Source organism: Nomascus leucogenys, chromosome 2 (genome assembly GCF_006542625.1).
Source record: "Nomascus leucogenys isolate Asia chromosome 2, Asia_NLE_v1, whole genome shotgun sequence".
Lineage (NCBI taxonomy): Eukaryota > Metazoa > Chordata > Mammalia > Primates > Hylobatidae > Nomascus > Nomascus leucogenys.
Window position 1 is genome coordinate 25,728,756 of NC_044382.1, and position 572,207 is coordinate 26,300,962.

Sequence of the window (572,207 nt, forward strand, 5' to 3'; positions counted from 1 at the left end):
TCTTTTGAGAAGTGTCTGTTCATATCCTTCACCCACTTTTTGATAGGGTTGTTTTTTCTTGTAAATTTGTTTGAGTTCATTGTAGATTCTGGATATTAGCCCTTTGTCAGATGAGTAGGTTGCACAAATTTTCTCCCGTTCTGTAGGTTGCCTGTTCACTCTGATGGTGGTTTCTTTTGCTGTGCAGAAGCTCTGTAGTTTAATTAGATCCCATTTGTCAATTTTGGCTTTTGTTGCCATTGCTTTTGGTGTTTTAGACATGAAGTCCTTGCCCATGCCTATGTCCTGAATGGTATTGCCTAGGTTTTCTTGTAGGGTTTTTATGGTTTTAGGTCTAACATGTAAGTCTTTAATCCATCTTGAATTAATTTTTGTATGAGATGTAAGGAAGGGATCCAGTTTCAGCTTTCTACACATGGCTAGCTAGTTTTCCCAGCACCATTTATTAAATAGGGAATCCTTTCCCCATTGCTTGTTTTTGTCAGGTTTGTCAAAGATCAGATAGTTGTAGATATGTGGCATTATTTCTGAGAGCTCTGTTCTGTTCCATTGGTCTATATCTCTGTTTTGGTACGAGTACCATGCTGTTTTGGTTACTGTAGCCTTGTAGTATGGTTTGAAGTCAGGTAGCGTGATGCCTCCAGCTTTGTTCTTTTGGCTTAGGATTGACTTGGCAATGCGGGCTCTTTTTTGGTTCCATATGAACTTTAAGGTAGTTTTTTCCAATTCTCTGAAGAAAGTCATTGGTAGCTTGATGGGAATGGCATTGATTCTATAAATTACCTTGGGCAGTATGGCCATTTTCACTGTATTGATTCTTCCTACCCATGAGCATGGAATGTTTTTCCATTTGTTTGTATCCTCTTTTATTTCATTGAGCAGTGGTTTGCAGTTCTCCTTGAAGCGGTCCTTCATATCCCTTGTAAGTTGGATTCCTAGGTATTTTATTCTCTTTGAAGCAATTGTGAATGGGAGTTCACTCATGGTTTGGCTCTCTGTTTGTCTGTTATTGGTGTATAAGAATGCTTGTGATTTTTGCACATTGATTTTGTATCCTGAGACTCCTGAAGTTGCTTATTAGCTTAAGGAGATTTTGGGCTGAGACGATGGACTTTTCTAGATATACAATCATGTCATCTGCAAACAGGGACAATTTGACTTCCTCTTTTCCTAATTGAATACCCTTTATTTCCTTCTCCTGCCTGATAGAACTTTCTAAGTTTTCGGACTATTAAAAAGAAGATTGAGATTTCACTGTAGTAAATGAGCTTTATGTTAGGAATGGTATGCAACAGAAATATAGGCAAATACTCATGGGAGATATTTATCTTTATTTCATTTTAGTCCATAAATATATATTAAGTATGTGCTATGTGCCAGATACTAGGGCTATGATTACAGACAAATCACAACTAGCTGTCAGCCTAGCAACAAAGACTGCCAAATAAGCAGGCACTTGCTGTACAATATAATAAGCATTTGTAATCACTGCATGCAGAGAGTTCCATGGGAGCATGTTTTCAGAGACATCTGGCCCATGGAGGTAGGTGGAACAGTCAGCAGAGGCTTCCAGGTGGAGGTTATTCCTACTAAAATAAGGGAAAGCTAGGAAAGAGAGGAGTGGATGACCATGAAAAGGCATATGGTACAGACAATGAGAGTAGCATGGGCAAAGGTCTTCAGTTCCAAGGAGGCATTTGGTGATGAAGAAAGGTATGCTTAGAGACCTGGGAACATGACATGAGATGGGGTTTTAGTAGGGCTTAAAATATGAAAAGCTGGTATGTCATGCTAAAGAGGGTAGCGGAGATTCATATAAACGGCTATAGATGGATCTTGCCTGAGATTTGTTTTAGAAAAGTAAATTCCCTGGAGTGATGAAGTATACATCAAAGTGGGCAAAGACCTTGAACATGAAGGTTATAATGGAGACTAAACTAAGGTAAGGTTAGTAGGATGAAGAAAAGTGACAGTTTTGAGACTTCTCTAAGGTTAAGGTGTCTGATAACCTCAACCCAAGTCTTCCACCTAAAGATTCAATAAGTCCACAAAAGTTTGCTACAGAAAAATACCCAACTGACAAAGTCCACTCCATGTTAGTATAGAGAAACCATAACCATTGAGGCATTTGTATACGGCAGGAAGCCAGACATGAGACTTCCAGTTGAAAACATTTTCCCTATTGGCTGGTAGACTCAAGGTGTCTCAGTGGTAGCCTCTTTTCTCAGGGAATTCTTTATGAATGTCAATCCCTTGTTGTTTACTTTCCATTTTCTATTTTTAATGTAGCATATATCAATTTTTATGTGCCCCTATTTCATCTGTGTAACTCTTTTGTTGCCATGGAAATCAGCTTCAATTTTCTCCCATTCTGGCAATTGTGTTTTTATAGTCTCCTGCTTTCCAAAAGATAAGCTGGCTTATAGTTATTTAATTTGGCTGCCAAAAACTGACCTTGCTCGAGACATAACCAACTTTTACTTTAAGATTAACACTGCAGTGATTTATTTAGATTATATTTTTTATTCCTGCCTATAAAATCAGTTTCCAATAAAATTTATTTTGGTTTTCACATACTCTGTTATCCAGGGGCTAGAGCATGGCAATCCTGAAATATTAAATTCTAGGCAGGCTTGAGCTGAAAGCACTAAAATTGACCTGAAAACTTGCTATTAAAGATGAAGGAAGCCAGTTTGGATCAAGAAATAAAGCCAAAAGCAATGATTTCTAGTCCACATTCAGCTGCTAATTAACTTTCTGATCTTGGTCATTGATATGATTTGGCTCTGTGTCCCCATCCACAGCTCACCTTGAGTTGTAATAACCTTCACATATGAAGGGCAGGACCATGTGGAAATATTTGAATCATGGGTGTGGTTTTTCCCATGCTGTTCTGATGATAGTTCTCACCAGATCTGATGGTTTTATATGGGGCTTTTTCCCTTTTGTCTCGGCACTTCTCCTTCCTGCCATCACGTGAAGAAGGATGTGTTTGCTTCCCCTTCCGCCATGATTGTAAGTTTCTTGAGACCTCCCCAACCATGGACAACTGTGAGTCAATTAAACCTCTTTCCTTTATAAATTACACAGCCTCTGGTGATTCTTTATAGCATCGTGAGAATGGACTAATACAGTCATATTACTTCTATCCAAATCTGCATGCCCTCATCTTTAAAATCAGGAGATGTTTTAGATTATGAAGTGTCTTTAAATGAGGCAGTGTATTAAACAGATAAAAGTACAATAACTTAACTATAGCAGATAAAAGAAACTAATTTTTACCTGAGAGATTTCTTATTTTTATCTTTTGGATTCATAACTACGAAAACCTGCAATTATGAGAGTTTTTGTTGTATGATATCTAATTGTCAGACTAACAGTTTCAAATAAATTGTAATTAGTTTACTTCTCCTTGTATTCTCCAATTTGCTGGTCTTGAGGTATCTGCATCTGTTATGTGGTCACCACATCCATTAGTTATAACTCTGTCTTTTTTAGTTTAGACTTGTAATATAAACATATCAGGTTGGCCAATTTTTTTTATTGTTTTGTATTTTCATAGGTATTTTAATCAACAGAATATGAAAGTATAAGATTATGAACAATGTGGATGTGAATAATTTATTCAGTTAATATTTATCGAACAGGAATTATGTGAGAGACATAAATCATGTTGATGCTGACGATAAAGCCACAATTAGAAGATTCCATTCACAAGGAAGCTGCAGTCTAGTTGGAGAGTCAAACATGTGGAAGAGTAAGGTGTTACTGTGTGATGAGTGCCTCTTTTATAGAGGAGCACACACTGAAGTCCTTACTGAGATATGGTGGGTGGTGGCTTCAATGGCCATGCAGAACTTTAAAAAAAAAAAAAAAGAAAGAAATTAATACTGAAAAGAGTCAGCGTTAGCCCAATAAAGAGTGTTACAATGGTATCCCTGGGTAAAGTAAGGAGGCAGTGTATAATGGAGTATTGAGGGGAAGAGGACACAGAGGTAGGTGAGGGCCAAATCATGAAAGGTCATGTATATGCTTTTGTGTATGGGCAATAATGCTCAGTCTTCGTTGTTGAGGCAATAGGGAGATCCATTAGAATTCTAAATGACTGCCTACAGAAAGCAGCTCAAGATGGCTTCTGTGAAATAGTTGATTATTTTGTTGAATCCCCTAGGACCCTGGGACAGGGGTACAACTGGCCCTCAAAAAAAGAATAAAAATGGGAAGATGTCAGAAGCTTGAAGTGTTTCTTTACTGTGCTGCTTATGGCTTACAGGTTTCTGTCTACCTCATTTTTCTTTCCTAATAATTGGCTTGCTTTGCTACTCAAGGTCCATGACAGACATCCACAACTCTCAAATACATGGCTGATTCCAACCAGCAGAGAATCTAACATATTGTAGCCCCTTGGGAACATACAAGTTCATATTTACATGAGAAAGAATCAGATAAGCCGGGTCACATCAAGTATCTTCCTCTAAGATCCTCTGTAGCCAAAGGTTAGTCCCAAAGTACACACAAGATTGTAAAGAGGCTCATTATCTTTGTGGATTGGAGGAAGGTGTGTGAGGAGGTGGAATAGAGGATGAGGAATATCTTTGTGATTTTGAAAGGGGCTTAGCGACTGCCTTTGAAAAATAAACAGTGGTGTAATCATTTCAGATGTTTTTTGATTCTGAATGTAATGAATGCTTGTGCTAATAAGTGCAAATAGTGAAGGATATAAAAATACAAAGAGAAGTCTCTGGATTTCCTCCCTTCTCATTTTTATTCAATAACTTGTTCATTCATTTGTTCATTCAACAAATATTAAAAGAATATCTACTATATATAAGGCAGCATGCTGGGTAAAGCAACAATGGAGATAAGACAGACTACAGAAATATTTCATGCCTTTACAAAAACATGTGTATAAATATATTTTTAATGTACAGATAACTTCATATGGGTCTCATTCCATACATAGAATGTAAAAAACTGGGTAATTTATGAACAAATTTATTGGCTTACAGTTCTGGAGGCTTGGAAGTCCAATATCAATATGGGTGAATTTGGCAATTTCTATTCCAAGTTGGCATCTTGAAACTTGTACTCTTGGAAAAGGAGAAAAGCTTGTCTTCACGTGAAGGAAGGTGGAAGGGTAAAGAGGAAAAGGAGGCCAAACTTATCATTTTGTAAGGCAACAATCCCACATAATCTTTTCCCAAAGAATCCACCTCTTAATACTATTACAATGGCAATTAAATTACAACATGAGTTTGGAGGGGACAAATATTTAAACCATAGCATTCTGCCCCTGGCTCCCCAACACACATGTCTTTCTCATATAAAAAATACATTTATTCTATTTCAACATTCAAACCATAGTAAATACATATATATGTATGTATGTGTGTGTGTATATAATATATATATATATATGTGCCCCAGAAGTCTTAACTTTCCTGTATGAACTCAAGACTTTAAAGTCCAGAAGTCTTATCTAAATATAAGATGTGGCTGAAACTCAAGGCATGATTTATCCTGAAGCAAATTCCCCTCAAGCTTTGGGTATGTGAAATCAGAGTCATTTACTTCGAAAATAAAATGGGAGACAAGCTTAAGATAGACATCCTCATTCCAAAAGGGAGCGATAGTACAGGAGAAAAGAACAACAGGTTCCAAGTAAGTCCAAAGCCCAACAGGGCAAATGACGCTAAATCTTAAGGCTCCAGAATATTTTTTCTTGACTTTATGTCCTACCTGCTGGGCCTCAGGCATCCTCACTCATATGATTTTGCTGGATTCAGCACATGCAGCAGCTCTCATGGGTTAGTCTCATGTCTGAAGCTCTTCCAGGCTGGCATTGCACATTCTACAGTTCAGCTTGTGTATTCAGTGTGCCTGCTGGATTGGCACCATGTGGAGGCTGTGAAGATTTACAGCTTGTACTTTTCAGAATGGTGTCTGGAGCCATAAATGGACCCACCTGAGTGACAGCTGGGATAGTCGAGGGGTGCTGCACCAGTATATAGTGAGCAGACATTTGAGGCCACATAGGGCAGTGAATGTTTAGATCCTGTAGGTACCCCACACCTCTTTCCGGGAATCTTTCTGCCCTCAGGTACCTAGCATTCTGGGCCTGTGATCAGACTTGCAGCCTGGAAGGTCTCTGAAATATTTTTAGGGTCAATCTTTAATATTCTTGATTAATAGCACCTGTCTTTCTTCTATGCATACTCATCTCCTTATCAAACCAGTGGCTTTGCCATACCCTTGGTTTTCTCTCCTAACTTGCTTTTTTATTCTTTACATAGCCAGCCTGAGAATTTTCCAAATCTCTAGATTCTCCTTCCCTTTTGATTATAAATTCCATCTTTGAATTATTTCTTTTCATATTTTACTATATATAGTTAAGAGAAGCTACACAGTCATCACCATTGCTTTACCGAGCTGTTTCTTTTGCCAGATATCCTAGTTCGTTGCTCTTAAATTCTGCCATAAATCTCTTGGACATGGAGACATTTCAGCCAAGTTCTTTGCCAGTTTTTAGCAAGGATGCCCCTTCCTTCAGTTTCTAATATTTTTCATTTTCATCTGAGACCTCATCAGAATTGCTTTTACTGTTTATATTTCTACCAACCTACTAATCACAATCGCTTACATAATTTCTGAAAAGTTTTAGACTTTCCCTATGGCCTCACCGGAATTATTCTTAATGCTCCATTCATGAAAATACAGACATTTTCTAGCCTGTTCCTCCAAATTCTACCAGCTTCTTCCAATTACCACATTTCAAAACCTCTTCTACATTTTCAGGTATTTGCTGTAGTAACACTCCACTCTTGGTACCAATTTCTGTCTCAACCTGTTTTGTGTGGCTAGAACAGAGTAATGTAGACTGGATAATCCCTAAAAAAACAGAAACTTACTCTCTCTCCATCTTGGAGCCTGTGAAGTCCAAGATCAAGGTACTAGCATCTTGTAAAGGCCTTATTGCTGTGTCATCTCCTGGAGAAAATTGGAATCATAAGGAGAGAGTGCTCACTCCCAAAGGCCCTTTACATAATGGCATTCATCTACTTATGATGGTGGTGTCCTCATGACCTAAACACCTCTCATTAGGTCCTACTTTTTAATACTATTACATTGGCAATTAAATTTCAACATGAGTTGTGGAGGGGGCAAACATTCAAACCATAGTAAATACATATATAATGTTCTTAAACTGGCTTTTTTACATTTAAAAATATATTTTAGACATATTTTTACATTAGCATATATAGAGCTCCTTCCCTGCTTTAAATACTTTATAGGATTACAGCAGAATAATGGATTTTTTTCTAATATATACAAATGTATAGGGAACTGTAGCTTTATTTTAGCTTTCATAACTGAATTAAATTTTTCAATAAGCCCTACCCCCACTGTGTTTGTTGATGGGGGCTGGTAGCGATGAGAGAAAGCAAATAAAACTTAAATATTTGCCAAGTCTGAATCACAGTCCCTTCTGATTTAAGACAGGTTCTCTTGGTTTTACAAAGTTTTCCTTTGATGAACTTTATCTCATTTGGGTGGATGCTTGGTCTTTTGGAGTTTTCCTTGGTGGTCCCTAGGAAAGCTGTTGATGTAAAAAAATAAAAAATAAAAATCAGAACTTCAAGGTGATAGGGGATGCATCTTTTTGCATCATCTGAGTTTTCATAGCCCTCTGTTGTGAGGAGACTAGGTTAGTGTGGACTGGTTCCTGGGAATAACATGCTGATATTCAAGGGGGGAAGCATCTGGCTTGGCCAGGCCCTAAGCAGACATTTTGCTTTCTTGGACCATCTCCACTCAAGCTGGTACAATAGATTTTAAACCTGGCAACATTCTATATCTAGGCCTGAATTAGGCTTCCTGTACCCGCTACCTACCAAGCCTCTGCAGTGGAGGTCTACTCACTTCTACCCACTAGAAGGAACTGACTGACTTTCAGCTAAGAAATGTTCTATATCCCTATGAATTATATAATAACTTGTCACTCTTTTTGTTATTCTACAGTTGATTCTTGTTATTTCCTTAGTTATGTTTCCAAAATCACTATGAACACTCATTTAGAGAAAATAGAACCATTGTCTCTACGGAGATACAGGGTTAGGTTTGTGCAAGACTCTGGTCACATTTTTGTCAACTGAACAATATATAACCTCATTTAATGAGTATTTCTATTCAAAGGCAACTTATTTAATATACACTGTTGATTTATTAACATTGAACTCACAGCCAACAGCACTATAACTCATGCCTGAATGAAGCTTATTTAACGCATGTTTTTTCTCCTTAAGGCACATTACATTCCTCTGTGTTTCAGAACACTAGACAACACTCCAGCATCATGTTTGGGGCCTATTTAAACAGTGAAATCACCAGCAAAAAGCAGAAAAATGTGGCACTAAATAGACTTTAAAACAACACTTCTTTACAGTAAAAGAGCTGAAATAAGGCCGAGTATCACCTTGTTCCACCTCAGCAGAGAAGAGGAGTGTTGGGTGGTCCAAATGTTTTCCCATTCTGTGTATGCCTTTAAATCATTGCAAAGGCATGGCGCGTATTGATTTGGGGGCTACAAATACCTTTTAGCATATTGGTAAACTTGCAAATACGGAATCCATGAATAATAAGGATTGACTGCATTTGGGAGCTGAGGTAGTACTTGAATGAAACTAGAAGTGCTGAACAGCTCTTTTGTTCTATCCTTCCTGCACCATCCTTTTTATTTTTCTGTGGCCACTCCTATTTCTTTAGCTCCAGCCAACATGGAAGTCTTCTATAATTTCAGAAAGGGAGGTGAACACAAGCTACTTCTGCTTTCAGGTTTTTCCACATTTCTAATACCTTTTTCTTCAGTATTTCTGCCCAGGGAAGATAAAGAGTCCACTTGTTTGACTGCTTGCTCTCCCGACTCCAATTCTCCCTAACTCTTTAACCCTTGCATGTGGGAGGGTCTTATCCCCCTCCCTTTTGTCATGGCTGTCTACTCTGTCTTTTCCTTTTTCTTCTGGCTTACACTTTCTCCTCCATCTTCCTAAGAATAAACACAGAAACAGAATTGTGGGAAAACATAATTTGAAAGAGAGGGGAGACATTGACTCAATATTTCCACATATTTTCTCATTTAAAGATGCTTTCATTTAGATCAGGAATTGGCAAACTGTGAACCTTCAGCCAATTGGCAAATTATGAACCTTCCACTGATTTTGTAAATAAAGTTTAATTGTAACTCAGCCACATCCATTTATTTATGTATTGTCTGTGCCTGCTTTTACGAAGAACTGAGTAGTCGTGTAGGCTTCAAAGCTAAAAATAGTATTGGGTCCTTTGCAGAAAATACTTGCTGACCCCTGGTTTAGCTGTACTAAATTTTTTTTTAGTTAGTTGTGTATGGATAGATTTATATTTAGGTTTATTTCAAATTTTAAGCTACTGAAACAATTTTTCAGTGGGTATTTCTTTTTATATTTGGCATCTATGTGAGAGGAGATCCATAGGAAACTTGCTTGCATTGTAACCACTGGATTAAAGAAAGTGTGCATTTAAATTTTTGAGGAATATTCTGACGTCTCCCAAAGTATTGTATCAATGTACTCATTTCATGTTGACATAAAATTTTTTAAGTGTAATAATATTACCTATCAGTCATACTGTTAATAATATATACACTCAGGCATGGAATGCACTGATTATCTCACAATTTTGCCAATAGTAGATATCAGAAAATTTTGAAATATTTTACCAATTAAATGGGTGGAAAAATGCAAGCCATTTTTGAAATCTGCTTTTCTTCAAATAAAACTTAGATTGAACATCTTTTCATGTTATTTGGCATATTTATATTTGCCTTCACCCATTTCCCTATTTTCTCAATTGTCTCTTTAATTTCTGAGGGACTTAAAAAATAATAAATTGCCCCATTTTATTTCCTATTTTCACTGTTTTTGATTAGCATACCCCTCTAAGAGTTTTTTCCATAAGAAATTTTAAATATGTAGTCAAGTTTATCAATATTTTCGCCTATGGTTTCTGGACAATTTGTTTATATTTTAGTTTGCTATAATGGTGTGTGGAGAATGGATGGAAAAATGATGGTATAATGAATGCAGGGAGTTAAGAAGCTGTTGCATTTATATATGTCAAAAATGGGAACCTTAATTCCTTCTCTCAGGGGATTTCCAATTTAAAAAATGAGCTTGTAGTATGAACACGTGGGGAAAATGCCAACAACACAAGATCATGAATACAGATGCCAATCGAGTGGTACAGACAAGAAGAACCACGAAAATTCTAGGGAAGCTTCAGCACTGGAGCAGAACCTGAAACCATAATTCATGCCACTTCTTATAGCCTAAATTTGTGTGTACCATTCTCTCCTTAGACTGGCAGCGTATTACTGTATTAACACTGAATGACTATCTTATTTATGTGCATCCCAAGAAAGTTTTGCCATTTGGTAAACATAGAAGCAGTACAAAGGTCAGGAACCAGATTATAGCCAGATAGAATTCCATACTACCACTGGTATGGTGGTATGAAGACAATTCATACCATTAGGAGTATATTCACATCCTCATTATGGTGCCAGAGATCAGGGGGATTGTTTTTATTACAGTAGTCCTCCCTTACCCACAGTTTCACTCTCTGCAGTTTTAGTTACCCATTGGTCAAACACAGCCTGAAAATAATAAATGGAAAATTCTAGAAATAAGCAATTCATGAGTTTTAAATAGTACATCATTCTGAATATTTTGAAGAAATATCCATTTCATCCAGAATGTGAATCATTCCTTGTCCAGCATACCCACAATGTAGATGCTCCATGCCTGTTGGTCACTTAGTAGCTGTCTTGGTCATCATAGCAACTGTCTCAGTATTGCACTGTTTGTATTCAAGTAATTTTTGTTTTACTTAATACTGGCTCCAAAGCACAAGAGTAGCAATGCTGGCAATTCAGATATGGCAAAGAGAAGCCATAATGTGCTATCTTTAAGTGAAAAGGTGAAAGTTAGTGGCTTAATAAGGAGATAAGAAGAAGAAAAAAATATGTATGCTAAGATTGGTAAGACCTACAGTAAGAATGCATCTTCTATCCATGAAATTGTGTAAAAGGAAAAAGAAACTTGTGGTAGTTTTGCTGTTGCATTTCAGACTGTAAAAGTATGGCCACAGTGAATGATAAGTGCTTAGGTAAGATGGAAAGGCATTACATTTTTGAATGGAAGACCTAACCAGAAAATTGTTCCAATCCATGGCAACATGTTACCAAAGAAAGCATTGAGTTTATACAAAGACTTCAGCAAGGGATCCTATGAAACAGTTGGCAACAAGCCATTTACTGTAAGTAAGGGATGCTTATACAGATTCTGGACTGACTAGGTTTGGACTGAAAAATAAAAGAATTTTATATGGATAAAATAAAACTAAAATTTTATATTTCTCTGGAGAGACTGCATCTGCCTCTTCATCTCATCATGTGGGCATTTTGTCACATCACAAGAAGGGAGAGTACAGTACACTAAGATATTAAAAGCATGGCAAAAATTGCAATAACTTTTTCACCAATCTAATACTTTGAGAGAGAAGGAGGGAGAGAGAGAGAGAGAAGCAGACTAACAGACCACATTCGCATAACTTTTATTACAGTATATTGATTGATTTTGTTACTGTTAATCTCTTACTATTCCTAATTTGTAGATTAAACTGCATCATAAGTATGTATGCATAGGAAAAAACATAGTAAATATGGGGTTTGGTAGTGTCTGTAGTTTCAGGCATTCACTGGGGGTCTTGGAGCATATACTGTGCAGATAAGGCAAAATTAATATATTGTTACCATGACTGGAAACTCAAAATGAACTGGATAGAACTGAGATGGAAGTATTAATTGAATAGGCTGAAATGTAGAATGGAGAAGGTTATATTAACAATAGAGGAGCAGGACTGCTTGGAGTTAGGAAACAGCTAGCTGATATGAAAATATAAGCAGACTTGAATAGAAGCAGCATGAAAGGAGGAAGCATAAAATAAATCTGGACTGTGGTAGGTTATGTCAGATTGTGGGGCCTTTGCTTATCAGTCTACTCATTTGAGACTCCATGTAAAAGCTCTTGGGGCTTGGGCAGGGCAGTGGAGGTCACTGCTTTAGGAGGCAGTATATTGTGGTGGTTAACATCTGGGCACTGGACTAGTAGTCTGGGATTGGGTTGTGGATTCTGGGGTTGGGTTTATAGACTCTCTTGCTCTGGGCAGTTTATTCTATGAAAGTTGGTTTCTGCATCCATGAAATGGTTACAGTAATGGTACTATCATCGTAAGATTATTGTGAGAATTATGAGAGGTATTATATATAAAATGCTTCTCTAGTTCTTAGATAGTAAGACCTCAATAAGCATTAGTGATTATTGATGATGATAATTGTTATCAGTAGCCTTTTTGTGAAGAAGAAAATTTACTTCTATATTGAGAATCTATACTTTATCATATTATTATCTTACCACATGGCATTTTAATTTTTTTTTCAGATTTCTAAAATTGTGCCGCTTGCTAACATAGCCTGAAGCCTCAAATATAATAAATGAACACTACTTAAAATACTAAGAATTTGAAACAACAGCCCCCTAATGTATAACAGGAATCATCTTATACATAACAATGAGGATTAAAAATAACTTTTCTGGCCAATCTGATGTAGATAGCTTGGTTTTTGCATTTGTCGCTGAAGTTTAGAAAGTAGTGAATTTAATTAACTGTGGATATAGAAGTATAGAGACAGAAATAGGATTTCTGTGAAATACTGTGCTGTTTCCTTTACTAAGGGGTGATTCTATAGTCATAATTCAAATGTTGTGACAATGAAAAAATATATAAAGAAAGTATAGCTCTGCCTTCTGAAAATGTATAGATGGGTTGGGTGGATCAGATGCTTTAGTTAAATGAATGCAGCCCTGAGTTTGAAAAAATAAAGTTGAATCCAGGCTCAACCCCTTACAAAATGAGACTTTGTACCTGACTTCCTCTGAGCATTTCTCATCTATAAAATGGAGATAAAAGCTATTCATAAAATAGAAGTGATAATTAAGTAGGCACACAGCAAACTTTGTAGTTCCCATGTTAATATAGAATTTCTGAGTATTATTAAAAAGGAGAAAGGTAAACTGCATGAAGTCAGAACTTTGTTCTTGCCTGTTCTTGTACCTCAGCAACATCACATTTTATTCTCTAGGTTTTACTTCCTTCAGTAAAACAAGATTTAACTGAATCAATGGTTATCACACTTTGTCATGCATCACACTCACCTGGAAAGTTAGGTAAAACACAGATTTCTGAGCTCTGCCTATAGAGGTTCTGATTCAGTAACTTGAGAATTTTCATTTTGAAAGCATCTAGTATGTTCTCAGGTGATGCTGATGGTATTCTTTCAGGAACGTCTCTTTGAGAACCATAGGATTAGGTCACTCATTGCCAACTTTCTCAAGTAAGAAAGGATTTCTGTCTTTCACATTCAAAAATTCAAGGCCCAAATTTTGTTCTTGTTAAAATAATTGTATATTTAATATTTTTGAGTGAATAAACCTATAAAAGTCACTATGAATTCAAATGAATTTCTATTTTATTAATTTCAACACAATCTACATTCATGTTAAAGAGTTGTCTTTGCATTTGTATAGGTCAGTCTCTTGCTGATTACTGCATGTTTTGAATGTCAGACAATACAATGGAATTTTGTTAACGATTAATTGTGAGGCAAAATTGCAAATCTTGCAATATGCAAGACTTCTGTAAAGTCTATGAAAGTGATGCTGGAACATCTTGCAAATGCATTGACAAGTAAGGCTCTGAGAGAGTGTGACTGGTCTACTGAGGAAGATTAAGTCAGCAAGTATAAGGAAACAATAGAGCCTTCAAAAAAGGATGATTTGAACAGTGAAGGTAAAACGGAGACCCTTGGATGAATTAATAAGGCTCACAAATATTGTTGCAAAAAACTATTTTAGTTATGAAGTTACAAGCATAAAGTAATAGGTGTTGTTTTCCTGTTTAAACCAAAGAGTGTTTGAGACAGGTCTCAGTCAATTTAGAGGTTTATTTTGCCAAGGTTGAGGATGTCCCCAGGAAAAAAGAGACACAAGTTACAGTAGGGTCTGTGGCCTGAGCTTTTTCTAAGAGGGTTTTGAGGACTTTAATATTTAATGTGGAAAGAATGGCAGAAGAAATAAAAAAGAGAGGAGGGGAGGTAGTGAAGTAAGTGGTCACATGCTTGTGAGGCTTTTATTAGCACTCACTGAATCCACATTTTACATGTGAAAAGAGGGGAGTGGGTGAAAAAGCCAGTTAGGCATTTGTCTCACACTTAGTAGATCTGCATTTCACATAAGATAAAGTAAGAATGTGAAATTATAGCGATCTATTTAGGAAAAAGGGGAGAACAGATCTTGCACGACTCATTTCCCAAGTTTAACTTTTCCCTTTAGCATAGTGAGTTTGGGGTCCTGAGGTTTCATTTTCCTTTCACATATGCTATCATATTCTTCATTCAGAAAAATTATACCACTCTCACCTTCAATCTTTATGTCTTGGTTTTTCTAAGCATTAGTGTGTAATGCTTAGAGGATGAGTTTTAAGAGTGAGACTAAGGCATGTGATTGGGTGCTTCATAAGAAATGGTGACCTGGGCCGAGTGTAGTGGCTCATACCTGTAATCCCAGCACTTTGGGAGGCTTAAGCGGGTGGATCACAAGGTCAGGAGATCGAGGCCATCCTGGCTAATATGGTGAAGCCCTGCCTCTACTAAAAATACAAAAAATTAGCCGGGTTTGGTGGTACACGCCTATAGTCCCAGCCACCTGGGAGACTGAGGCAGGAGAATCGCTTGAACCCAGAAGGTGCAGGTTGCAGTGAGCTGAGATGGCACCACTGCACCCCAGCCTGGGTGACAGAGCAAGACTCCACCTAAAAAAAAATTTTAAAAATGGTGACCTTAGGAAGTGTCCTAGACACGAGGCTGAGATCACGAGCTCTACTCAGAATGCTTTCAAACAATTGAGAAGTCTCTATCTATAGCAGAGTGAATTACAAGTTGGAGTGGCTGTGTTCCCTCAAATCATGGATCTTCAAAGATCTATCAAATGAACTAATGTGTCTGGTCTGCTGAGGCAAGCAGGTAACTCAGTCAAAATTTATTTATTTTTCGCAATGTGATAGAATTGTTAAGAAGATCTTTGACGTGGTCAGAACCAAAGGCTTCAACCAGTGACTTTGTTATCTAAAGATCAGAACGTTAAGAGAAGAGACTCCTGGGAATCTTCTTCAGAAATGCTATTGGTATTACCATAAACTTGCTCATAACAAATCTGTCTCTGACTGTCTTGGTGGCAAAGTGGCTTTTCAGCAGGGAAATCTCCATAAGACAGGCTATGTGTCTTTCCTTCTACCATGGAAGCAGAGCTAGCAAGATCTGCCCTGGTTGTTCACATGCTTCTGTAGGTACTTCTGAAGTTTGCTTGTGGCCATTTTTATGGTGAAACCAATGGGCCAGCTTCTACTGATTAGACATTAATCTTGCCTGTTATTTGTTTTGTCCTTTTGTCCGTACACCAAGTGACTGAAAGAAAAATGATTAATAAGAATACCAAATGCATTTCTACAGGATTTTAAATAAATTGAGCACTTGGATGCATTTTGAATACTTATTTTCTTGAAAACCTAAAAGTTTTAAGGAATATGAACTTGAATTAATGGGTATAAGAATCCCTGACAAAGCTAGGAAAAATACTGAGGAAACTTTAGATAAAAATCACATAAATTGAGATCAAAATGGACCATCACTTTTATGAATATGGATGGAGGGCTTTGAGGAATGAGAATAATAATTAGAAATGAGGCAAAAAAGAACCCACCCTATAGAAATACTAAGTACAAATAATCAAGCAGGCTTGATCAAAATGTAAAAATGTAGTTTAGGAAATATGAGTTACCATGGGTATGTTATTTGAAATGTTAGGGAGTTACACACATCAAATATGTAAAATAATATTTTATGAATATGTGAGCTCTGTTAGAATAGGGAATGTTTTGCCTGATGCAGCTATTTACTACTGAGTCCAGGCTCACAAACTCAAAGACATATTGGGTCCACACAGGTGGCATAACTGAAGGATATAGACTCAGTACGGATGGGAACACTTGGCAGCCACTCCAGAGCTCCACAGGTCATTATTTGAGGTTATTAATCCTGTTGACCAGGCCTTCTTATTTTTTAGAAAGGTCAATATATTAATATAAAAATTATTTTAAAATTTGGGTACAGTTAAAGGCAAAAGAACTCTGTAGGTCAAATAAAATGTTGTTTTTATAGATAATAATCCTTAGGCTCAGCAAAGAGATGGGGTTGTTTAAGGTGATTAGGTCAGCCAAAGTTGGCAGATCTAAGATTAGAATGTTGGGTCCTGAAGTTTACTATTGACTCTCAGGAAAGATATATTATATGTTCCATTCTTTCCAGTTCCCTATCAGAAAGATTCAGAGGTATTTAGGTCCCAGATAGGATCATTTAGAAAGAAATCTGCTGGTTCTTAGGTAATTGGGTGCAAGGTAGTAGCTAGCATCATATACACACAAAATTGTAGCTGGCTCAGTGTCTTCTTAAAAGCCTCTTTGAAGAGCATGTATTGTTACTTTTATAATAATTATTATTGCTACAGTGATCTTAATAATTAACAATCTACAGAGTGTTGCCTTTGTGACATGCCCTGTGCTGGTGATTTAAATGCATTATGTGCCCTACTCTTTCGCCAATATAAACAACACAGGTGGAAATCATATGTTTTGTTACCCTCTAATCCCCAGGACCTAGAGAACGGTTGGTCCCCATTAACCATTGATTTAACAAATGAATAATCCCCAACAGGGCCTTTATATATGTCATTCTCTTGTTTGACATTCGTCATGCCATTCTGTGGTTTTCTACTCCTATTCATTCTTAAGATCTAAGGTTAAGTGTCTCTTCTTTTGAATCATTCTACGATTTCCCCTTCTAAAGTAGGTTTCCCCTTTATAGCCTCTGGACTTTTTCTTTAGAACTTATTTTAACTAGTCATCTTATATTTACCATTGTTTAATATTTCTCTTTTTTATGGACCTTAAGCACCATCAGGAAAAGAGTTATCCTTTTATTGTTTATCATTGTGCTCTCACTAATTAATCCAGTGCTGGAACAGAGAAGGTGTTTGATAAATATTTGTTGAAGGAATGAATCCATGGAGTAGATCATATTAGTCTCATTGTATTAATGATGAATCTGAGAGTCAACTAAATGACTCAGGGTCTCATAAAAAATAACAGAGTTCATCTAAAAATTATATTACTAACCCAGCCATAACCTTACATTGATTGTCAATTATGGCTAGGTATCTACAAATTTCATCTTCATATCTCAGTCTTTTCGTAACCTTACCAGGTAGATTTTACTAGTCCTATTTCTAATTTTTCATTGACAAATTATAGTTGTATATATTCATGACAAACAAAGTGATGTAATTATTTTTAATATAATGTGAAATGATGAAATCAAGCTAATTTACGTATTCATCATATCAAATATTTAACATTTGAAATTTACTGTTAGCAAGATTTAAATGTAGGCACGCAGGCATGCAGGAACCCAGTAACTTGCCTAAGTTCATAAAACTAGTGAGTAAAGGAACCTGAAATATGTTAGACCTCCGAACTCCTGTTATCTTTCAAGTGCAGTGCTGCTCAACATGCTTCCCTGGTATGAGCTTATGCACACGTATGTAGTATGCACATGTGTGTGCACATGTGTATTTAAACTCCACAGTTTAAATTTTTGGTCCGGAAACTTGGCATATCACAGTTCAGTAAGCTTCTTCCTGCTACAAACCTAATCAGGGGAGTGGAATAACACAGAAGAGTGTCTCTGCCAATATGTTTCAGTCCCAAATGCTTTTGCTAGGCCATATGGCTTTTTAAGAGTCACTTGCAAATATTAGGTAAAACTTGAGAACAATAATTAAAACTCATAGATCACAGGTTAATTAATCCCTAGCTTCACATAGCACCTGGCCATGAAAACATTCCATTCCTATGAATGACCTGCAAATCACAGGCCAAGTAAACAAACACTAGACAGCCTTCCTCAGCTGAGTAATAATCCTGACAACACTCAGAATATGCAGAGCAGCTTAGTGTATCAAAATCTAATTTATATTTATGATCTGACTTCTGATCCTTAGTTTGCTGTTCACAGTGACATATCATCATTCTGTCTCTAATATGGGTAGTAATTGGTAATATTTTTCCCTGGCTAAAGTCCCTGATAGGCATGAAAAATTAACCTCTGAATGGTGGGACTTTTTCGTTCCCCATGTGATGGACTGGGTGAAAGAGAAATACAGTTAAGTTGCTAGAGGGCATGACATGGAGCTTCTAGAGATTGCTGGGTAGGAATGATTATTAACAAATACCCATGAACCTTCTCATGTGTTCTTCCAGAACTGAATAGAATTGTGGGTAATTGAAAGAGAGGTCCAGCATCCAGCAGGCATGTCATATGGTGATTAATTAGGATCAGGTTCGATGATTGAAGACCTGAGGCTTGGCTGGGGATTTGCTGATGGCCAGGAAAGAGAGCCATCTCTTAGTACTTTCAGTTTGGTGTGGACTGGCAGGTGGGCAGTCCAGATCTGAGTATGCCTCGAACATTTTGGTGGAAAAGAAAATCAAACTAGGACTTAGGAGTCATGAGAAACCTGGTTCTAGTCTTAGCTTTTGCTTTGCCTATGGTAGGTCTTTAATTTTCTGGTCAGTAAAGGGAGGAAAGAAGACCTTCTTACTTTTATGGAAAAATTTGTCTGAGACATTTGATTCATTCTCATATGCAACCAATGTTTAATGAGAACCAGCCAGGTGACTTGAACTACACTTTAGGTTGTAGAATTGACCCACGTAGATGTCTACACTTCTGTGCTGTAAAGTGGACTTTCTGGTAGAGCCTACCCCAAATAAGCTTGAGTGCCCCAACAGTATCATTTACTTAGATATGTTCTGTAAACTCTAAAGCAGGTCTTGGAAGACTTCTTCCATAAAAGGCCAGATAGTACGTATTTTAGATGTTGTGGGCTAGGTCTCTACCTGAACTATTTAATTTGCCACCATTGTGTGAAAGCAGACATAGAAAACATGTCAATGAATGGGGGTGACGTTAAGTTCTGATCCCTTGTCTAAAGCACTGTTTTAATGTGTGGTACAAGTGTTTTTGTTTGATCCTCTTTGCTAAATGCTACTCACCATCAGCATCCAGCTCAAGACCCTCCTCTACACAGAACGTCCTGTCCAGGCCAAGCCACTCTGGCATATCACTTTCTTGAACTCCTCCAGATGTATAGCCAGTTCCATAAAACTGAGAACCTGGTTTTAATATTAATAGCAACGTCCAGGGTTTATTGATTTGACCCTGCTTGGAATGTTCTTTTTTTTTTTTTTCAATCTTTATATGGCAGGCTTTCTCAGGCTGTTCTGACCTCAGCTCAAATAACACCTTCCACAAACAGGCGATTAAGTCTTAAACACAGCACCTTTTAAAATTTGTTTCATAAGAAGTCTATGAATTGGAAAATATTGAGCTTACCTGCTTACTTTATTGTTGTACCTGGCATACAGTAATGTCGCAAGTGTTATTAGGGGTTATCTTTCCATCATATGATCCTTCTCCTAGAATATAAGCCTAGTGAAAGCTGGAACTGTGTCTCTGTTGTGCCCAACATCAAACAGTGTGCCCATTAAATATTTGCTGAGGGAATGGATGCGTTGGGTAAGTATTCTGTGTCAGCCACTGCACTAAAGCATTTTATATACATTCTCTTGAGTCCCTATAACATCTCTCTGCTGTGGGTCTTGTTATTAGCAGATGGGGAAACAGTATCAAATAGGGAAAGTAACTGCTCAAAGCCGTACTGCTGAGGAGTAGGAGTGGAGCCAAGATTTAAACACTGATCTTCTAATTCCAAAGCCTGGACTCCTCACTTTTATACTATCTTGCCGTGGATTTGTATGGTCTTTTCTTGACCAAAAGCACCTGCTTTCTTATTAGCTTCTGCACATGTTTTGTTTATCCTGATGGAGGATAAGGTTCCTGAAGGCGGAGGCCATGTCTCATTTCTTTTTATTGCTCACAGGCTGCCTATCACTATGCTTAGCACAGAGTGGAAGATGAATGTCATTATTTTGAGCATTGCTTCACTGGCATGAAGGAATTGTTTACTGTGTGTTTTAGTGCCACATACAACTTCTATCTTTCTCCAAATGGAGTTGCCTATGGTTTTATTATAGCACCCTATCCCCTATCCACAGGGACTGAATGCACTTTAAATATCCTAAATACAAAGATTTGACATCTCTAAATACTAGAATAATTACAGGTGGTACCTCAAAGGCTTAAGGGGAGTGAGGTCTCTGATTTAATTAACCCAGGGCTGTAACCAGCTGGAGACTGGTGGTGAAAAGAGAGGTGAAACAGGTTTTACTCTGCAACACGGGGGTGAAGGCAGATGTACTTTTATGCCTATGGTGTTTCTGACCAAAAGAGAAAATAGACATTTGTTACTTATCCCTGAAGGTCAGTGGATCTGGTTCCACGGTTCAAGGAGTTGGCAGAGTGAAGGCTGTTAGCCAGCAGGGCCTCTTTGCACAGGTTCTCAAAGGGCTCTGTTGTATTCTTGGTGAGGAAGAGGCACAGTGATAATATAGAATACAGATTCAAGGAGTTGAAGGTTTTCGCCCCATCTGTTATTAAGCATCCACTCCACACACGTGAGATGATGGCTATTCACCTTTTTTGCCATACACTTTCTTGACCTGGGATGTGGCTTGCTTCACATGTGAACTTATAACAGATCTCTCAAATAGCTGCTCCATCTTTTGCTAAGACCCTGTAAAACTGGGAGAGAGTTTGCCCACATATTTAAATGTATCACTGCAAACAGTAAGTGCTTATATATCACTGGTCTTACCCTGAGGAAGAACGTTTCCCTGCTTTTATTTAATAGCTATTTCAGATTTCTGCTGCTTGCAAGGCTTTGTACTTCGTGCTAGGTGTTAAGAATATGTATTTATAATCATTACTGATTTTATTGTAACAAAAGCAACTAATATTTTTGGGAAGATTCTGTGGACCATGTCCTATCCTCAGTGATTAGAATGTATTATCTTCTATAATTCTTGTATTAAAAATGAAGAAGATACTATTATCAAATCTGTTTTTGCTGATGAAGAAATCAAGGCACAGATATGTAATTCCTGGCTTTAAAAATCTGCCTGCTAAGCAGAGGAGATAAAGCACAGGCACACATTATTAAAATACAAATCATAGGTCGATGAGTCATATGCAAGGTGAAATTAAACACCTTTGCATGGGAGAAATATAAACAGGAGGCAGGTCACTGTATTTTTCTCCCAAGCAAATGATAGATATTGCCAATTAAACTTGAAAGTCTTTCCTGCTGATGACAAATAGTGTTTAAGAATTGCTTTTAAAATAGCTTTCCAGACAACATGCTAAGTTATCTGTTTTCATATGACGTAACTACTTCATGACTAACAAGCTTCAGAAGTGGGAGAGAGCCTGTTCCAATGGGGATGTGAAAAAAAAAATTCAATATTTGAGATTCATTCATTTACTCAACAAATATTCACTCCGAATATACTCTATGCTGCATTTTGGGCATTGTGGACATGCCTAAAATAAAGCCCTGCCCTTGAGAAGGGGGAGTAGATAATAATCGTTAAAAACATATATAAATATATACCATTGCATCATATAACGTGTGCAGCTAAAAAATATAATGCAGCATAAGGGAATGGAGAGTGAGGGGGAATGGAACTGCTATTTTAGATAGAGTGGTTAAGTCATCCTACTTGATGAGGTGACATTTGAATGAAGAGCTAGTTGAAGTGAGGCGGGAGATGTGAATACCTAAGAGCATTTCAGACATATCCCTCTGGCTGATTATGGAGCAGCAGTAACAAGCGAAGTGATCCTTTTAAAAGAAGTCAGATTACATTTTCCCCATGCTTGAAATGCTCTGGTATCTTCTATACACTAGAATATATCCAAAGTCCTAATCTCTATTACAGGCCTTGCAAATCTGGGCCTTGGCTATCTTTCTGAACCTCTCCACCCTCCTATTCAGTCCACCTTAGGTATTCTTTTGGCATTTTCAAACACTCCTGCCTCAAGCACTTTGTACTTTTGGGATGTTGTTAGATATTTGTCTTATCTTTGAGTTATTTCAGGAGGCCATAACTCATCTTCTGACTCCAACCATTTCATGAGTTCTTTGTAATGAGATAGGCAAAGTTTATCAGCATGTGTTCCAAGCTAAGCAGCTGCAAAGTCTCAGGTCTTGGTAACTATGGCTTTTTCTTCTTGGCTATGTCCTCCTATACATCTGGTGGCCAGTGAATGTTGGTGGAATGGGTGAGTATATTAGCAACACAGTTTGTTCATACCACGAAGGGAGGTCTAATGACTCTTGAAAGCAATACTAAGAGCATAACTTTAGCATCATGGTATCTGAAGTACCTGTGACAACATAAAATCAGTAGCTCAGTGTGTGGATGTGCCTTCCATAGTTGTTCCATTAGTAGAAATCTGCTTGTAGGGAAAAATCACATTGAATCATTTATTTACCTCCCTGACCAAGAACATTCTTTAGTGAGTTAGTAAGCCAGTATTTAAGGTGACATCTGTGGCCACCAGCCTCTAAGATAGCCCCCAGTGATTCTCACTTACTGGTATTTGTATCCTTGTCTCATCACATGATGAATCAAAGCTGTAACCAAAAGAATATCATTGATAGCATGGAACATTGTATGATTTCTGGGTCTGGTGACAAAAGGTACTGAGCTTCTATCCTGATCACTTATTCTGGAGGAAGCCAGCCGTTATGATGTGAGGACATTCAGGTAGCCCTGTGGAGAGGTCCACATGGAGAGGAACTGAGGTTTTCCAAAAGCCAGCACCAATCTGACAGTCATATGAGGGAGGCACTTTGGAAGCAGATGCTTGAAATCTCATGTGGCCTTATGAGACATTCAAGCCAGAATTGTCCAGCCAAGCCACATCTGAATTCCTGGCTCACAAAATCCGTGAGAGAAAAATATGTGATTCTGGTTGTTTTAATTAATATTTTTGGAGGGGAAATTTGTCACATAGCAGTAGATAGGTAAAATAGCATTACTGATGCTTTAGGGATACACCCTTTTGTCCTTTGAATAAAGTGCAAACTTCTTGCCATGATCCACAAGCCCCTGATAATCTGGCTGCTGTCTGTCTCTCCAAACCCATCTCTGGAGAAACACTGGCATGGGAAATAGGTTTTGAGTATCTGTGAGATCCTGAGGCTGGGGTGATGGGGTAGGTGTCCTCAACAGAGTGCTCAATTGTCCTTGTTTGTCTGAGACAGAGGGTTCCTGGGATGTGGGGCCTTCCATTTTAAAATTGGGCAAGTCCTAGAAAAATAAGATGAGTTGGTCACCTTATTTCTGAAGGACATCAGAAGGGACCAGAATCCTGAGGATAAATAAAGAAATAAAGAGATACTTTGTGTTCTAGGAAAAGTCTGATTAAAAGGGCAGAGTAGGAAGAAAGGAGTATATCAAGAGAAAAGTTTCTCTCAAGTTCAACTTGAGATTGTTGTATTCCCAACACTCATGGGAGTAAGTGCTCCATTATTACCTCCCAGTCCAACTTTACACTGTTACTCTTGCCCATTACATTGAAGTGACTCTAACATTCCTTCTTTTCCTTTAACATCCCAGGTTTCTATTTAATTCAGGGCCTTTGTTCTTGCTGTTTCCTTTGCCTCTAATACCCTTTACCCAGATATTCATAAGACTATTTTATCTCAAACACCTCTAGATAGAGATGTTTTCTGACTCTACTGCCAAAAACAGCCCTGCACACTCTGCCTCAGTCAGTCATTTTATTATCCTCACAGCACATATCACCATCAGACATTATCTTCTAAATGTGTGGGTTTGTTTCTTCTGCTCCATGAGAACATAGGCCTTTTCTGTTCCGGCACTATATCTCTTCCTATAATAGCAGTACTATCAAACATAAGAAGTGCTGATAATATTTGTTGAATGAATAATAAATGAATATATTTAGGATAGGAGACTGTGGGCAGATGGTAAGTCTCATCTTATTGTTCTCAGACTTAAAACCCTTCAAAGTCTTCCTATTGCCATTAGGGTAAAATGCCAATTCATTAGCATGGCCTGAGAAGACCTTCATTACTGAAACTCTGAGTATCATTTTAGCTTCAACTCTTGCCTCTGTCTACCTTTGTATCTATGCTCCAGGCATATGACATTGTTGATTATATTTGTGATTTCTCAGATAATGCTCTTTCTTTCTACCAGCTAACTCATAAAAGTCTCTGTTTAAGTAAAACCTTGGCAAAGCCTTTTGTGACAACGCTCATTCCAGTTCCACTAAGCAACCCTTCCTAGGTGCCTTCAGGGCACCTGCTATCCCCGTCAGAGTACTTAGAGCATTGTTGATTACCTGTTGAATTGTTTTCCATGCTAAATTGTAAGCTTCCTGAGAGCAGAGAATCTTGGGTTTCAGTCGTGATTGCAGAGGGCTTGACCAAAGTAACTTCCCAGTAAACCATAGGTTTAAAGTTCATCCAAACATTTGAAGAAAATGTAAATGTTGAGAACAAATATAAGAAAGATTTATAACTTTCCACCATCATAGAATTGCATTGGTGCATAGGAATCAGGTCCTCGTCCCAGCTAGCTAAGCAAGCCACTATTGCTGCAGAAATCCTTCTCAGTGGAGTAACTCAGCCAGACATTGAAGCCCCACACTCAGCTCTACTGTGATTTGTTACCTCTTTCTGCTCATTGCCTTGGGGAAATAGACAGTGTTTACCTATTGCCAATGCAAAGCTGAACAGATGGTAAATGTCCTGTGTTCTGCCAACAAGAGTTAGGAAGAATAACTAGAATTCATTTGCTCAAGATAAACTCTAGCCAGGGATTTAACTGAGAGTTGGCAAAAGTAAGCTGTTAGCTTATGATTGATTTCTCAGTTCCAAGGAAAGAAAGGTGTCTGTCTAGTGGTCCTTGTCATTATCCCAGATTATAAGGAGATCCTTAATTAAAATTCTTGTAGCATCTCCCCATTTCTTGATATCTATCTTCTCTCTTCAGCATCCATCATTTGCCTCTCTTACTGTCTCTGTCTGTGCTTCTCTAGTATAGATATTTCAAGTGATGTTTCAAGAGCTTTTTGAACTAGGAGTAATATAGACATAGAATTACAGAAGAAACTTTAAGGGTTATTTTGCTATGTGATTTCCAAAATCCAGCTGGCTCATGAATTAGTGTGTCTAACTTTATAAGAACCACTGAGGGAACTATGAGATATATAGATACCCAAGTCTCATATTTGGAGATTCTGATTCAGTTAATTCTGGGGCCAGGCTGTCATCTATGTTTTCAAAACCTCTTCAGGTATTTCCAGCTCAGATAGGCTCAGGAACCATTGGATTAGAGTCTATTCCCTAATTTACTCTTGAATGCAGCCCTAAAACATCCTCATAATACTTTAACAGGCACTATTCAAACACCAAATATTTCAAAAAGTGCTCTTGCAAACTGGCCTATGCCAATTTAGTCATGCATGATAATTGGGTGTTTTTCGTTAGTGTCAGTAGCCTCCATGATTTAGAGGCATGTAAGGATTTACAGATTTCTTCCTCCATGATGCTACAACTGAGCTATATGCAATCAGAAAGCAATTTATATCTGCCATAAATATAAGCAGACATGCAAATAGCTATGAATCATACTTTTTAAAATAAAGTCCTGACTATATGAAAGTTTACTGGAGATGGTTGAGGCTGAGTCCTGGGAACCTCTAACCTTGCCAGTTGGAGTCATGTGACAGAAATTCTCTGCACCAGTATCTGAACTGAGACATACTTCTGAATCCTAATCTTAGGCACCATTCTGAAGACTGTCTATTTCTAGGCTTACTGTATTCTTACATGTCTTTATAGAAAAATGTTTCTAATAATCTCTTAGGCTAATTACCCAAACCTGATTTTCACTGGAGATAAAGGTAGCTAAAGTCCTGTGTGAGCTTTTGATTGTCTTTCAAACACCGTCCTTAGAGCACGTATTCTCCATGAAGATACCAGAAACATTAACTAGCTATTCTCAGGTTAACTAACTCACACAGGCATATATAAATCACACAGTTCACACTGAAGTATTTTAAAGTAAATTACAGACACCACAACAAATGGAGACTGTAGAGAGATAATAATTTAGGTTTTTGGTGATGAAAATGTTGGAGAACATTTAATAAGAACATGCCAAACATTTGTACTTGAAACACCAAAAGTGAGAAAAATCAGAGCAATTGCTTCTATATAACATTGCCAAAAGCTTGCTATTCTCCTAGAGTTAGATAAATCTAGTTTTTGATATCTCCTTTTGGTAGGAGGTTCAAGAATGTCCTCTTTGGCCCTAATTTTTTTCACCTGGGAAATAGAGATAGGACTGGATCATTTATGATTTCTCATTTAGGTTTAATACTGTACAGATGAGGGGCGTTTTCCTGAGTCTTTACAAACTCATGTGCACTCACTCATCAGTTCTTTAGCATAAAGGATAAATTTCCAAATCAGTTGACAGAATTTGACTAAAGTAGGAGTGCAGCTAAATTAGGTATATAAAATAAAATCTATTTAATAAAACCATCTGATTAAATGTAAAACAATTGATCATTTTAAAGTTATATTCATTTAATAAATAAGTTAAATAAAAAGCTCTTTTTATTACTTGTTGTTATTTAAAAATTCTGTTTTCTAACTCAAAAGATCAGGGATATATATACATATGCACATCTGTGTGTTTGTTGTCCTCTCAACAGTGGAACCCAATGTTTTCTAGCCCCAAATCAAGCTGCTGCCCATCCTGGGATTCTAGCCTATGCTAATTGCAGACAGTTTTATTTGTACATAGAAGCTTGACAAAAGTGAGAGTTCTACATGGGGGAATATTATCTGTTTGGCGGTCATGAACATGGGTTTGAGGGTGAGACTAATGACAAATTTGGGTCCTGACCCTGTTGACCATGACCTTGGTCAGGATAACCACCCTGAGCTTTTGTTTTCTCTTCTGACAAATGGAAATAGGAATAATGCTTATTGATTTGTTGTGATAATTAAATGAGATAACAAAATGCCTATCAAAGTGCTTGATACATAGCAATCAGTTCAAGTATTAGTTGGTGCTGTCTCTCATTGTTTCGCTGTCATGTTCTTGGTTGTGCAATACTTGTATAGGTGTGGGCCAAGAGAACCAGGCTGGGCAACTCCACTCATTTTTCTTTTTAACAGTTTTGTTGAGACATAATTTGCATTTCTCAATTCACTCATTTAAAGCATAAAATTCAATGATTCTTAGAGTATTCACAGATGTGTGCAACCATTGCCACAGTCAATTTTAGAATATTTTTATTTCCCCAAAAGGAAAACCCATGCCACCAACCCTACTCAATTTTGGTGATGCTTATGGATCTGAGATTTATGGTAGTGTCTTTGGGTAATCACTTTCAGAGATGTTTGGTGAGTTTTTTATTATTATTATTATTATTTTTTAATGTAAGAGCATGTTCCTGATAGCTGTGAGTAATGGATCAATTATAGCCACAGATGTATGACTATCTTAGAAGTTTCCTTGAAATGTGACTTTCTCTACATATATATATATATATATATATGTGTGTGTTAGTATATAGTTTAGTGTGTGTGTGTATATATATATATATACACATATATATTTTGTTGTTGTTGTTTTGGTTTTTTTTTGTTTTTTTTTGTTTTTTGAGATGGAGTCTCACTCTGTCGCCTAGGTTGGAGTGCAGTGGCACGATCTCAGCTCACTACAACCTCTACCTCCCAGGTTCAAGTGATTCTTCTGCTTCAGCCTCCCAAATAGCTGGGACTACAGGCGTGTGCCACCATACCCAGCTAATTTTTTGTATTTTTAGTAGAGAAGGGGTTTCACCATGTTGGCCAGGATGGTCTTGATCTCTTGACCTTGTGATCCGCCTGCCTCGGCCTCCAGAAGTGCTGGGATTACAGGCATGAGCCACCGCGCCCGGCCCTCTACATATATTTTACACCAGAGTAGGTAGCTACCTATCTGGTGGTTTGAGAGGGCCAAGGGTAAACACCCCACAGAAGTGTCTCTTTGTCATCTGTTTGCATAGCAAAAAAAATCTTCTTTCTCCTATCAGGGTGCTGACATTTATTCTAACTTTTTGAAAAATAGTTCTCAGTATTCTAAAGGCTATCAGTCAAAGCCCATTATTAATATTACCAACCTAAACCACCTAAGCCAGAGAAGGGACAGATTTTTTCTTTTAAGTACTTCAGAGAGAAAACAAAATTTGAAATAGGACATAATGAGGAAAAAATCATATCTAGCATTTTGTTGGAAGGAGCATGTTTAGATTCAAACCCAATTTATTGGTGATGATATCAGTAATACTATCTGTGCCAGAAAAAAAATGCTAAATTCTTTACATATGGTATTTCATTTAATCCTCACAACAGTCTGTGAGTTGTGACAGTTTCTGATAATTTACAACTGAGGAACTTGAAACATAAAAGGGTTAAGTAAATTATTTAAGAGCATACAGCTTATAAGTGGTAGAATCAGGGTTTAAAACTGATGAGTCTGATTTCAGGGTCTATGTTTTTATGCTACATTTTCTTTTAAAAAAATTTCTATACTCTGGAGTTTCTTAAGCAAGTTCCTTTTCCTTTTTAAAGCATCTACCTTACTGGGGGAAAAAAAAAACTTGATGACTATAAATATTTATCTGAGTGGAAGAGATTATCCTTTAATCCTATCCCCTTTAAAGAAGGTTTTTTTCAAGTGCTAGGCTTAATAAAATGTCCCTTTATTATCTAGGCCAAGGTCAGTTTATGAATGAATTGTCACAACTAGAGTTTTTCAGAAATCCTTAAGACCGTTGCACATAACAGACATGAGATAAATATTTTCCCAGCGAATGAATTCAGTTCAAGTATGCTCTTACTTGATGCCCATAAAGGCAGCTTTCATGACCACTGAGTTAGTCAAGACTTTTGCTTGAAAATGACAGAATCCCAACTCAAACTGGCTTACAAAAAAAAATGGAAATTTATTAGCTCATATAAATTTAAAAAATTCCATGGTTTATAGCTTCAGGTGTAAGTGTATTGAGGGCTAAATGTCATGGTTAGTAATCCGTCTGTCCTCTCTGTTTTTCCTGTGTGCTGACTTCATTGCCACAACAGGATTTCTTTATGTCATCAAAATCATGTCACGTGCTACACCATTGGGGAACAAAGCTTGTCTTTTCCAATAAATCCAGAAGAGTCCTCAAATTATTGATTTTACTGCATTAGACTCATCCCTCAGCCAGTCAATGAAACAAGGGGATTCAATGCTCTGACCAGCCTGATCCCTCCTGGATCCATGTTATGTGTTAATTCCTGGAGCCAATGGGTGAAGTCAGTCCCACTTGAACCATATAGATTGATAGTGAGAAAAGAATGGTTTTCCAAAGGAGAACAAGAGAGTTGCTAGCAATTGAAGGGGACTGGATGCTGCAGTGTCAGGAAGGAAAACTTTCTGTGTCTGGGGACCTGTGAGTTTAACTGACAACAGACAGTTGAACTGGAGAAAAGAAGTGCATTTGTATGCATGCAGGAGTTAACAAAAGAAGTAGCTCATAAACAGTTAAAACTTGAGGTTTACATACCTAACTTAGGAAAAAAGGAGTGGAAGCAAAAGGCCTCTATGGGAAGAACAAATGAGTTTTGGGAAGAGCCAACAGGAGATAGGAAAATTGTCATAGTGCTTTGTGCATGGTGTGCAGGTGTGAGTGGTCTTTGTGTTTTCTCCAAGGCCATAAAACTACTCTGGAGATGGAATTTTTGGTAGGTTCACTCTTGATCTCCTTCATGGGAGTAAAAGCCAGCCTGGAGATGGAATTTATGGCAGCCTCATTTCCCAAAAGTCTTTGCTTTTGATTGGATAAGTGCAGCTCCAAGAGGGCTTCTTTATGCATCTGTTGAATCCTAAATGTCTTCAGTTTAAAATAAACTTCATACCAACTCGGAAGTTCTAAATGGGTCCCCACAACAGGCAACGGTAAAACATTTACTTGCTCTGCTTTGTCATCCTTTCTCTGGGATAAAAACATCTAGTTTTTCAAGTATTCTTTAAATGGCAAGATTCAGAGTCCTCTTTAATAACACGGGTTATTCTCCACTGAGTGTGTCCTGTGGAGAATTATGGCCAAGATGCTGAATGTAGCATAGTCTGAGTGAAAAATAGCTGAAGGGAATTGCCTTAAGATAGGTATAGGTGTGTGGGATTATGGGGATAATCATTATGACCTTGGAACGGAGGAGACAAAATAGGTAAATTCTTCTTTCACTTTTTAGAAGACATGAATGGGTATTAGAAAGTAGGAAAGCAAAGTTAGGATTAACATGAGGTATAGCTTTTTATATTCATATTATACATGAATATAAAAATATATTAAATATATTAATATTTCATATTATTTATCAGTATTCTTGACAGCTGGAACTGGAGAAGCCCATAATTATTTAAATGAGCTTGGTAGCATTTACTGTGTGTCAGGAGTCTTCTAAAATTTAATCTTAACTCATTTAATCCTCATGACAACGCTGAGAGTTAGGTAGGTAGTTTTTTCTCTGAGAAAAAACTAAGTCTATCTAAATTAAATAACTTGCAAAAAGCCTTTTAAATATTAAGTGACAGAGTCAGAAATGGAAGCAGGCAGTCTGTGCTGAGTCATTAGATTAGTCTTGGTGGGGGGGTAAATAACTCAGAAGACAATTGGAAGACAAAGTTAAGGAAACATAAAGTAGAATAAAAGACAAAGAGTTGGAAAATCAGAGAATAAAATTAATGAACCACTTCTGAATGATCACCATCCCACATAAAAGGAAGAATAAAGGACAAAGAGATAATACAGAAAAAAAAAGATTCCTAGGCCTGTATAAGACATTTCTAGTTTGAAAGTTCTAACCTCACCCCCTGCATCATTATTATAAAGTTTCAACACAATAAGATAAAAAGAGCTTATAGTGCATAGCCAAGAAGGAGGTGAGGGAGTAGAGAAATCAGGAACAGAAGCAATAAATTAGATGTTAGATAAAATTAGAAAAGCATTTTAAAAAATTTGAAGACAAAATATTTTCAATCTAGATTTTTATACCTAGCTAAATCGTCAATCAAGTGTGAAGTATATACACAAAGTTGCACAGGGAGTTTACCCATAACATCTTGGGAAGCCATGGAAGATGTGTTCAATGAAATGTGGTAGCAATTGGAAAGAAGGAAGACATGGTATTCAAAACACAGGAGATCTAATTGAGAAGTGAGGTAAAGAATTTCCTTGAAAAGTAGCAAAAGAATGTCCTAGCACAAAAAATGTTCAGCATTCCTGGAAAGCACCAACTTAAATATGTAAGTAGGAGGATGGATGGGTCTAGGTGTTCAGTCTTTCAGAAAATGAAATAAATAAGTATCCAATGCAGTTGACTATGCTGAAAGTATATTATACAAAGTCAGAGTGTTTGAGAGAGATAATAATAGGTGCACATAGAAGTAACAAAAGAAAAAAATAAGTAAATTATTAACCCTAGGAAATTCATATAAAAGAAAATGTCATCGTTCATAATTTCTCAGCAGGAAACAATATGCACTTATTCACATTGACAAAAACTGGCTATTTAACCAAAAGTTATCTAACTAATTAGAGGAGAGAGGTTGGAAACAAATGGAAGACTAGTGTTGGAAGAATACTAAATATTTTTCACAATAGGAAGACAATAGATTTTGTCTAATTTTGGTAAGTAAAAAATAACAAAATTAAGCATATTATATGGAAATGAAGAGGTAAATACCAAAGGGAGGGGGGGGAGGAATTGATGTGTCTGGGGAATAAGGAAGTTGGGAAAAGTCTAGTTTCAAAAAAAATTCATAAGTTTTATAGTACTACTTTGTATTTTAAGCTATATAGATACATTATTTTGATAAAAATCAATATCATAAGTTTATGGTGAATTTTGAATGCATGGATGAAAAGTTCAAATATTGTTCAAATGGTTGGGGGTTTTGGTAACATTTTCGAATTCTATATAAATCAGAATAAAACACAGATTCAAAAAGAACAGCTTAGGCAGAAATGAAGCATGGAATATTATGTTAGATGATTCAAAAAGTGGCTCCAGGCATGACCACAAAACTGATGTCCAAGATGTTTGAATTGAAAATTAATTTGTTTCTTTAAATATACAAGTAAAAAAAGCATTATTTAGAAATTATGATTTTATGCAGTGCATGATTATAAGTATGTATTTGTCATAAATTCTGGTTCTGTATTATCTTGGGCAACTAATATAACCTTTGTCAGTTTTCTTATCTAAAAAATGGGTATAATAATAATTACTTCAAAGGTACCATGAAAATTAAATGAGTTAATACAAGTGAAGTATATTGAATGTATAAAATGTTGTCTGGCACATACTAGGCATTCAATAAACATATGTTGTAAAATTGATAAATTGCATAATAAAAGAGGCTCAGAGTACATTAAAGAGGATGATTTCAGTTCAGTGAGTCTACAGAGGAGAACATTTAAATAATCTAAAATATTTGGATAGATTTACACTGTGTATTAGGATTCTCCAGAGGGACAGAACTAATAGGATATATATACACACACACACACACACACACATACATATACATATATACATATACATATGTATTTGTGTATATATACACACGAATATTTACACACAAATATATGCTTTCATATATATAAATATAGATATAAATATATAGATATATATGAAAGCTAGTTTATTAAGGAAAATTGACTCACAGGATCACAAGGTAAAGTCCCAAGATAGACCATCTGCAAACTGAGGAGCAAGAATGCTAATAGTGGCTCAGTCTGAGTCCCAAAGCCTCAAAAGTAGGGAAGCTGACAGTGCAGGCTTTAGTCTATAACCAAAGGCCCAAGAGACCCTAGCAAACCACTGGTATAAGTCCAAGAGTCCAAAGGCCCAAGAACCTGAAGTCTGATGTTCAAGGGCAGGAAGCATCCAGCACGGGAGAAAGACGAAAGCTGGAAGACTTTCTAGCTTTTTCTAGCTACCCTGGCAGCTGATTGGATGGGGCCCACCCACACTGAGGGTGGGTCTTCCTCTCCCAGTCCATGAATTCAAATGTTAATTGTGGCAACACCTTCACAGACACCCCCAGAAACAATAATTTTCATCCTTCAATCCAATCAAGTTTACGCTCAATATTAACCATCACACACTGTTTCCTCCTTCAAGCTTCTTTTTTCTCTCTGCCCACTCCTGTGTTTGAAAACATTCTCCTGCCTTTCTGGACTGAAGCTGCCTTTATATAGTTTACATTTTTTCTAAAACACACACACAACAACAACAAAAATGGCAAGCAGTAGACAGGCTGACCTCAATAGTTATGAGCAGCCTCCTGGCCTCCTAGGAATCCCAAGCAATTAGAATGATTTAAACCCTCAGGCAAAGGTGTCTGATAAAGGAGGCCAGTCAGCACTTTGAGACTTCTAGCAGTTCCAGAGCAGAAAAAAATTCTGCTGCTCTCTTTTCAATGACGATATTTCCTTCTGCAATCGACTTTGCTCATATATCTACCTATAAGGCTCTATTTTTGCTGGTTCCCCAGTATCATCATAATTGGCAAAGGATGATTTTAGATCAAAGGCAAGTGACAGGTCAGGTTTCCTTGGTGAGCTGAGCAAGGAGTGATCACAAAATAAATGGATTTTGCAACTCTGGTGACTTAATGGAAGGATTGAGGCAACTGGAAACAAGGCCAAGGGATGTTGACCAGAAGGCTGAGATGAAGCCAGAGTTAAGGATCAATGGAAGGCCCAACCTGTGCAGGAATGGGGAAAGAACTAGATGTGATCAGGAGAAAAGATTTGAATAAAGTAGAATAGTTTTACAAATTAATCATGATGGGATATTATAAGTTGTTTCTCTCGATCAAGTGCTCACTGTGCCTCAGGTATTTTGCTAATAAAATACTGTTAGCTAACTTAATCTCTGTAACATAGCTCATTGAGGTTGGCACTTATATCCTTACCGGACAAGAAAACTGAAACATAGCTGCATTAGTGTGTCCCAGGCTACGTGGTTAGTAAGAGAGAAGAATTAAACTTTATTCTAACTTAAAATTATTCATTCAGAGGCTTCTGTGCTATCTCTCTTCAATGACAATAGTGATAATAATAATAATGATAGTTGTTTCTTGAGTCTCTATTTGCCACACCTTGCACCAGGAACTTCCTTATTTAACTATAAGTGTATGTTTAATAACTAATACATCTTATATATTCTGAGGAAAATAAACATATAAATGAGCTAAAACAATACAAATCTCAAAACAAATTACCAATATTACCATCTTTCTGCTTGCAAAAATAATTCCCATTATCATTTTAGTGTATAGTTTTTTTTTTTCTTTCTTTAGAGGTCATAACACCTTCCCTGCTCCCCTCACCCCCAACCTTATCTTTCTATGTATCTTTCTTTCCATTCATTCATTTATGTTATACATATGTATGTGAGTCAATTGATTCTTCCTTCATGAAAGAGTTCTATGCAGCATTCAATGCTGTTTGATAACATTTTACCCACAGTAGAACTGTGAACTTCTTTCAAAATTAGTCAGTCCTCTCAGACCCTGCTATTGTTTTATCAACTAAGTTTATGTAACATTCTAAACGTTTTGTTGTCATTTCAACAAAGTTTATAGTATCTTCACCAGGAGTAGTTCCATCTCAGAAAACCACTTTCTTTTCTCATTCATAAGAAGGAACTCCTCATCCATTCAAGTTTAATCATGAGATTGCAGCAATTTAGTCATATCTTCAGTCTGCACTTCTAATTCTAGTTCTCATTCTATTTCTACTACATCTGCAGTTACTTTTTCCACTGACATCTTGAACTCCTACCCATGATTGTTGGAATCAACTTCTTCCAAACTCCTTTTAATGTTGATGTTTTGACCTCTTTCCATGAATCATGAATGTTTTTAGTAGCAGCTAGAATAATGAATCCTTTCCAGAAGATTATCAATTTACTTTGCCCAGATCCCTCAGTGGAGCCACTACCTGTGGAAACTACAGCCTTGCAAAATGTATTTCTTAAGTAATAAGATTTGAAAGTCAAAATTACTCCCTGAACCATGGGCTGCAGAAGGTATGTTGTGTTAGCAGGTATGAAAACAACACTTATCTCCTAATACATTTCTATCAGAGCTTTTGGGTGACTAGGCGCAGTGTCAGTGAATACTATTATTTTGAAAGGAATCTTTTTTTACAAGCAGTACATCACAATAGTAGGATTAGAATATTCAGTAAACTATGTTGTAAGCAGATGTGCTGACATCCATGCTCTGTTGTTTCCTTTGTAGAGTATAGGCAGAGAAGGTTTAGCACAATTCTTAAGGGTTCTAGATGTTCAGAGTGATAAATGAGCATTGGTGTCTAAGTCACCAGCTACATTGGTCCCTAATAAGAGAATCCCTTTGAAGATTTGAGGCCAGGCATTGATATCTCTCTATGAAAGTCCTAGATGGCATCTTCTTCCAGTAGAAGGCTGTTTCATCTACACTGAAAAATGTGTTGTTTCATATAGCCACCTTCATTAAAGATCTTAGCCAATTCTTCTGGATAACTTGCTGCGTCACCTTGCACTTTTATGTTATGGGGAGAGTTTTTTTCCTTAAACCTCATGAACCAATCTATGCTAGCGTCCAGCTTTACTTCTGCAGAGTCCTCACCTTTCTCAGCCTTCACAGAATTGAAAAGAGCTATAACATTGCTCTGGATTAGGCTTTGGCTGAAGGGAATATTGTGGCTGGTTTGTTCTTCTATACAGAGGGATGAAACTTTCTCCATATCAGTAATGAGGCTGTTTTGCTTTCTTATCATTTGTGTGTTCACTGGAGTAGCACTTTTAATTTCCTTCAATAACTTTTCCTTTGCATTCACAATTTGTCTGTTTGGTACAAGAGGCCTAGCTTTTGGCCTATCTTGGCTATTGACATGCCTTCCTCACTAAGCTTAATCATTTCTAGCTTTTGACTTGAAGTGAAAGATGTGCTACTCTTCCTTTCACTTGAACACTTAGAGGCCACTGTAGGGTTATTAACTCTCCTAACTTCAATATTGTTGTAACTTAGGAAATAAAGAGACTTGAGGGGAAGGAGAGATGGAGCAATGGCCGGCTAGTGGAGCAGGCAGAACACACACATTAAGGTTGCCATCTTCTATGAGCATAATTCACGGCACCCCTAAACAATTACAATAGTAATTTCAAAGTTACTGATCACCATAAACATATAATCCTAATGAAAAATTTGAAATATTGCAAGAAATACCAAAATGTAACACGGAGACATGAAGTGAGCACATGGTATAGGAAAATGGCACCAATAGACTTGCTCAAAGCAAGCTTGCCACAACTTTCCATTTGTGTAAAACCACACACATACACAATATCTGTGAATTGTAATGTAATAAAGCAAAGTGTAATAAAATAAGGTATGCTTTTATGTATACATATATTCATGTATATTTATACACACATACATACAATAATAGTTATGTTTATTGAGTGTCTACTGTTTTATGAACCAGATATTAGGCAGATGTCTTAAACTTCAACCATTTATTCTTCAGAACAACCCTGTAGTATATACTTTGTTATCATTACTATTTAATGATTGGGCATCACACAGCTAGTGAGTGGCAAATTGGGATTTGAACCCAGATGGTGTAACTTCAAAGTTTTGACTCTTAAATCTTACATTATAGTTTCCTCTTTTATTCATTTGTTTTACTGTTCTTCTGTCATTTTGTTTTTTGTTTTGTTTTTTGAGACAGGATCCCATTCTGTCACCGAAACTGGAATGCAGTGGTGCAATCTCAGCTTACTGCAACCTCTTCCCCATCCAGGGTTAAGCAATTCTCCCATCTCAACTCCCAAGTAGCTGGGACTACAGGCATGCGCCACCGTGCCTGATTAATTTTTGCATTATTTGCAGAGATGCGGTTTCACCATGTTGGCCAGGCTGGCTTCAGACTCCTGGACTTAAGCAATCCACCCACCTCGACCTCCCAAAGTACTGGGATTACAGGCATGAGCCACTTCACCTGGCCTCTTCTGTCACTTGGCATGCTACAAAGTCACTCTTTGACCTTATGCAGTACAGTAGGCAGAATAATGACCCCAGAGATGGCTATGCCCTAATCCCTGGAATCTGTGAATGTGTTATATTACACGACAAGGGGGAATTAAAATGATAGATGGAAGTTGCTAATTAGCTGGCTTTAAACTAAGGAGATTATCCTGGATTATCAGGGTAGGCCCAATATAATCACAAGAATCCCTTGTGTGGAAGAAGAAAAACAGGGTCCCATCTTATTAGTTAGCTAGTTCAGCAAATTGAGCTGATGCTATATGTCAGGAAGAGAACTAGACTTTGGTGATACAATGAAAAGTGCAAAAAATTATGGTGCTCAGATAAGTCACTGCCTAGTAGGGTGAACAAGCAAGTATAGTAATGTGTCATGAGAATAATAATAGAGAAAGTGAGTTATATGGGCTTATTTTAAAAAAGGAACATCAAATCAAGTTTTAGGGAGCCAAGAAAAATATAAGACAGATGTCTAACTAGACGCTAGAAGGATAAACAAAATTGAGAGAAACGGTGGAGATGGAGCCTAGGTAATACTCTACCTAGAAGAAAACGCTGCATAGAGGTCTGTGGGTAAGGGGTGGGTGAGTCATGCAACCCATGGCTTCAGAGTAACCTATGAAGGGTAAAATCATAAGAGACAAGAAAAAGTTTGAGTTTTTTCAGAAGCTTAGCAAGAGTCTTTAGAGCATGTTATTTAGGGAGCTGACAGGATGTGTCCACTTGTTGCGTCAATGAGAAAAATTGGTCTGAGAGACTTAATTCAAGACCTAAAGACCATTAGCCATTTCCATGACTGGGTCTCTGGCCTTATGACTGGTAGTCTAAGGCATTGCATCTTTCTCTGTTTTTTGTTTTATACTTTTATTCATATTTTTAATCAATAAAGTCTGCCAGTAACTCCCTCACCTGTTATTATCTTGTCTCTGGTCATTAATCCCTAGTCTAGTAGGACATAAAGCTAAGGAGTAAGACTCCTAAGTCCAGTTTTCTTAACAGTAGACATGGTAGAACTATTTATACTATTGATAATGCTCTGTTTCATCTACGGTACTCTTTCCCACTGTGCCATTATATTTGCTGTCTTGTGTCCTAAAATTAGAACACTGAATGAATAAAGCCCAAAGGTTTGGCTGTGGTTAAGTTTTACTGAAGAATTAGAGTAAGGTATAGCCTGGGAGAGTAAAGAACTCATGAATTAGGGCAGTTATTCCAATTCTGTGAGTTAGGGGACTTCAGAGATCTTTCCTGGTGGACTATTAGGTTTATGCAAATGGAAAGAGAGGAGGTGTTGAATGTTTTGCCTTAACTTCTGTAAAGCTGGAATTGGCAAATAGCAGCCCATGAGTTAAATTCAGCTTACTACTTCTCTTTGTAAATAAAGTTTTATTGGAACACTGCCACGCTCAGTCATTTACATATTGTCTGTGGCTGCTTTGATGCTACCCTGACTCAGGTGAGTAGTTGTGACACAGAATGGCCTATAAAGCTTAAAATATTTACTTTCTGGCCCTTTACATAAAAAATGTTTGTCAATTCCTGCTATAGAGGGAAAGTTATTGAGAGTGAATCTTGAACTAGGTTGTGTTCTAAAATCTAAAAAGTACTTATGAGAATGGGGTCTGTGGAGTATTCACTTTGGTGGATCTGGAGCCTTACTTACCACAGGGCTGAGGGGCTCCTTGGCCCTATAAAGCTTTTATTCAGATGAGCTGTGTGAGGGAGCTGCTTTCTAATTCATCAGGTCCTAAAAGGACTTTCATGTGAGAGAGCTAATCCAAACTCAGTGATGGTGCAAGGGTACTTCTTACCTCTAGGGACAGGTGAATTTCCACTCCTCTGTATCATTTACTTCATAACATTCTATGAGCAGCTTTTACTCCAGCTGTGAGGCATCTGGGTTGGATTCCTCCTTTCTCTCTGCTACAGCATTCCTAATGTTCCTGCTATGTGTTGTGAACTGGATTGGCATCTATCTTCCCCTCTGCAGTACCTTGCAGGCTTTGCCAGGTCTGTATCAGCCCAATCCATCTTCCTGCTGACTCAATAGACTTGCCCTCTGGGTGCCTTCCTACCCTTGGGGAAACAGCATAGTTTGAGTTTTAGCTGAGAAGACTCACTGAGCCATACATTTTATGGAATTCATTGGTTTACTTATTATAGTATCTGTTTTCAGCATCAATCTTACATCGACAGCTATCCAAAATGCTACTTGCGTCACTGAAAGGTCTTACCTTTCCCCAAATGTCTTCTCTATGCCATAGTTCTTGAATTCTCCCATTTTGGATTAAGAAACCAGGAGCACTTATTAAAATAATAATGTTTCCCTATTCAGTGTTAATTTACCCAGTGATATGGTTTGGCTGTGTTCCTATTTAAATCTCAGCTTGAATTGTATCTCCCAGAATTCACACGTGTTTTGGGAGGGAATCAGGGGGAAGTAATTGAATCATGGGGGCTGGTCTTTCCTGTGCTATTCTCATGATCGTGAATAAGTCTCACGAGATTTGATGAGTTTATCAGGGATTTCTGCTTTTGCTTCTTCCTCATTTTTCTCTTGCTGCTGCAATGTAAGAAGTGCCTTTCACCTCCTGCCATGATTCTGAGGCCTCCCCAGCCATGTGGAACTGTAAGTCCAATTAAACCTCTTTTTCTTCCCAGTCTCGGGTATGTCTTTATCAGCAGCATGAAAAAGGACTAATATACCCAGCTACAAACTATCCTTTAAGCTAAATATGACTGAGTTGAGTGGAGCAACTGTAGAAGTAATCAGAATCCCCAAGTGAGTGGGACAAGTCAGTTCTAAAAGGGAGAAAAACCTTGGGAATGCTGGAAACAGACAGCTCAATGGGCATATTCAGAAGAAAACAATAGATACCAGGTACCTTGGAGATAAGTTATAAAAATGGAGAAAATTGGTGTGAAAGATATTCTAACAGCATAGAAATGGAATAATGGGGTTGGAAGGGGATAGTTTGTTGAAAGATGAGACCACTGAGGAGAAGAGAGGGGCCATTACTTCCCTGTGGGACTGTAGAAAGTAATAATCAGTTTGGACTAGAATCTAGGTTTGCTAACACCTAGACCTCTGCTCTTTCCACTTCCCAGTCTTTTCCAAAGTGTGGTCTGAAGAGTACTGCTCCTGTAAATTTAAAGAAATTTTCCATGGGCAGGAAAAAAGATATAGTTGTTAAGTTTAAAAAATATGATTGAAAGAGGCGTATTAGGGCAAAGTACTTATCTAGAAGTCTTGGGATATGAACTCTGGCCATTTTGTCAATTAATATTTATCAAGAACCTAATATAAGTTATATGCTAATGGCTGTAGGCATAATCATGAGCAAAAGAAATGCTGTCTTTATTCTTATGATCTGACAGCCTACTTTCTCATCAGAAGGTACATATAGATCAAAGAATCACAGAAATTCATGTGTATTTTCAAAGTGACTAATGTTTTACAGGAAGGCAATCCATTTTTTTTTATTTTAAAAATTTCAATAGCTTTTAGAGTACAAGTGGGTTTTGGTTACATGGATGAATTGTAGAGGGGTGAAGTCTGAGATTTTAGTGCACCCATGTGCACTAAGTAGTGTACTTCACACCCAATATGTAGTTTTTTTAATCCTTTAACCACCTCCCACCCTCCTCCTTTTGAGTCTCCAAAGTCCATTATACTACTTAGTCTGCCTTTGTGTACCTGTAGCTTAGTTCCCACTTACAAAAGAAAATATGGCATTTGGTTTTCCATTCCTGAGTTCCTTAACTTAAAATAATGGCCTCTGTCTCTATCCAAGTTGCTGCAAAGAAGGTTATTTCATTCTTTTTTATGGCTGAGTAGTATTCCATGGTGTACTGGAACAGTGAGTAGTACTGAGTAGTATTCCCTGTTTTCATTATTCACTCATTGGTTGATGGGCACTTAGGTTGGGTCCAAATCTTTGCAATTGTTACTTGTGCTGCAATAAATGTACATGTTCAGGTAAGCTTTTTTATATAATGCCTTCTCCTTTGGGTAGATATCCAGTAGTGAGATTGCTGGATCAAATGGTAGATCTTTTAGTTCTTTAAGAAATCTCCATACTGTTTTCCTTAGAGGCTGTACTAATTTACATTCCCACCTGCAATGTATAAGCATTCCCACATCCACACCAACATGTACTGTTTTTTGACTTTATAATAATGGCCATTCTTGCAAGGGTAAGGTGGTGTCTCATTGTAGTTCTAATTTATATTTTCCTGATGATTAGTGATGTTGAGCATTTTTCATGTTTGGCCATCTGTATATTCTCTTCTGAAAAATGTCTATTCATGTCAGTTGCCCACTTTTATTTGATTATTTGATTTTTTTTCTTGCTGACTTGTTTGGGTTCCTTGTAGATTATGGATATTAGTCCTTTGTAGAATGCATAGTTTGCAAATATTTTCTCCCATTCTCTGGGTTGTCTGTTTACTCCAATTATTTCTTTTGCTGAACAGAAGCTTTAAAGAAATCATTATATCAAAAGGACACCTGCACATGTATGTTAATTGCAGCACAATTAAAAATTGCAAAGATTTGAGACCAAATTAAGTGCCTGTGCACCAATGAATGGATAAAGAAAATTAATTAGGTCCCATTTATTTATTTTTGTTTTTGTTGCATTTGCTTTTGGGGTCTTGGTAAAAAATTTTTTGCCTATGCCAGTGTCTAGAAGAGTTTTTCCTAGGTGTTTTTCTAAAATTTTTATGGTTTTAGATCTTAGGTTTAAGCCTTTGATCTATCTTGCATTGATTTTTGTACATAAGGTGAGAGAGATACAATTTAATTCTTCCATATGTGGCTATTCAGTTTTCCCAGCATCATTTATTAAATAATTTATTAAATATGGTGTCCTTTCCCCAATTTATGCTTTTGTGTGCTTTGTTGGAGATCAGTTGGCTTTAAGTATTTGCCTTTATTTCTGGGTTCTCTATTCTGTTCCATTGTTCTATGTGTCTACTTTTATATCAGAGCCACATTGTTTGGGTAACATGGCCTTGTAGTATAATTTGAAGTCAGGTGATGCCACCAGATTTGTTCTTTTTGCTTAGGATTGCTTTGACTATTTGGGCTCTTTTTTGATTCCATATGAATTTTAGGATTTTTTTTCTGATTCTATGATAAATGATGTTAGTATTTTGATAGAATTGCATTGAATGTGTAGTTTGGGCAATATGGTCATTTTCACAATATTGATTCTTCTAATCCATGAACATAAAATGTGTTTTCATTTGTGTCATCTATGATTTCTTTCAGCAATGTTTTGTAGTTCTCTTTGTAAAGATCTTTCATCGTCTACATTAAGAATATTCCTAGGTATTTTATTTTATTTTTTTGTAGCTATTGTAAAAGGGATTAAATTCTCAACTTGATTTTCAGTTTGATCATCATTGGTATATAGTAGTGCTACTTATTTGTGTACATCGATTTTGTAACTGCGAATTTTGTGAATTCATTTGCTAAATCTAGGAGTCTTTTGGAGGAATCTTTTGGATTTTCTAGGTATCTAGGTATATAATCATATCATTGATGAACAGTGACAGTTTGACTTCCTCTCTTCCAATTTGGATGCCCTTTATTTCCTTCTGTTGCCTGATTACACTGGCTAGGAATTCCATACTATGTTTGAATAGAAGTGGTGAAAGTGAGCATCCTTGTCTTGTTCCACTTCTGAGGGGGAAGGCTTTCAACTTTTCCCCATTCAGTATGATGTTGCTTGTGGGTTTTTCATATATGGCTTTTATTATTTTGAGGTATGTCCCTTCTATGCTAAATTTGTTAAGGGGTTTTATCATAAAGGGATCCTGGATTTTGTTGAATGCTTTTTTGGCATCAATGCAGATGATCTTTAATTCTGTTCATGGGATGTGCCATGTTTATTGACTTGCGCATGTTAAACCACACCTGCATCCCTGGATAAAACCGACTTGATCATGGTGTATTATCTCTTTGATATGCTGTTGGATTTAGTTAGCTAGTATTTTGCTGAGGATTTTCGCATCTATGTTTCTCAGGGATATTGGTCTGTACTTTTCTTTTTCTTTTTTTTTTTTTTTTTTTTTTGTTATGTTCTTTCCTGGTTTTGGTGTCAGGGCGATACTGGATTCATAGAATGAGTTAGGGAGGATTCCCTCTTTCTCTATCTCTTGGAATAGTTTCAGCAGAATCAGTACCAATTCTTTGAATGGTAGAATTTGGTTGTGAATCCATCTGACCCTGGGGATTTTTTCTTGGTGGGCAATTTTTTTTTCTTTTTGTTACTGATTCAATGCCACTGCTTATTATTGGTTTGTTCAGGGTTTCTGTTTCTTCCTGATTTAATTTGGAAGTGTTATATGTTTCCAGGAATTTATCCATTTCCTCTGGATTTCCTAGTTTTTGTGTATAGAGGTATTCATAGTACTCTCAAATGATCTTTTGTATTTTTGTGGTGTTGACTGTAATGTCTCTAGTTTCATTTCTGAGTTTATTTGGATCTTCTCTCTTCTTGTTAATCTTGCTAATGGTCTGTCAATTTTATTTATATTTTCAAAGAATCACCTATTTTCATTGATCTTTTGTGTGTTTTTTTGTTTTAATTTCATTTAGTTCTGCTTTAATCTTTGTTATCTCTTTTCTTCTGCTAGCTTTGAGTTTGATTCCTTCTTGTTTCTCTAGTTCCTTGAGGTGTGACATTAGGTTGCAAATTTGTGATCTTTCACTAATGATGTAGGCATCTAGCACTATACACTTTCCTCTTTGCACTGCTTTTGCTGTATCCCGGAGGTTTTGAAAACTTTTGTCACTGTTGTCATTCATTTCAAAGATTTTTCTTAATTTCCATCTCGATTTCATTGTTAATCCCCAAATCTTTCAGGAGCAGATTGTTTCGTCCATGTGTTTGTACAGTTTTGTGGGTACCTTTTGGAGTTGACTTTTAGCTTTCCATTGTCATCTGAAAAAATACTTAATATGATTTCAATTTTTAAAAATTGAATGAGAGTTGTTTGTGCTGATGAGAAGAAGGTACATTCTGAAGTTCTTGGGTAGAATGTTCTGTAAATATCTGTTAGGTCCACTCATTCTGTAGTGTAGTTTAAATCCATTGTTTCTTTGTTGATTTTCTGTCTCAATGATAGGTCTAGGGCTGTCAGTGGAGTGTTGAATTCCCCCACTATTATTGTGTTGCTCTCTATCTCATTTCTTAAGTCTAGTAGTGATTATTTTATGAATCTGGGAGCTCCAGAGTTAGGTGTATGTATATTTAGGATTTTAATGTAGGAAGACAATTCACTTCTTTAGGAGGACATGTCAAAATGTCCTGGGGGTGCAGTGACTTAGAGATGACTTATTAGATGAAAGAGTTCTTGAGCTGATAACTGAAGGGGTAGTACAAGCTAACTAGGTGAAGTGCATTTCAAGGGTGAATAACATGTGTGTGGAGCAAGGGAAGCATGATGCATTACAGCAGAACATTCTGGTTAGGGTGCTGAGGTCCATGAAGGTGGTGGGAGGTGGGCTGAGACCCAAGTGCTCATTATATCTGAACACAAGAGTCGTATGTTTTCCCCAGTGCATCTTACAAATACCAGTATTCCTCTATATTATCAAAAAGGTTAGGAAATACTGCATCAGGGAAATTAAAAGGTAAAATGAGATGAGTTAAAATTATGGTTGAGAAAAGAGACTGGAAGATCATGCAGGGGACTTGAGATTTGGATCTTAATCCTAAAAGCAACTGTCGGCTACTAATATGCTGTGTGCCCTTGGCTGAATCCCATTCTCTTTTTGGACTTCAGTTTCTGCTTCAAAGGTGTGACAGGATAATCTGTTTCCTTTCTGCTCTAGTAGCTCTGATTTTTCTCATACTCCTGCGATTTTCCTTTTCTTTTCTTTTCTTTTTTAACTCACATAAAGATTTGCTCTGAAGAAGCTGTATCTTTGGAATATTTTCCAGGAGCTCGTCCTGAGGGTTTTGCTAAGTTACTTGCTGGCTTTTTCCATTTCTGCATCCAGGTGGAGAAGGAGCTGTCCTGCTTGCTGATAATGAGTTGTGATTCCACATGACTTGTTATTGCTGCTCTTTATCCACCTCCTGCCTTGGCCTCAGGAGCTTGAGTTCCCCACGCCTTCTCATTCTAAATATAGCACTCCTAATCCACAGTTATTTTTGCTGTTAGAGGAAGACAAGTGGCAAAACCCAAACCCATCTTGTGGGTGGGAAATCCAAGTTCCGTTTTGCACTGCTACTTCTCTTGGCTCATTTTGGACCATTGTTGACAAACACATTCCCTTCAAGAAAACCACCCCTTTATGTAGATGATACTAATTTCCAGATTTCCAGAAATGTGTGATCACCATTCAAGGCCATTTTCCTACCTCTTATCTAACATTTCTGACTATGTAGCCTGCACATTTCAGACATCACACACTGGTAATAGAGATTGTGGTACTTAGAGATGTGATGCTGGAATTCTTAGAAAAATTTGTGGGAGATCCAGGGGACTTCTGGGCAGTATATTTGAATGTGAGTGGACAGAAGTACTTTATCTTCTAGGAACTCCTGAGAACTGGGAAATGACTGTTTAATGAAGTAAGAGAGAAGTGACAATGAGACTGCCCTGTCCAGAGACTCCCAAATAAAGAAGGAGGTATGTGGGTTTGGGGAGAGATAAGAGCACTTGAGCTCTCTGTTACAGAGGCTGGCTTCACCCTAGTTCTGTTAGTTATAAGTTTCGTGATTGGAGCAGGTAAGTTACATTCTCTGGGCCTCAATTTCCTCCTCTTTGACTGTTTTATAAGTGAAGCCATCTTAGGCTGGAAAAAAAAAGTATATTTTCCAAGTGAAAGGAGGTGATTAATTACAGTTACTTTGCCGAATAGACCATATGCTAATAAAGTTATAACACAAATAGGGCACTACATGAAAATATTTAGCAAAGTGTCAGGACTGTAGCAAACATATAAATAATACTGATAATAAAATTATTATAAATTAAATATTTCATAGTTTTTAGTCTGTATATTTATTCATTTTTATTATTTTTGGAGAGCCACCTTTTTTTCTTAACTTCCAGCTGTGTTCTTTTTATGTATGACTGACATCAAAGTCTCTGTTACTGAAGTCCCTGTCCACCTTCAGAAAACAATGGTAACATTAATATACCTTCCTGCTCTGAGGTAACCGAGATGATCCTTGCAAGTTCTTCATCTGTGTCTGTATAACACAAGTGTTTGTGCAAGACAATAGCGGTTCATGAGACCACCCTGACAGAGATGGTACATTAGATATCAATGCAGAAACTCCTGCCATGAAATAGAGATCTGATGGGATTTTAGGTGGAAGCCACAGGACTTGGTGGTTGGTTGAATATGAAAGAGGGACTGGGGATGAAGAGGTAAATATGCATAGAGTGAAGCATCCATAATGACCGCCAGGTTTCTGGGTTGAATGACTGTGTGGAAGATAGTGCCTTTCCTGAGACAGAGATTCTGAAGAAAAAACAAGGTATGAAGGAGGTGGAAAAAGATTTCAGTTTGGAATGTGTGGAGTTTGAGGTGCTTTCAAGGTTTCCTGGTAGTTATGTGCAATGAGGAATTGAATATAGGAAACAGTATTTAGGAGAGTGAGCTGGAGACATGGATTTTGGAATCATGAGAGGGTAGATATTCCAGACTGGGAATGAATGAGGTTGTGTAAGTGAAGTATGAAAGATGACAGAAGGGCTGACAATGCAACTCTTAGTATTAGTAACATATGAAATCATAAAAAAAAGAAACTAGAACAGTCCATAGGAAAGAGGAAAATTAAATAAATGTTGTCACAGAAGATTGGGGAATAGTTTTTGTTTGTTTTAGGACTGATGACCAAAAAGGGATACTCTAACAATTCATGAGTCTAAATGAAGAGATACGTATTGATCTGTCAGCAAAAGGTCTTGCATTTTGGGTAGAGATGGTAATAAGAGCTCAGTTCAAACCCACCAATATCTTTCTTACTGTAGTCAAAGGGAAATGTGAGTATCAAGAACTTAAAAGTTAATTAACTGGATGGTTTGAGCTATACTTATATACTTTGATGCTTACAATTTTAATTTCCATTGGAGCTCAGTGTCTACAGCCTAACCTTCTTTATTTCCTTGTTAGCATGTTGATGCTCTGTTAAGCAACTCCCCACCTAAACTGTAAGTCACTGATGATATGTATTTTTTTTTATCATTTTAACATACAAAGTTTAGGTTCATATCTATGAAGAGAAAGATTATGGGTATCTATTAATGAGGTCTTAAATATGGAATGATGACGCTTTGGTGTGTTAGAAAACTAAAACTAAATTGGGATTAAGGAAAATTAATTTTGAATTCTGACTGTGCTGTTAACTTGTTCTGTGGTGGAAAAAAAAATCTCTTCTCTTCCAGTCTCAGTTTACCTATAAGTAAATGTAGGGGTTGGACTCAAAGATTCCTTTCATCATTAATATTTTATGAGCTCTGAATAGACACATTTTTCAGTGTAGAATGAGGGGAGGACAGCATGGTGTTTAGAATTCTGTGTTTCTGTCTTTACCTATGGTTCATGGCTGTGATTCCTGAAAGTTATAGGTGGGCAGCCTGTTCATTCACGACCTTCCAAACTTTTACTCTTGGAGGAAAAAAAATTATTGACTATTTTAAAAGCAAAGACATCTTAGTCTAAAAAAAAATTAAAAAAAAAACATTTTCCCAGTTAAAGGTGATAAATCCCAGTTACTTTGTGCTAACCTGCCTATGCTAACAATGTCTCTCCCCTCTCTACTTTCTTTCAAATAAACAAAGAAACATACAGTGCTTAATACCTGCCAATTACTTGCTAGCCACGGGGATATTATATGATTAAGGCATAGCTTTAGCCTTAAGAGTACTCTTAATATTTAGAGTAGTCTAGTGAGAGATAAATTAACTAATAATTGTAATATAGTATAAGAGTCCAGGCAGATGTATAAACTACAGTGCTGTAGGGAACAGGTGACATATTCATTTATTCATCCATTCTGCAAATATTTGCATGTCTATTACGTACCACATCTTGCTCTAGCTATCAAAATAGGTGAGTTCCCTACCTTTACGGAGCTCACACTGTCGCAGAGGGAGAGAAAATAAAGAAAAATAAAGACTTTCATATGATTATAAGTAGGGAATAGGAAATGGTTCTGAGGTTTATTATTTTCTATAGGGTGGTCAGAGAAAGTTCTGATGCTAGGGAAACATTTGAGAAGAGAAAGTGATGTGATGCCTAAGGGAAAAATAGTCTGGATAGAAGGACCAGCAAGTCCACAGGCCTTAAGGAGTATGCTTGGCTTATTCTAGGAACAGTAGGAGTGCTAGACTGGGCAGAACAAAATCCTGAACAAGCAAAGTGATACCATTTCCATTGACTGAGGTGGAGAGGACTGTAGGAATAGTAGTTGTGTCAAGGAAGGGGGATCAGGAGTTTGATTTTGGACACGTTAGAGTTCAGATGTTTGTTACACATCTGAGAGAGAACAATACAGCCAAATGTGTAATTCTGGAGTTCAGATGATAGGTCCAAGTGGAGGTATAAATGTGTCATCAGCATATAAATATAGTATTTTAAAATAATCTTGTTAGAAGAGCTCACCCCAGGGAATGACTATCAATAGTCATCTAGGAGAAGCAAAAGGACCAGCAAGGGAAAACTGAGACAGTTTGATCAGGAACATAGAAGAAAACCATGAGTGGTGACCTAATTGCCAAATGAAGAAAACGAAAGTGTTTCAAGAAGGAGGAAATGATCAGTTGTGTCCATGCTTCTCATAGTTCAAAAACTAACACACATAAAGGGGAGAATTGTTGAAGAGTGGTGCAGAAAGGGCCAGAGGGGTTTGAGGCTGAAGGATGAGAGGGCATAAGTTAGGAGGCTCTTGTATTAACACAAGGGAGAGAGGAAGGTGGCCTGAGATGAATAAAGTGGCATGATAATGGAGAGAAGAGGCCCGAATAGGCAGCAGATGAGACAGTTTGGCTGAATGACTGGATGTTGCAAGAATGGTTAGGCCAGGCGCGGTGGCTCATATCTGTAATTCCAGCACTTTGGGAGGCTGAATCGGCGGATCAACTGAGGTCAGGAGTTTGAGACCAGCTTGGCCAACATGGTGAAACCTCATCTCTACTAAAAATACAAAAATTAGCTGGGTGTGGTGGTGGGCACCTGTAATCCCAGCTACTCAGGAGGCTGAGACAAGAGAATCACTTGAACCCTGGAGGCAGAGGTTGTAGTGAGCCGAGATCACGCCACTGCACTCCAGCCTGGGCAACAAGAGCAAAACTCCATCTTTAAATAAAAAAAAAAAACTGGCTCAAGGCACAGAGAAGAAGCATGGAATGATTTCCAAGATTCAGGAGTAAGTAACTGGAAGATTTGTGACTATGTTCCCCGTAGGGAAACTCTCCTACTGAAAGAAGAGAAGGTTTAGGGAGAGGATGATGATATGTTTTCAGGGCAATTTGATTTTGAAATTCATAGAAGACCTCCAAGTGAATCTGCCCATTGGAAAGTTGCATATGAGCCTGAAGTTCAGGAGATGGCTCTGAGGTATTTCATCTGCAGTTTGTGTTTCTGTGTTTTTAGTGGAATCACAAATAAAGAATGTGTTTAGAGGAGTGTAGCAGAAGGGCAAGTGATTGGACAAGAAAAATGTAGATAAGCTAGGGGTCAGCCGTGCTGGGTTCTAAGCTGGGTGCACTATAGACAGGTGGAGGAAATTTTGACAGCAGTCGGGTCAGTGAGTTCTCTCCTCTATAAAATATGAAGAACATCAATTCCCTGGTGTTTTATGGATCCAGGATACTAGTAAGTGGAGTAAGTATTCAAATTTACTCCCACAGATACTCTCATGCTGCCACTATTATTACTGCCAGTCCTACAACTATTAAGTGTATTACCAATAGTAAATTTCCTAATATATACCCTAAGTAAGGCAAGACCAGTGTTCTAAGATTAAATTTGTAAAAGGTACTCCTTTCTGACATTAAAACACATTCCTTTTCCCTCTCTTGTGTTCCCTCTCACTCATTATTCTCTCCTCTAAACTCCAGGGGAACTGACTATAATTTCAGTGTATCCAAAAAAATAAAGTCATATCCATTAACTTAAGTGAGGCATTTGTGGAGGAAAAAAGACAGTTTATAAGATTGTTTTAATATGAATCCACTAAGCTGAAGCTGCTGGTATCACTCTTTGTCATATATAGCACCCTTTGAACCTCTGCTTTTGGCACACACTTGATTTTAGTTTCCTAACTTCACTAACAACTTTGCCTCCCTGATGTGTGCTATCTTGCTGTGGCCAGAGAGGAGAGGCAGGTAACTGTTCAGGTGACTTTGATTTTCATTGCTCACCAGCCTGTCTTTAATCAGTGTCATCTTGTCATCCCACTTGAGCCAGCTCAGCCAGGATATCCTTGGCAGCTATTCCAAGGACTGAGCACGGCTGACTTGCATCAGAGAACTGAAGACCAGGCCAATTCCTCATGTGGTTGTTAGATGGATCCTGTTCATTGACTGATGCACTCATTTGTTCAACAGACAAATGTAACCGGGCACCAATAATGATGTGAATGAAGATGATGATCCCTAGCATTTAATGCCAGTGTCAAGCAGTACACTAAGATATTTAAATGCATTTTGGCCACTAAACTTCATAAGAATAATATGTAGTTGAAATCAGAACTATTTCTGCAAACTGAGAAAAAAAGATAATTGATAAAACCAAATAATTTTCTTAAGTTCGCGCTGTAGTTGGTAGAGCTGAATCACAAATCTGGGTTATTTATTTTTATTTTGTTTTGTTTATTTTTCATTTTCATTTTTACAAAAGCTATAAATGTGAAGAGTAGAAGATAAAATAAGAAAATGAAATCCGTTATCTCTACTATAGAAAAGTCATCACTATATATTTTTTAGGCCATATCTTTCTACATCTTACACATACACACACACACAGATTTCCAACTGCTTTGGAGACACTGACTCTATGCTCTGATAAATATTGATTTCAAGCACTTTGGTTTACTGTTTGAGCTTCTCCTTTATAGAGAGGGGAGTACCCTCAGGAGCCAAATACTATAAATATATATCTTTCCAAGCGAACATCCCTTCTTTCAAAGTTCAATTCCCTTGAGCTTCTGCCTGCTCTTATCTGTAGTCTAATGTCTTCAAATAGTCATTCATCATACTGTGTCCAGAGTTTATAATTGTTATTTTCAGGAGTGCTAATCAACACACAATCCCCTGCCCTTCTTGGTACTGAAACTCCTTCATGTTGTTCTAATTTGTGTTTCTATTCAGAGTGAGGTTGAGCTTCTGTTTCACATAGGGTCATTGCCTTTATATTATGTGGATTCTGTTCATTTCTTTTGTCCATTTTTTTCTATTGTGTTCCCTGTCTTTTTCATCTCGTTTCTGGTTACTCCTTTTTTTTTTTTTTTTTTTTCTTTTTGAGACAGAGTTTTTCTCTGTTGCTCAGGCTGGAGTGCAGTGGTGCAATCTCGGCTCACTGCAACCTCCACTTCCTGGGTGCAAGTGATTCTCGTGATTCAGCCTCCCTAGTAGCTGAGATTACAGGCGTGTGCCATGATGCCCAGCTAATTTTTTGTATTTTTAGTAGAGATGGGGTTTTGCCATGTTGCCTAGGCTGGTCTTGAGCTCCTGAGCTCAAGTGATCCGCCCACCTCAGCCTCTTAAATTGCTAGGATTGCAGGCGTGAGCCACCGAGCCCAGCTGTTTCTGGTTGCTCTTTATATGCTAGAGAGACTATCTTTGGATCAACGATATAAACTGGATTTTTTTTTTAGGATTTTTGTACATATATATAATTAATTTTTTATTGATCTACAACATGTATACAGAAATACACACAGAAACATTCATTTAAGGCTTGATGGATTATAATAGAGAATTTTCTTATGTAACTGAGAAATAGAATCATCTTCAATAATGCCTAGACAATAACTTTTTCCCTCCCTTCCTTTCCAAAGATAACCAAGTTAACATTGTAGACCAATTTTGTCTATTTATACAAGTGTTTGACTACAAAATTTTTAAACATATAGAAATAAAATAGTATAATAGACTTGTTACTCAGCTTCAACAACTATGTGCCATTTTAGCTTAATCTATACTTTAACACATTCTCCAACCCCACTTATTATTTTTAGTTCTTTTTTCATGAGGTAAGATGTACATACGTTGAAAGGCACAAATCTTAACTGTACATTTCTGACAAATCTGTATAATATTCATCCTTCTAAAAACAGAATACTTTCATCATCCTCAGAAAATTCACTTGTCTTTTATCCCAGGCAAAATACAAGAGGCTATGTGTGTTAATTTTTTTCACCATACATTTATTTTGCCTGAAATAATACAATATATTAATGTATACATTTTAATGTCTAGCTTTTCTCATTTAACAGGTTTATGAGATTTATCCAGGGTGTGTCCCTCATTTTTTTTTTATTTCTGAGGTGTATTCTGTTGTATAAATGCTATCCAATTTGCTCATTCATTTTCTTGTTGATAGATATTTGGGTTGTTTCCTGCTTTGGGATATTATGACTATAAAATATATTAATTCTCCTTTATTAGCATTTAAGTTACACTTTCTTGTATTTTTTAGCAGTTGCTGCTGAATCTTTAACATCTCAACAAAATCTAGAGTTAATACTGTACTGTCTTAATACATGTAAAATATAAAAACCTTGCTACAGAGCATTTTCATTTATCTCATTTTATTCCTTATGCTACTATGATAAATTTTACATCTCCCACTTACAAATACCACAATACAATGTCATAATTTTTGTTTTAAATAGTCATAGGTGTGTTTCAGAAATTTAGAGAAAAAGTTATTAATAAATACTTGAAGGTAGATACTTAGGAATTATGCAAATACACCATTTATTCTTCAAGTTTTACATACAATTTTTGCATTCCTCTGGGATTCTTGCCTATAGTAATTATCACCATGGTGTTTTTGTGTTGATTTTCTGTTTTGCATTATCCATTTACATTGATTTGTATTTAGAATTCTGTAAGATTTTCTTCCTTTTATTCTTTATTCTATTTTATGTCAGCATAGACTTATGAATATTTGTTGGGCCTTAATCCAATGCTATAATCATTTATTTTATTGTTCATATTGTTCCAGCTTGGACTATTTGAAGGTCTTTCGGATTGGTTCCCTTTGACATGTCCCTATCCATTTTATAAAGCATTTTTTTGTTATTGTGGAAAGTAGCCTGGCAGTTTCTCAAAGAGCTTAAAACAGAAGTACCATTCAACCCAGCAATCCCATTGTTGGGTATATGCCCAAAGGAATATAAATTGCTTTACCGCAAAGACACACATATGCGTAGGTTCATCACAGCACTATTCACAATAGCAGTCATGGAATCAACCTGAATGTGGATTAATGGTGAACTGGGCAAAAAAATATACATATTTTTTATTTACATGTATCTATTAGAACTCACAAATCTTTTATACATGGAGTCTATATTTTGAATCTTTATTATAAAGGCTTTCTTCACTCAGATTTTAAAGTATCAAAATCAGTATTTGAAAGTGTGCTCCACATTTTCTTCAAATATTTAATATAGATTCCTCACCACCTCTCCCTGTACCCTGGCCTTTTACATTGTGACCTTTAATCTATTTGGAGTTTTCCTTGATATATGATGTGACATAAGGATCCTACTTTATCTTTTTTCCAAAGGTATCTGTTTTCCTCAGTATCATTTATTTAAGAGTATATCTTTAGCTTGCTCATTAGAAATATATATTTTATACTAAACTTTCCTATGTTTGATGCATAACTTGAAATTTTATACACTTTTCTATGAGTGTTTCCATCTGTTCATGTGCCAATATAATCTAAATGATTGAGTCTTTGGAATGGGTTTTAATCTCTTGCATGACTAGCTCCCCCAGCCCACCCCACTCACCCACCAACCATCGCTCTTCTTTTTCAGGTTTCCTAGAAAATCTTCCTTATTATACTAAGCCTTCCTGCTATCAAAGTCTGTGCTTTCATCAGTGTATTATGTTGTGTCCATTTATGTCTATTAGTATAGAGCTATTCACTGTACACATTTCTATCCTGGTCTCTAAGTACAAGAAAAGTGCTAAGTATAAGAAAAGCACTGAGTTTAGAGTATAACCCTGGTAGTTTTCAAAATGTGGAATACAAATGAATAGGAATATTATGAGCTCCAACCTATACTTTTATAGTTTTGAAAATTTCATAAGTAATTCTGAAGAGTAATTGGGTTTGGAATCATTGGCTTCTAAATCAAACTGACAAACTGGGACCTCTAACTACCTGGCAAGGGAATGGCTAGTCATTTCCCATTCCCATTGTGTCATAAATCAAATATTGTGAAAGATTCTAGTTCAGCCTGCTTACTTAACTAATGGGGAAACTTAGGCCTGGATGTGATATGATCTGCTCAAAATTTAGACAGTAGCTGATTTGGTCAAGAGCTCAATGTTTATTATTAGTTCCTTTTTTTCTCCTCCATTACAGCATGCAAAGATCTCATAAAATAAGCTAGTATCTCGTAATTGAAAATGTATATTAATTTAATATACATTAATTAATTTAATATGCATTAATTATATTAATTTAATATGCATTAATTATATTAATTTAATATGCGTTAATTATATTAATTTAATATGCATTAATTATATTAGTTTAATGTGCATTAATTATATTAATTTAATGTGCATTAATTATATTAATTTAATGTGCATTAATTATATTTAATGTGCATTTAATTATATTAATTTAATGTGCATTTAATTATATTAATGTAATGTACATTTAATTATATTAATTTAATGTACATTTAATTATAATCTAATGTATATTAATTATATTAATTTGTGTACATTGAATTATTAATTTAATATACAGTAAATTAATTATTAATTTAGTGTACATTAATTATATTAATTTAATGAACATTAAATTGATTATATTAATTTAATCCTCATGTAAACATTTTTTTGAGCGTTCATTAGACTAGGGTTGCTTTTGCCCAATATATTGAACAGTGCTCCTAAATTTATTTATTCACACGTTTATTTATTTGACAAATTCAGAGAGTATTATGTGCTCTGGTTTACATAATGAAATATCAAACTTTGTATCTTTATTGAAATGATTGCTAATTTAACTGCATATGTATGATACTTGCATGAGATATTAATAAACGATCCACAATTTGAATATAGAACAAAATCAACAATTCAAGAAATGTTACAAGGCATAAGTAGACTAGATAGAGAGGTCATTGTAGGCTGGGAGTAGCTGGTGACTATGCTGTGAACGAGGTGATTATTACCTTTGGTTAGGTATTGAGGAATAGTGAAGGACATTTGATAGCAAGAGTTATTATAGATACATATAAACCCAGCATTTATGAAAAACAAAGACTTTTCTCTCCTCATTTGTCCTTTCGTGGAGTTTTTCTTCCTTTTAACCATGTATATCTGCTTTGGAGATAATTCTTATCTTCTCAAACAATGGGAATTATCTGATAAAAAGTTATTGATAAATATCTTGACACAAATAGAAAAAGTTCACTAATGAACTAATACCGTTGAGGCATGTAGTATTTGATAAAAAGTGAATTTTCCAGGTTACCGAAACTTACCCTTTAAATGTCAAACTTTTTTTTTTTTTAAACTTTACCCATTTGGGATATCTGCCCTTGCATAACACATCTGAGACTTCCCTAACGTTTTGCATGGAATTTATCACACAACTTTTGAAAAACTCCGCAGACTAAAGTTCTCATAAGAAATATGTGTCCCTGCACAATTGAGTAGCTCTGTTTGTTCTTAAGTTAAATTTTCCTCAGTGTCAATACAGATTAATTTCTTTTATCTTTTTAGTTTCCCTATCTCTTCCCTCACTATGCCTTGTTATATATTCCTGTGCTCCAAATATCTATTTCTAACAATCAAGTTTCTCTTGTAAACTCTTAGTGTCACTGTTAACTATAAAAATAAATGATTACAAGAAAAAAACAACCCCATCAAAAAGTGGCCAAAGGATATGAACAGACACTTCTCGAAAGAAGACATTCATGCGGCCAACAAACATGAAAAAAAAGCTCAGCGTTACTGATCATTAAAGAAATGCAAATCAAAACCACAATGAGATACCATCTCATGCCAGGCAGAATGGTGATTAGTAAAAAGTCAAGAAATAATAGTTGCTGGTGAGGCTATGGAGAAATAGGAAGACTTTTACACTGTTGGTGGGAATGTAAGTTAGTTCAACCATTGTGGAAGACAGTGTGGCAATTCCTCAAAGACCTAAAGGCAAATACCATTCAACCCAGCAATCCCATTACTGGGTATATACCCAAAGGAGTATAAATCATTTTACTATAAAGACACATGCACTCGTATGTTTATTGCAACACTATTTACAATAGCAAAGACATGAAACCAACCCAAATGCCCATCAGTGATAGACTGGGTACAGAAATGTGGTATATATATACCATGGAATACTATGCAACCATAAAAGGGAATGACATCATGTTCTTTGCAGGGACGTGGATGAAGCTGGAAGCCATCATCCTCAGCAAACTAACACAGGCACAGAAAACCAAACAATGCATGTTCTCACTCATAAGTGGGAGTTGAACAATGAGAACACATGAACACATGGAGGGGAACATCACACACAGTCAGAGGGTGGGGGTAAGGGGAGGGAGAACATTAAGACGAATAGCTAATGCATGCAGGGCTTAAAACCCAGATGACAGGTTGATAGGTGCAGCAAACCACTACTGCACATGTATACCGACGTAACAAACCTACACGTTCTGCACTTTCAGTTAAAAAAAAAAAAAGTGAAAAATGGATTGAGGAAACCTTGCAAAGTAGGAGACAGGAGACTGGACTGGGAGTCATGAGAACTGAGTTTTACTAATGACTTTGCCAACAAACAGGCTGTGTAACCTTGTCAAAGTAATTTTCTTCCTCTTGTTTCTGGGATCCTCAGTTGAAAAAGGATGCTGGATGTGAAGGTGTGTGATTTTGAAACTCATCAAGTACCATATTGAATAGGGACCTAATGGTTCAATGAGGAGGCTCTTGGCCATTTATGTTCTCTCCCACCGTATTTTGAACAATTTGATGTAGTTTGTCTTTTGTATCTTGGATATCTTCATAGAAAGTGTTCTATTGCTTGAGCATGAATATCACTAAACTAGAATGATAATGACTGTGGTTTATCCCTGTATTTAATACCTCCCGGTTCTCAAAGCTATACTAGGTGTGTGTGTGTGTGTGTGTGTGTGTGTGTGTGTGTGTGTGTGTGTGAGTGTGTATTCATTTATTCTCTAATTTTCACAAATTCTTAAAAAATAGTCAAGTACCATTATCATTACTTTATATTTGAGAAAACTGATCCTTAAGGAGTTTAAGAAATGGTCCTAAGATGACACAGCTAATAAGCTATAGAAATCTAATTCTGGCTTCATTCTGCAAGACTCAAGAGGTGGGCAAAGTTCCACACTGGCTTCTAGTATGGTCCCTTTCACTTTTACATGACTACTGTCAAACAGCCATACGTGTTATATCTAAACTAAGTGTAAGAAGAAACCTCAGAGTGAAGTACTCTCCTGTGAGAACATTGTGTTAACTTGCATGGCATTTGTCCATGCTTCCCTTTGACCTTTCCTTTCTTCCCCCCACTGTCATTCATGACCATGTTCTAGACATAGCTCTGCCTTCAAAACTTCTAAAACTGGCATCAAATCTATGGTTAAAAACATTTATTCATGCATCCATTGGCTAAACAGAAGAACACGGACAGTAGAGGAAGTAAAAGAATGTGGGCTTAAGAGAAAAATAAATTATATACCTCCAAAACACAAGTACTTACTACTTTTGGTAAAACTAAGTCATTCTTCACCTTAGAAGCTAGATCTATGCAGTTGGTAAATTTCCACCCTGCAGTGAACTTTGATGCCTTTTCTGTTTTGCAACTTCGCTTTGCCAGTGTCACAGGAGAAAGCTGCCTCTGTTGGCAGGAAGGAAGAAATTAAATTATGAACTGAATACCAGAGAATGGCGAACACAAAAGTGTCTCCAGATAGCAGTAATTACTAGTTCTCTGCACCTCTTATTCTTTCTACCCTGAGCTGTCAGACTTCTCACCTTCCTTTAAAAAAAATTAACAATGGCTAATATTCTTGCTTTTTCAATGAAAAAAACTCCACTTTAAGAAAGCCAACCAAAAAACACTAGATATTTTGCCCCCAGTCATATGGCTTTTATCCTAAATTTATTTTTTCTCCTGCCATCAGACAGTATGAGGGCATGACTTGACTTCCTGTATTTGAATAAGAGAAGCTTCTTGCTCTTTTCTGATTTTCTCAACTCTAATTTTTACAACCAATCCTGATTATGCTCTGTGTTCTGAAGTTTCTTAACTTCTCAGTGGGAAAGTGTAGCCTTGCATGAGCCATATCCTCTCTCTCCTGCTGTGCAAGCAGGGTCTGGAAATTCTGAGCATCTTTTATAATTCTCTGGGGCTCCTGTCCTCCATAAAATGCTATTTTCTCTAGAAGTCCATGAAGGCTGCAAGTAGAGTATAGGATGACCACACACTGCTAAATATTTTATCCTACCTGAAGTCCCCTAGGCAGAAGTTAGGAAGTACTATGCTACAACAAATAATTGGACTTAAAATTACTATAAAATTATTTCAAATCCACAGTTAATCTTCACTATTAGTTGTATGTACTTGAGAAAGTCTTAGGTTTTAAAAAAACAGCTTAATGGAGATACAATTCGTGTACCATGAAGTTCACCGTTTTTAAGTATATAATTCAGTGGTCATTAAAATACTCAGATATTCACTCATTAACATCATCTCTTTCTAGACTATTTTTATCACCTTAGGAAAGGAAACCCTATTTATTAGTGGCAACTTGCCATTCCTTCTCCTCCATCCCTGCCCCTGGCAACCACTAATCTGTGGAGATTTGTTTATTCTGGACATGTCATGTCAATGGAATTAAAAAAAAAAAACAAAAACCTGGCCTTTGTGTCTGGATTCTTTCACTTACCATATTTCCAAGGTCCATTTATTTTGTAGCATGTATTAAAACATCATTTCTTTATACAGCAGAATAATGTCTGATTGTGTGAATACCACATTTTGGTTATCAACTCATCAAATGACGGACATTTGGATTGTTTTCAGTCTTTGGCAGTTACGTATAATGCTGGTATAAATATGTGTGCAAGTTTTTGTGTATATACATTTTCAATCCCTTTGAGTGCACACAAAATTTTGGGGTCATGTGGTAACTGTTTAATTGTTTGAGGCATGGTAAACAAAGTGATTGCATCATTTTAGGTCCCCACTAGCAATGGATGACAGTTCCTATTTCTTCAAATCCTCACCAACACTTGTTTTTTTCCCATTGTGTTTTCTTTATCGTTATAGCCTTCCTAGTGGGTATGAAATGATATCTCATTGTAGTTTTGATTTGCATTTCCCTAGTAACTAATGACACTGAACATCTTTTCTTGTGCTTCTTGGAGAAATGTCTACTTAAATCTTTTGACTGTTCTTAAATTGTTTGTCTTTTTGTTATTAAGTTGCAAATTTTTATATACATATTTTAGATGAAAGTCTCTCATTAGATATATGATTTGTGAATATTCTCCCTCATTCTATATATTGGTTTTTTTATCACTTTCTTGATGACATTCTTTGAAGCAAAATGTTTTAAAAAAAAATTTTGATGAAGCCCAACGTATCTATTAGTTCTTTTTGTTGTTTGTGCCTAATCTAATGCATGAAGATTTACTTACATTTTCACCTAATAGTTTTATAATTTTAGTGTTTATATTTAGGCCTATGATTTATTTTGAGTTAATTTGTGTGGAGGGATGAGGAAGGGGTGCAAATTTTGTTCTTTCACATGTGACAGACTAGTTGTACTAGCACCATTTGTTGAAAAGACTATATTTCATCATCGTTTTAGCACTCTTGTCAAAAATCAACTGATTATAGGTAGATTAAGATTTGACATTGGAACGTGTGAGTTCTCCAACTTTGATCTTTACTTTTAAGATTGTTTTTTCTCCTTGGGATCCCTTGCATTTCCATATGAATTTTAGCATCATCAGTTTATCAATTTTTGCCCCAGTGTCACCCCTACAGAAAACAGAGTTTTGGTAGAGTTACATTGAATCTATAGATCACTTTGGGGAGTATTACCATCTTAACCCCATTAAATTTCCTGATCCATGAACATGAGATGTCTTTTCATTTACTTAGGTCTTTTAAAATTCCATTTAATGATGTTTTATTGTTTTCATGTAAAAGTTTTACACTTTTGTTAAATTTATTCCTAAATATTGTATTCTTGGATGTCATTATAAATGAAATTGAATACTGTCTTATTTTTCAGATTTTTTTATAATATAAAATATAATTTATGTTTGAATGCTGTTGTTGTAACCTGAAACCTTGCTGAACATAATTATTAGCATTTTTTATTGATACCTTAGAATTTTCTAAATACAAAATTATTGATTCTTTTTTATACAAAGTCAAATCTACTGTTGAGTCCCTCTAGTGAATTTTTTCTTTCCATTATTTTTCCTTTTAAATCTAGAATTTTTATTCATAATAATCCATCTCTTTGTTGATATTCTTTATTTGCGAGAATCATTTTCTTATGTTTCTTTAAATTTTTATATATCATTCCCTTTTATTCTATGATCACATTTAAAATAGCTAATTTAAAGTCTGTTTAGTAAGTCTAGTGTTTGGGCATCCTTCAGGAGAGTTTCTATTGACTGCTTTTTAAATTTTCATGTATAGGCTGTACTTTCTTGTTTCTTTGTCTCTTAATTTAGTTTTGAAACTGAACATTTTAACTGATGTGGCAGCTCTGGAAATCAGATTCTCTCCCTTCCCAGGGCATTGCATATTCAAGCTGTGATTTCCTGTACTAATTCATTAACGTGTTGTAGCTTTGTCATTTGTGGCCACTGAAGTCTCTGCTCAGTTAGCTTTGTGAACATAGTACCTTAATGCCTCAAACCAATGAACTTTCCTGTCTTTGCTGAGGGGTTCTTGTTATCTCTTGGAGTATACTTTCAGCACTCCAGCAGGCAATCCACAGCTCTGCCTTAACATGTACGTCCTGCTTGTGAAAAGCCTTAAAGTCAGTCAGTCAGAGATCTTTCTCAGGTCTTTCCTTGATATGTTCACATCACTGTGTTTATGCATGATAATATAAATCCCCAAGATTGTCAGAGTTTTTCAAAGTCATCTATGAACATATTCTTGCTGAGTTTTACCTTTAAGCTTTTTGATGAGTCTGGTGAGCCACACTTTTAAGGGCATCTCAGGCATTTGTGATATTAAACACTGTCACTGATTGTTTAAATAAAATGCCTGTCTGGAGGGTTCTTACCACAAAGTGAATTGTGAATCAGGTCAAATAGAGATAAACCCTGAGAATAGAGCTTTTCAGTGTAATAGCTGCCAGACAGGTCAAATAGTGACAATTTTCTGGGGATGAGCCTTTTAGGATTTCCAAGTCTGTTGTGGTCCTTACAGTGGCTGCTATCCTGCTGTTTTGCAAAGCTACTGTCATTTATATACCATACTAAGTTGGTTTTCCAGGCCACTGTGGTGCTAGGGAGCTTGGGAGTGGGATTAGTCCTAGTTAAAATACCACAAAGATTGCTATTCTTACCAAGATGTATCCATTTTCTTGAATAAGTGCTTCTCAGATGGTTGCACATCTTCAGTTAATTTCCAGAGTTCTAAAAATGCTGTTTTTGGCATTTTTTGCCAGTGTCCTTATCCTTATTACTTTTATAAAGGAGCAGATTTTCACTGGTCCTTCCTCTGCCATTCTCTAAGTCACCTCCTTGGGAAAGCCTTCTGAACTTTCTGTGCTTTAGTTTGTTCTACTATAAAATAGAAATGATGATGCCCTCATTACAGAATCATTGGAAGTATTTCATGAGATAATGTGGGTAAAGTACTCACATAAACCGTAGAACGTCATAGGTATATAGCAAATGTGACTATCCTTCCTTCTTTCTTTAGTTGAAAGATCTATGGGATGATGACAGAATTGGATTGTGATGACCTAACATCTCACTTTTTTTTTCTGGAGACTAGCCTCCACCTATATTAGTGAAAAACTTAATCACCATGACAGAAACTTGCTTCAAACTGGCTAAAGTCAAAGCAAAGGGGAGGATTCATTACCTTCCATATTTGAAAAACTTAGTTGTATACTGACTTCAGGTACAGATGGAGTCACATGTTCTGTATTGTCACAAATGTTATCTCAAAGGAGCTTTAATTTTCTTCTCTGATGGCTTTATTGTTAGGGAGACTCTTGTTCCATGGTGGAAATAAGTAACCAGCAATAGTCCAACATTCTATCAGATCGGGATTCCCTGTAGGAATGGGTCACTTTTTCCTCATTATTTATAGCATGAATTTTAGGATTATTCTTCTTGGGTACCTTTAGGACATGTGACTATTGCTACACACATCACTGTTGCAGGGAAATGGTATATGTTAATTGGTCCAGCCTGAGTTACATCCCATTCCTGGAGCTAGGAGTGAAGTCAGCCAAATATATCTACGTAGTTCTGAGGCTGGAGAAGGGATGTTTTCTCAAAGGATAAATGCTAGAAAGGAAAATATAATATCTGTCTTTGAGCAATGCAGGTTATTTATTACAATAGCTTCCTCTTTTCTTCTTCATTCACTTTCTCTTCTCTCCAAACAAGGGAAATCAAAGACTTGCCAGGAGTATGTTATTCTGTTAGAGAGACATGATCCCTGTTTGTGCATGGAACATTGTACAGGAATAACACAGGAAACAGTACATATTATAACTCTGAGTGTGCAGTGTTGCCATTGATGCTGTGGTAGGTCAAAGATGGAGAAAGATGAACGAATGAATACTGGAGCCATCAGGGAAGTACTTATGGAGGAGGTAGTACTATAACTTATCAAAGGATGGCCATTTGGAAATGCACAGAGGGGGAGAAAACTTGGTCTGCGTAGGGGTGTAAATGATAATGATGAATAGTTTCATTATTGTTTTACTCTATGGCTTACTCCATGATTGGCATTGCTGTTGTGTTCGGCACTTTACTTCTTTACTTTCATTCCCTCATATCTTAACAGTGTCCGCTGTTATTATCCCTGCTTAAGAGATAATAAGAAAAAGTGAGATTTGGATAATTTTTTTAAATACCAAAGTTTGCTAAATTGTTAAATGGGAAATCCGGATCTAAACCCGACAATCCGAATGCAGAGTCTCATTTCTTAACTACTATATTATTCTGGCTCTCGGAATACACATACACATTCACTCACATGTGCACTTCTCACTGGTTCTCAACTCCATCCCATTCCAAACTTTAGAGCCAACATTGTTGCTCTGAGGTTGATTAGAATCTTGCAATCAACTTCTGTACCCTCACTGTGACTTTGTCCCAGTTAAGGAGCCCAAAAAATTATAATTCATAAAAGCTAAAAGTGTCTTCAGAAACCATCTAGCCAGGTAGTTCAGGTTTCATTGTCTATAAAAATTCCCCAGAGAACATATTAAAAATGTAAATTATTTGTCCTTACTGCAGTTCTTGAATCAGTGTGGTATCTTAGTACATTCAGCTTTTGTCAAGCTCCTCAATAGACGGAAATATTTCAAGTTTTGAAGACTGATGATCTACCCCAGTGCTTCTCATGCCTGTCTGTCCCTGGGAAAAATTTTAAAATTCTAATGCTTCAGCTTTACCTCTGGTATTCAAATTTTGTTGATCTAGTATGTGGCTGTTCATTGGTATTTTAAAAATCTTTTTATATAATTTTAATGTATACCTTTTAGATGCACATTAGAGAGAACTATAAATCTAAGCCATTTCTATTATAGATATGAAAACAGAATAAGAAAGGGGAATAAAGGTGCTTTAAGTTGCATGGCTTATTGGTTGGCAGGGTCATAATAGAAACATGAGTTTGCTGGTTTACTAGTTGAAGATGCTTTATTAAAACTGCTTCACATCTTGCTGTTTCCCTGGAATGATCTCTCTCTGCCCTGTCCCCCTCATTCACGCAAACATGTATGGCTTGACTGGGACCCCCATGCTTCAGCAGAGCTCCGTTCTAGAAGAGGAACAAGAGATGGGAATGAGAAGCCCCTGAAAGATTCTTCCAGGTCAGCTGGGGCTGTCAAAGTAGAGTTCCCTGTGGGCTAAGCCTCAACCTCTAAGCTCTAACCTCATTCTCTAAAGCCTTTGCTAAGTTCTTCTAACTTTTAGAAAGTGGGTTGAGGTGCACAGTCTTTTCAGATGCTACTATTTGTCTCAGTTACTGTGCTAGGCTTGGGAAAATATCTCTTGGTGCCTAGAAAATGACATCTTTGTTTTAATCTATGTTTTCCTGAACTGGTTCCTGGCTCTGTCCAACTGCTGTAACTGAATTTTAATAGTTCATACCATGTGTTTCCCAATTATAGAAGGAAGTGAGGTTTCCTTTTATCACTTAAAACACCCCCTTATCCCAAGGGAATAAAAGAACAGTAGCCTTGGAAAATACAGGGACCCTGTGCTGTTCAGTATAGGTATCAGCAGGATTTCTTTTTGCTTGCTGTTTGAGGAGTGAGAAAGGAAACACACAGGACCCAAAGAAATACCCTAATGCCTCGCTTCAGCTCACAGACTTGTTTTGAACACCTCCTTCTAAAACAACTTTTCCCTTTTTGGGGGGACAAAGCAGCCAGAGAGCAACATGGGAATGGCAAGCTGGCAGCAAATGATGAAGGAAGGAATATGTAATGCCCAGAGTTGCATCAAACATTTAATTATTCACTTTTTCAAGCAAAATATTTATGAATAACTGTCACGAGTATGGATCAGAGACCCTCAGATCAAGAGGCAGTGTCAGATGAAAGGAAGGTAGAGCATGAAGCTGGCATAGTGGGGTAAAATACAAGCAGGAGATGGGTAGCCAGGCCTGGATTCACTTAGTGTGTCTCAGGCCCAGAGGGTAAATGTGTTTGCTAATGCCCTCATCTCTAAAGTGGGGAATGACTTGGGACTAAGTCTAAAGCTTTACCAGCTTTGACACACAGCTATAGGGTACAATAGCTACTCTCCAAACTCCTTCTGAGGAATCTCCTGTCCTCAGACACCTAGTCAGTGACTATCCTTGGTGGGGGCATGCAGGGAAGAGACAGAGCTTTGATATTCTAAATGCATTTGCCATTAAATCCTCACATCCTTGAGGCATGATGCTTATGTACTAGGTAAAGAAACCAAGGCTTAGAAATGTTCACCCATGCATTGATACCCTTGCTAATACTAAAAGTAAATACCTTTAGTGGAACTGAATAAAATTAAGTACTGATGATTTTTTAGGGGAGGTACCAGAATGGAACAGAACAAAACAAAAGATTATGCTGGAGAGAGCATCAATTGTTAATGACATTTTCAGAGAAAATGACATTCAAACTCACATGTATTGGCAAAGAACAGTGGGGATACAATAAAGGAGAAGGCTAAAGGGAAGTAGAAAAGCCAGTTTACAGAATATATACTTTTTGTAGGCATGAAGCATAATGTTTTCAACAGATTAGCTCCTTTCCTCTCTAGCTTACAAAACTCCTCTGAGGTTGGTACTATTATTGGCCTCATTTTCAGGTGAAGAAACTGAGGCATAAAGTGGCAATAAGTGAGTTGTCCAGTTTACAGAATAGATCTATGGTACAGCTGAGTGAACCCCAAGGAGTCTGGCTCTCAAATGTGTACATTTTGCCACCATATGTATTATGTAAAAGAAAAAATGCTTTATTGACTGGAAAGAATCAAGGAAGGTTTCATAGGGGAGGTGGCACTGAAGATGTTGAAGGATGAATGAGATTTTGTCAGGGGAAAATGAGCTGGAACTGCAGTGGAGCAGAGTCACTCCTGACTGAAGGAGAGGCGTGAGCTAAAATAATGGAATTATGTAATAGCTCCAGGAGACTATCCAGTAGTCTTCATAGGACCAAAAGATGTGTGTGTAAGAAATATGGGCAAAATGCTAAAAGATAATTTTGACATTGATATTATGCTGGCTTGAATGACAGACTAAAGGATTCAAACTTTTTAAATAGGGATTGAGAGGTGATTGAGGAAAGCCGTGGCATGTTCTGATCTATGTTTGCAGAAGACTGTGACTCCAAGATAATAACTTCTGACTATCTTCTGCTGTGCTCCCAGTCCCAGTGGAACTTCTGGATAGTACCAGTGAGTTCCATGTGGGAAATCTAAATGTTGGCCTATTTGCCAGTTTGACTGGATGCCTGAGACCCAGTTTGGATTCCAATTGCTGTCAGGTGCAGCTTGCACAGAAGTTTGCTGCTCCAGTCCCTGATCACTCACTCATTAATACACTCACTCACCTGTTGATTCACTGACTTGTTCGATTTTATTATTATTCATTCACCAATGTTTATTGGGCATCTGACATGTTTATATGTCAGACACTTTATTACAAATGGGAATTCAAATTACAGCCCTCATTCTCTGATGTTGCATTGTGTTATAGCAGACAGACATGCCAGTCAACAATTGCAATATAATGTGATAAATGCAACTAGAGAAGTGTGTACAGAGCACAATAGTGGGACCAGTAAACTCCTCTTTAGTCATTTCAAGGACAGGAAGTTACATGGCTGGAAAGTTTCTTTAAAAATTGGAAAGTAAGCAAAGGGACATGCTCAGAACACTTGAACTGGGACTTGAATAATTTGGTGGGAATCAGTAAACAGATAAAGAGAGAGAAAGTCATCCCAAGCAAGAGAAGTAACATATTTTTAGACATGGAGCCTTGGCACTGCCTTATATTGTATTCACTTATGTAACAAATTTTTTTTTATTAGACTTTGTTTTAGGGTACATGTGCACAACATGCAGGTTAGTTACATATGTATCAATGTGCCATGTTGGTGTGCTGTACCCAGTAACTCGTCATTTAACATTAGGTATATCTCCAAATGCTATCCCTCCCCCCTCCCCCCACCCCACAACAGGCCCCGCTGTGTGATGTTCCCCTTCCTGTGTCCATGTGTTCTCATTGTTCAATTCCCACCTATGAGTGAGAACATGCGGTGTTTGTTTTTTTGTCCTTGTGATGGTTTGCTGAGAATGATGGTTTCCAGCTTCGTCCATGTCCCTACAAAGGACATGAACTCATCCTTTTTTATGGCTGCATAGTATTCCATTGTGTTCAAGACATAGGCATGGACAAGGACTTCATGTCTAAAACACCAAAAGCAATGGCAACAAAAGCCAAAATTGACAAATGGGATCTAATTAAACTAAAGAGCTTCTGCACTGCCAAAGAAACTACCATCAGATTGAACAGGCAACCTACAGAATGGGAGAAAATTTTTGCGATCTACTCATCTGACAAAGGGCTAATATTCAGAACCTACAGTGAACTCAAACAAATTTACAAGAAAAAAACAACCCCATCAAAAAGTGGGCGAAGGATATGAACAGATGCTTCTCAAAAGAAGACATTTATGCAGCCAAAAGACGCATGAAGAAATGCTCATCATCACTGGCCATCAGAGAAATGCAAGTCAAAACCACAATGAGATACCATCTCACACCAGTTAGAATGGTGATCATTAAAAAGTCAGGAAACAACAGGTGCTGGAGAGGATGTGGAGAAATAGGAACACTTTTATGCTGTTGGTGGGACTGTAAACTAGTTCAACCATTGTGGAAGTCAGTTTGGTGATTCCTCAGGAATCTAGAACTAGAAATACCATTTGACCCAGCAATCCCTTTACTGGGTATATACCCAAAGGATTACAAATCATGCTGCTATAAAGACACATGCACATGTATGTTTATTGGGGCACTATTCACAAGAGCAAAGACTTGGAACCAACCCAAATGTCCAACAATGGTAACAAAAATTTTAAGAGTGCTTATCGAAGGCCAGGTAATGTGTTAGATGCCAAGCTCAGATAGACATGACCCTGTCCTCCTGAGGCTTACACTGTAGCGTGCAGACAGACTCTCATGAAATAATCACATAGAAGTATAATCACACATAGTGATGCAATGACAGGACAGGAGCACAGAACTATGAGTGGGATTCTCCAGACTGTGTAGTTTACTTTGTCTGAAGCCAGAGAATGAATGTTGCAATTGTCAAGAAGGGTAGAATCAAGAATCAGAGGAAAACAGGGGCTACCTCACAAAGGGCCTCCGTGTCAGACATAGCAACGCAGACTTTATCCTAAAAGCATGGGACTCACCTTTAGGATAGATGGAATGTAGGCAAGAAAGAGGCATGTTGTGTATACTTCATTTTCATAACAGTTTAAGGAACTGAGCTGAGGCACATAATAAGACGGAAGACAGGGAGATTAATTAGTGGGCTCTTCCAGAAATTCTAGAGGGAGATGTGGGGAGCCTAACGCTGTGACTATGGGTGGTAGAAAAGATGAGACAAGAATTAGAGATGGGACAGGCTGACCAGTTGTATTTGTGGCAGCATTTCCTGAGGGCAACTGGGAAATTACTTGCATTAGAAGCCGCACCCTAGAGCTACAGAACCAGATTCTCAGATGTATTTTTGCCACTGCCCCTCACTCCTACCAGCTGACTCCAAAATGCGTGATGCTTGACATTCACTGGTATAAGGGATATGGAGAACACACTGGGATGACTTGTGGCTTCTGATTGAGGAGTCAGAGGATAGTGATGTTATTGGTTCTGAGACTTGAATGTGCTTCAGGGTTCCCTGGGGCATTTGATTCCCAGGCTGTGCTACCAGAGAATCTGTTTTTCTCTGGCCTGGATATGAGTCTGGGAAATCTCATTCCAAAATGGTTATCGCAGGAAATTTCAAAGCAAGAACAGCCAATTAAAGAGAAAGTATGCCTACTCCATTAGCCTAGCTCACTTTGCTATCTTGCCCATTCTCCCTGCTTCCAGCTGCATGGAATTCTGCTGATGCAAATGCTTAGAGATGAAACCAAGGTAGAAGGGTCTCTCCTCAAGATCTTTTATCTCTCACTGGACTCTGAGTACTGTGAGTGACAGGATCAGGTCTTTCTCAGTTCTACCTTAATCATGACACAATGTTCTTCACATAATGAGATCATAACACATTTGGTATATAAAATTCCAACATGAGAAATCAAAGTCCCACATAGGAAAAATTATTTAAACTATACACATTGATGAGCAGGATTAGAGTTTTAGGGAATGTTATTAGTGAATGTAATATTGCCACTATAAACAACTGTGTTCAGGTCTCCATTCACTCCCATGCAGTATAAAATTAATGCTAGCCAAAACTGACATCAAGTACTTCTATGGTAGTAGCTTAGGCTAATAGCATCTTTCTGGAACCTTCAAAACTGTCACTGTAATTGTATGCATAAAATATCTGCTTGGCATGAAGTACTATACTAATTTAAATGAATACAAAAATATAGCAACATTTCCAAAGTAGACGTTATGACCGCCTGTCAGTTAGCAAAGCTCTGATTTACTGTTGTACCTCACTGGAATAAATGTAAATTTTTCTTAAGTACCTTGCATTGGAAGTTGCATCTATTTTTACCTTTTATCCACCCACAGCCTCTAATATTCCATAAATACATGCATAACTTACTTGATGCTTAAATCAGAAAATGTTTATTGGTGTGATGTATCTTCTATTTTCTTTCTGTGCTGCTTTTGGAAGCTGTAGAAATCTGTTGTTCAATTAACTAAAGGTCAGATAGCTGTCAGCCTTTTCTCACTGCATGCTCACCATCACTTCAGTGAGTTTGAGAGAAACAGAAGCCACTAGAATGGGTGAGGACCACTGGAAATAGTCGTCTCGAGTGAGTGATGTGTGGCTACATCTCTGCGCAGGCACTGAATCTGTGTGACTCACCATTTGCTCAGACAGACATTTGAGGGTCACGCTTTTCCATTAAGGTTTGCGGGGAGCAAAAGATGGGTAGATAAAATAGGATGCCAAAGGCTTTACGTTTAATCACAAAAGTAGCAATTGACCAAGGTTAACCTGGGAGCTAGTAGCCGCCACCAAGAAAATCCAAGTTCCTAAATGTAATTTCCATCTTTGTGACTTTGGTAAGGCCAGTATCAACTGCTTCAGGTCTGTGTATTTCCAAGATAATCTTCTTGCAATAATCCAATAAGCTCATTCATTTACTCGTCTCTTTGTCTATCTTTGTATTTATTTATATCTGGTGGGTTTTGAGGTTCTGTAAAGGGGATAATCTGCCTTTGAAATTAGTTGCAATTTATTCATTTACCCAAGAAGGTAGACATCTACAATTTTTTATGCAAAAAGCCAGATGGTAAGTATTTTAGGCTTCATAGCCATGTAGTCTGTGTTGCAACTAGTCAAGTACTTTCCCATGATAAAGCATATATAGACAAAATGTAAACAAATGGGCATACCTGTGTACTGGAAAGCTTTATTTACAAAAATAGGTGGCAGGCCAAATTTGACTCACGTGCTACACCTTGCTGACTTTTTAACTAGAGCCATCCTGGATTCTATGTAAATACTAGATATTTAAAAAAAGAATTTGGGTTAAATTTTGTATGAGTGACTTAACAATACCAAAGTCTGAAAACAGTTCTCCTTTTGGCAATGTAGTAGAGTAAAAATAGTCCTATGTAAAATGAAGGCTGAATTTTAGCACTGGGGCTGCCTGTGGCTAACTATGACCAAGAACCTCTCTCTGCTCCTGTGTCTTAACCTGTGTTTCCTTTTCCTGGACTCAGAGCATAGCAGAGGACCTATCAATAAATGAGCAACATAACAGCTATTTAAATCCTGGTTATGGGGTGCATGAGCAGAGCAGACATTTAGTGAAAGTCAATGGGTAACACACGATCATTGAGAGACTAATTAGAACTACTAAGGGCTTTACTGATACCCTGTATACACAAGATAAAATTGATGTGTCTGTTTCTCAAGAAAAACACTCGTCTCTCCTGAAAGTGCAAATCCCAGCAAGCAAGGAAGCTAGAAAACTTAAGGTTACAAAGTGCTTTTCTTTTTTCTTGTGGTTTCAGTGGGAAAGTGGAATAAGCAAAGCTCTTGTAATCATAGCAACTCATTTGAGAAGAGCTTTGGCAATTATCAAAGCAATCCTTCCTGCATTAAGAAGAAACTGTTTCCTGGATGTCACTCGAGTGACTTTCTGGCAAGCCCCAAGTCAACCTATTGATCACCAAGATCTTGCTTTCTCAATTTGACTGCCCTCTGTACTATGGATGATATGTCACTGAAACTAGCCCAGATGAGAAAGGCAGACTCATATTGCCTGACTTGTATATGGATCAATTAATAAAACTTTGTTAAGCGTTATACTATATTGTATAATTGTATGGAACTGAGAATTATTGGGGAAAGTACTTAACAAATAGCAGAAAACATGCACAGGGTCGTTCATAGTTTCTAGATGAAAGACACAGTTGCTAATTTCTGACCAAATCTAGAGAAGAAAGAGTTCATTTTTGGCAGATGGTCAGGAAAACTCAGAAGACAAATAACTTAAAGGTTACCTTCACAATAGGAAGGCAAGATATGGGGTATGGAAAAGAGAAAAGCATGCCGAGTGTACACACGGAATTCAATATATGAAGGAGTCACATGGGAAATATCTCTGGAAAGGTGGGGTAGATTATGTTGGGAAGGGTCCCGTGTTACATCATGGAAGGCTGGTAGATACCCTGTAGTGACAAAGCAGGCATATTAGTTCATTTCTATGCTGCTGATAAAGACATACCTGAGACTGGGCAATTTACAAAAGAAAAATGTTTAATGGACTTACAGTTCTACTTGGCTGGGGAGGCCTCACAATTATGGCAGAAGGCAAGGAGGAGCAAGTCACATCTTACATGGATGGCAGCAGGCAAAGAGAGAGTGAGGAAGACACAAAAGCAGAAACCTCTGATAAAGCCATTAGATCTCATGAGAATTATTCACTACCACATGAAAAGTATGGGAGAAACCACCCCCATGATTCAATTATCTCCTACCTAGTCCCTTCCACAACATGTGGGAATTATGGGAGTACAATTCAAGATGAGATTTGGGTGGGGACACAGAGCCAAACTATATCAGCGGTGATCTAAATGAGTGAAACAAACTGTGGGGAGGGGATTGTTACAGGGAAGAAGAAAGCAAAAGAAAGCAAGTCACCTCTTGTCCTTGCTGAAAAGAGGCAGCTGGCATTCAGTTCAAAGACATTTTTATGTCTTCTATAAGTGAGATCAGTGTTGTTCATCTTTCTGATTTTTAGGAGTGGAAGATTTAGGGTTTCGTGTAAAGTATTGTACATTTCAAATGTGGCCTACTAATCTATGTTTTAAAAAATTAATATTGGAAGCAAAACAGCAGCAATGCCAAAAACCCTGGAGATGTAAGGACCTAATTGGCTGGCTTCACCAGCCTTTGGGCTACCCAGAAAGGACTGAGGAGCACATGACTGTTTGGAGTCAGGAAAAGAGAGCACCTACAATGAACTGAGAGGGAGAGACCTGAGTATGAAGTGATGGCTTCAGTCCAGGTGTGAGATCATGAGGACTTGATCCTGTCTCCTGGAAGTGAAACAGTAAAGAATGAGGAAGTTGGGGTAAAGTGCCCATCACAGAGGAAGATGTCTTAGGATACATGGGCTGCTATAACAAAAATACCATAAACCGGGTGGTTTATAAACATTTATTTCTCACAGTTCTGGAGGTTGAGAAGTCCAAGATAAAGTTTCCAGCAGATTCATTGTTTGGTGGGATCCTGTGTCCTCACATAGTGAAAGGGACAAATAAGCTCCCTCAGGCCCTTTTTAAAGGGGTTCCACTCTCATGACCTAATTCTCTCCTAAAGGCCCCACCTCTTCTTAATGTCATTGTGGATTAGATTTCAATATATAAATTTTGTGGAGACACAAACATTCAGGCCAGAGCACACAGTAAGACTGAATTTTTCTAGGGGAGCCAAGAGATAACCTATGTTGTTTTTCCTGGATAAACGTCCTATTTGTGTTTCATTCTTTGTGTGACACATTCTCAGTTGACCTTTCTCTCAGCTGATTTTATGTTTTAATGGCTTTGCCCTTACTTTACTTCCCAGTTCAACACTTCCTTTCTGCCCCCAAGTTTCCTTCCTGTGGTTTGCTCTTGGCAGATAAACTTGAGTGCATGTTCCAGTGAAGGTTGCAATCTTTAAACCTGTCAAATAGGAAATCATTTCATAGCCCTGCTTTAAGAAGAGATTTTTCTCTTAAATTTCAAGTTTAAGAAGATCAAAGGCTTCTAACTAAGTCACTTTAGAGATAAATGAGTCACAGGAAAATGTAGTACTTTTGAATAAAGAATAATTTTCTTGTATTCTCTTCTTAGTCAGTGTTCCTCTCTTTCTTTAAAGAAAATTGTTCTAACCTCTACAGGCCATGATGATCTTTTCCTTTATTTTTTATTTTTGTTATTCTACAAGTTTCCATGATGTAGTTCTTTTTCAAAATCCAAACAGACTTATTGCTTATTCTGATTAAAGCACTGTATGCTCATTAAAATATTATTTCTAAAAAGTGCAAAGCAAAATTTAAATATCCCCATTGCTATGTGCATGTACTTTAAGTGATGTCTTATATATACAGTTCCATAACCTGAATTTTTTCATTTAATATATATATTAATAAATATAAAACTGCATTGGCATTTCAACAACTGCATAATCTAGACATATCTACATATATATTTAGATTTATAATATGTTTAATTATTGCCATCTTAGTGGATTAATTTGTTTCCAAGTTTTCAGTAGTCTCATATCAGTGAAGTAAGCATCCTGTTATGTTCATTTTTATGTCCTTATCCAGTAATTTTCTCAAAGTATAGAATTAAAATGGCTGTGTTGAAAGATGTAATTTTTAGGGATACTTGGAAAACCTTCCTCCACTCACTTTCTTTCCAACCTTGTACATTAACTCCAGTCACTTTTCCTCCAAACTTGTATGTTAGCAATCTTGATGATGTTTACCTAAGAGGTGGAATTTCGTTTCTTTAATTTCTATGGAATACATAGGTGGTTTTCTATCATTTGGTGATTTAGATATATATTGCTTTTTACTGACACTTAAATAGATTTGGGCTGGGCGCGGTGGCTCACGCTTGTAATCCCAGCACTTTGGGAGGCCAAGGTGGGTGGATCACGAGGTCAGGAGATCAAGACCACGGTGAAACCCCATCTCTACTAAAAAATACAAAAAATTAGCCGGGCTTGGTGGCGGGCGCCTGTAGTCCCAGCTACTAGGGAGGCTGAGGCAGGAGAATGGCGTGAACCTGGGAGGCGGAGCTTGCAGTGAGCCGAGATTGCGCCACTGCACTCCAGCCTGGGCGACAGAGTGAGACTCCGTCTCAAAAAAATAAAATAAAATAAAAAATGAAAATAAAAATAAAAAATAAAAAATAAATATCTTTGAAAGCATTTATCCTATTTTCCCTATTAGATTATAAATTACTTAAGAGATTATTACTTCCATTTATAGCAGTCATCTCTACAATGGGCTGTTATTTCTTTGTAGGGTAGTACCATTTACCATTCCTGTCTTATTTCATGTTGCACTCCACAAAAAATAACTTAAGAAATCATAAAACCTTTATAAATCTAGTGATTTTTTCATTTGCAAAGCAGCAAATATTTATTAATATTGTATTCCATGTTAATTTTCTATTCTTTCTAGAAAATGCCTCTATAAACCCTGCTAATAAAATATATATTGAACAAAAAGATACAGCAAAGGTCTAGAGGTATATTGTCCAATATGGTGACTAATAGTCACATGTCTCTACTGAGCATTTGAATAGTGGCTTGTGGGATTTAAGATATGCTGTAAGTATAAAATACATAATGATTTTGTAGACTTAGAAAAAAATGTAAAATATCTCTCAACTGCTGTATCGATTGCATTTTAAGATGATAATATTGTAGGTATATTGGAGATAATAAAATATGCTAATTAATTTTATCTGGGTTTTTTTTTTAGCTTTTTAAATGTGGGTACTAGAGAATTTAAAATTACATGTTGCTTGCATATGGGACTTTGACAATATTTCTCTTTGATAGTGCTGCTCTAGAAAGTTTTACATTATAAACATTAAGACCTTAATGGGCCAGCCTGGAGTATCCTCTTGGATGGTCTTCAGGTCATAATTTCATCATTCTTTTGCAGCAAGAAAGAGAGCAAAGCATTAAAATACTGTTGTCTTACCAGCTGATGTTTGCCTTGTCTTTCATCTGAAGGAGCCTTGATAAAAGGAAACAGCTTCAACCAGAATAGTGCATAGCCCATTTGGAAAAAAACTTAAATTGAAAAGCAAGAGAAAAAGTTGAAATAGTTCTGACTTTAAACAGCTGTTCACATCACCACAAAGTTATGGTCATCATGTGATCTGTCAACAGGCTACAGAGAGTATGTGGATCACTGGTCTCCTCAAAACTCTGGGTATTGCAAAATCCTAAAAAAACGTAGAGTGTTGATGACAGACAGCTTGGCCAAAGCTGCGATGAGGGAGCTTCATCTCATCCCCTGGTTCTTCCCTCTGTGGGGGCAGAGGAAGGAGAATAGCTTTCACGTTGGGTTCTGATTATCTTCTCTGGTAATGCTGCTCCTTTAGTGGGAATGTGACCACCTTCCCATTAAAATGCACTATCCCAGTACTTTTGCAGTTGACTCTTTCCTTTTGTGAAGTGAGATAAGTGATTTAGAGTGATTAAATGAATGGCCTAACACCCTAGAACAAAATTATTGGTAGAACTGAAACTCAAATTCAGGTCTTTATATTCATGGTACAAAATTTCTTTTTTTCAGTCTTCAGCCTCCCATCACAATGCTTTTAAGACAGATAGCTCTTAGCACTTTTCCTCTCACAAAGTTTTTAATTCTAGTTTCTTTTTTTTTTTTTTAATCAATTACCTCTGCTCAAAGACTGTTCTCTACAGGTATTTTGAACTCCAGTTCTTCTGACAGTTTCTTTTCCCTATCCTTAACATTTGGGAATAGCAACATTATTATTATTGTTATTGTTGCTATTGTTCTTCATCTTTTCCTTTATTAATGTATCCATTGAGAGTTGTAAAGGAAAACTTGAGTTTATTAAAATCAGAGGAGTTCCCAGTTTGCAATCCCACCTCTACATTCCAGGAGACAGGTATTTATAGATCACACAGTTTCCTCAAAAGTGTGGAGTATGTAGCTGCCTACAGGGTGTTCCTGGAGTAAATAAGGAAAGACACTTGCCCACATACCTTCTCTAGAAATGCTTTATTTTGGAAAAAATAAATATTCTATTAAAATGAAAGGACCAGTGGAAGAGCTACCATATTGTTCATAGCATGTTATTTTGTGTAGATTCTTCCATTCTCACATTTACTGAATTCCTTCACTTGTTCATCTATCTACACACATACCAGATATGCCTTGACCTTCTACTATGAATAGTCTCTTTGCTACTCTTAGAGAGACACACTTATATAAGACCCTACTATCAAAAAGCTTACAGTGGAGTTATAGTTCTCATATTAAGAGAATCGGAATTTGGAGGGAAGAGCATGTGTTTTGAGCCTGAAAAACTGACTGGGGTAGAATACTGTCCTCCAGTGAAGGTGGTGGCCAACCGTGGATGACATGTGGCCTGAGAGGCCTGGTGGAGATGATGAATGAGTACCTGAGATGGGAGGAGAACATAAAGGATGCACAGGGATAGGATGACAAACTTGACTTCCTTTGTACCTTTACTAATGGTAATCCTATAAAAGAAGAGTCATAAAGGGGATTGTCTAACACTGGCAGATTCATTGGGCTCTATGTCTGGTCTTTAAGAGAAAACTGCTTATCATGGTTTCTAAGTCTGGGAAAAGTTTGTCTTGGATTAAATAAGAGATAATTTGGCAAAGAAAGATGATTTTGTTCTCTTCTCAATTTGCATTTTCTGTGAATCTTAGAAACATAAGGTTTAGCAGGCCCTGGATTAGAGAAACAAAGTGCCTTCATCTCTCAGTAAATAGCTATTTCCTGTAACAAGTCTGATTCCTTCCCCAGATGCTTAGAATTTGAAAGCTTGGTGATTCTATTTCTAAAATTGTTCATAATGGATCTCTCTTTCCTCATTTCCTCCCCCTTTCTTCCTCTTCCTTGATGAATATACTACTGCTACTTTCTAGCCCTATTCTTAATCTCAAAGAAAGCCAACTTCATGGCAGAGAAAAATTCCACTGAATGTTAAGACTTAGCTAAAGGATGTTTTTAGAGAAACTCTGTAATCCTTTACTTGGCAAAACTTTAATAATCACTTGGTTAGAAACAATAAAGAATGTGAACAGGAATTAAGTAAGTGTTCATACCTTGAAGTTGCATATGTCTGTCAAATATAAAAAGCTACATCAACATTGCCTGAGGCTGAGCGTCATTAAAATTTGGGTGGAATTCTCAGTTGAGTAACTTGACTTTGAATCAGCAGCTTTCTCTTTCTTGGCTTCTTTCTCCATTTGTAAACTCAAGGACTTAGTCTCTTTAGGTATAGATAATCTCTTATCTAATTAGTTAATAATATAAAGTAATAAATATTGAGCTCTTAATATGAAACAGAAGCTATGCTAATGTCAGAAGTAGATTTTCTGGTTTAATTTTCACAGATATTCTATGAAGCTAGAGGTACTACTATCTTGATTTTACAGCCAAGAAACTTGAGGCTTAAGTACTGGTCCCAAAGTAACACAGCCAATAGAAAGTAAGCCTGGAACTTGAACTGAGGCAGTCAGGCTCCAGAGCTAAAACCATGGCAAACAACTTCTTCCTATTTCATGTGTTGCTGGATTGCATGCTAATGATGTATCAAAATTCACCATACAGAGAGTGATATTGAGTTTAGAAAAGTTGGCTATAGTTTTCCAATCTGAGGTTCTAAAATAAAAACGTGGAACTTTGGAGAATATTTGTATAGGCAAAAAAGGAGAGTGCCAACCTTTCAGATTGAGCCAAATGAGATATGTTTCAGGAATGAACAGGATGAGTTTAGGAAATGTAATAAGATTCACTTGGCTTGCTTGGAAAGTCTTCAGACAGATGTGATTGAATAGATGATACCATTGGCTTATGGCTCACCTCAGATATCACCCTGAGGAATAGAAGTAAATTCATTTGTTCAGTGGACATTGACAGAAAAAAAATACATATATTAGAATGAGCATTATGTGTGGGGTCAAAGTGTGACTCTGCTATTTGCTAGTTCTGTGCCTTGAGTGAGTGATTTAGCATTTCTGAACTTTAGTTTTTCATCTGTGGAGTGAGAATGATAAGTCTTATATAGTTTTGTAAGTATGGTGCCTCCAAAATAACAAATAAGTGAATTTCTGGTACTCAGTATACAATATTGTACTCAGTATACAATAATACTATTATTGCTTAAGTTAAAAGTGATATTACATATAAAATGTGTGATCCAATGGCTACTATATTGTAAGCACAACATAAATATCAAGTCTTTCTACTACTACTTCTATTGTAAGATAAATACTGTGCCTCAAGTTGCTGGTAATCTAATAAAGAGAAAATCCAACAAGTATTTATTAAAAGACAAGATAATTATTGTAGAGGTATTGAAAGGTACACTGTAATCATAGACAAATATCGAATTTGGCCAAGAGAATATGGATGATCAAAGAAAGCTTTATAGAGAAAACCATGTTTTGGGAAGCATGACTTAACATTAAAATGGAATTACACCAGATGAAGAATTATTTGGGAGGGTATTTTGACAGAAAGCCAAAGCAGGCAGATGTTAGAGAACATGAGATACTAATCAAACACAAATAAGAAATGTATTGCTGGGCCATGCTTTGAGAAGAGGAAGTGACAAGACCTAGGGGTAGAGAAGCAGGCAGGGACCAGATTATACTGGAACTTGTAGGCCATGTGAAGCAATGTAAGATTCCATCTAGAATATAACAGGAGCACAGCATCCAACTGACATGTTTGTTAAAAGAAGACTTTGGAGATGTCAGATTGCCAAAGGAGGAGAGGGAACTGCTTTTTACATTTTAAAAAATCCTAATTGAAGGTATGAGTCCTCTCCAAGTCAAAATGGGAGGCTCTAGACTATAGTAGGGAATTAATGCTAACAATCTTCACCCTGAATTCTGTTCTCTTCCAAATGGAAGATGACAGTCGTTAGCTTGGATCAAAGGCGACAGTGTTACATGGGAATAGCATGTCAAATCTGCAGAGAAGGTTACAGCCTGATGAACAAAAGTATTGATTCTGACTGTCAGAAAGATACTTTCATAAAGGTCAGACTTAGAATCTCAGAATATACTGCTCACCTTGTCAAAAAAGAAGTTGACGTTCATGAAAAATGTATGATGAAACAAAGACCTTGGTGCCAGATTGACTTCGTGGGTCAAATATGAATTCTACCACATTCCAGCTGCCTGCTTGCCTGCCCACCTTTCTTCCACAAATATTTATTGAGTGCTTTGCTCAAATTACGCTACCTCCTTGAAGCTTTTCCTTCACTATCAAATGGAGATTGTAATGCTTCTTTCAGAACATGTGGCAAGAATTAAAGGAGATAATGTATTTGAAAATGCTTAGTACAGTGCCGGGTACAAGGTAAATACACAATAAACACCTTTCCCCTTTCCATGAGCCCCTTTCCCCTCACTGTTACATAAACATTAATCGAGTGCTTTCTGTCTTCCAGGCACTAGCATTGATGCTGGCCAGGAACAGAACAAGGACGTTCTCTTGGAGCTTACGTTCAGTGGGGAAGTATACGATAAATAAGGAAACAAATAAGTGAATTTCTGGTAGTGATGAGTGCTATGAACACAAAAGCAGCAATGTGAAGCAAGATACCATGGGAGGGAGTACTAACTTTGCAGGGTGTTGAGAGGTGGCTTCTTTGAGAAAGTGACATTAGAGCTGAAACCTGAATAAGAACTGAGTCCTAACATGCAAAGATCTTGGAACATGTTTCCCAGGTAGAGGGAGCAGCAAATTGAAGTGTGCTGAGATGGAAACAGCCTTGGGGTGATAGAAATGCAGAACAAAGGCCAGGTTCCCAAAGCAAAATATGTGAATGTAAGCAATAAGTGAGTGACAAGGTTGGCATGATAGTCAGTAGCCTACTGCAAACAAGCATCCTGCTGGTGGAGCAAGATGCAGCTGGCAGAGAGATGATACACAGTCACAGTCAGAAGGTCAGCATCCTCCAAGCAGTCATCTTCCTGTGCACAATTCCCTTCCTACGCTACTCTGCCAAGTGAGCATTTAAGAGCTGCTTGGACATCTGGAGGTGATAGATAATTTTGTTGTTTCCTTCAATCCAGCAGTTTTCAAAAGCACAGACTCACATCTTCAATCTTTCTTTAATCTCTCAGTTTGTGGCATATGTCCCTTTTGAAGATAAACATTCTATAATAGAATCATGGAGCTTACAAGCTAATAGCAGAGATAGATAAGTGCACATAATAGATACATTATTACACGTTTACAAAAGGTCTCTAGAATTGCAGAAAACAAAGTCTAAATGTGTGGTTCTGGGAGGCTTCACGGAGGAAGTTTCAAGTCAAATGATTTCATTCTTCAAAGGTAGGAGGTGTGATATTCTTCACTGCTTGTTTGTTTCTTATAAATTTTTATTAATCTCAGTATATCCAGATTACTTTTTAACTCATTTTCCCCTCCTTTTCTTTAGAATAGTCTTTGCATTTAGATAGCATGTCTTAATTTGTCCCAATTCAGGATCATGTATGCCCGCATCTTACATTCGACCATCCTCATTTATATTTTCTTTCATCATCTCCCATGAAGTAACCTGATTTATTTTGCATTAAAAATTTCAAATCCAAACACTTCCAATAATTAAGTATTGTCTAAGATTTGTAGCTCTGCCAGAGCCCAGAAACCTCTAGTCTCTTTTCTGGTCACAAAATTGCAGGATCACTCTTATTAAAGGCAAAGATGTGGGGAAAGTGTTTTCTCTTCTTACAAAGTGCAGCCAATATTTTCCTCCTTCTCCTTCACAAATGTATTCTATTACATATTTAACAGATGTAAGGCTTGGCATTAAAGGGTCAGACTTGGAGCATATAGTATATTATAGGGTAAAATTTGGCAGGAAGAGTGGAGCGAAGAGTGGAGCAAAGAATATAGAATTGGAGACAACAATACAGTCATTTCTGGGTTGTTTGAGAAACTTCTGAGAATGAGATCTGTAAATCTGTTTCCTGTAAATGAGTTTGGAGACCATTTCCCAGGAAGGTCCTAAATACCCAAAGAAAGCTCTTTTCATTGTTCAGTAGTAGACTGAGTGGTTAAAATTATTTGTGCATTTGTGCTAGAGAAAGAGGCCAGGTATTACCACACATCCAGAGATTTATGGGTTTCTTCTAGCACTTTGTTTTTTAGATAATCATCGCCATAATTCAGGGTCTTAGTCCTCTGTATTACTGATAAAGTCGTACCTCCAGTTCTTCTTCCTCTAACCCATTTGCAACCAAAGAAGAAAAAAAAAAAAAAGAATCCTGGGATCTGAGCAACTTTTGCAGAGGCCTATGGGTTGACCTCTTCATCTCAGTTAGTTTCTAGCATGCTCAAGATAGAAAAACATGGAGAAATTAATATCCTGAGAGAGAGCAGCAACAATATTTTCTTCAGTGAAACTTATTTTGTCTGATGATAATAGTAAAGTTTATTATGTAAAATTGGGCAAATGAGCATAAATAATAGGATACAAATGAGCTATAACTTTAGAGCTCAGGAAAAATGTAATAATTACCTGTATATTCTTCCATTTTCCTGTTTGTGCTAAGATTGCCTTTCTTTCCATAAGCTGTTTAATAATGTTAGGGGGACCTACATATCCCATCATGTGAATGAGCTGTACTGCTTTCTAATGACAGGATATTCCCAATGTTTATTATGGCTTTTTCTGTTCCCATTGGGTTACTGTGATAAAAGCAGTATACTAAAGAGGTTGTGACTAGATTCTGGAGCCAGGCTCACAATAGCTGTGTGACCTTGGTCAAGTTACTAGATGGTTTCTCCATCTAGAAAATAAAAATAATAATGCTATATAGTGGCTATGTACTTTCTGAGTGAGTTAATATATGCAGAAGAATCCCTGGCACATACCAAGTGTTTAATAATGTAAGCTATTTCTAAAACAGGACGATGCAAGCTCTAATGCCTACAGGGGCCAGTCAGATCATGTAAATGAGTCAGGTAAAAAAAAAAAAAGCCCCTTTGGTCTTTCATTTTTCCACATTTTATTAAAGATAAGAGGATAGAGAAAAGTTCTCAGCTGTGAAGGGAAAGAAAGCCCAATACAAGCATAATAAATGCAAATGACCTTGCCTTGTTGTTGGAGAACAATAGAAATGGTGAGGACCATGGAAAAATAATTCAGAAGATTCTACTTGGCGCCAGACAGTTGCTTTAAAAAACCTGGAAAACTAGATTAGTATGCAAAATTTCCCAATATTTAAATGTTGGCATCTAATGCAACTTATTTTTTTGAAACTTCTATGTGATTTAAATGACATATACCTTCAGGCTGCATTTGGCCTATAAGTTGCCACTTTGAAAGCCCTGATTTCTACTAAGTAGTGGATTTTAAATTCTAGTCCAGGAGGCCTACCTCTTGTACCCTAGCTCCTTCTGCGTCACCTGACTGTAACATCACACATTTGTTAATCTCTCTAATTCTCTTGGGTTGAAAAAACCAAAGATATGCCTCTCATCACTACTCTTATTGCAAAGATTGGTATATAGAGATCATGCAGTCACCTAGTTAAGGAGTGATCAATCAGAGGAAATAGCATGTTTCTTGTTCCTGTCTTTTGCCTACGCAATAACTATTCTGCCTTAGTTGGGAATTCCAGCCTCTTCTTAAACTGCTGACTACTGACTGATAATGGAGATCCTCCAAATCCCCCATTTGACTTTTGAAATGCTATCTTGCCAATCATTCTGTTTAATTGCTCCTTCCTGTGGAAACACTGGACTATCCCTGCTGCTCAGGAGAGTGGAGAATAACACATCTTTGTTTTATTCTGGTTCTCGCTTGCTGGGGAGAGAGATGATAAATGGTTGGTACTTTAGGGACTGCTCTTTGAACCACCCTGAGGCAGCAATTGATTATTCAGGCCTAAGGAAACAAGACAAGCACCCAGAGAACAGCTTCTTGATAAACCAATGTATGATTAGGGAGCAAAAAGAGGGAGGCAGATTCCACTTGACTCTTTGAGATGTCTTCTCACTTGAAAAAAAAGGCAGAATGAAGGGAGAGCTACTGCATGGGACAAGAGCACTTTTAGGGTCAGCCATAGGGATGCCTCAAGGCAGTTAGGTTCACTCTATGCTCTCTGCATTAGTTCATTCTCACACTGCTGTAAAGAAACACCTGAGACTGGGTAATTTATAATAATAAGAGGTCAAATTGGCTCACGGTATCACAGGCTATACAAGAGGTATGCCGACATCTCTTTCTAGGCATACTTCAGCAAGATTTTACTCATGGCAGAAGGCAAAGTAGGAGCAAGCATCTTACATGGCAGGAGCAAGATCAAGAGAGGTGGGAAGGTACCACACACTTTTAAAAGACCCAAACTCCTGAGAAGAAGAGCACTAGGGGGATGGTGCTAAACCAAAAACTGCCCACATGATCCAATCACCTCCCATCAGCCTCCATCTCCAGCATTGGGGATTACATTTCAGCATGAGATTTGGGTGGAGACATAGATCTAAACCATATCATTCCTCCCCTGGCCTCTCCCAAATCTCATGTTCTTACATTTCAAAATACAATCATGACATCCTAACAGTCTCCCAAAGTCTTAACTCATTCCAGCATTAACTCAAATGCTCAAAGTCTCATCTGAGACAAGGCTGGTCCATTCTGCCTATGAGCCTGTAAAATGAAAAACAAGTTAGTTACTTCCAAGGTACAATGGGAATATAGGCATTCAGTAAATATTCCCATTCCAACAGGGAGAAATTGGCCAAATAAAAGGGACTAAAGTTCCCCTCACACATCCAAAACCCAGCATAGCAGTCATTAAATCTTAAATATCCAAAATAATCTTCCTTGACTCCATGTCTCACATCCAGGGCACACTGGTGTAAGAGGCGTGCTCCGAAAGCCTTGGGCATCTCTGTGGCTCTTTAGGATACAGCCCCCTCAGCTTCTTTCTCAGGCTGTCATTGAGGGCCTGTGGCTTTTCCAGTCACAGGGTGCAGGCTGTCAGTAGAGCTACCATTTGGGGTCTGGAAGACAGTGGCCTTCTCACAGTTCCAGTAGGCAGATCCCCCATGGGGACTCTGTGGAGGGCTCCAAGCCTCCAGTAGGGGTTCTCCATGAGGGCTCCACCCCTGCAACAGGCTTCTGTCTGGACATTATGGCTTTTCCATACATCTTGTAAAACCTAGGCAGAGGCTCCCAAGCCTTAATTCTTGTACTCTGCATACCCACAGGCTTAACACCACATGGAAGCCACTGAGGTTTATGGCTTGCACTCCGTGAAGCAGGGTCCCAAGCTTTGCCTGGACCCCTTTTAGCCAAGGCTAGAGCTGGAATGACTGGGATACAGGGAGCAGTGTCCTGAGGCTGCATAGGGCTGTGGAGCCCTGGATCTTGTCCATGAAACCATTCTTCCCTCCTAGGCCTCTGGGTCTGAGATGGGAAGGGCTGCCAGGAAGGTCTCTGAAATGCCTTCAGAGCCTTTTCCTCATTGTCTTGGCCATTACCACTTGCATCCTTTTTACTTACTCAAATTTCTGCAGGCTGCTTGAATTTCTCCCCTGAAAATATGCTTTTCTTTCCTGCTACATGACCAGGCTACAAATTTTCCAAACTTTTACATTCTGTTTGCCTTTTAAATATAAGCTCCAGTTTCAGGTCATTTCTTTGCTCATGCTTACAAGCATAGGTTGCTAAAAGCAGCAGCCAGATATTTTTCACACTTTGTTGCTTAGAAATTTTTTTCCACCAGATACCCTAAGTCAGCAGTCCCCAACCTTTTTGGCACCAGGGACCAGTTTCATGGAAGACAATTTTTGCATGGACCGTGGTGCGGGGGTGATGGTTTAGGGATAAAACCATTCCACCTCAGATCACCAGGCATTATATTCTTTTAAGGAGTGTGCAGCCTGGATCCCTCATATGCATAGTTCACAATAGGGTCTGTGTTCCTCTGAGAATCTAATGCTGCCACTAATCTGACAGGAGGCAAATGCTCCAATTAAAAGACACAGACTGGCAAATTGGATAAAGAGTCAAGACCCATCAGTGTGCTGTATTCAGGAAAGCCATCTCATATGCTCAAAATAAAGGGATGGAGGAAGATCTACCAAGCAAATGGAAAACAAAAAAAGGCAGGGGTTGCAATCCTCGTCTCAGATAAAACAGACTTTAAACCAACAAAGTTCAAAAGAGACAAAGAAGGACATTACCTAATGGTAAAGGAATCAATTCAACAAGAAGAGCTAACTATCCTAAATATGTATGCACCCAATATAGGAGTACCCAGATTCATAAGGCAAGTCCTTAGAGACCTACAAAGAGACTTAGACTCCCACACAATAATAATGGGAGACTTTAACACCCCACTGTCAATATTAGACAGATGAACGAGACAGAAAGTTAACAAGGATATCCGGGAATTGAACTCAGCTCTGCACCAAGAGGACCTAATAGACATCTACAGAACTCTTCACCCCAAATCAACAGAATATACATTTTTTCAGCACCACACCACACCTATTCCTAAACTGACCACATAATTGGAAGTAAAGCACTCCTCAGCAAATGTAAAAGAACAGAAATTATAACAAACTGTCTCTCAGACCACAGTGCAATCAAACTAGATCTCAGGAGTAAGAAACTCACTCAAAACTGCTCAACTACATGGAAACTGAACAACCTGTTTCTGAATGACTACTGGGTACATAAGGAAATGAAGGCAGAAATAAAGATGTTATTTGAAACCAATGAGAACAAAGACACAACATACCAGAATATCTGGGACACATTTAAAGCAGTGTGTAAAGGGAAATTTATAGCACTAAATGCCCACGAAAGAAAGCAGGAAAGTTCTAAAATTGACACCCTAACATCACAATTAAAAGAACTAGAGAAGCAAGAGCAAACACATTGAACAGCTAGCAGAAGGTAAGAAATAACTAAGATCAGAGCAGAACTGAAGGAAATAGAGACACAAAAACACCCTTCAAAAAATCAATGAATCCAGGATCTGGTTTTTTGAAAAGATCAACAAAATTGATAGATCGCTAGCAAGACTAATAAAGAAGAAAATAGAGAAGAATCAAATAGACACAATAAAAAATGATAAAGGGGATCTCACCACTGATCCCACAGAAATACAAACTACCATCAGAGAATACTATAAACACCTCTATGCACATAAACTAGAAAATCTAGAAGAAATGGATAAATTCCTGGACACATACACCATGCCCAGACTAAATCAGCAAGAAGTTGAATCTCTGAATAGACCAATCACAGGCTCTGAAATTGAGGCAATAATTAATAGCTTACCAACCAAAAAAAGTCCAGGACCAGATGGATTCACAGCTGAATTCTACCAGAGGTACAAGGAGGAGCTGGTACCATTCCTTCTGAAACTATTCCAATCAATAGGAAAAGAGGGAATCCAACCTAACTCACTTTATGAGGCCAGCATCATCCTGATACCAAAGCCTGGCAGAGACACAACAAAAAAAAAGAGAATTTTAGGCCAATATCCCTGATGAACATTGATGCAAAAATCCTCAATAAAATACTGGCAAACCAAATCCGGCAGCACATCAAAAAGCTTATTCACCACAATCAAGTGGGCTTCATCCCTGGGATGCAAGGCTGGTTCAACATATGTAAATCAATAAGCGTAATCCAGCATATAAACAGAACCAAAGACAAAAAGCACATGATTATCTCAATAGATGCAGAAAAGGCCTTTGACAAAATTCAACAACCCTTCATGCTAAAAACTCTCAATAAATTAGGTATTGATGGGACTTATTTCAAAATAATAAGATCTATCTAGGACAAACCCACAGCCAACATCATACTGAATGGGCAAAAACTGGAAGCATTCCCTTTGAAAACTGGCTCAAGACAGGGATGCCCTCTCTCACCACTCCTATTCAACATAGTGTTGGAAGTTCTGGCCAGGGCAATCAGGAAGGAGAAGGAAATAAAGGGTATTCAATTAGGAAAAAAGGAAGTCAAATTGACCCTGTTTGCAGATGACATGATTGTATATCTAGAAAACCCCATCATCTCAGCCCAAAATCTTAAGCTGATAATCAACTTCAGCAAAGTCTCAGGATACAAAATCAATGTGCAAAAATCACAAGCATTCCTATACACCAATAACAGACAAACAGAGAGCCAAATCATGAGTGAATTCTCATTCACAATTGCTTCAAAGAGAATAAAATACCTAGGAATCCAACTTACAAGGGACGTGAAGGACTGCTTCAAGGAGAACTACAAACCACTGCTCAATGAAATAAAAGAGGATACAAACAAATGGAAGAACATTCCATGCTCATGGGTAGGAAGAATCAATATCATGAAAATGGCCATACTGCCCAAGGTAATTTATAGATTCAATGCCATCCCCATCAAGCTAACAATGACTTTCTTCACAGAATTGGAAAAAACTACTTTAAAGTTCATATGGAACCAAAAAAGAGCCTGCATCGCCAAGTCAATCCTAAGCCAAAAGAACAAAGCTGGAGGCATCAGGCTACTTGACTTCAAACTATACTACAAGGCTACAGTAACCAAAACAGCATGGTACTGGTACCAAAACAGAGATATAGACCAGTGGAACAGAACAGAGCCCTCAGAAATAATGCCACATATCTACAACCATCTGATATTTGACAAACCTGACAAAAACAAGAAATGGGGAATAGAATCCCTATTTAATAAATGGTGCTGGGAAAACTGGCTAGCCACATGGAGAAAGCTGAAACTGGATCCCTTCCTTACACCTTATACAAAAATTAATTCAAGATGGATGAAAGACTTAAATGTTAGACCTAAAACCATCAAAACCCTAGAAGAAAACCTAGGCATTACCATTCAGGACATAGACATGGGCAAGGACTTCATGTCTGAAACACCAAAAGCAATGGCAACAAAAGCCAAAATTGAAAAATGGGATCTAATTGAACTAAAGAGCTTCTGCAGGCCAAAAGAAACTACTATCAGAGTGAGCAGGCAACCTACAGAATGTGAGAAAATTTTTGCAATCCACTCATCTGACAAAAGGCTAATATCCAGAATCTACAATGAACTCAAACAAATCTACAAGAAAAAAACAAACAACCCCATCAAAAATTGGGCTAAGTACATGAACAGACACTTCTCAAAAGAAGACATTTATGCAGCCAAAAGACACATGAAAAAATGCACATCATCACTGGCCATCAGAGAAATGCAAATCAAAACCACAATGAGATACCATCTCACACCAGTTAGAATGGCAATCATTAAAAAGTCAGGAAACAACAGGTGCTGGAGAGGATGTGGAGAAATAGGAACACTTTTACACTGTTGGTGGGACTGTAAACTAGTTCAACCATTATAGAAGTCAGTGTGACGATTCCTCAGGGATCTAGAACTAGAAATGCCATTTGACCCAGCCATCCCATTACTGGGTATATACCCAAAGGATTACAAAACATGCTGCTATAAAGACACATGCACGTGTATGTTTACTGCGGCACTGTTCACAATAGCAAAGACTTGAACCAACCCAAATGTCCAACAATGATAGACTGAATTAAGAAAATGTGGCACATATACACCATGGAATACTATGCAACCATAAAAAGGGATGAGTTCATGTCCTTTGTAGGGACATAGATGAAGCTGGAAACCATCATTCTCAGCAAACTATCGCAAGGAGAAAAACCAAACACCGCATATTCTCACTCATAGGTGGGAATTGAACGATGAGAACACATGGATACAGGAAGGGGAACATCACACACTGGGGCCCGTTGTGGGGTGGGGGGAGGGGGGAGGGGTAGCATTAGGAGATATACCTAATGTTAAATGATGAGTTAATGGGTGCAGCACACCAACAAGGCACATGTATACATAGGTAACAAACCTGCATGTTGTGTACGTGTACCCTAAAACTTAAAGTATAATAATAAAAAAAAACCCAAAAGCCAAATTTAAGTTCTTGAAAAATTATTCTCCTTGTGTTTAACAGTCTGTCCAGCCACGAGAAGGCAGATTGTGCATTTACTACGACTAAGTATCATGCTAGCCTTATTGTATGGGATATAATCTTATATCTCAAAGCATTTATTGCATAGTAGGAGAGATAAGACGTGTCCTGTGATAATGGCCCTGCAATATAAAGTAAAGAGAGCTGTAGGAAATTCACACCAAATGCATTTTTATTCTAAGACAGGAGATAAATACAAGATAATGGTTAGGAATAGGAACTTTGGAGGTTAGGAACAGGAACTCTGGAGGCAAAAAGATAAAGAATCAAATCCTGCCTGGATTAGTCACCAACTTTAGTATAACCAAATTGTTTGACTCCTCAGAACCTCCATTTCCTCCCTGTAAAATAGTAATACGGACAGCATGGATGGAGTAAACCAAGTGTCTGGTGCTTTACATACTAAGAGGCTTAGAGAGGTGGCATTTACATTGGTATTTGAAGACTGAGAAAATTTGAATATGCCATAAACATGAGGTATAAGTATCAATATATGTATCTAAGGATAACACTAGTTCAGGCAACCATAGCATTGCCAGGCAGGAGTGCTGGGGAAGAATATTGTAAACGCAGGACATAAGACTAAAAAGATAAATTACGGTCAGATAACAGAGTGGCATATTGTGACATTCTGTGTAATGAAGTAGTTTTCATATCCCTGCCTGGATGAGGCCAATAAGTACGGTTTTTGTCATGGTTAGGAACATGTTAGGAGACTCTCTGCCTGGGTTTGCATCCTGGCTTTGTTCACTAGCTGAGTGATTTTAGGAACTTAACTTATCTGTATCTTCAATGGTCTCATCCATAAAATGAAGCTACTATTAACACAGATGCTTTGCAAAGTCACTCTTCTGATTGCCTTTGTTTCCAGTATTGAGCATTTTGGGTAAGATGGAGAAAAATATGCTCTGAATAATCACCTGCTTCCAGTAATAACAGGTTAAGTCTTCAGACCACATCTTCCACAGAGGGCAACTAGAAATATTGGACAAAATTCTCCTTAAGACCATTATAAAGCCAAAAGATAATGAAGAATTACCAGGCCAAGATCCAGGGGATGGCAAGTTCTTGGAACAGCAAGAAAGCCCTGTAAGCTCATTTTACACTGAGAACATTTGCCCATTCGGAAGAAATAAAGCTGAAGAAAATAGCTTGTGTTTGACACCTCTGGGAAAAAACAAGTGGAAACTCAAGACCACCTTAGGGAGGGCAGCTTGATAAACATGACTTTACTTGCACGTGCCTGTAGGTGAGGACAAACTGAGAAATTTATTCACCTCTACCTTCCCTCGTAAGACTGGGCTGAGTGTTGCCTTGTATGAGCAGATTGGGGCCATGGAGGGGGTGAGCACAAATTTAACTTACCTCTGGCGAGTAGGACATTACATGCTGGTCCGCTAGTCAAATTTCAGTCTAATTTTGTGTTACAAATATGACTTCAAAAACCCTTAGCTCTTGGATGTAGTTTAAAATGGTTTCAGATTATCAGTCTCCAGGTGCTAGATGAAATAAAATAAACGTTCTCTCCAGAGGAAAGCTTCTTTATTCTAGATCCTAGGAAATCCCTGGAAATAATTTTTCAAAGCCAATAATCAGACCATAATTCTAGGCAACGAAACCCCCCAAAAACAGAGTAGAAACTGGCAGAAACAATAGCCTTAGAAACTGAGTCTCCATGACTTCAGGTAGTGATTTTATCAGATACAAATTTGAAAACAACTAAGCTCAGTAATTTTAATGATTAAAAAACAAGGTTGAGAGTATCTAAAATGAAGAAGACACTATAGTAACAATAAAGACTTTTTAAAATTCAAAAAATGCTAAAAGTAGAAACTACACATGAAATTAAACTATGCATGTGACAAAGGTCTAATATCCAGCATCTATCAGGAACTGAAACAAATTTACAAGAAAATAAAACTCATTAAAAAGTGTGCAAAGGACATAAACAGACACTTCTCAAGAGAAGACATATATGTGACCAAAAATCATATGAAAAAAAAAGCTCAGCATCACTGATCATTGGAGAAATGCAAATCAAAACCACAATGAGATACCATCTCATACCAGTCAGAATGGCTGTTATTAAAAAGTCAAAAAATAACAGATACTGGTGAGGTTGTAGAGAAAAAGGAACACTTACACAGTGTTCACGGGAGTGTAAATTAGTTCAGCCATTGTGAAAGACTGTGTGGCGATTTCTCAAAGACCTAAAGACAAATACCATTTGACCTAGCAATTCCATTACTGGGTATACACCCACAGGAATATAAATTGTTCTGTTATAAAGACACATGCACATGTATGTTCATCGCAGCACTATTCACAATAGCAAAGACATGGAATCAACCCAAATGCTCATCAATGATAGACCAGATAAAGACAATGTGGTACATATACACCATGGAATACTATGCAGCCATAAAAAATAAGATCATGTTCTTTGCATGGATGGCTCTGGAGGCCATTATCCTTAGAAAACTAACACAGGAACAGAAAACCAAATACCGCATGTTCTCACTTGTAAGTGGGAGCTAAAAGATGAGAACACATGGACACATAGAGGGTAACAACACACACTGGCATCGATCAAAGGGTGGAGGTGGGGAGGAAGGAAAGGATCAGGAAAAACACCTAATGGATACTAGGCTTAATACCTAGGTGATGAGATTATCTGTACAACAAAACCCCATGACACAAGTTTTTTGTAACAAACCTCCACTCGTACTCCTGAACTTAAAAGTTTTTTAAAAAACCAATGTATAGGATTGACAACAGATTAGAGGCAGCTGAAGAGAGAATAAATGAGAAATAAATGACAAGAAGTTATCTAGAATGCATCAAGAGACAAAAAGAAAATATGGAAGAATGTTAAAGGCTAGATAGCATGCACAGAGAAGTCTAACAACAGTTTTCTTAGAGTGTGGAGGAGGAAAAAAGAAGAGGGCAGGAGCAATATTTGAAAAGCTAATGGTTTTCACAGTGAGCTTTTCTGTAGGCCATGAGAAACATCAAATTACAGGTTCAAGAATACCAGTGAATTTGAAGCTAAATTGAAAAGGACACACACAAACAGCTTGACCTCTACCATCCTGCCTCCAAATGTGGTGGTTTATTCTTAATGTTCTTTCCTGCTCACTGCTGCTCCTAGTGCTTCTCACCATAGATATTCTCATCCGTAGAGAAAAAGCCCTCTGCCTATATCCTCGTGTGCCACCTAACCTGCAGTACTGTACTGACTGTGACCTGATCATGCTTCCTCATTGCCTGCATTTACCTTGTGCGTGTTCTTCGTTCCCTCAGAAATTCTCTCACCATCCCAACAAAGCAAAACAAACAACACATCTGATATACATATAAGGAAGGACTCAGGAGCTTTAAAGAGGTTTTTATATGTACTGTCCACAGGTTGGAAATGAAATTTCCAGCAGGGCAATTTGATATCCTAGAAGAATCTCAAGCTTTGAGTTCAAAGTTCTGATGTGCCACCCATGCTAGCTGTGCAAACATGAGCAAGAGCCTGAACCTCTCTGTGTCCTGGTTTCCTCATCTATAAAAAGGAGATAAAAAGAGTGCCTACAAAATAGAGTTCCTCAGCATATCAAACAGATGAATGTATGCAAAATCTCCTACCCATTGTCCATCTTAGTGTGCATTTAATCTATGTTCTCTGAGTAAGTGAAAATGGGTTCTAGCTGTTGCCTTTATTCTGAGGCCAGTTGAGATGCATGCAGGGTTAGTACACAAAGCAATTGAGACTATCAAATGCTCTGAAAACTGTCACTCTTTTCATTTCTATAAGATAGTTTTCATACTTAAGAACCAGTTCCTAAGTGATATTAGTGGACCAGGGCTTATGGAGACTGAGGGGAATAAAGCTGGTGGTCTAAGAGTGCTCATCCCGCCTCTCCACTCTTTGACAGGCCCCCTCCATAAAGATGTGCACGTGGTTACTACCCATGCCCAGAAGGTGGGGAGAAGAGGTCTAGTTCCCACCATATGTTCTGGGGAATGGGCTTTTTATTTTATTTTCTTTATATGCTCAGATGTGTCTTCTATGCAACCCTGTTCATAAATTTGCTTACCCGACAGCGCTTAAGCCAACTTGGAATCAGGCGAAAGAATAGGGGATGAAGTTTGTGATTCACCGATTAATAAGGCTGAATTAAGTGGAAGAAGAGTGGAGAGATGGTAATAAATGAGATAATTGTCCAAGTTCTTCAAAAATTCTGACAAATGGAAAACTAAAATGAAATCGTTGGCACATAAACAGGTCTGAAAAGGTCCCGAGAAACATCTGGTCCAGCCTCCTCTGTAACACCCTGGAAGGTGAAGGAGGAGTGCCATTTCACCACCTAAAAGTGCAGACCAGGCTTGGTGGAAACCAGGTTCATTGCTACATGTGGAAGGCTAAGCACGACTAGGGAGTTTGGGACAAAGACGTCTTTGGGGGCACAGTTTGGTGCTTTTGTTCACAGGGGACATATAGATGGTTTGGTGATGTTTCATGTGGGTTAGAAACAAATTTTGTAGTTTTAAATTTGAACCTAAGAATAAACTCTTTTCCTGTAATTGAATTGGACCCTCACAAGATTCTCCAGATGAGAATTTTATAAATTTAACTTAAGGATACTTCCTGCCAATTCTCGGATCAGTGGGGTGAAGGAGGAAGGCCTCTAGCCCAGGGGAGGGGAGAGGTTATGATTTTATCTCTCCAGGCAGAGTGGAATGGACAGTAGTGCAGGAGACAGGGGGAGTGGATATCATCCTACAAAACTCAGGTCTACTGAAATGTGGGCTCCCTCATTTAATAATGGCAAAGATGGTGGTTCTGTCCACAAACTGCATCTGCTGCTATAGGACAGACTGAAGTACACACCACCCTCTATCAGGATGCTAGAGGGCCAACTAGCTTTCTCCTTCTTTCTCTCTCTCTTTTTTTTTTTTTTTTTTTTGAGATGGAGTCTTACTCTGTTGCCCAGGTTGGAGAGTGCAGTGGTGCGATCTCTGCTTACTGCAACCTCCATCTCCTGGGTTCAAGTGATTCTCCTGCCTCAGCCTCTCAAGTAGCTGGCATTACAGGCATGCACCACCACACCTGGCTAATTTTGTATTTTCAGTAGAGATGGGCTTTCACCATGTTGGCCAGGCTGTCTGGAACTCCTGACCTCACGTGATCCACCAGCCTCAGTTTCCCAAAGTGCTGGGATTAGAGCCGTGAGCCACTGCACCCTGCCAAGAAGCTTACTCTTTAACAATCCTGAGAGATATATCCATGACTTTTCAAGAGAAGTCAGTTGCTTTAAACCACATATGTACAAATACCCTGAAATTATCTCCAAGCGTTATCAGCCAAGCACAGTCTTAGATTTAAACATTTGTACCTAAATTTAAACTATCATACTCAGAAATGACTGTGACATTTTGCCCATAATTTCAGGACTAGAGGGGCAGCCAGGTGGCACACCACTGCAAGCAACCTTTCTACAAGCAGCACTAATTTGGAGGGTCAAGGCCCCATACAAGAAAGACTTCCTCCCATTCCACTACCAGTGTAGGTGAAAAGGCAGAATTAGGAAAGCTCTATTTGTTGAATGGTTAGTGTTCTAAATGCCAAATATTTTGCATAAATTATTTATGAAGCTCAAAACATTTATTCAGGAAAACACTGTTAATCCTAACTTCCCAGAATAATTAAGGAACTTGTCCAAGTTCAAATATGTAACAGGTGATAGAACTGAGATTGAACAGAGATCTGTCTTTTTAAAATGTTCATATTCTTTCCACTATACCTATTTTCAATAAGAAGTTATTCAGGGTGATGATATCATTGTTCTTGAACCAGTAAGACAAAAATGATAACATTTAACTAGAGAGATACAATCTTCCTTTGAGAAGAAAATGAAACTAACCATAGGTGGTGATTATTTGGAAATTAGATCACTGTTCACTTCTTAAGTGTATTAGGTATTAATGTGCCCTTTTTTCCATTCACAAAATACTTAAGCATAGTATGCTGAATTGATTTGTGTGAGTAAGGCTTCAAGCTGACTGTTTTCGAATTCATGAGAATTTTCATTTTTTCTTCATTAGTATATTCTGAGACATCTCAGCAGTCACAATTCAAAGACTATAGTGTAGCTATTTTTCTGCATATATCATTGCATAATTGCCAGCTAATGAGCCTTATGAGAATAAAGAAAAGTGGCAAAATGAAAGCAACTCTGTCTTCTTTTGGACAGCTAATGCGTAGAGAATGTGTTGGGTTTTTTTTTTTTTTGAGAAATTATCTGGCTCTGTGCATTTATCTTTATTTTTGTTGCCATTATTCAAAATACTTCCTGCTTCTCTACAAGAAGACAAACATGTTCCATGTCTTTAAAGTGCCTTGTAATATCCCTATGGAAAAGCAATTACTCACTTTTTTTTTTTTTTTTTTTTTTGATAAGCACAGAACTGTTGACTACCTTGCCTTGGTTGGGTGGTCAATTTCATATAAAATTTAGAATCTGGGGGCCCTTCTGAGCTCACGCCTCTATTCTAGAATTGTGGGAAATTCATAGTTCAACCTTGGATGTGCCCTCTTCTGTTAGAAACAACTGAAGATGGATATGGGAAAAACTAATAGCTGTGCAGGGCATTGCATTTCCATGTCCCACACCTGTGTTAAGTTAGACCAGGGAAAACACAGTACTACAGTGATCGATGAACTATATCAAATATCAAGGGACCTTTCAAAATACAGGTATGAATATTTTCCAGCCTCCTCTCACACTCTGACCTAATTGCACCAGACTTCTCATAAATGAGGCTGTAGAATCCATGCTTTTACAAATGTACTTTGCATGGCTTTGATATTCAACAAGGAAAATTTGGCAAGTGCTAAGTTGTCTCTCATTTATCTGATGCATACAGAGCCTCTTCAGTGTCTCTAACTTCAGTTATCATTATGGAAGTAGTGTAGCTTTGATTTGAATCCTAATTTTACCACTTGCTTACTGGGTCACCTTAGGCAAGTTACCTAAGCTCAGAGTGAGGAAATACCTATCATCTCTGAATTTCAAATGAGTAGATAATAGATTGTCAAAATTAGTGATATATGGGTGAAATACCCAAAATGGAATGAAAAGCAAAAAATAACTGTTTGAATAGAATTAATAGTTCTTACTGGTGGAGATGGTAGTAAAAGTACTATCAGCCCTCTGATAGTCCATGTCTTCTGTACCGGTTTTGATAGAAAATTCTTACTCATATTGAGGAAATGTTTTCTCTTCAGTTTTGAGTAATCAGCATTAGCCTTGCTCTTTTTAATGTCCAGTCATTTCTACTTCCTCTAATTCCAAGAGAGGAGTTAAGGACTCTTCTGCCCCTATTTAACTCTTCTTTCTCTAGAATTGTTTCCGATTCTTTTTCCTCCAGATTGTCACCTTCAACAGTTGCCCCAAATGATCCTGGCCTTGGGTATGTAGTATCAGAACTATGGAAGGCTATACCTCTTTGATGTGTGGGTGCTCTCCTCCATTGGGGAATCCTCTCTGACCTACAGTTGAACAGTGTTCCCGTACTGTTGCAAAACCACAGCTGAAGGTATTATATTATGTTCACCCCTTCAGTGCTTCTCAAACTTGAATGTGCCTATGAATCCCTTAGGGATCTTATTAAATAAAGATTCCGAGTCTGGAGGTCTGGGATAAGGTTCCATATTCTGCATTTTTAGCAAGGCATATCCTAAGTGATGATATTGCTGCTGGTCTATGATATACACTTGGAGGAATGAGACATTACATCCCTTAACCCATTTATGCCAGAGGTTGCAATTTTTTGAATTTTTGCAATCAGACCTTGGAGGTAACCTTGAGCAACAGGATATAAATAACTTCCACATGCTTAGTGTTCTAATAATGAAACAGTAGGATAAACAGATTTAATGTCCTTTTTACCTGGATTCATATGGTAAATTCTTGCTTTAGTCCCACAAAAAATAAAATTGTCTACACAGATAGATTTATATAATTTCTACTGTCAGACAATGACAGTTTAACAACTTGATGAGTTTTCCCTTTGGCTTTAGCTGTCAAAAAATTATTGCCCTCCTGTTAGCTCCTCAACGCTGGTTCCTGCAAACATCTACAATGCCAGCCTGTTTTCAAAGGGCATTATCTCTGTTAAATGCCTTCTCTTGGAAGATTTTGTGTTAGGTTATATTGAAATATCTTTAGCAATTAGATATCAGTCACTCAGGATTAACAGTGGCAACCTTCGTGTGTGTGGTGACGTACTGGGGTGGGAGCTAATTTTTTCTTCATGATTTGCTGTCTCCTTGGCCATTCGTGTTCCATTTCTGTGAACAGACAAGCTAAAAAAATTGACCCTGGTGTCAGAGATGGAAAAAACAACACCCCTTCAACTTCCTAGGGTGTACAGTATTTGAGCTAGGTGTCACTCTAGAAAAAGGACAGTGTGTGGGAGCCTCATTTTATTCCAGAGACATGGTTAAGGAAGGACGATCTGGGAGTATGTCCTTTATGTCACCTTACTTTCCTTATATTTTAGAACTATATTTTAACCAGACTAAAACACATGAGAAATGCATAAACTACAGAAAAGCACCTAAGGGGAAAATTTCTACATGCCAACCAGTTGGAGACATGAATTGTTAGATATTTTATTTTTTTCCAGAATTTTATTTTTTGTGTATATGTGGTAAAGAAACAAAAATAACTTATTAGTAGGCTGAGGCATATGGAATCACAATTTTTGTAGGTCAAAAGAATTGAATTTTACCAGTTTGACCTACAATGTTTTAACCATATAAATTGCGACCATAAAATGGTTTTACAGCATAAAAGATTACTGTAAACATTGCCCTGCCCCATATTCAACAAGTTTAAAAATGGAATTATTAACATGCCAATAAATATATTACCAACTCCCTATTGTCAGACACTAGGTTTGTTTCCATTTTCTCATTATTTTAAGCAATGTTTAGTAAAATTTATTTAGGAAGAACTGCTTGTACATATCCATCAAAACTTCCTTAGGAGAATCCCCCCACGGTTCAATTACTGGGTTAAATACTTTTGATGCAATTTAAAATTAATTATACTAAAATGTATATTATTTATTTACAGAAGCTGATGTATTTTATTTCCTTTTAGTTTGACATGTGAAAAATGGTGTTTCATTATTTGATTTACATTATTATTAAGGAATGTACTTTTTCTGTTTATTGTTTTTGTTTTATCTTTTGTAAATCGCCTACGGTGTAATTTTTAAATATATATTACTGGTTTTGTGCTTTTTATTTTCAAGTCGTAACTTTTTATTCATGATGTTGGCCTTTTTTCTGTCACTGATGCTGCAAATATCCCACTTCTCAGTTACCCTTTAATGTTCTTCAAAGTATGTTTTTAATCCTATGATTTTAAATTCCTATGCAGCCTATTTTTTATTCTTTTCAATTATGGTTTCTGCATCTGGTGCCTAGAATTTCCTCCTATCCTCAAATTATTTAACATGTTTTTTCTGTTCTTCTCTTCTAGTTCCTTGTTAACATTTAACTATTCAAATAGTCCAAATTCTTTTAGAATGTTATTTGAGACAGAGATCCAGCTTCTTTTTTCAGAAATTGTTAACTAATTATGAGTGCAGTTTATTGAATAATCCATTCATTAATTTTTTATTTTATTTATTTTTTTGAGACGGAGTCTCACTCTGTTGCCCAGGCTGGAGTGCAGTGGCATAATCTCAGCTCACTGCAAACTCCGCCTCCCAGGTTCAAGAGATTCTCCTGCCTCAGCCTCGGAGTAGCTGAGATTACAGGCACATGCCACAACACCTGGCTCATTTTTGTATTTTTAATAGAGACGGGGTTTCACCATGTTGGCCAGGCTGGCCTCGAACTCCTGACTTCAGGTGATTCGCCCACCTCCACTCCCCAAAGTACTGGGATTACAGGCATGAGCCACCGTGCCCAGCACATTCATTAATTGTTGACTTAAAATGTCACATTTATCTTAAAGTGAATTCTGTTAAATACTTGGGTCTGTTTCTGGAATTTTACTTCTGTTTCATTCATCTGTCTGCCTATTCTGGTGCCATTACCACAATTTTAAAAACTAAATTTTTTATATAAAATTTCAATGACTGGCAATGTGTATCACCCACTGTTGTTCCTCTTTGAAAGTTTTCTTGATAATTCTTCCTCATCTGTTCTATTTATGATCATTTTGTTAGTTACAAAGAAAGGATAATTTCCTTTGAGATTCAGTGACAATAGAGTCCAATTTAAAAACTATTTAGGAAAAAAAATATTTGAAATTTCTCACTTAAAAACATAACTCTTCTTTACTTGTACATTTTTTCTATATCTCTAATTAAATGTTTGTTTTAGGTAGATCCTACACATTTCTACTTAAGTTTATTTCGATACATTTTCTGTTTTTGAGTATTATAAAAATAGGATTTTTAAAAATCACATTTCCAACTTGTTTTTACAAAATCATAAGCAAGCTATTATTTCTTTATAGCAAGTCATCTTTAGAAACTCTGGTAGGATTTAATAATTATTTAATAATTTTCTCTTAGGCTCATTATACAAATTATCTTATCTCTAGTATCCCAGTAGTAAAAAAGCTTGGTCCTGCCTTTTCTAATAATTTCTATATTTTTATTCCATTTATATTATGATTTTACACAGTCTCAATGTAAAACATATTCAGAAACTTGTAGTGATAGCATTATTTTTCCTAGATTTTAGTTGGAATATCATTAAACTTTTTCCTTCAGTACAATGTTGGCAGTAGATTTTAGATACATTTTTCTTTGCAGGTTAAGGTACTGGCACTCTTCTCATAGATTAGCAAGAGCTTTTAGCTATAGCGAGTGTTGAATTTGGTCGACTGAATTTCGGCCTCTATTAAGATGATGGCATTTCTCCTTCAGTCTATTTGTTGGCAAATTACACTAATAGGTTTCCTAATATTGTGTCATTGGTGCATGCCTGAATAATCCTGTTTGTTCGTGGTATATTATTCTTTTAAAATGGCATGCAATTAGGTTCGTTTTCAATTTAGTATTTCTATGTTTTATTAACAGGTGGGATTAATACTTTTTGTCTTTTGTTATCTTCATTAGGTTTTGTTACTGGTTATGTTAGTTTGCTGAGAATAATTGAGAAGTCTTCTTTCTTGTTAATGCTTTGAGTAGGGTATGGGAAATACAACATTTTGTGTGCACAGTTTCATCTCCTCTCTACTTTTCATATGTTATTAACTCCTCTCTTCCTTCTTCTTAAAGCCATCTACTTTGAGAGTGTACTTTTGTAATAACACTCATGAAATGGAGGGGACAATTCCGCTCTCTAATTTTTGTTATTTTCATTTGAATCATGGTAGCTTTCTGGATGTTCAGAAATTTTTCTCTTTTCTCATCCTTCCAAAGTCAGTCTTATGCTTAGCTACTTGAAATTAGGTCCCTTAGGGGCTTTGTGGTTCCACATTTAAATCTTCTAAATTCAGATTAAAAAATAACCAACCAACAAATATTTAACTTTAGTTTTACTTTGGCAGTTTAGAGACCCATAGGCCAATGCAGGGAATGTGTTGGTGAAGAGGGGATTTCCTTAGCGTCAGATTTCCTTCTTTGTATTTGTTGTTATAGCCCAGAATTAACTGGGACCATGTGCCTCTAACAGATGAGGGGTCTTTCTGGGGAGGTTGCTACTTTTGAGCTCATATTGTGTGGTTAGAAGATATAAATGACCAGGTGTGGTGGCTCATACCTGTAATCCCAGCCCTTTGGGAGGCCAAGGTGGGCGGATCCTTTGAGGTCAGGAGTTCGAGATCAGCCTAGACAACATGGGGAAACTCTGTCTGTTACTAAAATATAAAAATTAGCCAGGCATGGTGGCACACGCCTGTAATCCCAGCTACACGGGAGGCTGAGGCAGGAGAATCGCTTGAACCCAGGAGGTGGAGGTTGCATTGAGCTGAGATAGCACCACTGCACTCCACCCTGGGCAACCGAGCAAGACTCCATCTCAAAAAAAAAAAAAAGAAAGAAAGAAAGAAAGAAAGAAAGAAAGAAAGAAAGAAAGAAAGAAAGAAAATTAAAAGAGTGGAAGAAGTATTTTCTTCCAAATATTTACCAAATTGCTTCTTCATTCATCATCTCTTGATTATAATAAGTGTCAGGTATTGTGCTAAGCACAAGATGAAAACGGATGAATTAAGATGTAATTTCTGCTCTCGGGTGACTTTAGTTGCTGTTATTCAAGGGCCTTTCATATTCTTAATGTGAAATTCATGCTGTCTCTTTGCCTTCTGCTATGATTGGAAGCTTCCTGAGGCCTCCCCAGAAGCAGAAGCCATTATGCTATACAGCTTGCAGAACAATGAGCCAATTAAACCACTTTTCTTTATAAATTACCCAGCCCTCAGTTATTTCTTTATAGCAGCACAAGAACAGATTAATACAGTAACTGAAGCTTACAAAAGTAGATGATCTCCTCTAAGTCATTTAGCTAATATAAAATAGTCTCATAAATCCAGGTCTTTAAACTGCTAGTGTACTATATTTCCCATTCTACTGTTTTCAAAAAGTTATTTCAAAATTTTGGAATCGGATCTTGTGTGAAGGTTTCTCACAGGCCATTTCTATTTCTGATCTAGATCCAAAAGACAAACCTGAAGCAATTCACACTATGCCAACTGAAGTGTTTTCCTCTTAGATTCTGCAGAAGAATTAGTCAAAGAAAAATGTCATAATGCACCTAGAAAATGTGATGTTACTGTGTTATTCTATAGGCAGCTCATTCTCTGACCTCAGTTTGAGCTCAGTGCATACCCTAACACCAGGGGACTAATTGGCCATGTAATTGTTATCCTTGCTAGTAACTGCACAAGCTGTTCTTATTCATATAAGCACCTAATCCTTTTCCAAATTCTACTTGCTTCAATTTACCTCAATAATATCCTGCAGTAGTGGATAATTGCACTTTGTGTAGAGAAGAATTTTCTTTGATCTTCTCTAAATTTAGACTGCTAATTTCATTTACTGTCCCCTTCTGGCTAGGCAATGGGACCAGGTGGCAAGGAACGCCTAATTAGATGTCCTGTGGCATTTCATTTAGATATTTCTGTCATATAACATAACATATAGCACTCCTCCACTTCCCTTACTAAAGAAACTGACTCTTTGTCCTTGCCTGGAATCCTCCTTGTTATACTTCCTCAGCCATTCTAATTATTTCTGCTGCAATCTGATAAACCTGATGGCATTGCTGAGATTCAAAGGAAGAATAAATGGAGATAAGATCATTGACTTCAAGTGTCTAGAGGGCTGTTGGGGGATGAAGGATGAGACTTATCCTGAGGAATTTAAAAATTTGCACTAGCAACTGAAGAAGTTGTTGAAAAGATGGACTTGAACTTAATGAAAGGTGGAAGTTTATATGTTAAATAGAGTTATCCATCCAGAAAATGGTGACGTCAGAAGAGTACACACTCCCCTTTATGCGAGTCTTCTTGAGTGAGGATCCCTCTGTCCTAAGCTGACATCTGGGTGATTCAGGGCAGGCCACTTCTTTCAGTTTAATTTCTTTCGTGTAAATAGGTATGATCACCAATTTGAGGGAACTTGTATAACCTTCAGTTATCTTAATTCAACAGATATAGTCATCTCAGTTGAGGTGGAACACTAAGAGCAGGATTTTAGACACATGTAGGAAGAAAAGTCAAAAATGATTTGTGATTGTCTTTGGAGAGGGAGAAAGATGTGTCAAACAAAATAATTTCCTTGTTCTTAAGGATCTCACATTTGTGGGAAAATAAATACATATGAAGTATCATTTTATAATATGTTAAATATTATAATCACTTTAAAAATTAGGAAGTAGGAAAGATCAAGGAAGCCTCCCTGGAGAAGACAATGACTGAGCTGCATTGTGACCCATGGGTAGCCTTCAGAGGCAGGGCGAGGGCATGCTGAGCTAAGCATGATGCTGATAATGATGTTATTGGAAGGAAGGCCCCGTGAGTGTAAGTTGTTCAGATCCTTGGAGTTTTGAATGAAGAATTGAACAAAATGCGCAAAGTAACAAAGGAATGAAACACAGGAACAAAGCAGCGAAAGCAGGGATTTATTAAAGCAAGAAAGCACTCCACGGGGTTGGACTGAGCCCGAGTAAGCGGCTCAAGGGCCCAATTACAAAGTTTTCTAGGTGTTAAGTACTCCTTCTGAGGTCCCTATTGGCTACTCCTTATCTGGATGAAGGATTTGGTCCATGGCTAATTAACGGCTGAGGTGAATTTGTTCCCTGTGCAGATGAAGGGATGGCAATGCTTCGCCTGCAGGCAATCCAGGGCATTCTCCCTTTCCATCTGTGGTGGAAGCGTGAGGGCTGTAGGGAGAGTAGCCTTTGATCCTTTTCTACTCTGGGGCGCTTGGGGAGATGAGTTTTTCTGATTTTTTGTTTTCTTGGTTTAGCTTTTGGAAGTTGGCATTAATTGGCCTTAGGTTCCCTGCCCCTATACCCAGGTGTTTTCCTTGTGCTCTAGGTTTGGGAAATCAGCGCGAATTGACCTTAGATTCCCTGCCCCCAGGCCCTGGTGTTTTTCCTTTTAGAAAGTCATCACAAATTGGCCTCAGATTCTCTGTTCCCAGACCTTGGTGTTTTTCCTTGACTCAGCTTTAGGAAGTCAGCACAAATTGGTCTTCAGTTCCCTGCTCCCAGACCCTATTCTCCTGCTTCAATGAGAGTGACAGCATTTATTGAGTCCTTATTAAATCCAAGGAACTGTGCTAGACCAGTAAACACATGATCTGATTTGACTTTAAGTATGAAAGAACTGAGGTTCAGAAAAGTAACTTTTCCATGATTGCATTTCCCGTGATTCGTGGAGGTAGGATTCAAACCCAAGTTTGACTCTAGAAGTCTATATCTTACTCCTTTTGGGAAACTGCTTGAGACAGCTATACTTGAACAGATTCTTAGAAATGTGTCAGTCTTTAGGGCTCATCGTGACTGCGTGAAGGGTTAAGTTTGCATCGATACATTTGTTGGGAAGGATAGGCAAGGGCAACAGAGAGATAAAAAAAAGCAGGCACAGAGAAAGGTAAAGATGCTAGGAAAACTGGGATCAAAGAAATCCCAATGTAAGAAGAGGTAAGAGTTCACCCAACACTTAGTACAGGCTCCAGAAAATTGAATGGATGAGAATGTGGGCAAGTAAAGTTCCCACATGAAACTGGTCAGCTGATGTCAAGTTAGCCTCAGAGTGGAGACAGCCTTCATCATAATGGAAACAAACAAATACAGATTCATGAAAGTGACTTCAGAGGTCTCAGTCCAAGCCACTCCTTCATCATTTCCTCTCATTAAACAGAACATGGTTTGACTGCAGGAACAAAAGTTGGCCAAAAGAAAGGACAGTTCATGGTAAGGTTACAGAGAGCTCAGAGAAGTCTGGGACAGGTGACGAAGTCTCTCAGACCATCAATGAAACTTGAAATAAAAACTGTACAGGTAGAACCTAGGCAAATAGTATTATCTCTTAAATTCCCTCTGCTTTGCGCTCTCCTGAACACTTACCTCTACCTCCTCATCTTGAACATGAAGCAACATAGATACTCACATACTGTCTCTGTGAAAACTTTCCACCCAAAGGCTTGCGATGGATTGGCTTCAGTTTCTATAAATCATAGTTCAGATTCACTAGAGAAAAAGAATCTGGCTGTCCATAGGTTTTTGGTACGATCGACTATCCGTTTCAGAGGCTGGAAGTATGAAAAATAGGGATAGATATATTTGGAGTAGGTAGCATCCTAGAGGAGAAACTATTTTAACAAAACCACCTGGCTAGTGAGGAGCAAAACCCAAGATTTGCTATTTTAATCAGGGTCTTTTGCATCCTTCTGAGATTTCCCTGAAGAATTCTAACAGTGACACAATGGCATAGTGTTAGAATAGAATAGGAAAGAAAGCGGTAATAATTTGATACAATATTTTTCTGCTTCTTTTGACTATTGGAATTTAAAATAACTTTGCAAAAATAGTGTAAAACACTCCCTCTACCTTACCCTCACTCCCTACATTCTTACATTGGGTGGCTTGGCAAGTTTAACTTATTGGTAAGGTCTCTTCCAGAAAACAGTAATGCAAGGATTCTAATATAGGCAATATTGGAATTTTTTTCTTCAGTTTACTGATAGGGCACTAGTACCTGGAAAGGGTAAGAAATGTGTCGTTGGTGCACAATTTGTCTAGTCTTAGTTGGTGGCCAAGCTGAGACTAGAACACAGGTATCTTAATTCTTAGACCATTATTAATAGCCAACGTTTTGTCCATAGGTTCTCATTTCATATGTCAAGTCTGGTTGCCTGCCGGAGCAGGTAATACTATTTTATTGAGGAGAGTTCTGAGGCCCCCATCAATTTTTAACAGAAATGAGTGCTGTAATTAATTTGTAATTTCCATGTGGTGTATGTGATTTGAGGATGGTGGCAGGTGGGCTCTGGGCTTACCATCACACACTTGCCTCATCTTCTTCCCCTTCCTGCCTCATTTTGGCTGGGCTACTCCTCAAACAATCACGTAAAACGTAGTCTAGTCACATGACAGTTGTCTCTTTTTTTCTTTGGCTTGTATTTTGGTTTGTAATTTCACTCTCTCATAGCAGGAGAAGATTGAATAGAATTAAATTTACTTCAGCTAAATTGATTGTGGGGAATATTTACCCAGTTTCTCAATAAACAGCTACCTTCCACTATCCTAATAGTAATTGTTTTCCTAGAACTTTTGAAAGTACATCCGAATTTTTAAAGTACACTCAGATTGCTAATGGCACTAATCATTTACGTTATATAGTACTTAAATTTTTAAATCACTCCTTTTTTTTTTGCATTTTTATGCTGAAAGGAGCCATATAGACCAGTTACCCAGTGAGAAAAATACTTTGTATGTATTCTGTACTTTCTTCCTCTGTAGAGTTCATTTAAATTCAAATAGGTAAAATGAAAGAGAATTGTATCATATAAAATTATTGTTTTGCTTCTTACAGTATTCTAGCCTGTTCTAACCACAGGCCACTGGACCTTTATTAGAGAGAATTCCTGAGGGCACTGCAATGTAATACAGGAGGCATTTAACCACAAATGTGGAAGTCTGGGTTGTGTGTCTAATTGTATGACTTTTAAAAAACAAGATCCCCCTCCCATTAGATACATTTTATTCCAGTCATATCAATCCTTGCGTCTTTTAGAGGGAGTTGCATTTGGGGAAAAAGTCTGACAATTGAAACCAGGCTATATTCAAAATCACTTTCTCCCTCTGGTGAGAGGATCATTTTGGTCTTTTGTCATAGCTCTAATCTATTATGGCTGCTTGTGGTGCCATGTTGAGAAAGATTCTGAGGTTCCATATGAACTTAGCTGAAGAAAGGCAGGGTAAGCAGTGGCTGACATAGCCATGGGCTGATCTATTTGCTTTGATTCTTTCTGATCAGTTTTCCTGCAGAAGTCTTCTCAATTCCTCTTGCTGGAATGTGCTTCTGCCATGTTCACTGTGGCAAATGTCTAAACCATAACAACTAATGGGCCTATAAGCTAAGATCTCCATCCTACCTACTCTACTCATAATGAGAATGACCACTCCCATGTCTGCTCTTATTCTCTAGTTCCCCACCCAGTCAGACTCCAAATATCTATCATTAGTGAATAATTTCAGAAAGATCCCAAAGGCAGTAAAAAGTGGGTTTTCCATGCTTCTCCTTCTTTGGAAATTGATGCCCATGCGGGGTGGTCTATGAAGTGTTGGAGAGGGTGCTTTGTGTAGTGAAATGACACCGGATTACAAATTAGGATACTCTTGTTTGTTATTATCCTCATTTCACTCGATTTCCTGTGTGCCTTTGGGGAAGACACATTCATCTCCTCATGAAGGGGGTGCAGAGAGGGATCATTATTTTACACAATTGAAAGGTCAGAGTGGTGACTGGCACGTAGCTTCCCTGCTTTGAGAGCAGCCCACAGACCTAGTGGTCTTGCTGCCATGTTTCTGCTTCAGTTTTTGTTTCATCCTCTGGTTTCTGGAGTCAACACTGTAGAAAGAGATTTCAGAACCTCAGGAAAAAAGAAAATAGTTCAGTTATAAAAACACAAACCTTTAGAAGCCATTCATTTGCAGCCTCTCCCTCTCTCTCCCCCAATTAACCCATCTGCCCGCTAAGCTCATTCATCCCACGTGGTCTGTCTTTAAGGGCAAAGACAAATTATTTCCATGTGAATACTCAGAGGCAGAGAAATGTGTGCCTTGTCAAACTATCTCATTGTCTCCAGCCTGCCCAGAGATCTACAGATTATATCTTTTAAACTGTGTTAATATTCAAAGAAGGGAAAACCTCTATTTCAGGTTATTCATTTTCTTTGCTGTTGCTGGAACTATCAACTATAGGCTAAGAATTAAGTGGAAGGGGCCTAAGATTTAGCTAATTATATCACCTGAATGTACACATGAGGAAACTGAAACTCTTGGATAGGAAGGATTTTCCTAAAGTCAGATAATACATTAGTGGCAGAGCCTGGACTAGAACCCAGATCTCTAAATAATTGTCCCTATAAGGTGCATGGTCAGTCTCATTCAGCAAATAGTTTTGAACATTTGGTTGGGGCCAGTGTTTCAGATGCCTATTGTTATGTTATAATACATCCTGAAATTTATGGCATAAAAGAATTATTTCACTATGCTCATAGATTGAGTCAAGAATTCAGAAAGGGCACCAACAGGGCATCTTTTATCTACTTTGTGATTTTACAATTTTCATGGCCTCAGCCAATATTGCTTGAATGGCTGGAGTCTGGAACACATCTACTTTCAAGATGGATTATTTACTCACATATCTGGATGCCGGATTGGGATGGCTTAGAAAGATACCAACTTGTACTACTTACCAAAGCACCTATGTGCAGCCTCTCTGGCACAGCAGGCTGAGTAACTGGAAGGTGTCTCAGGGCTCCATGACCGAGCTTTTCCTGCAAACAAGTTAGAAAGCACATAGTGTTTTATGACTAACTCTCAAAAGTCACAAAGAACTATATTTGTCAAAGCTTCACCAGGTTTAAGAACAGGGAACATATATTCCACCTCTCAAAAGGGGGCAGATTGAAGAATTTTCAGCCATATTTTAAGCCTGCCAGAGCAAGTTACCACCTAAGTCAGTGTCTTAGGTAGGCAAATCATTAAGATTCTTCCCTCTATAATGATTATCTTCCCCAAAAGGAGACAAACCTAAACAAAAAATGTACAAACAGCAGAATATAATTCGATTTTAGTAAGAGCAATAAGAAAACACATGGGATGATGTGATCAATGTTTAATAAGGCAGAGCAGAAAACAATAAGTGAAACATAAAAAGATAAAGAAATGGCTTTTCTAAGGAGGTGATATTTAAGCTGAGACTTCAAGGGTGGGAATGAGTCAACTAAGTAAAGCCAAGAAAAAGAATGGAAAGAGGCCAGAGTGGCTGGAACAGAAGAAATGCTGGGAAAGTAGGATAGGAGATGAGGCTGCAAAGGTGGATGGCAGATTATATAGGACTCTCTGTGTCCTGATAAGAAATGCAGCTTCTGACCCCTGTGTGATAGGGAATCATTAAAAGATTTTCAAAATATCTCTGTGATATGAATGTGAACAATTAGAGTGTGGCAATAGTAGTAGGAGGAGACCACTTGGGTAGATATGGTGATGTCTCAGGCAAGAAATGCAGGATACTTGGGCTAAGATTTTGTTCAAGGAAAATAGATGAAAAACAGAATATCTTGGAGGTAAATAAAGTTTCTAACCATTTTGAGGTGATAAATAATAAAGTGCCAAAGATAACTTCTGGAATTTTGGCCTGACCAGTTGGATTGGGTCAGTATTTCTGCCCTCTATCAAAATAATTCCATCTTCCATATTTCCTCTAATCAATCATTTATGCCTCTCAAAGTACAGAACCCATGTGCATGCTTTTGGGTGCAAGGAACACAATTATTATCTCGAACCTACTTAAACAACATTACCCTTATGTCTGTAACTGAAAGTTCAGATGCAGGTTATACTCAATAATGTTACCATGGACTCATTTTTTTTCCATTTCTCCATTTTGCCTTCCTCAGGTATTTATTTCATTACAGAACTGATAATCTTATGGTGACAGTATAGCTGCTAATAATATTTGGGGAAATATAGATAGCTTGTTGTTTACCTCCTGCAGAAAAGAGATAAGACAAATGCACAGACTGAGATAGAAGCCATTCCCCCAAGCATAGAGTCAGACCTTCCATTTGGACCAAACAAGATCACCTCTGAACCAGTGTAAGTCAACCCACAAAAGACAGTGGACTGATGATTTGGACCTATGGGCATCTTTACATGGAACAGGTGATAAGGCCATCGTCCCTTGAGGCATATAAGAGAAGTGTAGCAACCTGAATATATGTAGAGTTCTGTAAAGAATAAAGAAAGCCAGATGTGGTAGTTCACATCTGTAATCCCAGCACTTTGGGAGGCCAGGGTGGGAGGACGGCCTGAGGAAAGGAGTTTGAGACCAGTCTGGCCAACATGACAAAACTCTGTCTATACTAAAAAGATGAAGAGTTAGCTGTGCACGGTGCTGCGTGCTTGTAATCCCAGCAACTCAGGAAGCTGAGGCGTGAGAATCCCTTGAACTCAGGAGGTGGAGTGAGCCTAGATTGCGCCACTGTACTCCAGCCTGGGCAACAGAGTGAGACTGTGTCTCAAAAAATAAATAAATAATAAAAATAAAGAAGATAAGTGGATTCTGGGTGCTTAATAAAAATAATTAAGAATTCTTACCTAGCCACATCAGGATCTAGAGAGAATAATTATCTTTTTTCTACACACACACACACACACACACACACACACAACGACTCCGCTGTAAAAATTTCAGGTGTTGTGACTGTCCAGATGCCATTTTGATAAGAGACAGTTTGCTAATACTCAAGCAATTTATAGTCAGAATCTCACCTTAGATATCCCACTTTATTTCCTCCCAAGAAGCCCAGTAGAGTGGAAAGCAATGTGTTCTAATAGAAAAGGTGTGGTCTTTCAGGAAACTCTTCTTCTGGATTCATTCAATATCAAGCAGTAGAAGATAAAGTTGGAGGGATATGAATGTAGCACTGGGTCACTTGATGCTCAGGAGAAAACTTTATAGTTTAAGGTGATATTTAGGAATTAAAATGTTATTTCAAGGAGAAAAAAACTCCACAAGTATTCTAAAATGTCATGAGCACTGCCTTTAAATTTTTTCAGAATATCCATCAATACCTGTTCCCATCATCAATCGAGTCTGAGTAAGTACATTTTTGTGGATCAAACAAAAGCTCTCAGAAGGAGAAACTCTGGTAGAAGGAGGTAGTCATACCTTTATATTTACCTTGTAAGCTTTCACAACTCCCTGGTGCTACTTCGACAGCCTCATCCTCTGCTTTCCAACATGAAATTATTCCTGTGAGGTCAGTGTTATTTCTTTGCTTATTGAAGCCATTTCTTTATAATCAAGACACTATGGTAGTGCTTAAGAATCATGGGTGTGGAGTCAGTCTTAAATTTGAACTGTCTCATTTACTGTGGAATAGGGCCATCACTTTACCCTCTGAGCCTCAGTTTTCCTATCAGAGCCTCAATATCCTCACCTTTAATTTTATCCACCTCTAGAACTATGTGCAGTAAAATAAAATGGCATTGATAAGGCACTTGACAAAGTACATAGAACATAGCAAGTAATCAGAAAGTAGCAGTTAGAAGATAAAGACGGCAGTGAAGAATGAAGGTGAGAGACCCAAGGATACAGTAAAAAACTCAAAGGGGAAGTTTGGTGACAATTTAAGCAGTCTGCTAGATCTTTTGAAACTTCTGAGAACATGGCTTTGCTCATTTCTTAAAGGAGACAATAAATTTTTAATAATGCTATTTTACTTAATTATGTAATTAAAACACCACTGATTGTAAGACACCCTGTGGATTTCAATACAATTATTTAAGAGAAAGCAGTTGCAGTACTACAGTAAACGTATGCATCAATTTTAAGAATCACCACAATTTCAGAAGTAGTAACAATTTAGAAAAACTATCGTTTATAGAGTTGAAAAAATAGATTATTTGAGTGTGAGGTATGAGTATGTATTGTTATTAAAAGTAATATGTTACTTTTAACATATCACATGAGAATATTTGAGAACTGTATGTTTCTGCTAGTATGTCTAGGCAGTACTGTTCTTTTGGCACTCCTAGTTAACAAGAAAAATCTGTCTATTCGAAGTGGCATGTTGATGAAATTTTATAAGAATACTTTATGATTATTTTGGGCCAAATGATTTTTTTTGAGAACCCCACATTCATTATCTCATTTAATTTGGGAACCAGTGCTGCAAAAAAAAAATTACTAATACCATACCATTTGTAGAAGAGAAAGCAGAATTGGCTAATGCCCCTGGACTAGTTGGTGGCAGAGGCTAGATATTGGAATCCAGGTTTATCTGACCAAGAAGGCTGCACTCACAGCCTTCATTAAGTCCTTTCTTCATAGTTTGTGTTGCTTTAGAATAATTAAATTATTCACCTCTTTCAGCATGGGGACTAGGAAGAACCCATAGAGCTCAAATGAGCCAATCACCCAATCCCAGGGCTCCATACCGCAGTTACTTTTACTAGTTACCTCTGACAGCTGTAATTAACATATGCCCTGAGGCAGGGTTGGGAAGGGCAGAGGTAATTTCTGCACTGTTGGCTTGCTGTGGATAAAGTAATTGCCCATATTTAAGCTTTCAGGAGGAGGGCATCCCTAGAGAAATGAGAGTTAGAGGGAGAGTGTGGTAGGAGGGAGATTGGGCATGGTAAAGAAAAAGGAAAGGTTTAATTATAGGACATGCTGCTAGTTTGGAGCTGTGACAATATGCTGATTTTCTTCTTGCTTCTCACTAGGTTTGTGAAGTTTGTGTTAAGCATCAACAAAAATCTAGCCATTTATAGATTTAGTTGAAAGAGATAAAAGAGGAGTGGAAGAGTCCAGACACGACACCTAGGGAGGAAATTGAGTATCTACCTATCTATATATATATATTTTTTTTTGGTAAAAGTAGTGGTCAATCTTGGTGTTTTAAGTGAGACTAGGAAAATAAGTGTTAACTAAGGTCTTTGACCTGAGATGTAATGGGAAACAGTGCAGGAATTAATTAATGATTCTAGGGGCAAGGTATACAATATAACACTCGTATTTATATCATTTGTTTCCCCAACTGGATCTTTAAATAGCAACTGATGTCATTCCCATACTTGATTGAATGTAACATGGCATAACATAGCTAAGCCCGGTTTATAAAAAGAGTTCATAATTAGTGGGCAAGGGTGGATAACTGAATTAAGGGAACAGTAGTCTCTAGAGAAATACAAAATGCATGCACAAAAATGGAAAGAGTTGTTCTGGTCACTGGGGAAGCCAGTTGGTGGCCTGGATCTCTTAAGAGAAGGTCCACATTTTCAAATTACATGAGATAGAAAAAACAAGTTAATTTTTTTTCTTTTAATTTTAGGTCTCTGAAGACACAAAACATGTCTATGTTACAATCTTGACTTCCCCAAAGTACTCTGGGCACTCAGCCAACTTTGGTACAGTGATGGAAATTTGCTGACTATTCTAATTAAATTAATAGCTGATGAATGTATTAAGCATGTTAAATGGGTTCTGCTTGCATGAAATCCTGGCTCTTAATTGGTTGAAACTTTGAAAAAGAGCAATATAGATGTTTAAGCCTATCAGAGAAAAGTAAATGTAAACAGCTGGGGAAAGTTTTAGAAATATATAGTGTAGGATAAATTTCAACTTAAAAAGATTTCCTCAAAACCTTATAGAACTGTGTCCTAAAGACAAAATAGATCTTTTATTCACAAATTCGCCAGTTTTCAGCTCTGGATGCTGTACCCTAAGACGTATTAGGGTCTATTAGAAGTTAGAACACGGCTTAGGGGAAATCTAGTTACAGTGGTAGAATCTGTCAAACAAAATAGAAAACAGAATGAAAACATATGGAGTGTAAAAAAGCAAAGCAGCTTTGGTTGGTAGAGTGAGAAAGTGGAAGATACAGAGTCCTGCCCAACAGATTCCTTCTTACCATTTAGGGCCTTTGTGCAGAATATTTGAAACCCCTGATCTTATCCATCCCCTTCACTGTGTAAGAAGATGGGCTTAGTGACTTACTCAAGCACATATATTTAGATAGTGACTGAGTTAAAGCCTCTACCTGGCCATTCTGACTCCCAAATCAATGCTTTAAGGCAGAACTCTTGTCCATATAGCGGTATCATGGTATTCCTATACTCTCTATGGTTTTATCTTAATTTAGAAGATAAATGAGTTTTTCTCTTCTCTTTAGATTTTGTTTCATGACTCATTTTACTTTAGAATCGAATGTTTAAATATTCTAAGACACAAAAGCATTCATAATTGAAAGTCTCAAAACACAATTTATGAGATTTATTTAGTTGCCTGCTATATATTTATTTTTCCAGGCTACAAGATCCTTGAGGACAAAATCTCAGTGTCTAGCACATCGAAGTTTGTTAATAACCATGTTATTAGGCTAGCTGAAAGTGCAATAATAACCCGGAACATATATTTATAGAGACACTGTAAAAAAGCATAAACTTGTAGGATAATCAAACTCCAGTATCATTGGTCCCAGTATTTCGTGAAATATTTAAACAGCAGGAGCACATATTTGTCGCAGTATTAGTTTGGTTCATTTTCTGTGACTGTTCTTCTCAGCTAGCTTTTTCTATGAATATGTCTTTTCCAAGTTAATTTGTACAAGTGTCTTATTGTACTGTCATATGTATTCTATCACGTTATTATCACATGCATTCAAAATATTTAACAACTGGAATATAGCACAGGCCCTAATGAATCAAAACAAATACAGCTATAAAAAATGCTATGGTCAAATCCATACATACTAGCTGCAAACTCAACCGGTAGATATAGATTTGGCCATAGCAATTTTTTTGCAGGGCTGGGGAGAGAGGGTGGGTTCCCATGTGTGGCCTCTTTTCTTCCCCTGTTAACCTCTACTTGATTAGCAAGTATCTTTATCTTGCTATCCACAGTCTGGTCTACCAGCCATTAATGAAAGTAGTTATCTTACTGAAGATTCTGTGGCAAAGATAAATAAAGAGTTTATAGTACACAGAATTTCACTTTCCAAGTATATATGACATGCCCAGACATTAGTTCAGCAAATGTTTATTGAACACCTAAAATGTGCTAGATTGTCTCTTCTCCCCAGTAACTCTTTTTGTCTTCTCTGTCTCTGAGTCTCCCACTCTCCCTTTCACCCTTGACTTTGAGAAGCAACAAACCGCATCCTCCTTCCAGGATCCTCCTCCCAGAATCTCTGTGTCCTTGCTTTTCTATGCAGAGTAATTCAACTCTGTCACAGCTCAGTGATACCCCTCACTTAATTCATACTTCAAATATGAGGACATTTGCAGAAATATGATTTGAGCCCATGAAACAAATGCCCCTCCATTTGTTAGGAGTCAGTCTCCTTAGACACTGGAAGAAAAAGCATATTTTTCTACCAGAAGATACCATTTTTAAGGGTTCTATTAACTACACATTGAAGTATATATAAAGCTATATATAATGAATGAAAATCATGGAGAAATAAGGTAACTCAACAATCTTTTTTTTCCATTATTAAAAGAGGTACTAAGATACATACAATGTTTGTTTTCAATTTTGCTCCATGGAGGGCATTCATTTCACCATCTCTATGCATCAGTGTTTAATAGCATGCCTCTTACATGTGAGGGACTATGGATGTGGAGGATAATAAAGCACTCACTGTTAATTGGAGGAGATGGGTAATGGGATGGTGTGATCAGAACTAGGAGAAAGGAATGCCCAGTGTGTGTTGTGGGAACATGTGGGAGGAGCACTCGGAGCAAGGGAGATGGGCTGGGGGCAGCCAGGGAAACTTACACAGAGGACAGAAGGCCTGAAAGAAGTTTCAAAGAATGAGTAGAAGCTACCCCCAACAAATGAAGGGTAGCACATTGCAGGTAGGTGTAACGGATTGCTTATAAACAAGAAAGATCATAGTGACTTCAGGGCACAGCAGGGTCTCAGTGCAGTAAGATTGTAGATGCTCCTGGAGAATGAAGGATGCTAAGGGAGGCAAGAGCCAGCTCAGGGCAGGCTTTGTTTTATTTGATTTTTATAAGTTTTATTTTGATAAAATTGGAAACTTAAAGATTGTCAGAATACTACAAAGTACTATTACTTTCATTTTGCCCCATTAGTCTCTCCAGCATTGGCTCTCTTGCTCACTCTCACCCTCTTGCTCACTCTCTCTCTTGCTGTCTTTTTCTGTAATTCCATCTTCTGACCCTTCAAAAATAAGTTGCTGATATGCTGTTCCTTTAACACTTTATACACTTAAGTGTACTATTTCCTGAGAATAAGAACATTCTCTTACATGTAACCATGGTGCAGTGATTGAAATCAGAAAATTTAACATTGATGCAATGTTCTTATTTAATCCATACTTTGCATTCATATTTTGCCACTAACCCAGTAGTGTCATTTTATAGATGTTGGGTTTCCATCCTTCCCTCAGTACAATATTTAATCCAGACACAATTATTGTATATAAGTATCAAGTACCTTTAGTTTTCTTTAATTTAGAACAGTTTCTCAGCTCTTCTTTGTGTTTCATTTCTTGACATTTTTGGAGAATACAAGCTACTTATTTTATAGAATGTCTCTCACTTTGGGTTTGTCTAATGTTTTCTTATGATTGGATTCATACTTTGCACTTTTGGCAGGAATTATCACATAAGTGATATTGTGTCCTTCTCCGAGCATTACATCCAAAGACACAGGTAACTTCTTTTCACTTTTATTTTAGGCTAAGGGGTACATACGCAGGTTTGTTATACAGGTAAATTTTGTGTTGCAGAAGTTTGGTATACAGGTTATTTATTCACCCATGTAATTAAGCATAGTACCAGATAGGTAGTTTTTTTATCCTTACCCCCCTCCTACCCTCCACCCTCAAGCAGGCCCAAGCATCCGTTGTTCCCTTCTTTGTGTTCATATTTACTCAATATTTAGTTTTTATGTATGTGAACATGTGGTATTTAGTTTTTTGTTTTCTGTGTGTGTTTGCCTAAGATAACAGACTCCATCTCCATCCATGTTGTTGCAAAGGACATGATCTCATTTCTTTTATGGCTGCATATTATTCCCTGGTGTATATGTACCACATTTTCTTTATCCAGTCTATCATTGATGAGCATTTAGGTTGATTCCATGTCTTTACTATTGTGAATAGTGCTGCAATGAACATACAAGTGCATGTATGTTTATAATAGAATGATTTATAATCCTTTGAATATATACCCAATAATAAGATTGCTGGTCAAATGGTAATTCTATTTTAAGTTCTTTGAGAAATTGGCAAACTGGTCTCCACAGTGGCTGAACTAATTAACACTGCCATCAGCAGTGTGTATGCATCCCCTTTTCTCCAAAACCTCACCAGCAACTGTTATTATTTGACTTTTTAATAATAGCTATTCTGACTGGTGTGAGATGGTATCTCATTGTGGTTTGGATTTGCATTTCTCTAATTAGTGATGTGGAGCATTTTTTCATATACTTGTTGCCTGCATGTATGCCTTTTTTTGTGAAAAGCATCTGTTCATGTCCTTTCTACTTTTTAATTTTTTTTTGGCTTGTAAATTATTTTACTATCCTTAAAGATGCTAGATATTAGACCTCTGCAGGTATGTAGTTTGCAAATATTTTCTCCCATTTTGTAGGTTGTCTGTTTACTCTGTTGACAGTTTCTTTTGCTGTCCAGAAGTTCTTTAATTAGATCCCATTTGTCAATTTTTGTTTCTGTTGCAATTGCTATTGGCATCTTCATCATGAAATCTTTGCCAGGTCCCATGTCCAGAATGGCATTTCCTAGGTTATCTTTCCAGGGTTTTTTTTTTTTATTATTATTTTGAGACAGAGTCTCATTGTTGCCAGGCTGGAGTGCAGTGGCACCATCTCAGCTCCCTGCAACTTCCACCTCCTGGGTTCAAGTGATTCTCTTGCCTCAGCTTCCTGAGTAGCTGGGACTACAGGTGCGCACCACCATGCCTAGCTAATTTTTGTATTTTTAGTAGAAACAGGGTTTCACCATGTTGGCCAGATAATCTTGATCTCTTGACCTCATGATCTGCCCACCTCGGCCTTCCAAAGTGCTGTGGATTACAGGTGTGAGCCACGGCACCTAGCCCTAGGGTTTTTATAGTTTGAGGTTTTACATTGAGTCTTTAATCCATCTTGAGTTGATTTTCATATATGGGATAAGGAAAGGGTCCAATTTTAACCTTCTGCACATGGGCTAATCAGGTATCCCAGCACTATTTATTAAATAGGGAGTCTTTTCCTCATTGCTTGTTTTTGTTGGCTTTGTCAGAGACCAGATAATTGTAGCTGTACAGCATTATTTCTGGCATCTGTTCTGTTAGCCTATGTGTCCTTTTTTTGTACCAGTATTATGCTGTTTTGATTATTATAGCCTTGTAGTATAGTTTGAAGTTGGGTAATGTGATCCTTCCAGCATTGTTCTTTTACTTAAGATTGACTTGGCTATTCAGGCTGTTTTACATGTTTCCATATGAAATTTCTCTCTCTCTATCTCTCTGTCTCTCTCTCTCTCTCTTTCTCTTTTTTTTTTTTTTTAACAGAGCATCTGTCACCCAGGCTGGAATGCACCAGCATGATCTGGACTCACTGCAACCTCCATCTCCCAGGTTCAAATGATTCTCCTGCCTCAGCCTCCTGAGTAGCTGGGATTACAGGTGTGCACCATCACACCTGGCTAATATTTGTATTTTTAGTAAAGACAGGATATCTCCATGTTGGCCAGGCTGATCTCAGACTCCTGACCTCAGGTGATCCGCCTGCTTTGGCCTCCCAAAGTGCTAGGATTACAGGCATGAGCCACTATGCCCAGCTGTCATATAAATTTTAAAATATAGTTTTTTTCTAACTCTGTGAACAGTGTCATTGGTAGTTTGATAGCAATAGCATTGAAGCTGTAAATTGCTTTGGGCAGTATGGCCATTTCAACAATATTAATATTCTTCTTATTCATGAGCGTGGAAGGTTTATCCATTTGTTTGTGTCATCTCTGATTTCTTTGAGCAATGTTTTTTAATTACTGTCGTAAAGATCTTTCACCTCTTTGGTTAGCTGTATTCCTAGATATTCTTTCTGTGAGTATTGTGAATGAGATTGAATTCTTGATTTGACTCTCAGCTTGGATGTTGTTGGTCTGCAGGAATAATACTGACTTTTGTACTTTAATTTTGTATCCTGTAACTTTGCTAAAGTTGTTTATCAGATCAAGAAACTTTGAGCAGAGACTATGGGGTTACTAGGCATAGAATCATGTCATCTGCAAAGAGGAAGAATTTGACTTCCTCTCTTTCTATTTGAATGCTTTTTATTTCTTTCTCTTGCCTGACTGCTCTGGCTAGGACTTCCACTACTATGTTGAATAGGAATGGTGAGAGAGAGCATCCTTGTCTTTTTCCAGTTTTCAAAGGGAATCTTTCCAGCTTTTGCACATTTAATATGATATTGACTGTGGATTTTTTATAGGCAGCACTTAATATTTTTAAGTACATTCTCTAATGCCTAGTTTGTTGAGCGTTTTTGACATGAGGACGTGTCAAAAGACTTTTCTGCATCTATTGAGATGATCATGTAGTTTTAGTTTTTAGTTCTATTTATGTGATGAATCACATTTATTGATTTGTGTATGTGGAACCAACCTTGCATCCCAGGGATAATGTCTACTTGATCGTAGCAGACTAGCTTTTTGATGTGTTGCTGGATTCAGTTTGCTAGTATTTTGTTGAGAGTTTTTGCGTTCATGTTCACCAAGGTTATTGGCCTGAGATTTTCTCTCTTTTTTTTTTGTTATTGTGTCTTTCTCAGGTTTTTGAATCAAGATGATGCTGGCCTCATAGAATGAGTTAGGGAGGAGTCCCTCCTCCCCAGTTTTTTGGAAAAGTTTCCATAGGTATGGGACCAGCTCTTCTTTGTGCATCTGGTAGAATTTGGCTATGAATCCATCTGGTTCTGGGTTTTTCAAAAGTTGGTAGGCTTTTTGTTACTGTTTCAATTTCAGAACTCATTATTAGTCTGATTAGGGATTCAATTTCCTCCTGATTCAATCTTGGGAGGTTGTATGTTTCCAGGAATTTACCCATTTCTTCTAGGTTTTCTAGCTTGTATGTGTAGAGATGTTCATAGCAGTTTCAGGGGTTTTGTTTGTTTGTTTGTTTGGTAACACCCTCTTTTTCATTTGATTGCTTTTTTTTGAATTTTCTCTTTTTTTTTTCTTTATTAGTCTAGCTAGCCATCTATCTAACTCTTTCAAAGAACCAATTCCTAGATTTGTTAATCTTTTGTATGTCTTCTTGTGTCTGTTTCCTTCAGTTCATCCCTGATTTTGGTTATTTTTTTGTCTTCTGTCTGCTTTGGGGTTGGTTAGCTCTTGTTTCTCTAGTTCTTCTATTTGTTATGTTAGATTGTTAATTTGAGATATTTCTAACTTTTTGATGTAGGCATTTAGTGCTATAAACTTCCCTCTTAACACTGCTTTAGCTGTGTTGCAGAGATTCTGGTATGTTGTAACTATTTTCTCATTAGTTTAAAAATATTGGCCTGACGTGGTGGCTCAGGCCTGTAATCCTAGCACTTTGGGAGGCCGAGGTGGGCGAATCACGAGGTCAGGAGTTTGAGGCCATCCTGGCCAACATAGTGAAATCCCGTCTCTACTAAAAATACAAAAAAATTAGCAGGGCGTGGTGGCGGGCGCCTGTAGTCCCAGCTACTCGGGAGGCTGAGCCAGGAGAATGGCGTGAACCCGGGAGGCGGAGCTTGCAGTGAGCCAAGATGGTGCCACTGCACTCCAGCCTGGGGGACAGAGCCAGACTCTGTCTCAAAAAAAAAAAAAAAAAAAAAAAAAAAAAAAAAAAAAAAAAATTGATTTCTGGCTCAATTTAATTATTTACCCACAAGTCATTCAAGAGCAGATTATTAAATTTCCATGCAAATTTACGATTTTGAGTGATTTTCTTAGCATTTATTTCCATTTTTATTGTGCTGTGGTTTTTGTGTGGGGTTGGCATGATTTTTTTTAATTTGCTGAGAATTGTTTTATGCCTAATTGAGTGATCAGTTTTAAAGTGTGAACCATGTGCAGATGAAAAGAATGTATATTCCGTTGTTTTGGGGTGGAGAGCTCTGTAGATGTCTGTTAAGTCCATTAGGTCAAGTGTTGAGATCAGGTCCCAAATGTCTTTGTTGGTTTTCTGCATTAATGATCTGTTTAATATCTTTCTAATATCGGGTGTTGAAGTCTCCCACTATTATTGTGTGATTTCCTAGGTCTCTTTGTAGGTCTGTGAGAACTAACTTTATGAATCTAGGTGTTCCTGTGCTGGGTGTGTATATATTTGGAATAATTAGGCCTTTTTGTTGAATTGAGCCCTTTTCCATTATTTAATGCCTTTCTTTGTCTTTTTTTAATCTTTGTTGTTTTAAAATCTGTTTTGTTAGAACAGCAACCTCTACTTTTTTTTTCTGTTTTCTGTTTGCTTAGTAGATTTTTCTCTATCATTTTGCTTTGAGCCTTCATTGTACATGAGATGGGTCTCTTGAAAACAGAATACCGTTGGTTCTTGCTTCTTATCCAACTTGCAATTCTGTGCCTCTTAATTGGGGCATTTAGTCCATCTACATTCAAGGTTAGTATTGATATGTACAGATTTTATCCTGTTGTCATGTTGTTAGCTGGTTATTATGTAGATTTGTTTGTGTGGTTGTGTCACTGGTCTGTGTATTTAAGCGTTTTTGTAGCAGCCAGTAACATTCTTTCCTTTCCATATTTAGCACTCCCTTACAGATTTCTTGTAAGGCAGGTCTGGTGGTAATGAATTTCCTTAGAATTTGCCTGTCTGAAAAGGATTGGCAGGATATTGAATTCTTAGTTGGAAATTCTTTAAGAATGTTAAATATAGGCCCTCAGTCTCTTCTGGCTTGTAGGGTTTCTGCTAAAAGGTCTGCTGTTAGCCTGATGTAGTTCACTTTGCAGATTACCTGCCTCTTCTCTGTAGCTACCTTTAACATTTTTTTATTTCATTTCAACCTTGGAGAATCTGATGACTGTGTGCCTTGGGGATGGTCTTCTTGTGCAGTATTTCACAGGGATTCTCTGCATTTTTTGAATTTGATTGTTAGCCTTTCTAGCAAGGTTTTAAGGACATTTTCATGGGCAATATCCTGAAATATGTTTCCCAACATGCTTGCTTTCTTTTTCAGAGTTGCCAATGAGTTGTAGTTTTGGTCTCTTTTCATAATTCCATATTTCTCAGAGGTTTTATTCATTCTTTATTATTTTTCTTTATTTTTGACTGAGTTATTTTGGAGACCCAGATTCAAGCACTGAGATTTTTTCCTCAGCTTGGTCAATTCTGCTGTTAATGCTTATAATTATATTGTGAGATTCTTAAAGTGAGTATTTCAGCTCTGTCAGATCAGTTTGTCTCTTTCTTAAAATGGCCATTTTGTCTTTTTATCTCCTGTGTCATTTTATTGTATGGCTTAGAATCCTTGGACTGTGTTTCAACTTTCTCCTGAATCTCAATGATCTTTGTTCCTACCCAGATTCTGAATTCTATTTGTCATTTCAGCCTCGTTGAAACTCATTGCTAGGGATCTAGTATGGTCATTTGAAGGGAAGAAGAAACTCTTGTCTTTTGAGTTGCCAGAGTTCTTGTGCTAGTTCTTTCTCATCTTTGTGGACTGATGTACTTTCAATCTTTTAAGTTGCTGTCCTTTAGATGGGCTTTTCTTTTATCCTCTTTAATGTTCTTGGATATTTGATTATGGTATAAAGTGGATTCATTTAACTGGCCTCATTTCCAGAAGATTTTAGTGGGCAAAAGCTCAGCTCAGGGCTCCTGGGCTGTGTGCTGTAATTCTGGGGGAGCTAGTAATCAGGCCCCCCACTTTGTTCTCTGGCCCCTTGAGGTTATGAGACTGCTATGCTGGAGGGGCCAAGGTGTTCCTGGTCCACTGGCCACAACACTCCCATTGGGGAGTTATCAGCCAAAGTGCTTCTTCAGGCAGTGATAGCAGAATCTGCACTGGTTTGCACCTGCCAGCAGCAGTGGCAGGGCAGCAAGGTGCACACTCATCAGCTGAGGTGGTGCGCTGGAGGGCACACAGGTGCTAGCCTCCATGTGGGCATTTGTAGTGATGGTGGTGGCATCATGGCACAGGAAAGGTAACTTTTTATTGAGGATCTTAACTCTGATCACTTGGTTGAGGTGGTGTCAGCCAGGTCTATCCATTGTAAAGTTACTTTTTAGCTTTGTAACTAATAAGTAGTTTTGGGGGAGATAGTTTGAGTCTATGTCAATCTAGTTCAGTTCTCTTTATAAAACTTTCCCCCAATAATTTTAGCATCTCTGGGTTTTGTCTAAATCAATTATTAGCATGATGGTTGAAAATGCCAATCTTTTCTTCTCAATTTATTAATTGCCATTGATTGTAAAGAAGGGATTAACTTCCTCTCATATTTATCTATAAGTTCATTTATTATCAGTATGGAATCATGAATTCTTATTTTAGGTAATAGGTTGTAATTTAGGTAATAGGATTCTTATTTTAGGTAATAGGTTATATAATTTATTATTGTCATTTATTTTGAGGCTCCAATAGGCCAGTGGAGTCCCTCCAAATTATCTCCTATTACCTTTTGACATTTCTCACTTTCTTTTAGCAATTTCTTACTTTCTGGCACTAGATATTCTAGATATTCTAGGCTCATCTTATTTTTATTGCATTAGCCATGGAATTCAGTTATGTCTGATTCTTTTGTGGGGCAGATCCTTTTTCAGATCTCGAGTTTGGGCATTGGGGCACCTTGAATGTTGTATGGCAATATAGAAGGTTTTCAAGTGGACAAGTGACATATTCATATTTGTGTTTGAAATCTATGGTGTGTGCTTCAGAGTGAGGATGGATTGGAGACAGTGCAACTCTCCAGACTGAGACAAATAAACCAGTGGCTCTCAAAATTTGTTTCACATTAAAATCACCTAGAGCCCTCTAAAAATTCTTCATGCCCAGCCAGTGTCCCAGACCTATTAAATCTAAATCTCTGAGGATGTGAGAAAGGCATCAGTATTGAACAAACAAATGAACAAAAAACTGTTCATATAATTCCAGTATGCATCCATGGTAGAGAGTCAGTATGTCAGAAAGTACATGTAATATTCAAGAATAAGATAACAAAACCCTTTAAAGCAATAGCTCTGCTTTAGTGCAAAAGAGATTAGCCTTGATGACAAGTCTGTAGGTTCAGGACTGGTTTCCACTGCTTGATTATCCATTTGACTTTTTGAGTTCCAGGTTCATTTTATTTGTTTTGCATTTTTTACAATATTCTTACAAGGAACAAATAGAATAGTAAACGAAAGAGTGTTTCTTCACATATAAATGCTTTAAATATAAGACCGTATTATTATTTCATGGATTCCATAAGTTAAATAGAGGAATAGAATATCTTCCTCCCTCTTAAGTAAATCCTTAATTTCATTGCTAAATTCATTCTTTAAACAAATATTAATTAGGGATAGATGCCAGACATTGAAAATACGTGAATAGGGAGGGGCAGAAAAGATTCCAGAATTCAAATTTTTTACAATCTGGTGGACTGAGATAGGCATTACAATGTGAAAAGCCCTAAAAGGAAAGAGGTATATATTGCTACAAGCAAATGTAAAGTGACAGAATTTAATCAACAATAATTAGGAATAATTTGGTGGGAGCCGCGGTGAGTATTAGTGTAAGAATTGAAAGAATATTAGAATTAACAATGCAAGTAGGTCTGTATGCCCATAAAGGTGGATTAACAATACATCCTCATTTGCTTGGTACAGTCTTGATTTATACCATCTGGTATATTATTTAACTGGATTTTTCTCTTTCTTTTTCCCCAGCTTTAGTGGATTATAACTGAGGTGCAATAAGCTATACATATTTCAAATGTGTGATAAGTTCTAACATGTGTACACCTGTGAAAGTATTACCACAATAAAGATAATGAATATATTCATCATCTCAGAGGTTTTCTTGGGCATAGTTTCAACCTGGCTCTTTCTCACCTACCACTCACTGTCACCCTGTCAAGGACAACAATTAATCTGCTTTTGTCACCATGTATTTGTTTGAATTTTAAAAAAATTTATATGGATAAAATCACAAAGTATATAGTCTTTGGGGAAGGGTGTCTGACATTTTTCATTTAGTATAATTATTTGAGAATTCATTGATGTTATTGCAAATATCAGTAGTTCTTTCCTTTTTAGTGCTGAGAAGTAATCTATTGTTTTGATATTCTACAGTATATTTATCCTTTCTTTCTAGGTGAGCATATAAGTTGTTTCCAGTTTGTGTTATAACAAAAAACACTGTTATAAATATTTGTGTACAAATCTTTATATAAACATTTTTTAAAAATTTCTCTTGGACAGATATGCAGGAGTGGAGTAATTGTATTGTATGGTAGTGTATGTTTAAGAAAATGCCAAACTGCTTTCAAAAGTTGTTGTACCATTTTGTAATCCAACTCACAATGTATGATGAGACTTTCCATTCCTCTCTATTATTGCCAACTCTTGGTATCATCAATTTTTTAAAAATGTATTCATTCTAGCAAGTATATATTGGTATCTCATTGTGGCTTTAATTTGCATTTTTTTAATGACAAATGACATCAGACATATTTTATGAGCTTATTTCTGTATCTTTGGTCAAGTGTCTGTTCACATTTTGACCATTTTTTAAATTTCTAAGTGTTTTTAAAAGTATATTTTAGATATGAGTCTTTTGTGTCAGTTATGTTTTACAAATATTTTCTTCCAGTCCATAGATTCTAATTTTATTAATAGTACCTTTTGAAAGTGCCTGTATAATTTTCTTTCTTTTTTTATTATACTTTAAGTTCTGGGATACATGTGCAGAAGGTGTAGGTTTGTTACATAGGTATACATGTGCCATAGTGGTTTGCTTCACCCATCAACCTGTCATCTACATTAGGTATTATAAATTCATGAAATTTTTCAAAATATGAATTTTTTCAAAACATGAAATTTTTCGAAACAAAGTCACAAAGATTTTCTCCTTTTCTTTCTTTTTTTTTCTTTCTAAAAGCTTTCTGGTTTTAGCAGTTACTTTAAGGTCTCTGGTAAATTTTGAGTTCGTTTTTGTTGTGTGGTGTGGGTTGAAGTTTTACTGTGATATTGTGTGGTGTGGGTTGAAGTTTTATTGTTTTGTTTTGCATATGGCCATCAAATTTTCATGACACCATTTATTGAGAATCTTTTCCTTTCCCTATTGAATTCTTTTGACACTTTTGTTAAAAAAAAAAAACTTAATTGAAAATATTCGTGTGTGTAGTTCTATTTCTATACTTAACAGTCAGTAGTTATTTTATAAAGGCTGTGCCCACAACACTGATTCAACAGTTGCAGCTATAGAAGGTGGATTTACAGAACACTTTGTGGGGCCAGGCATTGGTGGCTCACACCTGTAATTCCAGCACTATAGGAGGTTGAGGTGGGCAGATCACCTGAGGTCAGGAGTTCAAGACCAGCCTGGCCAACATGGTGAAACCCTGTCTCTACTAAAAATACAAAAATTAGCCAGGTGTGGTGGTAGGTGTTTGTAATCCCAGGTACTCAGGAGTCTGAGGCAGGAGAATTGCTTGAACCTGGGAGGCAGAGGTTGCAGTGAGCCAAGATCATGCCACTGCACTGCAGCCTGGGCAACAGAACGAGACTCCATCTCAAGAAAAAAAAGAACACTCTGTAGAACATCACGTTTCATTTAAGTAACTGGTTCTTAGACTTGTATGTGCATCACAATGGCCTGGCAGTCTTGGTGAAACACAGGTCACTGAGGTGCAACTCTTGAGTTTCTGCTTCAGTAGGTCTGAGCCATGGCTAAAGTATTAACATTCCTAACAATTAGTTAATCAAAAATCCAGTGAATGTTTTTTCTTTAATTTAATTTTGTTTATTATCATTTCTGAGCTTTTCTGTGAATGTACAGAGAATGAAACAATAGCTAATATCATGGCACTCACTGGCAGAACTTTGCAAGCCGCTAATGATTTCTGCCTTGTCATTATCCATATATGCTTCCAATATACATAAAATCAATTCATTTTAACCATGATTTAGTTTGTTATCCAATCCATGAAACAAAAGTAAAACTTTTCACACTTTATCTGTGAGACATAAAATGTGACGTTATTGTGATTGTTAATGTAAATTCAACTTAAAAATTTATCACCAAAAAAATGTTTTGTGATGATGATGAGACTATATGTTTTCGATGGACATAGCATTATATTCTTCTTAAATTTATTATTCTTACTAAATTACATCTGTGGCACTAAAGTGTACTTGGTATTTATTTGTGAGACACCCATATTTATAATTGCCTTCAAATCATCTGCAGTTTTCCACCAATCAAAATAGATCCTTCAGTTGTCAACATTTACAAGCATTTTTATATGTGCATAATTAGATTAATTAAACCACAACATTTGTTTGACAAAGGTGATATAGAATGTATTTCTCAAAAATTATTTAACGTGACAGTTCTTTTTTCTTTTTGCTGCCGAAATTCAGCTAAATTTCAGAAATATTTGAGCTTTTACTAAAGTTAGTTCATGTATTTTACAGTGCCATAGCTTTTTTGATGTAAATTCACTAAATTTATATTGTTTTTCTTCAAATCTATATGAAATCTTTGTTCAAATATTCAAATAATTCAACACCAAATGTATCACCTTTTATAAAGTTCTTAGTAAATTGCAATTATTGAAACAAAGCCTGCAAATTGAAAGACAGTCAAAAATTTCTCTGTCAAGCAAGGAAGAATCCACACACATCAAATGATCAGCACTCAAATGTTATTTCAGATTTAAATTTGAAATTCTATAATTGTAATTTGATCTTGACTCTTGGGGAAAATCTTTTGATAAAGCTCCTTTTTTTTTTTTTTTTTTTTTTTTTTGAGATGGAGTCTCACTCTTATCACCCAGGCTGGAGTGCAGTGGCACAATCTCAACTCACCTCTGCCTCTGGGGTTCAAGCGATTCTTCTGCTTCAGACTCCCAAGTAGCTGGGATTACAGGTGTGCACCACCATGCCCCAGCTAATTTTGTAGTTTTTTGGTAGAGATGGGGTTTCACCATGTTGGCCATGCTGGTCTCAAACCTCTGACCTCAGGTCATCCACTCACCTTGGTGTCCCAAAGTGCTGGAATTACAGGTGTGAGTCACTGCCCCTGGCCAAAGGTCCTATTTTTAATTAGACAAACTTTTATTCTCTATTTGTATGAAATGAAATTCAGAAGATATATTATTTTGCTTTATTAATATATGAAAATAAATCAAGCACAAAATATAAAAGATTTTCCTATAAATATATTTATGGGAGAAGGAAACTCCAAACTGAAGCTGAAAAAGAACGTTAAAATATTTTAGTACAAGAGACTATTTTCAAAATGGACAGCTAACAAGCTTATGCCACATCTAGAAAGAGAGTTTTCTTAACTAAAAAAAAAAAATGCTTTACAGTAGAAAGTAAACTGAAGTTGTTAAACACTCCAAACTTATTAAACATAAAATGCAATTTTGATGATGCTCACTCACAGGTAATTTAGTGAAAACAATAAAATCATTGAAGAAAACCAGAATATTTCACCCCCAGATATGCTTTTTTTGGCCTATTTCAAGATGGTCATTTGGAGGGAGGGCAAGCCACAGGAATAGCCCTGAAAACCTGCCTTTTTGTTGAGGAGATTTGCATATGTAGAGAAAATCTACATTAGTGAAATAAACAGCAGATGCAAACAGGCTTTCTCTGAAGCCCACTCCCTTATTTGCCTTATTGGATGAATCAGAAAGATTAATTTACAGGAAAAGAAAACTAGAAGTTTGACATATCAAAGCTCTGACAAAGAAACTTTACCACAGGCTGCCATGTATTCCTCCTGAGGGCAGCCCCAAGATGACCTGAGAGATTTTTATCTGTATAACAAGGCAACCTTTGCTTGCCATAGGTCTTAGTCTGTTTGTGCTGTTATAGAGAAGTACCTGAGGCTGAGTACTTTATAAAGAAAAGAGGTTTATTTAGCTCACAGTTCTTCAAGCTGTACAAAAAGCATGGCGCTAGCATCTGCTTCTGATAGGGCCTCAGGCTGCTTCCGCTCATGGTGGAGAGCAAAGGAGAGCCTAGCATGTGCAGAGATATCACATGGTGAGAGAGGATATGACAAGGTTGGGGGTGGGGGCCAGGCTCTTTTTAACCACAAACTCTTGGGAGAATTAATAGAATGAGAACTTACTTACCCATCTCCCCAGGGAGGCCATTCATCTATTAATGAGGGATCCCACCCCCATGACCCAAATACCTCCCATTAGGCACCATCCCCAGTGATAGGGATCAAATTTCAACGTGAGATTTGGAGGTGATGAACATCTAAACTATAGCACCTCTTTCCTCCCCTCTGTCTTCCATAGTCTGTGAAACCACCCCAAATGTTCTTTCTGTAACCCCAGGAGGTTATAAAAACTTCAGTCATCTGTTCCCTCCTTTGCATTTTATATTTAGGGACTACCATGTCCATGTACCTGTTAATTTATAAACCTTTCTTCCTGTAAATTGGTCTATTGTAAATTGATTTCAATAGCCTTAAACTCACCTTCCAAGAAGGAGAAAGAATCTCCTTACCCTACATTATATTATTTAAAAAATACATTCTTCGGTAAAGATACCCACGAGACATTTTTAAAGAAAAATTTAGCTAAGGAACTGATTAAAGCTTAGGCATCCTATTTTGTTTTCAGTGTTTAAACAATCAATATAAATTTTAAAAATTTTTGTTTTAGTGTATCTGGTGCACATATGTTGCTTTTCTACTTTAAGACATACTTTTAAAAATAGTATTGCAATAGGGTTACAAATATAGCATATCCAATTTATTATTACTATCCTCTCTCACTCTCAAAATTGTTATGGTTTGAATCATAATCTATGTTAGCATCCATTGTGAGAAGAATGCCATTTTAGCTGAGTGACCAGCATCTGAAAAGGCTAAGACACAGAAAGGAACATAGGACATTTGTGATTGGAAAGAAGGCTGGTGAGGATTGTGTTTGCTACAAGCTTTCTGGTAAACTATATTGTCTTGAATTTCTTTTCTTGAAGAAATTGAAAGGTGCATTGCCTTATAGGCAGGGATGATTTTCTTTAGCAGGTGAGAGGCTGCAATGACCTGCCACTTACATAAAATCCAGCCACTCATTAAAACAATGTGTTGGCATTTAGTAATCAGATTAGCATTCCTCTGGATATGCTTCAGCTTTGAACTGGATTTCAGTAGACCTTATTGCATTGTTCTTTCTCCTACTCTATTTCAAGTAACATATGCTAGGTGATCAGACCAAGTAGAACAAAAATAAAGTTCTCCTTTAAGGTGATTCCTCTGAGGGCAGTTCATGGCCATTAATCTTGGCTGATGTCATCTTTAAAAATTGCCACTGCCCAAGGGGAAATACTACAGGTAGGCTTCTAAACTGCCAAGAGGGTATTCCTAGTGATAATTAAGTAAACATGTAAGTTCTTTGATTTTTTTTTAATGGTTGAAAGTCATGCAGTAGCATAAACAATATTAATACATACACATAATTGGCATATATATGTCTAAATCCTACATATTAGTAGCCTACTAAGTTTCTGTTAAAGGTCATTAAAGCTTAGTTCTCTTCCTTTCTTTCAAATACTTAGTCCATCACTTCTACAGTTGACCAAGGTTACTAATATTCTTCAAAGCATGGACTCTATACATTCACTGAGAACAATGAAAATCTCTCATGTTCCCCACACACACCAGATAATTGAAATTTCTTGCATTTTCAGGCAAGATAAGTGATGATTTGGCTGTAGTTTTCCATGGCTGCTCTTCTATTAGTTTATACTTCTCTGAATCATATTGTGCTTCAATGATAGATAATCTTATATCATTTTGACTAATTTGATTCTCTGTAATTATATCTTATCACTGAATTTCATTCCTTCACAGACGTCTCACAGGGCTGGTACTGGATGAAGCAGGTTAACAATGGAGGTTGCCTCAACTAGGGAAATACAGTAAAATTAAAATAAAAATCAGTATCTGTCCTTAAGGTATATTTTCTTATAACTCAGTCATGACTGGGCTTAGATGGCCAGGAGGACAAGTTCTGTGGAGTAGACTTAATTGGCAATGAAGAATCAAAGGGGTGTGGCATTTATTAATTTCTTTCCTTGCAATACATGGAATACTTATGTTGTTCTAGGAACTAAGGAATTATAAGGCATTTATCGCCCAGATGCTCAATCTAGCTGAGGAAATAACCCCTAACATAGAAAGCAGTTAAGTAACTGTATTAAAAATCATATGCTTAAGCATCAAGAAAAATGCCAGTAATATGCTAAAGGGCTCGTTAAAAGGTTAGTGTCAGTGGAGTGAACATCAGAGAAAGCTCTGTAGATAAGCAGAGAATTGGAATAAATTTTGAAGGATGGGTAGTTGAAAAAATCAAGGAAGAATAAGATAAGACATTTAAGGTCACAACCTAAGGTCTCAACTTTTTACCTAGAAATGTATTTACCGAACATTCAAGATCAGTGTCATCTGTTTTCTAGGGATAAAGGGAATTCCCCATTACTTAAGAGGATGAGTTAAAACATAACACTGCATTTATTGTTACTGAACATTGTAAAATATATGTCTTGGGAACTTCCTCAGAATTTGTAAACTTCTTCAGGGAAGGCATCATCTTTTTCCCACCCCACCTCCACACCTTCTGCCTTGACAATACATACAATGTATTTAACACAGTGCCTTGTCTGTGGTAATTAAAAACAGTAAATATTTGTCTGAATGAATACTTGAGTAACTAGAGACTCTAATATCATTTCCCTTAGTTCATGGAATCTCATCTTACTGTTTAGGAATTTAGACAGAATGGAGGTAAAGCTCCTAACTAAATCTCAGCCATTGACCAAGCTCAAAAATTACCTAGAATTTCTAATTCTTAGTTTATTTAGAACACATAGTTCTCTAAATCCAATGCACTTGATATCTGAACTATTTATTTGGTAATTCATTATATGCTGTGTGTAAAATTGGCATCAAAGAAGAAAGATCTGAGATCTATGGCTATCTCTTTGGGACTTTGGAAAAGTCTCTTGTCTTCTGTGAAACTCATACATTAACTTTAACGAGCTTACTTGGCTTTACCATGCTCTGAGATGAATTTTCAAGGATTTGGGAACATATACTTCCTACTTGGAAAGGGTTTCCTTTGTAATTTCTTCATGTCTTGCCCTAGATGTTTATGAGACACTCAACAGCTGTTCTTATTTCATGAAAAATGAAGTGAATAGGTTTGGCAGCTGTTTCCGTGTTTCTCTGGGATACGTGGGCTTGCACTATTTCGTATAAATGGAATGTATTAATCATTCCTCATTTTATAATCTGTTTTGGAGTTTTCTTATAAAAGGGGGGAAAAGAAAAAAGTTTAATATGTGGGCAGGCACCTAAAGATAATTCAATTTTAATTCTAACAATTATGCAAGATAACAAAAATAGTCATTTTGATGCATACTTATTAAAATATTTTGTAGATAAGATAATCTTAAGGTTTATATTGGAAGTCTCAGTATATAAGAAACTTTGGGCAGGGGATGGGCAAGTTAAGGAGAAGGGAATAGTGTGATATTCCAATATCTATAGGCCTTTGTGAAGGAACAGGCATACTTCATCTTACTCCAAGTGAGGCAACAGGAACAATGGGTACAAAGTAATTTTAAATAATTATACATAGCTTTTTAAAAGTCAGTCCAAAGATGAAACTTACATGTGACAGTAAGTTCCTCATCACTGGGGATAAATGGGGGTATGGCAGCATTGAGACTCACTTGATTTGGGCATCTTTCAGCTGTAAGTAAATAAATAAATACATAATTGTGCATATATATTATATATAATAGTATACACACACACACACACACACTCTCTCTCTCTCTCTCTCTCTCTCTCTCTCTTCAGTGTATTTAAACCAACAAGGGAAATTATTTCACGTGGCTGAAAAGTCACAGCTGAATCCAGGGGTTCAAGTGACATCCTTAGCATCTGGAATCTTTCCACTTCTTGACTCTGCTGTCTTCTGTAGTAGCTCCATTGATTTTCATTTGTCTGCCCCATTTTCCCAGGAAAACTCTGGTCCCTCTTACTGGCAAGATGGGTTCTGGAAGAATCAGATTTACATGCGATATGATCAGTCTTGAGTTTAGTGAAAGTAAGAAGCCCTCTCTGTCAAGTGTTCATGTCAAAGTCTCAGGATTGACTCAGATGTGAAATTTGGGTCACATGTTCTTCAGTATGGCTGGATCCTCAGGCCTGGATAAGGCATTTTTACTGACATCTCAGCAGACAGTATGTAAAGGATGTTCTTCAAAATCAGAGCTCTGGTGGCATAGGAAAGCATGAGAGGTCAGCAGCAAAAACAACAAGTTTTCACACTAGTTCTTGAGTCCCGTAGAAGTAATAAGAGTAGATTTATTATTTTTAGTAAGTCTTTAGCAGTAGATCACTATTCCCAACAAAATCTTTGATAAAACATATATAACAAAAGGGATATAGTTCTAATCGAGGCATGATAGGTGTCCATGGGCCTGATAAATTATTAATAAAAATTGTCCTTCACCTCTACTTACATTCCCCAAGGTGCTTCTGTGTGGAATCCTAAGAGTGAGAGCACCTTGGAATGCATTGATTAAGATGCGTAGTAAGATCCCATGGAATATGAAGGCTGTGACTATTGTCTTACATTCGTTTGGTCTTGGTTCCAATGAGATTATAGCCCTGTTTAATAAATATTTGCTGGGTTACATTTAAATGACATAAATTTATGTGAGGGAAACCTATGCCTAATATTTTCTAATATTTTCATGGTCATTGTGTTTTCTGAAGCTTTTTTTTTTCTTTTTTTTTTTGAGAAGGAGTATCTTTGTCTGTCACCCAGGCTGGAGTGCAGTGGCACAATCTCAGCTCATTGCAACCTCCTGCCTCCCAGGTTCAAGTAATTCTCGTGCCTCGGCCTCCTGAGTAGCTAGGACTACAGGCATGCCACCATGTCCAGCTATTTTTTTTTTCATGTTTTTAGTAAAGATGGGGCTTCACCATGCTGGCCAGGCTGGTCTTGAACCCCTGGCCTCATGTGATCCACCTGCCTCAGCCTCCCAAATTGCTGGGATTACAGGCATGAGCCACCACACCCAGCCTTCTGAAGTACTGTGTGTTACCTTTCAGTCATTTTTCATGACATCCCTCTGAGCTAGACAGTGGGTATTTTCATTTTTAAAATATTTTATTTTGATATATGGACAATGAAGGATAATAACATAAACCATTTTGTATCTACCAGCCAGATTTGCCAAGTATTAATGTTATATCTGCTCCAGCTCTATCCCTTTTCTGTGAAAAAAGCATTACAGTTAAAACCCCCAGTATCTTTCCCCGATTCAGTTCTCTCACTCCATATCCATAAGTAAATGCTATGATGCATTTGAGTGTTTAGAATTTCCATGAATGTTTGTGTTTTATGCTACATGTTTATATGTCTGTAAAATATATAACTTTATTTTACATTTTATATAAATGACATTAAACCACATGTGTTAGTAAATCATATCTTTTTTATCTGAATGTTTTTGAAACATATTAATACATATAGTTTGTTTTCACTATTGCAGGAAATTGAAATGACAAGTTTAATTCAAATGATACAATCATTAACTTAGCAGTATATTTAGGTAGTTTTTCTGTTTTGTTAGCTTTTTGTTTTTAATGAACATTGACCATTATTCAGTAGACTTTGGCAAATATAAAAAGCCATCACATTGTGAAAAGCTAGATTTAATCTACAGTGCGTGTCTACACACAAAGCTATAGCTTCATAACAGTCCTTCCTACCATAAGATATCTCTGTAAGCTCCAAACACTCCATGAACATCCTGAAGTTAATCGTGGAAGCTTGCTGTTTATAGTGGGTGTTTTTTGAGAAAGGTCTGCTCTTTTCTTTGGAGTCTCAAGGAGAATTATAATTCCCCAAATTTAAGAACTACTGCCTTCGATGTTTTGTAAAATATTTGCAAATCATTTTTTAATAGAATCAGAACAAACTTTTAGCAGATACTATAGGGATTCCTTTCAGCCCCTTTTTTAGAAGCCTAGAAAAATTATATTCATTATTTTTATTTCTTGTATGCATCAAAGTAAAGGGTTAACTTTGGTAAATAATTATAAAACTGAAGCAATCCATTAATTTCACATGCTTTCAAGACTTTGGAAACAAAAAGCCTAACCATTTGTTATTTTGTGATCAGCATTCTCTGATGAAATGTCCATTGCTTCTTCACTAACAGAACTCAACACATGGTAATCAACTCAAAACACTCACTGAGAATTTAGAAGAAACAACAATTTCAGCACAGGGAAACTATGACAGAGAATGCATTTCCTACCTTTCCAAATTCCATTCTGCCTAAACTGCTGACCGGGGCAGATTGAACTTTGAGAAGGCTCAGTATTTATGCCTAGGGTGAGTGTCCCTCTAAGCCACAGGTTTCACTTAACCTCAGATATGATGGTTCAGGTTGAAAAACAGGATCTTTCCTTCACCCACTGTATAAACAATGTGTTTTCTACTGAGTTTAGAGAATAGCTCTCAATCTTTTCACCTTACATTTAATATCCTACTTTTAGTACCTTTAATTTTCTCTTATCAGTCCTATCCCTTCCCTTTCAGCTACCACTGGAGTCTGATACCAGAAAAACAATAACAACAGAGATAGCAATAGTAACCAGTATTTATTGAGTGCTGACTCTGAGTCAGGCACTGTGCTAAACCCTGCATTCGTATACCAATTCATTCACTCATTTATGTATTTAACAAACACTTGTTCATTATTTACCATGTAGCGAGCAAGATTTTAGCTGCTAGGGAGAATTACATGCTAAATACAGATACTTTCTTTGATGCCATGGAGCTTAGAGTCAAAGAGAAGACATGAATTAAATACTAACTGAGAAATGCAAACTTACACTGTGATCAGAGCTATGAAGGAGAGGTATATGGTTTTGTAGGAACCATAATAAGGAGATTTGACCGGGCTAGAAAAGAAAAGGAATGGGTGCCTTAAGAGATGATGATAGCATTGACAAATGAAGGGGTCAGGAGGCATTAACTACGCAAAGAGGAGAGGGAGGTTAAATCTAGACAAAAGAAACTAAAAGGCACATTATCTCATTTAATCCTGATAATAATCCTGGGCTCTAGGCATTAGTATCTTTATTTTACAGTTGAACTGAGGCTCAGTGAGTTTAAGTAACTTGCTTAAGGTCACACTGTGAGGAAGTAGCAGGACCAAATACAATCCACGTCTGTCTAACCTATATACATTTAAAACCATACCACTCCTACTCCTCACAAAAAAGCAGCAGACCCAGATTATTTCAAGGGGAACTCTACCAAATGTTTAAATAACACATAATTTCAGTGCTTATTTTAGATAATGAAAAACAGAAGAAAATTTCCAAATTGTTTTTTATAAGAGAACTTAGGGCCGATTTTGTTTCGTATGTATTCCGCCATACTGGCGGTATTTTGTTTTTAATCAACTCCTACCATGGTCTTTCATCCATGAACATATCAGCATGTATCTTAAAAAAATAGACTTCTTTAAAAATATAACTACATACTATTGTCACACCTTAACAAATAGAAACAATAATGACTAAGGTATTCAGCTTTTCTCAGTTGACTGATTTTAGCTTTATCTGTCCCCATATCTCTCCCCTCTGTGTCTTTTGCCAGTTGCGCAAATTGAAATGAAACTAAGGTCTATACAGATTAGTTGGTTGCTAGTCTCTTAATTTTATTTATCTATCAGTTATCCCTCCATCTCTCACCTTTTTCTTATAAATTATTTGTTAAAAAATAATTTTTATAGCGTTTCCTATTCCTGCTTCTGCTAATTGCACATTCTTCTCTCACCTGTGTTTTCTGTAATGTAGGAACTCGATCAGTATGTTTTAGCAAGAATCTCCATAAGCGCTATTGTGTAGATCCATCAGGAGACACATAATAGCTGCTTTGTTTGTTGGTTTGTTTATTCTCTGCATCAGATTGAAAAATAGTTGGCTAGAAACTTCCAATCATCGTTATTGTACCTATAGGGAAGGTAAGATTAACACTTGATTCTTCTACTTTGTCAGTTTCTAAACTAGTAAATTTTGTTTCCTATCATCTTCTGCTGATCAGTATGTTTTTCTCATGTGGCATTATTTAATTTTATTATAAACTTATAAATGTATATATATTGCAAGCCATTGCAATTATCCTTCTTGAATAATGTCCCCTCATATTCTTAGTTGGGCCTATTCAAGTTGGCCCCTGAGTCTTTTTCCCATGACACCCGTGGTAACTGATAACTTCTTTGATTTCTGAAATGACAAGAAATTTTAGGGTCCTCTTGTACATTTTCTATCCCAAACCTAGAATCTACCATTTTTCCAAAGAACCCTGGTTTATTTTAATTAGGTATTTGTATTTACAGTCCAGAATGTATACAATAAGGGTCCTCATTGCTACCAGAATTTTCAGTGGTTGAAGCTAGGCAATAACCAAAGAAAGAAAGAAAGAGGGAAAGAAGGAAAGAAAGAAAGAGAAAGAAAACATACTTCTTGAATATCAACTATCATTTCCAATTCAAATTTAGGATTACACAACTTTAACTTCTTTGACTTTGTATTTATGCTTCATTTCTCTTATGCTGAAATTCTTGATTCCTAATAATGTTATTTGCTCCAATCTAGTTTATAATTGTATCAGCAGTAATAGTGTTTTCATTAACAATAACATGACAGTTGAAATCTGCTGAGACTTCCTTACAGCTTCCTTTGTCCTCAGGATATATCCCCAAAAGGATGTACTGCCAAATTACTGTGCTTCAAAATTACTCAAAATAAGTCTTCTTTGTGTGGTTATGCCACCAGTTGGATATATGCTTGAATTCATTTATTCCTTTTTGTCCTTGATTTGGGGAATTTTTTTAAAAAATTTGCTTTATAATCTTATAAAACACATACATGATGTGTAAACAAGCCTGGTATGACTAAAAATTGGAGTCCTGTCCTGTTGCTTGGGATATGTCCGAATGCAATGAGTACAGTGGGGCAGCAGATACATGGGATGGATAGGCCTGGACCCAGAGTCCCCTGTGTGCTCCCAGAGCAGAAGCCATACTCGTCCAGATGTGTATGATCTATGACATTAGAATCATTTCCCCTGAAAGGCAAGGTACTGCTCATATTGATCAGGATTATTTCAATTATGTCAAACAGAAACTTAATTTCCATGTTTAAAAAAAAGTAGAAAATGAAAGCAAAAAAAAAAAAAAAAAAAACACCAAGAAATAGAGGCCCAAAGCAAAACTAGAACAAAAAGTAGTTCATTAAATTTTTAAACTTGCTTCTCTCATACTCTCATTTGTAGATTTAGATGATAAAGCCAAGGATCCCAGAATGGTGTCTTAGAAATTATCTTCCTGTTATTATTTTTCTGTACTCCCCACTCCACCCAAACTCACCCTCCACAAAAATTATATTTCTCCTCTCCCCTTAATTACATTCTTGTCATGCCACAGCAAAGCAAGAACAAGAGAAATTCTGAATCAGACTTTTGTTCAAATTCTGGCTTTACCACTTAAGAGTTCCTTATCTCTATAAAATGTACATAACTTCTGTGCCTCAGTTTCCTTATCTGTAAAATTGAGATAATTTCTAAAAGCTTCTTTACAGGATTTGTGTGGGGATTAAATGAGATAATGCACATAAAGCACTTAGTTATAGGGTCTTCCGCATAGAATCCAATTAATATTAGGTTTTGCTACAAACTTAGTTGTTTTTGTCTCTGTGTTAAAAGGATTAAAATTGATGCAAACCAATTTTTTGTTCATATTTTTTGTCATATACTTCCTTGAGAATTGCAGAAACTTTGTGCCCTGTAATTTTTTGTCAGTTCTACTCGTCAACCAAGCCTTAGCTAAAGATAGCTCTCTAAACTTAGACTTCTTAAAAGAGAAAAAGGGAGAAGAGCTTTCTCTAATCTGAGCTAGTGTGGCTATATATTTTGAGCTGTCCATACAGGCCAGGAATCAGGACCGAGCGGTTTCTTCTTCCTGACCCAGGAAGGAGCTATGTGGATTTCAGGGGAAGTGAGATAATAACATGGAAAATGTGGTGAACTCCGAGCCCTTAGCTAACATCCCAGCATTATCCACTTCATGTCCTGGGCGATGTTATGAAATTTACTTCCCTTCTCTGTCCCCAAGTCTATCTATTTGTAAAATTAGGTCATTCAAAGAGATCTCAAAGTCCTTCCAGCTTTGGAAGCATGTGGTTCTATATTAATTTAATCTCTCTTCTTGATATATTTCATGTAATCAGTTCTGACACTTCTGTGACCTATGTCTCCTGCCCAATGAAATGCTATTCTTCCTTCCAATGAAATGATATAATCTATGGAGTATGTGGATTTTTCTGCTTTCTTATAGGCTGCCAAAAGCCTAGCGTTAATTTTCAAAGAAAATAGTACTAGCCCTCATTAGTTTGAGTTTGCTGGTGTGATAATACTCTTCCCCATAGCCTAATTATATACATTCTATTATTTTGCATTGCTCTGAGTTCAGATAATATCACTTGTTTTAAATCACCCTAATATATTTATTGTTATTACTATGAGACCCTTTATAAGTTATAAATATTATTTCTGTGTTTCAATTGCTTCGTAACCATTTGGAGGAAAACAATCCCTCTCCTACCTATTTTGTTATGATGAGAGAGGGAGTAATAGATATAAAAATGTAAGAGATAATATAATTTTAGGCATAGCTTTTAGTTATCAGTATCAAAAGAATGAAACATAACTCCAAGGGGATAATAATTATGAAATAGGTATCTAACACTGAGATAAAACGTTATCTAAAATCTATTATTCCAGCCTTGTCCATAGATTCTGATTTGGGGACTGTTTTGATCTGAATGGTAATCAAACACACTCTGCTCCTCAGAGTAAGAAGTTGTTTCACTGTATCAAATACATTGCAGGATTCTATTCTTACAGCTTTTTGACAACAGGGATATAGGATTTGCCAGGTGACATGAAAAGATTCTAAATGATTTTTCAAATGTTCTTATGAGCCCTTGAATGGGCAAAGAAAGTGTTATATAACAGCCCAGCCCTGGGTGAAACAGGAAAGAACATGAAGATTATTTAATAGTGTTATTTCCTCAGCTCGATTCTATTAATCAATTCTGTTAGTGATTTGGACAGAACATGCTGGCCATGTTTTCAGGTAATGCTAGACACATTGTAGAAAAGTAGCTAAGACTATGTATGGGCTTTGAGTAATATAGACCTGGGTTGGAATTCCAGCTCCACTCACCAGCTATATGACTTTTCTTTCTTCCTGGCAAAATTGGATCAAAGTTGGAAAGCTATGGGAAGATAGGCTTCAACTCATGACAAGGAGGTACTTTCTAGCAAAAAACAAAAAGAAGTGTTCTTCAGCAGGATTAATGGTGTCTAGAACCAAGGAGAAAATTGTGAAAATCAAAAGCTGTGTTTTTAAGCCCGATCGCTAAGCTCTAATATGAATTTGATTATTATTTGCTGTTGTGATAATGGCAATAGACAGTAGTTGATGGATGGTAATAATGACAGTGATGATCCTGCTCCACTCAGTGCCTAGTAGGTCACATGTGGAGACTGTGTTCCCTTCTGGTATACCACTTTGAGAGAGTTTCAGAAAAGTTCCTGAATTTTAAAGGAGACATGAGACCAGGCAGGGGAGGCATTCGGAAGCCACATCCAGTGAAGACTGAATCAAGGAAATGGAGTTATTTCATCAGAAGAAAAGATTGCAGGAGTGTTGAGAACATATCTTCAGTTATCTCTTAGGTACATGAGCAGTAGCTTTTGTGAAGATCGGGCAATATAATCAGAACCAGGGCTTAAAGCTCCAAAGAAGCTAGCTTCAGCCCAACATAAAAGTAAACCACAGAGCCAGGACTTTGACATTAGATTGGCTTGGGTTTGAGTTCTGGCTTGGCCACTTACTGTATTATCATTGCGAAATTAAATAACTCAAACTTAAAATAACTTAAAGCTGCTGGAACTTCAAATTATCCTGAGCCTTGAGAGGAATGTGGCTATGCGATCTGAGTCACCAAGCCTGCAGCTGCAACTTCCGCCTTTTTTGTTCCTATAGATAATTAGGAAGACTAAACGCCAGAGATAAAAACCCCCTCAGATCACCACCCCTCCTCACGGAGTAATAAAGTAAGCTTCCTTGGAATATAGCAATCTGTAACCAATCAATCGCTGTGGGTGTGTACACTGGTCTTGTATGGAAAATGTAATCCTGCTGGAATTTCACTGTCTCTTCCTGTAAAATGGAAACTGTAACTTCTCAACTTTGGAAAAGCTGACCTGATTCACTTGGAGTTCATGCTTTCCTGGGTTACCAGTCTCAAGCTTTGTGCTCAGATAAACTCTATACTTAATCATATTTTCTGAATCTAATTATTTAAGGCTGACTTCGTGTTCAAGTTACTTCACTGAACTGAGCCTCAGTGATACCATTTGCGAAGTACGGATAATATTAGATCCTCCTTTCTAGGGCATTTGTAAGGATTAAAGTGAGATAATTCATACAGATAATGCAGTCTCCAACATGTGCTCAATAACGGCAAGTTATGGTTGTTATTCTTGTTAACATTAGTGGTAGTTAAGACTAGAATATAATGAAGAGCTGTTAGAAGGGAAAATATTAAGGCAATTGTCACTGAATATCGTCAAAAGAGAGAGGATAAAGCTTTTGGAGGAGATTTGAACAGAGTGGGGTGGTTGTTGGAACTCATGATCCTGAGATTTGAGAAGTGCCTTTCTAACACTTTCTAATGTACCTGTGCTACATTCCACTGGTGCCTCATTCTTCCCTGGCCTCTTCTGTCCTGGGCAGCCCCCAGCCCCATGTTCTACTTATGCATCTGCTGGACCAGATTTAGCAGCCTTCCCACCATATAATTATCAACAACTGCTCAAGCAGTAACATGTCTAACTTTTTAATAAACTACTTCATGCTGTATTACCAATGACTAATTATAGAGCCTTTGATTATAATCTCCTCAGCATCATGGTCTCTGACACTTTTGTTTACAGCTGATTGGCCAAAGTTTATAATAGTACCAGAAACTGAATACATGTTAGATAGATGAATGGCTGCATAAAGAAGCAAACAAAATGATAGAATTTCATATGTAGAAGGATCTCAGCAATCACCATATTTAATATTCCCTTCAATGCCTAAATATGTAATATCTCTGCTAGATGGCTATTTAGCCTCTGCTTAATAACCTCCTACAGTTGGTAGTTCATCACCTCTTCAGGCATCCCATTTTTTTCTTGGATGAGTCTACTGACATGGACTTGCAAAGTTAAATCTTATGTGGGATAGAATTATATATCTCACCTAATAAATTAATGTATTGTCCCTTCTAGCAGTATTTGAGTTTTAACAGGTGACTTCTGGAAGTATATTCTTTAAATAAAATTAATTATATTTTGAGGGCAGAATTTCAGGCATTAGGGCTGGCAGAGAGAAAATATGCTAATTTCATGCTTTGCAAATTCAAGATCCTATTGTTATGTAGTTGTGGAGGATACAGGATGACAGATGTTTACAGAATTTCCATGTTTCCCTAAGAACTAGATTTTGCACATCAGTAAGTATGCGGGAGACAAGGTGTAAACTAGGATACAACTAAATACATAGTAGTTACACTTCATGAATATAAAGAAAGTCATACAAAACTACATTTATTTTAGTTTAAGAAATGCTATAGAAGTGAATTATTGTTTTTTAAAACTCAACAGCTCTTTTAAGTTAAATGTAGAGAACTATGAAGTCAATTTATTTGAATTAAACATTAAAAGGGTATTACTGTAAGCAGCAATTAAGACTTAAATGTCATAATTTGATTTCTCCCTGGAAAGCATTTGTTTGCCATCCTATGAGCTGTTAAATTGGCCACATCTGGAGACAAACCAAAGACAATGCTATATCAAGCCTCACTTTCAGAGGGTACATCTGCTTCTTGAGAAAAATTTTAAAAAAGACAACCAAAGAAATCAAAGAACCACAACAAATATGTGAGAGTGGGTGATAAACTCATTACCATGGAGAGTTGTTGGATTAATTTCTATCTCACCAGTGTGTCCCTGTCATATTATTAATATGTAGGTAAAGAATTCCAAGGACAGAAATACCATCTCAGGCCAAAGCTCCCAGCAGTTTTTGGACGTGTGATAAGCCTGTTATGGTCCTCTTCCTCTGACAGCTGTCACTGGCCATCATAAGGCTGAGCCCAGAAGCCATGCTTATATGATGGGATCCTTACTTGATTGAAGTATTTGAAGTCAGTTTCTATAAATTGGAAGCAAAAGAACACTAACTTAAAAGGTCTGAACATTGATGCCATTATCTTGGTTTCTCAGCTAATAATGATAAAGTTTTCAGAAAATTCAGATCAAGGAATCCTCCTTTAATACTAGATGATGAGGAGGGCACAGAGAAAATGTTATAATATTATTTTTATCTTCTTGTTCCTTCATCACTGCTGTCTACCTCAATACTACATCCACACCAGGCTTTTCTAGGGAAAGTGAAACTTGATGGCCATCTCTCTTTAAGATAAAAACAATTCTGGACAAACATTGTGCTTCCAGTGATCTCATTTCAGTCTTTACTAAAATGGTAATGTTCCTGTTAACAAATGGCTACCTCCATTTCTTTTAAACAGTAGTGCAATTCCTCTTTTAATTAGATGGCAGCTTCTCTTTAGCATCGGAGGAGTGAGTTGTATTAATTTTATGTTATTAGTAAAATTAATAATTCATTGATTAATTTTCTATCTCTCTCTAGAATAAGAATGACAGCAAGGATGAGAGTCCCTGAGTCAGGAAAGTCTGAGAAGATTTAATTTATTATCAAGTTTCCTTGCAGGACCACAAGGTTACAGAAACCAAAATGAATCAATGAGTTAGGGTGAAAGTGTAGATTTTATAAAGACTACCCACAATTACTTCATAATGGGCTATTCTTTCATTTGCTGTATTCTCTGCTTTGCCAGGCTCAAGTTGAGCTGAGGTTATATTTGTTACTAAAATTTTGTATAAAAGGTATTCACTTAAATTCCTTGAAACTCTTTCCCAAACACACGCACACATACATACACACACACACATACACACACACACACACAGACACACACACACACACACAGAGATATGAATGATGTGTGACCATTCGTATCTATTTACTTTCAGATTAAAATTTTGTACGTCATTTTAAATGTGTAGTTCAACTATTTTGGAAATTAAACTTTAGGACATTATGTTTTTCATTATAGTTGAGGGTTGGCATTTGAAAATGGCTTGGAATTAGAAAATGTCCTTAGCATTCTGCAAGTGGTAGATAACAACAGGGGCATTAAGCTAGAACCAGGACTTCAGGTTTCTGGTCTTACATGTAAGGATCTTAGAAGTCTCTACCATATCCTATTACCAAGCAAAAAGACAAACAGAGCTGGGCACAGTGGTGTGTGGCTATGGGTCCAGCTACTTGGAAGCTGAGGCAGGGGAATCACTAGAGCCCAGGGGCTCAAGGCCAGTCTGAGCACCATAATAAGACCCTGTCTTTAAACACACACACACACACACACACACACACACACACACACACACAAATTGGAAAGTCAATAACTCTTTTTAACTTGATAAGAAAGTTGAGGTCACAGGACAAACTTTTGCTCCCGGAATTAAAAAGTCAAACAGGGAGATACAGAGAATGACAACTTAGAGCAGAAACTTCCATGACAACCAATGTCAATGTAGATAAACCTACACTGTAATTGATGAATTGCTGGAAATTCAGTGTGGACAAGTTTGAGATTTAAAAACTCCAGGGGACTCAGTCATGGGAAAGGGGACACACTTGTTTGTTTTACCTCCAGGAGCTCTATTGGGTTCTCACAGTAAACATGAAAGAAAAACCCCCTCCTGTGTAGACAGGGGATAGGGTGGAGAGTAACCATTTAAAAATACACAAGTGTGTTCTGCTCTTCTTAACAAGACCTGCCCTCTGGAGAAAAAAAAATTACCAGAGACTAAACTGCAGGGGTTTTATCAGAGCCTAACCTACCTGGGAAAAGGAAAATGCCCAACTCCAGCTCCCTTCAACTTTCCACATAGAGGAAGGGTAATGCACAACTTCAGCCCTCTAGTTATTTTGTCCCACTTAAGAGGAGAGGGAAAGGTTGAAAAACTATAGTGAAGTTCACAGTCCAGGGGCACAGGCTCACCAAAAGGGTGAGACCTAATCATGGAACCATAGAACACTTCCACTTCCCCTACACATCATACCACACCACTAAAAAAACCATATGCTAAAGTTTCTTTCACCTAGTACATCATGTCTAGATTCCAACAAAAACTTTCCAAGGCCAAAAACCAACTCAAAAGGCCCGAACAAGTATCAGGACCAGAGTCAGATGCTGAAATTATCAGAATGGGAATTTAAAACCACTATGATTAATATACTAAGGGCTTTAATGGAAAAAGTAGACAACATGCAAGAACAGATGGATATGCAAAATAGATGAAAATACCAAGAAAAATTCCAAAATTATGTTAAGATAAAAAACACTAACATAAATGAAAAATCTGTGAAAGATTCATTAGTAGAATGGACATAGCTCAGGAGAGAATTGCTGAATTTCATTACATGAAAGTAGGAACTTCCAAAACTGAAATGCATAGAGAAAAAAGGCTGAAACAAACAAAACCCCAGAATATCCAAGAACTATGAGACAACTATAAAAGGCATAATTGTTGAGTAATGGGAATTTTGGAAGGAAAAAAAAAAAGAGAGGATCAGAAGCAATAGTTGAAACAATAGTGACTGATACTTTTCCCCAAACTAATGTCAGACACTAAACCATATATCCAGGAAGTACCAAGAACATCAAGCAGGCTAAATACTCAAAAAATGAAACCTAACCATATTATACTCATACTTTAGAAAATCAAAGATAAAGGAAAAGTATTGAAAGAAGCAAGAGGGGTAGAAAACACCTTACCTGTAGAGGGACATAGATAAGAATTACATCTGACTTTGCCTCAGAAACCATGCAAGCAAGAAGAGAGTGGAGTGAAATATTTAAAGCATTAAGGGGAAAACAAACCACAATCCTAGAATTCTGTACCCTACAAAATTATCCTTGACAACTAAAGGAGAAATACTTTTCCTGACAAGCAATTGTTGAGGAAATCTGTGCCAGTAAACTTGCCTTCAAGAAATGATAAAATATTCAAAGAGAAGAAGAATGATATGGGTCAGAAACTCTGATCCGCATAAAGAAAGGAAGGGTATCAGAATGAGTAAGTGAACATAAAAAACTTTTAGTTTTCTTATTCTCACTTGATGTAACAATTTCTTCAAAATAATGACAACAATGCATTTGATTATGTATGCTTATGCGTATGTATATGCTTATGTATTCCAATGTGTAAATAAAATGAATGGCAACAATATTAAAAAGATAAAAATAGAGAATTATTAGGAATATTATAAGGTTTCTGCACTATTCATAAAGTGGTATAGTGTTAATTGAAAGTGGACTCGGATTAGTTAAATGAATAATGCAAACTCTGGGGCAACTACTAAAAGAGATACAAAAACAAGTTTAAATGATATGCTAAAAAGGTGGAGAAAATGATACATAAAATGCTCAACTGAAACCACAGAAGGCGAATGTATAGAAGACAAAATTAGGAACAAGAATAAGGGCAAGAAATAGAAAACATTGACATATATGTTAGATATTAATTCAACTATATCAAGTATCACTTTAAACATCAATTAAAAGAGATTGTTAGAACAAGACCCAACTATTCGTTCTCTACAAGAAACTCATCTTAAATATAAGGACATATATAGATTAAAAATACAGGGATGAAGAAAGACATATAATGCTAATACTAATAAAAAAATGAGAGTAGCTACATCAACTTCAGACAGCCAAATTCAGTGCAAGAAAAGTTAGTAAGGATAAAGGAGTAGATTATATAATGGTAAAGGGGTTAATGCTCCAATAAGACATACCAATCCTCCGTGTGTATGTGCCTACAATATAGCATCAAAATGTGTGATGCAAAAGACTGATGTAACTGTGAGGAGATGTAAATGAATATACTATTAGAGTTGGGGATGTTTATTCCATCAGAAATGGACAGATCTAGCAGGGAAAGTCAGTAAGTATATAGCTGAACTCAACAGCACCATTTATCAACTAGATATAATTGCCATCTATAGACTACTTCATCCAACAAAAGCTGATTATACATTCTTCTCAAACTCTTATGTAACGTTCCCCAAGATACAAGACAAACCACGTTCTGGATCATAAAACACACTTAACAAATTTAAAATAATAATAGAAATCATATAATGTCTGTTCTCAGACTACAATTGAAGTAAACTAGAAAGCAATAACAAAATTTTAGATAGAAAATTCCAAAATGTTTGAAGATTAAACATTACATTTGCACATAATACATGAGTTAAAGAAGAAATCTTAAAAAATAAAAAATACATTGAATAAAATGGAAATAAAAATTTTCTCCCATTCTGTAGGTTGCCTATTCACTCCAACGATAATTTCTTTTGCTGTGCAGAAGCTCTTTAGTTTAAGTAGATCCCATTTGTCAGTTTTGGCTTTTGTTGCAGTTGCTTTTGGTGTTTTCATCATGAGGTCTTTGCCCATCCCCTTGTCCTGAATGGCATTGCTTAGGTTTTCTTTTAGGATTTTTTATGGTTTTGGGTTTTACATTTAAGTCTTTAATCCATCTTGAGTTAATTTTTGTATAAGGTGTAAGGAAGGGGTCCAGTTTCTGTTTTCTGCATATGGCTAGCCAGTTTTTCCAGTACCATTTATTGAATAGGAGATCCTTTCCCCATTGATTATTTTTGTCAGGTTTGTCAAAAATCAGATGGTGGTAGATGTATGGTGTTATTTCTGAGGGCTCTGTTCTGTTCCATTTGTCTATATGTCTGTTTAGGTACCAGTAGCATGCTCTTTTGTTTACCGTAGCCGTGTAGTATAGTTTGAAGTCAGGTAGCATGATGTTTCCAGCTTTGTTCTTTTTGCTTACTATTGTCTTGTCTATATGGGGTCTTCTTGATTCCATATGAAATTTAAAGTAGCTTTTCTAATTCTGTGAAGACAGTCAATGGTAGTTTGATGGGAATGGCATTGAATCTATAAATTACTTTGGGCAGTATGGCCATTTTCATGATACCGATTCTTCCTATCCAAGAGGATGGAATGTTTTTCCATTTGTTTGTGTCCTCTCTTATTTCCTTGAGCAGTAGTTTGTAGTTCTCCTTGAAGTGGTCCTCACATCCCTTGTTAGCTATATGTCTAGGTATTTTATTCTCTTTGTAATGATTGTGAATGGGAGTTCATTCATGATTTGGCTCTCTGCTTATCTATTGTTTGTGTAAAGGAGTGCTTGTGATCTTTGTACATTGATTTTGTATCCTGAGACTTTGCTTAAGTTGCTTATCTAGAACCAGAAATACCATTTGACACAGCAATCCTATTACTGGGTATATACCCAAAGGAATATACATTATTCTACCATAAAGACACATGCACACATATGTTTATTGCAGCACTATTTACAATAGCAAAGTCATGGAACCAACCCAAATGCCCATCAATGATAGACTGGATGAAGAAAATATGATATATATATATATGCCATGGAATACTACGCATTCATAAAAAGGAATGAGAGCATGTCTTTTGCAGGGGTATGGATGAAGCTAGAAGCCACCATCCTCAGCAAACTAACACAGGAACAGAAAACCAAACACTGCATGTTCTCACTTGTAACTGGGAGTTGAACAGTGAGAACACATGGACACAGAGAGGGGAACAACACCAGGGCCTCTTGAGGGATGGGGTGAGAGGGGTGGGAACTTAAAAGATGGGTCATTAGGTGCCGCAAACCACCATAGCACACATATACCTATGTAACAAACCTGCACATTCTGCACTGGTATCCCAGAACTTAAAATAAAAAAAAGAAAAGAAAGATGTGACATAAATAGTCTAAGGTTATGATTTAGGAAACTAGAAACAGAGGAAATTAAATCCAAAGTTAGCAGAAGGAAAGAAAGAGTGAAAACTAGAGCATAAATTAATAAAATTTAAAGCAGGATATCAATAGAGAAAAATTAACAAAATCAAAAGTTGGTTCTTGAAAAGATAAAAACAAATGATATACTTCTAACTAGACCAACTAAGAAAAAGAGAAGCCATAAATTACCAACATCAGAAATAAAAGAGGTTATTGTGGCTCATGCCAGTAATCCCAGCACTTTGGGAGGCTGAGGTGGGAGGATTGCTTGAAGCCAGGAGTTCAAGACCAGCCTGGGCAACTTAGTGAGAGTCTGTCTTTACAAAAATGAAAAAAATTAAGTGAAGCATGGTGGCATGTACCTGTAGTCCTGCTATTCAGGAATCTGAGGTAGGAGGATCACTTGAGCCCAGGAGTTTGAGGCTGCAGTAAGCTATGACTGTACCACTGCACTGCAGCCTGGGTAACAGCAAAATTCTAACCAAGAAAAAAAAGATATCACTACTGAATCCATGGACATTAAGAGCATACATAATAAAGGAATATTATGAAAAACTCTATGCCCCAAAATTTGAAAACATAGATGAAATTCACAAGAAATTGATCAATTCCTTGAAAGCAACCTGCCAAAATTCACATAAGAAGAAACAGACAATCTGAACAGGCCTATGCCTATTAAAGAAATTGAATCAATAATCAATAACCTTCTAAAATGGAAAGCACGAGGTCCAGATCAGTTTACTGGTGAATTCTATCAAGCATTTAAGAAAGAAATTATACCAATTTTCTATAATTTGTTCCATAAGTTAGAAGCAGAGGGAGTACTTTGTAATTTATCTTATGAGGCCAACATTACCCTGATACCAAAGTCAGACAAAGATACTACAAGAAAAGTATAGAACAATATCTCTCATGAACAGGGATATAAAAAGCTTGACAAACTACTAGAAAATCAAATCCAGTAATGTATAAAAATAATTATGCACCATGATCAAGCAAGATTTGTTTCAGATATGCAAGACTGGTTCAACATTGAAAATTAATGTAATCCACCATATCAACAGGCTAACAAAGAAAAATCACATGATTATATCAATACATGCAGAGAAAGCATTTAACAAAATGCAACGGCTATTCATCATGACAACTTTCAGCAAAATAGGAATAAAGAGGAATTTTATCCACTTGACAAAGAACATCTACAAAAAGCCTCCAGTTATCATAGTTAATGGTTAGAAACTTGAATTTTTCTTGCTAGGATTAAGAACAAAACTAGAATATCTTTTCTTACCACTGCTTTTCAAAAACATATTGAATATCCTAGTTAATGCAATGAAACAAGAAAATGAAATAAAACATATACAAGTCAAGAAGGAAGAAATAAAACTGTCTTTGTTTGTAAATGGCATGACCATCTATATGAACAATCCAAAAAACTCCTGAAACTAATAATTACAGCAAGTTTGTATAGTACATAAGCTAATACACAAAAATCAATCACTTTTTTATATAAAATTAAAAAGTAGAACTTTAAAAATACATTGACATTTATATTGGCATCCTGAGAAATGAAATACTTAGGTATAAATCTAACAAAATATGCACAAAAGTTATATAAGGAAAATTACAAGACTCTGATAAAAGAAATCAAAGAACAAACTAAATGAAGAGATATTCCATATTCATGAATAGGAATAGTCAATATTGTTAAGATGTCAGTTCTTCTCAACTTGATCTACAAATTCAATGCAATCCCAATCAAAATCCCAACAAATTGTTCTGTAGATATTGACAAGCTGATTCTAAAGTTTAGGAGAGAGACAAAAGACTCAGGATAACGAATTCAATGTTTAAAGAGAACAAAGTTGGAGGCCTGACACTACTTGATTTCATGACTTACTATAATCAAAACCGTATAGTATTGACAAAAGAATAAATAGATCAATGGAACAGAATAGAGGTCCCAGAAATAAACCCACTAAAATACAGTCAGCTGATCTTTTACAAAGAAGCAAAGGAAATACAATGGAACAAAGACAGTCTTTTCAACAAGTGGTGCTGAAATGGCTAAACATCTACATACAAAAAAAAATGAATATAGACACATATCTTACACCTTTCACAAAAATTAAAGTGGATTATAGACCTAAACGCAAAATGCAAAATCATAAAACTCCTGGAAGATCACATAGAAGAAAACATAGGTTTCCTTGGTTATAACAGTGACTTTTTAGATACAATACCAAAGGCATGATTTACGAAACAAATAACTGCTAAGTTGAACTTTGTTAAAATTAAGAACTTTTGCTCTAAGAACAATGTCAAGAGAAAGAGAAGACAAGACATAGATTGGGAGGAAATATTTGCAAAAGATGTATCCAGTAGGAGTATTATCCAAAATATTTTAAAGAAACATCTGAAAATCAGCAATTAAAAAAGGCAACCTGATGGGCAAAAGATCTTAGCAGGTATCTCACCAAAGATATTCAGGTGACAAGTAAGCATATGAAAAGTTATTCAACATCATATGTCATTGGGAAATTGTAAATTAAAACAATGATGAGATACCACCATACAACTATTAGAATGGCTAAAATCCAGAACATTGACAACATCACATGCCACTGAGGATGTGGAGCAGCAGAAATTCTCATTCATGCTGGTTGGAATGCAAAAAGGAACAGCAACTTTGAAAGAGAACCTGGCAGTTTTTCACAAAAGTAAACATCCCGTACCATATGGTTCAGCAATCATACTATCTGGTATTAACCCAAATGAACAAAAAACCTCACATTCACACAAAAACATGTTTACAGCAGCTTTATTAATAATTACCAAAACTTAGAAGCAACCAATATGCCTTTCGTAGCTGAATGGCTATATAAACTGTGGTATCCGTACAATGTAATATTACAGTGCTTTAAGAAAGTGAGCTATATAAAGAACTGTAGGAAACTTAAATGCATATTAGTAAATGAAAGAAGCCAATCAGAAAAGGTTTTATACTGTATGATTTCAACTAAATAACAGTCTGGAAAAAAAGGCATAACTGTGTACTTAATAAAGATATCAGTGGCTGTATCAGTTGTTAGAGAGAGGGATGAATAGGCAGAACACAGATTTTTTAGGGCAGTGAAGCTATTCTGTATGGTACTCTGATGGTAAATATGTCATTATACATTTATCCAAACCATAGAATCTATGACACAAAGAGTGAACCCTAATGTAAACTGCAGATTTTAGATGACAATGATGTGGCAATGTAGATTCATTGGTTCTAATGAATATGCCACTCTGGTGAAGGATATTGATAATGCGAGAGTTTGTGCATGTGAGGGGACAGGGGTTTATGGTGACTCTACTTCCCATTCAACTTTGTTGCAAACCTGAAACTGCTTTAACAATAAAGCTTATTGATTAAAGAAAACCTGGAATTCCAACAGGTATAAAATTCAAGTTAGAAGCTGGCTTTTGTAGTTTTGGTATAATTTAAAAGCAATGATTTTGTTAATGTTATGCATAAATAAAATAAGACCACTTATATCTTTCAAGTTAATGCATTAATTTGAATTTCTGTAAACAGAGGCAAAATGTCTTGCCCAAATCTTCCTTCACTCTCACCGAAGTCTTCTCAACTATTTCCGTAAATCCTTATGGAGTCTCAAGAGAAGTTGTAACCATCATAGGAGTTAAAAGCCTGGCCTTAGGGTTCCAGCTCTGCTATTTACCATGTGACTTTGGACAAGCAATGAAACCTCAGAGAGTTCCTGTATCCTTTTCAGTAAAATAAAGGAAATAGTAGGACTTACTCCTAAGCTTGCTGTAACCATTTTAGAAGGTGATGCACATCAAATGTTTATGCAGTGCCTGGCACATATGAATATGTTCAACCCACACTAACTCTTATTCTAACCCTTAGTGTTCTCAGCCTGTTGAAACAAACATTTCCTCCTGTCCTGCTTAGAATACCTAGCCCAAAGTCAGATTATCATGCATTATTGCTACAGGCAAGATTTTAACTGATGGTCACTCAAATTCATGGCATATTTCCTCAACAAGAAACAGTGTTCCTAATCTCTCTTGACCTCATTCTAAGCAAGTTTCATTCCCACTATTTTACAAAAAAAAATTTATCAAGTTCACCAGTGACTTGCACCACCATGTTGCTAAATTCAGTGGTTAATTCCTGGTCCTCCTCTGATTTGACCTGTCAGTAGCATTGAACACAGTTGTCATATCTTCCCTTTTTTTAATTTGATTTACAGGGCATTAGGCATTCCTTCAATCTCACTGATTTCCTCTACTTACTTGTTAGTTACCTTTGCTTGCTCCTTTCTCTTCTTTCTGATCATGATGCTTTAGGGTTCAGTTTTTTAACTCTCTCATCGAATATAATGCTTCAGACTTCCATTCTTGCTTCCCTTCTCCCTTACCTTACTTTCTCCGTGATTACATTCAGTCCCATGGCTTCTCATACCATCTCTATGCTAGTAATCCCAAGTTTTTTCCTCCAGCACAGAATTCTTTTCTGAACTCCAGATTTGTATGTCCATCTTCCTTTAATCCAAAACCAAATTTCTGATCTTTCACATTTTTTCCTACTGTTTTCACTTCATTTAATGGGAATCCATCCTGCCAAGTGTTCAGGACAAAAATCTTGGGGTAATCTTTCCCCTCTTTTCTTGTAGTCTACTTATCATCTATCAGGAAATCTCCTCTCTTCAAAATGTATCCAAAATGAGATCAGTTCTCACTATGTCACTGATACCACCCTGGTGTGAGCCACTTGGATCTCTGCAATAGCCTCCTGACTAGTCTACCTGTTTCTCTCTCTGGTCTACTTACAGTCCACTCAATGCAGGAGCCAGAGTGGGTCTTTTAAAATGTAATTCAGATCATGTTCCTCCTCTGTTCAGAACCCTCCAGTACCTCTAGTTTCCATGTCATTTGGAATAAAAAGCTAAGTTCCCGTAAGGAACGATGAGTCACTATATGACATCCCCTACCTCCCAAATTCCTCCTCCATGGTTATCCCTATCACCACTTTGTTCACTGTGTTTCAGCCCTCCTGGTCTTCTTGCTGTCTTTAAACATCCCACTCATGCTCTTGCCTTAGGGCATTTCCCCGCAAGTTCTCCATTCAGTGATATTTTCCCACCAGATGTTAACATTGTTACATCTCTTATTTCCTGTAATACTTTGCTTATGTCACAACCTCAACAATAACTACTCTGACCTCCTATTTATTCACAATACAATACTCTATCCATCATATTCTTTATTCTCTCTTCCTTTTGCTTTTATCCATGACATGTTTCTAACATATTATGTACTTATTTATTAGATTTATTATTTGTCCTTCTCCCAACGCATACATACACTAGAATGTAAACTCAATGAGGGTGGAGAGTTTTATCTTTTTTGTTCACCACTTTATTGCAAGCATCAAAAACAGTGCTTGTCATATAATGCTAAAAACAATTATCTGATTAAGTAATTGATTAATCAAGAACCTACTACTGAATGTAAATCTAGCATGTTGAGCACTGATGAGTCATTGAAGATATTTTTTCATATATTTTATGTGCACTCACTAAATAAACTTTTAATAAGTAGTTAGTGTTAATAAAAGAGCATCTGTATTGAGCATTTACGTGCCAGACAAAGAATTCATGAATGTATCAGGCCTCGTCCTGCATGAGCTCAAGATCAGGGTGGAGGGGCGTTGAGGAATAAGCAGACACTTAACAGTGGGCAGTGCTAGGAGGAAAGTTTAAGGAAAGCACTTCATCTAAACAACACAGGAGGTGAATTCAAGGAAAACCCTTTGAAGAGTCAAAGAAGAGATGGATTCAAGCACAGGAAAGACAGCCATGAAAATTCAGTGTTGAGGCCTTGGAAGAAGTTCAGTGTGTTTGGAGCCTAGAGTTCAAATTCCAGAGCAGTGCGGGCAAGGTGGGAGCAGACAGGCAGAGGTCAGGATGATGAAGGTCTTACAAAGAACGTTAAGGAGTTTGGACTTTAAAATATGTGCCTTCCATGCATGACAATTAGTAGCCCACGTGTTATCCACTTAAATTAATACCACAGACGAATCCTTGCCACAACTGCAGTAATGTAGCACAACAGTGCTGGTATTCTGCTAAAATGCGGTGGGAGGGAGTTACTGTCTCTTCCCTATCCCCCAACTTATCAAAAGCACATGTACAATCTGGTGTCAACATCTGTTATAATGATCCCCAAAGAGAGCCTCCTTGTATTCCCACATTTCAGAACAATTTGCATTTGAGATTTTTTTTCTTTTTCTTTTTCTTTTTGAAGACCCAACCCACAACTGCCATTTTATGCTCATATTGTCATGATGCTCATATTGTCTACAATCCAAATTGTCATTCATTACTCTTCCCCCCACTTCCCTACCAGGCTTTGCTACACAAACTTTGCTGTCTCTATATATCTCTCATTTTCTAATTAGTCATATTCCCTTTCTGTCCTTAAAGCAGCACTTTATTTTGAATTTTGTTTTTCAAGCCCTGAAAAACCAGTAGTTCTTCCATTTGTATATTTCTTACTCATGCCCATAGCATTCTCTGTAATAAACATGACTGTAACTAGAAAACTTTAGACAGAGATGGAGCATAGTAAGTGGGGGAAGGATAGATAAAGCATTTACAGTTTATTGAAATGTAAGTGATAGCACCTTATTTAAAAAAATTTAAATTGCATTTTAAAACATTGTCTTTTTTAGAAAGCTTTGCAAGAATTTTTATCTCAAAACAAAGAAAAGGCAATGGTTGAAACTGAAGAAATTCAAAGAATACAAGTAAGATAGATTGCTGGCTACTTGGGAAGATGGAGTGGGAAAACACTTTCTTGCAAGATAACACAGTTCTTGTGCTCACACGGAAGGCATGAGAGAAAAAGATGGGAGTTGCTTTTGTGGTTCAGAGGACCAAGAACAAATAGGAGTTAACATTTTATCTTCTCAGCTAGATGAAGATGTGTGTTGAAGAGAAATGCATTGTTTTCAAGCATGGCAGGGAGTTTTAAAAATGCCCAGAAATAGAACTGTTCCGATTAGCATTTCCAGAGAATTGAGCAAATTCAGATTCAGGAAACACTTATAATGGACAAACTGTGCACAAAGCATAGCATGAAACACTTTCACAAATATTTTATTTTTATAACAGCTAGGCATTTGCAATAAAACACCTATGTAAGCTAGACATTTGATCAGCTAACCTTCCTACTTCTTTCCTTTCTGTCTTATGTTTCTATGGATTTTCCTACTTGCACTCATTTCAATTCTCATCCCTACATTTTCCTAAAAGCCTCCATGAAGCTCCTTTTAAAAATCCAAAATGCTCAGTTTTTTGTTTCTTCCCTACTCACTATTCCTAAATGAATTGATGAGGGGTAGTGGTAATGAGTATTGAGTGTTTGCAAAGAAATATCTGGTTTTCTCAAATCATGATGTGGTCTCACAGCTTTCTGAGCCTTTTAGTGTTCAGCACCAAGTATCCCAGGAGTTTATACGCTCCTGACACTGTGGCTTTTTTTTTTTTTTTTTCATTGAAGCTGTCTGAAGAAAAATAGGGCTTATCCAGAAAATGCAAGCTTCCCTTATTATTTCAAGGCCAGAGATCTCTCTTTCCTCTGCACTTTCCTATTACTTACCACTTATTAGTACTTGTCATTATTTCCTACTACTTATCACTTCTTATTAGTTGGCTCAGGTGATTAAGTCTTCTGAGCCATCATTTAACATTAATATCAACATAAACAGGTCATAGTAAAACTAAGTCATATTTGTGAAGAGTCTCATACAGGCACATGCTTCCACAAAAAGCTACAGAGCACAGAGTTCCAAAGTGCAGTACAGATGCCAATCCAGCTGATAGAAAAAAAAAAAAAAAAAAAAAAAAAAAAAAAAAAAAAAAAAGTAAAGGCAGCAATCACGATAGTAATGACATCTGTGACTGTCCACCCAAATCAGCCTCTTCTATTCCTGGGAGAAAAATAAAAAATAAAATAAAATAAATAATAAATAAATATTCCCAGGGTAAAAGAAACGTTTGGGGAAAGAGAGAGAAGAGAAAAAAACACAAGGGGAAAAGTTAAGTAAAAAGGAAAAGAGGTCTTCAGCTCATACGGTAAGTCTATGTTCTGGTCTGCTGGGTCTTGTGAGGCAGGAACTCCCTTTTACAGCTTTCCTGGATACTGATGAACATTTCCTAGGTCAGAAATAATGTGATCTGAACTGAGTCTGCTTTCTAGTGCATGAGGATCTCATGCCTGACACCATCAGTAAACTTCATTCTCACTCAGCTAAACCTACCTCCCTGGCTTACAGGAGAAAAATAATCTTTTGAAGTAGTGATACAATAATAAAGGCAGGAGGCAGAGAAATTCTGGGCAGACAAGGGCAGGTCCCTGGCAAAACCCCACCTTCAAGCTGAAAAGCCTGAAACTGCCACCCAAAGTAGAAACTTATATCCCTGTTTTCCTGCTCAAATGTTGCCTTTTCCTAACCCACCCATGGCCCGGCCCTGCCTCATCCTGTGCCTATAAAAACCCCAGACTCAACCAGTAGACAAGACTACAGCTAGACATCAGAGAGAAGAGGCTTGACTTCAGAGGGACAGCTTGATGACATAACTTTGGAGAAGAATCCGGGCAGAGATGGCTGGACTTCAGGGGAAGATTACCTACCCGCCCCATCTCCTTTTCAGTTCCTTTACCCACTGAGAGCCACTTTAATCGGCAATAAAATCCTCCACATTTACCATCTTTCAATTCATTCATGTGACCACATTTTTCCTGGATGCCAGACAAGTGTCCGGGAGCCACAAGTGCAGATACAAAATGCTGTCACACTGCCCCTTTGCCCTCGCTAATGGAGGGCAGCCACCTCACATAAAAAGGCAAAGGGCCCACTGAGCTGTTGACACGTAAGCTATTTGCAGATGGCAGAACGAAAAGAGTACTGTAACATGCCCTCTGGGGCTTCAGGAGTCACAGGCACCCCTGCTTGAATGCTGCCGCAGGACCTGCATGAAGCTCACTCCTGCTGACACTAAAGTATCTGCCCAGTTCCTGTACCCACTCAGCTGCGTGTCCCCTCCCATGAGGGGTGGAATGCAGGGTGTCGAGTGAGTGGAGTTTGACTGCGCCAGTGCCAAAGCGGCTGGCTGGTTCCAGTATTCATTCACTCCAGTTCCCATACTTGTTTGCTCTCACACTCCCTCCCATGAGGAGTTGAGAATGGTGGGCTGAGTAAATGAGGCACCCTGTCATGAGTCCCACAAAGGGGTCAGGGAAATATCCTGCTTCAGTAGAAGTGGAGGCTAATATTTGACTCTTTTTTTAATTCTATTTTTATCAGTTATCTTGAATCCCATATCCTAAAACAGCTGGGGTGATGGTGGGTCCCATGCCTTCTGTTCTCCTCTACATTCTGTATTTATTCCTTAGCACAGACTAAAAGGCATATGATTGATATGATTGCCAAATGTTTATTTGTGATGTAGATGCCCTGGGATCCCACCCCTCATTATTCATCTTCTATGGTGAAGTCACAACATCTAGATATTTATCACTTGGGAAAACCTGATACTGCATTCTCATTTGTAAGGTTTGAATCTTCTACCTCCTTCAGACCTCATTTCAGCAAACATATCTATAATATGCATGATATAAAATCATAAATCCTGACATTGTTAGCCATAACATTATAGAATTTGCCATCTTCCTAGAGATTTGATGGTTACCTTAAAGGTAGACTGATTTGGATATTCAGGGAGCCATACAGACTTACCCTATTTTATTCTTTATACTTGCTCAGAGTTGTTTCCCTGTACTTATACATAAGAATTACTGCATGAGGTTGGTTATATAAGATATGTACTCTATTCTATGGGTGACTAATTTTTAAGAGTTTTTTAAATATAATTTTTTCATCCCTGATATAGATCCAAACCTTCTGTGAAATGCAGGTTCACTATGGAACCTACACATTTCCACCCCATGCCTTCACTCTGGCTACCATAGGTGAGGTATACCCTCCTTCTACTCAAATCAAATACTATTCAGTCTTTAAGGCCGAACTCAAAGCTCTCTTTGCCATGAAACATTTTTAGTCCTCCTCGTCCAAAGCATCATCTCTCTTCTGTTTGTCCCCCACAATCTGTGCTGGCATCTCTCTCATTCTATCTTGCCTCAACTGATAGCAGTTGTAGGCATGCCTGGGTTTTCCACTGGACTAGAAAGATCCTTGAGAGCTCTGGGAAATCAAGATCCTCTTTACTTTCCTTGGGATGACCAACACTGAGCTATGCTTTAATGCCTATTTATTGAGTTAAAGAAATAAGCAGATATGTACTTGGAAGTAGGAAAATACCCTAGACCTTCCAAGCTCAGGCTATTTCTATTTAAACCATCTGTGGGGATCAGCCCAGAGACTCCTGATTTGTTAATTTATTATGTAGGAAGATACTTTTCTTAGTGGGATAGGCTTGAGGTTCTTTTTCTAAATAGTCTTTATGCAGCAATTGTCTGTGAAATTGACACCAGGCAATTATAAATATAATGGAAACAAACATGATAATGATAAAATCACTTCATAGACATCAGAGTGCTGCATTCTAATTTCAGCTCTAACAGTAATATGCTATGTGACCTGACTGAATTCCTTCTAGTTTCTGAGTTTTAGCTGCCTTAGGTAAAAAATGAAAAGAATATAGCCATGTTTTTCTTATGTTTCCAATGAAGTACCTCCTAAATCAGTGACTGTCAATGCTGGTTTCACATTGGAATGGCTAGAGAGTTTTAATTTAAATAAAGTAAAAACAAAAACCAGATGCTCAGGTTCTTAGTCTTAAGATATTTTGATTCCAACATGTTTGAAGTAGGGGCTGGGATTCATGTGCAGAAGAAATTTAAACAGTACTCCAGGTTATCATAATGTGCATCCAGATGTCCTATATGAAGAGAGGGTGAATATACATTCTAGTAAGGTATGGGGGCACAGTTGGAAGCAGTCCAGTATTTAAAAAATCTCAATTTCTTTGAAATGTCACAATATATCTTTAAAGTAGCCTCAAATTTTATTTTATTGAAAAATATATCTGTTATTGTTTTACTCTTATTCCTTTTTTTTCCAATCGTTATTGTATAGAATTGCTTTTCTAGAATGATGTGCACTGTTTTCTTGTAGCATTATATTCTCTGATGCACCACTGGAGACATACATTCCAGACTGAGAAACATGGGGCTGGAAAATCCCTGATATCATTTCCAACCCAAACACCTATTCAGCAATGTTTGGAACTAGATACATATTGCCCAACTTTAAATGTGTGGTTTCCACTCTGGATCTCGCATACAAAATGACACTTGCATTGCTCATGCCTACACAGTGAAATGAGGCGTTGAGAATTTTTTTTAAATTAGTGTCTAATTAACTCTGAGCTACTGGCAGATAAAATAATGTTGATTTTATTACATTGGGTATCATACTTTAAAAAGCTAACTCTATAGAAGTAGGAAATTTTATGAAAGCATTGGCAGCTGTGATGGAATTCAAAAGTATGTTCACAACTCTTCCCAACTCCCACCAGCCCTCTCTTGAAGAACAGTCTGCCTTTCCAGACTGATTATCAAAGTTTTGTAATATGGAAGCAAGTGAATAGACTAAGAAAAATAAATCCAAAAAGGAGTAAGTGGAGAGGAAAGGTTTAATAAAATATGTTAGGTTCAGTGATATGAGGTACAGAATAAAAGAACAAAATCCACATAGTCTCTGAACGCATTGAGTGAAATATTTCATAGAAGAGACTTAGGAGAAAAAGTTGCATGAGAAAGGTCATATGAATTGGCTCTTCTTTAACATCTCTCGAGAAACATAAAAACTGCAATACTTAAAAGTTAATTTGGACTTTTTGGACTGTATCTCCTTGAAAGTTACTTGGGAACATAGACTAAACCACGTGAGCAATGCATTTGTAAAGATTTCACAACTTTTCAACCTTCAATGTATCAAACTGAAAGTAATGTAATTCAAAGCCAGTGGCTACAGATTCTGCAGGTGCGTGGGGAGCCACATTAGTAACTGTAGGGAGTACACAACTCTGAAAACAGATTCTGGGTCCGTAGCGGAGTATGGCTGCTAGGGTTAGGGGCCCTGGATCCACAGTAAGATCAGCAGCTTGCATTAGGCAAATAGAGGAGCTAGAGAAAAAATTCAGGCAATGCCGGAGGATCACTTAAACCTAGAAGTTCAAGACCACCCTGGGAAACATAGCAAGACCCCATCTCTACAAAAAAATAATAAAAAGTAATCGGGTATGGTGGTGCCTGTTGTCTCAGCTACTTGGGAGGCTGAGGTGGGAAGATTGCTTGAGGCTGCAGCAAGCTGTGACTGTGCTGCTGCACTCCAGCCTGGGTGAAAAAGTGAGACCCTGTCATATAAAAGAAAAATTAGGGGTCTTTATTCTACAACAATAGAAATGATACAATCTAAACTAAAGAGAAAAAAATGGACTGGATAAAATAATGGACAGAGCCTCAGGGACATATGGAACTATAAGACAAGCTCTAACTTTGATATCACTGAAGTCCTGAAATGAGAGGAGGAAGATAGCATAACTGACAAAGTACTTGAAATATCTCAAATTTGGCAAAAGGTTTAAGCATACAGATTCAAGGAAACAAGTGAAGCCCAAACAGAAGAAAACCAAAGAAATTCATACCAATAAATGCCATAGTCAAACTTCTGAAAATGAAAGACAAAATAATTATGAAAGCAGGGAGAGAGAAATGACAGTTTACTTGTAGAAAAGAAATAATCCAAATGACAACAGATTTCTCACCAGAAACTGTAGAGGCTAGAAAGAATGATTCAACATTGTCAGGTGGCCAGGTGCGGTGGCTCACGCTTGTAATCCCAGCACTTTGGGAGGCCGAGGCGGGCGGATTACGAGGTCAGGAGATCGAGACCACGATGAAACCCCGTCTCTACTAAAAATACAAAAAAATTAGCTGGGCGTGGTGGCAGGCACCTGTAGTCCCAGGTACTTGGAGAGGCTGAGGCAGGAGAATGGCATGAACCCGGGAGGCAGAGCTTGCAGTGAGCCGAGATGTGCCACTGCACTCCAGCCTGGGCGACAGAGCAAGACTCCGTCTCAAAAAAAAAAAAAAATTGTCAGGTACTGAAAGAAGGAAATGTCAACCCCAAATTCTATCTCCAACAAAAATATTCTTCAGGAAAAAAGGAAATAAGGACAGTTTTGGAAGAAATAAAACTAATACAATTTGTTGCCATTGAACTTACTCTAAAAGAATGGCCAAATTAAGTTCTGTAAACAGAAAGGAAATGATAGCAGAAGGATTCTTGAAGCATTAAAAATAAAGGAAGAACAAAGTAAGTAAAATACATGAGTAAATGCAATAGACTTTTCTTCTCTTCTTGAGCTTTGTATGTTATTATATTTCACAGTAATAGCAAAAATTGTAGCACTGTCCGGTGTAGTCCTAAATGTCTATAAAGAAAATATTTAAGACGATTACATTACAAATTGCTAACGACTGAAATTGTGTCCCATCCCCTAAAAATTACATGTTGAAGCGCTAATCCCTGATGTGATGGTGTCTGGAAAGGGGGTCTTTTAGAGATAATTAGATTTAGATTAGGCCGTGAGGGTGAGGCCCTCATAATAGAATTAACTGTTATGAGATGAGACTCTAGGGAGCTTCCTCTTCTTCAGCCATGTAAGGACACAGGGAGAAAGCGAACATCTGCAAGATGGGAGGAGAAGCCTTACTAGAAGTGGACCATGCTTTTACCCTTGTCCTAGAGACTTTCAGCACTCAGAACTGTGAGAAATAAATTTAATTAATAAATTTAATACTATTATTAAACCACCCAGCCTTTGGTATTTTTCAATGGCAGCCTGAGCTAAGACCCAAATAAAGAGCAGTAAAAGGACGTAAAAGAAGGCAAGATTTATGCACTTAAAGGAGTAAAATGATGACATCAATAGTCTGCATTAAGTTATGTATATGTAATATAATACCTAATGATATGGTTTGGATTTGTGTCCCCACCCAAATCTCATGTCAAATTGTAATCTCTGATGTTGGAGGAAGGGCCTGGTGGGAGGTGATTGGATCATGGGGGCAGATTTCTCCCTCTGTTTCCTTATGACAATGAGTTAGTTCTCCTGAGATCTGGTTGTTTAAAAGCGTGTAGCACCTCCCCCTTTACCCTCTTCCCCCCTGCTTTGGCCATGTAAGACATGCCTGCTTCACCTTCACCTTCTGCCATGATTCGAAGTTTTCAGAGGCCTCCCCAACCGTGCTTCCTGCACAGCCTGCAGAACTGCAGAACTGTGGGCTGATTAAACCCCTTTTCTTTCTTTTTTTTTTTTTTTTTTTTTGAGACAGTCTCACTCTGTTGTCCAGGCTGGAGTGCAGTGGCATGATCTCAGCTCACTGCAAGCTCTGCCTCCCAGGTTCACGTCATTCTCCTGCCTCAGCCTCCCGAGTAGCTGGGACTACAGGCACTTGCCACGACGCCCAGCTAATTTTTTTATATTTTTAGTAGAGATGAGGTTTCACTGTATTAGCCAGGATGGTCTCGATCTCCTGACCCCGTGATCCACCCACCTCGGCCTCCCAAAGTGCTGGGATTATAGGCGTGAGCCACTGCATCAGGCCTAAACCTCTTTTCTTTATAAATTACCCAGCTAGTTCTTTATAACAATGTGATAACTAATACATGTAGAGAAACCACTAAAAAAGCTATTCAAAGAAATATACTCAAACTAGAGAAACTGGAATTCTAAAAAATGTTTAACACCCATGAAGGCAGAAAAAAAAAACAGAAACGAAACAATACAGAAACAAACCACAAATAAAAAATAAATGGCAGACATAAACGCTATTACATAAATAATTACATTAAGTAAAAATGCTCTAGCTATACTAATGAAAAGACAGAGATTGACAGAGTAGATTGAAAAACATGGTACATCAAAATATTGTCTTTAAGAAAGGTATTGCAAATACAGTCATCCCTCAGTATCCACAGGAAATTGGTTCCAAAATCCCTGTGCATACTAAAATCCATAGATATTCAAGTTCCTTATATAAAATGGGTGTAGTATTTGCATATAACCTGTGTACATCGTCTTGTATAGTTTATACAACTTGTATAGCTTACATTATTTATAGATTGTTTATAATACCTAATACAATGTCAGTTATCTGTAAATGTTGTATTGTTTTTATCTTTATTATTTTATTGTATTTTAATTTTTTTCAAATATTTTTGATCTGCAATTGGTTGAATATGTGGATCAGGAACTTGTGGATACAGAGGGCCAACTATATTGATACAGGCAGATTGATGGTAAAGGGTGGAAAAAGTATTTATAAAGTAATCAATAGCAGAATTGACTATATTAATATCAGATAATATATATTTAACCACAGAAAACATTACCAGAGACAGAAAGGAACGTTATATACTGATGAAATTGTTGATGTACCAAGAAGACCTAGGATTCCAAATGTATATGCACCAAACAACAAAACTGTAAAATATGTGAAAGAGAAACAACTGAAATGAGAAATAGACAAATCTACAAATATAATTAAGAATTTTAACACCCCTCTTTCAACAATTGTTAGAACAACTAAACAGAAAATCAGTACAGATACAGAAAAATCCAACAGTACTATCAATCAACAAGATGTAACAAAATTTTGTAGAATAATTCATCAAATGACAGCAGAATACACATTCTTTTTGAGTGCCCAAAGAAGATATACCAAGATAGACCATATACTGGGTCATGAAACAAACCTCGTCAAATTTACATGAATTGAAATGACCACAATGGAATCAAACTAAAATTTATTAGCAGAAAGGTAACATCTTCAAACACTTCAAAACTAAACAGCATATGTCTAGATAACTCATGAATCAAAGAAGCCTCAAGGAAACCCAAAAAATACACTGAAATAAAAATACTATATATCAATATTTATGAGATATAACTAACACAAGCCTGAGAGGGACATTTATAGCACTAAATACATACATTAGAAGAAAGAAAAATCTCACATCAATAATCTAAGCTTTTATTTCAGGAATCTAGAAAAGGTAGAACAAAATAAAGCCAAAGGAAGCAGCAAGATGGAAATAATAAAGAGCAGAAATGAATGAAATTGAAAAGATAAAGTACCTACCTCAGAATAACCATTCAAAAATAATTATCATTACCTGTCTAATGGCTTTTAAACTCTTTTGATCTCAACTTTCATTGGAAAAAAATTCAGAATATATCCAAACAAATATATATTTATTGTTTATAAATTATATACAGATATTAGTATACAAATATGTTCTATGCCTGCTAAACTTACATAAAATTTTAAATATGAATAGATAAAATTAATATGGATATAATATTCTTTTTCAATGGTGTCTTGAGCACCTAAATTTAGAGACTGATGGTTGAACATTATCATCATCTAAGAACTACTCATTCTTTAAAGCTCAAATGAAGTATCATAATCCAGGAAGCCTCTTCTAATCACATCAGTCCCCAGGGAAAACATCCTACTGCTGAACTCAGTAGTAATTTTGACTGTCTTTTATTTTGTACATATACCATCTTAATTATCATGATAACAAAATGGTTCCTGACATAAATGTGATTATCAAAAGCATATGTAACAACCTGAGGATTTGAATACTTGACAGAGGACTACAGGAAGAAAAATGTCAAACATTCTCACAAACATAAAATATTTTGAAAACTAGGGATTGAGGGAGCAGAAACTAGGTAGTTATTTTTTTTCTCAGATGTTGAAATTAAGGTCATAACCTGGCATTCTGTAGGCCAAATCCAGTCTACATGTGTGCTGTATTTGGCCAGAAGAGTGGGGCTATGTTTTATGTTAATGCTGTTAGACCAGGCATATACCTTCTCTTTTGGCTATAGTTCCATCATTCACATGTTTGATAATACCTGGGTGCATCAAACACTATTACTTTCTAATCCCCCTATCCCTTGATATTATTTGACTTTGACAACACCCTGACAGTCCTCATACTTTCTATACCAACACAGTAAAGTACAAAGATAAGTAAACAAAGAATCAAAAGATTGGGTTTTAGGCTTGTGTGCCATTTGCTAGCTGTGTTACCTTGAGTGAGTCACGTTAATTTTCTCAGACACCATTCCCTCAACTACAGAATGGTGATGGTGACTCCTGCCCAGTGTGTCTCATGGGGCAAATGAGAATGGTTAAAAACTGTAAAACTGCTGGACGTATATGAGAGAGTTATTATCAGACTACCTCTTAGTCCCCTTCCTATAGTAAAATATTTTGATCCTATGATTCTAGAACAACTACTGATAATTACAACTTCATTTTCTAACAAAGCTGTCGGATCCATAGCTACAAATATAAATGGATATGCTATTTAGTATTATGATAAAAATATTAGTAATCCTTGACTGGTTTTCTGATATAGTACATGAAATAAATGCATTGTGAGATTAACTGTAAAATGGCTTGGATATGAGCACTGTCATCAGGATTGAAAACTGTCAAAGAATGTAATGGGAAAACTGACAATGGGTAGCGGCGAGTGGCATCACAGGCCTCAAGAAGGTCAAGTTGTCTACAGGGAACTCTCTGGGATCACAGTTCAGCCCAACCTCATTACCATCTTCATTAGCTGCCCTGGAAAGGGCTGCAGGTCTCTTTAGAGCAATTTGCAGAAGATGCTTACTAGTGAGCGGCTGAAAAGAGGCAAAATCATACCAAGGAATCAGATATATGACAGTGGAATCTTAGGCAAACATCAAAATCAGATCATTCCGGACACAAAAACATTTGAGTTTGTAACCTCTGAAAATGCTTTCCCCCTCTTCTCTGTCTACTGAACAAAAGCAATGTTCTGAATTCTTCTAGTCTTCTTTCTGAGGTCTTTTTATTTCCCTTCAAATAAAACCATCCCTCTGTCTTCTGAAATTCTATAGTTTTGTCCTATTTTATATTACTCATTGAGCTTCTACAAATAAAACTAAATCTCACTTCTTCCTAAATTGTAATTTTCCTGAGGCAGAGAATCACATTTTAATTCTTCTTAAACCTGATGGTATTCAGCACAATGGCACATTCACCTTACTTTAGATTTTGGATCTGATTCTCCACCCCATCTCCACTATCTCATTTCAGACCCTTTCTGTCTTTCTCTGAAGACATGGCATCAGCCTCTGTATTCTTCATCCTCACTCTGATCTTATCGGTGCCCCTTCACTATGCCCTACAATTATTATTTTTTATGTTGCCACATCACAAGAGTCTTCCTTATATGTTCAGCTGGTCACGCCATTCCTCTTCTCTGAAATTTTTGATGGTTCTCCTTGGCTACTGAATTATGTATATACACCTTATTCTGGTTTCTGAGATCCTATTTGATCTGTTTCTATCCTGTTTTCCTATCTTACCTTCCATTGTTTTCCCTCACCAAATGGCTCCTGGTAATTTTCTGCTCACCAAAACCACCACACGTGGGCTTTCCTTTTTCCTGTGATGGCACCCTTGCCTCTCCTCCAATTCTACCTGCATTCCTCAATTTCCCCACCTGATGTATGCACTTCACTATGCTGGCTGCCTTTTATCTTTAGTTCCTAGTAAGATAACCACACAAACCTGGACTTCATCCTGACACTTCCCTCTCTCCCACCCTACCCTTCCAAATCCAACCCAACAATTAATATCATGACTAAGTGCTACTGATTTTAATCCCTAATCAGGTATTGAATCAGTCAATTTCTCTATGTCTACTTCTAACACCACTGCAATCTGTTGTCTTGACTATCCAACAAATGCCTACTTGGTCTCTTTCTACCTTCTTTCTCGTTCTGCAGTGCAATCTAATCAAGTCATTCCTATGCTCAAAATTGTTTCTGAATAATCTAAAGACAAAGACCAAAATATATATTATAGTCTACCAAACTCCTGCAAGGTTAGCCAAAATGCAAGGTTGGCTACTATCTCTACAGTTTTGTTCCACACCAGGTTATCCATACAGCAGGACATTTCTTGATACCCTAACCATTCTGGCCTTCTTTCAGATCCTCAAATATGTCGTGTTTCCTGGTTCCTCAAAACATCTAAACACATTGTGTACTCTGTCTAGAATGTCCCTTTTCTTTCCATCTTCTTAACCCTAGTCATATCTCCAAAGTCTTAGTTCAAATATAGTTTTTTCCAGAAGAACTTTACTTAGTGTTCCAGAGGCCCTCTGCTATATATTCTTAGAGCACCCTGTGCCTCTTCATTGTGAATCTTTCACTGTGTAATTTGATCTTTTTATACATTATTTAAATAATGTCTTCCTACTGTAGCTGTATTGCCCTATGAAGGCAATAACTTCTGGGTTTTATGCACTACTCATATCTTACAGTGGATTCAAATTTTCATACAGGAATTTGTTGTATGACCAAGCCAATTACTTCAAATCTCTCTTTACTCATCTGTAAATGTGTATGTTATTGCATAGTTTAAATGAAAAATGTTAGTAAAGCCCACAGAATGATATTTAGTATATAATAAATGTATATTAATGATACTATTTTCATACTAATATTTGAAAATACTGCCATCCAGTTTCTTGGGTGTAGGCCATATCTTCCTGTTTAACCTCTACTTTGATGTGCCCCCTGTGATACTTTGAGTATAGAAAGCCACCAACAAATGAATATTTATTATTAACATCTTTACAAGTAGGTCAGTTACAGCCTTTTTCATCTCTGTCACCATGCCCCTGTCTCTTTCTCCTCCTCATCTGCTACAAGGAACTCCAGAACATGTAGAAAATACAGTTTTATGAGTAATTCTAGGGCTAAAGAAAGGGAGGATTTCATGATAGGAATGAAAAAAGTATTTAAGAAACAGCCATGGGTCAAGAAGACTACCACATGACTTAAGCCTGCTTAATCAGAGCCCTGCACTCATGTGAGAACAGTAGGAGGTCCAAGGATGATCATGAGATGCGGTTCAGGCCAATGAGAAATGAAACTTTTCCTTGAGATTGCTGGGAAAGCACTCTTGTTTTCCGCCATGAGATGTGAAACCAGAAGTTTACAAGGGCTGGAGTTTGTACAGAATAAAATACACACAAAAAAATAAAAAGATCTGGTTGCTGGTGACATTGGTTTGCCTGGAATAAGCTCTACTTGAAGCCAGGTATCCCTCAAGACTGTTTGGCTACATAAGACAACAAATTTTCTTTTTAAATATGAGCTATTTAAAATTAGATTTTCTGTCAATTGCAATCAAAATAATCCTGAGAGATTTGTGGCTTCAAAAGAGCACTTCAATTTAGCTAAATTTTAAAGAGTGTAAGGCCTATAAAGGAAGAAGAAAATTCTAGGCAAAGAGAATAACAAGACTAACACATGCAGGCCTGAAACAATAGCGTATTCAGTGAACTGCAAATAGAGGATGATTCTTGTCTTCAATGTAAAAGAAAAAAGACTGATCAGTCTCTGAGTACATTTATTTCCTGAGAGCTAGAATTCCCCATAGCTTCCACCATGTACCTTGCCCATAGTGGACTCAGCAAATGTTAAATTAATAGCAAGTGAAGTCATGGAAATGTGAAAGGAAATACGGAAATGCCCAGAGGAAAGAGAAATCCTCAGCAGGGAGAGGGGAGGAAATCTGCTTAATTTCCTCTCTCACTTCATTAGATAAATGGTGAGAAAGGCTGGCTTTGAAAACTAACTACTGGCTACTGTACAAATATTAGTGTCACAAAGCATGAAAATTAAAATGCTGCTGCAGACAGATAAAATTTCATTAGCTATCCAGTGTTTATTCTGAGACTAATAATGATTCTAGCACAAAGAATGATAATTAATTGGTACCACTGATCCTGTTTACACCACCTATTCCTCACGTGGCCAGGAGCCCTGCTAGGATGACAGTGTTCCAGAAAGACAGGCATGTGGCTGCCTGGAGACCACCATCACTTGGAGACCACCATTATCAGTAGGAGACCTAGGCACGTGGCACTTGGCTGATGAATTGCTGTTCTCTCCACCCAGGGTATTCTTCCTCTCTTCGCCATATTTACTCATATCTTCCTCGAGGTCTTCAGCTTAAACATCATTTCTTCAGTGAAGCCTTCTCTGATAAGATTGAGTCTTATATGCTCTCATAGATACTCAGATTTCTCTTTATTTAAACTAACCCTAGTTGTAATATATTTTTTAAATCTGGATATGAAGTGGATGAATTTTGGCTTTCCTTCTAGACTACAACCTCTTTGAGGATGGGGACTGTAGCATGCCTAATTCTCATTCTGGTATCCCTCTCGTTATTGCCTGGCACAGAGCTGCACAAAAGGCGGGTGCTCAGAGTTTGTTGAATGAACAGTATTGACTTCCTTGTAAACTGCATTGACTTCCTTGTAAATTTGCTCTCTCTCTCCATCTCATCCTTCTGGCTCATCTTATTCTCTTGCTTTTTCCTAGGTTTGAAATTATTCCTAGGTTTGAAATAATAGAAGATAGAGTTCTGGGGAAAGCAAAAAGAATAAAGCTTGCCTACTGAAAAAAGAAGACAAATTCATAAAAATAGATAAATGAAGAAAGTAATTTCAAAGAGTGAGGTATGCTGTGAGGAAAATCAGACTGATGAGATGGAAAGGGATGAGGGGGCTACTTCAGAGAGTATGGGCAGAGAAAGCCTTAACAAGGAGGTGACTTCTGATGAGGAAAACTCATCACCAATGAAGAGACCAGGGGAGGCGTGATTCAAGCCATCTTTATCATTTACCCCTGTGCCTTACGGGACAGACAACTAAAAACCAGGAAAGAACACACTGCTCACTAAGTGGCAGGGCGCCTATGTTCTACCCTGGTTCTGGATTTGACCCAAATACTAAGCCTCTTGGGTTCTCAGTTTTCTCATCTGTGAAATGAAATAATACTGTATTGTATAAAAAGTAGAGGATTTCCTTGACATCTCTTCTGGTTTTAAAATTGATGCATTTATGAAAAAGTCTGCCCTATCTGGGTGTTTTGTGAAGCACAGGTATTTTCACCTCATTTGATCCAGAGTCTTTAAGATTTAGCCCCAATATTCCTGTTAAATTTCCTTTTTGGTCATTCCTCCATTTCCCTCAATACATCCTATGCATCAAACATAAGTGTCCAGTGTTCCCTATACATACCTTTGGCTTCCCTACATTTATTGCATTTGCTTTCTGAATAGAACGCTCTTTCTGTCATGTCTGGAAATCTAAGTCTTCCCCAACGTAGAGACCAAGCAACACTTTTGCCACATTTTCGTGAAGTCTTCCTAGATGCTAATAGTAAATGTCACACTTTCTAGACTTGCTTTGATACTTGTGTCTTTGTTCTGGCACTGTTACCATGTCCATTCCAAGGAAAAGTTATCTGTGCCCAAATTTTCTCTTCTGGTTGACTCTAAGCCCCTTAAAATCAACTGCTGCCCCCGCTACTGCCTTATAGGTAATAGGCACTACATCACACTATACAAATGGAGGTGTTTATTAAAAGACTTTCTGGCAAAGAGCATATTTACAAGTGCTGGCCAGTGGATTTCTTCTTCAGTGGCAGCTATGATTGACCTCAAAGAGTTGCATTCAATTAGAAATGCCTTCCCTGGATGTGGGAGCAGAGTATAGCAGTAAACATGCCTTGAATTCACCATACCTGGTTTAGGTTATGGAGATTTGCCCAGATGACAGACAGGAAACAGATTATCTAGGATCTTGAGTAGGAGGCAGAGTCTACTCTGCCTAGTACCTGGATAAGGAGCGACCTCCTAAGAATATTAGTTGCTTTGGATTTTTGCATGCCAAGCAGAGTTCCCTCTTCATAGTTTTAACCTCCCACCAAGATATTGGTTATATTGTTGATTGTCACAGTCATCAGCTAGCCCTTGTAAGTATTATTCAGTTGAAATTAACATATTTTGAGGACTCTCTGTGCAGGACACTGTGAGATCTCCTGAGGATAATGGTGCAATGTTCTTTCAGACTGCCATTTCTGATCATGCCTGTGCCTATGATGGCAATTGTACTAGGAATTTATCAAAGAATAGTCTTAAAAGTAGACAAATTGGGTGGTGGTTATATAAAAAAAAAATCCCCTCTGTCAATTGTGACTCAGTCCTGAAAATTCAGCCAGTGAAGGTTGACTTGCACTTTTGCCTTCTTATATAAAGAGATGCCCTCAAGTTGAAATAATAATGTCAACATATGCACAGCACCCTGTCCTTTACAAAACCCCTTGATTTCCATTATTTCATTTATTCTCATAATCAACACACTATGAGGCAGAACACACAGGGAGTCTAATCATGTTCTGGAGAGGGGAACTGATGTCCAATCATTCACTCAAAATGACTCTCCAAGGAAGTATCAGGCTGGAATTAGAGCCCCGGTCTTCTCTCTATTTCTGGTGATATTTCCTTCTATATGAAATGGCATCAACATTTATCTCACTTGAGGGAGTCGTCCTCACTTTAGGGAGTTGCTTAGATCAATTCTGTTAATTATCTTTTTTTATAAGGAGTTTTGAGGGCCTTAGAGAAGTGGGGGAAGGTAGGTGATAGGAAAGAGAGGGACACTAAAGAGGATAAGAGGAATACAGGAAAAAAAATTGCGTGTAAGTGTTGTTGCTAGCCGAAGGTGCCATTTAACAGCATCTCATAATTGATAGGATAGGAGCTGTGCTGTAGTTTCCTTCAAACATACCAACAGTCTATTGTTTGATGTGGAATTCATTTACTTCCGTCTAGAAACACCCCTGCCTCCTCCATGGTAATGGATTTTTAAATTTTTGTTTTGAAATAATCATTGATTACCTACTGTTTACCCCAGTGGTAACTGAGTAATCTTGTGAAACTATAATACTTTATCACAGCCTAGATATTGACATTGATACAGTCAAGATACAGAACATTACCATTATCTAAAGGATTATTTTGCCCTTTTATAACCTGTTTCCTAATTGCTTCCCATCTCCTACCTTTTCCTTAACCCCTGAATACTAATAATCTGTGCTCCATTTCAATAATTTTGTCATAGGAATGTAATACAAATTGAACCATATATTATGCAACCTTTTAGGACTAACTTTTTCAGTCAGAAAAAAAAATCTCTAAAAATTCATCTAGGTTGTCATGTGAATCAGTAGATGAATAAGTCCCCTTTGATTGATTTATTTTAGCTTTACAGGATGGATATACCACAGTTTGGATAACCGTTTACCTCTTGAAAGGCGTCTGGTTTGTTTCCAGTTCGAGATAATTATGATAAAGCTACTGTAAACATTTTTGTACATATTTTTATGTGAACATGCATTTTAACTTCTCTGGGATAATGTCCAGGACTGCATTGCTGGATTATATGGCAGTTACATGTTTCATCTTTTAAGAAACTGGCACAGTTTTCTTGGTGGCTGTACCCTTTTATGTTCCATTAGTAAGGTGACAAAGTGTGACGTTTTCCCAGATTCTCACAAGCGTTTGGTAGTTTCATTATATTTTTTATTTTAGTCATCCTCCTAGGTCTGTAGTGACATCTCATTGTGGTTTTATTTTGCCTTTCTCTCGTGGCTAATGACATTGAACAGTTTTCTCACATGTTTATTTGTCATCTGTTTTTATTCTCTTCCATGAAATGTCTATTCCTGATTTTTGTGCATTTTCTAGTTTAATTGTTTGACTTTTTAGTGTTACAGTTCAAGAGTTCTTTACATGTTATAGATACTAGTCATTTGCCACATATGGGTTTTGTAAATGTTTTCTCCCACTCTGTAGCTTGTTTTTTTATCTCTTAACAGTCATTCACAAAGCAAAAGATGTTAATATTAATGAAGTTCAGTTCCTCGATTTTTCCTTTTATGAATTATGCTTTTGGTGTCAAATCTAAAAACTTTGCCTAGCAATAGATCCTGAAGATTTTGTTTTTCCTTCTAAAAGCTTTATAGCTTTATTTTTATGTTTAAGTCTGTTATCAATTTTGAGTTCATTATTATATTGTGTGAGGTTTAGATTACAATAGTGTTTTTCTTTTTTTCCTGTGCTATGGATGTCCAATTTTTCCTTTACCATTTGTTAAAAAGTCTCTTTTACCTCCACCAAATTGTATCTGTACTTTTGCCAAAAATTGGGCATATTCGTGTGCATCTTCTTCTGAATTATCCATTCATATTGATGTATATATCTGTATCTCCACCAATACTATACAGTCTTAACTTCTGAAGTTATGTATTAAATCTTTAGATCAAATAAACTGATCGTTTCTACTTTTTCTTCTCAAAATGCTACTATCCATTCAAGTTCCTTTGCATTTTCATATATGTTTTTGTTTAACATTGTGTATATCTATAAAAACCCTTACTGGGGTTTTGATAGGAATTACATTAAACCTCTATTTCAATTTACCTAGAATTGACATCTTTTCTATATTGAGTCTTCTAATGCATTAACTCAGTATGTTTCTCTGTTTAGGTATATTTTGACTTCTTTCATTAGTGATTTTAGTTTTCAGCATACAAGTCCTATACATGTTTTATTAGATTTACATCTAAGTATTTTATTTTTTTCTTTTGAGGTTTTATATATCATTTTAGGTTTAATTTTGATATCATGTGCCCACTGCAGGGATATAGATATTCAGTTACTTTTTGTATGTTTATGCTGTATCTTATGGCCTTGCTGAACCAACTTTTGTATTCTAGGTGTTTTTTTTTTTTGTGTGGATTCTTGGAATTTTTTTTTTATTTTGCCTTTTATTTTAAAAACTTAGTGCATCTTTTTTTATTATTATACTTTTGAATGTTTGTAGTAGTCTTGTGATCTCCAAATGTGGTTTTATTTTTTCCTTTCTGAACTGTATGCCCTTTATTTTCGTTACTTGCCTATCACACTGGCCAGAAATTCCAGCACTGTGCTAAATTAGAGTGGTGGGAGCAGATATCTTTGTCTTGTACCCCAATCTCAGAGGAAAAGCATTCAGTGTTTTACCACTAAGTTTAATGTTAGCTGTGGTATATGTGTGTGGGTGTGTGGGGGGGTGTGTGTGTAGATGCTCTTTATCAAGTTGAGGAAATTTCCTTCTATTCCTACATTTCTGAGAGTTTCTGTAACTGTCAATGGGTTCTGCATAAATTGCTATGTTATCTTTTTTTTATTTTGAGACGGAATCTCACTGTCATCCAGGCTGGAGTGCAGTGCCGCGATCTCAGCTCACTGCAATCTTTGCCTCCTGGGTTCAAACAATCCTCCAACCTCAGCCTCCCAAGTAGCTGAGATTACAGGTATGTGCCACCATGCCTGGCTAATTTTTTGTATTTTTAGTAGAGATGGGGTTTCACCACGTTGTCCAGGCTGGTCTCGAACTCCTGACCTCAAGTGACCCACCTGCCTCGGCCTCTTAAAATGCTGAGATTCTAGGCGTGAGCCACTGTGCCCAGCCTATGTTATCTATTTTCATCTCTAACCTAGGTCTATGTTGGATTATATTGGTATATCTTTGAATATTGAACCAGACTTGTATCTAAGAAATAAATTCCACTTGGTCATGATTTATAATCATTTCCATATATTGCTAAATTATTTATTGTTTTTTTTGAGAGGGGGGTCTCACTCGATCACCCAGGTTGGTGTGCAGTGGCGCGATCACAAATCACTGCAACCTCTGCCTCCCAGGTTCAAGCAATCCTCTTACCTCAGCCTCTTGAGTAGCTGTGACCACAGGCACATGCCACCATGCCCAGCTAATTTTTTGTATTTTTGGTAGAGACAGGGTTTCATCACATTGCCCAGGCTGGTCTCAAACTCCTAAGCTCAAGTGATCCACCCAACTTGGCCTCCCAAATGCTGGGATTACAGGCATGAGCCACTGGACTGGCCTATTGCTAAACTGTTTTGCTAATATTTGGTTAAGGATTTTTGTGTCCATGTCGTGATGGGTATTCGTCTATAGTTTTCTTTTTTGTACTTTCTCTGATTTAGTATCAGCAATCAGAGGGATCCTAGCTTTATAAAAGAATTGGAAAGTATTTCCTCCTCCTCCTCTTCTTTGCTCTAGAAGGGATTGTGTGGAATTGGTGTTATTTCTTTTTAATCATTTGGTTAAATCCTTCAGCAAAACCATCTGGGGCTGGAGATTCCTTTATGGGGAGTTTCTAAATTGTGAATTTAATTTCTTTAATAGTTATTGGGCTATTCAAATTCTCTGTTTTACATTGAATGTGTTGTGATAGCTTCAAGGAATTGATCTATTTCACTTAAGTTGTCAAATGTGTAAGTGTAGAGTTGTTCATAGTATCCCCTTATTCTCCTTTTTATGTTTACAGTCTCTGTAATGACATCCCCTGTGACATTCCTGATACACCACCTGAAAGGAGAGAAGGTATGGAGGGAGAGAAGGTATGGAGGGAGAGAAGGTATGGAGGGAGAGAAGGTGTGCCTCCTTACTGGGTTTGGGTGGAAGTCCAGGTTCCCCCATATGATTTACTCTGATACTGATAGGGATTGGAGCTTGTTACTGCCCAGCAGGGATAAAGGTTTCAGTTCCTCACTTGGCCTTCTCAGACAGCACCCTGGGGGGTTAGGGGAGGCTGGCACTCCTTGTTACAACATGGAAGTGAGGAGTCAGAGTGGCTGCAAGAGTGCCATTATTGGCTAAACATTTTCTGGTTTTGCCTGAATACTCTGCTTTGACTGGAGAAAGTCTTTTGATGTGCTTGGCTTGTTTGTGCCTTTCGGTATTTCCAGTTAGCTGGCTTCACCAGCACTTAGTCTGGGTTGTATGATGCAAAAAAAGAAAACCCAGGAAACTCGTAGCCATGTCATCATTCAGGGCACAGTTCCCTATCCAGTCTGCCACCTTCTTCCCAGTTTTCAGAGTCGTCTTACGTTTGTCTTATAATGTTCAGCATTTTTATTTGTGCTTAACAAGAGAAATAGGGATAGATGTTATCTATTTTGTTTTCTCCGAAGCTTGCCGCTTTACTTTAATAACAGACATGTGCCTAGAAACATGCCTGATGTCCGAATTGTTTTTATTTAAAGACATTTTAATCCATATATAAAACCGTAGGATTTAGAAAAATGAACAAAGGACCAGAAAAGATAAAGAAGATTGAGCTTTCAAGGAGTGGCAAGTAATCTGATATAGCTCTGATATAATGGGTGCATGGTAAGGCCTAAGGAGCAGGGGCTGGAGATAAGGACCTTGAGCAGTTTGAATTTCTTCTGTGCTAACGGGAAGCCATTGAAGGCTATTGGGCAGACCGGAGCATGGCTTGAGGGCATTTTTAAGGTCACCCTCCTGTAACTTGCCCTCTGAGATGACCAGAGCTTGAGCTAGTGACATACATAGTTATTGAAACAGTTAACATGACAGTTATAATATAGTTGAACATGGTCAAAACTGAGGTTTTCCCAGCCTGATTTGTGTGCTGAATCAAAAGGGCCTACAATTATTTATACAAAAGCTAGTAACACCATCCAGCTGTTTACTATGCATACCTGTAATCTGTACAGTTATTTCATAATGATAAATTATGCAATTAGACTTCCATCACTATAGATATAAACATGACAGAAAAACTGATTACGGTTTTGTATTCCCTTGGTGCATAAATAGAATCAATTATGCTGTATTTTCAATATGACAAACTACTGGAGAGATTATGCATGATTTTTTCCCTCATTTTTTGTATCGTTAATTTGCCAAGTAATTATCTCTTCAGGCAAGACTTGAGGTTACTGAGACAAATCATTTGGGAAAACTGGAGACCGGGGTGAGAAGTCCTTCTGAGGGCTCATCTTCACTCTGCTGTCTTGTAGATTGTGTCTTCTCAGTCCTCACCTGTGAGCTTTGAGCAAGTATGTAAGATCATTTTGCTTTGGAGAATAGACCATGGGTAGAAAGAGAAAAAAAAAACAAAAAAACCTGAAAAATGAGATTTTTTTCCTAAATTTTAAACATATTATTATAACTATTTAATTTTTACAATGGAACTATTTCTAAGTGAAATCTCATTTGCACCTCAATGCATTAAAGAGCTAGACTGGGAGGTGCTCTGGCTGAAGTAGGAGAGTTGTGCCAGGATTTCCTTGCCTGCCTTCAGGAGCCATTCTATTAAGGTAACCCCAGAGACAAATCTGCAAAAATAATAGGCCTAGTTTGAAACATTGCAGTTCTGCCTGAGTTGGTTACATTTTTTGATGTTTACAGATGAGAAAATCCGTTTATTCATTTATTCCACAAATAATTATCGGGTACCAACACTGCCAAGCACTGGGCTGGGAACTGAGACTATAACACTAAACAAGATAGAGGGTAAGAGACTCACAAAGACTATTGACTCCTAGTCTTTGGACCCCTCTCTAGAAAGCAGGCTCCTCTGTGGTACCCATAATGCATATATTGGGTTTCTTTGCCTCCTCAGTGTTTGCCTTTTTCCTCCCCTGCTCAGGTGGGCAGTGACCTCATGCTCTCTCTAATAAGTTCCCCAAATAAAAAATACCTATCTAAAATAGCTATCAACTATGTTCCTTCTAAGAATAATTAATTGTCCCACAATACTGTTGAAAGTAGGAAGGTGCTTTTAGGAAACCAGGAGTTGAGTAATGTTTTTTAAAACTGGTTGTGTTTTGTTTGTTTGTTTGCAAACTGTAGTGGCATGTGTATCCTTTCTGAGCCCAATAGCTGGTTGGTGAAAAGTTTCTGCTACTTGTAGCCTTATTTCAGATGTTGTTTTCCTTTGTAGAGAGACATACTTCTCTAATCCACAGATTCCATCTCTTGTCTCATTTATCTAATTTAAGGAAGCAATAGAAGTTGGATTTCCAGATTTAGCAAATTAAAACATGGAACACCCAGTTAATTTGAATTACAGGTCAATAACAAATACTTTTAAGTATCAATATATCCTAAATAATATATGGCACATTTTTATACTAAAAAATTATTAAATTACTATTTTTAGTATAAACATGACATTAAATATTGCATAGATAATATCCATTCTAAAATATTAATCATTTATCTGAAATTCAGACTTAACTGTCGTATTTTGGTAATGCTAAGTAGAACATAGTGATTACAATTACTAGCTAAGTAGTAAGTCAGACTGGAGTTCTGTCAATTTCTAACTTGCCAAGTTACTTATAAACCTCAATTTTCACATCTTTAAAATAGAGATTGACAAGGCAACCTATTTTCTGTATTTGTTGAGAGTATTACATGCATGAATGCTTTTAGAGTGCCCTGCAACTGCATGTTTTCTCACAGTAAGCTTTTAATTGATGGTGGCTGTTTTTCTTCTTTTGAACTCCAGAAAACATCAGTGTGTGTGTGTGTGTGTGTGTGTGTGTGTGTGTGTGTGTGTATGTATATATATGTGTGTGTATATATATAGTATATGTATGTGTGTGTATACATATACATATATATAGAGAGAAAGAGCGAGTGTGTGTGTGTGTGTGTGTGTGTGTGTGTTCTGTCCCACCGAAACATTCTGCTGTAAGTGAAAAGAGGAAAAATGGATGCATTGCTCACGGTATTTCAGGATTGTTGAGGCAGAAAAACAGAGCTATGGAAATGCAAGCTGTTATTATACAGTTAGTTTTCATGGCCTGTTGGAAAAAAATCTGGGCTTAATTCAAGAGTTATTTGCATTGCTCATAGGATAGCACAGATATATTTTCAGTCTGTCAAACTCATTTTCAAGCTCTATGGGTTCCGCATAGTTTAAATGAATTTTGCCAGCCATGTTCCCGTACTGAGAAATCCAAGGCATATGTTCCTGATTCATTTCCACTGAACCAATCAAATTGTTCTTTTCTTTCTTTTTTTTCCTAAACGCATAGATATTTGCAATGTGTCAGGAGATATTTTATTTTGATGTTCTAGAATTAGTTGTTATTAACAAAGATACTGGTGATTATGAATTTATGTGTATACCTGCCTCTCTTACACCATCCTTTTATCTGTAGTATAATCACTGCTCAAGTTGGACGTGGAATTGTATATTGGCAGCCTCTGAGCCAGAATATTTCCATATGAAAATATCGAATGGATATTAACAGCATCAGTCTTTTAAACAAATTAGAATTTCAAAGAGCACTGATAAGCAAGTTTACACCTAAAGCTGCTATGAGTAACATCAAACAAGTTCAGCTTCTTAATAGCGAACACTGGTTAATATAGCTAAGATAGCTAGCTGGCATTTTTGGTATTTATTTTTATGCCTACAGTAAAAAGATACGATTCATTCTAGGGATCAGAGTGCTAAGGACCACCCAATTTTCCCCTTTGCCTGATTATGGATTTTAAATAACCACAAACATCAAAAAGAAATAGAATTTCATTTGTACCAATATAGTAGAGTTAAACCATGGTATAAAAGCTGCTAAAGAATGACTCTAACAAATGCTATGAAAATATATTTGAATAGCTTGATAATGACCAGAGAGACCATTATAAGAATTGCTGTTGATTTTTCAAAAATATTTTAATAACAATGCACTAAGTAGAATTTTTAATGTAATTCACCTGAATGAATATTGCCAAAATATGACATAAAGTTGATTTTAACAATCCAAACTTTTGGATAGACCATTTAAGCTACACATTTAATCTCAACAGTTTTCTATATGTGTGTGTATATATATATATATATATAATAATTTTATAATCTGTATTAACAAATTAAGTGACAAAAGTTAAGCATTTTTGGTTGAGTGCTAGAGTACTGTCCATTCACGAGTAAATAGTCATTCTGTGGATGGCAAGGACTCAAATGATGCCTGAGGTTACAGGATTGATGCCATATCTAATTTACTTCAGGGATGTGGTAGCAGGACACTCAGGGGGATAAGGCTTGAAGCGGTAGGCTATGTTTTTTAATAACCAGTCTTTTCTCCCTTAAGCCCTCAAGAGTTGCTATTTGTCACTTTGCTTGAGTGATCAATCTAATTTGTATTTTAATTATTTACACACATTTCATATCTATCTACTAGACTTTGAGCTGATAGAGGGCAAAGTCTCTCCACAGGATCTGATTCAACTTTGTTTCCCCTATATGGTGTCTTTACCATGTTACCAGTAAATATTATCTTTAACCCATGTTTAAGGATGGGGAATTATCTATGGACATGGATAAAAAGTAGACATGGCTAGTTATGTGCAATCAGTTTAGAGTCAGGCCTGACAGGCTCACCTGCAGTTGGAGCTAATAAATCTATTAAGATTTTTAATATGGGCAACTTTGCAGGCTGCAAAAGTCATCAGATACACTAAGCAAATCTTTAAACAACTCATCATCTAGTAGAAAGAACACAGGGTTTGGAAATGGAAGACTTGAGTATTTGTCTCATTTCCATCATGTACTATGAAGAGTGCATTTGTGAGGAGTTAACGAAATTTCTTCAACTTTTAGAATTTGCCCCCTTTGTGAATGACAGCACTCACTCACCCTGTTTTCCCTTAGAGTTTTTGTGATGATACAGATGAGATTAGGTACTTCTCAGCATCTGTCCTGTACAGAAATTCTCACAAATGGGCAAAGATACATTGATAGGAAAGTTTACCTTAACACTATTTGTAGCAGTAAAAAGTTAGAGTCAGGCTAAGTGTTCATTAATTGAAAAAAGGTTAAACACTAGTCCATCCTTAAGATTAAATACTATGCAACTGTTAACGATGCAAATCTACATATTAATAAAATCCCCATGATACATTTTGAGTGGAAAGAATTGAAAATCTGTCATACCTATTGTTTCATTTTTAATAAAAAGAAATAGAAATAAAAGGTACGTGGGCAGATGAATTGTTAGATTGAAAGCTGTAGGACACCAAGAGGTATGGTTGGCTTTGAAGAGGAGAAGTAATAAAATTGATAAGAAGGAGAATAGTAAATACATATTGAGTTCTTAATATGTGTTAGGCACTATTCTAAATGCTTTACATTCATTAACCAACTTGATTGGCATCACAACTTTGTTATGAGGGTACTATTTTTATTTCCACTTTACAGATGAAAAAACTGAGGGACAGAGGTGAAATAGTAAGTCTGAGGTCAGAACAGAAAGTGATCTAAAAGATGAAAACAGGACTTAAGTCCATGTAGCCTGACCAGAAATTCTGCCCTTATGCACTATGTCATCCTGGGGGTGATACCGAAATGTACTTCGGGGATATTTTCTTTCAATGTCATATGTTTCTCCATGGTCAGAATATCTTCACCAAACACGTATTACTTTACAACTAATACAATGCATTTGCTAAATGAGATCATACACATAAAAGCATTTTGTTTTATAGCCTGTCATTTGCTGTACTTATATTAAATGCTAAAGCACTAGGAGATGCTCTTTATATTTAAAAAAATACAAAATTGTTTCATACATCAACATCTGTTTACTCAGTCTTTGCTAGGGTAAGGGAAGTTGAAAATAAGACAGTCACATCTCCAGCATTTACTTAAATTTTCTCCATAATGTGACTCGTGATTGCTTTGCAGATGGGGTCTGATTATCAAATTGTGCATCCTCCTAAACCCACTCATATCAATAGCAAGCACGTCAGACAATAACTAGTGAGTGGTGTCAGCGCCTCATCGTCAGAGATACTGCCGACAAGAAGCATTTGGGCCAAGAATAAGAATTACAAGTGTGTACATTTCTAGCTTTGCAATCAACATGGAAATTAGTCAGCTTATAGCTGCTGAGTGGTCTTATAGAGAGGGCTCCAGCTGCAGATGAAATGCCAAAGCGAGGATGATAAACAGAGCAGAGGCATTCATCGTTCCTTTTCAGCTGTTTGCAGCCTGAGAGCCTTGGCAGTGGGGTGGGGTTGGCAGGAGTTATTGAATTATTCTCAGAGCTGGAGGGGATCTTCAAGGCCTTGTTGTCCTACCGTGAGGAGCCTGAGGTTCAGAAAGGGACACATGGGAGGTTATAAAGCAAGGTAAAGGAGGAGTGAGGTGTCATGTGAGCCCAGCGTAGGGCTGCAGCCCTTGGCATTTTTTGTGTCATTGAATTCACAGATTTATTCATTCATTCATGCAAAAAATGTATTTATTTGGGCATTTACTTATTCAACGAATAACTAGTGAACATTGATAGTCTAATCTTCTCACTGCAGCCAGAGTAATCTTTTTAGAATGGAAACTTGATCATATTCCTTTTCTCCCTAAAAGACTCCAGTAGCCTCATGTTGCTTTCAGAATAAAATTCCAGTGTGTAACCAAGACCCATGAGGTCAAATGAGATTTGGCCCCTGACTGCTTCTTTCAGTTCACCTTGTATCACTTTCATCTCCCATCATCTCTATCACTACCTTCTAGCCATACATCTGGCTTTCTGTCCTGAGGTCAAGCTCATGCCTACCTTGCCTTAGGCATTTGTGTCACAGTTCCCTTTGCCCAAAATGCTCTTGCAGGGCTCTCTCATGGCTGGCTTACTTTCACAGCTCAGCCTTTTTACAAAAGTCACCCTGTCAGAGAGACCTGCTTTTACCATGCTGTCAAATTACACCCATCCTAGGTTGTTCTTCTACCACCTGTATTTTCCTGCTAGAACGTGCTCCAGTCTATATGTATACTACCTGCCATTTGTTGGTTGCTGTCTTATCCATGGGTATGTTCCCTTTGTGCCTGACTCAGCGATGCTCAGCAAATATTTGTAGAGTGAATGAGTCATCCTGCTAGGTGAGATGCTCTATCTTAGGCATTGGTGTTACAATGGTGAATGTAACAGATGCCTGGCCCTGTGGCATTTATAGTCTAGGAAGAGTAATACAGAAAAATGTACACATCAAAACATCATTTGTTTATTCATATTTCAACCTTACTAGACCCAGAGCTCATTTTTAATAACAAATATTTCATAATGTTTTTCATATCCTGATATGAGCCTTATAATATAACCAACTTTGATGCATACTTTGATCAAATCAACGTTTTCATCAATGTTAGGAACAAGAGCTCGGAGTTGCAAGGAAAATGAGCACTCAAAGGATTTCTCAGTAAGGCAAATTTACTTCTGCAGAACGGTGCCACTTGCACTTTTGCTGCTGCGAGAGCACACCAAACAAAGGAGAGAAGGTGTTTTTATTTGTAATGCAGTCCCTATCCCTGTGTCCTTCCCCTATTAGCTAGAGTTGGACTGCACAATCTAGGCTGACCCTGATTGGCTGACTTAAACTTTTCCAATTAGGGTAAACGTTCCATCTGCAAGGGAGGGAGGGGGAAGGAGTGGTCCCTCTGCTACAGCACAAGGCGTGTTCAGACATGTCTGGGCAAGTCAGGGTGCACAAGGAGAGTGGGAGGCCTACTAGAAGGTTAGAAACAAGAAAGCACAAGGACTTGAGGCCTCTGAACCAAGGACAAGGACATTACTCAGTTAAACCCTTTGAAGAGGAATTCACCATCTCTAGCAATCAATAAAATCATACTTTTATAAAATCCAAATATAAAAAGTAATACAAAAAGATTCATTTATAATACAATTATATTATTTGTTACCTTGATACAATATTCTACAACACATCTACTTTTTCTTTATCTTTATCTTTTTTTTTTTTTTTTTTTTTTTTTGAGAGAGATGGGCTCTCACTTTATTGACCAGACTGATCTCAAACTCCTGGGCTCAAGCAATCCTCCTGCCTTGGCCTCCCAAAGTGCTGAGATTACAGGCATGGGCCACCCTGCCCAGCCACATCTACTTATAATGAACATGTTTAGATTTGAGAGAAATATGACAATAAGATAATATGTATCTGAATATAATCAATACTTTTTATTATAATTGCTGTTTCAAAATTGAGGCTTAACATACACATTTAAATTCATAATGACTGTCACAGCTACAAGTGCCTACTGATATTGGTGTATCATTAGCAAGACAAACAGTAAGAACGTCAATAATGATGACTGAATACTTTATTGAAATAGTGAATAAGTCTTGATACAGTTACGAAAAAAATATGATCTTCCCTTGATTTACCTTATAGTTACATTCCTAGAAAATTTAGCATAAAACCATGCAAAAACACCATTTGTTTATGTGTAGAATTTACTTAGGTTCTAGGCTCAGACTATCATGAACTGTATTTTCCACCTCCTGAGGGCCTGTCAAGGTATTCAGAAAGTTTGGGGTATATAGGACAATTTTTCTTAGTATAGGTCTGATGAATTGCAAGATTTCTAACATCTCTGATCTCACTCAGTAAAAGCTTGTAGCATCAAACAGTTGTAATAACAAAAAGTTCCCCCTTGGGATGAAACTATCCTTGTGGAGAATCACTGACTAAATTAAACAAATTTATATACTGATTGCCAGCCAGGTTCTAATCCTGTTTTTAAAAGAAAATGAAGGCCTTATTTCTGAGAGGATGAGTTAACAATGTTGACAGTGATGCCAGAGCATTTGGGAAACACTCAGGACTGTAGATGGGTTGCAGAATGAACCTTAGTGTGACCCTTTGACAAACTTCCCATTCTGGCCTCCTTCCACTGGTCAGCAGAACCTGTGTGGGGTATACATGGCAGATTCAGAACTCAGCTCCTTGGGATTAGTCCATTTGAAGAAGTGTCCTTCTCTACTGGAAAGTCTTCTGAAAATTAAAATGCAAGGTACTTAAAACATACTAACAGGCCAGGCGTGGTGGCTCATGCCTGTAATCCCAGCACTTTGGGAGGCCGAGGCAGGCAGATCACAAGGTGGCAGATCACAAGGTCAGGAGATGGGTGCAGTGGCAGGTGTCTGTAGTCCCAGCTACTTGGGAGGCTGAGGCAGGAGAATGGCGTGAACCCAGAAAACGGAGCTTGCAGTGAGCCGAGATAGCGCCACTTCACTCCGGCCTGGGGTAAAGAGCGAGACTCCGTCTCAAAAAAAAAAAAAAAAAAGACATACTAACATCACACAAACATTAGAAATGCATAGTAGACTAAGAGACACATACATAAGTTTATTTGAAAATGAAATATTTTTGTTAAGCTTCATAAAATGTTTCCCAAGCTTGAATAGATATGCAGGAGGGAGAAAAGGAAGTTGCAGAAAATTTAAATCCACAAAATCATTCAGCCTACAATTTTGAATCTATTTCAATTAACGAACAAATATTTATTAAATTCTATGTGTGTTTCTCTATACTACTCATTCTTTTTATTTTAATCTTTTTTTTCCTTTGCTAAATCATAAACTCTTCTGTGAAGAAACCAAACTTTCCCATTCTTCTATAGTTTATATTGTACTCAGCATGACTCTTTACACAGAGTAGAGATACATTATTTCCTTAGCCCAGTGGTTCTCCGAATACATCAGAATCACTGGAAGACAGAGTTTGATTCAGTAAATATAGTGGGGCCTGGGAATTTGCATTTCTGACAAGTTCCCAGGTTATGCTGCTGCTGATGATTCAGGGGCTACATTTTGAGAATCAATGACTTAAAGCATAACATTGTGGTAAAGAACTCAGGCTCTAAAACAAGATGGACATAGGATTGAATTCCAGCTGCACTACATATTAATTATGTCCCCTTGGGCCATTTACCTAATTTCAAAGCCTCAGTAACTCATTTAATTAATGGGAATGATAATATTTATTTCATCAGTTTTGTGAGCACTATGTAAGTAACACACATTATGTACTCAGCAGACATCAGTTATTTTTATGGAGCTTTCTCTACCAAGAAAGGGCTTTGGGTTACTTGGAGAAGATATTATTGCACGGTGTATATGATGAATAAGTATTATAATGGGGGAATTCTAGGAAACACTTCAACTTTGGGTTTAATGATTTTCCTGTGGGTCTACCTGAATTAGGGAGGCCATTCAGAGGATTGTAATGTGTGGTGGGTTGTGGGGGGTGGGGGGGAATGTCAAGTACCCATTTAGTTGGTAATTAAAATATTGCTGAAGGATTGGTTGTATTTATATGAAAACAGCTCAATTTGCCTACAGCATAAAGTTGCTGTCTGGGAAGAAATGTAATATTCAAACAGCCTGTAATCAAAAGAGCTACTCCACACCTGGGAAAAGCATCTTGGTAATTTTATGAGTAGTACAAGAGCAGAAATCAACAAATGCTTTTCTTTACAGCAGCAACAATAATAGTAATTTTAAACAGCTACTTGTTTTTTCATTTTTTCTTCATTGTGATGATTCCTTTGTTTGTCACTGAGCATAGGAAGTTGCAAAGTTTAAGAATATGGCTTGTGTCCTCATGAGATAAAGGAATCAGGCCCTTTCAGAGAATGGCTTTTATGCTCTGAATATGATACTCACAGTAAATTACCAGTTAGCCTTGGAATGAGCCATCTGGATTACAGTCTCATGTGGCTGGGGAAGAATTTAGGGTGGTCAAGTCTCCCCTGCCCTCTTCCGCTGTTTGAATGCCTTCTAATGATTTCCTGCCAAGCTGTCCAATGTATTCTTGAATGCTGCTAGTGTCATGTGACTCATCTCCAAAAGAAGTTTAATCTGACCTTGACTAGATTTTACTGTAAGAAATTTCTTTCCATTGAGCTAAAAACTGAATGATCTTTTCAGATACATAAAAGCAGCTACTGGGGCCTACCTGAATTCTTCTCTTGACTAATGTTTTCATGACATTGAAGACAATTACTTTACTAGTTTAGATATAGAGTAACTTTCGGTTTTAGTCCTAGAATATATCATTTACTTTTTTTTTTTTTAGTTGACATCCAGAGAAGTTAAGAGCTCAGGCAAACATCACCTAGATGTGACTAATATTTACCTCCCTCTTATTGTCTTCATTTTTTCCTCTGTCCTTTCCATTTAGGTTTCTGGTAGGCTCTGGAATGGAGGCTGTAGCATTCTTGGAGGCACCCATATTGGATGGATTTATTCATCTATTCATTTATTGAAGAAATAGTTATTCCTGAACATATTCTGTGTACATAGATTACGTTGAGGGCTCTGGGTCTATAAAGATAATAACAAAACCCAGGAGGCAATTAGCTTTTATTTGTATATTAACTTGACATCACTAAAAGTGTCTCTTGAGCTTCTTCATTGTTCAGTGGGAATGACTGATTATTAACAGCTGTCATGAGTAGTGTAGAAAAGGGCTTCCATCCTCATTTCGGTGTTCAGCTTATGTGTGTGGACCCTATTCTAGGCCCTTGAGGAGTGCATAAATATGTTACAGGTAGCTAAGATAGGCATAAGCGGGGCAGGAGAGGGCTCTCCCCCAACCCACTGGGAATATCAGGTGATGGTTCAATAACTATCACACTACATCTCTAAAGCCAGGGAGACGACATTTCCTGATGATCCATAGCTATTAACGTTAAAGTGTGAATTGAATATGGATGCCAGGGAGAAAAACTTCCTGGGCATGTGCATTAAGAGACAAGATGATGAAGCACAACCTTCCTAGTACACTCCACAGGAAAAAAGAAGAAAGCCTCAGATGGGCATGTGTACAACTTCCTAAACACACTGCCCCTGCTCAATTCTTAAGGGTAAGGAGGGTACTGAGCATGTGGGAAGCCCATCCTAAGGGAAGAATCATGGAAAAGAGGTGAGCCTAGAAAGCCCTAGGATCAAGGTTAAATGCCCCTTTTTCTCTCTTTGACCTTCAGGAGCCCTCTTGGATTTCCTCCGAGTGAACCTTCTTTTCTTTCATGTTCTAAAGCCTTTTTAAATAAACTTCCACTCCTGCTCTGAAACTTGCCTCAGTCTCTTTTTCTGCTTTATGCCCCTCAGTCAAATTCTTTTTTCTGAGGAGGCAGGGACTAAAGTTGCTGCAGAGGCCTACAGATATGCCACTGGTAACGTGGGGTAACTCGGATCTCTTCCACCAGTAACGAACACATACCAAATAATACTAGACATGGGAAGTGCTACTAGAGGAGAGAAGAAGGAGGTCACCATGGGCTGAGAATATTTTATGAAAGAAATGTGCCTTGAATTTGCATGGGTAGATGCATAAAAGGATGACATTTCACGCAAAAAGAGGAGCAGAAACAAAGGTATAGAGAAAGGAAAACCTATGTTCTATTTGGGGCAAGGAAGAAATTAATAGATGATTTTTCTAGAAGAAATGGTCAAGGAGATGCTTAATAAATAGGAATGATATAAAACTAGAGTCAGGATGTCCAGAGAAGCTTTTGTGTAGTTGTAGTAACTGTAAAGACTAGCAATAAGATACAACAGGTTCTTCTCATTTTGCCACTAACTTTTTATTATTATTATTATTATTATACTTTAGGTTTTAGGGTACATGTGCACAATGTGCAGGTTTGTTACATATGTATCCATGTGCCATGTTGGTTTGCTGCACCCATTAACTCATCATTTAGCATTAGGTATATCTCCTAATGCTGTCCCTCTCCCCTCCCGCCACCCCACAACAGTCCCCAGAGTGTGATGTTCCCCTTCCTGTGTCCATGAGTTCTCATTGTTCAGTTCCCACCTATGAGTGAGAACATATGGTGTTTGGTTTTTTGTCCTTGCAATAGTTTGCTGAGAATGATAGTTTCCAGTTTCATCCATATCCCTACAAAGGACATTAACTCATCATTTTTTATGGCTGCATAGTATTCCATGGTGTAGATGTGCCACATTTTCTTAATCCAGTCTATCATTGTTGGACATTTGGGTTGGTTCCAAGTCTTTGCTATTGTGAATAGTGCCGCAATAAACATACATGTGCATGTGTCTTTATAGCAGCATGATTTATAGTCCTTTGGGTATATACCCAGTAATGGGATGGCTGGGTCAAATGGTATTTCTAGTTCTAGATCCCTGAGGAATCGCCACACTGACTTCCACAGTGGTTGAACTAGTTTACAGCCCCACCAACAGTGTAAAAGTGTTCCTATTTCTCCACATCCTCTCCAGCACCTGTTGTTTCCTGACTTTTTAATGATGGCCATTCTAACTGGTGTGAGATGGTATCTCATTGTGGTTTTGATTTGCATTTCTCTGATGGCCAGTGATGCTGAGCATTTTTTTCATGTGTTTTTTGGCTGCATAAATGTCTTCTTTTGAGAAAGTGTCTGTTCATGTCCTTCGCCCACTTTTTGATGGGGTTGTTTGTTTTTTTCTTGTAAATTTGTTTGAGTTCATTGTAGATTCTGGATATTAGCCCTTTGTCAGATGAGTAGGTTGCAAAAATTTTCTCCCATTCTGTAGGTTGCCTGTTCACTCTGATGGTAGTTTCTTTTGCTGTGCAGAAGCTCTTTAGTTTAATTAGATCCCATTTGTCAATTTTGGCTTTGGTTGCCATTGCTTTTGTTGTTTTAGATACGAAGTCCTTGCCCATGCCTATGTCCTGAATGGTATTGCCTAGGTTTTCTTCTAGGGTTTTCATGGTTTTAGGTCTAACATGTAAGTCTTTTTATCCATTTTGAATTAATTTTTGTATAAGGTGCCACTAACTTTTGGCAAGAGAGACAGAGGCCATGTTTATATCAGATGTGGCTAAATTCCAAGCCAATATATGCAAGTTCATGTTGTAAGTATAGAAAGTAGTTTATTCTATACAAAATAACATGAATCTAATGCCATGTCTGTTTTCAGAGCATCACTCTAAGAGTGTCTGCTAAAATAATAGTGCACATAAATGAAAATATGCTAGAATGTTAAAAAGTCTGTCATATAATGTTGAACTTTTACTGCAAGACAGCAAGTTTGAAGTGTCCCCGGAGCATGTATTCTCAACTGGGGCAATATTGACACCAAGGAGGCAAAAATTAATTCTTGGTGGTGAGAAGGGGATCCTACTCTTTATGTGTAAAGTACAGCTGTACATGCTATATATAAATAGATACACAATATATCTATGATCTTAACATTTCATAGGGAAACAATTAGGGGGAAAAAGTCCAAAGGGTTCCTTGGGAGGGGATGATAAGGAAGAAAAGATTGAAAAGCAAGGCCCTAGAGAAAAGCCAGGTAGTCTAATCCATATTAGGCATGTGTCAGCACTGGGTGCATTCTTGGAGCTCCCAAGAATAAGTCAACCTCGATGTTTACTATGGCTACTCTTTGTTGTGGGGGCACCATTTTCCTCTGTTTTTATAGCTGACCTCTTCTGGTTGACATACTACTTTTTTAGGTTTGTTGACTCTAGTGTCATACCTGCTTTGTTGATAAGAAGTCAAGATGACTTTCATCCTTTTGCTGTAATCCATTTTTTATTGTTTAGCTTTCAGCAGGCGGTGTTGTTTACATCTGGGTTGTAAGACCTCTTCATGGTATTCCTCTAGGAATCTCACTACAATGACATAACTGCAGAGCCTTCTTGGGAAACATGGCTGGAGGGCCATTATGTTTGCAATGTGTGGATTGTGCACTACAAACAGATTGTAGGCCTCCACTCATAACCACGGAGTAATTTGTGATGGTAGGCCTAGGGAATCTGTATTTTTAATAAGCACTTTAAGTGATTCTCATGGCTGCTCAATTCTGTTTTAAAACGAATGCTCTGAGGCAGCTCTTGAAGCAAGATTTTCCTATTGCAGGAAGAATGATGGGACCTTCTTTCTTAGGTCATGATTGAACCAGTGGACCCTAGTCTCTATAGAAACTGCATTTTTTTATTTAACATGAATTCTTCAGTATGTCAATATTTATTCTCAAGAATTACTGGCAAAGTTATAGGCCAAAAGGTTTGTTGTCATAAAATCTATCACCACATTTCATTCCAAAATATGTAAATGTCTCTAAGCAAATGTATCCTTCAGCTAGATGGAGAAGTCCTTTTAACACTATAACTTTGAAAAATTATGTTGGACTGATAGAAAAACTTCTGGGCCAAGTGTCTAAAATTTAAACACCACCTCTGTAACTAGCCTGATTCTGCCCTTAAGCAACTAGTTGAGCAGCTTTGGGTTATAGTCACCAAATAAGTTAAAGCAGGATAAAAACTTCCCTAATTATTTGGCAGGATATTTGGATATTCAAAGTAAGGAACTGTTACTAAGGCATCACGAAAAAGTAAAAGGAATTTACAAGAATATAAGATATTATTATTATTATTATTATTAAAAACTGACTCCCAGATGTAACCATGCTTGTGTTAGGTAAAATAATTTTTCCCATGTTGTTCTAAGCTAATGGTGATGGGTTTGAAAAATTTTGAGTTGAAGAGGATTTAAACAAGAAGAGATTAGACATTGTAAGTAATCACTGAAAGTGAATGTATATGCATGAATGTGAAATGACACTCCTAGAATTTCCCAGGAACCAAGAGTGACATTTAAGTAACAGAAAATATCAGTAGAAAGAATCATCTCACAGAACACAAATTTATGTCAAGAAGGAAATAGAAGTATGTTGCTCCTTCTCAAAAGGAAGGACTTTACAGAAACATTAATAACATGTCTATCATGCAGCCTTCTTTACCAAAGGGGGAATATTATTTATTATTTCTTTATAGATCTTCTTTTTTTTTTTTTTTTTTTTTTGAGACGGAGTCTCACTCTGTCACCTAGGCTGGAGTGCAGTGGCGCGATCTCGGCTCACTGCAAGCTCCGCCTCCTGGGTTCACGCCATTCTCCTGCCTCAGCCTCTTGGAGTAGCTGGGACTACAGGCGCCCGCCACCACGCCCGGCTAATTTTTTTGTGTTTTTAGTAGAGACGGGGTTTCACAGTGGTCTCGATCTCCTAACCTCGTGATCCGCCCGCCTCGGCCTCCAAAAGTGCTGGGATTACAAGCGTGAGCCACCGCGCCCGGCCATAGATCTTCTTTTGAAGTAACAAAAATGGGTGCCGGCAGTTTCAAGCAATATGTTTTTCTAACTTACCAATCTTATTAAAATTAGAAAACCTACTTGTTGATATAGTCAGCAAAAGTTCTTGGTAGGGGTCTTATGGCCGCCACTGGGCCATGTGCCCATCTCCAAGGCAGTTGTCATGGTTGGAGAACGTGGTGCTCCAATCAGGTAGGCAAGGTCATTGTTAATCATGGTCTTGGGAGTGGGGTTAATTCCACCTGTACTATATGATCTGCAAGTGCTGGAGAGTGACTACTAAAAGGAAAAGTGGGGGTTTGCTAACAGAAGAAAGGGGAATTGTTAATGAGATAGCACAGACATGGGATTCTACTTCAACCATTTATCCTTACTAGAAGTAATACCTTATCCTATAAAAATTTCTGTAGGACTTGACAGCTTTTTTCCAACTCCCTTCCTATTAGTAATTACTATTATTAATATTTGTACACACATCTCATGTCCCTACTAGCCATAAGATCCTCAAGACTAAGTGGAAGCTCCTACTCATCATTCTATTTACTACACTGCCTTGCAGGATGTTTTGTTTATTTTCTACCCACTGTGGAAATAAAAACAGGGCATTTAACCATCCTAGACCTGATTTTTGAAAAGGACATATTGTAATAGGGCATTTCTAAGCCCCTTTCTAGTGTCAAAATCATTCAGTTCTACTACAGAATCAAATAGTTGTTGAGTGGATGACTGACTGCAATAAGGAGGAAATGCAAAAACTGTTGTACTTTGGATTTGCTTGGTTATGCTTCAGGAATGTCAATTACAGACTGAGTCAAACACCCAAATCCAGTAGCTCAGAATGTTCAATTTAAATATGATCTGATAGAGTATTTTTTTCCTCACTCTGGTTTCCTACACATGGAATGCATAGTATTTGAAATTGTTTTCCAGTTTGCTGCTTTCATGTGGGAGGATGCAAAGAGGCTGTGTTTCATGGAAAGAAAGTGAATCACAGCTTATTTTGTTAGTTCATATTAGATGAAAAGCCTTAACGTAAATGGGTTATTAAACCCAGAGAATGTGAGTAAAAATAAAATTGAGATATATAAATAATTGGAAATAAATAAATGATATCATAACTGCTGGCCTTAGTTGAGTACTTGCCAAGTGTTAAGCACTATACTATGTGAGTATATGCTTCATCTTATTTAATTTTATAGTAATCCTATGAACTAGGTCTGTTATTCCCATTGGACAAAATGGAAAACAAAAATGAGTTATGAATTTTCAAATTTTCAAAGAGATCAAATGGTTTGCCCAGGGGAGACACAGAAGCAGAGCAAAGATCCTTATGCCAAGTGGTTCTGGTAGGACCCAAACATTCAAACCACTATATTGTGTTCAGAGATACACTACATCAATGTGTGTTATTTCTTCCCACAGATTCCCATACTTAGGTTTTTTGCTCAGGTTTGAAAAAATTATCTTTCTGTCACTTACATATTTTTCTAGAGATGAAGGATCAGATTATTTAGATAATTCATGTGGCTTGTCAAGGGGTACACAGTGACCACAGTAGTCAGTGAGCCTGTGTCTACATGACTAGGCAATTTTAAAGAATCCTAAAATCTCATGGCTGCAAGAAATTCTATCAGCTATTTGGTACCACCACTCCCCCAAACTGACGCTTGGTTTTGCTGTGATTTTTGAATGCAACATTGATATGGTATGGCTGTGTCCCCACCCAAATCTCATCTTGAACTGTAGTTCCCATAATCCCCATATGTCCTGAAAGGGACCTGGTGGGAGGTAATTGAATCATGGGGGCAGTTACCTCCATGCTGTTCTTGTGATAGACAGTGAGTTCTCATGAGATCTGATGGTTTTATAAGGGGCTTTCCCACAACTTTTGCCTACATTTCTCCTTGTGGCCACCATTGAAGAAAGACGTGTTTGCCCTCCCTAGCCATGCTGAACTGTGAATCAATTAAACCTCTTTCCTTTAAAAATTACCCAGTCTTGGCTATGTCTTTATTAGCAGCATGAGAACAGACTCATACAGACATTATAGAAGTTAAAAACTGTACATGACAAAACCTAATGCTGACATTTTAAAGGCAATGGGATTATCTGCCCAGAGTCATCAGCATATGCTTTGGTTGGATCTGTGTGCTGCAGAGGAAAAAGTATCCCTTTGGGAATGCTAGGGTATCTGGATTTGCAATGGCTCTTCCACAGAGTAGAAGGCCAGGGCAGGACCCCATCCTAGAACCTGGTATCATCTATCTCTGTGTTCAAGTTTTCACACCAATTACTGTAAAACCAAACCAGGCAATTAGCTACATGTATGTGAGTGTGTGTGTGTATGTATGGGTAAACACTGAAACATGGTGAACATAGTCAGGCCATAGTAGCCAAATCATAGGAAGACTCAGATGCACATAGGAATGAAGGAACAGCACTCAAGACAGTACACATTTTGCTAAATGGTGAATTAAATATAGTAGATCAGGTAAATTGTTTTTAAAATCAATATTGCTATAGTATTCTTAAACAAATCTGTAGATTTCTTTGTGATGATAACAAATTGCATGGAACATGGCATGAATAGTTAGCATCTAATCTGAAACCAGAGCCTACCTCTGTGTGTCCTATTCTGGAGTGTTTTCACCTGTGTCTCTCTGACCAGATTTCTTGAACCCACAGTAGCCTCCCAACATCTTCTACTTTCACTCCTGCATACATGCAAGATGAAGAGAGAAAGTCAAATGGTAATCACTTTTTATTATGGCCTTGGTGGCTAGATGTTGCAGCCAAGATGCCTCTATGCATTTCTGGACATGTGAGACGTGTTATATCTGACCTCTCAGCTTCCCAGTTAGCTATTTTCTGTGCCCCTTGTGCAATGATATCTTTGTTTCTTCAAATCAGAGAAAGCAGAAGGAACTCCTTGACCTTTTTCTATTTATAATTCCACAAAGAGTAATAGAAAATATAAACGTAATGGAATGAAGCATCTTATTATGTAGATTCCCTTTATGTTTGCCCCAAACTCATTGATGCTGGGTCTTATGAAAGACGACAGGAATAAAAACTGAAGAGTCAGTTACTGTTTGACAAAGCCATCATCCTCAGCAGGCTTGGTCAGGTCAGCTGTCACATCATTAGCCAAGAATTGGACAGTCTTCATGAATAGTTTTTAATTCATTAGCACTAAGTGGCATGATTGATTTACAAGTATTAATGATTTGCCACTTTTATCAAGGGGTCACTGGAGAGGGGCATCTGTTGAGGATATTTAAGTTCTACAGATCCTAGTGGCCAATTTATTAATGAACATCTAACTCTAGCTTGTTATCTTGTTTCCATTAAAGCACTATTATTTTAGTAATAGCTTTTCAAAGAAAACAAATTTGCTTAAAATGGGGGTAGTATATTTAATATTTAGAAAATATATGTTCTGTATTACCTATATATTGTGTAAAATACACATGGTAATATAATTTATATTATATAACTATTATTACCTTGTTACACAGTATATTGTTTTGTCATACAATTTTTCTAGATATTTGTTATCTACAGATATATAAATAGTACGATATTAGTTTTAAAAATAATGTATTATAAATATAAAGCAAGTCTGCCGGGCGCGGTGGCTCACGCCTGCAATCTCAGCACTTTGGGAGGCTGAGGTGGGTAGATCACCTGAGGTCAGGAGTTCGAGACCAGCCTGGCCAACATGGTGAAACCCCATTGCTGCTAAAAATACAAAAAATTAGCCGGGCGTGGTGGCATGTGCCTGTAGTTCCAGCTACTCAGGAAGCTGAGGCAGGAGAATCACTTGAACCAGGGAGGCAGAGGTTGCAGTGAACCAAGATTGCGCGATTGCACTCCAGCCTGGGCGACAAGAGTGAAACTGCATCTCAAAATATATGTATATATATAAAGCAAGTCTAGATCATTATATTTTTGTGTATACATGCATATGCATACATATGATGCTTCTGCTTCTTGCCTACTCTACTAAGTTGTCATCTATTTACTGTGCTAACAGGAAGCTGCCCTCTAAAGATGCTCCTAAACTGACAGAAAATAATCTTTCAGCATCCCAGATCCAGCCCAGGTGGCCTAGGCTTAACTTTAGCGAGACATAATGGTATGACTTTATGATTGTAATGAAGAGAAATTATGTCCACATAATGATACCATACTCAGTCTCAAAAACAAATGAGCTATTCCACACAAGATGAATCTGCACTTCTATAAAAGGAGAGAACAAAGATGTAAAGTTTGATAATGTCTTTCAAAAATATCGAGGAAAGATGATGCTGTACTACATGAAGTTCATCTAGTAAGCATATCAAGGTATTTGCTCATTTACTCATTCATTCACTTGACAAATATTGATAGAGCAGTATATTTTGTGCCATGCACACTGTGCTGAGCTCCTGAGATATGACAGTGAACAAGATATCTTTACCAAGCTGCCGACTTAATTCAAACAATTAGCGAATGCACCACTAAGTCATCAATTAGACTGCGGCAAGTGCAAAGAGGCAAATAAGTAGGAGTAAACGAGGTATATTTAAACTGGGACTAAAGCCAGTCATGAATACAGCCAGGGGAAAAATATTCTAGAAATGGTGGTGGGGGAAGCGGTCAGTTTAAAGACACTGAATAAAAATCTGATAATAAACAAATGTGTCAGGAGGACAGAGCCAGGAGAAAGAGTGTCAGGATCTAAACTGGGAGAGGCAGGTAAGGTCAGGTCACACAGTGCCTTGTTAATCACAATATAAAGTTTTCATAGCAATTGAAGTTCAAAGAGCTTTTCCTGTACGATTCATATGCCAGTTCTTTTGTTTTTACTTCTCTTATTTCAGTGGTTCTTCTAGTATCATGTAAAAGAGAAGTAGCAGTAGAGTTCATCTTTTATTAGCTTTCAAGGGATGTTTCTAAAATGTCAATAAATAAATTTACTCCAGTTTTCTCATTGATATTCCTTGACAGGTAAAGAAAATTAATTTCTATTTTTAAATGTTAATAATTTCTTCACAAATAGTTTTGGACTATATTGAATGCTTATTCTCATCTATTGAAATGATTAGATATTTTTCTAATGTTTAAATGATCATCTATCTATTGATGTGGTATATTTCATAATAAACTTTGATTTTAAACAATCTGTCCACTCTGGAGAAAATCCCTACTTTTTCATGATATGTATATTTTAACATGCTGCTAAATTATGTCTACTATCATTTTGTTTATCTTTTGCAACCTGTGTTTTTAATAGGTATTGGTCTGTAATTTTTTCTTACACTGTCCTTTTTTTGTTTTGGAATCAAGATTTCATAAAGTCATGGAGTCTCATAAAATGAGTTGAGTAGCTTGCCTTCTTTTTCTATTTTCTGAAACATTTATAAAATTTGACAACATAACTGTGGGTTTGGAATCTGCTATGGAGGGACCCTTTTATAAATATTCCTGTTTAATGCTTATTTGTTCATATAGGTTTGGTTATTCATTATTTTCTTAAAAATTATCAGTTTTTTTCAAAATTATTGACATAAGATTATTTTTAAAGTCAGTATGGACATTAAAAGTGGTACACTTATTTGTTTTTCAGGAGTTTTGTTGTTTAATTTTCATATATTTACATAGTTTCCAAAGTTCCTCCTGTTATTGATTTCTAGTATTATTCTATTTCCATTTCCAACTGGAAAGATACTTGATAGTATTTCAATTTTTAAAAATTTATAAGATTTGTTTTGTGGCCTCACATGTGATCTATCCTAGAGAACATTTCACTTGCTGATGAGAAGAATGTGTATTCTGCAGCTGTGTGGTGGCATGTTGTGTGAATATCTGCTAGGTCCATTAGATCTGGAGTATAGTTTAGATCTGTTTCTTTATTTTCTGTCGGAATGATCTGTCCATGGCTAAAAGTGAGGTGTTGAAGACCCCTACCAATACTGTGTTTCAGTCAATCTCTCTCTTTATCTAATAATATTTGATTTATATATCTGGGATCTCTGGTGTTAAATGCACATGTATTTACAGTGTTATACCCCACTTGCTCAATTGACCCCTTTGTCATTATACAATGACCATTTGTGTCTCTTTTTTACAGTTGTTGATTTCAAGTCTATTTTATATAAGTGTAGCTACTTTTGCTTCCTTTTCGGTTCCATTTGCATGGAATATCATTTTCCATTTCTATATTTCCTATTTATGTGTGTCTCCTTACAGGTAAAGTGAGTCACTGGTAGGCAGCATATAGTTGGATGTTTGTTTCATTCAGCCAATCTGTATCTTTTAATTTAATCCATTTACGTTCAAGGTTATTATTTATAGGTTAGTACTTGCTCTTGCCATACTGTTAATTATTGTCTGGTTATTTTGAAGACCTTTTGTTCCTGGCTTCCACTTGTGTTGCTTACTTTTGTGGTTTGATGATTTTCTGTACTAATATATTTCGATTCATTTCTCTTTCTCATTTGTGTGTCTAATTTTTTTCTCTTCTGGTTATAATAGGAATTACAAAAAATGTCTTTTAGTTATAGAAGAAGATTTTGAGCTGCCTGCAACTTAACTTTGGTCACATAGTCACATAGACTTTTATACCCTACCCCCACAATTTGTAATTTTGTTGCCTTGATTTACATCTTTTTATATCATGTAGTCCTTAACAACTTATTGTAGCTATGGTTATTACTATTTTCACTCTTAACTTTGTACTGAGATTTGAAAGACTATACACCATCATTGCACTAAGTATTCTGAGTTTGATTACAAGTTTACTTCTGCCACTGTTTTATACTTTCATATGATTTTTTTTTTTTTTTGAGATGGAGTTTTACTCTGTCTCCCAGGCTGGAGTGCAGTGGCACCATCTCAGCTCACTGCAACCTCTACCTCATGGGTTCAAGCAATTCTCCTGCCTCAGCCTACTGAGTAGCTGGGATTACAGGCACATGCCATCACACCCGGCTAATTTTTGTATTTTTATTAGAGACAGGGTTTCACCATGTTGGCCAGGCTGGTCTTGAACTCCTGACCTGCCCACCTCGGCCTCCCAAAGTGCTGGGATTATAGGCGTGAGCCACCGTGCCTGGCCCATATGATTTTTTAAATTTTTAAATTTTTAATTTCTTGGATATGTAGAAGGTGTACATATTTATGGGGCACATGAGATGTTTTGATATAGGCATTCAATGTCTAATATTCACATCAGGGTAAATGGGGTATCCATCACCTCAAGCTTTTACCATTTCTTTGTGTTACAAACATTCCAATTATACTCTTTTAGTTAATTTAAATGTACAATAAATCATTGTTTGGAGTAATCGAGTTTTGCTATCAAATACTAGATATTATTAATTTTCATGAACTATATTTTGTACCTATTAACCATCCCCATTACTCCCCACAACCCTCTACCACTACCTTTCCCAGGTTTTGGTAACCATCATTCTACTCTCTATCTATCTCCATAAGTTCAATTGTTTCCATTTTTAGCTTCCATAAATGAGTGAGAACATGCAAGTGTATCTTCTTGTGCCTGTCTTATGTCCTCCAGTTCCATCGGTGTTGTTGTAAATGACAGAATCCCATTCATTTTTATGCTGAATAGTATTCCATTGTATATATGTACCACCTTCTTAATCTGTCTGTTAATGGACACTTAGATTGTTTCGAAATCTTGCTTATTGTTAATAGTGCTGCAATAAATATGGGGGTGCAGTTATCTCTTTGATATACTATTTTTCTTTCTTTTGGGTATATAGCTAGCAGTGGGATTGCTGGATCCTGTGGTAGTTCTAGTTTCAGTTTTGTGCGGAATCTTCAAACTGTTCTCCATGGTGGTTGTACTTATTTACATTCCCACCAACAGTGTATGAGGGTCCCCTTTTCTCCACATCCTCTCCAGCATTTGTCATTAGCTGTCTTTTAGATAAAAGCCATTTTAATGTGGGTGAGATGATATCTGATTGGAGTTTTGATTTGCATTTCTCTGATGATCAATGATATTGAGTGCGTTTTCATATACTTGTTTGCCATTTGAATATCTTTTTTTGAGAAATGTCTGTTCATACCTTATGTCCGTTACTAATCTGATTATTAGATTTTTCCTATTGAGTTTGAGTTCTTTATATCTTCTAGTTATTAATCTCTTGTCAGATGGATAGTTTGAAAATATTTTCTCCCATTCTGTGGGTTGTCCCTTTATTGATTATGTCCTTTACTGTGAAGAAGCCTTTTAACTTGATGTGATTCCATTTGTCCATTTTTGCTTTGGTTGCCTGTGCTTGTGAAGGTCTTTGCCAAAACCTATGTCTTAGAGAGTTTCTCCAGTGTTTTTCTGTAGTAGTTTTAGGTCTTAGATTTAAGGCTGTAATCAATTCTGATGTGATTTGGGATATCAAAGAGATAGGAGTCTAGTTTCATTCTTCTGCATATGGATATCCAGTTTTCCCAGCACCATTTATTAAAGAGAAGTCCTTTCCCCAGTGTATGTTCTTGTCCCCTTTGTAAAAAATGAGTTCACTGTAGTTATATGAATTTGTTTCTGAGTTATCCATTCTGTTACATTGGTCTATGTCTCTGTTGTGATGCCGGTTCCATGCTATCTGGGTCACTGTAGCTCTGTAGTATAATTTGAAGTAAGGTAATGTGATTTCCCCCAATTTTGTTATTTTGTTTAGGATAGCTTTGGCTACTCAGAGTCTTTTGTGGGTCAATATAAGTTGTAGGATTCTCTTCTATTCCTGTGAAGAATGTTGTTGGTATTTGGATAGGGAGGGATTGCAATGAATCTAAAAGTTATTTGGGGTAATATGGACATTGTAACAGCATTGATTCTTCCAATCCTTCAACATAGAATACCTTTCAATTTTTTAGTGTCTTCAATTTCTTTCATCAGGTGTTTTATAGTCTCCACTATAGAGATTTTCACTTCTTTGGTCAGGTTAGTTCCTAAGTATTTTATTTTATTTGTGGTTGTTTTAAGTGGGGTTACTTTTTTTATTTCTTTTTCAGATTGTTCACTGTTGGCCGATAGAAATGCTACTGAATTTGCATGTTGATTTTGTATCCTGAAACTTTGCTGAATTTATCAGTTCTAACAGTATTTTTAGTGGAGTATTTAGATTTTTCCAAACATAAGATCATATCATCTGCAAACAAGGATAATTTTACTTCTTCATTTCCAGTTTGGATTCCCTTTATATCTTTCTCTAATCTGATTGCTCTGGCTATGACTTCCAGTACTGTGTTGAATAACTGGTAAAAGTGGGCATCTCTGTCTTATTCCAGAGTTTAGGAGGAAGGCTTCAATTTTTCCCCATTCAGTATGATATTACCTGTTGGTCTATCCATATATATAATATGTTGCTATATCATATATATGATATGTTGAGGTATATTTATTGTGTTTAGGTATGTTCCTTCTATACCCAGTTTATTGAGAGTTTGTCATGTAGAGATGTTAACTTTTATGTTTTTTCAAAAAAAAAAACCATAAAACCAAGTAGTTTTCTACCATCACTTGAAATGATTTTATGGTCTTTGTCCTTTATTCTGTTGATATGATGTATCACGCTGATTGATTTGCATATGTTGAGCCACCCTTATATCCCTGGGATAAATCCCACTTGGTCATGGTGAATTATTTTTAATGTGTTGTTGAAATCAATTTGCTAGTATTTGGTTGAGGATTTTTGCATCAGTGTTCATCAGAGATACTGATCTTTGTTTTCTATTTTTGATATGTCTTTTTATCTTTTTGATATCAGGGTAATATTGGCCTTATATAATTAGTTTGGAAGTATTTCCTCTTCCTCTATTTGTTGAAATAGTTAATAGGATTTTTATTACTTTTTCTTTAAATGTTTGGTAAAATTCACCAGTGAAGCCATCAGGTCCCAGGCTTTTCTTTGCTGTGAGATTTTTTATTACAGCTTCCATCTCATACCTTGTTATTGGTCTGTTCCAGTTTTGGATTTCTTCGTGGTTTAATCTTGGTAAGTTGTGCGTTTCTGGGAACTTACTCATTTCTTCTAGGTTTTCCAATTTATTGGCATATAGTTGCTCATAGTAGTCTATAATAATTCTTTCAATTTCTGCAGTATCACATGTAATATCTCCGTTTTCATCTCTGATTTTATTTATTTGGGTCTTCTTTTTTTCATAGTTAGCTTGACTGTCAATTTGTATTTATCTTTTCAAAAAACCAACTTTTCAGTCATTGATCATTTGTATTTAAAAAAAAAATTAATTTTATTTAGCCCTGCTCTGATCTTTACTATTCTTCTACTGATTTTGAGTTTGGTTGGCTCTTGCACTTTTAGTTCTTTAAGATTTATCATTAGGTTGTTTATTTGAAGTTTTTCTACTTTTTTGATGTAGACACTTATTACTATATACCTTCCTCTTAGTATTGCTTTTGCTGTATCTCATAGGTTTTGGTATATTGTGTTTACATTTTCATTTGCTTCAAGAATTTTTTTTATTATACTTTAAGTTCTAGGGTACATGTGCACATCATGCAGGTTTGAGACATGTGTATATATGTGCAATGTTGGTTTGCTGCACCCATCAACTCATCATTTACATTAGGTATTTCTCCTAATGCTATCCTCAGCCCCCCATCCCCGACAATCCCAATGTGTGATGTTCCCTGCCCCGTCTCCAAGTGATGTCACTGTTCATTTCCCATCTATGGGTGAGAACATGTGGTGTTTGGTTTTCTGTCCTTGTTATAGTTTGCTGAGAATGATGGTTTCCAGCTTCAACCATGTCCCTGCAAAGGATATGAACTCATCCTTTTTTCTGGCTATGTAGTATTCCAAGGTGTATATGTGCCACATTTTCTTAATCCAGTCTATCATTGATGGATATTTGGGTTGGTTCCAAGTCTTTGTTATTGTGAATAGTGCCACAGTAAACATACATGTGCATGTGTCTTTATGGTAGCATGATTTATAATCCTTTGAGTATATACCCAGTAATGGGATTGCTGGGTCAAATGGTAATTCTAGTTCTAGATCTTTGAGGAATCACCACACTGTCTTCCACAATGGTTGAACTAATTTACATTCCCACCAACAGTGTAAAAGTGTTCCTATTTCTCCACATCCTCTCTAGCATTTGTTGTTTCTGACTTTTTAATGATTGCCATTCTAACTAGTGTGAGATGGTTTCTCATTGTGGTTTTGATTTGCATTTCTCTGATGACCAGTGATGATGAGCATTTTTTCATGTGTCTGTTGGCTGCATAGATGTCTTCTTTTGAGAAGTGTCTGTTCATGTCCTTTGCCCACTTTTTGATGGGGTTGTTTTTTTCTTGTAAATTTGTCTGAGTTTTTTGTAGATTCTGGATACCAGCATGTTGTCAGATGGGTAGATTGCGAAAATTTTCTCCTGCTCTGTAGGTTGCCTGTTCACTCTGATAGTAGTTTCTTTTGCCATGCAGAAGCTCTTTATTTTAATTAGATCCTATTTGTCCATTTTGACTTCTGTTTCCATTGCTTTTGGTGTTTTAGTCATAAAGTCCTTGCCAGTGCCTATGTCCTGAATGGTATTGCCTAGGTTTTCTTCTAGGGTTTTTATGGTTTCAGGTCTAACATTTAAGTCTCTAATCTATCTTGAATTAATTTTTGTATAAAGTGTAAGGAAGGGATCCAGTTTCAGCTTTCTACATATGGCTAGCCAGTTTTCCCAGCACCATTTATTAAATAGGGAATCCTTTCCCCATTTCTTGTTTTTGTCAGGTCTGTCAAAGATCAGATTGTTGTAGATATGTGGCATTATTTCTGAGGGCTCTGTTCTGTTCCATTGGTCTGTATATCTGTTTTGGTACCAGTACCATGCTGTTTTGGTTACTGTAGCCTTGTAGTATAGTTTGAAGTCAGGTAGCGTGATGCCTCCAGCTTTGTTCTTTTGGCTTAGGATTGACTTGGCAATGCAGGCTCTCTTTTGGTTCCATACGAACTTTAAAGTAGTTTTTCCCACTTCTGTGAAGAAAATCATTGGTGGCGATGGCATTGAATCTATAAATTACCTTGGGCAGTATGACCATTTTCACGATATTGATTCTTCCTACCCATGAGCATGGAATGTTCTTCCATTTGTTTGTATCCTCTTTTATTTCATTGAGCAGTGTTTTGTAGTTCTCCTTGAAGCGGTCCATCACGTCCCTTGTAATTTAGATTCCTAGGTATTTTATTCTCTTTGAAGCAATTGTGAATGGGAGTTCACTCATGATTTGGCTCTCTGTTTGTCTGTTATTGGTGTGTAAGAATGCTCGTGATTTTTGCACATTGATTTTGTATCCTGAGACTTTGCTGAAGTTGCTTATCAGCTTAAGGAGATTTTGGGCTGAGACGATGGGGTTTTCTAGATATACAATCATGTCGTCTGTGAACAGGGACAATTTGACTTCCTCTTTTCCTAATTGAATACCCTTTTTTTCCTTTTCCTCCCTGATTGCCCTGGCCAGAACTTCCAGCACTATGTTGAATAGGAGTGGTGAGAGAGGTCATCCTTGTCTTGTACCGGTTTTCAAAGGGAATGCTTCCAGTTTTTGCCCATTCAGTATGATATTGGCTGTTGGTTTGTCATAAATAGCTCTTATTATTTTGAGATACATTCTATAACTACCTAGTTTATTGAGAGTTTTTAGCATGAAGGGCTGTTGAAATTTGTCAATGGCCTTTTCTGCATCTATTGAGATAATCATGTGTTTTTGTCTTTGGTTCTATTTATTTGATGAATTACGTTTATTGATTTGTGTATATTGAACCAGCCTTGCATCCCAGGGATGAAGCTGACTTGATTGTGATGGATAAGCTTTTTGATGTGCTGCTGGATTCGGTTTGCCAGTATTTTATTGAGGACTTTCGCATCGATGTTCATCAGGGATATTGATCTAAAATTATTTTTTGTTGTGTCTCTGCCAGGCTTTGTTATCAGGATGATGTTGGCCTCATAAAATGAGTTAGGGAGGATTCCCTCTTTTTCTATTAATTGGAATAGTTTTAGAAGGAATGGTACCAGCTCCTCTTTGTACCTCTGGTAGAATTCGGCTGTGAATCTCTCTGATCCTAGACTTTTTTTGGTTGGTAGGCTATTAATTATTGCCTCAATTTCAGAGCCTGTTATTGGTCTATTCAGAGATTCAACTTCTTCCTGGTTTAATCTTGGGAGGGTGTATGTGTCCAGGAATGTATCCATTTCTTATAGATTTTCTAGTTTATTTGCGTAGAGGTGTTTATAGCATTCTCTGATGGTAGTTTGTATTTCTGTGGGATGGGTGATGATATCCCCTTTATTATTTTTTATTGTGTCCATTTGATTCTTCTCTTTTCTTCTTTATTAGTCTTGCTAGCAGTCTATCAGTTTTGTTTATCTTTTCAAAAAACCAGCTCCTCGATTCATTGATTTTTTGAAGGGTTTTTTGTGTCTCTATCTCTTTTGGTTCTGCTCTGATCTTAGTTATTTCTTGCCTTCTGCTGGCTTTTGAATTTGTTTGTTCTTGTTTCTCTACTTCTTTTAATTGCGATGTTAGGGTGTCGATTTTAGATCTTTCCTGCTTTCTCTTGTGGGCATTTAGTGCTATAAATTTCCCTCTACTCACTGCTTTAAATGTGTCCCAAAGATTCTGGTATATTGTGTCTCTGTTCTCATTGGTTTCAAATAACATCTTTATTTCTGCCTTCATTTCATTGTTTACCCAGTAGTCATTCAGGAGCAAGTTGTTCAGTTTCCATGTAGTTGTGTGGTTTTGAGTGAGTTTCTTAATCCTGAGTTATAATTGGATTGCACTGTGGTCTGAGAGACAGTTTGTTATGATTTCTGTTCTTTTACATTTGCTGAGGAGTACTTTACTTCCAATTATGTGGTCACTTTTAGAATAAGTGGGATGTAGTGCTGAGAATAATGTATATTCTGTTGATTTGGGGTGGAGAGTTTTGTAGATGTCTATTAGGTCTGCTTGTTGCAGAGCTGAGTTCACGTCCTGGATATCCTTGTTAACCTTCTGTCTCATTGATCTGTCTAATATTGACAGTGGGGTGTTAAAGTCTCCCATTATTATTGTGTGGGAGTCTAAGTCTATTTGTAGACCTTGCTTTCTGAATCTAGGTACTCCTGTATTGGCTGCATATATATTTAGGATAGTTAGCTCTTCTCGTTGAATTGATCCCTTTACCATTATGTAATGGCCTTCTTTGTCTCTTTTGATTTTTGTTGGTTTAAAGTCTGTTTTATCAGAGACTAGGATTGCAACTCCTGCTTTTTTCTTTTTTCTTTTTTTTTTTTTTTTTTTTTTTTGCTTTCCATTTGCTTGGTAGATCTTCCTCCATCCCTTTATTTTGAACCTATGTGTGTCTTTGCATGTGAGATGGGTCTCCTGAATACAGCACACAGATTGTTCTTGACTCTTTATCCAATTTGCCAGTCTGTGTCTTTTAATTGGGGCATTTAGCCCATTTGCATTTAAGGTTAACATTGTTATGTGTGAATTTGATCCTGTCATTATGTTGTTCGCTGGTTATTTTGCCCATTAATTGATGCAGTTTCTTCATAGCATTCATGTTCTTTACAATTTGGCATGTGTTTGCAGTGGCTGGTACCAGTTGTTTCTTTCCATGTTTAGTGCTCCCCTTCAGGAGCTCTTGTAAGGCAGGCCTCGTGGTGACAAAATTTCTCAGTATTTGCTTGTCTGTTAAGGATTGTATTTCTCCTTCACTTATGAAGCTTAGTTTGGCTGGATATGAAATTCTGGATTGAAAATTCTTTTCTTTAAGAATGTTGAATACTGGCACCCACTCTCTTCTGGCTTGTAGGGTTTCTTCTCAGAGATCCACTGTTAGTCTGATGGACTTCCCTTTGTAGGTAACCTGACCTTTCTCTCTGGCTGCCCTTAACATTTTTTCCTTCATTTCAACCTTGGTGAATCTGACAATTATGTGTCTTGGGGTTGCTCTTCTTGAGGAGTATCTTTGTGGCGTTCTCTGTATTTCCCGAATTTGAATGTTGGCCTGCCTTGCTTGGTTGGGGAAGTTCTCCTGGAAAATATCCTGCAGAGTGTTTTCCAGCTTGGTTCCATTCTCCCCATCACTTTCAGATTCACCAATCAAACATAGATTTGGTCTTTTCACACAGTCCCATATTTCTTGGAGGCTTTGTTTGTTTTCATTTTTACTGTTTTTTCTCTAACCTTGTCTTCTCACTTTATTTCTTTAATTTGATCTTCAATCACTGATATCCTTTTTTCCAGTTGATCAAATCGGCTGTTGAAGCTTGTGCATACATCATGAAGTTCTTGTGCCATGGTTTTCAGCTCCATCAGGTCACTTTTTATCCTAGTTAGCTATTTGTCTAATGTTTTTTCAAGGTTTTTAGCTTCCTTGTGATGGGTTCAAACATCGTCTTTTAGCCTAGAGAAATTTGTTATTACTGACCTTCTAAAGCCTACTTCTGTCAACTCATCAAAGTCATTCTCCGTCCAGCTTTGTTCCGTTGCTGGCAAAGTGCTGTGATCCTTTAGAGGATAAGAGGTGCTCTGATTTTTAGACTTTTCAGCTTTTCTGCTCTGGTTTCACCCCATCTTTGTAGTTTTATCTACCTTTGGTCTTTGATATTGGTGACCTACAGATGGGGTTTTGGTGTAGATGACCTTTTTGTTGATGTTAATGCTATTCCTTTGTTTCTTAGTTTTCCTTCTAACAATCAGGTCCCTCAGCTTCAGGTCTGTTGGAGTTTGCTGGAGGTCCACTCCAGACCCTGTTTGCCTGGGTATCACCAGCAGAGATTGCAGAACAGCAAATATTGTTGCCTGATCCTTCATCTGGAAGCTTCATCCCAGAGAGGCAGCCACCTATATGAGGTGTCTGTCAGCCCCTACTGGGAGCTGTCTCCCAGTTAGGCTACACGGCATCAGGGACCCACTTGAGGAGGCAGTCTGTCCATTCTCATAGCTCAAACGCCGTGCTGGGAGAACCACTGCTTTCTTCAGAGCTGTCAGACAGGGACATTTAAGTCTGCAGAGGTTGTCTGCTGCATTTTGTTCAGCTATGCCCTGCCCACAGAGGTGGAGTCTAGAGGCAATAGGCCTTGTTGCGCTGTGGTGGGCTCTGCCCAGTTTGAGCTTCCCCACCACTTTGTTTACCTACTCAAGCCTCAGCAATGGCAGACACCCCTTCCCCAGCCAGGCTGCCACCTAGCAGTTCAATCTCAGACTGCTGCCCTAGCAGTGAGCAACGCTCCCTTGGCATGGGACCTGCCAAACCAGGCACAGGAAAGAATCTCCTTGTCTGCCAGCTGCTAATACCTTGGGGAAAGTGCAGTATTTGGGCAGGAGTGTCCGTTTTTCCAGGTAGTCTGTCACGGCTTCCCTTGGCTAGGAAAGGGAAATTCCCTAACCTCTCACACTTTCTGGGTGAGGCAGCACCCCACCCTGCGTCAGCTTGCCCTTTGTGGGCTGCACCCACTGTTCAACCAGTCCCAGTGAGACGAACCTGGTACCTCAGCTGGAAATGCAGAAATCACCTGTCTTCTGTGTCAGTCACGCTGGGAACTGCAGACCAGAGCTGTCCCTATCTGGCCATCTTGGACACTTCAAGAATTTTTTTAAAATTCCCCTTTTAGTTTCTTCATTGAACGACTTATCATTTAAGAGCGTATTGTTTAATTTCCATTTGTGTGCATAGTTTCCAAGGTTTCTCTTGTTTCTGATTTCTAGTTTTATTACATTCTATCAGAGAAGACACTTGATATTATTTAAATTTCTTTGGGTTTTTTTTGAAATTTTTAAGACTGGTTTTGTGGCCTAAAATATGTTCTAGCCATCGGAATGTCCCATGTGCTGACAAGAAGAATGGGTATTTTGCAGCCCTTGGATGAAATGTTCTGTAAATATCTATTCTGTCCATTTGGTCTATATGCAGATTAAGTCCAGTGTCTGTGTGTTGATTTTCTGTCTGGATCATCTGTCCATTGCTCAAAGTGGGGTGTTGAAGTCTCCAGCTATTATTGTATTGGAGGGTCTATGGCTTTCTTTAGCTCTAATAATAATTGCTTTATATACCGCAGTACTTCAGTGTTGAATTTATATATATTTATAATTATTATAATCTCTTCCTGAATTGAGTCCTTTATCAATATGTAAAGACCTTCTTTGCCTCTTTTTCTGGTTTTTGTCTTCAAATCTCTTTTACTTGGTATAAAAAGGTAGCTACTCCTGCTCCTTTTTGGTTTCCATTTGCATGAAATATATTTTTTCATTGCTTTATTTTCAGTCTATGTGTGTCTTTATAGGGGAATTGTGTTTCTGGTAGCAGATAGTTGGGACTTGGTTTTTAATTCATTCTGCCACTTTATCTTTTGAATAGAGAGTTTAGTCCATTTACATTCTATGTTATTATTAATGAATAATGATTTACTACTGCCATTTTTTCTTTCTGATTGTTTTGTGGTCTTCCTTCCTTGCCTCCTTCCTGCCTTCTCTTCCTTTCTTCCTATCTCCCTTTTAGTGAAGGTGATATCTCTGGTAGTATGTTTTAGCTTCTGAATTTTTTGTACATCTGTTGTATGTTTCTTGATTTGAGGTTACAGTGAGGCTTGCAAATATCATTTTATAACCCATTATTTTCAACTGATGACAACACTTATTGCAGAAACAAACTAATAAACAGAGAGAAAACTAATAAAAACTGTACATTTTAACTTCACCCCACCCCACTGTTTTTTACCTTTTGTTATTTCTATGTATATCTTATTATACTCTTTATGTCTTGAAAAGTTGTGGGAGTTATTATTTTTGATAGGTTCATCTTTTAGTCTTTCTGTTCCTGATATATTTTACACACCACAATGATAGTGTTATAATATTTTGTATTTTTTTGTGTACTCAGTACCAGTGAGTTTTGTACCCTCAGATGGTTTCTTATTGTTCATTAACATCCTTTTATTTCAGATTGAAGAATTCCCTTTAGCATTTCTTATAGGACAGGTCTAGTGTTAATGACTGGGGTATCCCTGTGGCCAACACCACTAGGAGTGTGCCGGGTCAGATCTGAAGTCAGCACAGCAATGGGTCTTGCCCAAGGCCCATGGAAAGTACTGACTGGTTACCACTGATGTTTATTGAAGGCCCAAGGGCTGTTGAGTCAGCTTGTGGTGAATCTTGCTAGGCCTAAGTCTCTGCCTTTAGGGTAATGGGTTTCTTTCTGGCCCAGGGACTGTCTAGAAATGCCATCTAGGGGCTAAGGCCTGGAACCAGAGTGTTTAAGAGTCTGCTTGGTGCTTTATTTTACTGTAGCTGAGCTGGTACCCAAGTTGTAAGACAAAGTCTCTTTTCCTCAAGTAGAAGGAGTCTCTCCCCATGGTCGTCACGGCGCTTGCAATGTGCTAGTTCGTACCTGAACCCAGTTTGGTATTAGGTTTCACCCAAAGCCTGCGGCAAGTACTGCCTAGCTACTGTGAATGTTTATTCAAGACCCAAGGGCTCTTTAGTCAGCATGTGATGAATTCTGCCAGGACTGAGTCTTTCCCTTCAAGGCACCGGGTTTCTTTTGGCCCCAGGGTTTGTCTAGAAATGTTGATCAGGAGCTACAGCCACGAATGGGGGCTTCAGGACTCTGCTTGGTGCTTTTTTTAACTGTGGCCGAGCTGGTATCTAAGTTGCAAGACAAAGTCATGTTTATTCTTCCCTCTCCTTTCCTCAGGTGAAAGGAGTCTCTCCCAGAGCTGTGAGCCGCATTGCCTGTGGTTTAGGAGGGGTGATTGATATAAGCACTTCTTTGGCCACCCCAGTTGGTGTCTCACTAGATCATGTGTACCCCAAGTCCACTGACTCCAAGCCCAACACAGGAGCAGGACTGCAGCCCTGTGGCCTAGATTGCCTTTCAAATTTATTTAGAACCCCAGAGCACTTTAGTTCAATGTGGTGGGGCTAACTGGAGCTCAATCTCCAACTGTTGGGATGGACAATTCCCTTCTGACTAGGGCTGGTCTAAATGTTTCTTCTTTGGGTGCCAATTGAATTCTACCCTGTGTTGCTTTCCATTGTGATAGGACAGCACAGAATTCCAATGCAAAGTCCCACAGTCAGTGCACTCTCCCTCCCAAGCATACACTTTCTCTCTCTGTACCACGTGGTTACTGCTGAGAAATGGGGAAAAGTTGGTTTTGGCAACTCAAAACTGTCTTTCCTACCCTTTTCAGTGCCTCTTTCCTTGATATGATGTAAAAACCAGGTGTTTTTGATGAAGAGAGGGAAAAATGGTGAGTTAATCAATGGGCATAAAATTTCAGTCAAGCAAGGTGAGTAAGCATTAGAAGATCTGTACCTAGAGTCAACAGTAATGTATTACATACTTAAAAATTTAAAAGGCAATCTCATGTTAGTTGTTCTTACCACAATAAAAAAGCTATAGAACACTGCAAATAAATGATTCTGTAACATGTCTGTCTTGCATAATATGGTAGTAAGCATGCTTTTAACTTTTAAATAATGCTCACTTAAAACTTTGCAAACAAAGCACATTTGTGCTACTCAATGTTTATAACATTGAACTTTTAATGTCAAAATTTTAAAACCCACTGAGGACAATGAAAACAAGGCAAATATTATATTATTTTATCACTACTACAAACAAACCAAAAATGCAGATGCAAAGATGATTGTATGGTAGCTTTCATTTCTTGCTGCTCAGAGGACATTCAAAATTTAAATTCATCTCAGTAAGAAGAAAAAGGGAATAAAACGGACTTCCTTTAAAAATTAAATCTTGTATTATTAAAAGAATATCTTGTAGTATTACTTTATTTCTCAAATGTAGAGGTAAATATGTAGATTGGCAGACATGTTAGATATGTCTATTTTGTTGTTAAGATTCTCATAGCCTTACTAATTTTTTGTCTGCTTCATCTATCTCATTCTCACAGAGGTGTTTCACATGTTTCAGTATAATTGTAGACTTTTCAATTTCTTTTTGTGCTTGTCAGTATTACTTTACATACTTTAATGCACAATGGTGTGAACATCCAGTTCATAGGTTTGATATGTTCTTGGTGAATTATCTTTTTTATTACAATGTAGCGTTTCTCTTTATTCTTGTTAATGAGTTTTGCCTTGTAAGCTATTTCCATTTTTAATATTGCTATGAAGCTCATTTTTATTTCAAGTTCATTTTAGGAGGGTTTTAGGAGTGTTTCTTATATGCAGGTTATCACTATGTTTTACTGTTTTTATTCAACCTGGTAATATTTATCCTTTAATCGGGAGTTCAACTTGATTACATTCATTATAATTTTTTATTTATTTAGACTTATTTCTATCACTTTGTTGTCATCTTTGTGTGCATATTTTTTCCTTCCATCTGCCTTTTGTAGCATTGATAGAAGATTTAATAATTTTATAAAATTCTAAAGCTATGCAGGGTTTCTCTCCTTTTATAAACAAAAAAGACATTTCATGTATTTTAACTACCCATTGTACATTGTACCTTGTTACATTTATTTTACTAGGCAAATTAAAAATAGTTATTATATTAATTAGGTTATTAAAACTGCCTCCCACAACAGAAACACTAATTCTAAAATCTCAATGTCACAACAAACCAAACATTTGTTTTTGATACTGTTTCATGCATAGTCTGATGCAGGTTGGGGGCCTCACTTCCACACAGTGACTCAGAGTCCCACTAGGCTTCCATCTTGCAAGAGGTCACCAGGCCTCTTAGGCTTTACTGTTGCAGATTCGAATTGCAGCCTCCTCTGTGGTGTGAGGGCTATGTCATATATATGCATGGGGACAGGTTATCATAGCTACTGGGAGTAAGACTACATCTTTGTTCTCTGTTTCCCTAGGCCTATAGCTCTGGTAAAGTCTTCCCAGTCAAAGCTTAACCTTTATTGAGGTGGTTTGGGGAGGTTCCTTTTAGGATTGGAGGTGACTTATCCCAAGCTCTGGCTTCAAGCTGGGAACCTTCCTCCAGGTCACTAACATGAAGAAGTTGAGCCTACTGTCTCCTGTCTTCACTGCTTGCTTCACTGTCTGAACCATGGAACCTAGGCCTTTAGCCTTGGTCACATGTATTCTGAATCTGGTCCACAGAGCGTAAGGGAGTAATTAAGTTATAATCTCAACATAGCAGAGATTTCTGATTGCTTTTTTTTTTTTACACTTACCTCTTCCTGTTTCATTTCTTTCAGTTTAAAGTTCATGATTTCTTTTACTATATTAATAAATTATTTACATATATTTTGAGAGTCCTAAATATACTCTAATGTACATTTTGAAGTCCTGTTTGCAGATTATTTCATAAGATGAATTTTGTATGTACTTTATTGCAAGGGTCCTGAACCCTGGGCCATGGACCAGTACCAGTTCGTGGCCTGTTAGGAACTGGGCTGCACAGCAGGAGGTGAGCGGCAGGTGAATGAGCAAAGTTTCATCTGTATTTACAGTGACTCCCCATCACTCACATTACTGCCTGAGGTCCACCCCTCCTCAGATCAGCAGTGGCATTAGATTCTCAAAGGAGAGCAAACCCTATTGTGAACTGTGCATGTGAGGGAGCTAGGCTGCAAACTCCTAAGGAGAATCTAATGCCTGACAATTTGTCAGTGTCTCCCGTCACCCCAAAATGGGACCATCTAGTTGCAGGAAAACAAGATCAGGGTTCTCCGTGATTCTTTATTATGATGAGTTGTAATCATGATTTCATTATATATTACAATGTAATAATAGAAATAAAATGCCCAATAAATGTAATGCACTTGAATCATTCTGAAACCAACCACCCTGCCCCTGGTCCATGGAGAAATTGTCTTCCATGAAACTGGTCTCTGGTGCCAAAAAGGTCGGGGACCACTGCTTTATTTCATGGGAATATTTTTTGTCTCTGTTATTTTCACACAAAAGATAAACTCAGGCCTAGAGCAGCCCATGGCTCTAGTTCTTCTCTTAGCTTCCGTTGTTGATCCACTTCTGTTCATTTTGTTTGAGAGCTCTATAATTTATTTTTTCCCCAAATATATTTAATGCATTATTGTTATGTTTGGAGCAGAGTGAGGCAAGTCAAAGTATAAAATTACTGTAGTACCTCGACCAGAAATATTTGTCCAATATATTATCATTCCAAGTAAATGGGAGATTTAGTTGTAACAATTATTTTTCCAATGCCTTTGATTTACTTTTAGTCATAATTTTAATTTGACAGCATTAAAGCATTTTGACATGTGAAAATGTAGATTAAAATAGATTGTTGTAATAAATTTTTCTCAATCTTATTTCTCCTTGCACTCTGCCACGGAACTATAAATGTACACTACAATGCATACTACAAAATTTTTCTAAATCCCCATGAACATTTTACACTAACAGTCTGCTTCAGCTCAGGTCGAAGAAATGTGATGAAACTCTTTGATTTTCGTGGAGAGTATGGAAGACCTCTCACTGAGAGCTCTTGAAGACTATTTCTACTATTCAAAGAGATTTCCATGGATGGTAGTATGTCTTATTTTCAAATATATTTCCTTCTTCTGCCATTGTAGAGGAGGTATAAAAGGGCCTATTCCCTGATCAGCAGAAATGTAATGTCAGAATGGTTCATTTCTGCTTCATGTAAACTAAGCAACACAAGAAAAAGCACCAACAATTTTAAAGGCTTAAGTTGTATATCATTTAGTCACCACTTTTATTCTTTGAGTCTCTACTATGTTGCAGGCATTGTTGCGGGCACTGGAAATATAGCAGTGAACAAAACAGACTAAAAAATCCCTGTCTGTATGGAGATAGAAGCAAATAAGTAAATAACATATATAAAATGTTAGATAGATGATAAATACTATGAAAAAACAAAGCATCAGGAAGGAATGCTTATAATTGCCATTTGAAACACAATGGTAACTAAGTTGAGATCTCAACATAAAACATAAAATGGTGTAGGAACAAGTCACCAGGATGACTTTGGGAGAGGAGAGGTTGGCGTAGCTGAAGACACTGAGCAATGCTCATGGTGAGTGTACTTAGAGGAGAGGTCAGAAAGCAAGGGGTTCAGATCATGTAGGGCCTTGCAGGGCAGGTAACAATATGGAGCCATTGGAGAGCTTTGGGCAGAGTAACATAATTTAATTTGTACCAAAAAGAATCCCTTTGACTATTGTTTTAAGAACAGAAAAGAGCAAGGGAAGTGATTGCAAGTTTACTGTCTTGGATGTATTTTAAAGTAGACACTATAGGGTTTTCCCAGGAATTGGATTTGGGGTATGAATGAAAGAGAGAAATTAAGGATAACACTAAAGTTTGGGGCCTGAACAATGAGAAAGATGGAGTCATCATTTAATAAGATAGATAACTGTAAGAGGAGCAGGCTTGATGCAAGGGTGAGAAAGGTAAGAAGTTGTGTTTTTAAATTATTAAAATCGAGTTTCACATTCAATATCTAAGTGAAGACAGTGGGTAGATTGAAGAATCTAGAAATGTGGAGTACAGCCATAAGTCCAGACCTAAGATACACATTTGAAAGCTATTGGTATGTAGATGGCTTTTAAAGCCAAGATTGCAGGAAGAGATCATCAAGGGAGTAAGATTAGAGAAGCTAAGAGAGCCAAGGACTAATCCCTAGCCACTGGGATTTTCCTGGAAGAAAATAAAAATATGCTTCCAGGAGGACAAGGGATCCACTGTGGAAAAAACTGCTGATGATCAAGTAAGATAAAGACTAGGAACTGATCACTGGGCTTAGACATATAATAAATGTTACTGATAATCCTCATCAGAGCTGTTTTGGTATAATGGTAGCGATGAAAGTCCCATTGAAGAGGTTTCAAGAAATAATGGTGCAGAAGTACACATAATGAATTTTGTTGTAAACAGAAATGAGGTAATATCTATAAAATATCTATAAAAGGTATGGAATCTAGAGGAATGCTTATTTTACTAAATTGTATTTTATTTATTAAATGTATTCCCATGTTTCAAAATCAAAATGATAGAAAAAGTATTTTCTGTTGTATTTCTGCCATTTTTCTCATTCTGCTATCTATGAATACCTCTTTTTAAAGTTTGTTTTATATTTCTCAGGTTTATTAGAAGGTAAATATAAATCGTTAGTTCTCTTAATCTGCTTTTTGTACCTATATGTTAGATAAGTTAAATTCTTACTTTTTTGCATCTAGTATCCTGGAAGTATTTCCATTTCAGTATGTATGTGAAGGGCTCTCATTCTTTTTTTACAGCTAAATAGTATTACATTTTGTGTATATACTATGGTTTATTTAATAAATCCCCTCAGAGGGATGTTTAGAGTGTGCCTTTTGCTATCACAAACAGTGTTATAATACACAGCTTCGGAAATAGTCTTTGTATATGTCTGCATTACTAGAAGTGATTACCAGTTTAAAGAGCAATGCATGTGTGATTCTGGTAGATACCATTGACTGCCTGCCATAGTAGTTGTGCCATTTTCTGTCTCTACTAGCAATGTATGAAAGTGCCTATTTCCTCAAAATCTCACCAGAGTGGGCTTTCAAACTTCTCGAATTGTACTAATCCAGTAATAACTAGAAATAGCAATTAATATAACTTATCTCATTGTAATTGAAGTTGAGCCTTTAAAAACTATGTCTAAGTGCATTTGCATGTTATTCTGTGACCTGGCTAATCAAGTTCCTTGCTCATTATTTCATTAGAGTTTGTGTTTTTAAAATTCTCAATTTATAAGAGCTCTTTATACAATACAGAGATACATCTTTTGCCTAAGAAGTTGCAAATATTATTCCCCTGATAGTCCTTTGTCTTTGATGTTTTATAACATTTTTAGTATAAAATAAAACTAACAGAAAACCCCCAAAAACAAATAAATGGCTTCCTGAATTTAATTGTAACTGCCACCCTGGTCATGAAGTGGACATTTCTAGTTATCCCAGAAGCCTCATTTATGTATTCTGTCTCATTCACAACTCTCTTCCTCCCCTAAAGGTGTCTACTATCCTGCATTTTATAGTAATAACTCTTGGTTTTCCTCATTATTTTACTACCTATGTATATACCTCTAGATACTTTAATTTAGTCTTGTCCATTTTTAACCTGATATGTCTTTTAAGTTCCTTTTAATCTACAGATTTCCTACCGTTTAACTTTTTCCATACAATTTATCTCTTGAAGAATTCAGGGCATTTGATCTATAGAGGTTTTTTTTATCATCTGGATGTTATTGATTGTACACTCCTGGTGCAGACAATACACTCTCTATTGTCCTCTGGATTTTCTATAAATTGGGAGGCAGACCCAAAGGGTTCATTACACTTACATTCGACCTCTTCAGAATGATTATGTGTGGCATTGTATTCTTTCATCAGGAGGTATATAATGTCTAGTTTTTGTTCTTTGTGATGTTTGCACCCACTGCTGCTTAATAACTAGATATATTAATTTATTAACAATTGCAAAATGGTGATATTTTAATTATATTATGTTTTAAAACTATTTTTGAGAATAACTTTAATGAGATATTTCCTCTCATTATTGTTATTAATGACATAGTCCAAATAGGAAAGGCAAGAGAAATGCTTCTTTCTTTTATATATCTAGCTTTTTAAGAAATAAGTGTTTGCCTGTCATCCTAATAAAGTGAATAGTACCATTATAAAATTATGGATTAAATCCATATTTGAAAGCCTACCTAAAATGTCTAATTCCCTAGGACACATTATTTGTCCATATAGGTTCTTCTGAAGACAGGTTTAAGCAGATAAATTTTCATAGAAGAAAAAGAGAAATCTGACAGTAAGATTGGGTTAGACAATACTTTATTGCCAGAGGTGGAATATTTATTCATTGTAAGATAATTAGCAGTATCCCTAGTCTCACTTACTATTTTCCTCAGCTGTAAAAAACAAAAGCTGTGCCCAAATACTGTCAAATGTCCCCTGAGAAGCAAAATTACCTTGACTGAGATTTATTCATAGATGAATGCAATTTCAATCATAATCCCAGCAGAAATTTTATAAACAACATAATTCTAAAATTTATGTGATAAGCAAAAGACCTAGACAATCCAAAGCACCCTTGAAAAAAGACAACATGAAGGATATAGAGTACTTTCTATAACAGTTTCTAAGATGGGGGTGGGTACTGAAATAATTATTGACAACCAAACCAATGGAACAAAACAAACAGCCTAGAAACCAACTAAGACTTAAACAGTTGTTTGAGGAAGAAATGTGTTTGGGAAAGAAATGTGTTTTCAATAAATTGTTCTTATCCAAGTCGATATCCATATGGCAAAATGGTTAAATGTGACCCTGTATCACAGCATACATAAAATTGATTGGGAGATGAATCATAACCTAAATGTAAAAATCAAATATCATAGAACTTTTAAAATAAGCAGAGCAGAAAACTATTTTCATTACAAGGGAATAAGCTAATTTTTCTTATACAATATAGAAATATAAAAGTAAAAATTAATACAATGGACATTTTTAAAATATACTTCCCATTAAAGGTCACTATTAAGAAAATGAATAGGTACACCACAGATTCAAAAAAATTTACAAAACTTATATCTAACCAAGGACTAGTCTCATGGATATATAAAGATCTAAAACTAATAATACCAAGACAAAAATGTTTATTTTTAAAAAGGCAAAAACAAAATGTGAACTAACAAGGTTATGGATCAAGTAGGAGTATAAAGCTGTACAACCAGTTTATGAAAGTTTCTGGTTCTTACACAACTAACCATTTACCTACACTAAGACCCCACAATTCTATTCCTAGACATTTTCCCATAAAAAAAGATATGTCAACAAAAAGACTTACATGCAGGTATTCATAGCAATTTTGTCATAACCAAGAAGGTCAAACAACCCAGGTGTCCATCAATAGAGGAATGGATAAAACAAATTGTGATGTATTCATATAATGAAATACTATCCAACAATTAATTGAGACAAAGATATCTGCATGAAACAACATGAATGAAACTTAAAAGCACTATTGTGACTGAAAGAAGCCTTAGGTAAAAGAAAATGTAGACATAATTTCATATAAATGCTATTCTAGAATAGTGAAAATCAATCTAGGGAGGATTAGTGGAGATTGACTGGAAATAGATACGAGGGATCTTTTTGCGTGATGACAATGTTCTATATCTTGATAATTGAGTTATGAAGACGTATGCACGTATGCAAAAAACAACTGTATATTTTAATTTAATTTTATTTTTTATTATTTTTTAATTATACTTTAAGTTCTAGGGCACATGTGCACAATGTGCAGGTTACATATATATATACATGTGCTGAGTTGGTTTGCTGCACCCATTAACTTGTCATTGACATTAGATATTTCTCCTAATGCTATCCCTCTTCCATCCCCCCACCCCACAACAAGTCCCGGTGTGTGATGTTCCCTGCCCTGTGTACAAGTGTTCTCATTATTCAATTCCCACCTATGAGTGAGAATATGCAGTGTTTGGTTTTCTGTCCTTGCCATAGTTTTCTCAGAATGATGGTTTCCAGCTTCATCCATGTCCCTGCATAGTATTATTATTTATGGTTGCATAGTATTCCATGGTGTGTATATGCCACATTTTCTTAATCCAGTTTATCACTGATGGACATTTGGGTTGGTTCCAAGTCTTTGCTATTGTGAATAGTGCTGCAATAAACATACGTGTGCATGTGTCTTTATAGTAGCATGATTTACAATCCTTTGGGTATATACCCAGTAATGGGATCACTGGGTCAAATGGTATTTCTAGTTCTAGATCCTTGAGGAATCGTCATGCTGTCTTCCACAATGGTTGAACTAGTTTACACTCCCACCAACAGTATAAAAGTGTTCCAATTTCTCCACATCCTCTCCAGCACCTGTTGTTTCCTGACTTTTTAATGATTGCCATTCTAACTGGTGTGAGATGGTATCTCATTGTGGTTTTGATTTGCATTTCTCTGATGGCCAGTGATGATGAACATTTTTTCATGTGTCTGTTGGCTGCATAAGTGTCTTCTTTTGAGAAGTGTCTGTTTATATCTTTTGCCTACTTTTTGATGGGGTTGTTTTTTTCTTGTAAATTTGTTTAAGTTCTTTGTAGATTCTGGATATTAGCACTTTGTCAGAAGGGTAGATTGCAAAAATTTTCTCTCATTCTGTAGGTTGCCTGTTCAGTCTGATGGTAGTTTCTTTTGCTGTGCAGAAGCTCTTTAGTTTAATTAGGTCACATTTGTCTATTTTAGCTTTTTAAATTTTATTAATTTTAGTGTACATAAATTTTACAGAAACTAAAAAATGAACTCTAATAAGTGATACATATGCTGAGGTATTGAGGAAGTATGCACTGTCTACAATTAGAAGTCCATCAAAATTAAGATGGTTTGACAGGTGGACATATTAATAACTGATTTAAAAAAGTGTAGACAACAGTAGTAATAGAATTGAGGTAGCAGGTATATTAGAGTTCATTATAAAGTGTTTTCAACGTTTCTTTATATCTCAATCTTTATGTGGTAAAATGAGGGAAAGTGGGTAATGTCTATAAAATACTCAAAGAAAATGTGCCCCTCAGATTTTATTTTCAGCCAGTTTGAGCTTCAAGTATAAAGGCTAAGACAAATCATTATGAATATGCAAGAACACATAAGGTATTTCTCCCACAGGCATTTCATGAGAGCCTATTGTAGAACAAGCTTTAGAAATCCAGTAATTAGTGAGGTGAGAACATAAAGATTAATATAGAATTACAAGGAAATAGCCAGTGGTTGGTTAATGGATACTGCAGACTAAGCTCTGATTTTTTATCTTGCCCAAATTCCTATCTAAGGGGTCTAGGGAGTTATGCCCTACAAACCTTACATTTTCATCAGATGGGTTTTATTTGACCCTGTATATTGTGACTTAGGATTTCCAATTTGACTCTGGCTTAACAAGGAAGAAAATCAAAGTGTTTTACTCCAAAATATATTTCCTTCTCATACCTTGAAATTGCCCTGCAAAGTTTCTTGTGGGAAAAATTCACATTCTATAGAGAATCCCCTTCCCTCTTTGTTTTCCTTCCTTTCTTCCCAGATCCAGGAGATAATCAATTCAGAGCCAGACGCCCTTTTAAATCCAATAAAAAACAATTTACATCCTGCTTTCTCTAAAGTCTGCTATCTAAGAGCTTCCTCTACACAGTAAAACTTGTTCTCCACAATCCTTTAACCTGAACATTCCTTTCTGGGGATCCCAGGTCTTTAGACAAACTCAATCATTGTCACCTAGAAAATGTTTAAATTTACCTATAGCCTGGAAGCCCCCACTTTGAGTTGTCCTGCCTTTCTAAGTCAAATCAATGTATATATTTTTTTAATTTATTATACTTTTTAAAAAAATTTTATATTTTTTTTAGTATACTTTAAGTTTTGGGGTACATGTGCACAACGTGCAGGTTAGTTACATATGTATACATGTGCCATGTTGGTGTGCTGCACCCAGTAACTCGTCATTTAACATTAGGTATATCTCCAAATGCTATCCCTCCCCCCTCCCCCCCACCCCACAACAGTCCCCGGTGTGTGATGTTCCCCTTCCTGTGTCCATGTGTTCTCATTGTTCAATTCCCACCTATGAGTGAGAACATGTGGTGTTTGGTTTTTTGTCCTTGCAATAGTTTGCTGAGAATGATAGTTTCCAGCTTCATCCATGTCCCTACAAAGGACATCAACTCATCATTTTTTGTGGCTGCATAGTATTCCATGGTGTATATGTGCCATATTTTCTTAATCCAGTCTATCATTGTTGGACATTTGGGTTGGTTCCAAGTCTTTGCTATTGTGAATAGTGCCACAATAAACATATGTGTGCATGTGACTTTATAGCAGCATGATTTATAATCTTTTGAGTAGATATCCAGTAATGGGATGACTGGATCAAATGGTATTTCTAGTTCTAGATCCCTGAGGAATCGCCACACTGACTTCCACAATGGTTGAACTAGTTTACAGTCCCACCAACAGTGTAAAAGTGTTCCTATTTCTCCACATCCTCTCCAGTACCTGTTGTTTCCTGACTTTTTAATGATCGCCACTCTAACTGGTGTGAGATGGTATCTAATTGTGGTTTTGATTTGTATTTCTCTGATGGCCAGTGATGATGAGCATTTTTTCATGTGTCTGTTGGCTGCATAAATGTCTTCTTTTGAGAAGAGTCTGTTCATATCCTTCGCCCACTTTTTGATGGGGTTGTTTGTTTTTTTCTTGTAAATGTATTGGAGTTCATTGTAGATTCTGGATATTAGCCCTTTGTCAGATTAGTAGGTTGCAAAAATTTTCTCCCATTCTATAGGTTGCCTGTTCACTCTGCGGGCAAGGACTTCATGTCTAAAACACCAAAAGCAATGGCAACAAAAGCCAAAACTGACAAACAGGATCTAATTAAATTAAAGAGCTTCTGCACAGTAATTTATTATACTTTAAGTTCTGGGATACATGTGCAGAATGTGCAGGTTTGTTACATAGGTATACACATGCCATGGTGGTTTGCTGCACCCGTCAACCTGTCATCTACATTACGTATTTCTCCTAATGTTATCCCTCCCCTAGCCCCCCGCCCACTGATAGGCCCCAGTGTGTGACGTTCACCTCCCCCTGTCTATGTGTTCTCATTGTTCAGCTCCCACCTATGAGTGAGAACATGCGGTGTTTGGTTTTCTGTTCTTGTGTTAGTTTGCTGAGAATGATGGTTTCCAGCTTCATCCATGTCCCCGCAACGGACATGAACTCATCTTTTTTATGGCTGCATAGTATTCTATGGTGTATATGTGCCACATTTTCTTTATCCAGTTTATCATTGATGGGCATTTGGGTTGGTTCCAAGTCTTTGCTATTGTGAACAGTGCTGCAATAAACATACGTGTGTATGTTTCTTTATAGTAGCATGATTTATAATCCTTTGGCTATATCCCCAGTAATGGAATTGCTGCATCAAATGGTATTTCTGGTTCTAAATCCTTGAGGATTTGTCACATTCTCTTCCACATGGTTGAACTAATTTACACTCCCACCAACAGTGTAAAAGTGTTCCTATTTCTCCACATCCTCTCCAGCACCTGTTGTTTCCTGACTTTTTAATAATTGCCATTCTAACTAGCATGAGATGGTATCTCATTGTGGTTTTGATTTGCATTTCTCTAATGACCAGTGATGATGAGCTTTTTTTCAATGTTTGTTGACTGCATAAATGTCTTCTTTTGAGAAGTGTCTGTTTATATCCTTTGCCCACTTTTTGATGGGGCTGCATTTTTTTTTCTCGTAAATTTGTTTAAGTTCTTTGTAGATTCTGGATATTAGCCCTTTGTCAGATGGATAGATTGTAAAAATTTTCTCCCATTCTGTAGGTTGCCTGTTCATTCTGATGATAGTTTCTTTTGCTGTACAGAAGCTCTTTAGTTTAATTAGATCCCATTTGTCAATTTTGGCTTTTGTTGCCATTGCTTTTGGTGCCAAACCAATGTATTTCTTAAATGTATTTGATTGATGTCTCATGCCTTCCTAAAATATATATATGAATAATATAAAATATATATTTTTTATATTTTATATTAATAATATATACATATACATTAGTTTATGAAGGCATATAGATATATATAGCTTTCTATACTATAAGGAAAAATAAATATTGGTAAAATTATATATATAAGTATATACATGTAAATATATATATATATACACACACACATATACATGTGTATATATATGTGTATATATATGTGTGTATATATGTGTATATATGTGTATATATATGTGTATATATATGTGTATATATGTGTATATATATGTGTGTATATATGTGTGTATATATATGTGTATATATATATGTATATATATATGTGTATATATATATGTGTATATATATGTGTGTGTATATATATATATATAAAAAACCAACCTGTATCCCAACCACCTTGGGCACTTATTGTCAGGATCTCCTGAAGGCTGTGTCAGGGGCCATGGTCACTTATATTTGGCTCAGAATAAATCTCTTAAAATATTTTACAGAGTTTGGCTCTTTTCATCAACAATACAAAAGTAAAGCTACATGGGAGGAAAAAGTTCTAGGAGTCTATAGTACCATAGAGAGACTATAATAAAAAACAATTTTGTCTATGTTTTCAAATAGCTAAAATAGCAGATTTTGAATATTTTCAATACAAAGAAATGATAAATTTTTTGATTATGAATATGCAAATCACCCTGATTTAATCATTGCACATTGCATATGTGTATTGAATTATCACATTGTACCCCACACATATATACAAATATTATGTCAGTTAAAAAATAATGAATATAATAAATTATAGTAATAAATATGACCATAATAAAAAACAATATATAGTATATAGAGTTACAACTATTAATTTGAAAAGACATAATATATAGTATATAGAGTTACAACTATTAATTTGAAAAGAAATGATATTTTATCATAACCATTTTCCAACCTATGGTAAATTAATTGACCTAAGTTAGCCATTCTCAAAATTTAATGTGCAAAACAATTACCCAGGAAATTTGTTAAAGACTTCTAGGCACCACCTCCAGAGATTGTGATTTACCTGTCTGGGGTGGAGCCACCGATTTGCATTTCTTATAAGCTTCTAGGTGGGCCCACAGAACACAATTTGAGTGGCACTGATGTAGACAACGGTCTGTAATGGTTGCTAATATCACAGAAGGAGAGTCAACTAGATATGAGTCTTCTAATGAAAACACACCATGCCACATGTGTTGTTGTCATGCCAAAAGTAAATACAAAACCAGAATTAGAACAAGCCTCTATATCCTACCACCAATTTTTCTGAAAATAAAAAAGTTAGGTAAACATTAAATAACCATGGAAATGTAATCAGCAAAGTCCAAGTTATGGAAAATTCTGCAGAACTTAAGACCCAGTTACTTTAGCAAAAAATTACAAGGAAATAAAAGGAGGGGGGAAATTATAGTTTAAAGAGACTCAGAATTTATATCAACCTATCACATTGTATAGAAGTTATTTAGGCCTAAAATAAAAGATAAATGGTAAAGTAAAATTTATAATACAAGTGAGAAAATTTGGAAACTGTATGTGATATTAAGTGCTTGCTGTTATTTTTTAGGCATAACAAAGGTTCACTATGATCATAAAAATACAGTCTGATTTTTTCTAGATACATTCTCAAATATTTATAAAATTATATTTTGTCTGTGAACTCCTTTTAAATAACCTTCTTTGGTGGTGAGTGTGGATTAGATTAAGCAAGATTAGCTATGAGTTGCTAATTGCTAAAATTAGGTAATGGCTACACGGGGATTCAATATAGTAATCGTTTGATTACCTACTTTGGTAATCATTTGATTGTTTCCATAATTAAAAAAACACATGTCATTGTAATAACTGAAGAATAATTCATTAGTTTGCATATAATTGGGCAATGTTGCAAGGCTGAACCATCAAATAATCCATATAGGGCTATTCATAACATAAAGGACAGATTGAAAATAATTGTCAGTCTATTTCATGTTGTAAAAAATCCCCATAAACTTCTACAACCAAGGTAATTTACCAGTCAGCAGGAAACACTCCAGAAGCATAGACTGAAAGAAATTTGAAAAGTAGTTATACCACGATCACATAGAAAATCACTGGCATAGGATAAAACCAAAAACCATTGCTCCCCTCCATCCTTCCCTTTCGTTTTGCCAAATGTTATTGTATCAAATTCTCTATGCCCTGTTCAACATTGTATTTATTTTTTAACATATTATCCCACTGTTACTTGTTTCTTTGCTCTTTTTTTTTTTTTGAAGCTAGAATACATTGCAAATTGTGATTTTTCAATGCAGGCTTGCTAAGTAAAATGAAATAATCTTCCTTAACTAATTGGGATTTTATATAATGTGTTATTTTTCTATTTTTCTGTAAGCATGGATGCTTTTCTAACAATCATACTTACACATTCTTAAATTGCTTTGCATAATGTGTGCTAAAACAAATTTTTTTAATATAGAAAAAAATATTTAATGTGCCAATTGCTCTCCAAAGGGACAATTTACACCATCATTAGCCGTCATGAATAACTGATGTCATCAAAGTATTTCACCATTGTCAATTTGTTGAGTGAAATATGCAGCTGCAGTACTTTATTTCCCAGTGATGTTGAGAATTATTTCATGTGTATATTTGCATTAATCTTTGGTGATTTCCTTGTTCACAGCCTTTACTTACTTTTTTCTATTGGAATATTTATCTTTTTTCATTGATTGGTAGGATTTACTGATGTGTTCTAAATACGAATCCTTAATTTGTTAGACATGTTGCAAATACATTTTCACTTGGTTGTTCTGCTTTGAACTGTGTCTATTGTATCTAAATTTTTAATTTAATGTACTCTCTTATTGTGGGAATTTAAATTACCAACTGTCTCGTGTTACCAATAGCACTGAAATTATTTTCTGCTTTATAAAACTTAGCAAATTTAATTATTTTAGTTTTAATTCTAATAATAATTTTAAATGAATTATTTATATGGTGCCTGCTCCCTGTCAAGAGAAGTGATAAGTACTTTAAATATTTTTTCAATAAAATCTCAAAACAACTCATGTGACATAATAATCCTTAATTAGCAAAGGAAGAAATTTAAGTTTAGAAATGTTAATTGAGTTATCTAAACTCAAACTGCTACTAAGGAGTGAAACTAGAATTTTGTTCAAAGCCGTTTTGTTATGAAAGCTACAACTCTCTTCATTATGCTCTCCTGTAGCTATTTTTATTGTAGCTAATCATGAGCTGTAAGTTTCAAGAAGGCAAAAATGATGTAGTCAATTTATAAACTCCATACTCTTTTCAAAGAGCAGGTACTAAGTAAATATATATTAAATGCATATGTCAGCTGATGAACCTCATTTTGGTAAAACGTATTTAATTAAATAAGTAAGATATTAACTTTCTTAGAAGCTTTGGCAACTTTTTAAGAGGGGGATGTTTGCCTCATTAGAGGATTATTTATTGGTTTAAATTTGGCAGGTAGGAGATATTTGGAGGAAGATGGATCAAGTCTTTAGTCTTTGAAGAGTCTGTGATGTGTTAACACATAGGCTGTCACTCCCCCTGTATTTAAGGTATTAACTTTTTTTCTTCTCTCTCTAAGTAAGAGTTGTCTTCATATTGAATAAGTGGAAGAGAAAAAAGAATAGGGGGTTACCTTACTGTCTCAGGGATAGCAAAGGTAGAAAAAAAATCTGCATATAAGTGACCCGCATGGTCCAAACCATGTTGTTCAAGGGTCAACTACATTCAAACACTGTCAATCAGTTGATGTTACTGCGGGTAGGTAAAGTAAGATGATGCTGACCTACTGCTGTCATGGAGTTTAAAGTCCAGGAAACTTGCTTGGATTTTCCATAAGAAAACATATTAGGAGGTTTTTTAGACCTGGTACTGGGACATTATATTTCAACATAACATGCATAAGTAGAAACATTAATACCTGGTGTACAAAATATAGTTAGTCTTTAGAGTACAGACTAGAATAGGAGCAAGTATACCCTTCGGCATTTAACTAGCTTTATTGCCATTTAGCAGTTATCTCTAGTTCACACAATATTGTGTTCAGCCTAATTAGTGGTGATACTGACAAATAGAGTAAATAAGCTTGCTTTTAAAGAAATGTATATTGCATCTGAATGAAGAAGTCATATAAGTATTGCCTAAATTATGATAATCTGATTTGGATACATTTTATTATGGCTACTTAGATACTTTCTTTCACTACTGACACTGCCACCAAGTCAAGTTGAAACCAGAGTTCCGATTATAGACTGGTTCAGGTATGTTGTGTTTCTCCACCATTTTCTTTCATATCACATTCTCACTATGCTTTAGAATATTTGGTTTGTTTTTTGAGATAGAGTCTGGCTCTGTCACCCAGGCTAGAGTGCAATGGCATGATCTCGGCTCACTGCAACCTCCACCTCCCGGGTTCTAGCAATTCTCCTGCCTCAGCCTGTTGAGTAGCTGGGACTACAGGCACATGCCACAATGCCCAGCTAATTTTTGAATTTTCAGTAGAGACAGGGTTTCACCATGTTGGTCAGGCTGGTCTCGATCTTTTGACCTCGTGATCTGCCCACCTCGGCCTCCCAAAGTGCTGGGATTACAGGCGTGAGTCACCGTGCCCGGCCTTAGAACATCTTTATACCTTATAATATTGCTTTGTTAACAGCACAATTTTTAGAATCAAAAAATAAGCACAGCTTGACCACTCACCTGTGTGACTGTGAGTAAATAACATCACTTTTTTAAAACCAATTACCTCATCTGTCAGATGAGAGTAACAATAAATGTGTTATAGAATACTGTAAGAAGTAATGAAAAAAATTACACTTCTGGTTGTGATGGAGCAGCTTAATAGCCTAGCCTTCCTGCTGAGAACAATTATAGAAATTTAATAAAACAAAAAGAAACCGGCATTTGAAAGCACTGAAGAGCAACCATGGTAGCTCTTGGTACATGACTTTTTACCTCAATGAATTTGCCTTACTCTAAACAGCAAAGAGCGAAAGTTTTCATAAGCCAAGAAGAAGGGAGATTCTGGGAAGACAGGTAGAGCTGTCAGCCACCTATTGGAGTTTAGGTCTCCCAAAGAAGAGGGTCCTATACATATTGGCTTTCAGTCGAGAACCTTGAAGAATGAAGCCAGAGAAGAAGGCAAACCAAAATAGACTAGGACTTACAAAGACTAAAACTCAAACATGAAAAATTGCAATTCCTGATTCAAATCCTCTGCCCCTACTTCAACTGCTTGCCAATAAAAGAACTAAATCAGCTCTGGAAAAAGACACTATCATCCTTAAGCTCTTGAATAGTAAATTTGAAATGTCTGGCATTCTGAGAAGAAGGGATATTTTCAAGCAAAACAAAAATAAACTCAGAAATGTGGAACTGCAAGTAAGATTGAATAACATAGGAGTAAATATATAGACAAAACTAAACAAATATTGACTAGTTAAAACCAAAGATAATATATTTCAAAATTTTCAATATACATCCAATTTAATATAGCAACAGCACAAAAAGCATGAGGAGATAAATGTGCTAGAATGTTATAAGACACCTTTATTTTACAGGACCTGGAAAAAGCACTTATTTATTACAAATGCTAATAAGTCAATAATCCATTTCAGCATATCTAGAGACACCATGAAAAATAACTTTAAATGTATAACAAGCAATTTAATGAAAGGAAATAGAAGACATCAAATAACTTTAAAACAGACTAATTTTAAGTGGCAAGAAGAGAAAGTTACATGAGAAAGGTATATTAGAACTATAAAAGAAAATGTATTATGCAAATCCTAACCAAATGAGAACTAGTATACTAAAATCAATGTAGAATTTTAAAGAAAAATTACTAGAGATTATGTTGAACATTTTGCTGTGATAAAATATTTAATCTACACACAAACACACATAAACATAGTTTAAAACTGCAAAACAAGTACAAGAACCTCACATACAGAAAATGAGAATTAGTCAGATCAATAATTATTGTAAAAGATGTTTAATATCTCTCAGTAACTGGTAAAAAAAAAGCAGTATTAAATAATTTTATAACAATAAAATTGATCACAGACATACAAAATCACCAACTGCAAAATATAGTTATCAATTCACATAGAATAATTACCAATATCGATCAGTTGCTAGGTCATTTAACCAATTCTCAACAAATTTCAAATTCTAGATTATACAGAGCATTATTTTTTATTTTCCTGTGGTAGAATTGGGTAAGAGGTTCGTTGGTAACAAACACAAAAACTATAAATCATGGCTATGAAAATCCTCAAATGTTTAGAAATTAAGCAGAACACTTTTAAATAATCCCCAATTCCTAAGAAACATAAAAATATAAATTAGAAAATATTTTCAAATAATTGATAATATTTTTCAAATCTTTTGGCATGCAGTTAAAACTCCCTTAACAGAAAAAAATGCAAACTTCAACTCATTTACATGTATGAGAAAATGAAAGCTCAACATTCAAAAAGACGATCACCATGAACAAATGGTTGACTAAACTTGAAAATCAATCAATATGCTGTAATAGTAAAATAATCTTACATGATCATCTCAATAAATGCAGAAAGATCATTTGACAAAACTCAACACCCTTTCATAATGAAAACACTCAACAAAGTTGGAATATAAAGGGAATTTTCTCAACCTCACAATGAGTATCTATGGAAAGAGCATAGCTAACATCAGACTTAATAGTGAAAGACTGAAAACTTTCCTGCTAACAAGATAAACAAGACATGAATGCCTACTCTCACAACTTCCATTTGACATTGTACTGGAGATTCAGCTAGGGAAAATAGCAAGAAAAAGAAATGAAGTCATTCATATTGGAAAGGAAGAAGTAAAAATATCACTATTTGCAGATGGCATAATCTCATACATAAAAAAACCTGAAGAATCCATAAAAAACTGTTGGTGCTCATAAATGATTTAGCAAATATGTAGGATGCAATATCAATATACAAAAACTAGTTATATTTCTATTTTTCCTTCTTTATTGAGGTATAATTAACAAAAGTTACATACTGTGATGGTTTAATATAAACATACAATGTGAAATAATTACAATTGAGTAAAATAACCCATCTGTCACCTCACATCATTACGTTTTTTGTGTGTGCTGAGAACAATTAAGATCTGCTTTCTTAGCAAATTTCAAGTATACAATATACTATTTTTAACTATATTCAACATTTTTACATTAGATTCCAGAACTTAATCACTTATAACTGACATTTTATATCCTTTGACCAGTGTCTTTCGATTCCCCCTACCCACTAGTTCCTGGCAGCCACCATTCTGTTTCAGTGTGATCAACATTTTTAGATTCCACATGTAAATGAGATCATGGTATTTTGCCTTTCTGTTTCTGGCTTATGTCACTTAATAATGACTTCGGTCATCCATATTGTTGCAAATGACAATTTCTTTTCTTTGTTATGGTTGAACAATACTCCAGTGTGTCACACATTTTCTTTCTCCATTTATGCACTGATGGATATACAGGTTGTTCCCATATCTTAGCTATTGTGAAGACGGCAATGAATATGGATTTGATATCGCTTCAAGATACTGATTTCATTTATTTTGGATATACAGACAATTCCTAACTTAGAATAATTTGACTTACCATTTTTTTACTTTACAATGGTGTGAAATCAAAATCCATTTAATAGAAACTACACTTCAAGTATCCATATAACCATTCTCTTTTTCACTTTTAGTACAATCTCTAATAAATTACTTAAGGATAGTAAACATTTATAATAAAATAGGCTTTGTGCTAGATGATTTTGTCCAAATGTAAGCTAATGTAAGTGTTCTGAGCAGGTTTAAGGTAGGGTAGGATAAGCTACAATGTTTGGTAGGTGTATTAAATGCATTTTTGACTTAAATTTTCAACTTACACACAATGAGTTTATTAGGACACAACCTCATTGTAAGTCAAGGAACAACTGTACACCCAGAAGTGGTGTTACTGGATCATAGCATAGTTCTATTTTTAATTTTTGAGGAACTCCATAGTGTTTCCCATACTAGCTGTACCAATTAACATTCCTACTAAATCATATTGATTTATAAGAATTTCCTTTTCTCTATATCCCTGCCAACACTTGCTATCTATTGTCTTTTTTACAATAGCAACTTAACAGGTGTGAGATGATATCTCATTTTAATTTTCATTTCCAAGATTATTCATGATAAGTACCTTTTCATATGCTTATTGGCCGCTTATATGTCATCTTAGGAAAAATGTTTAGGTCTGTATTAGGGTTCTCCAGAAAAACAGAAACAATTATACAGAGAGAAATCAGCGATTTATTATGGGAATTGACTTACAGCTATGGAGGCCAAGTCCCACAATATGCCATCTGCAAACTAGGATAATCTGAAAAGTTAGTGGTGTAATTTGGTCTGAGTCTGAAGGCCCAAGAACCAAAAGAAATAATGTAACTCTAAGTCCATAACCAAAGGCCTGAGAACTCAGAGCCAATGGTGTACGTCCTAGAGTCTGAAGGCTTGAGAACTGGGAGCTCTGAAGGTCAAGACAGGAGAAGACAGATGTCTTAGCTCAAGAAGAGAGAAATAATTTGCCTTTCCACTACCTTTTTGTCTAATGGATTTGATAATGCTCTCCACATTAATGAAGGGGGATTTTGTTTTTTAATTTCAACTTCTGGGATACATGTGTAGAACATGCAGGTTTGTCACATAGGCATACATGTGCCATGCTGGTTTGCTGCACCAATAAACCCATCATCTAGGTTTTAAGCCCCACACTCATTAGCTATTTGTCCTAATGCTCTCCCTCCCCTTGCCCCTCACCCTCTGACAGACCCACTGTGTGATTCTCCCCACCCTGCGTTCATATGTTCTCATTGTTCAACTCCCGCTTATGAGTGAGAACATGCGGTGTTTGGTTTTCTATTCCTGTGTTAGTTTGCTGAGAATGATGGCTTCCAGCTTCATCCATATCCCTGCAAAGGACATGAACTCATTCTTTTTTTATGACTGCATAGAATTCCATGGTGTATATGTGCCACATTTTCTCTATCCAGTCTATCATTGATGCACATTTGGGTTGGTTCCAAGTCTTTGCTATTGTAAATAGTCTTGCGATAGACATGTGTGCATGTGTCTTTATACTAGAATGATTCATATTCCTTTGGGTATATACCCAGTAAGGGGATTGCTGGGTCAAATGGTATTTCTGGTTCTAGATGCTTGAGGAATTGCCACACTGTCTTCCAGAATGGTTGAACTAATTTACACTCCCACCAAAAGTGTAAAAGGGTTCATATTTCTCCACATCCTCTCCAGCATCTGTTGTTTCCCGACTTTTTAATAATTGCCATTCTAACTGGCATGAGATGGTATCTCATTGTGGTTTTCATTTGCTTTCTCTAATGACCAGTGATGATGAGCTTTTTTTCATGTTTGTTGGCCGCATAAATGCCCTCTTTTGAGAAGTGTCTGCTTATATCCTTCACCTACTTTTTGATGGGATTATTTGTTTGTTTGTTTGTTTTCTTGTAAATTTGAGTTCTTTGTAGATTCTGGATATTAGCGCTTTGTCAGATGGGTAGATTGCAAAAATGTTCTCCCATTCTGTAGGCCTGTTCACTCTGATGATAGTTTCTTTTGCTGTGCAGAAAGAAGCTCTTTAGTTTAATTAGATCCCAGTTGTCAATTTTGGCTTTTGTTGCAATTGCCTTTGGTGTTTTAGTCATGAAGTTTTTGCCTATGTGTATGTCCTGAATGGTATTGCCTAGGTTTTCTTCTTGGGTTTTTATGGTTTTGGGTTTTACATTTAACTCTTTAATCCATCTTGAGTTAATTTTTGTATAAGGTGTAAGGAAGGGGTCCAGTTTCTGTTTTCTGCATATGGCTAGCCAGTTTTCCCAGCATCATTTATTAAGTAGGGAATCTCTTCCCCTTGCTAGCTTTTGTCAGGTTTGCTAAAGATCAGATGGTTGTAGACGTGCAGTGTTATTTCTGAGGTCTCCATTCTGTTCCATTGGTCTATGTATCTGTTTTGGTACTGGTACCATGCTGTTTTGGTTACTGTATCCTTGTAGTACAATTTGAAGTCAGGTAGCATGATGCCTCCAGCTTTGTCCTTTTTGCTCAGGATTGTCTTGGCTACGCAGGCTCTTTTTTGGTTCCATATGAAATTTAAGGTAGTTTTTTTCAAATTCTGTGAAGAAAGTCAGTGGTAGCTTGATGGGAATAGCATTGAATCTATAAATAACTTTGGGCAGTATGGCCATTTTCAAGATATTCTTCCTATCCATGAGCATGGAATGTTTTTCCATTTGTTTGTGTCCTCTCTTATTTATTTGAGCAGTGGTTTGTAGTTCTCCTTGAAGAGGTCCATCACGTCCCTTGTGAGTTGTATTCCCAGGTATTTTATTCCCTTTGTAGCAATTGCGAATCAGAGTTCGCTTATGATTTGGCTCTCTGCTTGTCTATTATTGGTGTATAGGAATGCTTGTGATTATTGCATATTGATTTTGTATCCTGAGACTTTGCTGAAGTTGCTTATTAGCTTAAGAAGTTTTTGGGCTGAGACGATGGAGTTTTCTAAATATACAATCATGTCATTTGCAAACAGAGACAATTTGACTTCCTCTTTTCCTATTTGACTTTGACTTCCTCTTTTCTTATTTGAATACCCTTTATTTCTTTCTCTTGCCTGATTGCACTGGTCAGAACTTCCAATACTATGATGAATAGGAGTGGTGAGAGAGGGCATCCTTGTCTTGTGCCAGATTTCAAAGGGAATGCTTCCATCTTTTGCCCATTCAGTATGACATTGGCCGTGGGTTTGTCTCATAAATAGGTCTTATTAATTTGAGATACGTTCCATTAATATCTAGTTTATTGAGAGTTTTTAGCATGAAGGGGTGTTGAATTTTATCGAATGCCTTTTCTGCATCTATTGAGATATGTGGTTTTGTTATTGGTTCTGCTTATGTGATGGATTACATTTATTCATTTGCACATGTTGAACCAGCTTTGCATCCCAGGGATGAAGCCGGCTTGATTGTGGTGGATAGGCTTTTTGATGTGCTGCTGGATTGGGTTTGCCAGTATTTTATTGAGGATTTTAGCGTCAATGTTCATCAGGGATATTGGCCTGAAATTCTCTTTTTTTGTGTCTCTGCCAGGTTTTGATATCAGGATGATGCTTGACTCATAAGATGAGTTAGGAAGAAGTCCCTCTTTTTCTATTGTTTGTAATAGTTTCAGAAGAAATGGTTCCAGCTGCTTTTTGTACCTCTGGTAGAATTAGGCTGTGAGTCCCTCTGGTCCTGGGCTTTTTTTGTTGTTGTTGTTGGCAGGCTATTAATTATTGCCTCAATTTCAGGATTTGTTATTGTTCTATTCAGGGATTCGACTTCTTCCTGGTTTAGTCTTGGGAGGGTACATGTGTCCAGGAATTTATCCATTTCTTCTAGATTTTTTTTAGTTTATTTGTATAGAGTTGTTTATAGTATTCTGTGATGGTAGTTTGTATTTCTGTGGCATCAGTGATGATATCGCCATTGTTTTTTATTGTGTCTATTTGATTCTTCTCTCTTTTCTTCATTAGTCTAGCTAGCAGTCTATTTTGTTAATCTTTTCAAAAAACGAGCTCCTGGATTCATTGATTTTTTGAAGGGTTTTTTGTGTCCCTAACTCCTGCAGTTCTGCTCTGATCTTAGTTATTTCTTGTTTTCTGCTAGCTTTTGATTTTGTTTGCTCTTGCTTCTCTGGTTCTTTTTATTGTGATGTTACAGTGTCAACTTCAGATCTTTCCAGCTTTCTTATGTGTGAATTTAGTGCTATAAATTTCCCTCTTAACACTGCTTTAGCTGTGTCCCAGTGATTCTGGTACAATGTCTCTTTGTTCTCATTGGTTTCAAAGAACTGCTTGATTTCTGCCTTCATTTTGTTATTTACCCAGTAGTCATTCAGGAGCAGGTTGTTCAATATCTATGTAGTTGTGCAGTTTTGAGTCAGTTTTCTTAATGCTGAGTTCTAATTTGATTGCACTGTGGTCTGAGAGATTGTTTATGATTTTCATTTTTTGCATTTGCTGAGGAGTGTTTTACTTCCATTTATGTGGTTAATTTTAGAATAAGTTCTATGTGGCACTGAGAAGAATGTATATTCTGTTGATTTGGGGTGGAGAGTTCTGTAGATGTCTATTAGGTCTGCTTGGTCCAGAGCTGAATTCAAGTCCTGAATATCCTTGTTAATTTTCTGTCTCATTGATCTAATATTGACAGTGGGGTGTTAAAGTCTCCCACCATTATTGCGTGGGAGTCTAAGTCTCTTTGTAGGTCTCTGAGATCTTGTTTTATGAATCTGGGTGCTCCTGAATTGGGTGCATGTATATTTAAGATAGTTAGCTCTTGTTACGTTGATGCCTTTACCATTATATAATGCCCTTCTTTGTCTTTTTTGACCTTTGTTGGTTTAAAGTCTGTTTTATCAGAGACTAGTAATGCAGCCCCTGCTTTTTTTTTTTTTGCCTTCTATTTGCTTGGTAAATATTCCTCCATCCCTTTATTTTGAGCCTTTGTGTGTCTTTGCATGTGAGATGGGTCTCCAGAATACAGCCTACCAGTAGGTCTTGACTATATCCAATTTGCCAGTCTGTGTCTTTTAATTGGGCATTTAGCCCATTTACATTTAAGGTTAATATTGTTACGTGTGCATTTGATCCTGTCATAATGATGCTAGCTGGTTATTTTGCACATCAGTTGATGCAGTTTCTTTGTATTATCATTGGTCTTTATATTTTGTTGTGTTTTTTGCAGTGGCTGGTATCGGTTGTTCCTTTCCATTATTTAGTGCTTCCATCAGGAGCTCTTGTAAGGCAGGCCTGGTGGTGACAAAATCCCTCAGCATTTGCTTGTCTGGAAAGGATTTTATTTCTCCTTTGCTTATGAAGCTTAGTTTGGCTGGATATTAAATTCTGGACTGAAAATTCTTTTCTTTAAGAATGTTGAATATTGGCCCCCACTCTCTTCTGGCTTGCAGGGTTTCTGTAGAGAGATCCTCTGTTAGTCTGATGGGCTTCCCTTTGTAGGTAACCTGACCTTTCTCTCTGGCTGCCCTTAACATTTTTTCCTTTGTTTCAACCTTGAAGAATCTGACAATTAAGTGTTTTGGGGTTGCTCTTCTCGAGGAGTATCTTAGTGGTGTTCTCTGTATTTCCCGAATATAATGTTGGTCTGTCTTGCTAGTTTGGGGAAGTTCTCCTGGAAAATGTCCTGAAGTGTGTTTTCCAGCTTGGTTCTATTCTCCCTGTTGCTTTCAGGTATAACAGTCAATCATAGGTTTGGTCTTTTCACATAGTTCTATATTTCTTGGAGGCTTTGTTCATTCCTTCTCATTCTTTTTTCTCAATCTTGTCTTCATGCCTTATGTCAGTAGCTTGATCTTCAATCTCTGATATCCTTTCTTCCACTTGATCGATTCAGCTATTGATACTTGTGTATACTATGCGAAGTTCTTCTGCTGTGTTTTTCAGCTACATCAGGTCATTTATCTTCCTTTCTAAACTGGTTATTTTAGTTATCAGTTCCTGTACCTTTTGTCACAGTTCTTAGGTTCCTTGCATTAGGTTAGAACATGTTCCTTTAGCTCAAAGGAGTTTGTTATTATCTTCTCAAGCCTACTCTGTCAATTCATCAATCTTGTTCTCCGTCCAGTTTTGTGCCCTTGCTGGGGAGGAGTTGCAATCATTTAGAGGAGAAAAGGCATTCTGGTTTTTGGAATTTTTAGTGTTTTTGTGCTGTTTTTTCCTCATCTTTGTGGATTTATCTACCTTTGATCTTTGAGGCTGATGATCTTTGGATGGGGTTTTTGTGTAGGGGTCTCTTTTGTTGATGTTGGTGTTGTTGCTTTCTGTTTGTTAGTGTTTCTTCTAACAGGACCCTCTTCTGCAGGTCTGCTGCAGTTTGCTGGAGGTCCACTGCAGACCCTATTCGCCTAGGTATCACCAGTGGAGGCTGCAGAACAGCAAAGATTGCTGCCTACTCCTTCCTCTGGAAGTTTTGTCCCAGAGGGGCACTGACCTGATGCCAGCTGGAGCTCTCCTGTATGAGGTGTCTATTGACACCTGTTGGGAGGTCTCTCCAAGTCAGTAGGCATGGGGATCAGGGACCCACTTGAGGAGGCAGTCTGTCTCTTAGAGCTGGTACGCTGTGCTGGGACAATCCCCCTTGTCAAGATCAGCTGTTCTCTTCAGAGCTGGCAGGCAGGAAAGATTAAATCACTGAAGCTGCACCCACAGCCGCCCCTTCCCCCAGGTGCTCTGTCCGAGGGAGTTGAGAGTTTTATCTGTAAGCCCTTGGCTGGGGCTGCTGCCTTTCCTTCAGCGTTGTCCTGCCCAGTGAGGAGGAATCTAGAGAAGCAGTCTGGCCACAGCTGCTTTGCCATGCTGTGGTGAATTCTGCCTGGTCCAAAATTCCCATCTCCTTAGCACTGTCAGGGGAAAACTGCCTACTAAAGCCTCAGTAATGGTGGATGCCTCTCCCCTCACTAAGCTCAATCATCCCAAGTTGACTTCAGACTGCTGCACTGGCAGTGAGAATTTCAAGCCAGTAGTTCTTAGCTTGCTGGGCTCTGTGGGAGTCGGACCCACTGAGCAAGACCACTTGGCTCCCTGGATTCAGCCCCCTTTCCAAGGGAGTGAATGGTTCTATCTCACTGGGTTCCAGGAGCCACTGGGGTATGAAAAAAACTCCTGCAGCTAGCTTGGTGTCTGCCCAAACAGCTGCCCAGATTTGTCCTTGAAACCCAGGGGCCTGATGGTCTAGGCACACAAGGGAATCTCTTGATCTGCAACTGCAAAAACTGTGGAAAAAGCCTAGTAACCCGGCTGGGTAGCACAGTCCCTCAGGGCTTCCCTTGGGTTGGAGAGGGAGGTCCCTCATCTCCTTATACTTCCTGGGTGAAGCGATGCCCCACCCTGCTTCTGCTCGCTCTACGTGGGTTGTACCCAGTGCCTAACCAGTCCCAGTGAGATGAACTGGGTACCTCAGTTGGAAATGCAGAAATCACCCACCTTCTGCTTTGATCTCGCTGGGAGATGAAGACTGGAGCTGTTCCTCTTCAGTCGTTTTGGCCTCTCCTGATTTTCTTTACTCAATCTGCTGATCCAAATGCTAATCTCTCCAGAAACACCCTCATCGACACACTCAGAAATGATGTTTTCTCAGCTGTCTGGGCATCCCTTATTCCAATAAAGTTGATACATAGAATTAACTATCAATTGTTGTTTGCTGATTTTTAAACCAGGTTATTGTTGTTGTTATTTGAGTTCTATAAGTTTCTTATAGTTTGGGATATTCACCCTCATCAAACAGATGGTTTGCAAATATTTTCTTGCATTTTGCAGGTTGTCTTTTCATTTTGTTGATTATTTCCTTTGCTGTGCAGTAACTTTTTACTTTGATATAGTCATTCTTGTTTACATTTACTTTTGTTGCCTGTGCTTTTGGGGTCATATCCAAAATATCATTCCCAAGAACAATGTCTAGGAGTTTTTTCCCCCCTATGTTTTCTTCTTAAAGAGTTTTGGTTTCAGGTCTTACATTTAAGTCTTTAATCCATGTTGAGTTAATTTTTGTGTGTAATATAAGGATATAATTTCATCTTTTTGCATACAGACATCTAGCTTTCTCAATATGATATATTCGACACACTGTCCTTTCCCCATCACATATTCTTGGCACCCTTTTCAAAGCTTGGTTTACCATATGTGTGTGGATTAATTTCTGGGTGCTCTATTCTGCTCCATTTTTCTTTCTGTGTATGCCAGTACCAGGCTGTTTTGACTACTATGGATTTGTAATATAATTTAACATTCAGAAACGCAATGCCTCCAGTTTTTTGTTCTTACTCAAGATTATTTTGTCTACTCAAGGTCTTTTGTGGTTCTGTATACATTTTAGGATTTTTTTCTATTTCTATGAAAAAAATGACTTTAGTATTTTTGATAAGGATTGCACTGAATCTGAAGATTGCTTTGGGTAGTATAACCATTTTAACAAGATTAATTCTTCCAAGCTATAAACACAGGACATCTTTCCACTTATTTGTATCTTTTAAATTTTCTTTCAAAATGTAACTCCTTGGTTAAACTTATTCCTAAGTATCTTATTATGTTTGATGCTATTATAAATGGAATTGTTTTCTTAATATAATTTTTAGATAACTTATTAGTGTATAGAAAGGCAACTGCTTTTTATACTAATTTTGCATCCTGCAACTTTACTGAAGTCATATATTAGCTTTAACACGTTTTGGGGGAAGTATTCAGGGTTTCCTAGAAATATAATCATATCATTTATAAACAAAGACAATTTAACTTATTTCTTTGCAGTGTAGATACTGCGTACAGTATCTTGCCTAATTGCTCTACCTAGGATGTCTAGTACTATGTTAATACAAATAGTGAAACTGGACATTCTTGCTTTGTTGCTGATGTTAGAGGAAAAAATTTCATCTTTTCACCATTAAGTATAATGTTAGCTATAGGGTTGTCATGTATGTTCTTCAGTATGTTGAGGTAAATTGCTTGTATATCTCATTTGTTGAGAGGTTTTTGTATTGTGGAAGGATATGGAATTTTGTCAAATGCTTTTTCTGCATCTATTGAGGGATTGTATAATTTTTAAATTCTCCATTCTGCTAATGTGGTGTACTATGTTTACTGATTTGTATACATTGAAACATCTTTGCATCTCTGGTATCTTCTTTGACCCACTGGTTGTTCATTAGTGTGCTTTTTACATGTTTGTATTTTTTCAAAATTCTTCCTTTTATTGAATTTGAGTTTTATACCACTGTGGTAGAAAAATACATTGGATATTACTTAAATCTTCAAATTTGTTAACATTTGTTTGGTGGCCACACATATAATCTATTCTGGAGGATGTCCCATGTGTGCTTGGGAAGAGCGTGTATTCTCTTTCGATGGAATGCGCTGCATATGTATCTGTTAGGCCTATTTGGTCTATAGGGTTATTCAAGTTATATCTGAATGATCTATCTGTTGTTGAAGGGGACATTGAAATTCCCTGCTATTATTGTATTTCTATTTCTCCCTTAGGTTTTGGCAATCTTTGCTTTATATATTTAGGTGCTACTGTGTTTGCTGCATATATATTTACAATACTTATATTGTCTTAATGAATTGACCCTTTTATCATTATGTAGTAATTTTCTCTGTCTCTCCTGACAGATTCTCACTGAGTTCATTTTGTCTAATAGAAATATAGCCACCCTTGCTCCTTTTGGTTTTCATTTGCTTGGAATATCTTTTTCCATCTCATCACTTTCGGCCTATGTATGTCCTTAGGGTTTAAATGAGTCTTTGATGAGCAGCATATTGTTGAATTTTACTTTTCTTTTCATCCTTTCACTTTGCATCTTTTGATTGGCAAATTTAATCCATTTACATTTAAAGTAATTATTAATGGGTAAGGACTTACTACTGCCATTTTATTGTTTATGACATTTTTATTTCCTTTTTCATCTCTTGCTATTTGTTGTTATTTGCTTTTTAACGGAATGCTCTGATTCCTTTCTCTTTAAGTCCAGCTCCATCCATGTCCTTGTAAAGTTACGGCTGCATAGTATTCCATGGTGTATATGCACCACATTTTCTTTATCCAGTCTACCATTGATAGGCATTTAGGTTGATTCCATGTCTTTGCTGTTTTGAATAGTGCTATTTTGAACATATGCATGCATGTGTCTTTATAATAGAATGGTTTATATTCCTTTGGGTATATACTCAGTAATACCATTAGTGGGTAATCCCATTACTGGGTATTTTTATCTCTAGGTCTTTGAGGAATCACCACAGTGTCTTTCATAATGGTTGACTACAATCCCACCAACAGTGTAAAAGTGTTTGTTTTTCTCTGCAATCTTGCCAGCATCTATTATTTTTTGACAATTTAATAATTAATAACCATTCTGACTGGCATGAGATGGTATCTCTTGTGGCTTTGGTTTGCATTTCCCTAATGATCAGTGATGTTGAGCTTTTTTTCATATGCTTATTGGCTGCATGTATGTTGTCTTTTGATAAGTGTCTGTTTATGTCCTTTGCCCACTTTTTAATGTGGTTGTTTTTTCTTGTAAATTTGTTTAAGTTCCTTATAGATGCTGGATATCAGACTTTCATCAAGTGCATAGATTGCAAAAATATTCTCCCATTCTGTAGGTTGTCTGTTTACACTGTTGATAGTTTCTTTTGCTGTGCAAAAGCTCTTTAGTTTAATTAGATCCCATTTGTCAATTTTGGCTTTTGTTGCAATTGCTTTTGGTGTTTTTGTCATGAAGTCTTTGACCACCCCGTGTCCTGAATGGTATTGCCTAGGTTTTCTTGTAGTGTTCTTATGGTTTTGGCTTTTACATTCAAGTCTTTAATCCATATTGAGTTTATTTTTGTAAATGGTGTAAGAAAGGGGTCCATTTTCAATTTTCTGCATATGGCTAGCCAGTTCTCCTAGCACCATTTGTTAAATAGAAAATCACTTCCCCATTCTTCTTTTTGTCAGGTTTGTTGTATCTGTTCTTGTACCAGTACCATGCTGTTTTGTTTACTGTAGCCCTGGAGTATAGTTTGAGGTCAGGTAGTGTGATGCTTCCAGCTCTCTACAGGGAGAACTACAAACTACTGCTCAATGTTTCCTTTCTCTTTATCTTTTGTGTTCTTCCTATTTTGTTTTCCTCTGTGGCTACCATGAGGCTTACATAAAATATTTTTAGTTATAAAAACCTATTTTAAAATAAACACTTATTCATGTATAAAAACTCTACATTTTACTCCTTCCCCCACCAAACACACATTGTATGCTATTGGTGTTATATTTTACACATTTTATGTTGTGTATCTTTTAAATTATCATAGCTACAGTTATTTATTCTTTTGGCTTTTAACTTTTATACTAGAGTTAAAAGTGACTTATGTACAGCTATTATAGTATTAAAGTATTCTGAATTCAAGTTTACCTTACTATTATATGTTTTCATTTTATAAGTTTTCATTTTATTACTTAGCATCCTTTTGTTTCAGCTTGAGGAACTCTCTTTAGTATTTCCTGTAAAACACATTTAGTGGTGATATATTCCCTCAGCTTTTATTTGTCTTAGAATATCATTATCTTTCCTTATTTCTGAAGGGCAGCTTTGCTGATTATAATATTCTTAGTTGGCAGTTTTTGTTTTGTTTTGCAGCCCATTTAATATATTATTCTGCTCCCCCTGGCCTGCAAAGTTTCTGCTGAGAAATTCACTGATAGCCTAATAGATGCTCCTGTGTATGTGGTAAATCACTTTTCTTTCACTGTTTTCAAAATTCTCTCTTTGTCATAACTTTTGACAATCTGATTGTAAGGTGTCTCTGAGTAATCTTCTTTTGATTAATATAGAGTGGGGATCTGAAAGCTTCATGAATCTACATTTAGTATTGCTCCCAAGATTTTGGAAAGTGGCCATGTTTTTCTTTAAATGAGCTTTCTACATTTTTTCTCTTTCTAGCATATTTCTGGAACTCTTCTAATGCATATATTCATTTGTTGGGTGGTTCCCATATGTCCCATATGCTTTCTTGACTCTTTTTCATTTTTTTCTTTTCTTTTTGTTCCTCTAAGGGGCTAATTTCAAATGACCTGTCCCTCTATTCACTGATCCTTTCTTCTTCATGATCAAGTATGATATTCAACTTTCTATTTTTTTTTTTTTTAGTTCTGTCAATGTGTTCTTCAGCTTTGGGATTTCTGTTTGATTCTTCTTTATGGTGTTTATTTCTTTACTACATTTCTCTTTTTCCCTAAATCATTTTCCTGATTTTGTTTGGTTTTCTATTTATGTTTTCTTACATCTCATTGAGCATATTTAAAATGAATATTTCGAATTATTTGTCAGGCAATTTGTAGATCTTCAATTTTTCATGTTGGCTACTGGAGCTCTGTTCTTTTTGTGGTATCATATTTGCTTGATTCTTTGTGATTCATGTAGGCTTGCATCAGTATTCATGCATTTGAAGGAGCAAATATCTCTATTTCTTATAGTCTGGTTCCTGCAGATAATAACCTTTTTCTAGGTCCCCTTACTTAAGAAATTGCCTCTTGGGAATGCAGTTGAGTGGCTTTGTGGTTAGGTTATGTGGCTGCTTCTGGGTCTGCAATGAAGTCTATGATTCATAGGCTTGTTATCAGGCAGTTGTGGATCTTGCATGGTCTCTGCGTAGATGAAAGTATCTCCAGGACATTGGTCAGTAGGGCTAGTGCTGGGAAAAGTGTCCATTTCAGGGTCAACATTTGAATCCACAGATAGTGGGCCTGATACCAGTTATGCAGATGGGGATGGCTCATCCTGGGTCACTGGGTACATCTATGGACACTCAGAGTGTTCCTGCAGTGTGGCTGATGGGTGACAATGGAATCACAGGGCTGCTTCAGTGTTCACAGCTGGTACTGATACGTACAGACCTGTCTTTGGGGATGGGTATGCCTCCTTCTAGATTCCTGGGCAGCAGGACTGGCCCCAGACCTCAGTGGAGTGCAGCCAGTACTAGGTCACAGGGCCACTTCAGGATCTGGAGTGGAATCTCCATTGGCATTCCTGCCTTTGGCTCAGTCCTTCCTTAGGGCTCAGTGGGGAATGTGCCCCTCCACGCACTCTCCACTGAACCCTCAGGAAGGCAAGACTGCTCCTAGACTCCAACTGAAAAGGGCTAAAACCAAGTCATAGGGCGGGTTTCAAATCTGCAGTCAAATTAGGTTGGCAAGCCTGTCTCCAGGGCAAGGATGGTTGTATCTCCTTCTGGATTCTTGGCAAGCAGGATACTTCCAGACCACAGGTGGGAGGTGGACTTGATTTACAGGCCACTTCAGAATCCACAGCTGGTACCAAGATTAACAAGCCTGTTCCCCAAGGCACAAGCAGATGTGCCTCCAACCAGCTCTCTTTGTGGAAAGCCCAGGTGACAAGACTGTAGCTGAGTCCATGGAGGTACAGGACTGTTTCCAGGTCTGTATCTGAGACTACTGTGGGCAATCCTTCTGTGCAGGTTCAAGCCTGCCTTTTCAAAAGTGACCCTCTTATGTCTTTGACTCTACTAAGGTATTGTAACCTCCTATCTGGATCTCAAAGCTGTAACAAACCATTTTTGTTCCCTTGTCACTGACAAGTTATTGTTGTGGGGGGATACAAACAGGAGACCTCCTGTTCCATCATCTTTCTGATGTCAGTCTTCCTAAAACTAGTTGTATTTGTATACACTAGAAATGAATAATCTGAAAATAAAACTGAAAAAACAATTCCACTAACATCAAAAATAATTTAAAACTACATTTTAAAGATAAAGTGCAATACTTTTACACTGAAAGCTACAAATAGTTGTCAAAATAAATTGAGGCAGGTTTAAATAAATGGATATTTCACGTACATGGGATAGAAGATTTAATATTGTTGAGGTAGCAGTACTCCCCAACTGGATCTGCAGATTCAGTGAATTTCTTATTAAATCTACAATTTTGTTTTTTTCAGAAGTAAACAAGACCATAATAAAATTTATATGAAAATGCAAGGGGCCCTGGATAACCAAAATAGCATTGAAAACGTTAACTTACAATTCTATATTTCAAGACTTACTACAAAGTTGTAGTAATCAAGACAGTGTAGTAGTGCCACAAGAATAGTTATAGTGACCAATGTAATAAAATTGAGAATTCAGAAATAAACCCATACATCCATGGTCAACTAAATATTTCTAATAGTGCCAAAACCATTCAATGGGGGAAAGAATCATCTTCTCAACACATGATAATGAGACAACTGAATATCCAGATGCAAAAGAATTTGGACTTTTACTTCACACTATGTATAAAAATTAGCTCAAATTTACAGGGCTAAATTAAACAGCTACAACTATAAAACTCTTAGAAGGAAACATAGCTATAAATCTGTGTTACTGTAATTTAGGCAGCAGTTTCTTAGTTGTTAACAGCAAAAGCTTAAGCAACTAAAGAAATAAAATGGATACAGTGAATATTATCAAAATGTTAAACTTATTTTTTTGTTTTTTGGAGATGGAGTTTCACTCTTGTTGCCCAGGCTGGAGTGCAATGGCAGGATCTCGGCTCACGGCAACCTCCGCCTCCAGGTTCAAGCGATTCTCCTGCATGAGCCTTCCAAGTAGCTGGGATTACAGGCATGTGCCACCGCGCCCAGCTAATTTTCTATTTTTAGTAGGGATGGGGTTTCTCCATGTTGGTCACACTGGTCTCGAACTCCCGACCTCAGGTGATCCACCCACCTCGGCCTCCCAAAGTGTTGGGATTACAGGTATGAGATACCGAGTCCAGCCCAAAATGTTAAACTTCTCTGCATCAAAAGACACCATTAAGGGAGAGGTGCCAAGATGGCTGACTAGAAGCAGCTTGTGTATACCACTGTCACAGAGAGGAGATAGAGTGATGAGTAAACACTAGCTCTTCAAGAGGATTGTCTGGGAAGCCATATTGTGATTCATCAAGGAAGTATTAGTGACCCATAGAGAGAAGAGAGGAGTGAGGCAAGACAATCACTCACCCAGGATTGGAGCAAAGACAAGGGAGGTTACCCACCTACCACCTACCAATTTAATTTGTGAATAACCTGTATGCTGAGAAGTATAAGAAATTGAAGACACAAATAAGTGGAAATATACTCATGAAAAAATTAATATTGTTAAAATGTTCATCTTACTCAAAGTGATCTACAGGTTCAATGAAATTTCTATGAAAATTCCAGTGTCAGTTTTCACAGGAATAAAAAACAAATCCTAAAATTCATATGGAGATAGAAAATACCTCAAAGAGCCAAAGCAATCCTGAGAGAAAAGAACACAGCTAAAGACGTTAACATTTCTGATTTCAAAATATAAAGTCATTGTAATTAAAACAGCATGGTACTAGAATAAAAACAGACACATCAACCAATGGAACAAGATAGAAAGCCCAGAAATAAACCCAAGAATATAAGTTCAATTGATTTTTGAGAAAGCTGCCAAGAAAACAATGGGGAAAAGACTCTCTTTAGTAAGTGGTATTGGGAAAACTGGATATCCACAGCAGAAGGATTACGTTGGACCCTTATCTCACACCATATACAAAATTACAAAATCTGAACTAAAATGAACAAAAGACTTAAGAAAGACTTGAAATTCTTAAAGCTTCTAGAAGAAAATGTAGAGGAAAACTTCTATGACATGCATTTGTGTGATGATTTCTTCAATAGGATTCCAAGAGCACAGGCAATAAAAGCAAAAATAAACAAATGGAACTCTATCAAAGTAAAACAACTTTTGCACAACAAAGAAAATAATTGGCAGAATGAAGATACAACCCATGGATTGGGAGAAAATATTTTCAAATCATACATCTGATAATGGACCAATATCCAAAATATATAAGAAACTCAAACAACTGAATAACAAGAAAAAAAATTGAAAACGGGCAAAGGATCTGAACAGAAATTTCTCAAAACTTGAGATATGAGTTTCCAACGGACATATAAAAATGTTCAGCATTACTAATCATCAGAGTAATACAAATTAAAAGTACAATAAGGTTATCTCTTTACACCTGTTAGAATGACTATTATTAAAAATACAAGTAATAATAAATGTTTGTGATGATGTGAGCAAAAGGGAAACCTTTTATAGTCTTAGTGGGAATGCAAATAAATACAGCCACTTAGCAAAAGAGTGTGGAGATTTCTCAAACAACTATAAATAGAATCACTATATAATACAGCAATCCAACTTCTGGGTATATAGCCAAAGGAAATGAAATAGGTATGTCAAAAAGATAGCTCCATTAGCATGTTCACTCCAGCATTAGTCACAATAGTCATGATATCAGAGCAACCTAAAAGTCCAACAGAAGAATGGATGAAGAAAATGTGGCATATATACACAACGGGATATTGTATAGCCTTTAAAAAGAAGAAAATTGTATCATTCATGGTAACATAGATAAAACTGGAGAATATTATGCTAAGTGAAATAATCCAGAAAGACAAATAGCATATGATCTCTCTTATATGTGGAATGTAAAAAAATTAATCTCATAGAAACAGAGGCTAGAAAGGTGGTTACCAGAGGCTAGGATGGAGGGAGAGTGACAAGAAAAGGGGAGATGCTGATCAAAGGATAGAAAGTTTGCTAGAATAAGCTTTAGTGACTTATTGCACTGCATGATGACCACAGTTAATAATAAAGCACATTTCAACATTTTTAAAAGAATAGATATTTAATACTCTCACTACACACAAAAAATAAGTTTGTGAGGTGATGAATATATTAATTAGCTTGGTCAACTTTTTCTATAATGTGTACATAGATCAAAACACATTGTGTTGCATAAATGAACATTATTATTTCTCAATTAAAAATATATTTTTAAAAACCCAGAGATTGGGAGAGAATAGTTGGACAGATTGGGAGAAAATACTTGGAAATCATATATCTGATTAGGGACTTGCATTTAGAACACATAAAGAATTCTTCCAACTCAATAGTAAAAGAGCAAACTGCCCACTTAAGGAAAATGGTTAAAGGATTTGAATAGACATTTATTCAGAGAATATATACAAATGGCCAGTCCATACATAAAAAAAAGCTCAACATCATTAGTCATTAGGGAAATGCAAATCAAAACCACAATGAGATATCACTTCACATTCACTAGGATGGCTACTATGACGTGAATATCTTTGCTAAAACTCATGATGAAATTTAATTGCTATTAAATTAGTGTTAAGAGGTGCTGCCTTTGGGAGGTTATTATGCCATGAAAACTTTACCCTCATACATGGATTAATGCTGTTATTGCAGGTGTGGGTTAGTAATAGCAGGCTCTTTTTTTCTGTCTTGTGTGCCAACTTCTACCATGAGATGATCATCACCAGGTATCAGCACCATGCTCTTGGAATTTCCAGCCTCCAGAACCATGAGCCAAATAAACTTATTTTCTTTATAAATTACCAGGTCTGTTACATTCTGGTATATTAGCAGGAAACAGACTAAGACAATGGCTATAACCAGCAAGACAGATGATACCAAATATCAGTGAGGAAACTAGAACGCTAACACATAGTTGATAGGGATGTAAAATGGGACAGCCACTGTTGTAAATTGTTTGGCAGTTCCTAAAAAAGTTGATTGTAGAATTATCATATGAACCAGCAATTCTACTCCTATGTATATACTTAAGACAGTTAAAAACATGTTCCCACAAAAACCTGTATATAGATGTCCACAGATGCATTATTCATAAAAGACAAAAAGCAGAAACAACCCAAATTTCCATAAGCTGCTAAAGCAATAAGCAAATTAATATATCTATACAATGGAATATTATCTAGGCCTTTGGGCTAAAAAGGAGTGAAGTACTATTACATGCTACAACATGGATAAGCTTTGAAAACATCATTTCTAAGTGACAGAAGCCAGACACAAAAGCCATACATTGTGTAATTCCATTTATTTGAAATATCCATAAAAGATGTAAGCCAAAGATAAAATTCTAAACCCACAAACTGGCTGATGCACCCTCTCCTCCCCAGATTATCCTGAATGACTAGTTCAGGCCATGATGGGAAGTGGGAATCAGACATGCCTCACAAACATCAATACAGAGACTTTAAGACTGACAGAACAGACTCTTTAAGTATGGTTAGAAACATTTACAATCTATTCTCTCTGAAGCCTGCTACCTGAAGGCTTCACCTGCATGATAAAACCTTGATCTCCACAATTCCTATTGTAACCCAGACATGATTTTCTATTTGATTCCAGACCTTTAGATAATAACTCAACCAGTTGCCAATCAGAAAACTTTAAATCTACCTAGAGAGAAAAGGTCAGAGTCAGAGAGAGATGCAACTAACCGAAAAACAATGCTGCACAGAACTTGACCCATTGATGCTGGCTTTAAGATGAAGGATCTATGAGCCAAGGAGTAAACATGGCCTCTAGAGTTGGAAAAGACAGGAAAATGCATTCTCCCCTAGAGCCTTCAGAAAGGAAAATAGCCTTGCTTGCCAAAAACTTTATTTTAGCTGGACAAGACCTCTGATAGACTTCTAACCTAGAACATTGTAAGTTAATAAATTTTGTTGTTTTCAGCCATCAACTTTGTGCTAATACTTTAATTCAACAATATAAAACACAAGTTCTAATATGAAAAAATATAAACCATAGCCATAAATTTCACACTATGCACACAAATCCATTCCAGATGATTGCTCATCTAAATGAGAAAAACTAAAGTTTCTAAAGGTTATATGGCAAAATATCTTCATAACTTTGAGGTAGAGAACATCTTTTTAAGCAAGAAACATTTCACAAAGCATAGATAAAATGAAAATGAAAAGTTCTACTTTTTAATTAAGGTAATACACAAAATAAAAACATAATAAAATAAACACCAATATAAAGAAAACTTTCTACTTTCTTAAGTGTGATAATACCAGAAGCAAAATGAAAATATATGCCATGGAGTGGGGGAAAAAAAATATATATATATATGTGTGATCATATATATATATATATATATATACACATATATATACACATGAATATATATATAAATTATAAATCAAGTAAAAATTTAATGTACATTAAAAATAATAAAAAGACAAATATCTCATGTACCCCATAAATATATATACCTACTATGTACTCACAAAAATTAAAAATAGCAATATCATAATTTTGCAAATGCTAAGATATAAAAAAGAAGACATTTCATCAGAGGCTACATTTCTACAGCAGTAAAAGTGAAGTATTGCAACTATGTACAATATTAGTGCTAACTATCACAAAATGGCCAAAAAGACACAAAAGAACATATATTATATCTTGGCAGTCATATAATGTTTTAAACAAACCCAAATTACCTATAGTTTCAGAAGTCAGGACAGTGCTTATCCATGGCGTGGGGTTAGAAGTGAGATGGGTACATGTGAGTAGCTTCTCCTTGTAATTTTCTGTTTCTTGATCAGGATGTTTGTTCCACACCACGTGTGTGTGTTCAAATTTTGAAAATTTACAAGGTAAATACTCATGATTTCTGCATTTGAAACAAGATGTATACTATTTCTTGATAGAAGTCAACCTTAAAAGCAAGCAAGCAAATGGAACAGGTATTAGTAGTTAAAGAGCACAAGCAAATCACTTATGTGGCTCATTCTAATCTCAGTAAGTGGCAGCTATTATTTTTAAACCTTTTTTTCTTCTTCCACTTCTCATCAATGTGTTAGAAAACACCTCCCTCTCTCTTCTTTGCTATTTTTCTTCAAGACAACAAGAAAGACTATTGTTAATAATTATTTGCTTCTATTAAGAAAGTTCTGAAATCACAGTGTCTTAAGAATCTGGGCTGTAAATTTCTAAAATGATTTTAAGTGTTCATAAATCTCCTTCAGAATATCTGCAAAAGGTAGCTACATCTTGCACTCCTCTAATTACATCCACTTTTCTTCAAGTACCAGTAATCAGTTTTTTTTAAGAAATATTATTTTGAATAAAGGTTATTATTTTATCAACTTCCATTTCTAGTACCTACTAACATTTTCTATCATTTTGCTATATAGATCATGTTATATACATAAATATGTTATATACATATATATGTATGCATGCATATATGCTATGTGTATATATGTGATATTTCTAATACAGTTTAAACAGGCTTTTATCAGAGCCAAAATTTCAAAATTATATTCACCAGAAAATACATTCTACATTCTAAGGTATTGACTGAAAAATGACCTGTGTGAACTTTAAACTGTATATCCAAAAAGTTAAAGATGGACATAAAAAATGTAATTTAAAACTCTTCATAGTGATTTTACTTCTTGTACCCATTTCACCATATATCCATACATTTTTCTTAACACCTACTCCGTGAAGGACCAAGGCAGGCATTGTCAGCTATATTTTACATATGAGAAAAAAGGCACAAAGTAATTGTCTCAAGTTCACGAAGTTTGTTTCAGACTCAAGGAAAAAAATAAAAAACACAAAGCCCAGGCTTTCTTTTTCTAATTTTGTTCTTTTTGTCCTCTGTACTCCATTCCCCCTCCTATACTCAACACACTTTAATTATGCTGGCTTGTGTACTCCTTGTTCTTAAAATAAGAACGGCACATATAGATATTAAGAATACATAAGGAAGGTCCAAAGAATATAGGTGACTCTTGAAAACATGAACTTCCAAGTGCAAATAGGATTAGGTTTAGCGTTGGGTAGAGAGAAGTGCAATACAAATGGAAGAAGGTACCACCTGTCAAACAGGGTACATGCAGCTGTTAATAAGCAAACTCAACTACTTAGAAGAAAGTGACGGTGTTAAGAGGATAGGAAAATAGACAAAAAATTGAAAACTATTGCAAAAAATTCAATGCACACTGTAGCACAGTAATCCCTCCTTATCCAAGGGGATACATTCCAAGACTTCCAGTAGATGCCCAGAACCCCAAATCATATAGAATCTGACTTATAATAAATGTATTTTTTCCTATACATACATAACTGTGATAAAGCTTAATTTATAAATTAGGCACAGTAAGTAATAATACAATAGAACAGTTAAAACAATATACTATAATAAAAGTTATGAAAATATGTGTATTCACAGTCTCTTACTCACATATTCTCTCTCAAAGTACTATAATATTCTTGGACCACGGTTGACTGAGAGTAAATAAAACTGCAGAAAACAAAATTGTGGGTAGGGGGACTAGTACATTTCTACCAAATGAGTCAGTATTAATTAATGAAACTCTCTAGAACTCTGTTTGGACTTTAAGAGCATGTTTTTATTTCTTGTTTAGCTCAGGATTGAGAAAGAAGGTAGACCTCCCTGGATGAGAAGCTAGTGTTAAAAATATACTTTAAACAAATCAAATTTAACAAAGTTTAATTGAGCAGAGAATGATTTGCAAATCAGGCATCCCCCAGAACTATAATAGGTGTTCAGAGCAACTCCAGGACTGCCTCGTGGTCAGATAAAATTTATGGACAAGGGAAGGGAAGTGGCATACAGAAAATAGAATGGAGGTACAGAAACAGCTGAATTGATTACAGCTGGGTCTTGCCTTATTTGAACCTAGTTTGAACAGTTGACTAACTGTGGTTAATGGAACTTTGACTGCAGTAATTCGCTGAGACTCTGCTACTTGCATGGTATGTTAGGGGTGGTTTACATGTCAAGTTATAGTTCATTATGTACAGAGGAACCTTTCAGCCAAACTTAAAATATATAACAAGTCAGCTTTAGGCCAAACTGACGCAAAGTTTAACTATCTTCCCTTTTGGTCAGCCTCTCAATTTTGAGAGATTGAACAAAACTTTAGGCATTCACATAACTCTGTCACCACTGTAAGTAGACTTATGTGGTCTCAAATCCTCCTAGAAAATAGCAATGGGTTTTGTAAGGTGTGAACAAAGAAACAGAACAATAGAAAAGAGGTGGGGGGAAAAACTGGTTTTTGTATCTCTTTGCTTAAAGTTTTGATTATATGGCATTTGGCCTGAGTGATTCTATTTTAGTTTGTTCTGGTCTGATGGGGCCTAGGGCAGGAGCTCAGTCAAAAACATTGGCCTCCCATAATTCTGCTTAGCAATTTCCCCCTTTTTCATCAGGTTCTTACCTAAGTGAGAATGTGACCAAACCTTAGGACATGAGTGCTACTCTTCTCAGTTACCATCATTTTTAGTTTTCTGGTTTAAATACGCCATTCATAGGTTATGTCGTCCTCATAATCATGCTTTTCTTTGAGATTTTGCTATTCCAGTCAAAGAGGGTACATTTAATATTCTACAGATGGCTGCCTGCAACTATTTAAAATTTCAGAGGCTGGGCGTGGTGGCTCATGCCTGTAATTCCAGCACTTTGGGAGGCCAAGGTGGGTGGAACGCCTGAGGTCAGGAGTTCAAGGCCAGCCTGGCTAACACAGTAAAACCCCGTCTCTACTAAAAATACAAAATTAGCTGGGAGTGGTGGCGGGCACATGCCTGTAATCCCAGCTATTCAGGAGGCTGAGGCAGGAGGATTGCTTGAACCTGGAAGGCAGAGGTTGCAGTGAGTTGAGATTGCATCACTGCACTGCAGCCTAGGCAACAAGAGCGAAACTCCATCTCAACAAAAATAAAAAATAAAACTTTTGAGAGAACACTGTAAATCAGGGAGACCATTATAACTATCAGAAAGACAATACCAAGAGTTTGAATTGTGCTTCTTAGCCAGGATTCCCATGAACAAACCCAACCAAAATGCATTAAAGAATCAGCTGGAGGAATTCTATTCATTTTAACTAAGCATCTTGTTTGTTAATCCCTTGCAGCTGAGTCTCTATAATACTCATTGTATTCATCCATGTGCACCAAGAAGCGTCAACAACTGCACAGATCCTTCGCTATTCTGCCAGTAGGTAAGCTAGGGTAATTCTACTATGTAGTGCAACTTTAGCAAGAGAATAAGTCTACTGTGCAACCAGAGCCTTTGTAGTAAAATCTGCTGTAGAGTTTATTTTGAGGAAGAAATACCTAACCATTGCCACCATCGCCTTGTTTATATTCATTCCAGGCCACAAAAAAGCAGACTTAACAAATGATGTTGATCCAGAAAGGTAAAGGCCTCTTCACAATGTTTTTTGTTTTTGTTTTTGTTTTGAGACACAATCTCCCTCTGTCACCTAAGCTGGAGTGCAGTGGTGTGATCTTGGCTCACCTCAACTGCCACCTCCCAGGTTCAAGTGATTCTCCTGCCTCAGCCTCCCGAGTAGCTGGGATTACAGCCATGCATTTTTGTATTCTTAGTAGAGACAGGGTTTTACCATGTTGGCCAGGCTGGTCTCAAACTCCTGACCTCAAATGATCTGCTGCCTCGGCCTCCCAAACTGCTTGGATTACGGGTGTGAACCACCATGCCTGGCCAGCAATGTTCTTTTTAACTTACAGTGTAGGTTAGGAGGAGTGGATCAATATTCTGTTTCTGACTATGAAGCAACAAAGGTACTATTAAATTTTCTAGCCCACATTGGCCCTTCATCTTCCATTAATCAAGGTATAAGTTTGTCCATGTATAAGGTTGTCTGCAAAATTCTCCACAAATAAAAGTAAACCCCATGTATGCATACAAAGACCCCTTTTCTGATTCCATTGTTTATGGATACATTACTTGGAATAGTGAAATTAGCATTTTCTAGCCAAGGGTCAGAGGTAGAATTATTACAGGTTGAAAGAGCACTGTAGTACCCTAGCACATAAGTCAGTTTGCAAGAAACTTCTCCTAGGCTTTTGGTGCAAACCTGTCTTGTATTGGTCCTGGTCCTTGTATCCCATTACTGAGTTAAATTAAAAAAAGGAATGAGAAAAGGTGGGTCTAGTTACCCCCTGTGTGAACTACGGGATCCATTAAGTCATGTAAAGTCTGTGTTTGGCATGACAGACTAAATGCTCCATAAAGTTACCCACAGAAGGTACTGATTGTAGAAATCTAATTACAGCATTATCCTGCTGAGCAAAAGAGGTATATATAAATACGAAAAAGATAAGAGTTTCATGATGACAGAAAACTATTGACCCAGAATCCTGGGAAAGCTGTCCATGTCTAGGATACTGTCTGCTTCTGAGCAGAAACTTTCCTGGTGAGTTTTACCTTAGGATCCACATGGGTGTACCATGTCCAAGAGTATAAAGAGGTGCTTTTGAGCTACAAAATGTGGACCCAAGGTTTGAGGTCCCAAAGTTTTGCTTCAGTGTTGGTGGCAAGGGCAGTCTTTCTTTCTCTGATGACGCTTCCAGAAGACCTAATCTCTGGGTTCTAGATTATGAAGAGTTTTATTGTCCTCAGCTGGTGGATCATGAAAAACTTCCTTTAACTGGCAAAAATATACTTTGGCGTACAACAATAAAGCCTTGCAGTATTTAGTCATACTAGAGTTTAGGAGAGTGGAGGTACATTAGGTTCTATTATTAGGAGCATAGGCCTTTCCAGTGACTATTTCATAAAGGGTCAACTTATATTTTCAATTGGAAGTAGAAATGACTGTCATCAATTTGCAATGCCTTTGATCAAGGCAATCCAGTGGATTCAATTAGTTTGGCTTAATGCTATTGTATCTGTAACAACTTAGCTAACTGTTTTACAACTCATCCAGTGAAACAAGTACCTCTATCACTGGGGATTTCCCCAGGTATACCCCTGGAGAAAACACATTTTCTAATAACCTTTAGCTATGGTTATAGCATTGGTCTTCTTGCATTAAAAAGCTTGTATACAACCAGAAAACATAGACTGAAAATGGCAATTGAATGAAAAATCCATCTAGAAATGTTCATATAGCCCATCAGGTAGCAGAAATGTACCCAAAGTTTTGATTATCTTTCCAGGATTATGGATTTAACGAACAAAACATTGATCATAAATCATTTTAGCAATTTTAGAAAAGTCTCCACACATTTTTTTTTCATTATTTCAATCATCTATTCCATGATGAGTCATGGAGTGTCGAGTTTTAATAATGGAGGTGTTAAGGAGGCAGGAAGGACTAGGCAGCTGTTCAGGCTCTCTATGAGTAGACATTTCATATTGAATTTATATCCTCTGGAATACCAATTTTGTTTCTCCAATTCCAGTGCATAGCACTGTTTATTAAATTAATTATTATAGGTAATTTGACTTGGATCAAGGAGATCATTCAAATTGTATATTTTAACAATTTCAGTACCGGCTGACTTAGCACGAAAATCTGCCAATGTATTTCCTCATAATTTAATTCTTCTCTGCTTGGGTTAGCAGTATTATAAACCAATTTTTTTTTCATTAGAGTTCTGAGGTTTTTTATCCAGTCCAACAGTATAATCTTAAAGTTATCAGACATTGGTACTTTCAGAGTCCCTTCCATGAACCTCCTTGAAAGCACAACTCTTTAGGATTATAATACCATGTAAACAGCTTTCCAAAAAGCCATCAGATTAAGCAATTTACTGTGTACAAGTAGACTTAAAACAGTCATGGTTAAAGATGCAATTGACAAGGAAATTTGGTTATTCCTGTGGCCTGTAATAATTTTACATAATAGTAATAATTATAACTGATAACATACATCAAGACATATCAGAATTTTAGGAATCTCATACAAGTTTGGAACATGTATTAATAGCATATCTATAGAAATATAATTCAAAAAAAGGTTAAACATTCTTTCCTGTTACATGACAGTGCTGCTTGTGTAATTTAACATATCAGATATGCCTTCATTTATTATCTTTGTTTATTTTCTCTCTTTTAGATGCTTCAGGGGCCCTCTGGGACATCCAAAGTTAGTTTGAGGTCAAAAAGACTTTGCTTTGATTTTGAATTTTGATTTTGGGAAGTCGGTCAAATATGTCAGAGGTTTAAAATAATTGATCAAAATAGGATCATGGGCCATGATAATAATTATTCATTTAGCCAAAATAATAACCAAAAGATTTTAGAAAGAAAAAACCTTCACTGTTTGATAGAGACTCAATTTTCCAAATAATCAAAAGACCTAATAAAGAGAGCAGAAAACACACAAAATCTGTTTCCCTTTCTCTCCCCTACCCCTTTTTTGGTTTTTGTAGTTCACTCAAAAGGTGAATGAAAGTCTTTTACTCTCTTATTATTACTACAAAAAGATATTATTTAAAAGAGAAAACTGAATTTTAGTTTTATATTGGCATACTTTTGATATTAAGGCTCAATTTTAAAAACACTTATAATACATTCATTTAACCTGAGTCAGTTTAACCACACAAGATTTTCTTTTACACTTTAGCTTTCAACATTCATTTGGTTTTATCTCTTTTTTTATTTATTCTTTCATTTTAAAACAATCTTTAAGTCATCTCTAAAATGGGCTATTTTTTTTCTTTTAACAAAAATCAATTTTTATATCTTCTTTATAATCTTTCTTCCCAAAAACATATCTTGTTTTTCTTGTACCCTTTGCAGATGAAATTATTTATCTTATTTAGTAGTTTTAATCACACACATTAATGTTAACCACATTAATATTGGAAATAAAAGGTCAGAGTCACCAAGAGAATGAGCACTCAAACAGAGAACTTCTCAGCAAGGCAAAACTTACTTCTGCAGAAGGATGCTGCTCATAGTTTTGGCTACTCCTAGAGCACCCCAAAGAAAAGAGAGAAGGAGTTTTTATCCCTAACGCAGTCCCTACCTCTGTGTCACTCCCCACATGGGCTGGGGTCAGACCGCACAATCTACGCTGATCCGATTGGCTATTTGTGAATATTTTCCAAAATAAGGAGGGGAATGGGGATGTAAGTTACAGGTGGAGGCTGGCGGAAAGAGTTGTTTACAAAGCAGTTAACTAAGCAGGTAACTAGGGGTGAAGAGGTACAAGGGAGTTGTTTTTAGGAACAAAGAACAAAGAAGTTGAACAAGCTAAATCTTTGAAGAGGAACTCACTGTACCTTGCAATTTCCCCCCTTTTGATTTTTATAATTCTTCCTCTTCAAATTTGTCTAACATATTTTGGCCTTGTTGTTGTTCTTGATTTTCTAAGAGTAACAGCTTATCTGAATACAGTGGGGGAGAATAGGAGAAGGTTTTAGCGAGAGCTGTTTCAATAAGTTTTTGCACCAATCCACAGACAAAGGGTATAATGCAGCATCCTACAAGAATAAGTACACCTATTACAATTGTAAGGGTGGTGAGGACTGAGGTCATGAGTCTCTCATTTGCCAAACCATTTTCCCATTAAATTAGTGAAGGGGTTGTTTATTCTGTAATTTTCAGAATACCTTACCTAACTCGTTGGCTAAGATAGTAAGACTTTGTAGAGCCTTTGTTATGGTTCCATAGGGGGTGGTGTTATTATGGATGACAGTACAGCATTGGGTCCTAATTATGACATATACTGTACCTTTTCAGCTAATATCATGTCAAGGGCTGTTCTATTTTCCCAGGCCATTTGGCTGGTAGGGCCTAATTGTTCAGCTATTCCTTTAATGGCATCTCTTATGTAATTGACAAATTGCTGTCAATTATGGTAAATGTAATTTATCCAATTTACATTTTTGTTTATAGTAGACCACCAGAATAATGCAGATTCAAATCCTGCACCTATTTGATTTCGAGCTTTAAATTCATTTGGTACCCCTCATGGAACTCTGATGGCATCTATATAAATGCGAGGGTCAAAAGACCCATGAGGGACACTTCTTTTTTTTTCTTGTGATTTTCCTTTCTGTTTGGTTGATGAAATGCCAGGGTAAAAGGAATGGCCAATTGGACTACAGTGCAAGTGCCACTCCAGTTACTTGGCAGAGTACCAAACAGTGGTCCACCACAATACCACCATACATCCGCCAGGGAATGAACAAGGGCAGACAGATTGGTTAGCTTTGAAAAGGATTTTTTCTGTCTCTGAAAAGGCTTGAACTCACTGCACCCCATTAGGCTTCCAAGGAATGCTAAATTTTCCCTTTGTCGTGAAAGACACAAGGTAAAACTGACATTGTTAACCGGAGGCCGGAATGCCTTTGGGGGCTGACCTACAGGGCCTTAAACTTCCAAGAATAGCAGCGAGAGAGTTCAGCATGCCTTACTGCCCCAAGCTGCAGGGTCTTGGAAGAGAGCTACCATACAGCTCATACTCTGTTTGTTGGAGGACCATCCAAGTGGAAAGAGAACAATTTGGGTTTCTGGCCTGCCTGTCGTACAAGCGTAACAATCGCTCTTATTTAGGGTGTGAACAGAATATTTAATCCATTCCAGCCAGGCATTTACATCTTGACACCCAGTTTCTATGGCTAGGGTTTCTTTTAAATCCTTAACTTCTACAATGTTTACTATAGTTTCATCATTGGGTACGTAAAGAACAGCTGTTTGATTGGAATAAGGTTTAGAAGGTGGAGGAAGGGAAGAGGGTGGAGGAGCAATGAAGTGAATTTCAAAGGATCCGATAGGGTTTATTCCAGGAACATCAGCTCCTATGCCATAGAAGCAACCTAGAGTGGGGTTAGTGTTGGTAGAGGTGGTGACAGTAATAGAGATTTTCACAGGGTTACATTGTTGGAGTTGACAGTTAGAGGGAGTTGTCTTTTTTGTAAAGTGGATGTAAGGCTTTAGGTTAGTGCAACCTCCTCCTGGGGAGGTCCAGCCTTGCTACTTGGTTGTTCAGACCACATCTCCCCAACCAAAACAGAACTTCCAATGACTGCCCTGTGTTCATTTGGTGCAGGAGTACTTTTCTGAAGAGGCTAGCTTTCTTTGGCTTTGGAATAAGATGTGAGATAGCTGGGGAGAAAAGGAAAAGGAGGAAGAAACAGATTAAACTTTTCTTTTTGACATTACTCTGGTGGGAGTTGGCCCTGGGACAACGGTCCATGGCTTTGGAGAGGGCGATGGCTTTTTGACTCGCGTACGATGCGTCCACCCCTTTTCAGCAGTTTGGACTGCTGTCTCAGTTGAGAGGAGCACCAGGTAAGGTCTTTCCCAGGTGGGCTCAAGCATTCCCTCTTTCCAGCTTTTGACAAGGACATGATCTCCAGGTTGGCGCTGGTGAACTGGGAATTCGAGGGGTGGAGTCTGCACTAGAAGACCTTGAGTCCTAAGGGAGGAAAAGGTGGCAGACAGACCAAATATATAGTTTTTAAGGAACTGATCTTTTGTTTCAAATGTAGGAAGGTTAGTAGTAGAATTTAACCTGTAGAACCATTGGTGGTTGTGTGAGATCCTACTAATAAGAGTGTATGGATTGGGAAAACCAGCATGGGTGGTTTGAACTATTTGATTAATAGCCCTTAGCTCTTGTACTAACCAATATGACCCGTCTGGTTTCGTTACAGGCAAGATGGGAGTGTTATAAGGGGACATATGGGGTTCAAGGAGTCCATCATGGACAAGGCTTTCAATTATAGGTTTTAAACCTATTCTAGCTTTTAAAGGAGTAGGGTATTGTTTTCTTTTTACTACTTCCCCAGGAATTTTTAATTTGACATCGATTAGAAGAACCAGTAGCTTTCCTTGATTGCCTTCTCTTGACCAGATACTAGGATGGATATACTCTTCATCTAAGTAGTGAGTAAGTTTAGGGAGTTGAGAACTTTTCTCTGGTTAACATAGGGGCCTAAACCTAATTCTAGCATTAAATCTCTTCCTAGTAAGTTAGTTCCTGCCTCTGGTATTAACAAAAATTTTATGTTAGCCGATTTATTTTTGTATATGACTTTTGTTTCCTGTAAAATTTTTGCTTTAAATCGTTCTCCCTTCACTCCTGAAATAAAGAGTTCTTCTTGTGAACAAATTACACCAGGTGGGGAATGACAGAGGATTGAGCTGCCCCTGAGTCGATTAAAAAAAAGTAATAAGCTTGGATTTGGGTCCCACCTCTAAATTTATCAAAAGCTCTTGGTGGGATTCAAGATAGAAAAGACAGAGCCCCCTATTCTTCCTCAAAAGCCATAAGTAGGAGGACTTCCTTGTCTTTTTCCCACTTAGGGCATTCTCTTTTAAAGTGACCTATTTTTCCACATTTGAAATATTTGTTTTGCCCTTTTCCTCTTTTTATTTCCTGGCCTTCTGTCTTGATTCCTTTGCCTCCTGTGTAGGGTCTGACAGCCAGGTATTTGGAAGGCTTACAGGTTCTATTTCCCTGGGCTCCCTGTTGAAGAGTCCCCTGTTGTAGGGTGGACAGCATAATTTTTGCCTTTTGCTTCTGCCTTTCCTCATCCCTTCGTACATATACCTTTTGGGCCCCTCTTAAAAGTTCCTCTATGGGACGGTCTTTCCAATGTTCTATTTTCTGTAATTTCCTTGTAATATCTGGCCAACTATTGGTGACAAAGTGGAGTTTTAACATCTCTTGTCCCAGGGATTCTTCTAATTCTAGGCCAGCATACTTTCTCATTTGCTCCTTAAGCCTATCTAAGTACCCCATAGGTCCTTTATCCTTTCTCCACTTTATATTAAAGGCTTTGGTAATATTCTGGGTGTGGGGCACCAATTCTCTAATTCCTTTAATTATCATTTCCCTTAGGTCTCTTGTATTTCCTCACTGGGCTATCAGAGGGAATTTTATTGTCTCTCTTATACTTTTTATTTTCTGCCTTGCTTGAGATATTTCCCATCCTGAAAGTTTTAGGTGTTTCCCTGAGTTTTCTGAGTCTGTGAGGCTCAACCTCTCTTACTAGAGATTTCTTACACCCTTTGCCCTGGAGGCTCTGTGGAGCTGAACCTCTCCTACTAGAGATTTCTTGCACCCTTTCCCTGCAGGCTTAACTCCTCCCCCCTCTCCACCACCAGTGGAGGTTTCCTGCACTACCCTGCTTTCACTTCACACTCAATTGTGCATCTCATTCACACACATTCAACCACCAGGATGTCCTGACCACCAAGGAAGTACTTCACTGCCCCTGTGGTTTTTCTTACCTTGGTTTGTGCACAAAGTTACCTGGTCACTGTGGTATCTGTAGGCCTTTTCATCCTGCATTGCTGAGAGTCCGGGTTTGTTTGTCAAACTCGGTGGGTCTCAATTCCTTTCCCCCAAGGCTGCCACAGTGAGGCAGCGGAACGTGTCTCCTCACGAGAGGGGATCAGAGACCCTTCCCCGGAGGAGAATGGGATCCCAGACGAAGCCCCAGGTTGTTGGAAATAAGAGGTTAGAGTCACCAAGAGAACAAGCACTCAAGCAAAAGATTTCTCAGCAAGGCAAAGTTTACTTCTGCAGAAGGGTGCTGCTCACAGTTTTGGCTATTCCTAGAGCACCCCAAAGAAAAGAGGGAAGGGGTTTTTATCCCTAAAGCAGTCCCTAACTTTGTGTCACTCCCCCCATGGGCTGGGGTCAGACCACATAATCTAAGCTGACCCGAATGGCTATTTGTGAATATTTTCCCAAATAAGGAACGAAAGGGGGATGTGAGTTACAGGTCAGGACTGGTGGGGAGAGTTGTTTACAAACCAGGTAACTAAGCTGATAACTAGGGACGAGAAGGTGCAAGGGAGTTGTTTATAGGAACAAAGAAGTTGAACAAATTAAACCTTTGAAGAGGAACTCACTGTACTTTACATTAATAACAATTTAACTCTTAGTAACCTTAATTTCCAGTCAAAATCCTAGGAAGTGAGCAATTTGATCTGTTTTATATCAGTATTTATAGGTGAAAACCATGTTATAATTTTTAGAAAGTCATGTTTCCTCACTTTTTTGTTTCTTAACAGATGCAAATATATTTTGCTTCTCTATACTATATAAAAGCAAGATGTTGGAATATATAAACAACTTATGTTTAATAATGTGTCAGGATTTTAACTTGCTTAGAAATGATTCATATATTTAATGAGTATCTATTATTTAATTTAACATTACTTTAAGATTTTAAATTGCTGAAAGAGTTTTGAAACTCTAAGTTCAATTGTAATTTTAATGCCATTTGCCTTTACCTATGTTATTAGTTCTTAACAATTATGCTTGGATTGGTTATTTTTAAAAAGCTGACTATTGAAGAAGTTTAGAAAATACTACACTAAAATATGTCAGTTTGGTATATTATTGCTACCAATAGTTAAAAACAAAGCAAGGCTTTTTGAATTCCCCTTGTCTATTTTCCGAAGGAACTTAATTGTCCTTAATACTTTCCTTAGGTGTTCCGGCAACCATGGAAGATTAACTTTTATCACAGGAAAGGAGACTTCACATTCAGACAAACCTTGACACAAACCATTACCCATTCTTCCAAGGGTCCATTCATCTTTCCTAAGAACTATTTGCTAGCTTGGGCCTAAATACCATCATTTGCCAAAACCAAGGAAGGGAGGGTTTAGGTAAAGGCCTGGATAAGATGGCCAGAAAAAGCACCTTAAACAATGTTTGGCTTGTTACACAAATTTAAACCAATGCCTTTTTCATTGTAAGTGTTTCCAGTGACTCAGTCCTCCCTCTCTTCCCAGTGCCCAGAAGCAGATATCCTTACAAATGGAAATTTCTATTGTAAATGAAAATTTATTTTACAAAAGCATCTCAAAATAGACAGCTAAATGCCAGAAAGGTGTATTTTAGAAACTGATTTTAGTTCCATAGGTGGTCTTTTTAACTTAGCTTCTGTTTCTTAGCTAAAATTACTCAGTTTAGGGTGGAGTCCATTAAGAAAAAAGGGAAAGAAAACATTGTCTATGCCTGGACTCAACACCAATAGCTCTGAGAAGGAAGCAAGCCTATGTATTTACCTGAGGTCCCATTATGTATAAACTTTTATCCAACTTGCTTTTTGCCTTTAGGACAGGAAAGTAAATAAACCAACAGGTTAACACAGTCAAATTTTTAAAATCAATTAGTCACTCATCCTTTTTATTTGCCTTTTGTAAAGAGTCTTTTAAAAGGGACAATAAAAATATCGAAATCTTTTTATAAGTTTCTACACATCAATAGGCATCCCTGGGTGAGCCTACTTGGGGAGCTGTCATTTTTAAATGCATTTCTTAAAGTGTAGTGTTGTTCATTTGGAATGTTCCACCATAATTTAAAATTATGTTTAGTAAGATTTTGCCATTTTAGTAAGCATTTGCTGCCTCTGGGGCCTAATACCTACATATATGTAAAGGTAGGTGTAGCATGAAGGTAGAGGAAGTTCTTCAGAAATTAACAATCCCATTTTTATACTCTATCTTGGCTTTGCCTCTGTGATCTTTGTGATCAACTTAGCCAGTGAGATTTCCCTATCTAAGCATGCAAGAAAAAGAAACAAATAGAACACAAAATCCCTATGAATATCTAGAAGCCAGAGTTTGCACTCCTTGCAGTATTGCCATTTGATGCCAGTTTATGTGTGACCCACTTATATATTTGAGGCTTATATCAAGATCCAATCCAGTTAATTTCTGGATCCAATCCAAAGCTAGAATCAGTCCAGTTTCTGTCCCAATTTTTAGCCCAGTGTGGATAATAAATTTGCTTGAACAAACTCAGATAGCTCAAAATACAAATCTCTAAAGTTTTCAAATTTGACAAAAAACTTACCTTCCCCAGTTGCTGTGAGACAGCAACGGACACAGTGGGCTCATCAGGTACCTTGCTTGGCCACATGATGCTCCTGGGGGTCACCAGAAGCTCTACTTCACATCCCGCTTGTAAAACTTTAGACAAATTTAACAGAATTTAACTGAGCAAAGAATGATTCACAAATCAGGCAACCCCTAGGACCTAGAATGGGTTCGGAGGAGAACCAGGGCTATCTTGTGGTTGAATAAAATTTATGGACAAAAAAAAAGAAAGTGACATACAGTAAACATGTTGCAGGACTTTTCCTTAGTTCAGCTAAAGATGGCATTGTCTCACGGCCACAAAAATTTAGGCTCACAGACAATTTGAATGGTAAGACAGGGTTTTATTCGGTGAAAAGGAAGAAAAGGAGGAAACAGGGACTCTTGCTAAGCCACAGTCCCTACTAGAGTGCTTCCTGCCTGGCCGTTCGAATCCCAGGTTCCACAGGAAGAGGAGGAGCCAGGCTCCTCTCTGCTGCAAACGTCATGAACTTCCTGAGGCTCCACCTCAGTGGGCAGGCTGGCTGGAGTGTCTCCAGGGAACCCCTCACACCTGGCTGTCTCAAATCAAGTGAGGTACAGAAACAGCTAGATTGGTTACAAATGGACATTGCCCTTATTTCAACCTAGCTTGAACAGCTGGCTGACTATGGTTGACTCACATTTGGCTACTGTGATTGGCTAAGACTGCTACTTGTTAGACATGTAGGTTATAATCTCTTTACACATAAGTTGGCTTGCAGTTTATTATGTATGGAGAAATCTTTAGGCTGAACTTAAAATATATAAAAAGTCAGCTTTAGACCAAACTTAATTTAAACCTAGAAAATTGCCTTATACAGACAAAACCTTAAGACCATTTCAAATATCATATGTTCATCTTGACCCATTCATATCATTTCAGTACTATTTTCTTTAGTAAATATATTTTCATATATTACAAACATTCCACTCAAAACTGTTCTACAACTAGAAGAAAGGTAGTGTTCCACATAGAGAAGAAAGCATTTAAAAGTTGTTTTTTAAAAGGGTGGTGAGAAAACTACAAGTAAAAAAATTTTATTTCCTATGTTTTTATTTTGTTATCATTATTATATTTTTTGAGACAGGGTCTCATTCTGTTGCTCAGGCTGCAGTGCAGTGGTGCAATCTTGGATCACTGAAGCCTTAACCTCTCGAGTAGCTGGGATTACAGGTGTGCCACCACTCCCAACTAAATTTTGTATGTTTTGTAGAGGTGGGGTTTCACCATGTTGCCCAGACTATTTTGGCTTTTCAAAAATATTTATTCTGGTACTCCCTTCCTTTCTGTCTCTGAGTTTGATTCTATACTAAGTCCTATCATTTTTCCTCCTGAATATTGTGACTTTAACTTTATTCCAATTGTCAATCGTACCATATCTGTATCGTTTGATTGGTCTACCCTTTCCACTCTTGGCTCTCTTCAATCTGTCAAGGTACCATTATTTACCTTTCAGATGAACAAAGATCTAAAAGTTTGACAACATACTCGATTGATGTAGCTATGTGAAAAAAAGTTGTTCTTACATACTGTTAGTAGGAATACTGTTAGTAGAAATTCAAACTGTTACAAACCCTATGGAGGGTATATGGGCCACACGTATAAACCTTTCTTTTTTAAAAAATTATATTATAATTTCATAAAGACAGAGTCTTGCTATATTGTCCAGGCTGGTCTCAATGCCTGGGCTCAAGTATTCCTCCCGCCTTGGCCTCCCAAAGTGCTGGGATGTGAGCCACTATGTCCAGCCCAAAATTTCTCATACTTGTATATTTTTACCCAGCATCCACCTGTAGGAATCTAGCAAAAAATATGAAAAGATATGTGTAACACATTATGAAATGAATAACTTTGCAATGGAAAGACAGGAAACCACTTATGTGTCTATCAAGTGGAGAATGGTAAAATAAACTATAATACATTTACCCTTTGGGGTACTGTAAGATAAAATGTGGTGTATTTCTTTAAACTACTATAACAGGATTTCCAGGATATATGAGGTGTAAAAGACAAGGTGAAGAAAAGTACCTAAAGTATGCTACCATTTATCCATGAAAAGGGGGGGGACATTGAAACAAAAATGAGTATTGGCTTATATATTTTATTAAAAAATTATCATCAAATAGAAATCATTATATGGGTTGGATTGTTTTGTATATTTAATTTTGTATACACATACTTACATAACAATGAAACAAAAGTAAATAAAAAGCAATACTAAAATCTAAAGCAAGATGAAACTGTACATCAAATTAGAGGCACAACTAATGGAGTTAAACAAGTGACAAAAAACAATGTGATTTGACCATATATCCCTAGGAGTATATGCCGTATGGACAAGCTAGGCTGCAACAGCACTTAAAATGGTTTTAAGCAATTATAATTTTGGGGGTCACATTGGGACTTTTCTCTGGTCCATTAGGTGATTACAGCAAAAAGTGATTAGTTCAGTGCCATGAAAATCAGGGTTCTCAATGTGGGAGAAAGGAGATACACATGGAAGACTGAAAGGTTAGGTAAAAACCCTGTGATCTCAAATACGAATTGAAAGCATAAACACAAATATTACATCTTTAAAATAAAGCTTTATCCATGAAAAGTCCTAAAAACAATGATCCCCCAGCACTATTATTACCCGTATTGTAATCTCCAAATACTATTTCCCATAAAGGAACCAAAGTTTCTTAGGTAAACAGCCAAATTAATATCTGGCATAGTTAATGGACATGCTGAACTCAAAATATTTTGTCATACCTGAAAGCAAGGAAGTGACCACAGATTATTACCTGAAGTACTTTCTAGTGCCTAAAGGTGAAAAAATTTGAGTATTGACAATTAATTGAATTGAAATGCAAACATGTTTAAATCTATGTGTTTAAAATGATACTTTAAAAGCCCTCATTGATAATTATTCTGACGACTTGTAAATTAAAGGAAAGAATCAACCATGTATCTTCCTTCCATTTACAAACTATATGTCAGGGACCAAATAGTTAATAAGGGGAAAGTTTTTATTTACAGGAGTATTCAGCTAATAAATGAATGCAGAATGATTGAACTTGGTTACGATTTTGTGTATCCTGAGGAAATAATGGTCTGGGCCATGATCTTCAATGGCTGTGAACCAAAAGGAAAGACAACCCCTCGAATTACAGGGAACCACCATGAGGTTATTCTTGCCAAATGGTCAATGCAGAATCTGATCAAGCCCCTAATCCACCAATTATTTACAGAAAATACAGGAGAGAGAGGAATGTATTAAATAACAACACCATGGGTAGTCGATCCGCATTTCAGGTCATGAGAAATTCTATAGGACAAAATGTTACTTCTCCAACACATCAATTTAAAAACACCCCAAAAATGTAGAAGGAACCTATAGCGAGAAGGAGACTTAGGGTATATATCAACCAATTACAGTGCATGGACCTTATTTAAATTTTAAATTATAAAAAAGTATCCATCTATGCACACATATATACATATATTTGTTTATATATATTAGTTGGGAAAATCTGAACACTAACCAGATTTAATAATAATGTTGTTTATATTCTAAGATGAAAATGGTTTTGTGGTTAAATTTTTTAAAGGAGACTTTATATTTGAGAAATGAAAACTGACATATTTATAGAAGAAAAAATATGTCTTGGATTTGCTTCAAAATAAGCCAGGCTGAGGACAAGTGCAAGAGAAGTTATACATAAAATAAGATGGGTCGTAAGTTAATAATTGTTGAAGCTGAATGATAGATAAATAGAAGTGCATTATTATTTCTTCCATTAAAAAAATCTTTCATTTAAAAAAGAGAGAGAAAAGAAAGCCCTGAATAGATCTGTCCTACCGTCTTGCATAAACCCCCTCTCTGTCTCTCTGTGGGTGAGCCACCCTATCCATCTTTTCCTTATGAGCATCTTTCCTGCCTAGGGCTTTTCTGTGCTGTGCTGTCTATGTGGAGCACTCTTCTGCACCACTGTGTGCCACCTTAATGCCTGCTCCATCCTTCAGACTTTGGTTCTGCTTTTGCTTCTTCAAGGACATCTCTGACTTCTCTGATTTGGTCAGATCTCTCTGCTTTAGGCCCCGGTGTTATCATCTACCTCTGCTTTCTAACACTTACACACTTAGAATTTTGTGAAAATTTGTATTTCTGTTAGCCCCACTAAATTCTAAGGTACCTAAAGGCAAAAGCCATGCTCATTTTATTTAACATAACAGCCTGATACATCGCTCAGTACACAGTACTCTGTTTGCTGAATGTTACACCACATCTGTTAAAAATCAGGTAATAAGAAGCAAGAGGTGTACCCACTAGGGGTAAACACTGTTCAAGTTTCAATAAGTATAGAAGAGAAAGTGATTTTTCTGGGTGGAAAAAGCTGGAGTAAGTTTTTCTGATTTTATTTCTTACAATATAAAAATGAAAATAAATTAATAAAAAGCTACCTACTGTTATTAGATGTAAGTCTATTTCCAGTCCTAAGGATAGTAGTTATGATTGTAAGTGGAGAAGGAAAAGTGAAATGTAGTCTTCTGTGTCAATCTCTGGTTTAGGTTTTAATATATAGAAGAGAGTTTTTATTGCAACATGACTATGCACTTCTACAAAGTTACCAATAATGATTCCAGAGATGGCTACAATGTCCTACCAGGTAAAGTGACCTTTAAATACAAAGGGCTGGTTGCATTCTAAGTTGCTTTGTGGATCTGAGAGGTGACATACACTGAGAGACCAGTAAGCTCAGAATTGTGCATTTCAGTGGTTATTTCTGATCTCTTTTCTGGAAAGCTCTACAATGTGCCATTATTATCTGGAACATAAGGAATGTGGCCTTCTCAAAACTTAAGAATTCACAGCACAGAACGTTGTTAATTACAGAAATATTGGATACATGCAGCTTCCTAGCTTCTTAAGTATTTTATGTTTTCTGTTGCAAAACACAATCCAGTTACTTGCTGAGATGCAATTCCTCATTCACACAGAAAACCAAATTGTCAGCAGTAGCTAGTTGGGATCAGTCAATCTTCTCAAGTTAGTACCTAGAAAGAAAGCAGGCTGTAAAAAATTAATTGAGACAGATGTGTTTGAACAGGGAGCAGGGGAGGCAGGCATTTTTATTCTTCTGCTTTAAGTTGGAACCATGTGGCAACTCTGCTGTAAAAATGATAATGTAAAGCCAGTTGTAGAATCTTAGAAATTCTTAAGCATACAAACAAATCTGATTTATTTCAAAAATGGGTCATTCAGATAGGAGTTTTACTAGAAACGAAATGGGAAATTTAGGGCATTCAGTTGGAAGAAAATAAAAGTTAACCTCATGATAATGTGGAAGAAAATCTTAATAGTTTAGAAAGAATATGTACTAAGAAGCATTTGGTGGGTCAAAAAACTACTAAGATTTAATGTCAGTGTTCTAGACCATTTCTCTTTCCCCGTCCTACCCCCCTCTTTTTAACAACTCCAAAAGTTTCCCCAAATGGTTTATCTTCTAATGATTATAGTTTATTACAGTGGTTCTCAAACTTGAGTATAGGCAAGATTTATCTAGGGAACATCTTAGAAATGCAGATTCCTCTACCTTCTCCCTAGTAAATCTGATTTAGGAGGTCTGGATCAGGTCCTAGAGTCTGCAGTTTTGCTCAGTGCCATGGTGGTTTTAACAAATGTGTTCCCTGGACTACATTTGAAAAAACACAGATGAAATAAAACCGACTGGGATATATGGCTAGAAACTCTTGAGCTGCACTAGCAATAAAATTACTATATCATAAAGCTAAATAATGTCAGGTGCAAACTTATTAAATATTTTTTGAGTGATTAAGGGCTCTCAAAAGGAGTTTTAATACATAAACGTGTGTTATTTAAACTAGATTACAGTCCTATGAGTGCCATTAGATTCTGGCTGTGGGCTACCATCTCAAGAAAACAGGGTGAGTACTAGTGCCCCACACACTGCTATAGAGTTCAATATTGGGTAGGTCAGTGTTTTAGAACAATGTAATGTTCTGGTTAAGTGCATAGGCTTCAGACTCAGGTTTTTACATTCTTTGTTATAATGATGTGGACTCTCTATACCTTTCAGAAATTCATTTAGTCTCAGTTTCCTCATCCTTGAAATAGAAGAGCCAGTGCCGCCTTTATAGGAATGCATAATGCTTAGATAAGAAAATGTTTATAAAGTGGTAAGTGCAGTTCCTGGAATATTGTAAGCACTTAGTTTTTAAAAAGACACATTTTTGGCCTTCATAAAGATAGACTATATTGTCTAGAGGAAGGCAGTTACCCCTGGGAAATGGTTCTTCTAATAGCCCAGCAAAACAGAGCTGAAGATTTGAAGTCTGGGTTTTTATGCACTTAAGACATATGGCCTTGAAAATCATGAGAAACAGTGATTGTCTCACCTAGTGACCATGGCTACACATACATAAGTGTTTTAAATGATTATTTTTAATAATTTGAGTAAAGTTAAGAAGTAGCAAAGGCTACAAGAAGTGAAAGAAGCCATACATATTACTGAGGCTTACCTATGTTGCATTTCAATACAACTATATCATTGCTGGACATGGAGAAGGTTTATTTATTATTATTTTTTTTAACCTCGGCCCATACTTGCTCTCTAGTTCCTGGAATAAGACCTAAACAAAAAATATATTTTTTTGCCATGACCTTCAGGAAACTTTCTGGATTCTCTATTCATCAGAGAAGAACCACTCTGCTAAATTTTAACAATGGTTAACATTGTATAGTTGGTAACATTTAACCATATGGGAGAGCACATTTGAAAACATTTTCCTACTACACAGTAACTATACAAAATATGTTGGTGATTATAATTACTATTTTATATTGCTATTTTACTTGTTAGATATTAAATGTGCTTCCTTAAAAACACTAAAAATTCCCCCTAATAATCCTAGAACTGACAAATATCGATCCACCATTCTTTTTTGTTGTTGTTGTTGTGTTGTTTTGTTTTTTGTTTTTTGAAATGTAGCCTTGCTCTGTCACCACGCTTGTGTGCAGTGGCATGCTCTTGGCTCACTGCAACCTTTGCCTCCCAGGTTCAAGAAATTCTCCTGCCTCAGCCTCCCGAATAGCTGGGATTACAGGTGCTTGCCACCATGCCTGGCTAATTTTTGTATTTTTATTAGAGACAGGGTTTCACCATATTAGCCAAGATGGTCTCAATCTCTTGACCTCGTGATCCACCTGCCTTGGCCTCCCAAAGTGCTGGGATTACAGGTGTGAGCCACCACGCCCGGCCCCAATCTACCATTCTTTGTTGAATGAATATTGATTATCAATCCAAATGGTGCTCAATTTCACTTCACCTTATTTCAGCACATTAAAGATGTCACTCCCTTATCTTCTGATTTGCATAGTTTCTCATGAGAAGTATATTCTGCTTCTTATTTTTGCTGTTCTTTATAGAACATCTCTTTTTTTCTGTCTGCCTTCAAAATTTTCTCTTTAGCTTATAGCAATTTGAATATGATGTGTCCAGGCATGTATGTGTGTTTGTTTCAGTATTTATTCTGTTTGGTGTTCTCTGAGCTCTTCAATCGATAGTTTGATGTTGTTAAATATTTTTGAAAAGTATTGTCTCCATCTCACTCTTAACTATAGATTATGTTGTGCCAATAACACCATTTGATAACACAACTTTCATGTACTTTCACATCTGCGTCAGCATAATATTGATGAAAAGAGCAGTGCACTGACAGTCTTCCTACTTGGGTTATAAGGCTGATTATTAAAAAAAAACCTGTGAATTTTTTATCAAACTACTGTGCTTTCCTAGCCCTCAGTGACTTCACTGATGTGACAGATTGTATGAGATGATTTTTTAGGCTCTTCTAATTCAGGAAGTGGTCTAAAAATTAGGAAGCAAATTGCATAAACTAATTGATACTAAGCCATGAATGGCCATTTCTGGACTTTAATAGTCATTTTCATTTTCAAAGAGAAAGTACCCCAAGAACCAAATGACTCACTAATTGAGGCAATTAAAGCTATACAATCAGGGGAAGAATAGCCTTCAAGCAACCAGAAATTATACCATCACTTATTTCATCCATAGTGCCAGTCCTGCCTTGTTTTCTCTTTTCCCAACCTTTCATTTGTTCATTCTGTTTATTGTTCAACTAAAGATTCTCCCAGACATATGCTAAAATCCAGAGAATATGTAAGATCATTTTTAAATGTAAGAATTCAAAATGCCAAAACTAAAAATAAATCTAGTGAAGAAGCAGGCAGAAGACCTTGCTGTGAGTCCATATGAAGAGGTATATTTGTGTAAACTTAACTCTCTATCCAACACACTATTACGTGTTTCCTAGCACCTATTTTTATCCCAAGGTCCAAGTCACAGTCGAAATGGTCAGTTTTGCACTTCTCCATAACACACAGTCGATGTAGTAGAGCCTACTGCAGTGTTTTTCAGAATAATCAGGAGCAAGCTGGAGAACTTACAGCAGATGAAGAGGCATGAATAACCCTGTTCTCACTAAGGAAGAAGTGCTTTCATTTTGTGGCATACCTCACTCACTGGTCTTATGCAAACAGTTTGCTAGGGTAAATTTACCTGAGCCAATTGTCTCTTGATCAAACTCCAATTTTAATGGAGTCACTTCTACAATAAATCAACAAGAAATGACGCATATTGTTTAAGAGTTTGGGCATTAGATAAACCTGGATTTGAAATGTCTCTGTCCTTCACTACCTGTGTGTGTCCTTGAGAAGCTTATTTACTTAAGGGTAAGCTCCCTTTTCTGTAAAAAGATGGGGGCAGGGATGATTAATAATAGTACCACCTCATATGCTGGTGGGGAGCGTCAAGTGGGATATTACATTTAAAGAAGTCTCTACTTAACAACAATAATGTGGTATTTTAAAGCTAGTTTTGATGCTTTCTGTAGTGGCCCAATATTTTCCTCTTTCTATAATAATTTATTTAAAAATCATAAAAGTCCTAAAGCTTGATAGGCTGTCTAATCTAAGTCTTAATCTTATCTTTAAGCTTTTACTTAAGAAGGACCGAATTTTACATATCTAACATCACATATTTAATCAAAATTCCTAGACTAAGGACCTCCTCAAGAACTACAAACCACTGCTCAAAGAAATAAGAGATGACACAATCAAATGGAAAAACATTCCATGCTCATGGATAAGAAGAATCAATATCATGAAAATGGCCATACTGCCCAAAGTAATTTATAGATTCGATGCTATTCCCATCAAACTACCATTTACATTCTTCACAGAGTTAGAAAAAAACTACTTTAAATTTCATATGGAACCAAAAAGAGCCCATATAGCCAAGATAATCCTAAGCAAAAAGAACAAAGCTAGAGGCATCAAACTACCTGACTTCAAACTTTACTACAAGACTACAGTAGCCAAAACAGCTACTGGTACCAAACTACTGGTACCAAAACAGACATATAGGCCAGTGGACCAGAACAGAGACCTCAGAAATAACACATCTACAACCATCTGATCTTCAAAAAACCTGAAAAAAAAAAATAACATGCAATGGGGAAAGTATTCCATATTTAATAAATGGTGCTGGGAAAACTGGCTAGCCATATGCAGAAAACTGAAACTCGACCCCTTCCTTACACCTTATACAAAAATTAACTCAAGATAGATTAAAGACTTGAATGTAAAACCCAAAACCATAAAAGCCCTGCAAGAAAATCCAGGTGCAGTACCACTCAGGACATAGGGATGGGCAAAGACTTCATGATGAAAACGACAAAAGCAATTGCAACAAAAGCCAAAATTGATAAATGGGATCTAATTAAAGAGCTTCTGCACAGCAAAAGAAACTATCATCAGAGTGAAAAGCCAACCCACAGAATGGGTGCAATCTACCCATCTGACAAAGGTCTAATATCCAGAATCTATGAGGAACTTAAACAAATTTACAAGAATCAAGCAACCCCATCAAAAAGTGGGCAAAGACACTTCTCAAAAGAAGACATTTATGCAGCCAACAAACATACAAAAAAAAAAAGCTCAACATCACTGATCATTAGAGAAATGCAAATCAAAACCACAATGAGATGCCATCTCACAGCAGTTAGAATGATGATTATTAAAAAGTCAAGAAACAATAGATGCTAATGAGGCAGTGGAGAAATAAACACTTTTACACTGTTGGTGGGAATGTAAATTAGTTCAAACACTGTGGAAGACAGTGTGGTGATTCCTCAAGGATCTTGAACTCGAAATACCATTTGACCCAGCAATCACATTACTGGGTATAAAGCCAAAGGAATATAAATCATGCTACTGTAAAGATACATGCACATATATGTTTATTGCAACACTAATTACAATGGCAAGGACATGGAACCAACCCAAATGCCCATAATTGATAGACTAAATAAGGAAAATATGGTATACATACACCATGGAATACTACACAGCCATAAAAAAGAATGATATCATGTCCTTTGCAGGCACATGGATGAAGCTGGAAGCCATAATCCTCAACAAACTAACACAGGAACAAAAACCAAACACTGCATGTTCTCACTCACAAGTGGGAGTTGAACAATGAGAACACATGGACACAGGGAGGGGAACAACACACACAGGGGCCAGTCAGGGGGTGGGGAATGAGATGAGGGAGAGCATTAGGAAAAATAGCTAATGCATGTGGGGCTTAAAACCTAGATGATGGGTTGATAAGTGCAGCAAGGCACCATGGTACATGTATACCTATGTAAAAAACCTACACATTCTACACTTGTATCCCAGAACTTAAAAACTTCCTAGACTGTAATTCACTTTACCTATTTCCCAGACCAATGGCCATTTTTCCTTTTTATCCTGGTAGTAATCAAAAAGTTGCACTAAAAATTATGGTTTTGTGTAATAAGTATATGTAGAAGTTAAATTTGTAAGTCCAGGAAATAGCAGAGTTCAAATACCAGCTCACCCATTCCCCAACAATGTGACTATATGGAAGTTGTTTTGCCCCTCAGTCCCTCAGTGTCTTTACTTATAAAATAATACATAAAAGACCAATAAATCAAGATCTCTGGTCAAGACATTTAGAAGCTCTAGAGTGAGGGAGTGGGGAAATCTGATGGAGGATGTCCTGGCAGCTATGGCATTGACTCTGTTTGTGACAGGCAGAAGAAACTCATTTTGAAAGCTAAGGCAATAGATCCAGACTGTAAAGTTTGCAATGCTATTATCCCCACTATTTGCTGCCTGTGTAACCCTGGATGAGATGCTCAAACTTTCTGTGCCTCATCTTTGAAATGGGAATCATAGGAATATCTATCCATAGAATTGGCATGAAGATCAAATAAATCAAAGCACTTAGAAATGAGGCTGGCACTTTGCTATAAACAACAGCTTTTGTTTGTTAGTTGAATTTTATTTATTCATATGCCATTCATTTGTTTAAAAGTTTTAAGGTAGTTTTTGCAATGACATGCGATGCATCTGACTCGGACCTCTTTTCAAAATCATGAAATTCTGTAGCTCATCACCCACTAAACATTCTCATTTGCATGTCTTGCATTGTAGTTTAAATGCCCCAAATTGAACTTGCCTGATTTGTAAGGCCTCATTTTCTTCTGTAGATTTCTTTACCTCAGTTAATAGTAACCCCATACAGCCAGGTGCCAAGACCAGCTCAGTCAGGGAGACCCTAACCCAGCGGTGCTAGAGGAATTAAAGACACACACAGAGAAATATAGAGGTGTGAAGTGGGAAATCAGGGGTCTCACAGCTTTCAGAGCTGAGAGCCCTGAACAGAGATTTACCCACATATTTATTAACAGCAAACCAGTCATTAGCATTTTTCTATAGATATTAACCAGTCATTAGCATTTTTCTATAGATATTAAATTAACTAAAAGCATCCCTTATGGGAAACAAAGGGATGGGCCCAATTAAAGGAATAGGTTGGGCTAGTTAACTGCAGCAGGAGCAGGTCCTTAAGGCACAGATCGCTCATGCTATTGTTTGTGGCTTAAGAATACCTTTAAGCAGTTTTCTGCCCTGGGTGGGCCAGGTATTCCTTGCCCTCATTCCCGTAAACCCACAACCTTCCAGCATAGGCGTTAGGGCCATTATGAACATGTTACAGTGCTGCAGAGATTTTGTTTCTGGCCAGTTTTCAGGGGGCCTGCTCCCAACTTCCAGGTATCCAAACTAGTTCATGTGAATCCTTCTAGACTTTTCTCCTTACCTTCACTCTTAATATCTAAATAGTCACTGCATTCTTCTACTTTTTCCCTCGTATGTATCACATTCACATACCCATATTTCAAAGAGTGAGTCCTATGAGGGCAGGGATCATAGCTCTCTCAAGTGTACTCATCTGCTGTCACATAACAGTGAATCAGCCTGCTCTTGGCCATCCTGCCAGGGCCTAAGAGATTAAAGCCAGAGCCTGAAACAAACTGAAGGTCTTCTGACCCCTTGAACTGAGAATTTTACCCCAGTCAGGCTTTTCTTATCCAAACCAAAGCATGTCCTTGGCCACAAGGGAGAGAGTTGGCAGGAGGTCCCTTGAAAAGAGCATGTTCTCATCACTGCAGCAACAAATCCTCTCCACTGCTATACTCAAAGTTGGAGAGAGAGTCTACATGCTCGTGGTGGCAATTTGTATCTACGGGAACCCTGAATTCCCTTGATTTTTACCTCCTTGATACTTCTTAAATCCAATCATTTCTCTCCATTCTCATGGCCTCTGATCTAATCCAAGGTAGCATGATTTCTCATCAAATTATTGCCACAACCTCCTCCTCATACCCCAATATCCTCTCTGGAGATCCCAAAAGCTCTTCATGCTTTTTGTTTTAAAATAGGAATTTACCTATGCTCCATCTTCACCGAAAACCCTTCAGGGGGTTAAAATAAAATCCAATCCTTTGCAATACTGACATAGCCCTGCATCTGGATTCTTAGCCTTATCTCTGCCTCTCTCCATATTTCTCCTTATTCTCCAGCCAGAGGACTTTTTACCTCCTTTCCAATCATGTTGGATCTTCATGAATGCTGTTACTTCCTTCTGGGAAGCTTTTGCCCAAATCCCATTACTTTAAACCTTAATCTTCAAATTTCATTTTGCACCCATACCATTTCTTCACAAAGGCCTTCCTTGACAACTTCCTGGCATCTTCCAATACTCCCTACTCAGTGATTCTCAGCTTCTGTGTGCAAAAGAATGACCTAAGGAGTTCTTTCTGTTTGTTTAAAAAATAGTTTCCTAAGTCCCATCCCCAGAGTGTCTAGGGATAGATCCAGTCATTGTGCATTTTTACCAACAAATATCCTTTGGGGTTTCTGACCAGGTAGCTCTCAGACTGCACTTTGAGAAGCTCTGAGTGATGTTGACTTACCTTGCTATACGGTGTCAGAATACCCTTCTTAATGTCTCCATGGAAATGCACTTTGCTCTTTAAATTACTTTTTAAAAGTCTGTAGTCCCGGCTCAATGCTTTATTACTAGGGTAGGGTTGCAGTTATAATCTTTATGCCCATAGCATAATAGGTATTTAATATTTGTTAAATTGATCATTATTTTGTGGAACAATAATTTATAAAGAACAATACAGATGTTCCTCAACTTATGATGGGGCTACATCCTGATAACCCCATCACAAGTGGAAAATATCATAAGTCAAAAATGCATTTAATATTCCAATGAATCCCTAAAGTCAAAAAATTGTAAGACAAAACATCTTAAGTTGGAGACCATTTGTACGTGTAAACCAAGCAAACCAGAGCCTTGAGAATAGAGTGTATCCCACTGCATCTAGGTACCATGCTTGAAATCTTGGGAAGCTCTTGACTTTTGAAAAATGGCTACTCAGCTTGCTAAAGGTCGTTTATTTCATCTGCCTCTACGTAGGTCCCTCCTTCTCCTCTGCATGCCCCGGTGACACTTAAGCTTTAATTAAACAGTGAGGTTCCTGCCACCTTCCAGGGCTCTGATGAGCTGTCAAAACAGAAAACTCCGGGGACAAAATGCTGCCACCAACAAAAAAACAAGAGGCTCATGGTGATCCAAGCACTTCACAGCAGTGCTGTGCTTTAAGGGGTCAGCCTTTATGGGTGAAGGATGGTTGATGTTTAAAAAAAAAAAAAAACCTGAATCAGCATTCTGAAGGCTTCCTTTCCAAGGAAGCATTTAGCTAGAAAAGTACTGAGAAAGATACACTAAGTCTCAAACATGCTTCAGGTTACCAAGAGACAGCACTTCTCCGAGGTCATGCTGTCACCATGATAGGGTAGAAAGTGTGAAAGGCTCAGAAGATCTGAGTTAAAAATCCCGAATCAACTAAGGTATATGGTAGTAGTTAGTGAGTGGACAGTTAGAACCACTGAAAAATGAAGGTTCCTGAGTCCACCTCCATAGACTGTAATCCAGTGGAAAGCGAGGCGCCTGCTAAAAGTCCATTTTCAAAAAACACTTCCCCAAGAAATTCTAATGCTAGTAGTTTTCAGACCACATCTTGAAAGACTACTGTTTGGACTTGGGTAAGTCAGGCACTCTCTCTGAGCCTCAGTCTTCTCATCTACAAAATGGAGATGAAAATTTCCCAGGGTTGATTTAGGAAATCCTGAATTTTGTGACGGTCATAACGTACTCTAAATATATGGAGATTTTGTTATTAGAATTACTGATAATAGTGTTAATGTCAGGAAATGTATGAATTATAGATGACTTATAAATTATGTAACCCAAGGGAATAGTTAACAATTAGAATTTGAAGATCTACTTAATTTATGAGGGACAAGACACATCTGTCTTAATTTATGTTGTATCTCCAGTGCCTGCTGTAGAGTAGATGCTCAAAAATACTATTGAATAGGAAAAGAAATGCTTTCTCTTTTATAACTAGGGGATGATTTACCACTCCCTCAAATGCCTCCAGAGGTTAATTGCCCTTTCCTTCACCAAGATCAGCCCTGAATATGGCAAAACTTTAGGAATCTGCAGGGACACTGACTTTGCTGACTTAAGACCCTTCTTTACTGTCCCAGGTCTGTGGAGTCACCTGTGTTCTGGATTTGTCTTCTGGAAACACTCAGAATATAGAACCACGTACTCAGGGCTGAGGAGGATTTTCTTGAGAAGTATCTCCTTGAAACTGCTTTTGCTCTTTGTAAAAAAAGAGACAGAGGATCCCTAGCTGAGTGTCAGAGATAACCTACAGCAATTCTCTGAGGTTATCAGCTTCTCTTTCCCCAGCCATCCTTTTATGCTTACCCATACTCTGGCACCTGATGAGCCCACCAGCAGAGACAAAATTTCCCAACCCCGACTTGTGTTCAATAAAAGGCCCCATGTCAGGTAGGAAAAACAGAGAAAAATCAGGTGGGTGGCTTCAATCTGCAGAGGCAGAGCTGGGAACCTGCTGACTGCAGCAGGAGTGGCTACATTGCCATGGCAATGAGCAAGCTGATCACTTCAGCACCATTACTCACTCCCTAGCCATGGCCTTTATGGGAACAAAGGAAACACATGTCTCTCCCAAGGGCTTTGATATTAATACAGGGGCTGCTTTCTCTACAAGATGACTAAATTTATGGTCTATTTTAGAGTTATGTTACTATCTTTCAGAGGTTTTCTTAAAATCTCAAGGAATCAGTTAAACTCCAGCTAATTCTGTTGTAAGAAAAGAATATTTCTTTCCTTTTAAAACTCTGTAGTACTACTTACATTCATTTGTAAATATTTACTGAATATAAAATTAGAGAAATATTCTCTCCTCAACTCTTTACAGTCTAAAAATGAAATAAGACATGAGCAAAAATCACTATGATGAAAAAAAAAGTATGCCCTGGGTAATGTTCTGTAGACTCTTTGCATTCATGGATTTAATATTCATAATTTCAAGAATTCAAAAGTTCCTGCAGTGGCCCATGGCAGTATAGAACTTGAGAAGATGATTGAATCCCCTATAGGGTAAGACTAGTATGTGCAATGAATTGCAGCATTGGTAAATGAACTAAGTTGCCTTCCCAATACCTCTGCTTCAAGGAGGCCTTATTGCTTCCTATTCACTGCCATCTACATAGTAGTTATCAGTAAGCATCAAAAGTGTTGAAACATTTTAATTTTAGAATGTTGAATTTTATGTGGAAAATGATAACATGGTTCTTGAAGATCTCATAGTCACTTTCAAATATCAAGGTAATGTTGAATGTTAAATTTAGTGAAGGTAGAAGTTCATCTTGTTAGGAAGGGAAATGTTGGAGAGATACTTTATGGAGTAAATGATATTGCAATTGGCTTTTAAGGGTAAAAACGTATAAAAATAAGGCAGAATTTTCATATCCTGAGGAAGAGCATAAAAATTTGAAGATATTAAAATGGCAATGATATACCACTGTATATCTATTAGAATGGGTAATATTTTGAAAGATAACAATACCAAGTGCTGTCAAGGATTCAGGACAACAGGAACTCTTATTCCTTGCTAGTGGGAATGCAGAATGGTACAGTCACTTGAGAAAACAGTTTGTCATTGTCTTCCAGAGCCAAATATAGTTACAATGCTGAGGTTTTTCCAACTGTCTTGAAAACTTATGCCCACCCAAATGCCTGCACACGGATGTTTAGGACAGCTTTCTTCATAATTGTCAAAAAATGGAAGCAACCAAGACGTCCTTCAATAGGTGAATGGTTAAACAAACCAGGAGATTCATACAGTACTGGATTATGATCCAAAGTATAAAATAAAAATTAATGAGTTCATACTTACATAAATAAATGGCCGAATAAAGATTTGAGGGAGAAGAAACAAATCCCCCATGCAGAAGAATTCCAAATAGCCTATGTAGATATTCCGTCCTCAAGGGGTGGGAGCATAACTTCCTACTCCTTAAGCATGGACTATACATAGTGACCTTCCTTCCAAGCAACAAAGTAGGGAAAGTGTGAAAAAACATAACTGTATAGTACAGAAATCTAACCAACACTTCATGTTGATAGTATGTACTAATATGATATGATGCAAATGGCACTTTACCTCTGTGGTCCTCTTCCCAGAAAATCCCATCACCCCAGTAAAACTATGAGAAAAATAACAACCAAATTTCAGTAGGGGGCATTCTATAAAACCTGATTGGTATTCTTCAAAACTGTCAAAGTCATCACAAAGAAAGAAAGTCTGGACCAGGTGCAGTGGCTCACACCTGTAATCCCAGCACTTTGGGAGGCCAAGGTGGGCAGATCACTTGAGGTCAGGAGTTCGAGACCAGCCTGGCCAACATGGTGAAACCCCCGTCTCTACTAAAAACACAAAAAGTAGCCGGGCATGGTAGCAGGCACCTGTAATCCCAGCTACTTGGGAGGCTGAAGCAGGAGAATCTTGAACCTGGGAGACAGAGGTTGCAGTGAGCCAAGATCATGCCATTTTACTCCAGCCTGGGTGACAAGAGCAAAACTCCGTCTCAAACAAAGAAAGTCTGAGAAACTGTCACAGTGATGAGGAGCCTCAGGCGGCATAACACCTAAATGTGGTATTCTGGATGGGATCCTAAAAACAGAACTACCATAAGATTCAGCAATCCTACTGCTAGGCAGATATCCAAGAGAAAGGATATCAGTATAGAGAAGAGATATCTACACTCCCATATGTACTGCAGCACCATTCACAATGGCCAAGACATAGAATTCACCTAAGTGTCCATCAACAGATGAATATATATATATATATGAATATGTAATATATATACACACATATACACACAGTGATATACACACACAATGAAATACTATTCAGCCATAAAAAGAATAAAATCCTGTCATTTGCAGCTACATGGATGGAACTGGAGGACATTATATTCAGTGAAATAAGCCAGGCAAAGAAAGGCAAATATTGCATGTTCACACTTATAAGAGGAAGCTAAAGATGTGTAACTCATAGAGGTGGAGAGTAGAATGGTGGTTACCAGACGCTGGAAAGGGGAGAGGGTCAGGAGATGAACAGAAGCTGGTCAAAGGGGAACAAAAATACAGTTAGATAGAAGGACTAAGTTCTAGCATTGGATAGCGCAGTAGGGAAATTATAGTTAACCGTAATTTATTGTATATTTCAAAATAGCTAGAAGAGAAGAACCGTAATGTTTCTAACACAATAGAATGATAAATATTTGTGGTGATGGATATCTTAATTATCCTGATTTGATTATTACAAATTGTATGCATGTACTACTACATATGTACCCCCAAAATATGTATAATTGTTACAAATCAATTAAATATATTTTAACAAAGAAAAAGGGCATTAGGTAAAACCTGAAGAAATCTGGATAAAGTATGGGCTTTAATAATAATGTATCAATATTCATTCATTCGTTGTAAATAAAAAGTACCATATTCATAGAAGATGTTAATAATAGGGTGGGATACGGGACTTCCTTGTACTATATTCTCAACTTTTCTGTTAAGAGTTTTTAAACCCTTTTAAAAAGAAGAGAAGTATCTGAGGAACAGTAAAGAGTTGGGCTGGAACAAGGACTGTGTATAGTGGAATGGTGGGAAATTAGGTCGGGGGATCATATCATAGAAGGCATTAGGTGACAGATAGTGGAGGTTGACTACACAAAACCACATTTACAACCCATTTCTTTGCCCAACGTCTCCCTAGAGGCTGGAAAAATGAAAAACTTCTCTCTCCTTGAGGGATGAATAAATTGCACAGTTATGATAGAAAATGTCTTAGGAAAATCCATCTGGGAAAGTCCTTGTTTTCCTGAAAAACGGGTTAAATGTCACTTTTGTTACCATTTCCACTTTCTACGCCTCGAATATTTACATGCTGCCTGGTTGTACAGCCACGGTCTTATGGTCATAAAGCTATAAGGGAACATGCTAAGGATAGTGAGAGTAAACATAGAGATTCTGTCTTTGATACATCTTTGCACCTGCTGGGTCACGATTGCTTCCCTTTCAGCATATTGTTGTATGACCTAATTGAGCATCTTTATTGCTTAAACTTCTGCTCATAAAGCATTTTGTTGGTTGAATCTGAAAGTATCCCTAATGGAAAAATATCTGAAGGCCAAGGTAAAGCGATAGGATTTCATTTACTAGAGAGTGGGAAGCTCATCTGGACACTCCATTTATTCACTCCTTCATTTGTCTCTTGTCATTGAAGCATTTAAGTTTTCCAGTTTGACCAATGTAATAACAGTCTACTATGTGCCAGTCACAGTTCCGTGTTTTAGGGATATACTGGGGAACTAAGCAATGTCTCTTTACATAGTTTGGGGAAACAGATACATTAACCCATTAAGTGCTTTTAAATGCTAAGAAGAAAAATGAGGCTGGGCGACAAAAGAGTGATGAGTGTGGTTTAGAGCAAATTCACATTTGACAAGAAGCCTAAATAAAATAAGGATGAACACTATGTGTATGCTAGGGAAAAATGTCTCCACATAGGGGAACAGCAAGGGCAAAAGCCTTAACATGCTTGAGCCATTATTGTGTTTGAAGAACAGCAAAGGGATAGTGGGGCCAGATCAGAGTGAGGTAAGATGACAGGTAGCAGAAAATCATGTCAAGCAAAAAAAATAGAGCCAGGTCACAGACAGCCTGTAGGTCATGGGAGGGGTTTGGCTTTTACTCTGAATGAGATACAAACCCACTAGAGCCTTTCTGAAAAAGAACTAAAATGATCTGACTGACCTTTTAACAAAAATGGAGAAGGGGATGTCAGTTGGGGTTATTGCCATCGCAATAGTCCAGGCAAAAGTGGTAATTTCAAGAGGAGTGACATAGTAGAAATAGTAGGTATCAGGTAAAATCTAGAAAAATGCTTTTGTATATATTTCATCTTGTAAACTAAATTGCAAGGTCAGAATGAACAAGGAACATATCTTAAGCTTTCTTCACATCTTTCTTAGTCCTGGCACATCATGTATGCTCATTAAATATAGATTGAATAAAGGAATACAGTGTTTAAAGGAAAGCAATTTTTAAAGGGAAAAAAAAACTAGGAGGAGGAAGAAGTGGATCTTGGCTTGGAGGATGGTCAAGATACCAGATGTAGGGACTGTCAGGACCTATTCTTCCTTTGGAGCCCATCTGGCCAAGCATTCAGAAATAGCCCCTGCACTTAGAGCCCAGCTCAGCCACACTTGACTCTGTATTTTTCATGAAGCTATGCCTACAAGGGGTGGGTACTAGCTGAAAGGCTAAGTGAAAACAGCTTGGGAAAATCTTAGTTGCGAAGTGTCAGCAGATACAATCCCCCAGCACTTAGTGATTCACAATTGCTTTAAATTGTGGCTGAGAAAATGTATGATCAAATTCCCTTAAGTGTGATTTGCGAGGGTTATTTGGGGGCAATCAACATGTTATTCTTCAAGGCTTCCTTCTCAGGCACAATTCCTATTTTGTTTGATGAGAGGTTTTTTTTTTTTGAAGGCCCTTGGACATGATCTCTTATTATGTGGATAATCAGCAGAACCTGCTCATCCCTTAATACAAGCAACTGAAACCAACAGTCATAGCAGCTAAGATAAAATCAGAGCTTTACTATGGAGCCCATTAACTGGATAGAAACTACATCCTGGGGTCATAGTTATTAGCCAGTTAATGATAGTGATAGTCAAATCACTACATTTACATCTGATGAATAGGGATAAGCTTTCTTTGGTTTTCAGCTCTCAATTTTTTCTAGCGCTTTAATATTCTGGGCAGTAGAATTTCCAAAGTTAAAAAGACAAATATCCTCCCACCTATCTTGAAGAGAAACAGTGAATAAAATAAGTAAAGAATTATGTAAGTTTTCCTAGACTGTTCCACCTTACCTTCATATCTGTCATCTTTATATTCTTAAGGTGCTTATATTGTATTGGAGGCAGAATTGAGACTAGAACCAAGTTGCCTGACCACTCAACTGTGGAACTCTAAATGCACAATTTAACACCTCTAAGGTTCAGTTTCCTCACCTGTTACCTGAGGGGATTGGGCTAGCTCAACTTCGAGCTCTCTGATGAATCTTCTGTACTATGCCCCCAAGACTTTATTCTGAATGACAGAAACATATCAAAGTGTAGCCTTCTTGTGTTCTCTCTCATGCCATTTTGTGAATCTGATGTGTTGTCCTATTTTTCTTAATGGCTTCTGCATTGAGAAATTTAAAATACTTGTTAAATATTGCAATGACGCTTCTCCTCCAGTGGTAGACACAAGTTAACCCACAATATATTGCTTTTGGTTGATTTAATGTTCAAAAATACATATTTTAAGCTAGTTTTCCATTTTGTTTAATGAGGGACTTAGGCTTTCATTGGAGCTACTTGGATTAGGATATAGCATTTGCTTTATCCTTTGTTTCATTGGACTTTATGGATATGGCATTTTTTACAAACTGAAGTTCTGTGACAACCTTACTTTACTGGTGCCACTTTTTCCACCAGCATGTGCTCACTTTGTGTCTCTGTGTCATATTTTGGTAATTCTCACAACATTTTAAACTTTTAATTGATATCTGTTATGGAGACCTGTGATCAGTGATCTTTAACGTTAATAACTGTTTTGGGACACTACAAACTGTGACTATAGGAGACAACAAACTGTGTGTTCTAACTGCTCTATAGGTTGGCCTTTCCCCAACCTCTCTCTCTCCCTTCTCCTTGGGCCTCCCTATTCCCTGAGACAAGAATATTGAAGTCAGGCCAGTTAATGACTCCACAATGGCCTCTAAGTGTTTAAGTGAAAGGAAGAGTCACATGTCACTCGCTTGAAGTCAAAAGCTAAAAATGATTAAGCTTAGTGAAGAGGGCATGTCAAAAGCTGAGACAGGCCACAGCTTGGCCTCTTGTGCCAAACAGCCAAGTTGTTAATGCAAAGGAAAAGTTATTGAAGAAAATTAAAAGTGCTACTCCAGTGAACACAAATGATAACAAAGTGAACAGCCTTGTTGCTAATATGGAGAAAGTTTGAGTGGTCTGTATAGAAGATCAAACCAGCCACAACATTCCCTTAAGCCAAAGCCTAATCCAGAGAAAGGACCTAACTCTGTCCAATTCTGTAAAGACTGAGAGAGGTGAAGAAGCTGCAGAAGAATTGGAACCTAGCAGAGATGAGTTTGTGAGATTTTATAAAAGAAGCCATCTCCATAACTGAAAAGTGCACTCTGAAACAGCAAGTACTCCTGTAGAAGCTGCAGCAAGTTACCCAGAAGATCTAGCTAAAATAATAGATGAAGGTGATTACATGAAACAACAGATTTTAAATGGTGAGGAAACATCCTTCTATTGGAAGGGGATGCCATCTAGGACTTTCATAGTTACAGAGGAGAAGTCAATGCTGGACTTCAAAGGACAGGCTGAGTCTCTTGTAAGGGCAAATGCAGCTGGTTACTTGAAGTTGAGGCTCATGCTCCTTTAGCATTAAAAAAATCCTAAGGTCCTTAAGAATTATACTAAATCTGCTGAGCGCAGTGGCTCACACCTGTAATCCCAGCACTTTGGGAGGCTTAGGTGGGCAGATTGCAAGGTCAGGAGTTCAAGACCAGCCTGGCCAACATGGTGAAACCCCATCTCTACTAAAAATACAAAAATTAGCCGGGCATGGTGGCACATGCCTGTAATCCCAGCTACTCAGGAGGCTGAGGCAGGAGGATTGCTTGAATCCAGGAGGCAGAGGTTGCAGTGAGCCGAGATTGTGCCACTGCACTCAAGCCTGGGTGACGGGCAAGACTCCGTCTCAGTGGGGGTGGGGGGGAGGGAAGAATTATAATAAATATACTCTGTTTGTGCTCTAGAAATAAAGCCTGCATTACAGCACATTCATTTACAGCATGGTTTACTGATTATTTTAAGCTCATTGTTGAGAACTGCTCAGAAAAAAATTCCTTTCAAAATGTTACTGATCATTGACAATGCACCTAGTTACCCAAGAGCTCTAATGGAAATTTACAAGGAGAGGAAGTATAGTGTAAGCATAACTTTTATATGCACTGGGAAACAAAGAAAATTGTATGACACACTTTATTGCAATATTCACTCTGTTGCAGTAGTCTGGAACGAAACCCACCATATGTCTAACGTGTGACTGTATAAAAAATAAAATGTGATCCACATATATCATTGAATGGTACAAGTATTTAGAAGTCTTATGGTTTAGAAATTTCTAAAAACATTAGAGAAGATTAAAATTATTTTATTAATAGTGAACTTGCAAATTCTCTTCCCTCACCAAGAGTTATTAGCCCAAATATGAATACATGTGTTCTGTACTCAGGCACTATACAAGTTGTATTACTGAGGGATAAAGTTTTAAATGTATATCACTATTAACAGGCACTTAGGTTTATTTATCACTGGCTACATGTACAGACCTACTAAGTTGCAAATGGCATAAGATACATTGGGAAGAGGACGACAATATGATCATTGCCCTCAAGTATCCTGAGGTTAAGACTACCAGACTAAATAATTAGAAAACAGTGTAACTATATAATCAATACTTGTTTTGAGTTCTGGCAATAAATGCTATGGTGTTTTCTGAGTGTGTAGAAGAGTTAAAGAAGGCTTTCTTGGCATTGGAAGACCTTGAAGCTGGCATGAGACTTGATCAAGTAATAAGCAAAGCAAAGGAAGGACACCCAAGGGCAAGAAGGCTTTATTTTCAAGTTTATTCTTGCACCTCTTTAAAGAAAAGTCTCATTAAGAAAACTTATGAAAAGTGTCAATTGTTTTCCCACTTTACTTCCTACTCCACTTTTCAGAATGCAAACAAACAGGATTAGACTGATGTCCAGTTCTCATGACTTATTCAGTTCAAGCCACCACAATTGCAAGTGCCCTTCAACCACAACCTCACTCAAAATGCCAAGAGAGGAACACTGAACATTGGGCTTTTGTCTTACCCTCTTCTGAAATTGCTTCTTTTTTTTTCTACCTAGCCTTCTCCTGCCTCATACTCAAAGATGTTAGGATCAAAGGGCCTTCTCAAGCAACAGAAGGGTTCAGCTGTGCATTACACGAGTCAAAGGGAAACACAGAACACAATAATCCTTGTGTCCCCCCAACTTTGTGACATTATCACCTAGGTAGATATTTGGGGGCGGGGATGGTAGAACAGGGGAAGAAATAAGATGAAAAGAATAGCATTCTTTTTAATATAGAAGGATTCTTGTCATTACTAACACTTGTTGACTTTTTAACTGAAGCAAAATTATAACCGTATTTCCAGGGTTACCCTCTATCATTTCCCAAGCCTTGTAAGTAGGTACCTTTTTAGGGCTGCTGAGAGAATGGTATGTGAGATTCTCCCAAAGTTATGTAAGGTTTAGGGGTAGAAGGGAGAAACTACATGTGTGGATCAATCCAATTTCCCTGAAGTTAAGGAAGTTTTAGTGGCATAGGTGAAGACAAATTTGCCTCATAGAGTGCTGCAGCCTGGAGACAGATAACCTTTGGCAGATTACAATCACTCTCAGCTTCACTGTGCTTCACAGCGATGTCAGTACCCATCTCACAGGATGTCTGTGAAGACAGCACAAGAAATGCATTGTGCAGGGCCCTAGTATATAGTACTTCATGAAATGTTAGCTGCTGCTGTTACTGATAATTGTGTTTGTTTAGCATCTTGCAAGAAAATGCCAACAATATGGGACTTGGAATCACAAAACCCTGCTTTTAGTTTCAGCTTTGGTAATAACTGCATGGAATTGGGTTAGCAACTATTTACATGAACTCAATTTTTTAAAATAAAACCTAAAAAATGAAGAATACTCCTTTTAGCTTTACCTCATAGATTTGTTTAGAACTTCAAATAATGAGCACATTTGTGCTTTGTAAACTGTGAAGTCCTTTCGAATTGTACTTGCTTTATCCTCGACCACACATCTAGCTGAGCCTGGGCCCATACAGCCTTGGCCGCTTTCCCAAGAGTGTTTCCTATACCTCCTTCCTGGAAGTCTGACCATGCCCAAGGCCCCAGGAACTCCCCCGTGAAATGACTGATTAAAAGTGCTCAGTGATTCGCTTGACCAACTGCATGCAGTATTGCATTTGGAAGGCGTGGAAATCTAATCGTATTTTCTGCCTCAAGGGACTGAGCAGCTCCCAGTAAGATTTTCCTGAGTGTGTCTCTGCAGCAGCTGGTGGGAGTGACATGACTGGTGAGACTGAGACAGCCTAGGGCTCAGAGCAGGTAGGAGTGGTCACGTGGGGAAAGGAGAGCACAACCAATGGGAAGCTCAGGGGAAGGTCCTCACTGTGGCTTGCTGACTGTTTTTCTAGTTTCCAGGGTTGTGTGTTACAGCTCTCTGAATGGAGACCCATTCTGGCAGAATGGTCAACAGCCCGCCTTGCTAATGAGATAGATAGAGGAAGTTAAATTCATTCCCCACAGCAGAGTTGGGGGAGTCAAAATATACATTTCAGCAGGTAATTGAATTCATTCCACAATGTGGTACTTCTTGCCACCTTAGTGAGCTAAGAACCCATTACTTGCTCCTAAGGGAAGACAGGCAGTTGACAGATGTAAATTGCTTTGTCTGGTGACTGATTTGCAGCATCAACTGCTCCAGAGTGGTAGCAGTCTTCCCTTCATATTAGTTTATCTTTGGAAATGAATTTCCTAACCTTGACCTGAACCGCATGAATACTTTCAAATCAGTGGCTGCCTTCAGTTTCAAACTTACAACACAGGAGAGAATAATTTCTAAGCCCAAAACTTTCTAAAATGCCTGGTTTTAAAGGATAGGAGTTGGCGCTCAAAGGCAGTGTCTTACTGTGGGCTGCCATGATGAGTCAGCTCATTTTATGACTAATCCACTTATAACACTGCAAGCGGCCGTGCTGTTCTGAGTCTCGGCACATTCCTCTTTATTAAATCATGTCACTTAGAGGCCAAGAGCTCTACTGAGGTGTTCAGGGGTGACCATAATGTGGGAGGAGAAGAGGAAGAAAGGCCAAATAGGGTGGGAAGCCTCTGACTTGGACTAACCCCCACCCCCAATTGTAATCAGAGCTGCTCAACTTTCATTTGTTCATTGTACTGTGGTATCTTACTAAGTTTTCTGTAAAAAAAGGATTCTACTCCGGGGACTGTGATGTGATGAGAATTTTTTGATTAATTTTTAATTGACAAATAATAACTGTATACTTATGCAATACAATGTGATATTTTGATCTATGTATACATTATAGAAATAGTCACTCAAGCTAATTAACATATCGATCACCTCAGCAAGTTATTGTTTTGTGACTGAGAACATTAAAAGCCTACATTTTTTTCATGGTAAACTTTATTTCAATAGGTTTTTAGGGAACAAGTGGTATTGGTTACATTAATAATTTCTTTAGTGGTGATTTCTGAGATTTGGGTGTACCCGTCACCTGAGCAGTATACACTGTACCCAATGTGTAGTCTTCTATCCCTCACTCCCCACTCCCACCCTTTCCCCTAAGTTCCCAAAGTCACTATATCATTCTTATGCCTTTGTGTCCTCATAGCTTAGCTCCCACTCATCAGTGAGAACATATGATGTTCAGTTTTCCATTTCTGAGTTACTTCACTTAGAATAATCGTCTCCAATTCCATCCAGTTTGCTGCAAATGCCATTATTTTGTTCCTTTTTATGGCTGAGTAGTATTCCATGATATATACAAACCATATTTTAAAAGTTGATTTTTTAACAATTTCAAAATATACAATGCAATATTAACTGTGGTCACCACGGAGTATGATAGTTCATTAAAACTCTAGTCTAACTGCAACTTGGTACCTTTGGATCAACATCTCCCTTGTTCCCATCTCCTTTCCCCTCAGCCTCTGGTAACCTTTCTACTCTGTTTCTATGAGATTGATGTTTTTAGGTTCACCATATAAGTTAGATCACATAGTATTTGTCTTTCTGTGCCTAGCTTATTTCACTTGGCATAATATCCTCCAGTTTCATTCATAATGTCGTGAATGACAGAATCTTCTTTTTAAAGGATGTATGTATCCCATTATGTATAAATATCACATTTTCTTTACTAATTCTTTCATTGATAGACCCTTAGATTGCTTTCCTATCTTACCTATTGTAAATAATGCTGAAATAAACATGGGAGTACAGCTATCCCTTCAACATATTAATTTTTTAATGTAGATACTAATGATCTTTGACAGTTCTCTCTCAGTAGCATCTATTGTACTTTCAGAGTTTTGTCTGGGTCTGCTGAGTCATAGGCACATAATGGCAGAGTGAAAAGAATAGTGCACAGGGATTGAGGAGACCAGGCCACTGGTGTCCTATTCCTGCCCCTAGTTATCCTGTAACCTTGAGGAAATCCCATCCCCTTTCTCAACCTGACGCTCCCCCATTGGTCTCTAGGTGTTACTCTTCTGCTAGGTCTGCCCCACAGACGCTGGCCAACTGACAGATGAAAGGAGTACTCAGACACGGGTATGCAGTGTAAGCGCAGCTAGGGTACTGCCGTGCTCTAGTGGCCAAAGTGCAGCAGCCCCGAGAAGCTGGAGTTGCTTGCATTTACTCAGTGTAGGCACAATGCCAATAGCCTGGAGCAAACACAATCTGTTGGTAACATTTATTGTGCCCCTTTCAGGGAACATCAAGCATGTGTGGATGATCAAAGGTCAGCTCTTGGTCAATGGAAGTAAACAAGCTCGTTTAAGACAAATTCCCCTACATCCCCTTGTATCTATCTACTCCTTGCCCTCTGCCTCAGAGTTAGAGAACAGCTGCCTTCAGCTATTCTCCCCTGAAGCTATGCAGAGCCTTGCGACCTTTCTGAAGGCCTGCTCCTTTCTGCCTCTTTCTCTCTGGTGTCTCCCACCAATCTGACCCATCTCCTACACTATTCTATGGCTATTCCCATGTGTGTGACTATGGCATAAACAAGACTGGCTTTGGGTTATGTGTAGTTCCTGGTACCCACTATAAAACTATTAATCTCTGAAAAGTTATAAACCCCTGATATTCACTGCCAGATATCAAAGATTTTTTACACTTTTAATTTATCAGTAGCAGAGACTACTTTTTAAATGGAATCTCACATGGAAGCCCAAATCTCTAGCACAAGAAAGTGAAGCCACTGTGTTTGGGAGAAAGGTTACAGCAACTGGCTACTCTCTCTTCTTTTATGATTCCTACAGTGATCCAAGAGACATCTTTGGGGGAAATCTGGAACTATCTGGAATGTGTTTTGTAAATGATTGGACTAGATGTTTTTCATAGATTTATGAATCTATGAGGCAGTATACTAGAATCAGAAAAGCATGATGTCATTAGAATGTCTATATACATCAATTAAGAACTCATGTATGTGGTATGGCAGCCAGGGACATATGCCATTTGGATCACTCTTAAGGAACTTGCTATTCAACTCTAAGAAACACAGTGAGCTGATACCCTCCAAATGTTAGGACCTTCAGGATCTGCCCCATCCTTCCAGCTGATGCCACATTCCTCGCCTGCATCCCCAGCCAATGACTCAGTATGATGGGGTTATCAGAGTTTGGCCATTTTTGCCCACTGTGGGTTACCTCTTGGCTCTGTGTCTTCCCATTGGGTGGTCCAAGACTTGTTAGATTTGCCCAATTCTATTTCCTCCACTTTTTTATCTCTCACAAGTATTAACATTACAACCACAGGTAACCTTTTACATCACTCTATAAAGCTTTCAGATGACCAGAACAATACTGAATAGCACAGTATTGGTTTATTACAATAGGCATGAGACTTCCTTTCTACTAAAAACAAATGAGAGAATGAGGATGAGAATGAGTGAATGAAAGGGAGAGGAAGAGGTCAGGCATTTAATCATAGTATCTGGCACGTGATAAATGCTTGATAATCATTTCTTTTTTTGTCTGTACCTTATTAGCTGTAACCTGATGATTCAACACTAAGGCTGGCCAGCCAAGCTCCTGGATTCTCCAGGTGGTTGGCTAAAGTTATCTTTCTCCTGTTTTCAGTTAAGTCATAATTATCACAGGTCTCTACACCAAGTCCTCTGGGCATACATTTTGACTTTGGTACTAAGGACCTTTCTTCCCCCAGACTCTACTATCAGTACCTATATCCCTTATTCCTCTATTGTGGAATCAGTTGTTAGTATACTGATTCCTGTTCTGCCCTCCTTTTCTTTAACTTATACACCTATCCATCAACAAATATCCTTATTAACTGTGATGTACAAAATGTCATATTTGCCACCATGGTGGGTAGAAGTCTCATTTAGACATTAATTTTGGCCTCAGGGTACTTATAGATGGTAATAGATTCCCATAAATTACATTCATACTTTATTATAGTTATAAATACCTGTTAAGAGTATTTATAAGAGAAGTTCAGATGATGCTCAGTTAATACTTAGAGGATAAAATTAAAATATATATTTATATACATATTATATATAAATATATATATATATTTTTCAAAGTTTCAATATCAGATGACTTCTGAGAGAAAGTTGCATTCACAATGGGGCTAAGATATTAAGTCATTAGCGGAAAGCTGATCAATAAGCCAAAATAATATGAATTGCCATATGAATCAATCATCCCTTACTCCCTCTCCCAAGGTGGCAGTCAAGGGGCAAAGTACAGATCATAGAACTGAGAAATGTCTCATTAGAACCTTAATCTATGAAGCCAAAGTAGACGCAAATGCCAGGAAAATCATCACCATGATGCACAGGTTTTTAGTCGCACAGGGTTATCTTCACACACCATCAGCACAGCCTTCAGACCACTGAGTTATTTCTGAAAATCTGTCATATGTTATCTTTTTCCAGATGGTAGTCTGAAAGGGACAGAATGAGAGAGGGAGCTGGAGAAAGAAATGAATAAACACGAATGCATCTGGAGAATGAGGCGTCTTGGAATCTGGAAAGTGAGGCATCGTGGAAGAGAGATGAAGGTAAAATTTTAAAGATAAAGAAATTTTTAAAATTATACCCTCACCGTAAGTGAGGATGAGTTGAAAGGCACAAAGACACATTAGCTTGGATTTCTCCATGTAACCCAAGCGTAGGTAAAAATAACGAAAGAGGCCAACTCCACTGTATATTCTGAGAGCTCCACGTATGAAGAGTTGGGATTGGGACAGAATATGAGGAATGGAGGAAGGAGTGACTTCTAGTTCTTTTTATCAGTCCCAATAGAGGAATAAGAGAGAAACAAGACTTAAGTGGGGCCTGTCTTACAACCTCTAGAGATAAGCACCGTAAATTAAAACAATCTTCCAGAGGCCATATTAAGAGATTACAGAATAAGTTGGTGACAGGGTGTGAAGCTTACTTCTAGAAGATGGGGTGGTGGAAGGAGAGATGAAGAGTGGGTTAAAACAGATGCTTAAATTTAGACTGACAAGTATGCGTAAGTGTCATTTTATCTAAAAGCAGAATGGACTAAATGACATCAGGGTTGTTTTTTGTTTTGTTTTTTTCTTTCAGTGTAATAGCTATTTTACAGGTATGTTTGCCAGCTTGAAAGTTGAACATTAAGGTATTTCAAATCCAGGTCTTCATTTGCATATGGACAAACAAAAGCTAAAACAAAACCCCCCAAATATATACCTTGGGTTTTTGGCTTCCCTTACTACTATTTCTCTCTTGCAGTGGATATAGGCAAACCCTGTGCTTTTAGTCAGCCAAATATTTTGGTTCTCTGAACTACTCTAAACCAAGCAGTGTCATTAATTTGACTTGGGCCTGCTTTGGGGAAATGTACTTTTCTGTTAACTGTGGGCTTTCTTCCAGAGTTTGGGAATGTGGTTCAAACATTATCACTGGTGTTACCTAAGTTCAGCCCTGGAAAGCTATTTTGGAAACTGAAATACGAACCTAACTTCATAATTATATAGAACCCAGAGGCTGTCTATATTTTATGATTTGAGAGAAATTTGGATTAGGAGTCTTTTACTCTCTGGCCTGGAAAACTCACAACAGGACAATCCTAGATGTACAGAGTAAAGAATAATGAAAGCAAAATTTGAGGCCACCATTGAGAATATTTTATGTACTCCACAATATCATTTAAAGCTGGGGCCATAAACAGTTGGCCTGCAACATGCGTGGAGGTTCAGTGTTGCTTCTCTCTAACCTAGCTACAAGTAACAATTCTAAACTCACTCCCCAATATCACCTTGCAGCCCAAAATAGAAGCATTAACTTCTGACTTGTGCTTAATGCTTTCCTGCCTCCCTGTGTTCCCTTCTTCCACACCATAACACTGTCTCCCTGTTTGCAGAGTGTTCATGATCTAGCTCTACTGTGAATGTACCCTAACAATGAAGTCTTTTATAATTTTTCTAACCAGAATGTTTCATTTTTTGAGATATTGTTAACATGGACTAAAATTGATGCTTTTAAAGTGCATCCTTTTAAAGTCGGTGGCTTTTAGAATATTCTCAAAGTTGTGCATTCAACACCAATAATTTTAGAATATTTTCATCACACCTAAAAGAAATCTCATTCCCATTAGCAGTCAGTCTCCATTCTACTTACCCCCCAGCCCTTAGTGGCCACTAATCTACTTTTTGTCTCTATGGATTTGCATATTCAGTACATTTAATACAAATGAAATCATAAAATGAGTGGCTTTCTGTGTCTGGTATTATTCACTTAGGATGTTTTCAAGATTTATCCATGTAGAGCATGAACCAGTACTCCATCCCTTTATATGGCTGACTTTCCCTTCTGTCAATATATTTTATTTTATTTCTTAATTGATAGCCATTGAGTCATTTCCACTTTGAGTATTATTAATAATACTGAGATGAACATGTATGTATGAGTTTTCATATAGGCATTTATTTCCATTTCTCTTGGGTAGACACCCAGCTGGGAGTAAAATAATCTGGATCATATAGTAACTCTACGCTTAGCCCATTGAGGAACTGCCAAACTGTTCACCAAACTGGCTGCACCATTTTACGTTCTTACCCAAAGTATATGAGCTTTCCAGTTTCTCCACATTCTAACACCTATTGTCTTTTTTAAGTGGATTTATCCTAGTGGGTATGAAGTGATAATATCATTTGGTTTTGATTTGTATTTCCCTAATGATGGTTGATGATGACTGTGTTTTCATGGCTTATTGGCCATTTGTATATATTCTTCAAAGAAATGTCTTTCTTCTTTGACTTATTTACAGCTGTGAATTTCCCTCTAAGCACTACTTTAGTTGCATCCCATAATTTTGGCATGCTGTTTTGTTTACATTCATCTTGAAGTGTTTTGTAATTCCCCTTGTGATTTTTTTCTTTGGCTTATTGTTGTTTAGCAGTATGTTGTTTAACTTCCACATGCTATTGAATTTCCCAAGTTTCCCTCTGTTACTGATTCCATTGTACTTGGAAAACATACTTTTTGTGATTTCAATCATTATACATTTATTGAAACTTGTTTCGTGGCCTAATATAGATTCTATCTTGAAAAGTATTCAGGAACACTTGAGAAGAGGATTTATTTTACTGTTGCTGGGTGGAGTACTCTATAGATACTTTGTATTTAGTTTATTTATATTGTTGTTCAAGTCTTCTGTTTTCTTGTCGATCATCTGTCTGATTCTATCCATTGCTTAAATTGAGATATTGAAGTCTCCAATTATCATCAAATTTTCTGTTACTCACTTCAATTCTATATGTTTCTACCTCATGTATTTTGGGACTTTTTTGATGCTTATATAATTATTGTATATTTTTGGATGAATTGACTCATTATAAAATATTGCTCCTTATTTCTAGTAACATGTTTATCTTAAAGTCTATTCTGTCTGATATTAGTCTAGCCCCACTTCGGCTCTCTTTTGGTTGCTGTTTACTTCGTGTTTCTTTTTTACACCCTTTGACTGTTAACCTATTTTTGTGTTTTATGTAAAGTGTATGTCTTGTAGACAACATGTAGTGGCATCCCAGTTTCTTTTGATCCATTTTGCTAATTTCTGCTTCTTAATTTGAGAATTTAGTACAAATGGGATTACTGATAAGGTAAGGTAGGAATTATATTTGCCATTTTGTATTTATTTTCCTTATTTTTTCTTTCCTATCTCTTTCATTATTGCCTTCTTTGTGTTAAATGGATATTTTCAAGTGTACCATTTTAATCACCTTGTTTCCTTTACTACTAATTTATTTTCTTAGTGGTTACCCCAGGGATTATGTCAATGACCTTAATTTGAAACAATCTAGTTTATTTCAATCAATTTCAACCAGTATAGAAAAAATTGTTTCTGCATAGATCCAGTTCATCACCCTTCTTTGCGCTACTGTCATATAAATAACTTCTTTACACGATATACCCATCAACACAAAATTATAATTATTGATTTATGCAGTTTTTTAAATCAAATAGAATAAACCCTTATAAATGAAAATATATTTAACCTGTATTTTATATTTACCTATGCAATTATTTTTACCAGTTATCTTCATTTATTTATGTGAATTAAACTTACTTTCTAGTGTTTCTTCACATCAGCTGAAGGATTCATTTAGCATTTCTCATACGAAAAGTCAAGTTAGTGAATTCTCAGTTTTTGTTCATCTGGTAATGTCTAAATTTATTTTTGAAGAATTGTTTGGTTGGATATAGATTCTTGGTTGACAGTCTTTCTCTTTTAGCATTTTGAATATGCCATTCCTCTGTCTTCTGGTCTCCATGATATCTGATGGCAAATCAGTTTTATTCTCTTTGAGCGAGCACCCCCTTTAAATGATCAGTTTCTTCTCTTCTGACACTTTTAAGATTTTTTCTGTCTTAGGTTTTCAACAGCTGAATCAATTATTATGGGTCTGAGTATGGATCTCTGAATTCATCTTATTTGGAGTTCTTGGACATGTTTTCAGCCATTATTTATTCAAATATTCTATCTCTATCCTTTTGGGGTTATCATTGTCTATATATTAGTGTGCTTGATAGACTGCACTCCTTCAACACTCTGCCAGGCAGTTAACAACCATGATTTAGCCTTTATCTCCTCCTTCTGCAGAAACTCAAAGTTAGCCAGAAGTAAGAGCTTAGGGCTTTCTCAGGTGTTTCCAGGGTATTTTCATAGGCCCAAACATGTACACAGACCTATGTGCATGTCTGTGACCTTCTAGATTCTCTGAAATATATCAGAGCTTTTCAAAACACCCTTTGGAGTTCTTATTCCCAAGATTTCCTTAAGCTTTTTGGTTAGCCTATTATTTTCCTCAACTGTTTCCCATTTCTTCAGGAGTTAAGCTTCCTGTTAGGTTAAATAAAGAAAGTTTTGCTAGTGGGTTCTTCTAGGAAACCACCGAACAGATCAAATAATGGCAATGCTCTGATAATGGGACTTTGAAAGGGTTTTTGCCCCATTCTACTTCCTTTGGTGGTTGTTAGGCTGCTGGATCTTACCATGATTGCAGGCTATTTGGATTTCAAGACTACTGTGGTGCTGGTGAGGGGAGGGGATGCAAATAGGAAAAATTAAGATGTCATGAAGCTCACTGTTCATACCTAGATTCAGCTGGTTATCTTAAATATTTTCAGGATTTCTATAAGCCTTTAATTAATTTTTAGAGTTTTGAAAAAGTTAATTCTGACAATTATGCTGGTGTTCTTACTGCTTTTATGGAGAAGAAAATTTTCAGATTGACATTTTTGTTAATATCCTTAGTCTTTCACTTTTAATGAACTTCTTCTATGGCACCAGTGAAACTAGGTAGGCACACAATGGTAAATATACATATATATATAACCAAAAGCAAGGAATTTAGATGACTATGGGCTCAACAGAATGTTGTAGTTAGGATAGTAAATGGAATGAGCTAGGGAGATGGGAGATGGTGGTTTGTGAATGAAATGTTTAAAAATGAGGTTATGGAGGTATTGTGGTTATTGTTAATGATAAGGTATGGGGAATGAGTAAGAGAAAAAGACTGAAGAAGGAAACGTTAGAAACAAAGGCCAAGGTGTTGAACAATCCACTATGGTGAATTTTGACTTCACTAAGATCATTCCAGAAGAAAGTTTAAATAGGGAAAAGCAGTGAACGAAAATCTTTAAGGAATGAGGGATAATGATGAAGACGTCATCTGACAATGACACTAATGGGGCAACACGTATGTGAGGTCAATATAAGATTCCAATAGGTTTTTAGGTTAAAAAAATAAATAAGCATCTGGAAGTATCAATGAAGAGCAAGGAGGACATTTACTCTACCTCAGTGCCCTTGTAGAAGAGATATCAGGGAGAAAGGACCTATAGCAAGAGGGCTTCAGGGGCGGCCATGTCCTCAGGAAATATTCAAGTTTATATTAGAGGAAGAAGGTGATGAACATTTCTTGAAGACATCGAAGGCATGGGAAATTTGTGGGGGAAGCCCACGGGATACGGTGAGATGATTGTAGGATATGGGGAAGAAGCAGCAATACTGATATACAGAGTCATGTGGGGTATTAGTGTCTGCAACATGATGGATTCCAAAGGGGTCCTGGGTTTCTTGTGTTGCCAGCAGTCATAGGTAATGCAGGTAGGGGTAGGGAGAAGAGTGAGTGATGGGGGTTTCTCAAGAGTGCAAAGAGATCTAGGGCTTAGATTTCACAGAGGTCCAGCTGAGATACCTCTTAATGAATGAATAACTCTTGCCCTGTGATGATGGAGGCACCTGGCCTCCCTTTGTCCATCAATTTCTGTTACTGTGACTGGGTTTAGCCCTAATGAAAAACTCTTCACTGGCAACCACCCAGCTATGAACTCTCCTATCTATAATGTGGCATTTTGGTCAGTACTTATTTATGTTTATTCTCTACATATAAGACCAGATCCCTTTAACTAGATATCAAACTTCTGCAGCACAGAAGGCAGCTTTCCCTAAGCAAATTTTTACATTTATTTATACATTACCATCTAGTTCAGGAAGTCCCAAACCTGTCTTTTGCTGTAACATATACAACCATGCTACTCCAATGAGTGACAGTTTCTCACAGGAACACCCAGGTCTTGATGAAACATTGAAAATAGATATAACTATATAATCATAATCATGTCTTTCAAGTACTACAGTAATTACAACTATTAATTATATACCAGTAATCATTCTCTATGGAGAATTGTTATAGTGTAGATTCTATCTGTGAAATGTAATTCTCAACACCCTAGCTGAACCTTTGACCTGTCTCTCCTTGTTCAGAAAGCATATCACAGAGTGCCATGGCTGTAGTGACAGTCGTGCATATACTCTAATGCTTAAATCATTTAAAAGTGTCAGTACTTAGAGGAAAAATTATTTAAGGCCCATCTTAAAACTCTTTGAGAACATTCATGTCATAACTACTTTGAGAACTACTGCACCTGAAAACGTTAGAGGATATATCTGAGTTCCCACAGATATTGACACAGGCAACCCCTCTTGGGTGTTTTCAGTAATATACATTATTTAGGCACTGAATTTAATATGTTCTTTTATACCTCAGAAATATTCAATGAAAACATTGTTCTTCTATTATTGTAGCTATGCAAATTCATCAGGTTTGTATTCCGGCTTCATGATTGTATAGCTTTATGATATTGGGCAAACTGATTTGTCCACCCTCAGTTTCTATATCTTTAAATACGTGTAAAGTGGTTAGAATAGTGTCTAGCACTTGGTAAGTCTCAATAAATGTTAGCTGCTGTTATAAAATTATTATACTCACAAGTCATTTTGTGATGTTGATGTCTCTTTTGTATAAAGTCACTAAGGTGTACTTCATAGGATATAGTATACATTTTAAGTTGCTTTATTTAAAAATGGAAAAGTTTTCAGAATCTTCTATAGTGTCTCAGAATTCTCTTGATAAAGAGAAATGTTACCTTCGTTATCATTATCATTGTTATAATACCACTTACATGGTACTGGCTTAAGCCTTTGTGACAGGCACTGATCTAAGCACTTTGTGTATACTGAGTGACTTATCAAATCCTTACAACAACCCTCTCAGGTAAGTAATATTGTTACTTCCATTTTGCTGATGAGAAAAAAATTAGGCACAAAAAGTTTTAGAAACTTATTCAAAGTGCTAGTAAGTGCCAGAGATGGAATCCATACCCAAGCTATCCGGCTTCAGGAGTCCACATATAACCCTAGCACTCCACTGCCTCTCACAAGTAAATTATAGACATTATAACTGATGGGATTGTAGCTACAGTTTCCAATGCTAGCTCAGGGCAGCACACTAGCCCACTTGGAAGAGGAATCCTTCAATCTGAGGTCGTTTCCAACCCTCTCTAGGTAATGGCTTTAAGAGTCATGACTCTTCATTTGTTCATCAAATAGTCACCACAGTGTTTCCAGCACTGTTCTAAGCTCTGGGATACAGCGATGAAAAAAACAGATGATTTGCTGCACCCATTAACTCGTCATTTAGCATTAGGTATATCTCCTAATGCTGTCCCTCCCCCCTCCCCCCACCCCACAACAGTCCCTGGAGTGTGATGTTCCCCTTCCTTTGTCCATGAGTTCTCATTGTTCAATTCCCACCTATGAGTGAGAACATGCGGTGTTTGGTTTTTTGTCCTTGTGATAGTTTACTGAGAATGATGTTTTCCAGTTTCATCCATGTCCCTATAAAGGACATGAGCTCATCATTTTTTATGGCTGCATAGTATTCCATGGATACATATGTAACAAACCTGCACATTGTGCACATGTACCCTAAAACCTAAAGTATAATAATAAGAAATTTAAAAAAACCATACATATATTTATTTCCCAAAGTGCATTACTTAGAACACTAGTCCTATAAGACACTCCCTGGAAAAAAATGTTCCATAGTTTAATTTTGGGAAATAGCATATATCTATCTCTTAGATAATTATAATACACTTTAACATATAAAATAAGGTTTCGGATAATTCAGATAGTAAATAAAAACCAAAAACAACAACAACAACAACAAAAAAAAAAACAGATGAAACTGCTTTCAAGGAATTTGTATCCCAGTTGGGGAAGCAGACAGTAAATTATGTAGTAAGTTAAAGGACAATAAATGGAATAGAGAAAATAATGTACAGAAGGAGAATAGATGATGCATGTGTATATAAGGGGGAATTTGATTTTAAATATAGTAATTAGGGAAGACATCACTGAGAAAGAGTCATCTGAGCAAAGACCTGAAGGAGGAGATGAGAACAAACCATATGGCTGTCTGGAGAAAGAACATTGCAAGCAGAGAGAAAAGCCGGGACACCCCGCGAGGAGGCCATTATGTCTAACTCAGAGTGATTCAGAGAAAAGGTTGGAGATTTGAAGCAGGGATGGGACATATCGCATGGGGCCTTACAGACTTTTGCAAAGACTTTGTGTTTTCTGAGTTAGATGGAGAGCCACCACAGTGTTTTAAACAAGTAAATGACACGATCTGACTGACAAATTTAAAGTATCATTATGGCTTATACATTGAGACTAGGATGTACAGAGTAAGGGTGGAGGAAACATGCATCTAGGAGGCATTTACAACAATCGAGGTAAAATATGATGTTGACAGGGATCATAGTGGTATCAGTGGAGGGTGAGTAGCAGTAAGAGTCTAGATAAATTGAACGTGGAGCATGAGAGAAACAGGAGTCAGGTGACTTTATGGTTTTGGCTTAAGCAACTGAAAGGATAGAATTGTCATCAACTGAGATGTAGATAATTATGGTTGGAGTGGATTTGGCTGAGAAGCAGGGAGGTTGCTAGATCAGTTTGAGATATGTCGAGCTTAAGATGGCTATTAGCATCCAGATGAAAATATTAAATAAGAATATAGATTGTCAGGAAGGTTCATCAGCACAAGGGAGTGAGTGTAGACAGAAAAGAGAAGTCCTAGGAATGAGCTCTTCTGTATTCCTTAACCATGAAGATGTCAGGAAGACGAAAAGAAACCAGCAAGCATTAGTGTGAAGGAATGAAACCAGGGCTATGTCTGTTTGGCAGCTAAAGGTAGAAAATGTTGGCCATGCATGGTGGCTCACGCCTGTAATCCCAGCACTCTGGAAGTCTAAAATGGGTCAATTAGCTGAGGTCAGGGGTTCAAGACCAGCCTGGCCAACATGGTGAAACCCCGTCTCTATTAAAAATACAAGCGATAACCGGGAATGGTGCTAGGAGCCTGTAATCCCAGCGATTCAGGAGGCTGAGGTAGGAGAATCGCTTGAACTCAGGAGGCGGAGGCTGCGGTGAACCAAGATCACACCATTGCACTCCAGCCTGGGTGACACAGCGAGACTCTGTCTCAAGAAAAAAAAAAAAGTAGAAAATGTTTCAAGAAAGAGGGAGTGATCAATGCCACATGCTGCAATGTGTAGGTGACTGTTAGAGGAACAGTGTCTGGAACGGTGGGACGAAAACCTAAGGAGGGTGGGTCAAGGAGAGAATTAAAGAAGAGGAATTGGAGACAATAAGCATCAACAAGTTTTTCTAGTAGCTTTGCTATAAAGGGGGCAGAGAAATGGGGTGGTAACTAACTGGGGGAGAAAATGAAGTCAGCAGATATTCTTTAAGATGGGAAAACTGCTGTATTTGTGCATACTGATGGGAAAGATCTAGTAAATAAAGGGAAATAAATGTCAGGAAAGTGGGGAGAATGGCTGCAGTGTGTCATCAGGCTGCAGGGAAAGGGTCAAATGCTCTGGTGAATGTGTGCGTCTTCAATAGGCGCAGATGGCTCATGTCAGGAGAGGAGATCCAGGCTCCTGGGGCAGACTGCCTGGGGTCACATCTAAGCCCACACATGCCTTTACTGCATATTTTTGAGTAAATTATTTAATATCCTTGAACCTCTGTGGTGCTTGAAAAATACACCACAGAGTATCTAATGTATAGTAAGGGGTCAAATAGCTATTGTTGCTCTAAGAGAAAATAAACCTTAATAATTTTGCTAACGACAGAAGAAAAACTTTCAACATACTGTCTGCATTGTCTACAGCATGTTTTCCAAAATTTGAGTTAATCCTCCTTCCTCTGATGTATTTTCCAATGGCACACACAGATTTGTGTATTTTGCACACACTTTGCCTCGTCCATGTCATAGACTGCTCAGGAAGGTAATTATCCCAGCAAACTAAGCTGCATGAAAAGATAAACTGCTTAGTGGATTAAAATTGCATATTTTGTGTAACCCGATGGCACAAACATCCTCGTTTCGCTTGTTGCGTGTCTCATAAATCTCTCCAGGACGTCTACTGCTGCTGCTTTGGAGTTTTTCCGCCATCACCTTCTTTTCTCTGGCGGTGGTGAAACAGACTCAGAAAACGTCTGTCTCCTCTGGCAGCACTGTTCCCTGTCTCCAGGAGATGAGCTATGATGACACCCGCCTCTCACAGAGACACAGGGGTTGTGACAATTTAATAGACTGGAAAAATAATTGAGAGAGAAAACCAACAATTCTTCCCTCCCTCTGGGGAGGAGGATGGGGTTTCATTAAGGGCTCAGATGCTTAGAAGCAGTTGGCTGTTATTACAAGGGCTTTCTGCTGGCAACCTTTATGTACTAGTATTAATAAAAAAGGCAAGTAGCTTAGTGCCATTTGCCACTGGAGCGGCCTTTCTAGCTTAGCTGCCACTGTAATGTCACAGCCTCTAAGCAGGTCCTGGCAGTTTTGCCATAGGCATTAGAGAATCATTTGGGGAGCATTTGTTGACTGTCTATTTAATGGTCAGACAGAATAGGCTTAAGAAGAAGTTAGGCTTCTAACTTCTTCTGACAGCTGCCGATCTCATTTTCTCCCCCAGTTAGTTACCACCCCATTTCTCTGCTCCCTTTATAGCAAAGCACTAGAAAAACTTGTTTATGCTTACTGTCTCTAGTTCCTCTCTTTTAATTCTCTCCTTGACCCACCCTCATTAGGTTTTCGTCCCACCATTCCAGACACTGTTCCTCTAACAGTCACCTACACGTTGCAGCCTAGAAATCTTAAGCCTAGAAAATAGGCTTAAGAATGCAGTTAGAAAGGAGGAAGTATGGACGTAAATTGTTAAGTCAGGTACAAGGGGTATAAAGTACGTCCCCAGAGATCTTTATTCAGACACAATACATTCCTCAGTTCTAAGATTCTATATATTTTTTTAACCTTTCTTTTATGTTTAGGGGTACATGTGCAGTTTTGCTGGATAGTAAACTCATATCACAGGGGTTTGTTGTGCACATTTTCATCACCTAGGTACTATACCTAGTACCCATAGTTTGTGTTTTTTATGCTTTCCCTCCTCCCACATCAGGTAGACCCCAATGTCTGTTGTTCCCTACTTTGTGTACATGAGTTCTCATCATTTAGCTCCTACTTATGTGTGAAAACGTGTGCTATTTGATTTTCTCTTCCTGCAATAGTTTGCTAAGGATCATGGCCTCCAGCACATAGAATCCCATGTTCCAAGAGATTCTATATTGTATAGCTCTGACAGCTTCAACAAGCCTGCAGCCCACCTTGGCCACTCATCCTCCACTCCCATCCCAGTATAAGCATTAGGAGCACCTGAAGGCTAGTCCTCAAAATTGTGTGTTTTTACGCTTTCTACTGACTTGAGTTTCTTGTATTGCCTTGCCTTCTTGTTTCCTGTTCCATTTCAGTGGCTATAGTGACTGACAAATAGTAGGCATGCAAATGCTAACTGAATAGCTAAAGTCTTGACACCAACTCAGTAGTTTTGTTATCAATGTCAACACCAGTAACTTCAGTTTTGAATCCACATATCAAGTCTCTGCTGTCTAGACTAAAAAGTTCTATGACTTTAGTCTCCATGACTACAGAGTGTCTATATCCCCCATACTCAGAAAAGAGCCACATCACAGGCACCAAGTGAGTACTGATTGCCTGGCTCACTTCTATTCATGTTCTGGATAAATGAGGATGTACAAATGAGAAGGAATCCAGAAGAGTCTTATGAGAATATGTCCTCAGACTTTGTCAATGTGCTTGTATTCCAAGCACGCTACCAGCACTAGCTTTACTTTTGTGGAGTACCTACCTCCTCATCCTTGCATCTACATTAGCTCTGAATGCACATTCCACACTTCCACGTAGTCATCGTTGAGCTCCATAAAACAAACCGGCAAACTCATGGCATGAAGGAGAGGGCATCCAGGATCATTTTAGATTCAGAAGCTGACTGGAAGAGTGATGATGTGAGACCTGACATCTTGGCATTGGAATTGGTATCCCTTGGGCTGCCAGGAAAGCTGCCTCCAGTATAGGAACACTTGTCATTTAGAAAATGGAACTGTGTGTGTGTGTTTCTCCTAGAAGGAAGAATCAAGAGGTGGAATTTATAGGAACACATATCTCAATTTAACACCACAAACCTACAAAAATTGAGGACTACTTTGTAATGTAGCAAAATCATCCAAGGAAATATTCAAAAAAGGTCTAGGTGACTATCCAGAATATCAGAGAAAGCATTTCTGAGTCAGGGAAGTGATCAGTTAATAAGATATTTAAGATCTCTTTTAACTTGAAAAGGCAAGTTTCCAAGAAACATGTAAATCTATGACTATTAGAAGTATTATGATGATGGCTATTATTTCTGAAGTACTTAATATTTGCCTGGCACTATGTGAAGCCCTTTAATTCACATCATTCCTGTAACAGATTTATGAAGTAGGCAATGTTCTTATACCCATATTAAAGGTAACAAAAATAGGTTAAGGTAACTTCCCCAAGGTTACCTACTAAGAACAGTAGTCTCCATGGTTACTTTCTTATAGTTTTAATTACCTATGGTCAACTGCAGTTGGAAAATATTAAATAGAAAATTTCAGAAATAAGCAATTCATGAGTTTTAAACGTGCACTGTTCTAAGTGGTGTGATGAAATATTGAGCTATCTCATGCTGTTCTGCTCTGTGAATCATCCCTTTCTCCACTGGTTCCAAGCTTTAGACCCTACTCACCCATTGTGACTTAGTAGCTGGCACAGTTATCTGATCAACTCACAGTGCTTCTATTCAGGTAACCTTTATTCTACTTAATAATTGACTCACAGCCCAAGAGCAGTGATGCTGGCAATTCAGATATGCCAAAGAGAAGCTGTCAAGTGTTTTCTTTAAGAGAGAAGGTGAAAGTTCTCAACTTAAGGAAAGAAAACAAAATCATATGCTGAGGTTGCTAAGATCTGCAGTAAGAATGAATTTTCTATCTGTGACATTGTAAAGAAGAAAAAAGAAAGTTGAGATAGTTTTGCTGTTGCACCTCAAAAATGGCAAAAGTTATGGCTACAGTGCATAATTGGTGTTTAGTTAAGATGGGAAAGGCACCAAATTTGTATGTGGAAAACAAAAACACAGATGTTCTGATTGATGATAATTAGGTTTGGTACTGTCTGGAGGCTCAGGCTTTCACTGGGGGTCTTCGAATGTATGTCCCATGGGTAAGTTGGGAGTACTATAAGTATCAGAGCTAGGATTCAAACCCAGGCACTGTGACTCCAGAACCTAAATTGTTAACCACTAAATGCACTGCTTCCTCTTAAGAGAGAAAATAATTAGCTCCTAGGAGGGGCGAAGCTCTTAATTTTAAATTGAAAAACTAAAAAAGACTTCTCTGAAAAAGGATGTTTTAAGCTGGGACCTAGAAAGTTAGTTATGGAGTAGGGGTAAAAGCCTCCCATGAGCAGGGAGTGTCATACAACACTGAAAGTGGGGTCCTTTCAAAGAACCAGAAGGAGATAACTATAGTAGGAACAAATTGAAGAATAAAGAAAGTGATTCACAACAAGGCAAAATCTCTGGGCTGGTGCAAGGTCACACAGGCTGTGCTTAAGGACTTTGGATTGTACTCTAAGTACAGCCAGGAGTTCTATGACATACTAAGGATGGATATCATCAGCTCATTTTGCAGATGGAGGAGAAAACCTGGTGAAGGGAATTAAATTCCCAGAGTCCTTAGAAGGCTGTTATGACTGAGAAACTATTATTGTTGTCAGCCATTGAGATCGGGGGTTTGTTTGTTACTGTGTCATAACCATGCAAAAGTTGACTAGTACTACATGTAAGAGTTAGATACAGAAGGGCTGTGAGAATGGAAAGAGTGGTGTGGCTAAAAACGAACATTTACAAAGACCCTGGGGAAGGAAAGGGTAATGACATGTTGGACAGCCCAAAAGGTTGGAGTTTCTGGATCCAAGGAGGGAGGGAGTGGCTCTAAAGGAAACTGAAAAATCAGGCTGGGGCCAGATCATAAGGCCTTGTAGGTATTTCAAAATTTTAGATTTAATCCTAATTGTGTTAGAAAACCAAGGATCAACAAGATAATCTTTGTGAAAGTGATAGTTTTACTTTGCAAGCTGTAAAGCAATAGCAGATATAATGTATTTTTCATTAAAGATAAAAGACCTTTTCAGCCTGGAACATTGAAAGTCACAATCATCCTAATTCTTCACTCCTAATTTCTCTAGCACATATCTCTTCCATAAAAGGATATTCTCCTAAGTAGCCACAACATCATAATCACATTTAACAAAATAAAAAATAATTGAATTTTTACCAAATTTTAAAATAAAATTTCATGGGAATAAATAAAAGCCTGAGCCTGACAGAAGAGACAGTCCCAAATATAACAAAGATTATTTTAATTCCTACTTATTTGATGAGAAACACTTTCATTTAACCCAAGCATATTAAAGCTGTAAGATTCCACAGAAATCATGTAATTTTAAAACTATCATTCTTAGTAAGAAGACATATATATGCCACAAGTTATTGATCGACACAGCTGGGCCTAGAAATGTTTTTCACCTTTAGCTCTGTCCAACACCACCATCTCTATGTACCACTAAGAAAGCTTGGGGATTTTCCTTTGTTTTCAAGGGCAACAAGGGAATCAATTTAAGCCAAGTCCTACCAAGAATTGCTTTCTCTCCAGATAATCCATTTTTAATAAAGCAGTCTGAAGTATAGCACTCCATTAACATGCTTCATCTCTGTCAACATTCCAGAGGTGTTCAGTTGGCATGGTGAATTCCCAGACATTCATCTTACCTCTGTAACAAGTGGCTAAACCCAGATATAATTTAGAGTCTTGGACCTAGTCATGAGGCACTGTGTAAAGCCAGTATTTTATCCATGAGCGCAATGGTAATATTGCTTATGACAGTTTAATACAGCTGCAGTATTAGAGCAATTTATTTTCAGAAACCTACACCAATGCCTTCTTTTTCTACTCCTCTAAATGCCACTGAGATATGTTTATATGAGCCATGAGAAGTCTCATGGTGCAGGAGAAGAAGAATAAGATTATGAACTGTTGCTATATTACCTACGAGTTTCAGTAGATGTCAGTTCAACAGCACAATAAATCAATAACTGCATATGCATTTCAAAATATACATTTACTTAGAGCCTCCCTGTCTTCTCAGAGAACATATTCGAAACAACTTTTTTGGGAACTGTAGACCCTCCATCATTTCTCCTCACACTCACTCACTGTTCATGTATCTGTTTTGTACTCCAAACCTCTATCTCTAACTCCTCATGAGCCAACACCTGACATTTGTATTAAAAGATGGTTATTTGAACATCCCTTCCATGTGAATATCCCATAAAAGCATCAAATTCAGTGGGCCGCTGTTTGGTTTTAAGAACAATAACTGATTATCCCTCTTTCCCCATTAAGTTCATAACCTGGGAAAAAACACAGGAGGAAGATATGGTACAAAATATTAGCCTATTCCTGGTTAAATTGGATAGGAAGAGTCCTGGGGCTGATTCCAAATTGCAATTTCTAACCGCCTCAGACATCCCAAATTATATTTAACTACTGAGTCACATGCCAAGAAACACAAACATTGCAGGCTTCCTCCTGCTGCCTCTATTCCCAGTTACCTTACCTATTCTAATTTGTAGTCTTTCTTCTTCTTTGTCTTCTTTCTTCTTCTTCTTCTTCTTTTCCTTCCTTCCTTCCTTTCTTTTTGAGACGGAGTTTCACTTTCGCCAAGGCTAGAGTGAAGTGGCACGATCTCGGCTCACTGCAACCTCTACCTGCCAGGTTCAAGCAATTCTCCTGGCTCAGCCTCCCAAGTAGCTGGGATTACAGGTGCCTGCCACTACGCCCAGCTAATTTTTGTATTTTTAGTAGAGACGAAGCTTCACCACGTTGGCCAGGCTGGTCTCAAACTCCTGACCTCAGGTGATCTGCCCACCTTGATCTCCACAAGTGCTGGGTTTACAGGCTTGAGCCACTATGCCCGGCCTTCTAATTTGTAGTCTTAAATCGCACTCGGTGGTTTGGGTGCTGTCTTGAGTTAGATTGTAGGCCTATGTGAACTTGAGTGTTACTTAGCTACTCACAAGACCTTTCTCACTTAGCCTTGAGTTTCTGTTTAGAGTCCTGTGGATTAAGGATGGTATGAATCTTACTGCTGGTCAAGTCAAATTGATCACCTGGAAAAGCCTGAGATAGTCCATGAATTTAAGCAAATTGTAATCCAATTATCTTTCTAAATATGAACATGATTTTACTTACAAAATATTGTCAAGTCATGTATAATCAAGGACCATTCTATTTGGTGTATAAGATTGTTTTGTGTTTTGTTTTGTTTTCTGGGCAGTTAGGAAGGAGAGAGGGAGAGAGGAATGTGTGTGTGCGTGCATGTATGTGTTGTGACAGAAAAGACAATATTCCCTTATTTCCAATATCTGATTGCAAATTCCAATTTACTTACTCTTTACAAGTAGATAATTTTAAAAAATCAACAGATGAATATTAATGAAGTCCAATTTACCCTTCTGTTTTCTTATGGTCAGTGCTGTTTGTGCCCTGTTTGAGAATTATTTGCCTACCTACCTACCTCAAGATCAGATATTTGTCTGTCAGAGAAGATATTCTCCTACATATTATTTTCTAGAAACTTGTTTTATTTTTCATATTTAGATCCATGATCAAATAGAAATTGAATGTTTATGATTTAAGGTAGCAGATGAGATTTACAATTAGGGCAATTGTGCTAGAACCATTTATTGACAAAACTTCATTTCTATAAGTCAAATGACTGAATATGTATCCATTTGTTCTGAGACTCTATAGGCTATTCGACGAATCAATTTATCTACTCCCTACCTATATCATTCTGTTTTAATTTCTGTAGCAATTTGTCTTGATTTCTGGCAGAACGGACTTCTTACTGTATTCTTTAAAATCAGCTTGTCAGTTTCTACAGAAAAAACAATCCCTGATATTATTTTTATTGATATTATACTGAGCTTATATAACAACATGGAAGAGAAATGACTTCTGTAAAATAGTAAGGCATCTAATTCATGAACATTAAATAACTTTTCATGTATTTTGGTGTTCTTTAGTTTTTCTCAGTAATATTTTCTAGTTTTCTGAGGAATTTTGTGTATCTCCTGTTATTTATTCCTAGATATCTAATGTTTGAATTCCAATTTCAGTGGTTTCAAAAAATTATTTTCTAATTGTTGTTAGTATATGAAAATGCAATTGATTTTTATATTTCACATCTTAATATTCCCCTTTTATTCCTAAAATTTTGGGATTATTCTTTAAAGTATTTCAAACCTTTTCTTCTTGCTGTTTTAATTGATGAATTAACATTGTATGTATTCCTTTGTACAGCATATTTTAAAATAAGTACGCATGGTGGAATGGCTCCATCAAACTAACATATGTATTTCCTCAAATACCTTTTTTTTGTGGTGAGAACACTTAAAATCTACTCTCAGTGATTTTCAAGAATAGAAGACATTGTTACTAATGATAGTCAGTGTGTTATACATTAGAACTCTTAAACTTATTACCCCTAGCTAAGTGAAATTTTGTATCATTTGACCAAACCACATCTCTCCAGTCCCCATCCCAGCCCCTGGTAACCACCATTTTCTTCCGCGCTTCTTTGAGCTCAATTTTTTTTTATTCTACATATAAGCTACATTATGCAATATTTGCCTTTCTGTGCCTGGCTTATTTCATGTAACGACTTCCAAGTTCATCCACGTTGTCTCAAATGATAGAATTTCTCTTCCTTTTTAAAGGTTAATAGTATTCCGTTATGTATATATACCATTTTTCTTTACTCATTCCTTGATGGTCACATAGGTTGATTCCATATCTTGACAACTGCAAATAATGATGCAAGGAATATGAGTGCAGAGTTCCCTTTAAGATATTGACTTCATTTCCTTTGGATAGATACCTAAAGTGGAATTACTAGATCATGTGATAGTTTTATCTCTATTGTTTAGAGAAACTTCCACAATGTTTTCAATATTGGCTGTACTAATCTACAGTCCAACTAACACTCGTTTTTGTCTTTAGCCATTCTAACAGGAGTGGGGTGATATCTTGTTATAGTTTTCACTTGCAATTCTCTGATAATTAGTGATGTTGAACATTGTTTCATATATCTGGCCATTTGTATAACTTCTTTTGCTAAATGTCTATTCAGGTTCTTTGTCCACTTTTAATTGGAATATTTAAGTTCCTTATATATTTTGCTTTCTATTAAGTTCCTCATGTATAAGATATTAATTTCTTACTAGATATATGGTTTGCAAGTATTTTTTCCCTAATCCATGAGTTATCTCTTCACCCTGGAGATTGTTTTCTTGGCTATGCAGAGGCCTTTTAGTTTCATGTAATCCCATTTGTCGATTTTTGCTTTTCTTACCTGTGCTTTTGAGGTCATATTCAAAAAATCATTGCCTACACCAATGTCATAGAATTTTCCTTCTATTTGTTCTTCTAGTTGTTTCACAGGTTCAGGTCTTCTGTTTATAAATTTATTCTAGTTTGAACTGAGTTTTGTATAAAATGTTCAGATAATGGTTTAATTCCATTCTTCTACATATGGCTATACGGTTTCTCCAACACTATTTATTTAGGAGGCTACTCTTTCCCCATTGTATATTCTTGACACATTTGTTGAAAATAGACTGTAAATGCATGACCTTATTTCTGAGCTCTATATTCTGTTTCATTGGTCTGTTGTCTGCCTATACATCAGCAGTATGTTGCTTTGTGTAGTATCTTTTGAAAATGGGCAGCCTAATATTACCAGCTTTATTCTATTACTGAAGATTGTTTTGGCTATTTGGGCCTTTTGTGTTTTCACACAAATTTTAGGATTTGTTTTCTATTTCTGAAAAAAAATACCTTTGGAATTTTGATAGAGATTGCACTGAATCTGTACATTTCCTTGAGTAATATATTTTAAACGTACTCTTCTAATTTATGAAAATAAGATATCTTTTCATTTAGTTGTGCCTTCAATTTTTTAAATTAATGCTTTTAGTTTTTCATGTGTATAGTTATTTTACCTCATTGGTTAAATTTGTTTTTGAGTATTTTCGTCTTTCTGATGCTATTACAAATGAGATCATTTTCTTGATTTTCTTTTCAAATGGTTAATTATTTATATAGAAATGCTACTGGTTTTTGCATGTTGATTTTGTGCCCTGAAACTTTGCTGTCCAGTAAGTCCTCATTTAACACCATCAGTGGGTTTTCAGAAACAATGACTTTAAATGAAATGACATATGGCAGGTCCTTGAATAAAGTAGATTCCTTCAATGTTGTTTAATTATAATGTTGAGAAAAAATGGTTTCATTATAGGTCATTTCACTTAAAGTTGCGGTTTCCAAGAACCTTTTAACAAGATTGAGGCCTTGCTGTATTCATTTATTTGTTCTAGCAGGTTTTTTTTTTTTTAGCAGATCTTTAAGGTTTTCTGTATATAAAACCATATTATCAGTAAATAGTGACAATTTCACTTCTTTCTTTCCTGTTGAATGCCTCTTTTTTCTTTCTTTTGCCTCATTGCTTTTGTTAGAATGGTCCAGTACTATGTTGAATAGAAATGATGGGAGTGGGCCGGGTGTGGTGGCTCACACCTGTAATCCCAGCTACTCCGGAGTCTGGGGCAGGGGAAATCACTTGAACCTGGTAGGCAGAGGTTGCAGTGAGCTGAGATCGCACCACTGCACTCCAGCCTGGCAACAGAATGAGACTCCATCTCAAAAAAAGAAAAGAAAAGAAAGAAAGAAATGATGAGAGTGAGAAGCCTTATCTTGCTCCTGGTCTTAGAGGAAAAGCTTTCAACTTTTCACCATTAAGGATGATGTCAGCTGTGGGGTTGTCACACATGGCCTTTATTGTGTTGAAGTATATTCCTTTGAAACCTAATCTACTGAGATATTTTATCATGAAACTATGTTGAATTTCATCAAGTGCCTTTTATGCATCTATGAAGATGATCATCAGAGTTTTGTCCTTCATTCTGTTAATGTGGTATTATCACATTTACTGATTTGTATATGTCGAATCATCCTTGCATCCCTGGGGTAAGGCCCAGTTGATCATGGTGAATGATCATTTTAATGTGTTTTTGAATTTGGATTGCTAGTATTTTGTTGTGAAATTTTATATCTGTATTAGGGATATTGGCCTATAATTTTCTTTTCCTGTAGGGTCCTTGTGTGAATTTGGTATCAGGGTAATGCTGGCCTCATGAAATGGGTTGGAAAATATTGCTTCCTCTTAGATTTTTTTGAAGAATTTGAGAAAGATTAGTATATATTTATTCTTTTATTTTTGTAGAAATAGGTTCTCTGTTGCCCAGGCTGGAGTACCATGGCTATTGACAGGCATAATCATAACATATTACAGCCTTGAACTCCTAGCCTCAAGTGATCCTCTTGACTCAGCCTCCCAAGTAGCTGGGACTACAGGTGCATGCCACTATGCCCAGTTCTTCTTTAAATATTTGGTAGAATTTATCATTAAAGACATCAGGTCCTGGGCTTTTCTTAGATGTGATACTTTTTCATCACTGAATCAACGTTTTTCTTCGTTATTGACCTCTTTGGATTTTCTTGATGATTCAGTCTTTGTAAGTTGTTCGTATCTAGGAATTTATCCATTACTTCTAGGTTATCAAATCTGTTGTTGCTGAGAGTCTCTTATGATCCTCTTTGTTGGTGGTATTTCTTCTTTCATTTTTTATTTCATTTGGGTCTTTTTTAAGTCTACCTAAAGGTTTGTAGATTTTATTTTTCTAAAAAATGATCCCTAGTTTTGTTGATTTTTAAATTATTTTTCTAATCTCTAATCTTTATTACTTTCTTCCTTAAGCTAACTTTTGGACTTAATTTGCTCTTTTTGTAATTTCTTGAAGTGTAATATTGGGTCATTTACTTAAGGTCTTTTTTGATGTACACACTTATTGCTGTAAACTGTCATCTTAAACTGCCTTTGCTATACCCCATGTTTTGGCATGTTGCATGCCCATTTTCATTTGTTTCAAGGTATTTTATGATATTCCTTTTAGTGGTTTTACAGTAGCAAGTTGTTTCATTTCTATGTTTTTGTAAATTTTCTACTGTTATTGATTTCTAGTTTTGTACTGTGTGATCAGAAAACATAGTTGATATAATTACAATCTTCTTGAATTTGTTAAGGCTTGTTTTGTGGTCTATCCTAGAAAATGTTCCATGTGTGCTTGACAGAAATGTATATTCTGTTGCTATTAGATGGAATGTTCTATATACGTCTGTGAGGTCCATTTAGTTTAAAATGTAATTCAAGTCTGTTCGAATGTTGTGTTCATTGCTGAAAGTGGGATATTAAAGTCCCCTACATAATTTCAGTGTACTCTATTTCTCCCTTCTGATCCATTAATATTCGCTTTATCTATTTAGGTGTTCCAATGTTAGGTACATATATATTTACAAATGTTATATCCTCTTGATTAATAAGTCTCTTTATATAAATGATGTTGTCTCATTTTGCAGTTTTGACTTAAAATCTACTTTATCTTATATAAGTACAGTTGTCTCTTCTCTCATTTTTTCTTCTTGCATGGCATATCTTTTTTTCATCCCTTCATTGTCAACTTGTAACCGTAATAGTGAAATGCATCTACTGTAGGCAGCATGTAGTTGTGTATTTTTCCCCCCAATTCAGCCACTTGGTCTTTTGATTGGAAGATTTATTTACATTCAAACACACCCAGCTAATTTTTGTATTTGTAGTACAAATTTTTGTATTTTTAGTATTCACTATGTTGGCCAGGCAGGTCTCAAACTTCATACCTCAGTTTATCTGCCTGCCTCAGCTTCCCAAAGTGCCAGGATTACAGCCGTGAGCCACTGTGCCTGGCCTACTATGAGGTTTTACTTTGTATTTACTATGAGGCTTGCATAAAACATATTATAATTATAACTGGCTATTTTAAGCTAATAACTTTGATTGCATAAACAATTCTACACTTTTCTTTCACCTGCTCCCAAAATTTTATGTTTTCAATATCATAATATACGTTTTATATTGTGCATTCCTTTTAAAATTATTGTAGATACTATTTTTAGTATTTTCGTATTTTTCCTTATACTAAAAATATGTGATTCACATACCACCATTGGCATATTCTGGAAAAAAAAAAGTGTACTTACTTTTACCAGTGAGTTATATGTTTTCATATGTTTTCTTATTGATTTCCATCCTTTTCCTTCAGCTTAAAGAACTTCCTTTAGCATTTCTTGTAAGGCAGATCTGGTGGTAATGAACTCTCTCAGCTTTTGTTTGGCTGGGAGAGTCTTTATCTCTCCTTCATTTTTGAAGGACATCTTTGCCAGAAAAAAATATTCTTGATCATAAGTTGTGTTGTTTTGCTTTGTTTTTCTACAATTTTTTAACATATCGTTTCCTCGATGGTGAGGTTTCTGCTGAGAAATATGCTTGCCTTATTGGAACTCCATTAAATCTAATATGTTTATCTTTTGCTGCTGTTGAGATCCCCTACTTATCTTTGATTTTTGATAGTTTGATTATAAAATATGCCTTGGAGTTGTCTTGTTTGGATTAAATCTTCTTGGACACATTTGACGTTCCTATCCCTGGATAGGTATATCTTTCCCAATATTTGAAAAGTTTTCTGCTATCATTTCTTTAAGTAAGCTTTCTGCCCTCTTTCTCTTCTCCTACACAAATTCCAATAATGAATATTTGCTCTTTTTATGCTGCCCCACAAATCTGTAACTTTTTAGAATGAAGAAAGCCTTCTTAATTTCTTTTGATTCTCTTCTCTTTTTTCCTCCTCTAATTGTATATTTTCAAATAATCTTCTTTGAGTTTACTGATTCTTCTGTTATCATCAATCCGCTATTGCATGTTGACATGTTCTATTGCTTTTTAAATTTCATTTTGTAGTTTTTGGTTCCAGGATTTGTTTGATTTTTTAAAATGCTTTGATCTCTGTTAAGTTTCTAATTTTGGTCACTTATTCCTTGAGTTTTTTTCCCTGTATTTGATGCTTACTGAACTTCCTTAAAACAACGAGGTTACAACCTGAGAAATGTGATGTTATGCAATTTGTCATTGCGTGAACATCAGAGTGTACTTGCACAAACCTAGATGGTATAGCCTATTGCTCCTAGGCTAAAAACCTTTATAGCATGTAACTGTACTGTAGGCAGTTGTATGTATTTGTGTATCTAAACACAGACAAGGTATGGTAGAAATATGGTATGGAAGATTTTTAAAATGGTATGCTATTTTAAAAATCTAGAGGCCACTTGCTATGAATGGGGACTGCAGGACTGGAAGTGGCTCAGGGTGAGTCAGTGATTGTTGAAGGCCTAGGACATCATTGTCTACTACTGTAGACTTAATAAACATTGTACAGTTAGGCTACACTAAATTTATTTTTTAAATTTTCTTTATTCAGTTTACTGTAACTTTCTACTTCATAAATTTTAAATTTTTTTAACTCACACTTATGTTTATCACAAACACCTTGTACAGTTGAACAAAAATATTTTCTTTAAATCATTATTCGATATGTGTTTATTTTATTTTATTACTTTTTAAATGTTTTTGTTAAAAACAGACATACACATTAGCCTAAGATTATACAAGGTCAGTATAATAAATATCACTGTCTTCTACCTCCATATCTTGTCCTACTGGACGGCCTTTGGGGGCAGTAACATGAACAGAGATTTCAATTCCTACAATAGCAATGCCTTCTTCTGAAATGCCTCTACCAATAACATATTTATTATCTTTGTTGAATATTTTGTACTATACATATGTGCAATACTTTTATATGACTGACAAGGCAGTGGATTTACACCAGCAGCACCACAAACATATAATGGATTGTGTTCCAAAGTTATGATGGTTACAGTATCACTAGGCAATAGGAATTTTTCAACTCCGTTATAATTGAAGGGACCACTATTATACATGTGCTTCATCATTGACCAAAACATCCTTATGTGGTACATGACTGTCCTTCGTCAGGCAGTTTGTATGTCTCCATTTTTTAGAAGTTAGCTATTGGGAAATTGTTGTATTATTTTGATGGTATTGTATCTCCTTGTTTTTTTATGATGTTTTTTCATTGCTTTATGTTCATGTCTGTGTGTTTGAAGAAGTAGGAACTTAGTCTTTGCAGACTGGTGAAGGGCTTTCCCAGACAACGCCAATCACCCTGTCCTGATATTCTGAACAGACTATCTGATGTGGTCCATCAGCAGGCAGGAAGGTCTGGCACCTGAATCTATGTCGTTGGACCTAGAGCCTGTACCCACGGGGGTTGGCCTGAAGCCTAGATCTACAGAAGTGCGGGGGTAGGCCTTGAGCCTGAGTCTCCAGGGGCCAGCCTGGCACCAAGGTTTATTGGAGGAGACCTAGACCCTGCTACTAGGGAAGTCATGAAGTCTGAGTCCACAGAAAGTGGCCTAAAGGTTGGGTTTGTGGATACTGGCCTGAAAGCTAGGAAACAGGGTCCACAGGGGCAGTTCTGGAGCCTGGATTCTTTGGGGCTGTGCCAGCACTGGGGTCTACTGGAATGAACTTAGACCCTGGGTCTTCTAAAGTGTAGATCTAGATCTACAGGGGCAACTCTAGTACTGGGTGGATCCACCAAAGTGATCTGGAACTTGGAATGGGCCTGAAGCCTGGGTCCTCAAGTGCCAGCCTGATGGCTAGGGATTGCTGTTGCAGGCCTCGGGGTGGGGAGGACCTTGTAACTGGGTCTGTCAGGAAGGCCTGTAGCTACAGGATCCAGCCTGTGCTGAAGCAGGCCAGGATGCTCTGTCCACAGGTACAAGCCTGAAGTCTATAGCCATGGGGGCCTGCCTAGTGCTAGTCTAAGGTTTTAATTGGGTCCCAGGAGAATTCTAGTGCTTACTTTCCTGTTCTTCCCTTCAGTAAATAAATGGTATTTATCTCTATGCTGTGCTGCCTGGTCTTGTGGGGACAGGTGACATGGGTAATTTGAAACTGTCCTTTCTACCGTCTTCAATGTATCTCTTATTTCTGTGCTATACCGCTACACCAGGTGCTGTAATCTCTCATCTGCTTTCCTTAGCTTTTGTGAAGGCATTCTGGCTCATGGATACTTGTTCAAATAGATGTTTCTGTGGGGGAATGAATGCTGGAAAGTCCTATTCCAACATCTTGCCTTAGCTTTTCTCTAAAATTTACTTTTAAATGTATATACATGAAGATTCTCATAGATAATCTATGTACATAAGCATGTTATCTGCAAATACTACCAGTTTTACTTCATTTTTTCAAATCTTATGCCAGTTATTTCTTCTTCTTTACTACTGCACTAGCTAGAAGCTTCAGCACATGCTATATGGAAGTCACAATGTCAGACATCTTCATGTAGTTCCTACACTTGGGGGTAAAGAAAGGCTTTCAGTATGGGACCATTAAATATAATGGCCACTGTATTTTTTTTAAATCATATTGAGGTTCACTTAATTTTATAACTGGAAAATGTTTTATCTGGAAAATGTTTTATCTGAATGGGTGTTGATTTTTTCTGCTTTCTTCCATTAATCTTGCATTCCTGGAATAAACCCATCTTGGTTATATTATCTATTTTATGTATTACTAGATTTTAATATTTTGTTTAGGAATATTGTATCCATGTTCATTAGAAAAATTGACCTACAATTTTGGTTTCTTGTAATGCTCTTGTCAAGTTCTATTATGCTTACTTCAAGTTGGGGAATTTTTATTTTATATGTCATGGAAGAATGTGTATAAGATTGGTGCTTTGTTTTGCTCTTTCTTTACCTGTATAGAAGAACTTACTATAAAAATTCTATTAAAAATAGAAAATATCTGTGTATCAAAAGATGCAATTAAGTAAATGAAAATGCAAGGCACAGGATGAAAGAAGATTTTATAATACAAATAGCCACTGAAGAACTCTTATCTAAAATATATAAAGAATTCCTACAAGTTGAATCGGAAAAAAAAAATACAATGTCATAAGGCCCATAGACAAAGGAAAAATAGATGGCATACACTTTGAAAAGCAAAACATGAAAATACCTTTCTCTAGAGAGAAATATAATCCCACATTTTAAAAATTTGAAAGAATCTACAAACAAAACTAGAACTAAAAAATGAGTTTAACAAACAAGTTCTATACACTGAAAACTATAAAACGTTGCCAACCAAAATTCAGGATCTAAATAAGTAGAGAGACACACCATGTTCATGTGTTAGAAGACAGAATATTTTTAATATGGCAGTTCTACCCAAATTTATCTATAGGTTCAATGAAAATTCCTATCAAAATCCAAGGAGGTTATTTGTTTAATAAGTAGAGTCTAATAGAAATCTGGAAAGGCAAAAGACCTAGAATAGTCAGAACAATAATTCTTGTGGAAAAAAAGGAGTAAATTGAATGTCTAACACTATCTGATTTCAAAACTTACTAGAAGCCTACAGTAGTCAAGATAGTACAGTATTGAAGTAAAGATAAACATACAGATCAAAAGAACTGGAAAAATATCCAAGAAATAAATCCCAATATTTATGTTCATGTCAATACAATTCAAATTAGTCCTTTTAGCAAATGTACATGTAAGGAACAGAGACCTTTAATTTATATTATACATAAGAGTTAATTCAAACAGCATCATATGTAAGAGTTACAAATACAAAACTTCTGGAAAAAAAAAAAACAGGAGAAAATTTTTGTGACCTTGGATTAGGTAAAGATTTCTTAAATATGACACCAAAAGCACAGCCATGAAAGAAAAAGATAAATCAGATTGTATCACAATATATCTGATAAATGACTTGTGGTCAGAATATACAAAGACCACATGTAACTCAAAATTTTTAAATGGGCAAAAGTTTAAAGTAGAAATTTTATTAATGAAAATATACAAATGGCTAATAAACACAAAATGCTCAATAGTATTAGTCTTAGGCGAATACAAATGAAACCACAATAAGATAGCACTGCATGCTTATTAGTATGGCTAGAATCAAAGAGACTAATATGAAATATTGGTAAGAATGTGAAGAAACTAGAACCTTCATACATTGCTAGTGTTAGAATGTAAAGGTACAACCACTGTTATAAACAGATTAGAAGTTCTTTAAAATGTTTGTTAAAGATATACTTACTGTATGACCCAGAAATTGCACTTCTAGGTATCTTACCAAGGTAAGTGAAGACATATCTCCACAAAGACTTGTATGTTCATTGTGGCCCTATTCATAATAACCGAAAAGTAGAAGCAACCAAAATGTGTGACAACTGATGAACAAAAGTCACACATTGGCATGTTATTCATCCATAAGGAGAAACAAACTACTGATTTGCAAACCTCTGTCATTCAAAACCTTCTTTCAATATTTATATCTTCCCCTTTGCAGGACTTGATTTTATGACAGACTATTAAGGATGCAGTGGTATTTCCAGAAAATGCAGGTGGTGACTATTAATTAAACATGGATAAACCTCAAAAACATTATGCTAAGTGGGGGAAGCTAGACACAAGAGAGCACATATTGTGTGCTTGCAATTTGTAAAATTTCCACAGAAGGCAAACATATACAAACAGAACACAGGTTAGTGGTTGTCTTGGGTGGGAGGTGGGAACGGGAGTAGACATTAGCTGTACCAACAGGCAGGGTGAAATTTTTAGGTGATCAGAAACTTGATCATGGTGATGGTTGCACAACTCTAAAAGTTTTCTATAAATGATTAAGTGTATACTTATGGTTAAATTTTATGTTATGTAAATTATGCCTCAAGGAAAGCATTAATGAAAGCCCCACCAAATGTGATATCAAATCATATCCACTAATTTAAGAGAATGAAAATTAACTTACGATAAGACAATCAAAATAGTGGTTTCTGGACAAGAGGGTATTAACTGAGAGGGAAAGTTTCTGGGATGCTGGTGATGTGCTTTTCAATCTGGGTGGTGATTACATGGGCATATTTACTTGGTAAAAATTAGTCAAATAGTTGACTCAAAATGTGTGGACTGTCCTCTATGGATGTTATCATTTAATAAACAAACACTTCACAAAATGAAAACAAAAAAGTGGCTCATTTTAAAAGTAGGAATCCCATCGCAAATCCTAGAATTTCCTCAGACTGTTAGCTCTGCTTTTATTTTAGAATCTTTATTAAGAAGGTTCATGAAAATCATAGGTTAAAAACAAAACTAAACGTAGGCAGTTTATTCTCCAAAACCTAGTAGGTTTTTTCATATGCTTGAGAGATATAGTTGATTCCAGATTAGGTTTCCAAGTGAAATCTAGGCTTCCCCTGCAAAATGTTTGAAGGCATACATTTTCTGTTTAAGAGTGCCCATTCAGAACTGCTGTCTTTTTAGAATACTAAATTAACACTGGCATGCTTTTTACAATGACATTTTAGAAATCCCCATTCTATATGGCACTTTAAAATGCTCCTAAACACTAGGTAAGTGGTGGCAACAGTCATTTAGGATGATGAAAAGAGTATTACAGTGATTCACAACTAGGGGTCACAGCTGGAGCTCTCGGTGGGGTTGGGCATGTCACACAATCCCTGTCCCTGTGGAAGTCACCATACCAACTTTACCTAATTTACCAAATTATTGTAAAGGTCAAATGAGATGAAGTTTTGCAAGATGTCATTCCATGTATTCAGTGTCATCCAAGGCCACTTGTTGGTATTATTAACAGCAGCAAATAAATACATGTTATAGAAATTGACTTGCTTTCACTGCTGCAGCTTTTAAAATTGGAGTTATAATGAGTTCCTTGAAATGTGCTTATCTGCAAATATTATGTTCCTCCATTTGGTGTAGAAATGGGTTCTCTAATAAACTGCAGACCAGTTTGAGTTTGATATAATCCCAGTGGCAGCATAATTCTGCAGAGGGAGATTAGATACAAACGTGAAGTTTCTCAACATTATGTTCACCTTCATCACACTTGAGATGGACCACACACACCATGCCATTGATGATACTCCACAGGAAAATGGGGACCCTGGTAAGAGCACCTCTTCCTCCTATAGAACTTGACTAGATGCTTTAGCGGTTAAGGGATTTCTAGTTTGAGATGCAGCCCCCTCTCACGGAAGATTCTGACATGCCATCCTAGGGAGTGTGCCCCTCACTGAGTACAATAATAATAATGACAATAGCTAACATTTCTCAAATACTATAAGCCAAGCATTGGGCTAAATACTCTATTTACATTTTCTCCTATTGTTCTTCTACACAGAAACTAAAGAGAATTTTTTGTAAGGTGAATTAGATCACATCATTCCAGTGCTTAAAACTCTCCCATAGATTCCACTTGCATTTTGGGTAAAATCCTCTTACACCTCACCCTATCTACCAGGCCCTGTGTGGTCAGCCTGTGTCTGTCTCTGGTCTCAGCATATACCACTCTTTGTATGGTTCATTTTGTTCCAGCCACAAGATACAAAGGACTTTTCCAGGAATGCCCTCAATCCTGATAATCATTGTGTGTGCTCACTTTGCTCCTAGCTAACATGACACCTCTACACAAATGCTTTTCCTGACCCTCCTCTCTGAAACAGACTCAAAGGGTTTAGTCATTTGCCTGTGGACACATAGAGGGAAAGTCATGATTTGAATCTAAGACCTTCCGAAGTGGAGGTCAAAAGAAAATATCATTGAAGGAATCTGAGTAAGGCTTTATTCTAAAAAAAAAAAAAAAAAAAAAAAAATTCAAAACTGAGTTTTGAGTTGAAGCAAAAATCATTCTTGATTCTGAGCTGAGTTTCTTAATTATTGAGTCTAGAAGGAACTTAAATAAGGCCACTTTTTGGAGTGACAGAAAGGAAGAAAGTTATAAAAGGAGATGAAAATAAAGTGAATCTTTCATCTGCCTCCAGGACAGCTCCATTTTTTCTTCTCATTAAAGTAACTGTTGGGCTAATCCCAGATCTTTTTGTCAAATAAGTCCATGTGACATTGGAAACTGAATAAACATACTGACTAATAACAACTGATGAAGGCAAAAGGTGAAATTTCCACTTAGAAATAGTTCTTTCTTGTTGAAATTTCTCAGGAGCAAGGGGTCATCCAGCTGAGATAATTACTAATTAAGATTGGACAATCCAGGCAAGAAGCCAAACCAGTACTCCCAGTGTTGCAATAGGTTGGCCATCGACTGGATTTCTGACTCTTGATTAAATGTCACCAAATGATTAACTGATTAATCCTCAGACCTTTCTGGAAGAGAATCTTGTTCACCATGCTGAGCACTATAGCCTGGTAATTCTACAATTCTTTTTTTTTTTTTTTTGGCATAGGATCCTTTTGGAAAAAGTTTCATGACTCAGTATTTTAATTCCTTCCTAGTAGCCTCCTTAAGCTTCTGTTCCACTTGATACTGACTAATGTGCACTCTTTTCTTTGCTAAAGATATGACATAGTTAATTTAATGTATTTCTCAGTATCCTTAGCTAACTACAGGAATATTTAGGTAAGAATGCTTTGGACCAAAAAAGTATAATACAAATTATGAATACTTACCTGTAGACTAGAAGGGCAGTGAAGTCAGACTTCTTGGGTTCACAGCCAACTTTAACACTGTCACCTTGGGCAAGGTATTTAACCTTTCTAACTTTCAGATCACTTATCTAACAAAGGAGGACAATAATTGTATCTATCTTAAAGAGCTATTGAAAATTAAATGTTACTAGAATAAGTTCATGTAAAAAACAAGTAGGAATAATAGACTATATGCATCATCCTTTTGCCACGTTTAGCTTCTCCCAGGAGAGTGACTAGGAATATCTTCATTCTTCTGCTAGGCAGAGTTCAAAGCAGCAGAGACAGATAGTGCTACTCTGGAATAGACTAAATCTGATAATACATTCTATTTTTCTATTGGAAGATGTGACTTTTCATCAAATGATGGAAGAATAAAAGCAACTACTAATTATTAAGCATTTTCTATGGGCCAGGCAGAGTTCTACATACTTTGTATATGTAGATTTATTTAATCTCCCTAAAACCGAATGAAGTTGGCATTAAGAGTGGCAAAGGCAGCAGGCAAACTCAGGCCACTGTGCTCCAGAGTGAAGCAATGTAAGACTTCCCTTGCACACTCTAAATTCCCACCTGGTCAATCTTTATACTGGTGCACCACATGCCATCACTTCTCACCTTCTCAGCGTCATTTCAGTTTTATACATTCTCTTGTGTTATCAATTTCTTACCTCTAGTGGATTTTTCCATTCAGATCATAAATATGATATTTTCTTTTCATTTTAAGACACAAAATGAAAATAACAAAACTCACTTTAACCTACTTTCCTCTCTAGCTGCAGCCCCATTTCTCTGTTCCCCTTAACAGTATAATTCCTAAAAAGACTTTTTATAGTACTCTCTCCAAAGCCTCTCCTCCAATTTTCTTTAACTCATTCCAATTAGACTTTCACCTATCCCTTGTAACAAATTTTTTTCTTTTTAATATCACTATTGCTCTACACACACTGTTAACCCCAGTATTTCATTCTCCTTTTTCATCCCATTTGAACTATCAGTAGCATTTGGAACAAGCAGATCCTCCTTGAAACTTATTTTTTTTTTTTTTTTTGAGACAGAGTCTCACTCTGTCACCCAGGCTAGAGTGCAGGCACGATCTTGGCTCACTGCAACCTCCACCTGGCTAATTTTTGTATTTTTAGTAGAGATGGGGTTTCACCATGTTGGTCAGGCTGATCTCGAACTCCTGACCTCAAGTGATCCACCTGCCTCAGCCCCCTAAAGTGCTGGGATTATAGTCGTGAGCCACCCGCACCCAGCCTGAAATATTTTTTTCGCTTGGCTTCCAAGATACCTCAACTGTTCTGGTTCAGCTTCTACCTCTTCCAACTTAACTCCATGTGCTGCTTCCTCCCCTTCTCCCCAGATTCTAAACACGGGAATAAACCAAGCCTCAATCCTTGGTCCTCTTTGCTTCTCTATCAATAGCCATTCTGCTGATCTAATCTATTTGTAGTATATAAATACCACGTATATGTTGACGACTACCAAATGAGGTATCCCTTGCCCAGAACCCTCTCCCAGTTTAAATAACCACAACTCTTAAAAGGTTGGCATGCCACCTGTGGTCACTGTTTCTTTTTTGCCTTCAGAATGTTTGAAATCTTTTCCTGGGCAACTCATGTTGATGGCCTTCAGGGTAGATCTCCTATGAAACTCGTCATGTTATGTTAGAAATATCCATATGGCAATTCTCCAGGGCTTTTAATTTGTCTGAGGACCATTCATGAAGCAAGAGATTAAAGAAATCCTAGCCTAGTAAAGAAGAGAAGGGAACATGTGATTTCAGCTGAAAGAAAGGAGTTTAATCATGGTACAATGCAAATCCAAATATCTGTCTGCTCAGTTTCATACCATGAATAACTTTTTTAAACCCCTTTTATAGAATTGTTGTTATATTTATTATGGATGGTGACAAAAGGGTTCAGAGCAACCAGTCCTTACTCCCCAAGGCATATGTCCTGTTAGCATTTAAATACTTCTGTCATCCTTGCATTATAATAAGGTCATACTGTTTTAATTACTATTTCATTTATTTAATAGTCATTATCGTTACTGTGTTTCTCCCTTAGAAGAAGAAATGTTAACTTCCATCCTAGTTCATAAAATTAGAGTAGCCTCAGTTTGCTCAGTTATAAAATAGAAAAATATATCTTCACTTCCAAAGGGTAAGTAAACATTATTAAAATACATGGTATTGGGGTTTAGAGATTGAGAAAATATTGGTCAAGGATACAAAATTTCAGTTAGGAGGAATAAGTTTAAGAGGTCTATCGTGCATCAGGGTAACTACAATTACTGACAATACATTACATACTTGGAAATTGCTAAAAGAGTAGATTTTAAGCATTCTAATACAAAAATAAATGACAAATATGTGAGGTAATGCATATGTTAATTAGATGGATCTGGCCTTTCCACAGTATATACGTATATCAAAACATGTTGCATACCATAAATACAGTTTTAATTTGTCGATAAAAAATAATTTATAAAATAAAATATTGTAAACATACAAAAATCATAATTTGTCATTATATGTGAAAACTCATTCCTCACAAGGAATCATGAACTGGTCCAGGAATCTGAAGCAAAACAATATAAAATATAGAATTTTAACTACAGTAGACAATTAGGCTGCCTAATTGCATAGCAAAGCTAAAATGCAAACTCCTAAATTTCAATCCACATCAGGACTATTCATTTCCAGAAAGCAATCTCTTCACTTAAAATAGTTTATATGTAGATGAACTACAATTTTCTACAATTAAAGAGATGACTCTATTTCTATCTGATAACTTTTTAAAATCCTCCCTAAATTTTAAGAAAAATAAAAAGAATTATATTGCCTAAAAAGACCAAAGATAAAATTTCCGATGGCTCCTACCTGTTTCCTTTCTCTTGGAGGTTCATGCGCCCTGAAAACTGTGAGGTCAAAGAATGAATGTCAAAGCAACTGTTGATTTAACCTCTGCAGGATGATGAAGGCTTGAAGTATAAGACTAAGGTTATTTTGTAGAGGTTGGTAACCAGTTTCCTTCTAGGAATGTAATATAAATAGACACAAAGTGCTTCTGAGATGTGTAGATTATGAAAAAAGAAAATCTGATTTACTTGAGGGGTTGCAAATTCTGATTCTCTGGAAGTCACCATGTACCATCATTATTTTATAACTCTTTAAATCTTCACGTCTTAGTATTATTCCCATTTTACATAATAGCTGAGAGTTTAAGCAAATTTAAGTACCTTGCCTAATGGGACAGAACCTAACCTCTTTTCACAGTGGAAAAATATTATCTATCAAGATGAGCAAGTATTCTTCTTGGGGAAAAAAACAGATGAAAATTATCTCCAGACTAACTGACAAACTAGTTTGCGTGGATGTCTTACATATGAGATTTAAACAAATATACACATAGGAAATAGTGGACCCAGGCAATGTGGCCTGACAGGAGCTTATGTAGAATAAAGGTTGAAACAATTTGACATGCAATTGTGATTATGAGAACATGAGATGTAGAATTCAGATTATAAATAAGCAGGTGGAATGTTTCTGAGTGCTATTCATTAAGAAGGATATCATACCACCAAGTTAGTGTTTTGAGAGGAAAATTACCAAGAGGAAAAAAAAGACTTTAAAACCATCAGCCATGGAGTATAATTGAAGAACCAAAGGTTATTTAACTGGAAAGAAAAGATTCTAAGGTCTGTGATACCCTCTTTGAATCAAATGAAGGGACTGTCTTGTTAAGGAAAGACTTGTTGTGTAGATTGTGACAAGAAGAATTAAATTTCTGGAAGTTGCAGGGAGTCAGAAATATCTTTCATATAGTGTGTTTAAATAGAGCAGTTCAAGACATTCAAGTTCAGAAGAGAATAAAGAGTCTTGAGAGATAGCAAGTCCCCTATCATCTAAGATATAAAAGCAGAAAGAGTTACTGTGGAAAAAAGTCAAGCACTGGGATTGAATTAGACTAGAGTCCTCTTAAAGATGTCTTTGCTGAGCATATTAAGAATCTTTGATACAGTTTCTTACTCTGGGATTTAGAGATAAATTTGTGGTGACACAGCCTTTAAAAATTATCTAACCTTCTAGTTTTCTAGTTGTAAAAGTTAAAAAAATAGTCATTAGTCTATCAGTCCAAGGGTATATTTAAGGTCAATGGCTACATTATTTTTCTTAATCACTATATTCCTCTCAGAATGCATCCATTCTAAGTAATTCCTCAAAATAAATCTAACAAATTTTTTCTTCTCAAATGAAATAATAAACCTTTAAGGGTCACAATTAACTTCTACAAGATTTTTCATGATTAAGTTTGAAGTAAATTGACAACAGGTTCAGCACTCAAAGTATGCTAACCAGTGCTAAGAATTGTATAAATGTTAACTTTCCTAACCTTTGGGACTTGAACAACCTTACCCTCATTATATATTGGTCATGAAATAGGCTTGGAAAAGTAAAATATTTCGCCAAATAGTAAAGTGACAGTTATGTCTCAATCTCAGATCTGAGTGACAAGGACTTTGTAACTAGGGATAGAAGTAATAGGTCAACCAAGCTGGGAGCCCACCTGACCTGCCAAGTGGCAAACACCATGCCATGGCAGGGGACATATAACTCCATAACTCCATTTGCATTGTTCTGGCAAAAACTCAGGAACAAGGAAAAAAACAAAAATAGTACTGCTGGGTGCCTTGAACAATAACTATCTGAGAAAAAATGGCAAGATGATCTTATTCAAGCAATGGCTTGAAGGGAAGCATTGTGTGATGGAACCTCCCTTCAGGGAGGATTCTGAAGCACACATCTACCCATGTATCTGGCTCACTGAAATCTAAGAGGGGTTTTTTAGATGGGAGTTGAGTTGGAAGGAGGTGCTGTTGAAATCTAAGAGGGGTTTTTTAGATGGGAGTTGAGCTGGAAGGAGGTGCTGTAAAACAGATCCTTCAGAATCCGCCCTGAGTGGGTCTGCCTATTACACTGCAGCCAAGCAGCCATTCAGTAGTGATTTTATTGACTTTACTCACAGTAGGAATAATGACCTTGTCCACAGCTATCCAGTAAACCATTACCTATGCCTGGAGTCATGTGCTTGCACGTATTTGTTTGTTAACTGATTGATTTAATGTATTCCTGTGCTACCAGAGGAGGTCACATACCAACATGCCATTATCTGGACGATTTCTTATTCTTATTAAACCATCTTATTTGTTGTTATCATTCTGTTGAAAATTGACTTCACTTCTATCAATACTCCTCTCACCCTTTCCCTTCTCAGCTGTTCCCCTCACAGTTGTGGCTTACATTTCCCTAACGTTCCTTATAATTTTGCAATTCAGTCACACCCTTTCTTTCCTTTCGAACGTTGGAAGATCTGTGTTTACAGACTGCTTTCTCACTCCATACTAGGAGGAATATTTTGCTTTTCACAACAAGTTTGAACATGCTTAAGGGTTAAGTAAAAAGAGACTATGATTTACTTTTAAAAAAGCATCTCATCAATTAGAAAAGTGGCTATAGTTCAGAGATAAGTGTCAGACAAATGTAATCTGCTTCTTTCTTATACACAATTGTATATTCATACCATCTGGGGTCAAATTTATATTACCAGGGTCAGAGAGCAAACAATGAGTTATATGGGGGCTACTTGTAGACCATGGTGGGCAGGAGAGTGCTTCTGTCTCTAATTGACTCAGAGCTTGGCTTGAGAGAAAACAATGGAAAAAGGAAAGATGGCATTCTTTGTAATCTGATGGACTTGGTCTTGAAATATCTCTTTCACATTCTGCCTGAGTTATGTTATTAACTCTACCAAAGACCTTATTGTATTTGTATCAAATGCTTTACATGCATTATCTCATTTTGTTCTTAGAACATTAAGTTAGCTACTATTACTATTTATTTTATGGATGAGGAAACTTCGGTGTAAGCAGTTGAAAGGATTTGCTGCCAAAGTCACATTGCTTGAGAGTGGTGGTTCTATAGTTTGAACCAAAATCTCCTGGCCCACAAAGTTTGTCCTCTGCACTTATTATTATTTCCAGTTTCTAAGTGAAAGGGAAATTAAACTCCCTTTTTAGAAAATTATCAGATGACGTTAAGTATGCTAATAATTTTTGTTCACTGAAAAAAATGCCAACTCGTGTTATTTCTCTCAAAAACAGTTGACACAAGAACTCCAGCATTGTGATGCCTAAAACTCTTAGCCTATCTGATTACTCACCTAGAATTACTCACTGATAGGCAAACACATTAACAGGCATTCTAAAATGTCACATCAGGAATAAAAGTTCTTGAGGGAAAAATGGAAATTTTTGAGACCCCAGACTTGGAATCACTATAGTATCCCTGAATGACTAGGAGATAAATGGGGCCCTGATTACCTAGACAGAAAAGCTGGAGTAGAGAGGAGGAAAAATAGGCATCGTATAATGAAGAGTGCAACTCCTTTTCTCTGGGGTTGCAGAGAAAAGGCTTGGGTTTGAGCCCTAACTCTTCCCTGGTCTTCTTTAAGTCTCTAAGCTGCGTTCTCTCATTTGCATAAGAACTAGTCATTACCATCTCTCTTTAAGTTGCCCTGGGGATGATGGTTTCCAGTTTCATCCATGTCCCTACGAAGGACATGAACTCATCATTTTTTTATGGCTGCATAGTATTCCATGGTGTATATGTGCCACATTTTCTGAATCCAGTCTATCGTTGTTGGACATTAGGGTTGGTTCCAAGTCTTTGCTATTGTGAATAATGCCACAATAAACATACGTGTGCATGTGTCTTTATAGCAGCATGATTTATAGTCCTTTGGATATATACCCAGTAATGGGATGGCTGGGTCAAATGGTATTTCTAGATCTAGATCCCTGAGGAATCACCACACTGACTTCCACAATGGTTGAACTAGTTTGCAGTCCCACCAACAGTGTAAAAGTGTTCCTATTTCTCCACATCCTCTCCAGCACCTGTTGTTTCCTGACTTTTTAATGATGGCCATTCTAACTGGTGTGAGAATTGAACAGTGAGAACTCATGGACACAGGAAGGGGAACATTGCACTCCGGGGACTGTTGTGGGGGGGGGGGGGGAGGGGGGAGGGGGGAGGGACAGCATTAGGAGATATACCTAATGCTAATTGATGAGTTAATGGGTGCAGCAAACCAACATGACACATGGATACAAATGTAACAAACCTGCACATTGTGCACATGTACCCTAAAACCTAAAGTATAATAATAAAAAAATAAAAAATAAAATAAAATAAAAGTTGCCCTGGGGATCAAATGCCCATACTATGAGACTGCTTTGAAAATTACAAATAAGTAAATAAGAAGTTACAAATGGGAGACCAAGATCCAATCTGCCCCGCTCGTGTTTTAAATTTGGCTTGAAAGAGTAGTCCTTCAAAAAAAAAAAAAAAAAAGTCTTGATAATGATGAACAATGAGAATGCCATTAGGCAAGGTGTGTCCTCCCCTGTTCTCCACTGGCCTCATCAGTCCCAGATTCTTTTTTTTTTTTTTTTTTGCTACATTTCATGCCCCTGCAGGCATGTGTGTTTTCTCCTCTACTAGATATGGATCATCCTTTAGGATTAAGATGGTATAAGATGAAATTCACTTGTGTCACCAGTATGACTCAATCTTCCGTAAAATACTGACCAGTGGAAGGCCTACACAAAGAGTGAGGAGGTAGAGACTTGGTAATGTGAAACTCCCAGGCCCACTTCAGCTTAGAAGAACAAGAGCCGCAGAGCAAAGAGTGTGGTTCCATGCGAACTTGCCTGGTTGCCCTAGAGATTGGGAAAGAAGAGGGGAGAGGATTGAAAAATCCCCCTTTTTAGGAATTTCTCAAGTAACAGATGCCACGCCAGCTAAGATAGTGAAAAAAACTAAATGTATAGTGGAGGAATGATATGAGCGAGGAAAATTCATTTTGGCATCTGAAAGAACTGTTGGTTAAGCAGCAGTAAGAATTTAAAAACCAATCTCTGAAAGGCCTCAAACGAGTGCCTCTGGAGCGTTCTGGCGAGCTGATGAAGAGGACATATGCAGGAATTGCAATTCACATAGCAACTGGCCATTCATCCCGAAAATAAATCTACTCTGGTCGTTATTTATCCAGCAGTTATCTTTGATTGCTAAATGAATCTGCGGCACCTAATGTGTGTTCCTCAATTCTTTGATGTCTGTAGTCAACCAGGCATTTAATAACTGTCAACAAAGATACTATATTTGAGGAAATATATTCAGTGGAAGATTAAATTAGGCACTGTGGCCAGCCTACCCACCATGCAGAGAAGCATTCTGTGCTAGAAAATAACATAACCATCATAAGGATGAAAGAGCCAAATGACAGACTTACGCTTTTCCTCCCCAAAATACAAGGCCTGAGTTTTTAATCCATAAACTAGGATATATGTGGCTGGACCTGGTTGAAAATACCCTCATGACCACTCCTGGCCTATTTCTTGTTTATCACTGCCTTTGAGACTTGTTTTTGCTCAGTAGTTTTCCCTGATTCTCCCCATCCTAATTCCTCAGGTCATAATATTTGGGCAGAACGGTGAAATAGAAAAAACGCCATAGAGTCAGAACACCAGGGCCTGAATAATTCCCTTCCCCTGCTCCTATGTAACCTGGTCTTTTCTGGGCCTCAGATCCCTCATTAGTAAATGGGGCATTATATAAGTGTACGTGCTATTAGAACCATAACATGTTACAAATATTGTCTTGTAAGAGTTTTCCTATTGTTTTCAGTATGTGTGGTTTATTAAAAACTTAATTGACCTATGAATGAAGGACTAGTCCAAGGAATAGAGCTAGGAATAGAGAAAACATGTTACACGTATTCAATTCCATGTAAGAGAGATTCCAGACATGCAAAGGAAAATACAGAATTTAGAATTGAAATAGTTACCGGTTAAACAAGAACAGTCTAGTTGACAGGACTAAACTGTGTCTCATGGCAGAAGCTGTTCATAGTTGCACTATCTTTGCACTACCAGCCTAAAGTTGGTGGTCTTCAACTAGAAGTTATTAAATTTGCAAATTAGGGAGCTAAGAATGAATCCACAGTAGATTTAATCATCTTATCTCTGTAGGCCCCCTGAAATGTTAAGACAATTATTTGTCAATAAATTTGGCACAGTGATAAAATAATATTAATAGCTACTAAGAAAATTTCAGACTGTAAGTATTGAGAGAGCTATATGCTTTCTAGCACTAAGTGGCTTTTCCATGCGATTCTATTCCCTACAGTATTTGAAGGAACTATAGCATTTTCAGAAATACTGTTGTTATGCACTTGAAAAATCCATAATATTAGTTTTAATTTTTTTCTTAATTTTTTTTTGAGATAGGGTCTCACTCTGTTGCCCAGGCTGGAGTGCAGTGGCATGATCTTGGCTCACTGTAACCTCCACCTCCTGGGCTCAAGCAATCCTCCCACTTAAGCCTCATGAGTAGCTGAGGCTACAGGTGCGCACCACCATGCCCAGCTAATTTTTTGCAGAGACAGCGTTTTGTCATGCTGCTCAAGCTAGTCTCGAACTCCTGGGCTCAAGCAATCTATTTGCCTCAGCCTCCCAAAGTCCTGAGATTACAGGTGTGAGCCACCGTATGATTTATTTTTTGGTTTATCTATGCTCTTTATTTCCTTAGACTATAATAAAAAACAGCTAACATTAATGAGACTTATTTGATATCAAACACTGTATACTTTAAAGTATTTATATCAGCATCTTAATTTCCATAACCAACCCTTTTACAGATGAGAAAATGGAAACTTAGAGAAGTGAAGGGCCATATCCAAAGTCCTAGAGCTAATAATTGATAGAGTCAGTATATGAACCCAGTTCTGTATAATTTTCTCAGGGAGTTTTTGTGACCTGAGTTGTTTTGTCTCTAGCATTGTTCTTCTCTCTATGGAAACAGAACTTCTACCAAGAGAAGAGATCAAGCAGAGTGCCTATGGCCCATCATTGGGCATCTTCCCTTGGCATCTGAAGGCACCTATGGATTATTTAAAATGTGTTTGGTCCTTTTCTCACCATGGAAACCAGCTAGAACTTGAGTCCAGTGCTTAATCTGATCTCTACTAAATTTCTCAGCCTTCTGCTCATATATTTTATTGGCCCCATTTCTTAGACTTCCAATGTTTAAACTTACTTATTGGGGAATTTTTCAAAGACACTAAGATTTCATTATCAATAGGCTATATGTATTGATGATCTGAAAGGGAAGGACATGCCTGTCTTAGGATGAATTCTAGTTACACAGCTGTCTGCAAGCCTGCATTACATAACTATGCAATGAAATAGGATCTATCTGTTATGGATAAATGTTTTCTATATTTGATAGTTGAGAAAATTATTTTATGTGAGACTTTTTTGAGAACAAATGTTTAGAACAGTTATCATTTAGCCTTACTAGTCTAGCTATGCTAAAGAAAGCAAACTTTTGACTATACACGCAACTATTTTCTACAGGCTGTTAAGACAACTAAGTGTTTTATACATTATCTTCTTTCCACCGGGAAGTTATTTCTTAAATAAGAACAGTAAAAGCATGGATTCTGAGATATTTTCCTTAGACAGTATAAAATTTCAATATTTTTTATAAAAATTGGAACAGTGTTAATGAAGAAACTGTGTTGAATACCTGAACTCAATTGAAGGCTAGGGAATTGCTTTTCCATTAAAAACTACACCTGCTCACCACTTGACATTTTACCCCTACCCTCTTAATTCCCATGGTCCCAGAGCTTCTGTAATTGGCATCTCAGATTTCCTATTTAGTGACGAGCCTGAGAGCTCCAATATCCAAATTTGTGGAACATCTGAAATGCTCAGTTTGGCTGTTTCAAAGAACCATCTGGATTGATTCAGCTGGGAAGCATCTGGGTAGATTGGTTATGGGCCAGGTTTTTAAAAATACACTGGATGGAGTTGCCTTTCAACAGTCTGGTTATTTTTGCCTTACAGACTTGGACATGAAGTCATAAATTAGGAAATAGTCTCAAAGGGCAGAAATCTTTACTTCTGTGGGTAGAGTCCTCTATTCTAGTCCTGATTTACTATTCAGGAAATTCTTCTCCACCTGTAATAAAACTTTTATTGCTTTATTTTAGCAGAGAGAGGGAAGTCTTCCAGGTAGTCCTACAAAGTTGTGAAATTATCACAATAAAATCATCACATATGAGTTTGTGTTAACTGGAGATTTCATATAACTGAGAGTTGGCTAAAAAAAAAAGTGATGATTTATGTTGATAAATCTCTCTCCAAAATGTGTGATTTCACTCTCTAGGCATAGTAACCTTTACTGTTCTTTCTGTTCTTCAGTGGTCCTATTTTCATTTGTGATAAGTAGTTGGGTTCCTTTGCTCTGGCCCATTTCAAGTATGAGTACTGACTTCCTAAAATGGAGAGAAATGAGTAATGGAGCATCCTGTGCTATTTTATTTACATTCTACCTAGCATCCCAGGAGAACTGTTCAAAAAATGTCTTCATTCATTCAGCCTCGCTTGGCCATATTTTTAAGAATCTGATTGACAAGGTTGGGCCTGAATAGAACTCTGGAGATCAGAGGGAACTCATCTGAGACGATTTAGAACTTCAAATGGTACATCTCATAAGTCATCCATCCACAGAGTGTCCATGCACCTCTGAACCTCCCTCTAAGAAAGGTATCCACTACCGACTTGCTTGGTCTTCCTCATCTCAGAAAATGTCAGCCACTTCCATCTGTTTCTCAAGCCACAAACCTAGGAGTCATTCTAATTTTTACGTCTGCTAGAATTGCTAATTCATCAGTAAGTCTTAACCCCCTACCTCCAAAATATATCCCTAATATATCTACTTCTCACCAACTTCAGTGCAATTAATCTAATAAAATGACAATTATCTTTAAAGCAAATAGTCTTATACTCAGGAATCACCACTAAGAGGATACTTTAATATACATCTTTGTGGATCTCTTAATATCCATGTATGTACATACATGTGGTTTTTTTTTTTTTAACCAATGTGACAGCATAGTGTTCCTGTTTTGTAAATTGTTTCCAGTGGATAATCTCTCTCCATTTAATAATTTTTTAATTTCTTCAGTTATACTCAATTGTCTTTTCAGCTATTTTCCCCCATTCCAGACTCACACATTGTATCTTGTTGTCATTTAAACCTCTCAATCTAGCATAGTCTTTTTTAAGTTTCCAACTTACTAAAAACACTGGGCTGATTTTCTTAACATCCTTTCTTCACAAAGAAGTCTGACTTTTGTTTCTGCAATGTAAATTACATCCATTCACCCTCCATCTTCAATATATTGATGGCATCTCTCTGCATGTAGAGTAAAACCTGAAGTCTTACTAGGGCCTAGAAGGCCTTATGATCTGGCCTTTGCTCACCCTCACTGACTTTATCTTCTAACTCTTCCTTCCCCTGCTCACAAAGATCCAGTCATAGAGGCCTCATCTCAGATGTGTGAAAACGCTAAGCTTTTCTTACTCCAGCCCCTTTGTACTTGTTTTTTTCTCTGCCTGAAAACTTCTTCTCTCTGATCTACTCACAGCCTTCAGGTCTCAGTTCAAATAGCACTGCTGCTTCTGAAAGGCTTTTCTCATGTTTTGATAGGAAGCTGTCATCTTCCCCAAATGTTGGTATCTCCCACCACCCTGCATTTATGTCCTTGTACTGTTCCCTCCTAAACCAACAACTCTAGGCTTACCCATGTGACTTAATTTTGCCAATGGCACATTAAAAAAAAAAAAAAAAAAAAAAAAAAAAAAATGATGAAGCCGAGCATGGTGGCTCAAGCCTTTAATTCCAGCACTTTGCGAGGCCAAGGCAGGGCAGATCACCTGAGGTCGGGACTTTGAGACCAACCTGGCCAACATGGTGAAACCCCATCTCTACTAAAAAGTACAAAAATTAGCCAGGCGTGGTGGTACATTCCTGTAATCCCAGCTACTCGGGAGGCTCAGGAAGGATAATTGCTTGAACCTGGGACGTGGAGGTTGCAGTGAGCTGAGATTGCACCATTGCACTACAGCCTGGGTGACGAAGAACAAAACTCCGTCTCAGTAAATAAAACCATCATGACCACATATGCTTTAGGGGCATTTGGGTACTGTGGCTTGTGCTCTTGGTGTCACACTGCCATGCTATAAAACAGCTTGGGAAGGAACACAGCATGGCAACAGGATGAAGAGACCTTGAGAATTGAGACACCATCTTGGTTGTTCTAGCCCCAGCTGACTTCCCAGCTGAATGCACTTGCATGAAAAACTTCAACTACAGCACAGGGAGGAGGAGAACCACTCAGCTGAGTCCAGTCAACCCACAGAACCATGAAAATAAATTTTTGCTTTAAGGAAGTAACTTCTTGATAGTTTTATTTTGAAATTGTAACTAAGACTATTCTTTTTCTGAAGTACTTCATAGCATTTATCACCATATGAAATAATCAGGCAGTCCTATTACCTGGTTATCAATCCATCTCCTGCTATCATAAGATCCATGGGAACAGAAGTTTTGCCAGGTTATTTAACTTTGTATGTATCTTCAGTGCCTATGACAGTGTCTGGCACCTAGTAGGCACTGAATAAAATGTGTCTGGCAAATGAATGGAAAGTTCCAAGGCTCTTAAGTATTAGAAAAATGTATAAAATACTGGAGCTGAAGCTGACTCAGAGATCATCTAGGCCAACTTTTCTTGTTATTGGTGAAGAGATGGGAGCTCAGAAGGGAAAATGATACACATTGTTTAGAGCAAGGCCTATTCAATAGAAAACAATCTGCAAATGTGGTCTTCTGAAAAGCAAAATACTCAGATCCAAGAGTACAAAAGCCTCTGAAAGCACTCAAAGAAAGGTGATACCTGCAAATTACAAATCTCAGACTGGAAGTGTTCTGAATTTGGAGTTGATTTGCCGAACTCTTTTTTTTTTTTTTTTTTGCCTGCATTTTCCCCCTTTATTTCAAACATGCATTTTAAAAAAGTGATGATTCTACTTTGGAAATCTTACATCAAGTAAGATGTGAAAAATACTCTTCCATGTTTGGGAATACAGATGCCATCTTTTATCACAACAAAGAAAAATCCCAAGTAATATTTTCCTTTTCCAAATATACAACTTAATACAATACAGTAAAAGTGTTTGATTTCTCAACTCGCTAATTGAAGACATACCAGCAACTGGAAGAATCTGCAGTAATTAATATTCTTTTGCCTTGATACTATTATTTTGATTTAATGTTATTGTAAAGATTTTAAACGTTTTTTATATATTCGATACATCAAAATATCGAAGAGTTAACAAAAATAAATGATTTTGGTTCTTTCTCTTTTTATTTTATTTTTTTGGAGATAGGGTCTTGCTCTGTTTCTGAAGCTGGAGTGCAATGGTGCTATTGTAGCTAACTGTAGCCTCAAACGTGTTATTGTAGCTAACTGCAGCCTCAAACTACTCAGCTCAAGCGATCTTCTTGCCTCAGCAGAGATCTGTAGTAGTTCTCTGTGATACTTGGGAATGTGGCCTTTCACATGCCCTTGCTCTTTTTGTGCATCCTCTGAGCTGGGATCATTGACTCTAACTATTGATCCAGATCCCATTTGGACTGATTGCTTGGTGATGACATAGACTCCCATGGAAGTCTGGATTCCCAACTCCTATTACTGGACCTTTCCATGTTCACTTCCTTCTGCTGTACATTTTTTTCTTTTTAACAGTGCCATTCAGTTTTAGCCTGGGACACTAACCCAAGTCCCTACACTGGCTAGCTCACTAGCCTCATTCATTGTTTACAAATATGTCAGGCCCCAAGCACTGATGAGTAAACTATGCAAAGAAACATGCCCAAGGTTAACAACTAAAATAAGCAAAGGAGCCCTGCTTTAAATCTGTATCTGCCAAGCTTACAATCTATTACTTTCAGTAATAGATTGTCACAGACATCTGACTCCAGGTGCTTTTCAACTCTGGGACAGATGCATTTTCACATGGGAAATGACTATATATTTGTAGTTTGCCTGTAGAGAAGGGAGCGCAGAGGGTCATTTTCTAATAGATAAGACTCAGTGTTTCTCTGATTTAAGGGTTATGCACAGGGGTGATGGCTGCAGTGGTAGGCATGAGGAGAAGCTGCTGCTACCTGGCTCCTTGACTCTTTGCTACTGTCAGAGAAACCAAAGCTGGAGTAAGTCACCTACTCAAGGTCACATAATTTTCCAGATGACAATATAGAGTTACCTGTGAGAGTTGGCACCTAACACTTTCATTCTAAAATGTACTGCATAAATAAATGTATGGACCACTTCTTTACCTGGATGGTAGGCAGTACAATTGAGTTTTTTTCTGCCTCAGCTGATTCTGAGAAAAGAATTGCTTTTCCCTGTTGTCTAGACCCACCTCCCTAGAATTCCTCTTGGTGCACACTGGTTGCTGCCTCCAGACTGGGTTGCCTAGCAACCAAGCTCTGCAGGCTTCCTAATAGACCAAGGCTTTTCCTTCCAGTCCAACTGCTATACTAATGCTCATTGTTGACGAGGGAGCAGCTCCCTGCTGAGCATATGCTGTAATCTGGAAGCAGATTTGGGGACTTGATGCCAGGAGCTATGGACATCTCTCCTGAAACAGGAGGGATAGAAGTTTGAGGCTGAACTCATTTTATTGCATGGACTATTAGCTGCATTGATAGATATCTATACAGGTATTTCCACTTGGTCAGTCATGAGACATTACATTAGATATTTTTGTTACAGTGGGATATGAATTCAGAAAATAATTTGCATCATCATCTTCTTGACCCATACAATCCACAAAGAAATCCTCTAATATTGCAAGGCGTACAACCACACAGTCTGAAATCATTTCATATCTCTCATCTAAGCAGCTCAGATTTCAGCTTTGTTCAACTAGAAACCCTTAAATTCACAGAGAATCTTCACACCCATCTCATTAGATCTTAGCATTGGGCCATCATCAAGGTCAATAGAAAATGAGGTAAATCACCTAAAGGTAGACAAGGAAGAGGAGACAGAGCTTATTCTTCTAAAACCAGCTCTTCACAGACATCTGACTCCAGGTGCTTTTCAACTCTGGGACAGATGCATTTTCACATGGGAGGTGACTATATATTTGTAGTTTGCCTGTAGAGAAGGGAGGGCAGAGGGTCATTTTCTAAATTAGTAAATAAGCTTGGAGAAATGTAATAACTTATTCTAGGTCACTCAGTAAAGCTCTGACCCTCTTATCTTTCTGAATCAAGGCAATCAGCTATAAATGCTGCATTACTGATTTCTCTCTTGCTTTATTCTAAAATAGCATATGAACGTATATAGAGAGATATGCAAGCAACTAAATTTTAAATAGACATGATTGATAAAATACAATTAAACACACTCAACTATTGAATGTCACAAAATTTCATAATCTTTTTTGTTTTATTAGAAAAAAATCAAGATAATACGTTTAGTGAGGAAAGGCACTGTGTCTATTTTTCTCACCCTCATGTCACTTATAGGTTTGTACAGCACATGGCATATAAGAGTTATATCACAAATATTTATATAATTAAACATTAAAGAGAAAACAAATAAGGAACTGGTATGTTACCAAATATAGCAAAAAGAACTGTGTTCCAATTCCTACTTCCTGTGCTCTACTTAGATCATCTTAGGTTAAAAAGCAGGAAGACCTTTCTGGAATTTAATACCACTAAAATCTCAGAATGTTTTCATGAAGAAAAATAAATTGATCTTCCTTGTGAAACAAGACTAGGCACCCAACTGTAAGGCCAGATGCCCTGTAATTCATATTGGGAACGGGAGAAAGTTTCAACCAAACGAGAAATGTCCTCTAGCCCTCAATATTTTAATTTTTCTTTCTCTTATTTAATATTACTTCATCCTTAAATACAGTGATAACCAAAGGCATTTTGCTTACCAAGTTCTGCAATAGATTATTTTTCTGGCAAGTTAGTCACAGCATAATGGTCAAGAGCGTAAAACAATTGTATATATAAGAGTCAGACTGACCTAGGTTAAAGGCCTCCCCTCCTAATGGCTGTGTTACCCCTAGGCCTCTTTCACCAGCTTCCTTAGAGGCAAAATTGGGATAATCCCAGCATGTATGTCACAGTGCAGTTGTAGATACGTAATAAGATAATGCTTCCGAAGCCTTTAGTTCAATCTGGCATGCAATTCAATAAATGTTAGCCATTAATTTCTATGATAATAATAGGTAATAGTAATTTGAATAAATACTTGGCTTTATATTTGTTTTTTTAATGGGTCTATGTTCTTTGGCCTTTGTTCAATCAAGTCAGTCATGGAAAGTGTTCCTAGTATACTTCCAAGAAACATATTCAAACAGCATTTAACAAAATTTAGCATCTTTCTAGACTCAGGGAAGAAATCCCAGAGAAGTTATAGTATAGACAGACCTTGTCCACAAAGGACTTTGCTGTTGGTACCCCACCAACTCTTTTTCTCTTCCCACCCCACCACCTGGAAGGAGGAGCTCTTCAGTACACACTGTTCCTGCCCCTCCCTATGCTGGATGGAAACATACCATGTTTTTCTATCACATGCTAGATTCTTCTGACACCATCTGTTCTTTTTAGCCCACAGCACACAGTTTGCCTTGCTGTCACAACTCTATTTGAAAATGTCGAGAAGAAATGTGATGAATGATTCTGAGGAATGTTGTTTACCTACTAACCATCCACCACTGAGTGGTAGGGAGTGCGGGTTGGAAAATAGCACAGGCCCTTCCAACCATAGGATTTCTATGATTAGCCTTACCTAATATGTCACTGAGTTTGAAAGATAGAAAGAAAGGCTGATTCTAAGGAGTTTTAATCCAAGAAGCACTTGTTGCTATGGATCCTACTGTAGGTCTCATTTACTGAACTCTTAGTTTCCACTAGGCACTATGTTAATTACCCAACCACACATTATAGCACTTAATCCTCACAGCACTCCAACAAGGAGGAGGATATACTGTTATCATCCATATGTATACTTGTGAAATTAGCAGCTTGAGAAAATCAGTTAACCTTCTCATAGTCACAGCACTAGGAAATGGAAGTGTTATGAGCCCAAGTTGTCTGTCTCCAGACTCTCTGTCCTTGACCCATGCATACCCTGCCTTGGCATGTGTCCATTTCAAGAATAGGAAACTGATAACCAGTTGGCTTGTTTTCTCTAGGTCCCACTGTTAAGATGACTCCTGGAGTTGCAGTTCTATTTTGCTATTGTTGTAACCCTAAATTTGAAGCTCATTAAAGGAAGAGATGGTGGTGACATGATTACACACACACCACCTTTGGTCATGCATAGTAGACGCTAAGTATCACTGGTGGATGGTTTATCAAATGGAGACTGTTGCCAAGGTGATCAAATTATTTATCATCCAAATCAGGACATATTTGAAAGGGGAAAAGGGTCTACTAAAAATTATACTAGGACAATACTGTAAACTGGGGTCATCTTCAGCAAATTGACCCACATGGTTGCCCTAGTTATAACTCCTGTTCTACTATATTTATTCAATGTCATGAGTTTCCTCTGAGATAAAGGTTAGGAACAGGCTTCAAAAACAGGTAAATTAGAACACCACAAAATGGAGCCATCTATTCTAAATACAAATGTAGAAACAGAGACTATCAAAAAGACAACTTGAATGTCACCCTGATTTTATTTTCCCTTTTATAAATGTGTTTGTGATTTTTTTTTTCTGCTCCTCAGCAGATGCTACCTGATTTGTGCTCTGGCTAATGTCACTCACGTCAGGAGTGTTGCCAAATGCAATGAGGTGTGACTGACACCAGGAAAGATGATGAGCAAAGAGAATGGCAGCTGGCTGTGTTTCCTTCTTATAGCATTTTAATGAATCAAGGAGCATCCTGATTGATAGAGTACATCTGTACATGCTAGAAGCCAGACTCTAAGATCTGAGAACCCTAAAGCGGCTCCATCTTCATGACAGGGAGGATGGGTCCTGAATAGAGGGATGAGGCCTGAGAAATATAAAAGGCAGTTGCAGTGCTATAGAAAGAACTATACACTAGTGGTTAGAAAACCTGAGTTCTCTCTCACTCTGTGTTACTCATTAGTTTTTTGACTTAGGCAAAATGTTTGTCTTACTCGAGACTCTATTAACAATAAAAACACACTAGAGTTACCAACAGGGTCCCAAAGGGAGTGGATAAGGGATCTAGAAAGCTACTACAAGTGGCCCATTCCTCTTTCATTATTGCTTCCCTTTCTTCTCTCTCTCTGCCAATTAGCTTTTTTTCCTTTACCTCCCAGTCTGCCTGGTGGAAGACAAGATAATCCAAGTTTTCATGTTATAGGTCCAGCCACAAGGAAAGACTGATTCCTGATTCTCATTTCCATGTTTAATTCCTAGCTGAAGGTATGATAGGCCTAGCTAATTCCCCCTCACCAAAAAGTATGAACAGATTGTATATGAATTTTAGACATCATGCCTGAGGCCCACTCCTTTGGCCCAATAGATGGTGGATCAGTTCTCATTTCAAGGGGACTGTTTGTCAGCTGAGATGTTTCCAAATGTATTCATTTGCTTGTGTAACTTTATTTCCTCAAAAGTAAAATGTGACCTCCCTTCCCTTGTGTGGTTATGTCTTAAAGGAGACCATGTACAAGAAAAAAAAATGTGAAATTCAAAGGGCTTTACATATATCAGGCACTAGCTGTAAACTTAAGTCACCCTGTGAATCAGATGCAGAGTTACCATATTTAGGCTCACACCCTCTAAATCCCCAAGGTGTAGTCCTCTTTCCATGGATATTTGGAAGGTCAATGTCATTGAAAGAAAAAAGGTAAAGCTTACCTAATGTGAATGTTGTGGGCTTAGAGTTCACCAGCAGGCAGGAACTCTCTCCAGGTTTGTAATTAATTACCTTATTTGCATTATGTAAATGCTGCCTTTTAAAATTTCATAATTGTTATTAAACTCAGTTATTTCTCTAAGCTCTGAGACACTTAATTACTAAAACTGTAAACAGAACATAAGGGCTGCAGAATGCATGAATATTTAGTGGTACCAACAGATTTTGTTCATGACCTGCCACAATTATTAATATTACTTTTAATTTTACCAGGGCAGGTTGTCAACATGGGTATTAAACATGGAGCAAAGGCAACTCCTTTATCCAAAACTGAATTCACTACGAATGCCACTGCAAAAGGAAAGGATGTCCAATCTGACAAGGGATTAAACACCATAATATATAAGGAGCCCAGACAATTACAGAAGAAAAAATCTAATAATCTGATTTTAAAATGGGAAAAAGATATGAATAGACATTTCACAAAAGAAGATATACAAATGGCCAACAGATATATGAAAAGGTGCCCAACATCATTGATATCATCAGAGAAATGTGAATCAAAAGTACAATGAGACATCACCTCACCCCAGTTAAAATGGCTTTTATCCAAAAGACAGGCAATAACAAATGCTGATGAGGTTGTGGAAAAGAGGGGACCCTAGTACACTGTTAGTAGGATTGTAAATTAGTACAACCACTATGAAGAACAGTTTGGAGGTTCCTCAAAAAACTAAAAATCCAGCTACCTTATGGTCCAGTAACCCCCATGCTGGGTATATACCCAAAAGAAAGGAAATTACTATATTGAAGAGATATCTGCATTCCCATGCTTATTGCAGCACTGTGCATAAATAGCCAAGATTTGGAAACAATCTAAGCATTCATCAACAGACAGGGAGATAAAGAAAATGTGGTACATATACACAACGGAGGGCTATTCAGCCATAAAAAAAGAATGAGATCCTGTCATTTGTAACAACATGGGTGGATGTGTTCATTGAAATAAGCCAGACACAGAAAGACAAACTTCACATGTTCTCACTTGTTTGTGGGAGCTAAAAATTAAAACAGTTGAACTTATGAAGATAGAGAATAGAATAATGGTTATCAGAGGCTAGGAATGGTAGTGGGAGTGGGGGAGGGGAAGTGGGGATGGTTAATGGGTACGAAAAATAGAATTAATAACATCTAGCACTAATAGCACAACAGGGTGATTATAGTCAATAATAAGTGTACATTTTAAAATAAAGGGCATAATTGGAATGTTCCTAACACAAAGGATAAATGCTTGAGGGGATGGATACCCCAATTACCCCAATATGATTATTAAACACTGTATGCCTGTATCAAAATATCTCATGTAACCCATATATACACCTATTATGTATCCCCAAAAAATAAAAATTAAAAAAAAGGATATACATCTCATTCATGACCTGTAATAATAATCAAATGACAGATCACTACAAAGGCCTGCTGTGAGTAATAATTCAACAATATTGGGGGTTAGAAAAAGGCTAGGATGTAAAAGAATATTCTGGGAGTATTTTCTTGAGAAGCCCCTTCCACATGTCTGATCTGCAGAGTTCTTCCCTACTAACCCTCTGTAGAACTCCACAGTCTAATTCTGACCCTCTCATAGCCCTCTAAATCCTCACTATTCAAGGGGGACTAATTATATCTGCCCTGTTTAGCTGGAGCTGGCAGACCATAAATGCTCTGCAAAGGGAGCAGCAGAGAAGAGTTGAGAGTCAACGTTTCAGGCATATTTGACCCAAGAAAGCCAGAAGTGATACAGGTTTTGGGTGAACATGAGCTATCTTATATGGAACCATTGAGAGACTAGGTGGAGTCATTCTGTGAAGCCCTCAGCAGGTAAATACATGGTGGCTTTAGCTCTAGGCAAAAGATAGTGAGGTGTGAACTGTTGAGTCTTAATACAACATGAGAGAGTGAAACTTGTGGAAATGAGAAAGGAAAAGTGATTGAGAAGGAGTAGAAAGACAAGACAGCAAAGGGAAAAAGAAACCACAGGATAACCTTGAACAGGCCGAGTTTAAAAAAAAATCAACTTAAGGAGAGGCTGTTCTTTATATTGTTAAGGGTGCACACATGCAAACATATACACACAGAGACACATAGCTACACATTTCCTCCACCCACGCATCCCATATATACACAATAGGCTCATTTTCCTTAACTCAATATATACAACTCATGTGTCCACACCTACACATAAATATGCTCCCATAAATCACACAACAGGCTCACTCTCTTTCACCTTGCATATTTTCTGATATCAACAACAGTAACGACAGCATCTCAGCAAAGCTACCTAAAACAAGAGCCCACAAATACGTTAAAGACAGGCACAGGGAAAAAGACTGTGTGATCAAGAATGAATGAATCAGAAAGACCTGACCAAATGCCAACAGAAGGGTTAGCATGACCAACTCCTGCTTCTTAAAGCTTTTGGTATTTTTTTCTGGAATTCTGTAAATAGAATTACTAATGGAAGAACTTCAGGTTAATGGCTAAGTATTATCATTATCCAGATTGGTTCCCATTTTGGAAAGGATATTTTAGTGTTCATGTTTACCAAATGACCCTATTCAAATGTTAACTGAAGTAGCAAGATATAAAAACATAAACCGCAGTCCTTCTAGATTCATTCCAAATGCACATGGGAATCAACTTGGACACAAACATACAGACACATACTTGAACATCTCTTACTATGAAGTGTATCACTGCTAAGACTGATATCCAGCTTTATCACTAAAGAAGCTTTTAGGCCAGGCACAGTGGCTCACGCCTGTAATCTCAGCACTTTGGGAGGCTGAGGTAGGTGGATCATGAAGTCAGGAGTTCAAGACCAGCCTGACCAATATGGTAAAATCCCGTCTCTACTAAAAATACAAAAATTAGCTGGGCATGGTGGTGTGTGCCTGTAGTCCCAGCTACTTGGGAGGCTGAGGCAGAAGAATCGCTTGAACCCAGGAGGCGGAGGTTATAGTGAGCTGAGACCACGCCACTGCACTCCAGCCTGGGCGACAGAGCAAGACTCTTTCTCAAAGAAAAGAAAAGAAGAAGAAGAAGTTTTAATTACATAGCTGAAGGTAGTACTACATAAAGAAAAGGGGAATTAGATTGACTTGCTTACTACCATATAGTAAGAACTAACTATGTATAGACGCTGTTCTAACATTTTTACATTCTCTCATTTAATCCTGACAACTCTATGAAGTAGGTATTATTATTTTCATATTACATATAAGGAAACTGAGACACTGAGAAATTAAATCTTATGTTGAGAAAATGGACTTTGAACACAGATGGTCTAACTCTAAATATTATGCTAAAATGACATTTTATTCTTATGCCAGCCACAGACCAGTAGTGACTTTCTGTGGTCCTCTATGGAAAAGTACTTTGGGCTATGTTTGAGCTTCATAAGGAGTGTTATACTCAATGGCTGAAGTCTGTCACAGGTAAGAAGGTGAATGAAGACATGCATAGAGTATTTGCAACACTGATCTGGGTTCCAGAGGTTGAGCAATCACTAACTGTAGGTGTAAGCTTGCCCAAATACTGCAGGTGAGAAGTGAAGGAAGCGAAGACAATTTCACTACATTGGCAACATTGTAATGGATCTTGGACTCATGTGAAGACATCTTACCGCAACCCTGAGTGGCTCAATGTCGTAAGGTTTTAGATCACTATCCTCTAGTTTAGAATTTCACAACTGAAATGTTTGTTTTCCTAACTCCACTCTGCCTGAGTTAGTCAGAGTTCTCCAGAGGGACAGAATCAATAAGATGTATGTATATATAAAGACATTTATTAGGGAGAATTGGCTCCCATGATTACAAAGGAAAGTCTCCTAATAGGCCCTCTGCAAGCTGAGGAAAGAGAGAGGCTGGTAGTGGGGTTCAAGACAAAAACCTCTCACAATCAGGAAAGCTGACAGTGCAGCCCTCAGTCTAAGGCTGAAGGCCTGAGAGCCCCCAGGGGACTCCTGGTCCAAGTTCCGGAGTCCTAAGGCCAAAGAACCTGGAGCCTAATGTCCAAGGGCAGTAGCAGAGGAAGCAAGGTGTCCAGCAAGGTGTGAACTCCAAATATCCGAGATAGGTCTCAATCAATTTAGGAAGTTTCTTTTGCTAAAGTTAAGGACTGTGCACCCCTGACACAGCCTCAAGAGGTCGTGATGACATATGCCCAAGGTGGTTGGGCACGGCTTGGTTTTATACATTTTAGGGAGACAGGAGATGTCAATCAATATGTGCAAGATGCACATTGGTTCAGTCTGGAAAGGTGGGAAAACTCGAAGCAGGGAGGGGGCTTCCAGGTCACAGGGTAGATAGGAGACAAACTGTTCCATTCTTTTGAGTCTCTGATTAGCCTTTCCAAAGGAGGTGATCAGATAGATATGCATTTATCTCAGTGAGCAGAGGGATGACTTTGAGTTTTGTCTGTCCTTTGTCCACAAGGAAATTCCTTGTCAGGGAGGTATGTAGCTTATCTTAGCTATCTTTTTAAGGAATAGAATGGGAGGCAGATTTGCCCTAAGCAGTTCTCAGCTTGACTTTTCCCTTTGGCTTCATGATTTTTGGGGTTCCAAGATTTATTTTCCTTTCACAAAGGAAGAGAAAGAGACAGAGAGGGAGAAGAGAGAGAGAGAGATGGAAGACTCAGAAAGCTGCTTATGCCCCTTCTTCCCCCTGCTTTGTTCTGGCTGTGCTGCCAGATGATTGGATGGTGACCACCCACACTGAGGAGGGTCTTCCTCTCCTAGTCCACTGACTCAAATGTCAATCTCCTCTGGCAACACACTCACTGACACACTCATAAGCAGTACTTCACTAGCCATCTAGGCATCCCTCAATCCAGCCAAGTTGATACTTAATATTAACCATCACCAAATCCACTGTTTGTCAACTTGACACCCATATATATTTTAAAATTATACTTAATCTCTAAAGATAAGTCATAATTCTGCCTAACATAATTATTCTTCATAAGCAAAAATGCACAAATCCTTAACTTAAATATTATTACATGAAATTAACACTGAAGCGCCGACATGAATTCAATAAATTTTATGTTACATGTCAAGGGAATAAAGAAAATAAAGATATTTGCTTAATACAGGTATATATATGCACAAACATATTTTTAACAAAATGAGCAAATATAGTCATTTCTGTAACAGGTCACATGGTCATAGTTGGTATTAATAATTACCTTTTTCTGCTTGCAATCCCAGCACTTTGGGAGGCCGAGGCGGGCAGATCACCTGAAGTCAGGTGTTCGAGACCAGCCTGGCCAACATAGTGAAACCCCATCTCTACTAAAAATACAAAAATTGGCCGGGTGTGGTGGCATGCATCTGTAATCCCAGCTACCCAGGAGGCTGAGGAAGGAGAATCGCTTGAACCCAGGATGCAGAGGTTGCAGTGAGCCAAGATTGTGCCACTGTACTCCAGCCTGGGTATCAAAGTGAGACTCTGTCTCAAAATAAAAAAAAATTACCTTTTTCTATTATTTATTTTGTATTTTCTTTGTCTTTAACAAGTACTTAGCTGGTTGTGGTTTTTTATTTGCTAGAGTGACCCAAACTTATTTTTTTTGTTTCATTTTGTTTTGTTTTTCGAGATAGAGTCTCATTCTGTCACCCAGGATGGAGTGCAGTGGCATGAACTCAGCTCACTGCAACTTCCATCTCCTCGGCTCAAGTGATTCTCCTGTCTCAGCTTCCCGAGTAGCTGGGATTACAGGTGTGTGCCACCACACCCTGTTAATTTTTGTTGTATTTTTACTAGAGACTGGGTTTTGCCATGTTGGCCAGGCTGGTCTTGAACTCCTGACCTCAGGTGATCTGCCTGCCTCAGCTTCCAAAAGTGCTGGGATTACAGGTGTGAGCCACCACACCAGGCCCCAAACTTTCACTCTCACAGGGTCTGGGCCATCCCTAGTCCTGCCTGGATTGGGCTGTTGTCATTTCCTATGGACCGTAACTATAGGGCAGGGTAATACTATTAATAACAGACACGCTAAGGGATTTTTATATTCCAGAAATACTCTCTCTTACCTCCACTGTGGAGTAGTAGTCTGATTTTGATTGTCTGGGTCAGTCACCACAGCCAACACTGTAACCCCTTTCTTAACCTTTTGACTTAGAGGCATGAGGAGTTAAAAGTGGCCAGGTGGAAGTCTTAACTTTCATTTCAATGGAATCATTGTTGTGTCTGCGTGGCAGCATTCCTCTCTCAGGAACTAAGACCTCTGGGCCAGCAGAACATAATGTCATGGGAACAGGAAGCAAAAATTCTGCTGTTGGGTCACTAGGGGTAATGGTGAGTGGCACCACTTCTACTTCCTATTAACCATCACACTGCCTCACACCTATTACTAAACATAATAGAATTCAATCTACAATAAAGCTCCTTTATGTATTTATAATATAGTGGGGGAATTAAATGAATGTTCAAAAGTTGTGACAGTAAAGAAAGTGATTTTCCATACTCACAATTCAATAGAGAAGAAAATAAAAAGACAGTTGAAATTCCATCACTTGAACAAAGCTCAATATATTTAGCTGCTCTATCAGACCACTAATAAAATCATGTGCTCACCTTCCAAAAAGAATATAATGCTTGGGCCCAGCAAGGTGGCTCATGCCTGTAATCCCAGCACTTTGGGAGGCCAAGGCGGGCAGATCACAGGAGATTGAGACCATCCTGGCTAACATGGTGAACCCCCATCTCTACTAAAAATACAAAAAATTAGCCAGGCGTGGTGGCGGGCACCTGTGGTCCCAGCTACTCAGGAGGCTGAGGCAGGAGAATGGCGTGAACCCGGGAGACGGAGATTGCAGTGAGCCGAGATCATGCCACTGCACTCTAGCCTCCATCTCAAAAAAAAAAAAAAAAAGGAATATGATGCTTAATATTGAACAATGGATATGAGTAAGAAGAATGCTCTATATCAATTTAATTTTTTTTTTTTTTTAGATGGAGTCTCACTCTGTTCTCAGGCTGGAGTGCAATGGCGTGATCTCGGCTCACTGCAACCTCTGCCTCCCAGGTTCAAGCGATTCTCCTGCCTCAGCCTCCTGAGTGGCTGGGATTACAGGTGCCTGCCACCATACCCACACTTAAAATTTTTGTATTTTTAGTAGAGACGGAGTTTCATCATGGTGGTCAGGCTGGTCTCAAACTCCTGACCTCAGGTGATCTGCCCGCCTCGGCCTCCCAAAGTATCAATTTAATTTTTACAACAACTTCTAGCAGTCCTGTTAGAGAACTTATGTAAGGTCACCAAGCCATTCTGAGAAGATCCAGAACTATCACCCCAAGTTGCTAATACCCAGCTTATTTTTTCTCTGCCCTCAGATTTGCCATTTAGGGGATGGGAAGAACAAAGTGTTTGTCAGTCTCTCTCATGACCAAGGGTCTGTGGGCAGATGACTGGCAGGGAAAAGGGCTGTGGGCTGTGTCCTTGGAAGGGCTTGGCCCTCAGCCTGGCTTCATTTGAATCACACACTCAAGTGACAGAATTAACCAGCTGTGAAGATTGAGTTCGCTGAAAAGGAAAAATGAGGCTGCCAAAGTTGGGGGTGGGGGATGCTAATGCAATCTGAGACTGTGTTAAATAGAACAACAGGCATTTGTTGGTGTTTTCTCTCTGCTCTGCTTCATGAAGGGTTTAAGGGTGTAATAAAATTTTTGTCTAGAAACAAGCAGATAGAAATCTCTCTCCACACTTTTGGCTCTCAGATCACACACTGAAAGAGAGTCCTAAATTCCAAAAAAGAGCTTCAGGAAGTCTTTGGGAAATTAGAACTTGAATGGTGACCAGGATGATGATGGGGCAAAAAGCAATGGCATGTGGTGGATGAATGAAGAACCTGAGAATATTTATTCTAACAAAAGGAAATTAAAGACAGTTATGTTTTGCCTAACACTTAAAATTGTCACATTGAAGAAGACGACTTTTTTATGTGGATTTGGAGAACAGAATACAACTGACAGTTGAAAGTTCTAAAACTTGTCCAGAAATGAAAAACAATGCTTGTAAGTAATGAGTACCTAGTATCAGAACTATTCAAAAAGAAATACATGTGTAAATTTCTCTGCAGCATGTCTAATGTTAGGTGGTCATAAGGAAATTTTAACCAACTCAGTCGTATCTTTTCTGAGTTATCTTTTCTTCTTTATTAGGCACTATGGTGGAAGATTTCATATGCTGATTTGCTAAGTCTTAATAAAGTAACTTGGGCTACTTTTGTATAAAATGCCAAAGAATTTTTGATCAAAATTAAGGAGAGAAGTATGTCACATGTCTGGATGGATCAAGGTGGCTGGGGAGAGATATCATTTACTTCAATTGTCATGGGATTTACTTTTTAAATTTTTCCCTACAGAGGAACAAAACATTTCAAATACATACAGACTTCCGGGCTGTGGATTATACTATCAGCCATTTGGAAGATTTGACAATAGCAAATCATTTATCACTGATACAGCACATTAGTCCAGCTCCTTTGAACTGAAAGGGGTTTTAGGACCAATCCCAGTATCCCCTTCTTTTCTCTCGTTATGAATTCTACTAAGTTATTATTCTCATAAGAGTTAGCCCACCTGATCCAGCTATTTGTAATGCAGTTAGTGACCTCACTACCCCGACTCCAGTTGAATACCTTATTATATATAGAAATAAAACAGTGAAGCTGTTCTTTCATCTGTTCTGTAATTCCCAGACTTAAAAAAAATTACTATCTGCATTTTGTGAAGGTTTTATATCAGATTCCCTTTACTCTGCTGATACAGCAGTAGATAGATACAATAGCTGCGTAGGGCAATTTTGTAGCCAACTCGCTGCAACTGAACAAGGCAGGATGAGAGATTGTATTCAAAATTTAGTTTCCCAGTTCTATATGTCTTTCCAGATGAGTAAGTTCAGAACTTTTATTCATAGAAGATGACAATAAGTCACAATGGTTAAAAAAAGTGGGGGGGACCCTTTCCTTAGAGGTGCTGCTGAATTGAATGTCTTTAGAACCAAAAATCACAAATATGAAAATTCGATGCCTTCAAAATAAATAGGGAAAACGGACGAATATGAAGCAATAGAAAGCATAGTGTTGATGTTTACTTGAAACCTCTGTTCTCTGCTTAAGCACTTTGTAATTCAACAACAACGTCAATACAACAACAATTTAAAAATGTAGCTTAACCAAACACTTCAATTGAATATTTTTAGCTTGTAGATTTGCCATTTTAGCTGAAAAGATCATTAAACATCACCTGGTCCAGTGGTTTTTAACTCCGACTCCAGATTCAAATGCCTGGACAGCTTTTTAAAAATACTAACGCCTGCTGCTCACACCAGATCAATTAGATGAATACCTCTGCCATGACAACCAAACAACAGTATACTTTAAAAACGTCACCATCTGATTCTAATGCACAGCTAGGCATAAGAAGCAATATGAGGAAACAAAAACGGAAAGAAATAAAAAGGTTTAAGATTGTAGTAGAATGTGGTAGCTAGCATAACCAACTCTTAATTTTCAGTGATTAACTTCATAGGTTCAAGCTCCAAGATGTCCAGAAGCAAATGCAAAGAGGAAGTAATGAAATGGATATGTGCAAAACTCATCAAGATTCTCATTTGGCTACAGAAAATATTTGGCGAGTTGGAAGTTTAGTTGTGTTAATGATATGCTACACCTTCTACACCTGTAATGTGCCAAAAATAACTGAACACTTTACATTTCTCTTTAAATCCAGTAATAATCCATTAAAGAGATAAAGGTGCCAACGTGCAGGCAAGTAAACCACATTGCCAAGTATACAAGCTAATACATTTCCCAGGATGGATTTAGAGTTTTCTATTTCAAGCAAAATTTTCAGAAAGTTAAATGCACAAATCTTCAGTGCACAATTACACGAGTTTAACAACTATATACATCCATGTAAACAACACTATCACGATGAAGAACATTTTTATCACCCAAGAAATTACCTCATGTCCCCTTCCAGTCAATCCACTCACCACAGGAAACAACTATGGTTCTGATTTTTATCACTAGGTACTAGAACTTCACATCTTAGGAAATCGTATAGTGCTTTCTCATTTGCTTCTTGCTAGTTTAAGCAGTATCATTTTTTTGAAATTCATTCATATTGTTCCATGTCATCAGTAATTTGTTACCTTGATGTAGCTGAGGAGTGTTCCACTATATGAATATACCACAACTTATGTACCCATTGTACTCTTGACATTGGCTATTGTTAGTAAAGCCTTTGGCTATTTACTAGTAAAGCTGCTATAAACATGCTCAAGTCTTGTTGTAGAAACATTTTCATTTCTCATAGGTAAATAGTTAGGGATGGAATTTCTGAGTCACAACAGAGGTATATGTTTAACTTTATGAAAATTATCAAGCTGTTTTCCAAACTGGATGCTCCATTACCTACTTCTCTAAGTAAGATCTAGGAGTTCCACTTACTCCACATCCTCACCAACATTTGTTGTTGCCACAACGAAATGGTGCAATAGTTTATTTTTATTTTTGTTTACATTTCTCTGATGACTAATGATATCAAGCACATTTTCATGTGCAATTCACCATTTTTTTTAAATGTCCAAAACTTTCATTCGGTTGTAAAAAAAAACAGCAGTATCTTTTTATTAATGGTTTGCTCTTGTTCTGGGTGAAGTTCATCATCGAATATATATTGCTAATATTTTTCCCACATTACAGCTAAACTTTTAATTTTCTTTTGATGAGCAGAGAATTTTTGTTTTATTTTGATGAAATCCAATTTATTGCTTTTCTGCAGCTAGTGTTTTTTCTTTCATCTCTATAAAATCTTGCCTAGCTTAAGATCATAATATAGTCTTCTGTGTTTTTTTCTTCACAAAACCTTTACAGCTTTAGCTTTTATAATTGGATCTATAATTTATCTACATTAATTTTGTGAATATTGTGAATTGTGGCTAAGATTCATTATTTCCATGGTTATCCAGTTATTCCAGCACTGTTTGTTCAAAAAGACTTTCCATTGAAGTATCTTTGAGCTTTTATTGAAATTAACTGACTATGTGTGTACTGATTTATTTCTCAGCTTTACTTTGTCCCAGTGATCAGCTTGTATACCCTTATGCTAATGCAATACTATCTTGACTACTGTGGCTTGCTGCAGGTCTTGATATCAAGTAACATAATTTACCTGAATTTGTTCTTTTTCAAGATAGCTTTGGAAGTTCTTTCTTGTATTTTCATATAAATTTTAGAATAAAGTTGCCTATTTCCACCAAAAAAATGCAAATTTCATTTAGTTTCTAATTAGGTCTAATCAAACCATATTAAATCTTCCAGTTCATTAACATGTTATCTATCTTCATAAACTTAGGTCTTCTTTAAATCTCTGAGGAATATGTTAGAATGTTTAGTAGAGTTTCTGTATCTTTTTGGGTAGTGCAAAGGGGGGCATAAAGAGAGAATGGTTAATGGGTACAAAAATACAATTAAAAAGAATAAAATCTAGCATTCAGTAGTAAAATAGCACAACTATAGTTGATAATTTATGGTATATTTCAAAATAACTAAAAGGGTGGAATTGAAATGTTCCTAACACAAAGAAATGGTAAATGTTTGAGGTGATGCCTACCCTAATTTGATCATTACACATTGTATGCTTGTATCAAAATATCACATGTACCCCATAAATGTGTATAACTATTATGTATTCATAATTAAACTTTGTTATATATATATATATATATATATGGTCTGTTTATGCTATTATAAATGGTATATTTACATTTTCCAAATGTTTGCATCTAAATAGAAATACAACTTTTTATTTTTTATTGATGTTATATCAATCATTGCCATAGGTTACCTGTAATATGTCAGAAACTCTATTAAGGATTCTGCATTTCAATATTTTATGGCAATCTATTTAAGAGAAAAGGAAACTGAGGCAGAAATAAATTGAATTATACATTCAAGAACATAAAGCAACAATGTTTAAACTGCTCTGCTTACGTCATAACATGGAGCACCTTGAGTATCACATCCTTGAGGGCATGGGCCTACCAGTCAGTGAGTTTCCCTGGTAGGTCTTTCAGCAGGGAAATATAAGGATGTTTTAAGAAACATATACAGATGGAGGTGGGAAAATGAAATGGATGGGGTGATGAGATTCAGACTGCATGTTGTCAAGTATCTCACATACTGCCACCTCCAGTTCAACTCCATTTCTTTAAGTTTGTTTGCTAGGAGTGAAGTTTCATGCTGCCACTTTGGAAAACAGTCTGGTAGTTAGTTGTTCAGTGATAAAACATAGAATTATTGTATTACCTAGCAGTTTCACTCCTAAGTATACACTCAAGAGAAATGAAATGAAAATATATGTCCACACAAAAACCTGCATGTGAATATTTATTGGAGCATTACTTACAACAGTCAAAAGGTGAAAACAACCCAACTGTTCATGAACTGATAAATGGATAAGAAAAATGCAATGCATCTATTTAAAAGAAACTCTTTGTCTATGAAAGGAATGAAGTATGATCCATGCAACGTGAATGAACCTTGAATACATTATGCTAAGTGAAAAGAAGCCAGTCACAAGAAGACCACATATCATGTAATTCCATTTATATAAAATGTCCAGAATAAAGACATATCTGTAGACAGAAAGTAGTAGTAATTGCTCAGGGCTGGGGCAAGGGAAGACAGGAGAGTGATAGCTAAATGATATAGGACTTCTTTTTCAGGTGATGAAAGTGTCCTAAAATTGACTCTGGTAATGGTTACTCATGTTGATGAACACAATGAAAATGATTAAATTCACATATTTTACATATGTGAATCGTAGAGTAGTATGTGAATTATAACTTAACTATTAAAGAATAAAGTTGTCTTTTTTTTTTTACAGCAAAAGTTCTGACACCTAATAGGTGCCCAATAAATATTTACTGGAAAGATTAAAGAAAGAATAAATTCACCATAATAGGCTCCTATTATGTCCATATACTGGGCTGCAGTGAGGAAGGAAAAAAATGTTTTTATAACAGGAATAAAGTAACTCCCTTTCTTTTATTTATTCTACCATGTGTTAAATCACCCGAAACACCACTTACTGTTCTAGGCTTTATTTAACTAAATCTTTTACATCTTTTGAGGCTCTTTCTGGAATACTGTTGTCATCTATTTTGACTGGTATTTTCAGCACTGCCTTAAAGCGTGATCTTTGGTAGGTCACTTTACTTTTCCTAGCTTGTTTCTGACAGAATTCTTGAAAGCTACCTTGAGAAGCTGACTAATGAAAACAGCAAGTGAAGCAGAAAAGGCTCTGGCTGGAAACTACAACAGGGCTACAATATTACGAAATACAACAGGCAACCTTGTATCATTCAGCATTTTTGCCACCCTAGTTTTCAACTAGAAAAAAAGAAAATCTTTGACTTTTTCAGAAAATATCAGTATCACTGTTGCTGTGTTTTCTTCTTATCCTTCTCCTTTAAGTTCTTTCCGTCCTACAAAGTTAGAATAGAAACGGACCTTAGAGATTCTTTAGGTCAGTGCTTTTCACACTTCATTGTGAATGACCTGAAGATTTTAAAATGTAGAATCAGATGTACTAGTTCTGGAGAGAAATTCAAGATTTCAACAGGCTCCCATGTGATGTGGATGCTGTTTCATGGACCATACTTTTAGAGTTTAACTCCAACCTCTTTATGTTGCAAATGAATTAAGTGCTTAAAGGAAAGGAGACTTGTTCAAGGTCACAAAGCTTCCCAGTAGGAAAACCCAAGACCAAAGTCTCTAAAAACTTAAGGTTCTTTCCATTACATAGCATTTATCAGAAACCTGAAACACACTTCCCCTTCATCCCCTAATCATTAAGTCTTGAGGTGTCCTGAGATTCTCATACTCATACAAAATCCTCATATGAGTTTTTTTATCTGCCCTACCAAACTCTTAAAAACATTAAACATGAGAGAACAAAACAAAACCCACTCTTGGTCATCAAGGGACAATATTTTCCTCCTAAATGGCCAGTCTGCCATCCCAGGATACAGTCAACCTCTGCTCTACTTTCTGTCATCAGTGTGTGATTGGAGATACAGTTGTATTTTAGCTTTGTCAAACCATAGGCATAGCAGATTTGAAGAAAAAGACTCAGAAAAACTTTCAAGAGAAAAACTCCAAGAATAGTCTTTGATTTATAACCCTAGCAATATGGATAAATAAGTGTTTTAGAATGTAGAGACTCAATAGAATATAATAGAAATAAGTATATGTTGGTATGTGCATAGAGCATTTTTGACAGACTACAAAATCAAGTTAATAGTGATTAAATATAATTGCTAATAGTTAAGCGTGCATACTTGTGATTAGGAAAAAACTGCGGGCCTTTTTATTCTTACATTGTATAATGCCTTTTGGTCTTTTTATTTCTGCCATATGCACCTATCAGTTTAATGCTTAAAAATCAGGAATGTTTGAATGACATTAATAAAAGGCAATGTGGCAGACTGTAATCTCCAAAGATGGCCACAACTTATTTTCAATTCCATATGCTCCTCCAGAACCCTACAACTCCCTATCAAGAGTTTTCACCAATTTCCTCTCCCCTCAAACCTGGAAAGGCTTGTGACTTTTCCAGCCATTAGAATAGAATGAAGTAATGCTGTATGACTTCTGGGACTGAGTCTCAAAAAGAATCCATCGTCCACCTGGCTCTTTCTTTTTGGGTTGCTTGAGAAGACAACCCTTATGCTATGAAAAGACCCACGCTCACCCACACAAAAGGATCACACAGAGAAGCTCATGCCCAGTGTAGTTGAAGTTCCAGCCAACAACCTTTATCTATCACCATTTACGTGAGTCAACAAGCCTTCAGATGATTCCAGCCCTCAGAATGAATCTTCTAACTGGGGCCCCACACATTACGGAGAGGAGAGAAGCCATCCTCTTTATGCCCTGTCTAAATTCCTGACTCAGAGAATCCATGAACATAATAAATGGGTTTTATATATCCTAAATTTCAAAGTAGTCTGTTACGTAGCATTAAATAAACGAAACATATTTTATGCCTGGAAACAAGGTGCTGTCATAACAAAACTACCTAAAAACCACACGGGAGTGACTTTGGGATTTGGAGATTAACAGAGACTGGAAAGACACTGAGGAGAGTGTTGGTGAAAACCTAAAGGGTCTTAAGAAGTCTGACAATGAAATTTTGATGGCCTTCAAGAAGAGTCTAGGAGTGGAACTAAATAAAACTGTTACTGGAAACCAAAAGAATACACTTGTGATATACTGATAGAAAGTTTAGAAACACTATTACCTATGATAACATGGAAGCTAGAAAATGTATTGACTGGTCTAGATAATTGAGCCATGGAGACTTCCAGGTAGAGTATTCATTGAAGGTGCCACCTGTACCATAGGCTGCTACAGCATTCTATGTTAAATATAAGAAAATAGAGAAATGCTAATGAAAAAACTACTGAATGTAAAGGAGCCAGGACTTCCTGGGTTTAAAAATAACAATATTTTTCATTCCTAGGCTTTCCGGATGGTAAATTGTGCTAAAGTTAATAAACAGCTTTGGTGTAGAGATCAAATCTTGGGTTCTGTCGGGAAACCATGATCTACAAATAAAATCAAGGGTATGACGTTCAAACCCTTTGTTGAGATCTCAAAAAGACTTAAGGTGGTGTCTCAAACATACAAAACCCCATTCAAAGATCTTCAGGATATGTCTCAAAGATCCTTTTTATTTAAGTGTGGGATTTCTAAAAATCTTAAGGGCATTGTTCCCTTGCAGAGTTACAATAAGTCTAAGGTAGGTAAGGACTTATTTCAATAATATTTGTGGTTGGTAGCTTTTGTCTAGTGGAGTTAACCTCAAGAAATACATAGAAAATCTACAACATTTACAAGATAATTATTATATTCTCTTATATGTTCTCATATACAAAGAAAACACTGCCAGCTATTTCTTAAGGAAATGGAAGAATGACTCAGAAAACACAGCCAAGAGCCACTGAGAATCATTCTCAAGCAGTAGTCCTGAGAACCAGTCAAAGAACCGGCAAAAAAAAAAAAAAAAAAAGCCTGGTTGGATTTCAAAATTCCTATGGACTAGTGATTGCTGTGTGCCTCATGTCTTCTAATTTTTTAAATAAGAATGCCTTTAGTAGTTATCCTATGCCAGTTCTGCCATGGTATGTTGGATGGATGTGGGGAAGACAATTGTTTCTATAGTTTATAGGTTAAGAGAAACTGCACCTAAGAAGCTATATTGAAATGCTGTATCTATGGAACATTTTTCATCCCTGTACTTGTTTCAGATTATGAGATTCTAGACCGCAAACCTGAGCCTGATACTATAATGGGATGGGACTTTGATAAAAGAGTATAGATGGAGAGGTGAGTATATTTTACATGCATGCGAGAAGAATCTGAATTATTGTGGCCAGAAGGCTGACTGTGGCAGATTATATTTTTCAAAAAATAGTTACAGCAATATTTCAAATCCCACATGCTCTTCTATAATCTTGCTTGTTCCAAACAAATGAGTCTATTTCTCCTCCCCATGCACCTTGGCTCTCTTATGGCTGCTCTGACCAACAAAGCACATTGACAGTGATGTTTTGTGACTTTTGAGGCTTTGTCTTAAAAAAAAGAAAAATACAGCTTCTCCCTCCCTGGGCTTAATACCTAGGTGATGAGTTGATCTGTGCAGCAAACCACCGTGGCACACTATGTAACAAACCTACATATCCTGCACATGTACCCCTGAACTTCAAATAAAAACTGAAAAAAAATTCTAAAAAAATAGAAGCATCCAAACCAAAAGAAGAAAAAAGGATACAGCTTCTATCTGCTCTTTTTATTTGAAATGTTTGCTCTGGATCGAACAGCCATCCAAGAGGTAGCCCACACTAGTCCATGCAAAGGGGCCCACATGGAAAGAAACTTAGGCTGACAGCCAGCATCAACCACCAGACATGTGAGTGAACAAACCTACAGACAACTTCAGCTCCCAGTCTTCAAATCTTCCATTCAATTCCCCAGACACCAAAAGGCTAAAGACAAACCATCCCCGAAGAGTGATGTTTGAATTTTTCACCCACAGAATTTGTGATCATAACAAATCGTTGTTTTATAACACTAACTGAGTTAGTGTTATGCAGTATTCCATAACTAGAACAGCTAAGTGTGGCCACCTGCAACATTTTCACTTTGCTTAGTAATAAGATGAATAAAATTTTTTAAAAATGCTTTCACATCCAATAACATAAATGATCTTCACAAAAAAGCAGGACAACATTTTTATGTCTGAATTTACTTTATCCAACTCTTGTGGTAAATATCAAGGATCTAAAACCTCAGTTAAGGAAAATTAAAGTGACTTGACCAAGGTTATACACAGTAAACAACAAAGCTATGACACTGACCCAAATTCTCTAACTATAAAATCCAACCCTCACATGAAATATTAACACCATATTTATGAATGTCCATGAAACCCAGGTGTGCATTAGAAAGACAGGCCACTCCAAAGGAAGAACAACCAAGCACCCCTAAATATTGACATTCTGTGATTTAATTAAGTATAAAAATAATGCTTGGTTTATCCCCATGGCTCCTTGGAAAATCACCATTCAACTTCCCATGAATGACATCAGGCATATCAAAGAAAAGATGAACACATAACATGTACATCAAACCAACTAGGATGTCAGTTTCATAAGAGCATGATGTTTTGCATATTTTGTTTAGTATTATACCCCCAGTGACTGAAACAGTGTCTGGCATTTGGTAAATGCTCAGCAACTTTGGCTTACATGATTAAACCCAAGAATACTTCAAAAGTGATCTTTTTTCCATATTCATTGTAAAGCTCTGGTCATGTAAATTCAAAATAAATGAAAGGAAATAGAGTTTAGAATCATACACTTGAAACTCCCAGAGACCTTCCAATTCAGCTAATGAAGGTCCTTTGTATTGCCAGTGGGGAAAATGAGCACCTAAGACTGTACATCCCCAGCCACAGGTCACATGGCAACTTGGTGTCACAGAACCACAAAGGCTCCTTCTATTTCAATGTCGTTTTTCTAAGTGTGGTAAATTCATTATTCCCAAGGAACTGTGCAGAATTAAAAGACAGATTTAGAAAAACTAATATATCATCAAAGGAGAACAGAATGTCTTCGGCATGTCCCTAACCTTTGAAAATAGGATCACAAAGAGCAGGCGGGACCTTCCTTCCCCATCGCCTTGGCTACTGATTGAAACAGACACTTTATGCAGAGGCCTTTGGGGCACTGCTGATTTGTTTCTGGGCTTCTTGTTGCATACTGAGATTTGAGAAAGATAAAGGGGATTTTCTTAGCCAGAGACAAGATTTCAATATAATCTTCCCTTTATGAATAGGTACCATTAGTATTAATCTTTTAATCTATTAATACTAAGATTAATAGAGAATTAATCTATTAATACTAATCTTACCTTTACTATTCATTCAGCTAACATTTACTGAATGATTACCAGTGCCATACGTTAGGCTAAGTGCTTTCCCATCATTATCTGAAATTCTTTATCAACAATGAGGGGGAAACAAATAAATAGCATCTCCATTAATAGATGAGAAAAGTAACACATGGAGAGTGGAAATCAGTTGCCCCAAATCAGACAGCTCATTAATGGCAGAAACAGGATTTGAACCCAGGTACATATGACTTTAAAGTTTGTTACATAGCTTATAAAGAGAGTTTCTTTTGGTTTACCACTACAGTACAAGTCCTTTGACCCATTGAGAAACCCCCAGTTCTCCTTCCTCTGAGTATAGGATTCTGTAGTCAAATGCTCTACCACTGAGCTATACAGACCCCTGAATATAGGATTCTGTGAGGAGACCGACATTTAATCTGAAGTCTCTTTTAACTAATGGGAAGTACTTTTTACAAAGAATACTTATTCCTACTGGCCATTACTTCTCAGTTTCCCTTATTCCCTCTGGAATGTCTTCATCAATGTTGCAATTTTCTTATTGACAATAGGGTCTCAGGGTTTATCATACCTCTTCCAGAACACCTTCTTGTATTCTCCCCACCATTTGCTATTGTGAGGAACAGAGTGGGGAGAAAGTCAGCTGGACTTTATTTGGCCAGCTGGTCTGCAGAAGTCTGAACATCAGAGCCAAGATGTCGGCCTGAGGAGGAAGGCCAAAAGCCTGCCAAGTTCCATTTGTTTTCTTTCAAAGGCCATTGCAATGGCTCTAGACAATTGTCTGGCAGGCTACATCGGAGGATATTTACTTCACACCTACTCACAAGATGGCTTTACCAAGTTACACAGAAGTTCTAATTTTTCCCAAAGCTTAAGCTTATAACTAGAAAATTACAGAAGTTATAGCTGAGCAGTTATTGTCATTATTAAATATTTTCATCGGCTAATATTTGAATACTTGCATGCTAGGGAATGTACAAAACACTTAAGAGTAATACCTCACTTAATCCTCACATCAACCTTGTAAAGTAGGCATTGCTGTGACCCTTATTCTACAAATAAATAAGCTGAGCCCCAGAAGGGCCAAGTAACTTGCCTAGCATCACAGTTAGTGAGAAATGGAGTTGATTTTAAAACTCCAGGTAGTCTGACTCCATATCATATATATATTCTTTTTTTTTTCTTTGACAGAGTCTCCCTCTGTTGCCCAGTCTGGAGTGCAGTGGCACAATCTCAGCTCACTGCAACCTCCACCTCCCGGGTTCAAGTGATTCTCCTGCCTCAGCCTCCTGAGTAGCTGGGATTACAGGCATGCGCCACCACACCCAGCTAATTTTTGTATTTTTAGTAGAGACAGGGTTTCACCATGTTCGTCAGGCTGGTCTCGAACTCCTGAACTCATGATCTGCCCGCCTCGACCTCCCAAAGTGCTGGGATTATAGGCGTGAGCCACCATGCCTGGCTCATATCCTATATTTTTTAGTCCCACTGTGCTATAAAAGCTAATAGAGGTGATAATGATACTGGCAGTGGTGGTGGTGGTGATAGATGGTATTGTTATTAAGAACAACAGAAGCAGCAAAACACAAACATTGTTCTTGCATTGTGCCAACTGATTTATACACACTATTTCATTTAACGCTTACAGTTCTTCTTGGGACACATCAATATCTTTATTTTGCCTCAAGAAACTGAGCTCCCAGATGAACATAGATGCGAAAATCCTCAAAAAATACTAGCAAACCAAATTTGACATCACATCAAAAAGATAATAGATCACAATCAGGTAGGATATATACCAGGGATCCAAGAATGGTTCCACAAATGCAGATCAGTAAACGTAATACATTACATTAACAGAATGAAGGACAAAAACCATATGATCACCTCAACAGACAAAAAGTATTTGATAAAATTAAACATCCCTTCATGATAAAACCTCTCAACAAACCGGACAGAAGGAACAGGATAATGAAGGTCATCTATGACAATCCCACAGCTAATGTCATACTGAATGAAGAAAAGTTGGAAGTCTTTCCTCTAAGAACTGGAACAAGACAAGAATGCCAACTTTCACCACTCCTATTGAACATGGTACTGAAAGTCCTACCCAGAGCAGTCAGGCAAGAGAAAGAAATAAAAGGCATCCAAATTGGAAAAGCAGAAGTTAAATTGTCTTTGCTGATGATCTCATGTCTAGAAAAAACTAAAGACTCCAACAAAAAGCTTTTAGATTTGATAAATGAATTCAGCAAAGTTTCAGGAAACAAAATCAACATAGGAAAATCAGAACCATTTCTATACACCAGTAACAATCTAGCTGAGAACCAAATCAGGAAAGCAATCTCATTTATAATAGCTACATCAACAAGAGTAAAACCTAGGAATATATTTAACCAAGGAGGGGAAAGATCTCTACAGGGAAAACTATGAAACATTGATGAAAGAAATTAAAGATGACACAAAAAATGGAAAAACATCTAATACTCTTGGATAGAAATAATATTATTAAAATGACCATACTCCCCAAAGCAATATATAGAATCAATGCAATTCCTATACAAATATCAACATAATTCTTCACAGAATTAGAAAAAAAAATCCTAAAATTCAGGTGAAATTAAAAAAAGGGCCTGAATAGCCAAAGAAATCCTGAGCAAAAAAGAACAAAGCTGTAGGCACCACATTACCTGACTTCAAAATATATTACAAGGCTACAGTAACCAGAACAGCATGATATTGGTATAAAAGTAGACCCACAGACCAATGGAATAGAATAAAGAACCCAGAAATAAAGCCATATATTTACAGCCAACTGATATGTGGCAAATCCAACAAGAACTTGCATTGGGTAAACTATATCCTCTTCAACAAATAGTGCTGGAAAAATTGGATAGGCACCTGCAGAATGAAACTAGACCTCTATCTCCTACATATTAAAAAATCAACTCAAAATGAATTAAATACTTAAAAACAAAACCTGAAACTATAAAAAAAGGAAAATCTAGGAAAAACTTTTCTGTACATTGATCTAGGTAAAGAATTTATAACTAAGACCTCAAAAGAGCAAGCAATAAAAATAAAAATAGACAAATGGGACTTAAACTAAGAAAGCTTCTGCACAGCAAAGGAAATAACAGAGTGAAGAGACAAATTATTGAATGGGAGAATATATTTGCAAACTATTCATCTGACAGGACTAGTATCCAGAATATAAAAGGAACTTAAACAACTCAAAAGGATAATAACAAATAATCCCATTAAAAAGTGGGCAAATAGACCATTCTCAAGAAGATATACAAAAGGCAAAGAGACATATGAAAAAATGCTCAACATCACTACTCAGAGAAATGCAAATCAAAATTACAATAAGATATTATCTTACCTTGGCCAGATAACTATTATTAAAATGAGAAAAAATAGCAGATATTGGCATGGATGTGGGGAAATGGCAACTCTTATACACTGTTGGTGAGAGTCTAAACTAGTACAGCCACTGTGGAAAAACAGTACAGAGATTTCTCAAAAAGCTAAGAATAGAATTAGCATTTGATCTAGTAATCCTACTACTGGGTATCTACCCAAAGGAAATGAATATATCAAAGGGATACCTGCACTTGCATGTTTATTTCAGCACTATTCACAATAGCAAAGATAAGGAATAAACCTGTGTCCATCAATGGATAAATGGATAAAGAAAATGTTATGTAAGTAGATACATACACACAATGGAATACTATTCAGCCATGAAAAGAATAAAATCATGTAATTTGCAGCAAAGTAGATTGAAACTGGAGAACATTATCCTGAGTGAAATAATCCAGGCACAGGAAGACAAATATCATGTGTTCTCATTTGTATGTGACAGCTGAAATCTTTGAACACATTGAGTTGAGCAGTGAAAAAATAAATTCCAGAGGCTAGGAAAGATGAATAGGACCAAGGGGGGGAGGATGAAGACAAGTGGGTTAAACATACAGTAAGATAGAAGAAAGGAATTCAATGTTTGATAGCACAGCAAGATGACTATACTTAAAAGAAATGCATTGTAACTGGGTGATGGACACTCTGAATACCCTGATGTGATCACTACATACTATATAGATGTGACAAAATTTCTCATAGCCCCATTAATTTGCACAATTTACCAAAAAAAAAAAAGGACTAAGCTTTAGAGAGTCTAAATAGCTTGCCCAATGCTACACAACTGGTGACAGCACCAGAATGAGGCCACTTCTGTCTGGCCCCAGCACCTAACCTCTTTTCAATTGTGACTACCACCATTTCATTTTAAGCTGGGGAAACTGAGGCTCAGAGAGGGAAAGTCCTGAGCCCTTATTTCCAGAGTAAGTTAGTCTAGCAGCCTGGTAGTGACAGCCCTCAAACCTGGATTACTAACTCCTAGAGAAGTGCTCTTTTCTTAGAAACACCTATGAGAAAACTCAGCAAAGCTTTGTTTTAGGCTATCAAGGGGTGTTCTGAGAAACAGTAAGGGACAGAATTGGCCTTGAAGCCAGAAAATAAGAAATGAGCCATGTATTATCTGATTCATTTTTACCAAGACACTTAATTTGTCTCAGGCCCCTCCTCCCTCAGTAGGAAGCTTATTATATGATTGGGAAGTTTTGCCATTAGAGACCATTGAAGACAGTATGTGGGCAAGAGCTAAATTAGGCTATAAAAATATTAAGTGCTATCATTTGAGACTGAATACATTTATATCGGTCAAAGTAACAAAAAAGTACTTTAATTGAGAATGTTGACTTAGGTTGGCTGTGAAATGTATGAGAATAACAATTCTTTTTTTTTAACTACATTCTTAATATGAACAAGGTCCTGAGATAAATAATGTATATGTATTATTTCAGTTTAGCATCACAAAACCCTATAAATTGACCATTATTGTTCTTCCTATTCTAGAGGTGTGAAAAAATAAGGCCCCAAGAAGTGCAATAACTGTCCAAGTTAAAAGCTAGCAGGTGACATAAGTTGAGATTCAAACTCAGGAAGTTAGACTCATCACTGTATTATGCTGCCTCTGTGGGTAGACTGAGAAGGAAATTGTGGGGATGGCTTCAGTGAAAGCAAGAGGCATCCAGACTTAAATCCTCCACAGAAACTAGGAGTACATGCATTCAACCATACAGAAGCTAGTATTTCAGAGATCCTAAAATGATATCATGGCTGTGCCCTATGCTTTCAGAGAAGGGAAGCATCACCACCAGTGTGCTTTTCAGAGGGGTTAAAGGATACTCCCCAACATCAAACATTAATTATTCACCTCCTCCTCCTAAGGCAGTTCCTTTTTCTCAATCCCTTGCCTTGAAGCACTGTTCACATTCATGAACATCCAGGTCTCAGATAATAACTCTCCTGTCTACGTTACATGTATCTATTTTATAGACCACAGATTATACATCTAGGTGCTGAGTTGTATTAAAGCTCTTTCACAGAGAGAAAACTTTATATAAATACCAGGGATCTTATGGAAACCTAGAATCAAAGATCCTGGGCATTATCAAAAACAGCCATATTGAAATTGAAATGCATGGGCTTTGCTAATCAGCAGAGCATTACAGCTAAAAGAAGACATGAATGTAAGGTAATCCAAGACACCCGTGTTTGGGTGTAAGCCCAAAGAGTAAAAAGTAGAATGATTTGCACAAGGTGTCACAGATGGCAAAAGCAGAACCTAAGCTGGCACTCAGCTTGCAGATTTGCAATCGCTGTTCTTTCTTCTTCACCATGCTGCCCTCTCTCTCCATTTCTATCACTCTGTTAGGTCCACCCACCACTTCTCATTTGCATCACTTCCCAGTTTCTCTGAAGCCATGGCCCCAGAAATAATCACTTTTAAACTATCTGTTTTTCATTAAAGCATTCTCCTTGCAGACCTTTTCACCCTCTGCTCACTGGTTTACTCGAATGGAGGTCCTGCAATACTCTCATTACCCAAGATGCTTATGTGGCTCTTTCACAGGTGTGGATGTAGCATCCTATTGAGCTGACCCTGATTGCCCTGCACAGAACAGGCCTCTTCTTTGACAGGAAGCCTGAGAGAATTCTGAAGCAGAACAACTGTCAGTATGTTGGGAGGGAATAGCCTGCTGTGAGTTGAACAGCTTCTCAGTATAAAAGCCCATTTGATTTCACATAATGGAGGCTGGGAGGATTCAGAGTGAATAATGGTGGAAGTTCATTTACATTTTTTAAAAACACAACATTTGCCTATGAGCAATGTTTCATCCTAATAATCTAATCTGTAAAACACACCATTTCTTTTTCTTTTTAAAATCCCTTTCCTTCAAGTCAATAACAAATATATATCTGCTGTCCAAATCTGCTACTATCTGTATATCTTTTAAGCATAAAATCAAGACTGTGTCTTCAATGAAAGGCTGATGTGGGCCATATAACCATTTCCACATGAGTTAATAGATTGAATGACTTGTGGGATTCTTTTTATTTAAAATGCAAGAATTCTCACTGGGGAGAGATTCCCTAGCCACATCTCCAATCTCCCCTTCCCTTGTAGGGGGAGAAAATAAAGAAGCATTACTTGGCAAGAAAGGCTTCACAGATGCTTCAATGATTCCCAAGGTAATTCCACAGAGAAAAATCCATTCCCTTCAGGCAGCCAGGGCCACATGAACGGAATGTGTTCCACGACAAAGAGCATTTGTCACCCAATGAAATTACATTTTTGAAACAGAATGAATTAAGGACAGTGAAAGAGTTATGATAGAGCCCTGGCAGGGAAAGAGGTGATGAATTTTCTTAGCATTAGCTTCTCCAACATGGGTTTAGAGAATCATGATATAATTGAGGTTTGCCAGGGTCATTTAGTGAATAAAAAACAACAACAAAAAAAAACAGTTATGATTCCTCCAATTCCTGTGATTACACCAAAGCACATACATTCTTCATAGAAATAGAAAAAAGAATCCTAAAATTCATACGAAACCAGAAAAGACTCCAAATAACCACAGAAATCTTGAGGAAAAAGAATAAAGCTAAAAGCATCAAACAACCTGACTTGAAAATATACTACCGAGCTATAGTAACCTAAACAGCATGGTGCTAGCATAAAAATGGACACCTAGGCCAATGGAACAGAATACAGATCCCAGAAATAAAGTCAAGTATCTAGGCTGGGTGCAGTGGCTCATGCCTGTAATCCCAGCACTTTGGGAATCTGAGGCGGGAGGATCACCCGAGGTCAGGAGTTCAAGACCAGCCTGACCAACATGGTGAAACCCAATCTCTATTAAAAATAAAAAAATTAGCCAGGCATGGTTGTGTGTGCCTGTAGTCCCAGCTACTTGGGAGGCTGAGACAGGGGAATTGCTTGAACCCAGGAGGCGGAGATTGCAGTGAGCCAGGATCCCACTACTGCACTCCAGCCTGGGCAACAGAGCGAGACACCAACTCAAAAAAAAAAAAAAAAAATCATGTATCTACAGCCAACTGATTTTCAACAAAAGTGCCAAGAACACATAATGGGGAAATAACAGTCTCTTCCATACATGGTGCTGGGGAAACTGAGTATCTACATGCGGAAGACTGAAAGTTGATGCTGATCTCACACTATCTACAAAAATCAACTCAAAATGGATTAAATACTTAAACATAAGGCCTGAAACTATAAAACTACTAGAAGAAAACATGGGGGAAAAGCTCCCTGACATTGATTTAGGCAAATGATTTTTTGGATGTGACTTAAAGCACAGGCAATCAAAGTAAAAATGTACAAGTGGGATTACATCAAACTAAAAAGCCTCTGCACAGCAAAGGAAACAACCAAGACAGTAAAGCAACAACTTACAGAACAGGAGAAAATATATGCAAACTATTATCTCATAAGGGATTACTATCCAAAACACATAAGGAACTTAATAGCAAAAACAAACAAAACACCAAAATAACCCAATTAAAAATGGGCAAAAGTCCTGAATAAACATTTCACAAAAGACATAGGAATAACCAAGTTATATAAAAATTGCTCAACATCAGCAATCAGGGAAATGTAAATCAAATACCAGTGAGATATCACCTCACTCATTTTAGAATGATTGTTCTCAAAAAGACAAACCATAACAAGTGTTGCTGAGGATATGGATAAAGAGAACTCTTGTACATTATTGATGGGAATGTAAATTAGTACAGCTATTATGGAACACAGTATGGGTTCCTCGAAACAATACAAATAGAACTACCATATGATTCAGCAATTCCACTTCTAGGTATATATGCAAAAGGAATAGAGTCAGTAAGTTGAAGACCTCTCTGTATTCCTATACTCATTGCAGCACTATTCACAATAGCCAAGATAAGACAAAATCAACCAAAGTGTCCATTGATGGATGAATGGATAAAGAAAATGTGGTATATGTACAATGGAATCCAATCCGCCATAAAAAGAAGGAAATCCTGCCATGTAAAACAACATGGATGAACCCGAAGGAAATCCATTAAGTGAAATAACCCAGGTACAGAAAGACAAATACCACATGATTCCACTTATATGTGGAATCTAAAAAAGTTTATCTCATAGATAGAGTAAAATGGCAGTTACCAGAGGCTGGGACAATTGGGGATGGTGGGTTGGAGAGATGCTGACTCAAGGGATACAAAATTATAGATAGGAAAAATATGTTCAAAAGGACTATTTTACAGCATGATGACTATCATTAATTATGACATATTGTATTCTTGAAAGATGTTAAGGGAGTAGATATTAAGAATTCTCATCATAAAATAACTGTGTAATAATACATCTATTAGGTAAATTTAACCATTTGATTATGTATTTGTACTTAATAACATGTTGTACACAATAAATACCATTTTATCTGTCAATTTTTTAAATAAATGTGAAAAGCTAAAAATGCAAATTATTATAAAATACATGTAAATATCTATTTTAATATTCCCTCACTCCCACTCCTAGTGTTGCCTCTTGTTGTATGGGCCTTACCCTTTGGAGACCTCTGATCCAAACAATGAGATCACAGACTCCTGCCTCCACACCTTATCTCACTCTTCCTCTACCTGTAATCAACCTATAACCAGACAGCAACCACTGACAGTGCAACTACCATGGTCAGGTGAAAAGCAGGTACTGTGGGGGCTGTAACAAGTTTCTGGAAATTGAATGCCACGTGCCTGCAAAAACCCAAGTGTTCAACTCTTGTTCAAAGGTTTCATAAGCTCTATCATCTCTATAACTCTTTACAGCCTATTTGGATCTGAAATACTCCTTTTACCCACCCCCTTACCCCCCAGTAAATCCCTGTAATGAACTGACATTTGTCTGGGATCAGGCATTTTCAAATGTTCTTATGTCTGTCACTCCCATAAGTCAGAGAGAGAGGCAGCTTAATTTTCTTTTCCTCAGATATAAAAAAACAAAAATTAGTTAAGGTTTCATAGTTATTAAGTGGTACACCTACAGCATTCAAATCTTGGTCTCACTCTAAACTTCATCAATACCACCACTTTTCCAATAATACATATAACCTTTGTCATTCATTTGAAGTAAGTTTTACATATACTTTTGTAATAACAATTATTACCTAGACTTTAGGCTCCTTCAGCAAGCCATTTCTGAGAGCGCCTCCTCTAAAGTTGTGTCTCCCAGCGTTGAATTTCCTATGTGAACTTGTACTTGGAACCTGGTATATGCCAGGAATACTGCATGAGTTCTCTCACTCAATTTTCCTGATAATTTTTCCACATTGCATAATTATATCCATTTTAAAATGAAAAAAAGTACATCAGACAGAAGTTTAAAACCTTCTAATATCACTGATTTTATAAAGGGATTCAGTTGGGATTGAACCTTGTTCAACTCCCAAGCCCTTACTCCACCAGATTATTTTATATGCCCTTTATCAGGAATAGGTTCATTACCATTAATTTCCTTCGTGGGCTTGCTACCTGTGCATTTTACATGTTTCAGATACATGTGACTGACTGACACTTCTTCATGTGACTGCTGTTAGTCACATGCTAAGTACTCATTACATGATAAATATTTTTTCTCCTCGGGTAAGTCTCTTTAGAATATAAATAGTTGTCAATGGTTCAGATTAGAACATGTCAACAACAACGACAAAAAGGAATACTTGCTGATGAAAGTTAAAGAATACAGTGGACTTCATTCCATATATATGTGGTCCTTCTGTCTGATTTCATTCACTTAGCAGAATGTTTTCAAGCTTCATCCATGTTATAGCAGATATCAGTAGCTCATTCTTTTTTATGGCAGAATTACATTTCATTATATGTATATACCACATTCCATTTATTCACCAGTTGTTGCATATTTGTGTTGTTTCATTTTTTTTTTACTATTACAAATAATGCTGCTATGAACATTTGTGTGAAAGTTTTTGTGTGGATATGTGTTTTCATTTCACTTTGGTAAATACCCGGGGAGAAAGGAGCAGAAAGAATATTTTAGGAAATAATAGCCCCACATTTCCCAAATTTGAAGAAAAACATTAATCTTACACATCTAAGAATATCAGCGAACTACAGGTAGGATAAACTCAAAGAGTTCTACATCCAAACATATCATATTTTAAGCTTATTTTAATTTACAACATGTAAGCATATTTTAATTTACAAAAAAAGAGAATCTGGAAGACTGCAAGAGAAAAAACGTAGTCTTCACATACAATGAGGTCCTCAAAAAGATTAACAGCACACTTCTTATCAGAAACCATGAAGAACAGAAGGTAGTGGTGTGACATTTTCAAAGTGCTAAAAGAAAACAAAAAAAAGAATATCATTCTATATCCAGCAAACTCTAGGCAAATCTGTAAAGACAGAAAGAAGATTGTGATTACCAGGGACTGAAGGGTAGGAAAAGGAACTGCTAATGAGTATGGGATTTCTTTATGGGTTGATTAACATATTCTAAAATTAGATAATGGTGCCTGTTCCACAACTCTCTCACTAAAATTCACTGTATTATACACTTTAGTAGGGTGACTGTTACGATATGTGAATTATTTCTCAATAAAGCTCTTTCAAAAAAAGCAGAACCCATTACAGAGTTAATGGTATACAAGGGATAGCCATCATCATTATTGCTATTTTTATTATTTTTTCATGAGTCAATCTGGCTGCTGTGTGAAGAACGGATTCTTTGGGGGAAAACAGGTTAGAGGCTACTGCAGTACACAAAGGCAAGAGACCCCAGAGGCCTAAATGAGGAGACTTTGAAGATCGAGAGAAGAGGCAAGATTCAGGATAAATTTTGAAGTAGAGCACCCATGTTATGAAAACACAGCAGTGCCCTTGGTTAAAACATCTTTGTGTCTGTATGCCTGCAATAACCCTTAGTGAACAAACCACCACCAACTCCCCAAGCAAATACAGCTGCTATCAAAGGAAACCTTTTAAGCATAGAGACTATTTTCTCATTTCCTGCCCAGTTGCTGACTCAAGAGCTATTTCAATCAAATACTTCTGGTTCTTTGAAAAAAGATAAAAGATAACATTTGTCTAAGCTGATTAGTCTAAAGATTTTCATGTGGCAAGTCTGTAGAGAAAACAATTAAGGCCTATGATCCAAGTGGTAGGTTAGCTTCCAGATCTAACAAAGATGGATGAGAAGTTGGAATTCAAGGAAAGAATCAGTCAGTGTGCTTCTGACTCACCCAGCAATGAACAAGTGAACAGGGAATCCTCAATTGGTAAGGAGACAACTGCTCAAAGGTATGAAATTCCTGGCCAGTTCTTGTCAATTGTTAATGTCTGACATGGTATTGAGAGCCAGCTGTGATTTCCATGCAATGCTCTGGAATTAGCTGGTCAGGTTATAATCAAGACCACTGAGGTCTTATCCCCCACTGTAATGATCTCCAGGGGAAAAATACTTGAAATGGGCCTTTATGGATTGGTAATTCCTTCTGACAATAATGGGTTGAAAAAAACCCTAATAATTAAGTATTAAAAAGTAAAGCTACTCCATATTTGAGATTTTTGACATTAAAGAGAATTAACATTTAATGAGTATAAATATTGAGAGACTGCAAATTACTTTATATGCATTGCTTCATTTAATCCTCACAACTTCATGAGGTAGTTACCATTATTGTCCACATTTTGAGAGATGAAAGATCACAGCTATTAAGTGGTGGAACAAGAAAACTATCTTCAAACCCAGACTATTCGATTCCAGAGCAGCTTTATAAGGTACATTACCAAAGATAAACACTATTTTCCTCTGGCCTAATAGGAAGATATCCAAGATTATGTAGTCTGAGCCCCCATTCATCAACAACCTCAAACATTCTTTCAGTTGATATTTACTTTGAGCTTAAGAAATGTAACACAGTGTCCATCAAAATGTCAAAAAATTAACTAAAAAATGTTATACTTAGCTCTGCTAGACATTTTAAGTAGGAGATACAAAGGCCACATAGGATTTTTGTCCAAAGTATCTTTGAACCTAAAGAAACAGACAACAATCTTGCAGAATACAGTGCAAGACAGCATAAAATTACATGCTCTATTGTGTAGCCCGGAAAATGTATACTGTGAGAAATAATAGTTAAAACGAATTTTGACATCTTCACAGATGCTTATGACTATAAAACTCCATTTTAGTAACCACAAAAATGTGCCTTGACTAAGAGTAAAGAAATATGGTGGTCAAAAAGAAGGATCACTTTTACTTTAAGAAAAATTTCACGGTCTACACAACTCATAAAAATCTCAAAAATGGTTCCCCTGCTTTTGGAATTGCAGGATTATAGAAAAGTAAGGTAACTCATAAGAGTACACAAACTTGAGGTATGAGAAAAGGGCACATGGAAACTGTCTTCAAATATGGGCTTGACCGTTCCACAAAGCAGCCATATGTTTGTTTCTTGTAGCTTCAAAACAGTGAAAGGTCAAAAAAGAGAACATTCTCATGTGCATTTATTAACAGAGACATTATGGTAATGCAACATTTTTAATGGTCTATAATGGAAAGCTGCACATTTTGTTGTTTGAAAGGTGTGGGAAAAAATATCAGTAACATGTAAACACAAACATTCTAGCTACATAGTGGCTTGCCTTTGAGGTTCGTCCATGATAGGTTAGTCTAGTATGATGGCATCCTTACACCTATACACATCACGTTCTGTGTCCCCTCCTGGAAACACAAGTTACTCATTCTTCCCTCTAAATAAACCCACAGAATTCAGTCAACTATTTAAAGACTACCCTATGTCTCCATCCATAGATAGATTCCCCTATGTCCGCATCCCCAAAGATAGATTCCTCCCTTCTTTGAACTTATGTTGCATGTATTATTTGAGTCCCACAATACCATCTCTTCACTATTCCCCTGGATGAATCTCACCTCCCAAGCAGAAAAAGGCAGATCTGCATCTTCTACTTCTATGGTATTTCCAGTAGAGCCCAGTACAAATGTGGAAACAGGCTGGTCAAAAATAGCACAAATAATTTGTCTTACCATCAATAGGTTACCAGATACTCCCAGAAACGCTATTTAGTTGAACTCTTATTAACAACCTACTAATATAATTGTTGAGAAAATGGAAGTTGAGTTATGTAAGTGATACACTTACGGTCCCATAGCTAATGAATAGCATGAATTCTGCTTCTCTGAACCCGAGCTTGATATGATTAGGTCATCCTGTTATATGATCTCATAGTACTCTGAACTTCTATTGCCTCTTCAATTTAATAAATAAACCAGCAATTATTTGCTTTTACATTTTCCCCTAAGTCTATGAACTCCATATGGGTAAGATTCTACCTGGTTCATCCCAATATTTTCTATAGTCTTTGGCATGGATAGGCACAAACTAAATATGTGTGGAAGAGAGGAGAGGAGAGAGAAGGAATGGAAGTGTCAATAAATGTTAGGCTGGAAGCAGAGTCAAAGACTTGAGTTATAGGTGAGTCTACAGTTCTGTATCTTACATTCATGTAGGCAAATTCTATCTGACCCATTCTGGGGGTTAGGAATTGGGTGAGAGCACTAATGAGAAGAGAAACTAAGAGAGCATGAGAGCATGATTTAAATAGTATAAGCAGTTCCATACACCATTCCCCTCAGTAAGCCTCATGTCCAGTAGTGTGTGTGAGGTGGGAGACTTAGCAGATCTAGTTCTTACCTGTGCTTCGTGGAATGAACATCTAACAGGGCTGTATGTGCTTTGTGTTTAATGACACACTGCACTTTTTTCTGTATTACACAGCCCTGAAAATAGTTTAACTATATTCATCCAAAGAAACAGACACCTGTTTTGTCACTGCAGGAAAAACTGGTTCTGTTGAATTTCTGAGGTATCATGTCACCTGCTTAGGATATTTTCAAGAATAGTTGTAACTAAACTTGATGTTTGCCTCACATGCTGACTTGAGAGTCCCTTTTTAAATATGAGGCTTGACCGCTTTGTTAGTCTTCATTGATGCACTAGTTCTACTGAACTTACCTTTTATCTTAAAATAACATCTTAAAATTCTATAATTTTAGAGGAGAATTTTTCTCTACTGCCTTTTTCTTCTGACTCACAAAATACTTGTGAATCTAAATAGAAGACATCCTTTTCTTCAAAATACCTGTAAAATACTGTTGGCTAGAAACTTCAAAACAAATAAAAACCTCTCTCGCACCTTGTAGAATTACAAGGGTGTTCTGTAAAATCAATACAGCTGAAATGCACTCAGTATTGAGTTGGCCTTGGGAAAAGGGTACTCATCTAAGACAGCAGACATTCCCTCCAATTGAGGCTTTGAATTTAATTAATGGCTTTATAGGGAAGGGTTTGCTTTCCTGAGGATCCCAGACGTGGTTTTCAAACACCACCCTTCTCCTGATTTATGTTGTGGCCCTGGGCAATTTATTTCCCATCTTTGAACTCGGCGTCCCCATCAACTGAAAGAAAAGTCAGAGAAAGTAATGTCTATGGTTGTCTCCATCCTTGGCAAAGTGACTCCACATTCAAGCCACATAAAATAAGCATATAAATTAAGCCAATGTGTCCATTTCAAGACAAGGTTTCTAGCTCATATAAGACTCTCCAACTAAAAAATTCTGGACTACCACTATCTGTAACTATGGTTCTGGTTTTAAAAGATGGAGGGTGATACAGAAGGGCAAGGGCCACTTTATTTTGTCATGTATCTCAAATTTAAGTAAAATTTCTAATATAACTTCTGGGGCTAACCTTAAAGAATAAAAAAAAAAAATCCCCTTATGGTTGGCTTTAGGATATGTCCTGGTCAGCTAACAATGTCTTTCAAAATCCCAGACACCCTTCAGAAATTTTACCTGTAAAATTCCCCTGTTAGAAGGCAAATCCTATTGGCAGGGCAACCCCCTAAGTCCATGTTTGTTATTTAGGAGCTGGGGAAATAGGGATACTAGTAGGTGGTACTGGGGTACAGAAATACTAAGTTAGGTACCAGACACTAAAGCCATATTTCGCTAATCCACAATTTGCCAAGGTTGTCTCCCACACTAGGTCTCCAGGTTCAATAGTTGAGTATTTCATATGGTTTTGCCCAAAAGGCTGTCCACTCTGCAAATCCTTGTCATCTGAGGCCCTCAAAGAACACAAGATTTCTTTATTTTACCTACTGAGAGGTACTTCAGTCCTGTAAACTTAAAAAGTATAGGAATTCAGGACAGAGACATAGCTGGAATAAGAACAATAGAAACTTTTTACAACTAGTTATGCCTTTAAAGCAATACATAAAAATAAAGACAGGCACAGACATGGCTTTTGTTAAGGATGACAAAAAGATATCACAGGAAACAGTGTTAAACCAAGACCTTGGGAATCACAGACAATATAGGAAAAACGTGGTACTTTTTATGCAAATACTACCCCCATCAATTAATGGTAGAGATGTTGTTCAACCCATCCTTCCCCTCCCCTGGGCATCTCCCATTATCTATCCCAGCTATGGCTTTGCCCAAGAAGTCACCAATTCTAACACTCTCATTTTACATTTTGTGTGACTGAGGCATAGCATCCAAAAAATAGCTATTTGCTTATGGGCACATAACAAGTTTTAGTGGCAAAACATAAACTCTCGTCTGTCTACAATTTTGTTGGTAGCTGTGTTTATGGCAGAGTCCTAAATTATACTTATTTTCCCAAGAACAATTTTTTTTTTCAGAAATATGCCAAACTACCAGTAGTAGAAAAATTCATAAAAGCAACCCATTTCATTCTCAGGACAGACAAGGACTAAGATGCTTAAATTAAATTTAATTTAAAAAGAAAAAAGAAACACCTTGGGATTATCTAGTTCTATCTGCCAAGTGCAAAATTTCACGCTGATTCATGTCAGTTCTCTTCCTACCATCACATCTCCCATTTATAATTGCTAAATATGCCAGGTTCACAATATTTCCCCATTTGAGTGCCCTATTTGAATTTGTATATAAATACTCACTCCCCCAAATGTTCCATTTGAATACACAAAATATCCATTTCAGCACAGAGTGCATAAATTCTGGGCCAGAGGAGTGTGATGTACTGCAAAATAGCACCAACTCTGGAGTCAGGTCATAGAGATACAGACATGGCTCAAGTGTATCCTGGCCATGGGACCTCGGGTAAGTCAGTTTCTCTGTCTGAACCTGTTTTCTTAATCTCAACGTGGAGGAAATGAGACTTTTCATGTTTCTCTCGCTGAAAAATTGGAAGAATCATATGAGGCCATAGATATGATGCTTTTACCTGTTCATGATCCTTGCTTTGAGTTAAAAGAAATATAATCAGAGGCAGATATTTAAATACGTTACAAGGAACTTTGGAGCCAAGTGGTACGTGCTCAGTTCCAATCTTTCTACCAACTTGCTCATGTTTCTTCTCTGGGCTGTAAGTCCTCATCAATGAAATAAGAATGCAAGATTGAATAATTTTTAAATCTCTGCTCTAATTCTGAATCTGGCCAATTCAGCGTTTGCAGCATTATTTAACAGTCCTGTCATTGTGACTTGAGTTTTCGTCATATCATTACCTGAATAAACTCTCTAACACCTTTCAGAGCCAAGATGCTGCCTCTGTCACGTGGAACATGGGACTATTACACAGAACAGTAAAACTTGCCATATGTAACAACTAAAGACAATGTGGGACCCCTAAGCTGGGTCCTGGAATAGGGGACAAAAATAGTGGAAAAAAAAACTGATGAAATATAAATACAGTCTAGAGTTAGTTAATAGTTTTGTTCCTGTGTTAATTTCTTGGTTTTGATCTTTGTTATATGGTTAAATAAAACGTTAACATTATTCACGAGAAGCTGAATTAAGTGTTCGCAAAAACTCCCTGTACTGTCTTTATAACTCATGGGAAGTCTAAGATTATCTCAAAACAAAATGTCAAAAACATACGCACACTATTTTTCATAGGAATCACTTGAAGCGTGAGTTGAAAACACAAATTTCTCCAATCCCACAGACATGGAAATGATAGTCCTGGAGCAGAGCCCAGGAATCTGCATCTCAACAGGTATGACAGGAGACTCTGATGCAGATTTCTTAGGAATAATACTTGAAAAAAACTCTGATCTGAAAGGAGCACCAATTCACAACAAAATGAGTGATAATTACAGATAATTAAAAATATATATAACCTGAGGATATAAAAGTGCTCTGGAATATCTAAGTTTGCAGTTTACCTCTTTCAACTGCAGTATAAAATTAGACAAATTACTAATATATTGGGCCTCACAGTCCTCATTATAAAGGAAGAAAGTAGATTACAGGTCACTAATGGGATTCCTGTAGAATACATAAATAGAAAGTCCAGAATGGTGAACAGTATTCTCCAAAACCTCACATTGGCAGCCACAAGTCTCTTACAGCATCTCTGTGGATCCCTTTCTCTTATGCTACTCAAGAGGGCCAAGCTGCAGCATCTGTCCTAACCATGCAAGGGTCTGGTCCTGCAGTGAGTTAAAGCACAGCCACAAAGGGGACACAGCCAGGTTAACAAAACACAGCCCCTATAACAAGGTCAGCAGCAGGGGACGTTAGATTTTGAATTTGCTTAATTGAGTGGAGAAGCAGAGACTGTAAGTCCAATAGCAAGCTCTTTTGCATTGTGAAACAGAAATCCTAACCTCCATCTGTGAAGACTCTGGGGAAAAGAAATAAGGTCTCTGGCTCTAGGCCTTTCATTACAGAGCAATTTACAACAGATGAGGCTACAGACTCACAGCTACTGTGTCTCTGGAGAGACCCTGCCCAGAAGAAAAAGAAGAATTGTGAATTTAAGTTAGCTCAGAGCAACTAAATGTAAGAGTGGCACTGACTAGAGTCTGGGCATGGCCCCTTGCTTCTTGCTTGACTATTATCTCTTCTAAGTGTAGTGTATGCATACACACACACACACACACACACACACACACACATACACACACTAGCATGAGTATAAACTTTCCTAATCAGAGGGGGTCGGGGTATATACCCAAACAGAAATTCCCATAGCGCAGGTAATATGCCAAACTCATCCAATTCCAATTCTATTGACCTGACTCAAGAGGTTAAATTGAATAATGTGGGTTTTTAGAATTTTTTTTTGTACAAAGAGCTTTAAATCAAATTACATTTATTAACAGACAATTAACCAATTACATGGAAATACCTGTCTTTAGGAGAAGTCAACTCAATAAATATCTTCAAAAAATACTGGCCGGGCGCGGTGGCTCACGCTTGTAATCCCAGCACTTTGGGAGGCCGAGGCGGGGGGATCACGAGGTCAGGAGATCAAGACCATGGTGAAACCCCGTCTCTACTAAAAATACAAAAAATCAGCCTGGCGTGGTGGCGGGCGCCTGTAGTCCCAGCTACTCGGAGAGGCTGAGGCAGGAGAATGGCGTGAACCCGGGAGGTGGAGCTTGCAGTGAGCCGAGATCGCGCCACTGCACTCCAGCCTGGGTGACAGAGCAAGACTCTGTCTCAAAACAAAACAAAACAAAAAATACTATTTACGCTTTTTTTTGGTTATAGAAAATCCAAAACCAATTTCTTAAATCACTGTTTTCAGAAACAACGCAATGAAAGTCCTTTAAGAGATTCAGAGATAAATAAATGTAATTTATTATTAAAATACAATTTTGCTGAACAGTATTTTTTCATTGAATCTGTTTTCATTTATGTTGCATTCAGACATAGGATTCTAAAGCTAACTTTTGAGATATATTGAATAGACTCTTAAAAAAAGTTGTAAAGGCACAGAGTGGCACAGTCATCAAAATTAAATTGACTAAATTAAATTAAATTGACTATCAGGAACTCTGTAGAATTTCCAATAAAGTGACCCAAAATTATTAGCTCTCACTATGTGTTTTATATTTGGTCTGATATAAATGTTAGAAAGTTTTTCTTTATATCGATCTCAAAGTACTTAAATTTCAACCTGTGTTATTTCTAGTTCTATTATTTGGAGCTGAATAATATATCTTTTATTTTTAAGGGCAGCATGGCTTCTTATTTTCTTTAATGTTTTTAATAATACCTACAAATCGACTCTAAATCTTTCCTTTCAAAAGACCATATGACACTAACGTTTTCTGAGTGATAACATGTCACTTGCTATTATAGACCATGATTATGCACCATATTTAACTTCTTTAAACCTTGGTTTCCTCATTTGTAAAAAGGAGGAAAAAAATTTACATCACTTAATTTTCATCTTAATAACAAGTTTTAAGTTGTACTTTATGTTGAATTACACACACACACACACACACACACAGATAGAGAAAAGGAAAGTGGGATAAAGCATCCAAATTGAGATGCAGGTGCTCAAAAGCAGCAGCAAGAATTTGAATCCAGACCCAACAACTCTAAAACTCCACACCTTTATTAGGATGACTCCAGGCAAACAATTGTAGATTCCAGCACTTTTCCTGGAAGCCAAAATGAATTTAGACCTCTAAAACATAAAGAGAAGAGAAAAATTGGGGACAGAGGGGGGATGGCATATCTGATTTGTCAGTTTGATAGTTTGTGTTTAACAATGGTTTCCTCAGAATAAAACACGACAGGTAAGTCGAACGAGTTCCCCTAGCATCTGGAACCAAGATCTAACCCAAGGTGAAATATAATGAACAGAAATAATTTCATCTATTTATTCCAGAATTATCTTCTGGATAAAAAATTAGAGGTATGGGCATGGAAATAATTAACCGGAGTCAATAAACTGAAAGTTAGTGTGTTGAATCAGTAGTTCAATCTTCCTCTATGTTTTGCTTTGTTTACCAGGGGTCAGACCATGTTATTTGTTTAACCAAGACTACTGCTTACTGTTGTGTAAATTTTTTGTTTCCCAACTCTAGAGGGCACTACTCACATTCCTTGTCACTATGTATTTGTTGTGATATCAGGGCAATTTTCAAGCAGATCACATTAAAGTGACTTAAAGAAGTTTAAATTGAAAATATATATTACATATATTTTATATGTAATATATATTACATATTACATATGATATATGATATATGATATGTTATATATCATATATCATATATGTAATATATATTACATATAAAATATATATGATATATTATATATAATATAATTATATAATACATGATATATATTATATATCATGTATGAAATATATGATATGATATATATCATGTATGAAATATATGATATATATCATGTATGAAATATATGATATATATCATGTATGAAATATATGATATATATCATGTATGAAATATATGATATATATCATGTATGAAATATATGATATATATCATGTATGAAATATATGATATGATATATATTATATATATATAATAGCAGGGTTGTGCTTTGCCTCAGAACCACAAAGAGAGAAATATCTGGAGGATTGTGCTAAGTCACAGCATGAAACCCTTTGTATTGTAGACAAAGCAGGAAAAAATCCAAGCATCAGTAGAAGAAAAGATAAAAGTGCTCAGGAATTGTGGCACATTCCTTTCTGGCATTCTCCTAGTCTTCCAATTCATTTGAGCACCCTACCTGGTTGTCTCTGCCCTTCTAAGTGACTAGCATCACTGGAAAGATTCATTTCACTGTGAAAATCAGAGTCTTTATAATTTCATGAGTTGAAGCTACTTATGAGCCTTATGTTTTTTATGATCAGTTCACTTTCCCATTTTTCATGGGAATTCTGCAGGCCTTTATCACTATCCTCAAGCCCAGTACTCAGCCCTTGTTTCTCTCTTAAAGTATGGTTCAGTCTTCTATTTCATCAAAAAATTGAGGCCACCAAGTGTGATTTGCAACTAACTTCCCTACTGCCAACTATAAATTACCTGTGTCTATACCAATCCTCACCTTCATTCCTCCAGTCTTAAAAATAACATGATATAGTATTCCCTCCAGAAACTGCTCCCTCTTGTGTACTTTCATGTTCCTTCTTTCACTTTTGGTTGTAGATATTTAACGGAAGCCGGAACAACTTTATCTGCATCTCCCACAGCTGACTGAAATGCAACTTGTCTAAACTTCTATCTTCTCCTCTAAATTGCTTTTTCCTACCAATTTTCTTGATATAATTTCATAGTACTATCAAGCTGTAAATCAGAGAGTGTTTTCTCTTCATTTACATTAGGTATATCTCCTAATGCTATCCCTTCCCCTCCCCCCTGCCCCCACCCCACGACAGACCCCAGTGTGTGATGTTCCCCACCCTGTGTCCAAGTGTTCTCACTGTTCAATTCCCACCTATCAGTGAGAACAGGCGGTGTTTGGTTTACTGTCCTTGTGATAGTTTGCTGAGAACGGTGGTTTCCAGCTTCATCCACATCCCTGCAAAGGACATGAACTCATCCTTTTTTATGGCTTCATAGTATTCCATGGTGTATATGTCCCACATTTTCTTAATCCAGTCTATTATTGATGGAAAATTGGGTTGGCTCCAATGCTTTGCTATTGTGAATAGTGCTGCAATAAACATACGTGTGCATGTGTCTTTATAGCAGCATGATTTATAATCCTTTGGGTATATACCCAGTAATGGGATGGCTGGGTCAAATGGTATTTCTAGTTATAAATCCTTGAAGAATCGCCACACTGTCTTCCACAATGGTTGAACTAGTTTACAGTCCCACCAACAGTGTAAAAGTGTTCCTATTTCTCCACATCCTCTCCAGCACCTGTTGTTTCCTGACTTTTTAATGATTGCCATTCTAATTGGTGTGAGATGATATCTCATTGTGGTTTTGATTTGTATTTCTCTGATGGCCAGTGATGATGAGCTTTTTTCATGTGTGTTTTGGCTGCATAAATGTCTTCTTTTGAGAAGTGTCTGTTCATATCCTTTGCCCACTTGCTGATGGTGTTGTTTGATTTTTTCTTATAAATTTGTTTAAGTTCTTTGTAGATTCTGGATATTAGCCCTTTGTCAGATTGGTAAATTGTAAAAGTTTTCTCTCATTCTGTAGGTTGCCTTTTCACTCTGATAGTTTCTTTTGCTGTGCAGAAGCTCTTTAGTTTAATTAGATCCCATTTGTCGGTTTTGGCTTCTGTTGACATGGCTTTTGTTGTTTTAGACATGAAGTCCTTGCCCATGCCTATGTCCTGAATGGTATTGCCTAGGTTTTCTTCTAGGGTTTTTATGTTTTTACGTCTAATATTTAAGTCTTTAATCCATCTTGAATTAATTTTGGTATAAGGTGTAAGGAAGGGATCCAGTTTCAGCTTTCTACATATGGCTAGCCAGTTTTCCCAGCACCATTTATTAAATAGGGATTCCTTTCCCCATTTCTTGTTTTTGTCAGGTTTGTCAAAGATCAGATGGTTGCAGATGTGTGGTATTATCTCTGAGGGCTCTGTTCTGTTCCATTGGTCTATCTCTGTTTTGGTACCAGTACCATGCTATTTTGGTTACTGTAGCCTTGTGGTATAGTTTGAAGTCAGGTAGTGTGATGCCTCCAGCTTTGTTCTTTTGGCTTAGGATTGTCTTGGCAATGCTGACTCTTTTTTGATTCCATATAAAGTTTAAAGTAGTTTTTTCCAATTCTGTGAAGAAAGTCATTGGTAGCTTGATGGGGATGGCATTGAATCTATAAATTACCTTGGGCACTATGGCCATTTTCACGATATTGATTCTTCCTACCCATGAGCATGGAATGTTCTTCCATTTGTTTCTGTCCCCTTTTATTTCATTGAGCAGTGGTTTGTAGTTCTCCTTGAAGCAGTCCTTCACGTCCCTTGTAAGTTGTATTCCTAGGTATTTTATTCTCTTTGAAGCAGTTGTGAATGGGAATTCACTCATGATTTGGCTCTCTCTTTGTTATTGGTGTATAGGAATGCTTGTGATTTTTGCACATTGATTTTGTATCTTGAGACTTTGTTGAAGTTTCTTATTAGCTTAAGGAGATTTTGGGCTGAGAGGATGGGGTTTTCTAGATATTCAATCATGTCATCTGCAAACAGGGACAATTTGACTTCCTCTTTTCCTAATTGAATACCGTTTATTTCTTTCTCCTGCCTGATTGCCCTGGCCAGAACTTCCAACACTTTGTTGAATAGGAATGGTGAGAGAAGGCGCCCCTGTCTTGTGCCAGTTTTCAAAGGGAATGCTTCCAGTTTTTGCCCATTCAGTATGATATTTGCTGTGGGTTTGTCATAGATAGCTCCTATTATTTTGAGATACATCCCATCAATACCTAATTTATTGAGAGTTTTCAGCAAGAAGGGCTGTTGAATTTTGTCAAAGGCCTTTTCTGCATCTATTGAGATAATCATGTGGTTTTTGTCTTTGGTTCTATTTATATGATGGATGACGTTTATTGATTTGCATATGTTGAACCAGCCTTGCATCCCAGGGATGAAGCCCACTTGATTGTGGTGGATAAGCTTTTTGATGTGCTGCCAGATTTGGTTTGCCAGTATTTTATTCAGGATTTTTGCATCGATGTTCATCAGGGATATTGGTCTAAAAATTCTCTTTTTTTGTTGTGTTTCTGCCAGGCTTTGGGATCAGGATGATGTTGGCCTCATAAAATGAGTTAGGGAGGATTCCCTCTTTTTCAATTGACTGGAATAGTTTCAGAAGGAATGGTACCAGCTCCTTTTTGTACCTCTGGTAGAATTCAGCTGTGAATCCATCTGGTCCAGGACTTTTTTTGGTTGGTAGGCTATTAATTACTGTCTCAATTTCAGAGCCTGTTATTGGTCTATTCAGAGATTCAACTTCTTCCTGGTTTAGTCTTGGAAAGGTGTATGTTTCCAGGAATGTATCCATTTCTTCTAGATTTTCTAGTTTATTTGCATAGAGGTGTTTATAGTATTCTCTGATGGTAGTTTGTATTTCTGTGGGATCAGTGGTAATAGCCCCTTTATCATTTTTTATTCTTCTATTTGATTCTTCTCTCCTTTCTTCTTTATTAGGCTGGCTAGCAGTCTATATTTTGTTGATCCTTTCAAAAAAACCATCTCCTGGATTCATTGCTTTTCTGAAGGGTTTTTCGTGTCTCTATCTCCTTCAGTTCTGCTCTGATCTTAGTTATTTCTTGCCTCCTGCTAGCTTTTGAATGTGTTTGCTCTTGCTTCTCTAGTTCTTTTAATTGTGATGTGAGGGTGTCAATTTTAGAACTTTCCTCCTATCTCTTGTGGGCATTTAGTGCTATAAATTTCCTTCTACACACTTCTATAAATGTGTCCCGGAGATTCTGGTATGTTGTGTTTCTGTTCTCATTGGTTTCAAAGAACATCTTTACTTCTGCCTTCATTTCGTTATGTACCCAGTAGTCATTCAGGAGCAGGTTGTTCAGTTTCCATGTAGTTGAGCGGTTTTGAGTGAGTTTCTTCATCCTGAGTTCTAGTTTGATTGCACTGTGGTCTGAGAGACAGTTTGTTATAAATTCTGTTCTTTTACATTTGCTGAGGAGTGCTTTACTTCCAACTATGTGGTCAGTTTTGGAATAGGTGTGGTGTGGTACTGAAAAGAATGTATATTCTGTTGATTTGGGGTGGAGAGTTCTGTAGATGTCTATTAGGTCTGCTTGGTGCAGAGCTGACTTCAATTCCTGGACATCCTTGTTAACTTTCTGTCTCGTTGATCTGTCTAATGTTGACAGTGGGGTGTTAAAGTCTCCCATGATTATTGTGTGGGAGTCTAAGTCTCTTTGTAGGTCTCTAAGGACTTGCTTTATGAATCTGGGTGCTCTTGTATTGGGTGCATATGTATTTAGGATAGTTAGCTCTTCTTGTTGAATTGATCCCTTTACCATTACATAATGGCCTTCTTTGTCTCTTTTGATCTTTGTTGGTTTAAAGTCTGTTTTATCCGAGACTAGGATTGCAACCCGTGCTTTTTTTGTGTCTTCCATTTGCTTGATAGATCTTCCTCCATCCCTTTACTTTGAGCCTATGTGTGTCTCTGCACATGAGATGGGTCTCCTGAATATAGCACACTGTTGGGTCTTGAATCTTTATCCAATTTGCCAGTCTGTGTCTTTTAATTGGAGTATTTAGCCCATTTACATTTAAGGTTAATATTGTCATGTGTGAATTTGATCCTGTCATTATGATTTAGCTGGTTATTTTGCCCATTATTTGATGCAGTTTCTTCCTAGCATTGATGATCTTTACAATTTGGTATGTTTTTGCAGTGGCTGGTACTGGTTGTTCCTTTCCATGTTTAGTGCTTCCTTCAGGAGCTCTTGTAAGGCAGGCCTGGTGGTGACAAAATCACTCAGCATTTGTTTGTGAAGGACTTTATTTCTCCTTCACTTATGAAGCTTAGTTTGGCTGGATATGAAATTCTGGGTTGAAAAATTCTTTTCTTTAAGATTGTTGAATATTGGCCCACACTCTCCTTCTGGCTTATAGAGTTTCTGCCAAGAGATCCACTGTTAGTCTAATGGGCTTCCCTTTGTGGGTAACCTGACCTTTCTCTCTGGCTGCCCTTAACATTTTTTCCTTCATTTCAACTTTGGTGAATCTGACAATTATGTGTCTTGGAGTTGCTCTTCTCGAGGAGTATCTTTGTGGCGTTCTCTGTATTTCCTGAATTTGAATGTTGGCCTGCCTTGCTATGTTGGGGAAGTTCTCCTGGGTAATATCCTAAAGAGTGTTTTTCAACTTGGTTCCATACTCACTGTCACTTTCAGGTACACCAATCAGACGTAGATCTGGTCTTTTCACATAATCCCATATTTCTTGGAAGCTTTGTTCATTTCTTTTTACTCTTTTTTCTCTAAACTTCTCTTCTCACTTCATTTAATTCATTTGATCTTCAATCACTGACACCCTTTCTTCCACTTCATCGAATCAGCTACTGAAGTTTGTGCATGCGTCGCATAGTTCTTGTGCCATGGTTTTCAGCTCCATCAGGTCATTTAAGGTCTTCTATATGCTGTTTATTCTAGTTAGCCATTTGTCTAATCTTTTTTCAAGGTTTTTAGCTTCTTTGCGATAGGTTCAAACATCCTCCTTTAGCTCAGAGAAGTTATTACTGATCATCTGAAGCCTTCTTCTCTCAACTCATCAAAGTCATTCTCTATCCAGCTTTGTTCCATTGCTGGTGAGGAGCTGCATTCCTTTGGAGAGAAGAGGCACCCTGATTTTTAGAATTGTCAGCTTTTCTGCCCTGGTTTCTCCCCATCTTTGTGGTTTCATCTACCTTTGGTCTTTGATGATGGTGACCTACAGATGGGGTTTTGATGTGGGTGTCCTTTCTGTTTGTTAGTTTTCCTTCCAACAGTCAGGACCTTTAGCTGCGTATCTGTTGAAGTTTGCTGGAGGTCCACTCCAGACCCTGTTTTCCTGGGTATCACCAGCAGAGGCTGCAGAACAGCAAATATTGCAGAATGGCAAATGTTGCTGCCTGATCCTTCCTCTGGAAGCTTCGTCTCAGAGGGGCACCCAGCTGTATGAAGTGTCAGTTGGCCCCTACTGGGAGGTGTCTCCCAGCTAGGCTACTTGGGGGCCAGGGATCCACTTGAGGAGGCAGTCTGTCCATTCTCAGATCTCAAACTCCATGCTGGGAAAACCACTACTCTCTTCAAAGCTGTCAGACAGGGACATTTAAGTCTGCAGAAGTTTCTGCCGCCTTTTGTTCTGCTATGCCCTGCCCACAGAGGTGGAGTCTACAGGGTCAGGCAGGCCTCCTTGAGCTGTGGGGGGCTCCACCCAGTTTGAGCTTCCTGGACGCTTTGTTTACCTACTCAAGCCTCAGCAATGGTGGACGCCCCTCCCTGGCCTCGCTGCTGCCTTGCAGTACGATCTCAGATTGCTGTGCTAGCAGTGAGCGAGGCTCCATGGGCGTGGGACCCTCTGAGCCAGGCACGGAATATAATGTCCTGGTGTGCCATTTGCCAAGACTGTTTGAAAAGTGCAGTATTAAGGTGGGAGTGTCCCGATATTCCAGGTGCCATCTGTCATGGCTTCCCTTGGCTAGGAAAGGGAATTCCTTGACCCTTTGTGCTTCCCGAGTGAGGCAGTGCTCTGCCCTGCTTCAGCTCACACTCCATGGGCTGCACCCACCGTCTGACAAGCCCCACTGAGGTGACCCCGGTACCTCAGTTGGAAATGCAGAAATCGCCCATCTTCTGTGTTGCTCACGCTGGGAGCTGTAGACTAGAGCTGTTCCTATTCGGCCATCTTGGAACCTCCCCTGTTTTCTGACTTTTATCTTCCCCTCACCTTCAAATATGATATATTCATCTAATCAATTATTATATCCCACTCCTTTTGGCTTTTAAATATTTCTTGCATTTTATCCCCCCACCCTCTTTGCCTTTCACTTCTGTACAGTTTCTGGATATTGCTCCTCTTCTGGACAGCCTCCTAATAAAGTCATGGCTTCCAGGATTTCTTTAAATCTTCTGTCTACATGGCCACCAGTACTACTTACATAAAATGAAAACCTGAACACATTAATTCTCTGCCCAAGAACTTTCACTGGATTCCTATCGATCTACTTTTGTAACCTCATCTCTCACTTGAGCATCATGCATACTTCAAAAACTTACTCTTGGCCTTCTCCTTTAACCTTCTGAAAACATCATAAGTCTATGAGTAATTCTCTACACATATCTCTGTACTCTGCTCATGTTATTTTCTCCTAAGAGTATGCCCTCTTAATGCCTCCCTTTTCTCTCTAATCATTCCTCATTTAATTTCTTTTTTTTTTTCCTTTTTGAGATTGAGTCTTGCTCTGTCACCCAGGCTGGAGTGCAGTGGCATGATCTTGGTTCACTGCAGCCTCCACCTCCCAGGTTCAAGCAAGTATCTGCCTCAGCCTCCTGAGTAGCTGGGAGTACAACCACCCACCACCACCACGCTCAGCTGATTTTTTGTATTTCTAGTAGAGATGGGGTTTCACCATCTTGGCCAGGCTGGTCTCAAACACCTGACCTCATGATCCGCCCACTTCAGCCTCCCAGTGTGCTGGGACTACAGGCATGAGCCACCATGCCTGGTCTTCTCATTTAATTTCACTTTCACTTCAGGACATATCTCAGATATGACCTCCTCCAGGAAGAATTTCTTAAGCATCACTATTGTGCTAGGTTAGATAACTCATCTTCAGCACTACTATAGTAGCCACTAATGTTCTTAGATTTTATAATTTGTTATTCTGTGTCTTTTTTCTTCCATTACAATCCAATTTATAGAAAAGGGACTGGCAAACTATAGTCAATGAGCCAAATCTAGTCTACTACCTGTTTTAGTAAATATATTTGACTATTGAAAGTAAAAATTATAATATTGTCTAATAGGGTTCCCAGTGGATATATACGCAATATATAAGAAAACTACAACATAAAAGAAACTTATATCAAAGTGTAAGGTTTGAACATTTTGCTTGAGGTGGTAAAATACTGATGCTAAATAAAAGAATTAAGTATTTATATTTGTAATCCCTAGAGAAACAATTATCAAAATGATCAGATGAGATAGTTTTAAAATAAAGTAGATAAAGTAGAATTTTTTTAAATATTCAGTATGAAAGAAACATAGGGAAGGAAGTAGAAAGAAACATAGGGAAGGGAGTAGAGAGAAACCAAATAAATGGGAAACAGGAAACATATAAGAAAATAAGAGACCTAAATCCAAATATGTTAATAATTGTAGTATGTTTAAAGGCTTAATCACAGCAGTTGAAAATCAGTGATTGCTGAGTTCCTACCCATGCTAATCTTCACTGTGCAGGGCCACCCAACCTTGTATCCCAGCACAGACATCCCATCCTTTACTGAGCTCTGAGGCCAATAGAAGCTTTGCATTTCCCAGGGACAGAGCTCAGAGGTAAAAGACAGGCCCTCCATTTTTGCCCCTCTCTTCTCTCCCACCCCACTGCCCTCAGGCTTGGTGGGGAGTGAAGAACTTACGGACTATTACCAGCCTCCAGGACAGCACAGATGCCTTCCAAAATGCAGTCCGACTGTTTTCCACAAGGGTCCCTGCCCGTTACTCTTCACTGCCCAGGGCCTCTCAACTTGGGCCCCCAGCACAGCCGCCTTACCCTTGTCTACACACTTCAGTCAGTGGCAGCTCCACCTTTCTCTGGGGAGAAAAGCCCAGAGTCAATCCACAGCCCCTCTGCCACTGCAGCTGCAGAAGTACCATCCATACTGCTCTTGGGCTGGGGAAGGAACTAAGGGCCTGGCCACTTCACTGGTACCTCTAATACACCACAGCTGCCATAAAGACAGCAGCTTAGTCTCTCTTCCCTGTGAGCCCCCACCCACTAAGCTTCACCAAGAAGGGCCCCCAGCTCCATCCACAGCACAGCCACCCCACCCAGGACTGAACCTTCTCATTGGCAGCAGCTTTGTGTTTCTCTGAGATGGAGCTCCCAGAGGCAACTGAAAGGCCTCTGCCACTGCAGTGGAACTGACCTTGCTGCCCTTGGACTGGGAAAGGAACAAAGACCCTCAGTGCTTTACTGGCATCTCCAGCATGCTGCAGGTGCCCTGTGGAAAAAAAGGCCAGTCTGTGTTCCCTCTGAGCCCCTGCAAGTCCCCCACCTTCCTCTGCTTGTCACCAGGCTGGACCCCTGGCTTGGGCCCACAATGCAGCCACCCAACCCCAAGCAGATTGTTCCAGTTGGCGGTGGTTCTCTGGGGTGGAGTGCCAAGAGACAAGTGAAAGGCCCTCTGTCATTGCCACTGCCAAGGTTCCCACCCCTGCTTTCCCCAAGCTGAAGAGGAAACATAAATCCTGAGTTCGCCCCAGGGCTTCTGTATGCAGCCTGGAAGTGCCAAGCCAAGATGCGCAGCCAGCACTCAAGTGGGAGAGGAGCCCATACACAGAGCATGGAGAGAGAGCGTGGCCATAAACACAAAGACACCCAGAGGAGCCTTGTGGCTGAGCAACAGCCTACCTAGTAGCCATCACACGTGAATGCCATCTACTGCATCACAGCCCAAACTTCAAAACCAAAAGTACTTTGCTATGTCCCCCTGTGAAACCAAGGACAAGAATTTAGTCACAAATAAAGACCCTGCACAAAGCCTCAGCCCTCTACAAACATCCAGAAAAGAAGTCAACTGACTATACTCCAATTACACCACAGGTAAAGAAACATGAGCCCACACAGATGCGAATGAACCAGCAGAAGAACTCTAACAATGCTAAAAGCCAGAGTATCTCCTTTCCTTCAAACGACTGCACTAGCTCCCCAACAATGGTTCTTAACCAGAAGGAAATAATTGAAATGGCAGAGATAGAATTCAGAATCTGGATGACATCAAAGACCACTGAGATTCAGGAGAAACTAAAATCTATTCCAAGTAATCTAAAGGATCCAGTAAAATAATTCAAAAAAACGAAACATGAAATAGCCATTTTAAAAAAGAACCAAACCAAGAACATAGAACTAAAAAAAATTCACAAGAATTTTATAACACAATTGAAAGTATCAACAGCAGAATAGAAAAAGCTGAGAAAAGAATCTCAGAGCTCAAGGACCAGTTCTTCAAATTAACTCAGACAAAAATAAAGAAAAAATAATTTTTAAAAATGAAAAAGACCTCCAAGACATATGGGATTATGTAAAGAAACCAAATCTATGACTCATTGGTGTTCCTGAAAGAGAGGGAGAAAGAGCACGCAACTTAGAAAATATATTTGAGGATATTTTCCATGAAAATTTTCCCAAACTCACTAGAGAGGTTAACATAAAAACTCAGAAAATTCAGAGAACTCCTGTGAGATACAAGACAACTCTCCCTGGGAAAATAGTTATGAGATTCTCCGAGGTTAATATTAAAGAAAAATATTAAAGGCCGCCAGAGAGAAGGGTCAGGTCACCCTACAAAGGGAACCCCATCATGCTAACATCATGCTAACAGAACCCCATTCTGACCTTTCAGCAGGAACCCTACAAGCCAGAGGAGATTGAGGGCCTATATTTAGCATCCTTAAACAAAAGTAATTTCAACCATGAATTTCATATCCAGCCAAACTAAGCTCCATAAGAGAAGGAGAAACAAATTCATTTTCAGGCAAGCAAATGCTAAGGGAATTCATTACCACCAGGCATTCCTTACAAGAGGTCCTTTAGGGAGTATGGAAATCAGAGACTGTTACCAACCACCACAAAAACACACTTCAGTACATAGACCATCAACACTATAAAGCAAATACACAACAAATTCTACATAACAACTAGCTAACAACACGATGGCAGGATCAAATCAAAATGTATCAATATTAACCTTGAAAGTAAACAAGTTAAACACCCCATTCAAAAGGCACAGAGTGACTATTGGACATGGAACAAAGACTCACCTGTATGCTGTCTTCAAGAGACCCATCTCACATGTGAGGACACCCACAGAAATACAAAACAAAAAAAAACCCTCAGAGACTATTATGAATATTCCCATGCATGCAAACTAGAAAATCTAGAATAAATGGATAAATTCCTGGAAACATACAACCTTTCAAGCTTCAACCAGGAAGAAATGGAAATCCAGAACAGACAAATAACAAATTCCAAAACTGAATCAGTCATGAAAAGGCTATGGCTGGGCACAGTGGCTCACGTCTGTAATCCCAGCACCTTTGGGGGCTGAGGTGGGCAGATCACCTGAGATCAGGAGTTCAAGACCAGCCTGACCAACATGGTGAAACCCTGTCTCTACAAAAATACAAAACTTAGCAGGGCGTGATGGCAGGTGCCTGTAATCCCAGCTATTTGGGAGGCTGAGGTGGAAGAATTGAGTGAACCCGGGAAGGGGAGGTTGCAGTGAGCCACGACAGTGCCATTCCACTCCAGCCTGGGCAACAGAGTAAGATTCTGTCTCAAAAAAGAAAAGAAAAGAAAAGAAAAGAAAAGAAAAGAGAAAGAAAAGGCTACCAACCAGAAAAAGCCCTGGATAAAATGGATTCACAGCCAAATTCTACCACTTGTATCAAGAAGAGCTGGGTGGCTCATGCTTGTAATCTTCAGCACTTTGGGAGGCTGAGGGAGGAGGATCACTTGAGCCCTAGAGTTTGAGACCAGCCTGGGCAATATGGCAATACCCTATCTCTACAAAAATATAATTTAAAAAATATCCAGGTCTAGTGGTACGTGGCTGTTGTTCCAGCCACTAGGGAGGCTGAAGTGGGAGGATGACTTGAGCCCAGAAGGCCAAGGCTGCAGTGAACCATGTTCATGCCACTGTATTTGAGCCTGGGTTTCAGAGTGAGGCCCTGTCTCAGAAAACAGTAATAAAAAAATAGAGAAGCACTGGTGCTGATTCTTTAGAAACCCTTACAAAAAATTGATAAGGAAGGATTCCTCCCTAACTTATTCTATGAGGCTAGTATCATTCTCACACCAAAACCTGGCAGGGACAAAACAAAAAAGAAAATTTCAGGCCAATATCCCTGATAAACCTACATGCAAAAGTCCTCAACAAAATACTAGCAAACCAAATATAGTAACAAATCAAAAAACGAATCTACCACAATCAAGTGGGCTTTATTCGTGGGATGCAAGTTTGGTTCAACATACACAAATCAATAAATGTAGTTTACCACATAAACCAAACTAAAAACAGAAATCACATGATCATCTCAATAGACAAGGAAAAGGCTTTTGATAAAATCTAGTATCTCTTGTTAAAAACCCTCAACAAACTAGGCATTAAAGGAACATATCTCAAAATAATAAGGGCCAACTATGACAAACCCATAGCCAACATCACATTGAACAAGCGAAAGCTGGGAACATTCCCCTTGATACCCGAAACAAGACCAGGATGCTGCCTCTCACCATTCCTAGTCAACATAATATTGGGAATCCCAGACAGAGCAATTAGGCAAGAGAAAGAAATAAAAGACATCCAAATAGGAAGACATGAAGTCAAACTGTTTGCAGATGATATGTTTCTATACCTAAAAAACTCCATAGTCTCTGCCCAAGAGCTCCTAGAACTCATAAACAACTTCAGCAAAGTTCCAGTATACAAAATCAAAGTACAAAAATCAGTAGCATTCCTATACACCAACAACATCCAAGCTGAGAGCCAAATCAGAATGAAATCCCATTTACAATAGTCACAAAAAGAATAAAATACCTAAAAATACAGCTAACCAGGGAGGTGAAAGACCTCTACAATGAGAATTATAAAACTGCTGAAAGAAATCAGAGATGACACAAACAAATGAAAAAACATTCCATGCTTATGGACAGGAAGAATCAATATTGTTAAACAGCCATACTGCCCAAAGCAATATATAGATTCAATGCTATTCGTATCGAACTACCAATGATATTTTTTGGATTTAGAAAAAAACATATAAAATTCACAGGGAACCAAAAAAGAGTCCAAATAGCGAAAGCAATCCTAAGCAAAAGGAAAGCTGGAGGCATCACAGTACCCAACTTCAAACCATACTACAAGACTACAGTAACTAAAACAACATGGTACAAAACAGGCACATAGTCCAATCGAACAGCTTAGAGAACCCAGAAATGAAGCTGCATATCTAAAACCATCTGATTTTTGACAAAGTCAACAAAAACAAGCAATGGAAAAAGGACTTCCTATTCAATAAATGTTGCTGGGATAACTGGCTAGCCACATGTAGAAGAATGAAACTGGATCCCTACTTTTTATAATATGCAAAAATCAACTCAAGATGAATTAAAGAATTAAAGGCTTCAATGTAAAACATAAAACTATAAAAACTCTAGAAGAACATCTAGGAAATACCATTCTGGACATTGGCTCAGACAATGACATCATGACAAAGACTCCAGAAGCAATTGCAACAAAAACAAAAATTGATAAGTGGGACCTAATTAAAGAGCTCCTGCACAGCAAAAGAAACTATCAAAAGAGCAAACAGATAACCTACAAAATAGGAGAAAATATTTGCAAACTATGCATCTGACAAAGGTCTAATATCCAGAATCTATAAGGAATTCAAACAAATCAACAAACAAAAAACAAATAACCCCATTGAAAAATCAGTAAAAGACATGAACAGACACTTCTCAAAAGATGACATGCATGTGGCCAACATGTGTATGAAAATAAAATGCTCAATATCAATCATTAGGGAAATGCAAATCAAAACCACAATGTGATATTGTCTCACACCAGTCATAGTGGTTATTATCAAGAAGTCAAAAAATAACAAATGCTGGCAAGGTTGCAGAGAAAAGGGAATGCTTATATACTGCTAAGTCATAATTTAAGTTAGTTCAGCCACTGTAGAAAGCAGTCTGAAATTTCTTGAAGAAGTTAAAACAGAACTGCCATTCAACCCAGCAATTCTACTAATGAGTATATACCCAAAGGAATATAAATCATTCTACCATAAAGACACATGCATGTGTATATTCACTGCAATGTACACATGCTATTCACAATAGCAAAGACATGGAATTAACCTAAATGTCCATCAACGGTGAACTAGATAAAGAAAATGTGGTACATACACACCATGGAATACTATGCAGCTATAAAAAACGAGATCATGGCCTTTTCAGCAACATGGATGGGCTGGAGACCATTTTTCTAAGCAAATTAACACAGAAACATAGAACCAAATGCTTCCTGTTCTCACTTATAAGTGGGAGCTAAACAGAGTAAACATGGACACAAAGAAGAGAACAGTACACACTGGAGCCAACTCAAAGATGGAGGGTAGGAGGAGGGTGAGGATTGACAAAACCATGTATTGGGCACTATGCTAATTACCTGGGTAACAAAATTATCTGTATACCAAACCTCTGCAATGCACAATTAGCCTATATAACAAACATGCATATGTACCCATTGAACCTAAAAGTTAGAAACTTTTTTAAAAAGAAGAAAAATCAATGATTGTCAGAATGTATATAAAAGAATTACTATATCTACAAAAAACATACTTCAAATATAATGAAATAGGTTAAAATCAAAAGGATGAAAAATACTTATACTGCACAAATGTTAATTAAAAGCAGGCTAGAGAGGTTATATTAGTATCAAACAAATTAAACGTCAGAGCAAAGCAAATTAACAGGAAAAAAGAGGACCATTACATAGTGATAACAGGGCTAGTCATCAGCAAGAAATAACAATCCTAATTACATACACACTCAATAACAGAACTTTAAAAGAAATGAAGCAAAAACTCATACAACTCAAAAAGCAGACAGATTTGCAATTATTGTTGGAGATATCAACAGTTTTCTCTTACTAATAGAACTAATAGACTGTAATTTGTTAGAATACAGAAGAATTGGACAATATCATCAGTCAATTGAATGAATCTCACTGCAACTTTGAAACTCTTTATCCAAGAGCAGCAGAACACATTCTTTTCAAGTACACACAGAACATTCATCAAAATAGACATATCTCAGGCTTAGCAAATTAAAAGAATTAAAATTATATGAAACATTTTCTATGACTATAATACAACTAGTATTAAATTACTGAACGATAACAGAAAAATAGCCACTTAGAAATGAAACCTGCACGTTGTGCACATGTACCCCAGAACTTAAAGTATAATTAAAAAATAATAATAATATACTTGTAAATACTTCATGAATCAGTCTCCAAGGAAATTAGAAGATATTGTGAACAAACAATGGTAGTTGGGAACTTACCATACTCTCAAAAATGAAAGTATGACGTTGCAAAATTTATGCAATTCAGCAAAAGCTGTGCTAAGAGTTAAGTGTATAGCATTAAATGCTTACATTGGAAAAGGAAAATGGTCTCAAACCAAAAATCCAAACTTCTATTTAAGGAACTAAAAAAAAATTAAGAAAATTAAGAGAAAGCCAAAAGAAGGAAATAATAAAGGTAAGGGCAAAGTCAATGAAATATAAAACAGAGAAAATAAAGGACACTAAAAGTTAGTTTACAAATTATTTGGAATCAAAGAGGAAATAGCAGTACACACTAAAGACATTAAAATAACTTAAAATAAAGAAATAATACAAATAGCTCTATACACATAAATTCAAAAACTTAAATAAAATTGACCCATTCCTCAGAAAACATGAATTCCCAAATAAATGAAATAAACTGTATAGCTTTATAACTACTTTTTAAAATGAATTCATAGTTGAAACTCTTTAGAAAAAAATTCCCAGGCCCAAATGGTTTCACTGGTGAATTTAACAAATATTAAAAGAGCAGATAATATGAATTTTACATATTATTTCTGGAAAACTGAAGATAAGGCTACCACTTTTCTATTTATCCTGTAAGATCTGCATTGCCTTGATACTGACTACAGACAATGACAGTCCAGGAAAAGAAAATTAAAAAACAATAATTCCGATGAACATACACATAAAAATCCTGTACCAAATATTAACAAAGCCAACTCAATAGTATATAAAAAGAATGGTGCACCACAAGTAAGTGGGCCTTGTCACAGGAATGCATTTTTGTTGCAATATTTGAAAATAATTCCATGTAATCTACTATATCAACAGTCCAAAGGAAAAAAAAACCTACAGGATAATAAAATTGACACAGAACAATCATTTAAAAAATCATCACCCATTCATGCTAACAGTCTAAGCAAAGTGAAAATAGAAGAAAACTTCCTCGTCCTAACAGAAGGTATAAAAAATAAAAATAAAAAAATTGTAAAGCCTACCACTACCCTCATATATAATGGTAAAACATAGAATGTTCTCCCCCTCAGATTGGGAATATAGCAAGGATATCTACTCTCACCACTTCTCTTCAACATCATCCTAGAAGTCTTAGTCAGTGAAATAAGCTAAGAATAAGAAATAAAAGTAATGTACATTGTAAAGGAAGATAATTGAGAAAATTCTAAGCATCAATAACAATTTCTTAGAAATAATAATTGATCTTAGCTAGGTCACAGGATAAAGGTCAACACACAAAAATCAACAGTATTTCTAAATATTAAGAATGAGCAATTGAAAACAGAACTTTTTAATGCATAAAAGTTCCAAAATAATAATATACTTATGTAAAATATAATAAAATGTGCAATATCTGTATGCTGAAAACTACAAAATGCTGATAAATCAAAGAAAATCTAGGTACATGGAGAAAGACAGCATGTTTATGGATTGGAAGACTTATCCTATATAGATGTTAATTTTCCCCAAATTGACCTATAGACAACACAATTCCACATAAATCTCAGCAGAATTGTCTATAGATATAGGGAAGCTTATTTTAAAGTTTACGTGAAAAGATATAGCAATAAAGACAGCCAAAATAAATTTGAATTAAAGAAAATAAAGTCAGAGAAGTCACACTAGCAGATTTTAAGCTTATTATGGAGCTACAGTAATCAAGACAGCATGGTATTGACAAAAGTATAGACCAGTGGAACAAAATAAAGAATCCAGAAGCATATCAGCACAAATAAAATATGGCTGATTCTTGAAAAAGGTGCACAGGCAAATCAATGAAAGAACAGTTTTTTTCAATGAATAATGTTAAAGCAACTGGGCAGCCATTTACCAAAAAAAAAAAACCTTGACTTAAATCTTACATCTTATATAAAAATTAACCCAAAATGGATTATAGGCCTAAGTGTACAATATAAAACTATTTTTCTTTCAGAAAAAAATAGGAGAAAATCTTCATCATCTTGGCTGAGACAGAGTTCTTTTTAAAAATAATGTTATTTATATAATTGAATTATTTTTAAATCAAATAATATTGATATATTAATAATCACTGATTATAAGTTAATTAGTTTTATAGAACTATAATAAGTATGATATATTATTTACATAAAATTCACCCATGGTACACAATTTGAAGAACCTTAGTATGTTCACAGAGTTTGAAACTCTTTCTACAATCTAATTTTAGGACATTTTCACCAGCATAAAAAACCTTATACCTAGTTGCAACCCCTCCCATTCCTCCTCACCATTTAGCTCTAAGCATCCACTAATCTCCTTTCTTAGCAAAGAATTACTATACAACTTTAGATGCATGATTCATAGAAGAAAATATGGACAAATTGTACTTCATAAAAATTAACTTCTGTTCTGCATAGGGCACTATGAGAAGATTAAGCTGGTAGGTAACAATTGCAAATTACACATCTAACAACATAAATACAGAATATACTGAGAACTTTCTAAACCCAACAGTAAGCAAACAAACAGCCCAATGGGTCAGCCAGGTGTGGTGGCTCATGCCTGCAATCCCAGCACTTTGGGAGGCTGAGAAGGCAGGATTGCTTGAGGCCAAAAGTTCAAGACCAGCCTGGGCAACATAATAAGACCCCATATCTACAAAACTAAAAAACTTAGCTGGGCGTGATGACTAGCATCTGTAATCCCAGCTATTCAGAAGTCTGACATGGGAGAATCACTTGAGCCTAACAGTTTGACGTTGCAGTGAGTCGTGATATCACCTCTGCACTCCAGCCTAAGCAACAGAAAGAGACCCCAAATCTGAAAAGATGGTCAAATGTCAAAATAATGGATATTTCACAAAGAGGATATTTGGATGACAAATATGAACACAAAAGACTGATAGCTATTATGGAAACACAAGTTACAACTACAATGAGATATCACTTCATGTCTACTAGAACGGTTAAAATTAAAAATACTAAGAACACCAAATGCTGATGAGGATGGCAAACAACCACAATTCTCATATATTGTTGGTGAGGATGAAAAATAATAGTAACTTGAAATCCATTTTTCAGTTTCTTAAGTTAAACATACATGTACCGTATGTCCCATAAATCCCACTCCTGGATATTTACCCTGGAGAAATGAAAACTTACATTCACAAAAACAAATATCTACACAAATGTTTATAGGAGCTCTATTCACAATCAACAAAGAATTAAAAATCCAACGTTCTTCAGTAGGCGAATCAACTAGGTTTCATCCATACAATGGAGTACTACTATTTTTTTTAAAAAAAAAAAGCAAAAATAAAAAATAAAACTATTGATATAGTCAACAAATTAAATGAATCTCAAAGATATACTGAATGAAAGAAGCCAGTCTCAGAAGCTTATATTGTATACAATTTCATTTGTATATCATTCTTATAAAGACTAAATTATAATGACACAGAACAGATCAGTGGTTGCCAGGGATTAGGAGTTTAGGGAAGGTGTGAGTACAAAGGGATAATATGAGGACATTTTATAATGTAATAGTACTGTTATATATCCTGATTTTGGCAATACTTACATGAATCTAAACATAGGCTCGTAGAACTATACACATAATAAAGGTAAATTTTATGTTCTATTAAAAATTAAACACAAAAATAGAAAATAAATGACAAGCAAAGGGCTATCAAATATAGAAAACTTACTACGCGCTTCTCCCACTTGTCTGTGTACCTCCCTTCAAATCAAATAAAAGCTTAATATTTTTCTTCCACAATGCTGTGCTCTTATTCACTTATTTAGTAAATACTTACATAGCACTTACTGTGTGAACAAGAGTGTAGGGCTAGAAAAGACATGGGAAGTTCTATGGAAGAGGTAGCATATTAACTGAATTCTGAGATACAATTTTATTGAGAAGAGATGGAGGAAATACTTTGGGTATCTTCCTATTTGAAAGCTGAAAATCATCTGCCTATTTAAGGAATGCGCAGTTTGAGCCTAGAATAGAGATAATTTGGAGATGAAACAAAAAGACTGAGATAGGTCAAGAAAATCTTGAATGCCAGGTGTATTAGTCTGTCCTCATGCTGCTAATAAAGACATACCTGAGACTGGATACTTTATAAAGGAAAGAGGGTTAATTGATTCATAGTTCCACATGGCTGGGGAGGCCTCACAATCATGACAGAATGTGAATGAGGAGCAAAGTTACATCTTACATGGCAGCAGGCAAGAGAGCTTGTGTAGGGGAACTCCCCTTTATAAAATCATCAGATCTTGTGAAACTTATTCACTATCAATAGAACAATATGAGAAACACTTGCTCTCATGATTTAATTACCTCCCACCAGGTCCCTCCCATGACACATGAGAATTATGGGAGATACAATTTAAGATAAGATTTGGGTGGGGACACAGCCAAACCGTATCATTCCATCCCTGGGCCCTCCCAAATCTCATGTCTTCACATATCAAAACCAATCATGCCTTCCCAACAGTCCCCCCAAGTCTTAACTCATTTTAGCATTAACTTAAAAGTCCACAGTCCAAAGTCTCATCTGAGACAAGGAAAATCCTTTCTGCCTATGAGCCTGTAAAATCAAAAGCAAGTTAGTTACTTCCTAGATACAATGGGGCTATAGGTATTGGGTAATACACCTGCTCCAAATTGGAGAAATTGGCCAAAACGAAGGTGCTACAGACCTTATGCAAGTCTGAAATCCAGTGGGGCAGTCAAATCTTAAAGCTCCAAAATAGTCTCCTTTGAATCCATATTTCACATCCAGGTCAGGCTGATGCAAGAGGTGGGCTCCCAAAGCAGCTCCACCCCTGTGACTTTGCAGGGTACAGCTCCCCTCCTGGTTGCTTTCATGGGCTGTCATTGATTGTCTGTGGCTTTTCCAGGCACACAGTGCAAGCTGTCAGTGGATCTACCATTCTGGGGTCTGGAAGATGGTAGCCCTCTTCTCACAGCTCCACTAGGCAGTACCCCAGTAGGGACTGTGTGTGGGGGCTCCAACCCCACATTTCCCTTATGCACTGCCCTATCAGAGGTTCTCATGAAGGCCCACTCCTGCAGCAAACTTACGCCTGGACATCTGGGCATTTCCATACATCCTCTGAAATATAGGTGAAAGTTCTCAAATGTCAATTTTCGGCTTCTGTGCACCCACAGGACCAACACCACATGGGAGCTGCCAAGGCTTGGGGCTTGCACCCTCTGAAGCCATGGTCCAAGCTAAATTTTTGCCCTTTTTAGCCATGGCTGGAGCAACTGGGATGCCGGGCACCAAGTTCCTAGGCTGTGTAGCAGAGGTGCCCTGGCCCAGGCACATGAAATGGTTATGTTTTCCTACTAGGCCTCCAGGCCTGTGATGGGTGGCCCTGCCACGAAAGTCTCTAACATGCCCTGGAGATATTTTTTCCAATGTCTTGGTGATTAACATTTGGCTTCTTGTTACTTATGCAAATTTCTGCAGCCAGCTTGACTTTCTCTTCAAAATATGGGTTTTCTTTTCTATTGCATCATCAGGCTGCAAATTTTCTATTATTTTTTATTATTATACTTTAAGTTCTAGGGTACATGTGCACAACATGCAGGTTTGTTACATATGTATACACGTGCCATATTGGTGTGCTGCACCCACTAACTCGTCATTTACATTAGGTATATCTCCTAATGCTATCCCTCCCCCTTCCCCCACCCCATGACAGGCCCCAGTGTGTGATGTTCCCCATCCTGTGTCCAAGTGTTCTCCTTGTTCAATTCCCACCTATGAGTGAGAATATGTGGTGTTTGGTTTTCTGCCCTTCCAATAGTTTGCTCAGAATGATGGTTTCCAGCTTCGTCCATGTCCTTACAAAGGACATGAACTCATCCTTTTTTATGGCTGCATAGTATTCCATGGTGTATATGTGCCACATTTTCTTAATGCAGTCTATCATTGATGGACATTTGGGTTGGTTCCAAGTCTTTGCTATTGTGAATAGTGCCACAATAAACATACATGTGCACGTGTCTTTATAGCAGCATGATTTACAATCCTTTGGGTATATATCCAGTAATGGGATGACTGGGTCAAATGGTATTTCTAGTTCAGGCTGCAAATTTTCTAAACTGTTATGCTTTGCTAGCTCTTAAAAGCTTTGCTGCTTAGGAATTTCATCTGCCAGATACCCTAAATCATTTCTCTCGAGTTAAAAGTTCCACAGATCTCTGGGGCAGGGGCAAATTGCCACTGGTCTCTATACATAACAAGAGATATCTTTACTCCAGTTCCCAACAAGTTCCTCATCTCCATCTGAGACCATCTCATCCTGGACTTCATTGTACATATCACTATCAGCATTTTGGTCAAAGCCATTCAGCAAGTCTCTAGAAAGTTCCAAACTTTTGCACATCTTCCTGTCTTCTTCTGAGCCTTTCAAATTGCTCCAACCTCTGCCTGTTACCCAGTTCCAAAGTCACTTCCACATTTTCAGATATCTTTACAGCAGCACCCCACTCTACTGTTAACAATTTACTGTATTAGTCTGTTCTTACGCTGTTAATAAAGACATACCTGAGACTGGGTAATTTATAAAGAAAAGAAGTTTAACTGACTCACAGTTCCACATGGCTGGGGAGACCTCACAATCATGGCAGAAGGTGAATGAGGAGCAAAGTCAAATCTCTCATGGCAGCAGGCCAGAGAGCTTCTGTAGAGGAAATCTCCTTTATAAAACCATCAGATCTCATGAGACTTATCCATTATCACAAGAACAGCATGGGAAAGACTTGCTCACGTGATTCAATACCTCCCACCGGATTCCTCCCACACCACATGGGAATTATGGGAGCTAAAATTCAAGGTGAGATTTGGGTGGGGACATAGCCAAACCATATCACAGGGCAAAAGACTTCATATGTAATTTATATCTTATCTACTTGCCAATAAAGATCATCTCATATCCTGTTTCTTAGCCTCATCAAGTGGGCCTCATTTAAAAAAGATTTTGCATCATTAAAGCCAACTTTACGGGTTAGAAGATGGATTTCAGTATGTTCTTCAACACTGATTTACCATATAAACTTTGGCAAATTAGTTTAGCATCCCCTTTTACCATGCATAACATACAATAAATTTTGCCAGCCTTTCCTATTTCATGAAGCTTATCTGATAAACAAACCTGATGATTACTATGAAAGAAATTTTTAAAGCACAGCGTAAAACATTTTCTCAACATGTAGTCCTTAAGTCAGTAGCATTAGCACAACCTGAGAACTTATTAGAAATGAAAATTCTCATGCTCCACCCCTGACTTACTGAATCAGAGATGCCGGGGGAGAGGTGCAGGGGCTGGCAGTTTGCAATATCATTTTAACATGCCGTCTTAGTTATTCTGATATACTATAAAGTTTGACAACCACTGACATAAAATATTATGCAAATATATTTAAGTGCTATTAAACTCAAACTGTGCATGCTTTAGTCCACTCTCAACATCACTGTCTCACAAAAGGAAAATGCCTTACTTGTAGCCAGAAAATCAGATATTCTTCATTAGCGTTTTTTTCACAACTCATGAAGTTATCCAAAGCCTATTTTCCTAAGGAATAATTACTTTCAGAAATATTCAGCACTCTATATAAGAAGGACCAGGAATAATTTCTTCAAAGGAAAGAAAATAGAAAATTTTTCTTCATTAATTTGTATTTCGATAAAACAATTTTGCTTGGGAGAATTGATGTCAGCACACTGACCTGCAGTCAGAATAAACTTGTGTCAGTTTACTCAATGATTCATTTCTAATGTCAGCATTTTCCCCTTATCCATTATAAATTCCTGCTGCAAAAAGGATAAACAATAAAGACATTGCTAGTCAGAGGACAAAGCACAAATAACAGCCAGGTAGTTAGGACATTTTTCTCTCTCAGAAAAAAAATAATTAAAATATATTTCTGTGTATTTCAACAGGAGATATTAAGATATTACCAGAATAAATAATTTAATAGACTACCTAGTGCTTCATTCAACTAAACAACTAGAAATCTGTGAAATTGTTAATGCTTTGAAATCTGTAACCTTTTTCACTGATCTAGATTGCATTTTTCTATGGCTTGCTTGGTTCAAGCTATCACCATCATCATCAATATCATATCATTTTTGCCCTAAGACTGAGATGTTCCTATAAGTCAACCTGTCAGGTTGAGCTGAATGTGAACATTCAAATTTAGAAGGCAGTTGTCTTTGAAAACAGCTTCTATTAGGGTGTAAGTAAAACAACATGGGCTGGGTGTGGTGGCTCATGCCTGTAATCCCAGCACTTTGGAAGGCCGAGGCGGGCAGATCACCCAAGGTCAGGAGTTTGAGACCAGCCTGGCCATCATGGTGAAACCCCCTCTCTACTAAAATTACAAAAATTAGCAAGGCATGGTGGCGTGTGCCTGTAATCCCAGCTACTTGGGAGACTGAGGCAGAAGAATCACTTGAACCCCGGGGGCGGAGGTTGCAGTGAGCTGAAATCATGCCAGCACACTCCAGCCTGGGGGACAAGAGCGAGACTTTGTCTCAAAAAAAAAAAAAAAAAAGAAAGAAAGAAAAGAAAGAAAAACAACATGTGACAAGTTGACTGGTTGACTGACCAACTTCCAAGTTTAGCCATTGGCTGACTATGTGATTCTAATTAAATCCTTGGGTTTCAATTTTCTATCTATAACAGAGGAACTAATGACTTCTATAGAAAGGGGTTTCATTCCCTCCTTTCCATAACCAAGTACTTTCTTTTAATGCCCCCTGTTTTCCACAAACCTCCCATTCCTCATTCTGCTCACATTAGCCCTGTCTCCAAAAGAAATAAATTTGATAAACTCATTACTATTTAGGCCAGAGGTCATAAATTCAAATGTATGAAGGTTAATAAAGTTATCACAATGCTTTCTGGGTATACAAAAATATGTGCTAAGCACTTGTTCTATTACTAAATGAAACACTATTTCATTGCAATGCTTTTAAAAACCTATGAGTATATGTAACAAAATGCTCAGTCAAAAAATCTGTACTAGTTGAAAAATTTTGAAACCACCAATTTGCATCCTTTAGTTTAATCCTTTAGTATGTCATACTACAGTCAAGTATTATACAGTTAAAATAAAAGATTACTATATAGGAAAAATGATACTTGACATGACCCACTACTGATGATTTAAATCTTGTCTGCTTGTCAAAGACCCTCTCAAATGTCATTTTCTACATCTCACATTTTTGTTTTTCTACCAAATATATGATCTCTCTCTCTGTCTGGTTTATATTCCTATTACACTGTCCGTACCTCTCAATAAAGGAATTAGTTTATTCTACATAATATGTCACCTGTTATACTTTATATTATTTTGTAATCTGACATCAGGGAATGTGTGTTATTGCAGTTTACCTCCACCATAATTTAAATCTGTGCCTGGAACATTTCTAAATCACCCTCAAAGATGATACTGCTAACAATGGAATTTTATTGAGTTAAAATACCTACAACATAAGCAACTACCTATTCTTGCCCAAACATAAGCACAAACCAAAGTCACCTACAGTGTTATAGATTCCCACTCACACATTTCCATGAAGTCACATTCCTGTGCTCTACAGATTTCAGTATCCTTTATCCATATGATTTTATTATGAAGAAAAAGACAGACATTGAAAAGAAAAATAAAGCCTGCCTGGGTTGATAGATTTTAAAAGAAGAAGCAACACACAAAACTTTTCAAACACTATAGAACACTGATTTATGTCTAAAATGTTTTTCCTTAAGTTCTTATTTACTAGAAGTTATTGTCAGGCTGTGATTAAACACATTGATCACTAACTCCTCCCTGTTAACAAGACTAGCAATCAGTCCTCTTAGAAGAAGTCTGATTGCCCCCATTGTGAAGGCCTAAATATTCCAGATGGCTTTGCACAGATTCTTGGGTTTTGTCCAGTTCCACGGACAGCTCCACTTATTCATCCACAATAGCCTGTGTACAAGTCCTCCCCAGAAGTATTATTATGCATCCTTTGTCTAACAGTTGTCACAAGCCTGAGTATATATTTTTCTCTTCCACTAAGAGATACAGTGGCGTTTTTGGATTCAACATCCACATTTCATGTGCATTAGACCTCTCTCTGAACCATCGCCAAGTTATATAGCAAGCTCTTTGATGAAGTACATAAGTCAATGACAAAAAAATAATTTCTTCCAAATCTCAAGAGAGCCTCAAACTTGGCATCTTGTTTTTTGTCTAGTGACTGAGAGCTTTTATGAGTCATTGTTACTGTGTTTTTTTTAAGTATCATCATCATTATTAGGGTGTCATTGCTGGGAGAAAGAAAATAGAAGAAAAAATAGATTTCAAAACTATCATTGGCAAGGCATACAATTTTAGATGAGGAAAGAATTGTTGCTTAGGATTTTGGTGAAAATAAGTGCTTTTCCAATACTTATTTGTTTCAATAAGGAGAAAAATAATCCCAGAAATCATAGTTTCTGTACTACATACGAAATATTGGCACCCATTGTCAGATCACAAAGGATTAGGACTTCTGTCACTCCCAAGAATGTCAGACACACTAAGGTCAATGAGCCTCTACCCCTCCCTCTAGTGTCTCTATTTTAAGGAGGTAATCAGTTTCCCCACTGGCCTCCTATTTGCTTCAAGTATCCTTGTAAAAAGATCCATTTGCATTGTACTTTTCATTTCAGGTGTTAATAAAGAACCTGGTAAATCCTCCAATAGAGGCCTTTGATTCAATCTAAAGTTGATCCCAGTAGAAATAATAGCATGAATTTACTTCAGGACCTGAACTAACACGATATTTCTATGCAATCAAGGAGTTAAAGTAGGTTGCAAATCTTACTCATTCCAAAGCTGTATAGATCAGTTCATGTGATCTGATATGTAACTATTGATAATGCTTCCATGCCTGGTCAATTTGTCCTTGAATATGATTAAAAGAGAATATATTTTAGCCTTGATGATATTACTAGCTCAACATATAATGCTGAATAGATGATGCTTTCTTCCCCACAAACATCTCCTCTATGACAGGTTTAAACAAGATGAGCTCCAAGATTCTAAAATTTTGTGAAGTGGCACAATTTCTTGATCAATTTTAAGCCTCTCTCAGTTTCCTTGTTTACAAAGGTAATTAAAGATATCTCCTGTCCTGCTCAGATCAAAAGGCAGATGATTAATATAAAATTCCAGAATTATTTTAGCTAGATACCTCACTATATTTATTTTTACAGTGTTACATTACACCGATGGCCAATAATTCATAGCAATAAATATAAGGCCTCTGGAGTTAAGACTGTCAGGTTCAGATGTCAGATTACTTATAAACTGAGTTACTCGCAACCTCTCTCAACACAAATTTCCTCATTTGTAAAAGAATAGGAGGAGGAAGAGGAGAAGGGGACATTTCATACCAGCACTAAATGAGAAAATCTTTTCAAAGCAGTTATCATAGTTTCTGACATTTAGCAAACACCCAAAACTAATAATTATTACTAATTTTAGAGATGGGATCATCAGCATGGTAGGGGTAAAGTCAAGAAACTAGGTTACAACAACAAAACTGATGGCAGCAGCAACTACTTCAGCTATACTCAGCATTTGCCAGGTACCAGGACTGTGCTAAGTGTTTCATATGGATTAATTCCTCCATTTTCTTATTTGTGCACCTCTTCTTCACTTTACTAATGAACATCTTGCAAAGACAGGTCATTTTAAGGTTACTTTATAAATAGAATTATCTATTAGAAAACATTTTCATACATCCTCTCTCCTTTGATTCTAGAAACAACCCAGTGGCTGTTGAAGAGATTTTTAATTCCCATTTTGCAGAATCAGAAACATTGAGACAAGTGGAAAAGTTAGTAAATACTACCCTTCTGCCTCCCACTGCAAAGACACTGTAGGTGAGCAAATGGCACTGGGCTAATTACTGAGGGGCACTGAAATGGGAAGGATGCCCCACTGAGGAAATCTGAGTAGATGCACAGCTGGATGTCTTTTGAATCCCTCCCCTGCCACAAGTCTATCTGGCCACGGAGTTATTTTATTCATCAGATGCCAGAGGGTTGAATTTTTATGCAAGCACAATACTGGGCTGGCTAGCTAGAATAGGGCTAATAAAAATTGCATGAAGTTTGGAGTAGGCTGGGGTGGGTGGCAGGAGTCTCCCTGCTGACTTGGCCTTTGCTGCATGAAAGAGAAAGCTCAGCCTCAGTAAGCTTCATGTGCATCCTAGAGAAATTCTTTTGACAAAAATATAAACCTTCCTTATGAAGGGAAATTCATGAAGCTACAAAGGCCAGAGAAACTGACTCTACATTTTTTTTCTTTAGAAGGTAATGTGACAAATAGAAACTCTCTATTGTCCCTTTGCTCATTCAAGATACATTCAATTCCTACTTTATATCCAACTGTATTGCTAGGCACTGGAAAACACATAGAATAAATGTAGATTCTTATGCTCAAATAATTAAATATATTTAGTACCAATGCTGGGCTATGAAAAATACAAAAATATGGTGCCCATTTAAGGAACTCAATGGGAGAGTTGACACCACCAACAAACAACAGTACTATTAGTACTACAAGACCAGTGCTACTGGAGGTGGGCTCTAATAAGCAGCATAATAGAGATGGTTTAGCACTGTAAGAGGAGGAAGGAGAGAGAAATTGCAATGGTGATAGTCTGGAAGGCTTCACAAAGGAGTTGATATTTTAGGTATGCCAGTAAGAATATTTCAATATTGTAGTATTTCAGGAAGAAATGAGACTCAGAAAAGCTGAGGCATTCAAGGAAGTCTTCCTGGTGGAGACAGGTCCCCCACTTAGAAATTTCCACTTTTTCTTTAAGACAACATCTTAATAGAATCTATTGGGAAGCTAGTGGAATCAGTAGAGTAAGAGGAACATGATTATTGCGAATGCCATACAGCAAAAGCAGAATATTGATGCAGTAGAGCATAGCATGTAAGAGCTGGCCCTGCAAGTCAGACCCTCCCAGCTTCAAATCTCAGTACCACATTTTCTGAGATTTGTGAGCTTGATTAATTCAAGTAAAGTCTTTGAACTTCAGTTTTTTCAACTGTAATAGGAGATAATACAACTTAGGGTTGATGAAAACCCACTGGTAAGCTTTTAATAATATTTAAAGTGCAAAGATACACAGTATTTAGAGAAAGAAAAAGAGAAGAGAGTACTGATTGGTGTTTAGGACATAGCGGATGATTAGGTTCATAGGAATAAAAAGTAGACAAGAAAGGGAGAAATAATTCAAGTCAAATTATTTTACTTGATATGAACTTTTTGGGAAATGTTCATCTTTTTAGGTATAGGTAGTACATCATTAAAACAAAGAATCAAGTAGAGGAGAAGAATGGTGAAAAGCAAGCATTATTCCCTGTTTATCTTGAGCTCTTTAATTGATACTTTTGGCCATTCTAACAAAAGTGGTCAGTGATCACTGGCCAAAAGCATATTATTTGCATAATAAAGCATGAATTTAAACTAGCCTTTGCCATACAGGGAAGTAAGTTATATCAGGGTGCCCTATGAATGCAGCCCTGCATATGGAAAAAGCATGAAAGGCTTAGCAAAGGTAAAAATTACAGTAAATCAAAACTTGATTCTTCCCAATGCTCTTTCTGTTTCTGAAAACTTTAGGTTTATCTTTGACTCTTTGCTTTCTTATCCCACATCTATTTCGCCAGAAGGTATCATCTGCTTTACTTTTAAAATGTGTCCAGAATCTAACCACATTTTTTCACCTCTAAGGCTATCACTTTAGTCCAAGCCACCATGCTCTCTCAAGGCAGCATAACAACGGCCTTTGGTCTGCATTTCCCACAGTTATCCCTGTCAAGTCTCTTTTTCACATAATCACTAGACAGATAGTTCAAAATCATATCAGATCATGTCACTCCTTTACTCACATTCCCCAAAGGCTTCCTACTCAGTTAAAAAAAAAAAAAAAAGGCCTATGTTATTTGACCCCATTACCTGCCCCTCTCCTTCCTGCTTGATCTCCTCCAGCTATCAGCTATGCTGGCTTCTTTGTCACTTCACAAGCACACCTAGCACCCTTCTCAAGGCCTTTATACCTAATTTTTCTTTTGCTGGATCATACTTCTTTTAGGTAACATCATGGTTGACTCTCTCACCTTATTCAGGCTCTAATAAAATAGGACCAATCCTATCGCTGTCTCTTTCCACCTTGGCTTTTTGTTTTCATAGCATTTATCACCCCCGATATAGTAAATATATTATTTTTGATTACTTATTTTCCCCCACCAGACTGAAACTTCATAAGGACTAACACTTCGTTTTGTTCTCTGCTGTATTCCCAGTGCCCAGGCTGTATACTCAATATGTTTTTTGTTGAGTAAATAACTACAGAGTCAGCCTTAGGAACTAAGTGTGGTACTTTATTGGTCTGTTCTCACACTGCTGATAAAGACACACCAGAGACTGGGTAATTTATACAGAAAAAGAGGTTTAAAGGACTCCCAGTTCCATGTGGCTGGGGAGGCCTCACAATCATGGTGGAAAGCAAAGGAGGAGCAAAGTCACATCTTCCATGGTGGGAAGCAAGAGATAACTTGTGCAGGGAAACTCCCATTTACAAAGCCATCAGATCTCAAGAGACTTATTTACTACCATGAGAACAGTATGGGGGAAACCACCACCACGATTCAGTTATCTCCACCTGGCCCCACCCTTGACACATGGGGATTATTACAATTCAAGGTGAGATTTGGGTGGGACACAGCCAAACCATATCAGGTATCTTAACTCCCGTATCATCTAACTTCAACCTTGGAATACTAAAGACCCATCAACCATGTAATAAAAAAATCTATTTGAAGATATTATTGTTTATTGACATAACCCTAAAATGCAATGCTAAAAAATGGAAATGTTTATTAATATACAAATCAATGTCAAGGAAAAGCTGTGATATTAAATACGTCCTAGGTTATTGGATCCTACCTACCCTATGCTGATTTTTATTAAAGAAAGCAGAAAAGGAAGCCCCAAGTTGAAAATGAGAAAAAATTAAACTGAGAGCTCCCAGTTTAAGAGCTACTTCATAAATATAAAATCTATTTTTACCTCATTAAAAGTAATGATCAACATTTTCTGTAAAGTTACTACTGAAGCAATTATACCCACTCATCTGCTATTTTATTTTACAAGTGTGTTAATCTTATGAAAGTATTGTGGAAGTATAAAGTGGCATATAGCCAAACTATACGAATGTGTTTTATATTTAATTTATCATATAATAGGAGAAAAACATGTCCCTAGCTTGAACTCCTATTTCTATGAATATTATTACTTTGACTGAGAGCTATGTAGATATTTCAGAGTTTTAAAAAGTGAATAGAAAGAAAAATATTAAGTAAATAATAGTAGATGTGTTATCTGGCTGTGGCAAAAAAAGTGAAGGTTGTTTTTGAGTTACTGAAGTATAGAATATCCTGACCCATAGTATTTCATTTTAGCCTTATAGTAATCCTGTGAAGAAGGTACTATTAAGCCCCTTTTTTTTTTTCAGTACAATATTGATACTTATGAGAACTACTCAAGGTCTCCTAGCTAGTGTTTTGCGGAATTGAGACTAACATCAAGTCCCCTGACCATGTAGTTGGTATCCTTTCTACTACTCCACATAACCAAAGATCTCTTCCATCTCAAAACTAACAATGATTGTCAAGAATTAGATCAGGATTGATCAGGCTAAAGGCTTGCCATTATTCCTGCATGGCTAAGTGTCTGGGTTCATCCTAATTAAGCTGAACACTAGTCACTGGGTTCCACGGTTCTCTTCCATGACCCACAACTTCTAATAGAGTTATAACACCCACCTCGTGGCCCAAGATTCCATTCCTTGGAATCCATGAGGCCAAGAACCCCCAGGTCAGAGAACACGAGGCTTGCCACCATCTTGGAAGCGGCCCACCACCAATTTGGAAGCAGCTCGCCATCATCTTGGGAGCTCTGTGAGCAAGGACCCCCCAGTAACAGCAATGCCTCCCTTTCATTTGCAGTTCACTTTTCTTAATTTTTCAGAAAACCAATTATGTTATACTCATGCCAGAATCCTCCCAACACTTGCCACCATCTCCAACTGTAGAACATAGTCAAAATAAATAAACCAAAATAAAAGAAAAAACAAAGAATTAGATCAGGATTGCAAATGGACAAGTTATGCTCTGGATCTGGCCCACAATGGGAGTTTGTTTATCCTATATTCTACTTTTTATAAAATTTATACTTGTCACCAACACTTTTTACAAACCAAGAAATTGGACGTATTTTTTTTTCTAGCTTTATTTGAAAAATTCAGCAAGTCACGCAATAAATGGAGATATTTTCTAGAAACTGAAAACATCTCTAGAAACATGAAAACATCCAAAGCGGGACTTGAGTCCCATAGATGTGCAAATATTCTCTAGAAACTGGTCAGCTATGTTTTTGGTGCCTGACCGGCTATTATAGACATTTTAAACTTTGAGACCAGTGGATTAAAGGATTATATGGCATCCTGGTTCTTCTCCTGAAAGGTGAACAGAGAAACACTGAGTAAAATTCAATTAAGTAACATTAACAAATCATACAAGCCCAAATCAGTACTCAAGGCAGAATTGGCACCAGATAACTACTAGTGCACTTCTGTCTAGTCTGCTACCTTTATTCCCCTGTCTTCTTAAAAGGGATATTCTAGAAAAGTCAAAGAGCCATCAGAGTCCAAAAGAGTCATCAACAGAGCCTGTTGATCACCAGCGTCACAATCATCTGGAAAGTTTGTTAAAATGAACATTTTCTGGGCCTCAGTTTGAGATGCATTTGACTGGATCTTGCAAAATAAACTCTGAGCCAGGGCCTCACCTTTGGATCACCTCTGAGTCCAGTTACTTTGGTTAGAGTTGTGTTTCAAGGGGTGGCATTCACATCGAAGACAATAAGAAAGGTGTCCTTGTAAATGCATAGTAGGGTAGCCCTTACTGACTTCCATACAACTGGGTTTCTCGGAGGCCAGAAAATGGCTGGAATGTAAAGTAAACACATTTTGCAGAAAAACATATGGATGGATACCTCTATGGAGAGATGGCAGAGAAGTCAAATTGAATAGGCTTTAGTAGCCACGGATAGCAATTTCTCACATGCACCAGTAGCTGTAACTGAAGTCTTGGTCCATCGGGCCTAATAATCTCATACTGTGGCTAATACTTGCCGTCACTTTAAAATACTGCCTGTGAACGTAAAATTCCCAAAACATCTCGGTCACACAGGTGAAATTTTCTTTTCTTGGAAGGAATCAAAATAATTCCCAAGGTGACTAAGTGTTAATTCCAAACTTATAACAACTTTTCATCAGCAAGGAGAGTCTCCTCATCTACCATGCTGCATGAGTCCAGGTGATGGGCCATGGCAGCGCACAGGAACCGCAGCTAAGTCTCTTGATATCTGCTGCTGGAATTGCTGCCACAGGACCAGGAGCAAAACACACACTACGATCCCTCCATACCCCTGAGGTTCTAGCCTTCCAGTATCTATGTGAAAATAATGGAAATTATACCTCCCTATGTTGGGTGCTGCTTATATCCTAGGCATGGAGTACAGTCTGAGCCAGCCTTTCATGAATAGATGGGCTTCACCCCAGTAAGACTTGAGGAACAGGTTGTAAAATAGGGAAGGTGTGCCACTTACTGCCTTGCCACTACGTGGTGTTATGTCAGTTTCAGCCTACTAAAATATTGACCTTGATTCTTATCCTATTTTATTTAAATATTCAACACTAACAAGAACACAATTTATTTGCCATGCAGGTAGTTAGAAAGCAATCTTGTTCCACACTCCTAAGCACCACGAAGACATCTCCGAGGAATAAGACCACACAAAGACTGTCTGTGGGTATTGTTCAGAATAAATTCAGCTCCTGGAGTGAGTGAACACGCAGTGCCCCCTCGTGGTCACAAGAGGCTACAGGAGCATGTCCAAGGTAAGAGCACCAGCTTGGAAATAGGGCCCCAAACAGGGTATTTGGTGTGACTGATGTTGCTGATTTATAAAGCCATTTTTCCCTGCTTACGTGGCACTGCAGTAAGTTCCAGTAGTCAGCTTGTTTGTCAAAGTGAAAATCTCAAAAGCACACATTCGTCCTTTTAGAGGAGCATGGTCTTCCATTTTACCAAATCTTTCATTTGTTTATCAAAGAAACATACTTTCATTCAACAAACATTTACTGATTGCCTACTAAATGTGAATAATTTTTCTGGGCATTGGGAATATCGATGGGAAAAATAGAAAGTCTTTGCCCTCGTAGTGATTGTTTCGTGAATGCTGGGGATACATATGTTAATAATGATTATGACTTGAGTTTACTGATTGCAAAATAGAGTGACAGGTTCATACTTAATCCTCATTACAGATGCAGAAAGTAAGGCAAGAAGTCATGCTATCACCACTATGCCATTCTGCCACCCTAAATCATAGACTGTGTTGGAAGGACTCCACAAGACCATGAAGTCAAACCCTTTCAATGGTAGTGGTGGCAGAATGGGGTTGTGATCAGGAGTATGGACTTCAGGCCTGGAGCGGTGGCTTATGCCTGTAATCCCAACACTTTGGGAAGCCGAGCTGGGTGGATCACTTGAGGCCAGGAGTTTGAGACCAGCCTGGCCAACATGGCAAAGACCTATCTCTATTAAAAATACAAAAATTAACCAGTTGTGGTGGTGCACACCTGCAGTCCCAGCTACTTAGGAGAGACATGAGAACTGCTTGAACCCAGGAGGCAGAGGTTGCAGTGAGATGAGATTGCACCACTGCACTCCAGCCTAGGTGACAGAGAGAGACTATCTTAAAAAAAAATAAAGAAGTATGGACCTTGGGTTGCAAAGTCAGGATGACCCACGTTTTAGCTCTATGGCATGTGCAAGTCACTTAATCTAAGTCTCCATACTCACTCTCTTTTTTTTGATGAACGTTATAATATTAACTTGTAGGTTTGTGGTGATATTAAGAGGATCCAAAAGCAAAATGCTCAGGTAAGCAAGTGACAGGGGTGTTTCAGGCAGTGAAGGGGGACCATCATTCTGGTGGGCAACAGGGAGTTGCTCCATAAACCATTGCTCCTTGTACATTTGCTTTTCATTTTTATCTAGAGGGGAAAAAATGTGACATTCACAATGTTGCAGAAAAATTAGAACTGTGACTTTCATTTCACATTGTACCTTTGTGTTCTTTTCAAGGGTTTGGCACATTCCAAGTCATCCTATTTTTCCCTTGTTTAGTGTATCATAGGAGCACATTTAGATATTGATTACTAGCTCATTTGGGAGCACATGAGGATGCCTACCATCCCCATACTGATGCTACACTTATGGTGATTAGCTCATGGCTGGGTTCAATAATGTTAATATTGAAAAATATTATTCTTCCTTTAATATTATTAATAACATAATTAATACTATCATTACTACCTTGATTAGATCTACCTAAAATGGCCCTTAAGCAATAAAATGGTAGCCCCAAAATCTATGATCTTAATTCAAAGTGTGTCACATCCAGATCATTTTGGATACTGCCCCTGAGAATGTGATCCCATATGGAGTCAGAACACACAAAGGCAGTAAAATCTTCCAGGCCATAATGAGTGGTAGAGTCAGGGTCATCACAGATACACAGCATCACACTCCTTCTTTGCCTTTAAGATGAATGATTTTATGGTGATGGAGAGTCGAGTTATTAAATTGTGAAGGCAGAGTTGAAAGGAAACTAAGGATGCCCTATTCCAGGTGTCCCTCATTCATGAACCAGGCAGATAACACACACGCATGATCTGGTTTGGAGGTGGGACCATGATAGACCAAGGAGCAAGTAATGCCCTATCTTGTGAGAGTAGCCACAACTCAGAACTAGATCATTGTTTTTAGGCAGGATTGTGGACATGCCTTTGCCAGCTCTGCAAATATACTAAGAGCAGTCAAAACTCTGGAATTTATATAATGTTTCCTGGTTTTTCAAAACATACTTGGTTTCTATGCAGGCCAAACAAAGCAGGTCAGAGACCAAAATTCAGCCTGCAGAACTTTTATTTGCCATTCTGACCTATTTAGGTACCCATATTTTAAAGAATGAAACCTGAAGTTGAGAGAGAGGAAAGGGCTCTTGTCACATGGTTAGTCAACAGTAAAGACAGAAGGAGACAAGAGAAAAATCTTCACCTCATTTTATTAGGGAACTGATATAATTTCTCAGATGTTATCTTTTCCCTTTCACACATCTTGTTACATCTGCCATTTATGAAAAGACTCAACCACAATGACACAAGTAGGGATATTTCATCTATAGTTGGCCTCTGTTTTCCAGAAAGTGCCAATTTCAGGAAAAAAAAGTATGCATGCTGATTTGGGTAAGAAATGCAGCACAGATGGACCAAAAACACTTACAGAAAAGAAGGATGCATTATAAGCTGAATTATTATTTGTGTGTCTACAAGTAGTTTACATTTGGAAAGAGCTATTCGGTCAATGTAATGAGACTTGGGGCCATAATCATCTTTAAATAGGAGAAAGGAATGATGGAGGAGCTCAATTACCAACCTAAGATTCCTACCAGGATTTGGAAAGTTTGCATTACAGCCCCATTTTGAGAACTAACTAGCCAGTGACTTGGAAAAGTCACTTTGGCTCTACAGCTCTCCTGGGAGGATTAATCTCCCATACCCCGAACATCAAAATGATTAAACATTTTCTATGTATTAACATAAATACCTAGCAAATCTGACACCTAGGACAAACAACAGAAAGCTCAATGCTGCATTGGAGGGATCCACGAAGGAAGCAACATGGGACCTCTTACCCTTGATCTTGGGTGTTGGAATCTCTCGCTCTTCACTGTCATGAAGCAGGCCCTGGTGCTGAGGCAGAGCCTGGCACTGCAGCTAAGAAGGTGTTGTGAAGAGAAGGGGACAGCTTGCCAAGTAAGAACAGTGTATAAAAACTTACCCCCACCTTTAAATACATTAAGAAGTTTGCATCCTGTAAATTTCAGGATCCTTGCTCTCCAGGTCTAGTTCATGGCTGTATTTGAAGGGAGCCATTTTTCATATCTCTATGTCCTATAATAGAATGATGCTTTTACTATTCTAATGACAGTCACTTTTATTGTTTCCCCTTATACAACTGAGCAGTAGAAAAGTTGGGAGCCCTTGACTCCCAGAAGTAGAAATATGAATGGAGAGATGATGTGGCTTGCCCAAGTTATGGAGCCAGTGAGTGGCAGAGATGCAGTCAGGCCTCAGGGCCAGCTCCACACCCCGTTCTTCTTCCCTGCCTCAGAAGCAGATGCTCCTGTGTTGGGGACCAACTTCTTCCAACCGTGAGCTCTCTTTTCTATGAAAGGGGCTTTAGTGACACTGTTTTAGCTTCACACTAGTCACCTTTCACCCTACAGCATGTTTCTAATTAGTATGAGAGGGAGGGAAAAAAAGAAATGACACTTTGAAGCTGGGGCAGAAGGAGGAGGAGTAAGAGGAGGATTAATTGTCTCCCAGCTGTCAGAACAGTAATTAAATTCAGGTTGTTGACTCCAGCCTTGCTTCAATAATGTGAAATGAATCTCCAAATGCATCCACATTTCCACTGCCTTTTGCTTTTGTGCTGAAAGCAGGATGGCCTGAACAGCATGCAGAGAGTGACAGGTCCTTGGCCAGTATCCAGCTCCAAGCAGCTATTTGGTGCCAAGTAGGGCTAAGGACTCCCTAACTTTCAGTGTTCTTTACAAAACAAAAACACTAGACTCTTGTATTCATGCAGGGTCACCTATGGAGGGAATGAGACTAAAGCTTTAGGAAGTCTTTTTTAAAAGAAGAGACAAGCATATTATTCTCCGTTCCAGTGAGTTTAAACCATTCCAAAGGGAAGTTAGGGTTTTGTAATCAATGATGTTAAATTGCAGATATGGAATCCCTAGCTCCTGGGCTAGGGGGTTCTGGACTCTAGCACAGATTGACATTGACTCTGACTCTAAGCACAGTGTATTTTGCCTCTGGACCGCAGATTAAATTTCCATCCTAAGATTAGACTACAGTAATCCTTTTCCAGTCCTCGATTCTATGACCTTCCCACATTCCATGAAAATCTGTTCATGTCTAAGTATTTCAGGCTCCTTCCCTAATAAAATTGTAGCTACAGAATGATCTGAATTTTCCCCTGGCCTTGAGATACCTAGAAAAAGGGATGCCTACCTGTGTAGGTAGGAAATAATAGCTTGTCAACACATCGTGAACTTTAATGATTCTGGACTCTCCTTGCACCTGGCTCCCTGATGCCAGGAATTCGTTTTGGTGGGAAAAATCCTAATGCCCTCAGAGCCTGAGTTTAACACCCTTGAGAGAACTCAAAGGTCATCTTCCCAAGGTGCAGATGACTGTTGTCAGAGTCTTCCCTTTAGCGAGTGAAGATTCTGGAAACAGCATGCAATTCTTTAACATCTAGGAGTGGAGGTACAATGAATAGGGGTAAGAGGACAAAAACAAAGGGCGATTCATGCACTATCTTGTCCCAGGCCAGCTCTGACTAGCAAGACTTGTTACCAACATAAAATTTCATGTTGTTTTTTTTTTCCTGAAAAAAGAAACAGCAAGAGAAGAAACACAGAGTTTGGGTCTTCGTCATCTTATCAGAAAACTAAAAACAATCGTAATTCCTACAGAGAACTATTATTGCAAGCATCTAAGGAAGGATGCAAAATACTTTTGAGTATGCTATTTCATTGGAACGATAGTGTTGAAAATTTGTGGAACAGAAATGAAAAATAACTTTTACTGATGAACAAATATGGGCCAGATACTCTAAGTACTTTACTTGCACTACTTTATTTAATCCCCTTATGATATAAATACTATCTATCCTTCCTCCCTATCCCCCAACTCACTAATGTGAAGCCCGAGGTTTAGAGAGGATGTCACGGACTCAAGGGAAAGCACTTGGCCAATTATGAATCCAGGATTTAGGTAAGTCTTTCTGGTTTCAGAAGCTGTATTCTTTTTTGTTTTAGATACAGGATCTCACTCTGTCACCCAGGCTGGAGTGCAGCAGCACAATCATAACTCACTGCAGACTCCAACACCTGGTTCAAGTGATCCTCCCACCACAGCCTCCTGAGTAGCTGAGATTACAGGTGCATGCCACCATGCCTGGCTTTTTAAACAATTTCAATGTTTATTTTTAGATTCAGGGTGTACATATACCAGTTTGTTACATGAGTATATTGTGAATGCTGATGTTTGGGATATGGATCCCGTCTCCTTGGTAGTGAGCATAGTATCCAATAGGTAGTTTTTCCAACCCATGGCCCCTTGTGCCCCTCCCCTCTCTAGTAGTCCTTGGTATCTACTGTCTCCATCTTTATGTCCATGAATACCTGTTGTTGAGCTCCCACTTAAACTACAGAGAACATGCAGTTATCTGGTTTTCTGTTCCTGTGTTAACTCACTTAGGATAATGACTTTCAGCTACTTCCATGCTGCTGCAAAGGACATAATTTCATTTTTCATGGGTGTGTAGTATTCCATGGTGTATATGTACCACATTTTATCCAGTCTACCATTGACAGACATCTAGGTTGATTCTACGTATTTGTCATTGTGAATAGCACTACGATGAACGTACAAATGCACGTGTCATTTTGGTAGAATGATTTTTTCTTTGGGTATATACTCAGTAATGGGATTGCTGAGTTGAATGGTAGTTCTTTTTTGTTGTTGTTGGTGGTATTTTTTTTAATTATACTTTAGGTTTTAGGGTACATGTGCACAATGTGCGGGTTTGTTACATATGTATCCATGTGCCATGTTAATTTCCTGCACCCATTAACTCGTCATTTAGCATTAGGTATATCTCCTAATGCTGTCCCTCCCCCTTCCCCCAACCCCACAACAGTCCCCGGAGTGTGATGTTCCCCTTCCTGTGTCCATGAGTTCTCATTGTTCAATTCCCACCTATGAGTGAGAACATGTGGTGTTTGGTTTTTTTGTCCTTGCGATAGTTTACTGAGAATGATGTTTTCCAGTTTCATCCATGTCCCTACAAAGGACATGAACTCATCATTTTTTATGGCTGCACAGTATTCCATGGTGTATATGTGCCATATTTTCTTAATCCAGTCTATCGTTGTTGGACATTTTGGTTGGTTCCAACTCTTTGCTATTGTGAATAGTGCCGCAATAAACATATGTGTGCATGTGTCTTTATAGCAGCACGATTTATAGTTCTTTGGGTATATACCCAGTAATGGGATGGCTGGGTCAAATGGTATTTTGTCTCTACTCAAAGTACAAAAATTATCTGGACATGGTGGCACTTGCCTGTAATCCTAGCTATCTGAGAGGCTGAGGCAGGAGAATTGCTTGAACCTGGGAGGTGGAGGTTGCAGTGAGCTGAGATCATGCCATTGCACTCTAGCCTAGGTGACAGAATGAGACGCTGTCTCACCAAAAAAAAAAAAAAAAAAATGGTATTTCTAGAACCTGTGGCCCAGGCTGGAGTGCAATGGCATGATCTTGGCTCACTGCAACCTCCGCCTGCTAGGTTCAAGCGATTCTCATGCCTCAGCCTCCCAAGTAGCTGGGCGTACAGGCGCTTGTCATCACGCCCAGCTAATTTTTGTATCTTTAGTAGAGATGGGATTTCACCATGTTGGCCAGGGTGGTTTAGAACTCCTGATCGGAGGTGATCATCCTGCCTCGGCCTCCCAAACTGCTGGGATTACAGGCATGAGCCACCGCACCCAGCCAGAAACTGTATTCTTAATGAACCAAAACCCTGTAATGCAAGTGAGCTCCCTATCATCAGATGTGTCCACACAGAAGCTGGAGATCTAAGTATCGTGAACACTGAATGAGGTGGGAGTTAGAGACTCTTAAGCTCATTCTGAAAGAATGCAAATTTTATAGACATAGGTATTAGTTTAAATACTTGGCATTCCTTAATGGTTGAAGAGGGCAACCATCAAGGGCTGAGTCACATTCTCTAAAGTAAAGACTACCTTCTTGGGAGAAGTTACCTTATTTTAAACCACTTTATTGAAGTATAATTGACATAAAAAAGCTGTACATATTTAATGTTAACAACTTGATGAGTTTAGGGATAAATATACACCTGTGAAACCATCCCTACAATCTATGCCATACACTTATCCATTACCTCCAAGAGCTTCCTCCTATCCTATATTTGTGAGTGACAAGAACACTTAACAGAAGGTCTACCTCTTAGATTTTTAAGTTATACAATATTGTCAACTATAGGCACTACACTGTATAGATCTCAAGGGCTTATTAATTTTGCATAACAAATTTTATGCCCTTTGACTAATATCTCCTGATTTTACTCATACTTTCAGCCCTTAGCAACCACTATTCTACTCTCTGCTTCTATGAGTTTAGCTATTTTAGATTCTTCACATAAATGATATTGTGCAATATTTTCCCTGTGTCTGGCTTATTTCACTTTAGCATTATGTACTCTAGGTCTATTCATGCTGCCATAAATGGCAAGATCTTTTCCTTTAAGACTGAATAATATTCCATTGGGTGTATATACCAAATTTTCTTTATTCATCTGCCTCTGGCCATTTAGGTTACTTCGTGGTCTTGGTTAATTTGAATAATGCTGTTATGAACACACGAGTGCAGATCTCACTTCAAGATTCTGATTTCAATTTCTTTGAATATATACCCAAAGGATTGCTAGATCATATAATTGTTGGTTCTACTTTTTTTACCTTCACACTATTTTTCATAGTGGCTGCACCAATTTGCATTCCCACCAACAATGTACAGGTTTCCTTTTTCTACACATCCTCACCAGCACTTTTTTTTTTTTCATATAACAGCCATCCCAACAGGTATGAGGTGATACCTCACTGTGGTTTGGATTTGCATTTCCCTGATGATTAGTGATATTGAGCACATTTTCAAGTGCCTGTTGTCCATTTGCATATTTCTTTAGAAAAATTTCTGTTTAGTTCTTTGGCCCATTTTTAAAATGGGTTATTTGATTTTTGGATATTAAGTAGATATTCCTTATATGTTTTCAATGGATATTTACCCTTTATCAGATACATGTTTGTATGTATTTTGCCTCATTCCATAGGTGGCCTTTTAATTTGGTCATTTCCTTCTGCAGAACCTTTTTAGTTTTACCTCTATTTCTTTGAAATTTGCTCAATTACCCCTTGATTTCTCAGAATATGCATTTTCCTCCCCGTCCAATTACTCATTGTCTAAGCTTCTCTCTTCAGTGCACTCCACCATGGGCTCTGGTATTCAATCCCCATGCCCTCTCATTAACCCAATTTTCTTTTTCATGGTCTGCAAGAAAACCATGACTAATATAACTTCCTTTGCTCTGTGCTGTTGGCCCTGCGTACTTGCCACTAGCTAATGGGAACAAAAAGGTAATTAATTCACTCAGGTACCATTATCACTGCTATGAAAAGAAAAAAGTCTATTGTTCATATTTTTGGAAGCTTTAAAATTAACCTTTATGGGAAAGAAAATCTGCCTTTGGATACAAAGATAACATCACATTTCTCTAGTTTTCATCTATGGCCTGATTTTAATCAGCAAGCATTTACCAAACACCTATTGTGTATGCAGACTTATGCATAAAAAGAATCAATTTTGAAGAAATTATAAGGAAGACTCTTTTCTGATATGGATTGGAAATAGATCATTGTCCGTAAGTTATTTTTAAATAATTAAAATTTATCCTTTGGATCCCAAAACTTCAGAAAATAGTGCAGCCTTTTGTTCTGCAAAATTTCTACAAAAAACATTTTCTCAGCTATTTAAATTGGGTATACATGCAATTAGATAAACCTCCTTTTTAATATGCATATCAATTACATGATAGGCTATGATACATTAATTCTCAGGGATCATCATGCTTTTTGCCTTCATGTTATATATCCCACAAGATATGAATACTACTGGAAATGTTGAGTCTTTTATACGTCTGTATGTATTTTGTTTAAAGACCACCAGTCACCCGCGCACATATACACTCATTTGGATACACACTATTTGATTAGCCAAAGTCTCTGTGAATGTTTGTGTCCCTGCCTTCAGCCCCACATTCTGAATTGCTGCTCCTTATCTTCTAAGTTCTAAGAAAAAGTCATAGTAGTTCATCTGCAAATATAATTGCCAACAATTCCTCCCATTAATAGGTGGATCTACTTGAATCTGGATCAGCCTTATGACTTTCTTTGACCAAAAAAATGCTTCAGAGGTGATGCTATGCTGGTTCTAGGCCTAGCCCTTAATAGGTCTGACAGTTTTACTTAAACTCTAAAAACCCAACCTCCATGCTGTAAAGCACCTCAGAACAAACTACTAAATAATGAGAGGCCCAGGACAAGAGGCAGGCCTCAGAAGATGAAAGGCTGTCTTGGACACTACAGCCCCAACCCTGATCCCCCCCCGTTAAATGCAGCCGCTTAAGTGACCTTAGCCTATACCATGTAAGGCAGAACCAACCAGCTGAGCCCAGTAAACCCACAGATTCATTGAAAATAACTAGCTGTTGTTGATTTAAGCCACTAGATTTTTGGTTGGTATGAAATATTTTGGATTCACATATAATGAGAATAAAGGAGCTCTAAACATGCAAGGTTGTGCATATAGTGACTCGTCACTTCTATGAACTAAATACATCAGATTTAATAATAAATTCTGGCATCTATTCATAATGATCAAAAAACTAATTTTTTTACCCTTCTAATTATGGCTGTATTCTATAAAGTTGGTATTGGTAGATGAATGGGGAACTATTGGAAAGGGGAGAGAGAGTCTGTTTTCAAAAGGTATCTAAGGAAAAGATTTAAAGGCAGACCTGACATGCTATGATGCAAGATGGGAAGATGAGACTGACTGAAATCAACGAAGGTCATGTTAGAAACCAGGAATACCACGAGATAGGGAGAATGGGTGGCAGGTGGCAGGTGGCAAATAACACATGAGCTTAAGAACTTTGTGAGATGTGCTTTTGAAACAGAATGTCAATTTTAAACATAAATCAGATAATATAAGAATAGTTGTTATATCTTTGGCTAGGACTAACTGGAAGTTTACAGTTTGGCCTAGAATTTTATAAAGTCTCAAAAACCTAATAAATTAGTAGAAGTATAAAGTAGGCAATAGTCATTTATTCAACCTGTATTTGTTCAGCACTTGTTCCAGCTGACAGACAGATGTCAGTGAGGACACAGCCAGAAAACCACGCCTTCATCAAGACTTCACCCTTTCTAAAGGAGGTAGATAATAAACCGAATAAGCAGATAAATTCATTGTAGATTAGACAAGAACTATGGGTGGAAAAAAAACAGAGCAGATATAGATAATCAGAAATGCTGTGAGAAAGTTCTGATTTTAAGTAGGGCAGTCAAAGAAGATCTCATGTAGAAAGGGGTACTGAAGCAAAAACTTGAAGGAGAAAGAATGAAACAATCATGGGAAAAGAGGTGGGGGAGTGGAGCGTGCATGGCCAAGGATAGCCACTGAGAAGGTTATGAAGTGGGAGAAAGCCTTGCATGTGTGAGGCACAAGCGGGACAGTGTGGCTGGAGTAAAATGGGTGAGAGGGTAAGAGTAAGAGGAGAGATCAGCATAGTGATAGAGGAAAGTCCCTCAGGGCCATCCTAAGCACTTTGGCTTTCACTCATAATGACCAGTTTTGTAAATATATCATTCCAGCTATGACATGTTGAGAATCAAATAGAGAAGAAAAAGGAAGAGGTTATTTACTTGATCTAGTGGAGAACTAATAGTGACTTAAATCAGGGTGGTACACACCAAACATGCACGCACACACACACACACACACAAATATTTAGATCTATAAAGAACTTCGGAGAAGAATGAGTCACAGAATCACAAATATGGCATTGAAATTTCTTTCTAACCCTGAGGCTATCGGACCCTGGCTAGGTACTAACAAGGCAAGATTCTAGGGGATTTAATAAAATTTCCGGAGACATCCTAAGAATGGCTAGGATGTTTCATCCTAGCCATTCTTAGGATGTCTCCGGAAATTTTATCACCAGAATTGTAGGTTTTTTTTTTTTTTTTTTTTTTTTTTTTTTTTTTTTTTTTTTTTTTTGAGACAGTCTCGCTCTCTCGCCAGGCTGGAGTGCAGTGGCGTGATCTTGGCTCACTGCAAGCTCTGCCTCCCGGGTTCACGCCATTCTCCTGCCTCAGCCTCCCTAGTATCTGAAACTACAGGTGCCTGCCACCACACCTGGCTAATTTTTTATATTTTTAGTAGAAACAGGGTTTCATCGTGTTAGCCAGGATGGTCTCGATCTCCTGACCTCGTTATCTGCCTGCCTCGACCTCCCAAAGTGCTAGGATTACAGGCGTGAGCCACCGCGACCAGCCATTTCAGTCTTTTTTTGTTTTTTGTTTTGTTTTGTTTTGTTTTGTTTTGAGATGGAGTCTCACTCTGTCGCCCAGGCTGGAGTGCAGTGGCGCAATCTCAGCTCACTGCAAGCTCCACCTCTCGGGTTCACGTCATTCTCCTGCCTCAGCCTCCCGAGTAGTTGGGACTACAGGCGCCCACCACCACGCCCGGGTAATTTTTTGTATTTTTAGTAGAGACGGGTTTTCGCCGTGTTAGCCAGGATGGTCTCCATCTCCTGACCTGGTGATCCACCCGCCTCAGCCTCCCAAAGTGCTGGGATTACAGGCGTAAGCCACCGTGCCTGGCCTTCAGTATCTTTTTTTAAGGAGTCCATTTCTATTTAAACATGAACTACCCCTGGGACTTGAACTCTATGAATAATTATCATATATCTGTTTGAATGAAGAAATTGAGGAGATAAAGACTGGTTTTAGGTAAAAGGGGATTAGACTTGTGCTACGCATTCACCAGAAGAAATGCTTTATGTGGAAGCTAAAGGAAAACTGATTATAAAAGAAAAAAAAACAGGCAATTGATAAATACAATAGCCTTTGGTGGAGTCTAGGGTTTTTGCAGAGAAGCCTCTTCATTTTGGTCCAAAGTGCCATGAAGCAGAGATAAGAAGCAGGATCTGTGAGAGGAAAAGCTTCCTGTTGTGCCATGTATTCCTTCTCTACAACTTCCAGGTCTGCAGTAAACTCAGCACTTACAGTAAGAGGTGTGTGTGTGTTTGTGTTTGTGTGTGTTGTGTGAACACAAGGAGGCTGATAAAACAGACAGCACGGTGAGCACGGATAAAACAGTGTAAGAGGTTATGGAGGCAAATAGCAGAGGCACCGAAACCAGATTGAGAAATGAGGGAACATTTAACAGAGAGACCTCTAAGCTGAGAGCGAAAGAATGAGTAGACATTATTAAATTGAAGGTAATGATGATGGGAGGGTGTGCAACATTCCAAATAAGGGCAATATCATGTGCAAAGATCTTCAGGTGAAAAAAAGGAAAACAGGCTCTTTCAAAGAAATCAGAAAGTGGCTCACTGTATTGGAGAATGGGTCCAGGGTGTGGGTCAGAAAGCAGTGGAGGAAACTTTATACAAGATTGAGCATTGAGGCAAAAGTCTTAAGAGCCATCAAAAAGTTTTAAGAAAGGAACTGATCAATTTTTACATTAAACAACTTCCTATGTCTTCTGTGAGCAGAGAATCCATTTAAGATACTTTATAATAGCCAGGAGAATAATAATGGTGGCCTAGATAGTGAAGACTTTTTTCAAGTAAAGATATTTAGAAGTACTTAAGAGTTAAAGTAAGTAGAACATCCTGACTGACCACATATGGCAGTGAGGTGAGGGAAGGAAGCTGAGATGGTGGCTAAGTAAGTATGTGTGTGTGTGTGTAGCAAATTTGGAGTTTTAAAGATTAAGCACTATACTGTGGAAAGAGCACAACACTTCTTGTCAGAAAACCTAGATTCTATTCTACTTGAAGCTATGGAACCTTCCTCTGTTCCAGTGGTCAAGAGACCTTCCTCCACATAAGGTGCAACATGTATTGATCTTGGAAAAACAAGACTCCAGCTTGAATGTGGGAGCCAGGCGGGTGCTGCAGACAGAAGGAACATCTCTCTCTGACGTCTGGCAGGGGGCCACATAATGCACTGATTCCATTTGGCAGAAGCAAAGTAGTTAATGAAAACTCCTCTTTCAAGATGTGACATGTACCGCGTGAGCTGTCAGAAGGAAAGTTTACATAATGAAGAGTACTGGCATGGATCAAAGCCATCTGGAGTAGCCCAGTTCCCCTTTGGGCATCTTGTGACTAGGGAGTCCTTATGAGAGAAAAGCAGAGAGATGAATTCTGGTTCTGTGAACAGTCAGCCAAGAAGGTTAGCTCATGGCACTAAAAAGATTGAGATTAGAGGTTTGATTTTTAGAGGATCAATGAATGTAATGTTGCATACTGACTATTTATTGGATACAGGACCATCTAGAATTCATTTGCTCTACTTCTAAGAATAGCCCCCTATTTCAAGTTGTCCTGTCATTCATTCCATAGTTCAGGTGGTATAGACTCACAGGTGGCACTCCGTTGCTCAAGCCTCCACGGTGGTTCTTGGGTGGGCCTGTGAAACGTGTGATCCCAAACAGAGAAAACACCTTTTCTGGAGTTGTGAGGACCAAGGTGCACCCCCCGCCACACACACACACATACTCCCTAGGTTTCAATATGGAATGATGTAATTCTAGCTAACTCACTTCTCTGACTGCTCTGACAGAGGGAACTCAAAGCCAGTGATGACTTGAAAATAGAGACCAGGTTTCCTTACTGCCAGTCTTGTACTCTTTCCACTGTGTGCTACTTACTCTTTAAGATATAGAATGCTCTTTTAAAAGTATGAGTTGAGTCACTAAAAGAGGAGAGGCCTTTTTTTGATAATGGAACCAATCCAAAGACAGAGGAAATGAGTGATGATTCATTATTTCATCATTTGAACCTTGAATCCAGTGCTGTCTTTGGGCTTTTTAGTTATAGAAGCCAATATATTCCTTTGATTTTTAGACCACCATGAGTTACATTTTGGTTACTTGTGAAACAAAGATTCTTAATTGATACACAGACTTTTTTCTCTCTGAATTCAAAAGATTCTCTGAAACCTGGTTTCTGGTTTTATAATCACGTTATATTGAATAGTAAAGGAGGAGGAGAGGAGGAAGTACTCCCTCTTTATTCTCTCAAGATGAATTGCCTATATCCTGACTTCAAGTTCTAACCACACTTTATCCAATACCCCATGGCATAACAGAGGTGGTCCCAGGGTCTCTGTAAGTAAGAGGCAGATAATGTCCCACATGTCGTACTTTCTCATGTGGCTGTTGTGAGTATGAAATGACAACATGCTTATGAATGAATTTTGTCAAGTCTAAAGTCTAGTAGAACTATATCGTATTATGATTAGTTCAAAATATATGCTCTGGTGATAGCAATTTAGTATCACATAGAGTTATGAAAACAACCTGCCAAGACAATAAATGTACATATTTAGTGCTGGACTAGGCAAGATGTAAAGGTTAAGCAGTCATTCAAGTCAGTGTTAGTCATTAGAGATCACTAATTAGTATATCTGTAATACATATTGCTAGCTAACTGAAAAGTTGCATTTCTACAAAACAAAGCACATGATATTTTGCATTTTAAAAAATCATTTAAAGGTAATTCTCTTGGTTCTAGAACCTAATGTACCATGACTCTATAGACAAAAAAACAAAAAAGTATATAAACAGAAACCTGAATTATAAATTCAAGTTCTTGACAATTTTTAAAATCAATGAAGCTGACAAAAATTACTGCTGAAAAACACAGCAATTTGCCGGCACCCCAACCATGGGCATTTCATCTGTGTAATCACTTATATCTCACATCATATATCACTAATCACTAATCTATGCAGTCTGAATGTCTATACATTTAGAGAAGAAACTCCAAATCAAGGATTGACAGCTTTAAAAATAGTCAAGTTATTTTAGGTCCATTTTCTATTCAGTTCTTTACTTTCCCGTATTTTCTTTCAAAAGCTTTCAAAAAGTAAATGTCTCCAGACCTCATAAGTTAGCTTCCTTCCAGCAATATCATAAAAGAAATTTAAAAAAAGGTTTTATCCCACTTTCAATCATTTTCAATTGATTACTGATATAACATTTATATATATATATTTATTTATAACTTGCCATCGTTACCTTTTTTTTTTTTTTTGAAATGGAAGACTCACTCTGTCACCCAGGCTGGAGTACAGTGGTGGAATCTTGGCTCACTGCAACCTCTGCCTCAAGCGATCCTTCTGCCTCAGCCTCCCAAGTAGCTGGGACTACACGCTCATGCCACCATGCCCGGCTAATTGTTTTGTATTTTTAGTAGAGAAAGGGCTTTGCTATGTTGGCGAGGCTGGTCTTGAACTTCTGACCTCAAGTGATCTGCCCGCCTTGGCCTTTCAAGGTGCTGAGATTGCAGGCATGAGCCACCATGCTTAGCCCATTACCATTTGTAAGTGTACAGTTAAGTGATAATAACTACATTTATATTCTTTTCCCCTTCATATCCCCTCTCCCCACTGTTCCTGGCCTCTGGGAACCACCAATCTGCTATCTTCATGAGGTCCACTTTTTAAATATGAGTGAGAACATGTAAAATGCATCTTTCTGTGCTTGGCTTATTTCACTGAACGTGGTAACCTCCAGTTCTATCTATGTTGCTGCAAATGGCAGAATTTCATTCTTTTTATGACAATAATCCATTGTCTACGTATTACCCATTTTCTTTATACATTCATCCACTGATTCAACATTTAGGTTGGTTCCATTTCTTGGTTATTGTGAATAAAACTACAATAAACATGAGAGTGTAGATATCTCTTCAATGTGTTGATTTCCTTTATTTTAGTTATATACCTAGTAGTGGAAGTATTGGATTGTATGGTAGGTCTATTTTTAGTTTTTTTGAGGAATCTCCATAGTGGCTGTACTAACTCACATTCCCACTAACACTGCACAGGTTTCCCCATCTCCACATCCTTGATAGCATCTGTTATTGCTATTTTTTTATATACAAGCTATTTTAACCAGGGTAAGATGATATTTCATTGTGCTTTTGATTTTTATTTCTCTGATGATTAGTGATGTTGAGCATTTTTTTGTATACCTATGGGCCATTTGTATGTCTTTTGAGAACTGTCTATTCAGACATGTTGTACATTTTGTTTTTTTTTTTTTTTTGCTATTGAATTATTTGAGCTCCCTATATATTCTGGTTATTAATCCCTTGTCAGATGCACACTTCGCAAATATTTTCTCTCATTCTGTGGGTTGTTTCTTCACTTTGTTTATTGTTTTCTTTGCTGACCAGAAGCTTTGTAGCTTGATGTAATCCCATTCACCTATTTTTGTTTTGGTTGCCTGTGCTTTTGACGTCTTGCACACATAAAAAAAAATCTTTGTCTACACCAATGTCCTGGACCATTTCCTGAATGTTTTCTTCTAGTAGTTTCATAGTTTCAGGTCTTAGACTTAAGTCTTTAATTCATTTTGATTTTTGTGTGTGGTGAGAAATAGGGGTCTAGTTTCATTCTTCTGCAAACAGTTATTCAGTTTTCCCAGCACCATTTATTTCAAACTGTCCTTTCTCCATCATATGCTCTTGGTGCCCTCAAAGATGAGTTGGCTGTAAATGCATGGATTTATGTCTGGGCTCTTTATTCTATTCCATTGTCCATGTATCTGTTTTTATGCCAGTACCATGCTGTTTTGGTTACCATAGCTTTGTAGAAAAATTTGAAATCAGGTAGAGTGATTCCTCCAGCTTTGTTATTTTTGCTCATGATTGCTTTACCTATTAGGAATCTTTTGTGGTTTGATATAAATTATGGGATGTTTTTTCTATTTCTGTGAAGAATGTTATTGGTATTTTGATAGCGATTGCATTGAATCTGTACATTGCTTTGGGTAGTATTGTCATTTTAACAATATTGATTCTTCTAATCTATGAGCATGGAATAGCTTATTTGTGTCTTCTTCAATTTCTTTCATCAGAGCGCCATAGTTGTCCATGTGTAGATCTTTCACTTCTTTGATTAGATTGACACCCAGTATTTTCTGGGTTTCATAGCTATTGTAACTGGAATTTTTTTCTTGGTATCTTCTTCAGACTGTGTTGGTATAAATAAATGCTATAGACGTCTAAATGTGAATTTTGTATCCTAAACTGTACTGAATTTGTTTATCAGTTCTAAGAGTTCTTTTGTAGAGTCCTTAGATTGTTCTAGGTATAAGATCATGCCCTCTGCAAACAAGCCTAATTTGACAAATTCTTTTCCAATTTGAATGCCCTTTCTTTCTCTTGCCTATTTGCTCTGGCCAATATTTAACTTATATTAAGTTTATTAAACTGCTTATAAGCAAGAACCTTGCCTAACTTAACTTTTTGTTCCATGGTAGGCACTGATATTTTCAAATCAAATTACGTAACAGAGTTGACAAATGATCAAAAATGATGATAGATGCTGTGAGGTGCTCCAGCACTTGGGCTCTATGAAAAAAGATTCATTAGGAAGTGACTCCTGTAATGTAAAACAGGGATTGGTGCATGCCTCCGGGAGATAGCATGGTGCTCTCCATGGTACTGGCCCACACACTGCCTGAGTTTTGTATGATGTGGCTATTGCTGCTCCTTCAACTTTCTTTCCTACACAATACAATTCACTTAGCAAGCTCCACTTTCTGTCAGTTCTTCAAGCATACCAACCCAGTTCCTTTATTGGGGACTTCTTCCTTTTGTTCCCCAATATTCTTTCTATTGCTGTTTTTTTTCCTCACCTCTCAGATCTCAAATGGGGTAATAGGTTGTACCTGAACACCCCATAAAGTACACCTTTTCCCATTTTCCTCTAAGGACCTCATTTATTTCACAGCACCTAAGATAATCCCTATTTCCTTTAAAGGACACTAATTAATTGTCTACCACTCCTTCTAAATCTATGCTATGCAATTCAGTAGCCATTAGCTACATCTGTCTATTTACATTTTAGTTAATGAAAATTACATAAAATTAAATTTTCAGTTCCTCAGTCACACCAGCCACACTTCAAGTGCTCAGTAGCCACAAGTCACGTGCAGGTACATATTTAACAAAAGAGATATGGCACATTTTCATCATTGTAAAAAGTTCTATTGGATAATGCTGATCTAGAACATAAGTTCCTCCAGCACAGGTGATAAAGCCTGGAACATATTACGTGCTCAAATGTTTGTTAAATAAATGTATCAATGAGTGAACAAAAAATAATAAAAGGAAAACTGAATGAATACTAGTGGGGGAAATTATTAATTAAGACCAATAATTAAAATGAATGGTTGGAGTAGGTCATTTGGGAGGATTCAAGCCGCAGGACTGAGGCAGGGTTGTCACAGACATTACAAATGTGACTCTTGGTTGTTGACTGATTCTCTCCCCACATTAGACTATAAGCTCCCTGGGAGCAGGGACTTTTGCTTGTTCACTGCTGTATTTCCAACACTGAGAACAAAGCCTGTCTATGGTAAGGAGATACAAACCATCTTGTCCCTTTTCATATAATTACTTTCACATATAAAAATGAAATGACAACTTTATTTCTAAAGAAGGTTGCATCCATTTTTCAAATATTTCATCCATATCATTGTCCTTCATATTGCTTCTTCCAAATCTTATTTGCCAATTCTCACTTTTTAAAATGTATAAATCTCTCCCTGGTCTTGTGTAAACGACCTGACACCTACTTGAAAGCAGACAAGGGAATTCTCCCACTCCCCAGAATCACCTGCCTCTTCGGGGCATGGCCTGTGCTCAGCCTCTCTTTCTACTCCCATCAATTTGTGGGTGCCTACTCTTAATTCTGACAAATACTGCCACCCCTAAGCTAAGCATCTAATAGCCACAAATGGGTTAAAGTGATTCCTCTGCCAAGGTAATTTGGATCCTTACAGAATTTCTTGGAGTTGTCTTAACACTGAATCTTACTCATCTCAAGGCTCAGCTTAAACCCCTTCTCCTTCACAAAACCCTCCTTTACCCCCAGAAATAAATGCAAACATACTTTTGACTTTAGCCTACATGCATTTGAAGTCAGTCATTTACTTGCAGTCAAATGATGCCAACATACAGCACTCCTCAGCCCCTCTACAACAAAGTGACTTCTTTATCCTCTCACCACCCACAGCAATTTATCTATTCCTCTCCTGTGACACACATTACTATCTATCTTGTATTGTACTGATTTATATCCAAGCCTTATCTCCGTAAGAGAGCAACTCATCTTTATATACCCAGACTTACACAGAATAGGTATTCAATAAATGATTTTCACTTAAGTGAGATAGAGAGACTCGTGTTTGGCCCAGGGTTTGGATTTTACATATTTGCCTAATAATTTCTGCATGAAGCCTTTGTCAGAAATGGAGAGGAGAAAGAATTTCTGGGCCCTAGGACCTATGAAGAGAAAATGACAAACCATATATGAATACACAGGGATTTAATATAACATGATCTAAAAAGTATCAAAAGCTGCCCCACAACCTAAATTTTTACCCCTATTGACACATCATGCTAAGGCAGTAGCTAGGGAGGTAGGAAAGGCCACTTTCTGGAAAATTGGTGCATTTTTTATTGTTTGATTAGATAACAGGTGAGAATAAAATATTAATAATGTGATTAATAGGCTATTAGCATGATACCCATAAATGTAAGACCATGATGAGAAAGGTAGAAAAGCCATCAATGGCAGATGCTTTATAAAGTAAATACTGTCTTACCAAATAATGGTGCAGACCCTGTGTTTTCTCTGATGTTCCTTCTCCTCAAGGTTATGACCCACCTGCACATTTCTGGTAATGGTACTCCAAATTCCAGCATTTGACACACATATCTTTGAGTTAAAGCTTTTCATTTCTGAGGAGACTCACATAAATTTTAAAATCCTCTTAAAGTGTTAACATTCCAAGGGTAACACATGAATATATGAGTGTAATCATATATATATATATTTAAAAAGCTCTCCCCTAGGAAATTTAGAACTGGCCCCAATACTGTTTGTAAGTGGGCCTCCAGTAAGTTCTGTATGTCTGTTTGATTATGTGCAAACATAGCAATAGCAGTGTATACACAATCACACACAGACACACGTATGTACATACGTGTGCATATATATACATCTACTTATACAGATTTAACATATGCAATGAAAAGCCTACAGAGCACTATTTCTTTTCACAGAAAATTAGAATGTATTAGCAACTCATAAGAACAACTGATTCATATTTTCTGTTTTACATATGAAAAAACACGACCCAAAGTGGTGATATCATTTCCTTGGGGAAAAAAAAAAAAGATATTCATTCTATTTTCTCCTAGTGTAATTTTCCTATGGAGAATCAACCCAATTCTAAATCATTATGTTCAGGAGAGATCACCCCCATTCTTAACTCTGAGGATGAGCAGGTAGCCAAGGAACAGAAATACACAGCATATAGCCCTGGAACAGCATAGAATACGTTAGCCACAAACAGCCATAATAACTATAGAGGTGATTACTGAGTGATCTCTTTCCTGACAAAAAGCAAGAAAACTCGGCTATTTCATCCTCAGTGGCTGTAGTGATTGGTTTGGGAATGGTCACAAGAGACAAGTCAAGCCAACGTGCAGTACTAAGGTCTTTGGAGGACTTATCAAAGAAAGGAAATGTCTCCTTCTTTGGAGGCTTGTTGAACTACAAAGAGACAGAGAGAGAAATCCTAAATTCATTGGGGGCTCCCATGTAGAATCTGAGATTAACACCAAAGGAGAGGAAAGAAGAGCTAAAGAGATGGTGAAATAAGTTTCTTGTAATAGTTCTTGGGATGCTGATCCAGCTATACCTGGAGCCAGCCAGAATCAGTCTTAGATATATGAACTAAACCCCCTCTTTTTGCTAAAGCCAGTGTGATTTGGGTTTCTATTACTTGAAAACAAGTAAGTCTTGAGTAATAACTAAGTTTACCTAGGAAAAAAGTGGCAGGCCAAGATTCAGATCCAACAATGACTTCTAACTTAAACTTTAAGTATCTTTTCCATCACATCAGTGGTCTCATTTGCAGGGAAGAATGACACTCAGGTAATGGAATAACTTAGAATAACTTTTCCAACATACACATTTGCCCTCAATAGTCCCCTGCCCCCCCCAGGGAAACCCGAATGAAGAGAGGCTGAGGGTTGACAGTAAAAGGGAAATAAAGTTGAGAATATAAGCAAATTTATTTCAAGAAAGCTTCCTTGAGTGATTGATTCATTCCTAGCTCTAAAACAACTTTACAGTCTTATACTGCTTTGTTACATTGAGTGCCAAGAACTCAATTATGGTGTAGAAGTGAGATTCCAATTTAAAGCAGTGCCTTACACTTTATGAAACAAATAACTGGTTTCTGAGCTAGTAACAATGAACAATAAAGTAGAAAAATTTTCTTCTCTAAAGTAAATGATTGACTTCACTGGGTCCCTAGAATAAAATTAATTCTTAGAAGTACAGGAAGTAAGTGCATAGCAATTATGCTTTTGAAGAGGGAAATTCACGAATGACTACTGGAGGGCCACTGTGTCTTCTTACAAGCAGAAATGACAATATCCTCAAAGATGTAGAAAAAACAAAGTACCGAGTCTGTCAGCTTCTGTGCAAATGTCATGTTCTTTGGAATGTTTACATAATTTTGCATGAATTGTAATAACACAGGCTATCTTGTTAATAAGTGTCAGGCTTAATAAAGAGAAAAAAATTGTTTTGAATATCACCTAGAAAAGAAAATGGGGTTTCAAGGATGGTTTTAGATCAAAAGGCTCAGGCAAACCTCTAAGCATATCTGTGCCTACAGCAACATGGAAAATAGACTAGTTCTGAGTGCTTAGCAGTGCCTGACTAGAACATCAAATTGAAAAGAACTATGAAGCTCATCTGGATCCAGTGGGAAAGAATATCACAATTGACTATCGATGACTGTCATGGTCATGGGAATGGAAAATGATGCCTTGAATATACTGTACATATCTTCTCTGACTTACACAACCCATGACTATTAAAGGCCTGCAGTTTTATCTTTCAACTCATGTGACCTCTTGTAAGTATTCTGAAATAATAATATTGACATTTGGCCATTATTTTAGAATAAAGAACAATTAAGTGGCTTATTTGGAGAGAGAACATTTAAGCTGTGAATCCTGTGTCTGTCAACAACTATACCTTTACTGATCCTTTCAGGGAGACCTCGTCTCCATCTAATACAAGTGAACGGGCTGGATGGTAACTGATAACTTTCACTCTCAGGGAGAGACACTGTTTGATTCTGGGAAAAGCTAAGTTATGTTGACTTAAGATCTCTAATAGCAATCTTGCTTCTTCCAAGTATTGGCTGTGCATCCTTATGCTAATCATTTGACCTTTCTGAGCTCTGGGGTCCTTAGCTATACCACAGAGACTTATTAGCTGTCATAATGCTCCATTGAAACAATGCATACAAACGTGCTTTGGAAATTGAGAAGTACTATAAAAATATGAGTTATTACAAGGCAAAAAAAAATCTGCAGGCTTCATATTTAAAATTGAGAGATCTTTTGCAATTATAGGTCTCAATGGGTTTACCCATTTTACTTAGGATTACATGAACTCAATTCTACTATTCAGGGTGATAACAACTCAGTTAAGTTTTATATATGGATTGACTCACCTGATACCCTCAGGCTTGTTACCCTGTTGAATATTATTCCAGTCACCATACAGGTTAGTTACAGCTCTCTTTATTAGCTCTCCTCCCACTTGAAGGATGCTATTATTTTAGACAGAATAGAATAGAGTGTGTTAATATAGCCATTTTTAAACTCAAAGCTGATATTTTCTTTACTCCAGCCTAGGCTTCCCCTGTTGACTCTATCTTTGACCTATGAACCCAGATTCTGAACTTGTGAAACCTCTAGTTATGCTCACTTTTTACCATTCAAGTGATTTTAGTGGGCTCTATTCTTGTGTCTAAATCAGTATTTTGGTGGCCATCATTTTATGACCTGCACATTATTTTCCCTAAACACTTCTGTTCTAATTTTGTAATTCTCCTTCTCTAACTCGTATATTTTTCTTATTTTTAAAAATCTACAGAAATAATAAAAACCTTAGAAGTATTATCTCATGTAATCATCGTAACACACTTATCAGGTTGATAGATGGGAACATGAATATCCACGAAGGTTAATAAAACTCCCCAAGGTCATAGAGGTAGTACATAACGGAGATGAAATATAAATCCAGGTCTACATGATGCAAAAGCCTGCAACCCTTCCAGAGTATCCTGCTGCTTTTAAATCCTCATCCATATTGGAATTATCTTTGTTATCTTTACCTCTGACCAAGAATGTGCCAGAATGGCCTATAACAAAACGTGTTCGTCTGAGAAACAGATATACCATTGTTGTGAGCACAATTTAAGTACTAGCCAACATTGCTGAAGTCGATGATCAGTTTGTGTCTTTATCTATAATATCTATAGACTTTAAACAGCAACAGTAAAACAATAAAATATAGATCAGCATTACTAGTCATTCATTAGGACAAGAATTAGAGAATATTGAATGTCTCTATTTTCCTAGTTTAGAAGTGAAGATGCAGGTTGAAACCTTATCATTCTCATGGATTATGCCAGAGGTTTAGAATAGAGATATTCAGTTTTTTCCCAAGACCCTGGGCTCCCAGAAGATTACCAGGTTTAGAATTATAGAACTCAGAATAGGTTGAATATTCATGTTTATTTTCCTACCTAATCATTTGAGAGAAAGTGAAATTTAGATCAGAAAGGTCAAGTGAGGCCGGGTGCGGTAGCTCACTCCTGTAATCCCACCATTAATGTATGGACAAATGGCTGAGGTGGGCAGATCACCTGAGGTCAGGAGTTCGAGACCAGCCTAGCCAACATAGTGAAAGCCTATCTCTACTAAAAATACAAAAATTAGCTGGGTGTGGTGGCACGTGCCTGTAATACCAGCTACTCAGGAGGTTGAGACAGGAGAATCGCTTGAACCCAGGAGGTGGAGGTTGCAGTGAGCTGAGATCGCTCTACTACGCTCCAGCCTGGGTGACACAGCAAGACTCCATCTCAAAAAAAAAAAAAAAAAAAAAAGATCAAGTCACTTACTACAGTCACTGCAGCTAATACTACTCAGAGTGTCAGACTTGTAATAGAATATAAATCAGCATTTATGACTTCCTTCATCGAAGTCTGGCTACAAATAACCCCAGCTCAACTAAATTGTATGCTTATTTTATACATTTCGTTACATTCTAGTTTCTTATGTAGTGCAGTCTAATAGCAGGTAGTATGCAAACTGGCAGTCCTTGGTCATATTTTGAGTAGCACTGACTGCAGCTAAGTAGTTTACAAGGCCAGAATTGGGAATAGTTTCCAGATATCCAAACCTATGCTTTTTCAACTGAACTAGCATTTCCTACAATATTCCATGAAACAATATTCCCATAAGATGTTAATAGGTGTTCTACATTTTCTTAAGTCTGAAAAACAATGGTCAAATGTAAATTTTCTGTTATACTGAATTTCTTGGTGGTTTTACTACGTTAATGTGCTCCATGACACTCAGAATGGAAGAGACCGTGTATTACTTTTAAAACTTTATTGTACAAACACTTATTAACAAAATTAATCCAACTGACTCAAGGAATGCCGTTTGGGAAACTGTGTCCTGTATAGTAGGATGTTACACAAGTGAAGATCTTACTAGGAGTTTAAGGTACAACACAAATGTATTTCCCCCTCACATTTAGACCAGATCAATCTGATAGCCTCTGACTTAGTACACAGCTTGGTGTCACATTTAGAAAAACCACTATTCTAATGTTCAAATTTTAATTAAGGAGTCCTTTGAGTCTGTATCAGGCTTCCTTATAGTAAAATCCCAGGAAATACTATATTCGTCTATTTTCTATTGCTTATAATGCAATTCCTAAAAATGGGTGATTTGATAAGGAAAATAAATTTATTTCTTAGAGTTAGGAGGCTGAGAAATCTAGGTTGAGAGGCCACATCTGATGAAGGTCTTCTTGCTGGTGGGGGCTCTCTGCGGAGTTCCAAGGTGGTACAGGACATTGCATGGCAAGGGGGCCAAGTGTGCTAACGTGCTAGCTCAAGTCTCTCTTCCTCCTCTTATAAAGTGCCAGTTCCCCTCCCATGATCATCCATTAGTCTGTGGACAAATTAATCCATTCATGAGGGCAGACCCCTCACGGTTCAACCATCCTGAAAGGCCCCACCTCTCAATATTGCCGCATTGAGGATTAAGTTTCAACATAACTTTTGGAGGGGACATCCAAACCATAGCAGGTATATTTCAGAACTCTTATCAATTTAAGATTTTCACTGTATCCATCCATTGCATCTAAACCTCATTTATCATAGTAAAGCAACTGACTGTAATTCAAAACTGCAAAACTCTCTTCAACTCACCCCAAGCTGACTCTCATCTTTCTTATCTCACCCACCTTAGTTTTTTCCCCTCTTCTAAGAGACATCTTTGCTCATTCCAGACTAAACCCATCCAGCCTATCTGTGCTCACTTCCATTAGCTCTCTTACCCACAATCCTGCTTTTACAATGAAGCCCAGAAACAGCAAGGCAGGCAGAATTCCCCTTGGCAGGCAGTAAAGGAAGAAAAGCTGTGAACACTCATACACTAACAATTGTTTTCTCCAACATATACTTCTCATTAATCATGCAAAGGCTTAATCTCATCTCTTTCATATTTATAATTCACACTTATTTTCAATCTATTGTATATGTTGGAGAAAACAATTAGTCATGTATTAGTGTTTACACCTTTCTGCCTCCACTGCCTGCAATCTATTAAACTTCAATTACTGTGACCTGGTAGAGGACACGAACTTCCATGAATTATTCTAGGTTGATAACTTATCCTGCCCGGAATTCTCTGATAACAAGGAAGCTGATTTTACTGTCTGAGGTCCACTATGTAACTCGCATTTTGGACTAAATACTATATACTCTCCAGGCGGGTTTCCACTCCACTCTTTAACTTTTATCTTGAAAAAAGATCTTAAACAACGAGGACCACTATAACACACCAGAGTTCACACTATACCAGAAGCAAGACAAAAAAAAAGTCAGCAAAAAAACAAATAAAAGATCTAGCACAGTCTCTTTGAATAATAATATGCTGGATTGATACTTCCTGTTTACCTTTAAAACCCCTTATATTCAGAACTGGACTGGGAACAGAAAATGTAAGTTCTTATACCATCCATCCCTCAACCAAATGACCTTGAATACATCCCTTAAAATTTATAATTCTCAGTTTCTTCATCCATAAAACGAGTCAGTCAAACTAAAGTCCCTCTTGGCTCTAAAGTAATGTGATTTTATAGTATGCCTCAATGTCTATTAGGTACTTCAAGCAGTGGTTAAATGTTCAGGTTCTGGGTTTGAATCTCAGCTTTGCTATTTACTGCTTGTATGACCTTAAACAAATTAATTATTCTCTCTGGGTCTCACTCCCCTAATCTATAAAACTGAAATAATAATAACCTACCCTACAAATTTTGGAGAAGATTAAAGTAATGCATTTAAAGTACTTCAAACTTAGTTCCTAGACCCTGGTTACAGCTCAGTACATAGAAATTATTATCAACACCATTATAGGTTTTTTAAGTTTTATGCCACACCCATTAAATGTCGGGCATAGTGGTCAGTGAACAGGTGCTGATCTGGGTATATCTCAGGCCTATGTTCACTTCACTTCCAGATAAATATTCCTTAAATAATACAAAACTATTGCCTTTTAATCATTAACCTTATTTTGACTTCTTATGCCTAGTGCTACACAGAAACTTATTTATTCAAAGACTTAATGTAGTACTTAAGTGCTAGACACTTTTCTAAACACTGTAAAAATATAAACTCAATCTTTCCGTAATCCTGTGAGTTGAATATATTATCATCTCACTTTCTCTATGAGGAATTTGAGTTGGTAACATGCCCCGAAGTATGTTCCAACAACTAGTATGTGCCACAGCTGGGATTTGGACTCAGGTGGCCTGTCTGTAGAAACTGTGTTTGTCCCACCAGGCCACACTGCCAGCCTTACACGCTATCCTTCTTAGACTTATCCCATCTTGAATGGTTAACTAGGCTCTTCCCATTCTTCTGAGAAGTCCAGGCATTTCACTCATTTACATTGCTATACATTTAACTCTGCCATCCTTCCCACTCCTTTCTAACCATCAAGTGGCCTCTTCCAGGTTCAACACTCTACAGACCCAAATCTAAGACACCCATCAAGACTTCTTGCAATTTTCTCCCTTTCGATGTTGTCAGTTTTTCTTCCACTCACTCTGATTTCTCCTGTCTTGGTCTATTTCACTTGCAAGCAAAAGGGATGGGTAACATGTAATTTTTTGCACATGACTCCTCCTGCACATCCCACTAAACTGTAATTACCAAGAGACCAGGGTCTATAGGATTCTTTCGCATTTTGTTCTCATGGCTGGTGGTCTGTCTCAAGACACCCCTAGAAATTCCCTTATAAGCTAAAACATTAGGATATATAGCATTTATTTGATCCCACTTTTTTCCTCAAAGCAAATCTGACAACAGATACAATAGTCTTATTTGGCATAAGCTAGCCTACAGTGACATCTGGTGGCTATATTCTTAAAAGGTTTACAAACATTCACTAAAAGGGTAGGGTTTGTTCCTTAAGGAAAAGTTGCGTTATCTGTCAAAGCATGTGTCAGAACTGAGCTACCCACCAAGAGGGCAGGAAGAATCTGGTGAGATCTACACTCAGTCCTGAAGTACGGAGCACCTCCCCTCAGAAGGAGAAACCACGGAAACTGAGGACAACTACACAGAAGTTGAAGTTCTGTGTTCCAGTCCTGACTGTTAGCTCCTGGAGAATAGACAGGCCTCTGTTTCTCTCTGGGCCTTGGTTATCTATTTTGTTTTAATGATGGAAATAAATTCAGCCTCTAAGTTCTTTCCTCTCTAATAAAACAGAATATAATCTACAAATAAATACATACAATTTCTCTCAAATCTCTAGTACCAAGTAGAGTTAGTTATGATTTCTCATTTAAACATCACCTGTCTTATACAAGTACATCATAGAATTAGCCAAAAGTAAGAGGCTAAAATCTCTCTGATACCAGTAGTAACAATAGTACCATTCACAAGAGTAATAATAACAGCTAACAATGCTATATAATAAGTATTCTTCTATGTATAACCTCATTCTGTTAGACACAGCTGAGAAACCTTCAGCAGCAGACAGTCCCAGATGGATCTTATGACTCAGGATGCCTCTGTGGAAGAGTTTGGGTTTACACAAAAGCCTCATAGGGCCAGCCTTCATAGCTGGAGAGCACCAACATGGGATTAGAACCCCACCTGTCCTATAAGACTTTAACGCCTCTTCTCTTATCTCACAGCCCTACCTGTAGTCATACAGGAGGCAGAGCAGTCCTGTAAGCACAAGTGAGCAAATGTCCAAGCTGTCCAACCATCCCTCACCTTCTCCATTGGTAACCAAGCCTGGATTTGGCTCAACAGAAAATGGGTAAAGGCAAAAACTGGAAGAAATCTTGAAGCTGATATTAGACTGGATGCCTGGAAAAGGATGCCTGGATGCCTGGAAAAGTTTATTACTACTACAAGTGACATCAAAAGCTATGGAATATACTCAAGGTATTGTCAGGGCTATAGAAAGGCGGTTTGACACAGTACAGAGTAACAGCAATAGTGAAAGAATAAAGTTGCTTTCTGTTGGAGGTTTACTCAATCTGTGTCATTCGATAACCATATGGACTGAATAACTATTCAGTTATGGACTCAATAACTGTTATGGACTGAATAGAATTGCCCATTTTGAATGATGGGTAAGCAGAAGAAATAACCTAGTACAGAACCTCTGAAAGAATGAAAGAGATATGGAATATGAGAGATAGCAAAGAAAATAATATATTCCAACTGCTTTTCCCTGTTAAGGAAATTAAAGAAAATATGAATGCTCTAAAACATGAAATAAATCCACAACACACAATAAAAAGAAAAGTAACAGTACAGGAATACTGGTATTGCATATACTGTCTAAAAGGATGAGGAGTTAAAGCAGAAATGGCATTTATGAAAAATAAATGATAAGTCAGTGATGTTGCAGGCAGGCTTGAAAAATATCACATATAATGTTGAAGTCAAAAAAGACCAAAATAAAAATGATTAGAGAAAAATATAACTATGTAGACGGGAGCAGATACTAGAGGACCATTACATGAACAATTGCTTCCCCTGAAAAAGAAGAAAAACTAATTGCAATAGAAAAAAATATTCAAATAGGTATTGGAAGAAAATAATTTAGAAGTGAAGGCAAGAGTTTATCTGAAGGTTCAACAGATTTCTCATTTTCCAGGAAAATTTAAGAATGTCTGAAATTACAATTCTGCTTAAGTTGTTAGACTTTAACAATAAAAGTGTGTTACATTTGAGTCCCACTAGAATTGCAAAAAAAAAAAAAAGAAAAAGAAAGAAACAAACAAAAGAAAAGAAAGAAGAAAAAAAAGTATCTTAAAAGCATAAGGTACAGAAGTGGTTACTGAAATAGGAAGAAAAGAGATATCAGGCCTTGACTTTTGGGACAGTTTAGATGCAAATAGCTGAGTTATGCCTACTTACTTTTAACAGGGAACTGCATATTTGTAAAACATTGCACCCAATAAATGGAGAAAACACATTTACCCTAAACTCCAAACTCATTCCAGAGCCTACTCTTTATCACCCAATTATCTAATAGACAACCCAAAAACAAAATTTCCAAAACCAAACTCCCAGTCTTCCCCTGACAATTAGGTCCCAGTTTCTCCACATTTAAGTTAATAAAAATGCATTTTCTCTTTACTCAAACAAAAAAACCCAGCAGAGTCATCTTTAACATTTTGTTCTACCACTCCATACATCTAGACTATGTAGAAATCCCATTGGCTCCACTTTGAAAATAAAGCCTAAACTGAACATTTCTTACCACCTCCCCTGCCATCGCCCTTTTCCACGTCACTATTATTTGTAACCAGGATATTAAACCAGCTTCCTAGTTGTGTCTGCTTTCATCCTTGCCCCTAGTTGTTTATTCTTAGGGAGATCCTGTGTTTCATCCTCTAACTTGGGACATTTTGAAAGTGAAAGGGGCTAGGAAAATAGGCATAAACTAGGATTGTCCTGCACAAGGCAGGGTGTATGATCCTTCTACTTAATCTCAATACAGAAGCCAGGAGTGTTTTGTTTTCTGTTTTGTTTTTGAGATGGAGTCTCACTCTGTCATCCAGGCTGTAGTGCAGTGGCGCAATCTTGGCTCACTGCAGCCTCTGCCTCCCGAGTTCAAGTGATTCTCCTGCCTCAGCCTCCTCAGTAGCTGAGACTATGGGCATGCACCATCACATCTGGCTGATTTTTGTATTTTTAATGGACACTGGGTTTCACCATGTTGGCCAGGGTGGTCTCAAACTCCTGACATCAAGTGATCCTCCCCACTCACCTCTCAAAGTGCTAGGATTACAGGCATGAGCCGCGGTGCCCATTCAGCCAGGAGAGCTTTTTAAAACAAGAGTCCTGCCACTCCTACTCAAAGGCTCCTCACCTCCTTGACTTGAAAGCCAATGTCCTTCCAATGACCTACAAAGTTCTCCATGTTCTGGCTGCCTGACATCTCTAACCACACCTCTCTCTTTCCCCTCTCCCTTTACTCCAGCCACAAGTCCTACTTTTTCTGAAAACTGCCAGGCACCTCCTGCCTCCAAGCCTTTGCCTTGAGGCTCTTCCTGGAAATGCTTTCCCCTCCCCCATTGCCTCTGTGTGACTTACTCTTTCATTACTAGCAGGCTTTGCTCAAATGTCACCTCATTAGCAAGTCTTCCCTGACAACCCTGTTTAAAATTGCAGTCTCCTCCCCCAGCTCCTATGTCTTTTATTTATAGCACTTATAACTTGCCCATACTTCTGTATCGCTTACTTATTACATTTTGCTGTTTGTCTCCTCTCATCACTGCCCCACTTGAATGTGAGTTCCATGAAGGCACATTTTTTTTTCCTGCTTCTTTTCTCTGACCTAGTCCTTATGATACAACAATAAATGGAAATAAATGAAGACCAACCCAATGACAACAAGCAAGTCCTATTTGTTCAGAGCTTGCTGTAGTAAGGGAGCCAGCCACCACCCCTAGTGTTTTAACAGAGACTCAAAGGCAGGCAGGGCAGTGGAGAAGCTTTAGAGTGGATACACTGGAAGACTTCAGGTGTGCCCTGACTGTAGGCTGGTGGTTTGGGGAGGCTGTAGGTCATTTACTAAATGTGGGGCATCCTCTGTGATCATTTAGGGGTATATATTTGGCTTTCTCTGATCCAAAGTTGGTATTGATACAGGAGGGGGGCAGAGAAGTGCTCGACAGAGAAGGGCAGAGTCCCTGGTGAGGGCTCCACCCTCAGTCCTGTGCCCACAGACCTAAGTGAGAACAGGCACTCCTGTTTTCACACTCAAATGATGTATTTTCCAAGACCACTCTGGCCTGCCTCGGCCCCCATCTTGTGCCCATAAAAACTCCCAGACCATAGCCAGCACAGACACAAGTTGCTGGACATCAGGAGGAGCAGAAGAGCACACTGACAGACACCAGTAGACATCAGCAGTCCATTGATGGCAGGACAACATGGAATTCGATCTGGGGCAGTTGGAAGAGAGTCCCGAAGCTGGGTGACCCGACTCCAGGGAAAGACCACCTTCCCACTCCATCCCCCTGCTGGCTCCCTATCCACCAATCTGAGAGCTACCTCCACCACTCAATAAAACTTTGCACCCATCCTCCAAGCTCACATGTGACCCCATTGTTTTGGTATGCCAGGGCAGGAACCCAGGACACAGAAAGCCCTCTATCCTTGTCATAAGGCAGAAGGTCTAACTGAGCTGATTAACACAAGCCACCTGCAGACAGCAAAGCTGAAAGAGCACACTGTAACACAGGCCCACTGGGGCTTCAGGAGCTGTAAACACTCAACCTTAGATGCTGCCATGAGGTCGGAGCCCAAAAATGCTCCCCACGACCTGCCTGTATGTTCCCCCTAGGGGTTTGAGCAGCGGGGAACTGAGGAAGCGAGCCACACCCCTGTCACATGCCCTGTGAGAGGGATAAGGGAACTTCTCCCATTTCAGTATGTTATTCATATCATAAAAGTGTTGATTAAAGAAAATCTCCTTATAATGTTTAAGGTTATAGTCTATAAAGACATGGTTATCATTCAATCTTTTAGTACTGAAAGATATAATATTGATATCTACAAAGTACCATCTACAGACAGTGGAGGGAAAATCTACAAAAAAAAAAAAGTAGGAAACTGTTCATCTCTTATAAAACTTGACCTTTCAGGTGAGTAAAAAACTATTAAGGAGACTTCAAAAATATAGTAAATATATTGTAAAGAGATAATATAAACTTTTCAAGTACTTTTTTTAAGCTGCCTAATATAGCACTAAGAAAAATTTTTAAACAAAATTATAAAGAAAGAAACTGACTTTATTTTTTAGTCATAATGAAACTTGAATAAAAAGCAAAAGTGAAACAGGAAATATGGGATCAGCAATACTAGCAACTCCTGAAATGTAACTGAACAAAAGAGAGAGATGCAAACCTTTCTCATAATAGCTCTTACATTACAAAGGATATCAAAATCTCAAGTATAGACTTTGCTTCTAGCAATATAGTGAACTAGATTCCTTAATGAGACCTAGATAAGTTATGACAAATGTATTATATTTTTTTAGTAAATTGCTAAGCACTCAAGAAAATACGGCTATATAAACAGTAACAGTGAAAGCAACCCAATGAGAACAAGCAAAGCACTAATACCACAGCATCAACCAAATGTACGATTCAGGACTGCTTTCAAGGCAATGCTGAAACAGGAAGGGAAATCGGAAATGAGCAACTCCAGGCCCTTGAGAAGTACTGGAGCTGAACTTAGACTCCTACATTAAGCCAGGGGTTCACAGGGGGACTATACCCTGCAAGAGTCTGTTTACCAGCAAAGGGAGGCTACTGGGGATTCTGGCTGCAATTGTTTCCATATGCAGTTTCCCTTGAGAACTGTAGCTCTTGGCCTGCTCTCACCTGGGTCTGGAGTTAGAATGGATACCATCTTTCTGGTCAGAAAGAAATCGCAAGCCAAGGAAATAAAGTAGTCCCTATGTGGTAGCATTTCCTGAGGTCCAGCAGAAGCAAACACAAGTACACCACAGAACAATGAATCCCTAACTTTGGTCCTTTAGTGTTCTTTGATAAGTTCAGCTTTAAATGACTTCATGAAAGGTGAAACAACAGAAATAAATACATGAGGAAGCAAGAAACCATAAATAAGATTAAGCAAATTTAGACTCCAGAGGACTTCAAATCTTGAAATTATCAGATAGAGAGTAAAGATATAATAATATTTCAAAACCAAGAGATTAAACAAAAAAAGCAAGAAAACACATTTAGGAGCGGATTCTCTGAGTAGATTGAAAAGGGGATGCCAAGGGGAACTTGCTCAGGCATCTTGACACAATGGTATTGTTGTGTGTCTTAGACTGGGGGATAGGGTTGCAAGTGTGTAGTTATCATTCTGTGCCATAACACACATTCAATATTACAAATAACCATTCTCCCAAATATTACATGAAATATAACTTGTGTTAAAAAACATTTAAGAACCTTTGTGTACATATTTTTGTTTTCTCCTAAAACCTCATCAAAATGATATTTAAGATATTTTTAGAGTTATTTAAAGATATTTTTAATCAACCCAGAAGGACAAAGAGATAAACAGTTGAGGTGACAAGAGAGACATAGTTGAGGATGTGGGGAGGATACTTCCAGGAGTTCTCCAGCATCTTGTCCCCACTGTTGGGTCTCTCCAACTGCCGCTCCCTGATATAGGGGTACTTCTTCTCCAGCTGGCTGCTCCCCAAAGTATACTCCACAGCCTCTTAATGTAAGGCTTCCTTTTTCCTGCCAAGCTGTCCTCCGAACAGCACCCCTTTTGACTCATCATCAGAGAGGACTTCAGTTATGTCCTGGACCACTTTCCCTTTCTTAGGTATAACTCAGGAACCAATGCACGTTTCCTCCAATAGTTATATCTCTTTTATTATCTCGTAAATTCTGGCAAGTGCTCATTGCTTCCTCTCATGATGGCAGAGGATTAGACAGAAGTTCCCTAGAAAGCAGTCACAGCTAAAAGCAGCAGTACTACAATGCAAACAAAGATTAAACACCATGTGCATCAAGTAGGATAAGTCACCAAAAAAAGGCACACTGAGGCACATTGTAGTATTACTACAAAACATTAAAATCAAAGAAGAGGACTTAAAATCTGCCAGAGGGAAGAGATGAGTTTCCTGCAAAGAGTAACAATTATACTTGCAATAAGCTTCTCAATAGCAAAAATAAAAGCCAGAGAATAAATGTCAATCTAGAAATACGCATCCAATAAAACCAGTTAGACATAATATTTTCAGAAAAATAATTCTTAAGAGCTTTCCAACCATAGAACCTTAATAAATAAATTTTCAAAGGATATATTTCATGATTATAAAAACTTGAATGATGACCTAGAAAGTAGTTCTGAAATTTTAACAAGGGAGAAAACAAGTTGGTAAATGTGAGAATAAGTATGAACCTTGTATAAAAAGAATAATGTCAGTTTGTGGGCTCCAAAAAGATATAAATGCTATGTAAAAATTACATGTAAATTAAAAGTAGAGTCATCAGAGAGAACACATTCTCAGTTCCCTGTGATTTTAGTAGAGAAAGTTAATATGTTGATTAACTGTACATTTTTAATAATGTTTAACTTCTACAGTGAAGCAGAAACTAGGTAGTCATCATATAAGTTACTTTATTTCTGTCTCCAATTTCTTCTATCAGCAATTTCCTACTCAATGTATGTTGTTCTTTTTCTACCCCTGAATGAAAATTCTTGGAGTCTGAGACGTTTATCACTTTTAGATAATCAGGAGTCACACACTCTTTAAGACACAAAACTCAGTCTCAAATCAATAAAAAGCAGTTTCTAATCCAGTGCATTTATAAAACGTTCATCTTTATTGCAAAGCGAGTTTTCTTTCTCTTTATCCAAACAAGATCCACTTGTAGATACATTGCCTTTTGGCTGTGAATGACGGTAACAGGTTCATTTTCTGAAAGAGAAACACATTCCTGGTGTTTTTTCTCTCCAGGTTGTCAATGGTGACTGTTGAATATTGAGTCCTAGTGACCTCTGTTCTTCTTGGTTCTCAAACTGAAAAAATCTTCTTTGGGGAACCTGATGAACGTGCAAGGAAAGACCTAAAAGCATTGACATTTGGGGGATCCCCCAAGAACACAGTCCTTCCAGATCAACACAGTCCTTCCAGATCATTGTTGACTAGCTCCAACCTGAGGCTCACCACTTCTGCCAGATCTCACAGGCCTGTCTTTAACAAAAAAAAAAAAAACCACCAATGATCCTAAAACATTCGAGAAAATCCTCTTACAAAGATCCAAACCCCAAATAGAAAATGCAACTGACAGAAGAAAGCCAAAACTATGCACTGTGATGAAGCTTAAACAAAATCTCATTGATAATCTCAAATATATTCAGAACAAAAACAGATTTTTCATCCATAAATCAAGTGGAGAATATAAAAAAGGGTTAAGTTGCTGAAAACCAAACAAAGCTCCTGCATATTAGACATAGCAGTAGAAATTTAAGTCACAAAAGGGCTAGAAAACAAAGTTTAGAAAAACTAGAAAGTAGAACAAAAATACAGAAATAGAAAAGACAGGTTTAAAAAATAACAGGCCAGGCACGGTGATCTGTAATCCCAGCACACTGGGAAGCTGAGGTGGGTGGATCACTTGAGGTCAGGAATTTGAGACCAGCCTAGCTAACATGGTGAAACCAAAAAATAAAAAAACGAGCTGGGCATGGCAGCATGCGCCTATAATGCCAGCTACTCAGGAAGCTGAGGTGGGAGAATTGCTTAAACCTGAGAGTCAGAGGTTGCAGTGACCAAGATCACACCACTGCACTCCAGCCTAGGGGACAGAGTGAAACCCTGTCTCAAAACAAAACAAAAAACGCCCAAAATCAGTTCAAATATACCAACATCCAAATAGAAATTCTACAACTAAATAAATTTAGGGAAGTAAACCAGTAAAATTATTTTTTAAAATGTCCTAGACTGAAAGGGCATGCAGTTACCCATCAAAGGGCCCACAAAATTCCCAAAACAGTAGATGAATCAGACACATTCCAAGACACCCACATATAATGACATTTTAGGACACTGCTAACAGAAACTAGTAGATTCTACAAGGTTTCAGAGATGGGGTATGGAAATCACTGCTAGGTTTTTAAGCATAACATATCAAAACTGAGTTTTTTATTCACTCCCCATTCAATCCACAAATCAGTTTCTTTCCATCTTATACATCTTTGTAAATGGCCCTATCATCCATATAGTTGTTCAGACACTGATCCTTGATCCCTCACTTTTACATTCTACTTCTCAATCCTATTGACTCAACCTTTAAATTCTTACCTTCATCTCTTTCTCTCCATCTCCAGTATCTGCCTGCTTCTCTATTCCTAGCCCCATCTCTTCTTACCCAGGTTATTAACTGGTCTCCTGGTTCTCCCTCCTGCTCCTCTCCAACCAGAGAATTTTTTTTGGATATATATAAGATCAATGTCTCTCCTCGGATAACAACTCTTCAATAACTTCCCATTTACTCTTAAGATAAAGCCTAACCTCACTGTGGTGAGTTCAAAAGATTGTGTAGTTGATCAATGGAAAAGATGACCATGAGGTAGGAGTAGGGCACAATGAGGTCTGACAGGTTTCTCTGGGGTGGGTGATAGTTCTTCACAGTCTGAGACCTTCCAGAGGCTACCCCCGCTCAGCCCAGAAGAAGAGGGCAAGGAAACTCCCAGGGCAAGGGTGATCAGAAGAGAGATCAGGGTCTAGGAGACGTTATTCAGCAGCATCACAAGGAGGTCAGAGAACACCAAGAGCAGCAGAGGCTTAGGCTTGGGGTCTCTTATAGCTCTGAGGTTTATCTTATCTATGGCTAGAAGAGGTCTGGTATGGTTTTACAGTCTATGTGAAGCAGGCATGTTCTAAATGGGAGTTAGGTTACGTGATCTCTAGGTCCTTTTAAACTCTTCTATAAATCTTCTTGATATTTAAGTATTTTTTTCAGTCGATTGGTTCATTCACGTGTTTGTTCATGCATCCATTAAGCATTTGTTTAGTAATAAGCACTGTACTGGAAATGGGAAACCAAGTGAGAATAATGCAGGCATGATCTTTGCCATCACGGTTCTTAGGGCCCAGTGGGCAACAAAAGTAACTGCATCACAGTGTGGCAGTTGCTATGATTACTGCAATACAGAATGCCATGGTGACAGGCAGAAGGGCCACCTCAATTACCAAAAGGAGTAAAGTAAGCAATGCTTTTCAGTGATAGTGACATCTAGACTAAAACCTAGCACCAGATGGACTGGGAAGGGGTGGGATTAAAGTAGGGAGTTTGTGGAGTGCTGTCTTTCAGAGCAAACTCTGCAGAAGCCTGTATATGGTAGAATATATGATATGAAATGGCTGAAAGGTAAGATTCACTTTAGGAAGTGGTAAAGTCTGGGGCTGGAAGGTGAGCCATGACTTGAATGGAATATACTGTTTAGGCATGTTAAAGACATGAGAATTCTGGGAACCCATCCTAAGTGCATTGAGAAGCCACTAGAGGGGTATTACTGAAGATTTCTATGCTATGACTTCCCATTGAGAAGGACTAGTCAGCTCACAGCTTAAAAAAATTGTTGGAGGGAGGCCATACTGGAGGCAGGAAGACCTGTTAGAAAGCTATTGCAGTAGTTCAAGAACAATGATGATGTCCTGACTTAAGATAAATGTGGTGAGAATGAGCGCTCTGAATGGATTCAGGAGAACCTGGGTATTGATCAATACAGCATCAGACGGATTCAAGAGTACTTTATGAATTATATCAATAGGACTTGATTGATACAAGTGGTGAGAGGGGAGGGAGCCAAGGATGAAGCACTCCTGTGGCTGCCTGTTTGCTGAGCTGACTTTCCTGTGGCATTTCAATCCAGAGCTGGTTTTCACCACCACACCCTGATATGGCACTACTGTTGTCCATACAGACAATCTGAACACTTACTTTACAAGCTGGGAAACTTACATCAGGAAAGAGGTATGATCTGTCAGGAGTGCATTAAATTGCTCCTATAGTTTAACATCAATTCTAAAGTAATGGGATTCTATAACTTCAGATATTTTAGTGTTATTCAACTATCAGAACAAAATACTTCAAATCCTAGTTAAATATAATCAATGTATTTTGGAACTAAAAGATACCTGAGAGGTGATGTGGTTTAAAATTCTCACCGAGTACACGAGGACACTGATGCCTAGAAACAGGATGGGATTTTCCCAAGTTATGTAAATAAGTAAATAGCAAAATGAGGTCCATAATTCAGGTTCCTAAACCTGTTTGTCCTAATTCTTTTATTCCATGTAACAGAATTCAAGACATAGTAGACTCTGAAATCTGAATTTTGGATGTGAATCGACGCTCCTCCATTTACTAGCTTTGTGATCTCATGAAAGTTTTGAAAAATTTGACGACTCAGTTTCCTCAAATTAAAATTAAAAAAATTAGGGCCAGGCATGGTAGCTCACACTTGTAATCCCAGCACTTAGGGTGGCCAAGACAGGTGGATCACTTGTGGTCAGGGGTTTGAGGCCAGCCTGGCCAACATGATGAAACCCTACCTCTTTTAAAAATACAAAAATTAGCCAGGTGTGGTGGTGCATGCCTGTAATCCCAGCTACTCAGTGGGGCTGAGGCAGGAGAATCACTCAAACCTGGAGGCAGAAGTTGCAGTGAGCTGAGATCATTCCAAGGCACTCCAGCCTGGGCAACAGAGCGAGACTCTGTCTCAAAAAAATAAATAAAAGAAAATTAGAAAAATTATAATATCTACCTCATAGGATAATTATGAGGTTTAAATGAGACATGTAGAAGTGCTTGGGATAGTGACTACACATCAAACATAGCAGTAATCATTAGCTCTTATCAATGTTTTTAATATTATCTTTTAATATTTTTAAAATTACTGTTCATTAGTCTACTTTCACTTACCCCCACCTTCTTAAGTCCTAGTGAATTAGAATATAGATATTATAGGTGAACTCTATATTCAGATCTTTTTTATTGTCCTGAATTTATTCTTTTCATGATACCCTTGTTTCCTATCCATATCCTCCTCATGTTTCAAGACTAACGCCAGTTTAGTTTTTGTAATACCTTCTCTGAGCACTCTGCCTTCTGAGTTCTCTCTCTTCTGCTGTCTGCAATTTACAGTTTAACACTGAATCATACTGTGTACGTTGCCGTAATTGGTCTTGCCCCACAACTAGATTAGAAGAGCAAAAGACAATGACCAAGTTTATCTTTTAAATTCTCCCGCTTCCCCTTCCCTCTACACAACCCCTCCCCAACACACACATGTGGTTGTGTGTGCACACACACACACTCCCCTGGAAAAACTCTGCATTTGTACGAGGATCCCAAATTGCTTTGGTGAATAAATTCAGATTCAAGATATTAACTTGTGGCCTAGTCTTCATTAATTACTTCTCTCTACCATTCTTCTCCAAGTTTTGGCCTCTACTGTAGCATGTAAGTTGAGCAGAAAGAGTAGACTATCTCTCTTCCTCAGCACAGAATAACGTTTCAAATTTATTTACTTTTTTTAATGAATTATTTTTTGTTGTTGCTGGTGTTTCTTAAGAACACATTTTCTTTACTTCCACTAGATGGCATTAACATCACTACACTGATCTTAAAAAATTTGTGAAAAAATGTGTTAAGGCAAAAAAATGAAGACCTTGATATAGACGTGACAGTAACAGACAACCTATCAGCTGTGATGGAATATATATGAAATAGAGGAGTTGATTTTGAGGCCTTGTCTATAGAATTGAATACAATCAAAAATGGTCTACGTGTCTTAGAAAACTAAACATATTCTTACCACATATATATTCCAGCAATCTTGCTCCTTAGTATTTGCCTAAATGATCTGAAAAAAAAAAAAATCGATGTCCACACAAAAACCTGCACACAAATGTTTATAGCAGCTTTATTCATAATTGCCAAAATTTGGAAGCAACCAAGATGCCCGTCAGTAGGTGAATGGATAAATTAACTGTGGCATATCCATGCAATGGAATATTATTTAGCACTAAAACGGAATGCTCTATCAATCCATGAAAAGACATGGCAGAAACTCAAGTGCATATTACTAAGTGAAAGAAGCCAATATGAGAAGCCTACATGTTGTATGATTCCAACACATGACATTCTGGAATAGATATAACTAAGCAGATATTTGAAACCTCAGTGGTTTCCAGGAGTTACAGGAAAGAAGGGATAAATAGGTAGAGACAGAGGATTCTTAGGGCAGTGGAACTACTCTGTATAATACTGTAATAGTAGATATATGTTATCATATAATTGTTCAACCCCATAGAATATATAACACTAGGTGCTAGCCCTAATGTAAACTATGGATTTTAAGTGATAATGATTGTCATTGTAGATTTATCAATTTTAACAAAAGTGCCACTGTGGCTGAGAATGTTGGTGGTGGAGGCAGCTGTGGGAAGTACGGGGTGTATGGGAACTCTGTTTTCTACTCAGTTTTGCTGTGAATATGAAACTACTCCAAAAATAAAGTCTATCTAAAAAAATGTTCCTTTACACTGATTCTTTGTATCCACCCTCCCTTCAAACCATCCACACAAAACTCAAACCCAATAGACATATCCTTCCTTGGCCTATCACTTATTTCACCCAATAGAAAATCCCATAGACCCCACCTTCAATATATACTTGGGATCTGAGCACTTCTCACCAAATCCACTGCTATCACCTTGCCTCTCCATCCTCATCTATCAACTGGATTGTCACAACAGTCCCCCAACTGGTCTCCTTGCTTCCACTCTTCCTTTTCAGTGCATTCACAAAACAGAAGTCACAGTGAATCCTACTAGAGCAGAAATTGGATCTTCTCACCCTCCATAGTGGCCTCCCTTTACTAGCTTCAAATTGTAATTAAAATCAAATCTTTATTATATGGTCTATAAACCCCAAATAACCTGGTCACCACCTACCTCTTAAACCCATCTTATAGTCTCCCCCAGGGTACTGGCCTAAAGTGCCCTCTCCAATGACTCTTCATCTTATCACTCTGTTCATTATCTTTACATGTTTATAATCATCTGATACTGTATTTTGCATGTGTATCCTTTGAGACCCCACATGAGAATGGCAAATCCATGAGGGTGTTGGACAGACTTTATGGGTACTGCCATAATCCCCACCTTCTGGTCTTCTCACCCTGTGTTATCCCTTCCCCTTGAATGTGGGTTAGACTGATTGATTGATTTGAGATGGAATCTCACTGTGTCACCCAGGCTGGAGTGCAATGGCGTGATCTCGGCTCACTGCAACCTCTGCCTCCTGGGTTCAAGCGATTCTCTCACTTCTTCCTCTCTAGTAGCTGGGACTGCAGGTATGCACCACCATGCCTGTCTAATTTTTGTATTTTCAGTAGAGACGGGGTTTTGCCATGTTGGCCAGGCTGGTCTTGAACTCCTGACCTCAAGTGATCCATTCGCTTTGGCCTCCCAAATTGCTGGGATAATAGGCATGAGCTGTCGCGCTTGGCCTGTGAGTTGGATTTATGACTTGCCGGTGATGACATCTCATCACCAATACAGTAAAATTGATGAGATGTCACTTTCTTGATTACATAAGGTTGTAATGTACTTCTTGTTAAAGCTCTCCTCCTTCTGGCCTTCAAGAAGCAAGCTACCATGTTATAAGATACCCTATGGAGAATGCCACATGGTAAGGAAATTCAGGGTGGCCTCTGGCCAACAACCAGCAAGAAACTAAAGTTCTTGGTCCAGCAACCTGCAAAGAATTGAATGCAGCTAACAACCATGTGAGCATGGAAGCAGATTCTTCCCAAGATGAGCTTTCAGGTAAGACCGACTTTGAATAGTTAGAAGTATAATGAGTATAGAGAAGTAGTTTAGGGCACCAAGGGCATGTGTGTAATGGGGAAATGATTATAATCCTTAGGGACCTAGGACTTTTCTGATATTTTCTGAGGAAATAGTTAAACAAATTGAAGGATGATGATTTAACCAGACAGAAGGATCATTTGGCGTTAAGTACACAAATTTGGCTGGATAATTCTCTACATCTTATTTTATATCAGCACCAGGGTCTTAAAAATATTTGCATAGAGTTTCATCTAGTATTCAGGTGTCAGTTTCTAAATATCATGCTCCATTCCTTTTACTGCTAATTCCAGGTTGGGTTAGAAATGAGACAGGAAGGATCTGGGGCAGCTTGTGCCAGAAAGCAAGGAAGTACCTCAAATACACAGAAAAGCAGAGCAACCAGCCCGTCGGGGCTCACATTGACTACATTTCAGACAACACATGATTGGGTAAAAAGATAATGATGGCAATAAAACACTTCGAATAAAAATTTCAAAATCTTGGGTCCATATTAATATCAAAAAAGTAAAACAACGATGAACAAAGTTCTTTTAAAAGACAGCCAGATAATCAATGCAGAAAAAAAGAGGAAAATTACCATTCTTCAACCTCCCTGGTAATAACTGATTAAGTAAAAGTTTGTTCATCAATAGATGTGTAAAACTTTGGGGCCAAAATATACTTGCATACAGAATGTTTACAGTTTCAAAATATCACCCCACAAGTTACTAAGTGTAACTGAGAATATATACCTTTATGATTAAGGAGTCTCCAACTTAACTAAGTAATCAAATTTATATCACCAGTAGTTGAAATATACCTCCTCATTAGACACAGTAAGAAGTATACATAATGCCTCTGCAGTATTCTAGCTAAAAATATTTAACTTGAATCTGGTTATAAGCAAAAATCATAAATCCAGAATGTGAGGCATTCTACAAGACAACTTGCCCACTCTTCAGAAAGTCAACATCATAAAAAATAAAACATTTGGTTTTAGGAGTACTATTCTAGATTTAAAAACTCAGAGATTGAACAACCAAATGCAATACATTAACCGTGGTTGAATCTTGGATTTAAAAAATACTTAATGTGAAAATATTCATGAGAATTAAAGAAATTTGAATATAAATGGTATTAGATGACATTATGAAGTTATTAATTTTCTTAGTTGTGTTTATGGGATTATGGATACATGAAAAACTATCCCTTTTAGGAGATACATGCAGAAGAATTTAGGAATGGAGATTATACGAGTTATATACGAGGTATACAACTTTCAAATGAGGTATACAACATTTACCAATGTTAAGATTTACCGATATTAACAACTGGTAAGTCTAGAACGGTATTTGGGTACACAGTGAATGATTTTTCAACTTTTCTGCAGGTTTGAAATTAAACAGTAAAAAGGACAGCTGAATTAAAAAAAATATTTCTTCCAACAGAGAGAAGGGAAGAAAAAGGAAAGAAGGGAAGCAAGAGAGAAGAGAGAGAATATGCCTATAGAGTGCTTTATTATGCTTCATCTCTATTTTTTATTTATATAAATTTATGGGGTACAAGTATAATTTTGTACCCAATAAAGTTTGCATAGTCAGGACTTTTAGACTATCCATGACCCAAATGACATTCATTGTACCCATTAAGTAATTTCTCATCATCCACCTCTAACTCATTCTGTCCCACTTCTGAGTTTCCACTGTCTACCATTTCACTCTCTACATCCATGTGTACACACTTTTTAGCTCCCACTCATGAGTGAGAACATGCAATATTTGACTTTCTGTATGCTTCGTCTGTCTTAAATCTTCCAAGAACCTTGAGCTGAATAGCACATTTTTACTGTCTCTATTCCAGATATGTAAAGACAAGCAGACCCCAAGTAATGCAGCCTGGAAGGAGAAGAGCCATAACTCAAAATAAAGGCTACACTACTCCAGTATCCTTAAATATCTAACCTGACAGTTACAGGTAGTAAAACTTTTTTCATCTCCCCTCTAATTTCCTCTCCCCTCTAATTTATTTTATTTATGGGAAACAGGAACAAAGGTCAAAACTTAAAACTTAATAGCTGAATAGAAATGAGATAAAAACCCATGAAATTATAAAACTTCATAGCTGAATAGAAATGAGATAAAAACCCATGAAATCATAAAACTTCCATAACCTAATCATCATACATATGTATTTAACACATCTCTAAACAGCAGGTAGAGAGATTTTTCTGAACCCACAGTAAGATACTGATAAGTCAAATACACTGAGGTAAGTAGTGCTTCCATGGTGTGTGATAATAGCCTCCTAGACATTTCCCTGAAGACCTGGAAAAATGTACCACTGACATTCATCTCCTTTTGTAACTATGAATCTAGACAGGCTAGTTTGAGAAAATTTATACAATTTGGAATGGATTCCTTTTCATTTTTTTTCTGTGAGTGTTATGAAAGACAATGCTTAGGCCGGGCATGGTGGCTCATGCCTGTAATCCCAGTACTTTGGGAGGCCAAGGCAGTTGGATCACCTGAGGTCAGGAGTTCAAGACCAGCCTGGCCAACGTGGTAAAACCTCATCTCTACTAAAAATACAAAAATCAGCCAAGTGTGATGGCAGGCACCTGTAATCCCAGCTACTTGGGAGGCTGAGGCAGGAGAATCGCTTGAACCCGGGAGGTGGAGGTTGCAGTGAGCTGAGATCAGCCACTGCACTCCAGCCTGGGCGACAGAGCCAGACTCCAGCCCAACAAACAAAAAACTGAAAGAAAGAAAGAGAGAAAGAGAGAGAGAGACAGAGAGAGAGAGAATGCTCTGCTACAGGATAGAAAGGTCTGAGCATTGAACATGGACTTGGGAGGCCTGGGTATAAATCATCATACCTGTGTGAACCTAAGGCATTGCTGCCCTTTTCTGGGCTGTAAGAGAGAAAGTTGAAGATGTTAATCTCTGGTTCTCTTTAATGCCAACATCCTGTGCATCTGAAACCCCAAGATATCCCTTGGTCTTCTCTTTGATATTTGCCGACTCAGAATTCATCTGGAATATTGGTCTGACCTCTGTTGTATATTTAAATAAATCACCCATTAATATCACTTATTTTAGATAGGTTTCACAAAACCACACCTGAGAGACTTTTTTTTTTATTTTATTTTTGTTTTAGCTGAAAGTGATTCAGAGTCCACTAGATGGCAATCTTGCCCATTTTTTTTTTCTAGGATCTATAAGGTTTGAAACCCTCTCTCCAACATTTCCAGAATATGTACTACATGCTCAACAGAAGGTCTCGGCCCCTCCTTTTATGGACTTCACAATGCAATAACCTCTCTGAGAGCTCAGTGTCATCCAATTTTTAAAATCAATAATCAGTACTTATACAAATTCTTTTTATAGTCAAGATACAGCACTATCACATTTACAATTAAACATTCAAATAAAAATTGCCATTGAGGAAGAAGAAAAGCAGTAGGGAAACACAAGTGCTTCTAACACTTCTTACTCCTGTCTACTACTTTGGTTTCCATTCTCAATGACTTGCTGGTGAACTCTGAAGAGAACTACAAGCTTTTCCCCCTTAAAGTCCTCATATAGCTAGAAGACAGAGACTAACAGCACCTAAGGGGCAGGTGAAATGGACTTACTTGGGAAGAGAAGTTAGGTTAAAAGCCTCTAGCACCTAAAAGAAAGGGAACATATTTTAGCCTGCCACTGACAGTGAGACCTTGAACAAGTTTAAGCTCTTTGAACCATAGCATTCTTCTCAGTAAAATGGAGATAAGATAACTTACAGGGGTTGTGTGAGGAGTAAATAAGTAAAGCTCTGAGAACAGTGTTTGAAAATAAGTGTTCAATAAACAGTTACTATTGCTGCTGGTACCACTGCTATTACTAATGTTTCTTAACATAATACTTCAGGCTTGCTGTTGAGTATATTGTTGCCATTAATGATGATTGGCCTAATAACTATTTAAGTAGTGCTACAATAATTCTTTTATATCAACTATCTAATTCAAGCCTAACAACTCTACAAGATAAATATTATATACACCTAAGAATAAATGAGGCTTGAATAAGTTTAGTAACTTGACCTAGTCACGTAGCTTTAGATAGCAGGGTGGGAATTCTAATATAGGCTCACTGACCATAGAGACAGGACTTTATGGAATACAACTAAACTACAGGCTGTAACCCTATTATGGGAAGAGGACAAAGTGTGACCTCTATTTTACAGTCTCAGAGTTTCAGCTGTTTGACAAGGTAACACAGTATTAAGAGTATGCTTAGTACCAGAAATCTAGTCCCTTTACTTTTAGCCCCACAGCTATTATCTTACACCAGCACCGTGCACAGTGCACATCAAACTGTTTGACGAAGAAACCCTTTTGCCAAACAGTATCCTGCAAGCTCAGTGTCCTATGAAACACACTTGCTAAACAATTCTGCGTGCTGATACTTTTCTTAAAACAGTATTTGGTTATTTGCCAGATGCGGTGGCTCATGCCTGCAATCCCAGCACTTTGGGAGGCCAAGGCAGGCAGATCACTTGAGGCCAGGAGTTCAAGACCAGCCTGGCCAACATGGTGAAACCCTGTCTCTACTAAAAATACAAAAATTAGCCGGGCATGATGGTGGGCACCTGTAATCCCAGCTACTATGGAGGCTGAGGCAGGAGAATCGCTTGAACCTGGAGGCGGAGGTTGTAGTGAGCCCAGATCATGCTACTGTACTCCATCCTAGGCAACAGAGCAAGACTCCATCTCAAAAAAAAAAAAAAAAAAAAATCAAAAAACAAACAAATAAAAACCCACAATGCCTGGTCAAGTAACTGGTACTTCGACCAAACACAGAGTTCTGGGGTGGTTATAGCTGTCACTGAATGGCCCTGGATGACATTAACATGAATAGAAATAGGATGGTGATTTCATTATACCCAGCCTCTTTGAACACAGCTTAGGAAGTAAGACAGAAAGCAATATCAAGAACATTGATGAAAAATAAATCTCAGGAGGCCAAAGCCAGTGAAAATTGTATACTGGGATGAGAGTGGACAATCGGTATTTACTATACTAAAATTTGTTTCAAAGGTACAGGATCACTGAATCACAAATACTAAGATCAGGAAATGTGTTCAATTTATTCTTTTCTCAGAGAGATGTGTTCTTCTCAAAGTAGGCCAGAAAGATGCCAGAGTCAACATTTCCTTAACAATGCAGAAAATAAGATTTGCCAAATTAGGTGAATATCAAACAGCTTTCATAGTACAACTTTTACAACGAGAAAGTACAGTTAGATCTAACACAAATTCTCTTGTTTAGAATTTTAAGTATTTTATGAAGATAGAAAATATGTCACAGTTCCTTTGCTGTGCACTTACCTTTATATATGTACTCTTCCCATTCACTCCTCTTATCTTTTCCACTCCTTTCTACCCTTTGTGATCTTAATATAAATTGTGGTGGCACACCCTCTAGACTTCGTTCTATGTCATATTCAGGAATGAGCAATCAGAAGCAATTACAAGTGATTGCAATCCTTACTGGGGTTCCTCAAAAACATTATACAAGGAGCTTCAATTCAGTCCACAAAAACATTCCTTAAAATCTTCTTTCTCTGTCTTTACACTTACCGTATGTTTTTTTTTTTAATCTCACGCATTCTCCAAAGCCTCTTTTCTGCCCCATTATTTGCAATGTCCCTAAAACTCCTGCTAAAATGGAAGTCCCTCATGTCTCTTTATTTTCTGTCTCCTGTCCTTGCATTCCCAATATATTCATTTCTTCTATGCCTGGTGGATTTTCTCCTCTCCAATGTAACCCTTTTCCTCTCCTGCTTCTCGTGCCATACCCACTTTCTTTCCCAAACTGATAACTGGGATAAGAAGAAAAGCCCAGACACTGAGCTACCAAATTTGACATTGAACTTAGAAAATTCTTTTGTAAGAATATAGATTGTTTAGTATCTTTTCTTCTTTTTCTTTTTTTAAACAGAGTCTCGCTTTATCACCCAGGCTGGAGTACAGTGGCACAACCACAGCTCCCTGCAATCTTTGCCTCCCGGGTTCAAGGGATTCTCGTGCCTCAGCCTCCAGAGTAACTAGGATTATCGGCGTGCACCTCCACGCCTGGCTAATTTTTATATTTGTAGTAGTGATGGGGTTTTACCACGTTGGCCAGGCAGGTCTCGAACTCCTGGCCTCAAGCAATCAGCCTGCCTCAGGCTCCCAAAGTGCTGGGATTACAGGCATGAGCTGTCATGCCCGTCAGTATCTTTTCTTCTATTGTTACCATATTAGGTAACAAAAAAAGGGATCGGACCCCAGTGGGCTTGGTTTAGTATCCCTCATGTCTCTTCAAACTGAAATAGTTAACATCAATCTGAAAAATGCTTACTCTTTCAATCTCCAAATTGAGTTTTCTTCTTCATTTATTGTTCCTCTTACGTTTCTCATTTTTATCCTCTGTCCTACTGTCATTCACCCGTGGCCTTTTAACCCCTCTACAAGCCTCCTGCTGTTCTTCCTTTGTTCTGCCTATTCCTCAGGCTTGCTGGTGATTCCCAAAGGCATAGCTTGGAAATGTTCAAGGCCCTGAGAAATAGAATGATGGCCTCTTTTAAAGATGAAAAATGAAGGGAGAAAGAAAGGATGGATTTTATGGTAAATAAAGCTAATACGACATTCACATAGAGAAACATGGCTCACATGTTCATTGTTTTCGAGTACGGCAAAATCTTTGAACAACAAAGGAATGTTTTTCAATACTCAATGTTTTTGGCTAAGAAATGTATCCCTTGAGATTTGAAGCAAATGGGATTACAAGGCACACTCTGAGTATCAATATTTCTTCCATCCCACCCTGGGCAGTTGCCTAGTAACATCTAAGTGTATCAGCTCTATTCTAAATCAAATCGGTCTCTGACCCAACTTCACAGTTTTACAATTCTTCTCTAGGGGGAGTCAGACCTTAGGTCAGCAGCCATTCTGATCTAGTTATTAATTGTCTTCAAAAGATGATAGAAAATGCTCACAGAGTATAAGAGAGCAAGTCATGATTGACTCAGGGAGATAAAGGGTGGACTGAAGCAGTACTGCCAAACAATCATTTAAACAGAGTTGGCAACTTTATCCAAAGCAAGTACCCTTTCAGGATTTACACAAAAACAGCTTTACATTAACCAACTTGATTAAAGAAAGTAAATGAACAATTATTCTGACCTCATATTTTATTAATGGGAAAACTGAGTGTCTCAGTTTGTTTTCTGTTGCTGTAACAAAGTATTACAGACTGGGTAATTTATAAAGCAAAGAAATTTACTTATCTCATGGAGGCTGGAGAATCGAAGTCCAGATGGTGCTGGCATCTTTTGGGGGCCTTCTTGATTGTCATAACATGGCAGAAGACCTCACATGGTGTGAGGGTAAGAGCATGAGAGCCAAAGAGAACTTGCTTTTATAAGAAAGCCACTCACAAAGTAATAAACCCACTCCTGCGATAGCAATGTTAATCTATTCATGAGAGCAGAGGGATTAAGTTTCCAACACATGAACTTTTGGGAGACACAATTAAACCATAGCACAGAGGTTCCAACAGGAAAAATTATGGGTCCAATATCACAGAAAATAAAGGTAGTGATGGCAGAGCGTGATGGTGTCTTATTGTGGTTTTCTTTCTATCATATCAGTTTGTTCAAAGCCATGTCCCTCAGGCTACTACCAGTGAGTGTTTTGTTTGAAGTATTTTTTACTGCTGGAATGCTCAGAATTTTCAATATGCTACTGTGTACCGTGCATCTCTGAAGGGACATCTATTGGGTCTGTTTTCCACACTTATTTGGCCAGAGAACAACATTTTGGACCAGCAATTCATGAAATCTGCTTTTGAACTAGATACATAACATTTCTCATTTTGATGGACTTGACCAAATCTAGCAGCCATTTTGACCTTTTATCATACCAGCAAGAGTTTGTATGGTTTCAACTGCTCTATGTTATCTGGTTGCTGAACCAGTGATAAGTATGGTACCTATATGATGTGGTTTCTACATCTCTACTATAACTTCCTTCCTCCAAGTCACCATCTCCTCTTTCACTTTTTTTCCTATATTCTAACCGGTTTTCTTAGTTCTGCTTTTATCCTCTAAGACATGTTCTCTGCTCATTAATTACCATGGAGAGGCTGAAGCAGGAAGATTGCTTGAGGCCAGCAGTTTGAAACAAGCCTGGCCAATATAAGAAGACCTTGTCTCTACAAAAAATTAAAAAGTTAGCCAGGCATGGTGGCACACATCTATAGTCCTAGCTACTTGGGAGGCTAAGGCAGGGAGGATCATTTGAGCCCAGAAGTTTTAGGTTGCATTGAGGGTTGATCATGCCACTGCATTCCAGCCTGGGTGACAGAGCGGAACTTGCAGTTGGCATTGGTCAACACAAAGAGCCCAGTTCTTCTCCACATCAATGCCTGATCCCACATCACACAACCGATGTTTCAAAAGTGAATGAATTGGGCTACAAAGTTTTATCTCATCTCCTATATTCACCCGACCTCTCACCAACCGTCACTTCTTCAAGCATCTCAGCAACTTTTTGCAGGGAAAATGCTTCCACAGCCAGCAGGATGCAGAAAATTCTGAGAGTTCCTTGAATCCCAAAGCATGGATTTTTATGCTACAGGAATAAATAAACGTTTCTCACTGGCAAAAATATATTGATTGTAATGGTTCCTATTTTTGTTAATAAAGATGTGTTTGAACCTGGTTATAATGATTTTAAATTCATGGTCTGAAACAGCAATTACTTTTGCACCAATTTAAGATGTATAAAACAGTTATGTAAGAAAGGCTAAGTGGGGTTTTGGTAAAGTTCAAAATACTTTTCTTCTGAAGAATAACAGTTGTTGGTTATTTTAGTAATATCTCATTTCAAAAGTGACCAAAAATATTAGCTTATAAACAAAAGACTAAGAAAGGCTTAGTTGACAGAGTACCTCACTGCAGTTGAGGAGATCAAGTTCTACATCAGCAAATGCCACTCACTTTAGGTGATCTTTAGCAAGTGACTTCTTTGCTCTGAGCCTCATTTTTTTTTTAAACATAAGACTGGACTAAAATGATGTTAGAGTTTACTACAGCATTTGCACCCTGATTGCTGAAGTCAGAGGTTTATGACATGAACAGACTTGATTACAAAATCCAATGTTCCCAAGCTTTCAGTGATCCATTCTACTTTTCTGAGTTCTTGGAAAGAAAATTCCTATTTTATCACACAACACAAACTAAGAGATTCCAAGGTTAAATGGTGAGGTGATAATCATATAATAGATAATTTTCAATTCCAGTAATTCCTGAGCACCTGGAACTGGGCACTGTTCTGTCCTGATAGAGCTTTCATTAGTCTAGTTGATGAGATAGACAGTAAATAAGATATATAAGTAAAATACGTACTAGAATAAATAATGTTAGGTACTGAAGGTGTAAAATAGAGCACAAAAACGGGAGGCTAAGGCAGGAGAATGGCGTGAACCCGGGAGGCAGAGCTTGCAGTGAGCCAAGATCATGCCACTGCACTCCAGCCTGGGTGACAGAGTGACACTCCGTCTCAAAAAGAATAAAAAATAGAGAACAAAAAGGGAATAAAAAGTATTCTTAGGTTAAATCTTAGAATTAAAATTTTAGATAAGATGGACAAGGAAGACTTCACTGAGATGGCGATGGCAGAATAAAAGGTCTGAAAGAACTGAAGAAGTGACCCATGCAGATATCTGGGAAAGACCATTCCAGACAGAGGAAACCACAGTACAAATGCCTTGAGATAGGAACTCATCTAGTATGTTCAATAAACAGACAGCTTGCCATTATTCTGACTACAGCAGAATGAGCATGAGAAAGAGTAACAGGATATGAGCTTGTTGAAGTAATGGGGGGGCCTGGATCATGATAATTACATTGGCTTTTATTCTGAGTGAGGTGCAGAGCTATTGGAAGATTTCAAATAGAGACTGTATTTTCATAAAATCAGTTTGACTGCCCTAATACCAATTATGTGTGTGTATGTCTGTGTGTGGGTCTCTGTGTGTGTATGTATGTATGTGTGTGTGTCTTTAGGGGGGATGCCAGGGATGAAGGGAGTCCAGTTAGAAGGTTATTGTGATAATTCCAGAAAAAGGTAATGGAGACACTGATCAAAGTGTTTGCAGGAGAAAAGGTGAAAATATGGCCCAGTTCTGGGTATATTTCCAAGAAAGAGATGTGAGGATCTGCTGAGAAATCTGATGTGGGGGTAGAAAGAGTTAAAGAGGCTTATCTTTAGTGAGCACTCACATATTTCCAGTTGGCCAGTGTGGGGATGTTCATGCTTGACCAGTGTTATGATCAAATATTCCCCTCCGGCCGGGCGCGGTGGCTCACGCTTGTAATCCCAGCACTTTGGGAGGCCGAGGCGGGTGGATCACTAGGTCAGGAGATCGAGACCACGGTGAAACCCCGTCTCTACTAAAAATACAAAAAATTAGCCGGGCGTGGTGGCGGGCGCCTGTAGTCCCAGCTACTCGAAGAGGCTGAGGCAGGAGAATGGCGTGAACCCGGGAGGCGGAGCTTGCAGTGAGCCGAGATCGTGCCACTGCTCTCCAGCCTGGGCGACAGAGCGAGACTCCGTCTCAAAAAAAAAAAAAAAAAAAAAAAAAAAAAAAAAATATTCCCCTCCATTCTAAGCAACTGCATTGCTTAATCAGAGTTTTGAGATCCTGAAGCTGTACAGAACCATAAAAAATGACCTGGGCTCATTAGTGGATTATCAATGGTGGTGACAACTTTCCAGGAAATTTCAAATCCTATTCTATGCTTCTAATATGCTGTGAACTTCAGCTTCCTTACCTTTGGGTCAGAGCATCTTCACAAGTGGTTCTTGCCTGCCTTATATTTATAGTCATTAATTCAACAAACTGAAGCATTACAGATCTAGCTCCTTGAGGGCAAAGCTAACACTTTTCTATTTCAGAAAATAGATATACATCTCCTCTCTGCACAAGAGTATGAAGCAACCAATAACTGAGTTTTATTTTCTGTCCAGAAACCATGAATAAAAAATTATTATATCCAACCCTTTCTGACTCAATACTATTAACACAACTATGCTTCCTAGAAAAAAAAATACGGATATTACAAAAAAGCAAACTTATACACAACCCAGAATAACAACTCCCAAATCTGATGGGTCATGTGAATCACCATGGGATTCTGCTAAGGATATACATCTCTGTACCCCTTAACCTGGTAAATCAAAATCTCTGGCAGCAGAACTTAAGCACACATATTTCTGATACATTTCTCTGCTGATTCTGATGCTCCTTCAGGTTTAGGAGCCAGTAGCTGAGCATCTCTGTGTTTGTGGATCACCGCTAATAGCACTGGTCTAGTGAGAGCAATGGCCTGTATTATTCTCATAATCACCCACTTGCTGGTGTTTTGCTCAAGAAGGTACCCTAATACTGGTCAATCATAAAGCCCCTGGCTGTTCCATTTACTCCCTCTGGTCTGGAATCATATTCAAGTGGAAGTACATTAGCTCTCTGAATGTGCTCAGCAGTAAGCTATAGCAGACTCAACAGAGTTTGAGAAGATCCTCCTAATTTCTTGCGAAAAGTTAATGGACATGTGTGATCCTATTGAAGTGATGGAAATGCTCGAAAACTGATTTATGATGATGCAAGTTTGCCACCTGGTCAATTCACTAAAAAAGAAATTATCGAATTGTGTGAATGGTGTAAATGGTATGTGAATTAAAACAGCTAAATTATATGAAATATAAAATATAGCTCAGTAACATTTTAAAAACGACCCTCATCTCCTGCAGCTAGAGGGTAGACGGCTAAAAATTAGGCACAGGGATTAATTTTAGAAGAGGCAGAACTTTTCAGAGAAGACTGAATTATTATTTTAGATACTTCTCTTATGCAAAAGTGAGGCCCCTGATAAAAGATGTCTCCCACTTGGGATGAGGTTATCTGCATATGTGTTCTTGGATACCTTGAACAACAAGAATGCCCAGATAATCCTGAATCCTTTGGGATTGCACAAGTGGCCCATTTTCCCTTACCTGATGGCTGTGAAGAAACCCTAAGTGCAGTAGGTCCCTTAAAATGCAATGCTGGCTTTTCTCAGGATCTATCCTAACCTCCCTTCTAGGCACCAGACCAATAACTAATGTAACATCTCATCATAACCCAACTGGAAAAGTTACGGATATGCTAAAAGCGAAGATGGAGTCTCAGCCAGTGGAACCATAAATGTGGTTTACATGTCCTAGAACCTAGAGAATCTTTGTGCTAGATAAAGGTGGATAGGAATGGATTATAAAGTTAGATAAGAGGATTTGTTGGTATGGGACAGTATTCTCAGGCAAGATTTAACACACTGAAAAGACTCTGGGAGAAGGTTCTAATATTTTGCCAAGGTGATATTTGGAAACTTGGAAAAAGATATAGCCAACCTTAAAAATAGAGATAGCAGAATTGCCTTGGCAAACTGTGGAGAATAGAATCAACAGGAACAGAGAAGTGGGCATACTAGAATGTTTCTACTATATATTGGAAAACCTGCTAGCTGATTAAGTTCCTCAGAAGAGTTCAGAGGATGTTTCATTTTACTAAAGAATTAAGAAATGCGGTGCTCACAGCACTGCTCCAATGAGAGCAACGGCCAGTATTACTCTCACAATCACTCACTTGCTTGTGTTTGGAGGGGAGGGGACCAGCATCATTCATAGTTCATCAGTGGTGGCATCTGAGGCTTACACTGACAATAGGAAATGCTGTTGCAAATAGCAATGGGAGCTAGAGTACGTACTGACGCCAGGTGGCAGCACTTCAACATCAAAAACAGTGGACATAATTACCATAATCAGCAGCAAGGTTAGAATGGCAGCTACAGGGGTGAGCCACACTCTGACCTGCAGGATTCTATGGCGTTGGTTTATAAAACATGATGTTCCTAGGGGCAATATAATTGGTCACCTCAATGGATAATTATGATCCCTGTCCAGTCTCCAGGCCTGAGCATTCTCATGCCCAGAACCCATTGACTGAAGAAGTAAGTAGGCAAGTCTCCTTTGAGGAAAAGACACTGCAACATCATGAGAAGTATATATAGCAGTGATTTCAACCAGCTCTTCCCCAGAAATACCTATCGCCATTTTCTTGGGTGACAAAACACAGGGATAAAGGGAATTTTCAATTCATTTGAGGGCTGCTGGATACAGGGTCTGAGTTAATACTGATATTAATTACTGATATCCAAAGAAGTGAAGCAGTATTATGTCCTACCTATTAGACTGAGGGATTAAGTAAATAATACATGGAGTTCTAGCTCAGGTTTCTTAGGTCTCTCCCATGACCACCAGTTGGTCTGTAGATCCAGGATCCACAGACCAACTGGTGGTCATGTCCCTAGATCTCAAATGTTTTATTAGAAAGGACACAATTAGCAGTTGGCAGAACCTTCACATTTCTTTCTTAACCGATAGGATTAAGAACTATCATAATAGGAAAGATTAGGCTATAGCCACAAAAACTACTCCCATGTCTAGCTAAGATGATAAATCAAAAACAGCACTGCACACAGGTGGCATGAAAGATTAGTGTCACTCTCAAAGACATAAAGGTATAATCTTGGCACTGTTGGGGGCCAAGGTGGGAAGATTGCTTGATCCCAGGAGTTTGAGACCAGCCTGGGCAACACAGAGACCTCATCTCTACAAAAATTTAAAAATTTAACCAGGCATGGTGGCACATGCCTGTAGTCCCAGTTACTCAGGAGGCTGAGGTAGGAGAATTGCTAGAACCTGGGAGATTGAGGCTGCAGTGAGCTGTGATTATGCCACTGCACTCCAGCCTCAGTGACAGCATGAGACCCTCTCTCCTCCTAACCCAAAAAAAGATATAAAGGATGTAGGAATGATAGTCTCCATCATAATCTTATATAATTAAGCAGTCTCATCCCTGCAAAAAAAAAAAAATGGATCATGGCAAAACAATAGTGGGTTAAACAATAAATTTCCCAAGCACAAGTCTCCACCGGGTCTTCAGTGCTGAATGTGACACCTTTACTAAAACAGGTGAGAACAGCCTTGGGTCTGCGGTGTGTGCTTAATAAATTATTTCCCCTACTCGTTAGAAGAGCTTCTCCTAATACTGGAGCATCACTTGATACTCCTGTGCCTAACTCTAACTCTAAATGGGAAAGTTGATCAAGCACAGCCTGATAAAGGCATGATAACCAGCGCTTCAGACATATTAGATATGAGGATCAGCCTAAGGCAAGCCACCTAGACCTGAGAAGTGCTAGCTGAGAGGGAAAGGAGTCTAGGATCGGGGGCAGAGAAAGGAGTTAAGTATGTTTCAGCCCAGGAGTAACTACTGCAGCAGGTGCTGTAGTTCAGCCCACTAATCCTTCTCTTAAAAATTTCCCAGGACTCGGCTGGGTGCGGTGACTCACGCCTGTAATCCCAGCACTTTGGGAGGCCGAGGCAGGAAGATCACTTGGGGCCAGGAGTTCGAGACCAGCCTGGCCAACATGGTGAAACCTAGTCTCTACTAAAAATATAAAAATTAGCCAGGCATGGTGGTGGGCGCCTGTAATCCCAGCTACCTGGGAGGCTGAGGCAGAAGAATCACTTGAACCCGGGAGGCAGAGGTTGCAGTCAGCCGAGATCATACCACTGCACTCCAGCCTGGGCAACAGAGTGAGACTCCATCTCAAAAAAAAAAAAAAATCCCCAGGACTCTTGAACCCAGAATCCTGGAGAAGCCATAACTGGATAAAATGAATGTCATATGAGAAGCAAGTGGTTCTGAGCAATGTGTGGGGAGGACTGCAGAAGGCACCACAACACCCTATCCAGCCCGGCCTGGGTGTGCCCTGGGCTGGCATACCCAGACCCCAGCCTCTGTGAGGCACTGGCTGATTGCTCACTCTGTGCCTCTCCTCTGGAGAACTGTCCCAGCTGACAAGAGTGGCCTCCCCCAGAGAGTTTTGCATGCAACACCTTCTGGAGGTAGCCCACAGCCAATGGCTGACTCATACGTGGTACGAAGGGCTGACCCCTGTGCCTCAAAGTATGAGGACTCTGCAGGACAACTCCCTGGGCAGTTTATGCTCTGGAATTCCCCACATCCTCACACATCAGGTCAAGATTAGGCTTCATGTGGGGCCACAGTCTTCTCCCCTACTTCCCCTTGGTGCTTCACTCTTTCGTAAGTTTACACCTGAATCCTGGTCTAAGACTCTGTTTCTATGAAACTTGCCCTAAGACACACGGTTTAAATAAGACATAGGTCTTTGGGGCCCCCAAAGAAGAATTCAGGGACTAGGCAGTTCCAGTGTGATATTAGAGCAGCCCCCAAGTCAGAGACCCAGGCTCCTCTTTCTTCCCTTCAACCTTACTTCATGGCTGCTGCCATCAAGCTTGCCATCACACCCACATTCCACCTAACAGAAAGTCAGGGTGAGATAGTAGCCGAAGTGTGCACCTCATCCTGCTTAGTCTTGCTTAGAAGCTTTCATGGACACCCTATTTGATGGCTTTGTTCACATCTAGTGGCCACAGCCCCCATCAGTAAGAGAAACTGGGAAAGGTAAGCTTTCAGCTAGCCACATAGGTCCTACCTATTAACAGCCTGTTAGAAAGGAAGATGGGAGAGCAGAGATGCTAGCAGTCTCTGCTATGGGCCCTACGATCTCTGCTACTATGGCAATGGGACCTGACACAAGGATTGAAACCTCCTAAGAAAGTAGTCTTTTATAGACCACCCCACCAGAGTCACAACTGATCAGGAAGTATGGTGAGAAGAGTATATTTACCTAGTAGAAGTAAAGAAACAATAATGCGTGGAACCAGACATGGCTCAGGGGCAGTCTGGGACCTATTCATGGGTTCGTGTATCTAATTCTAGACCACAGGGGTAGGGATAGGTAAGTACTTTTTGATCCCAAATTCTTCCTATGAAAGCCACTTTTTCTCACCCTCAAGGCATATGCTTTGTTCTCTAAGTAGAATTTGCTGCATAAAGCCTTAATAAAAATGCCCAGGGCTCAGCAGAGCTTACGTTTTATTTATTGTACAACTTTTAAATGCTACAGATTCATCCTCAGTACAAATAATTATCATATCAATGAAATCACGGTAGAATTACCAGAACCAGTTTCTCTGTCCAAAGAAGACTCAATAAGGAAAATAATCAAATTTCTGCTTAACATAAAAAAGTTAACCCCAAACTGTGTTTCCCCCCAAAGATTCATTAAACCTCAAGGACAAGAAAATAGCTGAAGAGCTTTAATGTATAGTAACATTTTTCTGAATAATTTTATCACCATTTCTTGAATTTGAGAATCTTCTATCCTATAATTCTACCTCTCCAAGTCCTAATAATGTGCCCATTCCAAACAGATCACTTCAGGAATAATCACACCAGCCGTAACTACATAACACAGCCATTCACTACAGGGAGTAAAATCACTTTTATAAATGATTCACAGGCCAGGCATGGTGGCTCACGCCTGTAATCCCAGCACTTTGGGAGGCCAAGGCGGGTGGATCACGAGGTGAGGAGATTAAGACCATCCTGGCTAACACGGTGAAACCCCATCTCTACTAAAAATACATAAAATTAGCCAGGCGTGGTGGTGGGTGCCTGTAGTCCCAGCTATTTGGGAGGCTGAGGCAGGAGAACGGTGGGAACCCGGGAGGTGGAGGTTGCAGTGAGCCGAGATCGTGCCACTGCAGTCCAGCCTGCGCGACAGAGCAAGACTCTGTCTCAAAAAAATAAAATAAAATAAAATAAAAAAATAAAAAAGAATCCCAATATCTTTGTGAAATAGAAAAAAAAGTGAATGCAATTAATATTGTTTTTAGAATTGAAGGCAAAGTTGTAAGTCATGTGCTAGAGGTCAGATAAAACAAAGAATTGAAACTTCCTGGTTTCTATTTCCAGGCCCTGGTCAGTATTTCCTTGACTTTTGCTTTTTATTTACACCTTACTCTATGGCAGAATCCGCAACTATGCTCTAGTATCCATGTTTCCTTTTGTCTTTTCAGTATAGAATCTCCTGAGGGTTTTTTTTAATTCATTTTTGGTTTTTAAACAGACAGGGTCTTGCTCTGTCACCCACGCTGGAACGCAGTGGTACAATCATAGCTCACTACAGCCTGAAACTCCTGGAAGCAAGTGGTCCTCCCAAAGTGCTGAGATCATAGGAATGAGCCATCATGCCTGGCCCACTCTCCTGAGTTTTCTCTAGGAACATGGCTGCCCAGGTAAAGGTGGCATTTCCCATCCCAGGCACCTGAACGAATTTGGAAGTGATATGCAAAACTTCCAGTTCTATTCTCTTTTTTTTTTTTTTTTTTTTTTGAGACAGAGTCTCGCTATTCTTAAAGATGTAAAGATGGAGCTGCTTTCCACTGACGCTCTGACAGCTGGCTGACAAATGAGGATTATAGCAACCCTGGAAGTCTCATGCTAAGGATTAAAGATCACAGAGCAATGCTACTAGCCTCAGACCACTCACCTCTGAACTTGTGTGTGCAACAGAAGATATTTTATATTATCTAAGCCACCATACTGAATAATTTCTTTTTCCTCTTAATATATTTCACCCAATCTCAGACATCAGTCAAAACAGAAGCCTTACTCTAAGGCTCATTTAAAGTGAAAGGAGTTCAGAGGGACCCAAAGGCAAGGCAACTAGAAATTATGTCCCAGGGTGGGGCAGGGTGGGGAAGGGAACCATCAGAAAAAAAATGAGAATATGTGTATAACTTGAGGAAGGAAAAAAAGGGACACCAGAGGAATTCTCTTAATATTTAGGTATCATTGTGTGTGGAAAGAATTACACTTGTGCTCTTATAGAACAAGGAAATAAAGTGAGATTAATTTTCAGAAGCCCAATAGAAACAAATTTCAGTCCCTTTAAAGGAAGAGCTTTCTCATAATCGCAACAACCCACAGATATTCAGGAATGTCCCCGGTAGTAATGAGTTTCCTGTCCCTGGAGGGTAATAATGAGTTCCCTAACACTGAAAGTATGCAAGCAAAATTTTATGTGAGAGAGGATGGAGCACAAGTCATGACTCAGACAGAACAAGTCCTAATTCTTTCTGTGCCCAGTTATCAATTGTTTAATATCAGCCAAGTCTTCATTTGTAAAATGCGGTTAATTTTAATATTTACGTGATAGAGTTATAAATAACAAAAGATGCATATGAAAAACTTCCAAAGGAGATGCTAGATGATGCTATTTGGTGGGGATATTTAAGTGGGGTTTAATCATTAGCTAGGGAAGGAGGAAAGAATGGCACGATAAATGGTCCTGAGAGTCTGTGATTCTGAAATATAAATTTCCCTTTCAGTGATTTATAACCATGATGCTTAATGAAAACATCTAGCTAACGAAGTAAGCAAATTATTCCTCCCACTGTGGGAGAGATTTATTTTTTCTAGAATAATTAAATTGAGTGGCCCTTTACTCACTCTCCACCTACCATTCCACACCCATAGGAATACTCAGAACATTTCAGCCTCCTTGTTGGATGAGAGAATTATAACTTCTGGATACCCCCAGAAGTTCTGCCATGCCTGTTTTCCTATTTATACTTGTATTGAGACAGCCAAGTATAAAGGGGTGCCCGGAGACACTCTGACAAGCCTGCACACTGGGAGAATGCAGTGGAGCCATGGAAATTCACGCCTTTTGCAGGCGATAGGAGCCTGGCCTCTCCTGCTCCAGGGTGGTAACCTGGAATTCAATCTGCGAGGCAGGAAGCCTACTAGCAGGACTTGCTTTGCTGAGAGTCCCTGTTTTCTTTTATTCCTTTATATCCAATAAACCCTGCCCTTCTCACCCTTCCAAGTGTCTGCAAACCTAATCTTTCATGGCTGTGTGACAAGAACCCAGCCTTTAGCTGAACTAAGGAGAAAGTCCTACAACAATATTTGGTCGAAACTCTGGAGTATGCAAGGGGTTCTGAAAGACAAAAGGTGTCTGATACAGAGGAAATACTAAGACCTGGCAGTCAAGAGGCAAGTTTGAGTCTAATGGCTGACACTGACTCCTGGATCTTGAACAAGTTTCCACCTCTTTAGAAATTTTTTTTTTTTTTTTTATACTTTAGGTTTTAGGGTACATGTGAACAATGTGCAGGTTTGTTACATATGTATCCATGTGCCATGTTGATTTCCTGCACCCATTAACTCATCATTTAGCATTAGGTATATCTCCTAATGCTGTCCCTCCCCTCTCCCCCAACCCCACAACAGGCCCTGGAGTGTGATGTTCCCCTTCCTGTGTCCATGAGTTCTCATTGTTCAATTCCCACCTATGAGTGAGTACATGTGGTGTTTGGTTTTTTGTCCTTGCGATAGTTTACTGAGAATGATGTTTTCCAGTTTCATCCATGTCCCTACAAAGGACATGAACTCATCATTTTTTATGGCTGCATAGTATTCCATGGTGTAGATGTGCCACATTTTCTTAATCCAGTCTATCATTGTTGGACATTTGGGTTGGTTCCAACTCTTTGCTATTGTGAATAGTGCCACAATAAACATACGTGTGCATGTGTCTTTATAGCAGCATGATTTATAGTCCTTTGGGTATATACCCAGTAATGGGATGGCTGGGTCAAATGGTATTTCTAGTTCTAGATCCCTGAGAAATCGCCACACTGACTTCCACAATGGTTGAACTAGTTTACACTCCCACCAACAGTGTAAAAGTGGTCCTATTTCTCCACATCCTCTCCAGCACCTGTTGTTTCCTGATTTTTTAATGATGGCCATTCTAACTGGTGTGAGATGGTATCTCACTGTGGTTTTGATTTGTATTTCTCTGATGGCCAGTGATGATGAGCATTTCTTCAAGTGTTTTTTGGCTGCATAAATGTCTTCTTTTGAGAAGTGTCTGTTCATATCCTTCGCCCACTTTTTGATGGGGTTGTTTGTTTTTTTCTTGTAAATTTGTTTGAGTTCATTGTAGATTCTGGATATTAGCCCTTTGTCAGATGAGTAGGTTGCAAAAATTTTCTCCCATTCCATAGGTTGCCTATTCACTCTGATGGTAGTTTCTTTTGCTGTGCAGAAGCTCTTTAGTTTAATTAGATCCCATTTGTCAATTTTGGCTTTTGTTGCCATTGCTTTTGGTGTTTTAGACATGAAGTCCTTGCCCACACCTATGTCCTGAATGGTATTGCCTAGGTTTTCTTGTAGGATTTTAATGGTTTTAGGTCTAACATTTAAGTCTTTAATCCATCTTGAACTAATTTTTGTATAAGGTGTAAGGAAGGGATCCAGTTTCAGCTTTCTACATATGGCTAGCCAGTTTTCCCAGCACCATTTATTAAATAGGGAATCCTTTCCCCATTTCTTGTTTTTGTCAGGTTTGTCAAAGATCAGAGGAATTGAACTCAGCTCTACACAAAGTGGACCTAATAGACATCTACAGAACTCTCCACCCCAAATCAACAGATTATACATTTTTTTCAGCACCACACCACACCTATTCCAAAATTGACCACATAGTTGGAAGTAAAGCTCCCCTCAGCAAATGTAAAAGAACAGAAATTATAACAAACTGTCTCTCAGACCACAGTGCAATCAAACTAGAACTCAGGATTAAGAAACTCACTCAAAACCACTCAACTACATGGAAACTGAACAACCTGCTCCTGAATGACTATTGGGTACATAATGAAATGAAGGCAGAAATAAAGATGTTCTTTGAAACCAATGAGAACAAAGACACAACATACCAGAATCTCTGGGACACGTTCAAAGCAGTGTGTAGAGGGAAATTTATAGCACTAAATGCCCACAAGAGAAAGCAGGAAAGATCCAAAATTGACACCCTAACATCACAATTAAAAGAACTAGAAAAGCAAGAGCAAACACATTCAAAAGCTAGCAGAAGGCTAGAAATAACTAAAATCAGAGCAGAACTGAAGGAAATAGAGACACAAAAAACCCTTCAAAAAATTAATGAATCCAGGAGCTGGTTTTTTGAAAAGGTCAACAAAATTGATAGACCGCTAGCAAGACTAATAAAGAAGAAAAGAGAGAAGAATCAAATAGATGCAATAAAAAATGAAAAAGGGGATATCACCACCAATCCCACAGAAATGCAATCTACCATCAGAGAATACTACAAACACCTCTATGCAAATAAACTAGAAAATCTAGAAGAAATGGATAAATTCCTCAACAAATACACCCTCCCAAGACTAAACCAGGAAGAAGTTGAATCTCTGAATAGACCAATAACAGGTTCTGAAATTGTGGCAATAATCAATAGCTTACCAACCAAAAAGAGTCCAGGACCTGATGGATTCACAGCCGAATTCTACCAGAGGTACAAGGAGGAACTGGTACCATTCCTTCTGAAACTATTCCAATCGATAGAAAAAGAGGGAATCCTCCCTAACACATTTTATGAGGCCAGCATCGTCCTGATACCAAAGCCTGGCAGAGACATAACCAAAAAAAGAGAATTTCAGACCAATATCCTTGAACATTGATGCAAAAATCCTCAATAAAATACTGGCAAACCGAATCCAGCAGCACATCAAAAAGCTTATCCACCATGATTTTTAGAATTGTTATCCAAGCCTGAAATACAAAAGGGTTGGGAAAGATCATGTAGGGACCTTTCCAGGTTCAGATCCTATTGTTTAAATTCAAAGGAGTAGGATAACCCACTCTTGAAAGCCTGGATCACACCTTTGAGTTCAAAAGCTACTGAAGCCCCAGGGTATAAGATCTAGGACAATATCCTTGTGAACCTAGAATGTACAACATTGCCATCAGACAGAAATAAGTTTCGTGAGCAGATAGAAATAATCTCTCTTCTCATTAGAGCAACAGAGCCAAAAATACGGATATCCAGGCTTTTAAATTTCCAAAGAATTATATCCTGGTGTGTAGGCAGGGGTTGTTCATATAGAACCAAGAGATGCCAGTTCAGAGATGACCTCTCTTAGGTACTATGAATGATGGCTAAGACTATGGTGTGGCATCTGGAGTGAGTCAAACCTGTGTTTAAATCCAAGTCCTGCTATGCACATTTTAGATAACCCTAAAGAAGTCATATTTCAGGCAACTTTCTTCCCTGAAGAATGGCCACCTTTTTGTTTGTTTGTTTGTCTTTAAGTGAATTAAATAAGGTCATGAATGTAAAACTCTTAGTACTTGCCTGGCAATTTGCCCACTGGATTCTTATCTATTTGAGGGTAGGGACTACGATGGTATTCCAAGGATGTCACCCTTACATGATACGTAGTAAATGCTCAAGAAGCTTTGAAATATCTGACACCACATGCCCCAAAGGTCTACCGAGTTGCCCTGAGCAATGAAAACTTCTCTCTTCTTTAATTACCTGATAACTGTTTGGTCCAGTAGATCAAGGAGACAGTATTACTGTTCTTAGATCCATTTTTCCTCTACATCTGCCTTTATGTCATTTACCATATTTACTATATATGCATGGCACTTGGGCCCCACTGTATGGTGCAAATTGATATCACTATGCCTTGTCATATTCAAAGCTTCCTGCTTTATGATCCTGTAATTTTTAGATTTTGATTTTTGAGTGTTATGTAATTCTTCATTTGTTTAGACACTGATGGAATTTAGCACAAGTAGTATCAATCAGATATGGTAGTAAAACTTATAAGCAACTTGAAGTCTCATTAGAATTATAACATAGGCTCTCACTGCACTACCACCCCAAATCGAGTGCTAAGGAAACTCTCAGTTTATAGATACATTTTCTACCAAGTCAATCATCATTTATGAGAATTGTGCTATTTCACAGAGCTGGAATTTTACGTAAGCCAATTGAGACACACTTCTATCAAGACAATTATGACCATAATACCAAAAGACCACTTTTTCAATAATCAACATCATCATTATAATTAGTCAACAAAAAGAGACACTTGCAAACTAGTGAGCTTTTATAGCCAGGATATTATTAAATATGAATCCCAAAAGGACAAGTGCATAGAAGAATGAACAATGTGTTCTATTAAAAACAGTAATTTGTTGACAAATTCTGCACATAATGATGTATAATTATGAAAAACAATTTTGCTTTCCTATTAGAAAAATCTTTTTTGCAAGTTTAGGATTCTTTTTCATATCTTTGCAAATATTGAAAAACAGTTTTTTTCTTTTTCCAAATGGAAGTGTTTATATATAAATTACTTTTAATTTCTATAAAATTGTACTTGTACTTTATATCAAGATAATGTCACTTGGTGAAAATATAGAAATCCTTTCTTATTATCTAGACCTGTCCTGCTCAGTATGGTAACCATCAGTCACATGTGGCTACTGGGTACTTGACAAGTGGCTACCAAAACTGAGGAATTAAGTTTTTATATTTTAACTGAGTCAATTTTAAGTTTTAAAACTGAAGCAATATAAAATATTTTTCAATTAAACACAACTACATTGTTAGTACATTTCTCTTTAACTATTAAAAATTTAGTGTCTGAATTGAGCTTTACCAAAAGTGAAATGTATACACAAAATTTCAAAGATTAAATATTAAAAACAATGAAAATATCTTCATGTTATAATAATTACTTGTTGAAACAGTAACATTTGGGTATGTTAAATTAAATAGAACGTATTTTTTTCTATGTATTTTCAGTTTTTTAATGTGGCTACTAGTAAATTTTCAGTTATGTATGTGGTTCATATTGTATCTGGACTTAACAGCATTGATCTTTCCACCTAGAAAAACCTACTTATCCATGATCTACTTCCTGTAATGGCAGTGAAGTTTTTATCAAATTTATTCATCCACAGACAAGATTTATAAACACTAGACAAAACAGAAAATACAACAAAAACAACTGTTTTTTTGAAGGCCTGAAGAAACATTGAAAGCAGGATGAAATTGAAAGTTGGCCTTTGAAGGAATGGCACTGCCCTGTATAAGATTCAGGTGTAGTAAGCTTTGCACCTGTGGACATTCCCTAATCTGCAGGAAAATGAATGGAAAGAATTCAGGAAGAAAGTCAACGGCATAGGAATGGAAGTAAGACCATAGAGTTTAGAGCTGCCAAAATAGCTAGAAACTGAAGGGGAAAATTTAGAAAAGGAGGAAGCCCCTAAATCTACATCTGAACACCTGTCAAATCGTTGGCTAAACTGTAAATACAAATTCAGGGGACTCCAAGTTTCAGACTGTAAAACATTATCTGTGACGCTGGAGGAACTGAGCAGAGATCTCAGATTTCATCCACTGCAAGAGAGACAACTGGTGTTTAGGTGGACTGCCTATCAGAAAAAAAAAAAACACCCTTTAGAAGAAAACTGAATCACAGTCTCTACCATGTTTCCTTCAGAACATGTAGTATAGAATAAACTAGTAAACTCACAAAGAAACATGTAATCCACAGTCAAGAGAAAAAGCAGTCAATAGGTACTGAACTTGAAATGTTCAAGATGTTGGAATTTGCAAACAAGGACTCAAAAGGGTATATTAAATCGGTGTTTCAAAAAGTAAAGGCAAATATGTCATAATGAATAAAGAAGGCAGGGAAACTAGGCAGAAAAATGTAAGCTAAACAAAAGAAAAAAATGAAAATTCCACAGCCAAAGAGTAAAATATCATGAAAATTTATTTGAAAAGGCTTTTCAAGAGGACTGGAGACAAGGGGAAAAAAAAGATCAGTGAATGTAAAGATTATCTTCTGTAGATTAGTATCTGAAGGTAGATTGGATCTTACTAGAAATTATCCAATCTGGAGAACAGAGAGAATAAAGACTGAAAATAAATCAGAAACTCAGAGACTTATGGGATAATAACAAGTGTTCTAAAATGTATGCAACAGCTCCCAGGCTGTAGTACTTGAGAAAACATGAGAACATTCCTAAAAGAAATGTGACAAGCATCAACACCATGAAGACACACAGTACAAGGAGGTCAAGGAATTTGGTATGTCTAGCTTCATTCTGACAGGAAGCAGAGCAGGCTATGGTGGGCAGACCAAGCAGATTTTCTGGAAAAGTCTCTGTAAAACTACAAAGAAGATTGTGACGAGGCTTAAATGTGTTGAGCCCAAATGCAGATCTAAGAGAACGCTGACTATTAAGAAATCCAAGAATTTTAAATTAGGGGGAGATGAGACAAAAAGCCAAATGATTCAGTTCTAAACTTCATCTTTTGTTTTATTATGAAGACAATACAATATTGAGTTCACTTCAGAGAGTGTATGTGCGTGTGTGTGGAATGGAAGTCTCAGAGTAAGGAAGAGATAAAAAAAAAAAAAGGTGGGAAAAAATTGAAAAAGAAAAAAAGCAGCCAAACAGTCCCCAAACTTGGGGGAAGAAAAACAAACTAGCAGATCCAATGAGCTGAGCAAATCCCAATCAGAATAATTACAAAGAAAATCATACCTAGGGATATCATAGTCTAACTTCTGAAAACCAAACATAAACCGACTGTTCTTAAAGCAGCCAGTGAAAAAAGATAAAGGACATACTACCAGCAATATGAATGATGGCTGATTTCTTATCAAAAACAAAGGAGCCTAGAAGACAAAAGAAACCTCTGTCCAACGAAAATAAGCTTCAAGATAAGGGTAAAATGAAGATATTTTCAGAGAAGTAGAAACTGCATGAATTTATTGCCAGCAGATTTCAAGAACTACTATAGAACATTGATATTTTCAGAGAAGTAGAAACTGCATGAATTTATTGCCAGCAGATTTCAAGAACTACTATAGAACATTATTCAAATTCAAGAACTACTATAGAACATTATTCAAATTAAGGAAAATGATAACAGATTGAAACTCAGGACTCCAGAAACTAGTATAGAATACCAAAAGTGATATGCATGGGTAAATAACGAGAGTCTCTGTTTTTCCTTATTTAAAAGACACAACTACTTTAAAAATTATAATATTTTAACACTATAAGTAGAGCTGTAAATAATATGTATAATATAAATATCAATAGCTTCAAGGATGGATAGTTAAATGGAACTATGATGTTGCACATTTCTAGTATTTTACATTAATTGGTAAAGTATTAACCCTAAGTAGACCATAATAGGTTAAAATGCATATTATAATCTCTAGGGTAACCACCAAAAATATAAAGACGTATAGTTAAAAAGCCAATAAAATTGTCCACTGAAATATTTGATCAACCTAAAGAAAGAAAGAAAAAAGACACAGGGAAACCCTAAACAAATTCATGAATGCTCAAATATCTCATAAAATGGTATAGTATTTGCATATAGCCTACAAACATCCTCCCGTACATAATCACACATGGCTTAACAACAGGGATATGTTCTGAGAAATGCATACTTAGGTGATTTCATCATTTTGTGAACATCACAGTGTGGACTTACACAAACCTAGATAGTTTCACCTCCTGCACACTTAGTCTACATGGTATAGCCTATTTCTCCTAGGCTATAAACTGTACTGCATGTTACTATACGAAATACTGTGGGCAAATGTATCACAATAAATATTTGTGTATCTTAACATATCTAAACAAAGTTATAGTACAAATATGGTATTATAATCTTAAGAGAACACCATTATATATATGGTCAGCTGTTGACTGAAATGTCATTTTGCAGTACATGACTATAAATTACCTCTAGATTACTAATAAGTCTATAGCAAATACAATGTAAATGCTAGGTAAATAGTTTATTTGCATTTTTATTTGTATTTTACTGTTGTATTGTTATTTTTTGTGTTTTTCCTTAATCTTTTTAATCTTGAGTGGTTGAATCCACAGTTGTAAAACCCATGGATAAGGAGGGCTGACTATATATGCTGTCTAAAAATGATACCATTTGAATTAAAGACAAAGATAATGAATATGGTTTGGATCTGTGTCCGTGCCCAAATCTCATGTTGAAATGTAATCCCAAGTGCTGGAGGTGGGGCCTCATGGGAGGTGCTGGATCATGGGGGCAGTTTTTCATGAATAGTTTAGCACCATTCCCCTAGCCCTGTTCTTGTGATATTGAGAGAGTGATTGTGAGATCTGGCTGTTTAAAAGTATGTAACACCTCACCCCTCTCTCTTCCTCCTGCCCTAGCCATGTGAAGTGCTGGCTCCCTCTTCACCTTCTGTCATGATTGTAAGTTTCCTGAGGCCTCCCAGAAGCTGAACAGATGCTGCAATGCTTCCTGTACAGCCTGCAGAACCGTGAGCAAATTAAATTTTTTATATATAAATTACCCAGTCTCAGGTATTTCTTTATAGCAATGCAAGGACAAACTAATATAATATCCTAAAGATAAAAGGATAAAAAATGAAGACCCTAATACATCATGAAAACATTAAACATCAAAAAGCTGGAATGAAGATATTAATATCAGATAAAATAGAATTTAAGGCAAAGAGTACTACAGGAGAAAATGAAGAATATTTCATAATGATAAAACTTTTAGTTTTTCAAGAATACAATTAAAAATTTATGTGCCTATTAAGAGAGATTCAAAAAACAGCAAGCAAAATTGAAAGACCTAAAGGGAGAAATAGACGGATCCACAATATTCATTACCAGTTTTAACATTCCTTTTTGTGTTATCCTCTAGCAACCAGACCAAAAAAAAAAACCACAAAGCAAGATTCAGAACACAGAAAATTTGAGCATTATAAACCTTCTTGACCTAGATAACATTTATAGAGCACTACACCTGGCAACTGTACAATACATGTTCAAGTCCACGTAGAATATTTTTTAAAAAATCATATATGGGGCCATAAGTTTTAATTATAAAATAGTTTCCAAAGATTGCTATATTAGGGAATGTATTCTGACCACAATGAAATTAAATTAGAAATTAATAAAAGATATGTGTAAAAGCTCTATATACTTGAAAATCAAAAAGTATACATAGAAAAATATATACGTAGATCAAAGTTGTTACAGGGAAATTAAAAAGTATTTAGAATAGGATGATAGTGAAATTTGTTAAATGTGTTTCCATCTAAGAAGCTAGAAATGTACGAGCAAATGAAACCTAATGGAGGTAGAAGAAGGGAAATGCTGAAGTGCAGAAATACATGAAATAGAGAAAGAGTACAATAATAATAAAGCCCAAAGCAAGTTCTTTGAAAAGATTAATAAAAGTGATCAACCCCTCACAAGAATTATCATTAAAAAAAAAAGAAAGCACAATTGCCAACTTCAGGAATGAAAGAGAGCATAACTAATTCAGATAAATAATCATGCTAGAGAGGGATAAGGAATCATTTCATGTAAGTTTTGAATACATTACTTTCACTCTATACCCTCAAGTATTAAAACAGTCAACAAATGTTAAACTCTAGGTAATAGGTGTGTTTTTCACAGTTTTATGGGTTAGCAATACTAAAATTATTTTGTATATATTCTAGGAATGAGGAAATAATACATTTTAGATAATGAGATTTCTCAATGTCAGAAAAGAGATTTACAAATATAGAAAGAGAAAAGTTAGAATTAACTCTGTGGAATTGGACTGGAAGTGGAAGCATCTGCATCAACTTATGGTTCTAGATATGGATGCATGTATACAGGTGTGTGTATATTCATACACATACCTATATTTCTTATCTCAGTCTACTTAGGGGGCTTACAAGCAATGACAGTAGCAAAGAGAACACTTCACGTCCAGATCATGATTTTTAAATACCAACCTCAACTAAAGCACCTGAGTTTTCCCAGAGGAAAGGCTAACTCCAGGGTTGGGTCAAAGTACAATGTGCACCTGGAACATGCCAGAGGTAAGGAAGTGCTCAAAAATGATTAGGACATGTCAATGTATACAGAACCTAGTTGAAAGAGACCAAATTCAGAACACTTGGGCAAAAACAATTAACAACTATACAAATAGATTTCATCCAATAAAATATTCCATAAGACCATGCTCACATAAGTAAATAAATGAGGAAATTAATGGGGAGATATAAAAACTCATAATACAATACAAATAAGATGTAGGGAGAGTGATGAGATTAAAAGTCATTGTTAAACACCATAGTAATAACTGTTTCAGGCTAGAATCATTGATCAGTGTTAAAACTAATAGATAAAAGTTTGATGAGAAACAGGATATTTTAATAGTTTTAAAAAATATTAATCACATGAAAGACTATTAACTTTATGGTGAAGAAAACTTATAGACACTAATAAAACCAAGTGATCAAAGTTAGCACCACCATGAACGCATCCAATGGACATCATACGCCTACTGATTTATTGAAAAGAAGACATCATTTCTGTAATATTCTTCACAAAAAAATGTGTAACTCAAATCTGGTAAGAAATAATATATAAAGAGAAAAATATTTTTTAAAACATATAAATCGAGGGGCATCCCACAAAATGAACATTTTTCAAAATGTCAAGGTCACGAAAGACAGTAAAGACTAGGGAACTACCTTTATACGTGACTTCATGACAGGAGTATGTTCTGAAGAATGGATGATTTCGTCATTGTGCAGACATCACAGAGTATACTTACACCAACCTAGACAACAACCTACTACACACCTACTAGGCTGGATGGTATAACCTATTTCCCCAGGGCTACAAACCTGTACGGTGCATTACTGTACTGAATACTGTAGGCAATTGTAACACAGTGGTAAGCATTTATGTTTCTAAATGTAGAAAAGTACATTGAAACTGTGGTATCATAATCTTATGGGAACAACGTTGTATGTGCCATCTATTATTGACCAAAACTTCTTTATGTGGCACATGACTGTATTCTAGATTAAAGGAAATTAGAGAGATTTGATAACTAAATACGTGAGCTTGAATTGGAACTTGAATCAAGGATTTTTTTATTTATTTTACTATGAAGGATATTTAGTGAAACAATTGGTAAAATTTGAGTAAGGTCTGTATTTTGGATGATAGCATTGTAACAATGTTACTTTCCCAATTTTCAAAATTACACTGTGGTTATGAAAGAGAACATCCTTGTTTTTAGGAAATACATACAATTGTATTTAGAGATAGAGAGCCATTATATCTGTAATTTAGGACAGAGTATCGAGTTCAGAAATCTATTATTATATCCTATTATATTTTATAAATATCTGTGTATAAAAAAGCAGAGAAAGAAAGAACAAAGTAATTGGCTTAAAATGTTAACATCTGGGGAATCTGAGTGAATGTACACAGGTATTTTTACAAATTTCACGTCTGAAATTATTTAAAGACAAAAACTTAGAATAAGATAATAAGGGAAGAAAAATGCCAATAAATTCAACAAAAATGCAAAGGATAAAGTCTTTGAAAATTATAACTGATTCAACACAAACAGAAGAAACAGAATCTGAAGAGCCCTTTGTGTAGTAGAGAAATCCAATTCATTATGAAAAGGCTTCCTCAGAAGAAAATTCTAGGCCCAGATAGTATAACTGGTGAATACTATGAAACATTTAAAGAAGAAAGAATACCAATCTTATACAAATTTGTAAAACAGAGAAAAGAATTCTTTCCAATGCATTTTATGAAGCCAGTATACCTTGATACAAAAAGCTAACAAAAGAATTAAGAGGGTTCCAAACAGCCATTCCTTATAAACATAGATGAAAATCTTTCACAAAACATTAGCAAATAGAAACCTTGTTTTTAGGAAATAGACACAAGTATTTAAGGATAAGCAGGCATAATGTCTGCAAATTACTCTCAAATGTTTCAAAAGTGTATATACACATCTGTATCTCTATATAGAGTGAATGAAGTAAATGGGCCAAAATGAAAACTGATGAATCTGAACAAAGGATATAATGAAGTTCCTTGTTCTTTTCTTGTAACTCTTATGTAACTTGATGTTTTATTGATGTAAAAAGTTCTCAAAATATCTACTTACTGTCACAGCTTAACAATGTAAGCATACATATAGCTTATCCACACGTAAAGATTGCTCTGAGAATGTAGACTGCTACATAAACACAACCTACTTAAACTCTTAGCTTTTCTTCAATTGCTGTAAAATTCTAACATCGTTTCATAAGGTATACTTATATCCTTTGTAGGCTGTGTTTCATATGCCTTTTGTCTCCTTAGGATCAAATCTTGATTGAGAAAGAGCAGCTGAATGCAGTTATGTATTGGCCAGCATGTCCAATCGCTCACTTGTTACTGTTCCATTCTCCCTTCTAAATATTTCTAGTATTTGCCCCTCCTGCCAGTCTTTATGGTCACTGCCAAGGCTGCAGTCTTGAGGCAATCCTACCAACTTATTTAATCAACTCCTAATTGTAGCTCATCCAGCACAACTGTCAAACCATTCTTCACACAGCCCGAGAAATTATCTTTTATTCTACTAAACTGCAGTCTTTCTTGGATTAAAATCTAACGATAAATCAACATTACCTGCAGGAGAGAATCCTTGACCCTTAGAATACTGAACAAGGGTTCTGAGAGTTCAATCCCTGTTGCTGCTTAAATCTACCTACCTTTATAGGCAGAGTTCTAAGGTTACCCACATGACTCATCCCCTTCTTCAACCTTCTCCCCTTGAATGGGGGCAGAGTCTGTAACTTTCTAGCCACTCAAGATGGCAAAGGTGATGAGATATCACTCCTGTTATTATGTAGTATTACATGGCAAAGATGAAGGTATTTTGCAGATATAATTAAGGTCTCAAAACAGTTGATTGTGAGTTAAATAAAAGGTATGCTACCCTGAGTGGGCTTAATCAGGCAGGAGCCTTTTAGAAATGGTCAATAACTTCATGTACAGGGATTTTTTTTGTTCACCCAAAGTGGTGATGCAAACTGCCTATAGAAAGGTCCATGTAATGAGGAACTGTGGGGGCCTCTAGGATCTGAGAACAGACATTGGCTGACAGCAAGAAAATGGGGAACCTCAGTTTTTCTAACACAAGGAACTGAATTCTGCCAGCAGCCATATAAGCATGGAAGATGACCCCAAGTTTCATGGAGGATGCAGCCTGACTGACGCTTGAATTCAGCCTTGTGAGAACCCAGATAAGCCATGCCCAGACTTCTGACCTAAAAAAACTCAGATAATGAATGTCGTTTTAAGCCACTAAGTTTCTGATAATTCGTTGCACATTAGAAAACTCAAACACTCACCAAACATCACCTGTCTTTTTCTTTAATATTATGTAACTCTTACATGTCTCAAATTCTTTGCATATGCTTAAAATGATTTTTATTCTGCAGCTCCTAATTGAGGGGTGGTTATTTCTTTGTCTTTGCTACTCACTTTTTAAAAAAATCTACACACAATTATTGGTTTAAACGTTTGTGTTTCCAACTAATTTCCTTGATGGTAGGGACAAGGGTCTCATCTTGAGTTTTCCATATTAATTGGCTTACAGGAGATTTTCAATAGGTCTTAGCTGAAATTGGTCTAATTGTCGAGGAAAAAAAAAACCTTAGTCTATTTTTTTTTTTTTTTTTTTTTTTGAGATCGAGTCTTGCTCTGTCACCAGGCTGGAGTACAGTGGCACAATCTCAGCTCACTGCAACCTCCACCTCCCAGGTTCAAGTGATTCTCCTGCCTCAACCACCCAAGTAGCTGGGACTACAGGTGCACGCCACCATGCCCAGCTATTTTTTTTTTTTTTTGTATTTTTAGTAGAGATGGGGTTTCACCATGTTGGCCAGCATGGTCTCAATCTCTTGACCTTATGATCCGCCCAGCTCGGCCTCCCAAAGTGCAGAGTTAACAGGAGTGAGCCACCGCGCCTGGCCTACTCTTTAAGTATGTTTCTTTTTGTCATTTTTTTCCTACAAAAGAAATAAACAGATTATAAACTTTAAAAAATTTTATACCATAGAAAAGCAGCACACTAAAGAACATGTGCAAATTCACACAGGAATTTCTAAATCCAATAGAGTAAATAATAACCCTAATTCCTGGCCTATAATTATCAATGCTGCTACAATTTCTGTAACAGTCAATTTTTCTCAAAACAGAACAATGAAGGCTGCCAGCAAATTCACTAATTGCAGGATGAGAAAAAAGGGATAGTCTATGACTGCTGACATTTCACAAAAACCTTATTAGTATGCCAGGATACTAACAAAGCAACAAAATAAATGAGCTACACTTCTGAGTAGGATCAAGAATTCCAGCACACTTAAAGAGAAGAGATCCTCAAAAAAATGGGCATAGATTTGAGAAGTGGTATCTAAACAACATAATATATATGCCAACGAATTAATCCTCAGCTATTTTGCTTTCTGTTATATGGGGTAATACTGCCCCTCATATTCTAACCCCTAAGGTAGACCTATTTCCAGGAAGAAATACTGGCAGTTAGGACTTAATTAGATGCCACTGTTATGATCCCCCTATGTAAACAACAATTGTTTGGAAAAAAATGTAATTTGGGGTAAATAAAAGAAAGACATTTTTAGTGAAAATTTAACTTTTTTTTTAAAGAGCGTCTCTTTCACTGTTGATGGAATAATAAACTATAATGCTGTTTGTGGAGAGGCAATTTGGCAACATTAAATTGCATTAAAAATCCTTTTTACTCAGCAGTTTCACTTCTAGAAATGTATTCTACAGAGCTACTAACAAATCACAAAATGATTTTTATCCATAAATAGCAACAGTGTGCCGGCCTTTGTACTGTCCAAGTATAATCGGCTATGCATGAAGGGCTTGATCCAGCAGCTCTACTCCAAACATGCTCCCCAATACTCTGCTGCATAAAATAGCACAAATAGATCTGTACAATTCCAATGGTATCATCATCATTTTGAATCATCTCAGAAACAAGTAGGCCTGTACTTTTAATGAATACCTTAGTTATCTTAACTCTTCTCCCATTTTCTGTGGGAGTGTAACTGGCTAATATTATGGTACAAAGGGTTAGTGTCAGGGCCTTTTCTGTAGTTCACTCTGAGGAATATTACAGGCCACAGTTGTTTAGAATATATAGCAAGTATCATGAGAACTTACAAAACTTTGGGGAGATCATAGAAAGAACATACACATACTCTCCTGTGAAAGCAGTTTAGTGACAAATCAACACAATAGTATGGTGCCTAACTCACCTGTATGTTAAAGGCAACATGCACTTTCACATAGTGAACCCACATTTTTCTCTTTATTTCTACTGGATCACCCTGTTTTCTCCTTCTTTATGCAAAAGGAAAACATCTTTACTGCATCACTAGAACAGGATTATAGCTAAAACGCAGATTCTAGAGAGAAAATAAATAGCTGTATGATTTTAGGCACATTACTTAACCTGAGTTTCAGTTTCATTATTGATAAAATGGGGATGATTGTGTTGGTTACCTCATTAGCTAATTCGAGGATTAAATGAAGTCATGTACCCGTAATAAGTTCCCAATAAGAACTAGCTCTATCTTTTTAGTATTAATACATTAATAGCTTCACTTGGAGAAGTATTCTTTCTTAACTATCTTTTATTTTTATTCTATAACTTCAACTTTTATTTTAGGTTCAGGGGGTACATGTGCAGGTTTGTTACTTACATGGGTATACTGCATGATGCTGAGATTTGGGATACAATTGATCTCGTCACCCGGGTAGTGAGCATAACACCCAATAGGTTGTTTTTCAGCCTTTGCCCCACTCCTTCCCTTCTGGAGTCCCTATTATCTATCATTCCTATCTTTGTGCTTTTGTGTACCCAATGCTTAGTTCCCACTCAGAACTAAGAACATGTAGTACTTGGTTTTCTATTCCTGTGTTAATTTGCTTAGGATAATGGCCTCCAGCTGCATCCATGTTGCTACAAAGGATATGATTTCATTCTTTTTTATGGCTGCATAGTATTCCATGATGTATATGTACTATATTTTCTCAGTCCACATTGATGGCCATCTAGGTTGATTCCATCATGACTAGTTTTATTACACTGAAATGAACGCAGCAGTGGCATAGCCTTTACTTCCTTCTATGCATACTGCACACATGCCACTGCCATGTTCATTTCAGAGGCCTAAAGATAGGTTTCATGCATGCAGATGCAGGGTAACCTGCTCTTGTCTTCAGCTGCCCGCCAGTCACTAACCAGGCACAAACCAGACAGCTACATAGACTCTTCTACAATTATCCCAATGCCTAATAGCCTACACCTCTCACTACCTGGGAAGTCTTTTCTTTGCACAAACTGCTAACAAAAACTTAAAGCAGACTTATATTCAAAGTTTTATCAGCTTTACAATACTTAAGTATAATCCAAACATTCAAAAATATTTTATTTGGGAAATAATATTTCATGCATGATTTTGAGTTTGATGGTCCAATGTAGATATATTATTTTCATATTCATAGAATAGGTTATATTTTGTTAAGTACTTAATGTCCCATCCAAATCAATGTTTTTCAAGTTTTTACTACCATTAAAGTAATCCTCTTCATTTTTTAAAAATTGAATTAAATCTCCATTTATTCAGAAATTTTGACTTGCAGTCATGAACCAAAAGCCATTTTAAAAATCAGCACAGTGGACTCACACGTGGCTTGCTTTTATAATTGGGAGACTGAACCTAAAGAATGGGCTGGGGTGGTAGTGACGAGTTGGGATTTTGGAGTTAGAGATGCAAACTCTGCTTCCATTTCTTGACAAGGTTCTCAACTGCTATGAGCCTCAGACAATGTGGATAATACTTGTGTCAACTTCGTCAGGGTGTTTAAGACTAAATGAGTCTTAAACAGGTATTTTGTTGAGCATCAGTGCCTGGTTTACAGTAAAAATTCAATTTGTTGTCATCTTTAACAACCACATCAGGTCATAGAAATAGCCAGAAATAAGATTCAGAAGATACTTGTTCTCACTTAGGTATGTCATGTACCACCTATTTTTTAGGTTGAGTCATTTTCCTTCCCTGGACTTTAATTTCCTCATCTGCATATGCGAATGGATAGACTAATTTTCCCAAGTTATTCAGTTCTGAAAGTTCCTTACTTCAATTAATTATTAATTCCAGGTCGCAGATGTGATAAATGCCAGTGACAATACTTTCATTCTTTTAAGACATTTATTGTAATAGGCACTGTTCAAGACCAAGAAAGCCACGTAAAAAGTGTCATGAATTTGCTTGGAAATTAGTGTAATGAGAAAATGATGACACAGTGTGATCAATGCTATCACAAGGGAACTAACTTCAACGATGGTAGTGGTGGAAGAGAGGGAGGAATTCAGAGATGGTCTCCTTACAGAAGTAATATCTCAACTGAGAACTGAGGCATATATAGGAGTTACTCTCAAAACTCAGAAAAAAACCACTATGAAGACAACCTTTTCCCCTTACTCTTAATTCAAATGACTCAAGTCATTGTTATTGATTTTTCATTCATCAACCATCTCTTGTGAATTTGAGTGTGTCGAACTCTAGTCACAACTTGTTGTATATTTGTTGTATTTAATTTGCTGTGGGCAATAAAATCAATGTTCTGAAAATTGAGTATTTTTTTTAAAGTGCTAAGGATAATGCATTTTTTGATTATTCAACATCCTTTGTTTTACTTTTTTTAAACTGCACAGGGGTACCTGTGCAGAATATAGTTTTGTTACATAGGTATACACATGCCATGGTGGTTTGCTGCACCCATCGGCCGTCATCTACATTAGGTATTTCTCCTATTGCTATCCCTGCCCTAGCCCCCCACCCAACAACAGGCCCTGGTGTGTGATGTTCCCATCCCTATATCCATGTGTTCTCATTGTTCAACTCCCACTTACAAGTGAGAACATGTGGTGTTTGGTTTTCTGTTCCTGTGTTAGTTTGCTGAGGATGATGGTTTCCAGCTTCATCTATGTCCCTGCAAAGGACATGAACTCATGCTTTTTATGGCTGCATAGTATTCCATGAGGTATATGTGCCACATTTTCTTTATCCAGTCTATCACTGATGGGCATTTGGGTTAGTTCCAAGTCTTTGCTATTGTGAATAGTGCCACAATAAACATACATGCGTATGTGTCCTTATAGTAGAATGATTTATAATCCTTTGGGTATATATCCAGTAATGGGATTGCTGGGTCAAATGGTATTTCTGGGTATAGATCCTCGAGAAATTGCCACACTGTCTTCCACAATGGTTGAACTAATTTACACTCCCACCAACAGTGTAAAAGCATTTCTATCTCTCTACATCCTCTCCAGCATCTGTTGTTTCCTGACTTTTTAATGTTCATCATTCTAACTGGTGTGAGATGGTATCTCATTGTGGTTTTGATTTGCATTTCTCTAATAACCAGTGATGAGCTTTTTTTTTTTAATGTTTATTGGCTGCATAAATGTCTTCTTTCGAGACATGTCTATTCATATCCTTCGCCTACTTTTAATGGGATTTTTTTTTCTTGTAAATTTAAGTTTTGTAGATTCTAGATATTAGCCCTTTGTCAGATGGATAAACTGCAAAAATTTTCTCCCATTCTGTAGGTTGTCTGTTCACTCTGATGATAACTTTCTTTTGCTGTGCAGAAGCTCTTTAGTTTAATTAGATCCCATTTGTCAATTTTGGCTTTTGTTGCCATTGCTTTTGGTGTTTTAGACATGAAGTCCTTGCCCATGCCTATGTCCTGAATGATATTGCCTAGGTTTTCTTCTAGGATTTTTATGGTTTTAGATCTTACATTTAAATCTTTAATCCATCTTGAGTTAATTTTTGTATAAGGTGTAAGGGAGGGGCCCCGTTTCAGTTTTCTGCATATGGCTAGACAGTTTTCCCAACATCATTTATTAAATAGGGACTCCTTTCCCCACTGCTTATGTGTGTCAGGTTTGTCAAAGATCAGATGGTTGTAGATGTGTGGCATTATTTCTGAGGCCTCTGTTCTGTTCCATTGGTAAGTTGACTTTGTTACTGAACGTCAGATACTGGGATATATTTTTTAAATGACCTCTTGATAAGTGAGGGTTTGTATTTTTCTTTTTTAGAATAGGTGGAGAGACAAATAAAATCAAACATTGTTATTGAAAGGGAGTTTTTAAATAATTTAAATTTTAAAATTTCCATTAATGGAAATTTCAGAGCCACAATTTTCTTGGAAAAAATATTTCTTGCACACAATCCCTAGCATAATATGCTATAATGATGCCTGATGGAAGTATGAGTTTAATGTCTAAGTACATATAAAAAAGGGGGAAAAAAAGCAAGAATTCTATTGCTGAAGGTAGAATTTTGCTCTTAAAGCGGGGAAATGGCTGTGTGGTAAGTTTTGGTAATAATTTTCACCAAAAACATGGCAAAAATAATACACATACAGCAAAAGGAAATGGGTAAGAACAAAAAGCCTTACCTGACTGCAAAGTTCACATCATACATTTGGGTTGGGGAAACTCATCATTTTGAGACATTTGATTATTGGTTTTTAATTTAATTAATGATCTATTTTCATGTACCTTTCACTAGATGAATTACAGGGTTACAGTTTTTATATTAATTGTCCAGTACCTCTTTAATCCCTGAAAATAAGAATGTGATTTACTTAAATATTATACTGATTTTTTAAAAAAGACTGTGAAGTTTATAAAGAAATGAGCATTTTAATTGCATATTTTATGTCTACAATGTTTAGAAAATACTCAACATAAAAAGTCACAATAAAAAATAAATAAGACCAGAGAAGTAATTTGAAATTATATATAGTTCCAGCTTCATAATTTTTAAAAGGAATGAATTTTAAGATTATTTTCTAATTAGGATCAAAAGTCTTCCAGGGCTGCTTAGGAGGATGGAGTTGGGACAGTTCTAGGTAAAGAGTATATGCTCAAATAAACATTTTTTTTTTCTGTGGCATTAGAGCAGCCTTGGCATCGAAGCCTTACAATTTATCAGAAGTATACTAATTTGTCTAACCCTGTTCTTTAAAGCGTGTGTGGGGGGCAGGAGAGGGGGAATGTGCGTGCGCACACATAACATTATTTGGGACAAATTTGCCTCAGATTAATATCAACAAGTTTGTAGAGGATAATTTATTGACATGGATTTATGATACTCTCACTGCTATAACAAATGAAGGCAAAAAGTAAATCTGCTTCTCCCTCCTTTTCCACTCTCCTTCTCTAGAAGGGCTTTAAATCCCAGAGACTCTGGCTTTTTTCAAGTCAGAGTAAGGAGAATTTTTGTGTTCTTAATACTAGACATCTAACAGTGTATATATAATGCAAAGCTGAGGTGCCCTAGTGGGTGGAAGAACATGAAAGCTTGGAGATTGAATACTTAGGATATTTCAGTTGCAAAAACAAACAAAAACAAACCACCACCACCAAAAAAAAAAAAAAAAACCCTAAAAATAAGTAAATAAACTGGAACATTAAAGAGACTGCAAGTTGCAGCATATGAAATGCTAGATAACTCAGAATATTTTCACTACAAGTATATAGAAATGCTACATAAAATATAACCTCGTATCACATGCATACCTAAGACAATAGACAAAAGCATATCATAGGGCCTAACATGAAGAGCAAACAGACTCCTGTGTGATGAGGCTGTGGCTGTCCTAATGGCGGGGGGCCCTGCCAATCCTGGTAATTAAGAGGCTTGAGTTTTACTGCCCAAAGACAGAAGAGTGGTCCCTGGACCTAAGTGAAGCAAAAAGTTGGAACTGAGATGACTATATAAAGCTAAGATGCTTACAGTGCTTTCTCATCAGAAGGTGAAATAGAAAAAGAAAACAAAAAAGATCACAAGAAAGCAATTAAAAATTCATTTCTTAACCTCGGGTATGGATTTGGGCAAAGACACATTCTCCATGAAAAATTCTTACCATAAACTTATGCATCATATGGATTTGAGATTGAAACTTAGACAAATAGTTTCTAATCCCTCAACTCAAGTTGTCAGATGTCAACATGGTCTGAAGCTGCTGAGGTTCCTGGAGCACTCGTCGGAAGCCAATGAAAAAACACCCTAGAGAAAGAACGTAGCACTAGTCCCAGCATGGTGACTCATGCCTGTAATCCCACACTTTGGGAGGCTGAGGCAGGAGGGTAACTTGAGCCCAGAAGTTCAAGACCAGCCTGGGCAACATAGCAAAACCCCATCTTTATAAATTTTTTTTAAAAAATTAGCTGGGCATAATGATGAATGTCTGTAATCCCAGCTAATTGGGAGGCTGAGCCCAGGAGTTGAAGGCTGCAGTGAGCCATGATCACACCCCTGTACTCTAGCCTGGGTAGCAGAGTGAAATCTCGTCTCAAAAACAAAATGAAACACAAACCACATAGCACCTTTGGCTACAGAGGATTCTATCAGATACAATACCACTGAAATAAGCAGGCAATAAAAAAATTATAAAACACAAAAGGAAATCCTCTAGTATGAGAATTAATAGACACAATAGGATGGCTAAAACCAAGAATTTCAGATAAAAGAAAATCTAAAAAAAGATATAAAAGCAAGCCTAGGACAATTTAAAAATAAAGAGAACTGTTTAAAACTAGAGATAAAGACTCTGAAAAAAATATTTAAAGTTACTAAAGGTATGCCTAGAAACAAATCACTGAAATTTACAATTCAATCATTTTGTAACCACCAGGTCATCAGAAGTTAGAATAGACGGCAATAACAAGTGTTGCTAAGGATATGGAGCAATGAGAACTCACCTCACACACTCCTGGCTAGGGGTGCAATTTGGAAAAACACGCATCACCTAGTAAGTTGAAGGTGCCCATAACCTCTTATCCCCACACAATTCTGCTTTTGTGCATTTAGATAAATACCCTAGAGACTCTTGCCCTTGTATAGTAAGAGCTGCACAAGAATTTTTATAAAAGTGTAATCATTCAGAACTGGCTTCAGCACTAAAGAAGAAAGGTATAATCAACAAGAAATTTTAAAGATCGTAGTATATTCACACAATGCAATACTGTATAGCAAGGGGAAAAAATAAAGACACCAACTTGGATGCATCTCAGGAGTAGATACTTGTTTTATGTCTGACAAATGTTTTTTTCACTTGTATAACCTGTCCTCTGAAGTATGATTCTATTTTTATAAAAATCAAAAAATTATAAGACGAGCCAGTATACTGCTTATATATTCATAACTACATAGCAATATTTTAAAAGAAAAGAATGTTAAACTCATGAAGAGATAAAACTTGACATGGTTCCAAAATGAAAAAAAATTGTATTTCAATAGAAAAACAAGTTTACTAGGTAACTATGTGGAATGTACTCCACTAAGTCTCATTTTCAATTTTTCCTCTCTCTGTCCCAATTGCTTCCTGCAGCTGATTTTTTTGGGTAGTTTCTACTTTCTCCCTCTGATATTTTGTGTTATACACAAAAGGCAGCATGCTATATCACTACAGCATTTATTTTTCTGCTCTATCAGTCAGGGTTCTCTGGAGAAACAGAGCCAATATGAAAGAAGATAAAGAGATTGACTTTGAGCTTTTGGGATTTTAATGAATTGGCTCAACTTGATTGTGGAGCTGGCAAGCTCAAAGTTTGTAGGGCAGGCAAGCAAGTTGGAAATTCAGGCAGAATTTCTATGCTTCAGTCTTGAGGGAGAATGCCTTCTTCTCCAGGAAACCTCAGATTTTGCTGGAGACCATCAACTGATTGGATGAGGCCCACTCACCATATAGGGTAATCTGCTGTACTTAAAGCCAACTGATTGTACATTTGATCTTAGCCAAAATGCTGAGAAGCAATCCAGCTGACTGTAAATGTTATACTTACAAAATATCTTCACAGCAATATCTACATTAGTGTTTCACCAAACAACTGGGCACATAACCTAGCCATGCTGACACATCAAATTAACCATATTTACCTCCCTATCTACCATTCTATATGATGTTTGTCCATTTCCCAATATAGCATAAAGATGATGTCATGTTTACACATAGATCTCTTTCTCCTTCACTTTTGCTGACTTTATTGTATAAATACGTGTTTTATTCAATCAAGTCTTTGGTAATGGATGTTTCAACTCTTGTTTTAAAAATAGTGCAAAAAGATCTTGCACGTATGTTTCATAATTGTTTCAGCATATTTTAGAAGTAGATTCATAGGTTTGGTATTATTGATAAAATTATTATGTATTTTTCTTTGACACTGAGTTCCCCCTCCTTGGCAGTTGGATATTTTAGCTCCGTGTTCAGCAATATAAGAGGCCTATTTTTTGGCATAACTTCTCACCAAAAAGCAATTATATTATTAAACCTTTAGACTTTTTTCCCAATCTGATAAAAAGAAGGAATCCTAGAGGAACAATAAAAGCTATCTGCATAGAAAACCTTTTCACCTCTTAGTAGTCCCAGCCCAAAACCACCTTCTACTAAAGGAGGTCCAGGAGACTCAATCAGGTCTAGGCTCCTCCATTGCAGGAGGGGCAGGAAACACGCTCTCGCACAAGACTAACACAAGGCAGAGTTTTGCAGCCCTGGCAAGGGGAACAGGAACACTGAGAAAGCCCCACTGAAGGGTTTAATGCACAGGGCCTGCCTAAGACAGAGGCTGGATTAGGAGAATTAAGAATACTTTCTGCCCACCAGGAGGCTTGAATCAAGTAACAAGCAACATCAGTTCCCCCCATTCGATATGTGGGATTTTTTAAGGGATTGGTCAGGTTCCCTGGAACAACATGAACCTCCAAACAGAAATCAGGAGCGGACAGCAATGGTAAAAATGTTTAATGGGGGACAATCGCAAATGTGCAGTGTAGGCTGGATTCTTGAGGGAGCTTCTTCCAATGGAAGAAGAAAGCAGGTTTGAGATTTTCTTGTGAGGGTTACATTTCCATAAGAGAAGAAAGCTGCATCTGCATGGTGACTTGTATTTTCTGATATGACAGATCCTCCACTAGATGTTAGTGAAGGTTAGAGTGGAGCAGGGAGGCAGAATAGCTGGAGGCAGCCAGCTAGCAATTAGGCAGGTAAGGCCCACCCGGTTGATCTGGTGGAGGAGCAAAGACTTCTGAAAAGTGACACTCTTTGACTACTTCTCACAGCCTTGCTCTTAGAGTGCTTCAAATGTCCCAGTGCTCTAACATCTGACTGTCACTGCATGCTCAAGTTGTATGTCAATAATTATGTGTCTTAAACTGAGAAGCAATACCACTAGATGAACTCTAGGAAAGAATCTACTCTTCTGTTAGCATTTTAGTACCTCTTCCATCATGGCTTAGAGCTATTATAAAGGGTCACCAGACCCACAGTCAGTACACAATGACAAACTCACCCTTCCCCAAATAGACTATCAAGCTTGGACAGTGAGCCCCATAATAAATTGGACTTTGTGGATGCTTTTTACATGCCCCAGAGACACACAGGACACCCTGATTTTTGAGAAAGTAGGAAGGAGGAGGGTGTCCCAAAACTTGGCAGCTGGAAAATGGGTTCTCAGAGTTTAATTCAATTTACTATAAAGAAATGAATGTGGTTTTTTTTCTTATACTTAGATATATGGAACAAAATTCATACCCATTTAATATAAATGAGTTTCAACTGTGTATTACAGAATGTATCTAATAAACTATAAATCCTCAAATTTTCTCAAATCATCTCTTCTAGAGAACATTATTTGAACAATTAAATACATATTGGATTTTGACAGAAAGGTTGTAAGCAGAAATAAGGAAAATGTGTCTTTCATATATCATGACAATTACATTTCTGACCTGCCCAAGAAATTGTTCCACTTAGAGACCTAGAGGGACTAAATGATCTTTAAAGTCCCTGGAATAGAAATATTGACACCTTTGAAAATGTATTTCAGTGCAACTGAATATGGCAAATTTTTTATGCAGAATGCTGAGGATAGACTGAATTGATATAATCCTTTTTTAGTAGACATTATTCCACCAATGCTTTCTATTTAAGAGGTCCACTGGAGACACTGATAGTTACACCAGTTTAAAATGGGTTGGCAAGAGAGAAATTCAATTACACAACTGCCATGAGAAATGAATCTAAATGTTAATATTTCCCTATCCCAGACTCCTCTGGGTCTGGATTTGAAAGAGCTGTAGCAAACCAGAATGTTATCAAAGAGAATTGCTAGACCAATAGCACCCTGAGGAAACGTCGTAAGATCACTTTCATGATAAGATGGAATCCAATTAGAACCTGGCCACACAGGCAATGCCTTTAAAGTAAATCAACACATGACCTTTCCTAATGCCTATATTCAAACTCCAATACAAGGTGAGAAAGGTTTCAGTCTCAAGGCTGATAGAAACAAGTATTCCTCAACTATGTGTCTCTTAATGAGCAACATTTGCCAGTGGCATTGATGGAGAACCAACAGTTTGCTTAACTCTGCAACAGTCATTAGAAGGTTCCCATAATCAACCACACAGGGTATTTATAGAACACTTTACCATTTACAAACCAGTTTCGCACACACACACAAACCCACATAAAGCATTATATTTCCCTACTTCTAGAGACAGAGATTAGATTGTGGGTTGGGAGAGTAAGAGCAGATAATGAATATCCCTGAAACAACTAAGTGTATGACTATAGTTATACATTTTTTGCAATGAGCGAAATGTGTACTGTATTTCAGGAAATGTGTTGATTGCTTTACATGTTAAGTTTTATTTATTCAAAAATATATGTAAAGCAGATGCTTGGTACAGTGCTGAGGGGCACTGAAGATACAATAATTAGCTTTAAAAAAAGAAAAACAATAAGACTGATCCCTGGTGTCATGAAACCCATACTTTGGTTGAGGAAGACGGATTAATCAAATTAATCCTACTAACAAATGCACAAAATCGTGAATGAGCACTCTTAAAAGAGTCTGGCTGTACTTAAGCATGTAAGAAAGGAAATTGACCTAGTAACAGATGTCAGGAAAGCTACCCTGAACAAGTGACACTTGAGTTGGGCTGCAAGAACATGCACATCCATATTCTGACAACAACAAGATAAGAGAGGTATTACAGTTACTCCCCATTTCAATGTTAGGAAAACTGAGGCTTAGAGGTTAAGGAATCTTTCTAAGGTCTCAGAGCTGATAAGAAGCTACACTCAAATACAAGAGCCTCCAACTCCAAAGCTTTCACCTGCAACCACTTTATGATGCAAAAATGTCCATGCACTGTGTCAGTGTTTCTCAAAGGGTGGTCCCAGGATGGGCAACATCAGCTTCACCTGGGAACTTGTTAGAAATGCAAATTTCTAACAGTTAAGCTGAAATCAAAACTCTGGGGTTGGTGCCTGGCAATCTATGTTTAACAATCCTTTCAGAGGATTCTCGTGCACAGAATCCTGTTTGAGAATCATTGCATTATGGTATTTCAAAGGAAAAAGGGTTTTTGGGGCTATAATCATCAAGCAATTCTCATAAAAGATTTGCTTCATGTTCTACCTGAATTCGATTGATGATCAGTTAATAAGAAACAAGACTTGCAAAAGCAATGGTTTACTTAAGATTGCTGTATATGTTTGCTATAAGAAATTATGTATTTGTTTACTTGAGACATAAAATGGTACAGAAAATTGAAATCGCTCATTTTGGCTGCAGATTAACACAATAGCCCTGTGATACTGAACCTACTACTCTTTAAACTCACCAGACTTATGTGGATGAAACCATCCTGAGTGGATTCTCTTCTTAGGCAGAGGGTATGCAACTGATTCACCCCTACAGCTGTGGAAATGTCTTTTAAGTTGCCTACGGTAAACTCATAACACAATGCTAAGGCCCATTTCTCACAAACTCACTTTCTTCCCTTCTCAACCTTGCAGGTAGCAACAAGATTTAATTCTCTCAAATTTTGCTCATCATGGGCATTGTGGTTGTCTCCTCACTGCACATTCTCCTTCCTTCAGCACATTTGAACCTCTCCCCTGCCATCTATGAGCTCTGGAAGAAGCCCACCCTCTTTGTATAACTTAGGCGTGAGCTAATCAGCAACTCAGGGGTAAACTAATGAGCATGTTCCCATCCCTGATCAACCAAAACCAGACTAATCAGAAGTAAGGCATGATTTGCTGGAACTTTGAAGAAAACAACTTCTTTGTTCTTACAGTGAAAGCTTAAGGAGCTGCCTTCTCTCCCTGTATATGCATTAGGAAGCATATGTCTCCAGGAATTGCTGGCAGTCCTGTTTCAACTATAAAAAAAGCTGGTACTGCATAGGGCTACGGGGGAAAATGAAGGGATGTAGACGGATCCTTGATGGTATTATTGAAATGCTGAATCAAACTAGTTCTGAAATTCACTTAATCTCTAGACTTGCCAGTTATATGAGCCGATCAATCTTTATTAATTCGAACTAAGTTTTTTCTTATTTGCAGCCCTAACACATCTGAAATGACATTGATCACTCCATTAGGGAGGGCAATTTGACAATGTTGAGAAGGCTTGAAAGTGTATGTACCTTCTGAGCCAGCAGTTTCTCTAAGAATTTATCCTAAGGAAATAGTTGAACAGCTATAAAGATATTTATATGCACAAGCTGATTCATGATATTCTTTAGCACAATACTCCCAGTGATCTGAATTTCTAGTGTGTGGCTAATGAAGTAAATTGGAATATAAAGATACTACTGAATACTATCCAGCCTTGGAAATTGATAAACAAGGCAGCTGCACATTTGTCAGTGAAAGCTGAATCAAATTAGTTGATTTGACCCTACCTCTAAAGGAGGAGTGTGGTAGGCTTTTTCCAGAGCTCATAGATGGCAGGGGAGTGTGGGGGGAAAAAAAACAGGTAATAATGGGCTTTATTAATCCATTTTTATTAAAAAAAAAAAAGTACAATAATGATGCTAATGCCTTTTTGAGCTTTAAGTATCAAGAGCTTTGCAAACATTATTGCAGAACTTCTCAGTCCTCCTGGCTGCATCATAGTGACCTAGATAAATCACTAAAAACAAAAACAGAAATAAACCTGCCAAGCCAAGGCAGCACAATTACATCAGGCTCTCTGGGGAGGTGGGATGCAAATATTGGAATTTTTCAAAGATCTTGGATGATTCTAATGTGCAGTGAGGATTGAAAATCATGGTATTTTCTCTTTTATCCTCAGAACAATACTGTGTTATTTGTATCATCACCTTCCTTTTATGGATGAACAAGTCTCAACAAGATTAAATAACTTGCCTCCTATAACATAGCAGAGCTTGACTCTACGCAGGGCTGTCTGACCTTAAAAACCATGATCTTGACAATGATATTAAATTGTCTTTTAGAAAACTAGAGTGATTATGTAAGGAAACTGGGTGCAAAGCAAAAGGAAAAGACCAGATTTCCAAAAACATAGTCGAGTCTCCAAGTGGTAGAATTACACATACTTTGTAATTTATTTGTTTACAAATATACATGCTGTTTTAGCTGATCAATATGCCTTTGTGTTGTAAATATTTGCACACGTGTGTATATTGTATATACACATTATGTCATGACACTGCTCTGTTGCATCTCACTTCTTGAAAACCCCAGCTATGCCTGTTGCAGCACATCCACTGTGCTGCCATCCAGAACACCACCCCATCTTCTCTGGGGATAATCATGCCATTGCATAATGGGCTTATTCAAGAAGTTCAGGTAGCTCACCCGCTCCCACCCCACTTGGCTCCAGACTCCTCCCTGCTTTAACAGAGCAATTCCATCTTCCATGCTATTTGTGAATATCAAACTGCCCATATTCCCAGTTTATCTTAAAACTCTAGCTCTGAGTTCAAAGGTAAAATTTCAACATATTAGAAATAAGCATCAAAAATCACAGCCACCCAAGGATACTGAAGCTTACAAATGAACTGAAATTAACAAAAAATCATATGTGAATCACAAGCTAGCTTAAAAACTTAAAATACACCTATTTGAAATGTTAATAGTCAAACAATTTATTCTGATGTCATTTGAAGACAAAAGTTTTACTGAACTTTCAAAAAGTTGATTTAGCAAAATTGTGTTTTAGGTGAATATAGTTTCAGACAATCCCCCCACTGCAATTTCATCCTGGTCTGCTGAGTAAATATAGAATGTGCTTTCTTAAGGAGATGAACACTCAATTGAAACAGAGATGCACTATTTTCTGATAATTTAGTTCTCAGAATGCTTATTTTGACTGTCAACACTATCACAACCACATATATTGTCCTTAAAATTTTTCTCATCTGTATTACTCAAGAAGCTCATTGTTTATAAATACGGACCTGTGAATTTGGCTCACAGGGTAGAAAAATTCACAGAGCAAAGCTTACTACTAGAAAAAGAACTCTAGGACTCAGGCCCCAGACCCTCAATCCAGGACAGTAGATGAATTAATTTTCTACAGCTGCTGCAACAAATTGCCATCGACTTAGTGGCTTTAACATACACACACGCACGTATTATAGTTCTGAAGGTCAGAAGTCTGATAGGGGTCTCACTAGGCTGTCTCTTTCTGGAAGCTCTAGGAAAGAATCTTATTTCTTGCTTTTTGCAGCTTCTAGGAACTTCTGGCATTGCTTGGCTTGTGGCCCCTTCCTCCATCTTTAACCAAAGCCAGAGACATGGAGCTAAGTCCCTCCCATGCTGCAGTCTCTCTGGTTCTCTCTTCCCTAGTCACATCGCCCTCTGACCCCAGGTAGGAAGGGTTTTCTGTAACACTTGGAAGAACTCGTGTGATTAGATTGAGCTCACTCAGAAAATCCAGGGTAAGCTTCCCATCTCAGGTCCTTAATTTAATTGTAGCTGCAAAATTTCTTTTGTCATGTAAGGCAACATATTAACAACTTCTGAGAGTTAGGATGTGGGCATCTTTGTGGGGAGGCATTAGTCTGCCTATCACAGTGAGTGTCAGTACGATTTTCTGTCCTAGCACAGCTGAGAGATAGGACATTCTTGTTAACAGGAACTTGCCAAGAAAATTACTCCCAGGCATAGAAATGCTCACCCAAAGAAGTCCATAAGAATGGGGGTAGAAGTGAGATAGAAAAACCATTTTACAAAGCGATTTCTTTAATCACTGATGCAGTCCATTGTAGAAATAGTATAAACCCTTAACACTATAACTATACCAGCATTTTTTTCTTGCATATTCTCATATAATACTTCTATAAATTATATGCAAGGGACACGTTTTACTGGTATAGATACATAAGAAAGCAAGATTAGGAGTATTTCTATAGAAAAAATGTATGAATTTTCATGTACGAGCTCAGCAAATGAGAATTTACAGGTTGTACTTTCATATACTATTTATTTCAGATCTTGTAGGAAATCTGAACCTTACTGGCAAGAAAATGCATGTCCTTAAATGGGTAAAAAATAACTGGTAACTCAAATTCCTGAGGGCAAAAAAGTCAAGCCTTTAAGTCAAATAGTCCTTTCCATTAGTAAGTTGCTCAAGGCAATGCCACAGCCCTAAATCAAGAGATCTGGCGATGCCTAACCACAGGTGAAAACCTTTTATCTCTGACATCTTCTCTCTGCATAGCCCTTCAACACAAAGACCCTCGGCCGGCACTGACCCCCTTACAGAGAGGTGGCATTTACCTTCAATCCCCTGAGCTGTCCTTCCTTTTCCCTCCCTGCAAATATCCAATCCTTCCACCCTCTCTCCACACTTCTTTAAAAGATAAAGAAGTGCACTTTTTGTCTTTACTGAATAAACATTGTATTGTAAGCCAGGCCCTCAACTAGCTGGTTTGTTCCTCATAGACCCTGTAGCTGAAACGTGGATGGCTCTCATTAGAAGTCAAGGAATGTGTAGGCTCTGTACACACTACCTCGTCATGCACAGATAAACGAGAAACAGCTAAAAAATTACCTAGTTAGATCTTTTCATAAGTTTTGATTAAAATATACAAATGTTATTTTAAGGCATTTAGATCAAATTCTCATGTGCATGTTTTAGCCAAGTTTTAAAGAATAAAAAAGAAAGGTTGATATCAGTCTCTTCATTTAGTCTATTTAATCTTTACATTTATTATTTATATTTATGTTTATTATTTATATTTATATATAATATATAATAATATATTTATATATTAATATATGTAATATATTTATTATTTATATTTATTATTTATATTTATATTTAATCTTTATATTTATTCCTATGGCTAAATAGAACCACTCTAGTTTTAACTCCAGGGTGCTTTCAATATAGTGTACTCTCCCTAGCATTAGTTTTATTCCTGGGCACAATTTCTAAGGGGCAAATTGCTTGCTGTTTCTGGTACATCATAGAAAAAAGGTCACAGCCCTTGCTACCATCTTCATTGGCAAGCATTAAGTTAAATTGTTAATTCGCCCCATCCAGAACACTTGTACAGAGTTTAGTTGGAAATGAAAGCTTCTGATTTTTGATCTTGATCTTTGTCAATAATCTTTCAGTCTTTTTTGCTATTTCCTCTGTTCCTAAGCCAAACAAACAAAAAACCTCAAAGCCAAAGACAAATAAAGAACTACAAAGTCATTGGGCTAGGGAGTGCCTGACCTACAAGTTAAATGTTTCTTGGATTAATTTAGTAGTTATTAAAGTGGAGTAGCTCTTCATTTCCCTTTGACTGTATCACTTAATGGGAATTTGTTCAGTAAAATAAATCTTTCCAGGGTTCAGGGGGCAGACATGTCCACACTTATCTTCCCCAAAAACCTGCATCTGAGTTCTTCAGGAACTTTATCTTTTTGCTCTTATTAGCACAACACACAAAAATAACGTTTTTATCTAATAATATAGGTGTGTAGCTTAAAAGTCAAACTGTACGACAACAGCACGAACACCAGTTGCCTTCTGGTTGACTATGCCACATAATGAATTCCCACTCAAGACAGCAATGGCCTAGGTGACTTAATTCTCTGAACAAATGAATTCTTTGATCACTTATCAAAAGGTAGAGGGAAAAGGTATTTTAATGTGCTCCATCAAGTCAGGGTGAGGGAACTCAGGAAACTTCTGAGCAAAGTTTTCTTGCTAATAAAGATGTAATTCTCACAGAAGAAACCTTTTTGGTGACACAGTCTGGACCATATTTATTAACCCTGTTTCTAACATTACCCCTGCTGTCTGCCTGTCCCCCTCACCCACTTTTTATTTTTTGAGATGAGGTCTCACTCTGTCACTCAGGCTGGAGTGCAGTGATGCGATCATGACTCCCTGCAGCCTTGACCTCCTATGCTCAGGTGATTCACCCACCTGAGCCCCCTGAGTAGCTGGGACTATAGACACATGCCACCACTCCTGGCTTATTTTATTTTATTGGTAAAGACCGGGTTTTGCCACATTGCCTAGGCTGGTCTTGAACTCCTGGACTCAAGTGATTCAACCATCTCAGCCTCCCAAAGTGCTGGGATTATAGGCACTATGGCTCATCATGGGCCATCATCCACTTTTTAAAACTGTTTCTGTGGAACATCTGACCATGCATACATCTCTTCAGATGGTGGTTTGCAGGTAATAAAGTTTCAAGTTTATGGAAGCAAATTTACCTTTGTACTTATTCATTTACAATCAACCTCTCACACCAACTCAAAAAAGGAAGCCCCTTTCTTATCTCTCCTGCAAGAAGGAGTTAAAGAAATATCTTCTGCTTTCCCTCTTTACTTCACAAGAATAGAGATAGAAGAGTCAGCCCTGGTTATCACTTATTTCCATAAGTCATTTGTGCACATTTGCTAGTCATAATGCAGTTCTTCTTGGAATACAGATACAGTGTTGTCTCTCCAACTTCTATATTGTCTCATGCAGATTTGTAAGAATATTTTCAACTGAGGATTCATAATGCATTCAGGTCACAGTCATCACAATCTTTCCCCCTGCAAGAGCTTGCTTTATAGTTTTCTAATCTTCTCTGCAAGTGTATGAGTTGTTACCTCTTGAGTATTTATCTTTAAGATATTTCCTTCTCTTGTGTCCTTCCTTTATGGACACTGTTTAAGTCTTGCCTATTTCTTTTTAATCCCCCTTGGCCTCTTTGTCATTGAGAAAATACTGGCTAGAGTGCCAGGCCCCTCTTTCTCTTCCTCTCCCCCAGGTCTGTCTCAAATGTTTCATAAAATTTTGGTCCACAACCACCACAGATTATGCTACAGAGATGGCCAGGCCTTCTTCCAACCCATAGCCCATTTGCTTCAACAATTTTTTGGTTCAAAAGTGAAATTTTTCTATAGAGTCAGCAAGAACTTAGTTTCCTTCATACAGCCAAGAGGGATGAGTTGAACCTGAACTCAGGGTGCATTTTCACTCAAATCTCTGTTGGCATCAAGCTCCTTGGCATTTTTTTCCATTATCACAGTCAAAATAAGTGAGCATCTTATAAATTCTACATCTTGCAATTTGTAGGGGAATTAGGTAAGAATCGTCTCCATTCAGGAGAAATCAGAACAGTCACAGTTGGACCCAATATAAGACAACTTCTTTTCTTATCACTTAGTTTCTACTCATAACGGAAAGGCAGCCATTTGAACTTACAGAATCCATGATACCCCCAGCTAATACCTTCCTCTTTCCCAGTCCTCTATGAATTGTAGGTTTAGTCTGATTTCAAGCTTCAGTGAAATGCCCAATCTTCCTGCCAGTGGAATCTGGGAGCAACGTACCATGGTCTGCCTGAAAGACCTAGAGCTACAGCTCGATCTTCAAAACTCAGCTAACAAACTTTTAGGCAGCTACCTCAAGGAAAGGAGGGCTCCATCAAAGATAAAATTAAGCCCTTGGATCATCCATGCTTGCCACTGTCTTCCCAACTTCCTAAAAACTGACACCAGATGTCAGTAGTCGAAACTTTAACATGTGTCAGCACAAGGCAAGATAATTTCAACTCCTCCAAGGTTCTTGGCTATTTAGCAGGAATGGAAGACTTGGCCGACACTGCTAAGAACTACAGCTTCCAGAAACCAATAAAAATAAGTCCAATAATGCTATACTGTAGATACCTGCTTCCTTGGGTCCAGGTTCACCAGTGCTGCCTGTGCCCCTAGAGTGGAGTTGACATGTTTCTATTTCAGGGAGGTCAGACTCAGACAATCCCTGAGTACTTCACTCAGCAAAGTCCAAGAGAGGCCAGTGGTTGCAGTAATCTCTGTGCTTATTAATAGCAGATGACCTTGTACTCTAGACCTGTTTGTGTGTCTGAAAGACACAGGCAATTAGAAAAATTTCTATAATTCTGTTCACTTAATACTTCCCACTGCAGATTCAGTCTGCACCTAGAGACATTCAACACAATTCCTCATGCCTGCCAAAGGTGGTTGGGCTGTCTTGGTCAGACCTCAGCGTCAGAGAGCCCAGAACAAGATGGACCATTGCTTACCCACACACTAGGAGAGGACGCACCAGTCTCAGGCCAGGAATTCTTGGTAGACACCTCAGAATGCATCTTCCCCATCTCGACTGTAAGGGGAGAAGGCGTGCTGTGAGTTTCCTGGTCACGTACAGCAGGTGCAGGGAGGGCTGGGGATTGCTTCAGGGAAACACCATGCACCCAAATGGAATGATGGGATATTGCAGGGTGGGTTTTCAAAGACCAAGTGTATATAAGAATTACCTGAGAGTAGTTGAAATGCAAATTTCCAAGCTTCCCTTACGCAGATTCTGTTCTGTGATAAATGCTCTGGGTGTTCCTAGTGCATGTGAGCTGAATTGCCAAATATTAAAGAAAAAGACCTAGAATGACAACTAACCCTGGAGGGCAACCCGTTCTGATTCATGGGAGGCTTCTGTTCCTAGGGCAAGAGTAGCCTTGTCTCCTGGCTGTGTCAATGCTTATAACAATAATAAAGTTGACTTTTAGAGAGTACTTTTTCTTTGCCATGTGCTGTTTAGGGTGCTTAATATGCATTATTTAGTTCACCTTCACCAACGGATGCTAATATCATCCTTGCTTTATAAAAGAGGTCTAGAGTGACTGCTACGTGCCTGAGGTCACACAGTTGTAAGTAATTAAAACCAGATGGCCTCTGACTCAAATTCCTGATTGCTGATCAGAATAATGACTCCCATATCCTAGTAATGTTCCCTCCCTGCAGCTAAAAATATTGAAGTGTGTCCTGACAACCCCATGGCTTGCAACCACTGTTCCTAAACTCATGCAGATCTGTGCTCTTGGTGATACCCAGACCCCTCCAGTGAAGCTGCATAAGGTCACAGCCCAAGAGTGATCCCAGAGACAGCCACAGAAAATGATGGTGGGGAATGTTTACTCAGGCCTCATTTCTTGTTGGATGAGATTCTAAGAGCTCTACATGAGTTAACTCATTTCATCTTTACTATAACCCTATTATAATAACCACTTTATAGATGGAGAAACATGAAGACCTAAATAAATGTAAAAACAGACAAAGGCAGGACTATATATAATATGGAACTTTGACCCACAAGCTGCAGCAACCTGCCCAGAAAACCAACTCTACTTATCTACATTAACCAGCCCAGAGAACCAGCCTGCTGTAAGTCAGGCTTGTAGGAAGTCTGACTGCTATCTTTAGTAACAATCTAGGAAAGCTAAACACTATCTTCTGTAAAAATCAGCCCCCAAATAGCCAGGACTTGACTAATGACCTAGAGTTGAATTGAGTCCATGAATTTTGGTCCCTCTATTTCCAACTTAGGACCAGCCAGAGAAAGTGAAATAAGCTTCCTCACCAATCTCAGAGGCTGCCTGATTTCTAGGTAGCCACCCTCCAGCTTCCCCGACTCCAGTAGTCTCCAAACAAGCCTTTTCCTTTTTCTACTATAAAGCTTTATCACTCCTCTGCCTTTGAGTCTGCCAAACACAAATGGTGGTTGACTCCCTTGCTATAGCAAGCTTTGAATAAAAAGCCTTTTGTTCTCATTGGGTTGATTGCATTTGTTGATTTCCACAGGTGCTTTAGATTACATAGCATTCAAGTGGCAGATCTGGGATTCAAAGTTAGGCACCTGGGCCTCAGAGTCCACCATCTTACCGTTAGTTTGAGAATGTAAAGCCTGCTTCTGAGCGTTCAGATTAATTCTTAGATGAGTAGCTGTTACTTCTAAGCCTTTGAAGATGGCTGGTTCCCCAGATAAATCTACCACCTTCATTACAATCATCTAGCCCAGGGTTTCTCAATATCAGCACTGCTGACATTTTTGGCCTGATAGCCCTTTGTTGTGGGGGTTGTCATGTGGATTGTAGGATGTTTAGCAGCATCCCTGGCTTCCAACTACTTAGGTGCCAGGACTGCCTTTCCAGTTACAACAAAAAAATGTCTCCAGATACTGCCTGAATGGTGGGGGTTGGGGGAAAAAATCTTCCCCACTGGACCACTGATCTAGAACAGTGTTTCTAAAACCTTTAATGTGAAACTAATTACTTGGGGAACTTGTTAAAAATCCAGATTAATTCAGTGGGCCTGTGGTGGGGCCTGAGATGCTTTTTTAACAGTTCCCAGGCGATGTCCGATGTTGCTGGTCTGAGCACTACATGATAGAAGCAAAAATCTAGAATGTTTTCCTTAGAAGTGTAAATTGTTCAGACCCACCCTAGAAGATACTAATTCAGAATACCTGGGCTGGGGCTCAGGTATCTGTAGTTTAACAAGCCTCTCAGGTGTTTCTGGTGCACAAAAAGTGTAATAACCCTCATCTTGTTTTAGTAACTTCAAGTCCAGTACAAAAGGTTTCAGATATTCTGAGATCAAGCTTAGATTTTCCTGGGGACACCACCCTAAACGGGGTCCACAGCCGTGAGAAAAGACACTGTACCAGCAGTGAGAAGTGTGCTGGGCTCCCTGCCCCAAGGGAAGGCTCTTTCTCTTGAGATGCCTGAAGAGAAATCCTGAGGCAGATATGGGCTGTCCTTGGATAAAGGAGGACTTCACAAACATTCAAGAAGGAGACAGGGGAGGGTAGTTCAGGAGATCCATGTAGCAAGGGACAGTCAGGAAGTCTCCTAGAATGAATAAATTCCCAATATTTCTTCTTTTATTGAGTCAATCAGCCTAAGACTTAAAAAGAGACAGAGAACCAAAAAGAGACAAACACCACCACCCCTCCTCCAAGGAAAGTATTTGCCTAGCTTGGTATTGGTTATTACTTATTCTGAATCTTTCATTCAATGGGTACAGATTTTCTGTCAGAAGAATTAATAAAATTATTTACTGCATTAAGATTCTTGAGTTAAAGTTGCATTTATTCACATGCAATGTAAAAATCTTAAAGAGAGTTGGGGAACAGGCAGAGATGAATAAGAGAGAGAAAGCCTAACTTGCTCTACCGTTACCTTCAGTCTCTAATAGAAACACACCTTAAATCCTTGCTACATACAGAGGAAGTCAGAGGGGAATTATTATACCATTTATAAGCTAAGCCCTATGTTAGGTACTTTATTTACATTATTTAATTTGGCCTCAAAACAATCCTATGAAGTAGATGTTATTGCTTTCATTTTTCAAACCAGGAACCAAAGTGCAAAGAGCTTAAACAATTCTTTGAAGTTGCATGGTAAGAAGATGGAAATCTGAGTGTCCTCTTTGGTTTCTTTCTCTACTTTACTACCTTCATTAAGTTAGCAATCTGCCATTTCTATCTCTACTGAAGGCCCAAATTACCATAAATGGGAGGCATTTCGAGTCTCTTAACTCTCTAGTTTTCCAGTGTTACTGTCAACCAATTTACTCTCCACAGAGCCACAGAGCGGGATTTTGAAAGTGCAAACAGAATCATGATACTCAACTCCCACTGTCTTCCCACAAGCCCCATTTCATCCTCAAAATGTCTCTCATTGCCCTTGATATGAAATCTAAACTGTTTATGCAGCTCACAAGGCTAAGATTTTACACCTGATTACCTTTCCGGCTTCACTTCTCACAACTCCTCTCTGTTTTTTGCCCACTCCCACTGCCCTTGCATGCTCTGTTCAAATCAGACTGTATTTCATTTATTTCTTTCAGCAATTCCATACACGCTGTCACTCATATCATTCTCTCTCCCTGAAATGCTTTCCCTTCTTTGTCCCCCACTAGAGAGAGATGCCACTTCTTTGGGTAAGCCTGTGATACTTCTGCTTTGTGTTCTCATAGCACCCTGTACTTCCCTATCATGACACTCAATGCAATTTGTTATGGTGGCCAGGAAAATTCACCTCTCCAGCCTCTGAAGGAGGGGGCATAATTCAATGGCCTGAGCACTGAAGCCATATCTTCACCAGCTGCTCCCAGCCTATGACTGAGCCTAGGGGAATGCTAAGGCCCAGTCCATTCCTGGTAGATGTGAGATTCTTCAGATTGCTGGCTAGGCTGGAAGACTCTCTTTATCTTTGTCAAAACTTTATGAGACTTGCACAGGAGATTTTTTCCTACATGTGTTCCTTACTTCTTTCCCTCCTCCACAGGGGCCAGACATGCATTGTGGTCTAATGGCTCTCCCAGCCTCCTCCGGCTCCCTCTCCATTTCCCTTTGCAAGCATGTTCTCTGAAAAATCTCTTGATGCCTGTTTCTCAGAGGAACAGAGCTAAGCTACTCATTTAATATTCTGTTTCTGCTCAGTAGAGTATGAACTGTGTGAAAGAAGGAGCCAAGTCTGTCTTGTTCACATTTATAACTTCTGTACCTATCACATAGTAGCTACTCATAAGTATTCGTCAGGTCAGTGTTGTTAAAGTTTGGATCTAATACTACTTTTGCTCTGACTCCAAAGCCCATTTTCTATTCACTTCCTCATGCTTCTTCCTCGCTGCTCCTGTCCTACACACACACACACACACACACACACACACACACACACACAGCAATACTAAGCATGACAGGATATTCAGATATAGAGAATGATGACCCTTACTCCCCCAAAAAAGCTAATTGTACTGGAAAACTAGATGTGATCTGCAAAGAGCCTTTGTAGGGTGGGGATGAGGGAGGATGGGGAAAAGAAAAATATGTAGATATTTGATAATCATGTGCCCTGCCACCAAGACTTTGTTCTTTTACTGCTATATCCCCACTCCCTATATTAGTATCTGCCACATAGTAGGCACGTCATAACTTTTTGCAAAATGGATGAAGGAGTGAATTGAACCATCCAGTTCTATGGATTTTTCCATTCTCTTCATGTATTTGGATGCCATTTAGACAAAAGTTCTAACACAAAACAGCTATCATAAATGAGCCTAAACTTGACATTTATTTTCCATTTTGAAGATGACATTCCTCCACATTTTGTTCTGGGAAAAACAGCACTTGACAAAATGTTTTTTCAAGTCCCTGTAGTATTTGCACTGAGTGGGAGACTTTGCTCCTGAGATTCTAGGAGATATGCTTAAGAAGTTTCTAAGTAGTAAGTTTTAGAAAGTAAACTATTACCAATTTGTCCTTAAGAAACTAAAAACTTTTGCCAAACAAAAGCTTCCCTAATGAAAGTGATCCAACTAAAGCAGCATCAGAACACACTGTGCCCAAGGCCTGTGTTGTGAACAGTAAACAATGGAAAGAGGAATGAGTTGTGGCTCCTGTCATTGTGACTCTGATGTAGCTGGAGGTGAGGACTTGTGACAGATACCTGGTGTTCACTTAGTGATTCTCACAGATGCTCAAAGTCCCGGCCATCTTTGAAGATGCAATTGAGTTGCCATCACCTCTATAAAGTTTTCCCAGATCCCCAACCTTAAAATTCATCTTTTTTTCCTTCTGTTTCTCTCTGCATTTTGTTCCACTTTTCACAGTCTATCTTGATTTAGAGTTAATTGGTCACACATATGTCTGTTTATTCCCACTGTTCTTTTAAATTGACTTGATAGTATATTCCATGTGCCAGGTATGGGAGTAACACCAGAATTCAACAGCATTTTATGGCTTAAAAGATTATTTAAATCCCCAATTTCATTTTCTTTTCAGCCCTGAACAAAACTCTCTGAGGCAGGAAGGACTGATACATCAAAAGCCACTTTACAGAGGAGGACGTTGAAAGTCAAAAAGGTTGGAGGTGAACAGCCCCAGGTTTGAATTCCAGCTCTACCATTTACTAGTCATATGACTGTGAATATTCATTTATTGCTCTGTGCCTCAATTTTCTGCAATATGTGGGATGACCTTAGGTCCTACTTTATAGTTGTGAATGTAATTAGGCAAAGGTCTTAACACAGGGTGCCTGATATTTAATAAATAATTTATCATAATAAATAATTTAATAAGTAACTTATTAATAAACAGCAGCAGTAAATGCACAAATAAAGGTATGTTGCATGACTAATTATAAGGCATATGTTGAAACCAGATCTTAACTCTAAGTCCAGGACTCTCTTGAGTATACACTGCATTGTCTATATCATATCATAAGCTTCTTCATGGCAAAAAGTACTTTTAAGTAATTTTTATATCTGCAGAAAGTTTGGGGCAGTATTTTTCAATTAATAATGGCTCAAAATTATTAATTAGATAGAAATAATTATTTCACTAAATTTCCAGTCATCATCATTCACTTCTGTAACATGCCAGAGTACCTTTCATATAATGCTATTATAGTATGCATCAGCTATGATTGTGTTGGGTTTTGAGTGATAAAAAACATGACAATAGTAGCTTAAATCATAGAAGATTATTTATCTCATGCAAACACAGCTGGGATATGTTATTCAGGGCTTTCACAACAACAGAACAATGACATGAAGGAACTAGGCTCCTTCTATCTTTCTATTCCTCCTTTTGTCTTCATTATCTCAAAATAATTGTTGAGCATTGAGCCAGGATCTCCATCAGCAGGTTTATATTTCAGGTAGGAAGAAACATAAAGGAAGATGTGTAAACAAGTAAAGGGCAAGAACTACATTACTGGCCATCCTTAGCTGCAAGAGAGGAATGGATTTTATATACATAAAGACATCCAGTCTCATTGTTAGAAAGATGACAAAAAAGAGAGATTGAGATAGGAAGGGATCAGATAAGTTTAGAGTGAGGCAGCATACAGTATCTGCCTCAGGAAGATCTGATAAATTTTATATTAATTTGCATAAAATATTAACGTATTGCCTTATTATATAATCAAGATAATTTTAAATATAATTTAAAACCCTCACTTGCCAGGGTGGCAAAAAATTAAAAATTAGTCACATTTTAGAGTTCCTCCCTAAAATCATGTATTTATTAAAGTGCTGGGTGAGAATGGGGGTATTCTTACATGGTACCAGAAACAAAGAAAAAAAAATCCTAAGTCTTACACCTACTAGTAAATTGCTCATTGAATCTTTCAACAACAGGGATAAATCTTAAAGGCATTTTGCTAAGTAAAAGAAGTCAAACCCCAAAGGATGCATATTTTATGTTTTCATCCACGTGACAGTCTGGAAAAGGCAAGACTACAGGAATGAAAAACAGATCAGTGGTTTCTAGGGAATGGTGGATAAAGGAGTGGTTTAGTACAAAGAGGTGATGGACTAGGGAGGGACTGGAAAGGTAGAGAGTGAGCCAATGTATAGCACCTGCCTTGGGAAGATCTGATAAATTTATGTTATATGAAGTTGCATGAAATATTAAATAACTATATCTTTCAGGGGAACTGTGAGGATGATAGAAATGTTCTACATGGTACTGGAGTGGTGGACAATATGATTCCACGCATTTGTCAAAATCCATAGAACTTTACATTACAAAGAAAGAACATTAATGCATACAAACTATAAAATAAAAATAATCAACCAGAATGTTGGGAGATCCCAAGATAAAGTGCAAGCTGAGAACAATGAATGTCACTGTATTACAAATGTATGATGTAACTGTACTACAGGGGATAGAGGAAAGGTAGCTGGCCTGAGAAGCTTTGGAAAATGGTGTTTAGACTGGAAACTGTAAGGTAAAAAAATAGGAACTGTAGATAAACTCTATACCCTAGTTGGTAAAGTTGTTTAACATGAGGGTCAAGATGAACAATTCTGAAACTGTTTTACATATACACTGGAGTTGAACAAATAAGTAAACAGAAGGTGGTGGTAGGTGCCAGGTTTCTCATCACCAGAGAAGAAAGTTGCAGATAAGTAAGAATAGAAGACTACAATTAACACAGTGGTACTTGATTAGAGACATCAATATGAACCCATATTTAGCTTAACATGTATATAGAGATGGATAGATATAGAAACAATTATAGTTAAATATGAAATCATAGGTTAGTATACAAACATCTTACCTCTCTCTGTCTGCTGAGAGGGCTTTAAGATAATGACACCCCAGTAGCAATAATCACTCTCAGTGCCCAAGCCTTGGTTTCAAAATACCAACCTCCATATTTGATAGCACAACAGGGTGACTATAGTCAACAATAACTTAATTGTACATTTAAAAATAACTAAAAGAGTGTAATTGGATCATTTGTAACACGAAGGATAAATGCTTGAGGGAATGGATATCCAATGGGGAATGGATATCATTCTCCATGATATGCCTATTTCACATTGCATTCCTATATCAAAACATCTGATGTACTCCATAAATATATATACAAACTATGTACCCACAAAAATTAAAAATTAAAAAATTAAAAAGAAATACCGCCATCCAAGAGGGAAATCCAAGCTTCTTGGAGAAGTGGCTAATTTTGGGGCTATGGCAGGCAAAATCTGTAAGTTAATTCTGGAGGATTTGGTATTACCAGGATGTTGGGAAATTTTGAAAAAATAAGTCAATGGGGGCATGACAATGGGACACAAGAGCTAAACTAATGAAGTTCCCAATGACCAAAGTTGGAAAAAAGTTATGCAACAAAATAAATAACAGTGTACTAGATCATAACACAAAATATAAACTTCATATAAATGAGATCAAAATGATATAAATAAGTGGTTGAATAAATAAATAGAAGAGACAAATCTTCCTTACAGAAGAAATCCAAATATACAGAGAAACTACCCTCTCCAGAAGGCAAAGCTTAATCTCCCCCCAACTTTTTAAGTGTGGTTGGACTTAGTGAATTGCTTCTAAAGTATAGAGTATGAGAAGGGAAAAATAGCACCTTTATAGTAGAGAAACCTGGCCAACATTATCTAAACAAATTACTCAAGGTTATTAACAGTGATATTATGTACACTGGATATGATGTAATCAAAAGGGCACTTGACCCCTATGGTATTCTTTTCCAAAACCTATAACCTCAGTCTAGTCATGAGAGAAAGCTGAGACAAACCCAATCTGAGGAACATTCTATAAAATACCCGACCATTACTTCTCAAAACTGTCAAGGTCATGAAAGACAAGGGAAGACTAAGAAACTTGTCACAGACCTCAGAGGAGACTAAGAAGACATGATGACTAAGGTATTCTGGATTGGTTCCCAGAAAAGCAAAAGGACATCCATGGAAAAGTTAATGATATCTAAATAAAGGCTAGAGTTAATGGTAATGTGTCAGTATTGGTTTCTTAGTTTTGACAAACGTACACAATAATAGCAAGTGATGACATTAGTGAAAACTGAAACAGGTGATACAAACTTAAGTGAGGGGATATGGGAAGTCCCTGTACCAGCTTTATAACTTTTCAGCAAATCTAAAATTATTCCAAAACAAGGAGCTTGTATTTTTAAAGTTATATTCTTATTTTTTTCAACTCAATATTTACATTTAAATTTAATATAACATTTTAAATTTCACTTCAAACTCTCAAATGCCAGGATGGAAACTGTCACATTTTGCAGTGCCTCCCTGAAATCACCTATTTATTGAGGGGATGGCAGGAATGGGGGACTTACATAATACCAGAAAAATAGAGGGGATATCAGGAGGCTTCCATCTATTATGACTGCCATGACATCGCAGATTGTCAAAGTTCATCTGATCTATTTGAAGATGGGCACTCACTCCATTGTCCCAGTATCAAATGTGAGTGCAGCTTGAGGTGATCATTAGAAGTCCCACACCCTGCCCAGACCCTCAGCTGAGATTGCATCACCTCTTTAGGTACTGTGAGGTAAGACACAGTGGCACAGTTTAGACACACATGGCTTCATCACCTGTCATCTCATTCTTGGGGAAGCTAAATCTCTTTGCTTTGGAATAGGCCAGCTTCACTCTTTGGCAACTTTGCATTCAGAAAAGGACCTGACTCTGTCTCCCAACTGCTCACTGTTGCTCTCTTTCATTTGTAGTCTTCTGTAGCTGGGAGATCATTATGAAGGAATGTTTCTGTACATGGACTTGACACTTGTTTTTTAACCCATGATACTGCTTTACACATCATTATATGCATGTCTGTCTCTCCATACTGTGATTTTCCTGAGGTTAAGAATTGTGTCATGGCTGGACACAGTGGCCCATGTCTGTAATCCTAGCACTTTGGGAGGCCAAGGCAGGAGGATTGCTTGAGTCCAGGAGTTTGGGACCAGCCTGGGCAACATAGGAAGACCCTATCTGTACAAAAAAATTAAAAATTAGCCAGGTATGTGGCATACACCTGTGGTCCCAGCTACTCTGGAAGCTGAGGTGGGAAGATTGCTTGGGCCTGGAAGGTGGAAGCTGCAGTGAGCCATAATTATGCCACTGCACTCCAACCTGGGCAACAGAGTGAGACCTTGTCTCAAGAAAAAAAAAAAAAGTGTCGTATTTCTCCTTATGAACCTAGAACCTAGCACAGTGCCAAATACATGATAAGGTTTAGTGAACATTTGTCACACATATAAATGTGACTTGAATAGCCCCAGACCTCATTTTCTCTGATTTGCCTTTATCAACAGAGCTACATAATAGAAACACCTGGCAAGTTCTGGGGCTCACTCATCACCATTGAACTGAAAGCAGATGAGTTTCTATAGGTGGTAGCAAAGTACTAGGATCCCCTTCTGTCTTCCTGACCAATGCTGCTTCCATAATGCCAGTGATGCTGACTAGATCAGGGTCCCCAAGGCATATGGAATTTTCTCTAGAAAAACATCATCCTCATTCTCAGCACTGTGCCCAGTGCTATGCAAATATTCTTCCCAAGATGTATTTGTTGGTTACTGCATATGATTTAGTCCACTAACTCATGCCAAGAGTTCTCTCTGGAAACCTCGCAGAGCCAACATAGAGTTGCCTGCAGAAAGTTATATTGCATCCGACAAAAACAACCAGCTATGGCTGAGGTTTTTCATTGGGGGGGTGAGTGGAGGACAAGCAAAAAAAAAAATTGCTAGAACCTGTTAATCTCTGTGCAGCCAGCAGCTAAGATTTTCAAACTGATAACTAAGTTTAATGTAATTTGGTATATTTGCTCAGCGTGCCATTTTACCCTTGGGTTAACTTGGGAAAATGAGGAAAGAGCTAATTGCCGTATTATCACTTCAACATAATGGGCCAGTGCCCCAGAGCAGCTGCTGTTCTTATTAGATGGTGTCACCAGGGGGAATATTATTGCCTGTTTCCTTAGGTTCAATTTCTTTTGTTCAGTACCTGTGTTTACAAGACACACTTGTCTGGTTTGCCCCGACACAAGGTGGCATAGGTATAACTACACTTTAGCTTTCCTTCTCCCAAATCCTCAATATCAAGTTTGCACTAAAAAGACCACTCTGCTTTAGAAGGTAATGCATCTCTGGAAATACCTAATAAGATGGAGAAAAATAATACCCAAACAGATCCTGAGATCCATTCCTACCTCTTATTGTCGGTTCCTGGGCAAGTTACATAATTTCTCCTAAACCCTAGTTGCCTCAACTGTAAAATGAGGATAACAATAGAAGCTACCCCTGAGGGTTGTTGTGAGGAATAAATGAAGTTATATAAATGAAATACCCAGCCCTGTGTCTAGTACATGTTAAACACTCAATTGCTACCTATTATGATGATTATTAATTTTAATTTTAAGTATGTTTAATACATCATACAAAATGGTTGAAAGTAAAGACAAAGGGTAATTACAAAATATAAAGAAGAGGTGCCTTAGCATTTTCTAAGTAAAGCAGCAAAATGAGAAGTAGCAAGGAGGAGAGGTCGCCTCTTTATTTCTCGTTTCATTTACATTACAGCAGGTTACACTTTCCCTGTCTTTTCTTTGATTGTGAGGATGAGGGTAGTGACAAAGACAAGGAAAATTGAGAAGATCTGGTTTAATAAAATTACAATCATTTGGATAGTATATAAAGGTTTTCAATTATTTTCTCAAATAATTTTTTGAGATCCAGAATAATGTATGAGAGGAATGTGACATTTAGGGTGAGAAGATAAACCTTTAAGTCTCAGCTCTTCCCTTTACCAGCTGTGAAAACTGAGGCAAGAGCCTCTTCTTAAAGTATCTTTCCAATGTGTAACAGGGGCATGATTCATTTCATTTACTCTACCCTCAAGTGTCCTGAAAATCAAATTGAAAAAAATGATTTCAGAAATGCCTTAAAAACTAAAGTGCCACACAAAAAAACCTGCACATAAATATTTATAGCAGCTTCATTCATACTATTCAAAAACTGGAAGCAATCGAAATGTCCATTACTAAGTGAATGGATAAAATACCGGTATATTCTATACAAGGAAATGTGATTCAGTGATTTTAAAATCACCTATCAAGCCATACAAAGACATAGGTAAATCCTAAATGCATATCACTGAGTGAAAGAAGCCATACTGAAAGGCTACATACTGTATGATTCCCTTTAAATGAAATTCTGATGAAGGTAGAACTATGGAGACAATTTTAAAAGTCTGTAGTTGCAAGGGGCACAGGGTTGGAGAAGCTGAATAGAGGAAGCACAAGTAAATTTTTAGAAAAGTGCAACTATTCTGTGTGATATTGTAATTGCAAGTGCATGACACTATGCAACTGCCAAAACCTGTTGAGCTTTACAACACAAAATGAGTATTTTAATGAGTACACACTGAAAAGTCATTTAGGAAGTTCGGGGAATCCCAGGATGGAATACAGAATGTGACAAAACAATCTAACTGTATTAAAAATATATGAAACATCTTAACTGAAGAGGGTGGTGGGGGTATTACAAATATATGAAACATCTTAACTGAAGAGGGTGGTGGGGAAATAATCTAAGTAACTTTGGAAACAATTGTAATCTGTAAAACTAAAAGCAAAGAAACTGTACATAAGCCTTGTACTCTAGTGATAAAGTTGTCCCCATAGTGTATGGGCTAACAATATTGACACTGCTATACATGCATACTAGAATTAGACAATTAGGTAAGTAAATGGTAGATGGTGAGATCAAGATTTCTCACCGTTGGAGTGGGAAGCTGCAGATAAGCAAAAGCAGGGATCAGGAGAAAGGACAAGATGCTATTATCATCCACATGATAATGGATTCAAATTGAAGACATCATTTTAGCCTAAAATAGATACAGATAGACAAACAGAAATATTTATAGGTGTGATTATATGTATTAGTCCATTTTCACACTGCTATAAAGAACTTGTCTAGGATTGGATAATTTATAAAGGAAAAAGGTTTACTTGACTCACAGTTCTTCATGGCTGGGGAGGCCTCAGGAAACTTACAATCATGGTAGAAGGTGAAGGGGAAGCAAGAAACATCTTACACCTAACACAGTGGCAGGAAAGAGAGATGGGGGAGGGGAATGGGGGGCAGAAGGGGGAGTTGCCAAATACTTTTAAACCATCAGATCTTGTGAGAACTCACTATCACAAAAACAGCATGGGAAAACCAGCCTTATGATCCAATCACCTCTCACCAGGTCCCTCCTTCGACACATGGGGATTACAATTTGAGATGAGATTTGGGTGTGGACACAGAGCCAAACCATATCAATATATATCCATATTAATATATACTCACATACATTTCCTTGCTCTGTCAGATAAAAGGGCTGAGAAGCAGGGAGACTCCAGTATCAAGAAACATACCTTGTGTCCAGATCTTGGTTTCCAACACCCTTCTCCAATTAAAAACAATACACATCTTGGTTTCCAACACCATTCTCTAATAAAAAGAACCACAGCCCACAGAAGAAACAATGGATTCTAGGATTGAGGTAGGAGATATGTAAGATGAGCATGGAGCACCTAGTAGTACCAGAAATAAGGGAGGGGAAGGAAGAGAGGGAAGGAAGAAAGGAAGGTCACAGTGATTGAAGTATGCCAAAGGACACAATAGCCAATCAATAATCAGAGCTGAAACTACTTGAGCAACAAAATAAAGTAGTATTGGAATATAGCCCAAAGTATAAAATAAATATCCACAAGTCTATAGTGATATAAATAGATGATTGAATAAATAAATAGGTGGGGGAGAAGGGACAAACCTCCCACACAGAAAAATTCCAAATAATTGATGTAGATACTCTGCCCTCAAAGACATGGAGCATAACTCACCACTTCTACAGTGTAGGCTTCAGATCGTGACTTTCTTCCCGAGAGTACAGCATAGAACTACAGGGGGTGAGGCGTTTTACAGTGGAGAAACTGGAAAACCTCTACCTCTGCCAGGTGATCAAGGGCAACATCGATAGTCATAAATCATGTTGATAGTGCGTAGCCCAAATGTGATGTGATAAAAATGGCACTTTACATCTCTGATCTTCCTCCAAAAATCCCATAACCCTAGTCTAATCATGAAAACACATCAATCAGACAAATTCCAATAGAGGAGCATACTATAATATGCTTGATCAGTACTCCTCAAAACTCTCAAGATTAAAAACCCAGAAAGTCTGAGAAATGTTCAGAGCCAAGAGAGGCCTATGGAGACATGACAACTATATACAATGTTGCACCCTGGGTGGGATTCTGGGGCAGAAAAGGAACAATAGAGAAAGACTGAGAACATATGATGAAAGTAGAAACTGTAGTTAATAATAATGTATCAACATATGTTCCTTAATTATAACAAATCTACCATAGTAATGTAAGATGTTAACAACAGGGGAAACTATGCAGGAGTATGTGGGAACTCTGTACTACCTTCTCAATTTTCCTGTCAATCAAAAACTGCCTTTAAAATGCAAGTTTGTCTTCCACAATGGTTGAACTACCCAGCAATCCTATTACTGGGTATATACCCAAAGGACTATAAATAATTCTACTACAGAGACACATGCACACATATGTTTACTGCAGCACTTTTTGTGATACCAGAGACTTGGAACCAGCCCAAATGCCCATTAATGATAGACTGGATAAAGAAAATGTGGCACATATACACCATGGAATACTATGCAGCCATAAAAAAGAATGAGTTTATGTTCTTTGCAGGGACCTGGATGAAGCTAGAAACCATCGTCCTCAGCAAACTAACACAGGAAAAGAAAACCAAACACTACATATTCTCACTCATAAGTGGGAGTTGAATGATGAGAACACATGGACACAGGGAGGGGAACATCACACACTGGGGCCTGTTGGAGGGTGGGGGAATGGAAAGGGAGAGCATTAGGACAAATACCTAATGCATGCGGGGCTTAAAACCTAGATTATGGGTCGGTAGGTACAGCAAATCACCATGGCACATGTATACCTATGTAACAAACCTGCACGTTCAGCATATGTATCCCAGAACGTCAAGTAAAATTAAAAAAATAAGTTTGTCTAAAAACAAACAAAGCTAAAACAAAGAATCAAACAAGAAACAAGAAGCAAAACAAGAGCATCTAAAACAAAACAAGAAAATCTGAATGTTACACGGGTATAATTTCTTATTACTTTATTAGATCCTTGTAATCACCCTGAGTGGAAGGCAGGGGAGTTATTAGCATCCCTGTTTAACTGAGGAGGAACCTCAGGATGAAAGAGAGTGATTTTTCCCAAGGTACTATAGCTATGAAGTACTGGATCCAGACTGCAAGCTTAGGCCATCTTATTTCTTCCCTTATTCCACACCCTCTCCTTTCAACCAAACATGAACATCCATGAGTAGGAGCTCTGTACATGCAGGTTACCACCACTGTATCCCCATCACCTAGTTCAGAGGTTGGCCCATGATAGTGGTTTAATAATTTACTATGGGCTGAGTTGTCACTCCCATTAAACAAGAAAAAAAATAGCTCAAGAAGAGCTTATCCTCCAGATATGCCCCACACATCATACTATTGGTGTTCTGCATGGGCAGAAAAATATTGCCTTATTGCAATAACAAGAAGTTTGCACATGTGACCATGTTCTCAACAATATGGGAGCAATGTCAGTCAGCATTAAGTGACTGACATTCAACTGCATTTGTTGAACATAATGCAAGAATTTGTTGTGTAAAGAAGAGAGCAATAGACAATCCAGAAGTCCTGTGCAGGACAAATGTGATGAGGATCGAAAAGTACTGCATGCAGCCAGAATATATAAAAGAACAGAGACCTAAAATTTCATCGTAGGCAAACATGAAGAGAGATGAGGTATTGTTGAATAAAACCCAGACCCAGTAAGAAATTATACAGATGGAGTTAAAGACTTTCTAATAATAGACACACTGACCAATTTGAAATTGTTTCCCCAAACTTGATGTCAAGAAGAATATCAACAATAAAAAGCCTTTGGGTAACGTGATTGTGGTTGACTTTTCTCAACTCTCCCAGTCATCTGGGTCAAAACTTACCTTATTCTATCCCTTTCCCAGAGAGACAAAGGAAGAAGAGGTTGTGGTGGCTAAGACACAGGCAGATGCAGGATCTGCCTGAAAAAGACTCACTTCCAGAAATCATTGTTTTCTTCATCAAAAATACTTTATGTTTGCAGAGTGCATAGCTGTAGGAAGTATCTTCTCTCTCAGACCATGTTATTCACCTGCTTAAAATGCTCCACGGGCTTCCTGTCATACTTAATCCAACTTCGTCACCATAGACTGTATGATCTTACATGATTGGCCCTGACTTCACTCTCTGAATTTCTCTCCCAACAATCTCCGGCTCACTCACCACATTCCAGCTCATTGTCCTTCTCCCTGTATCTTGAATATGTCAAGCATATTCCTGCCTTTGCTAGGTCTTTGCACTTGATGCTCTGTCTTCCTGAAATGTTATTTCTCCAGATCTCAGCTCAATTATCTCTTCCTCCAACAAGCATTGTCTGACACAAATTGAAATGACCAATTCTGAGTTAGTTAAAGTCCTCCAAAAAGCAGATGCCAAGAGATTTATTGGAAGAAATGCCTGTGAGGGTGTTGGAGAAAATATCATACCGTGATGTAAGTCTGATCCCTATGAAAGAGAGAGGAAAGGAAAGAAGGTTGGGTAGGAAGCATCTTGGGCCATAGAAGTAGTTCTGATACATTTTAGCAAGGCCTTGAGCCAGAGTCATGAGTGGAGGAGTCCTGAATCTCACAGCAAGGAGCTTGCCTTAGTATCCCTGTCATGTTCAGCCACTGGCTGGGAGCATTCTGGGGAAGGGCGATCTCAGCATAAGTATTGTGGTGGCTTCAGACTGCAGAAGCTGGGACTATCAATCAATGATGTTCTTCATGGTAGAAGATCTAAGAGTCACATTTTCATGGCTACCTCACCTTCCACTACAGCCCTGTGTGCATCCATCACATCCCTTTGCTTGTTTTGTTACAGTACCTTTCAATATTTGATAGCATTGTATTAATCTATTGATTGTCTTTTCTATCCACTCTTTATTACCACTGAAAAGAGTGTAAATCTTATCTGTCTTGTTCACCACTGTTTCCCAGCACCCAGAATACTTCCTGATATGTAGTAGGAGCTCAGAAAAGTGTTAAATGAATCTCCAGGTCTTTGGCAAGAGGAAAGGGCAAGGAGGGCTATCCCATGTTTCTTTTTTATGGTACATTCTAATAGATGGGCCTCTTCTAAAAAAAAAAATCAATCTCATGTAGATTAAAAAGGAAGTATGCTGAACTATAGGTTTTCTCTTCCCCTGATTCACATCTAACTAGGTTACTCAATAAACCATACTTTTTCTTGTTCTTTTCTGAATTTTTCCAGTATAAGATATTCTATTTAATCCCCAATCAAATGAGAAAACTATAGTAGTAGAATATGGTTTTACAGTGTTTTATATTCATAGTTTATAAGCCACACCCACATACATTATCTCACTGAATTATCTGGAAAAATCCTACATAGTGCTTGTTATCATCTTCATATTCTAGAGGAGGAAATTGAATGTAAGCACAAAGAAAGCCAGAAAGAAGCAAAATGAACATATTAGGATATCTATGCTAATTCTCTCAGTAGAAGGGAAGAGACAGTACATTTGGTCCATGTGAAATTGTTTGATTATTCTCCCAGAGGTCTGACCTGAGTCAACGCAGTGATTCTTTGTAAGATCGGAAAATGAGTTTGAGACAAAATCTGTTATCTGACTCATTTCTACTTGAAGTATATCTTGCTTTCCTGACTCAGTTTTCTCACACAAAGCTGATTATATAACCCTAATTTTCTGGCTATCCAAACTTCTGTGCCGAGAGTATCCTTCTTCAGTCTCTAAATGATATGCTAGCTAACAGCAGACTCTAGATATCAGCATTTCCTGATGAGGTTCAGAAAGTCTCATTCATTTCTCTTTGCGAAGTTATTTTTTTTGCTTTTTCAGACTGTAGGCTTTAGTAGTCAGTGGGGAAAAGGGCATTTAGACAGCAATATAATCCTTCTCTTTGTTCACTTTCCTCTAAATTTTCTTTATAGACACATTTCACCTAAAATCGATATTTTTTATTTTTTATTTTTATTTGTTTATTTTTTGAGACAGAGTCTCATGCTGTCACCCAGGCTGGAGTGCAGTGGCGCAATCTCGGCTCACTACAACCTCCGCCTCCCAGTTCAAGCGACTCTCCTGCCTCAGCTTCCCAAGTAGCTGGGATTACAGGCAACTGCCACCATGCCCAGCTAATTTTTTTGTATTTTTGGTAGAGATGGGGTTTCACCATTTCGGCCAGGCTGGTTTCGAACTCCTGAACTTGTGATTCACCCGACTTGGCCTCCCAAAGAAAATAAAGTCAATATTAACGATCTATTTTAAGACTGCTTATAATGCTCATTTAAAGTCTCTATATATTTACCTTAATGTTATATATGCCACTTATTTCTGATAGTATAGCTAGTGATTTATAGACTGATCAATCCAATTCTTGTTTATTATGACCTACTGTGTTGCATATTCCTGTGCAAGTTACCACAGTACCTATAAAGGAAAGGTAAGGTGGGATCTTCTGTAAGAGCTTCATGAAAAGGCTGGGACATGAATTGGACCATGAAAGAGAGAGATCAGGAAAAGAGTTTCCATATAAGAAAGAGGGGCAAACAGTTCCAGAATAAAAACAGAATTTTCTTGACTTTTTAATATTTGACATTCTGACTGACATGAGATGGTATCTCATTGTGGTTTTGATTTGCATTTCTCTAATGATCAGTGATTTTGAGCTTTTTTTCATGTTTCTTGGCCACATAAATGTCTTCTTCTGAGAAGTGTCTGTTCATGTCCTTTCCCCACTTTTTAATGGGGTTGCTGTTTTTATAAATTTAAGTTCCTTGTAGATTATGGATATAGACCTTTGTCAGATTGCAAAAATTTTCTCCTATTCAGTAGGTTGTCTATTCACTCTGATGATCGTTTCTTTTGCTGTGCAGAAAGAAGCTCTTTAGTTTAATTAGATTCCATTTGTCAATTTTTGCTTACAGTGTGGCAATTCCTCAAAGACCTAGAAACAGAAATATCATTTGACCCAGCAATCCCATTAGTGGGTATATACCCAAAGGAATAAAAATCATTCTGTTTTAAAGATACATGCACACCTATGTTCATTGCAGCCCTATTCACAATAGCAAAGATGTGGAATCAACCCAAATGCCCATCAATGATAGACTGGAAATGGGGTATATATACACCATGGAATACTATGCAGCCATAAAAAGGAATGAGATCATGTCCTTTGCAGGGGCATGGATGGATCTGAAAGCCATTATCCTCAGCAAACTAGAGCAGGAACAGAAAACCAAATTCCACGTATTCTTACTTGTAAGGGGGAGCTGAACAATGAGAATACATGGACACACACTGGGGCCTGTCAGGGGGTGAGGTGTGAGGAGGGAGATAATTAGGAAAAATAGCTAATGCATGTTGGGCTTAATACCTAGGTGATGGGTTGATAGTACAGCAAACCACCAGGGCACACATTTACCTGTGTAAGAAACCTGCACATCCTGCACATGTATCCTGGAACTTAAAATGAAATTATTTAATTTAATTTAATTTAATTTAAAAAGTTTCAAACCACATGTAATTCTGTCAGGGTGTACATGTTTCTCACAGACAGCAATTTTGCAACGGGCTCATCTTTTTCACTATTTTGCCCTGAGGACCCTCTAAATGCTCCAAAGACACAAATACCTGATAGAATATGGCAACCTCTGGTTTTAACTCCACCTGTGTGCATGCATCCTCCCAAAAAGGTGGACTTGTCAGGTTCAGGTCAGCCTACACATGGGGCACACACTGCTCCTCCCTGTGCCCAACTGCATGACAGGCATAGCTAATGGATCCCAGACTTCTCTTCCAATTAGTCCAGATACCCAAATAACAAGCTTTTGAATATGTGCTTTTCTTGATTTGGGATATTACAGATTTCCTAAATATTTAATCCTGAAATCAGGTTATGGAATATCCAACACATTAAAAAGATCTTAATTGTTGATTCATGCATGCAATTAGTTTTAGGTATCTCATATGTGCTCTACAAAACACCTGTTCAGAAACACTGATTTAGTTCAACCTCTTCCCTTTTTTACTGATGAGAAAACTGAGGGACAAAAGGTCATGATTTGATTAGAATAAAATATGTAGAAAAGCAGAACCAGCATGAAAATGCAGGTCTCCTTATAACTACTCTTCTTTTACGGTATACCTTTGGATCTCCTGAAAGTGTCTTACAAAGCAGCATGGGGGCATGGGGGTCTATTAAGACCTTGGTGTGGAACACACTGAACAAAGAGTTAATAATGTAACCCGTAGGTAGAGCAGATGGAAAACTGGAATCTCAATCTAGATAATGCTTTAAAACAAATATGTTTGAATTTGTTTATAAGCATAGCATAGTCTAACTTTCCAGACTACTCCTCAGAAACTGCAGTATCATTATGCTTCCTATTTTTTCAGGTATGCAGTCTAAATTGAAAACAAATTCCAAAGGAATTCTAAGGGGAAGACTGCAGTAATTTCAGCCTAGATGAGTTGAAAAAAATTACCTCTGAGATAGACCATAAATCCCAGCTATTTTATAGCTTTCCCTGTTCTAGTGCTTGTTCAAAGAAAAATCTAATTTCTTTAGTGAAAAAAAAAGTTTTTAAGTATAGAATGAAAAAATAGACCTCAAAGTCAGACCTCCTATCAGAACAACCCTACTCATGGGCAGTTAAACCCCACATAGATTTCCCTCGGGCTTTTAAATAGTCTGTATGCCTGAGAGTACACCAGATTTTCATGTAGCACAAAACTCAAGCAAATTGTGAAGCCATTTCTTCTTTAAGGATGAGATAGTGCTGGACAAGGGGGTGATGCCCCAGCCCAAGTGCTTTGCTCATGTCATCATGTGAGGTGTTTCCCACCTCAACCAAGCCAGCAGCGTCTTTCTTGGGGACAAGGAAATGATTTAACCCAGCTTCTCCTCCCCAACCTTGAGGTACAAATAAATACAAGGAAGTCATCCAACTAGACAGTAATTGAGAGACTATAGAAATCTAATCAATAGATAATAAAGGTACACATTTTGCATTCACTCTCTGTGCGTAAACAAACTAAACATTTTAAACATTAGAGTGCAGGTCTTGCATTTATATGAAACACCAAGCTTAACTTCATTTGGCTTTTCTTCTAGCTGCAGAAATTTTTTAGTTCAGTGACGTGTCTGAATCTTCCTGCCTGATTCCCCATCCAGATATTACATGCACTCCCCAACATTATAGCATTTTCTTAAAAGGCTGGTGAGTCAAGCCTCAGCAGACTACAGAATTTTCATTCAGGTGGCTGTTTGCCTTTGTCCATGTGTCCTTAGGCTGTTTAGATGCTGCCCAGGAGCCCTGCAGAGGTGGTTCTCTAGAGAGATTTTTTTAGCAAGGAAAGGCAAAGACCAGGGCAGTTTGAGTGGAAAAAATACATTTTCTGAAAATTGTATTTATATAATATCTTATAATATATGAAGCACTTTTCCAGATTATTTAGTGGTTCTCAAATGCACATCAGAATCACTTGGTAAAATACCAACTCTGAGATCCCACTGCCAGAGATTCTGAGTCTAAAGGTCCAGAGGAGGACCCAGGAATCTGCAGTTCTGTTATATACCTGCAGGAGAGTCTGATGCAGATGGTCTACAAACCAAGCTTCGAAAAACAGTGATTTACACAAATCAGCCTGAAAATGGCTATGTCAGCTAATCATCACTTTTCAGATAATTTTAGAGATTTCAGAAATGAAGAAACTAATACTCAGAGGGATTTAAATATTTGTCCAATATTTTACATGTCATAGGAGAGCTAGGTCACAAAACCGAACGTTCGATGCCAAATCCAAAGATACCACATTACAAAGTCTGAGTTAAGTGTGCATGAATTAAAACATGACCATGAAAAAACATTGCTCTATTACAGAAACTCTGTATATGCACAGGCCTGACAGAAGGAAAAAGACAAACCATTTATGAAAAAGAAGGATAAAAAGGAGATTTTTCCTTATCACCAAGATGTCAGGTGTTCCCTCCCCAGACTTTCCCTAAGGGGTCACACAATCTCTGCTCCCTGACCCCTTGATTATGACCTGACTAGTCCAGAAATACTAGATATCTTCACTGATATCAGAATATAAACCATTTCTAGATAAAAAGTAATGATATTTATTTCATTTTTAACCTCATACCTTTCCTTTCTATAGTTTTCTTCTGAAACCACTCACCCCTCTCCTGTTTCACTGTAAGATTCCAATTGTAAACAAGAGGGAAAGAGTATTAAGTGGTCCCTCAAGTCATCTGTAAATTGGTGTCTGGCTCAAAATGTTGCTATTAAATCTAATCTCTATCACTAATTTAATACATGATTTTGGGCAAGTTGTTTGACCACCCTAAGCTCTGCAAAATAAAGTGGTCAGACTGCATTTCCGCTAAGGACTCTATCAATCCTGAAATTCTAATATTCAGATGTTGAAGTGGGCAATAAATATGTAGAGGGTTCTATTTTGGGCATGGCAGATAATCATGAGACAGGGACCCTAAGCAAGGCGCTCACCAGTTAACCAGGTAAGATCCAAAAGGTACTAACTTAACCAGACTACAGGAAGACGTTTTAAGGTGGCAAAGGAATTATTGAGAAAAAAGAAAATATGAAACTGCAACTGTCCAACAGGTTAATTTTGCCCACTGCCCAGTTAGAGCCAATTTATCAAGACAGAGGAACTGCAATAGAGAAAGAGTTTCATACATACAGAGCTGGTTAAATGGAAAACTCGAGTTTTATTATTATTCAAATCAGCCTCACTAAAAATTCAAAGGCTAGTGTTTTTTAAAAGATAGCCTGGCAAACAAGGGGCTAGGAAATGGGGAAGGCTGATTGGTTGGGTCAGGATGAAATCACAGGGAGTCAAAGCTGTCCTCTTGTGCTGAGTCAGTTCCTGAGTGGAGGCCACAAGACCAGATGAGTCAGTTTACTGGTCTTCATGGTACCAGCGAATCCATCAGAATACAGAGTCTGAAAAATACCTCAAACACCAATCTTAGGTTTTACAATAGTAATGTTATCTATAAGAGCAATTGGGGAGGTTGGGAATCTTGTGACCTCTTGACTGCATGACTCCTGAGCCATAATTTCAGATCTCACGGCTAGTTTTTTAGTTTTTCCAAAGCAGTCTGGTCCCCAGGCAAGGAGGGTGTTTGTTTCAAAGAGGAATTGTTATCATCTTTGTTTCAAAGTTAAGGTATAAACTAAATTCCTCCCAAAGCTAGCTCGGCCTATGCCCAGGAATGAACAAGGGTAGTTTGGAGGTTAAAGGCAAGATGGAGTCAGTTAGGTCAGATCTCGTTCATTGTCATAATTTCTCACGGTTAAAATTTTTGAAGATGATGCTGATATCTAAAATTCATCAGCTGAATTTCTATTTCTTCTATAAATGTTTTTCCCTGCACAACAAAAACAGTGGAAGAAATGCTTATCTGTAATTTTGTATGCATCTTGGTGGACTTGTCATTGGTATTCTAGGAATATCTGCTATTAACTTTCAACTATTGTGTGCTATACATGTAAAAACTGTCTCTTTGAACTATTGAAAATTTAAGGTTCAGTATAATACCAATTTTAAGTTTTTAATGATGTTTATGAAATTTTAGATAGCAGCAAGTCCTTCATTTGATCAATAAACAGTGTTACAGAAAACTTCAAATTTATAAAAATACAGTGAAATTTATACAAAGCTCTAAATCTGCATTTGTATTTCCTCTGCCCTTTTAACTAAACTAAAACTTGTGAATTTTAAATTATTAAGGGGGTTTCTGTGTGAAGTCGGTAGACATTGGATCAGTTTGGTGAAAAGAGTTCAGTTCTGTAATATCTGAATTTGTCTTTTAAAATGAGTACATATATAGGCAATAAATATATATGCTCAGATAAATATACTTGTTTAGAAAAACTTCAAGACATTCAAAAACTAGGAAGAAGTATGTTCAATAGTAGTTGTATGAATTTGGTGGTTATGTTTTTTTATTTTTTTCTTTTGTGTAGAGATAATAACTATAGCTTTATTACAGCATAATTCATTTTGAGCTCCACTACGACATTTCAAAGACTGACCAGTTTGGAAGTCTGTCATGATTTTTACTATTTCACTCCAATTCAATAATTGTTGATGGTATTACTTGCCTAATCTATCCATACTCATATTATCCAAATATATAGGTGGGACTTTTGAAACAATTGCTTTGGTTCCCTTGGTTTAACTGAGGTTCATGAATATTCAAACCTTTGCTGGGGGAAAGAAATGTAAGTTAATGAGCATGCTTGCTATCAGAGAGGGATTTTTAATTTAACTTGTTATAGTTTACTTACTGTTTTTAGAATTACTTTTACATTTTCCCGACTAGATGGCCTAGAGTCCAACATTACCTTTTGAGATGGCATTATTGTCTCCATCATAATTGAGTGATAGCTTTAAAAAAAGATTAGTTTTGCTTGAGAAGTTATGTTACAACTCATCAACCCTATATGAATTAACTGATCAGCCCTATATGAAACATAAGTTGTGTTATAACTGATCAGCCCTATATGAAACATAAAGTTTCTACCTGCTTGTTAAAAGAGAGAAGCTGGCCGGGCGCAGTGGCTCACGACCGTAATCCCAGCACTTTGGGAGGCCGAGGCGGGGGGATCATGAAGTCAGGAGGAGATCGAGACCGCCCTGGCTAACACGGTGAAACTCCGTCTCTACTAAAAATACAAAAAAAAAAAAAAATTAGCCAGGCATGGTGGCGGGCGCCTGTCGTCCCAACTACTCTACTAGGGAGGCGGAGGCCAGGGAATGGCGTCAACCTGGGAGGCGGAGCTTGCAGTGAGCTGAGATCGTGCCACTGCACTCCAGCGTGGGCGACAAAGCGAGACTCCGTCTCAAAAAAAAAAAAAAGAGAGAGAAGTTTTAATTTGGTTCTAATAAATAAGGTATGGTAGTGATTATAGGAATCCAGGATGTTGAAGAAATGGCATAGTGTCTATATTTTGGAAACAGAAAGGAAAAGTCACTTAAGATAGTATGAAGTAATTAAATTCCTATGTCAGTTGGAAAATCTTTTAAACCTTCGTATTCACCAAGCCCACAAATAGATTGTGGCTGCCAGGATTCCAATTTTAATTGGAGAGCTAAGTAAGTAAAGTTTTATAAGTATTAGTTTTCTTAATGATCATATTTTGCAGTTTTAGTAAAAGGGAAATGTTGTGTTACATTTATTAAATATACTTCCCCCATGAGGTGAAAAGGTTAATTTTGCTGAATGTTTTAAGTTGAAGCTACTTCATGGATGTCATACCCATGAAGTGCGTTTGAATGAGATAGAAGAAATTGTTTTTTAAAAAGTTTAAGTATCAAAGGTAGTCTAGTCTAGAACAATAATAATGTGTCTTGGGTTTTCTAATTTGTACTATAACATCCTTATACTTTCTATTTTTTCTGTTTCTTAAGTAAACAACTTAGATATTTTCCACACCTTTTTTTTTCTGATGCAGAGTTCAGGTTAATTAATATTTTACTGCATCTGATAATGTATTATACGTTTCAAGCCTAGTGACTTTTCATTTTGACATTCTTGTTATTTCATATGCTGTATTCTTCAAGCAATAAAATTGTGATGTGTTTTATAAAGACAAAGTTTTGCAAAGTCAGTTTCAAAACTGAGAGACGGGCATTTCTATCATCTCTTGTTTGCTATTATAACAGCATTTACTCTTGTCCCTTTCAATCCATCTGCCACATTGCAGCCTGAGCAATCTTCTCAAAATGCAAATCTGATCACAATCCTCACATAAAATTCTTCAAAATCTTTTCCTTGAACTTATAATACAAATTCTTGTGTAACCTAAAAGGCAAGATTCATGCTTGTTTTCTTCTCTTTTATCTTCCTTTGGCACCAAACACATGGTAGAAACTTCTGTAAAATTTTGCTATAAATGAATAAGTGAAAAATATGACTTGGCACTTGGGCTGTTCTTTAAAGGAAAAGAAAGCAGGCTGGAACAAGGGCTGGGGAGGGGTGGGGGCAGGAATAACACAAGAAAGCAGGGAAGGAATTCATGCCCTCTACAAGGCAGAGACCCTATTATGGTTACAGAACCAGCACACTAGCTAAAATGCACAGAATATTCTTTTTGTTCCACTCTTTAAAAAAACCACTGAGATGCAGAGTGGGAGAGTGTAAACATATGGTAGGTTTTACCTTCTTTCAAGAGAATTTTAAATCTCAGTGCTTTTGGTGTGATGGACACCAAGAGGGCACTGAACTGTGATGTAACTGACACTGATGAACAATTCTGCTTTCAGAGCCAAGAGACGTGTGTGGAAGACTCAGAAACAAAACTCTTATCTTGCAGACATTTTTCACATCAGAATCTCATTTCCCTTTATTAGATTCCATGCCTGATTCCTTCTTTTACCTATTTATTCCTTTTAGTTTGTTAAACTGACCACTTAGAGCAGGTACAAGCCTGGGTTTAGGGCTCATTTGAGCAAGAGAATGAATAAGTAGTGCATCATGCTCACAACACTTCTCTTATTTGGTAAGATCCCTAAGAAAAGTGGGGCAAACTAATTTGAGCTGTCAAACACCTGTATTAACCACATAAGGACACCTTTTACTGAACACCTTCTTGAGTGCGCTACTTGCATTATCCAGAGGCAGCTACAGCCTCGTTGCTGGGAGCATGGAATGCAGATCCAGACACTGTGGTCTCTCTCCTGGATCTGTACTTACCAGCTGGGAGACTTTGAGCTTGTTTATTAACCTTTATGTGCTTCCTTTCCCTCATTTGTGAAATAGGGATAATACTAGTATGTATCTCATAGATATGATTGAATGGGTTAATATGTAGAAAGTCCTTGGAACGGTTCTTGGCTCATAATAAGTGTCACATAATTGTTAGATGATGATGGTGGTGGTAGTGATGGTGATGGTATTAGTACTACTACTTCTCATTTCATCCTCTTTAAAAAACAAATGTGAAGTGGAAATTGATATTTCTCAGAAAACTAAAAATTGGAGAGTTTAGTTTTGTCCAAGGTTGCACAGCTAGTAAGTAGGTTGGATATTATAGAACTCAGGCCACTCTCACCCCAAATCTTTGGCCTACACTGTGGCCAAAGATTTTATTATCCCAAATGCTAAGACTTGTGGAACCAGAACTGCAAAGGGAATGAGAAAAGATGAATGAATGCTGAAAAGATAAATCAATGAATGGCTCCCAATTCACTGCGATGCTATAGTTGATGTAGTCCATCTGTACAACTGTCAGTCCAACCACCCAGCCCCAGTTTTTTAACGCTTAGAAATGAAGACAGGTGCAGTTCATGAACTAAATCACGGCAATGAGCAGATGCCTAAACTACATTCTGAATCAATTTACACTTAGAAAAATACCATAGATAGAAATCATACATCAATGTTTTCTTATTGTCAATTGCTATAAGAAACAAAAAAACTTGAGAAAAAAAGAATGAAAAACTCCACTAGACTATAAGCTCCACGAGGTGAGGGACTAAATCTATCTTGTTCACAAGTACAGTGGCTGATACCCAGGAGATGCTCCATAGAAGTTTGTAAATAAAATGCATAAGCACAGTGACTAGTATACATGTGTGAACTAGACGGCAAGTCCCTGCCCCTCATAGAATGTATACCTTGTGAGAAACAATAATTATCTCTGTATAATTGCTGGTGAACAAAGGGCTGCAAAAGAGAATTCAGGGTGCTGTGGATGCATAAAACAAGCGTGTTGTCTGGGTCATGGGCAGGTTTCTTAAGGAAAGTGATGCTGAGTTAAAATCTGATAAATAAGTCAGATTTTAAGTAAAGATGGCAGCCAGACAGAAAGGCAGAGTATGTGATTTGCCATCTCTGCCTCCAAAAATATATAAAACTATAGTATAGAAAAACAACCACGCTTGCTTTTTGACAATCAACAGGAAAGAACGAAAGAAGGAAAAGTCAAGCTTAAGATTTAAAAAAGGAGCTTTGAAACGCAGAGCTGACCACTGTCAAAGAGATCACCTAAAAGATGTAGTGATTTCACGTTCAAGGAGGCGTGACAGCACAAACAAAAGGAGAGAAAAAGTTCATGTTGTTAAAAAGAGGATGCCTTCACCAGACAAGCATTAAAGGCTACACTCTCCAAATTCTTTTCCAGCCCTGAGCCTCTACAGTGCTAATTGGAACAGGTCTGCCATGTTTCTCAGCAGCAACCCCAGCATGAGGTGCAAAGTCAAACAAGGAAAAGAGAATTTATCTCCAGAACCAGTCCTCCTCAGCAAAGGGAAGTTGGTTTTCAGGTGCTTTACTCTCTCTTTTTAATTGGCTCCACATACCACATTCTTGATACTGTTCTGGTTCCTCCTCTTATGGGGGAAATAATAACAGAAATATAATATATATAATAGATTCATGACTCTATGCTATTTCCAGGCATATTTATTAGTAACAAAATGTCAGAATGGTTAAGAGAATAATTCTAGAATCAGAAACCTGGATCAAATCACAGTCCCACCAGTTACAATTTGTGTCATCTTGGCCATCTCTCTGAGACTCACTTTTCCACGTGTAAATTGGGAATAATTATTATTATACATGTGGTATGTGTACATACATTATATGTTATTTGTGAGGAATAAGTGAGATGATGGCACAAAGTTATTAATATCTTTCCTGGCATAGTATATTCCTCAATCCTAGCCAATATTTTATTGCTAATAAGAGAAACTTACTGAAAGGATAATGCTTTGCTTGAAGAAATGTCCTTAAAATGGTGATATTTCAGGCACTATGGCACTGAAATAGGAAAAGTGGGAATATTCTGGGAGTCAGAAAATCAATGGCTGTTGAGTTGTAAAGCAAAGCTCAGTACTGCAATGATTTCTAGTCCAAAATTTGTTATTAACCCATTGATAGTCTGATATTAAGGCACAGAGAGGTTAAATAATTTGCCCAAAGATGCTTAGTTAGAAAGTGATGGGCCAGGTGTGGTGGCTCACGCCTGTAATCCCAGCACTTTCAGAGGCCAAGGCGGCCGGATCACGAGATCAGGAGATCGAGACCATCCTGGCTAACATGGTGAAACCCCGTCTCTACTAAAAATACAAAAAAATTAGCCAGCTGTGGTGGTGGGCGCCTGTGGTCCCAGCTACTCGGGAGGCTGAGGGAGTAGAATGGTGTGAACCCGGCGGGTGGAGCTTGCAGTGAGCCGAGATCGTACCACTGCACTCTAGCCTGGGCAACAGAGTGAGACTCCATCTCAAAAAAAAAAAAAAAAAAAGAAAGAAAGTGATAGGACTCTAACACCAGAGCCCATGCAGCTATGCTATTTCTATTGGTTCCAGCCATGCCAGCTATAAAACAAGCCTGCTGGCTTCAAAAAGAGCCATATAGTATATTGGCCATGCATAGAGTCAGATTGCCTGGAGTCAAATTCTAATTCTTCCACTTACTAGCTGTCTGAGCACCCTTCTGCAGTTTATTCAACCTCAAGTATTGGTACCCTCATATGTAAAATAAGAGAGATAATTGTACTTGCCTGTTTCATTTTCATGAGAATAAAATGACATTCTTAGGCGAATGCCTTGTTTATGATAAGTGATAATATCTAAAAGCTAGTAAACTTTCAGAGCTGCAAGACTATAAAACCACCTCCATTTCCTAGGTTTTTGATGAGATAAAGCTAGGGGCTCAAGAAGTAAAGCACTTTGCTAAGTCATCTAGATCCTTAGAAGCTGCTGTTCTAACTCCCTGTCCAGTGCTTCTCAGTGGCAGGAAGTGACTCTAAGTCATCTTGGCATCTCTCCAGTGCCTGATTCTCTAGGGGCTCCTGGAAACACAGCAGAGGGAATGAAGGAGACGATGAATGTAGGGAGTAAAGGAGGGAGAACTGAAAACAGGGAGAAGAGCTGGTATACCGCTTAGAGAATTCAATGGTCTACTTTGTACAACTCCAATGGTATTGAAGTTCCAGATCTTATTCTAACCTCAGGATTAATAATTATCTCTGATAGCACTCACCTCCGGGCTGTGGTCAGCTTCCTTTCTATTCTTATCTATTGTCTGCTACTAACCAACTTCCCAGCAGAAGTTTGGAAATAGGGAGATTCTGATGCAGGAGGCACTAGCTGGGATCTGGCAAACTGAAGTCTGTCATTGCAATCAATCTGCTGCATAAAGCCCTCCACTTTTTTCCTGTCACTGCTCCTGCATGCCCTTTCGACAATGAATGGGCTGTGCACATAGATGCTGATGTGCCACTGGGCATTCTGGGATAACAGTGCCAATCAGTCCACAGGCCAAAAAAATAACCTGCATGACGACAGAGGGTCCTTTCTGGCTTCGTGTTCATTAAGAGCAACACCAATTTTCCATTATTCTTAAATGTCTTAAGTATTGAATGTTTTATATGATGGCTTTAAAAGTGACACCATGGCACTATGCATAATATCTTTGAACATGGGCCCCTTTCATATTCTATTTTCTTTAAAGAGCCAACCAAGTTAATATGCTTTCAGAGAATGGGTAATATTGTTTTAGTTACATTTTTCTCTATTCAAATTTCTACTGGAGCTTGAGTTTTAAGATGAGAATGAGCTAATTTTAAAAAAGAATAAAGAAGATGAATTTCAAAAGTTGTACTTTCTGTGTATTTTCCTCTGTCTTTTACCACAAGTTTCATGCTCTTCCTAGCCATGGAAGTCATTTACCCACTACCCGCTTAGGTCTCACAATATTAACTTCTACCCAGTACAGAACTATAAATTGATCCCCTCAGTGGGGGACAACACTGATTTCAGAATTAAATTGCCATTGTAGCATTCACTTTGATGTTGCTTGAGTCTAGCTTTCCTATCTGCATAATCATGACCCAGATAAGCATGGCTCATTACCTTGAAAAGGAAGCCCTTTATAGGCTTGCTTTACCTACCCTGTGTTGATTGAATTTTGACTACCTCAATTTCTGTTCTGCCTTTTGTTCTGGGGTTCAAAAGTACATGTATTTTTGGTTTCACCTGACTGGTTCTCTGAATTTCTGTCTCTTTTTGTTTATGATCATGTAATCCACACCTATCTAGTCACCCTCCAAGGCTCTAGGTCAGTGTTGCTTTCCAATTAGCATTATTGACCACATTTGGCTGGAGAGTTTTTTTTTTTTTATACTATAGGTTTTAGCGTACATGTGCACAATGTGCAGGTTTGTTACATATGTATCCATGTGCCTGGAGAGTTTTTTATATAGGTATCAAACTACCTTAGGAAGCCAAAATAATGAAAACAGTTCACATATTTTGAGCATCTCCATATGCCAAGAACTGTTCAGAGAACTTCTTGAATTATCCCAATGACCCTCACAATCACTATATGAGACAGGTACAATTATTATGCTGAGGAAGTGAAACAAAGAGAAGTTAAGTAGATGAACAAGTGATAGAGGTGAATTTAAGCCCAGGCAGTCTGACTTCAGAACACATGCATTTAATCTTTCTGTTACCTTGTCTATCAAAAAATGGCAGTGGACTAAGAATAAACCCATTAAATCATTCAAGAATAATGGCAGAAGGTCTCAAATGATGGGAGACTATTTCAAATAACTACACTGAAAGTTATATTAAATTTTAAGTGCAAGAGGCCCAGCAACCCCCACTGGAGGATTATCTCATAACATCAACGTGTTCAAAGGCTAAGTAGTCAAAAATAATAAATTGGTACAGCCTTTATGGAAAACAGTATGAGATTTCTCAAATAACTGAAAGTAGAACTACTATTCAATCCAGTAATTCCACTACTGGGTATACACCCAAAGGGAAAGGAATCATAATATGGTTTTTTAAAAACCTATACTGATATGTTTATCACAGCACTACACACAAAGGCAAAGTCGTGGAATCAATGTCAGGCAATGGAGGACTGGATTAAAAGAAAAAAATACACACACAAACACCATGGAATACTACTCAGCACTAAAAAATAAAATAAAATAATGTTTTTTGCTGCAATATGGATGGAACTGGAGTCCATTATCCTCAGTGAAATAATTCACAAACAGAAAGTCAAATATGTTCTCACTTATAAGTGGGAGCTAAATAATGAGTACATGGAAATACAAAGTGGAATAATGGGCATTGGAGACCTCAAAAGGTGGGAGGGTCGGGGGTGAGGGTTGAAAAACTACCTATTAGATACAATGTTCACTATTCAGGTGATGGGTACACTAAAAGCTCAGACTTTACCACTACACAGTGTATACATATAAGACACCTCACTTGTATCCCCTACATATATGAAAATAATAATAAACACAATAATAATAAATGTACATAACTGTACGACAGTGGACTTGTTTATGTCTCAGACCAGATTGTAAAGCTTGTGAGAGAAGAAACTGACACTGTCTTGATCACTGATGGATGCCTAACTCCTATTCTAAGGTCTGTTTCATAACAGGGACCCAGTGAATATATGTTTAATGGACAAGTGAAAGAAATGTTTTGGGGTAGTCACTATGGAATAAAAGGTTCAGTAACAAACAAGGCTAATAAGATGGGGTCAAAATATAGAGAGCCTCTTTTTTCTTAATAACTTCATTCAGGTATAATTGACATACAACAAGCTCTACATGTTTAAAATATATAATTTGATAAGTTTTGACATGTGTATACACCCGTAAAACCATCACTATGATCAACGCATAATGGCCATATCTAGTCCCCAAAAAGCTTCCCCTTGTTTTTTGGTAATCCCCCTTTCCTAACTTTTTCTACTCCTTTCCCACCTTTTTCTACTCCTTTCCCATCCCGTCTCCAGGCAACCACTGTTCTACTTTCTGTCACTAGTCTGCATTTTCTAAAATTACATATAAAAGGAGTCGTACAATAAGTACTGTTTTTATGTGGCTTCTTTCCCTCAGTACAATTATTTTGAGATGCGTCCACATTGGTGCATGTATCAATAATTAATTTCCTTTTATTGCTGAGTAGTATTTACTATATACAGGTACCACATTTTGTTTATCCTTTCAACTGTTGCTGGACATTTCGGTTGTTTCCAGTTTTGAGCTATACAAACAAAGACATAAAGATTTGTATGTAAAGCATCATATGGATGGCCACCTTATTTCTCTTGGGTAAATGGCCAGGGGAAGCATGGTTGGGTCATGTGGTAGTGGTATGTTTAGCTTTTGAAGAAACTAACAAACGCTTTTCAAAAGTGGTTTTACAATTTTGTATTCCTAAAAACAACGTATGAGACCTCTGTTTGCTCTCCATCCTCCTAACACTTGGTGTAGTCATTGGTATTGCTATTGATAATCAGTGTCAGAATTTTAGCCATTCTGGTAAGTGTGAAGTGGTGCCTCGCTGTGGTTTTGATTTGTGTTTCCTAATGAATATTGATGTTGAAAACCTCCTCATATGCTCATTTTCCATCTGTATACCTTACTTCATGAAGTGTCTGTTCTAACCTTTTGCCTATTTTTAAGTTTTTTTTTAACTGTTGAATTTAGAGATAATTTATAAATTCAGGACACAAATTTTTTATCTAGGTTCTTGCGTAGTCATTAACGGTAACTAGCACTTACTTCATGCACATTGTCTCAATTCTTACAACAATCATGTGAGGAAGATCCTATAATTATGACAGTCTTACAAATGAGAAACCTGAGGTTTACAGAGATTAAGTAACTTGGTTAAGATTTTACAGCTAATAAGGGGTACACACAGAATTCGAACCCCAAAATCCATACTTTCTTTCTGAATTCCAAAGAGCTGGGAAAATCAATTCTCACTAAAGCAAGCTCTCCAAGAAAAAAAGGAAAAATAAAAGAAATATTTTTTACTGTTAGAGAACAAGCTGTCTTTAAAGAAGTTTGAACATGAGTCCCCATAACACATTTTGGAACAAAGAGTTCTACTGCAGAACAAAATAGATGGGTTAGGTTAATCACAGCTTGTCTGTACCTAGCATCCTTCTTTTGTCTGAGTGTACCTGCATGAACCAACTACAAAATGTGAAGGGTATAATCTAAACAGGAAACAAATGCCAGAAATTATAGTGAGGTCACTTTCAAATTTGTTGTGAGGGAACAAGAACTGACACCTTAATGCTTCCTGGTAAAAGTGACATTAGGAAGAACTCACTCTACAGACTTTTGGAATTACTTTCACTTTTCACTCAGTGTGCCTTGGTATAGGTGTTCATATATTTTATTCACCTTGTTATACCAAATCTTTAATTCGACAACTATTTCATGCCCATTTTTCTGCTGACACTTTATAAAGACACACAATAAATAACAGTAAATTTATGAAACACAATTTTCAGGAGTTATATTTTAAAATATTTAACTACCAATGTGGCATGGCCACTGATCAATAATGTCAAGGACCAGCCAATATGCCATGCTGGTATATATCAGAAAAATACTAGTCCGACAATAATTATTATCTTGTTATTATATTGTTTTTCCATTTACAACACATTTTTGTATTAAGCATCCCATTTGAATCTCATAGCACTGACAGCTAAGTATGATTATCCCCACTTCACACATAAAAATGACCAGAAAGGTAAATTATTTTTTCCACTGCTTTCCATAGCTAGTTAATAATACAAATGGGAACTGAAATTAAGTCTTATGACTCATGATCCAATAATGTTCCACTATTCCCCACAGTCTCTGGCTCTAAGGAACAAACAGTCCTATTGAAATAATGTGTGCACACTTGTGAAACAAAGACAATACACTTGTTGAAAAAAATATATGGTCAACACATGACCTTTAGATTCAGACAAGGTTTAAAAATTTAAAGATAAGAAAGTTTAAAATTTGATCTTCTAAAAACGTTGACAATTACTAAATATTCCCAGATTGAAGGAGGCTCCAGAGCTCCACCTGTTCTTTTTCTTTTTTTTTTTTTTTTTTTTGAGACGGAGTCTTGCTCTGTCGCCCAGGCTGGAGTGCAGTGGCGCGATCTCAGCTCACTGCAAGCCCCGCCTCCCGGGTTCACGCCATTCTCCTGCCTCAGCCTCTCCGAGTAGCTGGGACTACAGGCGCCCGCCACCATGCCCGGCTAATTTTTTTTTTGTATTTTTAGTAGAGACGGGGTTTCACCGGGGTCTTGATCTCCTGACCTCGTGATCCACCCGCCCCGGCCTCCCAAAGTGCTGGGATTACAGGCGTGAGCCACCGTGCCCAGCCCACCTGTTCTTGATTAAACGCATCACTGGCATCCTATCCCCAGGTTCCAACCTTAATGCTGCTCACACTAGTCCAAGCCTACAAAGCCTTGCTCCTTAAAGAATGATCCTCAAATAAGTATTATCAGCCTTACCTTGAAGCTTGTTAGAAATGCAGACTCTTAGCTCCCCATCCCACAACAAGATTGTGAATCTGAATTTGCACAATATCCCAAGGGGATTTTCAAATACATTAACATTTGACTAGTATTCTAGATCACCTATCATACCCAGATAAGTTTGCATCTCCAATGTGATCTCACAGCCATTATTAAACATGCCCCTCCCAGCTCTTCTACTGGATGCTCTGGAACTTATAGTCTATATTGGGACAGCTCCTCCACCAGTTGTGTGTTCATTGTAAAGCTTGGTTTCTTCCTGTAAAAACTGCTTCCCTTGCTGGCCTTTCAAGTGAGAGCTGTTATTCCTTTTACATCCCACACTGCACACAGAGCCTGGAGGTAAGGCTAGGTGCTCTCCATGCTCATTACAATCATTTATAGTCAATTATTGCCTCCTTCCTCCTTCAAATATCCTACCTTTTTGGAAACATATGCCATCAAGCATATTCTATTCTCCTGCCTTGTGGTAGTCATCTGCCGCCCTCATTGCTTTCCTCAGCCACTGAAGACCTAAGTCTCAAATTCACCATCTTATTCTTCACCCCTTATTCGCCACTACTCACCTCTTCACCCTCATCACCTTCACCGCTCTATATTCTGTCAGCAACTTGACCACTTCCACACCAATGCTGTGGTCTCCATCCAAATCCTTGACTATCTCCCCTTCAGGCTTCTACTTCATTCCACCTCATTCACCCACTACCATGGCCACCACTAGACCTTGCCATTACTAGTAACTGCATTGCCCCTTAAATCTTTTTTCAAACATCTGCTCTTATTTTTGCAACTCTGTTAACTTTAGAATCTGCTTTGCTCTCCTCTGCAAATTCATCAGGACCTCCATCCCACTGGCCTCACCACTTTTTACTATCCATTCATAACCTGTTTTGTGTCCTCAGTTCCTTCCTTACTCTTCTTAGATTTCATGAGTAATCTATATAATCACTCCTTTTATATACTCCCAAATTGCTTCCTCCTCTTTTCTTCTCTAGCCTAGTTTGGCAAAACCCCAACTTTAGTTCAACTTAACTGTCCATCTATTTTGCAACTACACTCAAGCAAAGAACTTGGTTGAGATATGCTTCCTCCCTGCTTCTCAGAGCATGAAATTTATTTAATAGGAAACAAGGGCTTTCATTTTACAGTTAGAGATAAGGCATATAACTCAGAGTCAGATAAGTAGGGGGAGGGAAATAGAGGGCACAGGAAAAAAGCTAGGATGTGTGAGAGAGACATCTCAGGGGAGGTGAAGACTACAAGGGCCAGGATTTCCTAAAAATGTCACCTACTTCATAGTTTTGCTACATAATCACTTTCTGGTTTCTGTGATGTAACTGAGAAAATAATAACTACTTTTATATAATACTTTGTAATCAGCACTCAAGAGTTTTTAATAATTCAGAAAAATTAAAATGTCTATTATTTATCCTCTTATAATGCCAAATATTCATTAGTCTATTTGCTTTATCATTTCAGAGCAGAAAGGGACCTTAAAGATCACAGACCAAACATCAACTTCACAGATGATGACACAGAAGGTGAATCTACTGAACAGAGGTAATACAAATTAGAGCATCTTGATCTGGATTGGAATCCTCCAGTTTTTAGTCAACCACTGAAAGAAATACAAACAGTAAATAATGCATGCTGATTGGTTACCATGTGCCAGGGATATGCTAAGTATTTACATGATTATTTCATTTCACCCTATCAACTTGAAAGCTTTTTACTCTTATTACGCATCTCTCACAGACGAAGAAACACATATTTAAATGGTTAAGTCATTATCCCAAGTCACATCAGATTCAAATCTAGGCTTCTAATTCCACAGCCTTGTCTCTTAGCCACAAGACCATACTTCCTCTGTCTTGCCACTGGGTGCAGGGTAATGAATACTACACGCTGAGTATATGTGAAACATTTTTGCTGTCTTCAAAACTGGCTTTAAATGCAGACCTTCCTGCCAAGGCTGAAATGTGTGTAATCTGACATGAAGTAGGAAATTTGGAGGAGCCACGCTGGGAAAATTCTGGCAGACCTACAAAACATAGCATATGGAGAACAGCATGAGGACATAACACAGCTCGCTTCTGTTTTCACCAGCCCTTGTGGCTCCCCAGCTACTCCAGAAAGCATCCAGCACAGCAAGGCCATCGAATATATTGTTCATTGGCAAGACATTTTGAAGCTTGGTTTCTCCGTAGGGATTGTAAATTTTATAGCATGCATATAAACTAATGGGAGTTCTTTTTTAATGAATGTACCCACACATTAATCCAGATGACCCCTACTATTTTAGAAGTGGCTATTTTATGATGCTGCCTAGGTTAATTGACAGAAGATAAACAAGCAATATAAGTTAGATAATATTCTAGGTGGAAAACATCTTTATGGCTCATCAGTTCCAATCTCTTCACTACAAATATGGGAGAAATTGAGGTCCAAAAATAGGCATCTAACTTTATCCAGGATCACATTTTAAGCTAAAGGCACATCTACGTCTAGAACTCAGATTTCCAGATTTCAACCTACTGCTATTATCACTATAAAAGTTAGTTTAGTAAGTTGTACATGCCAAGTTGAACATATAGCTCAAGCAGACAGAGGAAAAATGTTAAAGGAAAGACAGTGGAGAAGAAGCATGTCTGATGGAGACCAGAAAGTGATAACCACAGAAGGGAAGAGCCTTCTCTGTTTGAAGTTAAGAGAGTAAGTAAAATAGTTACAGTTATTGAACATTTTTACTTATGATGAGCTAAAATGCTAAGAATGAGTGACTTATTTACTCATTTAGCAAATTTTACTGAGTGCTTACTAGGTGCCAGTAATTGTGCTGAGTGCTGAAGATACAACCGTAAATAAAATAGATCTAGTCCCTATTTTCGTAACATTTTACATCCCAAAAGGATAAACAGACCAAATAAAATAAGTCAAGTAAATACAAGAGAAAAAAAATTCATCAAAAAGTCACAAGTTCAGAGTGCTGTTAAGGTCCCAAACCAAGGGCTAAAACAGAAAATAATACAGTATATTGCTTTAGGTAGAGTTCAGGGGAAAGTCTTTAAGCAAGATACACTTAAGCCAAGAACTGAAATATGAAAAATAGGCAGTTTCTCAAAGCCACAGGGCAAAGAACATTATAGGCTGAAGGAGCTGCATGTGTAATGACCGTGAGGCAGGAAAAAAAAAAAGCAGGTCAGAGCAATGGAATGACTCCTCTGTTGCTGACATGCTTTGGTTGAGGGGGATGATAGCAAAAAATGAGGTCAAAGAAATGGGCAGGTGGTCCCACACCACTCTCAAATGCAGGATTTTAAGTTGGGGATCAACAGCATTCTTTTATATTTTTTGAAGATCACTTTTTCAAGTTCAGATGGGCTAGACTGAAACCCAGCTAGAACCAAAATGTAGGTATCCCAATTATGTGCAGGGTGATCCTGAAAAAGTCTGTTTTCTCTTACATGTTTATCTGAAGAGGAATGTCAAGTGAGTTGACAAATATATAATCCCATTGAAGAAACAATCAAAGCCGAACTGAGGGTAGGGAGGACGCATCCTATGTTTTCCCCAGACTGTCCCAACACAAATGGATGCTCATTGAAGACTGGAAAAGATGTCAGCTTCTTACCCAGTTCTCTGGCAGTATTCCATATCTTCTGTACAATAATCCTGACAAGACATGCAATTCTGACCTGTACAAGAGAAAGCAGAGGTTGAGAGAGCTTAAAATGATTTCTCTATCAATAGGGAGTCAGCATTTGTTTCTAAGACTCTTGATCTATCCCAAATCTCAACTATGATTCTTATTAAGTCTCTTCCCAAGCAGGAAGCTCTTAAGTTCTTCAGGCTTGACAGTTGCTTAAAATAAGTAGCATGAAGACCCAAACTAACCTTTCTGTTAATAAAAAGATAAACATTTCTGCCAAGATTTACCACTGTTCCTAGGGAACCCATATGGCTTAATTATAACTAATGCAGTACCACAAAACACTCTGATATCTTTAGGATGTCAAGTTACAAAAGACTTATTGTAAATAGCACTTGAACTCTAGAAGGAAAAGACAGAAATATATCAAATGATGCCCCATGCTAATGGATTTGAAAGACTAAGAAACAAAGGTAAGAGAGTAACAGGTCCTGCTGTCAGCTTAACTGGGATACCTGCTGATAAGCCAGCTCTGAGCACTGATACTGTTCATCTTCTCAAGGCTTCAGGTCCATCAACAATACCTTCTAGAGTGAGCCATGCTTCATTAGGAGGCTTGGGTCAGTGGCTTTAAGTGACTAAGTCAAGGCTAACATTTGGGGTGGGGAAGGAGGGTCTCCAGATTTATCTCCACCTCCATTAATCTCCTTCCCATTGGAGAAGAAAAGATGGGTTCTCTGAAAGCCTTTGACTAAATAAGCAGAAACTAGTAGAAGAGCTTGTCAGACAAAGAGAAGGAAAAACAGCTTTTCATTTCAACTAAACCAACCTGCCTCTTGGTTGCTGGGTCCCTTAAAGGTACTCTTCTATCTCTAGGCCTTGTTTCCTCATCTCTAAGAGAAAATTTCAGCTTAGATTATGTCTAAGGGTCTTCTGTTCTAATACAGACAGTTCACAATTAGTGATGACTCAACATAAAATATTTGACTTTATGAGGTGCAAAAATAATATAAATTTAGTAGAAACTATAACCTCATTTTAAGTTGACAAACATCTGTAGTTTGTGATTTTATATACAAACACTCAAATTAACTACTCTATATAGGTCATGAATCTGAGCTTTCCTAAAGGTCGTAAAGGGTTTACAAGAAACCATCTATGCATTTCCTGGTTCTATCTATTACTAGTGGTGCCCATTTGTGATACTTGGAGTACAGCCTACAACTGTGCAATAGAAAATAACAAACAAGATTGTCAGCTCTTCAAGGAACTGAGCTATGTATTTGTTAACCTGGGAATCTTCATCAATATGTTCATGAAAAACAGGCTAATTATAGTAAAATGAAACAACCATGTGAGAACTTGAATCCATTCCATTTACTGCTAAGGGTTCATCTCCATTAACTCCAGCACCCCTTCATTGAAGCATATGTTAGGAATATAGTAAAAAGGTTTATGACTCCTGTTACTAACTCCTTACTGCTCTACTGCCCCTAACTAAGGATAAGTACACATTGGTCTGTGTTCGGGCCTATATTCCAGCATCACCATAGCAACATTTTCCCATCCATAAAGCATGAGATGGTAATGAAGACAACTGCTGTATAATAAGCTGGGCATAAACAAAGGCAGAGCTTCCAAAGGGTAAAGGGGAAGGAATAAATGCTTGCATCTTGGCTTTATCAGAGGGATTTCCCTTGGAGAGAGAAACGTATTTTATGTACTTATCAATGCAATATTAATATATTGACATATATTCTTAGGTCAAGACTTCAAGTTGAATGTTAAAGACATGTTCATTGCTAATTTGTGACATTCTCATCAGGCTTGGCACCTGTGGTCTACTATAAATTGCATCTTGATCATCCACATATGCATTTTCCATGATTTTAAGTGTGCCAGCGTATGGGAACTCATTTGGTGTTGTGTGGATCTCTGACTGGGGAGTTTTATTTTTCTTTAGGATCCAAGTTTATCACTTCTCCACTTGCAGAAAATAAGTAAGAAGGAATGAAAGAGCTAAAACTCTTTTGCGGGTAGAGAGATGATATCAACTGGGGAGACCCAGTGATATTACTTCATCTCTTTATTCCCACCATGTAGCACAGGCCTTGTACTTCATAGGCACTGATCAATGTGTATTGGATGGATGAATGGATGGATGAATGGATGGATGGATGGATGGATGGATGGACGAATGAGTAGACAATAAGCATAAGGTTCCTCTTGCTGCCGCTCCTATTGTGCCCCTATGTCCCAGTTCCAATAAGTACATAGTATCTTGTTGCTCTGTGCCTGACTCCTCTGGCTGGGCAATTTGTCTGGTGCTGCTGGATTCTAGGACTGGGATGTAGCCATTGTATTAACATAACTAGAGTCTTGCCACTGTAGCTCTCTGCTGACTGATTTCCTTATTGCTGCCTTCCTGCCTGAACCACACAAGTCACTGCTCCAGGATTTCTATAACTCAACACAACTTACTACTCCTTCCCTGAACCCTAACACCAACTGCTTGATGGCACTGCAGCTTGCTGCTATCTTCTTCCCACAGTATATTCTACCTGCTGGACTAGAATTTTTCAAAGCACCTTCACAGTTTCTCTTTCTATCCAGGAGGCATAATCCCATCCAGTCACTTCAGAAGCTGCACAGCTAAAACTACTACCCAGACTTCTGACAGAAGGGAAGAGCTTCCATGTCTCCTGATGTTCTCTATCTGGGATCCATTCTCTATGAAGAAGCTTGGAATGTTTATTTTGGATAGTCTTTCCCTGAATAGCCAGTGCTATATAAGACAATTCAAAAAGTACTACTTGCTAAATTGAAATTTATTCAACACCCTGACCTTTCTATTTCATGGCCATCTTCTCTCTAGTGACAATCTCTACCTCATCTGGGTCACCCTGTATTGTACCATACCCTAGGCCTTTCCTTTAGTCATAACTACTTTGTTTCCAAAATCACCTATTTATACATCTCATTGAGATCATAATCTTCTATTCTTCCAGTTTGCTTCTTCAATTATTCTCATTGTAACTACCTGTCTGTTAATCCTTCATTTCTCCCCTTTCTTCTATTTTCTTCTCTTAATCTCCATGATTATTTAAAACACCCTTAACTGAACTCAAACTCCATTGTTTCTCTATTTCTATTCTTTGATTTTTTTCATTATGCCTTTCAAGCAAATCTATATCTCTATTTGTAGAACTTTATCTACTGTCCCTACGACTATAGTCAAGCAGCCAGGTATGACTGGCTGAAATCAAAATATTAGGAAGAGTACTTGAATAATAAATTCATGCTTTTAAGGGACACCAGTTATCTTGTGGAGCCAAAGCACCTACATCACTCACCACTCTCCTCACTAACATGTAGGCTCCTCAAGAGTAGAGAGACCATGTCATTCACCATATATTCCCAAGGGCCAGAACAGTGGCCGCTCACCAAGTGTGTGTTGCCTGAGTGTTTGAGCAGCCTAAAGTTTGTCCCCAGTAAACTTAAAACTTTTCCCTATTAACTCAGTTTCCCCTTTGCTGATATGACTAAGTCCTCAAAGTTCTTCCTGGCCACCTACCTTTCTTTTATCCTAAGCCCATAAAGGGGGAGGACCAGCCCAAAGAGGGCCTTTATTGTCGCCAATAAACTTAAAACTTTTCCCCATTAACTCAGTTTCCCATTTGCTGATATGACTAAGTGACAGTTTCTCATTTGCTGATATTATCAATTCCTCAAAAATTTTCCTGGCCCCTTACCTTTCTTTCATCCTAAGCCCCTCTCCCTCTCACCTCTTTGACAACTCTCAGCAGAAGCTCTTGCCTTGTACTTTACAAGGAAACCTAGGTCACCTTCTTGTCTGTTCTCTTTCCCTAGGCAACTCATCCACACTGACAGTTTTATCTCCTACAAAGAAAGTCTCAAGCATTATAATCTCTGGTTTAGGCCTCCCTTATGAATTCTAGGCCTTTTTATCTAACCTCCCCTGGATTATCACACTGGCTATCACAAAACTATATCCAAGCCAGCATGTTCAAAATTACACATGGTTTTTCGCTCTAAGCTCAGACTCTTTTAGTGTTCTTTATCAATGAGAATGAGCCCACCATCCATTCAATTATACCAGTCAAAACCTAAAAATCATAATTGACACTCTCTTCTATACCCTCCATAATCCACCACCACATTTTTCTGTTGTACCTTCCTAAATTTCTCCTAGATCTGCCCACTTCTTTTTCCTCTAATCCATAACCCTAGTTTAAGCCCCCTTTATTTCTCATACATTCCTACAATTGGCTCCAGATATATCTCATATCCACTCCTAACCCCTCCAATGTGTTCATACTACAGCTGGACGTATTGTTTCAAAATGTAAAACTGGTCATATCACTCCCATGTTATGACCTAATAGCTTTACATGGCTTTTAGGCTAAACACCAGAAAACTTAAAATGACCCATAACATCCTGTATGGTTACAGCCCACTCTCCAGGCACTTTCCATACATAACTCCCATTTGCTCTCTTCACTCCAGCCAAATTACCCTTCATTTGGTTTCTCAAATGAATCACACTTCTGCTAGAACTGCAACCTCTTCATACTGATACCTTTGCCTAAAATTTTCTCCCTGGGCTCTCTTCACCTGGTTCGCTCCTATATATCCTCTAATATCACCACATTCACGACTTACTCAATCTTCTCTATCCTGCCAGAGAAGGCCAAATCTCCACATTACATGTTCCCTGAGCCTTCATGCATTTCTCTTTCATCATAGTTATTCCAATTATAATCATGCAACTATAAATTATAATTACATTCTAATTTTAATTGTCCATCAATTTAGGAGTTTATTTGAATAAATGAGTATCCTGTCAGTAGATTCTCAACTCCATGCGGGCAAAACTGTACCAAGCACAGTTTCTGACAAATACCTTAAATATTAATAAATAAAAAAGTACTCAACAAATGGCGATGGTGATAGTACTAATAGTAATTGTAATACTAGACTAATCACATGCTTTCTTTATAGACAAGCCAATCTAGGGAAGGAGAACACTCTCAACCCAAACCCAGCTATCTTCTCATATGTAGTGAATCATAACCATGTTCCCATTTTTCTGCATCCTAAACACCCTCAGGACTTAGCATGGCAGGTCAAAGGGAAACACGGCGATAAGGATATAAAGATGTAAACGTCACAGCTCAGGTAGTGGATCTCTGTAGTTATTGCCTGTCTGGCTTCTTCCTCCCTTTTTCCAGTAGAAACCTGGTCCTTGTCTGCCAATCACAATATTAGGCAAGAAATCTAAGCTAAGACAACTCTGTTCTTTCCCTGGGGAATTTAACCCTCAAGCAGAAATCCAAAGGGAGAGAATATAGAGTTGAGCCCCAGACGACAGTGTACTGTCCCAAAGATGCTAATGCTCACAAGTATCTGCTGCTCGGCTCCCAGAGATACCCTCGTTTCTTTCCCACCCAAGACCAGGCTGTTTATCTCATCCTTTAATTCTGTGAATCACCCAGTATTCTCCAATTAAATAAGTTATAGAGTTTTTTTTATTTGCTTCTGCAGCATTATTAAAGCTTTCCATTAAAGAAAATAAACTGATATAATCCATAAACTAAAATTCATATAGAACAGATCTTATGTCAAAAATATATCTTCTTTCCAAGTTTTCATAAAACATTTACAAAAATTGATCATATCAGAGCAAAGAGAAATATCTCAATAATTTTAAAAAGCAGAAATTATACAATCAACATTTTCAAATAAATGATTTGAAAAACTCCTAAAACTTAATCATATAAAAAAAGACAGACATATAAATTCCATTAAAGAAAAAAGTCAATATATGTATGCCTTCTATTTTTAAATATTTTAATCCGCTTGTTGAATGCCTACCATGTACCAGTGTATCAGCTATTGATCAAATCCTTTCATTAGTAGATTAGCCTCCTTGAACTCTTAGTGCAAGAAAACAGCATTTATTTAATGCTTACTATATACTGAGCCCTGTACTAAACTATTTATATTCATTTTGCCACTTAATCCACACAACAATCCTCATGAGTTATAAATTATTAACACCATTTTACTGATGAGAAAATTGATGCATAAATACAGAATGTAACTTGTCCAAGGTCACATAGTTTCAAGCAGCTAAATTAAATCTTGGTCTGTCTGACTATAGAGTTCAAGTTTTCCTCACTACATTGTTAACTAATTTAGTGTTATCACTAAAAAACAAAAACTGTGACAAAAACAGCAAACCACAAGAATAGAAAAAAAAAAACTATGGGAAACCTAATGATCACAAATTAGATCTTAATGTCACACAGGAAGCTAGCCTACTCTCCTCCCTTCTGCTTTTCCTCCTCTTCCCTTCATGTATCAACCTATCCACTCATTGAAGCTTGACTCAGTATTCTTTGCACTTTTTATGTTGCAGCACTGTGCTAGTCATGGGAGTAGAGCAGTGAACAAGTTAGATAGTGCCCTGTCTTTACAAACCATATCATGCTGATTGGAAATACTGATAATTTGAACAAGAAACTATAAAAATCTCTGGAAGCTTCAAGCATTTTTTTCAAAGTATTATTGAAATTCACAACAACCCTGTGAGTAGGTGAAATAAAAATAATTGATGATGTTTAAATCCATATGACATTGAAGCAAACATTCATTATATTACATATAGACCTCTTTGGTGGTGGAACTGGGATTTATATACAGGCTCTCTGACTGCTGAGATTAGAACTTTCATCCACTGTTCTTCCTCATTTTCTCCTATAGCCTCAATCATAACCCTAGATTCTTTGTTGAAATAACCAATGACAAACCTCAGCTAAAAAGTCTGAGGGAGAACTAATGAAGAGCATATACCTGTTGGCATTCTTAGTTTATGTTCTTTCTGACTTCTTGGTTTATATTCCTTCTGACTTCAGCTCCTGTTCATGTTACTCTTGCAGCCTGCTTTGCTACCACTGAAAAGACTCTTTCTGCAATATTATATTTTCCCTTCTCCTTGCTTTTGCTGTTTGGCCCTAAGGACAGATACCAGATCAATTTAAAAAGCAGGTTGTTTAATTTCGGGTGTGTGTGTGTGTGTGTGTGTGAGAGAGAGAGACAGATTGAGAAAGAGAGAGGGAGAGAGGAGAGAGAGAAAGGAGAGAAAGACAAGAGACAAAGACGGAGATAGAGACAGAAATAGTGAGCCAGAGAGAGAATGAACCAGCCTAGGCAGAAATTAAGGTAGGAAAAAGTCATCAATTTTTATTTTAACCTGGGACAGGTCACTGTCCTTCTCTGACCTTCAGTTCCTCTTATATAAAATAAAGTTGCAAATTAGATGATCCCTGAGTTTCTTCCAGCTCTGAGAGTCAACAGCTCAAAATTGATCCTGTATTAAACAACATCTATTTCTTCCAGTATCACCTTATGTACCTCTGAGAACTTGATACAAGAATGACTGGAGTAGTTTGAAAAACCCTAACAGCCTTGCCAGCTAAACAGGATCTGCTCCCCTGACATTGTGCCCCAAGTTCTCTGCTTTGGACATCATTCCTAAACCCACAGGAGCATACCAGTTCAGAAAGAACTATTGAGGTCATCTAATCCAGCAGTCCTCACACTTCCATGTGCAAACAAATCTCCTGAGAGTCTTGTAGAAATGTGCACTCTGATTCAGGAGGTTGAGCTGGGCATAAGATTCTGCAAGTCTAATAGGCTCCCACGTGATGCTGATGCTGTTGGTCTACAGAGGACACTTGAGTAGTGAGACATGCATTCATCTTTGTCTGGTTTGTAATCCTTTCCAGCATCCCTGAACGGTCTCTAGTCTCTCTTAAATATTTTCCCTTCAAGAGTTCAAGCAATTCTCCTGTCTCAGCCTCCCAAGTAGCTGGTACTACAGGCATGCACCACCATGCCTGGCTAATTTGTGTATTTTTAGTAGAGATGGGGTGTCACTATGTTGGCCAGGCTGTTCTCAAACTCCTGACCTCAAATGATCCGCTCACCTAGGCCTCCCAAGGTCCTGGGCTTACAGGCATGAGCCACCGTGCCCAGCCTGGAATGGTATCTTTAATTCTCTGTTCTTTATGGTGTTGTCAAAAGTCTAATTTTCTATTTATTTATTATTTACTCAGGACAATTTGTGTGAAAAGGCATTTCAAATAAAAAAATAAAAATTGACCATGAAACATTAAATAATAGTCAACTTTAAACCAAATTAAGATGACAATGTTGTACCTCAAAAAGGAAAAATTGATGGGGCCCAACATTATCAAGGGTTTAAGGGCTTGTGCACTCTCAGTCCCTTTGGTAAAATTGTAAATTTGAATAGTCCTTTTAGGAGAACTAAAATGTGAAAGATGAATTTAACTTTTCTAATATCTCTAAGACATGCTTTAAAAGAAGTGTTAAAAAGAAGTACAGTTGTTCCTCTATACCCAGAGATTCCACATCATTTAATTCAATCAACTATACATTTAAAATATTCTGGAAAAAAAAACAATGAAAAATAACACAAATTAAAAAACAAAAAACGTTATAACAACCATTTACATACCATTTACATTGTATTAGGTATTATAAGTAATCTAGAGATTATTTAAAGTATATGAGAAAATGTGCATACATTATATGCAAATATTAGGCCATTTTATATAAAAGACTTGAGCATACACAAATTTTGGTATCCAGTAGGGTCCTGGAACCAATCCCCTACAGATAATGAGGACAACTGTATATTAGGATTAGTTTTCTTAATCCTGTCTTTTTGACTCGAGAATTCTACTTCTATGAATATGGTTATTGAAAACATTTTCATCCCAATCAATTTGTTCTCCTTTGTTTCAAAATTGGCAATGCAACTATTACTACTGTAATGCTTATCAAGCACTTACAGTGTGCCAGGTACATATATTAATTTGTAATGACCTTGAAGTAGATACTGTTATTGCTCCATTTTTTTTAAATTTTATTTTAGGTTTGGGAGTACATGTGCAGGTTTGTTATTTAGGTAAAATAGTGTCATAAGGGTTTGTTGTACAGACTATTTTGTCACCTAGGCACTAAGCCTATTTATTTTTTCTATCCTCTCCCTCCTCCCACCCTCCACCTTCAAGAAGGCACCAGTGTCTGTTGTTCCCTTCTTCATGTCCATGAGTTCTCATCATTTAGCACTATTTGTTTTTTTTGTGTGTGAACTTTTGAAAACACTTTATTTATTATTTTTTATTATACTTTAAGTTCTAGGGTACGTGTGCACAACGTGCAGGTTTGTTACATATGTATACGTGTGCCATGTTGGTGTGCTGCACCCATTAACTCATCATGTAACATTAGGTATATCTCCTAATGCTATCCCGTCCCCCTCCCCCCACCCCACGACAGGCCCCAGTGTGTGATGTTCCCCTTCCTGTGTCCAAGTGTTCTCATTGTTCAATTCCCACCTATGAGTGAGAACATGCAGTGTTTGGTTTTTTGCCCCATTTGTAAGTGAAAGCATGTGGTATTTGGTTTTCTGTTCCTGTGTTATTTTGCTAAGGATAATAGCCTCTAGCTCCATCCATGTCCTTGCAAAGGACATGATTTCATTCTTTTTCATGTCTGCATAATATTCCATGGTATATTTGCACCACATTTTCTTTATCCAATCTGTCATTGATGGGCATTTAAGTTGATTCCATGTCTTTGCTATTGTGAATAGTGCTGCAATGAACATTTACATTCATGTGTCTTTATAATTGAACTATTTATATTCCTCTGGGCATATACCCACTAATGAGATTGCTGGGTCAAATGGTAGTTTCTGTCTTTAGCTCTTTCAGGAATTGCCACACTGTTTTACACAATGGTTGAAATAATTTACTCCCACCAACAGTGTATATGTGTTCCCTCTTCTCTGTAACCTCGCCAGCATCTGTTATTTTTTGACTTGTTAATAGCCATTCTGACTGGTATGAGATAGCATCTCACTGTGGCTTTGATTTGCATTTCTCTAATGATTAGTGATTTGAGCTTTTTTTCATGTGATTGTTGGCTACGTCTATGTCTTCTTTTGAAAAATGTCTTTTCATGTCCTTTGCCCACTTTTTAATGAAGTTGTTTTTTTCTTGAAAATTTAAGTTCCTCATATGTGCTGGATATTAGACTTTTGTCAGATTCATAGTATACAAATATTTTCTCCAATTCTGCAGGTTGTCTGTTCATGCTTTTGACAGTTTGTTTTGCTTTACAGAAGCTCTTTAGTTTAATTAGATTCAATTTGCTGATTGTTGCTTTTTTTGCAATTGCTTTCAGTGTCTTTGTCATGAAATCTTTCCCCATTCCTATGTTCAGAATAGTATTGCCTAGATTGTCTATCAGGGTTTTCATAGTTTTGAGTTTTACATAACTCACTGCAAAGGCTCTGCATTCAGAAAGCAAGAGGTCAGGTCCTGTACAAGTCCTGTGGCACTGATGATAATTAGCTGTGTGAGTTCATGAAGCATGTAACGTTTCTAAATCTTGGCTTTTCTAATCTGTAAAATGTGGGTAATAAAAATACTTCCTCTTTGGGTTGTGGCAAGGATTAAATTAGAGAATACAAACAAAGCACTTAGCTCAGTGCCAGCCGATCATGGAAGTTGGCATTGTTGATGATGATTTTCCCTCACAGAGAAGAGATGCTTAAAGAAATGATAAGATTTTAAGCATGACTGGGACAGGAAATTTTAGACAACGGAGGTTTTTTTCTCCTTTTAAATAACACCACTAGCAAGGAGCTGACTTTACTGAGTCACGTTCTGATCTACAGAGCAAACTGTATATTCTAGATGTGACTCAGGTATCCACTTTCATAAAGAAATAATTACCAGGGCTTCCATCTGCTAGTGTTTTAAGCACCCTTAATCATTCTCCGTTTTAAATCAATAAAAGGCATTGAGATTGGAGCTGAAACTGACTCTATTTCCATCAAAGAGTTCAGAAAGAAATCAACAGCCACCCATGATTCTCATTCTGGATATGTGACATCTCTTGCCACAGAAGTTCATCCTGATTTTCTGGGAAACTGTGAAGCCACAGATATATCTATAAAAATTAATCTAAATCAAGGACCTTTCTCCTTTGTCTCCTATAAAACTGCTAGAGTACAGACCCACTAGACCTCATTTAAAAAACACTAGGTTGATCATAAGGGTGGAAGAATTACTGTGATTAGCCAAATGCCACTGATATTTTTGGAACGTAAAATGGACCTTAAGCATTCATAAAAAATACTCTCAATTTAGTGATGAGAAAAAACATTTTAAAAAATGAGCAAAGGGCACAAATAGACATTTCTCCAAAGAAGATGAACAAATGGCCAATAGATATAGGAAAAGATCCTCAATGCCACTAGTGTCTGTCTGCTCAAACTAGTGCGCATAGTCTTGTTCTGGTGCATAACAAAACTGAAGATAACTCCCCTTGTTCTAGACACTCTATTTTCATTGTTGTTATCCAAGGTCACATGAGCATTTCCTAACTCCCTGAGATGCCAATGCTGAAAAGAGCTGGAATGTTATGCCTCTGAATCAAAGTTCTGTTCCTACTAACAGAACTTTCAGGAAAATTTGTTCACATTGTTAGTGTCTATAAAATAAACACTTTCTTATAAGATCATGATGATTTGCCTAATTATTCCTTTGACAAATGCGGTTGCTTTATATCCAATCTAGTTGCTACCAGGCCTCTTTGTTTATATTCCCTTTACTGAGTAAATCTTCATTGCCCAGAACAGTATTAGATGCTAAAGCACAAGGAGAAGTCCCTTGGAGAGATCGGATTGAGAAGCCAACACCCCCATGGTCACATCTTCCCAGGAGTTTTTTTTTACTCTGCTGCAGGTGGTGGAATTTTCCATATTATCCCAGATGAAGACAGTGTAACACAAAACTTTCCCTTTCCAGCCACAATTGACACAGGGGAAAAAAGTCTTTGTTGTTTAAAGTCACGGAGAGTTTGGGGTTGTTACCTCAGCAAAATCTAGTCCAAGTTACTGACTCAAGACTGGATCTGAAAGTGGAGCATTGCTATAGAACTCTAAAGTATATGGCATTTGTCTAGGGGCCAGATAATGGGCAAAGAAAAAAGTATTATTAGAAGCTGGAAGTGTCCATGTGGGGAACTAATAACTTGCCCTTGTAGTTTATAGGTCTCTGGAATGAGAAGATCCTCATATGGATGTGACAGAGAGAATACTGTCTATTTTCTGCTATAAAGAACATCCTGGATGTTCTCCAGAGATCCTGGATTTTTAACTTGCAGCTGTGACTGGGCTAGGAATGTTGGGGTATCTGCAATAGAGAAGGGAGAAGAGTCTTTTGCCTGCAAGAAAGAATGTCTGTGTCCGGAGGAGCACAACATATAGTCATTAATTCTATTTACCAAGTAGTTTTAGCTTTCTCCTCCTAGGCACATGGTGAGATGGTTCTTTGTGCCCTCCTTGGAATTAGGAGTTCCCATGTAACTTGATTTAGCCTTCAAATGTGAATGGAAGTGATCTCTGTCATTCCTAGGCAGAAAATTTAAGTAGGGTCCCCTTGGGAATCCTCCTTTCGGAATTGTAAAAACACCAGTTGGAGCCTGAATTCCAATGTGAAATCAATGTAGGACAGAGGCTACTGGACAACCCTTAATGACATGTACAATGAGCAAGAAATAAACCTTTATTTTAGTCTACAAAAATTTGGAAATTTTTGTTACTGAAACATAATCTAACCCAAATGACTGATATACTATGTGAGTTTCAACTATTCCCATAATCTGCATGTGCTTCTAATGGCAGGGATAAACAAAGAGCCTACCTCGTAGGCAGTATTGTAAAGATTGTGTGCGCTGATACATGTAAAAGCTTAAAACAGAGCCTGGAAAGAATAAATGTTCAACAGATGTTATCTAGTGTTATTGTTTTTTATTTTACAGATTTTAGAAAATGCTACTGGTACTCCCAAATCATAATCCCTTGGCCCACTTGGTTTTAGCTACAGCTGGGAAGGATGGCCCTTTGCAAGCTCAGACTTACCCAGGCTGATAGGATTGCATCATAAGTCTATGTCACATTTCTATTTTTCTACTCCATAGCCTTCCCTGACACATGGAAGCCTGTGCAACCCATGAGCCAGAATAGCCCAGAGATATAAGGGAGTTATTGCCCCAGGAGCAAACCTCAAACAATAGGGGACAGAAATTGGTGGGTAAATACTCATTTCTTACTTTTCAGAGGAACAATTGAGAGGTTCTCTGTTCACTTATCAGGAAATCTCAGTGGAATTGACTCTAAATTATTGTTCTTTGAGGTTTTCTAAATATTAGTTTCCCCTCTGTCCATGGGTGTCACCCAAATATTTTTTCAAATATTTGAAAGTGATCCTCATGCCCCACTTTATTCCTCTGAGTCTTCTTCAGGCAAACATCTCCACTTGCATCAAACCTTACCTACAAGATATTGAGCCCCTTGCTATTCTCACCATCTTCACATAGTTGGTAAGTACAGGTGCAAACCTTGGTGACCTGGGGAACAGATGTCTATATACTTTCCTAGCAGCTATTCTGACTTGCTCTACTGCACTGAAAGTTAATTAAAAGCTGCAAGTACTCCTTATTTCAGCAGCTCCAAGCACATCTCCCAGTTTTTAAATCTCGTAATAGTCTTTCTGACCCCAATAAAAAAGACATTCCCATTATTAAATTATTATTATTATTCAATTGTATATCCTATTATTAAATACTTATTTAAATATTATATTATTTAAAATAATTTACACTGAATATTTTACCAGGAACTATTTAACTCTCCTAGAAATCCTGTAAAGCAATACTGCTATTTTACTCATTTTGCTGATGGAGTAATTGAGACTTACAGAATTTAATTATGTTCCTTATGGTCACATAGCTAGTAGGAGGCAGAACCAAGATTTGAATCCCAAAGCTATGCTGTAGTCCATGCCTTTATTACTTCTATAGCATCTCCCTGCATTGAGCCTGCTACTGCATTCTGTACTAGACATCATCCTGTTTGATTAGACCTACCCTGTCACAATGTGGAAATACCTTTGAATTTTAGATTTGTTGCCTCATATATTAAGAAATATTGGCTGGGCACGGTGGCTCACACCTGTAATCTCAGCACTTTGGGAGGCTGAGGTGGGTGGATCATTTGAGGACATGAGTTCAAGGCCAGCCTGGCCAACATGGCAAGACCCCATCTCTACTAAAAATGCACAAATTAGCCAGGCATGCCTGTAGTGTGCGTGCTTGTAGTCCCAGCTACTCGGGAGCTACTGTGGTGCATGCCTGTAATCCCAGCTACTCGGGAGGCCAAGGCAGGAGAATTGCTTGAACCCAGGAGGCAGAGATTGCAGTGAGTCGAGATTGCGCCACTGCACTCTAGCCTGGGCAACAAAGTGAGACTCTGTCTCAAAAAAAAAGCTACAAAACTACAAAACACTGCTGAAAGAAATCATCAATGACACAAACAAATGAAAACACATCCCATGCTCATGGAGAGCAGAATCAATACTGTGAAAATGACCATACTGCCTAAAGTAATCTACAAATTCAATGCAATCCTCATCAAAATACCACCATCATTCTTCCCAGAATTAGAAAAAACAATTCTAAAGTTCATATGGAACCAAAAAAGAGCCACATAGCAAAAGCAAGGCTAAGCAAAAAGAATAAATCTGGAGGCATCACACTACTTGATTTCAAACTACACTATAAGGCCATAGTCACCAAAACAGCATGGTACTGGTATAAAAATAGACACAAAGACCAAAAGAACAGAATCAAAAATCCAGACATAAACCTAAATACTTATGGCCAACTGATCTTCAACAAAGCAAACAAAAACATAAAGTGGGGAAAGGACTCCCTTTTTAACAAATGGTGCTGGGATAATTGGCTAGCCACATGTAGGAGAATAAAACTGGATCCTCTTCTCTCACCTTATACAAAAATCATCTAAGATGGATTAAGGACTTAAACCTAAGACGTGAAACTATAAAAATTCTAGAAGATAACATTGGAAAAACCCTTCTAGACATTGGCTTAGGCAAGAAATTCATGACCAAAAACCAAAAAGCAATTGCAATAAAAACAAAGATAAATAGCTGGGAGCTAATTAAACTAAAGAGCTTTTGCATGGCAAAAGGAACAGTCAGCAGAGTAAACAGACAACCCACAGAGTGGGAGAAAATCTTCACAATCTAAACATCTGACAAAGGACTAATATCCAGAATCTACAACAAACCCAAACAAATCAGTAAGAAAAAAACAATCCCATCAAAAAGTGGGCTAAGGACATGAATAGACAATTCTCAAAAGAAGGTATACAAATGGCCAACAAACATATGGAAAAATGCTCAACATCACTAATAATCAGGGAAAGGCAAATCAAAACCACAATGCAATACCACCTTACTCCTGTAAGTATGGCCATAATCAAAGCATCAAAAATCAGTAGATGTTGGCGTGGATGCGGTGATCAGGGAACACGTCTACACTGCTGGTGGGAATGTAAACTAGTACGGCCACTATGGAAAACAGTGTGGAGATTCCTTAAAGAACTAAAAGTGGAACTACCATTTGATCCAGCAATCCCACTACTGGGTGTCTACCCAGAGGAAAAGAAGTCATTATTCGAAAAAGATACTTGCACATGCATGTTTATAGCAGCACAATTCGCAATAGCAAAATTGTGGAACCAACCTAAATGCCCATCAATGAGCGAGTGGATAAAGAAACTCTGATATATATATATATATAAAATATATAAATATATATAATATATGATATATAATATGTCATATATTATATATATGATGTACATTATATATATTATATATTATATATTTATATATTATATATAATATATATTTATATATTATATAATATGTATTATATTTATATATTATATATATTTAAATATAATTTATAAATAAAAATATATATAATTATATAATTATAATTATATAAACATAATTATAATATATATTATATTTATATATATTTATATGTTTATATAAATATATATATAATATATCCACATATAGATATTAGATATATATCCATATATAGATATTATATATATCCATATATAGATATTATATATCTTATTATTATATATTATATATATCCATATATATAGATATATATAGATATATGAATACTACACAGCCATAAAAAGGAATGAACTAACAGCATTTGCAATGACCTGGGTGAGATTAGAGACTATTATTCTAAGTGGAGTAACTCAGGAATGGACAACCAAACATCATATGTTCTCACTGTTATGTGAGAGCTAAGGTATGAGGATGCAAAGGCATAAGAATGATACAATGGACTTTGGGGAATTTGGGGAAAGAGTGGGAGGCGGGTGAGGGATAAAAGACAACAAATATGGTGCAGTGTATACTGCTCGGATGATGGGTGCACCAGGTTCTCACAAATCTCTACTAAAGAACTTACTCATGGAACTAAATACCACCTGTACCCCAATAACTTATGGAAAAATATTTTTGTTGAAAGACAGAAAGAAATATTTTCCATCTTCCTCAGTGCTAAGTTTATAGTCTGCCACTGTGCACCCTTATAACGATCCTTACAACTAAATGAGATATTCTCATTAAACTTTTCCTATTTCATTAGAAAAATATGTTAAGTTTGTAAATAGTGATTTTAATATCAAAACTTGCCTTTAACTAGAGGGCTCTAATTCTGGCTCTGCAATACCTATTACATGTCTATAATTATTATTAATGTTATTCACCAATTTTTCCTACTTTTCCATCTTCTGTGCACATGCTAAGACAGCACTTCCTGACCCTGCTGTAGTTGAATGGGTACATATGATTAACCTTGGTCAATGACCTGTGAGTAAAAGTGGCAATCAGTTACTTACTTTTGGGCTAGAGCCTATAATTACCTGCTTAAGACCATCTAGAGCTCTCTTTTCCTCTGTCACAATGATAATCAAAATTCCAGAGAGTGACCACCGTATCAGTCTGGGTTTATGAGTGAGTATAGCATGAGACAGACCCTCAATACATTTGAAGTACAAGAGAAATAAATCTGTATTGTTTAAAACCACCAAGATATGTCAATCATTTATTACAGCAGCATAAACTGTCTTAACTTGAGAGACGACTTATTCTTGGACAAGTCACTTTCCCTCTCTAATTTTTAATGTCATCATCTGATTTAACAAATAAAAGGGGAAAAAATTAACATTTAGTGAGCATCTCTTAAGTATAAGTTGCTTCATTATATTTAATTTAATTTAGTCTTCTCAATGACCATTAAAGGTATTATCCCCTGCAAAAATATTCCTAAATCCAAAGAAATCTCTCAACTCCACTACTCATAGAATCCAAGCCACTACTATGTCTTACTAGCCTCTTACCTACCTTCTGTTAAAATTTCTCCCTCATTAATTCTCCAGTGCAAAGTCTTTTAAATACTTCTCCCTGCAGTTTGAATCAGAGCCAAACTCTCTTCTATGGCCTATAAGAGTTTACATGAACGTGTACCTGCCAGCCACTTCAATCTAATCAATCATACTACGCTGACCACTTATTAAATTCCAGTTATTCTGGTCTTCCTGATATTTTTAAAAACCTATCCAGCTTGTTTCTGCCTCAGGACCTTTGCACTTGCTATTACTTTTGCTGAGTAATACACTTCGCTTAGCTCTTTCATGACTGACTTCATCATTCAGACCTCAGCTAAAGTGACATCTCCTGAGATAAGTTTTCTTTCACCATCCTTGACAAATAATTATTTATCAATTACTATCTGAAATTATATTATTAATTTATTCATTTACTTGTGTGTTTTCAGAATTCTCTACTGCAAGAAAAGCTCCACTAGGGCAGAGACCTTGTCTTGCTTGTACCCTGATGTTTCTACAAAGCTTAGAACATCCCCTGGCAAATAGTGAATCCTCAAGAAGTTATATGTGGAACACAATCGAATTAATAATGCAGATAAGGAAATGAGCCTCTAACAGTTTGGGTAACTGTCCCAACTTTCCTAAATTTCTATGAGTGTTCCTAATTCTGAAGTCCATTTGCCTTTTGCTCACAGCAAAGCTCTGCTGAGACTGAAGAGTCAGGTAGTAGTCAGGGCTAGGCACTGTGCACTTGCCCTTTCAGGCTTTGGATTCTATTGTTGATGCAGTCAAAACCAAAAAGTCAATTAATCATGTTATCACATTAATCCCCAGAGAACCCTGAATTTTCAGTGGAAGAAGATAACTT

At 37.5% G+C, this 572,207-nt stretch overlaps 1 long non-coding RNA gene across 1 annotated transcript; it reads left to right on the forward strand.

The window, feature by feature from the left end:
* Nucleotides 1–39,952: 39,952 nt before the first annotated feature.
* LOC100604609 lies at nucleotides 39,953–357,995 on the forward strand. Its single transcript, XR_004032317.1, has 5 exons — nucleotides 39,953–40,036; nucleotides 45,963–46,056; nucleotides 176,881–176,936; nucleotides 295,752–295,876; nucleotides 356,194–357,995. It is a non-coding gene; the product is annotated as an uncharacterized LOC100604609 (long non-coding RNA).
* The last annotated feature ends 214,212 nt before the right edge of the window (nucleotides 357,996–572,207 follow it).